The sequence below is a fragment of the Accipiter gentilis genome, chromosome 31 (assembly GCF_929443795.1).
Source record: "Accipiter gentilis chromosome 31, bAccGen1.1, whole genome shotgun sequence".
NCBI lineage: Eukaryota > Metazoa > Chordata > Aves > Accipitriformes > Accipitridae > Astur > Astur gentilis.
This window is the reverse complement of record NC_064910.1, coordinates 224898-801613: the sequence shown is the minus strand read 5'-3', so window position 1 is coordinate 801613 and position 576716 is coordinate 224898. Positions and strand designations below refer to the sequence as shown.

Genomic DNA, 576716 nt, shown 5'->3' with positions numbered 1-576716 from the left:
AGGAAAAAGGGGTAGAATTCTGCAATCTAAGTATCAATGCATGCACATATTCTGATACCTGTTCTGCTCATGTAAATCCAGAGTAATTCAATACATTAATGAGAGAGGCAAGAATTTGCTCTGTGCTGTGTTGATTCTTTGCCTACGTGTGTTTGAAGCCTCACATAAAAGGCTCAACAACAATTTTAGCACCAGCAGACCCCACTGAAATAAATGAATTGGTGTCTGCCCACATCAGGTCTGAATCTGGATATCACAATCAGCTTTTATTAGGCGCTTGACAGTGCATTAGGTGACCCTGTTGGTTAGTATGAGGACTAATGCATACAGTAGACACATTCCAAACCACATGTGCTCCTTTTACTGTACAGCATGAAATATGCAGTCCACAATTGTACAATATAGATAATTTAAGCCACATGTAGCTCAGTGAATGTAAAGCTTGGCGTATTTGATCTCAAAACCCAATTAGAGCAGCTTGTCTGCTTTGATCTGTGTGGAATGCTGTAGTATACAGGTTATAAAACTGACTTCCAAAAGTTATTGGGGTACTAAACACTAATAATCTGGATATTTTGTATTCTTGAGTTCCAAAAAGAAATTGCGCAAAAGAGTTGCCATAGGTTATTGAGGGTGTGACTTTTAAAATTATCGTAATTCACTCAGAATCCCCTGAAGAGGGAAAATGATGGGAGGGAGGAAGACATGAGCCGTCCCCACACTGTCACCTCTGGAGATGAGCCTGCTTCCCTTTCATTCCTCCACGAATGTCAGGGCATCCAGTCTGCAGTTTTACTTTCTTATTAATACACTTCATAAGAAGCTGTGTTCTGAGCCTATACTGATGTAGAGCAATAAGGAGCTCGACTTTAAAGATATTTAAAACGGGGGGAAACTGAGGCAGGCAGGTGGCTTAGGCTGACCTAGGAATTTACATCTACATCACTCAGAAGTCTAGTCCGGGGGCTTGGACCATACGACTACCTCTCCCTGAAAAGGAGCAAATCTTTGGGTTCTCAATGAACAAGTTTGAGTTGCCAAAGTATCTCACAGAAACCACTGAAAAAGGTACCCTCAGCTCCTTCTGAACCAAGGCATCTTTCAGGGCTGCTGCTCATAATGCAGCAGCTCTAGCGCTTGGAAAAGAAGACAACCTCCTGCCTCCTTGCTTGACCCTGGGAGATAGCACGTTGGCTGGGTGAGCTGGAGAAGACTGAGTGGAGTTGCTGTTAGTGGCCTAATAGGCACTATCAACTCTCAATCTATGTAGACTCTTTCCTCAATTCTGCTTTTATAAAAAAAGTCAAATAAAAATGACAGCAACAAGCCAGTACTCTTAGGTGATCCCCTTTCTCGTGGCAGTTTTTCTTCACTAGGAATGGCTTCCCTCTGGAAAAAAACAAAAACCTAATGTACATAATTTTAGATGAAGCAGCTTGGGGAGCAACAGCTATAACTGAGATTCAGATCTCTATAAAGTACTGTCATGAAAATGATGACAGTTAAATGCGACAGCCTCCACAATTTTTGGAGGGGTGTCTTACACAGAGAAAGATTTACAAATCTGTGCGATAGCAAGCACTCTTTGTATTTTTTTTTTATAGCTGATTCATATAGTACTTACATACCTGTGATATCTATATTATAAAAATGGTTCTGTGTATATGCTTGGCACTTACAAATTGTAATGGAGAAAAGATGATTAATTGCACAGCAGTACTCTTTGACAATTTGCTGAACCTGTGTATCACTGACATAAATCTTTCTCCCAAGTGCCTTGACTATCATTAACTTGAAAAATCAGCCAAGCAAAAACCTTTATGAGGGGGTTCATGGAAATAGAGACACATATTTTGTAGCTATGGTATGCAGCAGACATGTGGGAACAGGAGAATACCTGCAGCAGGACAATACATCTTGCATATTTTTCAGTAATGCTCCATTTCTTAGGGCTGGTATTTATCTGGACCCTCGTACTATACTTAGTATGCCTTGTTTTGCTGGGCTGCGGTGGCCTGCTTTGTGGAATTTTTGTCTCTCATTTGCAAGCACCCTCAAATAAAGCAGATTAATTCATTTCCTTCTGTGGCCCCAAAGAGGCCTGTGCTCTCTCTGCTGCTCCTCAGGAATTCAGCATCCACAAGCTGCATTCACTTAACTACACTTCCATCTGAATAGCAAATGCTAATTGCATTTGTTTCTAGCCTTTTTCTCACTTGAGCTCCTCTGCTACACAAGAGGTTGGGAATCTGAAATATACATTGAAAAGTCTTGAAGGAAAGGTTCTTGTTTTATGTTTTAAACCTGTGTAAGTGCTGGAACAGAACTCGTTCTCTAAAAAATAGCCAATTCAATAATGGATGGCTTAGTATTGAAAACCCGATTTTATATTTGGGCAGACTTGTCTGGACCAAACCTGACTGAAATGAAAAGGACATTCAACATTGATAATCTTTGCATGAATATTGACTAATTCAAATAAGCTATATTATATTAATAATTCAGGTGAAAAAATCTAACTGTAATTGCAGTGTGTGCACCATTCAGAGAGACTCATAATATGGTTTATTCATTGCATTTCTCCATTTTTTATGTTCATGTGTAAGGACACTGTCATTCAATAGATTCATCTAAATCTTGATTCATTTCTGTTTTCACATCTCCTCCTGAACCACCTTACTTGAGAACAGAAAACAATTTTTGTAAAAAACAAAGTGTTTTGCTGAGGTGTAGGATGGAAATTATAGTATGTTTGAGATGTTTCAAGTATTTCAAGAAAATACTGACTTTTTTTCGAAAGACCTAAAATGAACTTTCATCCAATCTGCTTGAGCTGAAAACAAACTTAGGAGCCAAATCTTCTTTTGGCATTGATCCATTCATGCTTACTTTTGATACAGCTCCATTAATGCTATTCTATAACACTGTATTTCCCTTTATTACGCTCAGATTGGTTTCTTGAGCTAAGGTTACTCAGTCTACAGCTGCTTGTGGAAGGCAAACATTTGCACAAAGACCAATGTGAGTCCACTAAAATATCTACATATGTAGATGGAAAAACTAAAAGCTAACGTGTTTTCCCTTTTCCATATAAATTCCCTGGATTCAAGACCACTTGCTTCCAGGGTGAGAGGAGACTGTCATTTACAACACCCAGCATGTGTAGCTCATACAGAACATCAATATGCTGTTGCCAAGGCTTAAGAATGTCATTGTTTTCAGACAGCATCCTTCCATCATGTACACAGCTCATTAAAAAGTGAGTGACTTCTAAGTCTGGGTATTATAGAGTTTACTCACTTCTCATATACACTGAACAGTTGATGTTTACTTATTTTTATATTTACCTGCATATCACCAGCAGAAACCTGGTAAATGGGGTGGATATCATTTTTGTAATACAAAGCATTAAGTAATTAGGGTTATCTGATGGAAAAAATAGCATTACTTCAATGAATTTCACTTTATAATAAGCAAGAGATTAATTACATGCTTTTCTATTTTATTAGGCATATTTCCTGCCACTATGAATTAGATTTAGATTTAAAAAATCAACTATAGTAGAAAACTATTATGAACTTGAATACACTTCCATTATTTCCACTGAAATTAACTGTAAAACTAAAAAGTTCAGGCAACTGCACCAGTTTATCATCTGAGGCAGTCATGTACCACAACTATCTTCTTGTAGATGTTATGTGACTTTTTTATCAAGATTCAGGTAGCTATTTTGTACTCTTTTTTCATCTGATCACAAACTGCAAACACACATTTACTTCAGTGTTCAGCCAGTTCCACTTGTGAGTCCCAGGTTTGTAATCCGTAATAGTCTGATGTTATAGTGAGAGGGGCCCTTTGTGTGGGTGTGTAGGCATGCAAGGACTGAAAACCTCCCATGGGAATCAGCCTCCTAACCTCCTTTCTACCAGCCAGCGCCTATCATTTCCTAATGCACGGTATGAACTTTACTTCCATCTGAGGCTGGTCTGCTCTCAGCTCCATCATCCCGCTGCAGGTTATAACATGCTGGTAGGTTGTAGTCACAAACTCACTATTTACTCTGCGGGATAAAATAATGAGACCCGTCAGACAAGTACTGCTGCAGATAGGCCATTACTAAAGGTTAGGTACGACCTCGTGTGCATCTTCAAGGTCATAGCTGAGACATTGTAGAGACAGGGAGATGTTGGCTTTTCTTCCCACCCATTTCTTACACCACACACTAGGACCTCTTCCCAGTGTGCAGCCGGGGACTCCTAGGCAACTTCATGGTCCAGGCACACACAGAGCCTGGTGACTGACAGGAGGGTGGGATGGGATGCCAGCATCACCTTTTGATTTGGTTCCCTCTCCAGTGAGGGACCCTTTTCACCCCACCTGCCATCTATCTTGAGCTTCTGTGCCTATACATTGTCTCTCAGCTTTGAGGCACCTTCTCTAAATAAGCACTAGGCAGTAAAAGGGCGTTTTGGGTGCAACTCATCTCCAGAGGTAGACATCAGTATCTGGTGAGAGGGACTGTGGCCTAGGGATGCCCAGCCAATTCGCTACATTTCATTGCACAGAAGGGGAGCCTACATTGTCTATCTCAGGTACAGATGTTGACAATGCAGATGTCTAAAGTTCCCCACCCAATGCAATCATTAACAGAGGTGTTAAATCACAAGCCCAGATTTACTGAGGAAATCCAATAAGCCGAGATGCCTTGCTTTCCTCTAACACCCTTAGTATCAGCACTGATGTGTCACATACTCCTCTAGTCTTAGCTGGTCACATCTGGGTTGTCCCTGTAAAAAGCAGCAGGTAATAAAAAAAATTCCTTACTCCCCATCTGCACTTATACACTTGTTCAGGAAAGCAAATTCCAAGTGTGTTCAAGCCTGCCTACTCTGATGGAGACAAGAAACATTTGTTTTACCCTTAACTGCTCATCCCCCTCCTCTACCCATCTGAGAGTCTTCTCCTTTTGCTGCTGCTAAGACTGCAAATAGGATGTGCAGCACAGCAGTTGCTGCTGTATGGGGTGGCTGTCAGCAGCATCACTAGCACTCCTTCCCTCTTCCCAACATGATAAGTGGAAAAAAGCCTTGCTTTTCAAGGATTTCCTCTGGCTCTTCATCCCTGTGACAGGAAGAAAAACCAAGCTTTCCCTCCAGTATACAGGCACATTGCAGCTGGCTGGCTGTGTGTGAAAAATAGACGTAGAAGAGAAAATGAAGTTATTTCCCTGAGGATAGCCAGAGTGCAGCGCAGCTGCTCATTCCCAAGTACAGCGTACCATGTACAGATAAGCGTAGAGGTGTAAACCTAAAAAATAACTAAAGCATACACTTAACTTCAGGCATAGCATAGTAGCTCCACCACTGTATACCTGGCCCTAAACAGGCCATAGTCTTAAGTCAGGTCTCTAAATCATGTGACTGGCTCATGCACTGGGTGACTAAGAAAGGGAAGAACTCAGAGATGCTATTTGATTTTGTTTTGTGTTCTCTTAAGGATTCTAAAAGTCATAGGAAATATTTTGGTCATGGCATCTACCTTTACAGCTTCGTGTCAGAAATGAAAACTGAAATGCCTGTGTAGTCCTTTGATTCCAGGAACCGAGACTTTGAGAAGAACATATGCTGTCAAGAAGCTTTTTTATATATACATGTGTATAAATGTGTGTGTGTATACAAAACACGAGGTGGTGGTCAAGATGCCATGATTCATGTGGGGCTGCTCCTTCTTTACAGATTAAACATGGGTTTGTTTTCAGAAATTTCATGACCTAAGTCGTACGGCTAAGGTCTATGATGTTAAGAAAGGTCCTTGGAATAGCGTTTTGTGATGCATAAATAATGATGTGAATGATATTATTGATAAAATATCACCATCACACTATTGGACTCATCACAAAATAGATCCAGCAACCTGCCAGTGCTGTTTTACTAACAGCTAGAATAGAGGAGGTCAGCATTCATCTCTATCTTTCTAACTCTTAAAAAAAAAAAGAGAGAGAAAAAATAAAATTTACATAGAGGATAGAGAAAGAGTGAGCCTGATGAAAATGCCCACATGCAATATAATAATAAATGTCTCTAGCACCTGTTCTTTGGGTTTTAGAAAATATGCAGGAATGTCTATTAAAAGCTACTGATTTTGGAAAGCACCTAAGACTTAAGAGTGACTTCAGACAGACAGATTTGGAGCAGCTGAGTTCAGGTGAAGTGGCAAATTCGAGGTTGTAGGAAACTGGAATTTCTGAGGAGAAGCAGCTAAATATTTAGAGAAATCAGGCTTTTAATATGATGAGGAAAACAGATGATGGAGAAAATACTCGAGTTTTTCTTTCCATAATAAAAATGTTCTCTTTGGAATCAATTGTTAGACAGTAACCAAAAAAATATTATTTGGAATGTATATGCACACACAAATATATACACATGCATATGAAGTCCTTGTTTGACTAGAACATATTGGCATCTTGAAGAATGAATAATATACAGATCATTTACCCTACTGAAGTCCTTTAAGAGTTCAGGAAAGCAAGCACCTGAACAAAGTAGATGAATTAGAAAACAGAAGGCAACCCTGTGCTTTTGATCTAAGCTACAATTTATTGACGGAAAAGCCTCTGGTAATGAAATACAGCAGTTTGTTTCAATATAGTTGATGCACAATGCAAGTGCACTTCTAACATAGATAACTAGGAATAGATAGTGTTACTGGTATCTGCATGTATTTCAGTAAAAAGACAGAAGAAGAAAGCAGAAGGATACTGCATGTTTAAACTCATAATCCTCTTTACCCACAAGACAGGCACAGCTAAAGCTCACACAGTACAGATCACCGAGTGACTTAGCATGTGATCACCGTTACTGCACAGGACAGGAAACACACTCCGACTGGAGTTGTCCCTCTGTCTTCAACATCCCCCTGCAAGTACCCTCAACAAGTACGTGCATTTACCAGTTGGAGGTCATGCATGACTCTGGCGTGGCCTGAGGCATCGCCTGCCAATTTAAACTTTGTCAGTTCTCTGTAAAAAGTTCAAACACTTAGAACGCATGCTACTGTACAGCAGGTACAAAGGGCCTAATGTCCCAGGTAAATTATTAATCCTCATCTTTCATAAACAAAAATGTTCCGTATTTTTAGTAAACAGATCTGTAAAACACAGAGGTAGTATGGTCAAAAGGCTTATGAACCCTTTGAACTTTGTCATCTTGGGTGTGGTATTTCCTCTCTCTGCCCAGTGTCCTCATGTGCAAAATGGAGGTATTACCTCCATACTTAACATAATTAGTTAATGCTTCCACAGTGTTTTGAGCATTGTAATCTCTGTGTAGGTGCTTATCTGTTACTGACACGTTGCAATTAAATAGCCCTTACTATGCAAAAGGTTTTTCTGTTTACTACCAATTTGATATCTGGAGAATAAACACCAGCCCTCTGAACGGATCAGACTACAGTTCCAGGGAGCAATCTGGGAGGCAGAGCAAGAAACTTTGAATTATTTGACTCACCTAAATCTGATAGTGGACTTAATATAATTCCTTGAAACTTGGCCATTCACTTTTTTTTTTTTAACCTTTCCGAGTTTTAATTACTTAAATAAAAGCAGTCATCCTTATTCCCAGCTCCCTTCCATGCTCTCATGGCCAGGTCATCTCCAAAGTCCCCTGATCTTTCTGCTTTTGTCTGTTGCATATTGTCTGTTCCTGCCGCTGCAGGTACTCTAAGCTCGGACACCCTCCAGTCCCTAACGTGGTGTTTATAACCATTTCAGTGAAAGGGATTCTGCAGCTTAGCTGTGTGTTTCCTTGTTTTGACTGATGTGTTAAAGAGGTTCCCAGTGACGTACTCCTAGCCATAGCAAGGTCTCTTCCTAGAGCAGTTCTCATTAATTTAGGTTCAGGAGCAAGTGTCTGAAGTTTGGGATTTTGCACATTCAGAATGTCAGCTTGTTTCTTTCCTGAGAAGCCGTTCACAGATAGGAGTTGTGAAATTAGTTTCTGCTGAGTTATAACTTCTCAGAAGTATTTTTTTTAACCTGTTTGGTTTTCCATTTGCAAAGGCCTTGCAAAGCTAGGCCAAATAAACCATTAATTAAGAGATTACTGGAAGAGAGAGAAAACATGGAAAAGAATAAAAGCTGAGATCATTAGAACTGTTTCCTTGAAATACTATAAAATATGACAGAGTTCAGAGTCTTGTTTTTCCTTAACAATGTTTCAAAACAATTAAATTTAGTGCCAATGAAAACTGCTACTTTGGCAATACGGTATGTCATTCAGTGGCTAACAAACTCAGCTAGGTATAAACCAGTAACCCAGCTGTCAAAGGATACATCGACCTTTCCATAGCAATCATCCCTTCCAAACCTGTTTGTTGATTCAGGCATAGGGTGTTTGCTGGGAACTAGTGAATAGATATTCCTTGCCAGGATAGTATCTGGAAAGAGAGAGGTTTCAGTTTCATAATTAAATGACAAAGCTGAAAAGACTCTACTGAAAGATAAATTACTTCACTTTTTGTGAAGGAGAGGTTTCTAGAATGAATTATGCAATACAAACAATGCGGACTTTGAAAACAGGGTAATTTCCACAAATGTCAGGTCTATCTAAATCTATCTCTACACACACACAGAGAAATACACACATATAGGTACAGATGGACAATCATGCATGCACACTCATACGTATGTGTTTTTGTAAAGATAGCTCATATATTACACATTTTGGCCCTCTTAAAAATGAGGTGGTCATTCTTAAGTGTATAACAAAAGTGAAAAACTCCAAAACATACAATGAAACTCTGTAATCTTAACGTGGCTTTGCTTGGTGTTTTCTTATGCCTCCTATGTATTACAATTTGTCAAGATTAGCGTGCAGGTAAATAGTAAATTTAAATGAATCTGCTTTGGCATTAGATACATAAACAAACTTGCACAAAGTAGTTGTAAGGACAAAACGATCTCCTCTGGTTCTAAAACAAAATGACATGCATATGCAGAGTCATGCTGCAGAGAAAGATATTATCAGTTTTAATTAAAAGTGGGTCAAGATGGCTAAGTTTTTCTTTTGGCTGACCTCTCGTCTTTTCCCTGGCAAATCAAAGCACCCCAGTTTTTCCTAGGATGCAGTATGGTCTGCTTTGCATTTCCCAACTCCCTCTCATGCTTTTGTAACAATTTCAGACAAAATTAACGGTCCCTTTCTCCTTCTTTCCCCATGATCTGACCTTATTTGTAGGAATACAAGTGGAAAGACATGCCAACAAGCAGGCAGACAAATGAGCAGAAGGAGCACCCGGACCCTGGGGTCAGCAGAGCATGCCTGTGTACTGCCAGGTGCTTGCAGAGCGAGCAGCAAGAGTGGGAGAGGTCTGTGATGCCTCATGCATCACAGCTGGATGTTTGCAAAGTGGGGAGAGGGTGAGAGAAGAAAATAGGCACCTGTGAGGTCAGCTAAGTGGCTTAAAGGTGGTGGGTGATGTTGAGAAAGAGTTTCCTGGGGAAGCAAAAAGGTAAGTAGCTGAGAGATTTTAAGGGTGGAGTGAATAACAGGGAAGGAGGATATAGGAGACCTGGGGAAAGCAGTGAAGGACAATTGTGGTGGGTGGGAACCGGGGTGACAACTGCTGCAGGGGCAGAATGAAAAAATTATAAGCTGTTTGATGCAGTTTTCTTACATTAGGTCCTTGCTAAATTTTAACAGCATCTTACCATAAATGCAGAGCAAGGCATAAAGCTGAGCTCCACTGTGCTCTACGCTCTGGACCCAAATATCCCCTAATGTGAGGGCAGGCATTGCTTTTGCATTTGGAGCTTCAATCGGACCCACACCATGTCCTATTCCTCCTATTTTAACTGCCCTACTTGTTTTTAACTGGGTAATTGAGAAAGGGCTTAAGAAGCAGTTTGTCTAGTCCATTACCAATTTGTCAGGTATAAGATACTTCTTCTGGATTCAGATCCTGACTTACCTTTAGAACCTGGGCAAATGACTTATCCTTTTATGTCCTGGCTTCCACATCTTTTGAAATAGGGTTAATTATACTTGCCTACCTCATGGGAATGTTGCAAGGATTAGCTTGTACAGAGCTTTGAGAATGCTAAGTATGGTAGTTATAGTCTTTTCATGGAATAAAAGCAAAGCAGAAACAAAGAAGTTTCCTTGCTACAATCCCACACTTGAAACCACCACCCATCAACTAAGAGTGACTCACAAGCACCATGAGCCAAGGATACGGTGTTTACTCCTGCAGGTTTGTTTGCACAGAAAGAACAATCTATGCTTCGGAGTACGCCTGGTAACCACCCTCCCCGTACAGATGAGAGAGAAATGGCTGAGTCCAGAGGTGTGGCCCATGGCGGACAGGCAACCTGTATCGCATCAAGTCCTTTCACTAGGGAGCAGAGCTGAGCAGGACACTGAGCCATGGCAAATCACAGTAGGCAATTGCAGCAATGCCATTTGGAGACCACCTTCAGTGAGCTGTGCTGAGGTTCAAGAGTCACAAAAGACCATGATTTTTTGAGTCTTGAAAGGGAAATAATTATAGTTGAAAGATGGTGTGCCTCAACTGTTATAGCCACATGTATTGGTGGACTAGAGTAGAAATCAGAGATCCCAGATTACTGTCAATAAACTGGAAGAAAAATTTCCAAACATCATATGATGCAGTCCTGGCAACCATGGTCTGGGCAAGCCTTATGACTGGCGTGCTGGCAGGATCAGCTACCACCACCAGCAGTGGCAGTGGGGCAGGTGCTGTTGTTGGGAATGGCTGCTGGAGAATGTGCTCCTAGGAGATGGGGGGTAGTAGCTGGGGGAAAGCATCTGATCACTGTAGCAGCCTCATCTCCGCACAGGCTGTGTGCACACCTAGGCTTCCACCAAGTTTCTGATAATGATCCCTCTTTTATAGACTCTTACCCACAACCAGATCTTTTGCCTTGGCTCATCTGCCTCCTCTGTACCTGCCCACCTCTACAACTAAAACCTCACCCTCCTAGTAATGAACTCCATACTGGTCATAAGAACTAGCACCTCAGCACCATTTATTTGAATACCTGGTAAGCTCCCTTATCCTCCAGTACTCCATTCCTTTCCCTTTTTTGCCCCATTTCTGAATACTGAGATGGTGCCAGAGCCTGGAGTGCCCTTGGCTCAAGCATGCACTGGGGAGCAAACACAGGAGCTAAGACCTCTATTGTATTCAGCAAGAAGACATTGCTACTGCATCTTCTCCAAATCCCTACCATGCAGATACAGAGGTGCTTACCTTGGCACAGGTGAGATCCTGTGCGCATATCTGTGTATCTGGCACCAAAAGTTTCCAGACAGACCCAGGTCTTGAAGCAGCTCCCCCCACATGCAGAAATGACAGCTGACACTGCTTACTCCAGTGAAACACATACAGCCAAGTATGTTGAACTAGAGGTTTGCTCTAATGCCCTTGGTCAAAATGATCCTACTGCATTCACATTAGTTAAGGCTTAAAGGAGGAGCAAAATCATATGTTCTGGCCTCCTGCTTAACGCCCACCTCAGACATAGACTGGTTTTCTTTTTTGTTGTTGCTGTTTGCTCATGCCTCAAAGAAATGGTGTCTGCATGAGACCTGCTTGTTTCAGTAGCTAAATTCAAGCTGCTAAGGGCTCCTCATGTGCCCTTGAGGAACACAAAGAGCTCGTCTTGAGAGTTTGTTAAAGGTATAACTTTCCAGAAGAATGACACCTCTCCTGTCTAAGCCAGATACACCAATACCACACACAAAAAAATTGCTACCACCAAAGTACAGGGACTAATCAAAAATATTTTTTTTGCCAGCATATTACTACCCACTATAGTAAAAGTGATATTCTTCCTTTGTTATCTTATACATATATTTATGAGGGTATCTTTTAGTAAACTTGTAGATTAAGACAACTACACAAATATAAAGAATCAATAATAATTTCTAATGAGTGATCTCTGTCCTTGCATATCCTTCCATTAGGACACCAGAGCCAAAAGTCAGTGCCCTCACCCTGCTTTGCTACCAACATTCCCCTTGTTTTTTCTAATCCTCTTATTCCTTAGTTTCTTCAGGCCCAGAGACAGAAATAATTTACAAAGGTTCCCAGTCTTTTTTTTGAACTCATTAATGTATGATGACAACTTGATCATGCCTGTCACAGTAAAGGTGGTCATTGTAGTTAACCTCATCAACATATGGTAACACTAATGTTTTGCTTGCTTTGTTCTTAATTTATAACAAAAGAAAATTTTTGTCTCCAGATGGAGAATTATCCCATTACCTATGGGTATGTCCACTTTTCCCATTTAAAACCACATTTTCCACACTTTTTTTACAGTTTTCCAGCAAAACATAGGTAAGTTATAAAGCCTCGTCACTCTTGGACTGGTCTTTATTAGGTCTAAACCAATCTGATTGCCTTGAAAAGCAAGGCTGTGTTTCCTACCTGGAGCATTTATGCAGAGGTTGCACTTCAGAATGTTTCCTTCAGTCTTACTGTGTGCACATTTGCAGTACATGTATGTGTGAATAGAAAACTCAGCATGCAGATGTTTGAACTTAATACCTGTGTTTTGGTCCAAGCCTCCTCCTCTTTTAAATGAAAAACTAGTAAGAATGCCATACTTCATTTTAATTGTCAAAAAGTGATTTTTGTCTTAACTAAAACACAGCATTCTCAAGTCTTCTTCTATTTATACTATTCTATTTAACTTTTATTTATATTGTGGGTTTGTTGTTGCTATTTTAGTGGGGGTTTTTGTAGTTGAACTGCAGTGGCAGTATCAATTTATAATGATTTTACATTATTGGGAAGGGTAACATACAAAATATAAACCCCACAGTTTACAGTACAGTTCTCTTAATCAGCAAACAGACAAAAAGCCCCTTTTAGCATAGACCAGAAAACGCAGTGCATCGTAAGAGAAGGCCACATTATTTTGCTAGCAAAACAAAGTTAGTACAAGTGCTGGAATGGGTGTTTTTGCAACCTTAAATCTTACAGGAGTTCTATTTGGATGTTCTGTTCACATGCAAACATAGAAATATACACTCTCAATGCCTGTTCTGACGTCACTGTAATGTTAGACTAGTTAACAGTATGACTCTGGTGTAAGTTCAGCATCACCCTTGTCCTATACAAGCTGGATATTTATAAATATGATTTTACTTTCATATTAATGAAAAGAATTGCTAATTATAGTTATTAAGGATCTGGGCCCTATAACATGCAATACATTTATTCCTGAGAGAAAAAAGTAGCCCTAGGAGAACTGGCAAATCCTGGAGTTCTAGGAAAAGAAATTATTCTTCTGAGTACTCTTTCCTTGCTCCCTTCCGAGAATAAGCAGCAAAATGGGAGAACATTTACATGCTGCTTAATGGACTATGTAGTGTCACTAGATAAACACTCGCTGTTCTAAAAAGCAGTGAGCTAGTGCACTGAAAAGGGATTATCTTTCACCCTTGCTATTTAAAAAGAGGACAGTGCTGTCTAATTAAAGTTTGTACTACGAAACACACAAAGTTATAAATGAGTAATGAAAAGAAAGTCAAAGCAGTGCACTGCTTTGTAGCCCATGTTGAAGGAAAGGAAGAAGAAAGACACTCCAGGCAGTCAATACAATAGAAACTGTACAGACAATGGCAAAAGGGGAAATAATAATAGTGCTCCCCTAGCCTAGGGAAATAAGAATGCAAGAGGAAAGGGGAAATAATAATAGGATCTTTATTATGCATAAGAAAAGAGGATTTTATGTAGGCTGCACAACCTAAGGACATTTGGTTGTGATTAGCTGCCGCTCAGTGTCAGCGCATGACTGCAGATTTCTTAAGACAGATTTCAGCTTAACCTCTTTTTCCACCGAGGTTGTTCACTGCAGTCCGCAAAAGCAACTTGTCCTGAATTAAAACCTGTAGGCCTCCCATCATGAGGAAAGGACATTCATTGGAAATCATCAGGACCTTTGCTTTTCAGGCCAACCTCACATTTCTTTTCAGCAATGTTTTGATCATTTTCTCCCTTGTCACTATAACTGATGAGAAATACCACGTAGAAAAAGGGTAATTTGCATTAATCCATTTGCAAGAAGGAAACTTTACCTCATCAGGTGAGGTAAAAAGCCTCCCACTGAGAAAACAATCCCCCCAAACTATACTGGTTATGCAGAGAACTGTAACTGAAGAAGATCCTCTGACTTTTAATTCCACCTATGCCATACACAAGGATAAGGGTATTCATTAGTTGAATAAGATGCTTTCCAATTTAAAAGTACATTCTCATTCAATAGGTGGCCATCAATCTTCAACAAAGCAGAAAAAGTGACATCTCTGGTCTTCCAAAGACCAGTTGTTATCCATAAAGAATATATCATTTGCCAGGTGGTATTTTTTAGTGTTCTCTATCTGGACACAGCTGTTCTATGTCAAGTCAGTGACATGTAACACATTTTTTAAAAAGCCTATTAACACAGTTGTCAGTGGGGTGTAGATGGCTGTGTACTATTGTCTGCCAACTCTCCCCCCTCCTACCCAATTAACTCCCTTATTGAGAAGATGGAAATAAAAACACAAAATCATTATACAAAACATGTTCTAGTATATACCTGGAAGTATAGGAGCAGGATGTTCTCAAAGATGGACTTCGGCAGTCCTAGAAACTAATCCAAATAGTTAAATTATGCACTGTCTCACACAAACCTGACACAGAGGAAGACCAGTGTTACAGAGGAATTGTGTGCCCTGAAAAGTTTTTTGAAAACAGGTGGGAAGTAAGGTGCTATTTAGAGGTAGTCTTCACCCATTCTCAGGAACCCTGCGTAAACAATATTAGCAACGTTCATTTGGAATATTGTCAAACACAACAGGAAGCAGAAAGACAAAATGGATTTACATATTTAATGTTTATTGACTTTTTTTGTTGGGTCAGTTTTAAGATGAATTGCTTCAAGATGAGCCTACAGACCTGAAAGAATTACTTTAGAACCCCACTTATGTCACTTTAGACCCCGCTTTTATCCATTAGGCTGTGCACTCCCTGATTTTAAACAAACAAATGTCTGAAAGGCAACTTCATCTGAAACCAAAACGCCATAGATACAGCTGATGCAGTAATGAGCAAATTTTTCATAAACAAACCTGTTTATCCACAAGTCTGTCTGGAAGAGATCTGAGGATCCAAGTGAATATAAAAACAAACAGCTTAGCTGTTGCTTTCTTTGGGCAAATCTTTGTTTTTATTTAACATGAAAATACAAGGAACTACATTTTATTGATTTGAAATAGCAATTGCCTCCTTTAGTTCAACATTATTATTTTTTCACAGAATGTGCTGTCTTTGATTATTTGTTTGTTACTGGAGAATGACTGCAGATTTAGCAAATGTAATCACTGCCTGGCTTCTTAGAAAAGCATAATTTTTCCATGTACATTTAACACCTTCTTACATAACTGGGTCAGCTTTTGTCTGAACAGGAAGTTTCTGACAGACAGATTTTTAAATCTCACAGAGCCTTCTTGTAACATGAGCAGAACACGTTCCAAACACTGGGGTCCGCGCCTGCCCATGCCAGTGCCCCGAGCTGTCCCCTTAACCCTCCCAACTAACCTGAAATGCACCTTGGGGCTAACGGGGTCCAAAACGCAAAGGGTTTTCTCTATTCTCACGCAGGAACTTGTGAGACAGTCAGGCCCAGCAGGTTTAAAAGGGGGCAGCAAGACTCTTCACTGAATATCTAAGAGGAGGTTGTGGGTGTGAGAGGAGACAGGACTTGCTAGCTCTTCCCTCAGGAAGGGGAGCAAGGCCTGTTGTGCAAAGGGATGTCATCTGACAGGGAAGATCACTCCTGACAGGCTTTGGATAAACAACCAGATGTTTGAATACATAACTGAATACAAAGGCCAGAGAGAAGATGATTTTGTGGTTAAATTCCAGACTATGACTTAACAGATTTGCATCGCATCCCTGGCTCATTGCCATAGACTTTCTACCTGGCCACATGCAGGTTACTTTCCGTTTATATAGCTTGATTTGCCATCTATAAAATGTGAACAGTAAAGCTTTTGATTCATACCCTTTATTTCTCCTAGAGTATTTGCTGTATCAAAGGAGTACAGAAGTCAAAATGATCTTAAAAAGTCTTTTAGCATCCCCCTTAGGAGCAGCAAATACCCAAACAGTCCCTGAAAGATGTTTGTCTGCCTAGTCATTAAAATAAGAGCTGTCTTTTCTGTAAGAATCATAATTTTGATCTATGAATCACCTTTTTTTTTAGCATGGTGATTAAATGTATTTCTTATTTTGTATTTGTAGAATGGAGGTATGTTTCCTCAGAGTAATCTGTACACTTCTGTTTATTGAATTTCATCTAGTGATTTGAAGTAATTTCTGTAATTAATTTAGATCATTCAACTTCTATTCCTCCAACTGCTTTGTAACTCTCACTTTCAAAAATATCTGAGAAATTTAGAAGTGTGATCAATTTCATTATCAAGGGATTGACTCCAGCTTTCCTGATTTAAACATCTGCAATTTAGATGCTTAGTTAAGTTGTCCTCCTAAAATAAGGGCCTATACTTCCACTAGCCAATGATGAAAAATAGCTGCCTTTGAAAGTATCTGGAAGAAGATCATCTGTGCCTAACTGGGCAAGGTCTTGTTCTTGAGACCTTTCAAGCGGCTGACTTTTTTTTTTTTCCTCTGGGGAGAACAGCATATACATTAGAACTACTTTACTAGATGGTAAAAATGATGACACAAGAAAATTGGGCGCTGGCCCAAAGCAGTACCTTAAAATACTGAATGAAACTAGGCTCAGAACGTATAAAGGAGGGCACCATTTCAATGTCCTCCAGACAATTGGTTGACTAGGAAGCAATTTGTAACCACCTGAAAGTCTGTTTTCTCCCCAAGCAGTGTGCACCAATCTTTTGACATGGGTTTAATCAAAGCCATATTTCCCAGTTTTCTTCATGTAGGGTAGTTTGAAATTAAAGACAGATAAATCACATAAAATGGTCTCTCTAATTAATTCTGAATTAATTCTTTATCCAATATGCTAGTTGTCCTGGTAAAGCAGAAAATTAGACTAGTGTGTTACAGTTTGTACTGACAAATCGATATTGGTTTATCACTTGATAATTTTCCATCCTTACAGATAAATTGACTGATAATGTGTTTTGATATTTCAGAAGTGTTAAAGCAATTTAACTGACTCATTTTCCTCTAAATTCCTCTCACTTTTCCTCAGCAGTTCATTCTCTGCCTGCCTTTCTTCACTTCTTTGCAGTGTGTTCTGCTCCCTGTGAATTCTTAAGGGCTTTGCTAACAGTTCAGAGATCACTTTGCCTGGTTTCTTCAGCATCTTCAGTGAATTTCATCAGGCTCTGTCAACATGAATACATCCAGTGTATTTGGTAACTTGTTATTTCTCTGTTCCAGCCTCTGCTCCTATCCCTTCATTAAATATTTTTATGACTTGTTTACTATCTCCCCTTTTTTGTTATAAAGGATGAAATCAGCTCCTATTTGCTCCATTAATGGAGTGATGTGTTCCTCTATCTACTCAAGATTCTAAATGAACTCTTTTCCTTGCCACTTATATTTCCTGCTGCTTGTTGTGCCCTCAACTTCAGTAAGGAGTTCCGTAAAGACTGTATATTTATACCTCTATTATTCCTTCATACGGATTCTCAGTCATATCTTCTTTTTCACTTACACTTTTTCTGTAAAAGTCCTCAAAGAGCTCTTAATGCATCTTTAACAGCATGTTATGCGACTTTACTTCATCTCAGATTATCAGTCTTTTAGGACAGGAAACAATCCCCTTTGTGATTTGGAATTTCTGGATGGTACCATAATATAAACCACCGCCTTGTGAAGTTTACCCATCTCTACCTGAATTTTTGCCAAGAGAAATCAACTGGGTTTTTTCCAGTCAAGATTCCTTCTACTCCACCAGAACTATCATAAGGAATTTGCAATTTGGCAGGGTTCAACCTCTCTGATTTCCTAGTCTGGATTTCAGTCTTCTGCAGATACTCAACTATCTTTTCCTGTACCCAGTCTCTTTGAGTGAGTGGATATTGCTCATTAAAACGTTATATGGCAGGGAAGAAAACACAGACCCAGAGACATGGCAGAGGGAGAATGAATACAACAAAGCACTAATCTGAATTAAAGAAGGGTATTACAGATTTACAGGGCACCTTGATGCAAACCTGAGGCTTTCTTTACATCATAGGTAGGAAATTGGAGATAAACAGATGTTTAAACTTCTTTTGAAACTTTGGTAAGCTGTACAGTCTCCTTAAACTCCGAGGAAAAAAAGAATGTCTTGAATTCCTGGCCCTTCTTATTCTTTTCCTAGTATCAACTCAAAGTTGTAGTCATGCTTTCAGTTCAGATCAGGTTTCAGGACTTAAAAAAAAAAAAAAGACAAAACTCAAAAACCCCCTAACACTTCCCCTTTGTTGCCCAGTTTAATATTAAATTCAGGTACTAAACCTTCATTTATAACAGACTATACTACTTCAGCATAGGAGACAGTTAACTTGAAAAGCCTCACTGAAAGATTGCCTGGCCCTGCCCTTACATATTTATGTGTGCACTTATTATATAGTTAAAAGGCATAAACAAGGACATGCTGTGTTCGTGAGTTTCTGGAATCTCTTGTTTTCCTTCCATAGTGCACAAACAAGTCATTGAGGTGAACAAAGTCTGAAAGTGAATCATAAACTTGTATTGTTGTTGTCGTTGTTTTTCTAAGAGAACTTTCTCTGGTGGCTGCAAGAACAGAGATACCCTGTGTCAGGCCAAAGCACTGGCTCAGCCCCTAGAATTCAATGGTATTGCAGAGCTAATTTTTGTGGGCAGGCTGACAAAATTTTCTAGTAGCTCTGTGCCAAGAATAATGACCTTATGGCTTGGAGTATAGCAGAAAGCTGCATTAGACTCTTTTTCTTTTTTTTGAGGGGCATAAGTAAACAGCTTTGTTTATCACTACATTAAGAAATTTGATATCAGCAAACACCTACACTCTACCTGAAAGACATATCAATGAAACCTCAGGTAAACCAGTGGTTTGTCTTAAAAATGAACTATTATGTTTCAAAAAACAATTTGTAAAAAAAAAAAAAAAGGAGTTTTGGTCATATTTCAATGATTAGATTGACATAGACCAAGTCCTTGAGAACTTTGTGCTTTTCAGAGACAGTGCTTAGACAACTTGAGTTTTGACACTCATCCCTACCCTACATGTTTACATCTGTATTACACCCCTCAGCTCACGGGCCTGGCTGTGTGCCTCAGCCATGCTGTAAAGGACACCAAAGGAAAGAAAAGCCAGGCCTATGAGTCAAACAAGCACTGCGGCATGCCCCACCTGGTAAGTCTAGACACAGCCCATGTGCCCAATAGTGCTAAGATGAAACTAGCAGATAAAAGCAGCCCTGTAATTGGAGCTGTTTTCATTTGGAATCAAACTTTGATTTGATGTTTAAAATATATTCTTCAAATAAGACTTCCTCTGCGAGTCTGTTGAGTCATAGATACCTAAAATCAATTCACCTTTCTGCCACAGAATTTCTGTGCGGCCTTGGGCAAATCACTTAATCTCTCTGTCCTTATCTACAATTATCAAACATTAAGCTGCCTTCTTGCTCAGCATTTTTAAAAATGAGAATAAATAGGGACTGGAAAAAAAAAAAAAGACAGCTTCAAACAGATACAGAGGACAGGAAGACGAAGAAGGGAAGCAAATGGAAGAGACAGAGGCATGTGTGGGATATAGGAAGTGGACAAGGATGAAAACATACAGTAGGAAGAAGTGGACAGGCAGAGAGACTCAGAGGTGGCTAGCTCATACTGAGCAGATGTGGTTCTGCAAGTCATTTGAGAAGGAGAGTGGCAGATGCACTAGCTAACATCTGCTTGGAATGAACTGCATGTGTGTGAGGGGGAATGTGGGAGAGGGGGAGGATGGCCAGCACTGCCTGAGAAAAACAGCTCTCAAGTGATCAAAGGGTGTCAGTTTTCTCAGAGTACAATGACCCTTTGATCTGTGACTCTTCCCATAGGTAACTACTTGGATGGAGGATTGAGGGGTTAAAAGCAAATAAAGTGACAGAACAGCACAGGAGTGTCCTAAGGCTTCAGTGTTTTCAGGCTAGTCTGGAAAATCTAGATACAAATCTCTCATGTAAATTAATAGCAAAAGGAGGAATTTTGCCAAGGTAACCCAGAGACAAAAAACCAGTTGAGACTGAGTGTGTATAAAAGCAGTGCCTAAGTAACTTCTGATATTCAAAACTCTGGTTTTGAAAGTGAGTGTTACTAATTGAGTAAGTTAAAAATCATGAGTCACTCTTGCAAAAGTAATAAGGAAGATTAAATATCTTAAGATTTAAACAAATTAATGCCTTAGTCTTTGCATTTCCTTCGGTTTTTGTTAAGTCCTGAGAAGTAACATGGTTCCAGTTTCACAATTTTTCTGTAATCATGATTTCTAGGAAGTCACTTACTTAAAATGAAAGGTGAGATTCTTATGCATTCCTATAATTCTCCATTCCAGCAGCTGGGACTTTGGAAAAAAATGTCATTTACTGTGAACCTTGCAATAAAATATCATGGGAGTTAGCCTCCTTGGAAAATTCCACCCAAAATCCATCGCTCTACTCTAAGTGGCCCCAACCTAGATTCCCTACATGTTGTAAAAACTGTGATGAAACCATGCCCCTAAAAAAAGCAAGAAAAAGTTCTTTCCATGTGGCTTCCTAAGCTGAATTGTTTATGGTCATAAAAGTCCCATAATAGTCAATAGGAGAGTTAGAAAGTACACTAGACTACTTGGTTATGTAAGAATCTTACTCAAATGAGTCAAACATGGATCCTCTCCAATATTTAAGCACAAGAATCACTTTAGCCTTTCAAATGGTCTGAAAGTCAAAATACCGAATTTTTTAATGAGATTTCCAGAACTTAGCTACATCCCCAGAGCACCATTGGTTGGACTGTAACTCCATTGTACAAATTAAGTCACAGCAATAAAACCTGGAACTGTTGAGAAGAAACCAGTCTCTTTTAGCTTGTAAAGGCTTGATTTAAGGTAAATAGAAATAAACATACATTTAAACAAAAGTCACTGTCATAAGACATGTTGTCTAGGTATGGGAAGCACTAAGAAACACCCTTTCATGGAATGTCATACTCTTCTGAGGATGGTGATAACAATCCAGAAGCCAGCTTCCACTTTCAAACAAGCAGTTCCTTGCCTCAAATCTCATTGCTTTCCATTGCTGTTGAGTGTGTGAACATTAGAGTTCTTGGCACAAAGAATTATGCTAGTGCCTGGTCCCTGAGATTGTCTCTTGCCCTTGAGAACATAACCTTTTAGAAGTCTTCTGCTGCTTGGCAGTCCTCTGAATTTCTCACGTTGTAAAAAGGAGCATTTGAGTTAGAACTCGGGAAAATGGCATTGACTAATGTGCAAAATCCCAGACATGAATCCTCTAGACTTCCATAAGTCAGGCACTATCCCTCCTTCCCTGGGGTCATGAAGCCTCTGGTGAATTCACAAAGGGCATCCCTTTTGAGGGAATATACAGAAAAGGTTAATAGAATTGCAAGAGCAGCATTTTTTTTTCTCCTCCAACTCCCACAAAACTAAGGAAATGGCAAACAGAAGGGCTTAGAAAAAGAGTTAATCAATCATATTCAAACTTAAGTGGATTCAGGAAACATTCAGTTATTTTATTGGTAGAATTTACCAACTTGACAGCTCTATGGAATTTAATTTCCTATTTATCTGAAAACAAACTAATACTCTGAAGAAGTAAGTCAAATTTTCAGTGCTTCTATCCTACCATGCATCAAGCTTGACTTGCAAATATCATCACTAGAAGATAGGAAAGAGGATGCAAGTTACCGTATTCAAGAAGTCCTTAATCTAAAGAGTCCAGACATTGGCAACAACAAACAGAAGCAATTTTTACTGATGAAAGTGCTGGCTTTTTTTCTGTGCTTATTTCTGGTTCCTGTACACCAGGGATGCCTACAACAATAGAAAAACAATTGACGCCACTTGTTCTGAAAGTCAATGAGAGGCTAAGTGTAGACACAATTTTGGTACCAAGGCAATCAGAAGCTGTTCTGAAGGAGAGAAGCCTGACTAGCAAACAAATCAAGTTATTTTAGAGCATGTCTGTAACATGAGAATGTTCATGGGGGACCACAGGCCCCTTAACTTCCCTTCTCCTGGGAAAGGCACATTTGGGATAGTACAGATAAAATAGTTTGAGGTGGTGCGGAACTTGGTTGGACCATCTGGTAAGTTGCACCTGGTATTATGTCCCAAACCACCATATGCAGAAGCTAATGAATATCTGTAATATGGTAAAAATTTTTAAAGGCATTCCTTGTTCACAGCCAAAACATTGAACAAATGCTAACAGTAAACGATAGAATGGAAATGCCATTAACTGCATTAAAGTTGTTTTACTGTCCTCAGCTTTTCCAAAGGTTAGGGCATGGGATGTGTCTGAAGGATTCTGGTTCCATCCAAGAGGTACGTGATGCTTGCAAGTGCTTCTGGAGAATGGGCCGCTTTTTACATTTCATAACTGAAATAAGTGAAGTGATTTTAATTGTTCAGTGTGTGCGGCCCGGTGTCCTGGTTTCAGCCCAGCCGGTAACAAAGCACCATGCAGCAGCTCCCTCCCTCCCTCCCTTCACCCCGCCGCAGCCACAGTGGGATGAAGAGAAAATATAAAGAAACGCTCGTGGGTCGAGACAAGGACAGGGAGGGATCGCTCCCCACTTATGGTCACGGGCAAAAGACAGGCTCAACTTGGGGAAGAAACAAAACCAATTTAACTTACTACAAATCAAATCAAAACAAGGATACTGAGAAGTAAAACCAGACCTTAGAAAACACACACACACACACACACCCTTCCCGCCTCAATTCCACTCCCGGTTTTCTCTCCCTCCTCCCCACAGCGGCGCAGGGGGACGGGAATGGGGGTCGGGGTCCGCTCATCCCACCTGGCGTCTGCCGCTCCTTCCTCCTCAGGGGGAGAACTCCTCGCTCGTCCCCGGCTCCGGCGTGGGGTCCCTCCCGCGGGAGACAGTCCTTCAGGAACTTCTCCAGCGTGAGTCCTTTCCGCGGGTTGCGGTGCCTCACAAACCTCCCTGGCCTGGGTCCTTCCCGCGGGCCGATCTTCAGTCACAGCCTGCTCCAGCGCGGGCTTTCCCATGGAGTCACGGCCATTTTCGGGGGCACCCTCCTGCTCCGGCGTGGGCTTCTCCACAGCCAGCAAGCGGGCATCCGCTCCCCTCCGTGGGCTGGGGGAGGACAGCCTGCCGCCTCACCGCTGGCTGCAGCGGCACCCCCCTCCTCCTTCACTGACCTCAGTATCCACAGAAGAGTTCCTCTCACATTCCAATCCCCCTACTCACTGCAGGTTCCCCCCTCTTAAATCTATTCTCCCACAGGTGTTTCCAGTGTCACTGAAGGGCTCGGCTTGGGCCAGAGGTGGGTCCGCCTTGGAACCCGGGAAGCTTCGAGCAGCTTCTCACAGGAGCCGGCCCTGCGGCCCCCTCCCCTGCTGGCAAAAAAACCCACCACACAAACGCTAACACCTGGTTTCAAGGGTAATCTTCTTTTCATACATAAGCTGAGAGTAGGAAACAGGACATCAACAAATTGGTGCATATGTTGTGTTCTCACGTTTGAACTTCAGGATTTTTTGAGGAAAACTTAAGAGGATTTTTTTTTTCTTTCTTGAAATTTTCTACCTGAATTAAAAAGGAATGCTCTGGGAAAAAGTACTCATTTGTTTCTGTGTGTATGAAGGGAGCTCTTACAAGATTTTACAAACCTGCCTGACACTTGAGCCATAGGTGGATCACCAAATTAAGCATTCTCCTCCCTGTGTTGCCTCTAGGACATGAGGCAGATGGTGTTTTTACGATATGCTTACCAAATTAAACTTCATTCAAAGAAGCAGTACCTTCATTGGATTCCCCATCTTGCATGTTCCTTAGACCGCTAGTTTCATTCTCCAAACTGGGAGATGACTTTAAAATCTATCAGAAGCTAGGTGTTGCCCTCAGGTAATCCCCTGTGATGAGACATACAGTTCAAATAGTGCCTCTCTTAAGTGTTTTAAGCACACATGTTCTCACCACTCAGCTGTTGACACGAGTCTGCTGTAAAGATATTTACAATAAAAGTATGGCCATGGTTTCTTATCACCCCTTGATTTTGTTTGCTTGTGAATTCCTTGTGGACTAACTTGCCCCCTGTAACCTTAAATGGTACTTCAATTAAATCTGGTTGTTTTTGTTAGAAAAATCTGCCCATTACTCTTTCTGTCCTGAGCAGTTTTGAACTTTGCTTTAGTTTTTGTCTAGCTCAGTGGATCTCTTAAGTATCCTCATTTCAACACTTTGAGGAAAGAGCTTCCTTTCCCAGTTATTTCTCTCTCAGTAGACCACTGTTAAAGATTTAACATCCATCTTTCAGTTCAGTCTGTAGTGTCTGTGCTGAATCTCTGTCAACAAAGTGGAAAGCATGTTAAAGGAGGCAGAATTTCAGAGCTACAACTCCACAACTCTTATTATCAGATCCAGTTCTGAACTCAAACTCACAGCTCCCTTAGTTGTCATTTTTGATTCTTTCCTCTATTTGTGTGGGGCTTAGCTGCCAGCTGTGGTCAACTCACCGCAGAGTTTAAAAATAATCTTGATCCTGCATGGAGAGAAATCGCCTACTTATTTCTGTGGCAGTTTTGCATTTGCAAACACATAGGGTGCTAGGTTTGTTACAAGCTCCATGCATATATGGAGAGTGATTCTCCGTTGCAAGGAATCACCACGTGGGGTCTGATCGTACCACGCACGTGTTACATCATCAGTCACAGTGGGTGGGCTTGGGTGTTGGCTGGTGCCTTAAGATGGCTCTGAGCAGAGGGCCAGGATAATATGTGGGCTATAGCAATGACACAAGCTGAACTGACTTGTCATCCCATCCCTTGTTGAAGCAGTAGCTCTTTATGACATGTTGAATCTATTAATTTACAAAGTAAAGATCTATGAAGGAAATAGCGTCGCATTTTCAGAAGCTGCTGGCTTTGACATGTGCACCAGGCCAGCTGAAATCATTGTGCTAAAGGAGAAACTGGGGATTGTGCTTGTAGCTGACAGATGACGTTTCCACAACTAGCGTTAGTGCAAGCTTTGCAGCTGCACTTCTGTCACTGTCCATTTAATATAGACATGTTACTAAGTTTAATATGTCAGTGGCAAACCTGCACAAAATCCATAGGTGAGCATGGTTAGAAAATTACTCTGTCTTCATGTCTTCAGGCTGACAAGGACTGTTACTCTTATGTGAATGATGCCGTTGGTAGTCAGAGAGAGGTCACAGCCATGTGCTGCTGCTAAAGAGTCTTGGGATGCTGTGGATATCGTGTGGGAGGTAACAGAAAAATAAGGGAAGAATGCAGATGTCGTGGATAGGGCTGGTGGAAGTTAGGCCTAAAAGAAAGACATTAAAAACAATTCCTAGACTGTAGTTCTTTGGGGCTGCTTCTCATCTATTCATGTGTGGTATTTTCATGTGCATAGTAAGGGAGCACATCACCAGTGTTTGTTGTTTAAGTATGGAAAAGAGAAACATGAAAATACAGAATGCCTTTTTACTGCTCCTTAAACCACATCAACTGGCAACAAACGCACCCATTCCGTTTCTGAGCCTAAGAGAGAAAGCAATATATCACATCAATCAATAAACCCAAATCTGCTGTAACCTTCAATAGGTGACAAATAACAGTAGCAGTAATCCTTACTCGATAGACTTGTTGTGAGATATTATCCATTAGTCTTCATAAAGCGCACTGAGATCTTCAAGTTTAAATGTACTACATGCTATGTGTGCAAAATGTAAGTTTGAGCATGGCAGAAAAATGACCAATACAGCTGAAGTCCCACATATCTGCAAGCGCTGATCATGTGTTGGTCTGATTTTCATTTAATTTGTATTGGTGTTAATAAAAAATTACTTACATGGAGTCACAGAAGTTACAGTGCTGTGATATATGTGAGATTACAATTAAATGTGATACATTTTTTAATGTTTTAAAGTTGTAATACCTATTTCAGGATGTTATAAATCTATAGCTAGTGCTTTTATAGGACATTTACAAATCTAATATAGACATAGGTCTGATCCTTCAACAGAATTAGACCAACTGGCATAAGCTGAGGATCTGTCATGAAAGGAAATTGGGTACAGAGTATAATGAGATTGTTCATTGTGATATGGATACAGACTGATATCATGACTATATTTCATTCTGCTGAGAAAAGACTCAATCTATAAGAAAATTAATCTAGTGGAGTAATTACAACCTGCTTACCTAACCCCCCTCCCCCATCCAAGCACTTTCAGCCTGATTAGGAAAAAAAAGAGGAAATCCAACTAGGGTGTGTCAGAAACAATTTCAAAAGAGTTTTAAATTTTTTAGAAGGAAAGATATATATTCTGCCAATTGCTTATTTAGTTGACAGCAATAACTCAATGTACAATTAGCCAAATGAAAACCACACATATTACTTTAAATTTGTGCTATTTTCTTCTTTGTTTCTCTAACCCTCCTCCCTTATCTTTTTGTCTTCCTTCATTCTCCTGTGATGCCCTTTCTCTTTCATGTACAGCCTTTTCTCTTGCCCATTTGTTCCCCCTTCACAACATCCATAGAAAGAGCAAGAGAATGTCCTGGAAGAGCATGAGCAGATTAGGGATTTTCTGAATAGAATGACCCTGGGCTTGAATCTCTGCTGTTGAGGCCTGCAGAATGTTCCTATTGACTTTGAAAGCAGAAGCATCAGTTCTTGGAAAGGCAGACAGGACCTCTGTTTCCATAACACTGTGTATTACTCTCTTTTCTGTTTTGAAAAAAAGGGTTTAATTAACACTAGCAACTGGCAAATCTAATGCATTGAAGAGGACCACCAAAGCATGCCCCGGTTGAAGAGTGGGTCCAGCAGATGATGCTCTCTTACAAAGTTGAGCATCGTTTACTGAGGTCAAACTAAGCATTTTATTTTCAAAGTTGACTACCAAGTACTTGGCAAAATACACTGGTTTCATTGACTAGATGTTCCTCTCTAAAACAATTTGTACAGATCTGGGAAATCATTAAGTCTGTCTTCTGCACGTACAAATAACGAACATGTAAGAACACCTGGAAACAAATGTGTAACAGCAATTTAATGAACAGACATCTAAATCCTGGTGGTTTGAAATACAAAATAGGTGTTGGTGACATATTTTGTTTTCTTTCTATCTTCTTCTTCAGATATGAGTTTCAACCTTACCTGATATTTTGTCCCCAGTGTATAATTGAAAAAAGCCCTATCTGAACTTTTGGATTTAAATGACTTTATAAGTAACTGAACAATGCTATTGTTTGGCTCATGCTTCACGCTTGTGTTGGTGTTCAAAGTAGAAAGCTTTTTCCATGTGAGAGGGACGAAATACATTCCACATAATCTGTTTTCTGTTTCATAGACCAAAACATTTGATTTCTTTCCTATCTTACTGTCTTACTGATCATAACAAGACAGTGATTCCATGAGCAAATCCCTAATAAGCCTGTGAAAATATGATTATGTTGATACTTAGTGACGTTTTGGAGTAATCTTGTATAAAACAGTAGGAAAATTTATTGAGTCTTTACCTTAAAAAACACATCAAAACTTTGATCTCTAAGTGAGAAAGAAAATGTGTGTAACTTCTGGCCTTACATGTTCATCTTTCAGTACTGTTTTGTTTTCCAATAGAATTAGCAGACAGAGTTTACATATCACACTAAATATCTAATTACATGCACATATGTATAATAACTAATTACCTCCCCTTTAATTTCTTTTCCCTAGGGCAACTGAGATAATAATAGCAATTTTTTGGTATATTTTTTCAAGCTTTGTTGAGAGTTGAAAGGCCCTTGGGCTACATGAAAATTAGAGAATTACATTAATTTATTTCTGTCAAATTAAGAACATTTGAAAAAAACCCAAGCATGACATTTAAGATCACCCTCACTGTATCTTTATTTTAATAAATGAGGTCTTAGTTTTTCCTCCCTCATCAAATATATCAAAAAAGTTTATACTAGTGTCATATATCTCCTGGGATACAGCTGTGAAAGCTTATGATTCTCAGTTGAATTTTTGTTGTAATAGGGCTAAGACCTTCCTTACTGGTAGGTGAAGACAGGACAGCAATCACATTCAGCTTCTTTATGGAAGGAAACGGTTGGCCCATTGCTCTCTGTTTCCAGAAGGAAAAGGGAAATTGCTGGTTTGGAAGGACCTTTGGAAGAAAAGCCAACGTGGCAAGGCAGGGGGTCTGCGAAAGTGCCTCTGCTATCTTACTGTGATCTGTGTGATTTCTTGTACACATGCAGTGATTGGCACGTGCGGAGCTTAAAAAAACCAAACTGTTTCTTCCTCTCTGCAGTCTGGTTCATCTTATTACATGCAAGATGCAAGATAGGGTCTAAAATCTAAAACCAAGCAGGTCTTTCATTAAGACCTCAGCATTTTGTCTGGAATTACAACTTTTTGATAGAGGTGTCTAGTTCAAACCACGCATCTCCTATGTGTTCTTCCTCATGGGAAAACAAGATCCTTTCTGGTGTCCTGAGTAAATTTATACTCCTTAGAAATTGATTAATTGTACCTCAAAATTTTAGTGGAGTTTTCCAGATGAAAACAAATACAACAAATTCATTTTGCCCGTAACTTTTGTCTTGTTTCCAGTGCAGCTGTAGCCAGTGGTGCCATTGTTCTGGAGCTGGGATAAAGAGCGTGCTCGGGGCAATGTGATCCTGATTGTGTGTGCTGTTGCTTCAGCCAGGTAACTGTGGTCTGAACTCATTCCTGCTCCTTTAAGATACTGGTCTACTAGCTGGGCACAGGGAAAACCACCACACGCAGTTCTGAAAAACACAAGTCCATGGCTTTCACCTTCGTGACATCCAGGTTTATGGAGGGAGAACAAGCCATACAGGAAAAATAGTTTCCTGTGTTAATAGCTTACCATCTGGGAGTATTGAAGAGTCCTGTTCCACTTGTGAGAATGATATGTTGAGAAATGCGTGCAATATTATGTAGACAAGCTCATACTTGTAAGACTTATAAAGTCAGGATCAATTCTGTCTTCCAGGGAAGTGGGTAACAAAACTTCCAGTGACTTCCATGAGCATAGGCTCGTGGCCCATGTGCTTTTTTCTCAACTCAGTTTGTCATGTTCAAACACATATTACAATAATCTAATTGCAGTGTAATTCCTTCCAACCACCAAGTGTTACTTTAATTGCATAGCTCATATTTGCTGTATGCTACAAGGCCTTAGTTTCCTTTAGATCTGTGACTTTCAAAGTAACAAGGCTATTGTTTTGGTGTGCTGCTACATCTACCATGAGAGAAATGGCCCTTTGCTTTTCTGGCCAAATGGCAATGCTTTGCCAGACAGACTATTTAAAAGAAAAATTGTAAGGTGGTAGAAGAGCTGCTGGCATATATTCTTGTTGAAGGAAAATTAATCTCCCCATTCTGATCTGGGAGACACTGGCTTAACAAACAGCTTGAAATAGCAAAAATTCCATTCAGTGCTGATCCTAGCAGATGAAAACAATAAAAATATTGAAAATAAACCAAGCACTCAATCTCTAGAAATAACCTTTTGTGTTCAAAGATAAAAGCTTAAGGAACTGGCTAGTTGCCAAACAAAAAAACAGAACTGCAGCTGAAAATGTATATACTTCTTTCAAGCTCTGTAGTCAGGGTCATACCATTAATTATAGATGACAGCATGAGGTTTAAAAACAAATGGTTTTAACCTCACCTTTAGGCTGAAATGAAGCAAATGTTTTATTCTCAGCAAGCACTACTCTGGTATGTTCTAGAAGGGTTACAATAATCAAAAACTGAAGGCAGGTGGCCTTTCAGGGCAAAGGGAGTTCTTGACACTTTAGTAGCAGCAGAAATAGTCTTCATGCTTAATGATACCTTATTGGCATCATCATTTCTGTTGTTATTGGCTCTTTATTTAATAGTAAGCAGGAAGTATAGTAGTGCTTTCTGAAAAATTAAATACAATACAGATTCTGAATGTGTTTTTTCTGTACCCTATTTCCTTGTGTAGCTATTTACATTTAAATTACAAATAGCAGACTAAATAAAAAGATCTGACTTTTTGGTGTTATATACATTCTTTTTCTAAACCTAGGAGTCTGACTCAATTGCCTAAACATAGGCCATAGTGCCCTTTGCTCTGAGCTATCTGCATGGGCCGGGAAGATACAGGGCCTATGGAAGTCCCATCTCAATCTGATCTGACAGACCATGCAGGAGGCTAGGCAGGACTATGTTGGATATCTCAAGTGCCACTACATGCTTGTGTTTAGACCACCGAAACAAGCTCTAGCAGTCTACACAAGGTACAAAGAGGTGCAAAATCAGGTCTGCTGTGGGTGCTCTCTGAAAACTATGTAGATTTACTTGCAAATGTAATTCAGACTCTATTCTCAAAATTGACAGCACAAAGAGATTTATGTCTTAAAGAGATTCTTTGAAGTAACAATTTTGAAGAAACTGGCATGAAACAGTTGTGTTAGAGAAGTACCTGGCTCTCATTCACTATAGGCCATTGCTTCCTCATAGTATTAATTCTTCCAAAGTATGAATTCAGCATTAGGAGTGAATATATTCTATAATTCTCGCCCTCAGTCCTGTGGAATTGCTCCCAAGGTACACAGTATAACAGCTAGGGGAAATTACCCAAAAAGAAGATAGTAAAACCCTTTAGAGAGTTCCATAATTCTTCTCTCTTACTCTCATGATCCACTTCTTTTTTGGAACCTTTTTTTTTTTTTTTTAATATCCCTAGACAATCAGCATTCATGAGTAAACTGTCTGCATTCTCCACTTTGTCATCAGGTATGCTGAGTAACTCCAGCATCTCCGTTCACTATCGAGACATGAATTTTCCATGTGGAAACTTGCGGCCCTAGATGCTAATCAAGAGCCTGTTCAGGTGAGCATGTGCAGCATTATTAAAAAAGATTCTAAAGTTTACAAGTCCTCAGGGAATTCTTGATGGCTTTGCATGACTACTGTTTCTTACTGTGTGAGAGGAAATGCAAGGACTTAATTTTTGCTTTCCATGGAGTGCAGAAAAAAGGATTTCTTCCCCGTTGTTCTGTAGGACCAGATACCTTAGTAGACTTATCAACATGAAGACAGGATGCAGAGGAAAACTTCCTAATAGTAGGATAGTGGACTTTCTAGGAATCCACTATTATAAATACTATCCAATAGTATTTAACCACACTATTTGCCTTGTGTGGTTAAAGATGTGAGCATAACTGACATCATCATTCTTTTCATTCTTTATCTTGGAAACCCTCTTTACCATCTACAACTGTAGGTTAAGGACTTGTTACTGAGGTTGTTTTTCTTAGGAAGGAATTGCTTCCATCTGCAGTCTAGGCAGAGGTGGCATGAGACTGGAGTGTACCTTTGAGAAATTCAGAAGTAGATGGCAGACATTAGCCTTGAGATAGCTGAATAACACCAGTTTCAAATGATTACTGTTTGTTTTCTACACAACAGCTGTGAGAATAAGGGAAGGAAAGGCTGCCAAAGATTTGCAAGCAGGGAAATAGAAGTTATCAAGACGTCCTGAGCACTGTTTTTGTTGCCAGGACACAGCACAAAGAACATTTTTTTCACCTGCTTTGAGGAAGGGTGAGAATTTGGGTTTTTTTGCTGAGCTCTGAGGATATTTTTGGCTGGAGAAGGGGGTGTCAGTCTATAGGAGGCATTGTATATGATCTGTGGGCTCTCAGGAATTCTAAATATTGTAAAGCTTTAGACTGAAAGGCACACAATTTCAGCACCTGGGACTGCAGGACTGAATGGTTTGTCTGCCATTGGGTGGGTATTTGCTGTGCGTGGTTTGTGGATACCACAGCAGGGCTTTAGTTGATAGGCAAAAATCAGAGTGCTCTGTAATTTCACATAACATGACTTTATTGTCCTTAAAGCACAATCAGTACAAACAGCGCCAAAACTGCAAACACTGAGAACGTTTAGAACACTGAGCACTGCAAACAATAGGAGATTAAATTAAAGGATGAGGGAGATTTAACTCAATAGTTTGTAGCCAAGAAATGGTTCAGAGCTGCAGCAAACAACATATTTCCTCCTGTTAGGCTACTTGAAAACCAGGATGGTAAAACACAGTGTCAGCACTGAGGTCTGGAGGGTCCCAAGTGCTGTCCCAAGGGTCTTATTGGAAAACATTTTGCTCTAGCCAGGTGATTTCTCCAACATGTATAAGACAGAGCTGGTTTATCTTGTGTTTGCTGAAGCAAATGTAAAATGCTATTGGAGGAAGCAGGAAAGGAGTGATGAATCCAAGACAGCACTTGCTGTCTATTTTTTTTTCTTCATGTGCTGGCAGTTCATTTTCATATTTCCTTTTATTTGCCCTATCTTTCATTGAAAATCTCTTTCTGTTAATTCTTGGGTTGGGAAGTTTTTTACCCCTGAGTCACCCAGTCATGTTTTGCAGAAGTCTTTACAAATTCCACAAATGTTTCCTTTTCTATTTTTTCTTTTAACTCTCATGTTACAGGTATTAGACAAAGGCTGACTCTGGTGTTTTGGTTGAACTGAACATTTTAAGTAAAGGTCCTGTAAGACAGGAAAATCAACAGAAATTTATTCTTATTTGGACTGTTTTCATGTTAGCAAACATAAGATCTTCATTTGAGAGTTCAGGCATGTCTTCAAAGTCTCCTAGTCTTGTAAGACCCTGAAGATGGTAGGGTCTTACCCACCAGTCATTCATCTTGTATTGCTTACGTCTTCACACTGCAATCTGAGTTTGCTACCAGAATATCAGAGTTACTAGTCATTTGCTGCTGCATCTCATTTCTTCCAGTGGGGTCTGAGACCTTGTGACCATGTGTCTATAAAATACTGTCCTCCTTAAAGAGGTGAAGCTGTAAAGGGAGTCCTGATGAAACCAGGCAATAGACTTCCTCAGGGAGTCCTGATGTTTGAGAGTAACCTCTGTGACAATATAGCAAGCTAATGCCTAAAATCAATCCAGCAAGGTGTGTGCTGTTGCTATTAATTAAAATAATCTGGAAGAATGCAGCCACCTTTTTGTGAATCAGAGAGGAGACAGCAGTAGCTCTGTTTGCAATACTGAAGTCCTACCAGATAACATTTTATGTCTTATTCCCTTCTGTGTCAACTATTCTCAGCCTGGAGTTCATGGACTCAGTAACGCTGCTTGGTAATTAGTTTTAGGCAGTGTGCCTCTGTGTGTGTGTGTACATCTATATGGGGGGGTGCGTAATTACAATGTTTGTGCCTTGAAAATTGCACTGGGCAATATGTTGCCTAACTTCTACTTTACATATTCCTGCAATACATTTTTTGGAGAATGTGAAAATCATATTGACATAGGTTTTACCGATAATAAAAAAGAACCTAGCTAAGATTTATGGTAAACATAAACAGATTGGCTAAGATTTTACTGAAATATGCATTGATGAGATTATTACTGAGAAGAAAATACTCTTCTAAGATCCATCCTGGTAGCAAGCTCACACTGACTTTCTGAATTAATTCCCTTGGTGAACAAACCACAGTGTGTATTTTGTACATGGTACAGAGTAAGACATTCTCAGCTCGCAGATGTCCTCCTCTGATAAGGGTTTAGAAAATTCTGTAATGAGGACGTGAAAAAATGGGATGGCTCCAGGCAGGGAGGGACACTTGGAGTTAGGGAAAGAAGGGTAAGGAACAGAATGGCAGGACTGAGAACTCAGCAACGTACAACATGCATATTTTGCAATCGTGCTGAAATACTCCAAATAGACAGCTATGATCATTATGCAGAGAGTGTGACTTACTCTTGAAAAAGCAGAGCAAATCTCAGAGGAATCCACATGAAAGAACATCTATTAGGCTCATGCACACAGGAGGAAGAAGCCATCTATATCCCCTCTTATATCAAATGGCAACGTGCAGTCAAGTCTCAACTGTTAAATAAATAAAGTGTTAGAGCAGATTATCACAAGGGACAATGAATATGCCGGAAACAATTTGGGGAAATGTCTTAATGAACCACCAAAGCATGTGGAAGAATGAGGAAAATAAGATGAAACCAAAGAATCCAAGTGAGAGCTAACAGGGACTGTGCCTGTACTGAGGGACCTGGGAATGAGTCCCAGCCCCGAGGTCACTTTGGCTGCATCCCAAATTCCTGTCAGGGAAAGATTTGAGTGCATGTCAGTCCCCTCCAGTGCTCTGGCTTCCATGTGAGGGAAGCCCTGGCATCAGGCAGCAAAGGAGACAAGAAGCACAGTCAGAAGGAAAAGGAGAACTGAGGTGTGGGGCCCACCTGCTCTGCAGCCTCAATCCAATTCAACAGCATTTCAGAAAAATGCTGCTAACTTTCTGCAAATGGATTCACTTTATGAAAACCTCAATCTCTCTGTCAGCTGGAGTTGTTAACAGAGTTATTAATAGCAAGTTATCAATAAAGGAGTGTTCTACTGCTGACTGGCTTGATTACAACATTTCCGTTGTATACTAATTACATTTATTACAGGTACGTGATTTTTATGTATTGATTAGGCTTGTAAGTATAACCCATTGACAATGGTCTTGACAAATAACATGAAGTAAATATGGACACCTTATAGTTTTGAGAAAATCCTCAAATTATGATTCACCAGGGTAATACACTTAAAAAAAGGCCAAAATGATGTCAATGTAGAACACAGGATATATAATCCCACAGAAGCGTTTAAGCTTAATGAACGGAATCGGGTGTTCTAACATCTCTTGCATTCACTCCTATCAATTTTTGGCTCCAAACATTTTCTTTGTCTTTCTCAAGATTTCAAAATAATCATGCAAAATTGGTCTGTCCAGAAATATTTAGCCTGATTCTTCATTTACATCAGAGTTTTGGTCCTGGATGGTACCTGTCAAATTACTTGTGACACGTTCCTATTCTAAGTGGCATTTCACATAGGAAACTCAAGTAGAGTATATCTGAGCCCTGTACAAAGAAAAGCATCCAACTTCCTTCCTGATTCCAGCTGGGACTGTAGCATTACACCAGTTCTGTTAAAGATTAGAGTGCCAGGCTTTAAATAAGTGATTTGAGAATAATGGTTGCATACTTCAGTAAAGTTACCTGATATGGAGGCATGTTTCTCTCTATTTGCTGGTAAAAACAAATAGTACATTGAATTTCTGTTCTACATATTGCAAGAAATACAATTCCTGTAGAGGTGGTTATTATTTAAGTTCTGATTTTGAATAGAGAATCGAGAGTCAGTGAAAACTAGATTTCTGTAGACAGATCTTTTGTGCTGCAGCAGTTTTTTTACAGCAAAAAGAACACCATGAAGCAAAACTCACTGCAGTCACTGGCAACTAAGATTAACAGCTCAGGTGTCGATTGCACTGCTGACACATTTTCACTTGGAGCTTGGCTGAATGCCCCAGCTCTTTTCACAAAACCCTCTTGAACAGTAACATTCAGATTGTAACAGCTTTCACCTTCCATCCATCTGGTTGAGATGATGAATAAGCAACTAGGAAGGTGAAAGACCCCAAAACTTTAAGAACCACTTTTGATCCTCTAAGCTGTTTGGCCTGCTGAAGGCCTCTTGCTGGGTGAGTGAGGACAAACCCAGTAGGCACAGCCCCCTCACCATTTTCCAAACAGAGATGCATTTTCTCATGTGGTCGCTTTGCCATCCAACCGCTGCATCTCTGCTGTAAGCGAGCCTGTTTCCAGACACACCAGATGGGAATAATGCTGGAGAACACTCAAAAGGAGCCGTGCATTGAATAAAATGGGGAAATGCTTCCACGGGCATACTCTAGACAGCCCTATGTGAATATCATGCAGATGTGCAAGTTGCTGGCAGATTAAGATACTGGGTGTTGAAACTCATGACAAAAAATAAAATCCTTAGGCTGAGGCACGGTACACTGTATTTGGCAAATCTTAACCACTTGTAGTTTAGTCATTCAGCTTCTTTCTCCCACCTCCTCCCTGTGAATATTCATGTGTAGTCTTAGGCTTGCTTACTGCCTTTTCACGTTCTTCATGGTGGGTGCTGTGACTCACGTTGCCTGCCTCAGACTACTTTCTCCTAGTTCCCCCACAGCTCCTCACATAACCTCCCACATGCCAAACATACCTCCCTCCATTCATTTCCTATAGACTTCTGTGAGGAGTTGCTAGGCTTTTTCTTTTGCAGAAGATGCAGCACCCCACAGAACTGTCAAAACTTGCTGTCCTCGTTCCCTGCTGAGCCATCTGCAACGGGGAGCTCCTCCCCTACTCACCTGAGTCATCCTCTGCTACGACAGAGCCGTCTCTGACCTCACTTCTCTCTCCGTAACAACACCTACGACACCTACATACAGAAGCTGACGCAGCGCTGCTGACTCCTTCCTGAGACACAATCATCCATCCATACGGTGCTTCATCCCTTCTGAGTTAATTTTGTCATTCAGTGTTGCTGGTGCTGCTTATCTGGAGAAGAAAGCCCTCTTTCTCAAGCAGGGCTCCTGCTCCTTGCTCAATCTCCGTATTTACAGGAGGTTTGTTATCGGCTGGGGTGTGATAGGTGCTCAGAGTGATGCTGAGCTCCTGACCGTGAGCAGAATTCAGACGCGGTCAGAGCATCTGCTACCAGGTCCTTTTCAGACAGCATCAACATGTGCCAAGAGCAGTCCGGTTACTGGTCAGTGGATTATAAAATGGCCCTAACCATGTGATCTGTGCTGAAGTTTAGCATAGGAGAGCACAGGTTAAAAAAAGAAACACCTTGCCTTAAAAAAATGAATGTGGTTGTAAAAATACTCTGTCAGTCATCAAAAGTAACTTGCTGAAGAAAACTGAGCTATTCCAATGTCAGTGAGGTCAGAAATAACCACCGGTCACTGCCTTAAAGAGAAGTGATCCAAGCTCATACAAAAAGAGACAAGCAGTTAGAAGATGAGACCAGGAGAAAGCAATGAAAAGCTGGGGCTGATTCAGTGGATTTAGCATAAACTATTGTGGCTATTCCATCTTTGAAAATATTTAAAAAATAGGATGGGTTTTTTGCTATACTGATTTCAGGAACTTAGACACATTTAATTTAGCTAATACTTTATGTATGGAACAGTCTCAATAGCTCAGCACTGGAATGGTCCTTGTGTATATCAAATGCTTACTTTACATTTTATTACACTAGGTAAAGTCACTCTTGCTCTCAAAGAAAAAAAAAAGAAGCTCATTTTTTTCAGAAATGCTAACTGAAAATACATTTCTGTGAGGTCTAGTTTATTACACCAGTGCAAAAGACATCAGGTGGTAAAATGGTAAACTTGCACCCTTGGTTTGGGCAGGAGTGTTGATCTGCTGGAGGGTAGGAAGGCTCTACAGAGAGATCTGGACAGGCTGGATCGATGGGCTGAGGCCAATTGTATGAGGTTCAACAAGGCTCAGTGCCAGGTCCTGCACTTGGGTCACAACAACCCCAGGCAACGCTGCAGGCCCGGGGAAGAGTGGCTGGAAAGCTGCCCGGCAGAAAAGGACCTGGGGGTGTTGGTCAACAGCCGGCTGAATATGAGCTGGCAGTGTGCCCAGGTGGCCAAGAAGGCCAACGGCATCCTGGCTTGTGTCAGAAATCGTGTGGCCAGCAGGAGCAGGGAAGCATCGTCCCCCTGTACTCAGCACTGGTGAGGCCGCACCTCAAATACTGTCTTCAGTTTTGGGCCCCTCACTACAGGAAAGACACTGAGGTGCTGGAGCGTGTCCAGAGAAGAGCAACAGAGCTGGTGAAGGGTCTAGAGAGCAAGTCTTACAAGCAGCGGCTGAGGGAACTGGGGTTATTTAGCCTGGAGAAAAGGAGGCTGAGGAGAGACCTTACTGCTCTCTGCAACTACCTGAAAGGAGGTTGTAGCGAGGTGGGGGTCGGTCTCTTCTCCCAAATAACAAGTGATAGGACAAGAGGAAATGGCCTCAAGTTGCACCAGGGGAGGTTTAGATTGGATATTAGGAAAAAGTTCTTCACCAAAAGGGTTGTCAAGCATAGGAACAGGCTGCCCAGGGAAGTGGTGGAGTCACCATCCCTGGAGGTATTTAAAAGACATGTAGACAAGGCGCTTAGGGACATGGTTTAGTGGTGGACTTGGCAGTGTTGGGTTAATGGCTGGACTTGATGATCTTAAAGATCTTTTCCGAGTGAAACAATTCTATGATTCTATTCTAAATATTTTTTAAAGCATGAATTCTTGAAGCAATTTTATTCTGGTTAATTCCAAGCTCTATTGCACAATGCCTCTTCCTGGGAACAGGCTACTAAAAGCATACATATTCCATAACTCCTACACTTCATACTATAAAAAGCTACAGAACAGCATCCATGTGATGCTATCCATAGGGATACTACAAGTGCTTGCTGAAATCTTATATCCTATTTTTATTTTGAAATCTCCAATAGGAAAGATTTGTATATTTTATTTTCTACATTTTGGTACAACTTCAGTTGACCTTGCACTAACAAAAAATGGACCTCTTGTCCACAAGAGAGAAAACAGAAAGAGCTGGTTACATAATAAGGCCATATTTTTTCTGATTAAGTTGGTAGACTTTTATCGTCTGTCTCATCCGAGACAGGTGCCTCTTTCTGCTGCATGATGAGAGAGCTATGCTCTGAATCAGAGGTTTCTGCTAGATGCCTATGGTTACCCATGGAACTTTGGGAATTTCAGAGTAGAAATTGGAAAAAAAAAGTGCTTTGAACAGGTAACTGCTTAAAGTGAACACTACACTTCCCTCAGAAGTTAAAAAGCACGTTAATGTGAAAAGGCATGTAAAATACATAAATCCTTTAGCTGTCAGGACAACCAGTGATAGAGGTTAGCATCAGGTAAAGTAGGACTCAGAAAAATTTATCACATGAACAAGATATAAATTGCTGAAGCAGTCTAATGACTGGAGAAATGTCTGCAAAGCTACTAACTTCTCTAAGAGTTGCAAAAGGAGCTATTCCAGTCCTCTGAGTCCATTTACAGTCAAAATCAATTACTTAACTGTGTATTCTCTTAAAAGGTTGGCTATATTCCATGTTTCAGGTAAATTCATGCTTTATTATAGCTGTGTGGCAAAGTCTACAAACACCAAATCAGCTTATATGGATTTCTCCCCAACAACTTTATTTTAAACACTTAGTAAAATTTTTATGTGTGACAAAGAAAAGTTCAAACAGTGCCTCTCCCATGGATTGTATAAACCCAGTCAAGTCAAAATGTTCTTATGTGATCACATTATGTGTTTTTTCTTTATAAGCTGACACAGTCAAGGGTGTGTATGATGGCTGTTTGAGCTGTTTGTTAAGTTCACCAAATGTTCATCTGTTTAGGGATGGTTGATGCTATTGGTTTGCCAGTAAGCTATTATATGCATATATCTGAATGCTATTTATGGGAAGATGAACAGCATAAAATATGAATTGTGTTTTTACACAGAAAATACTTAGTTTATTCCTATTCAAATATAGCCATTCCCCAGAACAAAAATCCTCTATCTAGCTCCTGCCACTACCATCCTACAGACTGAACTAATGCAATCAGGAGAGTAAAGGAGAACTCCTGTGCCAATTAGCTTGTGCTTTAAAAGCTAAATGATTCACTCCAATATATCACACAAATGGATGCATTGGGGGTCCAAAAAGATTCTTATAAAGTCAATAGCTTTTCAGGCTAGAAAAAGATTTTAGGGAAAGATCCAATAAAGGTTTAAAGAGCTTCAAGTTTTGGCATAAAAGAAGTGTTGTCTAAGCCCTGGAGAACATTTCAGGGAGAATTTGTGGAGACCTGGGGAGCTAAGGGCAGCCTATGCTTAGAAAGTTCTGTAAGCACCACCCAGTAGCTCAGAAATGAGTTTTGAATCTTGCCTCTCCAATGCTCTCTACCTGTGTTTCTGAGATCAGAGGACCCCCTCCATAGAGTTTCTTTCAAAATTCAAGCTCAAGTCTTCCTCTTCTCTCAGAACACATCTGATGAGGCAGCAGTGACAGGAAAAATAGGAGCTTTGATAACTGTGGGGATCAAGCAGAAAGTGCAAGAGAAAGTATCTGCCAGGGCCGTGTAGGGAGAAGGTCTGATGCACATACAGTTCTAGCAGGCCTGCTCCAAGACGTCTGCTGAGTCTACGTCCTCAAGGGAGATGAGTGAAGTTGTAGCACTGCAGCCCCTGGCCCCAGCCGGGGCTCCCAAGGTCTTGGCAGTGGTTTTTAATCCCAGTCAGTCTTACTTCTGGAGCCTAAGCTGCTGTCTTTGTTGTTGAAAACCAGAGTAAATTAGCTTGTTCAAAGCCCGATGGTAACTGCAAGAAGGTGGATGTAGGTACGCAAGCTAGTTTGTTGGAGCTAGCTGAGATAGTGTTTCAGTCACAGCAGGGGCTGCAGTGTAGGTGTGTTTTGGGGTGTTACTTCAAATTAGAGTTAACAAGTTACTAGAGTGAACAAGGGGTGTTTGCATGTATGTGAGTAAGGGATTGTTGAAATAAGGCACCCTTTGCTGTGTGATATATTCATACCAGAGCAAAGGGTGAACTTTTCACAGACTGGCTGGTTTTTTTGTTTCTTAATTTTTTGACTCTTTGCCATGCAGTCAAAATGTTTCTTTAATTCAGCTTTTGACGAATTAGCAAGTGGTTTGTTATCCTGCTGGCATATGTTTAGGTCAGCAGTAGTAAGCAATAAAGAATATTGATCTAGCTTTATCTATTCTTTAGATTCCATCTATATTTCTTTGGGGCTTTAAAAATAAAGTATTTCTGTATGTATCAATTACAGGAAAAGCAGAGGCTCTGTGCTTCTATCTGGACACCACATGACCGCATGAAAGAAATGATAACATTCTCCACTCCCAGAATTAACTAGAAATTGCTCTGAGTCACACATTTGGCATAAGCAAAAATGTTCCCCAAATTAGGAAATATTCAAACTCTGAGTTTTCGTTCAGCTTGTTATAAAGCTGTGAGCTGGCTGTGAATCTCTGATACGGATCCAAATTTTACCAAGTTCCAGGAATGTTCAACCCCAAGATATGGGGGTTCTGTTCAGGTTCACATCTAGAATTATTAAATATCTAATCTGGTTTTCTAAGGAAATAGAGCTTATGTGATCACACTACCTGTCAGTCCATACCTAATAAATTCTGAACGAATTGGCCAATTGCAATCAGTCTGGGAAGAGTGGTAGACATCTCAGAAATAAGCATATACCTACAAACGTTGTGAATGCTGGATGCTTCCTAGAACATTTCCTACACTCTTTGTGTGAAATAAATATTCTCCCTTGTTTAAAGTGCCAAGAGATGCCTAGCTACATACATTAAGCAATTTAGAGCATTCAGTTGCCTAGAGATCTTTTTCTACTAAAAACCTACATGATTAGATGTGCGAGCACAATTAGAGTGAGGTGGCAGCATAGGAGGAGCTAACAGTAAGTTCTGAACTCAAGTTGCTCGCAGGTGGAAATCTAATGTACATTCAGTGGATATAGTCCAAAGTTTTGCAGCTAAGGGTTAAAAAAAACACCAACAAGCATTCCAACAACTGCTTCTTACAGAAGAGGAAACAATTCCTACCTTACTGCTGGTTGGCTTGTGCAAAGTTACATATGTTAAGAGTCTAATATAGGTCTTTGAAGAGATACAGGTATGTGTTTATATCATACTGGATTTCCAGAAAGCTGTGAGGCTGGACAAGAACTCAGGAATTCAGTTAGATCATCATTTCTGCCTCTGAACAGCCTGTACCCTCGGCACATAAGTATTGCAACTCATATGTTCCATGTACAGAGAAACATTCTTCAGTTACACAATTATCATTATCATTACTACAATTGAGAGCACAGTAACTTGTTCCAGTGAAATAAAAACCACAAAAATATTACTTCTGGAGAAATAGAAGGTAACTGGGAAAAGGGAAAACCCTATCAGTAGTAATATTTGCAGAAGAAGCTCCAGGAAGGCAAGAGTGAGCAAGGGATGTTGGAGGACAAAGATCTGCTTATTAAAATAACAAATTACCACATTTTGAAACAATGGGCAATATAGGAACATTTTAGCATACCAATGAATTTACCAAAGCTCCATCTTATTTTTCATGGCTTATAGCACAGGTGACTAACCCGTTGCTTGCGGACTGGTTCCCGCCTGCCCAAACAACTTCTCCAGCCTCTAAGTAGCTATGAAGTTATTGGAGGGATAGGTTAAGAATAGGCCTAGTAGATGGTTTCTAGCCATTCTCTCTCTTTCTCTTTATCCATATTCCTATTCTGTGTCTAGATACGTTCCCAAGAAAAAACAAATTAGCTTGGCATGTGACAGTGGTCATCTGTATTTTAATCTTGGGTAATACAGGCCCTGGGAACATGTTTTGGGAGAAATTTTCTACTTGGCAAGAGCAACCTCCTTATATGCTCAAAATCTTCCCATCAAGCTCATGATTCTTTGAAGGATTTCTGTATTAATCCTTTCAGATTGATCTGATTTTGGAAGCAGCACCAGCAGCAATATTGGGATTCTAGAATTGTCTCCTCTGGAGCTGTCAGTAATACTAGTGTTACAGTAGATTTGTGAAATTAGATAGTTGAATAATTATCTCTGAAGAGCCTCTCCTACAGGAAACGAACAGCAGCACAAGGGTTTTCAAAACATGTCAGAAACATTCTCATTCATGATTTACCCAAACCTTTGGCCTAACCTTTCCAAAGCCTAGCAAAACATCAACACTGCTTTCTTTTTCACTTTCTTAGAAGGCATAGGAGTGGCACAAAAAGCTATTACCTCACACAGATGTGTTTCTAATTGGGTATACTTGCTGACTGACAGAAAAGCCTGCAGGCAGGCAAACATTATGGGCTGACTAATACATTTGAGATACAGAAGGTATCAGGATTCAGTTGCAAAAATACAGAAGGATTCAGTTGCCAAAACACAAGCACATAGTGCCATTTGTGTCATCTGTGGATATCCAAGACAGTTGTATGGAGCTGGATGATACAGGATATGAGGAAGATTCACATCCTTCAAAAGTGGATACCAAGATAACCATAGGCACCTACCTCTGGGCAATTAAGCCTCACTCTAGATGTTCCTTTAGTACTATAGGAAGGTTTTGGATTGCATATAGATAACCATGTATAGGGAAATGTGTATAGACAATAACAGGAGTCTGAATATAGTGCTGAATCTTAATTGTGTAGGTGTATTGTATATATCTGCATCGTAGCTATCTAGGGATCCTTCATTTTAGCCTAAACACCTGCTTTCTGGAATCCTGTCTGAGCTCCAGTGCCTCTTCAGAAAAGCACAAGATTCATCTGGGCCTTTTGTCATACTTGCAGCCCCATATGGGTGTTTTGCATACTGTAGTTCATTTCAGATGTCACAGCCTCAATGTTTAGCTGACTGAATTGACAGATGACACCTAAATATGAGTATGCTGCTAGTTATCTTTGTACTGAATGCCCTTCTCCTTTTGTGGCAGCTATCTCTTTTTTCAGTGGTAGCATATGAAATAAAAATCCAGAAACATTCAATTATCAGAGTAGAAGCAATGCTATTAACACTTCCTTTTTTTTTTTTTTTTTTTTTTTTGTGACCCAGACTGCAATGAAACCTGTCTTACATAACATGTCTTGTATTTCCATTTTTCCTCCTAAAAAAGAATTTGAGAGACATTCTGCATTGGATCAACTGAAAAATCTAAGTGGTGTAAAAATGGAAATATATAAATGGTAATTCAATGTCTCTGATGAAACCTTTCACAATCAAATATTCACATCTCCAGCTAATGAAATGTGGCTGAGAGGCTGAGAATGGATTGAACCAGGTCAATTTACCAGCAGAATATCCAACCATATGATTTTAAACCAAGAGCAACTTTGATTTCTCAAATATGTTGAACTTGAAAGGTAGTGAGCTAGAACTGGAGCTGTTCAACCAGATTGCAGAAATGAGCAGTGAACTCAATTTTGCAAAGCTGGCATCCCAACAACCAGGATATCTGCCTCTCCATCCAATTTTACAGTGCTCTGAGCATTGCCAGGAGAAGTTTTGTGCTCATGGTGCCATGAGAAGCCATCATCAGTTTCTCCAGAGCCATTCAAAGCCCATATAGCTTAATGGACAATATTGTCAGCAATTAGGTAATTTTGCAAATGCAGACCTGTAGGAATTTCAACACTTTATTTGACTAAGTGATAAATGACTGGTGATTTTTAGTACAACAGTGGTGCTTGACTAGTCAATGCCACAGAGGGCTGGGCCATAAAGTCCTACTGAATGTACTTTCAAAACTGAAAGTGTCTAATTATACTTTCCAATTGGTTAGGGTTTTATGAGGATTTATCAAGATTAATTATCATGATTGTAAACAATTTGTCTTTCAATAATGTGAATGTGAAGTGACTTCTTGAAATTCACACACTCTAATAAATAGAGGGGGTCAGCGCCAGTTTTTGTTTGTATATTTGGAGCATTCATCAGTCACGTTACTGACATGTAGTCAGTCCTCTGAAACACAACACAGCAAGTTCAGTTAAATTCAGATTGACAGCGTGAAAAGAAAGTTGGCAGAACACAGGGTCCCGTTGCTAAGCAATGCTTGGCAATACAACACACACACATTATGGTGCTTGTGATGACACCATGAGGAGAGGAGATGTTTTCAATTTGAAATTGAAATCCATCATTTCAGAGGAGATGGGGCGGAGCAGTAGCAAACAGGGTGAATGGATGGGAGACATGTCCACAGGGAACCAAATTTTGCTATTAGTTAGATCAGCATGAATACTTTAACTTCATCAAAAATACTCCAGATTAACTGTGGAGTCACTGTAAAATATTCCAGGCATTATGCTGAAAGTGTTTCTAAGGTTTTGTTAAAAACCAGTCCACATCTTTCAGAGTGCTTCCATGTTGCTGCTTTGTCACTTCACGTCAGTGTGAAAACTACAGGTAGTTCCACCTGGCTGCGGGCTTCACAGTCAGAGTCGTGGTCCTTCAGGCGACTGCAGCCCGCAGCATGCCCCATCCCTCAGCCGAGCCCAGAATGGTGACTCTGCGCTTCCCCCTCTCCATTTGCAAGGGCACATCGTCCCTTGGACCTGAGAGGAACTGCCCACAGACTTGGGGCAGTCCTGGGGCTGATGAGGTGGGGCAGGAGGAGGTGGAGGAGACCCTTCTACCCACGGGGGAGTCCCTGCCACAGCCTGAGTCTGGTGGATGTCCTCTGCCTGTCCTGCCCTCCACCTTCCTCCTACGCTCGATCCTTGGCTAGGCATCCTCCTTGTGCTGCCGAGGCCAGCCCTGCCACCACGCTTCCTGCTGTAGCCCTAAATAGCTTTTTTAGCATTTTGAGACTTTGCCTGCTTCCCCCCTCTTCTCTATCCTACTAGTCTAGCAGGATGTTTTCATTCAGGTTTTTTTAAGGTATCATTACCACTCTGAGCCTACTAACTATTTCAGATTTCATAACAGGACAAACCAAATTTGCTTCAGCTCTGCAGTTTTCAAAGTTAGCTGTAACCGTTCCCTGTTTAGTCACATATAAATGAAACAGAGTGAAATCTTGACTTCTATTAAAAATTACATTGACTTTATGTCTATTGCTGAAAAACGGAAACCAAGAGTCCCTTATAGTTCTGGAGTCCTGTACGTCTTCTGGGTATATCCTGACAAAAATGCCTAGTGCATTATCCTCATCCTTTCTTTGCCATTGTTTTCACTGGGAGCAAAGCCACGCATAAGAGCAGGAAGCGGTCAGTGATCTGGATGGTAGGGGACTGCTCTGCTGTTAAGAGATGACAACGAAGGCCAAGTTTTCATCTGCATCTCCCATGTTATAGGATCACAAAATGGACAGGGAGGATAGCCAGGAGGGAAATATCTGCCAGCCATCAATTCTGTGTTTCCAAATGGTAGATCGCATGTCTATTGTGATGCCATTACTTGAAATATGGTCAAATCAGTATGAAGATTTCAAAACTAGCTATTGTTCTGTGTTCTAATAGCTGTAGGAGGAGCCATTTTAAGTTCACTCAAGGTTTGCCCTTGCAGGTGCTGAAAGCTCTGGTACAAAACAAACAAGTGTTGAAGAGTGTAACTTAGGTACAAAAGAAAACCTAGTGAAGCCTAGGAATGCATGGGAGTGCTTTGCTGGATCAGGTCAGCATGTCTGGTGTGTCATAAGACAGAGCCAGATGTCTATATTTTAAAATACTCTAAAATCTATGTTTCCATGAAAGAGGCATCACCAACTGCAGGAGAAGTTAATTGGTATTACAGAGACAGGATTTTAGTCAGTATTATTTGTTGTCTTTGCTTCATACTAGTTTGTTTTACAGATATTTTCCAAGCAACCTATTACCTCTCTTTCTGTACTACAACATCTCTATCATGATAGAATATCATTTCTGATACAGTATTCAAATATGTTTTTAATATGCACTTATTTCAATGAGAAAGCATAGACTTTCAGGCTGTGCACTGATTGTGCACGCTGTTAATTGCTTGTGGAGTGAGTGTGCTCTCACAGGAGTGAGGACATGTGTGCATAGATGCACCATCATCACTCCCCACCTCCCCCCAAATTCATCCCTTTTGATTCATGGCTCTTCCTTTCCTGCAACAGATTAATCAAGGGAGTTTGGGGGCTTATAGGCTTCCCTGCTGCATTTTTAGAGAGATAATAAAAGGTTGGATCAGGGAGCAAATATTCCTACTAGGGAACATTTTTAAGGAGTGAGGGTGGCATGTGGCTTTTAGCTAAATAATTTGAAGAGCAACTAAGTCTCAAATCATACTTTCAATACCAGATTTGTTATAATATTATATTATTAAGACTCATGGTAGTGATTTTCAAATGAAGCTAAGAAAGTACTCTACATTGGACTGCGTTTGAACTAGTCATTTAACAACATTATTTTTTCCTGCATTTCTGTGGAAGAAGAACATACCTCAGGGATACAACTTCTATTCAAAGTCATCTTTAAATAAATCAATAGTGAATTTTTCCTGTTATTTTGACAGCTAAATAAAGAACACAGTAAAATTAATCTGATATTCCTGCAATTTTTATGCCTCTTTAGCTTGCTATAAAATAGAGGAAAGATATTTGATTCATATATTTTATAATTAATTATTTCTGATTACTTAATTAATTAACTGTGATTACCAGCTTCAAGGAGCATCTCATAGGAATAATAGAAAGCCTCTGTGTTCATACATTTTATAATAAGGTCTCACTTACTGGATAGAAAGTCATAGTTCAAAGGTAGCAAGTTCCAGTCTGAATGGTCAAATATTGTTGTAGGGTTCTGTGTTTTTTTCTGAGGCAAATGTGCTATTTCTTCACTTCCAACCACTCTTCCCTTATCTCTTTCAGGCTACTAACACCATTCTGTTTCTTTTCTTTCATTAGACTCCTTTTTGTGCCTTCTATCGTAGTCTTTTTTTTTTTTCTTTCTCTTCCCCCATCACCCTGCAAACACTTGCCTTAACATACTGTACTGGTACCTTCTATTCATTCCTTTAAAACTTGATACAGCCTGTAGTCAATAATTAGCATATCATTATTGAAACAAAACAGAAAAAAAAGAGAGAAGAAATTAATCCCCAGATAAAAGCTGGAAAAACTTTGGAAGTTATTTGCTTGCCTGTGTTAATTGTAAGCAAACTGAGGGGGTGTTTGTGTCCCAGGCAATACTTTATACATTGTTACTGATGACCAGATGAATAACTGTTATGTTTTCACAGAAATAAATGGGGTTTATTTTTTCAAGAAGCCTATTCACAAAACTTAAACTAAATGCAAAGAAATCCTTGTTTCATAGGAGTCCTTCTGGGAAGGACCAGATCTGGATGTGCTTAGCTTAGTTGTCTGGTGAAACCGTGCCTGAAGGAAGTGCCAAAGTTCACAATGCTGTTAAGTAGTGATAGAAAGGTGCCTTTATTTAAAGGGTCAATTAAAACCAAAAGTCAAAGGTGAGAGCTAGAGAAAGATATCTACTTAAGGTGAGATACACACTTGCATTATGTGAATAAGATGTCCCTCTGGATGCAGTTCAAGGTACCTCCACTGAAATAAACTGACACTTCCTCCTGGAGGAGTATGTGTATCATGAGTCACTTCAAAAGGAGGTGAGAGTGAAGCATCTCAGTCGGGGGAGCTGGATGCCCTTCTCTTTGCAGGACACAGTTATGCACCATTTCATGAAGAAGTGATACTGGAATGAAGATAATTTTTCATGTACAAATCCTTTACTCCAGGCTTATGGGAGACAGAAATAGTCAAAAAAAAGCAAGCAATGATCTGCACTGCTGCTCACAGTCTGACCTATCTCATTCCTGGAAAAAACCTGGTTTTGCTTGAGATATCTTCTATCCTCCTCTACAGCTGGAAAGTGTATCTGCATTGTAAGTAGAGTACAAAAACCAGCACAACCAGAGCAATAGATATTGAGCAAGTTGCAGGGTTGCCTGAAAAAACAATGGCACTATATAGCTATATTAAATGAAGCTATTGCCCAAAAAAGGACATTGGTATTTGATAACAGTAGCAAGCAGCCTTACAGACTCAACAAATTTAGGGCTAATTCCATTTTAAAAAAGCACATCCCTTAATCAAGCAACAACCTAACTAGAAGAAAATCACAGACAAGAAGTGAAGTAGTTCAGGATCATGGTTATCCATTCCACAGCTCTAAACCACATAATTATTTTGAGCCAAAAAAGAGCATCAATAAACCATGAGGAACAAAAGTAAATATACTCTGAAAATCAAAGAGCAGTCAATCTCAGAACCCAATTGCATCTTTTCATCTTACACATAATTTATGAAATTCCACCGCAGTTTTAGGTAGAATCTGATTTCTAGCACAACCTACAAAATAAGGCTTCCAGGTTCTCTAAGACTGCTATTGCAAGGAATCCTGCTTATTATCCATTGAGTAATAGGGATATAGGTTCTCCAGGCAGCTGATTTTGGTAGCTAATGAGTCTGACCTGAGGCATAAAGCTGGTGAACCAGGACACTGAATAAAAACCCCCTGCCCTCCATATTATGAATTCTTAGGCAGGATCACTAAGGTTGTGTAAATGCTATAGCTTTTGTAAGGCTCTTCAAGGCAGATTACATTCTTTCAACACTAAAGTAAAAGCAAAAACAACAAGAAAGTGATCTGATAAACAGTTACTGTGAAGACAAACACTATTTGTCCTTTATCATATTGTACACCAAATCAAGACACAGCTAAACTCAGTTTCTATATTTTGTTCCACTTAGTGGATGAAAATGCTAATATTGTTATCTAGGCCCATTCTCTAGCAGACTAAGAATATTATGCATAATCCAGATCCTTAAAAGGGGTGAGTTTCCTTAATACATTGAAGTTTCCAGGAGTACAAGCTGTGCTTGCTGATGGAAAAATAAAATCTCATGTTATAAAAGGCAAACATTTCTACCCAATGCTTCTTCTGTGAGTGAAGGTGGCAGGAATCATGTTTGTTGAACATTTCTGATGGTGAGGAATGCATGCTTCCTGGAATACATTAGGAGAAGGGCCAGAATTCAATATCACTAGTGAGAAAGTGCCTGCACATCTCTTTAGATCAATAACACAAAAAGTAGGTGTAAGTTTGTCTTAAAGACACAAGGTAAGACTGATAATGCTAAAGAGAAAGACATCCAATAAATCTTTGTAAATGGAAAGATCATCAGCAAGTATCACCATTACCTTAGTTAAATCAGCAAATCAAAAACCTACGTGGGGCAAACTGTAACACCTAGATCCCTTCTGCACCTTTCTGCATACTGATAGGGACTTTCCTTGCTACAGACCAGGGGATGGGCAGCACTGCCAAAGAACTGGATAGAAGCCTAATACATCTATTTGTGCAATACATCATGAAGAGCTTAATCTTAGCAATAAGGACCAGATTTTTCATCTGATGAACTTAGTGTCTTGCACTTTTACCATTATTTGGGATGGGGGAGGGGGATAAGTCTACCTAGCATAATAAAAACAATGCAGTGAGGCATCTGAGTTACAGATGTTTCATCATCAAAAAGGGCAGATGCAAGAGAGGTGCCAGGTAAGGCCAGGTGAAGAATCAAACCCCAATATAATTGGCTTTTATGGGAGGTGAAGTGGAAAGCCACATGAAAGCAGTAACTGGTTCAGCCTGCAGCAGCTTGCCTCCTAAAAGGATTAAATGGTAGACAGAGCATCGCACCAGAGCTCTGCTCCTTTCCTTGGCTCCTGCTGGTAGCTCAAAATTGCTTCAAGATGTTGGTTCTAAAACTTTAACAAATGCTTTCCTGTGCCCCTCAAGGCAGCTGGGATTAATGGGGATGCTGCAGCTGAGCGAGCCCCCAGGGGAAGCTCTCTGCCAACATGGCACAGCACGCTCTGGTGTGGCACCGCTTAATCCCAGAGCTCAAGCCACATTTGCAGTTTGCCACCATTCAGACAAAATGTCAGGTTCCCATCTTTGCGCAAGCGCCTTGTAATAGCTGTGTTTGTTTACAGAAGGGCTTGGCACTATTTGGCCCAGAGGTAATCCAAGGCATAAACTGGCATAAACAAGTGAGGGAGTGGAAGGCACAAAGTGCCCAAGTTCTTACATGTGGTGCTGAGAACCCATCCTGAAGAAACTGTTACGAATGCCAACCTGAATTAGATTAGCTAAACAGCCAAGCTTTGATTGCAAAGAGTTAGAAACATCCCAGCCATGCATGCATGTTAACAAAAAAGCGGGCGCTGCACAGCTCACGTTCTCCTTGTGCTTTGGAGCTGGCCTGCGTCAAGGGAGAGGGGACACCTACACTCTTCCACTCTCTCTGCACTTGAGCTTCAAGGGAAGAAAAACGATGTCTGTCTTGGTCAGCTTGGAATGAGTCGTGAAGACAATGTCCCTTCAAACTACTGGCACAGACCAGGAATTTGGAGGGTGGGATGAAAAAGAAGGTTTCTTTAACATATTTCTCCAGTATTGTAACAAACCCCCTCACCGCCAGCAGGGAAGGATTAAAATTCTGTCTTAGTGCGGGTGGAATGGAATTTGGAAGGAATAAACAAAAATAATCCTGGGCACATTTCCAAGGGAGTTCATAAGAAGAATGCCACAGGAATAAGTGTCTGTCAAAAGACAAGAGTCTAAAAACGAATTGATTTTGCTTCTGGTGCCAAGAAGATTTGACTGTAGAGAAGAGTCTTCATCTTCTTGAGTGAAGTCACAACCATAGATTGTAAATAGTGAACAAGACTTTTAAACAGCCTCTCTCTGGTAGTTACAGAAGTGATAATACCTCTGCAGCTAGCAGAACACGGTCTATTTTAGGTTAGTTAAAAAGAAAAAAGTATTGAACTCCCTTCCCCATGACACTTTGAAGCACCCAAAAGCAAAGCCCTCAGGCTAATCCCACTAGGTAAATGTGATACAAAAATTAAAGCTAAAAAAAAGGAAACAGTCTCACACAGAGCTGAGGGGAGCAGACGCTGTCAAGCTGGCCAAAAGCTGGAGGAGGTCATTATGGATTCAGATTTTAATATTTAAGATGTATAAGTGGCTGTAAAGATTCAAACAACTCAATACACGATGATTTTTCATATGCCTTTCCAAAGAGATGGATTTCCTGTAGAAATTAAAGAAAAACCAACAAACCAACAAAATTCCCAAAAGAAAACAAAAAAAATTGTCAATATGTAAGTCATTAGAGCTGAATAAAAAAAGAAACAAATACAATATGTGCTTTATTTTATTAGGGACTCAACAACTATTACAATAAATTTTAAAGAGAGACAGATGTGGCAGCAATTAACAGATAAAAGCTCTCTATGAGAATACACAAAAGTGTGGATTGGGGTGTGATCCAATGGACTTGGATGAGGCCCCAAATATCTGCAGGGAAAAACATGAGAATTTTCCTCCAGCCCTCAAGGGCATCAAATGCTCAGAACAGCCTTCAGCAAAATGGGGGATACTAGTACCATTAGTGAAATAACATTGAATACAAGGAGGATCAGCTCTCCAGAAAATATTTTCTTTAGTGGACATAAGATACCAAGGACGTCTGATGTGGCCTACAACCCTAGTTGTCACACTCCGAAGAAATCATAATCAAGATATGGGAAGGAAGCTCAGATCACTGCTATATGATGGTTTTTGTTGAAGTGTTCTTGCATGGCTAAGTAAACCAGTTGTGCATCTCAAAGCAGGATAAAAATAATTGCTTGTTTCAATATGTGTGTGTCCTGAAAAGGAGAATTCTAGACAATTGCATAATTGGAGGGGTGTCCCAGGGTGTTAGCCAAAAAGCTGGATTTATTGTCATCTTTCTATGTGATATTATGTTATGTTTAATCTAGTTGTATCTCCGTTCCCTATATGTCAATCAGAGGGGGTTTATATTACCATGATAGAGATTTTTTGAGGATGAAAATCAAGATGATTATGAACTACTTCAATTCTGCTGTAGTGGAGAATACACAAGGTTCAAAAGATCTTACCAAAAATAGGTCAGATTGTTTGCTGATACCTAAAATTCAAAAGACAAAAAATAAAGACTTTAGGTTCATCAGTGGGCCAGTCCTAAATAACAGAAATTATGACAGTGGTAGATAAAACAGTGCACTCACAAGTTGCCCTTCTGCCACCTTGAAAATAATGCTTCAGGGAAAAAAAAAATCTGCTCCTTTATAATGCTGATTCTTAGAAGACAGCAAAGTGATAAGATGCAGAATACAAGCAATTGTACAACTTAGAGAAGCAGAAAGCCCAGATGATGTTTTAAATGAAATCTTGAGACATGTCAGGATCTTGGCCATCAGTCCAAAACTTAATGTAAGGGTTCAAGGGCCACCAACTGCAGCATTGTTTCCTTCAACTTGTTCTTTTATCTTACGCCACTTGAAAATAAACATTCCTAGATTAAAATCCAGAGATCCTATTATGGTTCCTCAGTTCCTGTACCTCATGCTGAGATGATGATGTTTTTTAAGTACAGATTTCATGGCGAAAGACTGTAGAATTACAGAGTGCTTCTGCATCATGCACAGTATGTAAAGCAAAGATGAAGAGTATCTTGTTGTTAGATACCCAGTTTACTCCCGCTTACCATGTATTGTTCGGTTAAATCCATAGAGATCCTTTTTAGCACTGGTGTATTAAGCCACAGAACCTCTTTTCATGGGACGCCTTCATGATTAAAGAATATGTTAAGTACAGGCTATTCTTTTCACCCATCCCAAAAACGATCTCAGCTTTGACCACTTCTTGCCAGTGTGCAGAGCCTGGGGAAGATCTCTCATCTTTCAGTATTCACAGCCACCCCCACCTGCAGCACCCACGTTTCTGCTTTGCCACCAGTGCTGTGTGGGCAGGCAATTAGTATGTGGCTTGCAGTCTCCATCTACGGAGTGGGTTTCTAAAGGTTCATGTGTCTCATTTACTTCATTCTGCAATCCACCCCAAACCTCCCACCAGCCAAAAATCAAACAGCTTTACTTAATTCTTTCCACACACCTCCTTCAGGCAGACTAATGATCTGGTGCTGCTTGTTTCTTGGTAGGAGGGTGCAGCTCCTCCAACACAGTAACCATTTGATTATATTGAGTAGTGCCTTTCAGATCCCAAACCTTTCACTGCCGCTTCTGCAGCTCCCTGTGAATTGCTCTTCATCACTGGTAAGCAAACCTATCAATGTCAAAGCTGAAAAAAACCCCCAAGCCTTTATTTTCTCTGTGCCTGTTTGTGTCAGGTCTCTATTCTCTTCAGTGAGAAGAGTATTTTGCTTTACAAAGGGTCTCGGGGTCAAAAAAGTTTTGGGTGTAAGCAGATAAGATATATTAAAAGTGCCTCGCTGAGATTATAGGTGCCTTGTATATCAAGTCTGACCAAACTATGTTTTGAAATGTCCAGGACATTGCATTCTGTAAAAAGTGATCCTGAGTGGAAACTCTGAGCAACTGGTAATAATAATAGCACTGCCGAGCACCATTATGTACCAGTATATTTTCAAAAACAATTCTTTATGTGTCTATTACTTTTATCACGGTTTCTTTGTTTTCTGTTTCTTCAAGAACTTACAATTTCTGAAATGATAGTATGAAACCAATGAAACAGATAATATGAAACATTATTTTATAAGGAATTGTTTCCAAGGACAACCATAAACATTTTTATCCATGCTGGGATTACTCTCTGGGTAAACCTGGACTGTTACCAAACCCAGCACATCTGTGTGGAAAAATGCCACTCCTTTGCAGAGGTCTAGCACCGATCCCGACCACCAGCTAAGTTACCCTCTTACTGTTGGTGTATGCAGCTCCATGTCTCTGTTTCTTACACACACAGTTGTGACAATGCTCAGCTAGGATCATGCGAGACTGTGGCAAGGGACACGGTATCAAAAGAAGCTGGAAATAGTAGAGGAGCAGCTGCAATGGGCCTGGCAGAGGGGACAGCCATACAGAAAGTGGAGGAGGAAAGCATTGGAGCTGGCCACGTCAGGAACAGGGCAGCGGGCACAGACCCAACACGATAACATCTCCTTACAGCTCTGCATATAAACACAGACATATGCATGTGTAAAACAGAACTGTGTAGGCAGAAAGTTTAATAAATAAAAGAATAGTTGTAATATTTACAGATGGAAAACATTTTCAGGTGTGGATGATCCACACAAAACTATATAAGACTCACTCCCCACTCCACCCTTGGTCATTACTCTATGCATCTTTCTTTCCAGCAACACACATATTAGCAATGCATGCAGGTTTAAACAGGATCAGTCAATTTTGTTGCTGGCTATTTAAATATATACTCAGTGGTATATTCTGTCCATAAGGTTTCCGACAGTCATCCAGAAATCTAAAAATTTAGGTGGTAGGAAATACTGAGGGTTTCTACTGTGCTGTAGCATTTTAAACTAAATATTTGGTGTCTTATGATCCATAAGAAAGGTAATTGCATGAAATAGATGATGACTGTACTTTAATGGCAGCTGCGATTGACTCACCCATGGGCTTTGCATGCTTGGGCACTGGTAGATGTGTGGGCTGCTTAACAGGAAAGATTCCTTCCCCATACATGAAATATAGATGCCAAAGGACCAGAGTGTGAAAATCCTGCTCACACCCATGAACAATTTTTCACCGAAGAAGACCACTGCTGTGGTCCGGATGTGGGTGGACTAAATGATTATTTAGTAATAGGATTACTAAGGTGAACAATTGCTCAATGATTACAGTAAAGAGTTCACTACTGGCCTAGAGGGACTGATTGGCACATTCCTCCTCTTGCTAGACAAAAGCTGACATCTTCTTTTGGGGGCAAATTTGAATGCAGTCATTTACTTAATTTGTTCCATGACACAGTCATGTCATTGGAAATTAACATGTCTGTCTTCATTAAAAAGAAAGTATTTGTTTATATTAACAAGTGTTTCGCAGCTAAAGAAACCTAGTCTGCTGATTCAGAAGAGAGTGGTGGTGGGTTTGTATGAAAAGAATCCAAATGTGATAAAAAGCGCTGTTAACAATATTTGATAGTTGATGTAAAGTTGAGGGCTTGGCTGCATGATCTACTCATACTTTTGCAGAAGTAGGACCTGTTAATCATGGCCAAATTATAGTTCAGAGCTATTCAAATGGATTATTATATATTGCTACTTCAAATGTCCTCTGCAGTTATAACTTGAGATAATTGTCTACACTTCCTGGACTGAACTGTTGGAGTGAGTTCCTGGGTACTGCTCTGCAGCTACTGGTTTTCATCTCTGCAAGAGATGAATTTGAGTCTGGGCCAAAAATTGTATGGATGAACATATGGCCAAATTCCAAGGCTCTTTTGCAGCCTTCTATATTAATTTATTCTCAGACATAAATATAGATAGGTTCATAGTTATGTGCCATCTTGTCCTGTACAGGTAAATGAAAATGCCCTCCTTTCTCCAATAGTCCACATAAAGCTGTAGATGATAGAAAGTGTCATCACAGCATGAAGACCTGAGGGAGAAGACAGCAAGTCGGTTCTTGAAGGCTCTGGCAGAATCAGAACAAGGAAGGAATGAGGTTTAGACCCCTGGGCAACAGCGTGTCCTTCAAAGGCAGCTGAAGAGTGGCACCTACTTGAGCCCAGCCCAGGGGAAGGAGTACCTGTGAATTTGTTGCTGTCTCATTGGTGCAGTGGTCCCCTGGGACAGTGGAGGTCACATCTTGCTGGACTTCTGGGCATACACTCACCCTCCCTGTGGTCTTTTGCCTGTGGATCTCACTGTCTCCCTAAGGGTGTGAATGAAGCTATAAGAAGCATGAGAGGACTGTAAGGGTTAGAGGGACAGGGACTGATTGGGCTGAGTGAAAGCCATACCCCAGCTTTGATTCATAATACTGAACACACAATGAAAATTGGAATAAAAGTGTCCTGGAAGTTGAGGGAATTTTGTGTATGGATGGGTGTGAAGCCAACAATAACAGCAAATTCTGAGTTAGTTCTGAGTAGATGCCTACCTGCAGAATTTGATCAAGTGATAGAAGTGAAGACATCTGTACCTTAATTCAGAATAGCCTTCTAACTGAGTTCCAAAGTCTACAGTTGATATTCTTCTCCTCTAGAAAGATATTTCCTACTAGTCTCAGCGCAGGACCAGAAACCAAGGATGCCCAAATTCTAGTTCTATTTTTGCCACCTATGGTATCTAGGAAATGCCTGAGAGCATCTTGGTTTTGCCATAAGGTAATGAGTGTGGGAAAGGGTAGTCACAGGTATTGATTAGTAAAAATACATAGGTGCTTTGCAACTGGAAAGCTTCTTGTAGTTGCTAGGCATGGTGTTCACATTTTTTCAAGGAGGCAGTTAAATACACGCACTTTCAGACTCTCAAGCAAAAGTGGCTTAATATTTCCAGAGGTGCAGAGAACTCTCAGCTTCTGTTCTCTCCAGCAGGAGATTCGGTTGTTGAACACAACTGGAAATCAGTCAAATATATAAAGAAATAGCTTCTTAATATTAATCATGGAAATATGGGTATCTAATTGTAATCTGGATTAAGATGGCATGTACTTTTTTGCTTTTCTTTGTACTTGAAAACAATCCAATACCAATAGTAGTGGACAACATTCATGACTGAATTAAAAGGAAAGATGATTCTTCACTAGTCAGCTGAAGAAAAGCCTAAAGAATTGCTCTCTGCACTCTTCTTGGCATAAGAATAGGAACCTTAGGTTGATTACACAGATCACTGTCATGTCCCTATTGTATATTTTACCCTAGGCACAAACTAAGTTAATATTTTATTAGGCATTCATCAGATTGAAGAAAAGTAATAGTGGAGGCAAAGTGATGGAACAGTCATTTGCATTCCTGTGAGAATGTTACAAGTAAATACAGTTGCTTCAAAAGAAAAAAAAAAAAGGTGAGAGTGAAGCTCTGCATTCCTGGATTTATTCCCAGGATACTTTATCTACCAAAGCACATGCTGTTATTAGTTAAATTTAATAGATATGTAGCTTTTGGCCAGCAACTGGGTGCTCATTTCGTAGAACAGAAAAAACATACCTTTCATCTGGTCATAAAAAAGGTAGATTAGTGGAAAGCTGTTAAAATCATAGCCTCCAAATGCATGCAAAAAAATTTATGTAATTAGCAAACCGAAGTGCATGTTTTCCTTGGAAAAAATAATTCCATTTGTGTAAAATCTTTAAACGACTATTTTCCTAGCATGACTTCTTTTGTTTTTAGTTATTGTATGGAGCCTTCTGTGGCAGACTTCCACCCAGTTGTAATTTTAGGTGAATTTCTTTGGCAAATAAAACTAGATGGCTAGTGACCTTGTTATAGACTTTGGGAGTTGGAAATGAGCCTTTTTTTTTTCAGTCTAAGGGTTAGATCCATTCTGATCCAATTTTGCATAGTATTTGCTTGTGCTGAAACGGACAGGGCTTTCAGCAACTTAATTTGGTGAAAGATGTCCCTGCCCATGGCAGGGTGGTTGAACTAGATGATCTTTGAAGGTCCTTTCCAACCCAAACCTTTCTGTGATTCTATGAAGTTAGTTATGAAATACATGATTGGCTTTCATTGTGCCTATCTTAATTACTCACCTATCATCACATGCATTCCATCACTTTGCATTTGCACAACTCATCTGCCATTGATGTGAATTTAATGGGAAACCTATTTGTCAGAAAGTAAAGAAATCCATGCTGTCACAGTCATTGTATGACCTTTTAAATGGCTGCAGCTTTATGATACAAATTTTAGCCCAAGTGGGTTTTTAACCACAAAGCCTGAACCACCATAATAATTTTAAAATCAAATGCAGCAAGAGAATGTCAGAGTGCTCTGACAAAAGTATAGGTGAATAATAGCAAGGAAACTTGTATTTGATGACACAGAAAGAGTATGAGATTAAACCTAGCTGTAAGAGCCTAACTGCAAAAGGTAATAAACGTATTCCATTGTAACATTTGGTGTGAAGATTGTATAGAATTTATAGGCTTTTTGAAGTGCTTTGAAGTTCCTGGTCAACTTAACAGAGGGGTGATACTTTTACCCTAGGGCATCGATCATATAACCACTGTGTTTGTCTAGCTTGGGGTGTAAAAGTTAAGAGAAGGAGGAAATAATTTACTCTGTGATTTTTACCAGTCAACTCAGTTTTGAAGTTTCAGTGACCAGCAACCTTAGCTTTACAAGTTCCCAACCAGAATTTGTCTGCGTGGAAGTAGCTGGTCAACCACTTGTACCTCTTGGCCTCTTCATTATTTCTATGAGAACAGGTCTCCTTCACATCAGGCAGTTGGGTTTTAGCATCTAATATGACAAGAGAAGTCTGCTGTTTGATGACTCAGTTTCTACTTATTTTCCTCTGTATCCTGTGATGACAGTGGCATCAATTATCTTGACATCCTTCTTGGCCTTGAACCAGACTTCACAGAGAAGCTGAGCTGCTGAAGGACTGTGTTGGCAATTGTGACCTAAACTGCCCCTATTTTACCCTTCCTTCCCGGTCCCTGTATGCTTTAGAGGATGGTAGGAATCCTTTGATGCCAGTTTTTACAATGGAATGGCTTCCCAACTACAAAATCCTGGTAAGCGCTTCTGAACAAAGGCAGAGGCCAGGGCTGATTCATGCGCCATGCACACAAACCTGAGCCTCAAACCTATGTCAAATTTTCATTCTCAGTTTACAGATGACCTGTTGGAAGGTGAGAAGGGGAAAGAATAAGTAAAACACCTTCCCATCTATTTGTATGCTTGTTGGTCTCAGCTCTGAATTAAGGTATCCAAGACTGTCTCTCATCTTATTTATATGCCTGATTCAGCTTCCATTGAAGTCAATGGAAAGATTCCCATTGAGTTTGATGGAATGTAGATCAAGCTCTTATGCTACCATAAATCAAAAGTGTAGGGATTATTTATTGCTGTTGTGAGCACCGTAGCAAAAGGCTGTGTCAGCAGAGCTGCTAAAACCTAACATACTACATGGCTTATAAATTTGCCATAAAGTTTGACTGGAGACTAAAGCTTGGCAGCAAAGCACATGGCCTTGGTGAGCATTCACTTGTTCTTTGTTTTTTGCAAAATACAAAATAATTATGTGTGACTATTTGTTAAGTTTAAAGCTGCAACAAAATAAACAGTGAGTGTTGGTGAGTTCTTATTTTATTTTTCCATTTTCTCCTTTGTTTGAATCTGAACCAAGAGGTTTTCTTAGATTTTAACCCTGCAAGCCTGTAGCACCATTTTGCTTTCAAATGTCTTAAGAGAAATGAGATGATTGTTTGCAAGAAAATTTGCCTGCCTGAAGAATCCATTTTGGTTCCTCATGAAAGAGTTTGTGAGACTAGTTGACATGCAGTTATGGAAATAATTTTCCTGTGTCTCAGCACCACTCATATGTTTGTGCATGAATATATTCACCGCACTGTCTTACATTCAAGTTTACCTTGTTGTCCACAAAAATGTGATCATGAGCTAACAGACTATGCCAAAGATGTTTCAACTGTGGATGGGACTGTTATGCCCTGGGCAAGTGCTCTGATTAGACACTCCAGAATACTAATAGCAATCTGTCAGTGTATTGGTTTAATATTCTCTTTCATTTTTGAAGAGAATACACTTCATTCCTTTGTCTCCTAACATTTCCTTATATCTCAGTCTGACCTAACGTATTGACAGGGTATATTTATTTTTCTTTTCGAGGTTGTCTGTGAAATATTTTGTAATTTTGGTTTGTTTCTTGCACAGACACTTGCGTCTCTTATAGTAAATTAATAGGCAACATGCATTAAGAAAGGCAAATCAAGTCTTCTGCCCAGGCTTATATAAAATTACCTTAGGTTTATGTGTTGGTTTATGTATTTAGCACTTCACAACAAACTCAGCTGCCTTTCAGGAGGATGCCACCTGGTTAGGAGGTGCAGAATGGATCCTTGAGGGATCATCAGGAGATGTTGCTCATGAGGGAAGCACAATGCCCCTTCAGATATCCTGTATGTGCTGGGCATTTCTTTCCTACAGTTTCCTAGTGAAACTCGCCTCCTCAGCAAACCAGGCACAGTGCCTGCTGAGAGGCAGAAGCAAAAGAGCAACTGCTTTTCCTATTGCACTCCCTCCCCACACCATTTTTCTGGTGAGGCACTCCACAGGGGAAACAACCTTTCCTCTCTTGAAGGCAAGGACTGTTCTCATTATCCCCTTTTATGCTGACCATGTAATAGGATGAAGAAGGGACTGTTTAGTTCTTCCTTCCCTGTATGTCCAGGACCCTGGCCCTCAACTTATTTCTGCATAAAGCTATTTTCACTTAAATTGAAATGTAGTTGATCATCCATCTAAACACAAGCCAGACTTGCTGAAAGCTGTAGGAGGTCAGTTTTTTCCTGGCAGCTAAAACCAAAACAATAGTAAAAGCTCAGCTCGCATTGAAACTCTCTTCTGGTCACTATAAATACTATGGGAAAGAACACTAGCCCCAGAGAAAATTAATGTTAAGAAATGCAGTCTGCTACACGATGGTTAAAATCTGCTTTTGCTTTTCACCATGCAACCACCTTACATGCACCATGTGGATGTAACAGAGGCTTTTACCATTGCAAAACATGCAGCATATTTCAGGGGATGTCAGACTTTCACTCCAAATGTCCCTAAGAACGTTTTTCATGGCAATGCATTCCTATTCTCTGACTTGTCTCTTTCCAAGGGGCTTTGTCCCCTTCCCTTCTTCCCCCTCCAGTTTTTAAGGGCCTCAAATGAAACTCTGCATTTCTTTTTTTTTTTTCCGTGAAGATGGTTCTGTGAACTTGTTTCATTCTGACATTTAAAATCAACTGATGAATGCTGTCATTATTATTACCAAGAATAACTGAGTAAGGAGTTCTCCACTAGCTATCTAGCCTTTGTATTCCTGGACCTTTTTGTGCTATTTGATTAAAAATTACCATTATGAATATGAATGCCATTATTCCTTTCTAAAAAGATTATTGTTGTGTCTATTTTTCATCTGTATTGACCTTGTCCCTTCTATGTGACAGGGACTTCATTCATATATAATCACACTGAGATATAAAAGTGGCCCATGAAATTAGGTCCTGGAAAAAAAAAGGAAAATGGACTGTGACCTAGATGCTAAAAAAAACCAGTTTAGTTTAAAGGTTTTCTTGGCTTTTTGTTTGTTTGTTTGTTTTTAATTACTGCAGCATAATGAACAGGCTGACAAATTCATCACTCTTTCCTGAAAATCTGAAAAAAAACCCCAACAACCAAACCCAACAACAACCAAAACCCTGGTGGGAAAGTTGTTATTTGCAGCAATGGTTCTGACTTCCTCACTGTTCCAGTTTGCTTCTGATCTGCAGACAGTAGGGATCTGTTGACTGCTTGTAAGAGGAGTTCATTTTTCTGCTAATTCAGTCTTTATCTCAACAGAAACCCCACCTGTAAGAACAGAGACTTTTTTTCTCAGAGGACTCTGTACCCATGTTTTTTTACAGTTTCTCCAGTAAGCTGTTTTTCTTTTCTCTTCTGCATCTCTAACTTGTTTCAAATAATGCAGAGAGGTAACAGAATAAAAGTGATATAATAAGGGCTTAACCCCACTTGCTAAAACTTTTTAATAGCTTAATGACCAGAATAACTGAGCTAGCTACTGCTGGAGTTTGAATTTCTACATTCATTCATGGATTCACAGTGAAAGAGTTTCTCAGCTGTTCTCATTATCATTGAACAGTGCATACACATGTCCTCCTACTAATTCATAACCTATGTTTGCCAGCTAGTCAAAGCATGAACCAAGCTTATTGCAATTTTAGCAAGCCTGAAAAGAGGGCAAGATTTTCTCCAAGCTATTTTTATTTTGGAATAGGTTTGCCTCACCGGATGTAGGATGTTTTAAGTAGTAATCCAATATCAACTCATCTTTGAAAACAGGCAAAAAAAGACCTTGTGTTAGTGGAGATGGTAATTAACATGTAATCCACATAAAAATTGTCCAATTTTATTTTATGTTTGTACAGGCTTACATGGCTAGCTTAGAAGCTATGTCTGGAAGAAAATCAAATATGGACTTTCTACAATGATGATTCATCAGCCGTCTGCTATTGGTTATTTTAAGTGTCATCTTTACAGCTTTCAAGTGAAAATTGGAAAGAACAAAAGGAAGGAAGGAAGGAAGGAAGGAAAGGAAAACTATAAACCCCTAGAGGAATGTTTAGTCCTTTTTGCTTGTGTGTTTTTCATTTCACAAGCCACCCAGCACTATTTTATACAAGAACTGACACAAATGCCACTGTTCCACTTTGAAATGGATCGTGTGTTGAACAATTCCCATTTACCAAATGATGTAGTTGTATGTCATGAATATATGTTATATGCTGAATATATGTCTGTATTCATAGCAGAGCCCATAATTAACACACTGAAGATGCTGGTGAGTTATACAAGCCATTAGACCTTCCTGGAATCTCAAGAAGGCTCTTGAGATGGGGATGGGATGGCTTCACTTTTGTGCAGTCAAAAGTCAGGAAATGCCCAAGAAAAGGCTTCTGGTACAATTGCAACTGAGTGAGACAAAATGGAGACCCTACTGTGCATGCCAGGTATGTTATTTTCAGAATCTACTTCATCAATTTCTTATAACATTAAAAAGACCGATTCATCAAAAGTCTTCAGTATGAAAAGCTTGAACTCAAAATGCTCCACAGCCTTTTATTGTGTAGATTTGCTTGATTTTATTTGTTTAATTAGAATAGACCACACTTCTTTCTTACCTGCACAATATGCAAACTCATTTTCTTTCTTGAAAGATAAATTAAAGTGAAGTGATCGTCAAGGAGACAACAAGCCTGGAAGATACAGCTTCCAAAAGACATAACTTCTGGAGTGATAGAAATGGTTTATAATGGGGGATTAGAATTGAAGTAATTATGAAAACCTAAATACAAGCAGCATGGATGTCTTTTTCATTATGGGAGATAAGCTAGTTAGGTAGCAGGCAGCTCCTTTGCATTAATAATATCCATCAACTAATGGGGGGCCAGGAGACACTCTATACAATCAGGTATTCAGAGTCCACAGGTAGATAGCATTGTTCATACACTATTTGTATAGTATAGAAGCTTTATGGATTTGAAAAGTCTTTTTTACACTTGTAATTCTAAATTGTTTTGTTTTGGTTTTTAATGTGTACATGTAATACAACTGCATCTCACTCATCCAGTTGCACCACAACTACATCTATACCAAGAAATTAAACAGTATCAGCAAATTTTGCCGGGCACTGAAATGCAATCCCCTATACTGTTAAATTGCTTGAACAGCCCTTGGCGTTGTTTTTGTGTAAGCCAACTAATATTCTTCCAAAAAGATTCTGGGAACACCTGGGTGTTAGTTTGGGCCTGGAACAATTACCAGGAGGCAGTTTGGTCGTTGTTAGGCATGCTAAATGTACTAGTAGAGACGTAAGCCATGGGGCTGCTCTGCTGCATAGTATTAAGAACTCAGAGGTGGGATCTCAGAAAACTTCCCTTAAAAGAAAAAAACAAAAATAGTCACTGCTACTGACAGAAGTGAAATTCAGCTATTAGTTACACTTGAGCATACAAAACTTCACTAAGTGCAATTTAGTTTATCCAATACAGTACGTAGAAAGGATATTTTTTTTTATTTTGGCTACTGGGTGGATGGTCATTTGACAACTATTACTGCTAAAATAATACATAAATATTAAAGTAACTCTTATGACTGAAACCTCTATATCTTAATCTCTATGTGAATTTAAATGAAGAATGCCTCATTTGAAGCTAATGAAGTTACACAATTGTGAAAGCAGGATGTGAGGATTTAGGTTATTTGGGTACACTTATGTCACTAAACAAAATGTCTGAGGGTGAATGCAAGTATTGGACCACTAATCTTCCACATGGTCTATCTGTTGGCTTTTTCCCTAGCTCTGCTCTGCTCCCAACGGCTCCAACCAGCTGCTCACATCATGGACATGGTCTTCAGCTCCATTGATTTGCAAGACTGCTCCTGGAAATGAGTGTGGACACTACTGCCATAGGTTTGTCTTCCTGACCTTACATCATCTTCTAACACTGTTGGCTTTGTGTCTTCTCACATGTTCTCATGCAACCCAAAGCTGGAGCACATACTCTTGGTTTCATGCTATAAAAACACTGTTCCAGTGGTCTACAGCATAGCCCTCACATTATTTTAGTGAGCTTGAACAGAACCTACTCCCTCATAATGGCAAAAGATAACAATTGTATGGCAGGTCAGAGGGGCAAAAGCAGTCCGTGGGATAAGCCATACACTGAAGATGTGGCCATTCTCTCTGGATGAGATAATCATAACCAGTAGAGAAGTGAGCCTGTCCATTTCAGTTAGCCTTGGCTCTACAGACAAGAGCTCTGTGATTTAGTGATGTGGACAGTTCAGCCAGAAGAACAAACATTCAAGATACTAGCACTGGGACATACAAAATAGCCACCTGACGGACTGAGAGCAAGAAAGATCAGGAGTAGAGAAGTGAAGAAAAGATTCATAAAAATGGAAGGGATATGTTTGTATTGGGGGAAACTTTTTACATTAGCTAAGGAGGAAGGAAACAGATTGCAAAGTAGAGGCAGATACACACCATAATTAAGGAAAGGAGTCACAGAAAGGAAGAGGGATTATAAATTCCTGACTGAGCACAGAATTTGTGTAAATTATTTTTAAGAATACTGATGAAACTGGGATAAGCAAATGCATGCAAGTATTTACTGCATTGTGTAGATCAACATGTTTCTTGTACTAGCTTAAGTAAAGACTTAGCTAAAGGTAGATTTTGGGATCTTTGCATAGTTAATGACTGTCTGCATCTGCTGCCACATGATCCTGATCTTACAGGATCCCCCAGGTATGGGAGTTAATGGGCTTAAGCTACTTGTAAATCAGCCACTCAAAACTATTGTGATGATCTAGGGCAACTGTGCTGTGGCATCCCATTTATGTGAAAGGCTAAAAAAAAAGAAAGAGTACCAGAATACATGCCAGAGAGACTGATGGATCAGAGAGATGTGCAGCCAAAGGAGGCTTCAGAGCACATAATTCAAAGGGAGAGGACAGAGATTTAGCATGAATGTATCCAATGGATCATACTTTTATTAGGATTTTTAAAAAGAGTATTAATCATTAGCTCTTGAAAGTTAAGTTTTTATTATGAAGGTCTGTCATTTATTGCAATAACCTTGAAATATTGCAAATATTTGCCATGTGCAAAGAAAGTATCAATATTCTTTTTTTGTTTAATGAGGAAATTAAGCTAGAAGAGAGAAACCTATTCGAGATAAAGAGCTTTGTAGAGTCAAATTCTCAAGATTTACACAGAAAGAGATAATTTTCAGTTTCTGTTTAGATCAAATCCCACAGATTCAATAGAAATAAAGTCTGTTGAAAATCTTGTAAGGCATCTCTCTACATCCTGAGGAGTATAAATATGTTGAAAATGAGATGCCTAGTAAACATACACGCAACAAAGAAGTCCAACAGCAACAAGAGGCTCTAAAAGTCACTGCCCCTCCTCTTCATCAGAAGGATGTCAATAAATCAAGACTTTGGATCCTCAGGCTTGTGAGCAGTACAAAGGGCTTTTTGTATCTGCACGACTGCCTCTGAGTAGAAACACTAATGCATGCCACACACATTTCTCAATGCCAACACAGACTTACAAGAGTTACCTTGGAGTAGCTACAATCAGAATTTACCAGAAGACACCAGAATATTCCCCACTGATTACTGTCAGCTATATTAATGCAATTACAATGGCTTGAACACTTTGGTACTTTCCAAGGACCTATTTATACAGCAGTCTATTACTAAAGTCTGACAACAGCAGCCCAAATTATGATGCACTTACTTACTCACTCTGGAGAGTACTTTGTACCATGAGCAGTCTCACTTTGAATAAGGCATTCACGATCTGGCCCATCACCCTTTAATTATAGATGTTTCAGAGAAGAGTGAGCATCAGGGTTTACTGCACTATTTATAAAACAAGCTAGCAGCCAAACATTGTAGGGCTTCCACTGCTTCAAAAAAACAACTTTCCTTCCTTTTATGAGCTCTTCCGCTGTGCACTTTAAGCTCATTTGAAGGTATCAAGAACATCGTAGTAAAAGAGGCATCCACAGATGAGGAATAATCCCACTCTTGGAAAAATCCAGCAGTCAATTCAAACAGCTGATTCACAGTGTTTGTTTTGCAAATTAAATATGATGTGTTTATTAATACTAGCAACAAAACATTCTGCAATCATAGTGTGTCATCCTACCATAAAGCATTTAGGTTACACCACGATAGCTGTCATTGTGTGAGCTGAATACCCTCTGAAACACAAAGACATCTGTCTTCATTGTCCTTTATACAAATATGACTACTCCGAAACACTTATCTACAGATACCAGCCTCTATCTGGCAAAAACTAGGAGGAAGCACTTTATTCCCATCTTTCCATTAACAGAGTGTTAGAGTTTTCCTGTGAAGTCTCTACCACTAAACATTGTCTGAAGTAGGACGTGAGCCTGAAAGAAGCAGTGTCTGGATTCAGTAGCACAGGTCAGATTTTCTGAGTGTGTTGGGGGAAACGTACACAGTATTCTTGGGAACCACTGGGAGGATGCAGGAGGAGCTTCCATATCCCACATACAGGTGGAAGCAAAGGAAAGGTGGCAGAGAAGGTCTTCAGCTTTCTCTCAGGGGAGGTTCAAACCCTGTGTCTTCCTTTTCCTCTACCACTGTTCTGACCTCTTGATTCTCTGCCACTGTATCATAATGTAAATTTTGGTAGTTTCCCCAGCTGTGCACAATTCTAGAATTCACGGGGGATGTGCCTTCCCTCTTAAACTTACTCTTTGTGATTCAAAACAAGTACTGGTTTTGCTGGCTTGTCAGTGCTTTTGTGCATTACATAGCGGCTGCAGATTGTATACTGTTATTGAAATACATACGTACCCCATGCAGTTTTGTCTCCATAAAAGCTGTTTTCAGCTTTTACCCACTAAATATTCCTCTCCATGATAGTTCCTGCTCTCTAGATACTTATATGGCCCCTTTCACTGTGGTTTATGAGTGTCTCATTATTTAACGTGTTCCCCTTATTTTTATTTAGCCTTACAACAGCCTATCAGGCTGAAAATTATTACCTTCCACCCAGCAGGGAAGCCATGGCAGGCTTGTCAGTACTTCCTAACGTTTACATGACATAACTCTCCTAACCATTACCTTCCTCTCCCACTCCCAGAGGAAACTGTTCACAGAGGCAAAAGGATTCTTCTGCAGAGGTAGTTTTAACAGTCCCCTCCAAATGGAATAACCTGTCTTTGCTAAAGGAAATTTTGCTGGTGTAATTGCTTCTGTATAAGAGTATTTCACCCTATGGCCATGTCAGTAAAGGACTGGTTTTTTTCATCCCATGCTTCTAACCAGGAGAGTTAAACTGGTGAAACTTCTAAGTGTACAAACAACAAAGTAAATCAGAGAGATTTGTCTGTGGATGTAAAGAAAGGGCATGACAAAACAGAGGACTGTTTCTTTGGGTACAAAAGGTATTTGCTTTGTGTGCTAAAGAAAAGCACTAGATCAGTTCAGTTGTTGCTGTCAGCTTTTATCAGATGCTACTGACAGGATCTTGGGAGATGTGAGAATTTCCTGGAGAAATAGCTGGAGAACTGCACGGTGAAGGGAAAGGGGAGAATCACACTTGTATTCAATATGTTCCCACTGCCTATAAGGACAGGTGCATGAAAAAAAATTGTTCTTGCTTGTGCCAAGGTTTCATCTTAAATAGAAGCAGTTCTTTTGCTCCAGGTACTTTCTGTGGAGCAGAGCAGACTGCTCTACAAGGTCACAATATAGGGATTAGAGACCCTGCAATAAATGGTAAATATCCCTTTAATGTCAAAGATGAGAGTCCCAGACTCAGTGCTATGCTTTCTGGCCTCTGTACACGAGGACACATTGCACTGTAATATGGAGTTCAGAAAGCCTAAGTAAGGTGCTGAACAAGTATCAGCCTAGTGTCATCTTAACACAAAATATTAGGCACGGGAGCTTAAAGGAATTTGGGTCATCTGACTCAGACACTCAGTTCACTGAGTCCATCATAAATGCTGCCTTTTAAACACCCTGTTTTGGAGAAGAGCTTAGAGTGTGTAATAGAAATGACTTGATTTCTAATAATAGTCAATTAGAAGTTCTCCTCTGTAATTGTGTTTGGAAATGCAATATAAGTGCTTCTGCTGGAAAAAGTTAATTTGTCTTCATTTTCCTATGATTTCTAAAAATAGATTAGAATTAAATGTCATGTACCTTTGGAATGTGTATGTTTGGTAACTAACAAACTCACTTTGTCACTGTTTATGATCTCAGAATTCTTTCCATGGAAACTATTATAAGGTCACTATTATCATCAAGCAGCAATGAATGCTGTTCATATTTTACAGAGTCATGAGGGAAAGGACAATCCTAAGGCCTAAAACCCATTTGTGTGTTCAGCAGAAAAGGAATGTATAGTACTTTTTTGTGTGTGTATACGGTTTTATGTGTTCATACGCAGACATGTTTGGTTTGAAGACTCAAAGTCATGCATACTACCTCTTGCAGAAAACTCCTTGTCAGCCAGACAAAATTGTTGGGTTCCTAAACTACATCTTCATAAATGGCATGTGTTTAAATGAAGACAAAACCTGTAAGGTACTATTCAGCCTCAGTTTCCATTACCACCTTTTAAAGGTATCCATAAGCTTGCAGAACTGAGGTGTTTGTTCACTGAAAGCCAGATTCAGAATTGTCCCATCTAGGAATACAGAGAGGTCTTAAAGTGAATGTACCTGTACTTTACTCCCACTGGAAGATTTTGTTGCACTGACAAGCTGGTGTAGAGGAGTCCTCAGACAAAAATACAGTGCAGGACTCATTTATTAATGTAAGTTGTTCCTGTGGAAAGCTCTGATATCTCAAAACCAAATAGAAAAAAAACCCCAAACCCACACAGTATTTTTTCAATATTTCATTATGTAAGGGACTCTTGCTTGTTTCAGTGTGTCTCACAGCATTTATTCTACCATAACAGGGGACTCCATAGCATAAGACTTCACCAGTATACTGGAAATGTAAGCTTATGAGAATGATTTAGAAAGCTTTATTGCATATGCATGATTATATGTATAATTCAGCTAATGAGTCTAACTTGGACTCTCTCTGAAGAACTACCATTGATTGATAGGAGTAGCACTGGAAGCAAAGGAGAAAACATTGTCAATAGAGAACGCTACTCACACATATGCACACAGATATATATCATAGTCAGCACAAGAAAACGACTTTCATCAATCAAGGCATTTGTTCACACTTTTCTACTATTAATCTGCTAGCAGGTTTTCATGTTAGCTCAAACTCTTCTCTAGCATTTGAGAAGATCTAATTAGAATAAGGAAGCAAACTGTGAATTTCAAGATCTGTATTAAAGCAAAAAATATAAACACAGGGATGGATTTGTGATGACAAGTTGAACATGGAGGTTTAAAATTGTTTTACTCAGAGTTGAAACTGAAAAATAATGGATCAACAAAGGTGCTTAAAACCTTGAGTTGTTAATCTAATAGATAATATAGATGTAAATACTTGCAGCTGTTTGCTAATACAGAGTCTAGGTAATATTAGTTGGCAAAGACAATAGTTTTATAAATAGGTATGATATAACATTCACCTTAGGGTGCCAGAGTACCTCAGCTAGTTATAGCAAAAAGTGTGCATAATTTCTTCCCCCCCCCCCCCCCTTGCCTTTATCTTTTTTTTTTTTTCCCCCAAGTAGATTTCTCTAGTCTTATCAAACTTACCTAATGACAGTGAATTTTCTGATGGCTTTGTTCTAAATAAGACTACCTTTTTACTAATTTCTTTTTCTATAAACCTTCAGAGGCATATGAATTTTCTGTATGTAGCAGTTCATATTACAAATCTGGGTGTCTCTGAGGTACGGCTAATTTACTGAAGATGAAATTATCTCAGCAATTTAACCCCTTTAATGTTTCTTATTCATGTCAGTTTTTGATTAATTTGTATATTTGTCGGGGGAGAAGTTTTTCCATTTTTTAAAGTACGTGACAATGAAAAATTGTACTTACATGTCTCATTTGACACGCACAAGTATATACGAGAAAGCTTAAAGGGAAACATTTTTCTATATCTTAAATGATAGCAGAAGTGAGTGGTGCTGTTTGTGAAGAAAAGTGACTATCTGGACTACCTTCTTTGCTACACAGGAAATCTTGTGTCAGACAAAACTAGAAGAAGGAGCTCCTTGTTTACCTGTAGTAACACAACCTTCCCTAATCCTAGAGCTCCACAAATTAATATGGTTGGTTGTGGTATCTAATAATTGGATGACATCGTTTGATCGCCGATGTATTGTCAAGCTGATGAAAATATTTTTTCCTTTTTTCGGTGCTGACCATGAATTTACAGTTATTTTTATTATTTCTCTTGCTATTTATTTTCTTCCAGGCTTCCAAACATCTTTGTGGCAGCAGTAGCTGTGTTCTTGAAAAAGTAATTTTTATGTGTGGCATTACTCACACAGAGTCGGTCACAAGTTACATGGGTTTCCAGACTTTTTGAACACTCTGCCATAGTCAGAAAGGGGCAGGACATCTTGGACTTTGTGGAAAGATTGAAAACTAGTTGATAACAACCTGTGTGCTCTCTGTCAGGAGTTACTGTAATACCAGGGAAATGCCCTATTCACGCTGTGTTAACTTTAGCATCCATTGGCTGAATTTATCAGATTTGGCACAGAAATGAAGATCTCAAAGAGAAATGTTTTTCTAGAAGTCTCATTAAAAAAACAAGAAAAGACAATCTGAAGATAGGTGCCCTAAATGTGAGTTCAGATTAATTGCAGACACCTTCATTTAGGAGCTTGCAATATATGTTGTGTGTTTGTCCACCAGTCACCATCTCAGACTACAGTCAATGACAATCTGAAGTGGTAGTCACCTATCTAAATATAGGCATCTAGTGCCACATGAGATGCCCTAATGTATTTCTCCTAGCCTCCAGCTGCCACTTCAGAAGACCATGCAGAAGGCCCTTATCATACCGCAAGGATGGTTCAAATACCTTATGAATTACAAAGGGCAACTAAATCAAGCTCTGGATCTCCACTGACTATAGTGGGCACTTAGATGGCTAAGTCTGACTGTCTGAATTTGTACTAAATCCCAGCCCAAGTGGGGGATTCTGTTACCTCCTGTCAGTGCCCTTGTAGATACTGTCTCCTCACTGCTGCTCTAGAAGGCTGTAGGTCCTGTAAATCCCATCTGCTGGTCCTGTTCCCTTTCATTTGGCTTCCTGGCTGAATGAAAGCTGCAATGTAATTTCATAGGCTTTGAAATCCATGACTAAAAGAAGAATTATAAATGTCCCAACTCTGAAGAAAGTGCCCATAAAAGTTCTCAACCAACAGCAAGGCCCCCATGCAGGGATTTGCCATCCCAGAGCTCACCAAGCAGCTTCTCTCATGAAATCCGAGATTCTGGAGCCAGACCGAAGCCACTGCAGAAAGCCACAGCATCCCCCAAGTGACCCCTTTTTAAATAAATAAAATGGGAGCAAAATAAGAAGGCAAAGAGTACATTGGTGGTTAGGCACCATGAGCAGACTTTTCTTTATAGTCTTGGCCATCACCCTGTCTTCAGGCTTTATTTATTTGAGCCTTAGTTTTGAAATTTCCCCAAAACTCACTGGATAAACTGCATGTTCAGACTATTCAGTCAGAGCAATCAACATGTATGGGGCAATGACATTATTCTGGGCTAGGACTTTCCGTTTGAATTTACCCTTCAGCAGATGGCCCCAACCCCTAGCAAACAGCTAAGGGGTTGGTCTTTTAGCAACTCTTGAGAAGTCACTTCAGCAAGCAGCAGAGCTGTGCAGGAGGCCATCTGCCTCACTTAAGTTGAACTGGCCACTAGCAAGTGCCATCCTCTGCCTTTTGCAAAAGGTTGATGAAGACTTGCCTCTAGCAGGTACCAGCCCCCTCCTGCTTGCCTTCGCTTCATCCTTCTCCTCCTCCTTATGGAACCGAGTCTCAGCTGGGCTTTGAGCTGAAAGCCTTGCCCCTGATCTGCCTCCTCACAGTTGTTCCCTCATACCTGGAGGTTATTTCTTGGTAGTTCATCCAGCAAGGGGAAGCGGCGGGTGATTAATTTGCTTAACTGGCAATCAAATGGACTGCCTTACTGGCAGCTGCGTTTTCATTTCGTAGTAATGGTCAATATGGGTCTCACTGAAATCTCTCTCGTATGCCTCTCCAGAGCTGCTGATTGAACTTTATGCGACACTGGCGTTTCCCTTCAAGCCAATTTTCATTTGTAGCTCAGCAAAAGGAAATTGTTTCAACTGTTTTGTGGGAAAAGTAAGTACTGGCATAGTACCCTTCTGCTTCCAGCCTTATCTCCCTTCATTAGTGTCTCCTAAGTGACAGGCACAGTGACAGTTATGTGGACATTTATGCTTTTGAGACAGACTGTAATTCCAAGGTGTGTGCTTTGCTATGACCAGAGCAGTCTACATATGTAGGACATGGGACAAATGAGGGAACATCTAATTTGCTAAATAGAAGGGAAAATTAGGTCGCTTGTCTTGCAATATTTGAACATCCCTGCTTGTTCATGTGTCCCCATGACCTTGCCGGTGTACATATGGTCCTGAAAGAACACCAGACGGTGCTCCCATACAGATGTCTACAGCTACAAGTCAGCTTAGACTTCCCTGAAAGTCAGTGGAGCTAATGGGCGTTCTGCAGATGTGATCCATCTGACTTATTTTAGATGTCTTTTTTAAAATGAGATGAGTGGCTCCCTAGAAATACCTATTTTTCTCTACTAACAATGAGGGGTGCTGACCAACTCAGATGTTGATGTCTCCATCACAGATGTCTTTGGCCAGATGAACGCCCCCTCCACTGGTTTTACAGGTGAGGTAAGTGAGTTTTTTGTGAGTGTCCTGGTAGGTACTGAAATATGGGACAGGACAAGAGGCAATGGGCTCCACCTGAAATTCAGGACGTTCCCTCTGAACATCAGGAAACACTTTTTCACTGTGAGGGTGACCAAGCACTGGCACCGGTTGCCCAGGGAGGTTGTGGAGTGTCCATCCTTGGAAATATTGAAAAGCCATCTGGACATGGTCCTGGGCAACGGGCTCTAAGTGGCTCTCCTTGAGCAGGGTGTTGGACAAGATGACCTCAGGAGGTCCCTTCCAACATCAACCATTCTGTGATTCTGTGAACTGTTTGCTTAGGCATCTCAGTTCCCTTTGTAAATCTAGTATCAATTGTTCTCAGTTCTACTGGTGAGAAACTGTCCAAGAAAAACTAATGTAAAACTACCAATATAATTTCAAATAAATTAGTAGCAAAGTTTTGTGTTATTGTGTGGCCAACTTTTCATTATTTCCCCTCAAAAAAAAATATGCAGGGCAGCTGAAAAGGTCAAGCCTTCTGATCTTGCCATATTTTAGTGAATTAGTACCCCTGAGTGACCTTGATTGGCACTTTATGAACAATAACAGCCTTGATAGTCTTTACTAATTGCCATGCCTCTCAACTCTGGGAATACTGGAGACCCATTTCCGCCTTTATTAATTTATATATTTATTATAGTGTTGTTTCCTACACTATAATGTAGAGGGAACATTCAGGAAACTGTCCTGTGGGATCATCTTTTGAGAATAGTTTTTCTCACTGAGGAAAGACTGTTCTGTGCTACGCATTGGATTTTCTGGCTTCACTGAGAAAATGCTGCAGGGGAGGTAAGTGTGGGGAGAGAAGGGGAACCTTGCATTCATCCAAGAAAAAGAAAACCCCAAACCAACAACCTTTGAAGATGTTTTGTTTTAATCGTTTTATGTGAGTAAGGTTAATTCAGTATGTAATAACAGGCTGTCTTGACAACAAAAGGCTGAATCAACACAGAACATGATTGGAATTATGCATGTCAATTATAATGAATCTCATTATGCAACACGAAAGTCTAATTCTATTGTAAAGGTCTGCAGTCTGCAGTTTTAAGGCTGATGTCAATGCTGAACAATAACTGCCCTCTCCTCCACCTCATAGCCGTAAAGAATAAATATAAACCTCATGTAGCTTTTTAATATGCAAATTTCCTTGGGGTAGGGTAAAAGACATTTCTTTTTTTAATTAAAACCAGAAAACTGCCCTCTTCTTAAAGCAGTCCATCATGTCCATGGCTTCTTTAGGTTTAACATTTTGCTTCCCACAGGAAAAACTGAAGTAGTATTATTAAGATCTTTCCTTATATCAAAATAAAACCCAAGAATGATAATTTCTCATATTGTACCAGCCCAGTATTGTGTTTATCAAAATAAAATAAAGATTTACATACCTGTAGTGATCAGGCTCTAATTTCTAGCAAAAAGGTTACAGTAGTAAATGTGATTAGCAACACCTTTATGGAATTACAGGGTAGTAGGAATGTTGTTCTGTGTTTTGTTACAATTTGCTATTTTCCTCCATTATTTATTGCAAGTATTTTGACACTTGTGGTTGAAATGTCTAGATTTGGGAGTTTATTTCACAGCAATAAATACAAAGGTGGATTCTCCTTTGTGAACACATGATTGGAATGCCGCTTAAGCTCTTAAATACTGTTCCATAATTCATTGTTAAATACTGGATAACTTCAGCTGGAAGCAGGCATGTAACAGGCATTTTTATTTGCTGGAAGAAAACACTGTTGTGACACTATGTGACTCCAGTGGATGGGGGTATGTCAGCTAGAATTCAAGACTTTTAGTCTTCAAACTGCCATGCAGCAGGATTAGATGAGTGCATTACAGTGGGGAAGCAACGCAATGTCTGCATGCCTTGCACTGAAACTGGCCTATGGCCATCAAAGAATACTTTGCAGAAAGCAGTAGGACTAGTCAGTAACCTCCTGTGTTACTGGTCATTTTTGACAGACATTATGAAGAGCTGCTGCAGTTAACAGCAAAGCTTACAGGCATGAATACCTCTACTCCAGTAGATAGGACTTTTGAATGCAAAACAGTTGCCGGCTCTGCATTGCAGCTCTGTATGAGAATTCATGGCTCAGGGCTAGTTTACAAACAGACTTGTAGTAAAATATCCATTTGTAGCTGCTGTAAACTGAGTTTTTTAAACTCATCATTTAAAGCAAAATTGAAACAAGACCTGTTGATTTCAAAAGAGTTGACCCAGAATTGCTCTGAACTCGCACCTTCCTCACAGATCATGGTTATTTACTTTTTCTTTTAAAAGACAGATGATAAACCAATTTTCAGGATGTCAAAAGAAACTTGCAATTATTAGACCTAGGACAGTTATTCAATATGCAATTAGAACAACATGCTGAATTTCCCTCGTTTAGAATTTCTAGCAGCTTTCATGGGAAAAGTATGATCCAGACAGGTTTAGCAGCCTGAGAAAAAGAAGTTCCTAATGCTGGCCATGAAATTTATTATCCTTTCTGGCTATTTCTGAAAACCAACTTTACATTTGTATCAGGAGAATGTTACTGTAACCGTGAACAGCACAAGAAATAGTAGACCTGACTGGAGAAAGGATTACAGATAGTAATTTGACAAATATACAAAGAATACTCTCTTGTAGGCAAAAGGTAGGTTATTCTTGTTATTATTGCTTTTATTGTTATTGTCATCTTCACTGGTGCATTTTTCCTGAGCCAGTAGAAGGAAAAGAAAAAAAGAGGACAAACCAGCATACAGGCCATTTCCTCGAAGATTTTCATTCCCTTTCAACTACTTGCAAAGATCTATGCGATCTTTCCTTACCACCAACCTTTTTTAATTAGTTTTGTGCTGTTTTCTCCAGCCAGAAGAGGATAGGGCGGGAAATGACAGAAAAAAGACTAGCTGCTTTGCAGGGTTGGGTGAAAGACCTCCTATTAGAGAAAGAAAGGGAAGGGGGGGGCGGCTCCAGTGCCAGAGGCACAGAAGGAAAGCGGCCAGCTGGAATTCATTGTAGCCAACTCCCGACATAAAGTGAGGGTGCCTGGGCTTGTTGTGGAAAGGGGGATAAGGGAATGGGAGGGGTCTGGAGCGTAGTGAACTTTAGGTCCATTTTGCACCGCATCCTCACAACTGTTTGTACACCACGATGGTGTGCGTAGAGTACTTCAGAATTCAGGTGGACTCTGTTCACGTAGGAATTTGCACAACTGTTGCAGAGTGTATAGGTCAGGAGTCAACAGTGCACTCACAACAGCGATATCTGGAGACCAGTAACTAGCAATGTACTCCAGTGGTCAATACTGGGTCTTGTCCTGTTTAATATCTCCATTAATTATCTGGATGATGGGGCAGAGTGCACCCTCAGCGAGTTTGCAGATTGCACAAAAACAGGAGGAGTGGCTGGTATGCCAGAGGCTCGTGCTGCCATCCAGAGGGACCTTGACAGGCTGGAGAAATGGGCTGACGGATACCTCATGAAGTTCAACAAGGGGAGGTGCAAAGTCCTGCACCTGGGGAGGAACAACCTCAGGCACCAGCACATGCTGGGGCTCACCCAGCTGTAAAGCAGCTTGGCAGAAAAGGCCCTGGGGGTCCCAGAGGACATCAGGTTAAACCTGAACCAGCAACATGCCCCTGCTGCAAAGAAGGCAAATGGTCTCATGGGCTGCATTAGACAAAATACTGTCAGCAGGTGGAGGACAGTGATCCTCCCCTTCTGGTCAGCACTGGTGAGGCCGCTGCTGTGTCCAGTGCTGGGCTTCCCAGTACAAGAGAGACTCATACTGGAGACAGTCCAGTGAAGGGCCATGAAGATGATTAAGGGATGAGCATCTCTACTTATGAGGAAAGGCTGAGAGAGCTGGGACTGTTCAGCCTGGAGAAGACAAGGCTCAGGGTAAGCTTCTCAACGTACAGAAATGCAAAGAGGATGGAGCCAGGGTCTTTCCAGTGGTGCCCAGTGACAGGACCAGCGGTGATGGGCATCACCTGAAATTCAGGATGTTCCCCCTGAACATCAGGAAACACTTTTTCACTGTGAAGGTGACCAAGCACTGGCACAGGTTGCCCAAAGAGGTTGTGAAGTCTCCATGCTTTGAGATAATCAGAACCGGTCTGGACATGGTCCTGGGCAAGGTGCTCTAGGTGGCCCTGCCTGAGCAGGGGGGTTGGACAAGATGACCTCAAGAGGTCCCTTCCAACATCAACCATTCTGTGATTCTGTGATTGTCTTACTGAATCAGCCAAGAGCTCTTCCTAACTCAGCTGTGTCAGCTGGTTTTCTTTATGCCTATGGGGATTGTGGTCAGCATCCCATCAACTGACTGTCTTCATGAAACTCAAAGTTACAAGAATCACTCAAAGGCTGGATTTACTCAGAAAAGAGGGGATAGAGGTGAGTAACAGGACACTTTTTCCGATGCTATTACCGGCTATATATTTCTGAGGTATCATTTGTGTATGTAGTAGCGACATGCTTTCTTTTCTAAACCCTGCCTTATTTTTCCACTCTCTTCCCATGGGGAGCTGCTGGACTGCATGCTGCCTGTCCATCCTAAATTTCACTCTCTGCACACCACATTACTCTCTTTGAATGCAGACGTGGAAAAAATGAGCCACTCTGTTTACTGGTCATCTCATTAATAGAACTGTGGCACAGCGTGGGTGAGGACTTCACCTCACAGCTGGCACCGGTGTGTGACACAGTCCATTGCAGACCATAGTGAGTGTGCACGGAGTCAGTAGTTGGTGGGGAGAGGTGGTCAAGAGCAGCAGCAATCACCTTCCTTTTTCTCATGTTTTGTCTCTCTATATAGTATGGAAAATAGAAATACCAGAGACAGTTACCATGTCACTTCCACTTACAGCTAATAGGCTGTGGGCCTAGAAAACCAATTTGAGTTCAGCATGCTCCCAGATGCAGTACCAGAGACCTGCATTGTCCAACAGACTCTGAAATCGTGACAGCTCCCAAAAGCAGGAGGAGCATGGAGGAATACTAGGAAAGCACCGGAAGGTCCTGCTGGTCCATGTGCCAAGTAGGTTCATCCTCAAAGGCAACAAAGTCCTGAGATTCCTTAGCTGAGATGACCTGAACATTGCCTCAAGACCTGGTTGGGTTTGCCACCAAACGGCATCACTGCATGACAAGTTTGGGCCTATCTCAAGTGTAAATAATAATCTAGCCAGAGTGTGGGGAATGGATTGGAGTGTTAGAAGGGCATGCTTGGATTTTTTTATTCCCCTGGCATTTCTGTGTATGGAAAAAGAGCTAAAATAACAATGCCTGCAATTCTCTGGGATTACTATACTGTAATATCTCACTTTGGAATCTGGAAAGCTATTGTTAGCACACAAAATTTTAAGGAACTGTAATAGGCACCTGGAGACATAAGTACTCTCCTAGAAAGGGTAGCTACTACCTGAAAAAGCCATTATAATTGTCTGTCAAATGGAAAAGTAAGTAGCGATGTAAGTTAGTATTAGCAACCAGTGAATGCAGGCATTGTCAGCAGCAGGTGTCAGGTACTGTACACCCAGATCTTTGGTTGCTTTCCCAATGCTGCCTTCTCCTAGGCAATATTTTATTTTTACACACACGTTGTTGTACTAGAAATAAAACTAGACTGCAGGTTTCTCTGGTCTGTGAAGCTTTTCTTCTGCTGCATAAAGCAATGCATAAGCCAGGTAAGTGACCGTAGACTAGCCAGAGGATTCCCCAGGGAATACCTTGTGCCTGGGGACTTTCTCCCAAAGTCGGGCTCCCAAGGCTCATGGTTTCCTGTACACAAGTTGTAAAAACAACTCAAAGGCATAACGGTATCTGCTGTGACAAAGAGTGAAGAAAGGACAGACTGTAATGAGGCACTAGTGCAGACAATCCTCTTTCTTTGGTGCAAAAGCCATCAGACTTTTGGGTAAAATAAACTTACTATCCCCTGTAGGAAGCAGGACGCCCCAGTAATTAGGGAGCCCCACACTTTGGAGATCTACATGCCCATACTTGTTCTGCCACAGACTGCCTCTGTGACCTGTGGTGTGTCATGTAAGGCCAAAACCCTCCAAGTTTTTTATACACTTTACCTTTGCTGAACTCCAGTTCTGGCTGGCCCATCAGGTAAACAGAGTTGGTATTTTGGAAGCCTGGCAGCTTGCGTGTGTAGTCTTAGCTCTAATAAAAGATCTTGGCCAGTCAATAGGGAAGCAGAGGGTGTCTGTCACTGTCTAAAGAGGCAGCACTTTAATACAGGTCTGGTGCAGCCTTGAACAGGAGGGACGGGCAGGGATGGGCTGTGGGGCAGCTCTGCTGGAGTGCAGAACCCAAAGCGGGCAGTGGTAATGGGGAGGAGAGGGGGAGAGGCACAGGGGATAGGCTACATCTGCTTCCTTCTCCAGGAATGCCTAGCGCAGTTTAATAGGCTTTAAAAAATTGTCCACATGAGGATGAGAAAAATATTTGCCTTCCTGAGTGTGCTCTTAGTTTATAGTCAGCTAACTAGGTTTATTGGTCACATTCTTCTGTCAGACGTGTGGTACATCGCATTGCTGTTCAGAAAAACCTACTGCTTCTATTATAATATATATGCATACACACCAGTGGACTCTTCAATGTGTGATGATCTGTTTCAGTTTAATAAACAGCAACACAAGAATATCTGCTCTTTGGGTTTTAATCTGTGAAACACAGTTGGCAGAAGTGCTTAGCACAGGATTTTATTTTTAGTTTTATGGTTATTTGATTATAGGCAAATTAAGACCATGAAGTACATCAATGATATATGTATGATAATATGGAGATGAATGATTTTAATTCAAGAAAATAATCTTTGGTTACAAAAAAATGCATCTTTAACATTCTGATTAGGAAAAACATCTCCATGATGAAGCTCTTGGTGTCCATTTTATATAGATGGAACAAAGTGTAGGTGCTTAAGAAATAGTAATTATGAAGACTCTGAGCTGAGAAATCTGGATCCAGCCCTGCAACAAAGCAGAGAGTTTAGGGCATGCTCTGTGTTAATCTCTTATCAGGCAAGCCAATGAGTTCTAGCCCACCTTTTGGTCTTGCCTTTCAGAAATTAGGGGACGTATTTTGACAATTATTTTTAAGAAACAAGCTTCTTGTAAAACAAAATTGTTCTAACAGAAATGTTCCGAACATACCTGTAAAACTGCAGATGGGAATGTTGCTGGAGAAATGGAAGAGTAGATAAGTAAGTAAAATGCCCTTCTATGTAGGTAAAACACAAATGCATTGATTCAATATATAAATAATTGCTATTACTGACAGCTGTGCTGTTCATAATTTCTCAAAGGTACTTCACAAATCAGCAACTATTTTAAAACAAAGTATTTACTTATTCTGATCTCCCCTCACAATTGCTGTGTTAGATTATGATTTGCAAGCACATAGTACAGTACCATACATGAAAGTAAAAAAAAAAAGAAAAATCCCTGCAGAACTGGTGTGTGAACACGAAGCTATTGAATGATGATTTATGCCTGGAATAATCGCTGCCATGAGTCCCTTTGGAGCGTGCAGCTGGAATTAGAATTCCTGAGGAGGAATCCTAAGCGAAGGGTGCAGCAAGGTCTGTCTTATTTTTTTCTTCCCTTTTTTCCTAAAGAACAAAAAACCCCTGTCTCTCCCTGTCTGGACGGAATGGTACTGTCGCAGACAGAAAGGTCCCCATAGGCCAAGCTATTCATGTGGCACAGGACTGCTGGGAGTACCAAGCTATGGCAGGGACGGGGAGCAAAACCAGGGAAACAACTGTAGTGCCCGCATGACAATTAGCGTGATACAGATTGGCTTTGCTTGCCGGTCCTGAAGGAAGAAAGGGAGAAAGAGAGAAAAGACAGAGAAAGAGAGAAAAGAGAGAGGAAGAAGAAAAAGAGAGAAAGAAAAGACAAAGAAAGAAGAAAAGGAAAAAAAAAGAGAAAGAAGAGTTAGGACTACATAAGGCAGTATTTCAAGACTTAGAATGCATCATGAGTAAAAAAGACGAGGCAGCAAATCAGTCTTTTTCCCAAGTTATTTTGTAAAGTGATACAAATGTTGTTTATTATTTTGCTTTAGAGAATGTTCAAAATCTTTTGCTAAATAAATATGTAAATAAATTCACCAAGCGTGTGCAAGGTTCCCTGTCTGACTGTGTCTCTGAGTGCCTTTCTCTTTTTTCAGGCCTTTTGTAACTGTTTCTCCATACTGTTTATGAAGACCACAATTGCACTTGTGCTTCTTTGACCAAAGAATTAATTTTAACAGATTTTAGAATTCATATAAATGAGGACAACACCAAAGAGAGCAGGTGTAAGTAAATTCACTGAATATTCTCCAGTGTGTCAGTAATAAAAACATTTTTCAGGATAGCATTGCAGGGTGATGTATGGGGGTTTTATGCACATCACTGCTAGTAAAACCAGCGGGAATAATCAACGTATATATCTGCATGCTGAAGGGGAATAGGAATGGCTAGTAACCACCCTCCTATCACGTCCCCTGAAAAAGCACATCATTTTTTTCAACAAGGGAAAGAGATGTTTTATCATCATGAAAAATCACGCATATAAGAATTGGCTCCTTAATTCTAATTTGGATTATTTTAGTGGTATTCCAGTCTGGAAAACAGTCACCATTCCCCTGTTTCTCTGCACCCCCTCACACTCTGCTATTCATGATTTTCCTGTCATCCCAACAGTGTTCTCTCCTTTATTATTTTATTCGACATTTTATAGAGCACTGTATTCTCACTTTTGGTTAATGTAAACAAAGAGATCAGCTTAAATTTCCTGTGATCAACAATAGTTTAAAACATCCTTACGATGGGTTTCTTAGTCTTTAAAAGCTTTCACCTTTTATAATCTTTAAGACTCACTAACCACTATTACCCCACATATACAATCACAATAAAAGCTTTGCAGAAAGAAGAGTACCAAAATGCTTGGCAAACCAAACCAACCTGAGAAAGTAATCCTACTAAATAATATATATGCTAAATACATGCATACAAATTTATATGCATTCATACAGAGACGCATCTATACACGCACAGATAGAAGTTTATATAGACATTTATATATAAAGGCTTTTCATTTTTTGTGATTGATACCTTAACCCACCGTTAGCTTCCCTGGATATACAACAATACTTGGCAACTCTCTGAATTTGGTCCTTCATGACATTTCAGATTGCACCTCCTGCTTCATTTGGTTTCTTTGAGCCCTGTGGAGTGAGTTGCTCCAACTGAGCCGATTATCTCAATATTTATCCCACCTCCATCACCTTCAGCAGGGAGGCAAAATGGGAAGTCTTTCGAAAAACCAGTCAGATTGATGCTTGGAAGCCAAATGTCGTAGTCAATGTGACACACTGTTATGCTGCATAAGGGCAGATTCACACTGTTAAGCGGACAAGGCCGGCTGGCTCACAGACCCTGGGCTCCCCTTCTCCTCCATCCCGGCTGCGTTCTGACGTGCCCTCACTCAGGCTGGCTCTGCAGGTTCTCTGACCCTGCACCGAGACCGCTCCGCTGGCAGGAAAACCCCCAGCAGTAATGGTCTGGGCACAGAGGGTCACGGCCGCTGGTCGTGCTCTGCCTGGAGGATGCAACAGGGTAGGTACCGCGGGGGTCTGCCCTTGGACCTGTGCTGCTTAACATCGTTATCAATGACCCGAAGGCGGTGACAAGGGGCACCCTCGTTAAGTCTGCAGATTACATGAAATGGAGGTGACCGTTCAATATGCCCAATGGTAGGGCTGCCATCCAGAGGGACCTAGACAGACTGGAAAGATGGACCAACAGGGACCTTGTGCAATTCAGCAAGGACAGGTTGTGCGCCTGGGAAGGACAAGTCTCCTGAAATGATAACGCCTGGGGCAGAGACTAGATGGGGAGCAACTCCGGGGGCCCTGGGAGCTGGGCAGGAGCCTAGGAAAGACTCCGTTGCTCCACTACACCTGCAGGGTGCCTACATGTATCATTCTTCCCACCAAGGGACTGGGAATAATGACTGGATATTTTCCTAGTGTTGGGATTGAGAATAATGACTGGATGTTTCCCTGGAGTTCCTTCTAACTTTATGAATGTAAGTGCAAAGAAGGAGGAAGGAATTAGCCCCTCTGTTGTTCTGCAGTCTTTGACGAGTGTCCTCACTGTTTGTTTGTCTCCACCTCATAGGCAAACCAGGTTGTTCTGTAACTGTAACCTCATGTAAATCAGTATGTAATCCACCATTATTCCACCTGCATTTTTTTTCACGGGATGCAATTTAATGTCTGATTCCAAGTCATTCACAAAAATATTAAAAGAGAAACTAGGCTGAAACTTGATAAGCAATTCTGCTCATTAATATTTTCTCCCTATGTTCTGTGATGTCTCAGCTGGTTTTTTAATTCATTTCATACATACATGTTTTATGAAGTGCTAATTTTTAATCAGAATATTGTGTAATACTAAGTCAAACTAAGTCGAACTCACGAGAAACTAGAGAGAAATTATATTATGCCCATTCACTTATCTGTACCAGTTAAACTGTCAATGAATCATATCTTGTCAATAACAGGCATATCATATGGTGATGAATACCACATATACCAACTTTGACTTTTAATTTTAGGATTTTCCCCAAACATACACACACAAAGAACAGATTTTTTTTTTTCCTTCTTCACAATATTTACCGTAGATACTTGAAGACAAATCCCCCTCTGTAAGGTTGATGGATGGGTAACTCAACTCAGGTTCTAAATGGAGTTTTTTGAGCTATAGGATTGCCACACCAGCCTCCTGCCACCTCTACTCCCAGTAAGTATTTCTGCACAAGAACATTTTCTTCTATCTTAACATCTTGTAAGAAATTAAGTCAATTAGAGTAGCACAAAAAGATGGGTTAGATGTTAAGCTTGTGGAGGAAATATTTTGATATGGTTCCTCTCTTCCAAATTACCTCTCATCTTCCTCTTTTCTTTTCCTCCTCCTCCAAGCAATATGATACACAATAGATGAAATAGATGAGTAGGTTCTTTGTGACTCAGAACCTCCCTAAGAGAAAAGGGAAAATGTCTGTTTTAATTTGCTGTGGGAATATACCGACTCAGCACGACCTCATGCCACTTCTCACTTCTTGCCTGGCCTATGATCCTCATCTAGCCACTCCTCCAATCCTTCCCTCCTGGACTGAGTTAAAAGCTATTAGCACTGCATTTCCTAATTAGAGGGTTTGTGGCACAGCCTACAGTGACAGAAATTGGCTCATATTTACTCATGCTATATGTAACATGTCTGCAAAAAAATCTGAGGGACAATTTGTCACAGCCAGCCAGATTAAACATGGGCACTTTCAGGGCAGCCTCATCCATCTTCCATGGAGACTTGATGGTCATCAAACACATTAACAACTGTGGGATACAATATTTATTAAGAAAGCTTTCCATTGTAACCAAATCACATCCCTTTAGCTGAAAACAAAGATTTTGATATTTACATTTTATAACAGCCGAAAGTCCACAGGCATGTTTTCCCATGTAACATCTGAAAATAACTCCACTGGAAAATGGCAAAGTGTGGGTTAGATTCAGTATCTGGCATGCCATTTTCACTGATGGTGAAGTTAAGTGAAAATAAAAATATCTTTTTAAAAGTTTTGACAAAATACTACTTATGCACTTTCAACTGTCCAGGTCAGGATATCAGGGATGGGTTCACCCATTATTTTATTTACTGCCATACCACTGATTGCCAGAGGCACCATTTCCTAATTAAGACAATTTCCTAAAGCTAACTATGGGTGATGTGACAAAGACTAAACCCCTCCTAACTTGGATGCCTCCCCAAGGAAATAGTAATTTAGTACTAAAGCAGACTATTCTGTGCTAATTGTCTTGGATCTAGCTACAGCTAGAGGTGATGTGATGTCTGTGATTCCTGAAAAGTCATGTTCTCTTCCTTTTAGATTCTGCAGCAGGTTGATCTGAGACTCCTGTCCTGTGGCCGTTCAGTGAAACCCTTTGCCGTTATGGTCTCAGTTCATCCAGCATTTAAAAACTGCTGCAGAATTTGCACCTCAGATGCTTTTAGAGTCAAGTAACACCAATCACTTGAAAAATTGCTGCTCTGACTTCCTTTGAAGACTCCTATCAGCACAGAAACAACCATAGCTTAATCACAGTTTTATTTGAAAAAGAAGAACACATATTTACTTTGATTACATTTTCAAGTTCCTGAAGGCCAGATCCTGTTCCCACTGGTGTCTGTGGCAAAACTCCCATTAACTTCAATGGCAACAAAAGCAGCCACTTAGTTTGCATAATCTGCAGAAAGTAAATATTTTAACACTTGTTATCTGTGATATTTAAGTAGCTAATAAAAATGTGCATGTGAAACCGGTTCATATTTATTTAAGCTGGTAAAAAAGTGACTTTCAAATAGGACAAAATATAGGACAAAACCATTCTGTAAATAAAGGCTCAATAAATAAAACAAATTTTTTTCTTCTTTTCCTCCCTTGTAGTAGACCATATGCTTTTTAATAATGTCACAGAAATATAGCTGTGAACACTGAAAACAAATAAAATGTACTTATTATGGAGATAAAATGACACATAATGGCTTCAAGTCCTGAATTCTTCCACTACAATACACGCATATATATTTATATAAGGAGATGGTAAATTGACAAACTATTCTACTTAAGCTTATTTCTGCAAAAGCCATCTCAGCCCAGTTGCTAATATGCTATTTATCCATTAAAGAATGTTGCTATAGTTACAGTATCTATTGCAAAAATAGTCTGGTAATATGAGAGAGTAGATGAAGAATGCAGAACAAACAAGCTTTCATATTTCTAGTGCTTGTATTTTTTTACTTGTATGTGAAAGTTAAAAACTTGTAGTTAAAAACCCCTTTACTGCTGGCTCTGTTTTGAATTAAAGCCTTAGAACAGTCCTTTGTACTCAGTGGACCTACTTTCTTGTACATCTGGTATTACAGGAGCTAACTTCTATGACTCAAGTAAAGACTCCAGTATAAGAGTTTTACTAAAATTTTCACTATAGGAATTTTATGAGTGATTACATAGGAAGATCAAAACGTCAAGATTTGACTTAGTCATCCCAGAACGCACTTGGAAAATCAGAAGGTGGCAACACCTTTTTTTACTGATAAACTGAGGAAAACAGGTAATAGCACAATATCAATTATACACTGCCACATTTCAGCCCAGAGCTACACCTTGGCTTTGTTTCACATGAAGACATACTAGATCTGTTTGACTGCCCCACCCTAAATTAACTTTGGTGAAATCCTTTAACTGTATAGGAGACTACCTACACCACAACCCCACTGCTTTGTCTTGCGGTAGTTTTGCACCAGAATTATAATGTGCAGTGCAGTTATGTCTAAGCAATGTGTAGACAGATGCAGAAGTTTGCCAAATTCATGCTAACCTTAAAAACCTCTCCTGTCTAAAGAGATTTTTTTAAAAAAAGAAAATTATCCAAAAGTAATAATTCCTATCTAAAAAACTGTGTAACTGGACTAAGTGTCTTTTACAGCTTCTGGAGTAGAATCTGCACAGTTGACCCCAGTGTACATAAAACCAGGATTAGACTCTTCTTCCAAAAAAAACCCGCTCATGATGTCAGAGTTACTGGGTTTAACTCAGACTAGTATGAAGCCCTGGACAAATTCCAGAGAAGTCAGTGTAGTTACATCTGTCTTAAAACCAATCTGATATCAAAGACATTTTTCCTCTGTGTAGTTTTTGCAGTCATTCTGTTTACCAGCCAAAAAAAGTGGTTGAGACAGCGTTGCTCTCAAAGTGACCTTGAGGACTTTGACCCTTCCCAGCTGAAGGGAGTGACCAGAGTGTCATGTAGGTAACATCTCACTTTTGGACAACGTCAATAAAATTTAATCCACAAAAGGCTATGGTACTTCCTACGGGAATGACACCTGCATAAGTAAGCGTTGCGAATATCTGGGTTTTAAACACTAACGCTTATGGCCGTGACATAGCAAAGAAAAAACAGTCCTAACGTGAGGTCATGTCTATGTTATCAGGCAATTTAGCTGCTCAGCTCATGCCCTGGTGCTTGGTTGTCACACTGCACAAACGCCAGTCCCACTGTGGTCTGTGTCTGGGAAGGACCCAACTCATTCCCCTCACAAGTCAAGCCCCGGCTGGATTCTGTTCACGTTTTCCTCAGGCTCCTACCACTGGGTGTTAGGAGCGAGAGCGCACAGGAGACAACCCAGGGCACGCGCCGGGCAGCCAGAATGCAGCAATCTGCTCCGCAAAAGGGCAGCACATGCCTCTGCAGCCCTCCTTCCGCAGGTACAACCGTGTGCTGGGGCAGATGCCTTCAAGAGTCTAGAGGGAAGCTGGTGGTCGGTCAGAATTTACTCTCTCAGGGCTGAGACTTGTGCAGACTGCTGCCTTCGCACCCGCACCTGCTCCGTTTGCCAGCAGTTGTGTCTCAAGTCTGACTCTTGTGACCATCCTAAGGGATTAGCTCAGCTGAATGGGTCCTGCGCAAGCCGGGCTGAAATTCATTCACAACCCCCTGCCTGTATCACCGGAGAGGCCCAAATCATAGCAACTATGCCAGGTGGAATGGCTTTGGCAGGAAGAACAGCAGCTGGTCCCACTGGGGAGCTTAGCTGGTCATGCCTGCCTCTTACGGCTCTGCGGCCAGGGGATCGGGACTGGAAGAAAGGACTTTTGCCTTTGGTTTCTTAGGGAGATGCCCTAACCACGAAGCAGCGAACAAGGCGTAGGTACATAAACGCTCCACCACGGTTGCTGAGGGTGTGCCCATCGTGCCCCTGGGAAAGGGACAGAGCAAGCCAGAAGAAGTAGGGTTAGATCTCAAGACGTTCACTTGATAGAGCCTGACATAATAGGTACATTTTAGCAGCGGGCTGTATAATGCAAAATGCATAAGCATTCTTGAGGACAAGGTTTAGAGCAAGAATAAACAGCTTTGGAGGCATTTTGTGTGGGAGAAATCTTGTCTGCAGAGGGGGACAGACAGTTGTTTCCTCACTAGTAAAGACACTGAAAGAATAGTATTGTGTAGGATGGTGAGCCATTAGCCAAAGATGTTCAGTTATTAAGTCCAAGTTCGTATTTGTCTCCAGGGATTGGAAAAGTTTGTTTCTATTTTATCTGAGGAAGTCAGCATAGCCTATAAAACCCCAATTAATCAGTTAGCATGATTCTGTATTAGGCTGCCGTATTCACAGTTTGGATCATGCAATCTAGTGCTTCAACCACCACCACTGGAACTGAGAGACAGTCTGCTTAGCTTAAAGACAGTACTCTGCTGATGTACCTGCACAGCTTTTGGAAAATATGCAGATGTCTCTGGATGGTACTGTGTGGCTCTCCTCCACTGGCCAGTTTCTGCACTGTGTCCCCTCGATGGTATTTTGAAGTCGCTGGGTGGGAGGAGAAAATTGTGAGATAAAGTGAAACCGGCTATGAATGCTCTTAAGCATCTGCTGTTGGCCCTTGCTGGTGGACTGGTGGTGTGCTAGGTAAATCTGTCCTCAGGTAGGACAGTTTTTGTGTTCTCTCCCTGAAGTCTGAATTCAGCTACAAACCTGGACAATGGCACATGTCTGTAGTCAAGCTTTGCAGGCTAAACTTCAAGGCTTTTGTCAGGCTTTGTCCCTGTCTGATACCAGCTAAATATATATGAATGTTCCTTCACCACCCACCTGTTGCCTGCTTCACCTCCTACTAATCCAGAAACTACCCAAAGGACACTTCATTCTCTTTTGATATATTAGTCATTTATTATTAGTTTAACCTGCACTTGCAACATCTCAACATATCTAAAATCCATATGCCAGAACTTTTAAGCCATTTAAAATTTTTTTTTTTTTCAAATAATAGCCAATGTTAGACAAAGTACTAAGAATTCCGTAAATTTCATATGCTGTGTGTTCCTGCATTTATTGATTACTTAATGTGAATAAAGCAATAAATGCCAATAAAATAATTCTTCTCTAATCTTTAATTTATAATTCTTTTGTCTTAGTCAGATTTACAAGACTTTTCCAGTAGTATTTGCTGGTCTTGTCAGGGAAGCCTCTAACCCAGTGAATGAGAAATACAGAAACCTCCTATTTTAATACAAAATTCTTTAATAAAAGTATTGATACTATTTTTAATGATTCTGAATCACCTAAATGATTGTGAATTTGACAACATATTTCGTACGAACTGAATACACTCACTGTTTCACATTAACATTCGGGAAATGTGACCTGTACTGTTTAAATGTTCTTAATATCTACTTATCTGCTTTATAAAAAACATTACCTTTAAGTCTCAGATCTTCCCAAACTATCATGGTTTCATTACCATCACAGCCTACTATTTAAATACTACTTTATTACCATTGCCAGACCTCACCAGCTGTATTTTGTCATTTGGTTCCTTTTCTTGATCTCCAGTCTCAGTACCATCTGAGGTGGGACCCAGCTACCAAGAAGCACCACTCTGCAAGTGGTGATTAAGTTTGATTTCTGGGCCTGAGGCACGCTCTCACCACAGGCCAGCTCTGAGCCATCTTCCCATGCTTAGTGCCTCTGACCTGACAGCTATTTTTCACAGAAATGCCAGTCTGCTGTGGATGGCTACAAAACACACCCGGGAGTAATGTGTGTTTAAACCTCCTTCTCCACCTGAGAGGGTCTGTTTGGGAGAAGGGAATGGATTGCCTTCTACTGAAGCAGATTGCTAGACTGCAATATTTCACTGTTATCTAACAAAGATCATGTTCTGATGAGAACCATGGTTGGACAAACATGGGAAGTGGCCCCATTGGAGATACTTCGTGGGGGTCTGGGAAGTCTACTCCGAGGTAGCTGGTGGCAAGAGGACGAATACAAACTACTCAAAAGGTAAATCGACATTAGGCACTTTATATGTAGCAGTATAGACATAGACAAAGAGCCACTGGGTCAAAGAAAGTGAACAAAAATTCATTGGAAACATAATAGGAATTTACATGCCTGACGGGAGATGGAAATCCTGGCTTTCACTCAAAGCAATGTATCATAGCAAAATGCACACTGCAGAAAAGACTGCAACTCAGTCTCTTACTTGGATGAACTTCCTTCCCAGAGAGTCTGGGACAGACAAACTTTGCCTGTCAGGCCATGCACAGGTTCTTGTTCCTTTCTTCTTACCACGTATTGCAAGTAACAGTGGAGCTGCTGTGCCAGGTGACTCCTATTCCCTGCTCCCAGGAGGAACATTGGCAGCAGTGGCAGCTAGCACTGACATTGCTGGACTACTCTGTGACCCAGCTCCCCTTTCTTCAGCCTTCATCCTGTGTTGTGACAACAGGATGGCTGAGGAGCTGGTGCTATCTCCTACGCTCAACTATTTCCAGTATTGGAACGTGTGGTTTTTGGCTCTCACCACTACGGTGATTCTGGTGCACAGTTAATAGTGTTAGAAAGTAGTCTCACATGCTGTCCTTCCCTTCAGTTCAAGAAGCATTTCATTATACTGTTCAACAAGCTTGAACAAAAGCATTTAAGAACAGTCAGAGAAATTAAGATTATATTATAGAAAAGGGGCAGAAATAAAAATGAAAAGCTAATGCTTGAAAGCTTCCTGAAGTCAAGACAGGCTATCTATGTACTTTACTTCCATTTCTCCAAAAGAGATAAAAAGAATAGAAAAAAGTTTTCCAATCTATGAACAAGACATTTTCCATTCAACTGCTGTAGACCAATAAAGCCCTTTGTTTGTTTACATGAACTAAGCAAAACTGTTATTTGAACATTGGCATATGGATAGACTAGGGTTTGACACCATCCTTTCAGACAAGCAATCATACTAACACCCTCCCTGCTAACCATTTAGTGCCAAAAATCTTTTCAAATAAATCTATTATTTAAACATAGAGCAATTAATCCTTTAATGGTTATATCCTTCAGGAACCTGCCTAGCAATTTTCATTAGATGGTCTCTTCTCTTTCCCATGTAACTAAGCATCCTTGCTGGCATCCATTTTGCATCAGCTCCCTGATGCTAGCTGTCCCCTCCAAGAGTGAGGGACTGCTGCAGAGGTGTAAAGGTTTACTCCTGTCCAGCAATGGTCAGTGACAGGGTTGTTTTCTGTCCCTTCAGAAACTGTAACCGACCCACAGGGATCTGTTTCTATCCTGACCTCATTGTGAATTATTTTTCAGTTGTATCTAAAACAGTTCACTACATAGCATTATCGCTAAGCTTTACCTGTGGGTGTGGTAATTAAACTTCTACACTGCACTGCAATTCTCTTTGTAAGGATACTGAAAGGTGGAGAAAGCAGGTGATACTGGGCTTTTCCGTTTGAGTCAGATTAAAGGTTAAAGGACACTTCCCTCTCTATCCTCTCTTGGCTGTGTGGGCTACAAGTCTGTCTGACTTTTCTGGCAAATATTTTTTATGAGATTAAAATTGCCATTGGTTTTTGAGTCATTGTGTTACGACAGCACTGCAGTTTAGCAGGACTTTGCTATTGCCATGAAAGTGTGGGAACATCAGGAAGATCAGAACAAAGGCGGATTTAGAACAGACTGAGGATATAAAAATCTATTAAAGACCTACTCTCTCTTTTTTCCTCCGAGTGAAAAATCAATAAAGTGGTATAAGCCAGATAGCACGAAATGTACGACTCCTAGACCTCCAATTTATGCACAAAGTGACCTTGACCTATTCTGCAATTTCCTATCATTAATTTATTATGTACCTCTCCAACCATATCACTACAAACCACAATGAAAAACAAAACTTAAGAGCTGGATGTGTTTCCTTTCTTTTAAAGAAGTAGACTTAGCATGGAGTAAGAGAACATAAGTTATTATTTACAACAAGCAAAGGGGGAATTTTTTTTTTTTTCCTATTCATAGTCTGACTAACTAATGATTTACTACCTAGAAGCTAGCTGCAGAATACATTTAGGAATCATATGACTCTGAACTTTCTGAAAATGTTGTTACTGTCTGTAGTTTTCTACCTTTAGGCTTACACTCTTTCTGTGATATTTTCATGAGTATATGATCATAATGAAAACAGGAAAAAAGGAATGTGAAAACAGTTTGCCAACCACATTTATTTCTTCTAAAAGAACTAAATACATCGCATTGTCAGTCATAGATTAATTCATTATATAAACTGGAATCAGAGGAAGATAATAACTTCCTCTTATATTGGCCAGGTAAGACACAGAAGGTAACTGTGTAATTCAGGCATACAGTGGGCAACCAGTTGAGTTTTGAGTAGACCTCAATGTTTCAGTGCCAGTTATGATGAGCAGGGTTTGAATGAACATATGGGAAAAAAAGTGGGAAATTTTGTTTCATAGAATCACAGAATGGTCTGGGTTGGAAGGGACCTTAAAGACCATCTAGTTCCAACCCCTGCCATGGGCAGGGACACCTTCCACTAGACCAGGTTGCTCCAAGCCCCATCCAACCTGGCCTTGAACACTTCAAGCATCCTCAACTCCTCTGGGCAACCTGTTCCACTGCCTCACTACCCTCACAGTGAAGAACTTCTTCCTTACATCTAATCTAAATCTACCCTCTTTCAGTTTAAAGCCATTACGCCTTGTCCTGTCACTACAAGCCCTGGTAAGAAGTCCCTCCCCATCCTTCCTGTAGGCCCCCTTTAGGTACGGGAAGGCTGCTCTAAGGTGTCCCCAGAGCCTTCTCTTCTCCAGGCTGAACAACCCCAACTCTCTCAGCCTGTCCTCATAGGAGAGGTGCTCCAGCCCTCTGATCATTTTCATGGCCTCCTCTGGACCCTCTTGAGCAGGTCCATGTCCTTCTTATGTTGGGGACCCCAGAACTGAAGGCAGTACTGCAGGTGGGGTCTCACAAGAGCAGAGTAGAGGGGGAGAATCACCGCCCTCGACCTGCTGGCCACGCTGCTTTTGATGCAGCCCAGGATGCGATCGGTTTTCTGGGCTGGAAGCGCACATTGCTGGCTCATATTCAGGTTTTCATCCACTGATACCCCCAAGTCCTTCTCACAGGGCTCAATCCACTCATCACACAGCCTGTATCCATGTTTGGGATTGCCCTGACCCAGGTGCAGGACCTTGCACTTGGCTTTGTTGAACTTCATGAGGTTCACATGGTTTGTCATGCTTCTAGTCAAACCTTTTGTATGCTGTCTAAAACTCAACTAATGCCCAGGCAGTAGTCCAGTCCATCCCTTTACAGGGCTGATCTAGCCCTGTGAGTGCCTCTCTTCACTAGGTTCTACCTTAATTTTCCTGTTTTGGGCAGGTGAGTCCTGTCCTGTCAGTGACATATCTATTGTGGGCCAGATTTAGTCAGCAATGTACCCATTTTTCCCTGAGGAGCCCTCCAGGTGACTGAAATCACCGGGAGGTACCACCTTTTGTATGTATTACTTAAACACAGGACAAAAAACAAGTGGAGACAAGGATTTAAATCTATTCTTATTCACAGCCAAGTTCCCTAGCCACTGGGAAAAGGCCTTCAAAGTTTTTCCTTTTCAGCTGCATACCTGACAAAACAGTGGCCAAGCTTCAAGAGAAGAGGTAAGAATAATATTCATCCAGCACAAGCTTTCCATCAGCAGAAGAGGCAGATGCTTAACAATGGACTGGACCATCCTCTTGAGCTCCCCAGGTTGCCCGCATGGGTAGTACCAGGGACATGCCGAGGCAAGGGACGCTGGCACGCTCTATGTCCCTTTCCACCTCTCCCTTTTGACAGACCAGAGACTCTAGGCAATTCTGTTCAGGCAGATTAGATGCTTCCTTGCCATCCCCTCCAACACCCACCCTCTCCCAGTGGCACCTGCCTGAGATGAGGCAATGCCTAAATGAGGTTGCCTAGATTATCACCCTGGTCAGGTTATTCCGCTAAATACACTGTCATGATCTTACAACAGCTTTAGTTCAATTTGAATTTCAGAAAGTCTCAACACTATTGTGCCTGAGGGTGACAGAAGCTGGTATTTAACAAAACCAAGTCTCTATTTTCAAGCATGAGCACTAAAAGTAACTGTTTGGGTTTTATTCTATAGCATTTCAAGTTTTTTCACCAAACTGAACAAGCAGGTAGTGTAAAACACAAGGAAGGATATTTTTATATTAAGAGCAACTACTTCCCAGAACAAATTTTCAAAAGTAATTCAAAATCACTAGGAAAGAGCACGTCCAAAAATAGTTGCCTGTTATTGACCCTCTGTGCTCTGCAGATGGGAGGCTGGCAGGGAAAGCATCCCCCTGCGCAGGTACAGTGGTGTCTCAGATGCATGGGCACAGACCAGTGTGAACTACAGCCAGCTCCAAATCTGTGCTGCACGAACATCCATCACTTCTTCAAATCCCTAAATCTGCTCGGAGGTTTGCCCTCGATTTCAACAGCAGCAGGATCATGCTCTCTGAGGGCACTTGAGAGCTGCTCTGCACCTCCCGTACAAAGTGAGCGCATTCATACGGGGAGCCCCATCACTCCTATTCACTGCCCGCTGCATTAAACCCCAGGGAAGTTCTTTCTGGGTCAGCGTCTTGTGCAGTTGTTCCCAAGTCCTGGTCAGGAGTGTAGAGGGGACAGACTCAAGACTTTCCAAATGTTTTCAGATTCCCCTCCTTTTGCACACTCTTTAAAATCTGCAGGGGTTTTACCCCTCAACCCAGCCTTCTGCTGCTGTATTGGTGGGTGCTCCCCTGGCATTTGGGTATCTATAAATCATGCACATCTTTCACTTTTTCTATTTAAATGTAAATAGCATGTGAAAAAGACAGTGTCTCTTTTTGCCTGACCCAAATGGAGCTTTGCAGGAAGAGCAGCATCAGGCCCACACTGCTTACACTTTCACACCAGCAGAATGAACGTCAAAACCTAGTTTTCTTCAAAGCTAACCACATGCAAAAGCAGGGCTGCTTTGGCTGACTGGAAACAACAGGTATAAATAACCTCCCCTGCCCTACAAAGCAAGAGCCTGGAAAGGCTCCTTGGGTTGTTTTCTGCACATCAGCCTATGAGCTCGGGGTGTTTTAATGCTCTGTTGATGCCACAGGAGCCGATAGAAGCAGGGACAGATTACACCGAGAAGGAGGTAAACAAGTTGTTTACAACTCAGCGGGGCTGCAGCGTATCCTCCTTACATCGGCTGAAAGGCAATGAGAGCATTGGACACTGGGCTGCTGATGGGAAAGGATCCCTGGAGCTGCCAAGCTCTGGCTCCAGAAATGTCTGCGGGGCTTCAATAACAGGAAATCACGTGTGCTGTCATTATCAGCTGCTGAGCGAGACAGATGCACCCGGATCAATATCAGTGTCTGATATCAAAGAGCTATTGTGACGGTACCCAGAGTTTTGAACTAAGGAGAACAACAAAACTATTTTAAATGATTACGGCTGGCAAAAATCCCCCGACTTTCTCTTTTCTGTTTTGTTTTTGGTTTTCCTTTCTGAGGCAGTGGATTCGTCACCATTAAAGCAACTGAAAGTCGTCTCTGCCCAGAGTAACTTTGCTCATGATTGATCTAATTAAACTCTGTTTGCTTAAGGTTGCAGTGGGAAAGGGCTGCAAAGCAGCAATCTTCCTATCTATCTCTTGTAACAGTAAAGGGTATCTGTTCACTCAGTTTGGGAATCGGCATGTCCTTCAGCACAGCTGAAAGTGGAGTAAGCTTCCCTTATTATGCCACATTTTATGCTGTCTAAAAATACAGTTTAGGAACAAAGCAAAACATCTCCAGGGCTCTTGTTCCAGGCAGGACTTGGGGAGTGGAGAGGTTCTGCACATAAATGAGTGTCTTCCCTGCACTAATGTTAGAGCTGTGGGGGTGTCGATCACACAGTCGTTACACGACACTGCTGATTTCTGCAATGGGCTTTCTGTTTCTTGTCATTTGTGTTGTCAAATAAAATACGTTTGTAAACAGGCAAGTCATTTTAGCTTTGTGCAAATTATACACAAAGAGATGAACTCTGCTTTATGTGGAAACATCTCTCTCCTGATATTTCAGCCCCCCCTGCCTCCCCCTTTTTTTTTTAAACAGCTGGTAGGTTAGGATATTTTTGAAGGATCTGTTGTGCCTTTGAAACCATTGCAAGCTGTTGCAGAGAATTCAGTCGTTTTCAGGCCCGGGATGTTCAAAGGAAAGCCACAGGTAGAAGCAGGGAGCTTATTTCACCAAATGTCCAAACAGAGGTACTTTTGTTATGCAAGGACAGCCCCTGCAGAAGGATTCCTAGGATACTTTGGCTCCTCTGGTTTCAGATAGGGAAGAATCTGTGACACATGAGAAATGCACTGAGGTGAATCACGCACTTCTTTCCATTGCTTCAGCTGGGTGACTGCCGTGCTATTGGTACTTCAGAAAAGAGCCAACAAATAAACCAGATACTTGCCTTCTTTCGGTTCTGCCGGCAGCTCATCTCTTTGCATTACTCGCTCCCGCTCGCGATCGCGTCGCCGTACGTTCCTGCGTGTGAACTCGTACACGTGCGCGTGCAGGCCGTGCGGTGAGAGCAGCGCGCGAGGACCAGGCCGTGTGGTGAGAGCAGCGCGCGAGGACCAAGCAGGCCGTGCGGGCTGCGCCCCAGCCCGGCTGACCTTCCCGTCCAGCCTCAGCCAGGCGCCTGCCGGGAGATAAGCTGGTTTTTACAACGGGGGACGGTCCAGCCTTGGGCTCCTTCGGGGCTGGGGTCGGCCCTGGGCCGGGGGGGCTGCAGGAGTCATTCCTGCGGCAGCGTCCGTCCGTCCGAGGACGAAGGGCCGGGCTGCGCTATCCCTCCCCGTGCTGGGAGGAGAGCTGGGGTGCTGGAACCCAGGCTGCCCTCCCCAGCTGAAGCACTGCTCCGTTTGGTCCTGTGGCGACCACCCCACTGACCTGCCCTTAAAGCCCCCTCCCCGGTTTTCCGACACTACTTCAGCCAGTTGGATTGGGGGGGGGGGGGGGACTGCCTCGTCCTCTGTGGCCGAGCGGTCTCGGCCAGGGAAGAGTAAAAGCGAGCGGTTTCCAGCCCCCCCCGGTCCGCTGTGCCTCCCCCGGGGCCCCCCAGCCCCAGGGACAGCCTGCCCCAGGAGCGTGGGTCTCGTCCCCCGTGGGAGGGGAGCCGAGTCCCTGTGCCACCCTGGGAGCCCGGAGGGTGCTCGCCCAGGGCCGCCGCATGCGTCCGTCTATTTTTACAACTGTCTGAGAGCCCTGGTTTCCTCTGGCAGATCCACTGCTAATACTATTACCCGGCAGAGGAGGAAAGACACGAAGCTGCTGAAATAACTGTGCGCCACCGAAATAGATGGACAAGGCATTTTAGGTCACACGATCCGTGCCCCGGCCAGCAAAGGCTGCTCCCTGCAGAATAAATCTGAGTGCTCTGTAGGTCACCTTTATACCCATGTATTAGACTCCCTGTTGTGGAGGGCTCTTTTTCAGCCCAAGATTTGGTGCTGGGTTTTTTTGATCGTGAGAAACCTTGACCAAAGTCATAGCATGAACTGGCACGGCTTCAGTTGTGACTGTTTACCCCAGGCAAAACTTGGTCCCTTTTCCCTTGTTCCTTCTCTGACTGTTTTTCTGACATAAAATCTTACTCTCTGCGATATAGAAATGTTCCACGAGGTCACTTGCACAAAAAGTAATAAAACAAGCTTATTGTTTCCCAGAAGAAGATTACGTTTGAATTTCTCTTTTCCCCTCTTTTTATTTAAACTGCTGTCTGGTTCACTTTGGCAGGGTTCAACTGTGAAAGTCTCACGAGTCCTGGCTGCCCTCTCATTATACTGGGTTTCAGGCTGTTTACATGTGTTTCAGTCAGTGAAGCAGATATTCCAGGGCTTCTCTGATCTTCTTTAAGTGTTATAATAATTGTCGGTCATCAAGTGACCCTGTCATTCCCTGGGTGCTTGGATAGTCGGGTATACCCAGAATGACCTTCAGTGTGTATCCTGCCCTGCTGACCATTTATTCTCTTAACTCTTCATCTGGGAGGTTGGGAATCAGAAGGGAGCCAGCCAACCCGGCCAAGGGTGAACCCTTTCCATGGTGTGGCCTAGCTGGAAACCCCCTGAACCGGTGAAAGAAAATTGGAGGAAGAGCTGGAAAGTAACAGCTGAAATTCCGGGGTTTCCAAGATTCCCTGCACCTCAGCTGAGACAATTTCATGGCTGCAGTTACACCTGCATTCCCAGATCTGTGAGCATTTCCATCTGTCTGAGCTGGAGTATGTGCTCTGGCCACAGCCTAACTCCTAGTTTTCCACCAAAGCCAGATCTGCACACCAGCCTCCTCCCGCTACCCGTGGAAATGAAGCCTTGCGGGGGAGGGCTGGCCGGCAATGGTGGCACGTTCCGATGGCACTCACCCGCCCCGCCAGAGCACTGGAGTGCTAAGGCTAGATGTGAGTCTTTCCTTCTGTCCCTTCTGATCCAGTGGAAAGGCAAACAGATTAGCTTAAATAATTGGCTCTTTAGAGCTGTTAGACTTCTAAATGGAACAGAGATACAGTGCTTACACACTCAGGAGCAGGTAGGAGGTAGTTTTAAGAAGCTGCTTCTTATCAGCTCTCAGCTATTGGTTTCTGCCTCCCAGCTGAGACAGTGCCCGACTCTGTCCTAATTTTGATGCGGTAAGATTGGGCCAAACATGAAATCCAAATGTGCAAAAGCCATCAAGAGAAAAGTCTGCAAAACTTTTTTCATACAAGAGTTTAAAACCTGTACCATCAGCAGAGGAGGGAGTTCTGAGGAGAGCAGGAATAGATTACAAATAGCACACCTCTGCCATTTGAGATAAGGTGAATACCCTTTGATGTTTGCGGTTCAGTGCTATAGTACCTATGACAGGCAGCAGAACATTTCTGATTTATTCTGAGAGCAATGGTAAACATGCTATATAAGTAGTATGTTAGAGTGTTTACCTCTGTGTTAAGTTTTGCAGTTCTGAAACACCTTTTTTTTTTTTTAAATCTAATCAAGTTTGCAAATGAGGTAACTGTGTTGGGGATATTTTACTATGGAGGTTGAATATGAATTAAACATCTTTACAATTAAGGTAAGGAACAAGAGCCAACAGACTAAATTTAAATGATAGTCCATAGTACAAGCCCTATGGACTACCAACAGAAGGTGGGAGGGAAGCAACCGCATCTCAAACGATTGAAGAAGAGAACCAGGAGAAGATAGCATGGGGTCCAGAAGTCAAGGAGAAGGCTATAACAAAGCAAATAATGAAAGTATAAGGTGTTTGAATATGCAGGCGATTCCTTCAGCTGGAGACTTCTTGAGACACGCAGATATCATTGAGGGCACTGGTGAGGGGGAAGTCAGGAGCCAGGGTAGCCTGAAACCTATTAGGAGGTGAAGAGCAGAAAACTGAGGCAAGAACTGTGAACAGCAAGGAGAAGTCAGGACACCAGAGCATGCAGAGCAACAAGAGAGCTAGAAAAGGAGTTTAAGAGGAGGAAAGCAGTGACAGCAGGTCTACGCTGAACTTCTCAATGAGAAGTTACCAAGGTCCAACCAGAGAGAAAGAGAGCCAAGAGTAAGAAGGCTGAAGAGGGCAACGTAGAGAGTCTGGGATGAGTCAATGGGGGTTAGCTACTACTGTTGTAGCTGGAAGGATGAAATAGTATTGATAGGGCAGAAAAGAGTGCAAAGACACATGTAGCAGAGGAAGCGGTCTGGTGCTGAACTCTTCCCAGGCGCTTTCTGCGGCTCAGCATTTGGCAGAAGAGGAGACTGAATATTGCTGGTATTTATTATAGGTTTTGTTCTAGATTTCACTTTCACTTAAAAAAGGAAAGAATGGTACAGCAAAATGTATTTATGTCTTCTACAGCCATTTTGTCTATTAAAAGTGTGTCTTTAGCCCTTTAAATTTCTGTTTGTAGCAGCACTTCAGTGCCTCACAGGGTCCTTCTAAGTAGCTACCATGTAATGGCTCTTTACAGGCATCTGCTCAAACTGTATCCAATTAAAAAAATAAATCTGGGAACAAACTGCACCCAGTTTCAGCTGGCTGGCAGGTATGAATTCTACTTTCATAAAAGGCTTATTCCTGTTCTCAGTTCTGTTTATGGCTCTCAGGCCAGGAAAACTATATCATGGAACTTTTAAGTCATATAGCCTTTAAATTTATCTAATGTTGTCATCTGCAAATAGCATTAGAGCAACATCAAGCCAGTAAAGAAAACAAGACAAAACAGCTCAGAAACCTAAAATGTGGTGACATACTTCATTATGAAATACTGCCAAGAGTTTTGGGGAGTTAAGTGTGTCACATTCCATTGGTTTGGGGGATAAATCTTATTGATTTCTGCCAAGGTTAACAGACTTCTTGTTTTCAGTAAACACAAACCAAATACAAAATCTGTCGGTGGCGATACTTTCCACCTCATGAGATCTAGAAAAAAGCTTACAAGCCTCCCTTGCTTAAGACCAATTCAGCATGAGCACTATTAGCATCGGTGTAGAACGGTGCAAGGTGTGGACCTCTAATAACAGCATTAATGGCAGAATTTTTGGCACTGGGTTGAGCAGTCACTCATAAATGTGCTACGGCAAATTTTTACACTCGAACCTCCCTGCGGTTTGTGAGAGTAAACTCTGCTGGCAGTGCAGCAGCAGCAGCAGGGCATGCAAGTGTTAGAATTTGCACTTGTAAAATTTATAGGGACCAACTGGTTTTGCAGGTGTACTGCCTAACACTTGTGTGCGCCCAGTTGCTGGAGCAGATACAGTGTGAGCCGGGGGCTGGAATGCTGGTCGGGGACCGGGAGCCCGTGCCCACCCCGGGGCTGCCGCGAGGGGCCTGCCTTGAGAGGGAGAGCTCTTGGATCCGTCCGTAAAACAGACCCTTATATGGTATCAAGTCTGGCACTCCAAAACGTGGGTATCTCTAAACGCTGCGCTTTCTTAAAAGGTTAGTCAGGAAAAAATGTGCACACTGAGAAAATGTAGGCATTTAAAAGAGAAGCCCAGTACGAGGTCTTTAGATAATGTAACTCATGATGACGAGTCAGACACTTTTATTTTAATTGTCAGACATAATCTCCAGCTCTGTATTTACCACCCATCTGCTCAGAGGGTTGCACTTGCTACCAGATTTACTGGGGGAGAGGAGCAGGGAAGAACAGAAGTGGGAGAGGTGTTGGAAGGAAACAGGAGACCCTCCTGCGGCTGCTAGGACTGAAGCAACCCTTGTCACTGTGCGGAGCTCCTTTCCTTCTTCAGGCCACGGGTGCATGGGAGTGTGGCTTCTTTTGAAAATCATAAGGCAAAACTTTAAAAATGAGATGCTGTGGGGTCCCTAATTAATTATCCTTAACTTTTAATGTTCTCAGAACCATAGGTGAGTAAATGGATATATACAATAATTGACACACTTCCATATTTGACGATGACTGCTATTAAGCTTGATGAAAATTGATCATTGATATAACAATATTCAGAAACAGTATTTCATTAGAGTTTACCAGTTGGTGACTTTGTTTCCATTTCTGCTGTGCTTTCCTAGCAATTTTTACCCATCATAGAATGGGTAAATCACTCACTGATTCCCCCTTTCAAAGGGAATTCGTGAGCATGGCTTCCTGTTGTAAATATATAAGTATAAAATACTTTATTGCTGATTCTTAAGAGCTGACCACATAATTTTACTTAGTCCATCAGCGCCAAATAAACTGCATAGCACTGATAGCCTTCAGGTATCAGAATTAAAGAACTTTTGGTCAGGTGCATGTTATTTGATGAGCTATACCTTCCTGTTTCTGATAAGCTGTGAATCAAAAATCAAACAGCGTTAAGGATGAAGAAGGCAGAAGTGCAATCATTTTAAACACTTCTCCACAGGACTGAACAGCTGAGGACAGCAGCTATAACATACTAATTCTAATAGTTCTGCATGAGAAAGAGCTACTTTAAGATCCGTTGCCACCAAGCCTCCATGCGGAATACGGCTGTGAACACACGGATCCAAATCCAGGATATACAAACCCTGCTGCGTGGAATGCTTTGTCACTTGAACCTCCGTAGGCTACAGATCCAGTTTGGGGGTGGGACGGGGGAATGCGTTATTTATTTACAGTCTAAATAGATACTGAGCCACAGAGAAGCTGAGCATAACGACTCCTTCTGCAATCAGGCAAGCGATTTTGTGGCAAAACCCATCCCGCTCGCAGCCTGCTCTGAGCCACCCCTCTCACCGCCCACAGTGGCAAAGAGGCAGAGGGGCACGGCTGTGCCCTGGGCCCCCCGCTCCCGGCCCTCCCTCCGTGTAAACACCACGGGGGCGGAACGCCGCAAGAATTTGGGGTCGGGAGCCAGCCTCCGAGGGGAGCGGGAAGGAGCAGCTGCTTTGTGTGACAGGCTGTCACCCAGAGCTTACTTGGCTCATTTGAAGCCAGGGAACCTTCTAAGGCTACGGAGAGGCTCCCCGGGAAGCGCACAAGGCTCAGGAGCGAGGCTCGAGGGGAGCTGCCAGGCAGCCCCTCCTCGGCACGGAGAGCAGCCGTGGATGCCACATGCTCGCAAGGAATACGACGCCGACAGATCGCGCCCTTGCCGCCGTGCGGGGAAGAGCAGACTCAAAACACATATGGCCTCTGTTCCTCCTTTGGAATGCAGCAGTTCACATGCAGAAGCACCGTGTGCTGCTAAACTCACGGTAATTTAATGTTTTTAAATCAATCTTGAAACCGTTGTAATTGCGTGGTGGTAACTCAAGTCCTGCTCCTTGAGTTACCGCTTAGTTTGACACAAGAATCCGACCTAGGCTTTTCTTTACACATTCATGGCCAAGCCAGCTATTGGGATTGAATTAGTTTCTAGGGAGCATGTTTTGCTCAGAGCATGTTAGTACACACGCAGTTCCCAGCTGTGTTCTGTGGACATCTCTATGCTGATATTCACCAATAGATAAGAACTGAAAATAACTTTCTAGCTGAGTGCCCATGAGGACAAGTCAGAAAGCTGGTCCATAAATCAAGTTAATACTTTCATCTTCTTTGCAGATTTGTCTCATTTTAAGATATCCTGTACTGCACAGAGCCTTCCTTAAATTGATCAGTGACAACATCATATTCCTTTGGGACAGGAGCAAGTGTCTCGTTGTTCCTTCGCTACCGGTCTGTGTCATTTTGTGAAAATGCGCTCTTAATTATGAGTTTCCTGGAGCTCTATCACATAATGTTTGTCACACATTCAAACTAAAGCTATGCACCTGCAAATTCTACTTAAAAGCAAGAGTTTTCTTTGCCATGGGAAAATACAAGGAAGCCTATGTGACACACACATGAACCTAGGAGAAATAAATTTGGCTAAATTGCACCAAACTGTCATCCTTTTGTTACCAAATATATTTTGTGCCTGAAAACAGACCTAATTGTCAGGACTCCCTAAGCACAGTGAATAACTCTTTAAATAGCCACTGATCTTCATATCATTAGTTCCCTGTTCTGAAAGCTGAAATGCCCTTTAATTATCCAGTTGTAGGAGCATATAAGATGGTACTAAATTTTGCTTAAGTACAGACTATTGCCAAAAAGGAAGCCAAAATACATAATTATGTTGGCATTAGCATTCTATAGCTGTGTGATATCAAACTGCACAATGGCTGGAACATTCTGTGAAGGGCAATGCTGCCTGGGTAATGTAGCAGAAACACTTATCTAATAGCATGCCCTCCTGTGCCCTCTGTCAGGGCGCCAGCACATTAGTCCTATTATCAGCCTGCAAATACTGGAGGCTTCCACATCGTGGCTGCTGCCAAAAGAAACGGTCTTCCCTGTTACAGGAGCAAATGTCTGTGCACATAAATGAAACTGAAGAGTAATTAGATTACAGTGTTTCCAACTGACCCCCGTGCAACAAAATATTCGGGCTTGCTAATTTACATTAGTAAGGAACCCACTATTTTTACAGCATGTTTGGTTTAGTTCACAGGTCAGGCGTTTTCCATAATACATTCTAAACAGACGATTTCAGTCAAGTAAAGAAGAAATGTCGAGGTCACCGCTTGTAAAATTGACTTTAAAAGCACTGTTTGTCTTTTCCTTCCCCTACATTAGGTAGTTTTTTTTCACATGGGGTTGGTATTTCTTAGGTTCAGGGTTTGTTTGTTTTGACAATTTGAACTCAACAGGTTAAAAAAAAAAAGAGAAAAAATAACAAATACCTGTCCAACCACCACCACCACCACCAAAATCTGTCAGAAAGTTATTTAATGTATTTAGCTCCCTCATTAGAAGTATATTGCAATAGCCTGTCACTGTGTGACAGGCACATTTGAAACAATTTCATTTAGTACAAGAAAAAGGGAACCAAAAAGGTATGGGATCTAAACCACATAAACAAACAAACAAGTAAACAAACCCCAAAATTAAAAGAGATGCCTTGCTTTAATTATTTTTAATAAAACAAATGCCAGAATGCACTTTTCAGGAATAAATCTATCCATTTATTGATGAACATTCTCATCAACATTGCAGAGTAAAGAACATCTGTTCATTGGAGCCCATGTAGTTGAATTCATATTAGCTTGTATAAACAATCTATGTACTATTAAGCCCATCATGTTAAAAATAAATCAGTCAGTGATCAAAGAAGATAAGAGCTAAGGCAGGCAAGTTTTTATATGGTTGAGATTTTCTGTTTATAAAATTCCAAAAATATTTGATCCCTTCATTCTTTTGGCTCAATTTAAATGACTCTTTATAATTTGAAGAATTTATAGGTGAGGACAAACGAAACAAAATCCTACTATTTTATGCTTTTAGATTAAGCATTGCCATTTGTGCAAGATGTTTCTGTCCTACAAATTATTCCTGGAACTGCTATCATGAACTGCTCATGGGAAAAATGGATTCTGCTGTGAATAAAAGCTGTCAGGTGTCAATCTGTAAATTCCTGTCACTTGTCAGAGATCCTAAGGAGCACTCCATTTGGGGCAAGAAAGCTTCTTGGGATATTTGCTGGGTTTACTATAAAAGAACCAGGGATTCAGTGACTAATTTATTTACAATGGTGAATTCTGTTTCTGCCATTTTATGAAAAATGCATTAAAAAATAGCGTAATATAACATGGCATTTTTTTACACACATAGTTATGCTGTGACTTTAAAACAATTCCTTTATATGCTTCTGAGTGTGTTATTATTGATAGTACAGGTTACCACTATTGCCTTGCATACATGCGGCTTCAAACCTACTCTTAAAGTAAACGAGAAACATATTTCTGACTTTTTGCCATAATTTGCTTCTATAACATGAACAAGCTGTGGGTATTGGAGAACACCCTCTCCTTCCCTTAAAATAAACCTCCTTTTTTCAGTCATGAGGAAGACTAGTAAGATGTCAGAAACAAGTTAGCGATAGCTATCAGAGCTTGCTATAATCCAGTGGTCTGGAAAAGAAAAGAAAAATGCAGTGAATTACAGGTTAAGGGCAAACTTGTCCTTACCTGAACAGCAGTGACTTTGAGGAAAGAAAGAAAAAAGAAAAAAAAAGAAAAGCCAACACATTTGTTTGCATTTAGAATATTGTACCATTAGCTCTCTTTCCTCTTCATAGAAGTGATGCATCAGCACCAGATCGGCGCCCCCAGTTCATCAGTGTCTCAGAAGCGCATGCAAGCACCTCACATTCTAACCAATAGTTCTGTGTATACCGCCAGGGATGAAGCCTGGTTTCCAGTGATTCCTGCTCGTAGTCAACTGATGTTTTAGTCTCCTGTATAAAGGCTGAACTGTCAGCGCAGTGCTACATCCCCTTCCCTCTTGGTTTAATTATCTCTGGCTGTTTCTATACCACCTCCTGCACTTAAATCTCAGGACCTCTTGCCTTCCTTGCAATGCATACAACCTCTTCTGGCATTTCCTGTGCACACCACAATATCTGCACACTTGTTCCTTGTACTGCCCAGTACAATAACTCTGGCTTGCTGGCTCTGGAAAAAGACTGCTCAGCAGAACACTGTAGTGTTTGATAACTTTGGCTTTGGTAGGATAGCAGGCTAGAAATGCACTTTATTTATTTTCCATTGGCAGAATAAAGTGGTGGGGAGAAAGCTGAGGTCTTGTCAAAGATACCAGATGCAATAAAAAAGTTAGTGGAGATGTCACTGACAGGGGAAGTGGGAGATTTGAGTTTAACTCCTTGTTCTGCTCCAGACATTTAGAACATCCTTCAACAAGTCATTTAACATCAGTTTCCTGTATGAAACCTGAGCATAAGAACAATTTTATGCCTGCCATATTGCCAGTATTGCACTGCATAACGCAGTGATGGCCGTGGTGATGGGGGACACATCAGTGGAAATGCATAAAGGGAAAGTAAGCTAAGCAGATTTTTATTATAGAAGAGAGAAAAAAAGAGAGTGGTGATTTTATCTTCTCAAGAGGAACTGGGTTAATACTTGGGAAAATCTATTTGCAAACAAGTATGTGCAATCCTGTTATGTATAGACTAATGTTTTTTCTTTGCCTATGAATATTCATGCAATCAACTTTAATTCACCTGGAGAAGTGCTTTTATCGGAACAGAGCTGGAAATTCATGTATGAAGACAGGATTTCTAAGCAAACAACAGAAAGCCACACTCAGGCTGGTCTCACCTGGACACTGTGTACCATTTGGTTGCATGAGCTAAGGACATGGATATTCTGAGATGAGAAAAACAGCAAGTGGGAATGAATGCCCGTGGCTTTCAAGGAACCTCAGATACATCACCCAGCACGGGCAGGAGCAGCAAAGAGAGTGGTGTGACAGAAGGACAATGCTGACACAGCAGCAAACTCCCTGTCCCAGTGACACATTTAGCCTGTCTCAGCCTCAAAAGGTAGCACGATGTGCCCGCAGCGGCGTGGAGCAGAATCTGGGGAGAGGGATCAGCCTCCGAGCACGGCCAAAGGGGATATTGCCTGCTGAGGTCTGAGCTGATCTTCACACTTCTGCGTCTCTCTGCCTGCAGGGCGAAACTGCGGCTAGCCCTGCATTATTAAAAGGCACAAGGTTCTGAATTCATCTTGTGTAATTATGGGATTACTGAGGAAGCCTAAATTAGGAATGTAGCCACTTCATACTCCCCCTATGGGCCTCTCTAACAATGAGAGATAGGCACTGTCGGCAGGCAATCTGTATACATAGCTCGCTCTGCTGTGTATCGCGTGGTGCTTTTGATGGACGGCCTCTTTCCATCTCACCCTTGCACAGTCCACTCTGAAGATGTCAGCTTTCATACTGCCTCTTTTGGGCTGGTTTGAAAATTATTTCTATGCTTCCTTCCACACTCCCCAAACTGCAGTGTTTTCTCTATGCTAACCAACTCCCCTAGTTTTTATTCTTGCAAAATCTACCTATCAGTACGTAAAATCCTGAAACAGCCTCGTGTTCTGCATATTTATTTTAATTTACCTACAGGAATAACCCACCCTGTTGTGTCTCTGGTGTTTCCCCATGTCTATTGTTTTGTCAAGCCCTATAGTTACATTCCCATCAGAGACTCATTCATAAGCTCATTGAGGCGGGAATTACAGCATTTATGCATGTCACATTTTTGTTAAAATAGCTAATGACGTGACCAATCACACAGTGAGAAACGGGGATGCTGCAACTGAATGGCGAAGTGAGGAAAACCACTCCGAGATCTGCATTTGCACAGGAACATTCAGCTCAAATAAGTCCAGGGTTCTCATTTGTTAAGCAATTACTACAAATCCATAAAAATAATGATCAATGCTCACCTATAAACAGTGAAAAGTGGCATACCTGATGACTGTTCAGAAGGAATAGTCTGGCCAGCTGCAATCTGAAGTGTCTGGATGGGATATCAAAGGTAATATTGCAACCATGTATAATACCTTGAGATTTGTATTTAGAAGCTGAAATTATGCAAATTCAAATGAGAGTTAATATGCAGGTTGTAACAGTGTGGATAATCAATCATGAGCACAACTTGCCTGTGGATATAGTTGCTTCTCCATCACTGCTTGTTCTCAAATTGGCCACAGACCTCTTTTTTGAGCAGTATGTCCTATAGTTCAGCCAGAAGTTATGATTAAGATAATTATGGATCATGCAGTCTGTTTTATGTGGATGGTCAGACTAAATTACCATAATGGATTTTTGCAGTCTGAAAATCCATTTTTTGACTTTTTTTTTTCCCATTTAGTCCAAAAGCCAGTTGTTTCTTGTCAAATAGGTGAGCCTATCAGAAATTAGAAGATGTGGAGACTAAAACAATCTCGCATTCTCACTACTGAGATATGTTCCTTTATAAAGATATAACCTCTGTGTAATTCATGAATAAAAAGATATTTTCAACAAATGGTTGTAATGGTCAAATACTTAAAAGAAACTAAATAAAGAGTTTGCAAGATTTTTTTCCTGGCTTCTCAAATACTACTGCCCGCTGGTCTACAACTAAAGGTAATTCTCATTACTTTGTTGCACTGTGCTGATTAAGCCTTCTAAACGTACAACACTGCTTTCCTAGTCTTTATCCTGGTTAACTATCCTTGAGGTCATAATGTGATAATGCTTTGATTTATATTGAAAATAAAGACTAATAATACTGCATGCAAAAAGGACAGGGAAAAGAATGAAAAAACCCCTATGTCTAAAATATCTATCACTGGGTTCCACTGTCTAACATTATTTTTATTAAATTCACGTTGTTTGAACTAGCAGATCCTTACACTTGGCAAGAAGCAATAACAGAAGTAACTAATTTTTATTTAAGGACTTGAAATAGCAAAACAATGGAAAGAGAAAAACAGCAACAAGGGAGAGGCATTTCAGTGCCTCCAATGTTAGAACAGGAAGGTTTTTCCTGTAAATTGTCAGCATTTTTCTTTTCAGATAACTGACGTTATAATGTGTACTAATCATTGTTTCTAACACATTTTAGTCATCCTTAAATTCCTACAGTTCCCTTTGTAAAGCTGACATATGGAAGACAGTTTCTGATCTACATAGATTATCAGATACGCTACTCAAGCTTACGATTTTTTTTTTTTTTTTACTGGAAAGACCACACTGAATTCTTACCTGGAGCTGGTATTCGACCTTTCAAGTACTTCCTAGCCTAAAGTAATTCACACAGAAAAATTTTACACTTTCTAAATCTCGAAAGCTTCTAAATTACACCACTGTGCAAAATGATCCAATGTGTTCTGGGCTGATCAAGTCTAGTCAATGCTGTTCAAACTACCTGTGAAAAGTGCAGCAGCCTGAGTTTTAATTAATTTCAGGAGAGGTTGTACAGAATCTATGATCTGTTGACAGAACAGCCTGGTGCTCAATTTAAGAGTAGTTACTTCTATACCCTTTTAAAATAATTCTGTTCTCACCACTATCTAACCTAAAATTACAAACTTTGGACAAATAAATAACATGTGGACTATTTATCTTTTATATTCATTGTAGGGTTTGTCTACCTAGGAAAGGTATAGCGGAAACAGGCGGCTTTACTAGCCCAAACCTGGGACAACTTTTTCTTTAATTTCATATGGAAAGGCTGGGAGCTGTATATGACTTATAGCTGTAATTCAATCAATCTTCATTTTAATACACACACATTTTTAAAAAGTTTTGTTTTCCTTAATTCATTTGTCCATTCAAAATCCATCACAAGCAAGAAGAATACCTCTTTCTCTGCTTAAAACAGAGAAATATTGCAGAAATACCAAAATATTGCAACAAGAATACTTCTTGTGTAGCAATCAGACCTTTCCAGCAAGACATTTTTTATTGGAGCTTGCTTCCCTTTTGGCTTGCAAGACATTTCAGGCCTTTTGACACAATAGCCCCTTTTCCAATGAAAAGACGACAGAAAAATATGTATCTCCTTAACATTTTTAAAAGTAGAACTAATTTTAAGATGGAAACAACAACATTTGCAACTAGAATGATGCGAGACTCTTGTCACTGGAGTTATTCAAAGCTGTGAGCTGTAGGTGTGGTGACAAATGCCTACAGAATCATGACCTGATGTCGTATATTTCCTTCCCTTATTCAGGCAAATTGTTCTTATCAGTCACACTGAAAATAGTGGACTAAACCCTGAAGCTTTTACTCTGTGCTTAATCAGTTGTCAGCCAGGCAAGCCTCCTGGGAAGTCAATGGGAGTTTGCCTGGGAAATGACAGAGTAGGAGTTTATTAAAGCCCTTAAAATTGAAATGTATTCATAAGATTTGCAGGAGCAGGCCTCTAATTTAGCATGAACTAAAAATGTTGATGGAAAATTGGTCATTCAAAAAGCTGTAGAAAGGCTGAGCCAGGGCAGGCACAATTCCAGGCAGGGCCTGCCGTGTCTCTCGATGTTGTGGGAGTAGTGTAATGCAAAGTGACTGATGTAGCTTGACAGAACACTAAAATGACACGTCGAGCTAGACTCAGTGAAAGGGTAAGGGACAGATGGTTTTAATTTTCAGAAATTTAATGGCTATTTGACATTCTTTGTCATTAGTGATCCTGTTTAAAACTTTATTGAATAATGATAATTCTTGTTTCCTGTTTTAACAGAATGATAGCTCTGCTATCACTACAGCCAGCAAAGCACTCCTTTTAAAAACCTCCACTTCTCAGCAGTATGGCTGAAAGAATGATTCCTTGCATACAAAATACTCTTAATGTATTTTCAACAAAGAAGTTGTGTGAGGGGAGAACTGGCTTTTTTTTTTACTTCCTAGGTGTAAAAATAGGGAAAATGCATCTTGAAACCCATATCTGATGATAGGTTTACTTACCACTCTACAATAATTGAATATGAATAGTTCTTCTTTAAATTTCTACTTTGATGTTATTTTTAAAAGTAAGAAGTAAATAAACATATTCTATTTGCTCCTGAAGCCTTCTATTACAATATTTAACATATGAAAAGAAGCTCTCTCTTCACATAGACCGCTGGAAACCAGATAAAACGTTATAAAATGCTTCCTATTCCTTCCAAAATTATCTCTTCCCCCCCCCCCCCCCCCCCCCCCCCGCCCAAAGACAAATCTAGCCAATCCTTTTATACAAAGATTCACATCCAAATTTATCCGTTTTTCTGTCTCCAATTTCAAATTACAACAAGGTTCAGGCTACTAGGTAGTAGCAATATAAATTTGTATTATTTATTTCAGCTGCTAAGTAATTAATTAATTATTCAGAAGACAGCTAATGAAGTGTCCTTCTTTCATGAAGACACAAAACCCCACTGCTTCTTTCATGAATCAGATTGAGAATGGGCATGGCTTGAAGTATGAAATTACAGTTTCAGTGAGTAACCTGAAGTCCTTTTTCAAAAAATGAAAAGACATTTTATTTGTACGTTTGATAGTGTTCTAGTAAAAATCTGAATATTAATTTTTTTATATCGTTTGCTGATTTATGCCTTATTCATTATTCTGCTGGAAAGCTAATGACAGCAGAAATGCTAATATTGACTTATCTTTTATTTTTTACCTTGAAAAACCAATGCTGCTTTATTTGCTACAGAACGATAAGGTTGCTCCAAACATGTAAGTTGATATTATGAGATCTACGTGCTCTTAGAAACTGAGAGACAAGAATAAAAGTTCAAATCTGTGGCCGATCGACTCTGGCAGTGTCCTTTCAAAGCATGATTGTTTACTGATGGGTTCATGTTATCAGGCACATTCCATTTTCATTACTCATAAATGGTACAAGGCTTATTTCATTACATATTTATTAAGATCCCGCGTTGGTTTTCCAGTCTAGTGAGTATCCAGGTAACTTCCAGAGCATCGTACAGAAGGGCAGATTATCAGCTCCACTTTGCTCCCCCATCTTCACGGAAATGCGTCAAAGCCCCTCTTGGGTGCGCGGTTGCCGGCTGGCTGCTGGCAGCAAACCCTTGATGCCGTAAAGCTTGCCCCTGCTCCCCCCCGTACCGAACACCCCCCCGGTTCGTCGTGGCGGCACAGCCGATCCAGCCCACGCGGGCACCGTTGGGTAGCCCTGAGGCTGCTCCGGGCTGCGGCGCGGAGAGCGAGCCGCGGAGGGGAGCGGCCGCAGGGAAACCTCTCTCCTCTCCCACCCCCGGCGCGACTGTGGCTCCCAGACCTCGACCCGACGGCACCTCGCCGCACAGCGCAGCACGGCCACCCGGCTTTCTGGGAAAGAAAGCCTTCGTCCCTGCAAGACACCCCGCGCACGTCCAGTCCGGGCCGTTGGCCCCTCGGACGGCTCTTGGGCGGGAGGCCATCCGAACCGGCGTGGCAGCCCGAGCGCGTCGCGCCGGCAGCTGTGGGGACCAGGGGCAGGATGGGCCCCAGCTTGGCAGAGGCTCGGCATCTCGCCGCAAGGGTGTCCACGCTGTCCCGCTGCTTCCTCACCTTTAGGAAGAGGCTAGGAACTTCTCCTTCCCGCTACTGGGTGTCACGACGGCAAAACTACATGCCTGGGCGGGAAGTTAAAACATGCACTGGAAATACACGTGCTGAAGAAGAAAAGAAGTCTCCAGGTTTAATCTGAGGTGTACATCTGACAAAAAAGGGCTTCCTGCTACCTAGGCAAGTGCTATCAAGACTGAAATTTCCTCTCAGAGTAGAGACCTCCCAGGTGAAAAACAGTCACAGAATAAAGCTTGTCAGCATTTACTAACCTTATCACCTGCGTGACAGAAATCAGTCAGATCTTGCTTGCCACTGTACCTGGCTGGAACCAAAATATCAGTGTCAAACAAAGAGTTTCTTTAAAGTGAGGAAGGAAACATTAAAAGACAGAGGGTCATTGCTAATGTTAGAGAGTTTTAAGTACTTCTTTACAATTTCCAGTAATTCTTATTTTCCTTCATGATTTGTCATGGCTGACAAGTCACCATTTTTATTTGTAAAATTTAATTTTAAAATAGATTGCACCTGTAAGCAAATAAGAATTTTGAGTCATTATTCGTATGTAGATTAACTCTTTCACATTTGCAGCAAAAGGCTTTTTTTTTTTCTTTCTTTCCACAGTTCTTTTATAAAGGCATCGCAATTCTCCGTCCTGACTTGGAGGGATCATCCTGTATACCTCTTCAGTAATGTCTCCAGTGAGGCTTGCAGGAAGGAAGCCAAAGGAACCGCTATTGTTTCCTTGTAGCATCACAGCCTCTTCAACAGGAATAATCGGCTCAGGCCAAGAACTTGTTTCATGTATATGGCAGAATTACTGACCCAATCTGGATTTGAACCAGCAGCCATATAATTTAAATAGGAGATGAAAACTGATCTCAAAATAACCTCAGCAATCTAAGCCAAGGAAGCAACAAAAGGGTGAATGCTTAGCACTGCAGAAAAATAAATATCCTGATTTAGAAAACAGACCTCATCACAAGAACCAAACGCTCAGATATCACCTAGCATCTTAAGCTGAAGAATATACCTCTGCTGGTAAACATAAGAAAAACAGTAAGAGAAAAGCTTTAATGAACCTTTGCTACAACAGTACGCCCAAAACTACTGCAGTGAGAGGTATACCCCTTTTGTTGTTAGACTGATGAATACTGATTATGACAATGTCAAGGATATCAACTTACATATTATGTAACAGAGAAAGACTAGCTGAAAAGGAGTACTGGACTAATAGAAACGAAGCCCTTAGCGAGTCCCCTTGCTAGTTTACATGTGTATATATATACACACACCCCTATATGCATTTGTATATATAGAAGATCGATCTGTCTAGCTACATGAATGTGTACTTGGGAGATGTGTCTTACTGTGTGTATATATTTACAATAACATGTACTATATATCACATATATAATGTGTCCTATCTCCCAACTTTAGCAAGTATTCATTGTGATCTTTAGCAAAACAATAGCTTCCTGCATTCCTCGATTGTATTCTTCATGGAAAGCTAGGGTCTCCAGCAAAATTTACTTACCAGGTGGATAAAACTCAGACTGTGGAAATGGCTCCACATTCCAGCTAGACAAATAGACAGAGTGGGTGAAAACTGTCAGCTTGGTGCCTGCCTGTTTCCTTGCACCTTCTGGAGTGTGCTGCTGGACAAGCTACACTGGCACCAGGTGTTCAAATAGTCTGTTGCTGAAAATTCAGGGCAGATTTTTCTCACAGAAAGGGTTCAAAAAGGCCTTTGAGAAGAGGAGTAGGTTCTTTCCAAAACATCTGCCTGTGTGATAAGTGTTTTACCTGTACAAGAGGATGTGTCCTGCTCCTGGCATCCAGTACATAAATTACAAAAAAAAACCCCAACAACTTCAGCCTAAAGCACCTTCTACTAATCTACGTGTTTATATCACAGGTAATATGTAAGTGCTTTTCAGAGCTAATCCTGTCAGCCATAGCATAAATGCAAAGGCCAATAAGATTACCTGGAGATGAAGCATTTTAATAGCATCACACAGGAAGTAAACAGATTATGAAAGGCACCAACTGGCATTGATTTTATTTTGCAGCTTGGCCCAAATGTCCTAAGCTTGATGAGTATTGTAATCAATCTTGTCTGAATTTCGCATAAGATTTTACCTTATTCAGAGGATAAGGAAACATGCAATTTCAAAAATCAGAACATTAAAACACAAATGACGAGAGGGAAGAAAACCACAGTGTAAAACCCAATAGAGAAATCCTACTTGTTGGGTCTCAGAGGTACCTGACGTGGTTCAAAGGACGAATGTGTGAAACAGCTGTGCAGGAGGTAACTGTGGTGGTGCCCAGCTGGAAGGACAGGCTCTCCAGAGAGAAGTCAGATTCTGTAGGTGTGTTGCTAGAGTCTCCAGGCTTCTCCGTCTGCGGGTTTGTTTTTCTCCCCTATCGCTCTGGACCATTCCCAGTGAGGACTGCGTTGTTCTGTTGTGGTTTTAATATGAAGATGCACATCTAGAACAGTCATTCAAGCTTTAATTCTTCCGAAAGGAATCTCACTCATGCAACAAAATGGCTTTGCAAGTCAAACTGATATAAAGGGACAATCAAGGATACAGTCCTTCAAAACTGCACTGTTGCTTCAAATCAAAACACTGATGTAGAGGAGGGAATTTGCCCTAAATTGCCAAATCAGTGAAATTAATGCCCTGACTGCGATCTATGAAGTCTTTCTGACAACAATCATACTGTAAGAGCTGTTTTAGTACAATACTACTGTGAAAGTTCTCTACAACCTACATAGAGACAGAGAAGTATTTATCTGCAAGTGTGACTTTTTTGGAGGGCATGGGGAAAGTCTAGATCAACAGACTGCATACTACCTCTGATTTTCTGCCACACAAACCCTGAGAACAGTGGAAGAAAGCACTGTTTCATGAAGTTGGCTAGCAGGACCAAACTAACAAGAAATTCATATATGTTCTTTTCATAGAACAGGAGCAGCTGACACATCTTTTGCCACAACTTTTTCCTCCCCAAAGTGTTGAATCATATTCAACATTTTGTCATAAAACACATAAAGTCTGTATCTGAGATAAACCCATGCCTTCCTTCTGTGTAGGTACAGCCCCACATTTCCACTGTGGTTTGCAAATCCAGTAGATTTTAATACATTTTGAGTCTGTTCAATTTGAAATTCAACCCTTCTCTGTCCCTGCAGCTAGATAATTTGTTTCTGTGATAATCAGCTTTTACCTAGAATTTATGCCAAATCTGCCAGTGCACTCATTTTGTGTTGTTATATTTCCATTTCATGCTTCCAGGCTAAATGAGAGGGCAATTACATTCCCCTTAGGTTAAGAATAGTTGAAACAAAAGAAGCTACTGCGTAAGAGTGGGCAGGGACAAGCTAATACAATTCAACAAATACCATTTGGTGCCGTGAAGTAAAAGGGATTGGTTGGATGTGAATGTGAAAGCTGAACAGCAGAAACATGTTGAGTGCAGACAGAGAAATAACAGCACGCTAAGAGGAAAGCAAGAAGGAGGAGTGGATGCTGTTGAGACACTCAGCACAAAGAGTGCACAAACAGTGCAAAAGCAGTTCAATGCACTCCTGAAAAAAGTAAGTCTTCTGGTAGAAGTGCAGAAAGACTTGCAACAGATGACAAAGCAAGTGCCTCCAACTGACTTTGCTACAGAGTTTAGGGGGATTGGGCCATATGAACTTTTTCTGCCTATACAAAGGATTGCATAAAACAAGTATCTGACTCTACCATCACTCTCTCCTAACACAGAGAGCCCTGAAACACTGGCTAACTGCTGGGGACAGACATTTCTGTATGCCACTGTTCTCAGATTGCCCTGTGAGTTACCACCATTTGCACAGGTTCAGCTCTGTCTCTTGGGCCACTCTCTCCTATGAGGGGATGGCTCAGATTTGGCATCATCCAGATTCATAAAGCATTTCAAAGCATAACTTCCACTGAAGCTTTAGCTCTTAATTTCATAAATGCCTTTGGGATCTTCAGTTTCCTCAAGCTTTTGAATCAAAACAACTGGTCTTTTGCAATGCACTACTTACCTTAAAAACTCTCTCATAACTGCTGTATAAGTTATCGTGCACAACTCCTACAAATTATTCGCAAACTTTACTTTTCCAAGAGATTTGTAAGAAGCAAATGCATTATATGTTAGTTTTGTGGCAAGAAAGGTGGAGGAGCAAGGTAAAGCTGCTAGGGAAGGAGTGGAAATCCAGGGCTGCATGAACAAGTATTTTTTTCTGTGGATTTGACGTAGATACATACCATCTGAGAATCTGATTTTGTGAAAAGGGAAGGAGTAAAGGAAAAGAGTCTCCTGTATCTGTAGATTTTTGGACAAGTGTTTCTCTTTTAAAGCTTCAGTAGACAGTTTCATGGCAGGTGTGTAGTATGATTCTGGCCTAAAGATTACCTCATTCTTCGTGAGACTCCTCAGGCAGGGAATACATGACATGTTATACAATAATATACGAAAAAAAGCACATTGACTAATGATTATTTCATCAAAATTTGGTTTTGACTGACCTTCCACTGGTTGTTAATTTAGTGTATGAATTAGCCTGGAGAACTCCTGGTTCACTGGTCGTTTTTGGCTTCCCTGCATAGTCACCTCTTGCACAAATTTTGTGCCAAGTGTGTCAGTTTTTCAATTCATCCCTGTGACCTGAGTCATCGACCAAGAACTGCATTTCATGCAAATTGCAGCTGAGTGTTCAAGGATAAGACAAGGGGCTTCTCTCCTACTCTATCAGCTGCTCTGTGGGCCAGTGGTCCCACCTGAGTGGCGAAGTACTTCTGCTGTTTAGGACAGATCTCTGGCAGCTGTAACTGTGATGGCCATCTTGATTTTGGTGTTTTACCATTTCTCTTACAAGGGTTGTGAGTTTTTCCCCTGAGGCAGATCAATGCTGTAATTCTAGCACTGTAATTTTATGGAAGCTTTTCAGCATCACAGCTTGATTTTCAAATAGGAAAAAGAAAAATAGTCCAGAAAAATTAGCCCCAAAATTCACTTTTTTTCCCTCCCTTCTTCCAATACTGAGGAATCATGTCACCACTCGTCTTACACTTATTTTAAGGAAGGCATCCTCCTTTTGAACCTTTTAGAGATTCTCCTGTCTGAAGTCCCTTTTACTCCCACTCAGCAGCTTGTCTCCCCTACCACCTCTCTTCATCTTTTGGAAAGGTTGTGGAAAAGCCTTTCCAGCTGACACAGACCCATATTAGCATCTGTGTACTCTACCGGTACAGGGCACCAGCTACTGTCCCTTCCCAAGAGCCTAGACTGGTGTCCTGGCACCCAAAAAAGTGGGTCAGAGATTTTATGCATGCGCTGACCTGCCTGACAATGTCAAATGAGCCGTCAGTGCTACCACAGAACACTCTTCCCCCTGTTTTCTTTTCCACGGTGGAAAGCAGGGGTAACGTGGAAAACCTCCACAGTAGCCTCCTGTTGCTGGCCAGAGGTTTGTTACTGGACCGGGCATTATCCAATGGCATCTGCTGCCTGGTTTATTCCAATTTATTCTGCTAAGCCCCTGTCTGGGTCAGTCCACTCACCCCTCCTTCCCTCTGCTGAAGAACAATTCATCTCTTGTCATCTCTCAGCTCGAAACCTGCTTGCTTGTGCAGACTACAGAGAGATGGTTAAGAGCCACTCCAACACATTCATAATGAATTAAAGGGAAAAGAATGAGCAAATGCAAGCTGTAATGTCTTCCAATCCACCAGATAAAATATAAATAAAGATTTAAGTCTCCAAAATTAAAAACAGGTAGGTAGCCACAGTACTATTAAACACTGGTTTGTAACACTTCTCTTATAGTCTGAAGATGTCATCAGTGTTTCAATATTTGTGTTATCTATGTTAATGTAAAACAACAATAAAGCTATCAAAACAGAGAACCACCTCTTGAAAACCTCCATAATGGCTAGTCTACGCTCTGGACTATACAAATCACACCGTAAGAAAATATCCAGATGAATTATATTTGCTGGGAACTGGTTTGGGCCTTCTGGAATTACTCATCTTGCAAAGTAAAGCAATAATTTGCAGCACATACTGTTCTAAACTGTGGATCTACTTGGGAAAATGCATGCCTCACACTGCAATTATAGGCCAAGAGAACCAAGTAGCTGAGTCTCTGTGTAAGGTGATCGGCCGTCACTGTGATGGGCAAAGGGCTATTCTAAAAATGATGTAAATTGGCTCCTTTCTATCTATTAAACTTTAAGTACTGTACAGTTGCTGATGGAACTGCAAGTCTACAACAAGCTGTCTATATTATCATTTATAATACTGGTGATGCTCTCTGAAAATGTATGCATATTAGTTTAATCCTCCCCTAGTCCTGTCAGGTATACTACTAATTATCCTGGCTTATGCTGTTGGAAAAAGGGCTCATACATTCTCATGTCAGATGACTGCTGAAACAGCGAGTTTTACAATACAGGAAATAATCCATTGTTTCCTTTCATTTATAGAAGCGTATATAAGGCATTTCACTGTAGCTACAACAAGAAAATAGGCAAGCTGTTTTAAAGATGTTGATATAAAAACTATGCTGTTGTCTGGTACCTCACTTTCAGCTGAATTGAGAAAACTTTCTCAAAAACCCCTTCATGTTTCTTCAAGTATTTCGGTGTCTACCTCCATCTTCTTGCAAACAATACTCTGTGTATTATCCAGAGAAGAACAAAATTACACAGAACACAGATCGTGGGTCTGCAATGTTTTCTTTGTTTTGGGTTATAATTATTTCCAAGTGTTTTCTTTTTTGACTGTTATATTTATCTTAGGATAATGATGCTGGGACAGACTATAGTGTAAGCTCCAATAACAAACCTATTAAGTAGTTAATTTCTGAGACTGAATTTAAGCCACAAGTAATAATCTTTATGTATATTTTAAAATAAAAATTACCATTTTGAGAAAAATTGAAGCCTACATACAACATTCAATATGTATTTTCCCTCTCCCCCTTTTATTTTGCACATCCATGAAAACAGGAGAAATAAATGAGTATAAACAATATTAAGCACAATGTAGGAAATGTTTGCACTGAACTGAAAAGCACTGGAAATGATATCATTGTATTAGCATTTATATGACATCTGCATACCCAAAGTATTTGCTTGAAAATAGTTAGCATATGCAGAGTAATACTGGAAGCCCTACGAGTTTAAAAAACTCATGGGACATACCAGGAAAACGCAAAACAGATGGGCTCTGAGTCTAAAGAATGTCAGGTCTCCTCATTTTTAAATGTACATGGAACAAGCTTTTCCAGCAAAACTTGTATTAATTTCTGAAGGTGAAAGTTAACCTGAAATGGACTCAAAATGCAAGTACAAACATAAATGAAATTTAGGATCACTTTAGGATCAAGTGGTTACTTACTGAAAAGAAAAAGTGAGTGTGATTTCCATTGCATTAGAATTTCAGGCAAGTAATGTATACAGTTCATTTACATATTTAGCAATAATTTGCCCTGAATGACAAAATCAATATTTACTGTTTAAAACACATGAATTTTATATCGTAAAAACATTAAATATCCTGGTCCACAAATTCTTTTGGGACTCTACAGAGTAGCAAGCTAGAATAAGCTTTTCTGTGTAGGTCTGTTCCTGAATAAATGCTCTTATTCTAAGCATATTTAGAGTAATATCCTCCTCTTACTCCACCTAGTTCTTGGTCTATATACAAGGACCAATTGGTGCAAATCAGGGAGCAAGACCAGTTGCAAGACCTCAAACTCATCTTACAGAGCAAGTAAAAACCGACAACAAATATCTGCAAAAGAAATTCAAAGTTTTGATTTTGAGATATTTCAATTGGGCTGATTTTTAAGGTATTTTCATTTACAAAATCTTAAAAAAAATATCAGAACTCCTCATGAATAAGTTTATTCCAGAGAAACACAATTTAAAGAAACCCTTTTGGTTCAGTTGTGATCACTGTTCCTCTACAAATTCTGCTCTCTGTCACTCTGGATTTGCAAGGAGAGGCTGGGGCTGTTCAGCCTGGAGAACAAGGGCTCGGGGGGGATCTTATCAAAGTCTACAAATACCTAATGGAGCAACTGAAGATGGGCGAGCCAGGCTCTTTTCAGTGGTGCCCAGTGACAGGATGAGAGGCAATGGGCACAAACCAAAATACATGAAATCCAGTATGAACACAAGAAAAAACCCCACTTTTTAGTGTGAGGGTAGACAAACACAGGAACAGTTTGCCCTGAGAGGCTGTGGAGCCTCCATCCACGGAGATATTTCAAACCTGACTGGATACGGTCCTGGGCAACCGGCTCTATCTGACACTGCTTGAGCAGTGGGGCTGGACTAGATGATCCAGAGAGGTCCCTTCCAACCGAAACACTTCTGTGTCTGCAGCACTCCAGCCGTGGGAGCTATCCCATCCTGTCTCTGTGATCCCAATGAGATTGTAGCTCTGCAATTGCATGCAGATGTCTAATTTATTCTCTAATCTTACCATACTGCACGCTTCTGGATTATTGGTTTACTTTTGGACTACCAGTTTGAACTCATTGTAGGGAATCAGAATTCCTTCTATCTAATGATTGTTTGGTGACTACTGTAAGGTGGATTTTGAGTCTCACATTTCCTTCGGTAATGCATCTCTAATAATGACAATGAAAAAAAAATCCAAGAGATTTCTTTACAGCTGTGTACATGATTTAATTACATTAGTCATACAGAAGAGATTCATATTGTCATAGTAACTAAACCCAAGATTCTTTTTTCCCTCTTAAACTACCACACTATATTATATAAATATAATTCTTTGTCTTGTTCTTGGAATGGCATGTCTGAACAGTTCTCAAGGTATTTTTGGGAGGGACATACATTCTAGTCTGCTGTTTAGATACAGTTCCTCATCTCACAAATGCTGTTGCTTAAGCTTAGCTTTAAGCAAATGAATAGGAGCACAAGACCCTACTCATATGTGCAGAATTAAGTATGAGTGCAAAGATTCAGGTCACTAGAACACTGAAACTCATACTTAACTTTAGTTGGAATTCAGGCACATGCTGGCATTAATCAAATGATAGACTGCTTCACCTGATTCAGGGCCTGAGGCTTTGCAGAACTGGGGCCTTAGGACTGGACTTGCAAACAAATCAAGAGACCACCTTCTATGTCTTGGGGTTATTTCTTGTCACCAGTTCTGTGGGAAACACCTTTGCTACAGAACAATCTGTTGATACTGCAGTGCACTGCAATGTAGTTTTTACTTGAATAATTAATCTTTGTTCACCCTTAAACTTATAAGGAGTTACTCTGAAGTAATTAATTTTGCCAAGTGTTCCTTTATATTTACATTGTACCTTGTTCAGAAAAAAAGAGTAAAAACTGATTATAAACCTAACAGACCATGTCTTCGATTTTCATTGGGTAGAAAATCAGTCATTAACCCAGGAAAATCAGTAATTTTCCTGCACAGCTGCTCAAACATGCTGGGGCATTTACTGTGGAAAAAAGGGGGGAAAAAGACATTATCAGCATTGTAAACCATTGATTAGAGTTTATTATACAAAATAATTACATTTAATCAATTATCACAGTTAACAAGAGATTTCTTGGGGATTATTATTACCTAATTGTTATTAAAGATCTGACTACAGATGGCATATGCAATTCATTGCTTATTATTACTTTTACAAGCACAGATGGCACAGTACAACCAGAAAGACTAGCAGACAGTGATCTTTTTCCTAATATAATAACAAATGAATGTGCTGAATGATTTTTTTTAGTCTTGCTAAAGTGCTGCAAAATAGCTAATGGACGCAACCCTTCAGATCATTTTGTCTCAATAGCAATTCCTACAGACTGCATGTAGAAGCCTGTTCAAGAGATTTCCAAATTAATATTAGAGACTCAAAATATTTGCATTATGATCCTCATTCCAACTTGCCTGAAACTACGCTTTGCGTAAGAATCAGTTTAACTTGAACTCTGTGAACTCTACTGGCAAAACTTCTAAGGCATCAAAATATCAATAGCAGTCATACAAAGAAAGAAAGAAGTTAGCTCAAGAACATTTTAAGGCTATTTATTTAAAAACAGAGTGGTAGCTCTTTAAAAAATAGAAGAAATAAAAAAGATACTTATGTAAGAGCCAAAAAAAATCCTTTTAAGATAGCAAGAAAGAATTATTTCAGCAGAAGATCAAAAGTTTGTTCAGGAACAAAACCACAGCATGCATGTGATACTTTCCTACCTTCCTTTCCATCTTTGGGTCCTAAGTGAGTGGGTGGGAGGATAAGTGTGTGATTTTACTGACTGTTTAGTTAGATTAAATGGATGCCTAAAAGCAAGACAAGTGTGCTGTGATAACTACAGCTTAATTCTTTTGGCCAAGTCTATTCAGCAATTATGTCTTGGAGTTACATTCCCTCTCCAAGTCTCCATCTCTAGTAAGCAAGCCAATCATGTCATTCACAGCTGAATGGAATTATCAAAATATCTAAAAAGTGTTACACTCCTAAGACATAATTATAGTACTCCGGCATGAGAGCTTTTATAGTCAGCAGTTGCACAAAGCTGGAACATGTTTTCACTATTCATCTTAGGTCATATTAAAAATGTATTTTTTGCTCTGCTTAAAAATATCCTAATCACATCTCAGAAAAGGCAAACAACAATGGTAAGTGTTATGATTAGAGAAATGTTATCAGAATACTTCAGTTTTGAAGTAGAATTAAAAAATATATCTCATGAAAAGGACAGCAAACATTTCATCATGTTAAGTATAGATAATAAAAATAGGAAAAAAAAATGCAGAGCCATACACTAAAATAAATAATTTTTTAAAAAATCACATGATAAATAGGTCAAACATAGGAATAGACAACTTTTTTTTGCAGAAGGCATATATCACAATAGCTATATCCCTAAGTATGTAGCAAATAAAAGTGGTGAAAGTAACACTATTTATTTTTAAAATACTTGTATGCAAGTTCTGCCATTATACTAATTCTGCCATGCACTGATTATGTCTCTAATTTATATCTCTAGAATGGCACCCCTCTAACACTTAAGTTTGGTATTAAAACCCTCCAAAGATAACATTGTCTACTATCAGGCCCTTCTAAGCCTGATTCAGCATGCCAAGCTATCAACAAAACCAATTCTATCTGATCTTCTGAATAAAGTTTTTAATAATGAAGTCAACATCTATCCTTACATATGGTATACTTACAAAGTCAGAAATGATTTAATTACCTTGTCTTATTGAATTACTACTCAACAGCTGAGCTGTGATAACTGGCAAAGTGCATACCCTAGAAGAATCCATTTGGTAAGTAAAATCCATTAGCTTAAACCACTATGAAACTGTGCATAAGAAAATCACCATCAAGGAGTTGTGGTTTAACTGGTGGTTTGATCTAATGTGTTTCACTTGTCACAGCCTGGCAGAGAAGCAGTCGCTTGTTTAGCCACAATAAGATGACTGCTTCCATTCTACAGCCATTTCCTTACACATTTGCAATTAACTTCAACAAAGAAGGGCCTGGTTCTACCTGTCTTATGTTAAAACGGTGCTATTCAGAGTAGGCACGGCAGAAAAGCACCCACATGTAATTTCTCTCCCCATCAGCTTACTTCAATTGACAGTAAAATAATCTTCCCTTTAAGGCTCCGAAGAGTACAGGAAATAATACAGACTGTTAGGTGGGTTGAAAATGGCAGATATATCAGGTTCAGAGGGTAATAATCAATGGCTTGATGTTCGCTTGGTGGTCGGCAGCTAGCAGAGTACCCCTGAGATTGATACTGGGACCCTTACTGTTTAGCGCATTCATCAAAGACCTCGACGATTTTGGAATGTACCCTCAGCAAATTTAAGTTAGAGGGTATGATTACCGTAACAAAGAGCAGGCCCTGATAAACTGGAGGACTGGACCGCCAAAAACCTTATGAAATTCAACGAGGAGAAGCATCAAGTTTTGCGTGGCAGGCGCAGCAGCTCTGGGCAGTGCTACAGCCTGGCAGGCAGGTCGTGCTGGAAGGGAACCCGAACAGGGTGCGAACCAACAGTTCCCTCCCGTCAGCAGTAAGGCAAATTGAGTGCTGAGCTGGTAGACGGTCAAGGAACATCGATCTACTCTGTGGAGCTTGTCCTCTTGTACTCTGCTCGCTGCTGGTGAGGTTGCGTCTCGAATATTTTGTCTCGTTTTGGGCCTCCCGATTGAGGTGAAACTGGAGAGGGTCTAACTGCAGGTTAGTAAGTAGGACATGACGTAGGAGAGGATGAGGGAGCTTGGCTTCTTTAACCTGGTTAAAATGAACTGAAGATGAGCTAAAGGAACTGATCATAATAAATAACTGAAGGATAACTACAAAGATGAGAGATGAGCTACTCTGTAGTATCAGATGATACAGAAGGGGCAACAGCCACAAGAAGTGATGTGGGAGGTTCAGACAGGACGTTAGGAAATGTCCTTAGTTTGTCACCAAGAGGGTATTACAGCACTGAAGCAGGTTACCCAAACACTTTGTGCAACATCCATTATTAAAGAGTTTCACAACATGGCTGACCTGACCCAGTGGCAATCCACTTTGACTGTGACTCTGGAGTAGAGTCTCCATAAATCCCTTTCACCCAGCATTTCTATGGTGCTAGAATGCTATAGGCTTTATGGTGTGTCCAGCATAGGAACTGTGTACAATTCAGCTAAATATTTTGGAGATCAGTAGCAGTAACAGTATCAGTATCAACAACACAACCATTTTCAATGCACAAAAGTCATGGCAGCCAAATGTTCAACACCAGCTGGCAGAAGCACAGCCAGAAGGGATTGGAATAGATCATATACTCCAAATATAAGACTACGCTCCACCCCTCCACCCCCCAAAAAGTAGCCTTTAAAGCATTAAGTATCAAAGTTTTCAAGTTGGAAAAAAAAATAAAAGAAAAAAAATCCCCCAAGTATTCTGAAGTTTATTTCAAAATTATTTTTTTTTTTAAATTATACCCAGCACTATGCTTGCTGTGAAGACAAAAACAGGAGTGCAAACTCTTCATTAGATTTTTCTGTAGTCTAAAGATACTCACTTTCTTCTCTTTTCAGTATGGATTTATTAGGATCGGAAAAACTAATTCCTGGAATTTCCAAGAAGAAGTTGATCTAATTGTACACAAAATACTTAAAAATCTCTGTTGCTTTCAAATAGGATGTGACTATAGAAGGATCTTTAAATGTCTTCTTGTTTCTGGGCTGTAATTGTCTCAGTACAGTATGCTTTTCCTCCCTAGTTCCTGTTTTTTAGGTTTAAATAAGTTGTGTAGTGTAGAGGACACAATTCTGAGTTTGTATCATAGAACCTTAGAATGGTTTGGGTTGGAAGGGACCTTTAAAAATCATCTGGTTCAACCCAGATTATCTACTCCAACTCTGATGTTTCTTTTAATATGTTTTGTGAAGTGCTTTATTTTTAGCTTTTTCTGGTCTTTGCCATTTAACCACTTCCCTACCTGGAGATTACTCTGCCTGCTCTTCTCTGCACCTTGCTCTGAGAAGTGTTGCACTCATAGAAGCACCAAAATCTGGATATAATCACTGAGAATGATCACTGTTATTATACCAGCCTGTGGGAAGTGTTGATGGAGAAGGGAGAAAGTGGATCTTCACGTTTTCCTTCAACATGCTCCCTCTGGTGTGTCATGTTACATTATTCTCCACTGCTGATGTGAGGAGAATTTATTGTACAGCTGCCGTGGATCTCTGGGGCATGGATCACTTTCCCATCTCCCTTTTTCGCTAACCAGTTCAATGTCAGCTACAGTCATCCATCCCCTAGCCTCTCTGTATCCTTCCATACAGGCTATCTGAAGCCTGCATACAAATGTATGGTGCAACGTTTTCCTGAAACTATCAGCCATCTGGACAATAGAATGCAACCAATAAGTTTCTGTAAAAGTTCAGATAGTGCTGCCCTTAGTCAAAACATCTGTCACAGAGAGTAATGAAGTTAAAATTAGAGCCAAAACTTCACTGCCTTGATCTGGCAGTGAATACTTCATTGGTCCTTCTGAGGAAAGTATTTCCATCTTTGGTGAGATCCTGCAAAATATCTTTTTATTGTTACAGATGTTGTGGCTCAGGGACAAAACTAACCTTTGTAAAAGTAATAAGGAAAATGTCACCTTTTCAAAAAAATGTTTAAAACTGTGAAGGATTTGAGACAACCCGGTGTTCATTGGAAAGCCAGAACTCCTTATCAGAGCTAAGATGTAAGGATTTCAATATTCAGGTATCATTAGAAAGTAAGCCCATCTTTTTCTATGGTTCAAGTCTTTCTGGAGTGAATGGTCTCTCCCTGTGCAATAGAGGCTTTCAGCACTTAAGAGAGAAGTGGCCAGAATAATGCTATAAGGTTTTGAATCTCAAAACCTGGTATAGATTTATAATCATTAAAATAAAAAACAAAAAAAAACCCAACCAAAAACCAAAACAACAACAAACCATGTAAAGTAAAGCAAACACAAAAGATCCCTTTGAAATACTTTTTTCAAGAGCAAAAGTAATGACCTGGATTCCTAGCACATGCACATGTTATTTAACAAGAAACAAAAGAACGTGCATGTGTATAGCTCCAAAGGCAAGCACGGCAAGCAGTTTTATGTGACTGTTTGCTCAGGGTTTGTTTTCTTTTCAGCTGTGCTTTTTCTCCTTTTGTGTCCATTTTCAAAAAAGTATGGGTTGTTACCATGCATCTTGGGTTTGAAGCTGCCAGAGTAAGTACTAGCAAAACTACTTGACACATGAGAGAGTATTTGTGCACTCTTCTAATCTGAGAACAGAAACAACACCATATGACTTGTCTGACCAGTCACAACTAATCAACACAACTAGAAAAACAAATATCAGGCATTGCATAAATACAGAAAACTGTTCACAAGCAGTCTCAGCATTACTGTTGCATAACAAACAGATCTGCTCATAGTTTGATCATAAGCATTAGGAAGAAGGAGGCTTAGGCTGATGAGAAACAGTATTACTTTCTTTCTGTTTTCTTTGATTTTGAGCATGTACGCTTAAAGGAAAACTGCCTCCTGCTTGAATACGTCTCCATTAGCAAAATAACAATTCTAAAATAAGCTTCATACTAAGCTTTCAATTTCATTTTGCTTAAATCCAATGTTCCTTGCATTGAAGATCACCTAGCCCCAACTCTAGTCCTTACTTTCCTCAAGTTCTGTTTTTATCCATATAACTGTGTATACACAGTACGTGTGAGTCAATCTATCAGTCTCAGTGTGATGACCAAAAATATAGGAGAGCTGCAGCTTTGCTACAGTCAACCCAGGGAGTTCCCTTTTGGAAAAAGTGGATTCTCCTAAGTACTCTAAAATCCGCACACTTCCTCAAGTCTTCCTCCTGGAGACAGTGAAAGGCAGGGATAGAAAACCGAAGCTGAAAACATCTGCAAAAAGCGCAACAAGGTGGGGAAACACAACTTTTTTAATGCATTGCAGACTTCTCTTTTCTTGGCTTTGCTTTCCTTTGATTTTCTGTATGGACATTACAGTGCTATACTGGTTGTTCCTAAAATGGTCTCACTTGTTGAATTTTACCTCATGCTTGGCATCAGTTTCTCTGTTGGGGAAATCTATTAGAAAATGGTATTCAGACATGTATTTTTCTACTAAGGGAAGTCTAAACCTAACTCTTCTGAACCAGATATTCACTTCAGAATAAAACTGTCCTCTTCTTGAGGTCTCCTCCCTTTTGGACCAGGTATATCACCTCTGGCTTGGGAACGGAGAACCACACATGAAATGAGGTAGGTTACTCATCTGTGTTAATCTAGAAGCTGAAGAATAATTTACTATTCTCAGCAGACTTTTTTGAAAGCAACAGGGGCAGATACTTGGAAGGTCTGGAGACAATCCCTCTGAGGCCTTTGCCGCATTAGAGCTCACTCAGTTCAGCAAAGGGAGGCACTTGTTATTTCCACCTTTCCTCCAGGTCTGTGTGAAGTATTTTTATAGTGCTCCTGACTATCTTCCAAGACAGGGAGAAAATACCAAGATGAGAAGTCAAGTGGCTGTTGCTTTTTACACATACAAGGGAGGCATAATTGCTAATTCCGAGCTGTTTGCAGTCCAGGGACCTATCAGTAGCTCATTATCATTAAACACATTTAATACGACTTGTCAGTAGCAGGATGCTGAATTTCCCCTTCAGCAGCACAGCTCTCAAATTCTACTTCTTTATACTCTCAAATCCAGTTGGATAAGTTGCAAGTTCCTGTTTTTCAGGAGAAGATGATTGCACCTTTCCAGAAGCAAGTAACTCAGGCTTCTGAGTGTCTCCAACAGATGAAGAAAGCTGACAACCAATTCATGAGGACTGAAAAGTCAGTAGACAGGAACCAGTATGAAAGAGCTTGCCTGGCAGCACTTCTTCCATCACCTCATATCTGGGAGAACATAAACCTAGGCACCAAAGTTTTCAACATGGAACTCACCTAAGTGCTACAAATATCACCATCTTGACTAACTTTCCCTATGTGGTCGCTTGGCATTCAAAATCTAGATATCCCTATATATGGGTTTCCTCATGTGCCTAGGTCACCAGACAAGCTCAGATCACGCCAAACCAATTCTAACACAACTACTAAAAACCAGGTGCTTTGATCTGAAAGCAAGAGTGTTCACTGCCCACATTTTTAATAAAATGTTAAATAAAGCACTCATCAACAGAAAACTTTGGACAAAGAAAACTAATACCTGTTCTTCCTGGTTACAATAATCACCAAGCTACAGGGATTCACAAGAGCATTGACCATGTGCAGCCAAAACCATAAAGGTCATGAGGTGATCTGGTAGAAACCAGGAAGCCTTTGTAACCTTCAGGTGGGCATGAAGCTAAAGGCCTGCTATTACATTCACACTCGCATGTCTGGATCTACTAATTGATCTAACTTTAAAAAAATCATAAGTGTAGACAAAATTACTTTGAAAATTGCTATGCTAGCTGCTTTCTTAAAAATATCTTCTTGTAACTTACCTAAAATGTTTAAACTCAGAATTTTATCAGCAGAAAATATATTTGTTTTAGCTTAAATGAGGTCTATAAAACAAAATATTTGTTACTCACACATCTAAACCCCCCATTTAAAAGTAAGTAAAGCATTTTGAGATAACTATTTAAGCTTTCTTAAACAGAGATTTGTTTATAGTGTGATTTAGTATACAAACAATCATGGATCTTTTTCTGTTTTGCATATTGATTTATATTTCCCTTGTCAGAGCTGGTTCTAGATATTTGCAGTTTCACTTGTCTCTGGTGTTAGGTGGATATTTTTTGAACAATTCACATAGAAAAAAGATTAAACTTATGATCACACTGACCACAAAATGTATTTCCACTGCCACTTTCACTCACTCCCTTGATTTGAATGGTTTTGCACAAGCAGAATTGGTTTCAATTTGATAAACCATTTTGTTGGTAGTGTGTTTGGTGAAGATATCAAAGGGTGAATTGACATAACCTTATTCTCCCTGCCTGACCTGGCTCTACAGTCTTAAGACAGAATAAAGCAGAAAAAGCATGGTCAATATTAATATTGTACTCCCAGTGATCTGGGGTAAACATAGTGAGAAGATCAGATGTACAAGGAGGTGCTATTTTTGCGTACTCACTGTTCAGAGCAGAACCACACTTCAGCAGCTTTAAAGAAAGCATTCACAACATTTTTGAAATGCAAGCTTGAATCACAGAACATACTGTGCATTGAAAGACATCCATCTAAAGAACAATGAGTAGGCATTCTATTTTTGAAAAATATGAGCAAATAAATGGCACCGTAATACATTTATTTGTAATGTGTAACAACTAGTTCTAGGGTTAATTGCTAAGTGCTTGTTTACAAAAAATCAGTTTACTGAATACATTTTGAAGTGGGCTATTAACGTCACAACCTGTGTGTCACCTGCAGAAAGTTGTTGATTGTGACTATGTTCACTTATCTTCAGAAAACAAGTAAAAAACAAATAGAACTATCATTTATCCATCTAAATTCAAATGTAAAAAACATTTGCTGACTGTTCCTGCCATGAATTCAGTCCATAATTTCAGGGAACTTAGTTGTGTACACAAAAGCATCTTGGATAAAAAGGAGCAAGTGTTACACAAAGTTACACTGGGAAAGAGGAGCTTCCAATGCCTACCAACCTCTTCATCACTAATACACATTTCTGCAGTAGCAATTGGTTTTCCATGCAGCAGGCAGTTTTGCACTTCCTGATGAAAGAAGGCATTATTATCACTGAAAGCCAACATGCGTTTCTAAACCACACCTAAACCTACAAAACACAAGGTATAGCTTTTAACATTAGTAAGCCTCTTCCCTGCGTTACAGTTCAGACAGTACTGTAAGCCAAAGACTGGGATCTCTAATAGCCAGAGATCAGTGAAAGCATGTAAATCCTCACAGGAGTGCCCAGGACCAATTTCCCTGACAACACCTGGGAGTGCTTATTTAGGCTTCAGAATAGAATAAAGACTTTGAACCCCATTTTGGGTAAGAGCAAGAGATGTTACTCATATCTTGGTCAAATAGGCATTTGATAAAGTAGGGTGTTGGCAAGAAAGCAAGGAAGACAGACAATTCCCCTTTTCTCTCAATCTCTTTTTCCTCTCTCATTTCCACTCCTTCCTTCTGCCTTTCTGCGTGATGGCGTATTCAGCTCTTGTCATTCCCTCCACACTTTTCTTGTTCAGACATCCACATCCCCAACCAGCTAGATAGCGCTGACATTTATGTGGGCCTAATCAGCACTGTCTGCAAGACCATGCCCAGAAAGCTTATAGCAGCCCTCTGATGTTGCAATCTAAGTCCAAACTGAAGATTTTGAAAACACCCACCTAGCTGCCGTTCTAAGTATAGATGGGTCTGGTTTGCTAGGCACCCAGCTGTGGGCCTTACCCCTCCCTACAGGTAAACAGCACTGCGTTTTCCTATAGCCAGAAATGTCTAGTTTATACCTGGAGTTAGGTATACTGCTTCCTTTGTGGGTGCTCGTCTGAACCATCTTCCTCTTTCGGCCACCATAAAGTCTCTTCAAGTCCTGGCAGTGGGCAGGATACTACCTCCTCTGTCGGCCAGAAAGGAGCTCCGCTCTACAGGTGCTTCATGGGGTGCAGAAGCTGCCTACACATTTTTTCTGCTCCTGAACAAAGATTTTGTCCTGTAACTGTCTAAATATGGTAAAACCGGCTTGCTATATGTATAGAAGTTTCTGTACTGTTCTCTTTTCACCTTTTTTTCCTCTTTAGGATAATTATATGCCTTTATCTTGATATTCTAACTGAGTATATTCTAACTACTTGTTAGTGCCAATAGCCTGATATGTATTTAACTTTATTTGTTGGTTTGAACTGTAGCAAGCCTAGGGCAGTATTAATATGCTGCATGTATTAACATATAGAACATGACTTTGGTGGAAAAAGTAATTCTTTGGTTAGGTTAGGTTTTAGCTGGGATACCACCACTCCGTGGAGAAGAACATCTTTTTACTTTAATAGTTTTGAATCCCTATTTTCTTTTCCATTGTAGAATGGAATAATGAAAATGGAAATTGTTATAGAATCATTCGCTGAAAATAGCTGAAGTAATAACATGGAGATGAATTCAAGTTTCATAGCGGGATAAACAAACAAAATCCCCAGGAAGCTAAACTTGACAAACACTAGTAACTTTATAGTACTTGTTATTAATATTAAAGCTTTCTCTATGTGTTATTACCTGAGCTATGTGATTCACAGTTTAATTAGACAGGAAAACCACACAGAGCAGCAAATTGTCTCTCCCATGAAATCTTTGAAATTTCAAAATATTTTCTATTCCACACCAGGATAAAAGCTATGACCTTTTGACAATTCACATTTAGGAAACAACATACCACCTTAGAAAGCACTCACACTGAGATGAAGGCACAAATCACTTCCCTTATTTAGGCTGACTTATCAGCTTTCAACTTAAAGACCCACAGAATTGCTCTAGGCATCGGGCTGTGCAAAACTCTTGTGTGGGAAGGCAGTAGACATGCTCTTTCCTTTCCACTGCCACCCCTAGTTTAGCCTTTCTCATTAAAATGTTTGTATACATGTAAACACATATATATGTATTTAAATTTTGACCAGCTGTAAGGACAAACTTTGTAAAAGGTTTCTTTAGGCTTTGTGATCTGTTCTTTCACTAGGCTGCGTAAGGCAACATTTACTTTGCGGTGTTTTTGCCAATGACTGTTGTAGACGGCATCATTTTTGCAGCAGTATTGGGGTTTTTTTTGTTGCATTCATCTTTCTTGCACAGCCATCCTGAAAGTTTTCTGGCTCAGGCTTTTGTGTATCAACATTTAGATTCAATAAACCGAAAGAAGAAATGATTTCTAAAGGGTAATGATAAGGAGTGTCAGTTCCCTACTGGAAAGTGTATTCATCTCTGAGAGAATAAATCTATTCAATTATGTACAATTCTTAAAGAGATTACATTAGGTCATTGTACTCATGTTGTGCATCTGAACTACTGTGTAGTTACTCTCTTCCAAAATCTTTACTCCAGTCTTAATGCAAGCACTTTAAACAATGACAGAAATAAGCCCCAGTTACTCTCACCCCATGCAAATCCATTTGGGATTCACCACAACGAGATAAAGACATGTGAGACCTATTTTACTCTAGTACCTGTTCCTTTCCCACTGTTTTACAACATTAAAATGAGTGTTAACACTGCAGGTGTGCATGCAACATGCAGCCACTAAGGAGACAAAAAAAGATGTTAGTTACCAAATGCAGGGTCTGATCCAGTCCTCCAGGGAATCCTTGGGAAACCAGTGGGTGTAATGCTGGATGCTGAAACAGCCTTCCAAGTCTTCTAGGGTCAGAATTGGTAAAGGTAAAATGTTAGTGAGGCATTTCAGTTTGTGATTTAAACATGAATGAACAGAAGAAAAAAGCCTGACTTCTCAGCTTGGTGCAATACCTCTTTCCACCACTCTACCTAGACCTAATTTTTTTCCTCCTGTGAAAACCCATTGCTTTCCCATCATCATGCTTTTCTGTTTATTAATACCATATTTTTAATACTTTTATATTCTGTGATGTCTGGAGATAGTTTTTTACTAAAGCAAATGTCCAAACATAGCCGTGCAATGTGTTTAAAAATTCAGCATGACATCTATTAATGGAACAGTAGTTAGGCAAATAAATCTTCTATGAACTGAAATTAGAAAATTATACCTCAAAGTATTCACCCACCAAAACAGGCCATAAGGAGAAAAGAGTAATAGATTATTGTCTTGCTTTTATTTAATATTTTAATCAAGCTGGCTTGAGTCCCACAATTAAACAAACAACTCTATCCCAAGGGATTTCCAGAATGAACAAACTGCTAATATTACAGCAATATCTCATAACATCAGGTTTCAGGGTAATGAAATGGCCACAGCCTTTGCTTTCAGAAAAAAAAGAAAGGGAAGGGAAGGGAAGGGAAAAGATCTCGGTTTAATAGTAGAAAAAAATTTCCACCTTTGGATACAAGGTGATAATAGTGAGAGGTCAAGTCAATAAGGAAACTTCATTCTCAACTGCTGCTTAAAATGGTTTCAGTTCCTATTTCTTCCCACATGTATAAGTAACTTTGGGGTCATTTGAATTCTTGAAATCCTTCAAAACCACTATTTTTCATTTGTTGAATGTCTATGAAAGTTGTCTGGGAGTCTCTCTGAGGATAGCATAATATTGCAGCACAGAATATTTTTGTGTGCTAGTGGTTGGTTTGCAGTGATGTCATGCAAACTCTTGCCTTTTTTTTTTTTTTTTTTTTTAATTAATATAAAATAGAACTGACTGCTGACTGCTTTCCAGTTTACAGTTAATATCTGAGCTGGGCCAAAACCCAGCTGTTTGCTGGATGGAAGGTGCCATGTGATGGAGACTATGTATGTGTTATATTGGACAACACTACAGCTACCTTATCTTCAGTTGTAATGTAGATTATAAGGAGGGGAGTATTATAAGCTACATCTTCTCCAGGCAGAGTGATGGTTCCTATACAACTGATATGCAAAATGTCCCACAACCCTGGTACATTAGTAAGCTGACTTAGTCCAATCCATTTAACTGATTACAATGGTAGGGTTTCTACAGATGTGTCATGTTCTTACAAGCTGGATTCTGGATAATTTTTATTTCCTTATTCATAAGTCTTCCTGGTTTTGTTCACTTGGGAGTTTGGCTTAGCAAGGTTATTTGTATGGGCTTTTTTAGATAGATTTCAGTTAGTGTTTTAGTCTACCTTTATATTAACTTCAGATTAACTGTGCTGTATTCTGGAAGATATCTCATTTATGTATACAGTAAAAGCATGCTTATTTTTCTCCACCCACCTATATTTGAAATTTCTTTTGATAGGATCTTAATGAATTGCAGTAACATGATTTAGACAAGCATCTTAAGGAGAACACATTGACATTTCTGGAAGGGAACTCTTGAGTTTGGGAATTTTTCGATTTATTAGCTCTTCTAGCCATGTGCCTTTTTAAGAGCCACACCAAAAAGCCTGCATGCAAAAGGAAGTAAATTACAGATACCTGCAAAAGACGTCACCTGTGGCAATCTTGCATTCTCCAATTGCCACACAGTGGCAGGCAAGCTGACGAGTACTGCTTCCTGTTGTACATCTCACTTGTCACAGAATATATTTGTATTTGTATTAATTGCAGACACTGAACAACACTCTCTCCCCATGTCTCCTATTTCAGTCCTTTTTTTTTTGATGCTGTTTTCCAAGAAATGACGAAACGCTTGGGGAGAATTGGTGAAGGGGAAACCTGAGGCATCTGCACAGAAATGTCATATGTTCCTGTGTTCATGCAAACAAGCTCACAAAGTGTCTGACAGTGGAAAGTCACAGTAGTTTGCCACATACAAGCCTGTCTGCAACTTCTGCTGACATGGTTAAAATAGCGGATAACTGAAACTAAAGTCATCCTTATGAAAATAAAAACCGCTTTATCATCTGTCAGGATGACCTTTATCTTTAGCAAACGCAAGAACTGAGGAAAAAAAAAAAAGGTAGAATACCTATTTTATTAGCCAAGTACGGTGTCTACTGGGCCTGTTTTCCCAAAACAACCCTTTTGCTTTATGCAATTTAAGCAGTTGCTTGCAAAGCCCAGCTTAGTATTCAGGATAAAACAGTACTGCAGCTTTCTGGAAATATCGGTAACATTAAGAGCAAGATAATAAGAATTAAAAAAACCCTAATGAAAGCATTCAAAACCGGTGTGAAATTCATCACATGGATGAATCCAGAATGATTCTGTAGTATCATGAGTACACACATGTTGGAAATGCTCTAGGACATTGCTTCTGTCATCTACATTCATTTTATCTCTGAATAAAGTGCTACCAACTTTAGTAATTGTACTGGGTCTGGCTGGGATGGCATTAACTTTCTTCATAGCAGCTTGTATGCTGCTGTGCTTTGCATTTGAAGCTTAAACCGTGTTGGTAACACCCAATGTTTAGGCTATTGCTGAACAGTGCGTGCCCAGCATCAAGGTTTCCTTTCTTCCCCCACACCCCCAAAAGCAAGTAGGCTGGGGGGTGGGGAAGAGGCTGAGGGGACACCACCCAGACAGCAGACCCCAACTGACCAAAGGGTATTCCATACCACGCGATGTCATACTTGGGAAGAAAAGGTCAGGGCAAGGAGGAGGAAGAGGGGACATTTGTGGTGATGGTTTTTGTCTTCCCCAGCCAGCATTATGTGTGCTGAGGCCCTGCTTGCCAGGAAGCATCCAGACATCCACCCGCTAATGGGATGTATTGAATGAATTCCTTATTTTGCTTGGCTTATGCACAGAGCTTTTGCTTTCCCTATTAAACTATTATTATCTTGATCCATGAGTCTTCTTGCCTTCCTTCTTTTTTCTCTCTGTCCTGTGGGAGAGGGGAGTGAGCAAGCAGCTGGGTGGGTGTCTGGCTGTTGGCTGGGGTCAACCCACCACAACACTATTTCCAACTCTTTATACAGAGTCTGAGGGAGTAGAAGTATAGAACAAACATCTGAATCATCATCTGCTTTAGCTGCAAAACATGGGTATTTTTTAAGATGCATTTTGATCTGAAGAAAAATAAAAAGTATGTATTTTCTGAAGTCACATTTATATGGCATTTTATGATAAGCAAAGACTAGAGGCTTACTTATCTCTTTTCTGAAACACCTTTCATTAAAAATATGTTTGGTTATATTGGTCTTATCAAAATTATTTTTCACAGCTGATCCAAAACTGAGTCAGGGTTTATGACTGCTGTGACTGTGGCATATGAAAGCTGGCTTTAAAGTCAGCAGTGTGCATACCGAGTTGCAGTCCAAATCAGAGTAGGTGAGGGCAGGCTAACCTCCCATCTGGTTCACTGACACCCTTGGGTTCATGGGCAGAGGTGGCATACTGCTCCAAAGTTCTCATCAGCATAGTTTGGCTGTTGCTGTACCTCAGATACTTGGTTTAAAACTGGTTTTGGAATACTTAGGCGTAGGCATTCCATATTGACCACCAAGTATACCAGTCATAAAATAAGAATTAAAAAATAATAACAATATTGACTCAAAGTAGACATGCTCAAAGTGCTTCTCACCAGAACAAAATGGTGTATTTAAATTCCAGAAAAGATAATGGTATTTTCCCTTTGTTCTACAAGGTAATGGTATTGACTGACTTAGTATTAACAATATGTATACTCATAGTTAATCATTGACTACCGAGATGCAACAAAAAAAGTAGAAGCCATCACATAAGCAGCAGTGAATTTTGCTATATAATTGTGCACAGTCAGAAGGCCCTTTCCTTATAGAAGATGGCAAAAAAGGTCTGGAGAGGCCCTGAATTGAGCTCAATAAGGGCTCAGCACCCTTGAGTCCTTTCATCATCAAGCACTGGTTGTTTCAGTCTTGCCAAAGAATGTTATTACTGATTGTCTGTGCATGCTGTACCTGTTTTCTTTGTGTGAGTGAATTACACTGTCTGGAAGAGGGAATTACTGATGTGCAAATTTACCTTTTCAGATGTAGGCGTGGGGATTCCTTTTCTCAGATTCCAAAACTCATAGCTAATTTTGTTTCTTGAGCAAAAAGCAGATATGATTCCCTCTTCATAACCTTTTCATAAGGCTGTTTGGCCCTGATAATCAAATCCATACTTAACTAACCTGACAGTTTGCCTGGGATTCCTCAGTCTGCCAAAAAAAATGTCAAATAGCATTGAGTGGTGAGGGGCTCTGACATGCATCAGCTCATTCCTTCTCTGAACCTAATGGCAATACTGAGAGAATTGACTCTTCATTTGTTATTTGCTAAGTAATGGGATCCATGGGGGTCTGAAAAATAAAGTTAATTTTGCCTTCTATAGGTACAAAGGGAGCCGTAACTCTGCTTTTATAGGTGGTTATGCTGATCCAGAACCCTGAGATCATTTAGAAAGCACATATTGTTCTTTACCTTTCAACACAGGTATCTGAACTGGTTTTCATGTGTATGTTTATTTGAATTGTATTGCATCTGGCACAGTAACCGCTATTCATCTGGAGGTTCTTTTCATCTTTTGTGAGCCAAATGGACATTTAGTACTAATACCAAAGATAAGATCAGATACACAGTTGACATAAATCACCCTAACTCTACCGAGTTGCTTGATTGCTTCTGTCAAAGTTCAGATCTTAAACTCGTTGCCTGCTTCCTTCTGCACAAAGTTAATATATACATAAAATAGCGTATTTCCTCCTGCTGTTCCATAGAGGATCATGTAACTAACCAAAATCGACTCTGAAGCAACTAACCATGAAAGCTTCTTCACTATGGCATGGAGTCTTCAGTTGTTGGTGTCTAGATATCAGCATGGCGCAGAGATTTTTGGCTGGTGGTCTCTGCTGTATGATCAGTTATCAATGAGGAATAGTTTAGATAAGCCTCTTAACTTGGATGATACATTTAATTAGCAGTTGCTGTTAACTTGCCCTAAGCTTCTGAAAGTAGTGTTGGAGCCACTGCAGAAAGGATCCTTTTTTTGTGGGTAAATGGAAGCTTGTGGTCAGTTTCTGTTAGCTAATTTGAGGCAAAGTATATAAATTTTTTTCCACAGAGGATGGTTTAATTTAGGTCAGCATTAACTCAGGAGTGCCCGTGTCTAGCTTTGAACCCTTCTGGCGCATGAACAGATATGTGCGTACAGTATCATGGGCAAAAGCAGGACTCAAGTTTGCCCTGCAAATTCTCTCAGTCCATGCCTGGGGAAGAACAAACACCCTCAAAGAGACCCTCAAATCCTTCTCCCAGCTGCTTCCAAATTGGGTAAAACAGCCATAAATGCTTTCATTATAATTAATTTTCAGTTAATAAGGTCTTGCTTCTTCCAAGTTGCTCAGAGTATCCCAAGCAAAACCTAACAGATAAGCAGGTTTTTATTTTAGGGTAGTGTTTGCAATTAGAAACAAGGGTTTCATATGCAATTGGTCTCTTTCCTTGCAATAACACTTGTAAGGTTCATATTTATATCTTGTTTGTGCAACTCACAAGCACACTGTAATGATAGCTTCAGGATCTTCAAAAGTTGGCAGTGAAGTGTATATAGAGACATGTCTAAACCAGAGAAAAAATCAGAGATACCTGATAGCTGTCAGTAGTTACTATGAGTGCTGTAACTGCAACACTCAGAGCATACTGGGCCTGAACATGTACCTTTCTTTTTTGTAGCTTCTGAGGAACCTTGCATTGCTCTGACTGGAACATTTCTACCACGAGTAGCTATTTCAAATGTAACTCCAATTTCCTGATGCTATGTTTCATTGACAGCAGTGGCTGTACCACAGATGTTCATTAAACTTTATTCAGTGGGTCTGCAGTGACCCATTCATAACACTGAGGAGACAAATGAGCAGCTCATCACAAGTATATCTCCTCTTCCAAAGGAGATGCTTCTGTAACAGAAGGTCACTTCTGGCAGAGTGAAAATACATAATAGAAATAGATCATCTTCATTGCAGCTCCTATCTACAGTGACCCTAGCTGCTTTGTATTAGAGGTTTAGTCTTCTTAAGGAGACCTCTAGGACACTGTAAAAAGTACTGCTCATATTGCTTTCTCTTTCCAGTGATAATTTCAGCCATTTGGAGTCACAGAACTGAAAGGGACTCAGGTCCAAGCATAAACTGCTTGATGCTGCGGCTAATGCAGTGACTGCACTTTATACAGAGCTCTGTCCTTGCCTATGTCTAGATACAGTCATGCTGGCTGAAGTTCTGGCTTCCTGCATTTCTGTATTTTTTGGTCCAGTTTGCTGAGCTAACTGCGTACAGGGTCCTAGCAATGGCAACCAACATAAAAGCTTATCTTCTGCCCAGACAGATTCAAAACTGGGTGAGCAGAATGATACACCTACGTTCTTTACTAAGGACCGTTGACTTGCTCTGAGTGTGCATTGTTACTTTATGGGCAAAAATATTGCCCACAGGCTTTCAACAGCAATGACAGATGGTCCTAAGGGCACTAGCCACTTGAGGGTGTTTGCAACAGATAACCGTATATTAAATGAGTCACACGTATTTGCTGCTTTCATTTAATTGCTCATGTCTCTTCTTTATCCACCTCCAAAACATGGCAATGTGTCAAAATGGGCACAAGTTCTTGGGTTTTTGTGAGAAGAGTGCTTTGCTGCTTGAGTGTTTCTTTTGTTTTGTCTTGTCTTTTTTTTCTTCATCAGGCCAGCTTGAGAGGGATCACCATTTCAGCCTCTTCTGTTCTGCCCTTGGGAGTGTTTTGAGCTCTCTTTTGCTCTTGGCAGAGAGAAGACTGCTGAAGCGGGGTAGTATTTATGAACAAGACTATGTTTTTCTCCCTCCATCTATGTTTGTGCCTATGACCTAACAGATTTAAGCTTGTTTCCCGTGAATCTGAAACATGCTTATTAAATGGAAGCAAAATTTTTGATACCTCGGACTGTGCTTTTCAGGCTTAATTACATGTATTTATTTGACATGTCTTTTATTGTTAGCACTAGGAGTCTACATAATTCTTTCACAGACCGTCACCTCTGTGTGATCTGCACAAGTCCTGTCAGGAATGCTGACCTTGTGCTGCCGTCATGCATCTGGGTCTGGTCAGGTCCATAGTGACCCTTTACCTTCACAGGAAGAAAAATAGTGTGATAACACAATCTGCAACATTTTTGTCCTGTTTACAAATGACCACAAATAAGAAAATTAATTTCTTTTAAGTAGGACAATTTGTTTCCTAAGATGGAGCAAGACATTTTTTCATACTGAGGCCAGGAAAGTGCATGGACAGTTTCATGGCCAGATTCTTTGAGTAGCCTTGCTTTCAGATTCCTTCCTAATTATTGTGATATCAGGAATGGCAAATCCAAAAGGTCACTTTACACTGTCCTGGAAGCAATGCTTTCTCCCTGTCTTTCTTTCCCTGAGAAACTATAATGAACTGATCGTAGATCTATTCATATCTTTGCATTTTGTTTCAATGTGTTCAACACTTCATTTGCATTTACTGAGTGGTCCAGTCACCGTAAATTAAACTAGCCCACAAACAAAGGAAATAACACACTGATCTAGAAAACAAAACCACAAGCCAAAATGAGCATCCCAAACAATGTCCTTGATAATTGGCAGAATATTCAGAGGTTTCATTCAGCCCCCTGCTACCTGCCTGTGGTAGGCACCAGGAATGCAGTACCCTCTCCTTTATGGACTACCCTCCAGCACCAAATATGCTTCTCTGCTTCAGACAAAACTGTCTTTGAGCCCATCAATGTCTAAGGCAGTCTGCCCGTTAATGTCTAAGGTAGTCTGCATGGGACTGTAATATAAGGTTTCTGAAAACTGTCTGGAAATGATTTTATGAAAAAATTCAGCACAAAGTGTCAAAATGGTTAATATTTTTGTAACTATAGAGATCTCAGAGAAAACTCGTATCTAAACATAAAAGTTTGCTTTGTGTTTTCAGGCATTTTGATGTAACAATAATATTAGGGGGGAAGAAGCTTTCACTGTATCCTTTCCATCTTTTTCTACAATTTATGAAAACAGACACTGTACCCTTGGGGTTATCCAGTTGAATAAGTGGAGGCTATTCCGAATAGTGTGTCTGCACTACTGTAGGAATGCCTAAGGAAGCTTCAAAACAGCTTGCTCACTCAGGTAACGGAATGGATCTAGTACAGGTTCACAGACACCTTGTCTCCCAGGATGAGTTCAGATTCCTCAGGGCAATGGTCTACCTGCACTGCTGTTCCCAGTGCTCCAGGACCCCAGAGACCCCCCCCAGGGAGAGGTACCATATGGCATGACCCTATGGCCCCATACCAGGGTTGTATGGCTGTGGAGGCAAGTGCAAGAGGCACTGCACTGTCTTCTGCCAGCACAGCTTTGGCAAAGCTTTAGCTGAGGGCTAAAGACCTCAGATCACTCAGCACTATAAACAGTTGTGTAGGATACAGAGTGTACAACCACTTTTTACAGCTTTAAAAGTGATCTGACCCATATATCTTACGCAAGCAGCGATGCATTACTGGTGCTTGCTGAGCAAGGATTTTAAGACTTCCTCCTTCTCCCTTGGCAGCTGCACGTTGAGAAAGCTGTCAATTTTGGATCATCGTTGCAAAGGGCATATGCCATTTCAGGCACTGTACAATATGCCCAAGTAGCCCGGCTAGTGGCCTAGATGCCACCTGGGGACTGGATGTAGCATTTTGTCTCCCTGGCTTCCTCTTACTTTTTCCATTAGGTTTCAGTTTTAAACTAGTGGAAGAGGAAAATTTCAAACAGTATGGGTAAAGCAGTGCTCCCTAACTATAGCCTGTGCTTGGAAGTCACTTTTCACCTCTACCGTGAAGTGAGCCCTTCCTCTTGTCCTAGGGCTCAGGGCTACCTAATGATGGACAAATGCAGCCTGGAGTGAAGGTCCCTGGCTGGCCATTAAAGCATTCATCACACAGGCTGCACTGGGGAATTTCACCATATAAAACCTCTAAGGAGAGAATTTCAGAGACACCAAAAGGATGTGTAGCTGTGTATTAAGAAGAAGCTTTACCTTGTTAAAGTAATCTTAAATCATTAAGACTTTCCCTAGGGTAATTGCACATGCATATTCTGCTAAACATTAGGAAGAATTGTTTTCATTATGTCCGTTCGCTTTTCTGTTTTTCTTTTACTTTCCAATCTTCCCCCTGCTTTTTTTTTTTTTTTTTTTTTTGTGAGCTAGAATAGCTAAAATAGCTCATACATTGTTTTGGAACTTGTAGTACTTCTGTTACACTGCAACTTGACTTTTAAAAGGGAAGCTTGATTGGGCCAGCATTTGAGGAGCTGGAAAATAAGGACCTATGTGGTGCAGCATACAAAAGAGAACCAGGCTCAGCCTCATAAAGACAAACATCTAAACATTTATGTGATTACTAGGAACAGCATATTCTCCTGCACCCATGTGCTCCTGGACACATTCCAAGTTATTAATAGCAGTAGTGGCAGGGCTGTACATTATATTGTTATTTCCTCCTTGGAGAGAACAGAATGTTAGACTGTGAGAATATGACATGGAAACTATGCAAGTTGGCTGCCCTCTTCTACTTTATTTACTCCTTCTTAGATCCTTCTGACTTTGGGGCTTTTGCAATCACTTTAAAAGGGATTCACTTTTTGCCCAGGAAGAGGAACACTGGAATTTCCACTCTGGATCAGATTATGGACATTAATCCAGGCTTCTGTCTCTATCCTTCGGAAACAGAACAGATCTGAGTAGTCAATAACATGTTAGACATAGGCGAGGTCTTAAACTTACTTCCCTCTTGAGTGAGGACTGTGATCAATATATGTCAATCAGTATAAACATCAATAAGCTTCATTATTTTTCATCTTATTTGCACAGAAATAGACATTACACATTCAGATAAATGTCCCTTCATTTTATTGACTGTCTCACTAAACTAGTCAATGACACTGTGTCTTCCACAAGTTTGATCTAGGACTCAGCTAAGATCCGGCCAAATGCTGCAAAGAGACCGGACAAAGAAGCCAGACAGAAAACAAGGATTCAGTTTTTCACTCCTCTTAGAGCAAGGGCTGGTTGCTTTCTGAAAAGCTGCCATTCTACCACTAAACGGGAACCCGAGTGTCTCTTAAACCGCCTTAGTCTGGACTGAGCCTAGCTACATTTTTCAAGACTGACTTTTAAAATCGGCTGTTTCCCCCATGCCCTGAGGAGGAGGAAGCTAGCAGTGCTGCTGGAAGCAGCAGCCCCCCCTTTTCTACACCCCCTTCCCTCTCCCGTGGGTTCCTGCCCTTTGCACCGCGCTGGCTCTTGTGCCACAACAACTGTCCATGCAGCGGCATGGAAAAGCAGATCAGGGAATTGATCCAGTTTGAAACTAACTGTTGGGAGGGGCTCGAGCCTTTTTCCCGCTGCGGTTCACCATTCAGCCATACCAGAAGACACAGGGTAGTGGGCAGCACGGGGTGGAGGTGAGGAGGGCGAGGGAGGGGAGGAAGGCTGGCAGAACCCGCTCTACCTGCGGCACCACTGCTTTATGCTGTTTAAAGTACTTTTCTAATTACGGGCTAAGACACTGTCAAGTTTGAATTTCTTAGCAGAATTTTTTTTTCTGGAGAAGTAAGATTTTACCAGTTAATGCCCCTAGACTCTGCAGGTTTCGAAAACAATCTGTGTTTCTCAAGACAGTGAAGCTTGGCGTATGTATACTCTCTGTGGACGGCAGCCAGTGTAAGATTGGAGGACACGGTAAAGCTAAGGTAAAACTACTTCAAACTTGAGGAGATGGGGAAGGTTTAAAGGACATTGACAAATTGTAGGTGTATGGTAATAGCTAATAAATCTGTATTTCTACCCCAAACTGGAGGATTGCTTCTCTTGTTCTCCAGATAAAAGGAGAATCTGTAGATTAAGACAACGATGCCTGTTAAATAATGTTGCATTTCAGGGGACATGGATTCAATAATCTACATAGTACCTTTTGTTTTTCTGTACCATGTTATCTGTTAGTTACAACACAGTAACTCTTTAAAGGGCAGATGCTATCTCAACATAATTTACCAATGGGGTGGCCGGGGAGGGGAAGGATGCCAAGTTTAGTAGCGTTTCATTTCTCTCTGACGTAGAAAGGGAACAACCAGCAGCTCCTGTTGCCAAAGACTGTGTGGACTGCTCCCCATAGGACAGACGGTACAAGACAAGGCTTCCCACACCACCTGACAGGAGCTGTTCCCCATGGAGGAATTTTATTATCGATAGATTAAAATTGTATAGCCCACCTAGCAGAAAGCCTGAGGTACCAAACCTGATGCAGTTGCGTTCACATTGCTTACTGGAGGTCGTGCTTTGCACAGCCTGACCCTGAGCAGCAGCTGTGGTTTGTTTCAGAGAAAGTGAGATGGTTTGCTCCAGAGGAGTGAACACTATTTATTCAGTGCGAGTAATAAGGGTTCATAAATCAGGAAATTTGAATTACCTGATAGTAATGATCCTGGCTACAGACACTTCAGTGTCTGGGGGCTTTCTAAGATAAGGGGTGGGCTTAAGTGTTTGAAAACTGTTTATTTCCCTTTTTTTTTTTTTTTTAAAGTGATCTCTACATGTACACAAAACTGCACAGCCTTTCTTGCTGGGTTAGCCAATGTAAAGAGGTAAGCATATAATGTGGGTGAAATTTCCTTTACAGATCTTCAGAGGTTCTTGCCTGTCTACAGTGGCTGTGTAGGGACTGCAGATGCTTATTTGTGCACAGTGGCTCACCTCCTGTCCTTTTTACCTTCTGACCTTTCCTCATCATTCCAAATTTAAGGGCCTAGCACCAATTGCCAGTTAGTCTTACTGGGTCTAAAATACCTTTAAGTTTTGACTTAGAAAGAGAAGATACTAATTTTTTTTGTGCATAGCAGGAAGTACTACAAATGTTGAGCTTCTGCTTTCTAAAAGCAATTGACTTTTTCATTATTCTTTCATTTGCTCTCAGTGTGAAATCACCCTGAGAGCCCTACTTACGATTTATTTGATAAAACAGTGCTTCTGTGTTCCCTGTAAGTTTGTTCCACTAGAAACACATTATTTTTCTGCTTGAATGGGAGTTGGACCCAGCTATGCAATTGGATCTGAACTCTCCGATAAAGCCTCTGTTCGGGATCCTGCTTCAGATTTCTTTGCAGAGGCAGGTCAGAGACCAAAAGGTGAGTTTTGCATTGCTGCTGAAGTGATTCAGATGCCTGGTACCACAGGGCAGGTTTGAAAAAAGCAACCGATAGGCAGGTTTGACACCTTATTAGGTCTGTCTCAGAGTGCCAGGGGCTACAGAGCTGATGTGCAGGCCCTCGCCAGTGCTGTATGGGGAAGGGTAGGAGGGACCTTCTGGGCTCTGAAGCTTTCCAAAACATGCTGACAAAGGTGCCCATTGAGAAGATGAACTTCAAAAGGCCATACTTTCTTGGTAGATATGAAAGGAACTTTATTTCCCCATAAACTAAGTATCCAGGCATCAAGAAGATTTGTGAAATGCTGCTACAAGGTTTAGTTTTGTGCATGGCATAGTGGAATAAGGCTCATTGCCTTTTTTTGCCTTTTTCCACTGTACATATTGTCTGAACACAACAGTGAAAATAAGGAAGCATGCATACAGGACTGTAAACCCACTTAATCGCATGTATGGATTTTCAGTTTGTTTGTTTCAGAGTTTTTCTGTGGTTTGTTTGTTTTTGTTTTTTTTTTAATTATGAACTCCAGATACGCTTTTATTCTAGTATCTAATTGCTTTGTGATAAATATTTTGCCATGGTACCTTCCAGCAAATAAAGACACAATGTCTCAGCCTTGCACAGTGAGCTCATCAGGAAGTTACTTGTGGAACAGCAGCTGCAGCAAGTGTTAATCTAGAGAATTGATAAGGAAATAGGATGGACTAACTCACTTTCCTGGAGTGCTTATCTGTCATTTAGGCTTATGTAAAATATTCTAATAATGTGCAGACCCCGGTAGCCAGAAGCTGTCACTGGGGTATCAGAGGAATCAGGGTTTGCATAACAACAGGAGAGGGTATCCTTGCTATGTTTCCTCCTCTTTTTCCCAGCCCTCCCTGTGCCTGGAATGTAAATTCTAAACCACCGAACAAGGCAGCAAGCAAATCCATACAAGGCAGCTGGCAGGTGGGCAGCAAGTGGTCAGGACAGCAGGAGAGCACCAGTACACTATCTGTCTTAGCACTCGATATAGCTCCTAAGAGATTTCAGAGCACGCACAATCTGTACAGAAGACCATGGCTCAGATGTTCATCCACAGGAAGAGCGAGCATGTCATCTCGTACCTGCACATTGCTCAGGTTTCCTGGAGACTCTGGTCCTGGGTAGTTAAAGATACTGTTTAGTCAGGAGACACCTCAGCTTAGAAGGTGTTTCTTTTTTCATATAAACTGAGTGTTCATTAAAGGCTCTTCTGTGATGGCATTGATGGCTGAAGTGACCTTCAGGTCTACAACTCACGCATACAAATTCACCACATAGCCCTTTTTGACCCTAGAGGGTCCTTTTAAGGGAAAGGGGATAATGCATACCCAGTGAGCATTCTGGTGCTCCACAGAATTAGATGTGTTTAAAAAATCAGATAAAATGTGTTGTCTGTGATTGATTACTTTTTTAGTAAAAAGGATTCAGAGGCCGTTAAATGGGAAGAAGCCAAAAAAAACCCATCGAGAAAATAATATCCAAAAAGCCTGGGACGTGCTAGAAAACCAGCAGTCAAACAGGAACAATAACAGAAAAATCAATAGAAAAAAAAAGCATGTACTGAATCCAATTAAGTTTGCATTGATTATAGAGACGAAAACAAATTTTGACTCCTCTCTCTAGTATTTGATCCTGAGAATGGTGTCCTTATTTAAATCATTCTCAGAATCTGTTTCCTTGATATTCTACTTTCTCCTCTGAGGATGTGCCATACACCATATTTGTCATTCATGTCAGAATAAAATAAAAATAAGAACAAGAAGCCACTTGAACCAGTTTCAGTTTTGAGAACTAAAAGTATCAAAAGCACAATCAAAGAACTGAAAGAATAATTAGTAGCAGTGAATAAAAAAAAATGTCAGTTTCAAGCCTGTTTCAGATTTGGCAATATATCGATCAAAGCAGGACTAAGGAGGCATAGAAAATGAAAAATATGTTTCTTCTCAACAGAATGGAGGATAAATTCAGACCCACACCTATGGGCCTATCCAGTATCGCAGTTAAAATTCCAAAGGCTGGAAGCTAACACCAGGTATGCAAAGGCATTTTTATTTATTCACCTAACTCCTACCTTGCTACCTAACATTTCCAGGTGATCAAGTTGTTCTGACTGCTGTAACACATTTTACATCAAGAAGAAAGTCCATATGCAAGCCTGGATCAGACAAGTGTGTAAAAAGTAGAGAATCAGGTAGTGTTCAGATCTTTTAGGATTTGTGGCTCTAAATTTTGTAAGCAAGATAATTAAAAAAAAACTAATGAGAGAAAAACAATCCATTGGCATAATGAAAACATCTGTTCTACCTTTAACTTATTATGTTACTAGTTTTGAAGTTTCATTGACTTTCTAGTCAAAGTGAGCATGATTTCAGTATAGAAGTAAAAACTGAGAGAGAAATGGGTAAATTTAGAATGTGCAGTGGTACAAATCTCTGTGATTTTTGAAAGACAGAGCTCTGGGACTGCTGCTTTTTTGTTTCCCAATAACTGTGAAGCATCTATTCACAAAATATTTTTATTCACTTTCTTGGGCTGGGGTTAATCTCTCCTCACATCTAACATCTAAAAGTTCAGTGTATGGTTTAAGCTTCTTATCCAATCTGATTCTGTTCTGAACAGAAAACACTGGATGTCTAAGGCAGGTATCTAAGGAGGTGAAATCAATTGCTTTTTAAATGTGCTTGCCTCTCAGCCAATGTAAAAATCTTGAAGTGCTTATCTCACTGTTAGGCAGTTAAAGTCAAGTAAGAGGAATCACAGCCCGACATCCAGATCTACAAAGGCATCTGTTGATTTCAACAGTAATACATTGAGAGATCTGGCTTCAAAATACTACAGTTCATACACTCGGTAGTTTTGGACACTGTGATGAAACATGCAAGTCCATGAGCACTTCTTGCAAGACACACTACTGAAATAGCTTTTCTCTCTGGTTTCATTCTTTTTTTTCATCCTCTCACTCAAGTAAGATTTCAGCATGATAGCATGCTATACAAAATGCATTCTAAGTGGAAAATAAGCAACGAACCTGTGTAGTCACAGGGGGAGGCAGGAGGGAATAATCTTCATTTTCAATACAAAACAATTATTTTGGGCACCAGGAACACATCCTAACTTGTTAGAAGGGTGGAACAATGGGAAAGGAAACTGAAGTTGTAGCAGTGTGTAACATACCAGCAGTGTGTAACAGCAGGTCACCTCACCTGTCAGCGATGATCTGCAGACAGTAGATCCTACTCAGTACATGAAAGGATGATTTGGCTTGCTGACCTCCAACCTCATACGTTACAACATTGTGAAAAGCCTTAACCTTTCCATTTGAAACATCTCTGTGCTCACACAGGACACGTATGCCAAGGTCCAGTGGTGTTTTATAATGCCCCACCAGTGCTGCAGAATAGAGACTGACTTGTTCCCATCTGGTAAGACTTGAGCAGGACTGTGCATGAACTGAGGTGTTACTCAATGTATTTGGAAAACTTTAAACTGAAATATTGAAATGGAATTTAGCAAAATTGGAGCAGCTGAGCAGGATCACAGCTTTGGACTTGGGTGTCTATGTGTTCTGTGCAAGTCCCCGTTTTGGTAAGTCCCTTTGGCTCTGCTGATGTTGTGGGATGTGAAAGTGCCTGCCAGCTTCTGCATCCCTGAAACTGAACCTAGGCACATACCATCTGCCTTTCCTCCCCAGGCTATGGTCTTCAGCCAAAGAATATTCAGGCATACAAGCAAGACGACAGTGACAGCAAGTTTCAACAAGTCCCCTAAATGAATGGGGGGGTCACGACTGGGTGAAGTAGGGTATCATCAAGGACATGCAGCATAGAATAAATGATCCCTCAGGCCATATGAGTAGAGACAATATATTCATTCTTCCTGCACAAGCCAGTAGCGGATGTTGAGGGAGGGGTATTCTGTCCTTCAGTATAGACATGGGATCTCTGAATCTGGCCCAGGCAGCTGCCCAAAATTAAACATTCAAATAAGTAAGCTTCTGAGGAGAAATGTTTTCTGATCAATTTCCATTAGGTAGAAAGGTGTTATGGATAGGCAGGTAGAAAGCTTTGCTGCCAATGGATTAATACAGCTACTTTATGACCATCAATTCTTGTCAGAAATGTGTGCTGGTCTGGAAGCCTTTTTTACAAATTGACAGTAACTGGCCAGGCTGAAAGCAGGTGTATCTGTTTGAATCTGACCTCTGGTTCATGGCATACACTCATGTCATGTCGTATTACCTCGTCATATCACAAAAGCGAAATGTCATACAGTGTCACATCTTAACCTAAGACAGCTCATCAGACCCACTGTTTTCAGATTCAGTATCTTGCAACAAGAGCACAGTAAATACACTGTCTCATAGGTTATTTTAGCAGTCACCCAAGAAGTTGAAGGCAATATTCATGCAAATGAACAGATACAGCATAATTGATTTGGAACCTCTCTGGGGCTTATTTACTGAGTATTATTTCCATAAATCATTTTGCTGTGTGTTAACAAATCTTTTGAACAATCCTTTTCAATACTCAGAATCATGACCCCTTGGAAATCTGCTGCTTACGACTGCCTGAATTATTACCATGTTTGAGATGAAAGAGCATGGCACCTGAGGGCAACTGGCCAATAAAACCGCCCTTGTCTTCTGCGGGGCTGTGGGATTGCCCTGCTTACCAGGCTCCTAGCTTTCTCCCAGCCTATGAGCCAAAGCCTAGCAATCTAATCAAGTGTGTGTCTGTTTATAAAGCTTATGTCATCTGAGTGGGAAACTGAAGCAATCCCTTGTGACTTAGGAGACCAGCCACATGTAGCAAAAAATGACTGACCTGGAGCTTGACTGCCACAGGACGCAATTTGTTTAGACAAATGGCTAACAAACAACTGTGAGCAATACACAGGTTTGCATAAATTATCATCAGTCCATGGGAAGCTCGCTACTTTGCGGCAGGCAAAGGATACATTCATCCTGCAAACTTGTTAAGGGATCTCTCCAGGCCTACTTAGCCCACACAGTGCTAGTCTTTGATGAGACTTGCATGCAATCGAAGTAAAGGGTTAGCATTCTAGGGACAGGTAAGTTGTGTGCAGCTGCTAAATGACACTTGGTGGCCCTTTGGGACTGTGGCTATTGTGCCTTCCCAAGGCAAGTGCAGAGGCGTGGGCAGGTGCAGTTGCTTTCAAAAGATCTTTGTTTCTGGGCACAGAGAAGTTGTGTAGACCTGGAAGTAAGGGGTTTCAAAGCAAATGCTTCTGATTGTTCATCTAGCTACATTTCTTTTTCCTGTCTTGTGAGTACAGGCAGGTGCCATTCCAATGACCATGGTTTTGTCAGGCCACATGACAGAAACATCCTGATTTGCTTCCCTTCTCCTCCTCCCACTCCTTTCTGGGCATGCAGGGAAGGACAGAAGGAACATGCAGAGCTGCTCCCCTCCTGCCAGGCTGCATGCTGGAATATTCCCATTCCTTGTCCTTGCTACACTCATGCCTTGCCTACTGTCTCACGTGTGTGATGGGGTGATAGGGGCCTGTGAAACAGTGGGGAGCGTTAAGAGTTCTTGCATGCAGCTCACCTATTTTTGAAAGTCTGGGTGCCACGTGCCATTTGGCAGCAAGGCGCCAGAGTAGGAAATGACGGAGATGGGATTTAACACGGGAATGAGGCTTCTGAGGTAGCAACCATATGGACCAGCTCCACCACATGTCAGAGCCTTCTGTGTGAAATGCTGAGCATCTGCAAGCTCCTCAGTGGCCCATGAAACCAAAAGGATTTGAGGGTTTCCAAAGACTTCTTGGAGATACCCAGCTTCTTTCAAGACTAGAGTCCCCCATCGCTCCCTCCTTTTGCCTTTCAGTTCCTCCGTCAGTTGAAATGTCTAATACTTACTAACTAAATCATTAACTGAGTTAAGCATTTTAATAGGCTAAGTAATTATAGCCTATGGCCATAATAAACGATACGGAGAGGGGATTTTTTGATTAAGAAATGTTTTCCCACCTCTGTATAACATATGACCTTCAATGTATAGGCCATATTTCTCACTCACTCTGCCACCCTGAGGGCACCACTTCCCTTTATATATATATAAAAAAATGTTAATGATGCACTTGTAATCACATGGCTGCATTTGAACAAATCTCATTCCAGACTTTCCCTGAAGGGTTTAATTATACAGGTTTGTGCAGAATTACACCCAGCTGTAATCCTGAGGTCTGCTAGTGCGACTGGTCATTCAATTCAGCATCTATGCTCCTGACCAAGTGTGCACAAAGAAACGTGACGCAATGTTCAGAAGAAAAGCTTAATGAACACAACTGCAAACTGAACCTCTTTAACCACAGTTATATGTACCTTTCTGCAGAATAGCAGAACATAATTCTGAGCTATCCCTTCAATGTGGGAAGAAAACACGGTCTCAGTTCTCTTCATTATGCAATTTAATGTAAATGTATTTTTTTCAGTCAAAGATATTTCAAAAAATAACCAATTCAAAAGGAGCTGCTTCCCTGACATCTTCCTGTTAAAGGTCTAGGTCAAAGTCTGATATCTGTTACCCTGCTATAAATCTAGAGATGATACCTGGATTCCAGTGGAGTAGGTCTGGATTTATACCAACTCCAATGAAAGCTCATTTGGCCTTCTAAATATGTAATTGTTCTTAGTGCAAAAAAATCTATTAATCCCTCACAGCAGTCACTGATTGTGGCATTTTAACAATAACAGCCAGCATGATTGAGTGTTTCAGTGCTTACTGACAGATGGTCATTGTGTTACAAAACAGCCTCCAGTAAATAATGACCATATCCACATGAGAGATGGAAAATAGTTCTCTCTTGTATGATGCTTTTTTGTCACAAATAATGAAGTAGGAATGTGTCTTTGACTCCATTTTATACTAAAAGGCAAAAAATGCCATTTGAATGAAAAGTGATAAGAATATGAAAGCAGAAATGTTCCAAGTTGCTTTTATTTGTTTGCTTGCCTATTTGTTTGCATCTAATAAACCATTAGGAATTTGTGGTTGGTGTTCTTCTATCCTTATTTCATAGTATACAGGTCTCTTAAGGCACTAATGGAGCTTCTTTTGAGCGATCTTAAGTAAACTAAAGGTGAAGATATGGTTTAATAGTTACAAGATGACAGGGCTAAAACTCCGCTTCCTCTTAAAATGGTGAGCGTGAGTGCACAGTGGTCTGCATGTCTGGGAAAGAGATTTCATTCTAACCACTGTGCTTAGGACCATAATGTGTACTAACAGCTTGTTACATTAACGTTCATAGACCTGTGAATTTACTGATGTTACTAATATTGCTACAGAAATTATGTCTGTTACACTGAAAAACAATCTGGAGCACCATGCGTGTTCAACAGACGACTCAAAAATGTTGCTAGTAGATGCCTTATTGTACACTAGGAACAGCACAGTAGAAGTACTTCTACCTGGCCAGGAGATCAGAGTCAAATGAGGGAAACAAATTGTCTTGCATCAGATTATTGATAAATGAAAGGAGTGTTTTCCACAAGCAAAGAGACAACTAAGCCTGAACACATGCAGACCTAAATTTTTTAAGAATAAATTGTTGATCAGTAACTGCATTCATTCCCATTGCAAAAAGCCTCAATGATTCAACTGAGCTGAAGTGAAATGATGAAGCACAACTGGAAAAATTAATACACAGCTATTTATGTGTTGACTGTTCAGTACAAGAAGTAGCTAAACTGCTTTTTGTCATTAAAAAAAGAACAGGTAAAGCTAAATACATGGAATAAACAGATCTATCGAATAAGAATGTTCCTGTTAGCTCTCAAAACAAATTATCCTTCAGCAGTCATTTTCAGCCCCATCTTGCACAACCTGCAGCAAAACCACTCATCCACTGCATCTTTATCTGTGCTGAACCTGATTGCTCACCACTTCACATTTGCACTTCACTACATTTTAATCGCTGATGTCTTAAACTGGATTATTTTACTGACTCTTACTTTGTAATCAGGGGAAAAAGCAAAATTTCCAAAACCACAACCATCTTGTCTACAGAAGTCTTCAGGGCACACTTTCCATAAAGTTCACTACTACGGAGGTCAATGATGAGATTGAAATCAGAAACTTCCACGTGTCTGAGTGAGCCCTTCCAGTTGCAAGTGCTCTTGGGCCATAACTTGTGGGTTTTATATCCCTCTATGTGTTTACACGTGTTTAAATTAGGAATTGTGCTCAGCTAGGTTCTGTGATTAGAAGCCAAGAGCTGTGCTTTTATTAGAGGCCATAATGAGTTCTCAGAGCTAGTCACTCACTTGACCCTGACAAGCTGTGGGAATGATTTTCTATGGTGGTTCCCACTTGTTTCTGATAGTGAAGTAGCCTCTTCAAGACCAACTAATCTCAATAAAGGTGAGAGACATTTTCATATCTATTAAGTAACCATTTATAATGCAGAAGAACATTTATGAAAGCAACAGCATGTCTTTTGTCTTCTATATATGGGACAACATTCAATGCTTAAACTAAGTGAGCACTTTTGCTGCAACTTGTTGGCAGTTTGAAATCCTGTGGAGAAATGAGTGCACAGCTTCACCACGGGCTAGAGAGCTATCACAGCTCACCCTTAGCTAGCAATCTCACAGACATTGAAAGTTGAATGATTAAGAGATGGTTTACCTTATCATATTTTAAAGGTGGCATCTTCATGTCAAGGCTGCAACAAAGCAAAACAGATCTTGTAATAGCAGTACCTGGAGTAAAAAGATGACTCCTGGCTCTTGGCTGTTTCAAGATCTTTTCATTGTCGTAACGTAATTAAGTATGTCACCGTTTGTAACTTAAATGTATTAAAACAAAGTCTTGTTCCTCTAAGCAAAGCAACACTGGAAGGGAGAGACAAAAATCACTTGTGTCCTCATTTTCAGCTGTCATGGTCTTGTGAAGCTACTTCCTTGACCAGTGGTACCATTGATATGTTCTCCAATTGTACCCAAACGGAGCTAAATCTTGCTTTATCTCCTCACAGAACAGCCACCCACTTTTTATTTCCTTGTATGAAAAGCAGAGGGGGAAAGGGGACACGGAAAGGTTTCAGAGCTATCATGCATGGGTTGTACAGGGAAAGGAGGACATTTTTAACACCATGAAGACTTATAATGGAATAGCATCTGCAGATTCTTTGTCAAGGTTGAATTGAGAATTCCAGTGTTCCTACAAGGTATTTATTTGTAGTCATACCTACTAAGGAGCATGTGTTAAATTTACAAATGCAGACAGCAAGAGACATGTCCACATACACGCATTCACAAAGTATATCTCCATTTGATACCACAATTATGACAATACAATTGTTTTCACGTCGAGTGCTGTGCACCACAGCTCACCAACTCAGCACATTACAGACTCCACAGTCTACTCAGTTCCTAAACATGGTCTTCCAAACCTGGTCTTTTCCCTGTCTCTCTGGAGAGCTGTGAGGCTTGAAGCCCTGTTGTCTCTGAGACTGTGGGCATGCTCTTCTCCACTGAGGGACACCTGAGCATCTCTTATTTTCCCATGCTGCGGGAGAACCTTTGGCAGTTTTTGTATCATCACTTCGAATTCTGCTCCAGCATTCTTACAAGCTCATTTGAGTTTGGTGCCATCCTTACTTTTATATATGTTTCTTTTATATATATATTCTCAGATAACAAATATTTGGAAAAGAAGTGGGCGTGAGATGCCTCCTAAGAAGAGATCCTATGTGGAATCTCACTTTCCTGCCAATTTGCCAGTGATTTCTTTCTAAGAATTTATTTTCAACCTTCTATTTATCTACATTGTGAACCAAGGTTGCCGTCTACCACAGCACCCTATAGCCAAACTGATGAAATATGATTCAGGCAGGTGGATTTCACCCTGGGTAGAAAATTGGCTGGACAATTGGGCTCAAAGCGTGCGATGATAGCACAAACTCCAATTGTCAGTCAAATAGTAGCATTCTTCCAGGGTTAATACTGGGGAAAATATTGTCTTCATTAATAAGCTGAAAAATCATTAAATCTGTGGATAATAGCAAATTCTGCGCATGTGCTGGGATGAAGAGGAGCCAATACTTCAGTGAAGCTCTGGAGGACGGGGCTGATGTTCAGTGGATGGTGGCAGTCTGAACGAATGGGCTGGCAGAGACTTAACATTGTTCAGAAACAAATTTTACATCCTCAGTGGAAAACCCCTATGCAACAGTACAGGCTGGGGACTGACTGGATAGGAAGCAGCTTTGCTGGAAGGACATGAGAGTCCATGGGGGTAAGAAGTTGAATATGTTTCAACGGCATGCCTCTGTGGCAAAGAAAGCCAGCCCTATACTGGCCTCTGCTAACAGAAGTGCAGCCACAGAGAAACTGAGCTCTAGATGTCCTTTCCAACCTAAACTTCTCTATGACAGCGCTTACTTGCTCAGCTTGTTTAAAGGATGTGACAGGATGCAAAAAAATCCCCAACCCAGTTGCCAAGTTCTCCTTTAACATTAATAAGGCTTCTGATGCTCTCTGCGAGTTCAATTACCTTACTGAAGAAGAAAATGTGGTGGAATGATACATACCATTTCTGGGAACCGGTATGAGCTGGATGTTAATCTTCTCATCTTCCAGGTACTTGCTACCTGTTTTCTCCTAGTACTAGAACGGCATAAAACAAAACAAAACAGAACAAAACAAATAAAATAAAGCTGACTAGCTTACAAGAAGTCTGGTTTCTCCCCCCTACCCCACCCCCAGTGATTTTCATCTTTATCCTTTATAATCTTCCACGTACTTCACAAGTTCTGTATAACAATTGCTAACTGTCGGCGCAATCCTGGGCAGCTGTTTGTTCACCTCAAGGATTATTTTGTCCTTGCCTAGGCCTTTACTTTTACCTGGGAGTATTTTCAAGAACACTGACCTTCATACATGCCCATACTCCCATTCTTAAAGGTCAGGCACCACTTCTCTTAAACACAGCGTCCCAGGGCTTTAGCAGGTAAGGAGCATGGAGGTTTGGGAACTTTGGGAAAACTTACTGTGCTGGCTCAGAAATTCTCAAACTTCCCGGGAAGATGGAGTCCCCGTTCCCTCCAGCTCCTCCTGTGTGCAGAGATATGCCCGTTATAAATCACATGGGTTCCAGGCTGCTGAGATCCTTGCCTTTTCTCCCTGAACTACAGTGCTTCTTCCACCCTGAGAAACAAGTCAGATGGAGTCAGAAATGGAAGCCCAGAACAGGCAGTATGGAAACCCAGCTGATTCATATATGCCTATCCAGGGACAAGGCACCTAAAATGCAGGTCTTGTGCTAACTTCCTTACAAGATCCAAATCCTCACCAGGATCTGGCCTTTTATTCCTATACAGGGATTAAATAAAAGACTAGATCTATAGATTTGCCATGATTCATTGTTTTGTTTTGTTTTGTTTTGTTTTTTTTTGTCTTGGCAGAGCTTATTTGGATGTTCAGGCAGGACTTTTGTACATATACAGATAGAAGTAAATCATCTGTGGGCCTTAAAAATCAGCTGGGGTCAAATCCTGAACTTAACTGAAGATCTTTGTAAAATCACAGACCTAAACTAGACCCATGTTCCCAAGCTACAAACCAATGTCTCTGTTGAACAAGTAAGCCTGCTGCAGAATGCTTAAGGGAATGATAACTGGCATAGAAAAGTAAGCACATCTACATGAGATATCTGATATAAGGCATCCATCACTGTGCCTTTGATCAACTAAACAGAATCTCTTTCCCACCTCAGAGAAGCTGAGGTCTCAGTATTGTTGTCTCCCCCAGGAGACAAAAGATGCATGCTTTTCAAGCTGCATGATGTCTGACCTTGGAAACTGCTCATGCCTGATGAGGACTTGGGGATTACATAGGACAGAAAATCAAGGCAGAAGTATTTAAACTTGGAGAGCTACTTTTGGGTTGCTGTCTTCATCTTTGATGATATGACATTTAGCATGTTACTTCTGGTAACTCTAAGGCTTACGGAGCCCAGATCTCAGCATGGACCCAGGAGATGTGTTTCAAATGCACTTACTTTCATATTGTCCTTTCTAAATTATTTTTTTTCTTTTTTAAATGCTAAATTCGTATTACAGACCTAACTGTATCAGTAAATGCTAGACTCGAATAAATATTTTTAGTAATAAGGTTACTAAAATATTATAAATAAAGATTATTAGAAGAGTAATTTCTATTCAAGATACTCTTAACCGCAGAACTGATTGGGACTAGATTCATAAAACAAGGATTTAGACAAAATCTAGCTTCAGGCTGCTGCTTGGAACCATGAGGAAGGACATAATGTCTGAAGATTCCCAAAGCACTTACCCAAACTTAGCCATCCACAGGCTGTTCTATCTTAGTCCTGTCACACTTGAACAGTAGACAACCCCTTGCCTATCTGATCTGTGAGGCTCAGACCGCTCTATTAGGGAGGGTCTGCACTAAAACCAGCTAGGGAGGGTTTTAATACAAACAACCCACATGCAGTTGTCTTCCTGAAAGGACGTAAAATCAGCTCCCCTAGTTTTTGGAATATTTTCCTGCTATGTTGTGAGACTGAAGAGCTATACCTGCATAACTGTTCATTTAATAGCTGTGGCTATTTCATTGCCACAAACCTAGCGGTTTGTTCACATCTGGACAGTGAGAATGTTGCATTCCAATTCCCATTTTCAGAAATATTTAAATAATTTATATAAGGCAGTAACTAGAAAGAGCCTGAAGCACCTCTCTCTCCTTTCTTTGGGAATGTAGCACTTTCCTCTCTGCAGTCTAATGAATATCAGGAGACAGGTGACTACATACCCATGTCGACTGAGAAGGGGTTAGAGCCCAAATAAAAACAGTGAGGGCACAAGCATTAGCTAACAGCTGTCACATGAACATTGCTATGATGGCAATGTACCTGTGGTTGTCAAATTTTCACTGTTGATGCTTCTAAGGACCTCAGTAGTTCTCCTGCACCTCAAAACAAATATTCATTAGCATGGTGTTTTCAGAGAAGAGTGGATTTATGAAAAAGTGTGTCAAGAGTTGAAATTATGTGTAAATTCAGACTGCATTCAACAAACAATTTCAGCTGGAAAAGGTGAAAAACATGTTGAAAATACCAAAATATTCTATTTCAGTATTTTTAAAGGAAAATGTTTCATTTCAAAAATTAAACCTAAAGGTTATGCTGTAATTTCATTTTACCACTTTTTTTTTTCATCACAAAGTCTGTTTGAAATTTAACCTCAGTTGACAGGAAAGGAAATAAGAAAGGGCTAAGAGGGGATTTTATTCACATAAATGAGAATCAAAACAAGGTATTAAGGTTGAAGTAAATACTTCTAGCTAACTCAAGATGGCATTTTTAGTTTACTGTAACAAATCAAAAATCCTCAGAAAGTCAAATCATGACTTGACAAAATTTTTGCTTAAGACACTTCACAGCAAAAATCCATGATTCAGCCAGATCCAGCATACATTCATGTGGTCAGGGAAAGGGCCAAACCACAGGTGGGAAGACAGACAGTCTTTGATAATGATCTAATTCTCACAGCCACAGTATAAGCCAGCACTGGGATTTATTTATTTCTTCTCAAAATGAAAATCCTGAGTATACAGAGAACAGCAGAACTGGAAGAAAAGCATTTCCTTATACACCCTTCTGTTTTGTTCAGCTACTGTCAAATAGTTATGCTCAGGTGGTGTTTTCTTTTTAAAAACTGTATGTTTAGAACACAAAGCCATGAAATGTTTAATACCATTCTGGAAAACTGACTTGTACAGAGTTTAATTACATTTATTATTTAACAAGCGATTGGCAAAACTTATTTTAGGTTCCTCAAGAGCATTTCAGTTATTAGCAGGCTTTATAGAGATAAGAATAACAGGATTACTAGGGATGTCAATACTATAGAGCAGAATTAAAAACTACAATGAATATGGCTATTACTATCACTTTAGAACTATGCTACAATCTATTACGCTTTCTTAGCAAGTTAATGAAATTCTTTGTCCCACACACAAAAGATCTGTAGTATAATGAAGTTATTAATGAAAGTAAGTCAACCTCTTAGAAGGAATAAAAAAGGATCACTGGCAAAAAGGCAAATGTAATTCACTTATTCAACAATCATACTATTGTTTTGTAAACAATACCAATTTTTAAAAGACTTATCACTTCATGCTGTACACAGATCTTTTGTAAAATATTGGTGCATGTATTTCTCTGAATGTCTAAATCAGTTTATAAAAGCGAAGTTTTGCTTATAATCTGCTATAGGAATGTAACTACATCAACTAAGAAACACCAAGTGCTATTTCAGGAGTAACAAGTAAGGTTTACAAGCTTTAAAAATTTCTCATGCCAACAGCTGTTGTTTTTCTTTTATTGTGGTTTAATATGGTTTCAGAATTCCCTTGGCTTTAAGACCAATGACTTTTTAAAGTGTTAAACATATCTGATTCTTCTTACCTTATACTGAAGGACAGGCTGATTTGTTAGGAGTTTTGTTTGTTTCACATATTAAAAATTAAGCAATAAGGCACAATGTGGAGGAGTGATTATCTGATGATAACCCCAGCTTCCTGAAATTGCTTTATTGCAAATATAAATATATTTTAGATTGTTCATTGGATATTAAGAGCATTAGCACGCTCATAGAGTTTAATCTTTCCCTTTAGAATATTAAATTCATAAGGCTTTTTTTTTGTCTGAGCTATTTTTTAACGTGCAAGAGAGAACTTCATATACTCAAGAAATACTGTAATTGGCTGGTGCATACTCCACTGGGGAGATTAATTTACAAGCACTGTACAGTTTTGCTAAAACTACTTCTCAACATTTCAAAATGTCAATAGTATATTTTCCCAGCCCTGTAAACACATTTTGATACACAATATAAACTTTAATGGTAGTTTTAAGACACCTCTGGGGGTATGGTTATTTAAGCAGTAAGACACAGTAGGGTGTGAATTATGGTATAATAATTCCCTACCAACTGCATTGTTAGGCACGAGGCCAAAGGCCAAGGGACCAATGAACACACTAGGTGTGAATTATGACATCATAAGTCACACTCCGGAGTGTCTTACTGCCATTAGAGAAATATTTAAAACATGTTTTAACACAAATACTTTATTCCTATAGTACTGTATTTTAATGGAATATCCTGAAAAATCTTCCCAAGTAAAAAGTTAGCCATTATATAACCTGGAATTAATAACAAAATTGAAAAAAGAGTCTCATACCTTCTGCTATTTAATTTGTTGTATTGCACTGTGGTAACACGCTTTAAGGAAGAGCCCCAGAAAATACATGTCTTAGCCAAGTTTGCAAAAAATTAGAACAAAGGCCTTCTGCACAGGGGGAAATAGTCTGCTTTGCTCATTGTCTGGAGAATCAGATTGCCTGAATCAGGTTTGTACTGGCTTCTCCTGTGTAACTGTATTGATGCAACTGCTAGAAAATCTACATACCTCTTTTCCACACTTGGTTCATACTGCCATAACAGGACACAATACAGACTTTGAAAGAGTAGCAAAAAGGTTCCTTAGACTCCATTTAGCTCCTGCAGCTGAGGCTGATCACGTCTATAACACAACTTTTAGTAAGGACAGAAAATATTATAATGTGCATTTATACTATTTCCCATTTTAACCTCCATTTGACAAATGTATTCTCTCCCCTCTGCGTAATCCCACATCACCAGTGCAGCAATGACAACAGTGTCATCTGGAGATGCACAAGCTCACCTTACAAGCAGCTAGCTCAGTGACCAGTAGCAAGCTCATTGCTGCAGCAGGGATCTTGGCATGATCTAAACTGGCTCCTCAGTCAGTTTTTACAGCTTGCCCTAAACCTCCAGGCTGCTGTGGATTGATTGTTACCAGTCCCCAAGCAGGCTAGTGGGCATTAGAGTTAGCAATACCACAGAGTTTATGTGAGGGCGACGTGCCAGGCCTGTCTGAGAAGCGGTAAGCCCGAGGGCATGTCTGCATGTCAGTGCAGGGAGGTGTTCAGGATTGCCAGGCTAGCTGGGTAGATGTTCTTATGGCTATGTATAGTGATGCTGTGCCATGCAGGATAACAACTTGCATCCTAGAAGGAATGTAGTTGCAAGGTCAGGTTCATTAGCTCTCTTGCGTCCAGTCCTGGAGCCATTTCATTTTGCTCTCACACAAGGATCTCTGCGTGTGCCTGGTTACCTGAGCGAAAAGACAGAAACCTCGATTCGTCCAGGCAAAGCCTATTCTGACATAATTTAGTGGGTGAGAGTTGTTTTCTGCATAACCTCACAGTGGTTAGCTGCCCCTCCTGGATAATGTAATGACCCATGGCCATTCACATCAGCTGAAGCTAAGACTCAGAGTCTCGAGTCCCTGCTTCTCCATGAAACAAAATGGGTAATCTTACAAAGAGGACTTCTGTGAAGCTAACAGTGGTAACAAGGTAAAATTCCAAGCTAACCTGGTGTCTCCCCTTCCTTGTCCACTGAAAAGTTCTACTTTTATCTCCAGCAAGAGAAGGTGCTTAATTCTGCCTACAGCTTGATGATACTCGTGGGAATAATTTGAGTTTTGCTGCTTCCCTGTAAAAACAAACAAACAAGCATGTGATAGCTCTGCCATTCAGCCTGCTTGAAGCTTCTGTCAAACATGATGGAAAACCCTGCAGCTCTAAGCAGGTTTTTTTCCTTTCCCAACAACTTCCAACCAAGAGTGATCTCACTTTTTTAAACCTAGCTTACATTTGAAAATATTAGTTTTACATCCACTTGCAAAATTACAAGCACTTTTTCCTGGTTCCCAATAGAAATGGGGCAAACAGCCAAGGAAAGTGTTTCACACTAGCTCTACAGGCTCCAAGAACTTAAAATAAGTGGCCCCTGACAAAATACATGTGTATATATATAAATTATACCTTTTAGTGGCAAAGCAATATTTCAAAGGCTGCTGAGCAGTAGCTAACAAGTTTCCAGCAGCATGTTTTTCATAAATTAACATTACTGTTCAGAACTCAGGTTTGCCAACTAGAATGCTCCAATTTCTGAAATCATTTCATTACATGAAATTTGAGGTATAAATGCATCACTGTACCACCGTAAGGACATAATCCTTTGATATACCCATCTCCGTAAAGCCTTCTGGCTTGTAACAGTAAATCATAGCCCTATTTTCATACCTCATTACCATTATGTATCTTTCCACTGACACCTGACCTTACGCATAATCAGGTACAAATTTCAAACCATACTTATATGCTAAATGAGTGCCTCATTATTTTACATAACCCAGAATGAAATAAGATTTGATATGTAACTGCAGAATTCACAGTTCACAGATTCAGAAACACAGGTCCACCAAAAAGAAGTCATGCTCTCTAATCCATGACTGAACAGCATCAAATCACACCTGCATATAGGAGCTTTGCAAGAATTTCAGGATTGGATTTTAGAAAGGATATTGCCAGTTCTGAAAAAACAACATAGTGTTGAAACTGTTTGGTATGTTGTTAAAGATAAACTATGAAAGAAAAATGCGAGGATTGAATTTATTACCTGTATTTTGAAGAAAGAACGACAGCACCAATTGCATTAAGTTATAAAACACCAGTAATAAACATGTAAATAATCTTCAGGTTTGCAACGCCAATAGAACACAGACATCTACAAAGAAATATATATATGTATACATGTAATATAATAAAACCATTCATTAGAGAACAAGAAACATTGTATTTTTGTACTATATAAAACAGCTGTACAGTGTGCACAGACTTTCCTGATGTCTCTAAAATGCCTGTCAGTCACTTCTTCCCATCATCATTTGCTTAATGTAGTTTCTTATTGTCCATGGGAGAACTCTAAGTGACTGTCTCCTACTTTTAAACTAAGTACTTATAGTGCAGTTTGTCTCTCTCTATATACACACGCATACATATATAGACTCACAGATGCACACATATATGTATATGTGTATATATATATGAAAAGAACAAACACAATGTACATGTACACACGACAGATCTAAATAGCTCCTCCATCCTGTGCTCCTGAATGAGTGCTTATAAAAAAACCCTGCACACTTTGTGAAGGGAAGAAAACTTGCCGATTGTGCAGACTGAAGTCATTAGATGGTTTCATTCCTAACAGTTTGCAAACACACAAATCTGAATCACATGGTGGTATCCCATATGCCTGAAGAGAGTCTGTTGCAGGAGGTATCTTCTACCTTCTTCAACAGGGTTGGCTTTTTACAGGGGGGTGGAGGTGGGGCTGTGATTCTTTGCTCAGTGCTGTGCAATATTTGCTGCCAGTCTTCTTTCTCTTCACACAGCTTTCTCCTCCAATCTAGAAGCTCTTGCAGAGCCACACTCTCATTCTCTGAAAGTCTAAGCTGATGAATAACCTGTTAGTGAGAAGAAAATAATAATAAAAAAGGTGGAAAAAGTTAATTCTCCTGGCAGTGTAAAACTGCAACATCCATGCTGAATGATACTTCACATGGGTTCCTCTGCCTCTTTTGTCATGGACATAAACTTGTGGGCACGGCAGCCTCAGGTCCCGGTTTCTCATCTCCTTTGTAAAGAGCTCAGTGACGTGTATAATGATGTACCAACAATAGTGACTTTCAGCAAAATAAACTTCCCTTGAACTCATGAGAGGTGTTTTATGCCGCTAAGCCTTGTGCGAGGAGGGAACCACCTTCTGTTCTGCATCCATTATTTGCAAAGGGCACCGTGGAGCATTATACGCTTATCCACACATTCTAGTAGGATGATGAACAGAAATCCTCAGAATGCTAGTTTGCCCTGGCTTAGTCACGTTAGACGTTGAGTGGCTGTGAGTACTCCCGTTCTAGTATTTACAATTAAAGAAATAAATAGGTGTATGTGGGTAAACACTCAAGTTCTACACTTTTGCTGAGGGAAAGCTGCTCTCATTTGTACTACAGCTGAAAGAAAACAGATCAAACAGCTGTTAATAATTTGAAGCAACTTTGTCCTCCAAAAGGTTTTAAAACTTTGTGCTTAACTCGCTGCCCCCACTCCCTGTTTATCATTCTTTACACTGAAAATAAAGAAAATTAGTGATTTAGAATTGCCTTATTTCAATCTTATGTCTGAAAGTCATGGAGCTGAAGTTTTATGAAGCAGGTGCCAAAGATGAAACAAATGGAAAAAACTCCCCTATGTCAGCAAAGGGTACATGAACACAATCCTCTGAAACACACAAACCAGACTGCCTGCAGTGATGAGTAGTTCATATTTCTAACAACTTGAACTGTTGTCATATAATAGTGTTATGCTCACAAAATACTCATTTATACAGAGAAAATAGCAGCTGTAGGAGTAGTAAGGTTTTGCCCCTAAATGTAAATACCCTAATAGCCATAACCAAGAAACTATAATCTGTTTTGCTGCTTAGAATTAGTAATTCTGCATATCACACATAGGTGTTATGCTTAGAACCAGGGGCTGGCCCTTGTCTTCCTCCAGAGAATACATTAACAACAGAAAATGTAGTTTCAGTTGGCCTGAAACTATTTATAAATTCATCTTGAAGTAGCCAAACCGTTCTCTACTAGATTCATGATCCACCTAGGAGAAACTGTTCCCTCCCATTTAACTATTCTGTTCCAATGATTATTTATTTTGTTCAAGGCAGTTTGAAGCCCTCATGACAGCACGAGTCCACAAAGCTATGAAGTCCATCTCACGGTCCTTTAAGACCTACTTAGCACCTACGCAGTACAGCAGCACGCAGTGCGGGTACGGAGAGCTGTTCACTTGGGGGTGTTCTGTAGCAGAAGGGGCCTGTCAGGGAATATGAACCAAACCCACCGTGACAGCTAAGGGCCCATGGCCCTGACCCTGATACCTTCCTTCTTAAGGACCCCGCAGGGCCACCTATCAGAGGCACCTATGACATGACTAAAATGCCCATACTTCACCTCACACAATGGGCTCACGGAGAAGCATGGCTATTCTTGTCTAGGCTGCATTTATGCTCCTTGTCATAATGAGAGATGGCTGCACATTGGTTACCATGACAAAGGAACTGATGTGCAGTGCCCTTGCATGCTCACAAGACACTACGCATGCGGTGGGTTCCAGTTGCAAGGAGGGTTGAGTGACACGAAGGGCTTTTTTGTCACTGATGGGCAATGAGGCTCCTGGGGTAGAAGACTTTGCTAATGCCTGTGGCTCCTGCTGTTCCTTCACGGAGTACCAGGTACCTGGGTACAGAGGCTTACACAGGCTTTACGCTGCTGCTTCAAATGTGTCCTGTGCAAGTCAGACCTTTCACACGTGCTGTCAGAGAAGGAATGAGCCCTTACGTGGCAACGCCTGAAGATCGATGGCGAATCTGCTTCATTTCTGGTTGGTTGATACTTCACAAAGAAATGCATTAGCCTCTAAAATGTCTCAATAAAAGGTATTATAATTTCAAGTACAGTTGTAAATTCTGTATTTTTAAGAAAAAAGAAGAAAAATGGAAAGTGTTTGAAAGACTTCATTAGAGTATATTTCGGTGCCATCCCAATTGCGTACTACTATGAAATCAAAAACCTCTTTGCTTTTATGTTTACACAAAATGCAACAGGGGATCTCAGCGACTCAAAGGAAAATGAAATGTTCCACACATATTGTTAGAGAGATACCAGAGATTTCTTGTGTACCTAAACACGTTACCTTTTTTTTACCTTTCTTTTTTTTTTTTTTTCCCAGTGTGGCTAGGAAACATTAGAAGGCAAATGAGAAGTTTGTAATTGGAAACAATTTTATCAAGAAAGACAGGTCAGGTAGTTTTATCCTATAGAACAGATGTATAGTTTGGGAAGCAGTGGGGCTCCCTGTGGCCAAATTCCACAGATTTTTGCAGGTTTAAATTATGGGCATAACCCAGTTTAGAAAACTGGGTCCAGTCTTCCCAATTTAGACACCTTATTTGCATCTAAATTTTAGGCATTTCATGAACCTGTATTAGTTACGCTTCTTTTCAAAAAGGTGCTGGAATATATACAAAGCAAGCTGTGTTAGACTCATTCCAAGAGTTTCATATGAAAGAGTTTCAGAGATAAATAATCAAAGACGTGCCTGAACACTGGTAGATAAAGATGCTTATAAGAAAACAGGTATTTTGAAACTCTGCGTTATTGGATGTGCTCAAGTGACAAAAGTTTGACGGCGTGACTCTAATATAAAGTACGCAGGAATTTTCAGTTTTGAAAGATGGACAAGGTATTTCAATAGAGACAGTGCCACTGCTATTCTAAGAAACATAAAGGCACACAGGTGCAGGATGAAAAGCGACTACATTTTGCCTGGGCAAGGCAATTGACAAATGCATCCTATTTATAGCTTAGAGGCACTGAAGAAGCTTTATTATACCGACCCTGCTTATGCAAGCTGTAAATTAATGTTGGGTCAGCAGTTTCACTACAGAGCTCATTTTCCAGTGTATAGTGGACAAATGTTGGTCCAGTCCACAAATAAGTATACATATTTTATTGTATTTTTTAAAATGAGGATGGAAAAGTATCTCAAATCTTTATTCATTGTGAGATTGATCTGATAAGTAAGCTGGAAAAAGTTGGTATTTCAACCTGAATGAAGGACATGCGATGGAAATGCAGTGGAAATGAAATGGGCAAAATGCACAAGAAATGGCAGAGCTTTAAATGAATCAATTAATTTAATTACAGCTATTTGAATAACATGATATCTCTTCTCTTTTCCATTCATGATTAGACCTGTGACAAGCTAAAGATTTATTATACATATTCATTATAGAAAAGATTTGCTGAATAATTTTACATGAAGCACAATGTAAAACAGCAAGCTATGTTTCTTCATTATTATTCTATATCCTGAAGAGGTATTTTGTGAAGGGTGTATGAGGTGTGTAGGAAGTAATTACTTTAAGACTACTGATCTTTTCAATGAACACTGAACAAACAACTTCAACCATTAAGGGGTAGAGATGGTACCAGCTGCAGACAAGCATTTTCCTACCCAAAATCAATGCTCAATCAGACATGGGCAACTTAGCATTTGGGCTAGACCCACAAAACCATATAGCAGTTGAATACCTAGCATTTAACAGCCCTGCCACCTGGTGGAAACACCATCCCTGTGTTTGATATCCAGAGTCCTGGACAAACAAGAAAAGCTGAAGTCTCAAAGACAGTGACACATAAGAGAAGAGCATGTGGAGTCAACCAGAGCCATTCATGGGAAACTGCAATGGATTGAGGCAGTTAAACAAGATCCGTATTTTCCACTGCAAAATACGGCAAGAAGAACAAAATAAATTTGTAATGAGCAGCCCAGGGAAGAGATCCCAAGATTTGTTCCTCCCACCTCACAGCCCAAACTATCAGACCACAGAAGCAAGTTCTCTCCTCCTTGCACAAGGGATTTTGGTTGGTGACAGAGCATCAATGGCTTGGCTCCAGAAGGACATGCATGGAAGAACTTCCACCATTATCCCGTGGTTAGAGCATATTGGGTTGTATGTTGGCAACCATGAAGATCTTAGAGTACTATTTGCCTACTGAGTTATACACATTTAAGTATTGCAGAGTCATTGGAGAATGAGCCCCTGAATTGCTTTCTGGATTTAGGCTTCTAAATTCTGCCTGCATTTCACTTTATAGCCTGAAGCAGACTTACTGGATTTCGACTTTGTCTTAGAATCAAGATGAGTTGCTATAAGTCAATAAATAATTTTAACTGTAGTCTTATTTCTTAGGCTAGTTAAAAAATTCAGTGAGTTTTTAAATATGGAAAGTTGAAGGTTTCACATTTTTAATTCATTTTGTGACAAAAGGTATGCCAGATAAAAAGATTAACAGGTCCATTTAAAATTAAGTTTAGAGTTTTTAGAAGTTTGTCTCTAGAATCTCAGGAAATACATTCTGCATTAAAAGATCAACTGCTCTAACTTTACAGAGGATATTTTGTAACATTCAGAAGCAAGAAAGAGCTTATATTGTCTATTTGTGTGTCAAATGCTACACAGTTTTCATCATCAAGCTATGGCTAAAGGACTCTAAACTGTCTGCCAAACACAGATTTATTAATTTGCATTAGTAGACTCTTTTGAGTATTTCATCTTATTTTGCTCTCTCCCTGACCAAATGTAAAGTTTACTTTTTCAAAAATATGTATCGTACTCCAGTCATTTTTTTGGTGATTTGCGATTGGATGTTTTAAACATACAAATAATTTTCTCTGCACAAAACGTAGCTCTTCATTTTTTATTACAGTTCTGGTTTTAGTTGCTTCTGTAAGTTTTAGTAAAATTCCTGAATACAGACATAGAAGCACTACAGAAAACAGATTTTTAAATCATAACACAATTTCAGGACATGTATAGTGTATAAACCTGTGCTCCTGAGACATTTGCATGAGGTAGCTAGTCCATATTTTTCCTTCAGAGAAACATTGCCAATTATTTTCTTTAATAGATTTGTCAATGTTGGTACTTTAAAGTAACTGTTTAGTAGACGCTCACAATTATTACAGCATTATTATGTTTCTCGTCCATTAGTAAAGTTGAGGTCCCATCATGGAATCCATGGGAAGACTCAGTCTAGAACACCTATTTGATCAGGATTTAAAGTCAATTATGCAATAAATGTAAAATGTTGATAAATTATCATAATTATCTTAGAAATGGAACTGCCTTGACAAAACCCACGTTCTTAACTTTTTCCAGTTTGCAGGCTGTCTAAAAATGTAAGCAGAACGAATTTCCACCAATAGGTGACTCACAGGTATCTCTATTACAGCCCTCAAAAGCAGTTCACAAACCCCAGTGGGTCTCCTGCAGATCATCAGTTTTAAAGACAGAAGTGATCAGGATGTTCTCACATCTCACTTCAAAATTAAAGACACAATTTCATCCAGTAATTTTGGAAATAATTCTTACTGTATGTGATTATTAGCAAGACCAACACATTTTGATTCAACCTGTGACACGCATGCATGTCTCTCACGAAAATGTTTCTAACTCATTTTAATGGCTTCATCTTTCTCCGTTTTCTTTTTGCATCTGATAAGCCCCTACACTGACTGCTGCCAAACATGCATGTCTTATCTTTCTTTCCAACTACAGGACAGGCACACTGCAACCTCTCAAAAAATCCTGACCCTTCAGGTTCAAACAGGGATGTTTGGTTTTATTCTATGTTACGAAAAAGCATAAATCAGGAAAAGATTGCTTTTCTACCAATTCTTGAACCAAGGAAAAAAAATCTGTCAGCCTACATGTTACTTACCAATACAATCCTCATTTAAAGATACAGGGGGAAAGCACACAGTAAACCAAGGGTGTGTTAAGAAGCCTAGGCAAGCATTCAACATAAATCAAATCAATATGTAAATTTGTGTTTGACTGGGAAACCTGCACTGGCCACGTAAGACCCCAGCAGGGAGTAGAGAGCAGCTATGAGAAATGAGATTACATGCTTCTAAATTCCAATTAAAAATCTTCAAATACAAATGTACCACTGGGATCCAAGCTGATTCATGTGATTGTCTTGTGAATGCTGGGACATGCATTTTTTTGCGAAAGCAGACCCACCGGACGTAGTAACTTGATACGTGATACGCAACAATAAAGTGATTTTAGTTAAGTGTTTCTTTAAACTGCTGATGATTTTTGTGTTGGAGCAACCTTACCATCTCCAAAAATAAAACTCTCCAAATGGATGGCAAATGGGTTCATTGCAAAGGAGAAAATGGCAAAGACGGCAGGTGCTCTGTCTGCTGCAAATCTGGAATTGCTCTGGAAGAGGTATGCCAGCTTCAATAGAGTTAAACATGAGATCCATAACTGAGATATGTGTATTGCATTTGCTTTGTTCTAAACAAAAAAAATATTTTTTATCTCAGTTAAAATTTCTTATTACATCAGAAGAATAAACTACCTTTAGAACAGGTGTTATATAGATGACATAACAAAGGAAGTTATAACTTTGCTGATACTTAAAAATTGGGGGTAATCTTAAAAGTAACTTTGTATTTAAAATAAAACAAAAAAGGGACTACATTTCTGAACAAAATCAGATCACCACAAGAGTCAGGAAGAAACGCTTTCCCTTCTGGCAAGCATTTTTCAGCTATCTGCATTTTTTTGGGGGACAGATATAATCTTCTTCCAAACATTGGTCGTTGGGCAATGCTGGAAGCAGGATATTCTGGTGTCAGAGACCATGCAGGCACAGGCATCTTTGATCGCCCAGTCTAGTCCTCTGCTATCACGTGGCATTTGGAAAACTCTCACGCTTCATCCTACAAAACTTAATTCCACTGTTTGCCTTGGTTTGGCTTTCTGAAAGGGTTTTCCAGAAAAATTCATGAAGAAAAGTCCACTAAGGATTACTAGCTACAAAATGAACTCTGCCTGCAGAAGGCCTTTCCTCACAGACCACTGGAAAGAGAGGCGAGAGGCACCCCGCACATCTCTGCTCTCCTGAGGCACCTGCACCTTCTTGTTTTTGTCAGCAAGAGACTCCTGGGCTACACACACCTCTGGTGTGCCTCAGACAGAAGATTTTATATTCTTCATCTGACCACACAATTCTATTTCTCGTGTAAGTTTTCTGATTTTCTCTCATACTCTTGGCGTTTTCTAGTTTGGGGTGGTTTGTTTGTTGGGTTTTTTTGGGGGGGTGGGTGATTTTTTTATTTTTTGCAGGAATACATTTTAGTTGCAACAGCAGGGCTTGGTCTTCCATACCTTTGTACCTTTCCCTCAGTGAAGTAGTAACGTGCCTGGGACAATAATATTCTCAATTAATTAGGTTAATCACCTTCCATACAGCTTGGAGGTATTTCAGCAATCAAAGATATTGTATCTTATCTTTGCAAAATAAAATCATTACACAAATCCTGATTATAGCTGTAATGTGTAATCTGGCAGAAGGTATTAGAGCAAGGTAGGCAATGTTCAATAATATATGACAGTACACGTGTCAGGCACTGTGAATACCTGAGCTGGGAATACAGTTGGACAAGCCTACACATTCAAAATAGGGGTATATTTTACTCATTTACTTGGGTCTTGTGGGTTTCAATTATTCATTTATTTATTATTATTTGTTTTGGCTGAGTTTCTTTCAACTCTAGATTTCCGATATCAACTACAAAATGATACCTTCCCAGAGTGACTAAAACATCAACAAATATTGAAATATACTATATTCTTCTCTAAGGTAGTATTTATCTTTCCAGATAAACTGATTACCCAATGCTCTTTAAAACCTTCAGAGCACCGTCTTAATTCACCCCTGACACTTGAGAACAAGATTATGTTCAGGACAGCAACTGTGCCTTTCTCAAGATGAGTTCTGAAAAGAAATCATTTATCATAGAGGTCTTCAGAACAGCTGACCGAACAATGCTGATACCACTTTGTACATCATCTAACAAAAAGTAGCTGAAAAATTGAATCATGTTGCTACTTAATTGATCACTGCTGCTTTGTGGTATTAATGGAGATATTGTACTTGATCCGTTAGGAGACTAAGTTTGCCACAATGCTTTTGAAGCAACTACAAAACCAATCATCAACTCGGATTTGCTAATATTGTGTATCATCCTTTCTCGTATAAAAACCACCACACTTATGGTCAAACAACACTAGAGGCAAACAGCACTTAATTTATGGTCTGTTCGCAGTCTAAATCTCTGCTGATCTACATGTATGCGGCAGCGTGTGACAACAAAAGAATGAGGGCAGAGGGACCTATTTGTTCTCTCTCACTCCAGGCACTTACGACCAAGTCAGAAGTGAAGTAACTCTCTGCAGGGGCTGTCAGCGGGGTAGCGGACCACACTCCCATTGAACTCAGATTTGAAGCAGCCTTGTAAGGTGACCCGCTGCCACAGTGGCAGCCCAAGGGGAGTAACTACACGCTTTAGCCAAACACCTGGGCTCAGGGAGGGCACAGGAACGCTCAGGAGGTTTTGTTCCCTACTCCTCAACAATCACAGCCTTCTACCAGGGGAAAATGCAAAGAGGATGAAGCAGTGGAGACAGAAAAGGGGCCTCAAATGTGTAGGGCGCTGACTGTGGCATCTACTCTTTCAAAGAGGAGAATCTGCGCTTTCTCTTTTGGAGGTCGCAGCAGACAGATCTAGGACATACTTACTGAGGAAAGGGGCATCAGCCCTCCAAAAGCCTTTGATACAGAAACACAAGATATTGCACCTACTGATGAATTCATACAATGTGTTACCTCATATCATTTATCTATGTCACACGTTTTTGACTGTACTTCTTCTAAAAATAAAGCTGCACTGTGTTTTAAGACCTGATTTTTGTCTGAATGTGACATTACAAAAAGAATTCTTTCACATTACTGTCAAAACCATAAACAAAACACAATTCAGGGGGATATACCAGTTCAGATCAATGATAAATACGTAACATTTTATGTCCCTTCTTGGATGTTATGTGTTTACAAAAGCGTGATTTTTTTATTACACCATACTTGTTTGATTGCCACGTTTTGCTTCAAAGATGATCAAAGATTACTTCCACCTAATAGGCAAACATGACAGACATTAATAATGAATGTTAGAGCCCAGTGTTTAGAACTGTAACAATGGGTGGGGGGTAGCAACACACTGCATTCTTGACTATTCATTTTTTTAAACTTTTGAACAGTCAACAAAAGAAGTGATTGGCAACAAATATTAAATCAAGTAGGAACAAAGAAGGCCCTTGAAACTATAATGAATATGCAGCTCTTTCTAGAGAAGAGACTGCTGAAAGCAATGAGATTTCATGAAATAAGAGCTATGGCTTAAGCTATAATGAAACAATAAATACATTCTTCACGAATATGAAAAGACATTTTCAATTTTTCATTGTCAAATGTTGGCTCCTATATTACTGCAATCTGCAGATTCTTTAGTATAACAGTATGTGAAAAAATAAACATAATTTTCTATCTTACTTCTTTGAGCACATGACAGATAAAACAGAAGTGGGTAACCAAAATCTTACGCCAGGATGTACTGTATGTCTGCTATTAGTTAACCTACTAGGATGGCAAACTGCTTGCTTATTTGTGTCTTGTTCTGGGAGTATTTCCATAGAATGCTGAATGTATGTGACATCATCCGATTACAAATAAGCCAACATTCAGCCATTAGAAAGCTAAACTGCACAAAGAAGCTTTGCAACTTTCAACAGGAGATTTTATACATTTCTTCTTGGATGGCTGAATCTTCAAAGTATGGTTGCGAACTAACACACCTATAAATGTAGGCGGATTATTACAATTGCTTTTATATTATGCAACATAAAAGATCACATTGATATGTGTATGAAGATGAATATCATATCTGGAACATCACATAGACTTTCTACTTTTTTACTCCTTAGTCCCTCTCTCTTTTCACTCCACCGCCCTGTGCTCTGTCCTTGGTTCTTTTCCCTCCTGTTTTTCTTATCTTCCTTTCAGTTGTTTTTCTCACTTCTCTGGTTTTTCTTCTTCTCTCTGGCTTTTCCCTCTTTCGTCTTTCTACCCCCCCCCCCCCCCCCCTTTATTATTTACCTTCTCTCTCAGTCATTTTATTCTTCCTCCAACCTTCTCTGAATCATCCTTTATCTGGTGCCTGTTTTACTCCCCACTCCCGCCCCACACACACGCTTATTATCACTCTAGTCTTTAATCTGCCCCTCACTTCCCATCTGTTCATTATCTCCAGGTTGTCCATCTCATCCTGTTAGAGACAGACCATGTTGCTTCTTGCTGCCCACATAAGAAACAAGGAGTCTTTTAGCTGGCCTGCTTTTCTTCATTCCACTGCATCTTTCTCACACCACATCCCACTTCATAGTGAATGTTAATAACAACTTTAAAATATTTTTACCAAAAATAAAAAAAATACAGTCCTGGATCTGTGAAAAAGAAGACGACAGGATTGCTTAGCTTTTGTGTGAGGTGCCAAAGATACAGTCTTACTTTTGTTAACTCTATTTCATCTTGCTGCTGTTGCTGGCATTTCAAAGAACTTGCATATTTCAACAGTCTTTATGCTCTATCTTTTAAACATACACAGTCATAGGAGCTATTGAGAACAGAGGAATCAATAAATACAGTCTGGAGAAAAGAGCCCATTGGACTGGCTAAGGAACTGAGAAATGCTTTGTGTAAAAGAAAAAGTGCAAAGAGGTAATACTTTATAAAGCTTTTTTATTTTAGAGGAGGTTTTGGCTTTTAGACCCTGCTAAGCAATTTCAACATTTGTGGAGTCTCCAGTATGCTTTGGAATCACTTCCTGGAGAGTGACTAAGTAGAAATGACTCTTAGTCATTACAAAATTTTCTATCTAAGCAAGATTATGGCACAAACAACCAGAAGAAACATCTCTTTCATTTTGCTGGTTTCTTTGCCTCTGGAAGGAAATTATGGGACAAGAATTCAAGACTACAGATCTAGGCACATTTGGAAATCCCAAACCGTTTAAACAAATCACTGACACAATTTGAAACAATAAGCATTTAAATAATTTTAAATCAGTAATTTTAAATCAAGTTTGGAAAAGGATGTTTCCTAGTTTTCTGCTGTTCAGAGAGCAAGAGGCGCAGCACAACTAACAAGAGGTTTTCTGCAGAAGCCGAGTTAGATGCAGTCCTTGCAGCTGATACATGTGGGCTTAGTTGCTAAGAGCAAAGTAGCTTTTCTTGTAAAGGTAGATTAGGATATTGTTTCTTGCACTGTCATTTTACTGTAGATTTCTAGTTTACATTTTGAAGATTCCCTTGACTAGAATGTTTTGGTTTACAAGGAAAGCACAAAATACACGGAAGCTGGTGTGCTGGGTTGGTGAGAAAGAGTATATGTGGCTCTTTGCTAACAAATAGTTCTTAAAGACCTACTATCCCAACAAACTAAAGCACATGAAACTTCTTGGTAACTGGTCTGACCCCCAGATTGAGGATGAAGATGATGCTACAGTGTTATATCAGATGTTAGGGTTCTTTATGTTTTTATGTGGTACTTACAACCTACGGATATAATCACTTGGAAATCTACAACTGTACAGCCACAGAACAATACGAAGGAAAAGGTATTAGTTTAAAAAACACATACTTTGTTGTTCTTTTATCATTCAAGACTTAATTTTGATATAAGTTCTTTCATTTCTGATAAGACAAAAATCAAACTTTAATTTTAATACTCTTCCCCTTTTTCTAGCAGAAGAAAGTAGAATTTTATTCCGTAACTTTCAAATGAGAAATAGTTTGTTAGGTTTTTAACAATTTTTTTTCAATTTTTGTCCTTTTCATTCTGATAAAAATTGACCTTTAAGTAGCCATTGCCCTAGAAAAGTAGCATTTATGGCCAAGAGTGAACTTCTTTTTTTGTTTTCAGCAGACTTGACTTTAGAGATGGTCAGTTAAGTTGCTGAGTTCACATCTGCATGCTATTTTATACTTGGTAATTGCTTCCAAAAGTGTTTGTTAAAAGATTGATCTTTATGATGCATGTTGACAGATACTGAGCTGAAGAATTTGGTCTCTCAAGTGTGTAGGTTTGCACTGTGCAGGAAGTATCAGGCAATGACGCAGGTAATTATCACCTGATGTGACAACATGATGGTACCGTAAGCCACAATGCCTAAACTTTAGTTGGATGTATATGAGCCTTGAGGTCCTGTGACAAAAATGAAATTAACTTCTGTCACTTCAGTAAGGAACTAGCAGGGAGGTATTAAAACAACTCATAAATATTAGAAGTCCCTGAAAGCTAATGAACCAGTTTCCCTTAGCTGAAATGACAGAGTGTCTGCCAAGAAATCCAAGGACCCAGTCTATGTTTCTCTCTCTAAAGCAATTAGTCAATCAGTACCTTCACAGATCTGTGAACCAATCTGTCTTATTTCATATGTCTGTGCAAGAATTACTTTAAAGTGATAAGGTTACTGCAGTGAAACCTGGCAAACACTTTTACAATAGGCTTGTATGCTGTTAGAGTCACCAGCAGCATGCTAAGAAATGTCAACTGTAATTAAACCCAATCATTTTCAAATGTATGCCATGCTTTGGAAATGGTGAGGAATGCTTTTTACAGTAAGAATTCTCAGCCCTGTGAGCACAGACTTTTTTTTTAGATTTTTTTTTTTTTCTTTTTGTGGGAAGAAGATTTTTTTTCTTTTTCTTTTGGCAACACCATTTTGGAAGATGTTTATTCATTGAGGCAATTGTATCAAAAATATAGGACTGCAGGTTTCTTCTCTAAACTTGTCACAGTTCTTATTGAACTTGCATTTAAGGATTGTCACTGCATGTAATTCTGAGTACATGGCATGGAATCTATTATAAAGATTTGTGAACCACTTTGGCAAAATGTCTATTTAGTGAAAAGTGACATTTCAAAGTACTGAACTTAAACTGTGTTCAGCTTTTGGCAAGTAGTTTTAGAAAAACCCAAAATACAAGTTTGTAAATGGTTAAAGACTTGCTTCTAAAATAAAGCATTTAAATGTTGCAGACTAATTTCATGTAAGGATACAGTTTCCATTTGCAAAGATAAGAAGATGATAATGGCTCCCCTATACCCAGTTCATTTAACTCTCCATGTACTGCACTGGTGTAGTAATTTAAACATTATCCTGCTTGACCCCATGCAAGCATTTTAGCAACAGAGGTGTAAGGTGCTCCAGGACAAAAGTGTCTCACTGTGTAAGGTTTATTACTGGAGCAGTGTCTTGGATTTTTCATTCACTAGAGAGGGCTCTTAGGCCAGTCCCACGCCTCATAAGTATTTGGTTGATTGTTAAAAAATGTAACAGAGACAACTGAAAACATTGCCTCCACTCATCTTCCTAGTTCTGTACCCTCATCCAGTACACTGATCTGGAGATAGTATTTTTTCACAATATGGTCAAAATACATTTGAGAGTCTGAAAGGTATAGTGATGGCAAAGATTCGCTTATTGTGTGCAAGACAGGTATGTGCCTATGTGTGCCAGGGCAGCTCTGGCCAGCCTCACTTCTGCATCTGAAGAGGTTAGTGTAGTGCCAAGTCCTGTCTCAGCACAATTTTTCAACTCAGAATAGGCGCTGTAGTTATACCTGTGCTTTGGACAGTGGGGCAGAAAGCGAACAAGTGAACACTTTTGTGCTAGTTTGCTCACATATTTACTCAGTTAAAACCTATTGTTTTTCAAAGTTACGTTAAGACCAAATACGATGCTGAAGGTTGAACTCCAGTCCTGTTGGAGTCAATGGCCAAACATTCATTCATGTTGATTGTGGCCAGTATTTTGTTGTAATGAAATGTCAGCTGTCCCTTGCAGACAACAAGTAGCTTTTAAAGGTGCTAAAGCATTCCCTTACCTTCTGGTAGAATAGTTTGGAAAATGTACCACTGTTTAATGAGAGGTTTCTGTTGAGGAAATTCCTCTCAGCTCCAACATATTTTCTCTTTTGACAATGTTTGTCTTTACTGTAAAATTCTTACAGTCATCTCAAGTAAAAAAATGACTTGGGACTGCCCTTTTTGAAAAGTGGACTGAAGACATAAAGACAACAGGAGAAAACACTAATGCCACTTAAGTGAAACAAAATTTCCTGAATGCCTTCATGCCTGAATTGGCTACTTAGAAAGTAAAGTGTTTCACATCATATATAAAATGCTAAAGAAAAGATATTTCGACAAATTTTATTCCTTTTGTTCACTTAATGCACATCAAACTTAAATCTGTGTTGTTATTTTAAATTACATTAACTAAACAGAAATTTTAAAAGAACCAAAGTGTAAGCTTCACACTACCTCAGTACGTATTGCTGTTTTAATTGATAGATATTTTAATTTTTACTTATTGATATTTGTATAAAAACAGTGAAGACCGCTTTTAAAGTCTTCACTGCTTTTATATACAAAAGGATGATATAATTATGCATTTATTCCTATGAGGTTCATTATCATGCAACTCTTTCTGGTATGAATAAATACCTTGAGAGAGAGAACATCTCGGTCCTCTCAGGGAGAAGAGGCATTTTTCCTGCCTGAAAATAGCATCCTCACAACCAGCAACAGTTAAGTTTCATAAACTTTGAACTCTACTATGAGAACCTTTCAGGATGATTATCCTCCCAGCAAAAAAAAGTTAAGAGTAAGTTCATTATTGTCCTTAGCTCAATATAAACCTGTAAAAGAAGTCTGCATTTTTCAATGCCAACACACAAATTTGACTCAAGACAGCTTTCAACATGCAGCTACTATGATTTTTCCTCTTTTACTGGTTCTAGTAGACTGTCAATGAAATATTTACCTGACTAGTGTGGCTCTCCTTATGTCTTTGAATCGATGAGCCTGCCGTAGTGCTGGGCGACAGTCTTGAATATTCATTTTCCTCTGGTAAACCTAAAGCAGAACAATACTAATTTATAATCTGACATTTATGCATCTCCTGATTTCAGCATGAGATTCAAAAGACCTTGACGTGTTTTACTAAAAAAGAATGAAAATATCACACATTTGCCTGCATATTTACTATTTCCATGCTTACTGGAACTGGAATAATTATTGTTTGCCAAGTATGAATAGCATCATAGGTATGCATGCTGTTTTACAGAAGGAGCAATTGTACTAAGAAAGCCTACAAATAACACATTACCTATTCACTGGCCAGGGATTCCTCCTGCAATGCAGAAATCCCTGGCTCCTCTTCCCCTGGCTCCTTTTCATCGCAGAAGCAATGCAAAGGGAATGGAAAACAGGCCTGCGGTCTGCTCTCAAATTAATGTCTCTGGGTTACAAGGGAAGTTGATAGTAGGTCCAGGACTTACAACTTCATCTCCTCAGTACAGAGTTTTTCTGTAATTCTTGTACCTATTGTGCACTCTCCATGTGGAAATTAGCTGCCCAAAATTTAGCTGTGTAAAAACCAGTCATCCAGTGTAAAAGAGCCAGGTAGACTCCCTCTGCAGTCAGGAGGAACAAAGACCTGTGCACAGTGATCCTAGAGCAAGGCTCACTGCCGGCACTTCCCCATCACTTCTGCCAGAGTGGAAAGACCATTCACATAGCACTACAGAGGATCTGAAAGGTGGGATGAGGGAAAGCAAAGGCAGAAGCAGAAATACAGTGAGTCCATGATAGGTGTTATTAAGCCCCTCACAAACCAGAATCACAGACACCATGGTAGGTCTGGTATCCAGCAATTTTGGTATTGCTTCATATAGCATATTTTTCCAAATGTTCATGCTACTATGGCATCCATAAACAGCATATCACTACTCTTTCTTTAGTCAACTGAACAGAGCTAGCCACCACAAGAGGATTCATCCTGGTAAGAGATATGCAAGTTGAATTGTTCTCAGTAGACCACCTGAGATTTACTAACTAGAAATGGAACACATGTAATCTGAAGTATTTGATTAGACTATGCATTGACCTTTTGTGTGGCTGAAACTAGGTAAGGTCATTCTGCACGTAGATATGCAACTCGTAGGTAAGAAAAAATTAGGCGAGCCCTGCTCTTTGCATATTGTACATTACATACACAGAATCATAATGGAAACAATTCAAAGTTCAAATGCAATGAATCATAAACTACTTATGGTATTATGCACTGTACTAGACATAGTTCTGTTTCATGTTCATGTTCAGTTTCTTGTTCCATCACGAAACTGGCATAGAAACACACTGTGAAACATGCTTGCCTTACAACCTGCTAACTTCAGTATTAAAAATGTTTTTTTAATGTTTTAGTTTTCATAAATGAGCATTAACTCTTACATGGTTACTGATATATGATTTAACTCATGAAAATGTAAGTTGCATGAATAATCCTATAAAATAACCTGACTTTGCAAGAGAAATAGAACAAGAATTTTAAAGAGAAGCAATGATGCTTATTCCTTTTTGGCCTCCCTACCCTGCTTTTAGTTTCCTCCTTATAATGGTGCATGTCCACAGCTTTGTAACTATGGACAGCTGGATTTTTATTTGTTCTTCTGAATAAAGCTTGTGTAAAGTATTCATAAATATGGATCTTCTTCTACAGCTTCACATCATCTGGACTTCCTCTCGACACACACAGGCAGTGAAGAAGATAGAACCCCTGCTTGCAGCTCAGGAGCCAGGTCAAATCTTGTGAGAATCTAGCACTTCAGTCCTTTTCTGCCTGGTGCAGAGAGGGAGTCTGACCCTGTTCTCTCAGTGATTTGAACTGTGTGTTGTTTTGAGGTGGAGTTACCACTTTCTGAAGCTGGTCCCTCCTATATTAGGTATGTACTGGGGGCAAGGTCTGATGTTCAAAGTCTCCAGTATACTAGGCTTGTAAAATATATATTAGGTTACCACTATCCCTTTCTTACCCATATTAAATTCCCTGTCCTCCAACTTAAAATTCTCCCTCAGCAAAATCACGTATTTTTGGTCAAATGAAATGCTTGAAATAAATTTCCCTCCAAAAATACAGTTTTTGTCAACACAAAACAAATCCCTTTTTTTCCAAATAGTTTCCTAACTAATAATTTATTCACATGGATTCACTTTGGATACATCTCAAACAAATTAAAAAATATCCACATTTTAATGCAGAATGCCTTGTTTAAGTATGTGTTATTCATTTAATTTAAATAAAAGACATGATGTAAAATATTTGCATGATTCTAGACCACCATAAATGAATGAAAATACTTTCCTAGGCCAGCAGCATGTTTTGAAAAAGATACTGCTTTTGCACTATATTTATACAGTTCAGCATCTACCGTCCATGACAGCCTTGAGCTAAGAATAAGGTTATCAATGATTTTCTGTTTATTTCTATGAAAAGCACTTTGATAAGAGGTCTTATCAAATAAGTAAGCAACAGCACGTCATCATAGACATGGCAAGCAGAGGCTTGGTGGAGTTTGGAAAGATAAATGGAGTAGCTGATTACATTCTGAGAGTTTTCCTTTATGTACACCTAAGTAAATATTAGGAAACCACAACTGTGCGCTGAATAAGACCTTGCTTAATTCAGCACAAGGTTGGAAGCATAAGTTTAGCAGGGGCAGGGGCAGAATTACAAGAACATAAGTTAATCAGGGGTTCAGGCTGGAACAGAAATTACATCATCTGGGCTGGGCTTTCTTGCAACTATTCTCAAGTTACCAAAAGTAAGTCTAATTTGTCAATTTTGGGGCAAAAATATGCTTGCTAACATTATTACTGCAATTACATGTGCTCGTGAAAATGAAAGCAAGGAATATGATTCAATCAATAATCTCTAACTGGAGAAGTGAAAGAAATGCATTCCATTTTTTTCACGTAATCAAGAATACAGCCTCGTCCCAAGCAATATGTACATTCAAACTACAAACCTGATCCTTTACCCACTTACTCCCTGTAATGCCTTTTCTATATTGCTTCAAAAGAAGATCCCACACTCAATCCCCGATCTTCTTCCTGTACTCCCCATTTCCCATTTTTGCCCTGTTCTCAGATACTCCCTTTAGGATCCTGCAGATAAACAGCTTGCATCTCAAATGTTGAGATCTAGATCACTGGACATCTGGAAGTGGTTCTGTGGTTCCAGAGAAATTCCAGTCTCATAGGCTCTGCTACCCTGAACTGGAGACCCCGCACCTCCTGGCCTCCAAAATCTGTATTTGCAGACCACCACCAATACCACAGAGTCTCTGGGTCTTTGCAACTGTGGCCACACACCATTCCCCGAACCACCTAACTTCCTCTGTGATTCTGCATTCACACAGACTGGCTCTACTGATCAGCTCCACTTGACACATTGGCTGCTATAGTGTGAAAGAGGCACCACCAGGAAGGACAAGATGTAAGGCTCTGTGCTCAACCGCACGTAGCCTGTGTCATGGTGACGTGCCCCTTTTCTGTCAGGTTACCTGCTGTGACACCTCTCCCATTCTGCGACTTGTTGCCTGATGTGCTTAAATCTGGTGGCAAGTTTCAAGAGACTAGACAGCAGACTGTAGGACTGTAGCCCCCGGGTGGCCTGCACAGGCAGAAGAGTTACCTTCTCGACAGCCAAAGTTGGACAAGTCTAAGCCCCTTACCTGAATAATGCATAGGGCTTCTGGTGAAACAGACAGCTTCTTACGCCGATCTGCATGAACTACATGGTGAGTCCATTCACAAGGATCTCCGTATACGAGGAGTGGACCTCAGTTATAACTGAAGAGGAATAACCAGAGAGGCTTCCTTCGTGGGACAGTGGCATGCCAATGGAGCTGGATGAACAGCACAGTGCAAGGTGCGTGCCCGTATGACCATTAGGCACAACGGCAGCACAATGCTACATCGGTCCAACAGGGCTGTCTTATCTATACAATATCTACTTAATTTTCACTTGGGCTACATAGAGTAAGTACCTCTATAACACACTCCACTGGGGCTAAGAACGGTCAGATATCTGGGGAATTTTTCCCTTTCACTAATCAAAGGTTAGGTCACCTCAGTCACTTATTACAGTTGTTGTATTTAAACATTTCACTTAATGATTAAACACTCCTCTATATCCTATTAGGTACTAGTTGGAAATGACAAACTTTTACCTGCAGTGTTTGAGTGTCTCCCACCAGAGGATGTGTTGTTTTGGGTGATTTAGGATCACAACTTTCAGCATTGTAACATAAAAGGTTATTATAGGCTTTCTGATTACTCTTTGTGTTTGGACAAGAAATAGCAAAAGAGCTCTTTCAGACTAAAAACTCTGGGGGATGTGGAAGATTTGTGGCAGAAGTCACAGTTTGATAGCACAGAGCTGTAGAAAGGTGTTACTCCTAATATTAAAGATAAACTAAGGAAGAGGAGGATTACATTATATAAAATGAAAAAGCAACTTCTATTAAAATTCTGAACTAACAGCAGTGCGAGAAATTAAACTCAGCTTCCGAAAGCAGCACAGCTTTAATCTGCATGGAAGCTGAGCCAGCCAGCTTTTTAGCTGCTTAGTAATGGTTTTCTACAGAATTCATCAACATCAACATCTTTGTCAAAATGATTATTCTTACAACCATAGTGACTTTAATTTTCATGATGCTTCAGAGGAGTGGTGCTGACACTTCATTCACGACAGCAAAAGACTAGTCTTATTTAAGAAACTGCTTTCTGCATTAACTCATATGAGCAATGTATGACTCTAGCTCTATCAGTGGAAAGTAGATTATATAGTTGCACTGTGTAACAGTGGGAAGCAGATTACTCCATATTCAGGAGTTTTGTAATCTCAGTATCAACTATTTAATAATGCATTTCAGGTTTTATTTTCCTCAAAGCTAGAGGAGTTTGGTGTACAGTAACAAAGAAATGAAAAAGTATTTTACATGGAAACATCTCACGGCACATTCTCAAATACCAGTATTGCCTAGATATATCCAACAAGACACAGATTGCGAAACTATGAAGATGTTAAGGTTTAATCTTGGAAGGATATTTTTCCTAAGCAAACTGGCAAACTGGTTTTGAATTCATGTAATCAAAGTACACCAGAGCTTTCCATCTTGTAAACTCTTTCAATTATTATTAAGCGTGGCTGGAAAACCAGCATTCTGTATCACAAAATTCATAACCTGATTTTGCTCTGCATCAGTATAAAATCAAAGCTTGCATCATTTCTACAACAGTCTGATAGGCAAAACATAGACTTGAACCTTGAAATACCACAAATAATGTTAATTCCTTACCCAGTGGGAAACTGCCAGACCTAAAGGGAGTTTTTTTCTACTCATAGTATACAGTGAATACCAAAACAATTCCTTATCAAAGCTGCATCAAAATTGGGAACCTTCCATGAAAAGTTTGGGTCTGATGAATCAGTGTTTTGCAATGGAAAAAATATCTTACTGGAAAATTCCATTGCATGACATTACACATTTATGATTACACTTTCGATTTACAAATAGTTTGAAAAGAATTAGTTTATGCATAGTTGATACTGTATATTATCAATATGAACAGCCCTGGCTACTAGTGATAGCAAACAGACTGATTAAAACTTCACACAATTATAAGCACCTCTCATGTATTAGTTGGCCTTTTATTCAAGCAATGACTATTTATTTCAGTAACTGAGATCATTTCCTTACTGAACTATAATCATCACAAATAAGAAACTTAAAGCATCATTTCATTTCTAAGCTGAAAGAAACACAGCTCTTGTGATTACACTCCAAGTTAAGGGGTTTGCGGATAAAATGGTTGCTCTTATAAAAAGCTGATCTCCCACAGGTCCCATTAGGACATCAGAATATATGGTTAAAATCCTACATAGAAAGGAATCAAAGACTTGGCCTACCCACAGTTTTTGTGTTAATTTAAGAGTCTGACTGTTATATGTACTGAAAATATGCTCCCCTCCTCCCCAAATTATTATATTGATACAAATGGGGACATGGTTACAATCGACAAAGATGCCTTTTTCTTCTGTCACAGTGTGTTCCTGGTCCCACACAGGAACGAATGCACCCTTACACTCATGTAACTTCTCAGATTGGATGAGCTTTCTGCTTTGATTATCAGAGAGAACAGGAAGAATTATTTTGGCCAAGCACTGCAGAATTTGGAGAATAGGTTTTCTTGAAAAGAAAGGAAGTATTTGAAGTATTCAATTTTGATAATTTTTTTGATAATTTTTCATTTCAAAACACTGCCTATTAAGCAGCTCTAGCCTGGTTTTTTGTTGTTTTGTTTTTTTTTTTTTAAAGGATAGCATATCTGGAAAACAAAATGCAGTTATTTCACTTGACCTAGTATTTTTTCCCTTTGAGTTTTCCAGTATAGCTCTCTAACTACCAACTACATTATGTGTAGTTCTACCCTTAACAGTAAAGGCTCTACAACTGTTCTGCTTACACAACCCATACTTAGACTTAAGTTTTCAGTATGAAGATAATTGTATGCAGTGCCATGCAAGTGTTTAGACATCTGCTTCTCCACATTTCACTGAAATAAATACTTTCTATTTGTCTTGTGTCTATTCATACTTGTCTATTTGTATCGTGCTATTTCATGTAATACAGGTGTTATATCCTTAAGATTTATTCTTTTAGGACCTTGAAAGATTTCATTCTTTCTGTCATTGCTCTTTCACCATTTTGATCATCTTGTTGCAATGATAAACAATTTGTCATTCACTAGTAAGGCATCTGTAGCAAAGGGAGATCCTGATTCTCCATTCTCTATCCCATTTGTATTGATTATAGGATCAGAAATCTCAAATCTCAGTCCTCCATGCCTTGGGCTGCTTACAGACTCGAAGCTGAGCTAATTACAAATTCCTCAACATAGGCTGTTTTATTTTCTTCACATTCAGCTTTTATCGGAAAGGGGCTTATCAGTTCACACATACAAAGTTAAGCCAGTTCCAGAAACACGGATATTTCGCAACTCAGAAGATTCCAGCTCGACCAGATCTTAAGCAGTACATTCAACGAAACACTTCAGCAATTTTATGTTAGAAGGGCTTTGGGATTAGAAACTGCTTACCATTTGATACTGAATTTCCATTTTCAGCCATCACAGAACTGGACAGTGGATTAGATGACTGAGTTCCATGGTTATTTGCATTTTTATCCTGGGTTTCTGATCCAATATCTAATGTGTTTGGATCCTCCCTGCTCCTCAAGTTCAGATTAGTTTCAGCACCTGACACAAACAGAGAAAAAGCTTGTCAGCTTCCTATTAACTAGTGGCTTTCACATCTAAGTAGAAAAAATTAACACACAGAAAACAAACTACTTTATCAAATTAGTTTAATTAATCACTAAATTCATGAGTGCAGTGATAAATGTGGAAGGTTTAAGTCAGTGATTTTTTCAGGGTTTTTCTTTTTTTTGCTAGTGTTCCACTTGAAGCCATTTAGAGTTTATGGAAATGAAAGGCATTAACAAAATTTGTACTGTTTATTTTCACACAAATATCAGCTGATAAAACTCAACAAATGTTTGTATTGCCCCTATTTTAGAGTCTACTCTATTTCACGAGTTCATGCATTGCTGTCATCACTGCAATGCCTTTCACCATTGCATTAGGTGATACTAGCAACAGCTATAACACGGCTTTATGTTTTTCTCTTATCTCCTCCCACAAGAAATGAAATGGCTTTTGATATGAAACCCTATGTAGCAAGATTCCTCCCAGCAGAGCCTCCCCGTGGGCATTATTTACCCTGCCTCGGGGCTCTGCAGCCATCAATTGTCATTTTCTTATAAAGTTCCAGGTTTTCATGTCATATAGCCTTTTAGTAAAATTTCTTCAAGGCATCAAGAGGAGATTTGATCCTGAAGGAGTTCCCAAGCAATATACAATGCACAGGCATTTCTTCAGAGAGAAAGGCAAAACTCTTCTTCCCCTTCTGACCGATGGCACATCCGCATGAAGCAGAACAGCTCACAGCAAAGTGCCCGGAGCTGGCTCAGCTGGCCTGGCTTTGTCAGCCCAGGGCACCACAAGAAACAGGGCTCAGCCATCAGCTGTGCCTGAGTGGTGCTCCCCACTAGAGCTCAGGGGCCAGAGGCAGGTTCGGAGCCAGGAGATAAGACCATGAACGGGTGGGGATGGTAGGAGGGACCCCCACTGCAGTTCGGGTGTCCCTGGCTATCTCCACTCCACCGCTGTGTAGCAGGGCTGATAAGGCTGCATGAGATGCTGCGCTGGCAAGGCTATGCATTTTTTGAAGGATTTCTCTCTCTTCTCTGTATTTCTCTTCATTTTTTGGTGAACATACTCTTCCCTTGCCAGGATCAGGTTTGTTTCATGGAATACAAAGATGAATTCAGTTCTCTCTCTGTTTAACTCCGTTTCAGTTTTCCTCCTTCCACCCCCTGCTGAGAGCTGGCCTTAGCTACAGGGCTGACATATTACGGCTGACCCGGGTGCAGAGGCCCTCATTTAGCACTCTAAAATGGAAATTTTCTTCTATGACAGCTCTCAAAGAGCTATTCCTTTATTTTGGTTGTGCCTAAGCTTTGTCATAATGACGGCAAGAACCAACGGAGGTCAAAAGACTAGCTATTAAAACCAACATTACGGCATTCATCCAATGACATCCTCAGCTCTCCCAAACATAAAATATATTCTTATAAGTCTTGAGCACATGAACATTTTTCAAGGGGACAGGAAAGACATTTTTTCACCAGGTAACAGGTACTTTGCCTGCAGATTTTCAAACTTAATGCTGACTGCATGGTTAATTTTTCATTTTTATGCCTGAACTGAAAAAACCCACCTGGTTTATGAAGTACCAACATTTAAAAAAATAATTAATGAAATAAAAACTATATAACCATCTGCTTAACTTGAAACGTTTCATTTCATTGAACAGGGCCTTCTTGGTTTTTTGTTTAGCTTTCAGTTATCTAACTCTGAATCTTTCTTAACATTTCCTCTTCTAACAAAAGTTCATTTCCAAGCTGTCAGAATAAAAACATTTCAACTTTTTTTGTTTTTGCTTCCTCTCTTGCCCTGATTGCCGATCTTTTTTTTTTTGTTTTTTTTTACAGACCTGACTGGAGTGTTTCAGTGGCACTGTTTCATAAACTGCGTATTTAGGCAGATGTGCTATGCATTTTAAAAATTAGGCCAGCTCTACCCACAGTAACTGACTTGGGAGAGGTAGCAGAGCCAGAGTCTGAGCTGGAAAATGCATACAATACAATTATAAGAGCATGCCTGATTTAGCTTTTGTACAAGCAAGTTGACTGCAAAATGCATCTTTGCAGCTCATATTAAATTTATCTGAAAAGGAAATGTCACTTTTAGATGTTAATAGTCAGTGCACTTGCCTGTAGATCATAATCCACCTACGTAATTATTGTACCACCTTTTACATAAAGAGTCTCAGGGGAATCAGCTGGGATCTTTATTTTTCTTGATATCCAAAAGATTTATTGATTTGTCTGACATCTGCAATTCATTTGAGAATGTGCAAGTCAAAAGACTTTTTCTTGCACTCCTATTTCCAGAGGCCTTTTGTTTCATAGGTACATTGGTATCTTTTCATGGCATTCATGAAGGGCTCTTGGAAAAAAAAGGTCATCTTTTCTCTTTATATCTGTAAGATGAAATACTACAAAGAATTGTGGATAGCTACTATTGAGCTAAAGTGTCATCTCAAATTGGCAGAAACAAGTAGTGGATGGATATGCAGCATATCTTTTGGGACAGCTATCTAGATAAGAGATGTGTTATCCCATTTGCTCTGTTCAGTCACTGTAAGAACTGCACACCTTTAGTTTCTAAATAGAAGACTATATAGAGAAAACATACTTCATAGAGTCTTATTTAATTAATCTTGAATGTGGGAAAGAAGCCTGTATTTTGTTTCAAAATATTCTGGATTATATAAAGGTACTTGTACTAATTTCCTATATATAGGCATCTTCAGCTCCTTGTGGGAGCAGATTCATGCGAGTCTATGGAAAAAGTGTAACTGCATATGTTGTGTAACTTCTAAAAGACTCCTGGGGAAGCCAGAGTGTAGCCCTAGCAAAAAAGTCCAGTTCTTTTATTTTTCACTTTGTGTCAAATAGGTGAGTTTTGGAAGAAAATCTTTTCTAGAAATAGGATAACAAGAGGATGCTCTAGTCAGGTGTAACCAGTGTACTGTCCCAGTGCTGCAAAACTCACCTAGGATCACTGGGCAATTCATGTTGGAAGGGACCTCATGAGGTCCCTCGCACACCCCTGCTCCAAGGAAGTTATGGGTGTCTTTCTGCACCGGGGGGCACCGAACCGGCCACGGTACCCAGACGTGGTCTAACGACAAGTTAGACGTACTAACGACAAGTGCTGGGCAGAGGGGACAACCCCTGCCCCGACCTCCTCGCTGTGCTCCTGCTGATGCAGCCCCAGATGCCGCTGGCCGTCTCTGCTGCCGCCTCCTGCCTGGCTCCCAGGGCCCCCAGCACCCTTTCCCCAAAGCGGCTCCCCAGGCAGTCAACTATTGGTCTGAAATTCACTTCACCCTCATGCTTTCTCACCTAATATAGAAGTTTGGACTTTTCTCCACATTAATGTCAACTTTTCCCTGCTGCCAGGAAACCCTGCAGATACAAGTATGCACTGCTTTCTCATTCCTTATCAACTTCTGAAACTATCAAAAATACTTTAGGAGAGAGGAAAAGAAAAAACTGTGGTTCCTACAGTTGAACATCTTCACCAGCCCACTGAATGTTAGCTTTTTGTTCAGACTTGTGCTCTGCTGTTCTCACCAGACAGATGGATTATTTACCAGGTTTCAATTTTTATTTTTTTTTTTTAAAGTAACAGCATCTTAACAGTTTCCAGCTAGTAATAAATGTTATTTGAAGAGTCATCCATCCCTACTTGTGAGAGACTAGCTACAGACAGGTATCAGCTGTAAGACCATGGTGGGAGTTCACGATTATAAAAGGAAAAAAAGCTTTAAGTGAAACCTACAGATTCTTTGCAACAGTGAACAGTGTTTGGATTATTATTTCAATAAACTGACTTTGCCAAAAAGGTATCTCTGACTCAGTCAAATTCTGCTCTGACTAATCTTGCAGTTAATGAGGATGTATGGACTACAAGGATGTACGGATGTTTGGATTGGGGCCATAATTTGCCCCTCAACTGCAGCACAGTTAATAGCTGGAAGCAATCAAGCGTACAGTGTTTTTAATCAGAGTATGACAAATCAAAGTGTAACAATTATTTCCTTAAAAGCAAGCTCTGTATTCCAATAAACCCATAATTATATCAACAACATTACTCAAAAAGTGGAAGAGGAAAGGTATGCAAAAGAGGCAGCTCACAAAATCCACAGTTGCCTCTTCTCTTCAGTGTTCCTGGAAGAGACGGACTTTAAAACTCACAGCAAAGTCATAAGGCACAGGATGGAATGAAATTTCACTTGTTTGGGAAAGAAAAGTCAGAGTATAGCAATCATGGAAATCATTTAATATAACTGCTTTTTATTTTCCTTTTTAAGTCATTGTTTCACTCTTAAAAGAAACCCAATGCACTGGAAGTCCACATGATGTAACTTTTTTGTCAAAAAAAGAACTTAAACTCTTTTAGTTGAGCTATGACTTCCAAATACCCTACTATAAAGCTCTTTTTTCCCAAACATAAAATATAGGATCCAAACATCATAGTTATTTCATAAGTAGTATTTAGGCTGAACTAATGTTGTTATCTCTAAATTAGAAAATGGGCCAGTATAGGCTCTATTCAGATGACAGATTAAAGTGCAATACTGAAACATTTTGAGAAACTATTAGTTTTGTAAGGAAATTATATATTTAGCCTACTTAATAAAGTCTAAAGCAAAGTATAGATCGATGACTGGTATCAGCGTTTAGGTGGAATCACCATAGACTCTTGTGCAGCAAGACATAAAAAAATAGTATGTTTTTAAAAGCCCAGCAGTAACTCATCTGGCTGGGTTGTGTTTTTCTTTTCTGTCAAAGTCCTTGGTTTTCCTCTCCTTTCTTTAAATGTGTATCCACAACATATATCTGTCCTCGTATGTTCTTTTTTCAAATACTTCTCCTTTTAACATTTAGTGCTCATTTACAGTCTGACTGAAAACTCATTAATAACAACAGAAGGCATCCACTGCTTTCAGTGGGTTTTGGATCATTCATGCTTGCCTTGGATGCTTTGTGCAGCACCTCCAAAGCACCAAGGGATTCATAATACAGAGTAAATATGGAGGGCCTCTTGCTTTGTCTGTCCTGGTAACTCAAATGTGACCATAACTATTCTCTGGCCCTAAGGCAAATGGTTAGAGACCCATGTCTATGCTGTTACACTTTCCTGCTCTCCACAGTAGAGAGGATGCACCCAAGTTGCCTACTGGGAATAGTCCCTGGCCTGTGCCATTTCCTGAACCATGCCCAGATCTGTCTGGAAGGGAGCCAGCCTGCCAGGTCCAAAACGATGCCAGGGACTGCTCTAGCACTTTGACTGCACAGAGGACTGAGCTGCCGTATCCAGGACATTCCCTGGCACAGGCTCATTTACTAAAACAGACATAGCCCTTCACCTTGACAGCACTAGTTATCACAATCAGAAATGAGTGGTCAAGGTAAGTCCATCTCAGGAAAAGAAGGAAAAATGCAGAAGAAAAGCAACCTCAAACCAGATGGGGCTAGTGGGGCACAGAAGAGTTGTACAGCTTCTGCTGAAGCCACATTTAGAAGTCGCATCCTGACTGTACGGGGGGAGCAGGTTCTCCCTAGTTTTGCTCTAGTGTAAATAGAAGTCATACACCCCTCTTAATGTGATTTGACTTGTACCCGGACCTTCTTTCAAAGCACACATGCCTTTTCATTAATTAAACAGGGAGCTAAGGCTGAGTTCCTAGCTGAGGAATTTGTGCCACAAGCCAGGCAGGACGTATCTAGGTCCTAAAGTAGAAACAGTCTCTGTCCTGGTCAACAAAAACATCAGCCCCATAAGACAGAAATGACAAATGTTATAGAAAAAGCTTAAAAGCTTTTCCACAAAGGAACAAAACCTACAAAAATACCTAACACATATAATTATGGAAAGAAATACATGAAAAAAGGGAGAAATAGCTCCCCTTCTTATCATTTAATATCTTTAATAAATCCCAGGATAATGTCAAACATTATTTCTTCATTCATGGAAAACATGGCTTTCTGTAACCAATAATCAATATAAGGTTTTAGTTATCAAGATCCATAGCTACTCACACTTCATTAGCAACTATGAGATCTGGGAAACATACATTCTGGCAGATAAATTAATGTAATACAGGAGTAGAAGCTTTTTACCTGGCCTATCAAGGAATCTAAAAGCTAAATAGCTTGATTTCCCTGAAACCTGTGGCTGGCATCCAGAACAATGGAAATTTCAAATGAAGCAGCTTGTCATTATACCTGTGAATAAGAGAGAACTGATGGATCCTATTAAGCAGCATATTGAAGACAAGATGTTGCAGACAGAAGGGATTCCTGATCCATGCTCTCGCTCTTTCTTAGGAGAGTCAGGAATACACTGAATCCTAGAGGCCAACCCTGAATATTTGTTACATTTACTGTGGTTAAGTGGACATTGTGAAGTGAAGGGAAAAAAAAAAAAAAAAAGATGGCGACTGCAGAAATTATGCAGATATTTTTTGATGAAAGAAAGGGAGCGGAAGCTTAAATAACAGGCCATTTTATTTTGGCTTGAGTGTTTACCACTGTGTTTCGTTGCACCTTGACAATTGCACTTAGCGTTTCCTGTTCTGCTCTGACTTACTGTTGAGACATTCCTTGTCTGTGGCATTTGCTAACTACCCTCAGCACATGTTGTCTTGGGTGTCCTTTTGCTGGATAAACGCATATTGCTTCAGAGTAGTTCAGTTTACCCACATGAAGTCACACTGTGACCTGCTGTAGCATGACTGATTACTTTGTTTGCCCAGAGCTGGAGGCAAACAGATGCATCTTATTTGCTGAAAGAAATGGAGCAGGATGAAAACTGTCAAGACAGGATTCCCCCAGCCTATTAGCATGTATTGCCTGTCTCACCCTCACAGTTGTGCTGCTGGCTGCTGCTGCCATCAGAGGTAATCACTATTCATTGATTTATTTCACCTCACAAAGCCTGCCCTTACAGCAGCAATTGTCTAGGATTTCCCCCTGCAATGATGCTCCTAGGATAGGCAGCAATGAATTTGTACTGTCACTTCCAGCACCCTTTCTCTCTGAGTTGTGTAAGTGGAGCTCTCAGATGGTGTTACAAGCCACTCCAGAAGCCACATTCTTCAATGGAGCAGGTAAATATAGAAACAGACCCCTTCTTTGCTCTGAGAAGCTGCATTTGTGGAACCTCTGTATCAACACTGGAAAGCAAAGAGAGGAGATGCAGGCCATGAAGAACATCAAGTAACAAAACTCACTCTACTGGAGGTAAAGAGCTCCTCTGAAGAATACTGTGTTAGTGTGACACCGATCAGACAGAGTTCAGAAGATAAGGCTGGTAGTGAGAAGGAAGTTGCTGAAGCAACTGCAGGAACTCCTAGGTCTGGCTGAGCTCTTAAAAACCATCAGCTCAATCACTTTTCTGTAAATCACTTCACAGCTGTGGGAAGTATACACCTAGAACAGAAAGGTTTCTTCTGCTTTCTTCTCTAATGGACTTGTGCTGGTGGGAAGATAGTGCTGTTATCTTACATCCATTTCAGTGACAATCATCACAAGCTACAAACCTTTCCCTTCTTCCCAGAACTAATCCTAGGGACATCTTTGGGTCAGGTAAACTTTCAGAGTTGGTGAGGGAGATAGAGAACGCAAGTGCCTTCTTTCCCTGTCTGGAGAACTCCAGGTTATTTTAATTAGTCTCATTCCCAACATAAGACAAAGAATACTGCTGCTGAAGTGGAGAAAAGAGCCTTCTTAAATACTGGTAATGGATGAAGAATATCTGGACAGGCTGCCAACTCTCCCGCTTGATAGTATCTGAGCAAGAACTTGAAACACCATTTTAATGCAGCAAATGTGCCAGAGTCCAGCCAGTGCATGTTTCAGAGACTGGGGATTTTGTTCACCCCATCTTCTCTAGGAACTGATGTCTGCAGGCCTTTCTGAGGTTCACTAACCACAGAGGGCAAGAAGGAGGGCAGCACTGCCTGGGACAATTTCCTGCCCTAGAAGAAGCATTTCTTCCCTCCATGTTCCCCACCTTTTCAAGTCTAATCTGGAAAAAAAAGTAGCTGATTTTACTCTGTAATAGTTTTGTTTACTGTTAGGTGTGTTGATTGGCTGACCAAAGAGTCTATTTCTTGTGTTTGTGTAGTTAAAGAACTGCTGGTGTGCTGGAAAAGGAGGCGGCAATTTGGTTAAGAACACAGCTTCCCTTTTTTAAACTGTTTTCTTCTAACCAATGTCAATGCAGCAGTTCTTTTTGAAGGCAGACATTTAAGTTTGTTGAGGTTTGTGTGTGGTATCTCAGTAACAAAACAGCCATTACTTCTGGGCTTTAGCTGCTATTGGAAGGAATTATGTGATGAGACACTGTCTCAACCTTCCTCCCCCTCAAACACAGTTGCAAGTATTGTAAAAATAAACAAACAAAAAACCCTAAACAAACAAACAGACAGGGATTTGCCACTGCCAACAGCGTCACATCAGTTCTATTTACTTCTCCCACAGAATACTTCTACAGAGATTTTTCAGAATCTCTCTCACACCACTTCTGGCATCAACTCCAATGCAGAAGTCTTAGTGTATATGACTGTGTTAGGCAGATAAATTGAGTAGATCCTGAGGGACAATCCAAGGAGTATTTTTGGATCACCTGTCCTGCAATCCTGCCCACCGAACAGAGACAGCTATTCTGGAAAACCTCTCAGACACCACTCCCAATTTGCTTCTGAAGTGAGCTTCTAAAAAAAAAAAATTCATTGAGAGATTCCTTTAGCTTGTTTTTAAGTTCATTTTGAAGGGATACAGTGATGGTCAATGACACCTCCATGAACCTCAAAGCAAAAACATATAGCTATCACAGATGCAGTGTGATAAGCATCCATACTGTGCAAAAATATAGCCAGCCTGTGGCTAAAAACTATCACTATGTGCTACTAGCGTGTCAGCATCATACTGCAACCAGTCCTTAAGGAAAGAGCTAAAATAAATAATGAAATGTGGAACTTCAGGTCTAATTTTTTCACATGTTTTTTCTTTTAAAAATTGCACCCCACACAGGATAAAATCCATGTTCATGTTTTTCATTTTAAAACAGAGTGAAAACTCTGGCCAAAAGAGCACTGAACTTGAAGGCTTCTTTATTTTCCCACTCATTAGTGGGCCCAGGGAGAAGATGGATGCCCCAGCTGCCACTCCTACTTCCAGTGCTCCACTTCCAAACACTCTCCTACCCTCTCAACAGCAGAGTGCAGCTGTGTGGACAGAGCATGAGGGTCACGTTTATGACCAAGCCTTTTTCCCAGTCTCTTTCCAATAGTTTTCTCTTGCTTCTCCATCCAGACCTGCAAAATGCTGATGCTGGAACTGGAACACAATCCACACACGTGGGTCTATAGAGTTTCATGGTAAGCTGCACAAGTCCTGTCAAGAACTTTGGGTCATCACTGAGGGGCTGGAGTTTGCGCAGTCACAACTGCATTGCTCTTGGATACCTGAGCCAGTAAGTTTAGAAGTAGCTCGGTTTCTTTACAACACATCTTTGGTTGCTGTGTAGACATACTGCTAAATGAAAACCTGATCGATGTTGAAATGGCCACTCTTGAACTTATCTAGGTCCAAAAATAAAAAGTCAACACATTTAATTGTTAACACTTCCAGTAAGAAAAATTTTACTATGTTTGAGGCAAAGCATTTCAATACTTTCCAAACATTTTTGAAAGACTGGACATGAAAGAGTATTTATTTCGGCACAGAAATTCAGAATGCTTGATTTTCATTCCAGGGCAAAACAAAAATAAATGTCACAATCTTGACATTTTCTGTGAAATGGAATTATTGTTCTCTACTGAGGCTCTATGCAAAAGATGATTTAATGCTGAGATGGACCTAAATAAGTTAAAAGCATCTGAACAGATTTCTCACTCGAGTTGAGAAATTAATTACAGACTTTCACTACAATAAGTGTTCAAATTTCATTCTCCACTACGTCCCAAATGCCTGTAGTCCTGTAAAATCAAGTGATATGACATTTACTGCCAAATAGCCATATTCTTGGTTGGTATCAGAAATGGAAGTGTGCTACAATTAAATTTCCTTGTTCTCTGAGATATGGCTAATTTCTCACATTAGCGTATCTTTGGTTTTCAATTAGTGATGTAGTGGTTCCGAAACAAGGTCCTTTGTGGTTCTGCATCTTGGATCACAAATAAAAAATACTGAAGACTGTTTACTATTTAAAGAAGCCTACAACACTGTTAGTAATGAGACAACTTCCCAAACCATTGCTGAATTTGGAATAATGATACTGCAGCAGATGGTGAAGAAAAGACATTGTTATGAAAATAATAATCCTGTAAATGTCTACCTGAATGATCAGTCACTATTAAAGGTGGGATATTATTAAAATCTATGGGCTTGAAATGCACTAAGCTGAACCAGTATGGTGTGATTATTGGGCTCCAGTATCAGACAAGATAAAGGGGACATAAAGTAAATCCAAACCAATAGAAAGAAAGCAAAAAAAATCAGTAATTTAAAAGGAATGCCTGCAGTTCTCAGAAATAGACTGTGTAAAAAGAACAGGAAAGTTGGTGCAATTACTTCTCCTCAGTTCATTCCTGTTAACCAGTGACTAGGTATGAACATGAGAGAACCTGTACTGGGTCAGACCAAGGGTCTGTCTACTCCAGGATCCTTTTCTGACAGCTGTAGATACCTACAGTATAAGATTGTGTCAAAAATGCAGTGATATTTCCTGTGTGAATCTGGGGCTGCACAGTCTCCTCCAACCTCTCTATTTGACTGGATACAGGCCTTGGAAATGTGTGGAGGAGTGCTAAGGATCTGATTCTATTTTCAATACAAGCATTTAAAATGCAAAATAAATATAATAAAGGTTCATGACAATATCCATTACTTTTTCACCTGAAGATGAGACTTGATTTGCTCTTCTAAGAATCTTCAGGTTAAAATTGTTTATGGTAATCACACACAAAGACTCTTTTCCATGTCAGAACAGAAAACCAAAGCAAATTACACATTACATGATTTTAGGCTCTACATGCAAACAGTGAAATCAACCTGGAAGAGAAATGCTACAGTGAAAAAAAATAGTCATAGCAGAAATCCAAAAAACTCTTTAGCAGTAAAATATACTAGTTTTCAGAGATTCTGAAATGGAAAATTATTCTTGGTATATTGCATTTATCCTAAAACAACAGATCTTTTCTTGTGAGAAATTATCCAGATAATGGCAGACTTATAGATGAAGGGAAGACTGCAGGTTAAGGTGGTATCTTTCAGGCTGTAAAAAAGTTCATAGATATTCTGCAAACAGGAATGGAGGGTACTTTCTCTAGACCTTTCTAACCCCCTTTTCTGCTGAAGTAATGCAAACTACAATTATTTCCTCAGAAAAATTACCCAGCATGGGCTGGATGGCGACTGTATTGCCAGCAGTTCTGTCTCCTCCTTTGTAATTTTCTGCATAGCACATCTACGGCTAGCCAAGTATGGGTCTTTTTTTATGACACACATTGAATTCTTACTAGCAGTGCTTTGGCTTCCTCCCACTTTTCTGTACCTACTGCAAGAGATTCAGACTGAGAGCTGCAAGTAGTCCATAGTGAATCAGAATGATGACTCTCCTGTGTTTAGGTATCTAATCTGAAAATTAGTCACAGAAAGTCACCCTCACTCCCTGCTAATTAAGGCAATTATATAAACAGATATTAATCTCTGAGAAGTGTTGTGAAGCTTAATTCATTAAAGTTTTAATGGTTCGAGAATTTTACTTGGAAGATGTTATAGAAGTCCAACGCCTCATGTAATCACTCCTCCAGCATTCACAGGTAAAAGATAAAAGTTGAAAACACAGCTTTCTGTATTACTCATGTTTTATAATTTGTTAGCTTTTGCCACAAAGTAAAACTGTTACATTGTATGAATACAATGTAAGAATAATGAGATGCAGATATGAATATTATCTTTATTAAGTTGCTTAAGAGGAAAAGCTGAGTGGCTTAGAGGATAAGGGACTGGGATTCCATCTCAGAAACCCCAGTGGGGATTTAATTTGCAATCCACTGTTGAGATGTTAGCTGCACAATAGCTTGTTCTAATCTGCTGATAGAGGGAAATTATTTACTAGCTATCGAAGGGATACCTGCCTTTGACAGGACAGTACTCCCCATATATACACATTAAATCCTTTTATTTTCCAAGTTTGAGCCAATTTCAATAAAGAGTATTTGGCAAGCTTTAGTCCCAACTAGGTACATCTAAATATCTCTATTACTTGCCATATCTGTATTAGTTGTAACTATCTTCCTGTGATTTCCAGTGCTTAAACTGGAGACTGTGGAATAATTCACTGATATGTGAAGCTACTTGCCTTGGAAATACCTCACCTAGGAAGCAGGTAACGAAGGGATTCATACAGTTAATGGATGCCAAAGATATTGGGCAAACATTTGAATAGTATCAATATTTTGTTAACCATCTAACATTTGCATGCCTTTTCTGTTGTTACTATGTAAGTTACTAAACTGTTTTGGAAAGGAATAGGTCACTGAAGCATGTATAGACTTGTATAGACAGATCTACTTGCATTGAAACATAATAATTCACAAAATTTGGAAGCCTACATATTGGTGACCTACATAAAGAAAAGGTCTTCCTAATTTTATGTCTTAGGCACCTAAATCTGGAGTTGTAAGCTTGCACGTTTTCTTTTGCTCAGACACAGAAGTTGTCAAGCATCCATACCAATCTCTTCTCAATAAGCAGGAAGGAAAGACATTATGTCTTTATCTCAATAGCCTGATGGTAAGAAAATTCATCCAGGTTGAAGGAAAATCATATTTCCTTTGCGCTCCTTTCCCTTTAGGGTCCACATGAATACTCACTCTGCCAATCTGAGCATGGATGATGGGCTGGGAATTATTCCATCTTTTGTTCTGAAGCTGAAACAATTCTCCTTTGTATGGAATAATTTTAATATCAACTGTACCAATCAAGAGAAATAACACTATGACCTAGCAATATGAGTATCATTCATCCATGTTGAGGAAAAAAAATTTCTGTCCTTGCTCCACAAGTATTTCTTGTGATATACTTATACATGTAATTGTCTCTTCTTTATATAAGGAATGTCTTATATGTTGAATAGGTAAAAATATTTGTAGATTCTGCTAGAGAGTGTGTTTTTGTGATTAAGGCATTGAATTGGGTTTCATGAAGTCCAGTTTCAAATCTAAGGTCCTGCATAGTAGTATCTGAGCAAGGGCTCTGCACACGACCATTCACTTTCTGTCTTGCAAACTAAAATTTCTCCTTCTAGAAATCAGGGATAATAGAAAAAATATGTGTGTATATATTATCACTTATCTGCACTCAAGTCTCATTTTACATGGAGTAAAAGGAAATCCCTGCCTAACAATACAGCTGTAGCTTCAATGACAAATCTTTTCAACCTTGGAGAAATCACTTTATCTTGGCTCCCACCTGTTACAGTTTCGCTTATTTAAACTGTAAGCTCTGCAGAGCAGAAAACTTCTCTTATTACACATGAAGTATTTTGCAAGAAATTGCATACTATATGATCCTGATCATTGCTTGAACCAGTAGATGCTACTGTTGTATAAAAAAAATGGCCAGGCTAGGCCACCAGTTAAAGTTGTTGCCAACTGATTATTTTTTGCTGCTTTTGTAAAAGAATGCTCTCAGTTCAGTTCACAGTTAAGTCTGCAGCCCATCAGAAAACCACAAGTCTGTCCTATTGTAATTCTGGATGATCATTTCCCACAGCAAGGTCAGGAGTCAACAGGACATCAGGCCTTGAAACTACTCCTCCAGGCAAGAGGAAGGCATGTTGGGGGATCTGTCTGTATTGCACTTTTATTGGAAAGGAGACTTTTATCTCCAAGGCTGATGATCCCAAACAGAAACTTATTGATTCCCATAGGTAACTCTCCTCGACTTCAACACGGCCCACTATTTTACTTTCTGTTTTCAGTTCAGGTTGTTGGTAGGTTATAACTTATGGAAATAAAGGATATTGCACATTACAGAGTGCTGCTCTAGGCCATGTCTTCAATTTTGATTAATTTCTATTAAAATTAATTTATCTCCTATAAATAAAATATTACAAATGACAAAAAGAAGAAAGGGAGGAGTCTTCCAGGAACTTAATATGCCTTAGGCAATAGGTGATAAAAAATCAGAAGGTAAGATACGGACGACAACTAGTTTTACGTAACAGAGTCCACTCTGCTGATTGCTATCTTATTACTTTGCGTCAGAGATTAAATAAAAAATACTTTTTTTCCAGCTGTTACCCTGGAAATTAACTGAACACGTGAAGTACATGAAAAAAAAGGCAAATTGTAAAAACACGCACATAAATTCACCTGTATTTCTTTGTTACTTTCAATCCATCTGCTCATCACTGAACTATTCATATGTAACTGCACTTAGTATACAGTAGCTTCCTAGCTCATAAAATATTGATTCAGGTTTTTTATCATACATCTTTCTTGAACTTTGATCTTTCATACTTAGTGCTGCCTTGATGAAATATTTAGAGTTACCGTATTTTCCATGTGAAAGGTAAATTTAGAGGTTTTTTTATGGTAGCCTCTGTCAATGCACTAGCTTCAACCCACAGGAGACACAAGCTGAACTCTTATCTTGGTCACATTTAGTTGAAAAGTGCATTTGCAAAAATCCTCCATCCCAAAGCAACATTTTTTTTTAAGGTAAAGGTCAGTTTTGTGACTTGGTTGGAGTAGGCTTACCACACTTCCTCACCAGGTACATTGAGAGAGCCTTGAGAAGATACAACCGAAGAGCTGACTTTAATAGTTACTTCCCAGTGGATAAAAATGTATTATCTACATAATAAAACAAGACCCCCAACTTAAAAAAAAACACAAAACCCCCAAAAAACATTCTACATCTGTTTATAGGCATTGAATGCTATCAAGTAATTTTGCCAAAGCAAGCAAAACCATTCTCTTGAGGTTGAGAACTGATGGAAGTCTCAGTTCATAGCTCATGGCCGATTGAATTCGGCATGTAGAACACCCAAGTCCAGCTAAAGCTTTTTCAAGGTCTGGAGGACTCACAAGGGTACTGTCTACCACGGTTTCCCTGATAGCTGGTAGGAACTGCCAATATAAGTATCTTGTCTCCACCTAGCCACTAACTTTCATGAAACCTGTAAAAACTCAATTAGTTGCGAGACCTTTATCTCCTTGTTGTATTTGGTTGAAAGGGGTTTTGGCTGAAGGCGGCCAAGGTTCTTCACGACAGAGAGACAGGATGGCACACAGACAGACATACTCATATCCAGAGTAAGCACGAACAGTTGCTTCTGTTACCTTATGGCTGAGTAAATCAGGATACTAAAATCAGTGGAGCAGTACATATTTAAGAAAATGGACAATGAATAAGAAGATAATCTATCCCACTCTCCGGTTTTGTTTTATATTTCAAAAATAGGAATTGGGCTTCTCCCACCGAAAAGGTGGCAGGATCAATAGCTCAGGTGAAGTCCATCTACTCCAATGTACGCACCATGGGCAACAGACAGGAGGAGCTGGAAGCCATTGTGCAGCTGGAAAACTATGATACAGTTCCAATCATGGAAACATAGTGGGATGACTCACACAACTGGAGTGTTGCAATGGATGGCTATAAACTCTTCAGAAAGGACAGGCAACGAAGGAGAAGCAGTGGGGTAGCCCTGTATGTTAGGAGGCGTTTTGACTGTCTAGACCTTGAAAATTGTGGTGAAATTGTTGATGGGTAAGAATCAAGGGAAAGGCCAACAAGGCAGATAGCATGGCAAGCGTCTGTTACAGACCACCCAACCAGGAAGAAGAGACAGATGAAGTATTCTGTAAGCAGCTGGGAGAAGTCCCATGATCACTAGCCCTTGTTCTCGTGGGGGGACTTCAACTTACCAGACGTCTACTGGAAACACAATACACCAGAGAGGAAACTCTCTCAGAGGTTCCTGGAGAATGTGGGAGACAACTTCCTGACACAGCTGGGGAGCCAGCCAACTAGGGAAGGCTCCCCGCTGGACCTGTGGTTTGTGAACAGAGAAAGACTTGTGGGTGATGTGATGGCTGGAGGCCATCTTGGGCACAGCGATCACGAAGTGATAGAGTTTTAGATTCTTGGAGAAGTAAGGAGGGGTGTCCGCAGAGCTGCCACCTTGGACTTCGGAGGACAGACTTTGGCCTGTTTAGGAGCCTGACACGTTGACAGTGTCCCTTGGGAGGCGGTCCTGAAGGGCAAAGGACTCCAGGAAGGCTGGACATTCTTCAAGAAGGACATCTTAAAGGTGTAGGAGCAGGCCGTCCCCACGTGCTGAAAGACAAGCTGGCAGGGGAGAAGACCGGCCTGGCTAAACAGAGAGCTTTGGCTTGAACTCAGGGAAAAAAAGAGAGTTTATGACCTTTAGAAGAAGGAGCAGGCAACTCAGGAGGACTACAAGGACGTTGTGAGGTTATGCAGGGAGAAAATCAGAAGGGCCAAAGGGCCAAAGCCCAACTAGAAGTTAATCTGGCTACTGCTGTAGAAGAGAATAAGGAAACGTCTCTATAAATACATTAACAACAAAAGGAGGGCTAAGGAGAAACGTTATCCTTTATTGGAGGCAGGGGGGAAGCAATGACAAAGGATGAGGAAAAGGCTGAGGTACTTAATGCCTTCTTTGCCTCAGTCTTTAATAGTATGACCAGTTGTTCTCAAGGTACCCAGCCCCCTGAACTGGAAGACAGGGATGAGGAGCAGAATGAAGATCACATAATCCAAGGCGAAATGGTTACCGACCTGCCACACCACTTAGACATGCACAGGTCTATGGGCTGGATGGGATCCACCAAAGGGTACTGAGGGAGCTGGTGGAAGTGCTCACCGAGCCACTTTCCATCACTTATCAGCAGTCCTGGCTAACCGAGGAGGTCCCAGTTGACTGGACATTAGCAAATGTGACACCCATCTATAAGAAGGGTTGGATGGAGGATCTGGGGAACTACAGGCCTGTCAGCCTGACCTCAGTGCCGGGGAAGATTATGGAGCAGATCATCTTGAGTGCCATCATGTGGCACGTACAGGACACCCAGGTTATCAGGCCCACTCAGCATGGGTTTATGAAAGGCAGGTCCTGCTTGACTAACCTGATCTCGTTCTATGAGGTGACCCGCTTAGTAGACAAGGGAAATGCTGTGGATGTTGTTTACCTGGAGTTTGGTAAAGCCTGACACTGTTTCCCACAGCATTCTCCTGGAGAAACTGGTTTCTCATGGCTTGGACAGGTGCACTCTTCGCTGGGGAAAAAACTGGCTGGCTGGCTGGCTGGCCCCAAAGAGTGGTGGAGAGTGGAGTTAAATCCAGTTGGCAGCCAGTCACAAGTGGTGTTCCCCAGGGCTCGGTGTTGGGCCCTGTTCTGTTTAATATCTTTATCAATGGTCTGGATGAGGGGATCAAGCACACCCTCAGTAAGTTTGCAGGCAACACCAAGTTGGGCAGGAGTGTTGATCTGCTGGAGGGTAGGAAGGCTCTACAGAGAGATCTGGACAGGCTGGATCGATGGGCTGAGGCCAATTGTATGAGGTTCAACAAGGCTCAGTGCCAGGTCCTGCACTTGGGTCACAACAACCCCAGGCAACGCTGCAGGCCCGGGGAAGAGGGGCTGGAAAGCTGCCCGGCAGAAAAGGACCTGGGGGTGTTGGTCAACAGCCGGCTGAATATGAGCTGGCAGTGTGCCCAGGTGGCCAAGAAGGCCAACGGCATCCTGGCTTGTGTCAGAAATCGTGTGGCCAGCAGGAGCAGGGAAGCATCGTCCCCCTGTACTCAGCACTGGTGAGGCCGCACCTCAAATACTGTCTTCAATTTTGGGCCCCTCACTACAGGAAAGACACTGAGGTGCTGGAGCGTGTCCAGAGAAGAGCAACAGAGCTGGTGAAGGGTCTAGAGAGCAAGTCTTACAAGCAGCGGCTGAGGGAACTGGGGTTATTTAGCCTGGAGAAAAGGAGGCTGAGGAGAGACCTTACTGCTCTCTGCAACTACCTGAAAGGAGGTTGTAGCGAGGTGGGGGTCGGTCTCTTCTCCCAAATAACAAGTGATAGGACAAGAGGAAATGGCCTCAAGTTGCACCAGGGGAGGTTTAGATTGGATATTAGGAAAAAGTTCTTCACCAAAAGGGTTGTCAAGCATAGGAACAGGCTGCCCAGGGAAGTGGTGGAGTCACCATCCCTGGAGGTATTTAAAAGATGTGTAGATATGGTGCTTAGGGACATGGTTTAGTGGTGGACTTGGCAGTACTAGGTTTACGGTTGGACTTGATCATCTTAAAGGTCTTTTCCAACCTAAACGATTCTATGATTCTATATTGCCCATTTTTGACTACGCTGCACAGAGCTCTTGTTTAAGACAAGCTGTTTGGACAGACAGAAGTGAAGAAACAGAGAAAACAGTCCAGAGGTTTTCTTACTCTAAATTTTAAATTCCCAAAATTTTGTGTTTGGGAGATGCTACTAGGGATAGAAGTTTCTGTATACAGTCCACTGACTATTTTGAATAGGCAACTTTTTTTTTTAATCAGAAAAGTAATGTGAATACTATAGAGTCAGTGTTGTAATTGATACGCGGAACCGGGACTTACTTCAACTTTAATCAGTCCGAAATTACAACTCTACTAGTTTAATCATCTAGGCTTTCCTCATACCCAATGGAGAAAGATATATGGGAGGAATTAAACTCTCAAAATTACTGTCTCTTCAAAGCCTAAAGATTTGATGCCTACATATCAAGCTTTTAGATGGACAAAGTTAGGTCAGAAGCATCTCACCCTTACAAAGCAGCCTATTGAATCTGTTAACATCAGGATGAATTTTCAGTATTCATGAGATCCATAGATTTGTTCCACTAACAACATTAAACCCTTTATTACCCTGACAAGGCAAATAATTAAGTGGTAATGTCTGAGGACTGTGGTCTCAAAAACCTTTAGCAAAATGGCAAGCATTGTTTCTTTTTATAGTTGCCTTTTGCACCAGATACAAAAGATGTTCTCCAGATGCAAGAAAGCCAGAATATGAAGTAATCGCTGGGTATGTAAGTTAAGTGTATGTAAATGACAGGAAAGGTAGAAATAAAAGGATAGAAAAGGGAAGCAAATACAGTTTGCTGCACGACTTGCCGTCTCAGCTTTATTTAGGAGAATAATACTGGCTGTATCACCAAATCCAGAATTTCATGGAAATGATATAATGAAATCTTAAAGGAAAGTCTTCAAATTAAAAGTACATGCTATCTACCAGACACCTAGCCATATATTTCATTCAAAGCATTTCTACAGATTGATACCATAAACTCATTTTCACATGATGTAACATCTGTGTTTATTTTACTGAGACTGATGGAATTTTAAAAATAATCCATTTAAATTTGTGTCATACAAACATTTTGGTAAAAGAAAATTTGACATCTGAGAGAAAACCTGAACACCTACAATTTTTATATGCAATGTATTTTCTATATGTGCTTCTTACAACTACAACAGACCTTTCTTTAAAAGAAAACCAAACAATGTTTGTTTTTTATCTTTACCTACTCTATCAGCTTCCAGTGTAAGAAAGTTTTTGTGCAGAAGAAATACACTATACAGAAGCATAGAGATCTATCTTACCTTCTGGCTCCCTGATCTTACGTCCTGCTGCAGATTTGCGTAGCACACTCCGTCCTGAGTTGAACAAGCTAGTTAACTCATCAAGGGGACTGGTCAATGACCTTGAGTTTGTAGGGTTGTATGGAAATGAAGATGATGAATTTGAGTTCAATTTCCTGTGATCTGCTCTTGCCACCTTTGGGGAGTAAGGCAGTTTGGAGAATGGAGAAGATGAGCATCCAAGCTGAGCAGGATTTGGTCTCTGAGGTACTTTTGACAGATCCGAGTTTGTACCCGTTTTCCCTGTATTAATCAGAAAACTAGCACAAGTCTCTGGAGGAAATGCAAAATGTGTGGAAGCCCGGTAGGAAACAGGAGGTGGTACTGGAGGAGGGGGTGGTGGGAGAGGAGGAGGTGGGGTGGAAGGAGGGGTCACTTTGCTGGAAACATTGAACACAACCAAGCCTGGAGATGCTGGTCTTTCATTCTCTCCTTTCTGGCTTTTGGAGTACTGTGGTGATAATGGACTTGAGCCTTCTGACTGCACAGGGTATTTTAAGTTGGTTTCCAAGACAGGAAGCTTTTTGACTTCTAGTGGTGTTAGAGGTGATTCATCAGAAGCAGGTGAACATGTGACAGGGGTTGGAGGAAATACAAGAAGTGGTGGCCTGTGGGGGAGCAAGTTAGGGAAAGGGGCTGGAATGTCACATGAGTCTTTATAGATCAAAGCTGCTTGACTGTTTCCATCCAATGTTCCATCTTCAATGTTAACATTTTTTTTGCTTTCAAGCAACAGAGGAGGAGATCCAGTCACTACTGGAATTATTCCATTACCATTGCTTCCTTCTTCTGGTAGAAAATACTTCATTTCTTCATATACAGACTCTCCTTGTTCTGGACTTTCTGCTTCAGCAGAACTGCTTTTCATTGCATTCCCTACCATTTCAATATAGACAGGCTCATTTTCCTCCTCTTCCTGAGACATATAGAGACTCAACACACCATGTTGTGGCCCATCCGCAGAAGCTGCTCTCTGTACTGTCACAGTGTCATAGCCACCTGGTTTAGCTACTGTGCTTGCCTGTTTTACATCCCCAGGCTTTTGGCCAGGTATTTCTTCATAAGAGCCACTAAGTTTCGTATTGGGACTTCGTTTTGGTTTTCTGGGAGGTATTTTTTTCATGGTACTATAGTCATCACTGTGTGGCCTTGGACGGGTCAGTACTAGGGAAATGAAAAAGGTCTGTGTTATTAATAGATCAAAGTCATTTCTTTCTTACACAGGTCTAGTACTTTAAGCCTTCAAATGCTGCCCATCTAGTTTTACAATTAGCAGAAGTCACAAACACAGGGATTCAGCCAAAGTATAAATATTTCAAGGAATGAAACCCAGAACTTTCAGCTTCCAAACTACAAGCCTTTGCTACCTGGGCGTGTAATCTGCTTTGGTAATCTCTACTGCCACTAGAAGATGAGAACTAACACGTGAGGAGAAATCTTTTGAATCCAAATGTTCACTGCAAGATCTGTAACACATGGAAATACATGCTTTTTATTCCTTTTGCCCCAAGGGAGAGGGACATGCTTTTAACTAGGAGTTTCAGCATGGTGCTACTTTGACACACATATTATTGCCAGTAACTGAAGTATCCCCTTTTCATGTAGGATCAATAAAACTCTAATTATAGGAAGATATTATGCCTATCTCTTCTTCTTTTGTACTGCGAGTGTGGAAATAAAGTTAGGGAATCCCATAGCCTAAAGGCAATTCCCCCCACCTGAGTATACAGCTAACTAAACTAGATGTCTTTTCACAGCCTCCAGGCACGTATGGAGTGGAGAGACTAGATACCTAGGTGATTGGTCTTTTAAGGTCAAAATTAGATGGTATAAATCAGGTGGTTTTGGACAAAGTCTCAGGTAACTGACATAGTTCTTGGAAAATGAGTATACGGCAGGGAAACTGGCCCCATTGTTTCATACATACAAGAACTCCAAAGTTGTTTTGTAAGTGTGTACAAGCATTAGTGTTAAGACCACATGTACATATATAAATTGTCATTCTTTAAAAAATTGCTGCTAGAGCTTTTTGGTTAAATCAATCATCTCTTGCAGAGCTGGGCATAGAAAGCTGAAACCACTACAGAGCTCCTTAAGATATACTAGTTTAAAAGTATATTGGACACAGTTCATCCCTCCTCACACAGTGCTTGTGTAGGAAAGACAATTAACTCTATCCCAGCTGAAACCAGGACAACGAGCAAGGAAGAGGTTAAGAAAAATGGACTTTGCATCTAATAAAGAGGACATGAGAATGGTAATCATTTTGCAAGAGGAAGCTGCAAAGATTTCCATTCATTGTATGCAGGATTAAAGAATGGTTATACATAGCTTTAAACCCAGCTCGAAGGATCTTCCCCGATAAGTCAGAGGATCCTTTACACAAGGCATGACAAGACAGGTTTATCAAGGAAAAGCAGAATGCATTCCTTCCCCTCATCTTCTACTCATTCATTTCAAGGGTGAAGGAGGACAGAACAACTGAACTCAAAACCATTCTATATGCACTGAGATATGCATTGAGACACTCTGGGACTTTCACAGCACTTTCCTTCTAAACAAAAATTTCAGTGTAAGCAAGTTATGGCACAAACATAAACCACTGGATGCGTAAGTTTTTCACGTGAACATAGAGAAAAAGTAGGAAAAAGTTTAATGTTTAACTTGGTGAAATTCAAGATTCAAGCATTCAGTTTTAGTGATGCAAGACATTCGAATGCGCAGTTTAAAAGGTGAAATAAAATGGTCAGTAGGGCAGAATAGCTCAAGTTGATTGAGCATTTGTCTCTAGAGGGAGTTCTGCAAATAGGTTTTGGTTGTTGACAAACTAGGCAATTAGAACACATGAGTATTATTTGCTGATTTGGAAACAAATGACAAATTGACTAATTTTATTTACTGCCACTGAAATATTTCAGGGAAGCAGGACTTTACAAAGGTGGTTGACTGTGTTTAGAAGGATCAAAGTGAAAAGAATAAATCAATAACCTAGAGTAACATTTGCGACTGTTCCTCCCTTTCTGCCTAACCTTCATTAGCGGTTTCCTTAGAAGCTGCCGACAAGCAAGCACTAACAGCCTCATATGAAGCACTCAGTCGTGTGTTGGGGTCCCTCTTTGGTTTGGGAGGAGGCTGTTTCCTTGGTGATGGCAGGCTATTGCTATCGTCCATGCTGAACACAGAGTGCAGGGAGGGGGATCTGATGGATGACCCAGCCGCAGAATGTACCAAGCCGTCCACTGCCATGGGGACAGGGACGGAGCTGGAATGAAAGTGCTTAGGCGTTCGACAGCCGGCAAAGCTGTCCTCAGAGACCTTCCCACCCTTGTCTTCAGCTCTGAAAACACAGAAAAGAGGCCCAGATGCATTATTCAAGCGATAACAATGAACCTGTTCATGCAAACATAACAACAGCTTTTTGGTAAACAATCTCACAACTCCCCTGCTGTGTCGAGGGGATGTGTGTAGTAATCTTCTGACAAACAAATCCAGATCAAGCTGCTAGCTTTCTTCCATTTCCTGTTTCATGATAAATCAGGACACCGGCCCTTTTTCACACAAATTCAGCCTTCCTTAAGCAGTTTCATATTGTTGATCAGAGATTCACTGAATGAATTGTTCACACTTTGATTGTTACTCACAGTCAAAAGCTGGGTTTTCAATCTGAATGATAATTTCTGGAAAATCCATTTTAATAGAAAGTTACTGAGGCAGCAAATGCTGAGCCTTTACCATTATTTTCTAAAAAGACAACTATAAATTCTACTTAGATAATGCAAATCTTTTAAAGTATTAGATGACCTTTTTAACCAGCTACATTGGCTGCTTGCACAATTCCACCCAGATATCTAGATATCTTCCTGCTTAAGGTTAATTATTAGTTATCAATTTAATAATATTAATTATGACATTATGTTTAGGTATTTCAATCACAGCTTTGGAGTTTTACTTATTCCAATTTTTTCCTTTTTTAACTATTTCAATACATATTGAGAAATTATGTTTACCAGTGGCTTCCAACAAACTGATTTTTAACAAAAATTCTTCTAACATTTTATTTCTCCAAAAATCAAAACATTGAAAATTTTTTAAATTAAGAGTGGTAATGTATTAGATAGAAGATATCTATACTGTCATTTTACAAACAAATCCCCAAGCATTTGTTTTTTGAAATTGTATTTCTGCATGGCAAATCACCAGCAGAGCTGGAACTCATGCACAGGATATAGCCAGCTGCCCATGTAGTAAATGAAATAGCTAAAGATGAAAGCATGGTGCTCAGTAGATAATTTGTTTTCACTGTAATGTTTAATTACAGTCTTTTCTACAAAGGCATTTCCTCCAATATGTAATCACTGGGATATTTGAAGCTAATTAAGCAGATGCACTGCCATTTTCACTTTAATAAAAGTCATTGACAAAAGCAATGAAAGCAAAGGGACTTGTTCTGGATGAAAATTAAGTTCCTATGGAAAAATAAACATGTATATGTCCAGCAAGTTACAGACACATTCCCACTACAGACACATACCTATTAACTGCAAATGCTACCTCTGCCCATTCAGCTGTCTGAGAGAAAAGAGATCAGGGACTCAGTCCCTAGAGAAAGGCTCTCCAGCTTTTGCTGTATTTGTAAAATAGGTACTCCTGAAAACTCTGGCAGGAGTTAAGCAAAAACCACTTGCCTATTTTTAAATAAGAGGAAAGAATCCTCCTCACAATGAATCTACCTAGTTCAATGCGTAATCAGGATTTCTTCGTCTGGACTTGACTGTATTTAATGCCTTCCTAGCTGTTTTTCATTATCTTGGCAATTTCCCAATGTTGGAATTTTAAGTTAGAGGAATGTTTCTTCTTTGTTGGGTTTGATGAAAGTTCAACTATAAACTATTTATTGTAGAATCAAAAAATATTTCTGTAAAAAATAAATGCCTCAGAGACTTGAGTAAGTTCCTACAAAGCTCAGTGCCCCCTGAATAGGATATTAGGGGTGTCCTTAAGTTTCTAGACTTACCTGATATACAGAAAAAAAAAATAGGGCCCAACATTGATTCGGGCTGAAGTATATACTTGAGAATCGTCTTGCAATACCTCAGTCATTTCTATGATTTTTCTAAGCAGGGAAGGAAAACACTAAAACTGAAGAAACGCTTTAATTCTTTACAGTAGATGTTTTCTCATCTTACCTTTTGTGGCCTTCTTCTGGTCTGTTTCTAGCCTCTAGCTTTTCCCTGTGGTAAGCAGCGTTCATCTCATTGCGGAGCCGGTCATTTTCCCGAGCAATGTCAGAAGCATTTTGAATGACCAAGGCATCGTATGTTTTCAATCCCATATCCTCAGCATTCTGCAAGAAACTTTTGATTGAGGTGACCTCTTGCTGTTTGATGCTCATCTTCTGTAGTAAGCGCTGGCGAGCTAGAAATCCTCTTACAACTACCATAACAGAAGGAGAAAATACAGACCAGTGAAAGACAACTCATTAGTTGGTGAAAAACTTAATATTACTGTGTGTTTTGCTGTAAACATGAGCAAGTCAAGTTCAGTCAACATCTTATACAAAGAACAACAGAAATGTGATAGCATATAAATAACATACTAAAAATGGAACTCTTTCTGGTTTCTATTGCCAGTGCTTAAAACAAAGTATTGACAGTAAATTCATTCATAATTTTGAGCTATGAAAACTCATAATGTTTACTTTCACTGAACATTATTTTTTATTACATTACAACTGGAAACTTAGATGTATGCTACAGATTGTGAAAGCATACATTTACACTGCAGAGGTCAAAAGATTCTTTATTTCAAAATAAAACCCTGAATGAATGATTGTTGCACTGAATGCAGTAGGAATTAAATGATCATTTGCTTTTGGTCAGCTTTAAAAAATGCTTTAAATATTTTGGTGTACCTAAAAAAAAAATCAAAATCAAAACTGACACAAGATTTTTTAGTGTAACTTAAAGACCTTTTGTTGCTCATTTCTTTTCAACAAAACCAATTAGATTAATGTGAATTTCTCAAATGTATCTGTCACATCATGTCTGTATTTTTCAGTTTAGAATTTTCATCTGCATTGCATCAGCTTTATGTATCTATTACGCCTTTTTTTCACACTCTTTGTTAGGCTTATGTTGGGAGAAGATTTTGGTGTGTCTCTTGTAATAGCTTTCCCTACTACTTTCCTAAGTGTGTACGTTCATTACAACAAATTCTACCCAATCTAAATACCACCTATTCTCCTGAATTTTGAGAAGTACCCAGTTGATCAGAAACACAAGGCACAGGGACTTCCGTGGCCATGATGAATTCGGCACCAATTTAATCACTACACCTATAACAAGCAGTATTCTCTGAGCATATGTTTGGCTTAGAAGGAAGAAATGTGCTAACTGAAGGTGCTTTATTTGTGGTTTGTTTTGGTTTTTTTATTTTTAAGTTCCACAGGATCCCGATTCTTTCCAGATCTAGAATCACTGCTGTGTACCTCACAGGGAAGAACCTGTTTTAGAATTACTTGCTTGTTGCCTGAAATACCGTCAATTTTCAGTACACCAACTTACATGTATCAAAACCAGGTCAAACTTCATCGTTGCTTATTACGGTTACTCTTGTTCTGGTCAACAGAAAGTTTTTCATAAGTGAAGTCAGCAGGCAATAGCCTGTATAAGATGTTCATTTGAGTTTGGGGGAAAATACTGAAAATGTTAGTATTAAGATTGTAAGATAAAAAAATGCTAAAATGCATTAGGCCTTTTTAACAATGTAATTAAGTTTCAGTCTTAGGAACACTGCAGAACAACATTAAATGACAAAGAGTCAAGCTGAATTAATCTAAAGGAAAAATGTAAACAAAGATACAGTTAGTCTTCTATGAATGTAAACTGTTATTGAATAAACAGCTAAAACAGAGGGCAATGTAAGGTATTTTCTATCCACTTCTATGTCTTTGTTTAGATATTTAAAATGAATTTTTTTTGGAGATGCTCCGTGCCCAGCTGATGAAATAAAAGAAAGGTTAATGTTAACATACTAATACTGCTCCTTTCCAAAATTCACTGTGTTTGGGAACATTGAAGTTCAGGTACTTTGAGACTATTTACAATGGACAACTTTGAAGGTTTACATTTTTATCATCACAGCCAGCCATACCATTTTCACCCCCTTTAGTTACATCCTATAAAATCTGACTTCTTTAAACCCTGGAACATTAATGCATTTACCCAATCTAGTTGAAAAGGAAATTAATACTACAGTTATTTGCTGAAAATTTTATAAGAGTATTCACACTGGATATACATGTTACTGAGTCTGAATCCACAATGTTGCTGTTGCAAAGGTAATGAATACATGCATAGAACACTATCAGAGTTCACTGCTCACAAATATGAAAAAATCAAAAGAGCTTAATAATCAAAAATTGCTCCTTCACTTCTAGTATTTTCTTTAAACTTATCTGCTGCAGAGCAGATAGGCTATTTGACAAATGGTTAAGCATCAAATCCTGGGTGACTTTGGAAAAAAGCCTGCATTTTAAAGTAACGTTTTTATAAGTGTGTGTGTGTGTTGTGTACTTTTACCTTGACCAAAAAAAAAGGGTCTGTAACACCACTAAGGTTGGTTAGGAAAAAGGAAATACAGAGGTCAATCCTCTGCTAGGATTGTTAGCAGGCATGAATGATGCAGAGTAGCCTGCTAGGATGGTCCAGTAAAATGATATCCAGTACAGCTAGCTGTAGCATTTAGAGACTGTAAAGCTACTCTGAACTATGCACTTTCATCAAAATTGAGATGTTTTCAAGATACATTCAACAAAGTTTTGTCAGGAAGTGTTGACAGACACACCCCGGCCTCTTTTCTTTTGCACACATTTTCATGAACTGAGTACCTCAGGTTTTCATTAAAAGATGTACATTTCACCACATTTCCTTCTCTATCAGAACATTTGAAAGATTTTTGTCTTCAGTTTGAAACAGAACAAAAATACAATTTCATAATCTCAAAAACTGCTGTGAAATGAAATTGCCGTCCCCTAGACCTTTACTGCTCAGTTTCATCTACTACTGTATGAGTACTAAGATTGGCTTCTGAACTTGGTCATTTATGTAGATCTAAAATAATTCTCACTTATGCAAATTAAAATAATTGAGGTTAGTACCCACAGGGCAGAAAAATATCTACTTCTTCACAGTTCATCTAAGGATAAGGATCAGAATAATCAAAATTGAAGTGGACCATGGATCTGGGTTATGTGAGAAATGCATTAATTATTGTGCATTCAATGTATTAAAGTTAATTCCTAATCTACATGAACTCTGATGGAAGAACTTCAGCATGATGGACTTTCCTACAGGTACAAACAATTTTCTCAGTGATTCAGTAAGGTCAGAACTTCCTATATGTAGTTCTCATACTTGTGAAAAAAAAATACGACAAAGTCCCTAAACTCACAGATCCATTTTTAAACAAGAAGTGTTTCTACACATGTTTTCACTTTAGTTTGACCCCCTTCTTTGCCTGTGTAAGTTAACTTTCAGGGTAACAGAAAAAGACTTGTTTGTTTTGTTTTGTTTTCCCCCAAATTTATGGGGGAAAGGACTGCTGAATGCTGAAGGGACTGCTAGTAGACTGAGGTAAAAACAGATAAGAATTTTGGGCAAGACCTGTTTTCCCTTTGAGTTAAGTCCTTATATGGGTGTATGATACTGATACAGAAATTACTGACTAGTTTGGCTATTAGTCAGTAGGCTATCAAGAGAGATTTAGCTTCCAAAGTGCTCTGGATGCAAAGGATGAGGGGAGAAAAATGTGGATATGCAGCAGGACTGATACTATTACTCACTAAGCATCACCATTCCAGTGTAAAAGCCTATGGATCCCAATTTTAGGATTACATAAGAACAATGCACAGGTACCCTATCCTATTACCAACCTGCCAGAGCTCTTTGGCATGCTAATTTTGCAAGTTTACAATTGTACCTGTTTGCAAAGGGCAGCTTATTTCATGATCTAACATCGTGAAATGGATGTCTAGCTACTCCTTACTCATGCAAGTTCCCGATTTTCCCGGGTTTCCCAGACCATAAATAACACGCAGATGAGCCACAGCTTTGAAAAAAGATTTGAACACATAGTTCTGGTGAAAATGACTTTTCAAGTTAGCCTAATTAAGGAGGGCTAGAAGCAAAACCAGTAGAAATATTTTTGTAAGGGGCCAAGAAGACCTATTATCTTAATTCTTCAGGTAGGGTTTGGCAGATGTCTGTTCTCTTACCTCTGCAAAACATGGACATATCTGAGGATGTTTTACATTTTGATGTAGGATTATATTAAAGCACTCTGTTTGCAAATCGGACTTGGGAAGGTAAGTATTTCCTTTGTTTGGTTAAGTCAGCATAAGGAGGTAAAGAGGATAAATCACTATTGCTTTTCTAAATGTGTGAACTCAACAGGGTGATTCACATAAAAAATCAAGCCCAAGTTATACACCCAGCTGAACTGTGGCCTGTGCTAACTGTCACTCTCCACATTCATTCCTTAACTGCTACAATTTTGATTTAACTTGCTTCAAGTTTTATCTTGGTTTCCTCTTTTTCACTATATGCTCACAGTGAAGAACAGATAGTTAAAATGAAAGGTGTTTATATATTCTTAAGTCTGCAATATTATGTATCTGACTAAAAAAAACTAAAGTCTTTTTAATTTCCTTTTAAAAAGGTGACAATGGGAATTGTTGCAGACATCAGCCAATTAAATAAATAATGCATTGTGTGAAGGAAGCTTCTTCAAACAAAGCAATACTCACATTTTCAGCAGTTATTTGAGATTTTGATAGGAAACAGAAGAGAAGCAACAGGAAATCATGAGGCAGTGGGTAAGACCTCCTTTTAAAAATGTGCCAAGAAATGTCAGTGTGACCTTAGTAAAAATTCAGGCATAAAAGGCGGGGGGGGGGGGGGAAATGCCTAAACATAAAAAACTAGCAGTCAAATATGAAATCTGTAAGAAGAGGGGAAAAATAAAGACAACTAAATATATTAATTTATTAGCTTTGTATTCACTGTCGATATATTTGAACACATTGCCATTTTTTATCAGTTACGGTATTTGATTTGCAACAAGAAGTTAAAGATGATATTAATGACTTGAAAAATCACTGAACATACTTTAAAAAGGAAATATTCAAGATCCCCTAAGTTTTAGTTACAGTCTACAGTTTGCCATAAAATTATGTTTGACGAACAGAAAGTGCAAGAATCACCAATGCTCACACAATCTCCAAAAATCTGTGTAAGTAGTTAGCTGGAAATATGTCTGTAGGGAAATGTATAAAATACAGCAACTATTCAAGGAGGAGAAAATTTTTTTGTTACGCAATATTTGCTCAGTGTACAAAGCAACAGCTCAGGAATACTTCTTCTATAATTGTTACCTTTTTGGCAGGTTATAATTTTCTTCTGAAGCTGAAGGCACAAATCGTAGAGATGGTCAGCTTGCCAGTACTTAAGAAACACTTTTCGGATTCCTATCTAGAATACAAACAGCAGGGAAACCTTCACCATCAACAAAAAAGGCCAAAACGATGACGGTAAATAACGATAGTATGTATACAATCCAGATAAGGGTTGAGATGAGAGCTGCAATTTAAGAACAGTACAATGCCAATACTTGTACAGAGAGGTAGCATCACTTGGCTGAATAAAAGATGTATTTGGAAAGGACGAGCAAGCTGTCAGACACACAGTCCCCCTTCACTTCCAAAAACATCCAGAACAAATACTACAATCTTCAAGTTAAATACAGGTTGGAATAAAAAGCATTCTGAATGTAATTATGCTAATGTGTCCAACAACGTAATAGAAAATAAGGTTTAGCTTTTATGAAACAGGGGGATGTAGGCAAGGAGAAAGGTGACAAGCCATAAACCCATGTGGAACAGAAAACGGTAACAGATTGCTGCCATCTATGGAAGAGGAAGAATTTAGCCCAAGTTGGAGGATGGGAGCAACTCACTGCCATTAGTGAGAATGATGCCTAATGTCCAGTAATATTATGAATCCTAGTTCCCAGCCTTGCCTGCTGAAGCTGTGCTGCAGGTCTTCTTTTAGAATCAAGCCTAAGAACTCGGAGACAGAGGGACTCATCTGTGAAAAATAATCTCCTAAATACTGATTGAGCGTATGAGCTTATTCTGGTGCTGACTAGTTGCTTGGTTTAACTCAGTTCTTGAGGGTCTTAATAACAATCATTAGATGCTCTTTCCCCTTTGCGGAAAAATTTAGCCAGTTAGACCAAAAGAAAACACCTTCCTTTTGATACCTTCTGAACATGCTGAAACAATCCTTAAAAAAAAATCTTCAAAAGCATTCCTTTCTAATAGCCTTAAAAAAACCCCAAACCACACACAACATAGCTACTCTAAGAACAGTAACTAAAAAAATCGGATAAAAAATGGCTTTTCTTATACCATTTTCTTCTCAGGAATTCTGTAGAAGAAACTTTCCTTCAATTCTTTGAAATAAAAGGACCAGTATCAGAGAACTGTGCTATCCAGCAAAGATTATAGCTTCTGCCTGGCTACTAATTTTGTATGGCTAATATGCATACTGATTAATTAATACAAGTCTGGCTGTTATTGCAGAAATTCATTCCAACTCTTGTGTGTCTCCAGCGCACAGTCTCATTCTCTTCTCATTGCACCATCCTGCTCCACTGTGGTGTTTTTCAGTAGAGATCTGGGAGGCAGGTATCGGCAGGGATATTTGCACACCTTTTCAACTAATTTTTAATCCAAACACTACTGTCAGAAGTACATCACTGGTAGTGATGAACTACAGAAAGCCAGGGCATATATATCATGTCTAAACTCTATTAACAGAATTCAGAAATGACTGGGGCACACTTTGTCCTTTGGCTTCCCTTCTCTCTAGAGAGAAACTATATTTAATCTAATGTTTTAAAAAGTCTCTGATTCTGAAGTTTGAGCTGACAGACAACGATGGTGCAACTCTTGGTCTTGTAGTTAAAATGAGATGCACTCAAATGGCAAAATTAGAATGCTTTCTAAATTTTTTTTCCTTTAGTGTCTCTTTTCCCAACAAAATAGGCCTTTTTGTGTTACTGCAAAGTGTGTGAAGGCAAGGCGATAAAAAACACATTTTACTTGTCTTGCCATTCTAGAAACTCATAAATAGGGAATACGCTTTCTTTCCATGGTGGAATATGCCTGGAACAGCTATTTTAGAAAACTGTGCAGCTACAGAAATACTAGTATAACGTAGCTATTCCAGAGTAGCTCCTCTATTCAGAGCATCTATTCTGGAATAATCCTTCTGCTTACAAATTGGAGTATTCCAGAACAATATTACCTTTTCCTAGATCCTGTTTCTACAATGGTCACCACCCTGGTAAAATGATGTCTTTATATTAACTTAATAAAATATCTTGAGTGATGCCTTCCAACTTTTAACTTCATCTGAGGCAATCTCACTGAGATCTCATGCTCTCATACTCTGCCCTTAGGCAGTACTCTCACCCTCATATTCTTGACCGGTGACTTCCAGCAAAAGTTTTCACTTTTCTTCCTGTGCTTTCAAAGTTCTTTTTTTTGCCTGCTTGTCTTAGTGCTCTGACTTCCTTCTTTATCTATCATCTGTTCTGGAATCTGCTTCTTTCCTAGGGCTTGCTAAATTTCCTTAGGAATCTCTCCTTTTCTCCCCACTTCTTTTCCTCCTTATTTCATCAAAAAGTTCTAAGAAAAAGAGGTCGACCACTTTCTTCCTCAGTTTAAATTTGCTTCTGTTTTAGACATCTAATCCTGTATCATGAACAAGCAAACTTTTCATGTTTTCCCAGCAAACCGTGTCAATTTTCTCCTCTCTTCCCAACAAGTATTCTATTTTTGTGCCTTCAACATTCTTCCAGGACACCAGAACTCTACCTTGACTCCTCCCACCACATGCACTCTGTCGCTAAACCCTGCGAATTCTGTAATAACTGCTCATCAAACAACCATTTTTTCCATCCATCTTGTCAAAACACATCCTGAACTTTCCTTATTACTGGCTTTGGCTACTAAACCCTCCATCTTCTTGCTCACATCACATTAAATCCAGAATTCTTCTATAAGAATAACTGAATTATTATTCATATGGTTAACTGTAATTAAATTATCATGTAGTTATTATAATTACCATTTGTATCTGAGTAGCTCTCAGACAACTAAAGCCTGGATACAAATACTTAATAAAATCATATTCTTCTACCCTGATTACATTTTCTCTTTATACTCCACTTTCCCTTTATACTCCACTTCCCCTTTCCACAAACCCACTACATCACATTGCAGTCTTTTTCCCCCCTTCTGTCTCAGGCCTATGCCAAATCATCCACTTTTTCCTCATTTTTGCCTCTTTCCCTCCATTCCTCAAAATGCTCATTTCTCCCCTTACTTCCTCACTGGAAGTCTCAAAAACATTCTTTACTACGGCAATATTTTGGTACTCTGACAGTAGGAAAGGGGATGAAGAGTTACATTTTGAAACCTTAAAAAAGCTCTGATTACTAGCAATGCCCATGGCAAAATTAATAACCCTATTCTTGATTAGTCTCATAATTAATACAGTGGTCACATCTAGGCTGTATTTCAAATGTGTAACATAACTGAACATTGAGTTGCAATTTATTTTGCAGTGTGCAGTCACAAAATCACAGTCAAGACAATTGCTCAAGCTTATGGTCAGTTCAGCTACAAGTGTCTGGCACTGTAGGGGACAAACAAAGCATTAGCCCTCTTTTCTCCCATCCTACTCCCTAGGAACAACATAAATGGAGTTACTGTGGCATCACTTACGCTATGAACTTCATTAGTAGAAGCCTGCTACAATTTTTAAGTGAGTGAAGAAATATCAAATGTCAATACAAATTCATTTTTACATTCAGATAAAAGCTATTTATAGATATTACATCATATGCCAGGTCTATGGAGAGCAGAGCTCTAGACAGAAGCATGTATAGAAGAAACTGCTATAACACATTTGATCATGTTAGTATGCTGGAGATCTGTGTTGCTCAGTCTTTGAACCAAATCTGATACCCTCTAAAGCTGACCGAGAACAAGCTAGTCTCACTGCCCTCTGTACAGCTCTCGTGTTCAGTGAAAGCAATAATGCTAAAAAATGTTGGAATTTCATATGCCAGATATCAAAACAGTTTTTGAGGCTGCCACCTGTCTTCACTCTGTTTTTTTCTCTAATCACAAAATGTTTCCTGCTTGCCTAGGGGAAAAAAAGGCTAAAATGCTCTTCCGCTAAAGCACTCACTTCTCAGTACTTTCTGGACTACAAAGTGCTCTCATTTGAGTCTGAATTTTTAATGTCATTCAGACTCCTGTAAAAGTAAACCATCTGTGAATTACAGTCATAGTTATTTTAATTAGAAAAGCATTAGGGTTTTAAATGTTATTTTTCAAAATGACACATTTTTTAAAGATTAAGTAAAATTGTCATTGATGACTACCAAAGCCTCAATTACTGCTACAGGCCTCCGGTTTTTTTTCCTGGGAGGAAGGTGAAAGGATGGGAGGGAGCTGCTCTTTCTCTCTTTGGGTTTTTTTTTTTTTTTTTCCTTCTTTTTTTTTTTCTTTTACAGAAAAGGTGTAGGATGTAGAAGTACAGACATTCAAAACTATGGAATGGATGCTGAGATGGTGTGTAGGTGGCATGGAGGCAGTATTAGCTCATACTTAATAGGTGTCAAGGGAATCTGTAAAGCTGTTCTTTAGTTTAAAAAAAGGCAATTTGTGGGAGTGCTGTGTGTTTCTGGCAGTACTTTCAAAATAGCTACCTACAAAAGACAGAGAACTATAATCTAATGATATTTTACACAATGACACACATTTTCACAGTGCATTAATGAAATGTAGAAAAAAGCCTTAAAACTATTGTAAAATGTGTCTTTTTGCAGTGTACATGTCTGCAAAAATGTTGTAACGACAAACACATTTACAGGGTAGTGATCTTTTACAAGGACCGAAATGTTATTTTAAAAAGTCTTACTCTCTCTGCTTTGTTTGTTAGCTTTCTTTACACATTTTAAGAGTTCTCCTTTGTCTCTGGCAAACTAGTGGCCTTCCACCATGGTACATACTGAATAAACCTACAGTTTAGCATAGATTATATATAGCCTTAATATAAAGTATGTGAGTAGTCCAGTATTCACGCAAGTGACATTAGGCATTTATGTAAGCACTTGTCAGGAGCTGGACTTCAGGAAGAAAAACTGTCATTCACCTCTCTGGGAAAGGGCAGAAAAATGGTCATTCCTTTTCCAAAATCAGTACAAACTTCACAGCTCTTTGCACTTGTGAGGTGACAAAAAGGACTGCATTACAGGAAAGGAATCGATCAGGAAATTTAAGATGCATATAAGAAACACTCAGTGGAGGAAACCCTACCCCAGTTTTATCCTATGGGATCTCTGTACTTACTGGACCTATCATTCTAGTCTTTCAAAATTCTAGAAATAGACATAGCACCAAAAGAAACAATATGAAAAGTGTCTCTCTGTGTGAACTGAGAATACAGGCAACAGGGAGAGCAATGGCAGAGAAAGTAAACTCTGAGGTAGGAGACTGGAAAACTAAACCCCAACAAATAAAGGATGAACACTGGGACCAAATATGAAGCAAAGTATCTAGAACAGAAAAAAAAAGAGAAGAAAACAAGAGAAAAGTGTCAAGAGGTATGGGGGGTGGGGAGATGGAATCCAGATTTGAGAGATCTGGATGCAAAAGATAGCAGAAAGGAAATACAGAGTTTGCAAGACTAGAAATCATAAGCAAACCCAGAAAGGTGGATGGAGAGAGGGAGGAATATATTCTAGAGGGGAAAAAAGATAGAAATGGGAACCAAAAATAGAGCTCTGTGTTGAAAGATTGAGAGCTTGGGAGCATTCTGAGGTGAAAGTGAACCACCCACTCTATTCTCTGGCCAAGGAGATAAAATGGACTTCGGTTTTGTGGCACAAAATAGCTGCTGAGAAAGCTTGCAGGTGGTGACTGGCCCAGGCCAGCCTTTTGGTAGCACTGGTGAGGTCCAAACTCACCCTGTGGCAATTTCTGCTACTAGCAATCTATTTCCAAAATACAATGGGATGATACAATGGGACAAAGATATAATGGCACAATGTAATTTTCTGAGATAATTTGAAGTATGACGGAAATATAGACACTGGTGTTTTAATCATTTACCATTAGTCTGGAAAATATTCCAGGCTTTTTTTTTTTTTTTAAAATGTGGTCTTCATAATTTACTTAATTTTAAAATTGCCTATAAGAAAACTGACTCTTAAAATAAGATATTCAAAACAAAAAGGAAACTGACTGCCAGCACAGTTAAAATTACTTAAATGACAAATGAATAAACTGGTATACAATTTATAAGCACTCAAAGTTTTCCTACTTGAGGGAAAAATGAGTTAAGAATCCCTTATATATTACATTGCTTGCAAAGTAATCTAGTACTTTATCATATCATGTACAAAGCAATTTGTATTTCAATACAGCATGACCACATTCATTTTAAGCCAAAACCCCCAGTTCTATTCAAAAAAGAACTTTAAAAGTCTCTCTAAGTGGACAATTTACTTCTGCTCATTTCTCTGATTGATCATATGCCACTTATGTTCTATACTCTTCTATTTACTTATAAATATACTTTTCCCAAAAAGGACTCTGATAGGCTAATATTGTATATTAATATATTGAAATAAAAAAATACTTAAAGACAGCTGTATGAAATCCTATCAATGAAACACCTGTAGATCAGTAATGAAATATGGTTCTCTTTGTGACTGGTAAGAACTGTGGATTGGACTTCATTTTCCTTCTGCAGTTCTAGAAAAATTTTAAATTTCTAGATGGGACTTCCAGAATTTCTCTTTATTGAGGGCTTATTCTCTGCTTTAACACTCTTTTTGAGTGGAAGTTCAATAATACAACTCCATGCTGGCAAGGACCATTTCTCCAGAAACAGCGCGGGCTCCTGAAACAACTTTAGCAGTGTCTGTAGTTGTAAAAATGTGAACTGGCACTAACACAGTATCTGTCTCATGCAACTACCTGATGCTGATTTGGAGCTTCATAAAAACATTCTGGTTGACTCTCCTGTACTGCTTATTTCATACCTGATGAGTCTTTGGATCATCCCATTCAAACTTATGACTTGTCTTAGTCTTTCCAAAATGAGTGATCTCTTGTGTTTGGAATTCAACGCTACTGCTAAGAAGGAATCATTGTGGATTAGAAGAAGCAGGCCAAAAATTGGAAAGATAAACTAAGACAAAGCTTTTATTAGACGTTTTTAAGGATTGCTATCTTTCAACCAGGCAAGCATTTCTACCAGTCAAAGGCTGAAAGATTCACTGTTAGTGAAGTCTGGCCCTTGCAGTGCTTGTATCGAACAGCTGCACTGTATAGCAAAAGCAAATTAAATTGATGTTCTGTTTTACTTCTGGTATAATACAAGTTGTTTATATTTCAGCAAGCTCCATCTGAAGTAACTGAGAAGGGTTAATTGCAGACCACTGACCTTAGCTAAACAAAATGTAAAGCTCCAAGTTTTGATGAGAAAGCTCAGTAAGCTATGAGCTAACCATCCTTTACTGAATTTGTATTTGCAAGCTTAACAGCATGAGGAATGATAATCCAAGCAAATGAAAGTTTCCTTATGTCAGTAAAAAAAGCCAAGGACTGTTTGTGCCCTGTACTTCTCCCAAAGCATGATAATGTTTGCAAACTAGTCATGCTATTTGGATCGTAGGCTTTGCTTAGCTAACACATCACTGCATGACAGTAAATGAACACAGCATTGAAAGTGTGCGTTTCATAATGAAATGGCCTTCAGATGTTCTGGACGGCAGGAGATTCTTCTGCTTTACATGGAGCAGCCAGTACTTCCACTCAGTTTAACTATCAAGTTACTACGTATCACCTTGCTCCTTCTAACATTAATAGCAAAACACTCACTGAATTCTCCAGGGGTTAACTTCTCTACAGGTTAAACAAGTCTGTTACTTTCACTCTGTCTGGAGCAGGAATGGTTTGTTTTGATTTAGCAATCTGATTTTTCTCTTACATTGATTGTGCTTAAAAGTCACAGTAAGTAGCTAAGCTTGTCACGATCAAGTATATATTTAAGCCAAAAAAACACTTTATCTAGGCTGCACACAGAGTCAGGATGCAAAAACTGCCTTTCGTTAGTAGCTCTGCACTTTTATAATTCCAGTAGTTAAGCTAAGTGCATGACTGAAACTGCATGGTACGCCAGCTTCAATGAAACTGCTATTTTATTGTCCTAGTTTAGTTATCTTCAGCTCAGCTTACCCAAGTAACAGTAACATTTCATAAACCTATCAACACTTCCCTAATAAATACTTTCTTCTAACACAGAAGCTGCTGAAGCAAGCATGAGACGTTGGCTAGCTGATAGTCTTTGCTCTTATGCTCTACTAAACAGGAGAAAATAAACCAAAATTGGATTCTGGTATTGGATTTTCTGCACTTGTCCTCTATTTTTAAACAGACTGCAGTATTTTTAAGAGGAGAAAGAACTTGTTCTGTGAGTAGGCTCTGGGGTTTGCTGTTTTGTTGGTTAATAAAACACTCTACAAACACAACTTACGTGAGAAAGAAAAGATAGTCAAGCAGGAAATAAATACAAAGAAAGCATTTTCTTTACTCATTTTTGGGTTCTCACTTCAGAACACAGATTTACTTTCCCCTCCCCCAAGTTAGTATCACCTTTAACAAAATGGTATGGTGAGGTACATTATCAGAAAGAAGTTTAAATAAAGTATCATCCGGATTCACTCAGCTATAAAGTCCAGACCTTTCTTTTCCCCCCTCTGCTGGGGAGTTTATTGGCAACGTCAATCTCTGATGATGACATATAAGCAGGAGGTTCATTTCAGATGTGAGTTGCTTTCTCCTGAACTTCATCATCTTTGGTGAGTATATTTTAGCTATCTATTTTTTTGGTCAATATATTTACCCAAATCTGCAACAGCTTTTCAGGTAAGTGCAGGTAACAGTGTTGGGGAAGACATTTTTTGACTTATTCATGAACTCCTGCATCAAATAGATTTTCAGTTCCAGCAGTGACTCATTTGAAGTAGTTACTGCTGGCAACAGTGGCTGAATAAACTGGTTATATGTGTAACCCTCTACTTCGATGATTTTTAGTGATGCACTACAGAGGACTCCTTTGCTCTGGCTTTGCTAGCTGACATTATCCGCATTCCTAATTCCTTTTTTCCTTTTCTTTCCTCCCCCTTCTTCTCCCTTTTAAATTTTTTCTTTTTTTTTCAGAGTCCTCTGCTGTAAAAGCATAGAGGAGGGCACCCGTGACAACTGCAGACTGAATAAACTTCCTCATTTAGATTGTTATTTAAAGTTCAACTTTCATGATTAGTCAAATGAATCAAAAAGATAATTGAGAGAGATTATGTGACGCAGACATTAGTCACTACTGCTGATAGTTGAGTATATGGGTTTGTATCACCTATACAAAATGTGTTGGTGTCAAGCTTGTATTCACTGGGCATTTGTGTGTAAGAAATGGTGTGGACCTAAGAGTGAATTTATTCCTATATTTTTCTGCCATGATTATCATCTTTCCATCTGTTTGTCATATCCCTCTGTGGCTTGAAAGAGGTGTAAGGAGATGGTCACTCATTTTTTCAGACCTTGCTCCTTTCAGTTTCGTCTGTTGCCATGTGCCTCTTAGTCACTGAGTGACAATGGCAATAACTCTCACCCCCAAACCCTCCTATTCCATTTAACTTATCAGTGTCTCTTAAGAGCTTTGTTCCTTTCTGGTTTGAAGGACAATGCATTATGCACTGCTGTAGTTTTGCACACCTGACTTCTCCTTGTGGTAATGAGATTCTGGAGTCAGAACCTCTAAAATCTGTTTTGAGATCAAAAGCTTCAGTCCTCTGCATGATGGAGGAATTCTGTTTTGCAATTTCCTTTTTATATTTTTGTCTTTCAAGCTTTCAGGCTTGTTTTCAAATGCCAGTCACTACAGAATCACTAGTCTTGAGCTGCAGGCTTTCACTGATGGCCAATTGCTTTTTTTTGTGCTGTAACACTGTTACTGGCTCCCTGGGAAATAAACTCGGTAGGCATCCTGCTCTGTGTTTCGTGACTGGAGCACAATATGCAATTACTGTTACATAGCTTTTGCCCAAGCTTGTAGCCCCACACAAGGTCTGAAGGTTAGTGATGCTCTCAGCTCCAGGTACTTGTAAGCAAAGGTACAGCTTCTAGATATTAATGATATAATTGTTTTTTATAGGGACCCTTGTATCAAGGATGCAGAATATATCCCAGAACTGACTTAAGAAACCTGAGTAAGGAAAGCAAGTCTATTTTAGTATTGCTGTCTTTTTCAGGGTCCATCCTTTTGCTCTTTGCTATTGAGGGAATGGGGCTACATGGGCTTACTACTGACTTTAGTGGCTAAAAGGGGGCTTAAACAGTATTTTGACCAAAGAAAATTCTTCTTATGTGTTCAAGTGCAGATGATCATGCATGTGTGCTCCCAACCTAGTGGGGGGCCTACCTTTTGTTATAACTACGAATCTGGGCCACTGAGAAACATCCATAGCACAAAGTCCAACATAGTCCTTGTCCTTCATAAACAGTTCCAGAAACTTTTTCTGGGCATCTTAACGCTTAGAGGTCATACATGAATAAGAAGACCTATGTTAACCCCATCATTTAAGCTAATATTCACAAAGAAGCCTACAGGAGTGCCCTAACCACTGTCCAGTCCCTAAACTTCGTATCTGTCCCTGAAACTGGTCTGGATCCTCTCTTGTGGAATAGATTTCAGTCCTTCTAGGCTGGGAAAAGACCTGAATCTGAAGCTCACACCGCCTGGGAGAATGCTCTACACATTAAGTCACAGAACACTTCCTTTCTGTACAATAGCTTATATAGTGTGCAAGGGAACACCATTTTCTTTAGAAGCTGCATACGTTAAAGAAATCAGTCCTGCTCAGTTACAAAGCTACCCGAAGGAGATGACTGAGTACCCTGGACAAATGGAGACATCCACCTTGCAATCCTCATGCTTGTGAGGATTAACTAGGATATAAATAGGGTAAGGAGATGGGATAGGAAGTTGAGAGCTTCCTGTTCAGTGTTTGGCCTTTTTTTTTTTTTTTTTTTTTTTTTTTTTCCACTTTACTTGATGTACAGCAACCCTAGATACTTTGGTCTGTCTCTGGATCAGCACGGGGAAGTCCTAAGTAGTTGTTTTGGGTCTCCCCTATTATGACAGTATAGCATTTAATATAGGATTTTACATTAAGAAAATGTGCAGGGTTTTTTTGTAATTCAGAAACCATTCAACCACTAAAACATGTACAGCAGATACTTTTAAAAACCTGGATGCAAAGTTATACAGTATAACACGCTTAATTGAAATCTTTTCCTTCCCACAAGAATACACTGATTTTTTGACACAATGATCACAGCTACTCATATGCTAGAAAACTCAGAAAATCAGTTTGATTTTATCCCAAAGCATATATTAAATGTCAAAAGAATATACTGCTGCAAAGGATCTGGTTGCTTGCCACAATGGAAATGACTCAGCTAGCTTGTTTAAAGAATGATATTTTAATTGCTTTGTAGATCACAAACCTGCCAGCCTTGTAATTTACACTGCTGAAGAACAAGACGACATCTCTCCTTGGCAGACAACTTCTTCTTCTCTCCTAGTGCTGTATCAGCCAAATCTTTATACCTAGAAAAATCAGAAGTTGAGTTACTCTAATGTTGGCCTAGTTGACGTCTTTGCAGAAATTGTCGGTTTTCCTTTGACTCTCAAATCTTTGCTATCCGAACGGGAAACTTAGGATTCTGCTAAGGGTGAAGAAAACAAGAAGGTCAATCACTTTAAATCTTGTATATTATTAGACATGACCTTGGTTAATAACAGTGTGGGACAAGTGATGCCTAAAACCCAGATTTGCTTCCTGTCAGTTCTTCGGATGCCTCACTGAAAATCAATGCAGAAAGAATGCAAAGCCTCACCAACTGATTTCATTGGTACTGAACTGGGTCACTGAAAGGAGGAAGATATTTTTCCAGTATGTGTCAAATGACATATGCCTAATAAGGAGTAATTCATAAGAAAGTGACCTTGATAAATATGTTTTCCATCAGTCAGAAATAATTCTTCCTTCACTTGAACAAAAAGTCTTATAGCAAAGAGACTTTAAGGAACTTGATCAGCTTACACTACTGGAAAGAAGATCAAGAGGAGACTTGACTATAGCAATGAATACCTTCAAAGATAGAAAATGCTAGATATTAAAGGGCTCTGATCTACCAGATAAAAGAACAAATGTAGGAAACTTAAGTCATACAAAGTCAAATAAAGAATAAAATTCAAATTTTAACTGTGAACTTACGACAACATATTACTAAAGAAACTGATGAATTTTATAAATGTTGATGCTTCACATTATTACTATACTTTCTTGAAGATACTCCTCAGTCTAGATCTGACTGCATGTAATGAGCCGGAATGCTTTTTCATTATAAAAAGCCAGTTTTTGAAAAAGAAAGGTGTTGCAAATGTGTCACTTTTTACTAAACTCTCAATGAAACAAGGTGCGTGCTAACTACATTTCCTGACATTTTAGTTACTCCGTTCCTTAACAGCTGAATTCACCTACAGCTCTGGTGCAACCCAAAACTGTGCTGTTCTGGGACCACTCACACAGACCATGGGCCACAATGACTGATGCCGGGGACATCAATGGTCCCAGGAGCTGTAACAGCTCTGGAGAAACATTTGCAGGCAAACTGCTCTAAGGCCAAATTACACCTAGACTTCTAGTTTCCTGGAGCCACACAGACCCTTGGTTATCTCAGCTCCTGCAGTCTGGAAATGTTCTTTGGTCTGGTAGCAGTCCTGTTGAAGACTCCATGGCTAAGTCTATACTACTAAATGGAATATGAAAGGGATTATTTCTCTGGCATAGAAACCATCTGGCAAAAACCCAGCCCATTTATTAAGTATTCTGCTACGTTCTATTAAACTCTGTCATCTTCCAACAGAGCACACTCTAAGCTGCCTTCTGGAACTGGTCACTAGCCTGTCTTAATTCCCAAATTGTGCCCAGGAATTGTTGGGAGAAATGCTGGTTGGAAGGGGCCAAAACTTCACCAGAGATCCTTTTAGTTAGTCTAACACTCCAGATTAGCAGTAGAAAACTGTGCATCCTACTTTCCCCATAGCTCAACTAGCTGTATGGTCACAAAGATATTTGTTTCATAGACTGCTATTAAGGTTGGGGCCACCTCATTTCCATACTTGTATCAACTGGATTTTCTTAGAAATCGTGGAGAATCAGAAGTGTTAGAGCGACAACTACTGGAAAGTTTAGCAACTGCTGACTGAAACAAAGATGATTCAGCCTTGACTCACAATGCATGAAGAAGTAACTGTGAAAGTGGTCAGCCTGAAACTCACTCACAGCAGAAACCCAAAGAAATGTATTTCACTCCTGAAACAGAGCCAAATTAAAATTTAAAAGGTTGAAATTCTAAGTTTGGATCAGATTTACTTTAGATCCATGCAAATCACAGGACTCAAAACAAGGATAACCAAACATTCTTTACAATTTGTATTACACAGGAGGCCAGACAACGATCCACCATTTTCCCCCAGCTTTAGAAGTCTCTCAAATTCTACCACATTACCCTGGAAGTCTAGTCAGAGTTCACAATTCCTTCCAGCCATTAAAGCAAGCCCTATCTTAGAAAAACAGGGTGGGCTAATGATTGTGGTAGCAGAGAAAGAGCTATCTATGGAACTTTAATTCTGCCACAAACTTCCTCTGTGAACATCTGGAAGTCATTTGGAGGATGACCTATCCTTTCTCTATGTTAGACACTGAAAAGTTACACTCCTAGCCTGAGTTTGTCATCTTGTTCTCAAGACAGTCTGTGAAGAGAGGTATTTCCACAGGGTGACTTGTCCTATGCATCCTAGGTATTTTTGTTAAAATGAGAAGAGATTGCCCTCTGGAGGTGCCTTTCTCCACTGACCACAAATGGACTCAGAAGAGAAGTCCAGGCTGGATGCTTGCATTCTGGGTGCCTGAGAGTAATCTCACCTTTAAATCTGCTTGTCTGACTTACTCATCTGGAGAGTAACTAACAGAGGGACTAACAGAACTTTCTTATTTCTCCTATCTCGTTCAAATATACTGGCTATCTAAGCACCTAGGATGAAAAAGCACTTTAGGCCTGGTGTCATCATCTGCTATGTCAGATCCATCATTTTTATCTTGTATAAGGCTGCTTAAATAAAAACACCACAAAATTTGTAGCTACTTTTCAGCCAGAATGGTTCCCTGATTTGATTTTCAGCCCAGTTGGGCAAATACCGCTGTTAACACTAGGTAATTAATGGGAACGGGTAAGTGGGAATGAGCAGGCCACACCTGTTGGTGGCAGCCCAAATTTGTCCTGGAGAAAAGTGGGGGTCTAATCGTAAGCTTATTTGATGTTTTGTACTTAATTTTAAATGAGTTAAAATATTTAAACTTTCTTCTTTTTTTTTTCCTTTTGGGGAGATAACCAAACACTATAGTTTTGGCCTAGGCATTTTTTGTATTTTAAACTTGCTTCCTCATAAGTGCTACCTCAGTAAAACATTATGTTAAAAAGAAAACTAAACAAAATTGACAATAAACTAAGATATAAAGAAAGAAATAATAACCTGTGAGACATTATCATCAAAATGACATATCTTTAGTGTATCAGATACTTTCTACTGTGAACTGAGCTTGTGTTACCATGTAGACACAATAATTTAACGTCCTCTTAAATGTAACCCTTTCACAGTAACAAGAATAGCAAAAGAACTTATTATTTTTCAAATTTACTGTATCACAGAAAATAGTAACAAAAAAATACTGAATTTATGGTGCAGGCTTGTGCAGATAAACTTGAGTTACTTGCAAACAACAGGGTTTGCTTCTGGGGAGATGTAATCTAGACAGTCTTTGAAACCTTCCCTTACCAGAGAATTCCTCCCCTACCACTGCAGCCTTAGTTCGCTCGGAAGTGAATGAACAAACCCAGTTAAATACCAGGCTTCTTCTCACTGACATGTACATTTTGCTCCAAGTAAATAATGCAGAGTGTACTTGTACGGCTTTAGAGAGAATCCTGAGGAATCCAGTGAGCATACTCAGTGCCACCTTGCTAAAAAAAGTCTTTAATCGGGTTAAATACACTTCAGCTAAACTTGGATTGACGTGTTAGCTGTCTAGACTTAAATCTTAAGAGTCAGTAGAACACACTATTCAGGTGTCATATACCCTACTGTAATATTGATGCTTAAAATAGTTCAGATTAATTGTGCACTGCAAGACCCCCATTTCTTTCCACCAAGTATAAAGATAGTCTATGCTCTTGGCTTCAGTACAGACATATAATATTAGACAAAGTGAATCTCTCTCCTAGCCACGTCAAGAAGCTGGTAAGAAACAGTATTTCATGGCCTAGCCAGAGCAACTCACTCACTAAGGGATCCAAACCAAAATACAAACCAGGGAGATTTAAAGCATTAAATTGAATCAACACCCCTCCACCGCCATGTCAAGACTAATGCAGTGTTGATTAGGAAATAAATGCAAGACCTCTTCCAGTTGCAAGTTGAGACAGGGAACACTACCATCAGCGGGGCTCTCCCCAATGCCCCTCCACAGGAAATCTGAGAGAAGCTCCTTTTTCCCCAGTTTTCTCCTTAGCACCCTCCTTGTCCTAACTTGCCATTTTTACACACCTAAACAGAAGAAAGACCTTTTGGCTAAGCATGCTAGCACTGTGAGCATGTACAGACTGGCCAGGATCCTCTGGTGTGGAAGCAGCTGTGCTCTGACCTCTCTTCCTTTACTTCTGAATGATGCTCTTTATCAGGGAGATTTTTTGTTTGTTTGGACTAGGTACTGCTGCCAATACCCTCAGGTAGCTCGTGAATATGGAAAACTCAGTTCTCTTGGGTCTTCACAGATAAGGATGTTATCTGATCATTTTCTCCCTCACTTCCCTAAGTGCACAGCTGACAAGATCCAGCAGGCTGTTTTTCCCTGAGATAGAATATTCTGCAGTTCAGGTTATGGCACAGTAACCCACAGTAATATTCTAAGGCTCAGCACGCTATCTGATTTACACAGAGTGTGCACAAATAGGCTGTAGGGTTGTACTCTCAGTTCTGTCTGCACAGCAAATCTTTAAGCATTGGAATAAACACCATGCACTCAATTTCAATAGCACATCAACATGATAGAGAAGATACTAACGGAAAGAACACGGCAAGTACAAAGGGCACAAAACCAAGCAGCTCCAAATCAACAGCTTAAACCACATAGATGTCTTTGAACTGAAGCCTCAGAAGTACTTTTTCTGTTTGGTTCGTTTTTGCTATTCTTTTTCACAGGTCTCCCTCTTGCCTAGCTAAGAAAGAAAGATGAAAAATGACAACGTCAGAGGTAGCTACTGACTGCAATCCAATAACTTCAGTAAGAGGACAGGTTCTAACACCAGAACTCAAATCCTTCCTGAAAGCAACTGCTTCTCTCCATGTCTTTGTTATTTAAAAAATAAAAATCATGGATGACTGACATGTAACTGCTTTATAAGAGTGCTAAGTAATGTAGTTTTAAGTTTTAAATATCCAAACACAGCTTATGCAAGGAAAAATAATCAGTTCTGCCAGTGTAATTCATTATGTTGCAGTTTCATTTTCTCTTTCTTTTGTTTACTACAAAGTGTTCTGTTTGGCAAGGTAAAATGACATAATTTAGTAAGATCTATTCAAAAGGTAGTGAATAAAAGGCAGCAATCAAAATTAAGTTGTATCCTGTATTTCTGCTAGAAGAAATGTAAAATTTGTCATCACAAAGGAGTAAAACCAGGTTGTGCTGTCTTGCTAAATTCTCTGTTTTCCCTTTCTAAACTTTCTCTTTTCTTCCTTTGACAACCAGGAACAGATTGATATATTATTATGTCTGTGAAGTATGTGAAAGAGATGGACTTTGTTTGCAAAACTTGTCACTGTGCTCATAACTCAGTGTTTTTAGTTCTGTTTGTTTAGATCTGGGGAGGATGGGGAGAGTGGGTTAGGCATGGTTTGTATTTGAAAAATCTAGCAAGTGAGAGCTGAAATATCTAGAGGACCTATCTATTGAAGAGAGAAACATATTTTTTTAAAGAAAAAAACCCCAATGTCTGGAAAATTTTCAAGTAGTAGAAACCTTACAAAAGCAGTCAGCAGCAAAGAATAGGATGGAATTTTGATTAATGTTATGTGTATATAAAGGATACATACTCATTCCACTTCGCTGTGTTATATTCTTTTTTTTCTTGAAGGAATAAACTAATTATTTTTGAAATATGAGGAACATGGGAAATTCCAGATAATTAGAAAAGGGGAAATAGATTATTATTCTTTTTGAAAAAAGAAAAGTAATTCTGCCAATCTCTGTACGATATATGACATAACTATCTCATTATACAGCATAAATATTAACAACCAAAGCAGGTATTCAAAATTTTAGACAGAATAAATCTTTGGATGTGGAGAAGAAAAAGTTGCCTTTATAAATAACAGACTACAGCAGACAAACAGACCGCATTTTGGGCTTCTTTTATAGGAGTACAAAAACATAGTATAAGAAGACTATAAGGTTCACCTTTATATGAAACACATTTTGCACTAAGGCTGCTTCATACAGACTTACAGAACTAATTCAGATTGGTGTGGAGACGAGTATGAAGTACAATTTGCCTGATAGGTTTGAAACAATAAGTAAGTATATATGGCAATGAACCAACGCTTCAGAGTACCTGCCTACCACACTAGTGTTAATTGTTTTAAATATCCTAATTGGTATCAAGCAACACAGGATTAAATGGCTAGACCTGCAGACCATTAAGAATTAAGGGAGAAAATAGAATTAAGAGTAATTTTGGGAAAACTGCAAGCAGTTTTATTCTCTCTGGGTTAATCTGGTACACAGACATTTGCTGATGGAAAGAAACCTTGAAAGCGATAACGCTAAAGCTGACCTTACAGCAAACTGACCAGGTATTATAGTTTTACCACAATGTTTTTATATATGGCACTGGAAGCCAGAAACTTTTCAACTGGTGAAACATTCTGATTTTCTACTTCAACAATTAAAAATTCACTTCCTATACAAAGAGGTATAGGGGCATACATAGCATGCTTTAACATGTCTAGGGAAAAAGGAAAATATACTTAAGAGTGACATAAATGGTATGTACCTGGGATAAAAGAGCAACATTAAGAAGTGGAAAAGACACAAAAAATCCCCAGAACAAAATTTTACAGTGTTGCACATGGGTCAGCCACTGGCCCCATGTGGAGCTTACTGCAGACTTTTAAGGATCAGGGCTATGAAATCCACTGGATCCAGAATACCCTTGCATACGAAGTGGCCGTTTGGGACATTCTAATTTATACTGAGTAAAAAGTAAAATACATTTCTCAGATAAAGATACTACTTTGTGATGGGTGATAGACAAATGAATTGGAAGGATTTATCTTTTTTGTTTCCTAGATTTTATGTTTTTGCATTAGGTTTTGCCACACTTAATCTTTTCTAGACATCTGAATTTCAATTTCTGGAGAGAAGAAATAATGGAGATATGTGTTTCTTAATCCTAGGATATTTATTCATATACTTCATGTAATTAAGCAGGGGCTTCCTCATCTCAGACAATGTGGCAGCAGAATAATAAATAGAATCTAAATTATAGTTTAGCTCTTGGGACTAGTGGATTCAGCTACGCAAATAAAGAATGAATTCACAACATCTGCTGAGATTTGCATTACAATACTTTTGCATCATCTTACTTAAAGCTGACATTCTCATTCCGTCTTGATAAAGCAATGTAAAAATATATTTATTTAAGAAATTGGCAAAAATGACATATTAACTCAGAAATATGCTAGCATCAAACAGACAAGCAGCCCATTACACCAACATTTACCTCTAACTCTGTAAATGTTTACAATTACCTCCGGATAGTTAAGTCTCCTCCATAGCTAACTCCCTCTTCATGCTTGGGCACTCCACAAACATGCACACAGAGCAGTAAAATGCTTCACTGTATGCAAAATATATGGACTGTAGAACAAGCTTAACTTTATCAACCTGCTAATTTGATTCTGTGTTAACACAGAGTTGATGCAGTACTGGTGTGTAATGAAGGTAGTTTCACTTCTCCACAGATGTAGCCATGTGAAAACAGGGTGTCAAAATTGAAAGTCCTCCTGCAAAACTAAAAGGTCTGAAATCACAGAAAATAAAAAGGTACTCTCTTTTTTTTTAAGAGAGATCAGAATGAAGCAATGCCTGGGAGCAGGAGTCAAAAGGTGACTGAACAGATAGGTAAATTTTTGCTCTCTCCTACCACAGAGAAAAAACCTGCCCTGTAAGTCTGAGCCACATCTCACTACTTAGGAATTAGAAGACGTCTTACGCATCCCTTTCTTTAAGATCACACTACAAGACAAGAGTTTTAGTGATTGTCACGGTATTGTGCACTTTGCCTCCAGGAAACCTGCTGCTGGGCCTCACCAGCAGGCCAAGATAGAAGGTCATCCTCCTTCAAGGGGCACAGGACAAGGTCATGACTGCTGGTCTCCTGATCTGCAGTCACAATGGTGGGCATGACATCACAAGGGCAAAATTATAAGGAAGCTTTGAAATGATATTCAGAGAAGGACATAATTAGGCCCAGCTCCTGTCCCAGTGTTTGGAAGCCTGGAATCAGATGCCTGAAATAACTGCAAACAGGTGGTATGAAGCAAAGTGACTGTTGACTTTTTCTGAAAAACACACAAGGCCTTTGCAGAAACATGATGTGGTACTGAGTTGAAACACCAAAGTGGGCTTATACACTTTCCCACCTGGTCTCCTAGACGGGTTGCTACTTCATTGGCTCATTGTTTGCCAAGAAAGCACTTTCCAGCTCATTTGGAAATATACCCAGATAGACATATATGGCAGAAGCAGAAAGCAAAGCAAGAGTAAAATGGAAAATTTGATATTAAAGGGAAACAGGATTGAATGTGATGTTCCACCTAGATGATGCTTTATTTCTTCCTTGCTTTTGTTTTTTCTCATCTGTACAACCATGACTTAGCCAAAGAGGAATGGAAATACATAAAATCCTTCCCACAGTGCTCACTAGTAGCTCAGACAAGGTGTATTGGGATCATGGGGAAGGTTTTTAGGACCTTCTTAAACCATACATTCAAAATAGCTTCTCTGGAAGATCATCTCTCTACTCTCTTCTCGTGCTTCAAGGGAAGCACAAGCTTCCCTTGTGCCCTCTGAACCCTGTGAGCAGTATCAGTCTGGGTAACAGGGGTTCTCCTGGATCTGAATTGTATAATGGTTATACAAACTGTACACAAGCAACATTTTTCAAGATAGGCTAAGGCCATCCCCTTGGCATATTCTATCAATACTGGACCAGATTCTGCTCTCATTTACCATGGAGTACAGCAGGAGTAATTCTGCTAAAGCTCATTAATCCCACGTTGGTCTGAGAAAAAAAGCAAAATAAGATCCAGTGATTAGGATACATAAAAGGATTTTACATGCATGCTTGCTTAGGATTTTGTGTTTGCTCTCAGATGTCACCAGTATTAACTGCCTACTATTATTCAGTCTGACTAGGAAATCTAGCTTTAGGAAGTCTCATTCCACGTTCTTCTGCTGAAGATTAAATGGTTGTAAAGAATATCAAGATGTGGATAAGGAGAAAAAGGGTGCCATGAATGTCTGCGTTGAATGGAAAGAATTTAACAGCTGCAGAAGCACAGAAAGAAAAAACAGCAGGAGGGCCAGAGTCACTTTTGAGTGTGGGGCAGCTGGACTGCATTTATACAAGTCCTATGAGCAGAAAAAAAAAAAGCAGTTAAGAGCAACTAATTATATTTTTCTAGGCACTGAAATCACACAGTTATATTTAATTAATCAATGAATACAAAGTATTATTTTAAAACTATACAGCAAAATTAATCTATCCATGTGACAATTTGCACCTTAATTAGATAATTCAAAGTTCCTGCACGGTGCCATTAGCATAAATTAATGTGTTATACAGTTACTTCTTTAAAATGTTTACTTTAAAGATAGGCTGTTTGTATTAATTTAAGTGGTCTATTATTTTAAAAGGCATTTCCTTAAAAGGGTTTCAATGTACAAGGATTAGTGAAGAGATCAGTGGTTGATAACAATCTCTTTTAACAGGTTTATTTCTATGGCAGGCATTTAACTGAAATTCTTACTACCATATATAAATCTATGTCCATTATCTTTGTCATTATATGGTGTCAGCAAATTATGAAGTACTCAATTATTTTCATTGAAACATCCAAGTTTCTGAAATCATTTCATGTAATTAGCTACTTGTTATAGGCACACAGAACTCCGCTTGTGAGATATGGGTCAAGAACTTTCAATATTCTTATTCATACACAAATATAATTTTATCTGTTTTTATAATCCAGGCTTTTAGATGGAATCCAGTACTGTGATAGGTATTTTAGTACTCTGTGAGAACATTTCTCCATGTTTAGAAACAGCACAAGCTTTTAAATTCACAGATGTAAAATATGCATAGATATTATAAGGATATCATAGAGTAACAGGGATATTTAGTGATTTAATAAATGTTTAGTTAACCCTGAGGGATAAGAAAAGTCAAATGCTAGTGGAAACTGAATGTCAGTCCAGAGGTACCAAGGGTGGCACTTAACTCTGGAAATGAAATAAACATTTTAAAATTTCACAGATCCTTCCTTAAGTTCAAATAAGGAAAACCACTGGAACTGCTGAAAAAGTTCAGCCAGAATTATGGTTGTATGTTCCCAATATTGCCTAAGAAAATGAACATTGCTAGGAAAAAAAAGAAGGTGGAAGAAAAAAGGCAGAAAAATACCCTGCATATGCCTAGTAGTGGAGGGAGAACAATACCTTGAGATTCTCTTTGAAACAGCCTGAAAGCCAGGACATTCTCTCTTGCACAAAACAACGAACTCCCTGTAAAAAGCTCCGCTGACTAGGTTTTATACATTCTATACTAAATGTAATATAAATAATGCTGGAAGATTATTCAGATTGCACACCAAAAGTTTGGAAGTTAGTAACTGCCAGACTTAAAACTGACCATACCACCTTTATTTCCTTGTGTCTGTCTATTTTATTACCTAATTACATCTCCCAGCTCAAGGGACACCTTATCATGCCAGTCCTGCAGAACTCTAAGTACAAGACAGACATGAATAATTCAACTGACTTCAGCGGAATGACGTAATAGTTTACACCCATTTATAATCTCTTTAGCAACTGAAGGTTGCATTACAAAACTCAGAAGATGCCAATCAAACAATGCTGATGCTTATTTTTGCCTTCTAAATATAAAGCTAGATGTCTGACCAGCCACTGAAAATTCCAGTCAAAAAAGAAACTTTATTTTCTCTTATACTCATTTGTGTGCTGTCAGTAAGCCCCAGAAACACCAGCAGCTTTATCATTCTCACAGTCTAACACTGTGACATGTAACTTAAGGACTGGTATTTTGCATGTACAATAGTACTCATTCTGTGGGCTAGAGAACTGATGATACCATGGTAAAACTTCAAAAGCTGCTTCTGTTTCAACTCCAAAATGTTGTTCTCTGATTTTGTTGGAGCCTTTTACAGACCAATTCTGCCCCTTGCCATAGATGGAGTTAGACTGAGGCTGTGAAATACCTGCAAAAATGGATAAACCTAAAATAAGTCAATTGAATCACATCCTAAAAGTGACCTTTTTTCTCTATACACTATAAATTAAGTCCAGGACTATTAGGTGAGTCACCATAGCCATGTGAAGTTACCTAGTCCATTTCTTGCCTTTTGAGTATTAAAGAGGACCTGAGGGAAAAATGGAGAAAACAAGCTAAACAGCTACAAAAAAACAACCCCCAAAGGGGGTAGAACAGAATAGTCTGTCTACACTTGAAGAGTATGTGTTACAGAGATATTCAGTTTGTTCATAACATGAATAGGCCAAATAGTATCACTACACTATCACATTGTACAAATACATTTCAAACGGCCTATAGCCTCTAAGACGGTCCCAAATACCTACCTACACCTAGGCAACTCCCCAGGTGCTGTACACCAATTCTAATATATGTGGCTTGCCAGGGAGAATGCCAGCACACTCTGGGTTCTGGTCACCTCTTAAAGTATAATCAATTCCCTATCAGCAAGCTTTTACAAGGGATTAGTAATTTAGAATAGTTCTGAGACTGTTGTAAATGATTCCAAACTGGGCCCCACTATCAGAAAGGTTGATAAAGGAAATAAAAAAAAACCCCAAGCTGCAGGAAGAAGAAAGAGGGGATGTATAGAGTGATGGCATTTGTCTTCCCAAGTAACTGTTAGGCGTGATGGAGCCCTGCTTTCCTGGAAAGGGCTAAACACCTGCCTGCCGATAGGAATTAGAGAATGAATTCTTTATTTTTCATCACGTGCACACACAGATTTGCTTTTCCTATTAAACTGTCTTTAGGTCAACCCACAAGTTTTGTAACTTTTGCCTGTCCAATTCTGTCCCCCGCCCCACTGCGGAGGAATGAGTGAGTGGTTGTGTGGGGCTGAGCTGCCCACTGGGGTTAACCCACAACTCTTCTTTATAGAATATGATGATTACACAGTCATTTTAAAAATCATGGTTTTAAACTTTGTAGGTGACCTTCATTCTTCACAGGAAATTAAGTCATTACCAAGTATATCAATTTGGATTTAAGGTGCCCTCAAAAACCGATGACTTCAAAATACTTCATTTATTCACCTTTTCTTGCATTCTAAAAGAAAGACAAATAAAAATGATTACTCTCAATCAGAAATATCACTTCCAGTTCTCGGTCTGAAGCAACAAACTACACAACAGCGAGACTGCTTTTTGGTATAAATTGGTATCATTACATCTACTTTAATGGAATATTGCTTGTTAACACCAGTCAGATTACGTCTTGCTCTCCTTGCAAAGATTTAAGGTATCATGGCACATATCAATGCAGTGCTGTAGGATAAGACTGATGACATTATTGTAGAGTCGACAATAAAGCTGAAAGGGCCAGTGTGATGACCTATCACTTTGTGATCTATTCAGTATATCATTCTCACTAATGCCCTGCCTACCTTGCTCATGGGACTCTGAAATGAGTCTGCTGCACTTTTTGAATTCACAAATGATGTAAGATATTCTAACTTCCCTGCTTACAAGAGGAAAAAAAGGAGAGAGGAAAGACAGAGACAAAACAATGAACACACAAAGCTTCTGGGCAAGGGGAGTTCAGATATGCAATGATGAGTCCCACAGAAGAGTCACAAACATAAACAACATATCTGTGCAATACAGCATCAGCTAATAGTACAAATTTGATCAAAAGATTACAACAGTTATTCATAATGGCACTATGACATTATTTGACAAAGCAATGATATTAGCATGAGCATAAACTTTCCTGAGGAAAAAAGGTATCTCTCGAGAATGATCTCCAAGCAAAGTCAATTGTCTAGATGAGTTAGGAACAATTCAGTGCTCTGAAGTAATTTTTGATCTGAAGTCCACTACTGGAGCATTTCAGCATCAATGAACGCTGTCCTGAGTAGAACTGCAGGTTTCAGGATCTGCAGTTAAGTGTAACTTCTAAGAAGAGTTTCATCTAAGAAGAACTTCATACTGCAATCAGAGGAAGACCTGTAATTAGAACAGGCTTCAAACATATTTGTTTCAGTCTCCTTGCTATGATTACCATAAGAATCCATTATCATTGTGTTCCATATCTTCCTTCCTACTATTTCCTATTAAAATGGTTGTTTTGCCATCTTTTTAAGTTACTTTAAAACAAAAAGTATCCGAATATTAACTCTTTTTAACATTCTATTTTCAAAACATCAAAATCTTAAGAGATTCTTTAATTGACTCAATACAGCTTATGTGTTGGAATTTTAACACGCTATGTTCATATAGGAGAATAAGGTTAGGCAATGAAAAGGAGGGAGAAGGAGAAGGTGAGGAAGAGGAAGAGGAGGAGAAGGAAGGAGAAGAAGAGGAAGAGGAGGGACAGGAAGAAGACGAAGATGAAAAAGAAGATGGTCTGATACTGTACCTCCAAATCTGCACTTGACACTGTCTTACCAGTTAGCACAAACAACTACTTATAATCTAAGCTGCATGTCTGCATATGCATAGGTAAAACTAAAGATTAGACTGATGCAATTTAAGCCATTTTTAAAGAGAATTGGAAATGGTAAATCATAACATTGTATTGACTTATCTCTTCTTGCAACAACACTGTAAGAGATGTCTCTACATACAGCCTTCATGTTCTCCTTCACTGTATGAAATTTTCTCTGCTGTTCCTTGAGCAGCAACAGAAGGCAGGATAGGAGCTCCACGACAGAAAACACAAGACTGAGTTGAAAAGAGTTAAACCTGGAAAAGATAGTCTAGAAACCTGAGAGACAGTAATGAAATTCCAAGAAACACTCAAAAAGTGCAGAAATAAAGACAAGGAATAGCACACTAGCACACAATTATTTGGGCTTTCTGAACAACTTGTTTTTTCTCATAGAAATCCTGCAATTCTCATCAGCTAAGTGAAAGGCTTAATTTGCTTCAGTTCACATAATCCACAGAGGTTGTCCTGAGGTCCAACAGCCCTGAAGGTTTGCCACAAACTGGCAGAGAAGGCTAACACAGATGTCTTATTTCAGGATCTGTGCAACTGGACGCTGAAGTCCCCATTGCTAAGCAGTGTCCCAGACACAAGAAATATGTGTGCCATGTGAACCTCAATCTCTAAGGCCGTAGTCCATAAATTCTTCCTTGACCATGGAAACTAAAACACAAGCAGAGCAAAGCACTGGGTATAGTTCAGCAACTTGGTGAACCACATTAAGAAGAAAAAGAGAGGAAAAATTAATTTTAATTCCTAATCCAATTTACAAACACTAATCATAAAGGAGTGTTTGTAGAGGAGGATGGTACCAAAATAAAATTGTTCAGGATGAATAAAAGAGCATCTTACTGCCTCATTTTTACCTGGACATACCTGAACAGCTGTATTCTTGTGCTTCACTGAGCAAGAAGTATAAGCTCACCTCATTACTCTAGATGGGTCCTTGATGACTATCACTGTTATTAAAAATTTATATTCCAAATGGCTTTTACATGTCTTCCTTGAGCACCAAGTAAGGTGAATGACACAAAAGTCAGCCAGGATCTATTTTATTAATTGATGCAAAGAGATTAGGTTCTAGATATTAAGCTTGTACAACCAGGCTCTGTCTGTGCCCCAGAGAGTTTCTGAGCCCTATTGTTCTACACTGGTAATAAAGCACACACTGATACTTAACCTTTTTGCCATTGCACTGAATACCAAAACCAACAAATTACTACATACCTACTAAAGTGCTTTCTGTGTATCTTGGGTGGAATTATCCTCATTTTAAATAAGATATCAAAATGCTAAATGCTGGAAGGAAACAGCGATCTGCAGATAGTTCCTAATTTCATGGTTATTTTACTGTTTTCTTTCTTCCAGGAAAAGGATAAGGAAAAGGATATTTGAGGATACTTTACCTATGCATACAATTTAGGCTGCAAATTGGAAACTATGAACTCTTCACAACGTTGTTTGGTGCCACTACCTTGACTTCAAAGCAAAGCTAGAATTTCAAAATCTAGCCCACAGAGAACAATTCTGAAGATATTAATGCAAAATATATGGGTAAACTTTTCCAGGAGTCTAAAACACATTACACAAGGCTTTCTATTTTAAAGATAAGGTAAGAACTGATTTCTGTCTCTCTACTCAAAGAGCTTTAGAAATTGACCCAGCACTGCAGGCAAATTCAGCAGAAACACTGCAGCTGGAGTTGGCAAATCCACTGAAATCATATATATATAATTTAAAAATTATATTGGTGCTGCCTGTTTTTACAGCATTTAATAGCATCTGACCTTATTAATTCCCATTTTTATTATATATTCATTGACAGTAACTGTCACAGCTTCCACTTAGGAACCAGAATTTCCACAAGATTTCTCTTCTGATCAATGAACTTTGGTGATCGACGGGATCACCTAGCAGCTGTCAACTTTCACTTTGATAATACAGAAGCAGAACCAGTAAATCCAAAAAGGACAGCAATAGAAATAATGGTTAAGCTTTGTAGCCCAGGAAGAATCACTCTTGTGAAATATGACCTTTCCTTAGCTACTGTCTTTCTTTAGCCATCGTAAGAGTTCAAACGTGACTCATAAATATATGCTAGTGACCAGTCATATTAATCCCTGATTAGCTGTTAATAGAAATTTATTCAAATTCATCCAATTAAGAAAGCAATGGTACTGTCTGTATTACTGAAAGAATACCCAGGTTTTCTGATAGTCTATCCCTTCACCACAAAGGCCCCTAATTCAAACATTCTGTCTTTTTTATTAGCCAGCCCAAACAAGGTTTTTAATTTTTTCATTCATTAATTTTTTTTAACTCTGACTACATTACCTACATGATAAAGAAAACCCTAAAAGTAAATGCTCCAAACTGCAGGCAGGGTGGAGGAGGGTAGCAATTCAGTGTCTTTTGGGAATTCAAGTTGGGATCCAGGCTACAAATTCTCTTTGATTTTGCACAGTGCTTTCAGACCTACCATTAATATCCTTTACTTCTCAAGCCAGGTAACCCCAGGAGAACTGCATAGTACATTCAGCTCTAGAAAAACAAGATTTCCTTGCATCACGACTATAAAACACTTTGCAGCTGAGCTAAGCCAAGCTGTGAACCACACAGCTGCATTCACTGAAACTCAGCCCACCAGAAAGACTCCAAGACACAAATTGAAGGTGAAAATCTGTCCTGGTTTCAGCTGGGATAGAGTTAATTGTCTTCCTAGTAGCTGGTACAGTGCTATGTTTTGAGTTCCGTATGCAAAGGACCTTGATAACACTGATGTTTGCAGTTGTTGCTAAGTAGTGTTTAGACTAAAGTCAAGGATTTTTCAGCTTCTCATGCCCAGCCAGCGAGAAAGCTGGAGGGGCACAAGAAGCTGGGACAGGACACAGCCAGGGCACCTGACCCAAACTGGCCAACAGGGTATTCCATGTGATGTCATGTCCAGTATATAAACTGGGGGGGGCAGGGGGATCGCACTCAGAGATTAACTGGGCATTGATTGGCAGGTGGTGAGCAACTGCACTGTGCATTATTTGTATATTCCAGTCCTTTTATTATTACTGCTGTAATTTTATTAAGTGTTATCATTATTAGTTTCTTCTTTTCTGTTCTGTTAAACTGTTCTTATCTCAACCCAAGAGTTTTACTTCTTTTCCCAATTTTCTCCCCCATCCCAGTGGATGGGGGTGAAGTGAGTGAGCGGCTGTGTGGTGCTTAGTTGCTGGCTGGGGTTAAACCATGACAAAATCCTAGTTATGGGTAAACCTCTCACAGGCACGGATCTGGGGATACATTTTGCTACCTCTAAGTCCTGTCATTCTGGGATTGACAGTTCATAGGGTCACACTTAACAACCATAGCAGGTTATGTTGTGTTTTACATCTGCAGGCCTATTTTTCCCCCTTTGGGACCACATGGTCAAATTGTTCGTTAGCATGACTCAAATGGCTAGGAAACTCTCCTCTTCAAAAGAGAAAACCTACGTGAAAATCAAGAGTCCTTACTAGTATTTAGTATTTACAAACAAGGACACAGCAGAGCATGATAGAATAAAGAAAAAATGACTTGTATTTCTATTTCTTATAAACATACAAGAAAAAATGAAGGTGTAGGCAAATTTCATTATTCTCATTAAGAAATGGAAACTGTCTATTTTTTCTTTCTTGCTCTGTGTTTTTCTGTTGTCAGCTGTCTCCCCAGAGTAATGGGGAGTAATTCCTTTGCCCCTTGGGGCAAGCCATGGGGAGGCTAAACTTTTTCAGCCCAGTAAGAGCACTCGGTAAGAACATTCACTTGTTTACAGCTTCCTACAGTGAATAAAGAATTCCTTCATCTTTCCCTGTGTTTTGTTTCCTGATTTTTCTGCCCCCTGCACCTCAGCATAATCAGAATAATATTAAACAGATACACTTATTCCCTACTTTAAAAAAAAAAAACAAACAAAAAAAAAAGATGAAAAGGTAAAATAAAAGAACATCATCCTCATTCATTGTGACAGAGCTGTATTTTATCCCTGGGCTTCTGAGTATGATGGCTCCTTCCAGATATGAAATTACCACAGAAAGTGGAGGCCGTATCAGTTGGCACATGTTTCTGTGCTGGAAGGTAATAAGCAAGCCTTCACTGTCTTTCAGATCCTACTCCTGCTCATGATCGTTCCTTAATTATAAGGTTTTAACTAAGCCTCTAACTATCCATCTCTATCTAGAGCAATATTTTTTCTGTTTGGTATTTTTCTTTTCTTCTTGGTTCCAGGATAGCTCAGAATGGAGTCTGTTCATATAAACCCCAGTATCATTGTGGCCCGTTGTGATCACTATTTGTCATAATTGACATTTTATATTTTACTTGTTTGTATGGTATTTGTATTGGTTTGGAATTGAGGGACCCTAAGTAAAATTCAAGCTGATGTCATTTTTTCTCTCTTTTGCAGCTTGAAGAATAATAACCAGTACCTCAGAGAGACAGGTTCAGACTCTTGTGCAGCATCCTGACTGTTCTGCAAGAAGCAGCTCTTGGAAAGCCATCGCACTCAGTAGCTCAGTGCCTGTGCTCAAAATCTGCCCGAATGCATACCAGTGCAACCACTGCTGCCCACGTAGGGGCTGGAAATCATAGACCATTCTGAACCATGCAAAAGAAGTAGAAAAGCCACAATGAAGGAAAAATAATTGCAGAAATAGAGAAGATGCTATTTTCCCAAGTATTAGAACACTAAAAATACCAGCTAGATGCCAAAAGAAATAAAAAATTGGAAGATGAGAAAGTCTATCAACGTCAAGACTATAAGCATGTATGGAAATCTCACAAAATCATTTCTCATTCCAATCAATGAATAGCAGGACAAAAACAGAGTTAGGCTGAACAGCCAAAAAAGCAAATCCAGTTTACAAGAACATAGCGAGAACTAATTATCCAGTTTCCAAAACCATCCTGTCCAGTCACTGAGGCAATACAGGGATGTAGTACAAGTGACAGTTTTTTAGATGACTTTTGAAAAGGTAGCTCATAATCTCTGAATTCAATAATTCTTTACTCTTTATCTGTAACCTCTTGGCTAAAAAATACAGCATTAAGGATAAACAGCACTTTTCAACTACAATCCAATACTATCGTTTCTGCTTTAAAATTTCATACTTTTCAGGCAGTAACAGAAGAAATAGCTACACGCTTACACTATTTGAAATGAAAAGAATTATCCACATACAGTGAATGTGAATATGAAGGTTAATTGGTCATGGTGAGTAAAATGAAGAATTTGCACATTCTGCTGTTCAAAGTAAGATAAGCTTTGGCCTGTGTGACAGGAATGGCTACTGTAAAAGCCTTATAATGCTGAATGTTTCCTTCAGTACTGCTAGGCCAAGAGCTCGCTCTGTGTTCCTATTTGTACATAGATTGAAAAACCATTAGTGTCAAGAGATGTACGCAGAGTGATTATTGCTAACTTCTGAGTAGGTTCAACATATATTCACAGGTAATATTATAGAATGGACTTCATTTTCAGTGACACCATGCTAGCCCCACCACTGTTTAATTCATTTTATGTATAATAACAAAATTATTAGGACCTAATGCAAATAGGTAAAAGGACAGGGGCTCAGGTGCAAGGAACCTATAAAGATAATTTATTGTGGAGGAAAAGGGATAAAGATGGACAGTAACAAAACTAGAACACTTTAAAATAATAGCATGAATGTTGCTGGCATCATATTGTTGGGTTTTGTTGCTATTCTGTTTTCCCTATCATTACTGCAAATAAACATTTATTGTGAGGCACCAGATGACCTCTAGACTTTTAGGTAAAAATTTGTCTTTGGGATGGACTTGAAGGAGTGGAAGAAAAAGATTGAAATTGTATTTGAGTCTTCAAACATTCTTTTAGTAATATTTTAAAATAAAGTTTCTCAAAAAAAGACAACGTGCCAGACTCATGCCTATACTGTGAGAGTGAACATGCATGGTACCTTTCTCTGGCACTGAAGCCAACTGAATAAAATGACCTTTGCACACATGGTTACTCTCTTTTATCCTCCAAAAGAGAGTAGCTACCTCCACGCTGCTCACCAGGATGGTCCCAGACCTGTGCTAACCCCCAACCTGTACCTGGGAATTGCAGTGACAAAAGCTACGTGGCGAGGACCAAATCCCTGCCAGGAACCACTGTGAGCATTTAATAGTAGAAAAGATTGTGTGCTTATGCTCATGTAGTAGTCCCTTGAAGTGCTGAATTCAGTAGTATAGAAACAGCTATTTAGAGATTGCCCCTACCACTTCCGACCATGAAAGCAGCCTGCTTTTCCAAATCTCCCATTATCTGCATCTTCTCCTCAACCTGCCTGCACCTCTGGATTCATGCTGCAGCATGAATATTGTGCTAGGACATTGATGGCTTACCTTTGAAACACGTTGGATTATAAACTCCTATACTCCTGCACTTTTTGAATATTTACAGAATTGCCAGAGAGAATATGATCCTGTCCAAGCAATAATTTAACATCCACAACTTTTTCAAGAAAGCAGCTGAAAGTTCAGATGTAAGTATGTAAGCAGCTGGTATTCCCATGCTGGTTTGCAGGAGATACTACATAGGCCAGATCATGACTGCTTGATGTATCCATCAAGGAGTAGAACACGCAGAGAGAGGAACGTGTGTTGAGTGCATGAGGCTGCTAACCGAACATCTCTTGGACAAGATGGTGCTCTTTCTTTGCTGAAGCATTTAAGAATGTAAGCGAGCCAAAACCCTAAAACTGAACTGGGGATGGGGGAAAAGAGTTTTCCTTCAGCCAGAAGCGGTGATGCATATCCTTTTGTCTTTTCGCATTAATTAAAAATTTCACTCATTTCTAACAACAATAATAAAAATGGAATTGTGGTACGAGCATGTATTGGTTTTGTGTGCCAAGGTTTTGGTAGCGGGGGGGGGGGCGGGGGTGTGTGTGGTTACAGTGGTGGCTTCTGTAAGAAGCTGCTGGAAGCTTCCCCTGTGTTCGAGAGAGAGCGAGCCCATACCAGCCAGCTCTAAGACGGACCCACCGCCGGCCAAGGCCAAGCCAATCAGTGATAGTGGTAACGCCTCTGTGATAACATTTTTAAGAAGGAAAAAAAGTTGGGACAGGGAGAAACAGCTGCCGGAGTGAGGAGTGAGAACATGTAAGAGAAACAAGCCTGCGGACACCCAGGTCAGTGAAGAAGGAGGGGAGGAGATGCTCCAGGCGCCGGAGCAGAGATTCCCCTGCAGCCCGTGGGGAAGACCCTGGTGAGGCAGGCTGTGCCCCTGCAGTCCAGGGAGGTCCGCGGTGGAGCAGATCTCCACCTGCAGCCCATGGAGGACCCCACGCCGGAGCAGGTGGGTTCCCGAAGGAGGCTGTGACCCCATGGGAACCCTGCGCTGGAGCAGGCTCCTGACAGGACCTGTGGATCTGTGGAGAGAGGATCCCATGGAGCAGGTTTTCTGGCAAGACTTGTGACCCCACGGGGGACCCGCGCTGGAGCAGTGTGCTCCTGAAGGACTGCACGCCGTGGAAAGGACCCACGCTGGAGCAGTTCGTGAAGAACTGCAGCCCGTGGGAACGGCCCACATTGGAGAAGTTCGTGGAGGACTGTCTCCCATGGGTGGGACCCCACGCTGGAGCAGGGGAAGAGTGTGATGAGCCCTAGCCCTGAGGAGGTGAAGCGGCAGAAAATAACATGTGATGACTGTAAACCCCATCCCTGTCCCCCTGTGCCGCTGGGGGGGCTTGGTGGTGAAATCCGGGAGTGAAGTTGTGCCCAGGAAGAAGGGAGGGGTGGTGGGAAGGTGTTCTGAGATTTCGTTTTATTTCTCATTACCTTGCTCTGGTTGATTTGTAATAAATTGAGTTAATTTTCCCAAATTGAGTCTGTTTTGCCCGTGACGGTAATTAATGAATGGTCTCTCCTGTCCTTATCTCAACCCATAAGTTTTTTGCTATATTTTTCTCTCCCCTGTCCAGCTGAGGATGGGGGAGTGATAGAATGGCTTTGGTGGGCACCTAGTGTCCAGCCAGGGTCAACTCATCACCATACAGAAACAAATTCTAGCATATGAAATACAAATACTGAACCATGACACCTACACCGATAAACTTGAAAAATTAGACTATTTCTCCTTCTGCTTTTTAATTACCCGGAGACAACATGCAATATTTGTATTTTATAAATTGTATAAAACCATGAATTATAAGAATATAACTATTTTATGAAGTTGCATTTTTTAAATTGAATACATTTTGCTGATGATCTTTACAAATATATTTCCACAAAATTCATGACTCCTTCAATTAAAAAATAACAAGCCTACATCCCTTGCTGAAGACATAATTTTTCTCTGAAGAAAGTCTGAAAGACTCATCAGCAAAACAACACTGCAAGCACTATCAGAACATGACAGAAATCTTTGTACCATAGCTAAGAAAAGGTTTTTATGAAACTTGAAAGAATTTACCTTGACAAGAAGTCTGTGAAAGAGAGACGTATTGGATATCCATGTCGTATGATTTTGACCATGTCTAACACACCAATATACTGCAGTTGAGCAGACACATAAAAATTGTCAAAAGTATCTGGCAACTTGGAGTTATTAGGCTTTATACAATGAACAGAATGTGGAGTGCAGTTCTGCAGCTTCCCAATAATATCTGATAGTGATTTCTGTGGGGAAAAAAATCAGTTATCAATTATTATTGTGCAGCAAAAGAAACTCCTCAGCACATACGCTTTTCCTAACTTTTTAACATCATTTTCTCAAACAGCTTGACCTGACCATGCAAGTGGCTTTCTCAAGCATATGATTTTTCTTTCTTCCATTACAATCTGTAGAGACTAATCCTGCCTTTAAAATTTTGGGGGTTTTCTTTGGTAAATTTCTGCCCAGGAGATGTTCACTAACCCTGAGCTGTATTGCCACGGTGGTTGGGCCACCTCGTTCCAGCCTCTGAAGAAATGAGGATGTTCCTTTCTTTTTCAGTAGCTGTTAGGGAGAAAAGCACACACACAAGAACTTTAACTCAAGATGGGCAGTAAACCTTCATTTTCATTGTCACACAATTGACTAACAAAGGCAAACATTTATACAAATAGTATGTGACAGACAATGATTTGAGTTTCAGAAAGTATTGGGAAAGTGGATAAATATCCTCAAGTATCTGCAGAGCCATGACTGGCAAGCAAGTTTAGATTTCAAAAGCAGCTGTATACTGTTGGAAAGATAAAATACCTTTTCCAAATAACTGGGTAAAGCAATTTGACCTGGAACTCTATTGCAGAAGCAGGACTTGTGCAGTTAGTATCCCGTACAGTCTGCCTATAAGTAGCATAATTCTGTAACTCTCTGAAAAGGTTCCTTATGTCTTTGGCAGATGCTTAAGTGAGTAAATGTAAGCACAGATCATTAAAAAAACCTTGAAGGCAAAACAATAGTATTAGTATTAAAAAAAACCCTTCTTTCTTCTTCCTACACATGTGAATGCAGTTAACCTGGTTTTCTTTCTTTTTTAACCCATTTTCACCCATTCTAGACATAAATTATCAGTAACTTCATGGTTCATTAGAACCAATGTTATCCTATACATCAGGGTTGGGGAAAAAATTTATTTTTTACTATTCTACTTCCTATCTTAGAGATGAAAATGGCAATAATCATCCTAAAAGTGGCCCCAGAAATTAGGGGGTTTATTAAACTTTCTACAGGAAGGCTGGCAAAATCATTGCATTCCAGGATTTGGCCAAGCTCTAGATTCAAACCTCTGTATCATTGACAGCCTTTTCACCTCTGACTTTTCCATTGCCCTTCTCCAGTCCACTTATCCCCTAAAACTCCCCTTCTATCAAGTCAGCACGTTCTGGCCTACTCCTGTCTTCTTCCAGTTGCATCAAAAAAAGTGTATGTTTCCTCAGCTGGGCCCACTCAAGCCAAATTCCATTTAAAATATTGCAATGTAAGCAATTCTGTACTCCCTATGCTAAACTTTGGAGCTCTTTTTTATTTCAAATCTCACTTACTAGGATGCAGTAAGATTTTAAAGGCAAATTCATCCCCAACTTCAAAACAGGAAAGTAGAAGATCTGCTTGCTCCAGGACTTCTCATAAAAAGAACCACTAGCATGCCAATGACACTTCTCAGTTAAAGTTTACAAAATGATTGAGGAATATAACCAAAATAGTTTTCTCCACTTGACAGATAATGCACTCACACCCCTCACTCCCAAAAGATTAAGCCACTAGTTCAAGACCATTTCCTGAGTTAATGGAAGAGCCAGGAACAATGCTTTGGGTGCTAAAGCTCCTGCCTGCTGTCCTGTGTTGCACACTTCTTCCCATGGGAAAGAAGTGTTTGGTTCAGAATGAGGGAGAGAAAAGAAACGAAAAAAGGCAAAGACAAAAAATTAATTGAATTAAAACTCTCCAAACTTGGACATCTTTAGCTATGGGCTAAGGAACAAGACTACATCACTGAACCTGTATATCTCTGTTACCCTCTAATATACAGCTTTACTTTGGAAAATCCTGTACCTCTGATCTACAGAAAAAAACCCAACCATATATGTAAATTTGTTCTCTCTGTTAAGAAGCTAGAACCTTCTCATAAAAAATCTCTCTTTACCAGCAGAGTATTTTAAAGCTTTAACCAGAAGACATACCAAAAGCTTTGCAATAGATGAGTTCTTCAACTAACAGACAATGAAGCAAAGCATTCATAAAGAGAAACAACGTGAAGTCAATGGAAAGGAAAGCTTCCTGTTAGTGATTGTGCATTCATGTGACTAGACGTCTGCTGTATGAACTCGGAAACCCACTGATTCTTCCAAAGGAAGCGAGGGGAAGACAACAGGGCCAAAGTATTCATTAGGAAAAGATTTCAGAAAAATAAGGGAGCAAGAGCTGATGTGAGGAAAAGAGAGTTGTGAGAGTATCAGTGAAGATATATTCTATTTTATTTGAAAAGGGGACACAGTCTTCGTAAGTCACAGAGACTTGAGCTGACATTGCCAAATTCCTACAACTCCTTATGTGCTCCAAAATTCTGGCCAGCTATTAGATTTATTCATGTTTGTCTTAAGATGGATGCACTGTTTTCTTGGACCCTACTACAAGTAGAGTGGGGAGTTCAAATACGTAGACCATCCTTACCTTTAACAACATGCTCAAAATCAAGGAAAGAGTCACTTATGGAAACATGTAGATACATGGCCATACGCAGAAAAATCTATAATTATATAACCTAGCAGGTAGCTAGGACTGCAAATGACAAGCTGAAAGGGGAGAGAAATCACAACAAACTCCTATCTGACCTCTGAAAGTGTCTAGTTCTCTTCACTGGCTATGGTGGAGTCTAGATGACCACGCATACGCAGCAACATGAATACCTTCCATTTTGTGTTTCTCTCTGCCTACAGAATGATGCATGTTACAACTCAGATTTCAGATATAAAAGTAATGCCAGTCTCTTGTTGATAAGTCTTGCCTTAATGTCCCTCTTCCTCCACCTCCCCCTTTCTTCCCCCCCCCCCCCCTTTATCCCCTTTACCCTCAGCTTAAACTCCAATAAAAATGCAGTGGTTAAGATTTTCCAACCTGTAGTCATTTTAATTGTAAGAAGAAAACGCCACTTACATTGCATTTCCAATTACAGTAACAAAACAACAAAAACAGCATTATTCCAGCCCATCACAGTGGATTTTCAAGGCTATGCTGGAGAAGTGAAGAAATTATTTGGGACAGCGCAGTTATAGATGTGGGCTTGATCCACAGAAAAATTTAAGCACTTACCTACTCCCAGCTCCTGTATCAGGTGTCTATTCCAAAATAACAAGTGTCGCTTTTTGCCACTGGAACAGCTTAGATACCTGAAGTTCTGCTTCCGTCGTGCAGGGCAGCACAGTACCTTGCTCAAATTAGGCCAGCTTAGTATCTACAAACTTAAGTGGTGTTCTATCTCACCTGCACAGCTCTTCTCAAAGCCCACCTTTGAGAAGCCAAGCCATCCTTGCCTCTGTGGGCAGATGAAGGATGAAGTTCTTCCCACCTTCCACCTAATACCTAAAAGTTTAGAGCATTTTCACTGCATCTGGAATTTCTGACTTTATTTATCATGATTCCCAAAGGAATCTGAATATGTCTCCTCTCTCTCAAGACAGTAACTCCAGTTTAATAGCTATTCTGGACTGGTCAAAAGCCTCATAATTTCAGAGATCCCAGCTGTGTGGTGTTTCCCCCGGCTTGATAAGGCTTCTAACTTAGACGTGCTTTTCATACTTCCTTCCATGTAAGGGACTAGGATCTTTTTCACAGCCTTAGGAAGCTTCCTCTCTCTAGGAAGCTGTTGTTATAGTGGAAAGGCACCTAAAGGCACCTTGTGAGACCTCAGCTGTGTGCTAAATATAGCCTTAAACCAACACCATTCACTTCACCTTTAGTTTTTCCACTGAGATTACTGACAAGAACAGTAGACAGGAATTATGCTACTATCAGCAGGGGTGCCATGAGGAAAGTCCCATTGCTATTCTATGGATGTACTTGCATAACGCCTTCCACAATGACACATGAGAGCAGGCTCTTTAATCCCATGACAGAATCAATTTTATGCAGCTGTAAGCCAAAAATAGCCGTAAGATTCAAGAAGCCTGGTGAGGCAGCTGATGTATTGTGAGAACTGCTCGTTTCTTTTCTAGAAGGAGGAATTCCAAAGCTCTGTCAAGAATGGACTTAGCAAATCATGTTACTCCTCCTCAAAAGAGATATGTTCCATGTGACATGAACAATGAATTTTCTGATAGACTCCAAAGTTCCCCCTTCCTTTTTTTTTTTAAAGCTTTTTTCACTGACATAGCTAGCAGAAGACACAAGTTCAGAAATGGGGAGAGTTTGATTTGATTTCAAATCAACTGGGAAAATTTACGTGCAAGTGACCATTTAACATAACGTTTGCCGAAATGTACAGAGTTGATCTTCATACAAAACTATACAAACTATCTTTTGCAAACCAGAAATCTTCTCAGATTAACACAATAAAGACACTGAGGTTTTATTTTTGCTCTTCCTATTCATCATAAAGTCAGTCAAGGAGACAAAACAAAGAAGTGTTCCTATACAGCCAAAAGCCAGTAATATTGCATCAACTGCTAAGCCCTGGAACCACAAAATCATGGAATGATTCAGGCTTGAAGGGACCTCATCATCTGGCCTAACCTTCTGCTCAGAGAGTCCAAGAAAGAGGCTCTTGAACCAGCATTATTGGTGTTAGTAAAATATAACCTGTTGATTCTCACTACCGCTTTAGTGTTGATATTAAGTACTAAATAATTTTAATAGTTTAATGACTACAGACAATGAAGCAGAGAACAAGGAGCTTTCAGAAATGACAAAGTAACAGAAAAATCTTCAAGAAGCAAAGAACAGAAAGAGTCCTAAATTCTTACCTTGCTGAGCTCAAGGTATTTCTTTGCTTCTCCACTTGCACAGGCTACCGATGGTTTTTTACTCAGCAAAGCTGCTTTACACCCTTTGATTTTAAGGAAATGATATGGAGGAACAAGTGATCCAGTTTGTGTCAGCTTGGATTGAAACAATTGATTGATGACTACATTTTCACTGGCTGGGAAAAAAGAAGAAATCAATGTATGAAGATAAAACACAAGTTAGAAAATTATATATATTGTATTTGAGAGTAAAAGACATACAGTAGGAGATAGAATTAAGTAAGTAAACTTAAAACAAGTAGACAAACCAATGAACTATTATATTATGTTAGTTATCAAAGAACATTCAATATCTAAGGATGTCAGCCATCAGTAACACTATTTTTAAACATCTTCAGGTCCTGTGCTGAACAAACAGGGCAGAAAACAAAACCTTTCAGACTGTGATCTGTCTAAACTTAACTACTTATGTGATAATCACCCCTGAATTTTGTTCCATTACAGACTCCCAATTTATCCATCCATTAAAGCTATAAAAAAGATGCATTCTGCACGACATTTACCTAACACGTAGTATTTAGAAATGATCAAGGCACTTGACAGAAAGAAACTATAGACACTCACTGCACCAAAGAAAAAGAATTACATAAAACACAATATGGGAAGGGATTAATAAAAAAAGGCAAGGTGAAGGGCAGAACTGTGGCAAGCTGGGTTCACATTGCTCTACATCAAGACCACACTCACAAACATTTACAGGAAAAAGACAACACCATACATATGTTTGATGCACTGGAGATAATTAGTACAAAACAGATACACTTACAAGAGGTTTTTTTAAAAATAAAAATCTGAGTTTTAAGACAAAAAGGATAAGTCAAATTATCCTTTATGAGATTATGGTCGTGGGCTTTTTAAGATGAACATGGTAATTACATGTTGCTTGTACTGCCACAGCACCTATAAGCATTAAAAACCTGTTGTGTGATAGATCCTTAACCATCCTTAATTTTTATTACTTTTTATTTTTAGGAACTAACAAACTGGCATTATGATCACACCCATCATGTGAATAAAACAAACAAAAAACAATAAAGATGAATGGGATAAGCATCATGAATAATGTCACTAAGTTTAGCACAGCAGGTAGAAATCTTCAGTTTGCTCTTTATTAGCTGTCTAAAGGTATACTACTAGATGCTTAAATGCAACAGATTTGTCTCCCTTTTTCTGTGGAGATTACTATTCCTTAACAGGAGCAATAAAATTATGAGGAAAATAGTAAAGCAGATACTTGAAACAATTTCAGCACAATCAGCGGACATAGTAAACCTCCGTATTTTTAAAGTATGGATAAATGTAGTAAGTAGCATTAGGAAAGGCATTAAAATTACATCCTTCAAATTAAAACAGATAAAACCTATGTCAACAGTCTCTCCTGATTTATTTGTTGGACAGGTATGTTCCACATTCTTACACATATATGCAAATTACTTTAATGTTCTTAGCATAATTAAAAGTTTTGATTAAGGAAACTAAATTCAATGAAATCAAAGGAAGCATGTACTTAAGGTATATTACAGAACTTATGAAACTGACCTTAAAGGAACTATGTCAGTGATAATCAATACGTTTTAAGCCTAAGTCACTTGAAAAAGGAGGAACATAGCCCTTAAATGACTGATATGTTTGCAAATATTCTGCCTTCAGAATTTTTCCATTAATTATAATTGTTATTATTATGACTTCTTAATTATATATACACTCACTTTCAGCATATCAAACATTTTATATCCAATCCAATCCTCCATTCTTCCCTTTTAACAGTTGCACAGGTGATTACACAAAATTTTTGCACAACGAAAGTGCAAAAAGGAGACTATGTGACAAAATGGAATAATGCTCTCTCTTGTAGAACATACTGGAAGTTGCCATACCTTCTTATACTCTTTGGCAGATTATCATGTAAATTCCAAGCAGTGAGAACTGAAATGTCTCTAGAACTATGATCAATAGGATTATATACAAAATCAATTCTTCCATTTCTTTCTTCAACCTTAATGTACACTGTCTGCCCTTAAAATGCATCAATTATTTTACTAGGGAGTTTAGCTAATTTCACAGTAAAATTGCTAAAACCCAATACATTGTAACAGCAGGGCTGATTTGGAATACAAATGAGCTCCAAAAGACCTCTATTTCTATGGATGGAAATATAAGTATATAATATATTAAATGAAAGACTTTGCAGTGGTTGGAGAAAAGACAAACATCTCAGGATACACTGACATTTCCCCAAGGAAAATGTTTTTTCTTCACAGAAAGGGTAAATGATAGAGGTTTTTAGTTAATCTAATTATGAATCATTAATTAATAAACTGGGATACATTATTATTAGTTGTAATTACACAATATGCACATGGAAAGGTATTTAATTTTGTATTTCAATGGACATTTGTTTCTATTCACTGAAAAACATAAGAATACCCACAAGTTCCTGCTTTCAGAAAGGTAGTCAAACAGTGAAGTGCATCCCACTGCAGTCTCTATGATTTTGGGAGCCTTATTTCTTTTCCCTGTTTTCTGGGGTTTATTTCTATTTAATTCATACTCAACAACTTCTTTAAGTCATACTCATCTATCACCCTATACCTTCTAGTTCTTTCCATCACACCACATGATGAAGATGCTTTATGTTCATGAATTCCAAAAGCTTTCTAAATTAGATCAAATTTCAAACAACGCATACATACTTCAAAAAGATGAGGGTAACTTTTTTATGTGGAAATAAAATATATACCAATTTCTCTTAAAAACTAAAATGAAAATTAAAGTCAAGTCATAATATCTTGATTTGCAACAACAGTAACCACAAAACCATTTACTTACTTTTCATTACAAATACGAGATTTTGTGAAAGGGAATCTTTATTTTTTTCTATCGCACCAGCAATTTCATAAGTAACCTATAATAAAATGACATCATTAGTAATGACCAATGCATCTTTTAAAAATCTTACAGCAGTAGAAATGAAGCTATGTTTTTTTCCATTCAAGTTAAAGGCTGGCACCAGGTAGTGTCTTTTGTTCCTTTCTTGGTGGCAACAATACTAACCAGAAGCATTGGTTGTTGAACACCGTGTGTCTCTGCAAGCATACAGAAATTTCATCAGGCCGATTCTAAAACATTTCCACAATGCAAGACTTTGACTCAAAAGTGTAGTGTAGAGCAGAAGTAAGTGACCTAAACATCACCTTCCCTGTAGGATGAGCAAGTCACTCCCAGATCACACAGCTCCTTGTCAAGGGGAAACTGTCCACACTGACCAGGACAAAACACTCATGGAGCAATCTGAGCCTCAGCTACACCCAAGACAAGTTCCAGACATTTACAAGACAAGTTCCAGACATTTATATGTCCTTTGGAGGCAAGTTCAGTCTATAGGTTATGTACAAATCCCATTGACCTTTCTAACAACTACGCACATAAGGATTTTGGATCACGTTAGTTGCCTGATGTCGTAATTTCAAGAGCAGACAGTTGGATTGTCACTCCATCTGTCATCAGACTGCAGGTAAATTCTACATGTGCTGGGCACTCAGAGAAGTGAGCAAAACACAAGGCTCTAGCCAGAGTTCCTGAGGGTACATCCAAACTGAAGAAATATGACCAAGTGGCTGTTTTAACACTGAGCCTGTCCCAGGAGACACTGTATAGAAAAGCAGCACTAAGACAAAAAAGCAGTCACTGAGCCCAGGTTTTTGGGTTTTTTTGGTTTTTCTTTTTACTTTTTATGGGGATGGAAGACAAACAACTAGTTCATTTACAGGCTTTAGATATAAACAGCTCTGGCTTGCATGGTAGTAGAACCAGAAGGGAATTTTTAAGTTAAAGAGGATGAAAATTATAGATTGTAGTACCTCCAACATTAGGCAAGCACTTAACGGGAACTTCTTAGAATAGAGTTTGGGTTTATTTACCTTGGGACCATGTTTCTATCTAAAGCTTTTTTTAAGTTCTTTGTTGGATCTACATCCTAAATGCCTTAGATATTTGGGGAAATTTTATCCTTGCATATTTAGCAAAGCTGTAAATATATAATTAAGATTAGTAATACTAACCAGTGCATTAATTTTGTTTTCCATTGTGTCATTTGACAATTAAGTAATGCTATCTTCCTCACAAAGGAGATTATATGACTTGGGTGTGTATAGTCCGTTATAGTTAGTAATTGTCAAATGAAGTAATTAGTATGGCATCTGACACAGAAAAGGTGTAACAATAGAATTACGTTCTTTTCCATGACAGATGCAATGTTTTGTGATTTTCTAATTGCACCTCCTAAGAACATACAACATAGTTAGCAAACTATTAGAATAATTTAAGTGTACTACTAAATGCTTTTAGTATACTTGAAGTAAATGTTCTACCATACTGGTCCATAAAAGATTATTAACAGAACTTATTCGACAAATCCATAATGCCAGTTCCTAATTGAGTGTCTTAGGCTTTGACTAAATTGGAAGAAGAGAGTTAGTATTGGTGGGAAGAGTAGATAAGTATAGCAGTGGGAGATACTGTATTATGATTAAGTGCCTAGACTGAAACAAGGAAGTTTCAGTACTGGTGCTGGTATAATACATCACCAACTTCTAGAACTATATTCATAAGACATCTCTCGTATCACATAAAATACATGAAAATTAGCAGGATTCCCTTTTATGAAGAAACTGCTAACTCTCTAACAGTTTTCCCATAGACTTGGTAAATTAATTCACTGCCTGAAGTCATGAAAACTGACTCAATGAGGGTTCCATATTCGTTGCCAGTCCCACAAAAGACAGAAAGAAAGAAGTTCTCTTCTAGCTGCCAATTTTGTTAATTTAATCCTGCCCTCATCAGAGATGCCAACGAGCATAGCACTTTGCCTAAAGCACATATATTTCCCTCAGTTTTCTTCCACTGGGTTTCTAAAGTAAACCTGGCCAAAACTCTGCACCGATTGGCGCTCAAAAACAGTGGATAGTTCTTCCGAGGAGACAAAAACCAAACAAACATTGTATAATTCAGACAGAAAATGTGCACTTGCTTAGGTCATGGTTCCAGTATTACGAAACATACTCCTTTTTCTCACTTCTATTTATTGCAGCTGTTTGCTCTATCTTGATTTACATGATGAAATCTTTGGGGTAGACAATATGTAAACCTATGCGTCTGTGTTAACCAAAGGAAATAAGATCTTTAGATACTATCTCAACTACAACTATTTTTATTAAAAAGGAAAATAGTGTGCAGTTCCACACTGCATTTTATTTCATTAAAACAGATTAAAACATGAAAGGGATTGGATTTGCTTTCCTTCTTGATTTAAGTTCAGAAAGGAAGAGAGCTTAACCTAAGCACAGTGGCAGTGGAGCAGGACAAATGTTCATGTAGTCCTGGATATTTAGGGAAAAATATTGAGGAATACTTCCACTCTACCTCCTACCAATTCCCCTCTCAGCTTCCAGGGCTCTGCCCATGGGGAAGCTCTTGACCTGCAGTCTGTGTCTCATCTCTGAGTTTAAGACCTCTTGACTGATGTTTCCTCCTCAAGTCTCTGTTACCATGTCCTGGTTTCAGCTGGGATAAGAGTTAATTTTCTTTCTAGTAGCTGGTATAGTGTTATGTTTTGGGTTCAGTATGAGAAGAATGTTGGTAACTGTGACGGTCTGACAAATTCAATGTCTCAAACATCCGCTAAAAGAGCTTTGGTGGACAAAACAACCTCTGTAAAAATGCTGGAGTTTTGTGAACAGGACAATGTGGACAGAGGAGAGGGCCCCACGGAGGGTGGGAACGCACTTCTCCAAAGCCCCAATTCCTTATCTTCAGTGGCCAGGAGAAGGAACACAATTTATGCCTTCCTGGAGGAAGAAGGCCCCATGGAAGTTGGGACTGTGCTTCTATCTTAAGTGGTCATGCCAGCAGGAAAAGAGAGGCAACTCCACAATGAACACCCCTCCCCAAAGCTCACTAACCGATTCCAGTGAACCCCGGGTGTGGGAACTGCGCATGTTGAGATCATCAACTAACCCACTATAAAAGAGGAGAGAACGAATCCTCAGTGCGCGCCCTCCGGAACTGGATCTCTACGCTGGCTGGACCAACGCTGGACCCAGGACTGGTGAAACCCCTCTCTTCTCTCTTTCTTTCTTTCTCTCACTCTCTTTCCCTCTTTTCCTTCTCTCTTTTCCACAGTCCCTCATCCTTTGAAACATAAACCATTGACCAAGTCTGAGACTAAGAGTGGACCTAGCCGCCCCTGAGCTCCTCTTTGAGAAGGAGTCCAGAAAGCAAGGGGGGTCTGCTCTGAACCTCGTGACTCAACGGGAGGGCTCTCCTTCTGGTACATTTCATGTTCCTTTTTCCATTTCATTTTCCTGTACTTCCCTCCTCTTCTCAAATAGCAGCTTAGTGACATGTAGCAAGGTTCATACTAACAAATTCACGTGTACTTGGACAAAGTTAGCTAGGTTGAATAAATGTTGGTTGTTGTTTGAACTCCCCTGCTGTCGTTTCACCTTAATTCTGACAAAGGAAATCCACGAACCTGAGTCGCTCCAACTTTGGGACGCGACAGTAACACACTGATATTTTCAGTTGTTGCTCACTAGTGTTTAGACCAAGTTAAGGATTTTTCAGCTTCTCATGCCCAGCCAGCAAGAAGGCTGGAGGGGTACAAGAAGTTGGGAGGGGACACAGGTGGGACACCTGCTCAAACTGGCCAACGGGGTATTCCATACCGTGTGACATCATGTCTAGTATATAAACTGGGGGGAGTTGGCCTTGGGGGGGATTGCCGCTCCGGAACTAACTGGGCATCGGTTGGCGAGTGGTGAGCAGTTGTATTGTGCATCACTTGTATAATCCAATCCTTTTATTATTATTATTATTATTGTCATTTTATTATTATTATAATTATTAGTTTCTTCCTTTCTGTTCTACTAAACTATTCTCATCTCAACCCGCGAGTTTTGCTCTTTTTTTTTTTTTTCAGATTCTCTTCCCTATCCCACTGGGTGGGGGGGAAGTGAGCGAGTGGCTGCATGGTGCTTAGCTGGCTGGGGTTAAACCATAACATTCCAGAACTCATTAATATTTTCAGCATCTCAAACTCTGTGGCAAGGAGTTTCACTAGTTGCTAGCTATGTAAAAAGATACTTAATTTTATTTGTTTTGAACCTGTTTTCTGGTCATTTAAGTTGGCATAGCTGGTTTTACCATCATGAGAAGTAGCAGATACAAAGAGGTAAAAAACCAACACCCAGAAAACAGGAGGTTCACACACGAAATGTGCACAGAGCTAAGTTTGGGAATTGTATCAGCTCATATAGTTAAAAGAGAAATTTTTGAGAACATGTCCAAGGAGAATTTCAGTGCACAGATGGTCACTTACAGTTGTTAACTTTCTGCCAGTACTTAAATGTGAGTGACAGCATTTAAGTGCTTGAATGTGCCATTTTTGGGGGGAATCACTGGGCTTCTCACCCTCCAAAAACAATGCTTGCTAAGCAATGGGTGAAGTAAATAATTTCATACAGTCTGTAAAGTCTTATTCTAACAGATAGAAACACTAGCATATTGAAACCAGGAGATATTTAGCAACAACATAGGAGGGTGGGGGGAAGTGTTCTATTATTTTCTCCTGCAAGTGAAAGTCCAAAATCAAGTATACTTAAAGAAAGAAAGAGAGAGAGTGAAAGGGAGAAAAAGCATGACTATCTTGTCTGTGTGAAAAAGAGAATCTTTGTCAAGTAACCTTTATAGGCCTTGGTACAGCTTAGACTAGACTGATTTGATTGTTATGTCTGGGGATTCAGCCTGGGGAAAAAATAGAGAAAATGAAAGCATCCTTATTGATTACTCCATCTCCTTTTGTCTTTTGATTTAGTGGTTCAGTTTCAGAGTCTGCCTGGGATATAAGGCATTTCAGGAAGACTGCCTTGGTGAAGGTGAGCTGACAGCTGAGAGGTATTTTTGAAATGCACATAGCTGAGAAATGGAACCAACACTGATCTGCACTTAAAGGACATAATGTGCACTGGTTTATACAGCAAAGTTAGTCTTTAGGTCCAACTCGTTTATTACAGTACCATAAATCAAAACAGTGGCAAGGCAAAGAGCAACAAGGGGCTTATCTGATTTGTAAATTCCAGTATAAATTTAAACTGCAGAAAGCTTAAATTATGATGACCTATTATTCAGATTACATTAACAATGGGGCAAATAGCTCATTACCTCACACTGGTATGTTAAATACCACTACTAGGTAAAGTTGTGACTTCTGGCATTTTGCTAAGACAACATATATCTGATTTACTTATTGATATGTTAATTCTTCCACTAAATTAAAAAAAGAACTTTCAGTCTTTGAGAAAGTTTGGTGATGGAATGTTACTCACCAAAAATCATGACTAGCAGTACAGCTGACAGTTCAGAGATATAATTCATGTGAAGTCCTTCATTACATTAGAGTCCACAATGTAAATATTAACGTTACCAAAAAAAGCACCTAGAAATTCAGTATTACATATTCTTGGTATAGTTTCAGCTGAAGGTCAGATGCATTGATCAACTGCACCCATAAACCACTTTTCTTCCTCAAGGCAAGCTTGCAGCGTGCAGCATGAAATCAGCCTGCCTCTCCTCTCAGGGTGCTGCCAGGCAGACGGTCCCTGTGAAAAGGAGCTGAGAATAGCCACATTCATGTTAGGCACCAGAAAAAAAGCAATGCCCCAGATGAGCAGAATTTTTCCAGAAGAGATCAGACTGCCAGTGTTCAGGGAAATGTGTTAAACAACCTTCAGATAAAGCCTTCCACTAGGATTTTTTTTCAGTCATACAAAACCTAAATCATTTTTTTCTACCTTCTGCCTGAACAGAACAGATAAGCTTTTTGTCTTATAGCACTCAGATACCAAGACATTAAATAGCTCTTAGAAGAGACTCATGTGTCAAGGCATTGTAGGATTCTGTTCAGCTGCAAAATTAAAACTAAGATAAAATAAAATACTTGATATGATCAAGTGCTAATGTTCACAGTGGCCTTTGCTGAGCATGTGTTCATATAATTATCAACTGTATTATACTGCTCATGCAGAAAAAGACAGTAAAATTCTAGAGAAATGAATAAAAAGTTTTCTTTCTTCCACAGCATCACTCTTGTCACATTTCTGTAATACAATATTCTCCCTCAGCTTTCACTGAAAAATCTCACCCATGTTGATTTCTTCTATGTGCAGAAGCTTACTTGTGCATACTGTTTTCCTCTTTTACTCCACTTTCTTAATTCCAAAACAGTATAGAAAGTAAGAAAAAAATCAAAGGTCTCTCGGAATGATATACATACAGATTTTCTTAAAGCATTGTTTTTGCCAGAAATTCAAGTATGGATTCCAAATTCTTTAGGACTTTTTGTCTTACACATTACTCTGAGCCTTTTCTTCCCATAAGCCTTCTTAGGCTCACTTTGACCTCATGTCTTCTTTTTTTCACTTCCGACCTATTATCTCTACTCTTTTCTCTCAGTACTGCCTTTTCTGGAATGGTCTAAGGCTAATTAGGATTGGGACAACAATACGGTATGTGTAGTCCTAGGAAAAGCTACTGAACACAAAACATAAGGGAATGGGCAATACCTGACAGCGCATGACAATAATCAATCAAGACGACTTGATATTGGAAGGAAAGATAATTTTTCTGTGACTATCCTGACATAAAACATTAAGATATGAACATGTTAGAGGTCTTTAAAACTGTACGGACACATCTGTATCAGCTGTAATTCTCTCATAATATAAAGCTAGAGATATCTGTTTTGTTCACAAAAGGCTGTCTGTCAATCTCAATTAAATATATAGAAGAGGTCTCTTCAGTGAGGCAGTATTTTTAACAGCTGCATTTTCCAGTATAACTGCACTTACAAGCTGCTAAAATAGCTACTGTGTCTGAGTAAAGATATGAACCCAATTCTTTCCGGACTTTGAGCTACATACGTAAACTATTGATGAAAAGGAGCCTAAATTACAAGGGTCTGTATGAGATTCATACCAGGGCAAACATAGAATATCGGCTTTTTTTTGCTCTAAATTACTTGGAGTAGCAGCTGTTTCACACTGGCTGTGAACTACATTGCAGTTACAACTTTTGTTACCCAGAGAAATCAGGACGTCTGCTTTTACCCTCTGTTTAACATAGATCCTGTATTCAGTGGGACCTCCTCCACAACCACATCACCCAAACAGAAATGATTAAGCCTAGAAGTGAAAAATTTCATGTTCAACTACGTGTCACATTTTACTGGTAACTCTTCTTCCACCCTCCGGGTCTGATTCATCTTTCAGTTATGTAAATAATGAGAAGATTTATCAAGTTAAAGGAGTTACAATCAGTGAAAAATTGTGGTGAGTGAGAATAAAATCAAGCCCCCTTGTTTTAAATTTGGGAATCTCTGAAGGTAGCAACGCAGAGAGAGATTGCTTTATACTTCACTTACTTTAGACTCACATAATTGATATCAGACTATTAAAATGGCTCTCAAAACCTGTCAAACGATACTGTTATATGAAATTCTTATTTTTCAGTGCCAATAAAATCTGATGAATTTAAAAGCCTGATCCTTTAACAATTTTCATAAAGCATAAATCACAAATGACTTCTTATAGAAGCTACTAAATGTCGTAATAGCATAATCTAAAGAACAGCACCAGCAGTTTTAAAATCCTATTGTTTTCTTATTCAACTTAGGAAGACATACTAGTCTCAGAATAAACTCAGTGTGTGTCATTATTTTGTACAGTAATGCTATAATCAGATTTTATGTAAATACACATCATAAATCACTGGAAATGTCAACCTATGATAGCTAGGTAACAGTTCCATAAGATAACAAAAATGCAAGTGTCTTTAAGGATTTTGCTCAATCACTGTTGAAGTAAGGAGAGTCAAGCTCTTGCATGGAACTTTTCTGTTTTGCCAGGGCGAAGCATTTTACTGTCATAAGGATGCAAAACCAACCTGACTGGAATAGTTCCTTGGCCAATGTAAATCAAAGGATCTCCACTGACTTCAAAAGAATGTGTCAATTTACATTACTTGGAGAGCTGTCTATTTGTTCATACTTTTAGATTAAATGTCATTGCTATTATTAGGAAAAGGTCAAACCAAGTGTCTGTGTTACAAAAAAAAAAAAAATGTAAACAACCATGGAAGGCTAAAACACACATTAATGAAAAGCATACTCCTTACCACTCACAGCTTAACTTACAGAACTAGGCACCTGAAACTTTGACCTTAACACATCTTCCTACTGAGTGCTTCTTCAGAGAGTAAGACAAACATTTTTATTTTTTTTCATTTTGAAACAATCTGCTTATTATTCTGGTTGTGATTTTAATGCAGCTGCCTTGATGCTGCTTCCACGTCATTTTTTTGGTGTATGGAACCTTTTAGAGCTATTGTGATAAATTTTTATACCTACAACAGAACTCCCTGAAAAAATAATTACCTAACAAGTTATAGAACCGATTTATAAATGAAATTAGATGTGTGTAGTCCACAGTCAGTTCCTAACTCTATCACTTTAAGTCCTAGTAAGTTTCACAGAATCTTCGTTGTGCTGTTATCTAACCACTGCATGCCCGCATTCCTACTGAAAAGTCCCAATAGTGAAGGTATTCAAACCACTTAACTTTGGCAAATAAATTAAGTCTAAGTAGAGGGTCTTATGATGAAAGAATAGCCTCCAGGGAGTTATTCAGAGTATTTAGGTTAGGAATTTAAGCACTGCCCAAATAGTCTTGATCCCTTCCTTAATGACCACATTTCTATCATTGGGCAGAAACAAATTTGCCTGCATCAGAACACTACTCAACACTTCCATAGACTTCATTTCCAAATGAGGAACCACAAAATAGACCCTCCCCCCTTTATATTGCTGTAAAGGACCCTAATCTGGTTAAAGAAGCCTGTGCATGCACATTCCAACCTCTCATCTGTTCTGGAAAGTTCAGGGCATATAATGTTACCTGGAGATATGACAGAGCCAGCAAGCCTTTTTTTGGTGACTTGGAGACAAGTCTTGAACACACCTCTTAACAGTGGAAATTTTGGAAAAATAATAATTAAAAGCAACCACTGTATTGTGCCCATGCAATCTACATTCACGACCTCACTTCAAATACCGTGCTGTGAACAGAGACAAGTGGCAGCATGTCAGATTAAACACAGAAGGACCAATCTATCAGATTATCCCTTTAAACGCACACCTATTTTGCTTGCTTTGGGCTGCAGGTGGTTGTGGAGACAATGTGAAAATGAGGGAGTATCAGAATGCAAAGGGTAAAAGAGGCCTATTTAAACAGAAGTGATTATGCTTTTCCAGTGAACATTGCAGGAGGGGAAATGCAAAACATTCATCCTGTTATACAGCCATATTTAGAGACACTTAGCATGTTCTCAAATTTTGAAGAAAAGAAAGGAAAAAAAAATTTGATTATGATTACTAACCAAAAAACATGGGGTTTCTTTTAGCAGATGCATGCTGGTATCCACAGTATCTACATATATGACACATTATCTACAGGGAACCTATACTGTTCTGGAAAAAAATCTGAAAGCAATGAGACAGCCAAGTAAAACAGCATTAAACATTTACACTGAGGTATCTGCATCACTCCCTTCTTCATGAAGTGCTTACAATGAAGATACAATTTAGGAGCCAGAATTAGGCAGCCCAAACACTGTGTAATATGATACAAAGTACAGATTTTATACACTAGATACTGCATTCAGATTCTAAGTTGTCCTCTGAAAATTCATTACTAGAAAGTGAACTGTTATTTATAGCCAGGAGTTGGAGAAGCCATGCAGAATTTTTTGCTTACTCTTTTTCATTAATTGTGTGTAATCCATCATTCAAACAACTTACCCTCCCAGCATAATGCATAACAGTGAAGGTGGAGCCCTGATCCTTTGGGGCAAGGTTACCATTTCCATCTTTTGTGGAGGAGTATACTGCATTTGTGTCTGATGTATCCAGGAAGGACTGAACGCGTTTAGAAAAACTCTGTTCCACTGACCAAACAGATTGGCTTTCTTCATCCAGCATTGACAAAAAGCCTGATGGTTTCTGAAATGAAAAATAGATTTTTCTCGTTTTATACAGTAGCAATAGATTTTCAGTTGTTCCTTGTAGAGTAATACAGCTTGTAATTTAATAAACAGAAACGTGTATCACCTCAAAGAAAAGGAAAAAATGGTTAAAATATTCCGATAAGTCTCCAAGGCTAGGTACATCAGATAATTCTGCAGGAAATGTAGGGAATACTATTTCAGTTGCCAAAACTAATGATATCTTTTAGGAAACCGATTGGGCTAATTCCTTCTTAGAATTTATACTCCAGAAGCCAGCTCCAGGCACAAAAGGAACTGTCAGGCTTACAACAGAGACTCGTCAGTCCTACAGCTGCATTAAGGACATTGCATGATACACAGATGCTACACATGAATCAGTACAGGCAAGGAGTTTCTGTAACGTCTCCTTCAACCCTGGACTGCCACACATCTCTCTCAGCCCTTGAGCTATGAGGGCAGTTACAACAGCTCGCTCTATGGTCTCTTTGGACCCATAACCTTCTCTACAGATTCATGAATCAGAAAATGCAGGCAAAAGTTTGTACTAGTCTAACATGCAGAGACTGTGTATAAATATATATGGTGTAAAATGGATCCGGAAAATACCTGAAAGAAAAAATCCAAGGCTGCAGTATGGTTACCAGGAGAATACACAGTTTCCATGGCAACTCCCTCTTGTACACATTCTGCTTGCTCTTGTAGGAAAAGTACTTCATTGATGTACTGGTGTATCTTCTCATTGGTCATGTTGACACACAGCTATTGTATAACCAAGAAAAAAACGAGTATTAGAAGTTTACTGCATAATTCATCGGTGTAGGTTTTACTGCATGTCTAATATTGAATTTGATGAAATGTCAATCCACAACATGGTATCTCTTGGTAGACCATAGATTAGCAAGACCTCCGCGAAATTTACATTTTAACAGCTATTAGCATTAAATTGGGAATAAACAGATTTCTGCCTGCACAGTTCATCGTGAATTCCACATAAGAATCATCCAATACCAGCATTGTCAAATACAGTGCAAATTTACACTAATGCCATTGATTGAAGTGAGATGACTATATATAAATTGGTACACTTAATACTCTTCTGCAGTTTATATTCAGGAAGATTACACAGATGCAATGTGCTTTTAGAAAAAATTACTACATATTTGGTTAAGATCCCAACTCTCTGGTTAGTTCAATATTAACAAAGACATTCAAACTCTGCTTCCACATATGATGTCACTGAAGTCTAAAGCAGTCTCTGAAGAACTCATTGTGTTTTGCCCAAATATGTTATAAAACACCTACGGACATTTTACTAGATGCTTCTCTCCATTTTATTGATATTTTAAGGGAAGTCTGGCAAGAAAACGGTCTTCAATAGAATAGTTCAAAGTTTGAAGAGATAATTAATACAAAAGCCTCTCAAATATTTTGACTGCCTTGTAGGAGGTATAGTGCCACTTTTGCAAAATAAATAGTTTAATAGGAACCTGATTTTCAATTAAATGTATTAGCTTATTTGGGACCTTTTGTATTTTATTCAAAACTCACGATCTCCAAAAAGTAAATATTTATATAATTTTGTAGAATAAATGTTTTAACTATTTTGTTTATATTAAAGTGGAAAATTTAGTGGAATATTCTAAAATGTCCTCCAATGCTATACTACCTATCACTAAGAAATTAAGAAAACAGAAACTCCTAAAATGGTGGAAGAACCCTTTATATGAGGAATGATGCAAGGAATGCTTGCATGCAGTCTCTTTTCAGACTAAACTACTCACATACTTGTTTTCGCCATAAACTGTATCTTCCATGAATGAAGTGTGTAAAAGTAAGTCCATCAGCAAGTCATGTTAAAAAATATGAAATATTTAGATCAAAACTACATGGCTTAACATCCAGATGAGGGAAAAGAACCCAAGTAATGTTTAACAGTTGCCTGAATTTTCCATTAACACCTCATGCTATTACAGTCAACTTGCACTTGCTATACACTGAAATAGACTAGTATGAATAACAGTATGAAGAAATAAAACAAAACCCCATTTGATAACCAAATGTATGCTATTAACTGTCTTTACAAATGCTTGATAATGCAGACAAAAGACAGCCTCAAGTAAATCCACTGTTTTTTAAAAGTAGGATTTCTAAAGATTCAGGTTGTTATTTTATTAACAATGAAAGTATACAACTGACTTACACTACCTACTTCTTTTCTGGAAAAAGACAGCTTTTTAAACTTTGTGGCAGGCAAAATGTGCTTTACTGATCACTTTTCCAATTCCAATTACAAGATCTTTTCAGAAGCTTCGTAAGATCATTTTAGAAGACAGACATAACATTACATTTCACAGGGTATGTAAAAGCTTAAAATGATGCATGCTGTGTATATCTTTATTTGCAAATGAGTTATTTAGAGAACCATGTTGTTTAACTTTACACAGGTTATATTTTACCATAAGAAAAGTTGACAAAATCACTATAAACTCAAGCTTTTGTTTTATCATCTGCCAATCTCCTAAAATACGTAAAACCAATACATGTACTCGAGGACCTGGCTGTGCAACATATTAAACTATTCAAGAAGAATTAAAAAGATCTGATAAATAGCACTGGTTTTAACTGCCAAAACTAAAAGGTGTATTATTTTGTTAAAACTCATACATAACAAGCTGGGCTGGTAAAGAAAAAAAAAAATTATAAATTCCACTGATCAGTATATTACGGCATACACTGGTGTGCCTTTTAGTAATATAAGGAACGCTGTCATTCACATCGGCAGATTTGCCATAATGACAGTAAAGTTATGCAAACCAGACCAGAAAGCAAGCTCAAGCGCTTATACACACTGCAAGCTGCTCCAAAGCTGCACTCTCTAGCAGTGGCTGTGAGTAACAGCTCTGCAGAACGTGAACCAGCAGACCAGCCACGGGCTGCTGAAAAGCAAGACATTCTGACCGTATCTTTCTCCATTTCAATGTTTTATACAACCTGCTGGGAAAAAGTAATAATGTTCAAGAGCTTGACACAGGTTGGCATAATAATTAAAACAGCTGAAATGTAGGAATCAGATGAAAATGAACTAAACTAGCTTTGCTATCACAACTTTTTTCGCTCCACGTCATATGAAGTATTATATAAAACAATGACATATTTTCTGTCCAAAGATACGAAAAGTTCAGAAAACTACATTTTTTAAGCATGTATTTAATTGTACCCATGAATATTAGGTGGAAATACAATAGTAATAAAAGAAAATACAATGAAATTTTTGCCTAAAACAAATGTTGTTGGAATACCTTTAAGCATTGTGTATTTGCTTTACCTTGCAGCATTACTCGACATTACCTATGGTGGTACTTCTCATTAACCATTGTTAAACTGTTCTTTACATGCCTCTTACCGGCTCCATTGCACATCTCTTCTGTAAGAAATCTTCCTATCTGTCTTCCTTTCTAATACTAACTCACTATTATGTCTTAGTTAAAACAAATACACCATCTATTTGTCCAAGTCTTCATTAAAAAGTAGAAGAAAAAAAAATGTATTGTTCAAACATTTAAACAAACAACTTGAAGTATCATCCAAATTGTAGAATTTGGAAAATAATATAGTGGCATTTGGTAAAAGGAATAAGTATTCATCACATTAGAGACAGAAAGCACTTTTGACTAATAAAATTTTCCTGCTCTTCACTTTATATAAATAACTATTTGAAAAAGCATAGCCAAAAAAAGGAAATTTGTGAAAAGAAAACTTGGTGACAATCAGTGAGGGAACGATGGATGTGAACACCCTTTGGAAAGCTCATTTATATCCTGTGGTCATGCAGAAGGATTAGCTCTCTCAAGGGATGTGTATTGAGAGCATGGAGTAAAGCTCACAGCTGTCACATCAACACATCTATCAAGTCGTATGTTATGGGCCAAGATGATGAAGCTACAACGCCAAGTTTAATTTGCAAGGATGTGCTCTAGCATTTCTCAAAAATGTAATTCTAAGACAGTGGAAGGCAGAATCATCTTCCATTTACTGAGGTTGGACTCAGAAAATATTTTTAAACCTAAGGTTGATGGATCACCTCTTTCTCAGAACTATCTTGATCACTGTTTCCCCTTGTACCTGCTACCCAAACATTTCCACATCCTTTTCTTTATGTAGAGTACCAATCAGAATATTTTTAATAAATGTGTAACAAAACCAGAACCCATTACATTTCTTCCTTTGCTTTTTAGGGGCAATAGGACCTAATACAGATTTCTTGTTTTCCATGTAGCTCCAACAAATTCAAACATAGCCCTTCTGCCTCTCTGTCAGAAGAACTTTATTTCACTGGGAGTTCATGTTGTCTCTGGGGTCAGTTGCCATTAGCTGATCTATGTTCCTCAAATAGACTGAAACAGAACCCAGTGCTATATTAAAATTTTATTATGGGTAGCTGTCATCTGAAAAGCCTTCCACAAAGGAGGGTCCGAAAAGCCCCTCCAAAAGGGACACAATTTCAATACAAAGTGGAATAGTCCCTCAGCTGATTTTGTACATATAAAAGTATTAAACAAACAGGCATGGTAACAACAGTCTTTCCTTGAAAGAATTTGGAATTAAAGATACTGAAATAGTTCCAAATTATTTTTTCACTCGTACTGCTGACTGTAAGATAAAAAAGGGTGCTGCTGTGGAAAAGTGAGATAACAGTTAATAAATGTCCTTGTGCAGCATTTCACCAATCAATCACAAACTGAATCTAGCTGGGAATCTCAATTTTAGATAAATTATTTTATTTTTGGCCACAAAGTGTCTACCATAAAAGAATAAACTAAAAATAAACATTTGAACATCAGGTACCTGATAAGCCAACTTCAAAACTGAGTAACACTGGTTTTCCAGTGGCTGACTGGAATACCGGACGGACAATAGCGTCCTGCACAAATGGAAAAAGATGTGTGCGGGCTGCAAATAAGATCCAAGGGACTGAGAAGGAACAGGGATACACCATGACAAGAGTCTAAGACCCACAGGAACTGGGTAGAGGAACAAATTAAAACATAGGGTCGCTGGGTCCCTGAGGGGAGGAATAGGCTTTTCCAGCCTGGCTCAGCTTTCCCTGGGACCCCCACCCAGCCCCTGCCCATGGGCCCAGTCCCAGCAGACACCATGGCAGCGACAGCTTCCAGCCCCATCTCCAGCTGCTCCTGAGAGGACCCCAGCCCCGGCTCGCTGCTTGCCATGTCAGGGCTGTCAACGGGCACCATTACTGGCCCTGGTTCTGCCCACTGTCCTCAGGCCCTGCAGGATGGTGCCGGTGTGGGAGGGCACGGCCAGCACTCGGGTCCTCCCAGTGCCCGGCTCCCTGATGCCAAGGATCGGCTGGATCTGGCTGCTCCACAACAAGGATATGAAAACCCTCCTGTGCATGGAGGCTAGCAAAACTCTGACTTTAGGATATCATGTTATTTTTCCCTGTTAAAGGCTGAATTAAGCTAGTAAAGCACTGTCCCTCATCCTGCGGGGAGTAAGTAATGCCCCAGCACTGAGAACTGCAGCGGGAGGTTCTGCATCCAAGTCCCTGCCTAGTATCAGAGCTCGGTGTGCACCAGCACAGGCTAGTAGAGACAAGCAGGACCATCCATCTGTACTCTGGACAGGCAACAGTGAAGAAGGCCGATTTCTTCTGCATAAAATAAAATACTGGAATGCTTTTTCAGACTGTCCAAATGCAGACACTTGTGTGCGTGACCTCCCATCTGCTATCACGGAGACTGCAATGACTGTAGAAAAGTTAAGTCGTGTAACTTTTATCTATTTGTAGCTATCCATCCACAAAACAGGCAACACGAGCTTATATTTGGATAGCTAGAAGTGGTCTCATGGCTGAGGCAATGCAATTTAATACAAAATATTCTGTTATGACTGTTTTGGCTAGGAAAGATCAGATGACAAAATTAAACAAAGCCTCAGCAGGATTAACTAAAGAAATAACACGCTGTGAAGTTAAAACCTACCACACCTAATCATAAAAGTAGGTGAAAACTCCTGTGAGCCCAGCTGGGTTGTACAAGCTCTTCTGCTTCACCATAGTGACTCTGAAGTCCGGAGTGGGGCAGGCAATGCTCTCTGCTCTCGGAGCCAGCTGGCTCCTGTAGCCAGAGATGTGCTGCACAGAGCTGCCATGGGGGCCATGCCTCTCCCAACACTCTACTGCATCACATGGATAATGCACATGTACTTTAATGGGTACAGAGTTGAATGGGAGTCAAGAAACACTTGCCTGTTTCCATGACCTGTGAAACTAATTCAGATAAATTACTTGTACTTCCCATAAAAAGGAGGTTATGATATATAATTTCTTCTGCAAAACTCAAGAGTTCTACAAAGGCAAAATACCATGCAAAACCTGAACACATTATTTAGCAAGAACTAAATATTTTTTTCAGTTTACCACTTGAATTAGACATCAGAGAGGAAAGACTCTACTAGAGTCCATTTTGTTTAACTGCATTATTGGTCTTTATGATGCCTCCACAACTACAGACCTCTGTCTCTGTAGAAAGACCTGACTTTCTGCAGGGGGAAGAAATGCAACTCTTGCTACTCTAAGGTCTGGTTTTTCTGCTATAATACAATTTACTTAGAAACAATTAGGTGAAAATGGTACAGGCAGCTTTATCAGCCTTCCCTCCTGCTTATCACTTGTTAGGTTCATTGGCCATGAGTTCTTTCCATTTGTGTGCATGCTCTTGTGGTCAAAGAATATATTAGCATAAAGGTATAAAGAAGATCACAGCATTCCTTGACTGCACTATTTAGAGTTGTGCTGTGAGTAAGATCTAACCTAGTTTTAAACTCTATCGGAAGAGAAGCAGACATTTTCTGCTTTTAAAGGAGTGCAGATTAAGCTGTAAACAAATATAGACCCTCTCAAAAAAGGAAACCTAAGAAAACATTGAAAACTGCCATTGCTATTTTTGGTAGAGCACTCCTATTTCTTGAAATGATCACAAAATGAAGGACATTTCTGTGTAGAACAGGAAAAACAAATGTGTGCTCACTTCTGACCATGTTCCAGGGTGGCTGTATACAAAGCGGTTCTGGCACAGCAGGAAAATGCTGTTCCCAAGCCAATGAACACTGCTAGGAACTGATTGTAAATTGTAACTGGGGTGAGCTAAAAGTGTACTGTAGTGATTTACCTTAGCTCAGCTGATGAGCAGTAGCTCACTGAGGCCTGGTAATTCGGAAGCTTTCAGCCTTTATTGAACAATGACTTCCTCAGACTGTGGCTTCTAAAAACACTGTCCCATCTTTCAGCTTTTTCATATCAAAAATCACAACTCCGCTCACTATCACTTACTCCATACACTTATTTACTGGTATTTTGGAATTACATGTCCTATTTTTGCTATTATAATGTATCACACATCTATACTATAAAATGAAGGCTTACCAATGCTTACCAAGTACAAGGAAAACTGAACATTTGATTAATACTGGTTTTAACTTCTAATGCTGCCTTCTTTGTAACCGTCTATGAAACTTTTCTCCTAGCATGCTGCCAGTCACATCATTTTGCCTGCAGAAGTTACCAGATTCTTGGTGTAGACATAATTAACCTTATCTAGTTCTTTTACATCTATTGTCCTATGCATTGTTCATGAACCATTCCTAGACCAATTCTTCGTTTCCCTTTGACATTTCAATGCTCTAATGCCTTATTGTTCCAATACACTCACTGGAGTGGACAAGTTTCTACCTGGTGTATCCAGCTCTCTCTTCCTGAACCATCTTCAAATACAGCCTATTAAAATGAACTGCTTAAATTGATGTGTGATTTAGTATCATATTGCTCTCTTAATTATGATACTAAACTGTCTATCAACTGTCCTGATTTGAAGGATTCATGCAGCTGCTTGGAATGCCCCCAGATATGGGCAATCAGGAGATTTTAATCTTTCCTGAAAACAGATGGTTTGGGGTTTTTTTTTTCCAAGAAAGCAGGCAAATGGGATTCACAAAGAATGCCTTGTCTTACACTAATTTGAAACAAAAGATTCATTTTCCCCAAATTACTTTTGTAACACCATTTCAAAATATGTTAATCTAAATGTGATGAAAAAGTATTTTTATGGCTCCTCCGCTGTTTGGCTATAACATTTAATGTTAACGTTCTGCAATCACAAGCTTTGACACTGGGCATGTTTGCAGACATGATGCAATGTTTTGCATGAGGACCCTATCTGGGCTAACAAGCCTGTTTACCTTCACGGTTAACAAGCCCAGCAGAATACTGAACTAGGCGAGACTGCTAGAAAGCTCCAGCTTTTGAGTGTAGACTGTTTTGGGTATGTCTGCATGATTACACTGTGATGCAGGGATACAAACTGTTTCTCTTCACTGAAACTGCAACCTATCACTTCAGGAATGAGATGTGTTAATCATATTATAGAGTCCATATAAAAATGAACCCTGTAATTCCCTCACCTCTATTCTATCTTTTCAGGAATGCAGTTCAGTAGTTTCTGAGGTAACTACTCAGAGTATCACTCAGTACTACTCAACAAAATGCATTCAGTCCAGGTGGGGGGACAGTGTCTCTTGAAATACATTTATTTAAAAAAAATAAAATAAAAATGCGAAGTTGACTTTGAAATTACCATGTTTGCTAATGCAGATATCATGAAATAAATTGCTTTTTTACTCATTTTCTTTAAATCTCCTACTTTCTCTTCAAATATGCTCTGCAGTCACTAAGCAGAAAATTACTTACCACAGAAACTGGAAGTCATGGTATTTCATGATGTCAGTTGCAGAACTTATATGAATTTCATGACAAAAAACAATACAGAACAGAGTCAAAGGAAAATAACTAGTAAGTCCCAAGATGCAGCCCTCTTTTTTGAAATGCATTTAAAATGCACAGAATACTTTATCCTTGTTAATCAGTAGGTTTTACAGAAATTTTTATTTTTCACTTGGTATTTTTCCCCAAAGTGGACATTTACACTGAGTAAATGACTGTCAATATTGGCACACATCAATAGTCCTTAATACAAGAAATGTTCAAGCAAGGTAGAACTGTAGCAGCAAAAGGAGTTTTGTGAGAGGGGACCTGGAATATGTTTTATTGCATTCTTACATGCTCTTTTGAAGGTAGAGATAAGCTCACCCTATTTGTGCTTTCAAACATTTGGAAATTGGGTACCAATGTAAACATGCTACACAAACTGCACTAATGTGGCTCTAACTCCTATTTCATTAGAAAGTTGATTCATAAAACAATGGATTGACTGGGATGAAGGGGCAAATTCTTATTTCAAACAGCAACAGGTCCTTTGTTGCTGATGCCATCTCTATTCTTTTCTATGCTTTCATTTTCTATTCTATGCTTTGATCTTCTGCTGCTGCATTACAGATGAATGAACAACTGAACAATAACTTAGACATCTCTTTCAGCGTGTTGTGTAGAGCTGCTAATGCTTTCTGAAATATGTAATTCACAAGAGCTTTGGTATTCAGAGACTAATGTTGAATGTGAGCAAACAGTTCCATAACTTTCAAAAAATGTTTGATATGTTTAAATGGATTTTTAACCATTCAGTAAGCTGAAGTTTAATTTATTTTCCACTGAAGTAATTCAATTTTTTAAAAAGCCTCATATTGTAAAGTCACACAGAGGTGAATCTGCCAGTAATGGCACATAGCATAATGTAGCATTTTCATTCTATTTTTTCTCCAAGGCTTCTGAAGACCTTTTGATCTTTCTTCCAAACCAGTGTACTGTCCTCCTACTCACTGACCTAGTTGAAGTATCACTTCCAGAAGCATGAAAACAGACAACACTAAGTATTTTCCTCAGATTGTCTTTCAGTGCTGATACTACTCCTCTTCCAAATCATTATGGTACATGTTTACTAGATTCTTTTAAAATGATGAATAACTGTAGAAAGCCTGTGTTTTAATTCACACTCATATAAGCACAATGGGAAGAAAAAAATTTAAGAGCATATTTTCCCCTCCATGTATGCTTATATTCTGATCAAAACACCATTTGGCTAAAACCCAAAACCTTAATAGAAGATTTAACATTAACAGTTACAGTAAATTCAGCGAAACATAGCCACTTACCTGTTCGAAACTATTCTTCTGAAATTCTTCAAATCCGAAAATATCCAGTACTCCAATTTCAAATACCTGGTCACTGTGAAAAAAATAAAAATTACAGATAATAAGAATTCAGGCAAGTGAATAATGTACCTGTTGTTTCTGACAAAAGTATTTGTTCTAGGATCAAAGCAGGCTGTATTTCAAAAACATGGTACAAAATACACAAGCAGACCACATATACAACTGAATCAAAATTCTACCCACCAACCAACTGTAATGAACATAAATAAAAAAGCAGCGTTCAGGATTGTTTTAGCAGCCACTTTAAAAACTGTATTTGTAACAGAACAAAAAAAATCTTAGCTTCTTTAAAGTCCAGTTTCTAAAGGTATAGGTATCCGTTTGCTCAGATAAGAGTTTAAAAATTGCTTGGTTGCACTCAGTTACCCCTTCCAGTCATTTCTTTGACAGCCAGAACTGCTCCTACTAAAGGTATTTCAAGGGAAACTTGTTAAGCCAAAGTCCTCTCTGTGCCAGCATCAAGTAGTGGCTGCGAGCTCAGGCTGCACAAGCGGTTATATCTCTCAGGGGAAAGAACAGTCAGAATTCGCGCATGAAGACGACAGATGTTTCCTCTCTGAATATATATAAAAAAATACCTGTTGGCAATGCATCTAATTTCTCATGTGCCACTGCTTGCTTTCAGGAAAGGGCTTTTATTTTGGCCCAGTGGAAGGATAAGGGCAGGGCAGTCATCTAGGACTGGGACAGCAGAAATGAGAAAGGGACAGAGGTGTTATTATTCTGTACTTACTTGGGACTAAGTCATCGTAAACCTGATCTGGAGAAAAAACCAAGTTCACTATGGGGAGCAAAATCCATGTTTTGGGATAACCTGTTGCCTGCTTTGGAATGATTTGAGAACTAGATATGAAAGTTCTGAGCTCACTGAGGCTGGTGTTTTCTTTATTTTCTTCACAGTATCATTAGACAGAGAACAGAAAAAGAGGGTTACAGTCAAAGATTTGTTGCAGTTTGCCTATGTGAATGTAGTGGGACTTTCTCCAGAGTGAAATGATCTGCCAGCAGGATGAAAGACTTTGCACTATAGCCAATAGCTATCTGGAATAGGAAAATCATTCAGCTTCCTGAGAAAGGAGATGGACACTTTCTAAAGCAGATGGGTTTTCCCTTCTCTTTGCCAACATAATTTGTAAATGCATACAAATAATATCACAGCCTGCTGTTTCTGAAATCTACTTTTCATTCCACATTTTTCCTCCATGTTCCCTCTATGTCGAAATCTATGTGTATAGCAGGATATAGACGTAAGGGAGAAAAAGGTGATCCACTGTTGAAGTACTTTATTATAGTTCTGTTACAGTCATTGTAAACACTGCCATTTAATTAGGAAAGGATCCAACACTGAAAATAAATTCCCATATAACAAACAAAAAAAAGTAAAATCATAAAAAACAAGCTAGGAAAAACGATCCTCAGGGACAAGGAGACCCTTCTTCAGAAATCACAGCCAAGAAGTTTGTCTTCATTTCTAAGGCATACTGGTTCAATGCACTACAGATAGCCACAAGACTGGCTACATGCGTAAATGTCAGGCATAGAGAGCTGCATAATAAATCTAACCTAGAATGACTTTGTTGGGTAGGAGAGGTTATCGTGAGGTCGATTAGCCTCCGAGGGAATTTCTACAACAAGAAGCATAAAGATATATCACCAACTCCATCTCCGGCAATGAGTGCAATTTAAACTGTATTTTAAAATGTAAGCCCCATTTTCAAATGTTCCTGATTAGAGATGGGTGTACGTTCCTTGTCACAGCATGTTTTCAACAAAACCAATCCATTTCTGTGGAGAAGAATGAGACATTTTAAAAACAAACTCACTCAGACCAATATTGAAAAGCCAGAATTATTATGTTATTTAAACAAGTTTTGGGGAAAAAAAGTAGTTTGGAATTTCAGAATACTTAGTAAGTTCTCATTCTTATTTTTTTACCATTCATCTATAGCCTTCCTTATAGGAAGGCAAAACATGAACTGCTATGTAATATTGCACAGCAGCTGAAATATTACATTATATTTCACAGTTATTAAGAGCTACTTAACATGGATGAACAGCTTATCCCTTCGTTGTCTGATTCAATGAGTAGATTTGAGGCTGGACTGCTTACAACCCAGTTCAGTACCATGACTGTTATTTTGTCAAATTAGTCTCTCTCACTTTCTCTGAAGGAATGTATAAACATTTGCATAAGGAAAAGGCCAAAAAAACTGACTTAATGAATTATTACAAATCAGGCAAAACAGGAACCTGGCCCTAGTTTCTAAAACTCCAGGTTAAAGCCTTAGCAGCCAGCCTATTGCCTACCTCAAATAACATTTCTTATGAAAAACTGTAATATTTCTAAGAAATATCTTGATTTGCTGGAGATGCATTTGTTGACAGGAGAACATGTCATCCCAACTTTTTTTATGAACTCCACTTGATAATCTTGGTGTTGTATTATTAGAAGATGCACACACTACATGAAAAGAGCTGGAGGTTTTACGTAATTAGTATCTTGCCTACGGGCAGGTGTAACAGAACAAGGCTCTGTATCCTCTACAATAGTGACATTTTATTACTACATTGTGGCATCTATGTGCAAAATCTCACCAACCATAATAGTAATTTTCTGTATTAAATTATTGCTCAGGTTTTGAAAACTAAATAGCAAAGACAGCACAACAACAAAATTAAAAGTGTTGTTTTATATGTGGCTACAAATTACTTTGCTTTTTTTCTTTCTTTCTTCTTGTCTTCAGTTTTATACCACTTTTCTTCTCAGAAGGAGGGTCCATATATGTTTTTCTTGGCTAGCTGTCAATCATATTAATTCCAGCAAAATTACTTTCCTTAAATTAATCATAGCAGAGATTCCCAAGGCAAAACAAAGCATGAATGATCCCATGTTTACAAACGAAAGGACATGTCACCAGTGTCTAAAAGAACAAATAATAGAAAAGAGCACTTTCTGTTCTGAAAAATCCCTTTATTTTACTTTATTCTTTTTATGGTTACTAAACATCACTGACACTTTCCCCCATTATGTTTCAGATATTCAATATTAACTACGTATAAATAAAACAGCTACAGTTTTAGTGGGGACTGAGACTTTGATTTCAAGTTTGACGATATTTCCTAGCATAGAAAAACAGCAACTTGCCAATATTTGAAGAACATTTTTATCTCTTAGACCAGTACATAGCTGTGAATAGTTAAAAACAGGTTGTTAACCATAACTCACTTGATTTTTGTGATTTACAGAAGAGCCTTTCGACTGATAATATTTTACAATGTCTCCAGTTTTGCCTTTTTCCTCAGAATGACATCTCTGTAAATGTGTCCTTATAGACTAGAAATACCTTTTGATCTTGTACTCTTAACAACTGCATTATAAAGAAACTACATAAAAATTCTTGGCAACTCCTAAAAACAATACACATACAGAAGACATCCTGTCTGATGATCTACTGTCTTGGCAGACATCTTGCCATTCATCAAGAGATGCTCTCGACCTGTTTGCCATTCCTGGCTCCCTTTACAATACTTCTGACCCATTGCTTCAGACAAATCTATAGGATGTTATTTGATCACTCTTTTTTCATCCCAGATGGTTTTCAGCTCTGAAATCCATAGGGTTCATTCCCATTGTCATTTTTTGTAGTCTGCCTACGTAAAGCAGCAAGGTGAATCTGTTGAGGCAGGATGATCTAATGTGCCTTTTCATCTGCCCCAAATAAAATGTTTCTTGCTCTTCCCCCAACTTCTGCCAGTAACCAGAAGGAACCCAGTAGGCTTATGTCTGATCTGGATAAACTAGAAGTGATACTGATTAATGAGGAAATATTTCTAGGATTAGATAAAGTATATAACCTAGCCTTCAAATGAGGACCCTCAGAATCCTAATTAAGACTCCCTCAGTTCTCCCAGGGGGACAGATTACACCCATTGTCACAAATACGATTCTTGAAGAGAACAGGCTGAATACTCCCAGTAGGCTATGTTCTTAATCTCAAACAATTACTAAACCAAACTAGTTTCCAAGACTTTTGAAAGTGCTTTTTCTGGTATTTAAGATTCTGAGATTTTTGCTGAGACAGCGTCATTGCCACATCTCTCAGCCATCTTGCTCAACAACTGTCATTTTTCTTTTAATATTATCTTACCCAGGTGTGAGTGGTGCAGATAAGAGACAGTGGTTGGACACAGTGGAAAGAAACACTGGCTCCATATCTGACAAACATTTCTTTGAGTGACTTGACAGGTATGGCAGGAAGGGAGAAATATGTTTGCTAATGGACTCCAGATCTATAGCCCTCTCATCAGTAGCATATACTCTTCCCCATCTCTTTAAAGCAAAATTCGTTCTATGCTTTGAAAAACAGCATTGTCTTGTTTAATGAAACACTGGAAATGATCCAGACTGAAGCAGATCTCAATACATGGTATTATGCACCATATGCTTTTAGATGCTTTGTACTGTTTGTTATTTTTAAAGATTTCCCTATCTCCACATATAGAGACAATTCTCATTATGCTGTGCATTCATGTTTTGAACAGGAACTCTCTTTCCGTCCTTCCTGCACTGCCAGCACCTTTCTACTGGGTTCAATAATACATAAATGAATGCTTTAGTTTATGCTCTGTCTTTTTTACTTAAACTGGGAGGATTTCTATTTCAGAATATCTATCTTGTTCTATAAATCAGGTGATGTGTACTAAAAAGTTTGTAAATGAGACTCCTGAGATCCTTCTTTTCCCCAAATAAGTGTTGCCACTGCTACCCTCTGGCAATATCTGAATTTCACTGGAATAAGATTACACGGCCAGAATGCACCAGCTTTCAGAAAATACCTATTTAGAAATATTCTATATGCTCTATTTGAAACAGAAGTCTCCTATGGCTGACTTGCTGATACAGACTGAGGGTATAACTGAATGCTAGCTTTCTTTGCTTGTCGGTAATACAGCAAGCATGTTGGCATTAGCCCCATATTCTGGCCACATAAAAGAGAAACTCTTTGCTAACTAGCTGATAAAACATCATGCCTTCTACTTACTAGCAGGCAGGGAAAACAATATCAAGATGTTCTCAAGCATATATACCTAATTAGCTTGTTTTGCATCAGAAAAGAACACCAGTATTTCACAAGAGTTCACAGACATTCTTAAGTCCCCATAAGCATAAAGTCCTCTTGCAGAATGAGTCATGAGTTCTTAAAACATCATCTTAAGACATTTTATTACTAATATTTGGATCACTAGATCCAACTTTGCCAACATGGAATCAAGCACCTTGAAATGCCACATTTAGGCAATCATGAATGCTCTAGTCTCTTTTATCTACAAAACTGAAAATCAGCATATTTATTTGAATGGAAGTAAAACAGTCGTAAACTTTGAAGAGTTAAGAGTCTTGGGAAGAAGTTCATCCAGACGATTTTTATACTAATAAAATCAGTAGAATAGGAAATAATTATATAAATGAGTGAATATAAATATTAAACTTAAAAAAAAATAAATATAAGCACCTGTAAGAAATTTTAATAGCTTTCTTCTAATCCCATTCTAGAGGCCAATTACAGAAAAACAGTTTCTCCCCAGTGAATTTCTTTGAAACAATATCAAGATGAATAAAGTAATATACCTCAAAGTACCTTGCAACCAGTCCAAACTAGCATCCATGGTTGTAATTTAGTTCTAACTAGACAAAATAGTAAGTAAGTTTTTATGAAGGAGAACAACATTTCTGAAGGGGGATTATCTCACTTAACACTGTCATTAGAACTCTTGCTTTATATTTATTGGATAGTATTATAAAGTGATGTATTTGCTGGATTCTGGCAACACTTTTATTGTCTATACTTCATACCTCTAGAGCTTGGTCTTTGCAGCTTTTCATAGAATCATCTCCCCTTCCCTTAGATCTAATGGCAATCATCACTTTTATTTTGCCTGAAACCAGCCACAAGCTATTTCATGGTAAATATAAATCAATATTAATGACCAAAATTGAGTAGCTTCAGCATAAAAGTTAAACCCAGGTAACTAGTTTCCTCAAAAATGCCAAGATCAAATGTTTCTCTTAGAGTTACTAAGCCAATAAATCTAATTTTATTGCTTCATAAATTCTCACTGAAGTTGGATGGAAGTACAGTTAAGCTACCTCACAATAAAACAAGAGAATCGAGTTAGAAGCCTTATTCCAGGTTTCTGATGAAGGCTTCACCCCATCTGGTAAGTTTCTCACCAGGCAATGAAGTGTGGCTTGAAATGTATCAGCCTTATTTAGCCACATTAGTTAATGTCTTTGGTGGATCTTTATTAAGAGGTTTATTAAAACTGCACCAAACTGGAGGTATAATGACACTAATTGATAGAATTGCTCAGATGTGTATGAAATAAATCTGAACCACAAATCACAGAATCATGAAATGATCTGCATTAATCCAACTTGCATCTTGAACTGTGCTATGCCTTGATTTACTACTACAGCTTATGCAATATGATTAGGCTGGACCAAAAAAAAAAAGAGGGGGGTGGGGGGGGGGTGGGAGAGGTATTTTTTTTATCTTAAGCTGGATAACTCAACTGGGGTTGAAATATCAATGAAGGACAGTCAACTTCATTTTCACTTAGAATAAGCCATTTAGCTTCAAGTTTGGAAAGGGACCTGAGGCTGAATTTGGCCTGCCAAAATTTATTAAGTCTTATCAGCATTGCTAATATATCCTAAGCCAGTTAGCTTCCTCTAGCCAGCCTAAAAGAACTCCCCTTTTTAAAGCACAGGTATAATATAAAACTATTGCAAATTCCTCATTCCTGACAACATCAAACAGCTGTCCTGCTTTAGCTGGGACTTAGAACACCACATAGTCTTCAAGTTACCACACAGGTAGTAATTGTTTCACTGAGAAGTATTTCCACAAGGTAGAAGCCACCTCAGGCACATATGATTGCACTAAAAGGAGACTGCAAGGTAAACAATGTAGAAACAGCTTTGACTTTCATTATTTGAAGATCTTATGATACCTAGAAATTATAGGTTTACCTTACTTAACAACAGAGGTTCACAACACCCTGTTCTGAAAGATTGTGAGATATCAAATTTCAAAACTTCAAAATTACACATTGAAAAATTATTTCAAATAATTTTAATAGATTTTTAATATACTGATTGTAGATTTCTTCCTCAATGACCACTAGAAATGAGCTCACCATAATTAGGAATACCTGAGCTGGATTGCTGTCTGTCACAGACATGCACTGAGCTAAGCCCATGTTCTCTAAGTCCCAGGAATGAATGGGGAAGACTTGAATGTGACCACATGCCACTGTCCTTCCCTGTTATAAACACAGTATTTCAAATTAGGACATGGATTGGAAAGTTGCTCTAGCTTTGTTGTCCAGGTGTAGGCAATTCTAAGGGGCTGCACAATCAGAAACAGACAAGTAAAACCATTCCATGTTACTGGTAAACCTTCTCTTTGCCTCCAGCAAGAAGCTAGGCACTCTGGTGGTACGTATAATGACAGAAAACTTTTGTGTGCAGAAAGCTCTGAGTTACTCAGGCATGCTAGCTTTTCTGTTAGCTACACGTACAGAAATATGATTTATTACTAATTGGTCTACAAATTGGATAGGAATAAAAGTAAGACTGTAAAGTTTTCAAACTCTAAAAGAGGGCACCAGATAAGTATTTGTCCTATGAAGCCAACACAGACAGGATATAATGGAAAAATACTTCCTCTTTTTCTGAATTTCCACATCGGTCATTTGTGGTTTTCCATTTAGCAATAATGCCAAGACATCTTATACTTAACGTTCATAAGAAAGCTCATCTGAGCATGTGAGATGTTGAACCTTGGTTAAGTCACTTGCATATGATCCTCTAATAAGGTCTACTGTCTTAGTTTGCTACTTTGATTCTAGTAAGAGTTCTTTTGTTGTTGTTGTGTTTTGTTTGTTTCTTGTCTGCTCCACTGATGACATTAATTAGCATTCTTTTTTTTCTAAGAAACCATACTGGATAGCAACAGCATTGAATTTAGCAGATGATAACCTAGAGACACCCAGAACATTCTTAGAACATTTAATTCAGTGAAGTTTAAACATTCAATTGAAGGCCTTTGAACAAAATTCTGGTTTTAATACCCTGTGCTAAGGTCATAGTTTTGGAAAGCATATTCTGCACTAAAAAAACACCAAGCAGTTTTCTGCTTATTGAAAGAGTTTGCTTATTCTGCATTTTCAACTCTTAAAAGGCTACTAATTCTAACCACCAATCCAGATTACTGCATTAAGTACCATGTCCCCCTACACGAACAAATAAATAAACAAATATGTTACCGAGGAAATTACTTGAAGGAATGGCCAGTGATTTAAAGATTCAAGCATCACTGCCATGCTATCATAAAATGCTTTAAATGCTGAAATTATGTTTCTTTTACAGATCTGGATTTGAACAGATAATGGCACACCTAATAGTTTGTAATGGCACTCCTACCTGCCAGTCTCATCTTGATTTTGAAGGTAGCAGTTGATTGTGTTGACTAAAAAGCTAAATAAACGACCATATAGAGATTTTGCCAGGAGATCACGGTAAGATTCTGCTATCTCTATAGTGTGCCTCCGTACAATCATGTCTCCTAAAAGAGAAAGCAGAAAATGGAGATGAAAGCATGTTGTAAAGCTTGCCTTAAGTAATTTTAGTTACAATAAATGTAGTTACAGTTACTTCTCCTTTGCCAAACCTATACATGGTGATAGTTTTTTTCTGAAGCCTCCAGTGAAAGATGAAAAGACTGTCAACACTCACAAGATCTTCAGTTTGGAAACATGTACATTTGTACTTTTTTCAATAGAAAAGGGTATGAGTACCATACAGAACTAGCATTTTACTGGAAAGAACTTTTTCAAAACTTTTTTCTTTTTCAGGACACCCCTGTAGACGTGAGTTCTCGTATTAATATCTAATCTGTTATCTTGACAAACTTTTGTAAGATTAATCAAGTTAGGAGTCCATCAGCGTCAGACTGTGGAACTGCTTTGCTCCATATTACAAAGACATTTCTAATTCAGTGGCCCAGTCTGACTTACTGCATGGCAGGTAATCCTATGTACCTCAGGGAAAAAATTTGCAAGACCATACAAGAAATAAGAAACAAAAATTATCTGCTTTTAAAATTCTCAAATCAGAAGGATCAAAATGCCACTAGGTCTGATCTATGAGAATGTAAGCTTGGAAAAGATTACCTTTAAAATACTGAACGTCAGTTGTTAAGGCTGAAGCAAGCTCATCTGGTGAAACCTGCAGCATCCCCGCAACTGAAATGAAAAGAGAATTTCAAGAATGCCTGATTTGTGCTCTACTGTGTTTGGGATTTTTTTATTACAAATTTTCTTATGTAGATGTCATTTTTTAATAGTGAAAGAGCCGACACATTAAAGGAAAGAGTGCTGTCACAGAAGTAATCAAAATTAACAAACACATAAAATTGGGTTACTATAATCAGCATTTTGTGAAGTTTGAACATATCTGTATATTACATTACAGCTTTCTTTCCCCTTTAAAGATTCTCGGGTCTTTCCCCAGGGCTTGGCAGACTTCCTCTCACATTAGAGTTAAGGTATACTACTTATTGACATTCTGTATCCATAAGCCACTTTGAGGAGATTTGTTAGTGACTAAAAGGGCAAACTTCAAAGCAGGGAAACAAGAGACCCTTTTAAGACACAGATTTTGCATGTAAGGAATTCAATTCCATGCAAATTGTTCAGCTGTTGACAAGCAGCGCAAGAGCATTTTAAAAAAAGACTGCACAAAGTGCACTGTACAATTTCTTTTGGCAAATTATACCATTAAATACGACATTAAATTAGATAATTTGCAATACTAGCATTTTATTTCATCCCATAAAAATCTGTAGTTTATAAAACACTGAAGTCAATTGGATAATGCCTTCCCACAGTAACACGAATTTTCAGAGGTCATCTTTTTGGTCTCCCTGGAATTGTGTTTTCATCTGTTGGTGGATCAGTGCAACTGTCCTGCTGAGGGACCAAGTCCTACTGACCTTGTTCCAGTAGCTGCAGGTCTGACACGAATGCTGTCTCAGCGTCTGTCAGAGCCGTAAAGCGAATGTCTCCAAGATGCAGAATTGCTGAGAGAATTACAAACAGGTTCTCCACCTCCTGCACATATTTTATGCAGAATTAAAGATAAAGAAGAGATCTGTTGGGCACACCAGTGAAAGGTGATGCTTTATAAAAATACAAATTCCATTAGTTTGTATCATCAGCATTTGCTACATTAAAAGTATTCATGTGCAAACTATTAACAGGAAATTTGGATTTCAAAATCAAACTGGAACCTATCTAGGACATAAAACAACAAGATTACCTTTTATTTTCTTTTGTTTTAATGTAAATCATATTAACTACTCAGTTAAGAAAGTTTTTCAGAATGTGATAAAAAATACTGAAGTATCTTTAATGGATGCATTATTTCTGCAAGAAATAAACGTATCTTCTCCATAGAGAATTTCCATCAAGACAATTTCTGTATCTGGGAATAGCAAGGTTTGGTTTTTCCTCGCCAACTGCATTCACAAACAAAGTGTCTAGCTCTAAATTGTAACAGGTTCCTGATAGTAAAAGCTGTAGTTAAGGTCTAAAGAAACAAAAGCAATCTCCCTTACCCACACATTCCCCCCATGATTGCATGTTATGTTTTGACACCTCTAAGGCTGTGAAGCAGTTATCTTTAGGGTTAGATTTTTCCTGGCCTCATTTTTACCACCGCAAGAAGAGAACTGATTTCTTGTTTGTTTGGGGTCTTTTTATGTTTTTAAATTCAAGCAAAAAAATGATCCATGAAATATGAACCAAAAATGCTAAGACATGGAAAACATTGTGTGGGTTTGGAAGGTTTTTTTAAGGTCAGTTACCTAACAATGGTGCTCCTTAAAAACTGTAGAACAGGAAACCTGATATCCACTGTAGCATGAGATGGCATTATGCACAGCAAAGTTAATAGATAATTCAGGAAATATTTTTGAAAAATAATATTTGGAACCCGATTCTACTGAAACACTAGAAGTGGCAGTGAGAAGACTCACATACTGGAATTTTCACAATAAGATTAAAAAATACACTACAAATGAAATAGCCAATACATCCCCTTTATTCTCAGGTGACTACAATGAATTCAGAACATACTGAAACCAAGCTTGGATGACTTTTCATTAGTTTGCAAAAGCAACAGGTCAAAACCCCCCAGCTTTTCTTCTTCCTCCTTTCTCTAATAAATACACCCATCATCAGAGGACATTAAAAAAAGCTCACAGTCTTTCTGGGGTACAGACAACAGCGCTTCCAGTGCTGTTTAAGCAAATTTGATTCTCTAAACTACATTTTAAGACAAGAACTTCGATCTCTTACTGTATGAGACAGATGTAAATAGGGCAAGAGCGTATTTTTGTATTACACAGTACTAAAGCTTAAGATTAAAAAAAGCAATATATACAGGCGAAGTCTGAATAAGATAGCTCTTACAATAAAAGAACTGTCATGCTAATACGGCATTCAAACCAGGGTGCTATACCCTGCTTCTTAGGAAGGCCTCTTAGGCAAGATGGAATGGCATACTAGTACAGCATACTTCTTGCTTGTTTGTTAAATTGTTCAGAACTGGTTTGGGGATGACTGTACAGCACTGAATTGCAGCAGGCTGGGACAGCTGTTTATTCTGGTGATTTGCTAAGGCCTCAGGTTTATTTCACGTTCCAGATTCTCAAACACTTTCTCATTGTGCTCTAAGATGCATGCTCCCTCAACTTTAAAACAATTTTTAAATAAACATTAACATACTTTGCAAGATACCATTAAAGACTGCTAAGGAATTTTTATGTAGTTCTTCAAAAAGTTAATCTCCTCTATCATTAAATGTGCTAGATGGTCAAGGAGTAATACATACAGAGCTTTCCATGTACCTCAGAAGTAATGGGTAGAAATTTTAGATGTATTTTATCTACATATTCCTCTCTAACCTCCAGTACAGGAGATCAGTCTGCAGTACTCTGGAGCTCCACACATTTCTAGCCTCCTAAATGTTTATTCTAATGCTGTCTGGATATAGAGGAGCCTTGAAGATGATTTACGTTTTTCTGAGAGACAACTTACTTCCTTTCAAGAACTCCGACCAAAGTGAAGTTGAAGTACTAGATCCAAAAGAATACTGTTATGCAAAGTGTTCTTAGACAGTTTCTGCAGGCTTCTAGAATGTGATTCATTATGCATTCAATTATTTATTTATGGGCTGAACCCCTTCCTCAACAGAGCAAAAATGTTAATGGAAGACCTAGAGAGATTCGCCCATCTGTGAACACTGGGCTAAATGCAGAAGTGCCTGGAACTTTTGCTAGTGAAGTCTACAGGTGCAGAGCTTGAGCCCCTAAGAGTAAGGTATAATTCTGTCAAATATAGCCATATGTGTTCAATTTTGTACATGGCCACATGAATATTCATGAAAAAACCCCACACTACTTTATATTAAAAGGTGGCATAGGTTACCAAAGAACATTTGTTACTACCTTAACTGGGGAATGCCCAACAATGGTACATGATGTACCATCACCACAAAAGCCTACCTCACACCTAAATAACGACTTCAGCAGACTCACTTTTTTTTTTTGCTGATAGCCCTTGAACACTTTTTATTACAGTTGTTGCCCATCTATCAGGTCTTATGATAATCTAGCATACTGTTACATAAACTTGTCCTCCGTATTTTTCTTGTGAAGCTAAATATTATGTAGGGGTAATAAGTTTTTACCTCTTTCTAGAACTACTGTTGCTTATACATTTGTTTTGCAGAAGTGTCCCAGCTACAGTGTGCTAGGTAGCATATACATATGTAAGCAATATGGGGAATTTGTTAAATATTCTAGCATCCTGAAAGGAATTACACAGTTTACATGAGTTCTTATACTCAGCCCTCCGTTTCTTCTGATTCTTGTCCCACCTCTGTGTTCTGGAACCACTTCTTGATTTATTTTCCAAATTATCTTCTTCATTAGCGTTATGGGCTTGAAGACAAACATCAGACCTATCTTCTTGTTGCTTTTTTGGGGGTTAGATCAGCTCTTTCAAGTTACCCAGCCCTAATTTTGTTTGACAAAATATGTATTTACTTCTATTCAGGTGATGCTAGCAAAGGCATTTGGAATGAGTTTTTCACAAAATTAAAAGGGACAGGGAAATAATCAGGAAGAGGAAAAAATTCCTGTTGGTTTTATGAGGTTTCTCTCATATGGGATTTGATTGTTTCCTTTTATCTCTGTAATTTTAATTGTTCAGAGTATTATACCTTGAAGCTGTTTTGTGAATCTCTAAGAATGAAAAAGATTTACATTGTTGGTGCTGTATCTAATTAAAAGTGATTACAGTAATTTCCCTGGAGTGAACTAGTACTGTATATTGTTCCAAGGTCTTAACGAACAGAAAGAAAGACAGAATGGCACTTCTTTTCCTCACAAAAGGTTATCAGCAAGAGTTCCTTTTGACTCACTTTTAACTAATATGGTGATTTTAGCCACAAATAACATAAGCTTGTGTAACTTACCAGGCTATTGAATCCCACAGCACCTAGAGCTTGTTTTAGTATGGCTAATTTCTCCCTGTTTTGACGGTTGGCTGTTAACACTGTCTCTTCCAGTACGGTCTGGCTTAGATACCTGCACAGAGGAAAGCATATATAGTATTTACAAGGCTGGTGCACAATCAAACTTTTGAGGGTAAAAGCTAGCTTTGCCCTTCTAACCAGAGGTTTATTACAGATTTTTCTCAGCCTTTGGAGGGAACAGTATCAGTGACAGAATGCTCCATATTTCTTTCCTTAAGCTTTTGCTTAAGGCTCCCTCCCCTGCCAACTTTAGCCCTACATGTAAGCTAAAACTTCAGGTTTAATTTATACCACTGACAGTTTTGCCACTCTTGCACTACCACAGATTCCCCTTCAGAACGAAGATTTGAGGAGATCCTCTGATAACTCTGACTGCTTTAAACTCCCCTCCTGCTGGCTAGGGAATAGATCAACTCTTATCTGCCTGAACCCATGGTGATCATTCACTCCCTGGGTGACAGGTATACTCAGCATCTCTTAGAACAACGTAGTAACTAAGTGCAGAGAGTAGTAAACGTATATATAGCCCTTAAGCTGTACTGCTTTGCACACCGTGAAGCAAAATGAAATTTTACAAACCTTCCCCAAAATAATGATTGGAAGAGAGAAAGAGAGACACCTAGTGCAGCAGCTAACTCAGGGAAGACAAAAAAAAAGAACCAACATAAAGAGCAGTAACACAAAATAGAATAATCAAAAGCTATAGTACAACAGACTATTGAAAAGAGCAGTAATCTTAACCTTTACAACAGTGTATTTTGCCCTCTTAAAATACGTCTATAGGCCAGATTTTTAGAAGTGCTCAGGCATCTTCATACAGCTGAAATCACTAAGAATGAGGCGTCTGAATATCTTGTGGGATGTGATTTTTAATTACATCATGCTGAGAATGTAAAAAGATGTTTTCTTTTATCATTATCATTAAATTATCATTATCATTAAAATACACATTCATCACACAATCTACAATCTTCACAAAGGTCACTTACATCAACAAAAGAATTCCCCACACCTGAATCAAAATAAGTTCATCACAACACCAACAAAGGTGGACAATTTACACACACTCCACCCCTCATCCTTTCACCACAATTACAACAACAAAAATTCCCCACAATTATTCTGCTCTCTAATAATGTTCAGTCCATGATCTGACACGTAAAGATGGGAAACAATACCGGTTTAATTTCTGACAATTCTTGTTCACAATCCTATTCTAATTGCACTATAGAGGAGACATGGTTTCAAAATAAAACTCCTATTACCACAGAAAGTCTGGCAACGCTGTAGTAACTAGGGTGGTAGCTCTTGTAAAGGTGGCCTTTTACGTGAATGTGTGAAGCTTTTGGAAACACATGGAAGAATGATTTAGTATTTGCACTTTTCTAACTGATAATGAGGTTTATGAGGTATACGTGATGAAATGCAGAGCACCTTTTTAGTGGATTGATACCAGATTTACCAGTGTGGATCTCCCTTACAGTGATAATGGCTTATGTTACCCCAGGAGGTGGCCAGAAGAAGAATGATGGGGAGAACACCATGTGCCTGGGTGCGTAAGCACTTTTTGCACCCACAGGAGAACTCAGTCAGCAGATATCTCAAGTACAAACAAGCCTCACATCAGTGGCTACAGCCAGTGAATTAACACAGCCTTTGAGAACGTGGGTCTGTGAGCATCACTGCCAGAGCACTGCACCATTTCCTTGAGGTTACTAAAAACCTTAATTTTGTGCAAATCAGGTAGATACAAATGATAGCATAGCTGTCAAATTAGCTACAGCAGATGATACAAAGTATATGCCAGCTTTCTAGGTTTTTTTTCTGGTTTGGTTTTTTTTTTACTTTTTACAGTGCCTGCAGGTTTCAAAAGGAGGCTAGAATACAGCTGGTACTGAATCTATCATAGAACCTACTGGTATAAAGGTTAATCCAGCAGAAAATTTTCCACTGTTCCAAACTGCTGCATGAACTTATACCAGTTCAGTGTTATGCATCATGTGTTGGTGGCATTTTTGATCCGTAATTAGGAGATTAACAGCAGCAGCTACTCTGCTGTCAAAATATCCTGTTGTTGAATGGTTGGAGGAATTGGAAGTTTATGGCCATTTCTGCAAAAAAAGCCTCCTCACTGGTGCTGTCCCTAAATAATTCTTTGTCTCTCTGCATACTGAGCAGGGAATACTCTTTCCTGTCCTGCGAAGAGAATATTGCATACTTCTCTTATTTAAGCAACCCCATTTAAACAGCTCTTTTCAGCATAGTTAAAAGTGCTAGTGGTATCGTAGCAAAAAGGTGCATGAATATTACCAACACATATCAAAAGCAGGCCATGGCACAGCAAAGTGACCCAGAACGCTCACTCCCTTGGAGGAAAAGAGCTGAGCTGTGATATGAACCAACATGCATCAGTTCTTGCCTTCAGCACAAGCACTTCTTGCTGATACAGCAGGGGGCAAAATGGGTACCCGCCAAACCAGGTGCCTGTGGCTCCAACAACCCATCTGTAAACTACAGCATCTGCTGGGACATGCCTGTTGGAAGAGAATCTGACTTTCCCAGCATAAATCTCCTGAAGATTTAATCAGCAGATGCGCTGGTGCTCTTGGAAAGGGCTGCAGTTGGACATTTTCTAAGATGCACTTCAATTCAGAATCAGTCTCCCCAGTCTAAGAGCAATTAAATTCTTTTATAACATGTCATGAGCCCCACTCATCTTCTAGACTATTTAAGGACTAATGAAATACGAAAATTGCTTTGAAGATATGCACATTCAACTGTTGTATGTTTATAATATAAAGCATATGCATGTTAAGGATGGATTAACTGTATAGAGTACTTGGGACTGTTGATGGATATCATACAACTCCAAAATGCAGAAAGTACACAGTGTAGCAGAGTAGGGGTATAATATATACTCGCTAGACAAAGAATCATATTTTTATAGTTAAGTTCATTCTAGTGACATTTAGACAGACATATAAATGATTATATTTTTTTTGCATGTGAAACATGCAGTTCCCTGGTATCTCCTTCTTTCCACCTTAAAGGCCCTGAGAGTGGAAAGGGCTTAGACACCCTTTGTATTAATATTACTACTATCATGTATTTATGCTTAAGAACCAGCTTCCAGAAGAAATTTTAAATTATTGCCTCTCCTACAAAAATAAGGAAAGGGGAAAGATGGGAAAGAGATGTGTCACAGCACAGAAGTCCTAATAATAATGGAACATTCCTTCCTTGCAGATACATCATTATTCTGTAAAACGTAAACTTTTTTTTAATATGTGTAGCCTTTCTCATATTTATAGTGCATTTTTTGTGTTTTGACACTCAAGTGGCCTGGATGGTATTGCATTGCTAGTGATGAAGAGGGATTAAACTCGTTAAAGTTTCCATTGTGAACTTTTAGTTATTATTTTCACTTAGATTTTTGTTATTGTAAACTATAGTGTCATAGCCATCATATTTATGAAAACCTATGCTGTTACTAGAGTGTATGTAATGCTCCTGTATGTTTCCAACAAGGTAGTCTGTGTCCAAACGCAAACCAGACCTGGTGACTCCCGAATTCTTTGTTGCTGAAAATTTTAGTAAAAGAGGTACTACTGCTATACAGGCCAGATATGATGTTCCATAGTATCTGAAGCATGCAGGCTGCACACCAATTGTGGACTTACTTATCATAGTTTCACTAGCCTTACTTGCGTTATCTCTTTGTGTGCAAATTCACTCTACAAATGCACATTCACATTAGCTTACTGCAGCTTTTGAAAAAGATTCTCAGATTTTGGCTGAGAGCCTTTTAGTTGAAGGTAGCTGCTCAGACAAATGTTATTCATACCTCTGGTAAAACTGCTGAACCAAACAGTGTATGCCGTCCCAATAATTAACTCCTTTCTACTGACTGTCTAACCATTTGTTTAAATGCTACCATTTTGACAGTTGCATCGGACTAGTACTCTCCACAGAGAGCTTATCAGCACACAAAAGTTTTAAGGACATGTGATCAGTGACTGTTTAATTTACTGATCCACAAAAAGTTGGGGTTTTTTTTAGGATGATGAACTAATCAGTCATTGTAGTACAGTCACTTTCAGTAGAACACAATGCTGCATCAGACAATTTCTTGAGACATGTAAAAGAGACTACCTACATAGTTTTTTCTTTCCAATTTTTCTTCTAAAAGTTCTAATTTCCAGCATTGTAGCAATCTCATCTATTCTAGTCTCTCAAAAGGAAAAAATGACTAGAAGAAAAAAAATCAATGGTGGTAATTTTTCAGTATATTGCTTATATTACAAAACGTGAAAGAAGCCTTTTTATTCTGTCTTTCCTATTGGAACTGTTATGTTTTTATAAAATCTGTGAAGAGAGAAAAATAAACAAGTTCCAAATTTGATAATTAGGGAATTTAATTGAGAAGAGGGTACCCTTTTTCTGACAACTATCTTATAGTTGGCATGACCCACAGAAAAGGTCTGGAATTTCCTCACTCGGTGTGTCAGGCAGTCCATTTCAAAGGGAGTTCAAAGCATCTAGGGCATGAGGTTATATTGAACCTTCATGTTTCACATCCCAGGTAATGAAGTGCTGCATCTTCTCAGTTAGCTCATGCCAAGGCAGAAAAGCTTAGCACAGTCCACTCAGGAAGTTTCATCTTCATTCAGTGGAAAGCTGAAGAACATCACAGGCTTTTAAAACTAAGTAACTAAGTTTTCTTGATATTTTGAAGCATAGTCAAAGCAAAGACACAAAACAATCACCTTTTGGCCCTGAATTTACTCCCCAATCTTGAAAAGCTGGCTCACACTCTGATCAGAATTCAATATATCTATAAACTTCCTGACTATAGTCATCAAAGTCTAGAGACTGTGGTTATCAGAGCATCAAGGGAGATATGAACTGTTGACGTATGTCACATAGGGAACTTATCTGATTTCTAGCAAATAAAGGCTGCCAAATAAATGGTACTTTGCACTGATCAACTCTTTAGACAACTACGATCATCAAGTACTTTGAGCTGTATTGTTTGTAGTTGTTAAGTGAGGAAAGACCACCATGGTACACGACGCTGACCACAGATATCCCAAGGCTTGCTACAGGGACGCTGTAGTAGCAAGCCTTCCTAAGGATTGTTATAAACTTTGGCATTTCACTAACAGAGTAAATAAGGCATTATCAAAACACTATCCCAACACCTAACCACTTTGCATTTGTAAAATCCAACACTTGAAATATTCCAAGTATTCTAAAAGAACAGCCACCTTATGCCACATACCTGTAATACATTATTGCTGTTTATCATACAGAAATATCTGGTTCATTACAGTGGTTCAACTCACAACTTATGACAGTGAAGCTGTCTGAAAGAGATTAGTAGGTTGTGTCCACTTCATCAGAAATTCCCTTTTGTCAGGACAGTTAAAGTTGGGTTCTAATTAAAGGGAAGAGGAAGCGTGGTTTTGCCAGATGGACACTTCTTTTCAGAGGGCTTTCCTGAAGTAAATACATTCTCTCATGGATAATTAAGAGAATTCTTGGTGGGATTATATCATTAAGTGGTTTTAAGTCACCATAAAAATTTAGCATGAAGCCCTATGATGAAAGAGAAGGGATTTTTTTTTTTTTTTTTTTAGGTAGCATCTGGCTTCTTGCTACTTGATGCCTCTCCTGATAGAGGATGAGTGCTGACACACCTGCATTTTGTTGTAAAACTTTCTGGGCTATAGCAGGCTTGATATAAGGGAAAGAGAATACAAAATTAGTTGTTAGTCTTGAAACTTTATTGTAGCTGATAACTCAGTGCAATAAATGTTGCTTGTGGTAATAAGGATTTCACCGATCACAGTTAACCTCTTCAGTAAAAAAACTGGTTATAAGCAAAAATCTTCATTTTCTAATTGCTTATACTCATAACAGTTTACCCATTGGAGGTCTCAAAAGTACTCTGAAGCTTCTGGGCTGTGCTGAGACTAGAAATAGCAGACCTATCTTGAATACAAAAAGAAAAACACAGAAGCAAGGGGCTGAATAAGGTTATTTATCCTAGTTTATTGGTCAGAGAAAGTGTCAAGAGACCAGATGAAAGCACATTTTGTCAAGGAATTAAGCCAAATGGGAATCATATGTAACACCCTTATTTACATATGCCAATATAAGAGGCATGAAATACTTAGCATGGTAAAGCTTCAACTGGAGTATTCTCTGTGACTTTGGGCATCCCATTGCAGGGAAATCAGGATCAGTTAGAGAAAATCCAGGGGAAAGCAATAGAAAAATCCATCAGAAAAATGACTTAGAGCAAAAATGTTCAGCCTACAGAAGACTGAGAAACATATTGCAAAGAGGAAAGTCCTACAGTCCTTTGGGCCCAAACCCATAGACATGGAAATACCACTACTTTACACAGCTGACCTGAGGGACACAGAAAAATAGCATGGTAGAGCATGAAACAGATCTTAGAGAAATGAGCCAATTTCAAGGAGATGCAAAATGTGAAGATACTGTACTAGAACTAAGATGAAGATAATTTCCAACACTCACTTCTTCTGGATTTTGATACTGCATTCCTATCAAGTTTGCAGAGGACGTCAAACTGGGGGGGGAACAGCAAATATGCTGCAGGGTAGGGCTGCCCTTTACAGGCTGAAGGAATGGGCCAACAGGAACTTCATGAAATTCAGCAAAGACAAGCGCAAAGTCCTGCAGCTGGGAAGGAATAAACCCTTGCAATGATACAGGCTGATGAGCTGGGGAGCAGCTCTGGGGAAAAGGCCCTGGGGGCCCCGAGGGCAGTGAGCTGGGCAGTAGCCAGCAATGAGCCCAGGCAGCAGAAATGGCCGGCAGCATCCAGGGCTGCACCACCAGGAGCATTGCCAGGAGACTGGGGGTTGTTTCCCCCTGCCCAACACTCACTGTTAGACCACATCTACATATTGCAGCCAGCTTTGCGCACGCACACACGATACACAGAAGACATTGCTAAACTGGAGTGAGATCAGTGGAAGACCACCACAATGGTCAGGGCTGGAGACATGACGTGGGAGGCTTGTTGAGTGAGCAAGGCTTGTTCAGCCCAGGGAAAGGCAGGCTCCAGAGACACAAACATCCTTGGAGGTTTTCAAGACTTGACTGGACAAAGCTCTGAACAACCCAATCTGATCTCACAGCTGGCCCTGCTTGGAGCAGGTGGTGCCCTAGGGACGTCCTGAAGTCCCCGCCAAAATGAATTATCCTATGAAACACACTGAACTTACTTCTCAGAAATGCTGGGAGTTTTTTGGACCTCATATAAAACCAGTAATTTTAGCTCCAGAAGAGTGGGAGACCAAGAAAAGGTAGGTCTTGAATTGCTGGGGACATTAGCTTGACCTTTGAACAGTCCCTAAACCACAAAAATCGAACATGGCTCTTGGAGCCGTGAGATATCTGAGGACAGGTAAGTTTTATTTAGAAATAAGAGATGACAGTGTTCTAAAGTCAGAACAATCTTAAACATCAGAGACCTACCAAAGGATGAGTCAAAATAGGAAGAGTATATTTGTGCACTGCAACTCTTCTGCTTAGGTCAGCAACCTAAGTTTATCTAGTAGATAAAATAGCACAGCATTATTACTTTATGAGGACAAAAATGTCTTCTCACCTTGGAAATAACTATTTGGACATCAACTTCTGAATAGTCTTTCTTCTTTAAAGATTTAGAAAACTTAAATTTTCAAGAAATTAACGTTAAATTTTAAGAAAAACTGATATAAACAATTTACCATCATGAAATTTCCAGACACTGTGATCACCTTCTGTGAACTAGAAATCAAAGGAAACCTCTTTTAGGATTTTTTTTTACATCTTAAAAATATCTGGAGAAACAGTATTATAGGTAAGTCAGAAGATTTCCATCAGTTCTTTTAGAAAGAGCTGGGGCACAGGGCCAAACTCACAAAATTTATGAAGATATCCCATGCAAGCTGTATCAAAATAATTGTCAAGATACATGCTGTGACCACCACCACCACCACCTCCAAACTAATTCAACTTAGCTTGATTTTGTATCTAGGCAATAAATGGTTTGTACCTTCCACATGCAACTATTCATTTGTAAGTCTAGCAGGATGACTGAAAAATAAATCTTTCTTGCACAAAAACATTTAGGGAGGATAAGATTTTTATTCTACTGGGCTTCCAACTAAAGATGTACACTTAATGAATTCAATCTTTATTTAGATCTTAGTTCTTATGTTGTATGAAGTGGGAAAAAAGATAGGGCTGAAAGTCACTACAGAAACTTTTGCTTATTCCAAATATCGTCCTGAGGCAGAAAATCACAAGTTTAAAGATTCAGGAATGACAGAATCATCTTCCTGGTAAGAACTGGGAACATAAATGTGAGCACAGCTAGAAGAGTCCTGGCATTACTTTATGAATCAGTTAAGTTTTCTGTTTCTTTTGTGTAGCTGTTGCAACAGCTTTTCAAAGAACCTGTCTGTTTGCACAGTAGATCCTGTCTCGATAGAAAGGATTGGACCAGATCTCTGGAGGTCCCTTTCAAACCAAGGGCAAAGGAAAAAATTATTTTTCTCTGTTTATATTCCTACAGTTGGTGAAAGAAAAAAAATCAAAACACCACCACACCAAAAACACCCTGCCACGCCTAAGAAGAGCTGAATGTCATAATCCGTTCTTTTCTGAGATACCAGGGTAACTGGTTCCTGTGGGGAATTACAACTTATGGTGTGCTTTCTTCTTCTGATCCACTCGCCCACTGTCGTTTCTCTGCTACTTGTAGGACTTCTCTTAGCTAACTCCTAGAGAATCAGAATACTATCAACTCCTATTCTAGCACAATTGACCACACTATCTAGTACATTTATTTTGCTAAAAGGAGTTCAAGATTAGTGGGTAAAGAATTCACATGGAAGCAGCAAAGAATAAATATTTAACATAAACTAAATACAGGACTCTGTATCAATACTTAATTATGCAATACAAGCCACTGCAGATCATATTATGAATCAGAAATTCTAGATTTTGTCTATAAATCCCTTGCTTCTTTTATAAAAATGGCATACACATAAACCACTTAATATTCATCCACTAATTCAAAATAGCTATTAAAGCAGAGCTCCTGATACTTCATGTTTATTTATACAAGCCAGAACTTTTTTGTTCTTAAAGAACAAAAAATCCATACTTTTTTTTTTTTTTTAGTATCATACTGTAGTCATGTGGAAACCTGTTGTGCAGTAATTCTCCAAAACCATTATGTGTTGTCCAGCTAAAGAAATTCAGAACAGAGAAATGAAATTGGGCTGTTTAAAAACATCATCTTCATCCTTGATACCATTTTCTGCATACCTCTCCCCTCACACAGAGGTATCCAAATTCTTTGTAATTGCGGATATAGGCAGGAAATAGAACTGACTTGTCTCTTCCTTTGCATGAACTGGTTCACAAGTCAGCTTTATAGGCAACTGGTAGGAAATACTGTATTTATATCCTAGAGGAGAGCACATCACTTAGACTGAATGGATTCAGATATGCCTGTCAGAAGCATTCATACACTTCTAGTATTGTAAAGGCTTTTATTACAGCTTGACCTTAATTTAAATGGTCATTAAAAAACGCAAAGTATCCTCCCAGTGCTAGCTTTTATAAAACATTGCAATTGTTCTTAAAACAGAGACAGACCATGCACGTCATGACATCATATTTAGTGATTCTGGGCCACTGGAACGACAAGAAAGAAGATTCTTTTCTTGCCAGGTTTACATGTACTGTGAAGTAGATTAATGATTTATTCCACCACTGTATATTGTCCCAACTCAGCAAAACTAACTTCAAACCCATGCTTCATCCCACTGATTTCAGTTCAATCTTAGTATCATAATAAACGTTAAGATGAAGCATAACGAGAAGTTATAGGTTGACACCCTATGTTGAGCTTTGATTCACTATGAAAGAAAGGAAGACAGATGAGGTGTTTAAGTGAGACAGCAGGAGATAAGTAGTATTAGAGACCTGGACTTCAAGCTGCCTTAACCATTGCCTAAGTAATTTCTAGGCATATCACCTTACCATACATTTACTTCTACACAATGCAATGCAGCATTACACAAAGATTCCTGACCTATACGACCTAGGTGTAGTACAGAAAGCCCAACAGTGAGGCTAATTACCTCAAATGGACCACTGCCCCAACACAGCTATGGTACTTTTTGCATGGCACCATCTGAGGTGTCTCTGCTACACTCTGCAACGAGCCACACAGACTTCTCTTTTGCCTCTACCTGTCTTTATATAAAGCCTAAAAAAAAGCCAGTTTTAACTGGACTTTTCTTATTACAAAATATTCATTAATTGATGCTTTGCTGCTAGAAAATTCTCAAGAGAGCCAATGTCACAGGAGGATGAAGCAGCATTTCATAATCTGGTGCCAGCTCTAACACAATCAATATGCATGTTGTGGGTGTCATTTAATGTGACATTGTATTAAGAAGCATGGATTAACAAGCTAAATCCCTTCCTTCCCCTTATTAGTGCTGCTCAATGAACCATGTACCTGCACAATCATGTGAGAAGTGTGTGGCTGTTGCCTTTGCAGTCCCCATCCCTCCTTACCATCCAGCTCAGGGTAGTAACCCTGATTAAGCATAATGGTCATCACTGAAAATTCAACATTATCAGATCAGTTAATTCGTACTTTAAGCTAAGGTGGAAATTATAGTACCTCAAATATGTGTTAGTTCCAGTCAAAATATAACCATTTATAAACTAGTTTTCTTACAACTAGGTCAGTTTACTGTCCTCACATTAAATATTTGTGAAGCCTTTCTCTGAAATACACTAATTTTTTCTAAAAGGTTGGCTATTCCTGTGACTACTTGCTATATCCCAAGATTTCATTTAGGTATAACTAAACATCGAACTTAAGGACTGTTTTGCCAGACTGAGAATGAGTGACTTCATAGATTCACAGATGTTTCAAAAACCGCTGGGATGAAGGGTATTGAGTGTACAAAGCAAAGACATTACCTTTAAAAACTAAATTCCACCAATCTCTACTTATTTGCAAAGCCACAGAATAAGAAATTACAACAAATATTTTTATTTCTTTAGATCTCTCGTGAATATGAGAGGACAATGTATTCTGCTTAGCGAGGAAAAGCTGCCTTGCACTTAGCACTGTTTGATATGTAAACAGGAATGAGATAAAGACAAAGCAAAACAGTTGACATCAATGAAGTAAACGACATTTACAGAACATGGTAATGTTTTTCTCTGAGGGAAAAGGGGCATGTTTTACTGCCTTTTTTCCCCTTTTTCCTCCAGCTTTTAAACCTATTCCAATCTGAACAAATTTTACATCCTTTGAACCATGCTAGGCAGTAGCACTGAGCTGAAGTTACTGCTAACCATTTAAGACCACAGATTTCTGCTCATGACTAGTGCAATAAAGCACCAAAATGAGCATTTAAAAAATAGGAATAACTTTGTTACTGTCAAGAGGTAAAGTATCAGCACAAAATTAATAAATTTAACACTGCAGACAGATTTGGTGACAGCCAGAACACAGCTCTTACTTTTATTTTTCTAAACTAAGAAAATAACATTAAGATATGTCTTTTGTAAACTGGTTTCAGCACAGAAAGCTTATATTAGCCTGTGTATTTCTCAGTAAATAGTTTTATCTTGACATTTACCTAAGACAAAATTTCAAATAGTTCTGTAAGTGTACTTGTACTATGAAGAACCTAAGTTTTTACAGGCAGTGGATATACTCAAATGGAAAGCAAAGAAATACAGCTTGGTCTTTACTCTCAAAATGCCAACTGTGTTTAGGCTAAGCTCAGGTACACTTTTTTTAAAAAAAATTATACTGATATTCCCGTGGAACAGGTTTAAATCAGAGACTCAAGCCATCTGCTCCTACAGTTACATAAAAATGTAAATCTAGGATAATTCCACTAAAGAAAAAAACGAATGCACAACAGAAGTGACTCAGAATTTTTCACACCTCTGGTGACATGAGAAGAAATAATAAAGGCAGCATACCTTGTAGTGCTGTTTCTCTGACTCATATCATACAGTATTTTATAGGACAGATGTACTTAGGAGATCGTAATTCTGTGAACTATCACTTTACAAGCATAATTTTGAAGTTGAATATACATTAAATAAGGAGCACAATGATGATAAAAAAGGAGCAAATATTAAGCACTGCTGAACATGTAAAGAAAGTCAGTCTGCCTGCAAGTGCAAACTGGTCCAACCCATGTCCTGAAATGCTTCAGAAATTGTGTTTGAACTTTGCTCCTACAACCAAGAGTAATTTTGTATTCCTGTCTTCAGACTTACTTTGGCAGTACTTGCCAGGTAGATGCCATTAAGTTTATGAGCCTCAAGGCACCTCTCCACCAGCATTTGCTACTTTTAAAATGCTGATTCATTAAATAAAGCTTACTGGGTTAAGAGCCACAGTATCAGATCTAACATTTTAAAAGTGCTCTGTAACTTTCAGCAGTATCCACTTAAGATGTTGATAATATACTTCAAATTGTTTCATATAAACACTGACTGTAGTTCATGGATCAGTTTCAGATCAGCTGATTTACAAGAAGCCCTCTTCTTCCCCTATATGCAGGCATGGCCATGTCTATTCAGGTATGTATACTAAACAAGTAGTTCTGAAGAGTAAGATCCCTTTAAAGCCCTTTAACTTTGCCAAAAAAAGTTAAGGTCCCTTAAGACATTAGTCACTCTAGTGACTTTTGAAATACTGGGAAATATACAGTATTTACACAGGAATGAGACAATTTTATGGAGGATTAATATAATTAATTAATCAATAACAATTATTTACCTATTACGGGCTAAGAAAGTCTCACAGAATGCAAGAATATGAGTTCGTGGGGTACCTAACTTTACCCACTTGTTCTACAAAGCAAGAATAGTCTTCTTTCTACTTTAAATGGAGTAAATACATATGTATTTATGTATGTTATCTATTCAGCAATCAACCAGCCACAATCATTAGTGGCCATCCCCTTAACAGAAGGAGAGGGTCCTGCTTTTTGCACAGCCAGCAAGCTACATGACGCTGAAGACAGGGCTCAGTTACGGAGAATTCACTGCTGCTCTCCCAAGCTCAGCAAGACCTGCCTTGCCTCCCCCTGTCCCAGGTGCGTTCCAGGACTGCCAAAACAGGAATAGGATAGAAACGTATGTGTGTGTGCTTCTCGCATCTTCTCAGCCCTCCCACTAAAATCATGCCGGATAAAAGCTCACAAATGAACTACTTCCGACATTAAATCTCCCACAGTGTCTTCCATTGCCTCTCCTAAGGCAGAGACTACTAAAGATCCATAAGCTGTATGCTCAGCAAACCTGTAGTAAACTTTACAGGTTGCACATTGAAAACTCAGTTCAAGGGCTGCATCTAAGCAGGTTACTTATGTGCTGAAGTTACACTGAATTTACACTGTATTAAAGGAACTGGCCTTCCTAAATCAAGAGAATTTGCAGGTTTACTTCAGTACTTTGATGGTTCGTGCATCCAAATAGGACAAAGAGAATCCCTGTTGAGTCTTACTGCTAAAATCCACACTGTGTTTACACAGAGGGATTTGCAGTTTGTGCAATTTAGTTATGTAGGCAGGCTAGATTTGTATCCAAATAAATTGTTTTCTAAATAAAATAAAATAATAAAATAATATTAAATTAAATTTTAAAAGCACAGAAACAAAACGATAGCCGAGTAAAATACACCTCAGAGTAGTCCTTTTTTTCCCCCTAAGATATAGGGCAAGGTGGAATGGGAAGAGATTGGAGAGGATTATAATTGCACGTTTAAAAAACGGGCTCCAGAGTAAACTACAGAACCATTGAATTTGTTAAGATGTTCCCATCTGTTCCAGTTTTGACTTAAGGACCAACCTAAGTCCATAACATACTCACTGAAGTTAAGTTCATCATAGTACATATTTTATTAGATGCTGCTCCATTTCTCTTAATTGCTACCTGATTGAGTAATCCTGTTTAAACAGGGGATTAGGTCTGGAAATATGCCAAATGTACGTCATGGAGATGAAAAAATAGTGGGAAAGCAATCCTGAGAGCATGATGGAAATGGGGAAAGGACTGCAGGTATAAGGAAGTACAGATGCATCTCTAACAGTGAATCTGATTTCTCTAGCTGCACCTGAAACCAAAGATATAACTTATACAGAAGCAAACCCAAAGAAATACTCAGAAACATTAGGATAAAAACGTACACTCTCTAGCAGTAGCAGTTTTAACCCACCTGGATTTGGGACAGGAAAGTGATAGAAAATAAAGCCCAAGTGAACAATGATTTCAACAGAAAAACATATCAAAGAAGGTCCAGTATTCATTACCGGAAAATTTTAATGACATAAGACAGTCTCCAGTTGTTTTCCAATGAATTATTCCACTAAATAAATTATTTTCCTATTTAAAAGTATCATTTTCATTACCATTTTTACTGTGAAAGGCCACAGATATTTTTTTTTTTACAAGTGATTAGCATTGTTCTTAGTCTTCATAATCCTCATCTTGAGTGAACAAAACACATCATGAAAACTGGCATCAGTGTACCACCATCAAAATAAACACTGCAATTACTGCGTAAGTTTAATACTAAGCTGCAACACCAGCTTGGTAAACTGACTTCTACCCATTTAATGATTCGGTTATGTTAAAATTTCATAGAGATTGAAGCAGAAATTAGAAGGTGCTAGCATTTGTCATAAGCCATAAATTACACTTCTCTGTAATTATGGTTAAGAATGCAGTTTGTTTGTTAAATGGTACTTTTACATTGCTTTGGTGCCCTTTTCCATCATTTTAGTCAGCAGAAAATTTCTACTAAGTTTTTTATTTCAGAGGACTTTCTTGATTTGCATAGTTCTTTGTGCAACCTGGATTTGTTCTAACAATTTTTATCACCCATATTACTACTATTCAAGAAATGCTGAAACTTCAGATCAGGTAAGCAGAGGCCTTACTAGCACAGACAGGTCACAGACCAAAATCATAGCATCATTTAGGTTGGGAAAGACCTTTAAGATCATCAAGTCCAAAATGGCGTGTCAGGAAACACCGAACCTCATACATGTTTCTTCCTTGAAATACTCTGAACTACTCCCATTCAGCTCTCCCCACGCATCTCTTTGTCTGATCCAGAGTGCTGTTTGCACAGATCTGACAAAATACAGCCTTCCCTGGTTAGATAGGCTAATATATCTGTGAAAATCATTAAGCATCCCCAAAGTATTTTACATCTGTTGGCTGCCAATCAAAGGTGACTTGAAACTATTGAAACTATGCTTGTAACTATTTTTGTTTACTTTTGATATCAACCACTAAGTACATCAAGCTTCATATGATTTATTCGTACTATACTAAGCTGCAGCAGTAACACTTTGTGCCGTGGTGCCAAGAAATGTGTCATAAACTAATTGGAGATAGACAAGACCTACATGTAGAATAAACAAGTTCCAATGATCATCTGGGTGATGGGTGATTCAGTACAAGATATTCCTGCACCGTTCTGTCCTGCATTATATTGCATAAAATAATTTTAGAAGTCAGAGTGTTGGAGCTGCCATTTTTTGGAGCTGTATAAAACTGAGATCCTAACATCTTCTGGTCATTTAACATATTCAGAAGACTTCTACTGGTTACTTGTAGGCTTTAGACAAAACTCAGTTTGAGTAGTTATATTTTAACTACAAAAAATCCATGTGCAAATCCAGCAGGAATCAAAGGAAACTGAATGGCACTAACCTGACACCATCACTCTTTAACCTGTGTAGAGGTCATTTTGAGATATGATTAATGAAAGAACTATGGGGAAGAAAACCATGCTACACTTTGGGTTGACCTTGCCTGACTTTCCAGAGAGAGCTGGCTACAGTACCTGTCAAGTTACTCCAGTGCAGTGAAAAAATCAGGCTAGCTCAGGGTGCTCAGTGAAGACAGTAAGTTCAAACAACGGTGAGAGGTATCATCTCAGATCTAACGTTAAGTTGAGATGAGCTGGGTTCAATGACTGGGGCTTCCATAGGCCAATAGCAATTTCTTAAATGACCCATTCCTGACTGGAAATTCATCTACAGTAATTGTATCAGGATGATTCTAAGAGTGACTCTTGAAATATAAATTGCAGAACTATATTATCACTCTAGATTTATGTAATGTAATAGCTAAGTGCTTTCAGGAGCTGAATCCACTGAATCTCCCCCCACACATGAGATGATTAGCATCCTAGTAAAGTGCAGAGACATATCTTGTACTTAAACTAAAAGCCAAATGAACTCCTCTAACTTTTTTAAGTGAGTAATCGCATCTACTTTTAAGCCAGGGTTTCTACGACAATTTCATCCCTTGGAACTACATCCATTTTCAGTCTGACATAAAATACTGGTGGGCTGCCTAAACAGTCAGCACTGAATCTCTTCAACAGGGGACCAAATTTAACCTCAATATATATATAACTTCCACAGATCTCTGGAGATTTCTTTTTTCTAACAAAAGGTTGAACTTGGCCAAGAAACTTTAAGGTATAAGATGCTCATCAACAGAATTCACAACAAACTGGAAAGTCATCTGGTTCATATTATAATTATTTTTGCATTTTCTTTCTCAATTTCAAGCAAATTATTCCAAACAATGTTTATAGTATGTTTAGTTTTCAGTTAAAACTAAGATAGATGTATGTTCTGTCTTCAGTAGACTCTACAGATCCCAGTGCTCTTTATTACCAAGTTTGTTTCTTTCTCTTGGATTAAACAGATTTCATTTTTTCCTGCCTCCTCCTCTATCTTTCATGCCACAGAGAGATTATTCTCCTCTTATTTTCTGCATGTGTTTCCGTATCATGCTCACCCCAAAGGAGACAAGAAAGACAAAGCCTCTCTCAATCAAAGAAATAGCAAATGGTATCATGCCAAGTCAAATGAAGTAAATGCAAGTTTGTGGATTAAAACTAAACATGCAGAAATAAACTCACTAGAGCTATAAAAAGGCAAAAGTCGAAGTGGCTTTATATGGTCTGATGTGATTTTTTCTGTTCTGAACTGCTCATTGGCACCAAGAGAATGTAAAACACCAAAAGATCACCAGATATCTGAGTTCCTTTAGGACAATACAGAAATACAAGAAGTGCCTTAGCTCTACTGTACCACTCTAAACATACAATTTACTCCTGAAAAAACATCTCATTTGTTCATTTACACACAGTCAGTTCTATACCTTCAGCTTGTTAGAATTATGACGGAGAGAAGAACAGTTGTTGAGAAGCCAGGTAATTGTAATGAATGATTTCTTTACCTCTGAGAGTCTGCCAGTGGAGTGCTGTACATCCTCTGCCACTATTCAATCAATATGTATGAAGAATAATACAATGAAGAGGGGATTGTTAACATCAAATGAAAGAAAATACCCAGAGGAATATGAGTTTCAGATTTACGCTCTTGAACAAAGCAGAATTTCTATAGCATTTGTTCTGAAAGCCAGACAAATAACACGTCCTCTTGGGACCAAAGACACTGAGCTAAGTATCAGACTTACTTCACCACCTTTACTTTTTTAAATAAAAAATTATTCTTGGATTTCATGTAAATTAATGATTATTAAACATAATTAGAGCTATATTTTCTTAAAGGATCCTTTGGGAATAAAACAGTAATGTCAAAAGCAGCTAATGTCAAAACTGGAATAAATAAATTAAACATCAAAATCCAAAGCTAAGATACCTCTGCTTTCAAGTAGAAAACTACTGTTTGGGATATCTTGACATGTAATTAGAAGGCAAGTGTGCAGGTGTGTATGTAATGAACCCTGAATCGAGGATGAACCACTCAGAACAACTGCACAGCCAGATACTCAAAACAAATATTGTGAAATAAAGTTAATAACATAGAGGTATACCTTATGCATGAGGTGTAGGTATCAGCAAATAGAAAAATAACCACTTAATTTGCAAAATAAAGCAGATGACACACATGAATATTTCAGTTTTGTTTTGAAAACCTAAGCTGTGATCCTGATTATATCTTCTGTAACTGAAATGCTAACTTACTAGTAATGTATCTTGTAGGACACTATCCACAAACATCTCAGAAAGAGGGGTTTTAAGACACAGGAAATGCAGTCAATTTTCAGAAAGACACTGTATAATATTAACTTTAACACTGACACTATTGTTAGTTATTTCCTGAATATTAAGGTGCACAGTGATGATCTTAGGGAGGAAGTTTTTTAGTCTGCATGGTCCAGTCATCATACCCACCCAGTTAAAAAATACTGAAAAATATTATTAGCTTCTGTACGCTAATAGGCTGCTTAGGGTTCCATCTAATTTTCATTAAAACATGAGAGACTAAGCCTAAAAATACAACAGACTAAGCCTAAAAACTTAGCTGAACAGAAGTGAAGTACACAAGTAAGAAAAATGAGACGAATTAGATCGCAGACTAACACTTTAAAAAATCAACATTGGATGCAAAAAAACCCAAACTTAGTTATGCCCTGTTGCATTTTTCGATCTCTGAAACATCTGAAAACATGTATTGTAAAATGTTACGTTAGAATTAGATAAAATTAGTTCTAGTTTATCAGTATCACTTTAAAACATGAAGATGTATCTTAATACAACATATATTTTCTGGTGTCCAAGCTCAACAAAACTGAGTTAGTCATGATCACTGTCCAGCATAACAAATCACACACATCAGCCATTTACTGGTGTTGCCTCTCAACTCCTCCTTCTTTCAAGTGTAAACACCACCAATGTTTGAAGATCATTCTCCAAGAGATTAATGGAACCCAAATTTCAACAAAAAAATAGGACAAGAAAAAGAGAGCTAAGGAGGAAAAAAAAAATATGTTCCTTTTGGTTCAATTCCTGTTCATTTCTGGGGAGGAAAAAAAATAAAACAAGTTGAATAATCTCATGAACCCTATTTACTCAGAAAGCCCGCATGAATGAGGAGAACAAAGGAAAATTAAAGAAGGTAAGAGTACTGGGGTAAAGACAGTTACCAGCTGAAATAAAAGGGAAGTGGAGGCTGAACTTATGAGGGCAGGGAAAACACATTAAAGAGAACAATGTGAAAGTGCATTTTGCTGGAATATGCATATGTTATACATGCAGTAAAGAATGTTCCACCTCAAAAAAAAAAAATCACTGGAAAAATTCAGACATCAGTAAATACAGGGTTAAACAGGAAAAGAATAAATGGCATGCAGCAAAAGTAAACAAAACAAAAACAAAACACAATAGAGAAAGTTTAGACAATTCTTTTGATATTGAAATTATTTCAGGTTACATAGATAAACTCACTGAAGCAAGTTTAAACCTGCTCCAGAATCTCACACAAATGTATCTGCTTCTCCTCTCTCCATTACCTTCCTAATAACTAGCTGGTGTTGTTTAGCTGTCAGACCTCACTGGAATCTAAGTAAATGAAATTGCCTCATTTCATTCGGCATCTACAGGTCTTGTCCTTACAATAGTACTACTGGTTGCCAATCAGATTTTCACAGTAGTATTGTATGAGGACAGCTAAGAAACAAGCATTTACAGTTAAAGCTTTTCACTAGACAGCTGAAATACAAGTAAATCATATCAGGAAGATGTAAACTCATGGAAGTGTATGATTTTTATGTTATTTGCTACCATGTACTTTAAAAAAAAAAAACAAAAACCACCAAACCAAACTATTTTCACTTTTCCAGCAAAATTAACTGAGAGTTAACTCCCTCTGTTTTTGAAATCTGTGTTTGAAACTGCATTAACTGGATCTTCACATTACCCCACTGTTTAGAAAGTTTGTTCAGCGTGCTTGAAAAGTCTTTATACCCCAATGGTCCTTTGCTGTCCAGGCATGCTAATACACACAGCTTGCACTACATGTATCCCATTGTCTTGTAAGTGTTAATATATTTAAAACGCAAGCTTTTTGGAGAAAAGGAATGTACTGCATGTAATCAAGTTAGGACAGGAAAATTTGCACAGTACCAAAAAAATACAGATTTACTTGTTCAACCAGAACTTGAATGTTTGTTTCCAATTTAAGAGATGTTTGGAAGAGAGAACATGGAAGAAGCAGAGAAGTGGACAAAAAGTTGAGTGTAAATACATTTGGTATGTCTATATATGTGCATGCACACACAAATTCAAGGTGTATTACTTTGAGACACCTGAGATATACGACAGTAAAAAAAAACCACATCGCCTTTGAACCTCTAAGAAATATTTTTTAAATTCTGACTCCAGAAAATGTACCATAAAATCTTATTTCACAATAATCTAAGCTTCACCTCTAAACCCCTCAGCTGTTATGCAAAATGTTTACAAGCAGGGGAAAAAAATCAATTGTATTAGATACGAAATTGAATTTAGCTTGGATACCCAAAGACAAATAACTTTTTCTCGGAGTGCACCGGAGTTATTTTTGGCAAAATAAAGTTTTTTCTAGAATAATTCCAGTAAATAATTTGAAAATTAACTTTCTACTCAGCATTCATTACAAAAGGAATATGTTGAAGTAAGATAATAGCAAGATGATAAATTTCAGACACTGCCTTTGAGAATCACCCAAACATAGTCATCCAGTCTTTAAAATTCCTTATCCTCTGTAAAATATCAAAGGCACTTCTAATTTTTGAAGGTCTCAGTTAGTGTCTTGGTAGGGTGGTCAGTCAATGCTAAGTACAGGAAAATGAACATAAAGAAAGTAGAAACGAGTGATAAGTTATCTGCATGATTTAATGCAAGCTAAAAAACAGGTTGGGAAAGGAAAAAGACGTGGGAGACTGATACAGGTTTTTCCTCTTCTTCACTCATGCCTTTACTAAGAACTTAAATGCCAAAAGATCCATGGCAGAAAAAATCTTAGGGGTGACAGACAAACAACAAATCATTAGTTTAATAGTTGCCACAAAAGCTGCTGTATCTTGAAAGTGTTAATTAAGTACAAGTTTACAGGCAATATGCTAAAGAAAATACACACATTTAAGAAAATATACATATGCAAAGGAGAGCAATTAATAGAGAACTTTGAAGATTTAGCTGTTCATTGATAATGTGGGAAAAAATTAGGTTTTCCCTAACTCTCATTAAAAATTGATGAAGGATCTTTCACGTTTCTGTGGGTGCCTTGAATGCCCTCTGCCCCTCTCAAGGGTTTCGCTGCCTGGGATGTGCAAGAAGCCTTGTTGGGACCCCCTTGGTTCAGGAGCGGCTCTGAGCTCAGGCACTGAGCCTTGGCGCTGGCCCGAGCTGGGGTCAGCCATGCCTGTGTCCAGCTACAGACCCCCCAACACAGGCCAACATTCCAGACTGCCCTTGGCCTGTTCACATTCCCATGGCCATTCCCAGCCCTGGAGGGTGCTGCAGGAATTTGCCAGGAGGGTGAGGGTCCTGCCTCCCTCACGTCCCCCCTGCCCACGTGGGGCAGCACCTGCTCCGGCTTCTCTCTGGCCATTACACGGAATTGCCTGAATTCTGGAAATGGTACCGGAAACTCACAACTCAAAAGGAGCCCCAGCAAAACCGTCGCTAGCATTTGAGAAGGATTTCGAAGTTCAGAAGTCTCACCCAGTATGATTACCCTATTTGCGCAGAAGAATTAAGAAGGGTTTCAGCCAAGAAGAATTAGAAGGACATGACCCTCATGGCCATTCAGCTGCAGGGAGGGTAAGCCTAACATCTCCTATCACAGCTTTTCTCTCCTCCTGTGCCCACACCTCCCACAATGGAAAAGTGAAACACAGCTGAGGAACCTCGGAGTCTGATGTCGACCTTCCTCCTGAATTTAAATGTACTGAATGCCACTTTCCCAATTGCCTGGAGCTTTAGACTATCAGCAGGATTTTAAAACAAAGTTGATCCTCAACAGTGAAGATCATGGAGCCTCAACACTAGACTTCATTGGGGCAAGACTGAGAATTCTGGTACAAATGCCGAGTTTCAGCACACAAAGTCTAACGGCAGTTTGATAAAGTGATGTAATTTGGCACCTCACATAGAAACTATTATTCCAGCAGGACTACCACCCATGGGAGAATCTGATGTAATGCTTCCAGATCTAGTTATTTCATTCACAGTACTTAGATCCAACAAATTTTGTAAGACAAGTCTAACACTTGTTTGGATTTTCCTCTAGTCATCAGACAGAGAGATCAACAACAGCCAATTTGTGAAGCCAAGGGATCAGAACGGTACTGTGTAACCACCTCTGCCAATTTTTATGGACACAGCTGGGCTTTATGGGGGTGCTGAAAGTTTAAATCAAAGTGAACATCTACAAGGAAAGAAGTGTTCTATCAGGCTTGACTACAAGGAAAGAACATGGAACATCAGAGGACTGGAACACTCCTAAAATGTCTATTTTTCCAGTTATGTGGGACTAATTATAAAAACAACTTTTCTCTATGAATTTACCTTGTATCATCAGACTGCCGCAGCTACGTTTGTAGACAAATGGCACAGGTATGGAAAACTGTTAAGTTCTTTTCAAGATTGATATTTCTTTCTGTTGCATTTTAAGTGAGAAAATAATCTAATGATTGGAAAGAAAAATGGTATCCAAAGATAAAAGGAAATGAAAGAAAGACAGAGGGCATGGAAACATGCAATGTCTTCCTGGCTTTATATCCACAGCGGTTAGAAAACAAAGAGGCTGCCCGTAAGTATGCTGAATTGGGGAAAGTTTTGGTAACTGGCCACTCAAAGTCTTGAAAATTCTCATCTTGAGCTCTTCTGCTTGAGGGAAAGGAAGAGCAGGGATCAATATGGATGATGCTAGAATTATCACCATTTTCCACACAATGTATTAGTGCTCGTTAGAAAAGATGACAACTGGAAACACACAGAAAAACAGACATAAGGCTTTGCACTTAATGCCTCTGAAGATTGTCTACTGGGATCTTTTCTATACCATTCACTTAACCATACTGTAATTTTTGAGCCCTTTTTGAAGACCAACCTTATAATTCAGAGTGGGGAATGATTTCCTCAGCAATCAAGCAAAGAGGTTCTGATCAATTCAGACTTCAATGAGAAATTCAATCACTTCACTAAAATTACTACTTTATACATTAAATTAATGGAAAGTTGTGTTATTGACAGTGAAGAGGGCACCTGTGCTGAAAAACTGTGAAAGAAGATACATCAGTTCTGTTAACTGATCTACAGCTATCATGTGGAGGAGTTTCACTGCTTTTTAAGGAGTGGGAGAAACAGCACAGGCAGAGAGCACACACTGCAGTGCATGTCACTGTTCTGTGGGAGGAAGGAAAGTTTTACACATCTGGGAACAGCAGTCTGACAACACAACACAAAATGCACTCCCTGACCACAGTCCAGCTTCTGCATAAATGTGTATATTAAGACTCTTCCCAGCTTGAAGTTGTTTAGTTTTACACATACAGCTTATTTACAAGCAGTATAATTCAACCTACAAATGCTGGGTGACATTACAAGGGAGGACTAAAAAACGTCTGTCAGAATCACCTTGCACTACTGAGAGCATTTTATCAGTTTGCCTACGCTACCAAAAGCCGTAACCATACGATCAATCAGGAGAACTAGCAATCTTGTTTAAACTGAAAATGGTGACATCAAGTTGAACAGCTGCCAAACCCACCATCATTTCTGAAACCATTTTCTAGAGTTAAGTAGCCTTAAGCTGTATTTCTAATATACATATACAAATGTAATGACATGATTTTTAATGACAGTATGTTTGGGTATCTTAGATAGACGTACTACACAAAGACGTTCTTCTATTGTTATATATCCGCTACAGCTTTGGAATATGAATGCTAACATGAAGCAATTGGTCCAAAATAATAAAAGTAGGTCTTTCCACTTTTTCCAGTAAGATTTTTCCCACATTTTTCCTTTGTTGTCTTTCTGTTCTCTCTTTTTGTCCCCTTTTTTCACCAGAGTTGAAGACTGTTTACAAACTGATCTATCACCATTGTCAGCTCTCTTCTTTGCCCTCTTTTTCACTTTGGTTGCAAGAGTCATCACTAAGGTACCACCTACTATAACTATGACACTAAACTTAATGTGCTAGAAAAGCTAGTACATACCCTTATTATGAGGCTAAAATCCACATGCCAGAAAAGCAATGCTTACAGTAATGAACTCTATCCGCATCTATCCGCACACAGCAAAAAAAAAAAAAAAAAAAAAAAAATCAAGAGCAAATTAAGAATAATACTTCAAAAGTCTAATCTCTCTGCATTACACATCATCATCAGGATAAAGTTCTGCAGTTCTTTTGAAACACACCAAGTCAATAGAATTCTTGGAAATTTTGGTCAAGTATCTGCTGATACAAATCAGCTTCTGAATGTAATGAACACATGGGAGTACTTGTTGTCAATCAAAAAGCCTCAACTTGCCCTTTCAAGACTCTCTCTCCATTTCTGACATGCTTCCCCTGCTCAATCTTGAAAAATGATCTTACCTTTCAGGAATTGCTTCTGTCTCTATCCATCATGATCCACATGCAGATAGGGTGGGAGACGTGCTCACTCAGATCCCTCCCTACATAGATTTAGATGGCTTGCTACTTTAAGATCCTAGCTGTACACAGGTTCAATAGAAAGTAGCCAGCTATTTGTCTTCATACAATGCCCTAGCAGTCATGTTTGCAAGAACATACATTTAAGTTTCTGAGCTCAAGCTCTCTCTGAGGACGGCATTAAACACCACAGAATTACAACCTAACAAATCCCCCTACATATTGGGGTGAAACCCCAGCCTTACTGAAACTCTCAGTGACTCCAAAGGGGAGGGATTTCCCCTTTTAGTTATTTACATTAACTCTTAACCCAGGATTATATACTGCTTAATACAGGAACTTCCTCTCACATTTTACAGCATCAAGTCTAAAAATAACCACTACTGACAATAGTATTTTGACTCTTAAAGGTACTTTTATCTACAATGAGAATGAAAAAACAACGCTACGTCTCATTTCTCATATAGCAATGGCTTAAGCAAGCAAACAATGAAAAAATAGGGGTATCTTGTGATCTTAACTGCCATTATTTCCTAAGATTGTTCCATCTTCTACATAAAGGTGCAATATTAAACAACACAAAGAAAATCATCAAAAAATCAGTTGGGCGTAAAAGACCTATAGTTTCAAAAGAGCTGTTATCTAATTAATTTTACTATTAGAGTCAAGATTACACTTGCTTAAAGAAAACATGACAAATTCACTTATTGATGTTACCAGAATGATATGATGTCATCAAAGCCAGAAATCATGAATTTATAAGAGGCCAAATCCTGCCTTCCTGATTCATGTACGAGTTTGATGGAGTAGATATTCACCCTTAGTTTACCTCTATCAACCAAGAAAGATCTAGCCTACTGAACTACAACACTCAGAAGGTAAGAAATATTTGGCCCAAACACTCTCTCAATAACACAAGATACAATCTACTCTATGTAGCCAAAGCAAAGCTTTATTGATAAAAGCAGCTTTATGCAAACGGTCAGCTATAAATTACTTCTGAAGCTTTGGCACTGCAGTGTTCAGGCATCTATTTAGAAATACTATTTTGTTCTTTTTGGATGCTTATCAGATATCTTATCAGATAAAGCTTTGTTCATATGAATCTAATTATTCATGTTTTTGCTAAGTTCTTTCCTGTTGGAGCTTCTTGCAAAGTGACTGCAAACTGTTTCATTGTCTGAATAAACTGAGTGACTCCAAACAACTTTTTCTAGAAGAGGAATACATTAATTATTGGGAGCTCAGAATCCTTTTAGTCTTCAAAGCCTTCAAAGGATTTAAAATATAGAATTTAACTCTTCCCCTTCCCCTCTCTGAAGTGGGCCAATTTTAGTAAAGCAACTTAGCCTCAGGTTTCTTCAGAGCTACTGCATTACACTATTCTGTCCAATACCAGAAGTACTAACAGCTTAAAACATTACCAAACAATGGTAGTCTGAAAACTTGTGTTTAAGAAAAAAACAGAACCAAGTGAAGTTTTTTCTGCAAAAATTAATGTGGTATGTTCCTATTTACAGGCCCCAAATCTAGAACTACTATTTCATTCAAGTACTAGCCAGAGTGGAAGACAGAAAAGTTGAGAGAAAAATCCAGGGGAAAAAGGCTTAGATATTAAAAACTCAAAACACTCATTTTACATAATTTTAATTACTGTTGGTCTTTTTACACTTACTCATTTTACTCATCATAAACTCAGCCAATTTAAGAGCAAATAGGCTTCTCTCCTTTCAGTGATACTTCTTAGGAAAGACTGAAGAAAGAAAGGCAAATGATTTAAATCAGGAATATGTTTTCATTCCAAAAGAATGTGATTTAATAAATTTTGAGATAGTCCCAAATTTTCCTGTAAAACCAAAAACTTCCACTTATATTAAACATTTGGAGTGTATTCAGCCTTAGACACACTACATTTAGGTGTCTGTATACAGCTCTTTATATTTAAGCTTTTACTATTAAAGGGGATGTAGTCAGCACAGTTTATGAAGCCACAAACGTGGTTCAGTTCACCCCGAAGCACACATCTACATGTAACTATAAAGAGCTAAGTAAGGATTCAGTCTCCTCTGACGGCAAATGAGAGCCAAAGACAACCAGCTCATGTGGAGACACACACAAAGACCTAATTTTAGGTGTTGGGTGTTGAATACTATCCTTGGTTTCAAAGCAGTCAAAACTTTGTTTCTGTTTTTCTTAATAATATGAAGTAAAGTAAATTCAAAATGAAAACAGAAGTATCAGTTGTATATAGTCACATTTCATAAAAATTGACATATTCCATAATAGAAGTCTAATTTTAATAGAACAGTTTTCCTGAAGACAAAACATTTCATGAGGGGGATAAAAAACAACCAGAACAGACCTACTCTAGTCCACAGAAAACAGAAAAATAACTAAGGAGTTTCCTTCCTTTCTCTCCTTTAAGGCAATAATCCTAATAGATATCATACTCTAATCTTGTTAAGAGAGTGTACATGTACTCCAGAATTAAATCCTCATGAACAGGTACTCAATAATAAATAATTTTGGAGCTCATTGAAAAGTTAGAACACAAATGTTAACTACTGGAGGAAGGACCTCAACAGAAAAGAGACACTAAAATAAGAGAAAAATTAATACTAAATATAAAGTTGTTTCCTACCTGTGTGCAGACAAATTACTGAGGTACAGGGTGTATTTTTCTTCAGCAGACAGCCCATCCATCATCAAGTAAAAAACACGAAAATTTCTCTGGTTGAGAGGCTGCATAATGACACGAGACTTCTCCAACATGTATGTATAAATCCTAGCTGATTGAGAAACAAACAAATAAATTCATCATTATACTGATTGCTCTAAACATGTATTTTAAACCATTCACCACTGCAACAGTGACGAATAAACAGTATTTCTTATAAAATGATCTAAGGTGAGCATTCAAAAATACTACTATTCATTCTACCATGGTTTTCTATATAAATCACGTATAAAGCCCTAATTCCATTAAAATTAGTGGAACAAATGTCTTACCGTACTTACTTACTGTCTTACATTACCTTTAAACTCAATTTTAAAGATAATTATGTTGATTTGTACTGTTTCACTTATTTGAGGAACCAGCTGTTGTATTTAGCAAGACTTTCTAAGAGACAAGCCATCAGTCATCTTACTGAAGCGTAGCCATCTGAGCATTAGCATCTATTCTAAGCTTCTTCTCAATGGAAAGAGAAAGACGCAAGACAGATTCAAGCCATCTTGGAAAAAACGCCCTTGGAACCATTTCCTCTTTCTCTGTTGGTAATCAAGAACACTCAGAATAATAGTTTAGATGAACCACCTAACTTCCAGATGGCTACAAACAGACAAATCCTCTACAAAACCAGTTATCAACAAGCTCGCTAACCTGTGCCTGGAGAAACACGGGCAACTCAGAAGGGCTACAATGAGCTGGCCAAACAAGAAGCCATGTAAATCAACACATCTGGGAAGAAGGTGAAGGAGGATGAATCTGACCACGATTTGCCTACAGAAATGCTGATTATAGAATCATATGTAACCTCAGGCCCACTAAGGTTCTGAAAGAGGCAGAGCACAGAAGCAAAGGAAATACTAGACTCTCAGGTCCATTCACCTGCCTCACCAGATTACAGGCATTTTAGAGGTATATTTGAAGAGACAGAGGGATATTCACCCTGTTGGGCAGGTTACTCTTCAGCCCTCCACTGAGTGTACACCACCATGCAGTTCCAGATGCAGCAGGCTAAAGAGAACAAGGGAATGCCTAACAGTAGCTAGAGGTCAGGGTGTATACAGGGTGTATACACCCTGTACCTGTGAGCCGATTCCAGTTCCCACTTACCCCACTGTTTGTATACTTTATCTCATCACCACTCAGATACTAGCCATGGTGCAAAGACTAGAAGCATGTGCCTTCACACACAACTGAGCACCCCCACGGCTAGGATGCAGTACATTCTCTTGCAACTTTATGCTTTTCAATCTCTGCAATATGGCAGAGCTTTCACGGGGTCTTAGAGAGCATCCTTACCCTGGAAAAGACTGTTGAGTTTAGAGGGTAAGGTGCGCTTCGCAGCAATGGGCAAGCTTTATTTTTGAAACCCTGTAAACAGAGAATATTAAACCATAGCTTCCCATTGTCTGGAAGACAACCAACTCATCTTAGACTCCATCCTTTATGAACTAGTTCTTGAACATTCAGTGATAGAAAATACTGGTACATGCATCCTGTAGCACAGTAAGTATGTTCTCTAAACACATACCATTTTTGAGACAATCATGGTTTTTTAGAATTTTTTTTGGTTTTACTTTTTTTTGAAGCAAGCTGGGATTAGGCATAAAACAGCACTGAGTTATTTGGTGCAGTCAAAACTGTTGCATTTCTAAGGCATATGCAGAAGCACAACTTCAGATGTCTGAGACCTGAAGTTTGAAGGCATAGTGGGAGTTTAAAGAATTCTGAAGATGGGCATAGTTGAAACAGCATTTTCAGAACCAGTTTTGGACTCAAAGATATCACCCAATGCAATATTGAGCAAAGTTATGCAGATTAGATCTTGCATGTCAGAGTGTGTATCAGAAGCACAGTAGTTGCATTAGCCTAATGGCTAGGCTAGAAGTCAGAATGTCATGCTCCTGCCACCATACAGCTGCTAATACCCACAGTAGCTCATTCAGAGCTAGCCTGGTTATTGCTATACCACCTGTATTTGGTAATTATATTTTAATTTTCACCCAAGTATCTTCCTATCTTTTGGAGAGCTCTAAATTCCTGTCTAAACTGTTAAATTAAACACAGCAAACTTGAAGTTACTTGAAACTGTGTGTATGTGGGAATGCAGCCTGCGAGAACATGGTTGAAAGACAGTGTACAGTGGAGGGAAACAAAATCGGTGAATCTTGAACATATCGTTTTGAGAAAGGTCTCAGAAGTTAAATGCTGTCCCTGAACTAAGTGTAACTATGCATGGTCTCAGCAAGTGCTACTCTGCACAGCCCAATCCATACCAGACACATCCCAGTTAAGCAGTACAGAAGGTCAGTGGTACACAACACAGGGGCACCTTCCACCCTTTCTTTTATTTAACAGAACAGGCGTGGCCTGACACATCTGCTGGCAACCAAAACCATGCCTGGGATTCTACCTCTGGAAGAGACAGCAGGACTGACAGAGAAGAGTTCTATGGCTGACTTACCAAACCAAGGAGACATGATCTACCCCTTTTGTTCATCCTACAAAAAAAGTAGAAGTGAACTCCTGCTATTATGGAACCTATACTATGAGAAATTGTGTCTCGGCCATGTAGCACTCTGTTGCTATGCTATGGAAAAAGAACTGTGCTGGAAGTAAAAGGGCACACTTGGGAAGTCATTAAGCTGGCAGCAGGATATGTTTCTGGCTCCAGTAACTCTGCAGCACACTACAAATTGAAGCAATGTAGCCTTAAGCTATCGTGGCAGGACTGGCCCAGACACACACTTTCATCAGAATCAATCATTACCTGGCTGCCATTTCTACAGGGTAAAATACAATAGATGAACCTGAAGCATGATTTCCATCTTCTATTGTGCTTGTAACTTATTTCTCAGTAAAACTAACCCTTCCATCAATTAATTTGAAAAGAGGCCATTACTAATCTTTAATCACATTTTTGTGTGCAATGATCTTCACTAAGGCTTTCATAACTATCACTTAGGTGTTTTTAACATTCATTGATTAATAAAAGCAAGAAAAATGTTACTGGAGATCATCTGATTAATTAATACATTTAACTTCAACAACAGGCAACACCACTTATTTAGATGACATAAATTAATTCAGCCCTTTTCAGGTACTTCAAGTCACCCACTTTAATAAGGCTAAATACAGTTCATCTCAGTTAGCATCTCCAGCAATGGGAAGAGCTGTTAAGAAAACTCGAGTTTCTGGTCAGCAAAAATCAAACAGAGCACCATCTCCATGGACCTACAGGAAGAAAACTATTAGGGCAATACGCTTTTCTACAAAGTGAAATGGTATGTTCGTTAACCGATGTGTGAAATAAAAGGGAAAAACAGTAGAGTTCCAGAGCAAAGTCTGCCATTTTAAGCGCTAGACTGAGGTGGACAGGGAGGTTCCCGAAGTCCAGGAGCGCCGGGGAAGAGCGGAGGGATCTGGCCAGAGCAGGCGGCTCTTGCGAGAGAGGCTGACGCGGTGTGGGCCTTGCCGGGGCAACCGCGGGAGATTTGAATGGCCCTGAGGAGCGCCAGCAACCAGGAGCGTGGCACGGCAGTTCGTGCAGGTAGGGCGCAGCCCACCCTCTTCCCAGCTCGAGAAGGCTACTCAAGTGGGGGTGTCAGCCCAATTCAGATGCTATTTAGTCCATTCTAATGTTTATATCACTTTCTTTATAATCGTCCCGCAATAGCTCATATTTGGAAAAAAAAGAACCCACCACACTTTTTGGTTTTACATTTTCTTTACAAACATGCTGTATATCTATTGTAAAACAAATCAGAAAAAAGTGACAGTAATTTCCCATGCAGTGACATTTTCACTGAAGAAACTATTGTATTTGCTAGGGTACAGTGAACTCTCACAAGAAAATTAACTGTAATTCCCACTATGAAGCATTTCCAAAGGGTATTTTTAGGAAACTCTTCCAAAAGCATAAATATATTTAAATCGATAAAAAATGAGTCATTTTGGAAACATTTATCCAACGGAATCTAATTTACTTGGATCAAAAGTGTGTCTCATCACACAGCTTATCCGTCCAGGAAGATCAGTGCAAGTAGGAAACTGTGTACAGTTATTTCTGCACACAACTCTCGCTTTAGCACAGAGTAACTTACAATGACCTATGCAGACCAGAAATGAAACCTCTCCCTGACTGCCCCCAAAGATCAGAGTTTTCAGAATCCAAATGAAGTTTTGCCCAATATTCATTTTTTTCCACTAATGAACGCTTAGTGTAGATTAGCAGACTCCCACTTACTCTGAAATCAGGCACAAATTCCACACTATCTTACCTCTAATGAGAATAAACATCAGTATGGTTCCTAGTTCCTTTAAAAGAATCTCAAAGCTGTACTTAATTACTTCTAATTTCAGTATTACAGAGGATACTTTTATTTTGTTTGCCCTAAACACATGAGTTTATCACTTATTTAAGGGATACTTAAAATACCCAATACAAGATACAAATGCAAAAATCAATCTCTTTGTCACTTTTATTTCACTGTAAAGCAATACACAGCTGTCATAGTTTGTTAATCTCGGGCATAAAGGGAAATGTGGTTTCCTAGGAAGAGGCATCAGTGGTGTTAATTCTTTTTCTTGTCTTTCTCTGCCACCTCGTGGTTGCACAGAATGGGGCTCTCCCTCTTAATACTACCCTTGACAAGCTATGAATTCACATCCTATTAAACATGTTCCTCTGACACTCCCTAAAACACCTTTGCCTCTTTCATGTACTCTAACTCTGTGTATGGCACACTGGGATCCCTGATCTACTAGTCCGTGGTTGATTTCAAAATAAACATATTAAATGATACTTACCTGCAATTAATATTTTTTTCTTCTCACAAAACTGTAGCTCAAAATATTTTATAAAACAGCTAGAAAAATCATTCAAGGGTGTCTTAGCATGTCCAAAAGCCTCCAAGATACAGTTTACCTGCAAGACAATGATAAAGAAGTAGTAAGAGAGGAAATAAACAGGAAGATATTTCAATAAACATCAGTGAGGTTGGTTTGTGATCAGTAACTGCAGGGGCAAGACCATTTTTCAGCTTGGAATTTAACAAATTCCTTGAAAGTTTTTTTCTAAATAGAAATTAAAGTAAGATAGCTCAAAAGAAAAAAAACGTGCTGCCAGAATAGTGGAAGTTGTAAATGGAAGGGGAAAGACAATGGCTCACATGCAAGCTGTGCCCTTACCAGTAGTTTGGATACAAGTGACTGCAGTCATATGCCCAGAGCTGGCATGCTTAGCAAAAAAATTAGGATCTTTGAAGGCAGCCTTGCTTGTAAAGTTACAGTCAGTTGGTACTAATAACCAACCAAAGGAATTTACAAGCTTTACATGATGCCATAAATGGCATAAATTATGGATTTCAAATAGAATTACTTCAGCATTATACTAGTGGAAAAACCGAAGAAAAAAAACAGATTCAGACTTTTTTATGGCATCTCTCACTAATGCATTTCCATGTTACATCTTCATGGTCACAGCAGGTTTTTTTAAAACAGCATTTAAAAAGAAAGCATTACATATGCCATCTTTATTCCATGTTTTCTCTGTATTTAGCTTTATTATGTCTAATTAGTTTCTTATACCTGTTACACCCTGAAGTATTCCCTTTAGCACTTTCCTCTTTTGCATCCCAAGAAATTCATTGCAATGTGGCCCAAATACACTGCTGTTCTGATGTAACAGTGTTTTGCTGAAGCTGGATGACATAGCTGGGGAGAGAAGAGGGCTGTGGAGTGGCACAGATAACATGTGGTTCCAATCATAAAGACAGAAGCTCCGAAAATCAGACTTTTCAGAATTATTAATTAAATCATCCATTTGTGCAGTAGGTGGCAGCAGAAAACTAGTCTGCCTAGTTTTGGTTCTACTCCCGTAGTGTTGAGGATTTATTTGCTCATTAGGCTAATTCAGCACTTGGTTTAACCCATGCTGCTTTATTAACTTTAATGGTGCTATGCATCACTGCAGCAGGAACAAATCCAGGCTATCGTGTTCATTAAAGCACTTTATAAAGCAACTAAACCAGAACCTCTAATTGATTCCCCATGGGTGGCATTTACTACCTCTACCTTTGCTGTCTGAAGTCAGGTGTCCCAGCTAAGCTAGTTACAAGGGATCTTTCTATAACCAAAAGGCAACCCATTTTTCTTAATATGTGATGATTCTCTTCTGCCTGCATTGACTAAGACGCATTGACTCATATTGCTACATCCATGCTATTAAACTAAATAAGACCAGGAGCAGGACTCTCTACCCTCAATGGCAAGCGGCACAATAAGGTTCACATTCAGATATCTAACACCTCTTCTTTTGCACAACAGAGTGGACATGCTGTTGTGAATGGTCCCTGGCACATGCTGTCCTCTGAACTGTGGCCACAGGACCTGTTGGGGATTTAAGCTGTGTCAGGGAGCAGCGTAACAACTGCATGTTAGGGATTGTTGTTCAGTTTACTACACAGATGTAGAGTAGGTTAAACTAGTCTAGAGAGTCAACTCATTTTTAGATGGAGAAAATTAGGCCTGGCCAACCCCCTCCCACACTGATTCCTCTTCTTAACTGAGGACACCACCTTACTTCATTTGCACTGGCTCATGACGGTTGTCCCTAGGAATTTTCCTGTGGTCAGGAGATATATTGCAGCAGAGACAATACTACTTCCCACACCTCCCGATTCCCACTGCTGCCATATTTATATCCAAAGCACACAGTTTTCAGTTGCTTATTCACAAAGTTACTTATTTACTTAATTCTTCTACTCACTAGTTAATCTGAACTTCAGGAAAGAAAAGAACTTGGAGGGTCTGAACTGAAATTTGCAGTTCTACTTGAATAACGTCTATGGCCTCATCAGTTCAAAACTGTAAGTAAACCTGTGTAGGTAGTAAATAAAAAAAATACACAGCAGAAATAGACACCAGTTGTAGATCTGGCTCCTGGGTTTAAAAATAAAGTAGAAGTGTACTGTTCCTACATAATGGTATTATTACAACAGTAGACTTTAAAATTTAAATCAAAAAAGTGAAAAAATAACAAGGATATTCTTAACATTGTCACGTGAAACCAAGATTAAATGTGTCAGTTTAGAAACATCAACAATGAATCAGACAACACTGTGAAAAACACTTTAACATGGCAATTGTATACATGAAGTAAAGCAAAGCTACAGCTTATTCGGTTGTAGTGTTTTCAGTGTTATCATGCTTTTTTAATGTCTTCAAAAAACACAAATACAACACTGTTCTCTAAAATCCACAGGACTTCTATTACCTTATCAGCTGGAATGTGCAAAAAATGAAGCAGTCTACCTGTAGCCTTTCCCACATCCCGATAATCCTGATTTGTAGGTTGTCTATTAGTATCAGCTGTACTTCTGACACTATTTTATCATCTTTCTGGACTGAATCATGCATAATTCAGGAAGCAAGCAAAGTGTTTTCAATGATGCATGTGATGCTATTAAAAAAACCCCACAACGAATGATTCTAGAGTTCTGCTGAATATCATGCACATGGCAGGTGAAAGCTTAAAAAAAGAAGTATCTCAGGTTGACTGTAAGTGCTGGAGAGGAAGGTCACCAGAGGGGGTTGAAGAGTCTAAATGTATTTTTTTTTAAGTATGTAACTCAGAACTGAGCTATGATAATGCAGACTGTGCTGAAACATTCTGTGTAAATCTATCTCTGAGCTGGATCTCAGATGAGAAGTTTTATCAGGAAAGGCAGTTTTTTAAAAGAATGTGAATTGGCAATCTAGGGTTCAGCATAATTTTAAAAGGTCAGTATGAACCCTTCTAGTAGTGTACAGCTGTAACAGTGAAATTTGCAACGCTCAGTCAAACAAAAACTTATATTTACAATGTACTAGCAAGGAGAGAAATTCATCTGATATGTGAAGCAGGTTCTCATAATTTCATGATATGCACTAAGCACAATTTGGTTCTGCTATGGGAATGAAATATGACTGAGCAAATATTCAGAACTCTTGCCTATTTCATAAACATATTTAGTATACAAACACTGGGCCATATAAATTTGTTCAGTCCTTGCAGTTTTCTTGCAACTTTCCAGTATCTGTCTTACTACTACTTCAGTTGCCTCACCACTTCCTATACTGTCCAGAGAAGCATCACCACAACTATACAGATAAATTTATTTACTTACAGAAGACAGTTAGTACACATTTAGGAGATAGTACCTTATCACACAAACGTTCCTATTCACTGAAACACTGCTTTCCAAAGTCACCAAAACATATAGACACAAAACTGGCCTCCACTTTTCAGATTCCTCTCATCACATCAATGGGAGCTTAATCCTGTTCCCAGTCAGGTCAATTGAGGGAAAGAAACCTCCTTTGACTTCCAACGGTGAAAACAGACCCTTTACAAACTTCTGCACAGCAGATGCCATTTTCCTTACAGTTCAAATGTCTTTGTCTGTCCAAGAGGCCAGATTTTTGCTTTGTTCTACTCAATGATCAGAACACTACTTACATGTTGTATCTTTGTATCAAAGGTATTTCTGCTGGAGCTGGCTCTGCAAGTGAGGTGCTTCACTATCTGTTTGCAGGCTTCAGTCTTCCCAGAACCACTTTCTCCACTGCAAGATGACAGGCAAGAGAGAGGGGGAAATCATTGTTATTTTCTTGGTGTGTTATTTATATTCTCTACTAGCTCTTTTTGAATGGATTTAAGATATCTCAGTCAAACTTCCATTTCAAGTAACAGAAGGTTTATGATGGCATAGAGCAGAACGTAGGAGATAGTCTGGCTGCCTATGTTCTGGAGAGCTGTCAGAGCTGTCAAGCTATATTGTCTTGCACCACAAGCCAAGCCAATCAAATCTAAAGCTTTCAAGCCATTTTGAAGCTACTTATAGCACAGATTTTATCCCCTCCTTTATCTTCTGTCCAGCAAAGAAGCCCACTTATGCTGCCTGGTTGTCTTTGCAGATGGGGAAATACTACTGTGGTAACGATGGGAGACAGAAGGAAAGGGTAGAATACAATGGGAAGAAGGGAAAGGAAATAGGAAAGGAACAGGAAGGAAAAGAAAAAGATGATTGATTTTACAACCTGCCCAGTTTCTGCAGTGCAATACACTCTGACTTCAGTGATCCTGTTTCACTTAATTTCTTATTCATGATGTGGAATAAATATTCCAAAGAATGAGAATCTCTGAAGGGTTAAATGAGCAAAGAAAACAAGGCAAAAGGCAATATGAACACTGAAGGTGGGAAGAAACAACAGAAAAGCGGAGGGATGGGGGAAGGAAGCAAACTCAATAGTGCACTTTAAGCACGGAGAAGGAAGGAAAAGAAACAAAAGAGATGGAAAGGATAAAGTTAGTGAAGTCTGATTAAGAAAGTAATGTAAGAATTTCTTACTTCAATTATAAGAAGTTGTTTTCTTTATAGACAACTGAACCAAACAAAATGTAATTTGATGCTCCTCCTTCATTTATCTGCTTGATCAGATTTAAAAGGCTGCTTCTACAAAAGCCAGTTACATTTTTCACAAGTACAATAGCCATGCTGGCTCGTCAGTCTGTTATCTCTATAGTTCAGTTTCTGAAAATGAGAGGGCAGCAAAACATAGTATCTGTCTGGCCATTGCTTTATCTATTCAAATCTCACTTCAAAGTAGAAATCAATTAAAGGAAGAAACAAAAGAAGGAAGGACAAAAAGGTCTTCATAATTAGGCAGGGATGGGATCTCTGCACCATTTAATCTCATTCAACTCTTATGGACAGCACTGGTGAGTATCTTATTAGTTTGTCTGGTAAACTGTCATCTTGGGTGACAAGACAGATGTCTGTCTCATTACTATATGTGATGTGTCAAACTGCTTTTATCTATGTCATCCATGTTTCTGTAACAAGCTGGAGTCCGACCCTGGACTTCAAATTCATATTAGCTTCAGTAGGAAGTTTGTGGTCCAAGACTGCAAAGGTTTGTAACCTCGTTATATGTTATGCAAAAACCTCAAATAATAGGTCACAAAGCCATATTTAAACCAGGTCTTAGAACAAAAGAAATCATGTGAAGTCAAGAAGGTCACTGTCACAGCTATTAATCAAACTGTTATCTCCACAGAATTGACAAGGTGCTCCATAAGTGCACTATCCCTCGCTCAGACCTTCAGCTTCTAACTTTCTGGAAGAGTTTCAGAAGCCAGATGATACTCGATGTCACCCTCTGAAATCCACGTTTCTCTGCCCTCTTAATGATGACTTTACTCAAATGCTAATTGTACAATGCTGCCTCTGTTCTTAAGAATTAGCATTAGCTTTCTGCCTTTATACTGGTAGTGTCTAAATTCCATTTTTCCCTTGCCTGTTATCACTAACAGGAGCAGAATAAAGAGAAACAGGGCATTAGTCCTGCGATACTCCTCCCCTAGAGACATTTCATAGTCTTGCAAATTACAGATCTTACACCTGTATTATTCAGAAAGTCAGTGAGCTTACAGACAGATATAAATCTATCCAGCACCACCCCTCCTACTGCCCACTCACATTGGCCAGTCCACTGGCATGTGTGTCATGATGATGGAATAATTTTGTCCCCGCACAACATACTTAATCCAAAATCACAGCTGCAACCTGCTATCACTATACCGCAGGTTACCAACAAGTTCAGCAACAGTGGCTCTTCTGTTATTTCAGCTGTTAAGGAACTTCTCGTAAGTTAAAACATCTCTTAAGTTTAGTACAGTCACAGCTACAGATGACGCCACTGAGCAGAAGTGTTCATATACGTTTGAAAATCAGATCTGAAATAATTCATAGTTTGTAACAACTCACAGCTTGTCCAACGTGTACTGCCCTTTATATCCAGCAGACAAGTATTTGTACCAGTCTGAGGGCTGAATAAGACTTGGTATTCAGCAAATTGTTGAAGTATTTTATTATTTTGTTTGCTTAGGCCCAACCTCATCTGCCAAAACCAGCTCCTTTAACGGAAGGCTTTTCCAAGATTAGCAGGGTGGGGTTATTTTTCAAAAAAATCTTTCTCACAACTAAAGAAATTGTGGGATGGGGAGGGAAGAAGGGATGCCAAAATAGTATTTGATGCACCTTTGATTGTCTTCAAGTATTTCAAAAGCAGGCATGCAAATTATAATTAAAAACAGAAAAATGCCTTCTCAAAGGAACTGGAATCTTCACCATCAGTTTCCCCACTTCACAAGTGATTTTAAATAAAGCTGTTGTCCTGGTTTCAGCTGGGATAGAGTTCACTGTCTTCCTAGTAGCTGGTACAGTGCTATGTTTTGAGTTCAGTATGCGAAGGACCTTGATAACACTGATGTTTTCAGTTGTTGCTCAGTATTGTTTAGACTATAGTCAAGGATTTTTCAGCTTTTCATGCCTAGCCAGCGAGAAAGCTGGAGGGGCACAAGAAGTTGGCACAGGACACAACCAGGGCACCTGACCCAAACTGGCCAACGGTGTATTCCATACCATGAGACGTCCCATCTAGTTTAGGAACTGGGAAGTGGGGGGCAGGGAATCGCCGCTCGGGGACTGGCTGGGTGTCGGTCGGCGGTTGGTGAGCTATTGCCCTGCGCATCATTTGTACATTCCAATCCTTTTATTATTGCTGTTGTCATTTTATTAGTGTTATCATTATCATTATTAGTTTCTTCTTTTCTGTTCTATTAAACCGTTCTTACCTCAACCCAGGAGTTTTACTTCTTTTTCCCCGATTTTCTCCCCCATCCCACTGGATGGGGGGCAGTGAGTGGCTGCGTGGTGCTTAGTTGCTGACTGGGGTTAAACCACAACAGCTGTGTTTTGTTTTTCACTGCAAGCTGTGGCCCAAGATAACACAGGACCATGCAAGGATGTACAGAATGGACAGTTTCTGTGCCTTCTTGAATACACCTCAAGGTTGCTGTTTCCTAAACATTGCAGTGACACAGCCACAAAGATTCAACACTCTCAGTTCAACTGTTAATTTTACAGGGATTGACGTTTTTTCCAGCAGTGTCACAGCAGTTTGTTGGCTAAAGTGGTTGCTAGAGTACAGTTCAAGGGTCAGAATTCACTAGAATTTGGTTGCTGAGAGGCAGGCACAACATTGCTTAGTTGTTCTGTGCATTTCAAAGGGTTATGTTCACTCCTAGTGAAATATAGATCGAAGTATTGTGAAAGAAATGCTATGTTAGATAAAGTTTTTATTGTTGATATCACTGTTTGGAACATTTGGGACAATAAATAATTTAATAATGAAAAAGTAATTTGGCACCTTGAACCAGATCTTGTTTATTATTCCATCTCCTTTGAGGTTTGAGTAAAATGCTTTGTCATGTCCCCATTGTCCACAATATCTTTGCTTTAACAATTTAGTTCTGCTTAGAGAACAATTCCTGTGCTCCCTTTCAGAACAGCTGTGGCGGGCATTACAACCACCTTCATGACAGCTCCCAAAAACCACAAGCCTGTGTGAACACCCTGGCTCTAAGACCACCATGGCTGTTAGAGGCCAGTGGGTTCCAAAGTTATTGGGTGGAGGGGGGACTCAGAGGTGGAGAGACAGAACCATCATGTAGAAGTAGTTAACCAAGAAAGCCCAGCTACAATAGTCAGAAAACAGCAAACCCCAGGCAAAATTTTAAGAATTAATTCCTGCAAGTACTGAAAAGTACATCTTGCTTACCCTCAATTTCTGCATATCAGCTAGGTTAGTCTGTATCTTTTTGAATTCAGATAACAATCATTATTGTTTAGCAAGTGTTAATTCCAGTATAAATAAATCCTATAAAACATCTGTTTAGGGAAAAATATGACAAAATATAAAACATGTAAGGAGGAATGTACCTGCCACTTCAGATCATAGAAGTGACGGGGTTTTATTGTCTGCATTTCATTTTTAATTCTGACCAAAGGTGTGTGAACAACAACTTACAACAGAATCTCACTTCTAGGGAAGAACATTTCACATTTAATAGATCATTTTGTTCATTTCCACTTTGATTATTTTCTTATATTTTAACCACTGGTTGGAATTTTTCTTTTGAGTTGCTCTTGGTCTTAAAGCTTGCCTTCCACTAAGCAGTTCTAAGGTGATCTGATACACACCAAATTCTGTATGCTATGGATAGGTGGGAACACTTCCATTCCTATAGTGTCTTTAGGCACAGAAAACCGAAAAGTAAGTATTAGGTGCTGACACTACAGAAGGGATAATTTTCCTTCATCTGGCACAAGCCAGATGTTGTTTCTGCAAATACCAGGTAGTGTCGGACTCATGACAGTAGTGCTGACTTTCTATTAGCTTGATTTTTGTGCTCAGGGGGAAGCCACAATAGATCTGCAGCTACAAACACTTTCCCTGTAATCACAGGAGTGCTCACTGCCAAATCTCTGTTATTCTTCCCAAAGAAAAGGGTGGAGTCTCTGCTTCCATATATTTAATTGCTATCATTATCATAATCATTTGTGTGGGGTCAGGAGACTCCAACGATATCTGGCTAAGGATACAATATAGGAATGGTCTGGCCCTGAAGAGCTTCTACTCTAAACATATCACTAGAGACAAGCAGCTAAAGAAAACCAGTAAAAACAAACAAATAAAATCAGATAGAAGCTGCACAAGGGATAAATAAATATAGATTTGAGGGTTTTATTCTATAACTGCATCATGTTTCACTTGTTAATGATGACAACAGAAGGCAGAGTGTACTCTCGGTGTGCAATCCCAAGAGTGCTCATATGCCAAAATAGTGTATCTTAGATATCAAGCGAATTTAATCTTGAGATTAGTGCATACACACAGGGATAATCTCCTTTCACTGGATTTACTACTAATAAAAACAAACAAAACTAACAACCTTCTAATTTGGTGTGGCTGTTTTCCTACGTGGCATACCGATATTCATCACTGTAAGAGCTCTGACTTGCACAGTGTCTCAGGCCAACCATTCCAACATTACAGCGGCAACAAACATGGTACTGGGATTCTAGGAAGTATTTAGTCTAAGCCAAAACCACTACCAAAACCAGTGGGCCCAGCCAGTCCTGCTCTGGCAACTCACTTCACTTCTAGGGGAATATGGCTTTGGAACAGATTCAGGTTACAATAGCTCGTCAACATCATCACCACCACCCTCCCAGGTGCAGTTCTGACCTGAGAGTATTTCTCCAGCCCAGTTCACCATGCCACCATCTGAACGTTTGTGTTGACACAAAGGATGGTGTGGACATGAGGAAACAAGCAGCCAAAGGTAGAAGGGCAGAAGCACTCCTAGCCAGCTTATTCCAGTGTCGCATTCTCAGGGATCTATGAGTCCTTTTCACTTGTTCATCCACTGCCTTCTTTCTTCCGAGCACTTATACGAAATGGCCTTTCTATCTACAGAGAGCTTCTCCGAGCTTCCCCATCTTCATTCAGCCTATGATTCCACATTAGAGGGAAGTGTATTTTTTTTGCTTTTAAAATTTGTTATTAGGCACACTCATTGCACTATACATGCATGCATAGAAATGTACCCACAACTCAGCTTTGTAACTGGAGGTATTTTAAAATTACAGACCGTAGGCCAAACATGTACAGAATTTCTTACTCAGGAATGAGAGTATGCTTGATAAGAGAGGTTGGAGAAAACAAGTAAAACACAAAAGCTTGGAGTATTTCAGAACTATAGAATTGCAGTTATTTGGTTCTGATAGGAAATGAAACAGAGATCTTGAAAACTTCTCCACAAACCCCTCTTCAAATGAAAAATCAAAGAAAAACTGACTGGATGCTATACCACAGGCCGTCAGGGCCAGAAAGTAAGCCCTGCTCCGTGCTGTTTATTACCATAGATGTGACCAATGAAACATCCCTCACAACGGTGGAAGAGCCTTCTCTTGCTGATAGCTAATGTTGTTTTACAGTTGAAATAGCAAGAAAGCAGAAATCCATTTTGACCACACACACAAGTTCATGCACACACACATGATCAGGTGACAGCAAGGGGGTAGATGAATCACTTGAGTTACATCATGGATATTTTTCAGACTATTATTATTATTGTTGTTGTTGTCAGAAAACCAATGGAAATTTCCTGTATCACCTTTACTTTCCAGACATTAATTATTTGGATTCTAATGGACTAATATAATGAGAATATCCCATTTTTAATATCTCTTTATGAACTTCTAAAAAATCTCAATTCCCTTCTGTTTTCTCATTTAGTGCTAGCAGAAGAAAGGTATTTACATATTTACAAAGAACTGTTTCTAGCTGTTTCTGTTAAATTGCAGCTATACGTACCTCCTATTCCAAATTACCAGATGCTTTCCTTGCAACTTCCATTTTCACAAGTGACCTTTAGATCTAATTAATTATCCACATAAAGGATATGCCTTGATGTGATACGCAAATGTCTTGCCAAGTGCTGATGCTATCAACAGAGCACTCTCGTCACATTCTCCATCAGGTCACTAATTTATGATAAGCTACGGTGGGCTGGGCAGGGATCAAGACAGTGGGGCTTAACACATATCCTGACATACTGACATGAAATCATCAGTAGCAACTATTCCCTGATATAGAAGCCATTTATTAAGTAGAATATTCTTTGTGTGCTACTGCTACACAATACTTGGCAGTTAGCCTTTTCCTTGAAGTGTTAGTAAATATTATTTTCTGCTTCTTCTCTGTCTACACTTACAGGCAACTTCATGAAGATATTAATCAGTTAGCAGTGTCCCAAGTTCCTACTTTGAAGAAACTGCTGAAAACAGTGCTGTAGGCTATTTCTTATTTTTATCAAAATTACTATATCTGAACAAGAGTTAATATTTACAAGAAGGTAATATAAACATACAGTAATGATTTTTAATATTGTTTGTACCTCTGCTTAAATGTCACTGTTCACTGGATAAGTAACTATTCCATTCTGATTAGGTTATAAAAACATTACCATTTGTTTCAACCAATCAACAGTCAGTTCCACACAGAAATAATTTATACGTTTATATTTTAGAAACTTATAAACTATGTTTTATATCAACTATGCTTTTAAAAGAAACATTTAATTACAATATTCAGATGTATTTGAAGACTTAATGTACAGAACTATACTCGAGTCTGTATCCACATAAACAGAATGCAATATAAATGGATACATATGGCTGCATTTATGTGTTCATTTTAACTCTTATAACTCTAATACAGCATTATTAGCTGATTTTGAGTATCATTTCCTCCCTATTTCATAGTATTGTTTTCTTATAATTAGAAGTAGTTCAAGAGCAATTACAAGATTAACAGATTTGGGGATCCAAAGTTCCAAATGAAGTCAAAGTTTCACCATTGTAAAACCAGCATATTTGGATGAAACTCTGTTTCACTGGAGATTTTGAACACATTTATTCACAATGTTGAAGTTATTTATCATTGAAACAACATTGTGAATAAGGAACTAGTCAAGTTCAATTTGAAGTTGGAGAGCTAAATAACAAAGTCATGGCCACACAAACATGTGAGGCAGAGTGGAAATGCCAATACAGGTGCCCCAACTCCAAGATTTATAATTTAGTCAAGGACTTCCCATTTTTATTGTCATTAGATTCCATTTCTAATCCTGATCCATGTAATATTAGCAAACACACACACAGCAGTTTTGAATTCTTTACCGTTAACTCTTTGTTCCTAAGTAGATGCAGCTAGATGGAATGACAATTCCCCAAGATAATTCATGAACTTGAGATGTAATTAAACCTTTTTCAGTTCTCTTTTGCTCTAACATATGATACAGAGATCAGTACACAGAAAGAAATCAGTTGGAGGAAAAAATAAAACAGAAATCTCAACTGCTGAGTCTTCAGGGAAACAGCTGAAAGGCAGGAGTTACAAATTAGTTAATAGAAAGATAAATTTTCACCTGAGGATAAAGCACTGGGGATGCTGCTCCTGGAATAGCATGTGGTAAGCTCTTTCAGCACAGGAAAATATATGTGGGGGAAGTGAGGAACACAGTTTTCCAGAGTTACTTAAATAAAGCTGGGTGACCTGAAAAATTGTAGAAAATTAATATGATCAATACATTTCAAATTATCTTTCATCCCCCTAATCCTGGGTCTTTTGTAAAGCTCTCTATGCATTATGAACAGAATCTCTGCATGTATGTAAGTGGTACCATTACAGTATCTATTAAGATTTAATTAAAACAGAGGTGTAAGCATAGAAAAACTAGTTAAGATACATAAATAAATGTAACTAAAGGACTAAACAATACTGGTTTGTGCACCGAGTAAAACAAAACCTAGTAAGTTACTTCTTCATACCTCACGTTTATAGTTCCCCAATGTCTTGACTTAAAATCTTACTAAATTAAATGTGACCATCCCATGAAAAGTTAAAAATGGAATCCAAGCCTTAAGTTAATTCATTTATTACATGACAGAGCAGCCTCCCACAAATACTGGCTCTGCAACATAAAATACCTTCTGTGATACACGTAGCTGGCAACACTTACTATCCTTAAAGCTTAAGTATAAGTAGAACCAATTATCTGCTACTGAAACCTCATTTTTTTCTGAGGATATCCAGATGTTTTTTCAGCAAATATCAAGAAGATTTTAGAAAAATTAGATAGTCTGTGAATATCTGCAATTCTGTTCTTTCAGAATAAATAAATATAATAAAGAAAATGCAGAATGTGATTTAGATAAGACTGTGAGCAGAAACACCATACCGTTTTACAAATATCCTTAAATAAACAATTTTACCTACCTTATTATATGGCTTTTATCAGACATTTTCATGGGTTTAGAAAATTAACTCAGGCTCTACATAAACCCATGGCAGCCGGGGTACAACTGGAACACTAGGAAGCATCCAGAATGATAGTGGATGCTATCACTTAAACAACCAAATCCCATCCTTTCCATCATGCCCTGTTTTATCCAACTATTCTCTCTAACAGTGTTTCCACCACAGTGTCATTTTGTATTTGCTCCTTTTTCCAAACTAATCGGGTGCCTATCACCCTGTCTTACTTATTTAGATAGTAAACTATCGAATCTTGAGGCATCTACAACGGTGTGGCTGAATGAATCCTCCACAATACGGCCCCATTCTCATTCAGGCCTTTCAAGCTACCAGACTAAACAAGATAAAATCCACGCTGATTCTCAAGGAATCATTTCAGCATGTCACAAAGCAAAAAGAGAAACCTTCACACACATGCTCACTGCATGATGTTGCAAGTACTTTGCAAGTTTACAGATTTTTCTAACACACAAACTTCAAGAATATATTTGCCCTAATTGGACACAAATAAATTCTGCACAAATGTAACAAAGCAGGACAACCATAGCACAAGCACTTATATGAACTGTTACTATGATACCTTCCAAGTGGTCTCTGCATGTTCCTAGTAGTATAGTGCTACTATAACGTATAGTATGGTATTACGGCATATTTCCATGTAAAAACACATTATCATCTAGCAATTACATTGAATTGCATACAAAGAAATGTGTATCAGTGTCCATTAATGTATGATTCTTTATGTCATCTCAGAGTGAATAATTGCTTATAAAAAGATTTATTTTAGTAGTATTCTATTGGAACTAGGTGTGGGAGGTCAGTGTGGGATAACAAAATAAAAGATGGCCGAGAAATTATAAGAAGTGTTTTTAAAAAAAAAGAAGAAAACCTGGAGTGTTGCTATTATTGAAAAATGTACAGAATATTCTTTTCATTGCTTCATCCTGGGTTTAAAAATAGCATCATGCCCAACACATCTTTGTATTCTTTTTTTGACAGCTAACAAACCACATACCTGAAACAAAAATGCTAAAAAATGAGCCACATCATACAGCACGTCACTGTCTAGTGAGGAACTGACATCACCAATTTTTATTACTTTAATATACAGACCATCTAACACTTACAGACTTCAACATAATAACAGCTAAGCTGCTGCAGTGCATTTGAGCATTTTGAAAACAGAGAAAACAAAGCTATTTTACAACCATGGGTTTTTGATCACCTAGGAAATACCTGCCTAATGCACAATACCATGAGGATAATGATGAAGTAAAAGCAATGATCAAAGCAAGGTGACCCAAACAATTACAGGACAAAAAGCGTCTCATGCTAAACTTGCTACAATAGATCTATCACAGAGAGGTCAAGAGAAGATGCAGCAAATGTTCAGGAAACATTTTAATACGCAAGACTATTGCCTGAATTCTTTTTCTTTACAGTTCTCGGTACACAAAATCATGTATCTAATGTAAAATACACAGTGACAGGAAAAAATACCATCATCTAAAGCCTTGGGGATGATGGATGATTCCTATTTCTAGAAACTAAATTTAGGCTCCCAACTTGGAATCTGCGGCTCCTGCCATTGAATGTCACAGCATTTCTTTCTCTCAAATTTACTACTGATACACACAAAGCCACGTGACAACACAAGCAGCCACAGGCTACAATTTGCTTACCAAATTTTGAACCCTTTATAATTCTTCTAAGCTAAGTAAATGTATTTGAACACTCCCTAACAAAACAAGGAGCCTGATCTCTGTGCAGTAATGTGATCTCAGTGCATCAATGAGAAAATAACAGGGAGAGGGGGAAATAAATTAACAGTTAAACTAACACTGTCTCTAAAATGGCTGACTGAGGATGAAGGAGAGATCAGATCATTTGAATTTATGTTACTCCCACTGATCTACAAAGTCCACTTAACTTGGTATCAGTGTCTACATACTGAAATGATAAGCCCCTTGTAAATAACCAGTCTGTCTCACAACGGAAAGACGAGAAGGGTAAGGGTACTACTACTATTCAAGAGAGAAACATCTGGAGCACTGCTGAGGCGGCCTTGTGTGTACAACAGGGCACACGCAGCCTCAAGTCCCCTCTGCCCAACGCAAGCCAGCCCTGAGCGACCGCCCCAGTGCAGCGCATGCCTGTGCCGAGCACTTGGTACTCGTTGCCCGTATGGTGTCTGGACTGAGTGGCCTGGTGCGGGGCTCAGACAGCCATTTGGAGTCCTTCTACACCAGTCGAGATTTTTATCTCCATAATTGCGTTTGGGCAAGGGAGGTGTGAACTCAAACAACCGCTGCGTGGAGCGTGCGTCTATTTTTGCAAGTTTGGCTGTGGCAGAAACCACCGAGGTCATGTTATACATCAGGTACTATTTTTAAACAATCAGGGTGCTACTGCTCATACAAAACATTAGCAACATGGCTGTTTCACAAAAAAAGACACAGAAAAAATAGTGGGATCTTGGAAGAAACTCTTAAAAATTTTGCTAAAATATTAAAACTAAGATGCTCCCAACATAAAAAAGGGCATATATGTTAATTAATTTTAGGGGTGTGGCCTGCCAAATGAACTATATGAATCCACTGAAAAAGATCCACACTGTAACATTTTAAAAATAGAATGCTTACCGTAGTAGAATAAATAGGAAGGTCTTTAAACGGATTAACAAGCAACAGTATATCACCAACATAGGTCTGAAAAAAGAAGGAATAATTGCTTTATTAAGTAATAAATTAAATCTTTAAGGAGGCTAATGTTTTTTTCCAGAAAGGACTTTTGGCAAAGCCACTTACATCTAGCTATCAACATATTAGACATAATTTTCAAATTCAGAGCTTTTAACTTCATAACTTTAAATTGAGATCTAAATTTACAATTTGGACAGCATTAATTACTCTTTTTATAATAAAACTGAGTTCTTCATAATGGAAATTTATGCATAGAAGAATTGCACTGCATGTATTATTGGTAGATTATCTGAAAGTTAATTTGTAATTTACCATTCGTGAAACTACAAAAATGTGACATGCCTACCACATAAACAAGTTCCTCAAGCAATTTTTTATGGGATAGATTACATGACTTAGAAATGCCGTGTTGATTACCTAGAATTGATACATTAAAATAAGTTGCTTGTGGGATAAGACAGAGCAATTGATACATATATAAGTACTTATGCATGTGTAAGTGTATATAAACATATGTACATGCATATAGAAAAAAACCCCGGCTATATTAAAAATAGCACACCATCCACTGATTGCAAAAGTGCTAAGATTTTATTATTCTGTATTTAAACAATCATATGTGAAAGACATACTTAAATAGAAGATTGTACGTCACCCTTGCTGCTATACTTCTCACTCCACATAAGCAGCTGCTGCTGTATTATGCAGCTACTATAATGCAAAAATGCCAGACCTCTGCCTCTGAAGAGGTCAGACAGCAAACCATCATGTGAACAGTCCCAGTCATGCTACTTTTTTCAAAACAAAGCATTCTGATTTGGGGAGGTGGAAAATAATCCCTTTTACAGTAAAGGTACTATTTTTCTTCTGAAATGCAGTAATTCATTTCCTCTCTCTCACCTACCCCAACTTCACTGTTGGGTTTTCCTGCAGAATGGAACTTTATTAGCCTTCAGGAAACATGAAACAGCAAGTGTTCAGTGCTAAGGAGGATTCTGGTTTGGAATTGGAGTCCACGTACTTTTCCTTCTAAGTTTGAGAACCAAATCACCCAAAGATGCAAGGTTTTCAGCATTGATGCTGACACTCTACCAAAGCACAATGGCTGCTGTTGAGCAGAAAATAAATGATCACTGCCTATAAATTTCCATTATGCTAAGGAGAATGCCAGAGCAGGGTAGGAGATCCTCTCAGGTGAAATCTTTAGTATTTTAAAATAAAAGAAGACTTCCTTTTACTAAGTATCTGTGGATCCTCCTGAATTCAGTTAAAGTTATCTGTGTTTGGCATGTGAGATAAAGGAAAAGAAATGCTCATAGTACAATAGGATTTGATACACGATTCTAAAAACCAGAATTTTTATTATCATTGAATGCCATAACACCTAGAATTGAAGTTCCCATGATTTCAAAAGTATTCACAGCAACATGCCAACTCCCCATATTCCTTTCGTCTAAACCATGTAAACAACTTATGCATTTAAAAACAATTTGCGTGTTTCACATTAACATGTCACTCAGCTGTTCAGTAACTCAGAAGTAAGTTATGAGTAAGATGTGAACAGGGATACAAAATTTTTCAAGTGAAGATTTTTCTCCAGAAGTAGTAATCTATGCCTAACCAGATGCCTCCCAACTTTATTATGGCACAACCAGGAAAACCTGCTTTATAAAAATCTTGCTATAATTATTTCATTTGGTATCTAGATGATTAACATTACAATATAATGATTTCTGTAATATAGGAAGAGGTAATAATTAAATCTCCCACACTGAATTCTAAGCTTTTAAAATCTAAATTTCTTTTAAATTTCCAGTAATCATGTGCTCTATTAAAATTAAGTTAACATAATGTTAAAGATGGAAGGCTCTTTTGGTGGTTTGAGAAGGAAGATTAAGGAAGATTAAGAAAGAAGAAGGAAGATGTGCCTATCAATTTTTACCAATACACTTTCTCTGTGAAATAAATACACATAAATTATTTCCAAACCTATCCGAAGTGTTATTCCATTTTTTATTTCTTCTTTTCCTATATAAACTTGAGAAATTGCAGGACTTACACGCATATACGTCCTGATCCATTTAAATATTAGTCATAAGTCCAGAGCAGGTTACTGTCCAGTTGTTATGACAGTAATCCTATTTTTCCTATTCTCTCATTTGCTCTTTTTTGGAAAGCTTACTGTTGATAGCTGAATAACAACTCACATATATCTGATTATTATTGAAACGCTTCTGAATCTCATAAAGCAGGCTGCTGTCTGTTAGCTCACTCAGAGAAGCCAGGTCATCATTTGGAGCTGGAGGCATGAGCTTGATCTAGAAAACACAAATTAAAGAAATAAAGTAACTTCACAACCGATCGTTCTGTACCATAATGATATAACCTAAAGTATAAACTTAGATCACTAGAATTTACGAGGAAAAAATGCATTAGGAAACTGGTAAGTTGTTACTCCTCCCAAACGATCACACATTGTTAATCTTAAGCAAGAGAAAAACATAAAAAAATTATCAATGTTAAGGTGTATAACTGCATGAGTCTGATGGGCTCTTAAGAACACAGACCCCTACTAGAATGCCATTTGCTATCCCAGAACCCATAAAGATTCCCAGCTCAAATGCTATTCCCCTGCTCTCTTCCTTAAGTATTTATGGCAGAAGAAATCAAGACTATATAGAAGTTAGTGCATTTGTGAACTATTTATTGCCCAGTATTTAACAAAGCTCTCATAGTACTGTTCATCATACAGAATTTAAAATTCTATTAGAAATTTTCCTGCAAAAGAGAAGGAAGTTAATAAGTGGGAATCACGTTGTCAGGGAGACCAGAAGAGATTCAGAAGCAGCTACTTTAGCCAAAACTGGTGAGTGAAATAAGCTTAACATTTCTGAGATTTAGGAGGAATAACGTAAGTTCTGCAAGTCAAAGTAAATGCTAACAAAACAAACAAACAAAAAAATCCAAACAACAGACCAGGAGACAGAATAAAAAAGAATCGATGATAATGGAATTTTGATTAAAGACAAAATAAATATTGATACATTAATCACTGTGCTTATAAATTACAATCTACACTTAAAACGTAGGTTGATTCCTTTTTTATGTCAGCCCGAAGAAAAACATTTTTGCATCTCAGCAGAATACCTAGAAATATACTTACATCTGAACTGTTTGTTCAAATTTTACTAAAATACTCTCTCAGTGTCTGTTTTGAGGATGGACAATGAAGATGAAATTTCTCTGCTCTATTGTTCTGCTTAAGATGAAGGCTCAGAAAAAAAGCAGACACTGCCCTTTCTTGGAGAACAACTCAGCATCCTCAGCCTCTGGCAGTGGCATGTGGCAGTGAGTCAAGTGACAGAAGCAGCGAGCAGATTAGGAGATTTTGGAGGGAATATAGAGCATGTTTCTGGCAAGGAGACCCCAAAGACTATAGATATTGGTGTTTAATACTGGGGAACTGATCCCAAATACTGAACTTCCATTGTTTCCATAGGTTCAAAGCCTAGTCAACCTACTCTTGTCTTCCTCTAAAGCCAGCACTGAATAATGAGACACAAGCTTAACCACTGAAGAAACTGCAAAATAGAGCAAAATTAATTCTAAGAAATATTACCCAGCCTGTAATAAATTAAATTAAGCTGGTGAAGGGCCTAGAGAACAAGTTACCAGCAGTGGCTGAGGGAACTGGTGTTGTTTAGCCTGGAGAAAAGGAGGCTGAGGGGAGACCTTACTGCTCTCTGCAACTACCTGAAAGGAGGTTGTAGCGAGGTGGGGGTCGGTCTCTTCTCCCAAATAACAAGTGATAGGGCAAGAGGAAGTGGCCTCAAGTTGTGCCAGGGGAGGTTTGGATTGGATATTAGGAAAAAGTTCTTCACCAAAAGGGTTATCAAGCATTGGAACAGGCTGCCCAGGGAAGTGGTGGAGTCACCATCCCTGGAGGTATTTAAAAGACGCGTAGATGTGGTGCTTAGGGACACGGTTTAGCGGTGGATTTTGCAGTGCTAGGTTAATGGTTGAACTCGATGATCTTACGGGTCTTTTCCAACCTAAATGACTCTATGTATGAAGCCACAGCTCCTGACAGAGGAAAGGCATATGTAAGCAGGGCTTGCAAGGTCCCAGCTTCTGTTGAGTCCCAGAGGCCTGCAGTACCTTCTATCTATGGTGGGCATGCTTCTACTCTTTTCTCAACTTCAAGCACTATAGCTATTATTGCATTTTTGTTTCTTGAAATAGCTCCGTCCTGGAGATTCTCACAATAATATTGGGGGCTTCAAAAAGCTTCCATTTTGGGACTGACACAGTGACTGGAAAAATTTGAGGACCTCTGCTTTAGTCTTTCATCATTTCCTTACTATTCCTCTAAAGACATTCAGTAGAAAACAATGCTTAAAACAAGTATATGAGGAAACAGGTAAGCTCCTCACAGAAAGCTGTCTCCTTTTTATATCAGCTCTACCAGCAGGCAATAGATGTTGATGACTAAAATGCTATATGTAAGCCTCATATGCATGTAACAGCATAAATATCAGCAAGACATTTTTCAATATTCTTCCACTCATCCACTAAAACAGGAAAGGCATGCATCTAATCTGCATTCCATCTGCAACAGATGTTGAACTACACAGATAAAGTAGCAACTCATAAAAATGTAAGGAAAACATACCTTACGACAGTAACTCTAGATGTACTAGCCGCATAGATGTACAAGGACAAGAAGGCAGTAGTGCCTAATCACACTTCAATAATGCTTTCTATTTCCTTCTTTTCCCCATAAAAACTGTGAAAAACACCTCTCATTCCACTGAGTCCAAAAACCAATAAATGGTGGAGTCTACCAAAAAGTTACTGTGACTACTCTCCTTTCTCCTATTTAAATTACTTTCTTCTTAAAACATTAGTATTTTCAGAACATGAGTTTTGAACAATACAGACATACACAGGCTGCCTGCTATATCTGTCTGTGTCTTTCTACCTATTCCTGAAGTTTACTCCTCACCCCACTGAAGTGAATGAAGATTTTTCTGTCACACAGAAGATGGCATTTCTTTTCTCTTTTTGTTTTTAATCATGGCAGTTGGATGTAACGCTGGCTAGAAAACAAGAATTCCACTTGGCAAAAAAAAGTAAATTATGTTTCGACATTTGTTTTTGATGATGCACGTTGGAACAGAACAAAATGAACAAAAGATATTCCAAGAACTTATTTTAAGTGTCTTACAGAGGGAAAGCAGATGAAAGACAGAAGCCTGTGGCCTCCTTCCCTTATTAGTGTGCTCACCTGCCTGGCAGGAACAAAGCAGGCATAGGTCTTCACTATATTTCCTTGTGTGCTATCAAAACTCAGAACATGTGTGCCAGAGAATGAGCTTCTCTTAATCTATGTCTACAAAGATTAAATTTATGCTAGGCTAGAGACTAATGTCTTAATTTGTAAATAAAAGAAGGGTTTGGATTCAAGCACTGCCCTGGGAACTGTTAGCACACCTCCTTGTACGTTCTTTGCTCATGCCAGCTAGCACTCATGCAGATAATACTTGGATATCATTCAGGTCACTTATCAATGGTCCTTTCCCATAGGCTGTTTGGGCACGGCCCAATCTTTCAAGGGAGAAAAGAGTTTTGTCTTACAGATGTGCACAGACGCAGAGAACAGGCCTGGGCTTCTTTTTACTTCATAATCTAGGTATAGCCAGAGCTGCTGACTCTATGGATAGATGGTTAGAGATGTGAAGTGCTCAGTTAAACTCCAAGTAAGGGAATCGAAATCTTTTTCCATCAACTTTTTTTTCCTACCAAGTTCAGGATTTGGTGATTCAGCATTTTCTAACAGACTCCTTGCATCAAAATTCACAGCTCAATGAGCGAATAAATCACATAGAAATAAGAACTCTAAATGCCTTAGACTCACAACAAATTTGACTTGGTAGTAAACGTTATTTACATTATTAGTAACTTATTTGTGGGCACCTTCAAATTCTGTTCTTATCTACTTTTCTGAGCATACAGGTGAGTTTTCTCTATTTTTTCACCTTCATGTGTGTATCTGGCTATCATACTGATTGCATGATGCATATTTTACAAGACATAAAAGAAAAATAGCCATAAATACAGCAGAAGTTCCAATACAACTATGCCTCTGGAAGTTATTAGTTTTTGAGATTTTTGTAATGCTAACAATGAAGATTCCTATTTACTCATTTAAATTACATACACTTAACAGCATTCACAATCTGTTCATATAATAATCTCTAATGATATTTTTTTTTATGTACTTGTGTCACTGAAATAAATATGCATTCTAGCTCATACGTGTAATACTATGATATACATGGTTGTCCCTTGTGTATGTGGTAATCAAAAGGGCATCAGGGGATACTCTATCACACAGTTCATATGGCCAACAATATGTAAACAGGAATTATAGCACAAAGACAAAATACTGTTTTAAGAAAGACCCAATTAAGAAAAAGAAAAGATTTAATCTATATTTGTTTGTAGCATAAAGCACGTAATTTAATTCCAGGCCAGTAATTTCAATCTGCTATCAAAAAAAACCACCTTCCCAGCTGAGAGGAAGAGAAGTTGCCAGCTATGATAAAATTCTGGAAATTATTCATACCGCTTTCTTTGTTTGGCAGCACAGACCTTGACATTACAGATGATCAAAGAACATCTTTTACCTAGGAAAAAGCAAAAGCTAATACAAGCCAAGGGAGACCCAAAATGCTTTATCAGTGTAGTCATCTGATCCCCATCTCCTATGCGCCATGTAATAAAAATCTTACTTCATGAGAAATAATATTTTGCTAAGGCTCTTTTTCATCATTTTTGCAATTAAAAAAAACCTGAGGCTACATATAAATTTGAGCTGTTAGTTTTCTCAAAGCCAAAAAAGTTATGAGCTTTCTCTATTAAAAATGCATGTTTCAGATGTAGTAAGATGACATTTTTCTCTCTGATCCCCAATAAAGGCCTAATCTGCATGCCATATTGCCCAAGTATGATATTTCTGACACAAAGTATACAAAATATCATGCTGATCTATTTCAATAATTTATGAACATAAAATCCAAGTTATGACTCCACATATACTATTGAAAAATTAAACAGAACATGATTACTTTGAGTGTAGTTTGGAACACAACTGGTAAGAATAAAAGATAGTGAAACTCATTAGAACTAGTATACCCAAGAGGCAGGGATAACGGAAAGGCGTTATTCAAAGCTTTCCTTTGGTATAAGCACTAAATAAAAATTTTACTTCCCAATTTGTGGAAAAAAAAAAAAAAGAAGAAGAAAAAAAAGCATTACTCGGAAACATCATCTCTGAAAACTAAGATCTACATGTTATGTACACAAATATGGACATGATATACATATACCTACAGTTCATAACGCATAGCAAGTAGTTGAGAATATAATCCCCGTATATCCAGAATCACAATTATGTCACTTCAAAAAACAAAAAAGCTCATATTTTCGTTTGACAAAATGTGGGAATTCTTTAGTTTACTAAAATTAAACTATTTCCTGAAGCGATTAAACTGTTTTACCCTCTCTTGTCCCTAAGAGCTAAACCTCATTAACCCCTTGCCAACTGAAAAGTTGTGTTAATCTATGATTAATTTTTTTTAATGCAACCACTCATTTAAAAACACACTGGAATAGCACTGTTTCTAACCTACCCCTTGTTAGTGCTGATTTCCCACATAACACTGTTCCTACTTATTCTTTTCCAAGGGAGCATCACTCCTTATTCAGCAACTGCAGATACTGGCCAAGGTTTGTGGTTTTTACTGCTTCTGAAAGACCGTAAGATACACACCCCTTCTAGCTCATTTAGAGCAGAATTTCACAGAGTGTTTTCTACAGAAATTTCTCAGCTAATGGAGCTAAAAGAGATTCACCCTTAATTCTGCTGTCTTGTCTTTGAATTACAACTATTGTGGGAAGTTCCACTGAAGTATAGTGAAACAGCAGGATTAAAGTTTTGAAATTCTGCCCTGGGACCCTGAAGTGACTCTGGATCATGGTGGAGGATGAAACTACAACCATGAACACCTCTGGTTGCTCCTTCTCACCGGCAAGATTAGCTGTTCTTTTCCAATCAGTCTCTGCATATGTTTTACTGCACAAACCATAAAGCAAAAGTTTAGCCTAGGGATAATGAAAAATGGAATAACTTTAGCTAGGTCTGCACCAAAACAGAATCAAGCAGAAGTAAGTACATTATGTTCTTGTCTGCACTCCTGTTGAATGTCTAAAAGCAAGTGATCATCTCAACAAAACCCTAAGCTAAACACCACCCTCTGTTTTCCTACAATTATAGGACAGTTCCCCCTAATAGGGCTGCAAGCACTTGCACTTACTTTTCTGACCAGCAGTGCTTCTGGTTTGGATTGACTGTTTTCATCACATCACTGCACAGTCAGCCAGGCCAGAAATTATATGACATGCAAACAAGATGTAAGCCAAAAGCAAAACACTTTGTAGTATCTTCTGACTGAAAAGGGAACCCAGTACTCTGTGGGATTCCAAAGGTGAGGTCTTTCAGAGATGGACTCATATGATTGACATGTAACTCACTGATTGATCTTGTATGATGAACACCTTCCTCTGAAACACATTCAAAAAAAGCAGCGGAGTGTGCACGCTTCTGTCAAGGCAGTTATGTAGGCTTTTTTAACTGAACGTGGTTTAAATGTAACCACTATCTTCCCGCTTTGTTAAGCTTCAAATTTACAGTAAATTATTTTAAATGGAAATTCTCCCCTCCCCCCCCCAATTCTAAAGTAGTTTTTTCTTAAATGGCTAAATATTTCTGGAGTATGTGTTTCCCAAATGCATGTAACAGAAAATAAAACCCCTTGTAAAAAAAAAAAAAAAAAACAAAAAACACAAACAAACAACCAAAAGAACCACCACAACCCAAACAATATTTAAATCCTAAACATTCAAAGCTAGGACATGCTAGATTTACAAGTAACAGATAATTGCCCCCTTTTCCATTCACCCTATACACTGAATGAGATTGTGATCCTGTGGAAAAAACTGTAACAGGTATCCAAATAATCAGTGCCTGCATCCTCATGCATTAGCACAAGAAAGGGAGTTAGCACTGCAGCTGTAAATCCGGCAATTCCTATCTTTAAATTACAGTCACTTATTTTGCAACTTAATATTTCTTAGACATTCTCCTTGTTTTTGCAGTCTCCCAGGTTGTGTTTGTTTCCTTTATAAACCCAAGCTGGAGACAAGAACACACTTCGGGCAGTGTTAAGTTGTCCCTCCCCTGTTGTGAACCATGAGTAGAGTCCGAGGAGCTCCGAGCCCTCTGACTGCCACAGCCCCTGACCTACCACCAGCAGCTGGCAGGAGCAGCTGTTCCATTTGCAGAGCCAGAGCTCTTTGCAGGGCCAGGCTGACTGCAGGGAGTGATCACGGAGATAAGGCTCCACAGTGCAGATGATATTGCTGCGTGGTAAGGGGAAAAAATTACTATGGTCCTTGACTTCATTAAGTTTACAATTTCCAGACCTAAGCGCTAGCAAACATTTCAAGAAACTGCATGCCATTACCTGTTCAAGTTTGGTTGTAGTGTTCACAGTGACGTTTTCAGATACACTGTCTTGAGACTGCTGCTTACATAAGCCTTTAGCTGCATCTTTAAACATGGTGTCTTTCTCCAGCAAACTGTCTTGCTTGGCAATCGGTAAAGCCAAGGGATTGCTACAAAGAGAATCAATACAGCAATCAGACACCTCCTGAAGATGTCAGACAGACAAAAGATTGCCAAACGTGGGTGGCACAAACACAGAACTGGGATACAATTCAGGGCTGAGACACAAGTTCCTGGTCAAAGTACAAAAAAGAAACTGGTGAGAAATGAACTTTTCACATAGATTAGTCTGTTCCCAAGGACACAAAGCAAAACACTTTGATTTAAAATTCACCTTTATACATATCTTTTCTGAAGCAGAACTGAGCAAGCCAAAGAGAATATGCATGTGTCTGCTTTTGACAGCACTAGGCTGGCAAATCAATAGCCAATTTTGAAACTGAATTTAAAATACACCATTAACCTACGCAATACTGTTTTGAAAAATAATATGTTTTAAAGTAATTCGATACAGATACTGCCATTGCAGTTGTTGTAATTAAATTCCACCGGTTTTTAGCTTACTTTTAGCCAGGCAATACCCAAGATATATTTCATGACCAAAAGCTGCTCTGCATGTGATACGCTAAAGAAAAACCCAAGCAAACAGCTGAGTCCTGAAATTACTGCAACAATACACAATGCTCTTCATTCACATGTAAGTTAAACCTATTTTTACACGCATACAGTTGTTTTCCCTACTGACACTTCAGACCCATATGTCGTGGTTTAACCCCAGCCACCAACTAAGCACCACGCAGCCGCTCACTCACTCCCCCCATCCAGTGGGATAGGGGAGAAAATCGGGGGAAAAAAAATAAAACTCCTGGGTTGAGATAAGAACGGTTTAATAGAACAGAAAAGAAGAAACTAATAATGATAATGATAACACTAATAAAATGACAACAGCAATAATAAAAGGATTGGAATGTACAAATGATGCGCAGGGCAATTGCTCACCACCCGCCGACCGACACCCAGCCAGTCCCCAAGCGGCGATTCCCTGCCCCCCACCCACTTCCCCGTTCCTAAACTAGATGGGACGTCCCATGGTATGGAATACACCGTTGGCCAGTTTGGGTCAGGTGCCCTGGCTGTGTCCTCTGCCAACTTCTTGTGCCCCTCCAGCTTTCTCGCTGGCTAGGCATGAAAAGCTGAAAAATCCTTGACTATAGTCTAAACAATACTGAGCAACAACTGAAAACATCAGTGTTATCAAGGTCCTTCGCATACTGAACTCAAAACATAGCACTGTACCAGCTACTAGGAAGACAGTGAACTCTATCCCAGCTGAAACCAGGACACCATATCACACTTCTGAAAAACAACAATGCCAAAATCTTGGGTGATTTTGGCAGTGTTGTAGATACAGAAGAATTAGCAAGGAATCAGCCCCAGGAGTTGAGAACACAACCGTCTTAAAAAATAATCGTCTGGCCTCTGACAGTGCAAATGAGACAATCTCATGGAGCATACAATAGCTCCCTGCCAAAATGCATGCAAAATTTCTTTGAAAGAAAATGTGGACTCGATGTGGGGTTGCAGGAATAGTGCATTCCACTATGGGATAAAGCCCAGATGTCAAAGTTAGTTTAAAAAAAAAAAAAAAAACAACAAAAAAAAAAAACACAACAAAAAAAACCCAACTTCTTTTTATTGTTGCAGGAGTCTGATCACTGATTATAATAACGCCAGGATTATACACACAGTTAACTCAAATGAAATGAAGGAGGACCCATAGCTAACACTGATTTCAATTCAGGATAAGAACTGCCATTGGAAACAGAACTGAAACACAAACATAGTTTTAGAAAGGTACAGTCCCAAGCAGAGGCAAAGCACCTTCTAAGCAGAATTCATTGGAAAGCAAGTCAAAGTAGTTGACAAAACCTTTCTTTTGATGAAGCCCTCGGTCTGCAAACACTGAAATATTCAACATTTTGTAATGACATATACACAATTTCCTTTCCAATGATGTTTTGCTTCAGACATTTTAATATAAAAAGTCTAGAAGAACACTAGTGAAAATAAAAATTTCTATTTACTGCTTTGATTCACCTAAGATAATTTTATCATAAATTTGTTTACAAAATGTCACATGGACAAAAGATCCAAGAGCCAAATTGTTTTGCCTTTTTTCTTGATTTGGACTGCAGGACAAAAAAGGCATTATCCAACTATTCTCGTGAACTCAGCAATTAGATGTCATAGAATCAGATATATCGGCAATTAGACTATAGAAGAAATGAAATAGCTGTGACATCCACAAGCACAAATGACTAATACTATTTCACATTTTACCCAGACTCAGAATTGAACAAAACATAATTAAATATGAAGTTTTCTTTTTGAGTAGTCTTTTGTTATTGTCCAAAACTGCCCAGTTTCCTTTGGTCCGAATTATTTTTAAGATTTAATCACAAAGAGAAGAAAGATTTGAAGAAAAGCATAAGCCAAATGAATTCAAGTATTAAAAAACAAAACAGTGCCACTTACAACTTTTTATTATTCATGGAATGTTTCTTTTAAATTGTGAAGATCCAGGATTTTTTTGCTGTGAAGTTGAACCTTACCCGTTTAATCTTACCACTTCTGTGTTAACTATACAACATGCATTAGAAACACTTCTTAAAATTCAGCTGTAAACTCCTTGCAACCAAATAAATTTTTCAGGTATCACAAAAGAGAAGCAGATTGTAAATTACAGCAAAGTGTGGGGGAAAAAAGGTGCCTACTGTTTTCACAGATGCATTCTGAACTTGAGGACAATAATAACATGACTTAGCAGGTGTGTTCCCTGTATTGATGTACAGGAGAATAGCCTATAAATTAGGTGCTGACATATAATTCATATTACAACAAAAAGAAAGAAAAAACATATTAAAATTACTCCAACAGTTCATTATGAGTCAAGATTCAAGAAGACACTGAAAAATCAAACAAACTGAAATAAAATGTTTCCAGAAACAGTGGCTTTTTAGAAAAATATTTCTATTAGCATTCATATGTATTTCTATTAGTCAAAAGATGAAGCCAAGCAATGTCGTTGAAAACTGAAGGACAGAGCAAGGGAAGATTTTATGTTAATGTAGGCAAGTGGATTAGCATGAACTGTCTTCTTTTAGGAAAATCAATGGATAATTAATAGATAATTAACCACAAAGGGAGACTTAAGCCAAAATAATGTTGCATAATAGACAGGAAGGAGAGTTATCTAGGGTAATCTTATTTGAACAAGATAGGGCTGTTGCTACTGGCATATCTAACTGGGAAAAAAAATCTTGCATGTTATATGGAGGAACTGTCATTTTAATTTTGGCACATGTAAGCCATCATAGATGGAATTAACCTGAAGTTCGGGGGGGGGCGGGGTGGGGTGGGTAGATAAACTGAGATCGTTTTCTGTAAGTTGCCATCCTCCAGCATGTGCTTGTTTTTTAAGAAAAAAGAAATCATACGAAAAACTGGGAGCTGACAATCAAATAATTGGCAGTTTTATCATCGGTATTTGAATCACTTACTGCAGCTTCTAACTTGGTAGAAAGATATTACAAAAGATTTATATCAAGGCAGATTCTGCAATGACATTTTCATGGGTTCTTTGAGCTTATAGCTTTTGTTGAAGAGAACTTCTGTTACTGTAATTCCTCCACAGGCAATTCTGAGATCCTCCAAACAATTTCTAAGCCAGTTAACATCTGTGAACTGTGTAATCTCTGAAATTTCAGTCTAAGAAACTTTTTAAAGCTACATGACAGAAACTTCAGAATGGATTAAACAGTAGAAGAGTATTTAAAACCATTAGAATTGAAATGCAAGTTGCTACATCAATGGTTAAACAGAAACGTTCTGTAAGAAGAAAAAAATGTAACCTCTTTTCTGCTTTGTCTTGAACATATCTATGTATATTTTATTTCACATTCTTCTGCCGATTTTGAAAAACATCCACTACAATTAATTTTTACTTACTTAAATATGTATCAGAAAACATATAATCTGATGAAGTTAGCATTACTTTGAGAATAACTTCCTAATTTTTTACTATTTATTACTACCTAGGTGACTGCACTATCTGTATGTTCAGGGACTGTTCACTAAGAAAAGTTCTGCAAGTACATGTACTGAACTAGAAGGGCAGTGGTGATCATCGCAGCCATATCATGAACCTGAAGTCACCTTTAAACAGATACGGCCAATTTAATTTCCTGAACTATAAGCTATGTCAATTAATGTGTTCTGGTGCAGGTATTTTTGCCAGCAGAGTAATGGTATTTCTTCTGATGTATCATTAGAATAAAACTGGCAAAATTTTCCAGCACAGACCTTAGGTTTGCTGCATTGGTCAACCTTTAAAAAAACACCTCACAACATTAATAAAATTCTCTCCTTTAGCTAATTTACTTGGTCAACCTTCAAAGAAACTCATACTGGTAATAGAAAGGAAAGACAAATGTAAATTATGTGACCATGTGGTCTTCAATACAAAACCACCTTCCTACTTTTGGGCCTCTACTGACACCCACTTTCATGGGCCAGGTTCCTCCATTTTATTCACAAATGATAATACTTTTGCAAAACAGTAAGAAACACTCAGATAAGGTGGCAATGCATTCATTAATGGTACATCACAAACACATTTGTAAATCCTTGTGATGAGATGCTGTTAAAATTTATATAATGCAATGAGCAAAGTGCATTTCCTGCAAATTACCACACTGGGCGTAAGTAGCAAGGTTTTGGTAACAGAGGGGCTGCAGGTGGGTCTCTGTGGGAAGAGGCCACACACTGCGCCATGCTGGACACAGCCAGTTTCAGCCAGCTCCGCAATGGACCCACCACAGGACACAGCTGAGCCCACTGGCCAAACTGGTGACACCTCTGTGAAAACATATTTAAGAAAGGGCAGAAAATGTCACAGGGAGAGAGGAAGAGGGAACAAAAAGACTGAGACACAAAAGAGGGACCACCGAAGTCAGAGGAGTAGGAGGTGCTCCATGGCAGAGCAGGCACCACCACGCCCTGACAGGAATTCAGTTATTTCTCTTTGCCGCTGCTTCCTTCTTGCTCTTTTCCTGTGTGGCACATGGAGGAGCCATGCTGGAGCAGGTACGCCCCAGGAGGGACTGCAGCCCACAGATAGGGCCGCACCAGAGCAGATACTTCCCTGAAGGGACTGTGGCCCTTGGAGGAGCTACGCTGGAGCAGGTATGCCCCTGAAGGTACTGCAGCTTGTGGAGGACCTACGCTGAAGCACAGGAAAAGAGCACAAAGGAAAGAGTGGCAGAGAGAAATAACTGCAACCCTACCCTGTGCCACCTCACTCAAGGGATTAACTGTAACTTGCAGCAATTACAAGGGAGAAAAGAAGGGGTGCTTGGAGGGAAGTTGAGCTTCAGAAAGAGGGGGCGGGGGGAGATGTTTACCCTAAACATATAAATGTTTGCTTCCTTTTTTGGTTTTGCTTCCTGATATCCAAATTGCTACGCAAATATTTCTATCAATTGGCAATAAATCAAATTCCCAAGCTCAGCCTATTTCGCCCTGTTCTTCCTATTTTCTTCCCCATCCCACTGGGGTGGTGGGGAGCAGTTTGCGAGTGAGAAAGGCAGCTCAGTGAATGCCAGCTAGGGCCAAGCCACCACAGTTACCTTCCTAGTCCACCTCTTCTAAATCAGATAGACAAAAGTACTCAATAGCTTGGTTGAAGAACTAGGAAAAAATATTCTATTACAGTTAGTGCTTCACAATAACAGGAATTCAGGTGGATTAACCCAAAGCTTGCTTAAAGATAACCAGGTCTGCTTGATAACCCAGCATAGCACAAACATACTGACTGCTAAACTCTTTTTTTCTACCTGAGTAAAAATACTGACCTTCAATTCATCTCTTGATGGTGTTCTTCCAGAAATCAATACTGTAATTTAATCTAGAACCAGCAAAATTCGGTTTGTTGACAGAGCACGTACTATTCGTAATTGTTCATAATTTTTGAGTCTGCTTTTGAATATTGTTCTGAGAGATGGCCACAAAGCAGTATGGCCACAACATAGTTACATGAATTCTTGTTAAACTTATCACTTTAGTTTAAACATACTTCCTTATGTCAGGAGTTGATGGACAACGGACACAATATAGAATAAAGCAATGGTAAATCTGGGTTATTATTGTGCATGCGTCCTTGCAGCACTAAAAAATTTGGTTTGGTACACAAGAATAGCACAGACATTCATCTTTATCCTAGCATATTACACATCTCTCTACAAACTTCTTTCATAGAGCAAAAAGGATGAAATGCTGTGCTTTCAGCATTAGCCATTGAAAAGGTAAAAATTTGGTTGAAACCAGTCATCCAGGCTGCCTCTCTAACAAGGAGCCTGGAGGCACTCTGGAGAATAATTCAGTATATCTTAAGAATATGTCTACTATAATATGGAAGAATAGCCCTCTGTAAGGTTTTGGTTTTCACTATTGAACAAGCATGTGACTACAGAGCTGAGATAACTAGCTTTGAAATGACACCTGATTGTCAGGTAACTATAAATTAAGATTAATGAATTTCTAAGTGAAATGGAATTCTGCAAACAGTGTGGTATGGTTCACTCACAATTTTCCACATCTTCAGTAGTGATAGCCGAGTCATGCATGGGCAAAATACACCAGTATTTTTGCCTTCCAAGAGCTCTCCCATCTCAGAATTGCTGGCTCACCAGCAAGTTTGCTGATACTCTCCTGAACTGATAGCAGGCCTGATAGCTAGTTAGTGCAAAGCTCCAGCTTAGGAAGTCTGTAAACCTAAGACTGCTGAAAGTCTCAAGAACGTGCCAAAGTGGCATTACTTCAAGCTTACTGTATCCTTGTAATTGCTCCCTAGCTATTTGCAATGGCCCACTGTCAAAGTCAGTGCACAGGCCTAAACAGGTCTTTCGTTTGACCTAGTACTGTGTTCTCATGTAGGACAACTAGCTGCAGTCACACACTGGAACTTGGTTGCCAATAGATGCTAAAGAGGTTACTCAGCCCAATTCCACATGTAAATCCATTTTCTTTGCTTTTCCATTCAGTGGGCTTTGCTCTTCCAAAACTTCCAGTGAAGTTCTTCACCCACGGCAGGTCACTATATAGAAAACTCTCAAAAAAGTAGCTCTCTTCATCCATGTATTTAAGGAAGGAAGGTGTAGACAAAGAATATTTTCAGACCACTTCTACTGTGTGCAAGTCAGGTATTCTAGAGGTTGATGCACTGTACCACCAAAGAACAGTATCCAGTACAATATGTGCACCACAGCACAAACTTCTAGAATATAAACCACATGGAAATGCATAATCTAGATGCTAGAACAATGAAAAAGTTCTCACAGTCTCTAAAACCTTTAAGAATAACTCTTTTGCTAGGCATCATTACAGAGTTACAGGAGTGACTTACCTTCTACTTCTGGTATTACTACTTTTATCAATAATTAAAAATAAAGGGTTTTTTTTATATTTGAGAATCTAAAGCTTTAGCTTCATACCTCAAAATTCTTTTTTCACTTAAAAGACAGTTGAAGGCCGCATACATTTCAGGAGTATAATTAAAGTTATTGAAACAGTGGGTTAGACTAGAGGGCTGCTTATTTTGTAAGGAATTAACAGGCATGAGAAATCAGTAATTCCATAAACATACATGTCCTAAACTCAGCTACATACTGTAGTAAGTACAAATCATGAAGCAGAAACAACACACTATGTTTACTATCCATTAAATATGCAATCTTTACAAAATATAAATACATCTCATAGAATTCTGAATTTAACAGATTGATCATTTCAGGACAATTGCTCATTTCTTCCGAATTTTAATGTATCCAGATACATTCTGCAGACCATAAATTATAACCAGTATGAAATGGAAGCATATACATCTTCTCTCTCTCTTTATAAGAGGTTTTATTTATTTTTTTCTCACATACAGTCCAGTGATTGTTAAAGAAAAATTAATGTCAGTATTTCACAAGCTTATGCAACCAACATGCTTCAAATATACAGCAACTGCATACCGTATACAGACATTAGCTGTGCCTTTTAAAATTCTCATGGATCACAGTACCTAGAAATAAGAATTTGAGAAATCAGTATGTCTTGCACTACCATAAAACTGCCATTAATGCTTCATACCTATTTTACACCTCTTTTCACGTACCCATGACAGTCTTCTCTTAAGATTCACAAGAAGATACAAAAAGATCAACATTTACAATTTAAGACACAAATTGACTCTTCAGTTCAGTACCAAATTTTAAGTTCACATTGCTAAATTCTACTTAATTTTAAGTAGAAATTCCACTTGAATTCAATTCCACTTGAATTTTAAGCAGTACAAATCTGACTACAAATTTGTAACTGCCTGGAGCTGTATAATTTTATCTGTGATTGCACATATTATTTTTATTTTCAGGACTTGTACCTGCTTCTCTCATAAGCAATGGTAGTTTTACTATACTCTTCCCATTTACCTTAATATAAGGACGTTTGGGTCTACAGTATTAAGCCCTAATAAATCTGCTAAGGCTATGCCAGATAATTTTACTGGCCATTATTGCCATGTATTTCATTACTTATAGTCTATATTGATAGAATTAAGGTTGACAAAAAGAGATGAGAGAGACTAACACAAAAGATGATTCAGCAGGTTTCCAAAACGAAAGAGTTACTTGACCCATCAAATCACGCAGAATCAATCACAGAATGGTTGAGGTCAGAAGGGACGTCTAAGAGGCATCTGGTCCAAATCCCTGTTCAAGCAGAGACACACAGACCTGGTTGCCCAGGACGATGCCTAGACAGGTTTTGAATGTCTCCAAGGACACATAGACAGCATTCACAGATTGACAAATACATTTCAAATGATAATCTGGCCTCAGTGCATAACTCTTGAACAACAGAAACACTTACAGTTTATTGGAAATTGTGGGCAGATCATGGATGATCTCTTCGTATTGCTCTTCTTGAGATAAAGTAGAAACAGCTAAAGGGTCTTTCATTTTTTCCTCCCAAACAATTTCAGCCTTCAGAAGCATTTCCTCAATAAACTCAGAAGCTGCAACATCTAAGACATTGGAACACCAAGATATCAGACAAATAAAACAGTGCAGAAAAACTTTCATTTCAAATCTCTAGATCAGATTAAGAATAAGCATCCAGCTAGATAAAATGAAAACAATTGCTCAGATATTGATCATAAAATAATACTTGAAATTACTGGGAAAACAAAGGCTAAGTAAATTCAATACGGAATTAAGGTGTCATTTGCAAGACCTCAAAACCACTCTCATTCTGTAGAGAACCGAAGTATTATTCAATAATTTATAGGACTTCAGGAAAAACAATACAACTGTTTTCAACTCTGTATTTCAATGCAAACATGTACTTAAATCCTTTTGAAACCTTTTGCCTTTCTACAAACTAGATTTATCCATCTTGCACATACAGAAGTGCTGAAATCAGTTGTGTTTGCAGACCAGAAACAGTTAACTGTGTTAAATACATACTACATGTGGTTAGCTAGCTGTATTGTTAGATGATCTCAGTTTAGTCCATAGCCTTTGATACAACTACAAACTGGCACGCATCTAACCACAATCATCTTTACTGAGATTGTCATGGAGTTCCTTGTGAATGTATTTGTAGGTGGTACATTATTTGAAGCATAACATATCTTGCTTTACTATGCAAAGGAAGTTTCTTCTCATAATCTGACAGAAAGATTCCATTTTCTACATTACTGGATTCGTTCTTCATTTTATCCTAGGCATAGAAGGTTGAACAACCATATATTTCTTCTTTTCAACACTGCTATCCACCATTACTGACATGAGCTCTGCTTTGATCACTGGGTTAGACCAGTTGCTCTCAAGTCCCTTCTAACCTAATATAGTCTGTAATTCTATTATCTTTAGAGCCACTGCTTCAGCTCCCTGTTGCTATCTGGTCCAAGAAGGTGCTTTCTTCTGTGGGAAACAACAGGTGTTGCAGTTCAAAACTGGATGGTAAATTTGTTTTCAGTAAACAGCTATAGAGAATCCAGTTCATGAGGGTTATGTACTATCATCAGTTGAGACAGAGAAAGGAACTCAGTAAGAAGTCACCAAGGAAATGTAAATGCAGCTGCCACCAAGGCACTGAAGAACTTACAAGGAAGAAACATAACTAAACAGGGAATGCAACACATGGAAGAACATACTATCAATTGATATGACATCCTGCACGATCACAACTAGCACTTTTCAGTAATATATGAAAAAACATATATACACACATGCAAATACGTATGTAACTCTACACACTATATAAACTATATACATACACATATATGTGTGCGTTTGTCTGTATAACTAAGAAAACAAGAAGGAAAGAAAACAGTGTCACAGTAACTCATACATACATAATATACATGGATTTTCACCTACCTGAAGGCTTTTCATTATTGCAGTTAAGAAGACTGGGATTTGCCCAGTGCATCAAGAGCAGCTTCACAAGGTTGGTCTAAAATGGGCAAAACCAGAAGTGTTTGAAATGGCAGAAGTAGGACAGAAGCAGTATGCCTGTCATTCAGTTTATTCATTCCTTTCTGCACTAGCTGAAATCGTATGATAAACCATACGGAACACCTCCAAAATCCCTCCTTCTGCAGCTACTACATACATTAGTACAAATCGCAAGCAGCAGACTAAAATACAGTTTCCGTACAATTTCAGTGTCCCCTCGGCATAACTCCACGCCCATAGTCTCCCTCCATCGTTTCACATGTAAACAAATCCACATCAGTAAGGAAAAAACCTAACCCTCCATCATCACCTGCCATGACTTAGATCACAAATATTTCTTTATTCCTAACATTCAACAACTGTGTACCATCACTGCCAAAGGGATCTGACTCACAGCCAACAGGGAAGTAAATCTGGTTTTTGCCAGTAGTAGAAATTGGCGCATTTAACTTATGTTTACCAAATGTATTTAACATTTTAGTAATGGTAGCAATTACAGTAGAGTAGGGTGGAGTATCATATAAAGGTGATTATATATATTTTAGCCATACAAAAAGGCTAAAACATATTTTTCAATTCCTACAAGAATGATGCAAGCAACTGTTTTTGAGCTCTTCTACTGCTGCACCAAAGTCTCTGTAGAGGTATTTCTCCATCAAAGGCTGTAGTAATGTCTACCCTGATAAACTGGTTGCTCAAAAAGGAGTAAGAAACTGCACAAAGAGCAAAAAATACATTTAGAATGTGAATATAGAGCTCAACTAAATGAGAGAACTTTTAACGTTTTGGGATATATGTTAAAGCAATTACAATTTATAATATGAATATAACCAACAGGGGAGGCCAGAATGAGCACAAGAGAAAATCAGCTGTGCAGAAAAGAAAGATTCTTCAGAGCAGAGGAGAGCTACAGATAAATGAGACCTGAATTGGTAGGCAGCTAAGGGAAAGGATAGTAATTTGGCATAAAAACAAGCAATAAATAAATAAAGGATAAACAGGAAAGAAATCATTGCAATAAAAGTAATAAAACTGAATATGGATTCAGTACACAGGAGGCAACTTACTACAAAAGACCATGATAAGGAGGAATCAGTTAAATGTAAAAAAAAACCCAAAAACCAACCAAGCCCAAGCTTCTAATCACAGAAAAACAGGAAAATACTGTTGCAAATGCCTATAAAATTAAGATCATCTTTCTCTCCTCAGCTTTCTAATGCTGGCTTTCCCTTCCGGCAGTAACAGCAGAAAATTCAGCAAACTGAGGAAGCAGGGAGGAAGCTGTACTAGGTTTATTTCCAAACCCAGTTAGCCCCGCTTTCAACTGAGAACTCTCAATGCATCTATCTCTGTTTTTTCATTATGAAAAAATGGAACATGCTTAGTCATCGAGCTGACTAAATCAGCAGCAGTTGCATAATCTCCTTAAGAGTCATTCTGAAAAGTGGTAGTGGTTGTATCAAAGGAGGGGGGGGGGGGTGGGGTGTGGTTAAATGCACTTTCAGTTTAGTAACAATACACAGCCTTTTGGGTTACCAAAGTTTTGGATTTATGCCACAAGAAATCCTGTGCTCCAATATTAATGCTTCCTGCTGCCAATGGAGTATCTCCAGCTGGGAATCCTTGATGCAAAGACTAAGGTATTCAGGTCACTGGCAATTTCAATTACCTGCTGTTGGATACACAAAACTGTGTCAGTTTTAACCTCACTTAAATTTTAGGTGGTGTACTGTAAAATCCAATTGCCATATCTTCAGAAATGTGCCTAACAGTAGAAATATTTGTAGAATAATTACAGCAAATTACCACTATCCAAAGGTATTTCAATTGCAGAGTTGCAAATAAAGGAGATACGAGTATGTTAAGAGAAACTGCAGTATCAAATGAAATATTGTAGAGCCTAAGAATAAAATGAGCATGTATGTATTCCTATTTTCCAGTGTTGTCTTTGCCAATTGATATAAATGAAAAAAAGAGACAATGTGATGATTCACTGTACAGAAAACTACTAGTAATGGCAATTATTTAAAACATCTGCTTACAAAATATCAATTGCCTTGCTTCTCCTACGAGAAGCTCCTTTATTATTTATTCAGTGCTTTTTGACAAGATACCAGGAAACCCCTTAGACATTACTTTTCTCTTTTCAGAACTTATCTCTGAGTACCTTCCTTTATGAAACACAAACTTAGTTAACCCTTTCTGTACTAATAAAGCATGGCACTCTCTCTATTGGTGTTCTGTCCAAATTATAATTTTTTTACCTCTCTGACACCTCTTACTGGATATCTTGCCCTTTGACTGTTGAGAAAGCTGCTGCAAGGAATATTTCCCTGTCTCACCCCTTTAATCTGAAAGTCCTACCTTCTAGATTCCCCTCAGCTACTTCTTTTGTCACCAAGCCAGAAGCTGCTTGCCCTCATTTTCAAAGGCCTTAATAGACCCTCCATGCTTTACCTCTTCCCACTCATTCAGCATTCAGACTCCAGTTCCCACCTCACATCAGTCTGTGACTTTGGCCATCACTAATAAATTTTCAAATACCTATTTCTGTGCTTTTTCTAGGCTGCACCTTATACTAGTAAGGAAGTCTTCAAAATACCTGCAATCTACATTGTAAACAGCCTGTTCTGAGGTGATGCTTGCCAAGCAGAGAAATAGATAATGCACTGCCATTCCACCATTTAGGTGGATTGAAAAATGCCTCAGTGGCTGGGCCCAGAGTGTGGTGGTCAGTGGCAAGAAGTCTAGGTGGAGGCCAGTAACTTGTGGTGTATCCCAGGGAACAGTACTGGGTCCAATCCTGTTCAACATCTTTATTAATGATCTGGACGATGTGGTAGAGTGCACCCTCAGCAAGTCTGCAGATGACACCAAACTGGGAAGAATGGCTGATATGCCAGAGGCTCGTGCTCCCATCCAGAGGGACCTTGACAGGCTGGAGAAATGAGCTGATGGGTACCTCGTTAAGTTCAACAAGGGGAAGTACAAAGTCCGGCACCTGAGAAGGAACAACCCCAGGCACCAGCACATGCTGGCAGCCATCTGGCCAGAAAGCAGCTTTGCAGAAAAGGTAGACAACAAGTTGAACATGAGCCAGCAATGTACTCTAGCTGCAAAGAAGGTTAACAGTATCCTGAGCTGCATTAGGAGGAGTGTTGCCAGCAGCTTGAGGGAGGTGATCCTTCCCCTCTACTCAGCAGTGGTGAGGCCACAAATGGAGTACCGTATGTATCCAGTTCTGGGCTCCTCAATACAAGAGAGACATGGAGAGAGGCCAGCAAAAGGCCACTAAGATGACTAAGACTGGAGCACCGCACATATGAGGAAAGGCTGAGAGAGCTGGAATTCTTCAACCTGGAGAAGGCTCAGGGGGATCTCATCCATGTGGGTAAATACCTGAAGGGAGGGTGCAAAGAGGACAGAGCCAGGCTTTTTCCAGTGGTGCCCAGTGACAGGACAAGAGGCAACAGAAGCATCAAGGACATTAAAAAGAAAAGTGTATGTTAGGGACCTGAATCTACTGGGGAGTGAAACAAACAAAACAAATCCCAAGACAGATACTCCCAACGTTAGGGAGTGAGGTAATTACTAAACTATTAGAGTTACTGTGAATTGAGTTTTGAAGATTATATATTTGTTCTCCATTACATAATAGTATGCCTTAGAAGACTGAGTTTCTCTTAAAGCCAAAGTCTCATAGGTAAACCCCTAAATAAGAGCAACATCGTTCAGAGGCTGAATAGCATTTTCTCTGCAATCACAAATCTGATTCACAGTACTGATTTAGAAACAGGAAATGATGTCTGAAACTCATTACAGATCTCCCTTCTGAGGAAAGTATTTTTTCTATTTCAGTGCAGAGAAAGGGGGACCCTAACCACCTGCGGTCAGCAAAGTGGAACAGATTAGAAAAAGTAGGTTGCAGGAATGAGACTAGCAGCAGGGTGGAAAGAGTGGAGGGGAAAAAATAGAACAGAGCATGAATAAAATGCTGGACATTGGAACTAACAGCATGAAATAAAATAAGTGAAAGGGAAGAAGAGAGACATGACAAGGAGGCAGGATGTAGGCAGAGACAGACTAAGCAGGAAAAAAAAGTGACATAGTGAGTAAAAACCACCAAGATTGAACAAGGGACGTTGGGACTGTAAGCAAATGGGAAAAAGGGATAAGTGTAACAGAAGGGCTGGAAGGTTGGCATGAAGCCAAAGTAGAGTAAAAAGAAAGCTTGGATGAGAACCAGGGAGAGGAGGAGGGGCAGAAGCTGGCTGTGCAAGGAAATTAGGATTGGGATAAAATACGTAAGGAAAGGACATGAAGCCAGGCAAATGAACGGGACAATAAGACAACAGAATCAAACCAAGAATGGAACAGACTGGAGGCAATGAGACAAATAAGGTTGCGCGTGCGAGGAATGAACCGTGAAGACTGTCTGTTCATACAGAAGAGCTTGGAGTGGAACCCAGGTTCCTCAAATGTCACCGCTGCCTTTCTGCAGTGAGCATGTTTAACCTATATAGCCTAAGAGTATGCCTTTTAAACCTCTGGAATAGGTTCAAGAAGGACAACTTAATACTATTTTCAGCTATCTAAGCAAGTAACAAAGGTTACTTAAAGTTTTTCTACAGCTGAAGTAAAGACTTCAGCAATCCTTACTTCAAGACTGATAACCTACATTTCTGGTTTTTAATCCACCAGAAAATTAGACAGAGAAAAAAAAAAGTCAGGGAACAACATTATCTGATCTTGTGATTAAAGATGCTTATAAGTTATATTCCTACAAGTTATATACTAATACTACAGAGAGGATCATAAATCTGGCACTTCTCAAAGTTTGTGCCTGAACAGTCTTACTAGACTTTTTTCATATATGTGTCCTGAATATGAGAGAAAGTCACTATAGCTGGTATTTCAAGGAAAATTAAATTTATATTGATCACTAAGATCCTGCAATAATCAAGTAAGTACATAGTGTTGTCTGTGCACATCTGAGCTTTAAAAACATAGATTTAAACACTGAGAATGTTATACTAATTTTGTAAATTGAGGTTGTCTCTAGTCTGTATCTGAAGCTCTTGTAAATCTGTTTTCTTATCATTTGGTATTGTGTGAATCTAGCTTTTTTCGCCTTGCTGTTCTGTACCCACAATTAGCATTTGAATCATTTATAGAAACCTTCTGAATATATTGAAAGAAAGATATCACAGGCAGAAATCCCAAAGTGGTCTCTCTGCTTGAGGAAAATGAGCGTACTTTGATCTGAAGGGAAATGCTGCTCTTCTACCCAAGTACAATCACACATGCCAAAGACAAAAAAAAAGACTAAAGAAAAGAGGGTGAGATATGTCTGGATAACACATTCTCTAGAGGATTTTCTGACCATAAATGAAAGATTCCAACTGCTTGGCAGGGAAAATACATATTCCCTGAGTGACTATACTCTATTCTTTTTGAAATACTGAACAAGCATCCCCTTCTTTAGGCTCTTCTCATTGAAAATATTTGTGGAATGTGTTCGCAGAAGTCCAGAAACTGCATTCAAAGGAACTGCTATGGCAATGTCCAGACTTGAATGAGATTAAATATCATTTCCTACAGTGGGTTAGATATCCCATCTACATTGAAGCATATCCTAATGATGGATTGTGGATTTTTTTCTATTTCGAGGTCAACATGCACTTAAAGAAAAGAAAATGAAACTACAGTTCATAGTTGAGTCAAATGACTAGTGTGTTTTGGTAACGATCAGCAAATTAGGTCACACAGTAAGAAGATGTGTTCTCAGACTTCAGGAAGAAGCACAGAGTTCCTTCTATGATCTGAAAGAAATACTGTGTTTGGATGAACTAACTAGACAGAGGGGTATGATTCAGTCCAAGCAAACAAGCCAACCAAATGTGTGTCACGGGAGAACATACTTACAGAACAGCAATTTCAGACATAAATTTTGAAAATGACACAGGTTGTGTATAACATGCTAAGAAACATGAGGTAGGCATCCGAGCTCTCTAAACAATTTTTATTTATTTCGGATATTGCCAATTTATTGATGGGAAGACATCCTTGCTACTGGAGGAGTTACCTTGGAGAGGTACAGTCAGCAGTTCAATGACTCTCTTATCCTTTTTTTTTTGACATCACGGAACTGTTAAACCTCGAAGCCAGAGGCTAAATCTGTCTCACTAAGTAATAGAGTGCAATGGAACAAGCTTACGTATCGCTTATAAACCCCACTGCTTAACTGTTAGTTCCATCCTTGACTCTGCTTTGGAACACTCCAACCAGCTCTCTACAAACAAGACTAATCTCCTATAGAGGAAACTAGTTCTAGACAATATGAATGTGAGCCAGATTGTGGCCTGGCTTAATCCCTAGCCTTCTTTTATTTAGCAATTTAAGAGATCAGACATAGGCAGCATCCCCCAGGGATGAAATTTTGGGAGAGGTAGTGTTTAAGCTACTGGGGAAGTCAGCTCTGACCTGCATGCCTCCAATAGCTTGTTTGAAAGGTGACATTTCTGCGATAAACAACAAAGAAACAGCTTGTGCCTGGGAATTGTGCCAAAGTACCCAAGGCAAATGTCAGAGCTCCAGCCTATTCCCACCACGGGGAGGACAAGCATGTGCTCTCCTGATCACAGCAGCCTGGAAGATGTCCAGCGGGGACAGCACTACCAATGCCAGATTACTAGCTGTTCACAAAGTGACTGCTGTGCTAAATTCAAATTAGGGGGCTAGCCTGAGAAATACAAATTGTCCTTCTGTAGTTGGTATCAGTGCCAGCATGGGCGATGTGGTACCCAAGTGACAACATGTGCCCCACTCTGGTGTGCACAGCCAGCAGCCACATATATACATATAAACACCAGCACTCCCCATGCTGCATGTGAATGAGACAAGTGAGTTCAAAATGCCATCAATAACAGTATCAAGAATGTGTATGTCCAAAAGGTCCTGTTAAATTTACATAGGCAACCCTGGCACATTCTTATTTCTTGAGGCTGGTTTTGCTGCCCTCATAATCTTACTTTGAAGAGGCTTTTGTGTGTCACCAATGCAGATTTGCCTGTGTGTCGAAGAGGTTATTAGATTCCATCACCATTGTATTAAGGTAAAATTAAGGAAAGCAACTCTGACCTTAATACCTCAGTAATATTCATTTTTGCTATAATGTTAGAATCTCAATGTGCATTAAAAATAAAAACTTGCTTTTAGCCCTAATAGTTACGGGGCGGGGGGGGGGGGGGGGGGGGGGGGTACAACAGTCCTAGAAAGAAAGAATAACCTTGCTTAAAAATAGGGCCATTTTTTAATGCTATAACATTATTTTTTAACATTTGCAGCTGGTAGTATTTCAGTTAATAGTCTGTTGCACACATTGGTAACCTAATCTGTTCCTGCAAAGCAGATCCTCATCTTCCAGAGAGACTAACCTTCAGGCAGTAGCCTCAGTTGCCTTATTCTGTACTCAGTAGCCATATCCTGTACATAACCCTCAAACTCACTAGTAATATCCTGTAATCCTATGCAAGAAAGATGTTCTACTCTGGATCTACACACTCTGGCACTAATAGGACAATTCATTTATCATTCACTCATGCTCTTTTTCAGTATTTGGACTAATACTGTTCTAGCAAATTTTAGATGGTAAATTTATCTGTGAGACTGCTTTTCTTTATAAATATAGGTAAAGACAGGTACAGATTTTTTAATTTTTTTTAACATCAGATAATACATAATGACACATTCTGAGTTATTCCCTGTTTGGAAACAATGCAACAACCTACTGCTATGTTTTGCTTTTGGTAAGATCCGTATTGTTGTGAAGTCTTTAACGCTACTCCCTCTGTAGGTTTCACTCTGTGCAGCTTTATGCTAAGAGTAAGACATAAACTCTATGCCCCCTTCATGATGACTGGGGAGACCCAGCACATCCAGTGGGCAACTGACCAATCCTCTGGCCTGTTTGCCCCACACTTTGTCTGGATTCTTCCTGGAAAATTTTAAAATATTTAGGTTAGACCTCTAACATATGCTAGCTGCCCATGACCTCTACAATCAGGGAGGGTCAGACCTCTAAGTAATGATTCATCCCACCTTTTTAAATGCATCTCCTAGATTTGTCTGAATTGCACTCTAGAGGTGATTCTTCACATTAGACAAAGCTTTGACTTTGCACTTAGGTTGCAGGTCGCTAAATTTCACTGAGAACAATCCCATCCTAAATAAAACTGGTTCTGCCATTATCAAGGTGTCTCTACAAGCCAGGTTTTGATCATAAGGTGTGGGGGTGATGTCTTTCACATGCTTAGCTCACTCAGGATAATGTCTCTCTGCTCCAATAATTTCTCATATAATTTACTGTGGGAGATGGAGCAATAAGCTTTTTGTAATCCACTTACGTTGCGTATTAATTTACAACTTGAGATTTGTAAAAAGAAGCTTGCAGCACCTTTTATCTTTACAAGTTTCCTCCTGTACAGATTCAAATTAAATTTTCTCACTATAAATTTAAAACTTCAATAGGTTCTTCTTTTTTTTTTTTTCCAGGTAAATTAGTACCATGTCTATTATTGTTACAGTCTTACAAATAGCCAAATACAGTTGGTTTGGGTTTTTTTCATTTTTTTGTATTTTGTGTATTTGCAAACATGAAACTGTGTATGTATAGAGCTCTGGTCCTTCAACTGAGTCTGGATGTCACTCAAACAATGTAACAACTTCTTCATAAGAATATCACTACTCAAACTTTTTCAGAAAATAATACGCAAAATGAATGAATGTAAGTTCTGTAACAAAATAGTGCAAAAACCAAATGTGTAATTTGTATAACTAATCCAATTGCATTTTATTAAGGTAAGCAGCTTCTCCAAAAGAAAAATATATCTGAATTACTAAGAATTTAGGTACTTCATAAACAGGAAAAACTATCAGTCCTTATGACTCATGGAATATAGTATTAATTATATATTGGATGGGGTTTGGCTGCAGGTATTGCAGCAGCAGTGCTAGTAAACTACTGAACAACAATGGTTTAGAATGGGTTTTTTGAAACTTCTGTGACCAGTCATTAAAGGATCATTGCTTATTAGACAAGCTACAAGACAAGAAAAGGCTATTTTTCTGTTCAGATACTTCCTGGAAGGAAAGAAATCCTCTCAAGAATTGAAAAGAACATCAAACTAAAACCAAATAGACTTTTTTACAGTCTTCTAGTAGAACATACAAGATTTATCACTGTAACAAGTTCTTCAAGTGAGAATTCTTAAAAAAACCTGTCACAAATACGTGTTACAAGAGGTGAAACTGTAAGGGATGGAGTCCAGTATTCATATTAATGACTTTCTCAGGGAACATTAGCATTTTTTGGCTAAAAAATAACTATTCCCTCATTAATGTATTTTAATTTAAAACAGACTATCCAAATCATGTCTTGATTTAAGGTCATTCCCATTCTGCCATACTACTTTTTCCCAAAATAGTAACAATGCTCATATTTGTCTATAATTACTCAAAATGGACTTATAAATATGATATGCATTTGAAATCACACTAAGGCTAAAAGATGTTTCAAAATTATCATCATAAGAAAGGAAATTTTAAAAACACCCCTATGGCTTAGCTACTGGATGAAATATTTTCCCTGATAGCTAATAAATCCCTCTTACAAAGGAATTTAAATTATTTACTTCTTACAAACAGAATCCATATGAAAGCCATACTTATCTCCTAAATAAGGATGGCAAATTATCTATAATGACAATAAGCTATCTCCAAATTGTACTATTTATTAACACTACAAAGGGAAGATATCTGCTCTGTATTTTGTTAATTTCAGGAAGGAAGACGCAATGTTACTTCATTTGTCTTCCTCCATGTGCACCCATAGTGCTTGCACAGCAACTAGCACAACTGGTCCCTGGCTTCTCACCAGAAACTCCTGGAATAGTAAGAATCACTGTCCCCGTCATCTAGGACATAAAGGGAGACACAGTTCAACAAAAGAGCCAGCAAAAAGGATCATCTCACAAAATAGCAATCTGAGCTCTTACAACACTTCAAAAGGAAAGACATTTTCTCCATTAGCCACTTTCAATTGCAAACTGTACATGTACAGGTCTGTTTCAAAAAGAAGAATACCCAACTTCAAAACAAAAAAGGTATTTCAAGTCATCCAGGGTTAGTGTTGCAAACATATACGTGTTACACATATATAACCAAAGAAAAGTTCTTCCACAGTCCTTTTGTGTCCTTTTCAATACAACTAGTGTTTAGGCTTCACACTAGAAAAGACTTACGGCCATCGTAGAACTACATTAATGCAGTACAAAGCCCAAACTTGCAAGCCATCCTGAAACTAAGAAATAGTAACTCCAGCTCAAGATTACATCATTGCAATCACCTTTCTCCCAAGTAAGAGATTTTTTGCTCTACTGAAGTCCAAGCACAGGTCGAGGGAGTGTGTGCCCACCTGCAGCATCGCATGACGATCCAGAGGGATCAGTGAGGGCAGAAGAACTACAGAACAGCACAGGACAAGATGGGATGAGAAAAATAAAAACTACAGTACATGTAAAATGTCACTGATGCCTCACTTACTAATAAAACTTGGGTTCAGTGTATTTTTGCAGAAAAAATTTCTCTGTAAATTTAACCTTCCAGAAATTGAGGGTACACTTCATGTAAACTAATGACTTAATCTATTATGAAAACATGCTAAGCTTTCATACCCTGTAAAAGAGCAGATACCCTGTATCTCAATAGCAGAAATCTAGACCCCAGCAGAACCTACTAGTCTCAAACACATTTATTTTTACTATCTTCTTGCTATAAAGTATATTATTTATTTTCTGAACTCTGAAAAGAGGTTGGCAGCCATATATTCAATGAAAATCAAAACATGTGCTATAAAGAAATACACATATGTCATTTTAATGAGCAACAGGACATGAATCAATATATAGCTTAAGTACTGAATTGTATCCTTAAATAGTTTTGCAAACCTAAAAATGTGCTGTATACATAGCTGTTTTCTAAAGAAGACAGTCTGATAGGTGAATTACAATATACATGCATAAGTACTTGAATTACATCTGTCTACCTATATACATATCTTTTTGCTTTTCATTAGACATTTTGCCATGCTTAGAATCTACTCCTTAAACCTTGACATGTGGATCACCTACAGTGAAAGACTCAAAAAAAAAAAAGGCAATCTTGGCTTCATATTCAGATCACCTGCACCCCACCTCTTGTATCTCACCACCTTCATCTTGTAATTCACAGGTTTTCATCTTGTAATTCACAGGTTTACTCACATGAGTACCAAAAAGCAACTGAGATACCAGAACCACACATGAACAAAAATCCTAGTTCTCCTCAGTCACTGGCTAGAGATTCAGCTAAATGAATGGGATTGTTTCCACTAAAATCAGGAACAGAATTAATATTACCTAACTATGGAATTCATACTCCAGCAGAAGCCTCTGAAGATTTTTATTTATTAGAACATAAAAAAAGAAAACCAGAGTCCTGTTTAGAATCAACAACTTCTTGCCATTCTGAGTTACATTTAAAAGCATCGTTGATGGCGATAGAAATAGGCATTACAAGATGGCAAAGTACCAAAGAAACAGGGGAATAGCTTGACAGCTCCAATTCATATCATTTTCTAACTCACCACACCTACATTCACAGTGTCAGGAAGGATATCCCTGCCATCAGCAGGAATCAGAACAGAAGCAAACCATTTTTATTCAGAGCAACACTGGGAAGCTCAATCTTGTGTCCCTAGCAGAGCAGGTCCAGCCCCTCCTGGTGGAGGACAAAGATAGGAAGTGACGAGTTCTCCAGGAGCTGCAGCAGAGACCTGAGAGGGAAAAGGGCAGGAACACAGGAGGCTGAGCTAGGATGCATCAGAGAGTTTTTTGGAAGGTACCTGTGGGTAAGTGGCGATTTGTGAGCCATGAGGTGGGCAAGTGGGAGCCAGGGGGAACACTCCTAAAGTGGTCAAGACTTTAACAAAGGCTCACTGAGCATGTCTGGCGAGAGCGAGGATGAAGGAAAATTGAAAAGGTAGAATATTAAGAGGCCCAAGTCATGTTTAGGCATGGCCTCCAAATCCCAAACCCAGGTCACCCCTCCACAACTCAGTGACCGGAAAAGTTTGAATGCGACTGCTGTGTTAAGTGAACCCTGGACATTCATCCACAAAACTACACACAGAAAAAGTTAGCTAAGAGTTTGACATCAGAATATAAGAAAATAACAGACAAAAGTGGTTATTTTGGCTCCCTTTCAAATGTCAGTGCAAATTTAATTTTTGCTGGAGACAAACTGCTGTTGATGGTAGATTGATTTTAATGAGCTGTATCGGATTCATAGCTTTACAGTGTTTATTCTCAAATGTTCTCTGTCATTTGAGATGCCACCTATAGTACAGGAGTGTGTAAGCTTTTCACATTAAAAACCAGAATAGTGTCCCTGACTTGAAGTATCTGCTATTGCTACAGAAGACTACCACAAAGAAAAGAGAAGCAGGTGAAAAAGTTGTGCTTTACCTGTCCATACTTTGCAGCTAAATGTAGGGGTGTCCAGTACTGATTATCCACTACATTGAGATCAGCCCCATGGTCCAGTATCAGAGATGCAACATTCTTGTATCCATTAGCGCAGGCCACATGCAGCTGCAATATAAAAGTATCTTAATAGTTTAAAGAACTCAGAAAAAACAGTGACATGCTATTGCATATCTTGGCTGCCCCTCAGACCTAACTGGCTAAATCATGATAATGACAAATACAAAATATACATGCGATAACAGACTAGAAACCCACTGCAGCATCTTTTTTAGCATTTATAAACAAAACCTGAAAAAAAAAAAAAGAATGTTAGCTTATTGAGAACTACTTAAACAATCTAGTCTCACTAGATACTTTTCACGCCATTTCAAGCAAACTTGTTTTCAAACACACAAACTTCATGAGCCCAAGTAGCTTCATACATTTCAACAGAGCTTGGCCTAGACCTAACCTTCTTTGTGGTAGTTCAAATACCCCAGATGTAAGTTGATGCTACTTTACTCCAAAATGAATTCATTAACATACAAACCAACCAAGCACATTGAGTTTGCAGCACAAAATCAGTCACAAAAAATATTTTCTCAATTTTGAACCACAAAGGTTTTGTTTCCTGTGCTCGCATTGCTTCCCTACATACTTAAGTGGTATTTGTTTTAATAATTGCAGTTGATTTTCTATGTCAGTAAACTTCCTTTCTGAGTCAAAGTGGAACAGAGAGAAGGCAGAAAATGCAGTAACAGAATGACAGAAATTCAGGTCAGCAGGAACCTCAGGAGGTCAACTAGTGCAACTTGCTGCTAAAGCAGGGACAACTTCAAAGGTAGCTCTGTTTGCTCATGGCTTGTCATTCTGAGTAGCAAATACAGTATGACTGATAAGGTACTGAAAACTGCAGTGGCAAGGAGGGGAAAGAGGAAACTCAAAAGTATTTTTGTTAATGATCGATTTGAGGAACTAGACACTAACTTTTGCAGTTATATTACTATTTAAGGCTCTACATGTGTTTGACATTTGTATCAGTAATCAATTCCACTATAAATAGTATTTACAGAATGAGACAGAGGGGAAAAAAGATAGATTTTATTTATTTTTTAATTAATACAAATAGCAGGTATGTATAATAAATATAAAAGCAATATAGTACCAACCAGGACTTGTGAAGAGAGAAAGAGAAAAAATGACCATAGAGAAAGACAGAGTAGGGCAATACAAATTATTTGCTCTGGTAATAATCAAGTAAAAGAGGAAAATGCAATAAGGAATCCTATGTCAGGGAAAATTTGTTATTTGTGGGTTTTGCTGGAAATTGTTTCTTGTGTATGGTGAGTAACTCTGTTGAGGCACATACTTCACATGACAAGATTTATCCAGGTTACAGTTTAGTGGTCTTTATTTTCTCATGGTCCTCTGCTACAATTTCAAACATTCCGTCCACTTCTGGGAGCAAAGGGGACAAAATTTGCATTTCGAAATTGGCACAATATAATTGCTCATCTCCAGTCAGAAGCCATCAAATCTCGTGATGATCAGTAAGAACAGGGCTCAGGCAGATTACAGAAATGGCGAACTGAGATTGTAGGTGGTAACCTGTATCCCCAAACCACACAGCCCAACTACAGGATTTTTTTTCCTTGAAGTAATGTTAGCCAAAGAGACTATTTTTCTTGGGATTGAAATAGATGGCTAACAGGAAGAAAAAGGTCTTGCAATAAACTTGTTACTAGAACTGTGTAGTTCAAAAGTCACTATAAGCATAGGAGACACCGAAACATTATTTGCCTTATTTACTATTTCTGGTTCACCTGCATCTGCAGACCATAAAGTTTTCTCTATGAACATGCTTGATGCAGAGGGATGAAACATTACAGCTCATCAAAAATCTTCCCCTGGAAAGGAGGCAGAGCACCCCTGCCCTGGGAGCAGAATAACTCTGTATGCTATAAATGCTCTTAATTTCAAATGTACAAAACCCTCAAAATTTTCCAGTGATTTGACATAGCTTCAGCTTTTCTTCTGTTTTAACAGAAGAAATTACATTTTCTATTGACACATCAATCTGACAAGTGCTATTTTAAAGTAGTTTAAAAGCTCACAGGACAAAGAAGTATTTTGTGACTGAAATCTTTCAAAGAAAAAATACTACAGGATGATTTAGCAGAAAAATTAATTTTGCCATATATCATTCTATCTCTGTATTGCATGTGCACATATTTAAGTGCTATTAATCTATGACAATGTGTCCATTTCTATATTTATGGCATCAATTTTTTGCCTGATTCCTCTTAACTTTCACATAGACACAGATATATTCTATCAAGACAAAACAAATCTCATTTGCTACTTAGACTGAGATATTTGTTGTTTTCTCTGTATACATATATGTAGAGCAATAAAAACTATTCCCAGAACCCTTTGATACACAGACAGCTATCACAGACTCGCTGACTCCACAACCATGAACAGAGACAGAGCAGTTGAACAAATTCCGTATTTCCCACCAGTTTGTTAGACAAAAGTTTCACATAATAGATATCTCAAACAAAAGCAAAATGATCCACTTTGTAGCTACTTGTTGCAAGACTATGAAAGAAGTTCAAAAAATCAAAGTTCAACATAAAAGCTATTCATGCAAAAAACATCCCCTTTATCAACATCCCACCAAACAAACAAGGAAAACCAAACTATCCACAATGGTCTTCTGCTAGTATTTGCAGTACTCTTTAACATATTTCAGACATGCATTTCAACTACTCCAGCTAACTACAGAAAAGGTTTTATACAGTGATAGTTATGCAAGTTCATAACTCAGTTTAACTAAGCCAATTCAGACTACAATAGCAATAAAAGTACAACAGAAACAACTTTGCATTTTACTGTGATTTAGCAGCTTAGCTTAAATGTATCAGAAAACTGGAAGTTAAATTAATGCTTTTATGAATTAAACTAAAAGTTGTGTTGTTTCTTCCCACCCCTCCCCTGCTTCCCTCCTGTTTTTAAGTACAGTTAACCGCCTCGAGGTGACCACCCCAAAAGTCATAGCTTCCTGTATAGACAGAGCCAGTGGTTGGGATTCAACAACCCCAGATATGAGGCTGCTCACTTTTTCAGTTATAGTCTAAATACTCCAGAGATATTAAAATATGGAACTAAATACTAATGATTCAGTGTGTTAATTCAGTATCATGCAATGTAATTCAGCATAAATGCTGAAATAATAATAATATTCAGTAATATGTGCCTTTATTTTAGTACAGTACTTGCAGAAAAACAAAAAATATTTTTCAAAAGTTATTCAGTATCTTAATGTTGTTGATGACCATTTACTGATTGACAATGATTTGAAGATTTTATATGCAAAGAGAACATTCCACAGACATGCTACCCAGGCAATAATACATTAATTTTTAAACTATTTGACTGCTGAAGAAGTAGCGATCCTGAAAAAACAAAGGGATAGAAGATCTATTAGCAGAAAAAAAAATGAGACCCAGTGACTATATATAACATGCAAATTTGGGAGAAGGAATACTTATTCACTGATATGGTGGAAGCTTCATTACACTGACTCAAGATGGGATAGCTTCATTAGACAGTGTTATAGCCTGGCTCAGCCAGAAGGTACGAGCCTAAAACAGGAATCACTGTGTGAAGTTTCAGGCCCTCTCTTATACAAAATGTCAGAGATCACAAGTATCTGCTGCAGTTCTAAACTACAGTGCTAATATTTTTTTTGCTATTAATTTTTGTTCTATATATTCAGCGGCTAAGAGTAAGAAAGTTGTCATTAAGACACAGATATTGCACTCGCCTACTTTAAAATCTGTACTATGCATGGCCTTGACATCTATCTATTTTCAAAATGCCAGATGAGAAGCAAAACCTTGCATAACCTCACTTTGCTTCTTAGAGAACTGCCTTGCAAACATGCCCATCAGTACACACTTGCAGTACATGCATATTCACAGGGTGATGATTACATGTTCCCACTCACCAGTGTAACTCCTTCGTCATTCTTTTGATTCACACTTCCTCCACTTGATATGAGCTGTCGGACATCTGTAAGCATTGTCATAGGTCTCTGTATCTTCATTTGGCGCAATGCATTGAGCTCTACACCTGGAACAAAGAAAAGGCTAAGACCTTCTGGTATTTCACTCATCAATAAAGAACAGACATATGATCTTCTGCTCTGGGTTTGTAAAAGCTTAATCGACATTTAATTAGACTTCAGTGTATACTTATAGAACATGTTTACTTACTAATATTTACCAACAAGTTTACTTGTATCTTTATTTTAAGTCACTAGATGAATGATTTAATGTCAGTCAACAACATCAAATAAATGGGCCTGATCTTCTACTGACTGGCAAGAGCAGTTGTAGCTAAAGCAGTTGTAATATCATTAAATCCACCGGGATAGTGAAAATAGCTGCGAATGGGAAAAGAATTAAACACTCTAAGGAAGCCTCTCAAGTGTTTAGGTCTTATTTAATGGAAATTATTTTTAGCTGCTTTCTTTCAACCCTGTGTACACATCACAGTGCCCAGACCAGTCCCTCAAATCTGTCGGCTCAACCGCTTGAGAGACTGTGAAGAAAATGACATCAGAACTCAACACTTTTTTATCTGCGTGGGTTATTTTTAACCGGGATTAGTTCTCCTGCTGAGCTTAGACCATTACAAGGCCCCATAAACCAAGAGAAAATATGGTACAGAAGCACAAACAGATGGGAGGGGATGAAGGGAATGAAGGGCACAGGGTTGCTTGTGTCAACATTGCTACTGAAAGAAACAGTTCTCGAAGTACAGTTTTAAAATGAAGATAAGCAGGGCAGTCCATAACCAAAAGAAAGCATGGCCTCCAGTCTGAAGAGATTTAAAATTAGAAACCGAGGGTACAACGAAATTGCTAAGTGGTTAAACTAGCAACTGGCTGTGGCTTGATTGGAATATCTAACCAAAATTCAGGGCTTGATTCTTCCACTCCTAGCTTCACTGGTCACTTACATCCATATATAGAAAATGTAATTTGAGTATAAAAATCCTTCCTCTCCACCCTGGCCATGACGTAACAAAAAACACATGAATAAATTATTTCTTAGTTCTTTTCCACATTTGTCAGTGAGCTGAAAAGTGAAAAATATTAAATTAATTTAATTAATATCTATTTAACGTCACATTTTATCTTCAACAATTCTTGCAATTTTTTATATTACTAAAACTACTGAAGCATGTTTCAGAGTAAAACCATATTTTAAGTTTCTTAGTTTTAATCTACCCTGGAACTCGTATAAATGGGTGTACTATATGTAGTTCAGCAAAGAATCTGAATCATTTTCTTTCTCTAACATGCTACTATACACACTGCTTTATGTTCTGAATTTTATTTGCCTGCAGCACTTCTAAGGGTTTTAGCTCTGAAGTGAAACGTTCAGTGTGCACACTGTATTGCTGGCCACATTTACATATTCTCCTATTTTCACACCCGTCACCTAAATGACACCAAATGTAAAACCCAAGTCTAAACCTAAGCTGGAGAAAATGAGATGTTTTCTGTATTGGGACTAAAACCTGTGGTCTTTCACATACATGTAATTCAGACAAACAAACATATATATGGTACTGATGTCTTAAATTAGATACGACCCAAAAGCAGAATCTGCTAACGTCCTATTGCCTGACAGTTGCTAGACTGGAACACAATGCAGATTTCATAGGGTGTTCTGAGTATCTCCTAACAATCAGTGTATTAATTTTGTCAGAATTGAAGTTTTTGTGCCTTCATCACATTTCACAGTAATAATTTAAAACTACCCAATGACATTTACAGATTACTGATGCCACACAGCATCAATTAAATGTCTTTTTTTTTCTTTCTGTTTCTGCCTATTTCCTGCTTTTTATAACAGTCAATTGATAGTTTAACATTCTTGTGCCAGTGACAGAACTCTCTCAAATCGCCAAGTTTAAATTTCCAAAACACTATGTGGTGTGAAGGGCTATATACACCCAAAATTACTTATAATTTGCAGCACTCACTTCACTTTTTAAACACAACACAGACAGAGCAGCTGAAATGAAACTTGACTGGTGATGATAAAGCTCTTTCTAATGTTGTCAGGTAAGAAAGATTAAAGTTTAAAAATATATGTATCATTTTCTGCCTGATGAAGGCAGCCATTTTTAAGTACTACTGACAGAAGTTATGTCAATTTTTAGTTCCTCTTGACATCTCCAGTAAACAATTAGAGTAAGTTTTGTTTTTCAAGGAGAGAGGCAGCAGGTGGAAATTAACGTACTACCTCTTTTGTGTGTAACACCTCAAACACTCAAAAATTAAAACTAAGTTCACAATCCACAAATTAGAAATACCAGTTTCTGATTTTCCCCCAGAAGGAAAAAAAAAGACTGCAAGTGAAACACAGTTGTTATCAGGTTGTCCGGTTCATCATGTTTCATGTAAATTACAGTAATGGCTACAGGTTGAGGGCAAAGGCCAGCTGAGTCCACTCAGCCTTTTCTAGCAATTTACTACTGACTGACACTCAGCCTGGTCAGAGAATTAACTTATCTGTATATTCTGATACTGACAGTGAACTATCAATCCTTACACCTTGTAAATTGCATTTTATAAAACCTTGGTGCATCCTGTCTGGAGCCACAAAAAAACTGGCTATTGAAAGATTAACTTTGCTTATGCTGAAGGAAAATCAAGAAAAGAGTTCAGCTGCATCAACTGCTATATAAATTCTACCACAAATATAATTACACCCATCAGCTCAGAGAAAATGCATAAACAATGCTACATAGCAACAAAAGGCACAGTCTATGTGAATCTCAAGATAGCTTTATTGGCTTCAAACCAATAGTTGTATACAGGAATGATACACATTTCATTAAACAAACAGCAGTAAAAAGCCTGGCAAGTGAGCTACCACAGTGACATGGTTCCACAGGCTTCATTTTTTAAATATCCAAGAGAGTTTTGAAAATGCTACAGAAACAACAGAGATCCCCTTCCTCTGCCTTTATAGAAAACAGAATGAAAACATGAAAAAATAACCTAAATTGCAATCTTAGAATTGCAGGTTTGAATTCCAAGAACTCGGGAACTGTCAGGCTTCAGTGAAGGCTTCCCTGGTGGGGAGCCGAGAAGCCGATTTACCAAGCGTGCACACACATCATTCTCTGAGGCTCAAACAAGGAGACCTGGTCAGTAACTACCTTCACTTAATCAAGTTTGTAAATCTGGTGAGTTTACTCTCCCTCCCCAGGCAGTGATACTTTTCATCAGTTTAGATGGAACAATAAAATGTTACTCATACAGTAACTTGCTGCCTGAATCAAAGAATGACCTTCACATTGCATTTCAACAGGGAAATGCTGTTTAGATATTCAGCTGAAATGGGATGACAGCCAGCATGAATAAATAGAGGAAGAAAACCAAACTGGCATGTGCTATGGGAATGGATTCACATTTTAAAAAATGAAAAGTAAAAAAGAAAGGCATAGGATGGAAAATACGCCCCAAATACCCTGTACCAAATCAGAACAAGAACTACATGCTCACAAATTCTGCAGGAGATGAGATGGAGAAGGAACAGTTAAAACAGTAGTGACCCTGCAGGATGACAGGCATGAGTATAACCTAAAAGCTACAAAATATATCACTTCTCACTCTAAGAAAAACACCTGACAAGGCCATTTCATGTGCTTTGGCTGTCTCACCCTCTCTGGCATATGGTTATAGAACTGATAACCCAAAGGAATGTAAAAACCTCCAATAAAAAGCTGGAAGGTAACTTTCAGAAAGTTGCAGTGGTAAAGAAATAGATGGCAAACAGAACTGAGAATTGCTACAAAAAATATTTTCCTCAGAAATGTCTGGTACTAAGTCTCTCCATCTGTGAGGGGAACACCCGTTCCTGGGATCAGTACAAAGTGAACACTCAAGCACTTTTTGGGAAATACCCATTGCACTCACCCAGCAGCCACTCCTTCTGCAACGTGCAGGTCTCATTCTCCAACGGGCTTAAGAGTCTTTAGGAGAGGTCAATATCACATTGCCTTGCAAACACAAATGTACATTAAAAACTTGCAACAACTTTGAGAAGCCAATCTCTCATCTCCTCTTAGTTAAGTCTTCTCTCACCCTGCCTGTATCTGCCCTTCCTGCCCAGAATTGCAAAAAGAGCAAGGATCTTTTCACCCCACGCGAGATGAGCCTGTCTGTACTCGTCTATAATTTTAGGGATACCATTGTTTAGAAGTTCTATTTTTCTCCTGTGCAGCATAGTATAGGATAGACATGTTCACAATCAGTGAGAAAAAAAAAAAGTCATGGTATCATTCTGGAAACATTCATTTTCATTCATGAAAATATTCAGATGTAGCTGTTACTTTATCCAGCTTTATTTGCTTAAAGTTTTAGGAGGACTCTTCTGGCTGCTTACTAGATAGCTTTGTAAAGAGCATTATCTTTGTTAAATTACATTGTTCAGTAGCTCTTGTGCGTATCATTGGGCATTATGTGCATCTGATTTTCAAAGGTCAGCATATGAACAGATACGTTTCAGCAACATTTATTATGTGAGAAGGGAAGTCAGTATTTTCAGTATCTGCAAAAGAGTGTATATTTGCAAAACTACTAAGCTCTAATTCACTGCAGAAGTACCGACTGATAGTTGTTGGTGGGTTTTACCTCTTTGTCTTTAAAGAGTCATTATATATGCATAGTGAAAGATGTTTAGTTTATTTCCTTCCAATCTGAAAATACTATCAGAAATGAAATTCCCATCTCCTCCTCACAAGTCATCAGAGTGACAATTCTCCCACTCTAGTGAAACATGCTTTTTTTCGGTCTTCTCTTTTATAACAAGGATGTTGATGACCCTTCCAGCTAAAATTAGTTAAATTACCTCTGTCTCTTAACTTGTATGAGAACAAAAATAATTTTTGTAATTTATTTTAACAGACTGGCACAATCTCAAGGCTTAATACTAAAGCATTCATCTGTGGATATGTCTTGCATGTTTATTATTTTATTTGTAATATTATTATCAGAAGACAGAAGCAAAAAAAGCGTATCATTGTCTCTGGTTACTTGCAGTAAGTACCATGTCTGAAATGAGCTCTTCCATATACAGTATTTCTATACTCAGGATTTCTCTGCAAGGTCTTAATATGTTATGGTTAGATGTCTTCGTTAGAAAGCAGTAAAAGCAGGGTACTGGACACCTGCAAGGGAGCCAGGAGCTGAGGGCGAACAGGGGCAGGAAGGGTAGTGTCCTTGCTGATGAGGGCACAGCCCTGCAGTACCCAAACAAGAAAATCGAGTGGGTCTGGTGATGGGAATCAGGGCCAACCGATAGTTCTGTGATTGCTAGAAAAGCCTCTAGCAATGAATCCAGACAGATCAGGTGAAGCCAGGCAGTCAGTGGTTCAGGGTTGGGATCAACAAGGTTCATGGTTGGGCATAGGCATACCTCAAGCAAGGAACAAGGGCAAGGACCCGAGCCTAAATGCGGCTCTCCAGCCAAAGGATGGGTGAAAGATCATTACAAGCCTTCTCCCAGCTCTGCCTCACAACTTAGCCCTTGTCTGAGCCAACTGCTCCCAGGTTACATGGCTGTACCATATCAGAGCTGGCTTTGAGCACTGGCAGCCAAGCCCCTGGGAGTGGGGAGCACAGGTTGCAGAGCCCATGGGTGCACTCCGGGCACTGAAAATTTTTTTTCTAACTTGAGAAAGGTTATAGTTTTAGGAATCCTATAAAAAATGGTAATTTATCTCTAATGGTAACAGAATTATATTATTTATCAGTAAGCTGTTTGAAAGGATACTAAAAGGGCATCCCCAGTTGCTGATGTTCTTCACACTCTTTTTTCAAATCTTTGCAAAGCCTGTTAGTCAGGAAATGCCTGTTTTCCTTCTAGCATCAGTTACAAAGTAAATCATAAACTACTGGCTGAAACTTAAAATGTTAATTCAAGTGCCAAAAGTCTGCACAGTGAGTTTAAATATTTTCCCTTTGATAAAAACATATGGGTAACAAAATGCTTCCATATGATGGACCTTCTTCTTTAATTCACTTTTAAATGCCCAAATAGTTGCATGCTGGAAACACACAAATATTAAGAGGAGTCTAAGACTTCAAAGTCACTTCCCCAAGAGTTAGAAAATATAAAAATTACAGTAGCTTATTCAAGCTTATATTAGAAAACACAAAGGCCAAAGGAAGACAGGTGAGCATTCTCAACTACAATGTTTTCAATGTGTCACGTTTCCTGTGTGCTTCATTTTTAGGACTTGGAGGGACCTGTTGAAACATCTCATTTTGTCCCGTTCTCACTGGCAATACCATCACCTAACCCCTATCACCAATTAATCAAGCTCTCTGCAGAAACTAGACAGATTTTTTTTGTGTGTGTCATAATCTTATGGGTAGGTGGTTCCCAATCAGCAAAAATCAGAGTGAAAAAACTTTGAACCACCCTGAGGCTGTCTGGTTTTGTTTGCCTGTTTTTCTGTCAACCTACTCCATCAATATTATTAATAGAAAATTTGTAAGCTGAAATCAAGATCACATTGCATATGGTTCTAAAATAGAAAATATAACAGAGGATTTAGTTTTAGCTTAAATCCACTGATCTTTAGTACTAACAAGCTACATATGTTGACATTTTAGTCAGTTCGTACTGTAGTATGTTGAAATTATACTGATCTATATGAATTGCTTTTCTTGAGTGCACTGAAGAAACAGTACATGATTCTTTTTTTCCCCATGTTGGATTACTAGATCTGTTTTAAGGGTTTCTGTAGCACAACCTCCATGTTAAGAGCATTTTGGTGTATGTATTCTGAACACTGTAATTCATAATCAAAGCTGATGAAAAAAGACATAACTAGGATTTTCATTTTGATCTTATTCTCATAAAAAGTGCCAGAGCATTGAGAAACACACGACTGGATGTATCGTCCAAGTGTTGGCAGTTGTGGGGCTGCTGGGGAGGCTTCTGTGGTGAGAGGCCAGGGCCTGTCCCGTGTGGACCACAGACAGTTCTCAGCTCCAGCAGACCCACCACAGGACACAGCTGAGCCTCTCAGCCAAGAATGGCACCTCTGTGAAAACATACTTAAGGAAGGGCAGAAAACCATGGACAGAGAGATAAACAGGAAACAAAAGGAGGGAGAAATAGCTGAGGGAACTCCAAGGTCAGAGAAGGAGGAGGGAGAAAAGGTGCTCAAGGTGTTGGAGCAGAGATGCCCTGCAGCCCATGGAGGACCCATGGTGAAACAGATGGACGTTCCTGAAGGAACTGTATACCTGTGAAAAATCCATGCTGGAGCAGAGGCAAAGTGTAAAGAGGAAGAAGTGGCAGAGAGAAACTGCTCTATGTACTGACTGTACCTCCCCTGCACCACTCGCAGGGGTAGAGTCTGGAGTGAAGTCAAGCCTGGGAAAGGGGGAGGAAAGGTGTTGTTTTAGTGTTTGTCTTTCTATTTGTCACTACCTGAATCTATTCCAATTTGCAAGTTTCCCCAAGTTGAGCCTGTTTCCCCTGTGACAGTAACTGGTAAGCAATCTCCCTGTCTTCATCTCGACCCACAAGCTTTCTCATCCTATTTTCTCCCTCTGTCCTGCTCAGGAGGGGAAATGAGCGAGCAGCTGGGTGGGAGTTTGGCTTTTAACCCAACCACACCAGATTTTATAAATAATTTCAAATAACTTTACATTTTAAACCAAAATAATTTTGGTATGTATCTTCCTATCACATTCTAGGTTACTGTATAGTGTCACTCTTACAGTAAATTTTTCCTTAATCCTTTGCCCACTACTTTTCTGAATCAGCTTTTCCTGCATGTTATTTCCCTTATGTTGTTAACTGTTGGCTTCAGGGAAATTCTCCTTATTGTAGTAATTTATGAGTTGACTGTTTCTGACTAATGTTAAACACTGTCTTCAGTGTAGGATTCTGTACTAACCCTTAGCTTCTGGGGTTTTTATTCTACCTACTACTGCATAGCAGAGAAAGAAATTTATTCCTTCCACTTTGCAGCTGAAAAGTAAGGCTTAACCCATTTGCTAGTAAGAATTTAATAAACCACAGTCTAATTTTGTGAAATCTGCACAGTATTTTAACTAACCTACACCATAAAAAAACCTACCTCAATGGATAGGACTTGCACATGATTTTGGCTCTACATACAGTTTTCTGAGACACCTGAATATGATCCCCTTAATATTCAGAGAACAAAACAGATCCATTATTCACACAGCTTGGAAAACTATAAAAGATTTTGATTACATGAAATCTCTATTACCATCAAAGGTTGATAACCTTTAACCAGCTATTTTAAATTCATTTACCCCACAGAAAGTGAACTGTTAAAAAGAATATTTTGTAGAAAAGCAATAACCATTTTTTTTCTGTACCTGTGTCATAGTAGAAAAAGAAAAGCCATCTATACCTTCAGGTAGATATGTTATTTAAATGTAGTCATTCTTAAAAATAATTCCACAACAGATGGTTTTCTTTCGGTTTTGTAATAACCTGCTAGTGCATAAACTCTCACTGTACAACAGGCAAGGAAGGTATTATTTTGCTTTCAGATGTGTAGGATACTTAATAAAAAAGTAGTAGTAAATATCCAGATGCTGTTTTCTCAGATTAAATAACAAGGCTGATGTTCTTGAAATGCACAGTTATCCTACTGAAAGCTGAAGCCTGAGATCTTAGAAGACAAAAGGGAACACCTCTTTTTTGGAAACAAATTACACAGTGAACATGTCACCTCCTGTCACTTGTCAAATACGGAACCAAGAAATATGTCACTCATTTGTAGTTTCTATCTAAGTCATCTAATCCACTATGCAACTAAATACCAAGAAAGGAAGTAAACAAAAATGTTGCATTCTTCAAAGCATTACATATTTAAAACAGCCTAAAGGAAAAGAAGCAAACATAAGGATCATATGCCATGATCAGAGTTTCACTGACACACTTCTACGGTAGAACATTCTGCCTCTAAAAACAAAGAGAACATGCTAGCAGCCATTCAAAGTTTGATGTTTTTAAAATGGCATTAATACAACAAAAGCTTTGCCTTAAAACATAAAGCTGCTATTAATCTAAATAAAGGTCACAGAAGGTGCCAGGTGGACTTCTTGACGATTCCAATAATCAACCATGTTCAGAATAAAACAGGACAAATAGGGAAAAAAAACAACCTTTTTACACTTCCTAGTATTTTCGTTTCACCTCTGGAGGGAGACACTTCCTGGAGGTAAATAATGAACAGAGAAGAGGCTACAGGTATAATTTACAACAAATAAAATTTCAACTGAAAATACAAAGAAAAAAAATGACACGAAGATGGCTCAGCACTGGACTGGGAGCCCAGAGAGATCAGAGACTCTCCAGCCCACCATGGTCCTGGGTAACCTGGGCTACTCTCAGTTGGCTTTGCCTTGGCAAGACGTTGCAGCAGATGGTCTCTCCATCTTATTTTTCAAAGTCCTTGAATGTCGGGACTTCATAGCAAAAATAAGATGACCAGTAACATGTAAAGTCAATGGTATCTTAGCACAGAACAAATTTAACAGTGTTTACCGGTGTCCTCCTGGTGGCTGGTCAAGTGAGTAACCCTTCTGCTCTCTAGTGACAGTATTTCCTAGAACTCCACTATTGGCAACAGGAATTTAGACACCAAAGCTGGTGTACAGGCACCTACATCTAGACCTGTAAATTTAAATATCATAACCTTAAACTGAATCCCATCCTATGTAGCAGACTTCTAAGCCTCAGCTAGCCATTCTGGGCTACCTTCATAGCAATTGGAAAGAAGCATGCAGTTCAGATTGTAATTCAGATGACCCATTACAGATGCCTACCTTTGAAGCACCTCTTTTGCTTTAAGAAGGGTTTGCTATAGAGTGACCACCACACCATGATTTAGATAAATCAACCCCAATAAAGTCCTTGAGCTCAGGAGCACACTAGGCTTCTGAGTGCTCCTAGGACATGACCAAATATACAGTTAAGCTATTTCCACCACTTTCCTAAATATGAAACTGGGTGCTGTATTTTTCCTTCCATCCTTGATTAGGGATATCTTAATGAAGCTTATAGTTTACTAGAATTATTACCCAACCCAAAAGATGCTCTTAATATACAGAGGATACGTACCTCAACTTGTTTTCCCTTAGGTAAGTAAAGTCTGCATATTGCTTTCTTCAGTCAATGATTAGTTTCAGTATACAATGTAACATTAGTTACGTTAGTCTGGGCAATTCAAAGTAATTCATACTTATCCAGACAGCTTTATTTCCTTCAAGGATTCCCTACTCAATCTTTATTAACCATGGCAGGCTATACAAATATTTTAGAAGATACTCATTAAATTTTAAAAACTAAGTGCGAAATAAGGGTACTTTGAGCTGCCTATTGTTACAAGAAGAATAGTAACAGACAAAGCAAAGTTGATAGGCATTTTGTCATTGATCACCCAAAGGCCAGGATTTCACACAGTACTGCAATTAAAGGGTACGATCGATCTATTCTTACAGTCTAAAACTATGACAGGTAAACTATGACTTGTCAACTTAGGTTCTTACTTGTCAGCAGAAAGAAACAGTCCTGGAAGTCAGTTCTCCTCACCTAGCCAGGTTAGGAAGAGCTGAAACAATACCTGCATTTCCCATTTCTCTCTATTGACCAAAAGAAAAGGTCTGGATGATTAGCTCAGGCTCAGCTATCTACAGTTAGCAGAGGTAGATGTCACCTTCATAATGTTTAGGGTTTTTTTTATTTTGGAAACTTCCCACATTCACAGAATCATTGTTTAATGAGTAACAGTACCTCTCCTATCTACTGGAAAAGAGGCAACACTAATAACATTAGAGTCAGAAAAATCCACTGTTCCATATAAGTTCCTTCAATGTAAACACTTTGCCAAGACTCTAGCAAATCTTTTTCTTTTTTTTTTTTTCCCAAATTATTTCATTTTGCAACCTAACAAAAAGATATACCAAGGAAAGAGGAAGCATTTTTGATAGATCCACACAAATAATTGCAAGTGAGCAGACCATACCTTGTTGTATGCTATATGCTTGTTCTATGCTACATGTTAAATACCGTATCAGACAAAGCATTTGGAGCATTTAGACTCCAAATATCTGCATTTTGCAAGGCAATCAAGTTTTTTAGAAGCTAATACCTGTATTGCCATTAGAAAAAATTGAAAACCAGAGTTCATAAGTTACAAAGACATTGCCAGGCACCAAGGAAGAAACATTATAAAATACACCTGTGTAATACCCTGGATGTGCTATGGGCTAAAAGTATAGGACCTCACACTGAGTGTGATTTCCTTGCCAGTCTAAGTTAACTTCTCTTTTAAGTGAAAGAGGACATAACCTATTGTATGTTGAAACAGACTTCTTACATGGAGGCAATGTTGAAATTACACATTTTTACATTACTACTCATTATTTCTGCTTAACACATTGTCCTTAGTGTTACGATGAGCCACACACAACATTAAGGCAACCCATTATAGTCAAAAGCAATGCTAGAAATCTCAGTTCAGAAACCTTATTTAAGTTTGCAGCTGGTGAAAAACAAACCCGTTTTTTCAATACAGGTTCTGTCATCTATAACATATTAAGCATACTTCATAAAAGAAATCTAGCTACAGTATTTTCTCCATACAAAACAAAACCAACACTAATATTCTTGAATAAGTGATAAAGTTTCATATACATTTCCATTCAGATGACTTGCAGAGATTTATTTAATAGGCTCTCACTGGAAAAAATATATTCTAAGGCTATACATAACACATGTGAAATGGAACAAAATGTGAAACCTGGTCCTCACACTGTTAAATTAATTGTTTTAAAAGCTTCTTCATTACTGCAGTTTTTCTGCTTTGAATTCACGCTCTGACATCTCCATATGAATGGGCAAAAGCAGATCTGACGATAATCCCTTCCACTAACCTTTGTTAGTTGTTTGAATCTAAACGCACCGAAAACTTTTCTGACTCAAAATCATCTTCCTAATATAGTTCCACTGGCTTCAGTACTGACTTACATCAAATGAATATCCATCCTTCTCATTTTTATGTCATGTTCATTAAAAACATTCCAGAAGCTGAAGAGCTGACTTACCATTTTCTTCCAAGTACATCAGAAGGATGCTGCTAGATTCAGTCCCTTCTATGGCATAATCAAGTGCGATGTTGCCATTAACATCTTGCAGCAGCACATTTGCTCCAGCCTACAGACAAGAATTGAAAACATTTTAGGATTTTGTAGTGAAATCTCAAACACTACTGGGGTTCTTATACATTCCCATTCAAAAACGTTTCAAAGCTGGGGTTCTTAGAAGGCTGATTATAACCTGAAACAAAACAAAACAAACCACACAAAAAAAAGCACAGACAAAATAAAGGACTCTTGAATGTCAAAAAGGGCTGGCTTTGCCTGGGACAGCTGACACTGTTGCCACCCTAGCTATCCAGCCTGCCTTTACTGCAGAGATGTCTGAGCTGCTCAGCAGTGAGTTTTGGAACCACCACCATTTGCAGCGCAGCATTTTGAAGTAAAGTAAGCTGTCACTGATTACACTCTTTAAAACACTACACAGTAAAAAGCACTGGTTCAAAAGCTGACTGACAAGCAGCACAGACACCCATGCAGCAGGGATGGGTAGACAGCTGGTAAGGGTAACCTTGTCAGCCGGCCCAACCTCTTATGGCCTCATCCATCAATCCAACCTTGATTTCAACCGTAGTGCCTAAAGGAGCCAGGCTGACATTTCTGTAAGTTTCATTCAAAATTCAACATAAAGGGCAGACAACTAAAAGGAGCCATTGAGGGGGGAGGGAGGGGGAACAGATTCATGAGAAGCTGGAAAAGAAACCACCAGCATGATAAGAAAACTTGCCTTTTCTATATAAAATATTGTTAGTGTAAGAATTTGCACTATGAAGGACAATTTTTTTATTTTTTTTTTTACATAAGAAAGCTCTCATCCTTGAAAATACTATGAATGTCTGGTGGACAAAAGTTTAAATTACAGTGAAATGTCATGTATCTGCTTTAGGAGGCCATAAGTTTAATTCATTTCAAGTGTTCTCTCTATGGCTTTTTACTGCAAGGCTATGAAATAATAAGAATGACCCTTGGTAAACTTAATTACTTGTCTTAAAAGCGTGTATGATAAAAAGTTTAGCTAAAAAAATGAGGGGTATCAAGGACAGCCTTTCTTAAAACCACAGGAGCAGAGGCCAACTTTAATAAGGAATTATTAATGGAAGGTATGACTGCTTTTTTCAGGAGCTTACTCTGTAAGTACCTTATCAAAGAAAAACTCACAATGGGCTCAGCTCCTGGCTCAGAGTGAAATATGACATAAAAAACTAGCAAATTCATGTAGGCTTCATGTCATCAAACTGAAGGTGTTGGAGCTGGACTTGGTAGTCTGAGGTGACCTCCTGGATTCCCATCACAGTGACAAAGGGACAGACAAGCATCAAAGAATGACTCACCTCAGCCATCTCAAACACTTAAGATATCCTACTAGACCATATCCTATACGGCAAAATAACCTATCTTGCTACAAAGTGTACTACTTTCTTTTAGCACCTGTCTTGCTGCACTGACTGTAAGAAGAACCTAGACAGCAAATTTAGATTAGATGTATATCTTTTAAATTGCTAAATTATATTAGATGAGAGGAGTTGACTCTCATGCTTAGTGAAAAGGAATGCAAGGAGACTTACAAGCAAAGAGACTTACAAGGTATAATATCTTTTATATTCATTATAGTGCTATGAAAATAAATTTCTGCTTGCCTGTCCTGCCAGACAAAATTAAAACGATGATCAAAAATCAAATAAAGGATGAATGTGAAGACCATAATATCTTTGCAGGATGGTTTAACAACTATTTATTGCACTTGTTCCATTACTGGGAAGCATGATTTTTGTTTGTTTTGCTTTCTACTCACTGAACCATGACAGTTTGCTGGTGATGACAGAACCAAGGAAGCAACACATTTTCATATTTATTTGACTTACAAAGACTTGAAGGCACCTATCCTTCCCTGCATGTAAATAACCTTGTAGAATGCTGACTCATCTGACTTCAGCAAATCTAATTTTAAGAACTGTACCAAATGTTTTGAGAATAGCCACAAACACTGTGATGTGTAAAGTCTGTTGCTGGCTATAAAATAAGTTTTGGATCAGGGAATTTTACTTAATGTATTGGCCAACAAACTTTTAATTATTGATTCTGCTACTGAAAAATAGAAACAGGCAAACAAGCAAACACTTAGAGAACTACAGTTGGACTCCCCTCTAGACACTGCCTCTTCCCCTTCCTGTCTCCAAGCCCCTTGCCACTTGCACACTATGCCTGCAGTGGGCAGTGTGGGAGACTGGGGTCAGCATGTTGTGGTTCCGCTTCTTTGGTGGTCCCTTGTTTCTTCCTCCACTGCTCTAGCATGTGCTCCTTCACTGGCCAACAGTCCTGCCATAGACATAACTCTACCCCAAGTCCTCTGCTCAGCTCCCACTTGGGCAGTTCTTTCGCTCCAGCCCTGCTTGCAGCCCCTTGCTGCCAGCATCATGCAGGTTATGCCCAGTACCAAACTCCATTGTGCTTTCGAAAGCAAGCTACTACAGGTATAGAAAGGTGGGGAATTCCACTGCATCTCCCTTCCTTAGCGTATTGTACAACATCCTGCCAAAAAGATGTGTGACGGGTTGTCACTATGATGCAAACTGTACACACCAATATTTTGAAGTGCTCATAGTATGGACTTTTCTTCCCGTTCGCTCTGATCACAGGTTTGCCTGTGATACAATGGAAATTACTTGCTGTTAAATGCGACGTAGGCTTTTCAATTGCTCAGGACTTCTTTTATTTCCAGGCACCTCTCAGATCATTATGGCCAGTCCTGAAAACTGATTTGAAATCTCATTTTCTAATTATAAAGCAAATTTCCCATTTAGCTACTTCTATAAGTAAAGACAAGATGGCAATCCCACAGATGGCAGAAGACATGGCAGAAGTTCACACAGGTAACTGGCAGGGGTCGGAGCAGAATGAATGAGAGGCAAACTAAGCAGCAGAAAACCAGCAGGCTCAAGCAGAAGTACAGACAGAGCATGACAAAGACATAGAACATGTTGCAGGTAGCAAATGTCACAAATACTGTAGCTTTAGTTCAAATTCAGACGATCAAAATCGTGCTAAACAACTTGAGTGCTATTGTTACATATATGGCCTCGTAGGCCAGACAGTAAGAAACCCAGATATGAGTAGAGATGCAGATGGAATTGAGATTATCTGAATATAGTCCTACTTTGTTCTTAGGTTTCTGTTCATAGCTCTGAAAGAGACTATGAGGAATACTGTCCCCAGGCTGCTGCTATTAGAGTTCCCAAATTTATATGCATACCTTGTTTATATTCAAAATGTAATTCCCTATTTACTCCATTTCAGTTCAAATGTTTTATCCACCCTCTTGAATTCTGCATGCAGTGCCCTGTGTACATAAAAAGTTGTTGGCTTACCAATTCTCCACACATCCTCATTCTCAAGTCGTTTCACAATAAAAAGACAAATGCATTGCAAAGAATTTTTGAAAAAAATATTTGCCTGCAGTGATAAATTGCTTGTATTTTAGAAAAACTGCAGAAGGAACATCTTTAAACACATTATTTAAAAATGTTCCCAAAGACACCTAGCTCAATACACAGAATGCAAAATGCAACTGAAATGCATGCTCTGCTATGCAGAACAACATCCTTATGTAGAGAAAGCATATGATAGTAAACCCTGGCAATCAACAATAAGTGAGCAGACAGTGCCAGGTTTGCACACTATCCCCGTATCCCAGATATCAAGAGCCTCCTGCCAAAGAGAAAATACCTTTGGCTAGTGAAAGGAGGTAAGATTTCCCTTCTGGTTCCAGAAATGATGATTAAAAATACTTCAATTTATCTTAATAATAATGAGGATAAAGAAAATAAAAAGGATCATTTTACTGTGCCTATTCTTAATTAATTTCTGCCTATTTACTTATTTGTAGCATCTCTGATACGTTTTCATTTCAGACAAACTGAGTACAATAGCTTAACTCCACATATATGCAAAACTGGTGACCCTAAATATTAGGTACTGAGCTCAGGAGCAATATAGCATGAGGTAGGTTAGATGTGAACAGTTTCACAGTACCGATCTCTGTGCATACCCCCATTTTTTGCTAACATAGTAGTTTGAGATGACATCCCACTCAGTGGGAGAGAGATGAATAACTTCAGATTCACTGGAGAGTACATGATACAATGTACATTCCCAATATAACTTATCCCATGATCACATCTTTGTATAGCTAAACTTTAGGATAGCACAGGGAAGAACACCACTTTGCACACCAGGGTGTAGTAAGGAGCTGAACTCTTCCTTCCCAAATAATGTACCAGAAGGTGGGGAAAGAACCAAATAGCTTCTGAAGTCCAAGCACTATTGGAAATTTTCATTTACAAGAACTTACAAAAATTAGTAACTTCATCACATCATCACATGTGAACAGACTGTGAGCATAGCCAGAGTCCTCTACAGGGCTCTGTCCCTGTACAAGGTACCTGTTGCCACCTGGCTCAAGTGCAAAAGTATAAATGCAATCACAGACTCTCAAGACTGTTGCTGTAGCTATAGCCCATTGGATCAATGTCCGAACTCCCACTGGTGAAATAAGAGTTTAGTCCATATTCTACATTTGGGAAGCCTAATTAGTGATGCTGTTAACTCACAAGCAAATAATTTATTTTTCGTTTTCTCCACCAATCTCTCTTTTTTTTTAAAGACTTAATTGAAATCTAAAAACCAATCTAACATGCACAGGGGCAAACCTTTAATTAAATATTTGATTTTTCAAAAAGTCTTAGAACTTCCTTTTCTGCAACAGATGTAGGTTTATCAGTGCTATTTACTAGCTGGCTAACAATCTTTGCTACTCTTTCTTATTCCCAGTGTTTCTTATACATCTTTATCTCACGATTCCCAAATAAGAAACGTATCTACCTACTGTTACTTGAAAAAGAACAAGGACCATTCCATTCTGAGGAATGTGTCCTTCTTTACAGATTTTAAATTACTTATTTCCTGCTGTCTCTCTGAATTCCACAATATTTTGTGTATCAGCAGCCTAACTTCATCAGGATGGGTGAAAACCACATTCTCCCAACACTTTATGAACATAATCAAAGGCAGTTTTGTGGGAAGAAGAGCTGTGGGTTTAGACCTTCTCCAGGCATCTCCAACCATCCCCTATATTCGGGGACACAGTTCTAAACACTCAGTTGTATGTCCAGAAACATAATACTATCACAACTGTCTGGACTGCAATGTAACATGATTCAGGCATTCTTAGAGGGACACCTAACTTACTGAGGTTCCCCCAGGACTTGGGAAGGATTTGGGCATGTCTCTGCCTAGGTACTATCTCTTGCTTGGCTGCCCAGCTAGGACACTACAGCTTATGCACCCAGGGAACTTTGTGCTCACAAGGGTTAGCTCGTTGAACTGCGTTCTGAACCAGAGTTAGCATCCACCCATTGTAGGTGGAAGCAGGCAGACTCCAGAAAGTCTGAGTATGATCCACAGAAATTCAAGCTTAAAGTCCTGTATTCTGTTGCATGCATTAAATTATTCTTTCAACCTTCCATGCAGGTTATTTAAATATTTGAAATAACTAAGTAATTTAGCTTTATTTGTATATTAGAAAGTCCCAGGAATGTTATAAAGTATTTTTCAGTACAAAAATCATGACCCAGCCACTGCCTCTTTTACCTAGGATTACCACCATTGGCTTCATGAGACTTTATGAAGGCAATTAGAAATAAAATATAACCTGAGGAATATGTGTGAATTATTAAAAAAAAGAGGAGGCAGAAACAATAGTCTTGTTAATATACTTGTTGCTATGCAAAAGAAACCCAAAACCCCAACTTCTCCTAGTAACAGGCTTCTGCACAGTTGTTACTATGCTTCAAGTGCTCCACAGTACGCTAGCCATGTGGAATTTGTGCAGTCACCTGTCAACCTCCGCCCAACCTCTGAGTTTTTGCTATCTATTTATATTCCTTATTTATATTAGTAATCCATTTTTATTCCATTCCACATTCTTCATATATATTTAAAAGTATACATTTATATGTGTGTAAATGTACCAAAAAATACATAGTATTTCTCTCTTCTATGTTAACCACTGTTTCCAAAAGGGAAAGGCTACCATTTTTTCAGTGACAGCTTGGACTATTCACTTTATATTTTTTTTTAAGTATAACCACAAGATTTACAGACTGTTCCTTTTTATAAGATGACGTTAACCACACAAGTAGACCAAGACTAAATGTATTTCTTCACAAAACATTTATGGCATTTCACTTCCTGTAACATGAGTAGTTAAGTTTTCCCCCATTTACTGACCTTCTTCACACTAATTCCATTAAAAGGTTTTGCTCATTGAAGGATGTTCAAGGTTTACATGCACACATATACGTGTTGTCACACATACTATGGTTACGGTGCAAATGGTACATCCTTCCAAAAGCCCTTACTTAGTATATTACCAGTTAAAAAGAAAGCAACAGTAAGCAGGATATAATGCTCTGTCTGCACACAAGAAAAAATACAGTAAATCACACATGCTCATGGGCTCCGTGGTGCCATATGATCTTGCTCTCTGACCTCAAAGGTTTGCATAAATTTTCATTTAAGATACCAAATCTTTTTTTGTGGCTCCTATTGGACTTGTTTGACTAATTCATTAACAAGGCGAAAGGGATAAGGTTGCTCTACACAGTACTGTGTTTTAGGTCATCTCACTTTTCACAAATTCACAATGCTAAGCAGAACAGAAACAGTTCTCAAGGCAGGACTCAAAAAAAGTCAGACTTCTCTACATTAGCAAACCACAGACAATGAAATAAAAGATTAAATGAAACTGAGCAGCTGCTCTCAGTTCAAAAGCATGTTTTCCTTCCAACTCATTTCAAGAACAGATTTTCTGTGGGCAGGAAATTATTTCACAGAAATAACAATTTAGTTACTAGCAGAGCTGGAAAAAAAACTAATGAGGGTTTTAGTGATTACAATTATAGATCCTCCATTGACAGTTCCTCTACCTGTTCCTATCGTAATCCAGGTTTACCTGCTTACTAAGAAGCAAACTGACACACACAAGCTGGGTTACCTCTTTTGTTTTCCCTTTTTGGGTATAAAACAATCTAGAAACTATTTTACTAAATCTAGATATTGTCTCAGAATGCTGATTGCAGTCTAAATACTTTCATTTTAACTTTTTCCACATAAATCTTTAAGGAAGCCCCTTCCCCATGACACCGCAGATTCTTAAGATATTTGGGATATAGTTAATCAATTTCTATCAGTTGCAGAGTAAAGCAGGGATTCCTGTTCCAGAACAAAACGTCAAAAGAAGCCCATCAAAAAGCCAGCTATCCCCTGAGCAGATTCAAGACTAGGAGTCCACCATGCAGCTTACCTATTTCTAAGTTTTTACTTTTATTCCTCCTCTCCCAGGCTTGACAGAGAAGGGAAGAAGGATCACAAATGTTTATAAGTCATCTATAAAGATATGTAAGTTCCAGTATAGTGCACGGCAAACAGTACAATCACCTCAAAGCTGCTCTAGCTTCTGTTTGGGCTTTAATGACCCTTAATGTACCCTGCCAAAAGAGAAGGAAAAAAAGACAAGATACTCCCTTTACGGAAGACAAGAGGGGAACTGATAGAAAACCATTCCCCAAATACAGATATCTGCTGTACAGCTAATCCTAGTAGCCTCTTTTCTTTTATGTATCTCAAAGGAAAACAAATAAATTAAAATTTCAGCTGTACAAAACCAACTTTCCACAAGCCCATTCATCATTTTTAGGGCAGTTTCCATCACTGCAGCCTGAGGGGACACACCTGATCTTTGATTAAATGGAAATTTCAGTAAGTCAGGACTGATGACTTGAGCTTCAAGGTACTGTGTTTCGCAAATAATAAACTGTAACTTCTCTCAGGCAGTTAAATTACTTGCAGGTAGTTAAATTCCACATCCAAACACCACCACCCCTCAAACATAATGGATATCAAACCTAGACATAACTTTTCCAAAATGATAGGTTTTCCTCAGTGAATTATTATTTATTAAAACCTGAACTTTTAAAAGTATTGAAGAAATGCAAACAAAAGTCTCATCATGTAGGAGTTTCCAAATTGAAAATATTTTCTTCCTTTCTTTCCAGAGTGCTTCTTAGCAAAATAATCTGAACAAGAACCCAAACTCCATACAGCAATTTGGAGCAAAATCTGTGGATCACAAATGAAAATAACAACCAAAAAGATCTAACTGCATCTATCATACCTGCTATTTGATACATTAATTAATGTTCCATGCATGCTTTACATGGGCTTTTGTAGCTACAGAGAAAATGCAAGGAACAAATCCTCCTGCTCCATAGCAGGGCATCATGTTGAGGCATATTCATGACAACAAGTTCTCTCTTAATACAAAAGGAAAAAACTCTCACTTCCTTTTAAATGGACCTTCAGAGAGCACAGGTCTGTAAACTGGGCTGGCCCAGTGCACAAGGTGCAAAGCTTCTTCATAACCTTGAGTCAATGGTTACCTGCAGCTCATTTGAAGCAGGAGTTCCCACCTCTCACAGAAGAAAGATACTGATCATCAGCTGTCTGCAATCTTTGTTCTATTTCAGGGCTTTAAACTCTGTAGGTTGCTACTGCCTACAAACCCATGCCTGTCACATTACCAAAATTATTCTTTCACAAGAAGCAGGAGCTGTCTGCCATCCGGATGAGCTTAACTTGTGATGTAAGTCAAGGTTTTAATTCATTTTCAGCATGCCTGATCTCACATCATAAAAACACAAACACAAAGCTCAATCCCTTACATCTGTGACAACACAGCCTACAGAACCAAAGCTGAATGCAGAGTGCCCTCTGGGCATATAAAATAAACTGGAGAGATTTCCCATCTCCAAAAAGACACTTTAAAGAAAATTAGGAGATAACCCAGTGCTGAAAATTTTATGCCAATACCCTTATATAATTCCTAAGAATATATGTATTTGTATTAATGTAAATTTATGCTATGCCATTACTACTTACTTTTTTCCCCTCATAGCTACATGCTATACCTGTCAAGGAACTTTCATACAAATGCAGTTAGAAATTCACTCATCCTTGTGTACGTGAAGTATTTCAGCTGCCATGTGGATACAAGTTCTTTAATTCATGGCACTTCTGGGTTCCACATTGCAGAAACAGGCACCAAAATCTGAATACGCAATATAACTCCTGGTCAAAACAGGCTTTTTTGTTATAATCTAGAAATCAGGATCTATGGATGCATGCCAAGGTGTGTAAAGAACATTAGTGTTCCAAAAATCCCAGGCATCTTAACCTCTGTGACACATTGGTTAAGGATGAAGAAATATGCCAATACAGTAGCTGCTTATAAAAAGCATCATATAGATATATACATGTAAAGATCACCAATGCCTACAGAAATACCCAATTGTATTTGAAAGCATACTTCTTGGTTGTTCAATTACTTCACACAAATGATAAAAACAGTACTTTAAAATCATCAACACTCCACAACCATTTTGACAATCATTTAATTGATGAGTAAGGCATCTTCTTCCTTAAACTAACAGAAAGTAGGCAATGTCAGTTCACAGAAAAGATTTTCAGAAGAATTAAAAAAAAAATGAAAGGCTGTCATGGCACATATTACAGATTGCTTGACAGGCGTAGTCTGTTTAACTAATGCATTCAGAAGATAAAAGAATTAGCACTGATGACTGAAAACTAAAGACCAACATTTTCCCATCGGTTTGTGCACCATGGGGACTTAAATTCCACCCATCAGCTGGAAGGCATGTAAAAGGCAAACAAAATCCCACTTGGTTCCAGTACTGAACACTTCTGATAACGCTGCACAAGTATAGTATGTTTTCAGTAACATCGTTCAAAGTAAAATACAAATAAGCATACAGTTAGGATATGAAAAGTTAAAATCTACTAACCCAGAAGCTATCAAACAAAAAATAACATAAATTTCTCAGGTTACCACTATTTCCATGCCCTAGCACTACAACATTCATGAGAATTTGGGAACATTCTATTAATTCTAAATGTGTACAGATATTTACTTGGATCTTAATTAGTTGGCAAATCAGCTTTCATGGTGGTTCTTCATATTTTGACTCCTAACATACATCGCCAAGGTTTCTTGGAATTTAAGATCTTAATTTCTATGCTAAATAAAGTCTGGTTTCCTTGACTTAGCTTTACCTCAAGGGAAGATTTTTATTTGCTCTCTTCTCCCATTTAAGTACCTGAAAACATGCAGAATCACCCAGCTAGTTTGATTAGAAATTGGAAGGACAGAATTATTTTCTTTATATCCATTTCTGTTTCTTTACTTCCATACTTCATTCTGTATTCTTCCAACAATTTTCAACTGATTATTCTTAACATAATCAAAATCTGTAGCTCGAATGTGTGACTGAATTTTGCCATACAATTTGAACACTAATTTTATCAGCCTTGGTATGACTTCTTCATATGTAATCACTACTGGTTTTAAATCTATGAGGAAAAAGGCCGTAAGAATAACTTTTGCTCTTGTTAGCTAGATGTGAGGTCAGGGATGGGACACTTTAGCTTAGACCCAGTGCAGGGCAAATGAAGCTATAGGGCTTTTGGTGGGACACTGATTTCCATCAACAAGATTGGACCATGGGCAGAACATGTTCAAGTTCAGTACCAGGGCTCCCACATAGCCATGAGTTTAAGCATCCAATTCTGCTCTCTGCACATAAGCTTTATTCAAACAGAAATTACAGGAACCAATCATGCTCTCAAGATACGCAATTGTCTTAATGTAAATCAATACTTCAGTATTCTATCTGCCAAAAAATTGCCTAGCATTAAAAATATGATATTAATGAGCAGCTAATGGAGAATTATGTATCTATGATTCTGTCCTGGTTTCAGCTGGGATAGAGTTAACTGTCTTCCTAGTAGCTAGTACAGTGCTATGTTTTGAGTTCAGTATGAGAAGAATGTTGATAACACTGATGTTTTCAGCTGTTGCTAAGTAGTGTTTAGTCTAAAGTCAAGGATTTTTCAGCTTCTCATGCCCAGCCAGTGAGAAAGCTGGAAGGGCACAAGAAGTTGACACAGGACACAACCAGGGCACCTGACCCAAACTGGCCAACAGGGTATTCCATACCATGCAACATCACATCTAGTATAGGAACTGGGGGGAGCAGGGGGGACAGGGGGATCGCCGCTTAGGGACTAACTGGGTGTCAGTCAACGAGTGGTACGCAATTGCACTGTGCATCATTTGTACATTCCAATCCTTTTACTGTTGTCACTTTATTAGTGTTATCATTATTAGTTTCTTCTTTTCTGTTCTGTTAAACCGTTCTTAACTCAACCCACAAGTTTTACTTCTTTTCCCGATTTTCCCCCCCATCCCACTGGGGGGGGGGGGGGGGGGGGAGAGTGGCTGTGTGGTACTTAGTTGCTGGCTGGGGTTAAACCACGACAGATTCTTATCTCCAAAGCCAAGCATGACAAAATACCTGTTTGCACGGTTTTAGTGAGGGCTTCTCAGAAAACAGACAAAAAGATGAGGCATTAGGGTATCAGGAGGGTGCTAAAAGCATGAAGAAGCTCCTTTTTGCTTAGTATGCAAAAAAAAAGTTTAATTGCAATAATTTTATGAATTGGATAGACCAGTTTGAATGTCACAAAGATAAGCTATGACATACTTTTAACTCTTTTAATCAAACTATTTTCTTTGAAAGCAAGAAAAAACTGAGAAGAAATCTCAGGATGTATTTTCTCACTGTAATTTAGTATTTATACTGGAAGCTGAGGTAGACTAAAGAAGTGACAAACAAGAAATTATAGCAAGACCTATTTGCGTGATACTACATCACAAAGAAAAGTTGTCTTTGCCTAGAACAGCATTCAGTTCTATCTTTAAGACACTGCAGCAAAAATGCAAAAGATCAGAATGAGGTCAACAAAAAGCATGGTGAAAGTACAGAAAGATGGGTATTTGACTTGGTATTGCCAGCTCTCACATTATTTGGCAAGAAAAGGGAATTAGAAGGGGACCTTCAAAGAGCATTGATGACTAAAGACTAAAATTTCCCCATCTGCTTGTGCACATGGGACTTGCACACTCCCCATCAGCAGCAGAGCTTACGGAAAAAAATGAAATTATTCAAGTGCTGAATGCCTCTGATAACAGTACAGGAGCACACTTCCTTTTCATTTTCATTTTAATTATAATCATTAAAAATTAAGACAGGCACACAGAAAAATGATCAGTCCCTGTCTCATAATACTGCAACAAAAGGTCACTTTATGAAATCATTGCCTTTTATTTTTAGAACAAATAGAAGGAAATTCTCCTTCATACAGCAAGGAGTGAGCCTTTGGAATTCCCTGTCAAAAAGGCTTTAAATCTGACACTATAGTTAGAGTTAAAAGTTACTTTATAACCATTAATAAAGCTTGTAATTACATAAGGTCAACCAATATTCATATTTTAGGAAAGAAAAAGATCATTCCCTGGGATTAGTAAGAACTGTCATTTGTGTACAACACTAGACAATTAGTAAGACGCAGTTTTCTTGTAGGCAAAAGGGGGATAGGAAGCATCCTCTGACTATCAACTACAGAACTGCTAAGTAAAGGACACAAATAGGAAAATAGGACCGTAAGTATTACCTTTTACTAATATGTTTCCTACCAAGTTGCCTATGTGTGCATGTATATATATATATGCATGCACATATATGGGGAAGTAGTCGTACATACATATACACACACACTCCAAGCAAAACAGTTGGGCAAAGTTCTGCTGAGTAGCTTCACTCAAAGGGTTTCCAACCCTGACCCACTACTACTGAAGGCAGAACAAACAAAACAACCACATGTAGCAGCAAAGAAAGGAAGCTGATTTTGATGGCTCAGTAAAGATTGAAAGCTGATTTTGAGGAGCTGGTAGCTTCCAGACTCAATGTAAATAACATAAATGGGGGAAAATCTAACTAGGGGCAAAACTGAAGACCCTGTTAAACATGATGGTCTTCTCCTTCCTCCCTAAGTATGGGAAGCTAGTCCTCTCCTCCCATCTATGCACACTGTCATATCCATGACTGCATTTATGCAACTTGGAAAAAACAGATGCTGAATGTTCTGATTTTTCATTCGCCAGTCCATACTGAGATTACATACACACACAGAAACATATATATAAGTAAATTAAATATGCTTCAAATGGCACATGGAAATAAATAGCACTACTTCAGGCATGACACTAGATATTACCATTTTACTAATGCAGAGAAAAAGTAAAAGTCTACATTAATGTATATACACGTACAGTAAAAATAAAGAAAAATCTGTACTACATGTCTGGTATAAAAAGCAAAACATTAAACAGTACATACTAAATAATAGCTGTGTACAGCGTATACTGTCTGCAAAGATAAACGCATTCATTTTATGCAAGGAACTAAGAGTGCAAAACTGCTGATTTAACTCAGTTTGCATTTTTGTTACGAGACAGATTCATTGTGTTGCTTGATAACATCAATATGTTCCAGGTGTACAGGGAAGGGACACTATAGCAGCTTAATCCGCACTCAGGGTGGCACTGTCCTGCTCGTTAGTAATTAAATCTATATACTCTACAAACAAGTCACCATGTGAAATACCAAATCTATTTAGGAAGTTTAGTATGCCAGTCATCCTAATACAGAACTGGCTTTTCAGAGCACGAGCGTGTAATTAGAGAACTCGCAGGACAAGCAGATTATCCTACTGTTCTCCTGTGCTTGGGTAATGGATGAAGTGCAGCAGGTATCAGAAACTTCCAGCCATAAAAAGTAGTAACTTGCTGTGGGGAACTGCAGCAAGCTACTCTCTAAAACAACTATGAGGGAAATAGACACCCCATGCCAAATTTTTCTCATCCATTATATAAAAACATACACTTATAAATCCTACCAATACAAGCATAACCACAGTCAACATTTATACATTAATCAAACATAAGATTCCAGATTTACTTACATAAAATGTTCTCAAACAATGCACGTATTGGAAAAGGGTCATAATTTTACATAAAATTGAGACAAATACTTTAAAGACATAATGCTATATAGCCAATCAAGGTTTTATCTAGGTGTTTTATCGAGCAGAAATTTTTACTCATGTTCCTATAGCGGAACCTGAGCAGTAAATGATGAGGTAATAAGCACCTATCATCTTCCTATCACCTTCCCAGCAACATTTGTCCATAATCATTCCCTTATTCTCCGGTCTTCATCCCCCAAAATAAATTTTCACAACTTCCAATACTCTCATAATTTTAATGAACATCCTCCCTCCCAAGAAATGCAGTATCAGTAATCTTGCAGTATTTATTTTAATTCAACAAATACTTCCTATCTTTTAACATTTTGGAAAAATGTTGTTTACTGTTTTAAATGTTTGCAATATATTATAGTTTCTAATGAGAGTCATTTGAAATGAAGGCAAGTCTGATTTGATAAATTTTGATTTTTACATAGCTGAAAATGCAGCTGTTATTCAGAAATCATATACAAACCCACTTTTTTCCTGTGCTTTCATATTCCAGCTTTTATACACATTTTCCAACATCCTTTTAGCCCTTCATCCTTGCAGATAGCAACCACATCTTGCTCAAGCTCATTATCAAAAACAAACAAAAAAACCCCCTACATCCAACTTTCCACTATTTTTCAGCTCACATCTCTAACTCCTACACTTCTTTATGCATCCCAATCTCATTATTTTACATTGTTCTGCACTGAACTGAATTACCTACTTTTTTTGCACATAGTCCACACCAAGTATTCTAGATTTGGGAAGTAATTTCTCCACTTTTCCTATTCTAATTGAAAAATCTTCAAAAACATGTGCAAACATGAACTTTTCACTGACCCTCATATCACCTAATTTATTACCTCAAATAACCTTGCATTGTCATAATTTACCTGAACCATCTGCTTTCAATATGTAAGCCAGTTTTTCCTGCAGCAGTTTTCTTCTCAATGACTTTATGCATCAATCTTTATGGTGGCATATCAAGATAAGTTGCCCTTGAATTTTTGATAAATAGTATCAGTGCTGCATTTTCCCCTACTAGCTCACTCAGAAATTCAACAATTCATGAAGATTCATTTGAGGGTTCTTTTTTCATAGGTTCATGCTCCCAAGCCATTCTAAATTATGCATTACAAACTATGCCCTAGTGATACTTCATTCCAGTGTTTCCCAAATGAAAACACACAAAAAGCCATGTAAGATTGAGGGGGGAGAGTGTTGGTTCAGGAGGGGGTTTTGAGCATTGCAGGATGGCTCTATACAAATAAATAACATGGTATCAACTTACCTGAAAGAATATCCCTCCTTTTTTGACAGCAGCTGACAAGATTCCTCTAAAGTCTGGGAATCACATCTACCATCCTTGTCATAGGTCTGTTTTACTAGAAATCTGGAGATGCTGCAAGGTTCAGTCATTTTTTTAGCCTCAAGAGAAGGGTGATGCCAAGAGATCTTAAAATACAAGCTGTATTGTTTCTGGCTTATTGTGGTTGTTGTGAATAACATGATTAATTACAGAAAGAAGGTAGGAGAAAGAAGCAACTGAAGGAGTCTCATCTGTATTGAGCATTTCACAGTTGTCAGGAGCGCCTAAATGAAAGGGCAAATGAAACCTTTCCTTACTACTGCGGTGAGGCGGGTGGGGTGGTGACATAGAACTGGGTAGGTAGCTGCCCCCATAAGAGGAAATACAGAATACATGTATGTCCTGCTCCATCAGATCTAACACCAATGGCACACTGAAAATCATTGCAAACAAGCTGTTCAACCCACTAAGCTGCCAAAACCCATCTCCTTCCTTGTAGATTTCTCTTCACTAGACTTCAAGAGAGACAGCAATATACATTTTCTAGTAGATTTACAGCTGGCTGACCTTTATGCCAGGTTGATAGTAGTGCCCCAGTTAGTAAAGACATGTTACACAAGACTAATTATGTCTTTCATATCCCAGGCTACTGTTCTAATCCCTAGACCAGTGACCTCCAAACCATTCTTATCATGCACCCCATCAGTGAAAAATTGTTTGAGCACACACCCCCAATATATGTATATTTGTTTATAAATTATATACATGTACAACTGTACATACATTATGTACATTATAAAACATACACAAAAATAGAAATTAAAGAATGAGATAAAGATGAAATAGAGTATTTTTAAACAGTTTTATTAACAGTACAAAAACCTTTTTGATCCATTATTATTAATACTAATATTTTTAATGAGAAAATGTGATTGAATATGCTTTATTATTTTTTAAATTTTTGGTTTAACACTATGATACAGTGATTCAAAGTCTGGTTCTAAGTTCAGTTTACTTGGTTTTAACGTCTGTCATAGCTGGAAAACATAGCTCACGAAGACATATAGATACTAATGGAAGAAGTGCATCGTTGGTGGTGCTTAATTTATCACAATACGAACTTTTCAACACCGCCTACCAATTAAAGCTTTTTATTGAAATTTGGCTAGGAAATTTCCATCTTCCCCTATGTCAATCACTTGCTATTGCAAACTAATGAAAAGGCATTGCATGTTTATTTTTAACAAATGGGTTCAAAACCCACAGAAACTCCTTGTTTGGAACATTTTTAAACAGGTTAGGAAATTCTGTTTCCAAGTTTTTTCAGTGTACAGATATGAGAGTTTTTATAGGTGACATGCATAATTTTCAGCAACAAAATTATGTAACAATAGAAGATTTCCAAACATCTCTTTTCAAAATGCTCTCCCTGTAGTGCAAGTTTCTTTTGAAAAGCAGTTACTTTCCTACTCATTGTTAAACCATCACCTTTACTTTGTAAGGACAGATGAAATGTGCTTATTTTTTCAAAAAATATCTGCTAGGTACTCACTACTGACAGTAACTTTTCACCACAGAAAAGGTCAGCAGATTTGGAACATTTGTCTTTTCCTAAAAGAAAAATGCAGAACTCATCTCTAAATTCAACAACTCCTTTAAGCTCTTTGCCACAAGATAACCCGTGAAGGTCTGTGCAGCACAAAAGAACTTCACAGTCACTCCTCATCTCATTACAAAGTATTGTAAAGATTCTACTACTTAAAGGTCTTGTTTTTATAAAATTAACCAAACTGATGGTTAACACATTGCTGTGCCCAACTTCTTGGCTGCAATCTCTTGTTTACAGATGATGATGCAGTGAGTGAATTTCAGGTGTGGTGCCAGCTCTGTAACCTTACCCCAGAACCCTTTCTTACTGCAGTCAAAGCAGCTGCTGCATCAACAGTTACACTTGCATTGTTTTTCCATAAAACATTGTCATTAGTCATTTACTGTTGAGATTGTATCTCATTTGGCAGGTACATCTTTCTTTTAGTGGCTCACAAGAAAGTAGTTCTTCATGTATTTAATTATTGAAACAGAATCTAGCAAATACCATAAGCTGAGACACAGACATATTAGAAACACCTGTACCTTCAGCCAGCTGCATAGCATGTTGGAGCCAGCTGCTCCAACATTGTGTAATTTGTTCCAATAATTGTTTCTTCAAATCTTCAGTAATGTCTTCTACACATCTTCCAACTGTATTTGCTGACAAAGAAGTGCATTTAAGACTTTGTCGCTATCGTTTTCCATGTATTATTTCGGCCATTTTTACTGCAGCAGGAAGAACAAGTGTGTCCCCAATAGTATGTGGCTTTTTGTCTTTCACTATTAAGAAGTCTCAAAAGAGGCCTCTGAAGATTTATCATTAAGTTTAGTAAAATTTTGTACAATGCTGTATTAAGTATTGCATTACTTTAAAAATCACAGATTGGATCCAATTAGATCGGCAGCGGTTTTACCTCGTAATGATGAAGAGCTCATACTGGGACTAGAAGTGTTTGCTCTGTGATTTTCCTGTTCATTTGTGCTGTCATTATTAGCCTTATTATCTTCAATCTGTGGTTTCTTTTCAGCAATCTTTTTAAGCCACTTGTCTATTTTGTGAAGGTTAGTTTAGTTAAAACTAGGTAATACAAATCCGTAAATGTACATAACCAGGCATACACAAACTGCAATACATCACAATACACTGTAAGCAGATGAGCAAGTGAGAGCACCACTGCCAACACCTCTGCACTGTGGAGCACCCACTCTTCCCCCAGTACACTTTGCCTACCATTCGTAACACTGGACCCTCTGACCTATGGATGGATTGAGGGTGCCATTGTCGATATGTGTATTATACATTAGTAAAGCTTTATTTCTTTCTTATTTTTTTAGATAAAAAAATAAATAAGAATAGAAGTTTTAATACCCACAATGAATCATCTTGTGCACCTCCTAGGGCGTGCATCCACTTTGAAGACCATTGCACTAGACCTCACAAATTCAAATTTTCTCATTTCCAAATATTTCTTATATTTGTTTAGCTCCTGGCAAAACCTGAAAGCCAGTAAGAATGAGGAACTCAACAGGAACTGTTAGATAATTTCAAGCAGATGTCACCAAAAGATTATCTTATAGCACTTTTATTTGCTTTTTGTAATTCTTTTAATTATTTCCCTGATTAATCAAGCTCTTCCACTGGCATATTTCTCATGTGTTGTCCTTTTCATACCCCTTATTGAGATAATTTTCAGGTTTATAAACCAGTCTACAGTTTTCTTCACAAATACTGCTGAGGCACACAATTAATTACAGATCTAAATACCATTCTCAACTTACTATCAGTGACTATACATCTGATCTTTTGTGGCCTTGGGGTTTCTTTCTTGAGGAAAAAAAAGCCCTTTATTTTTTCCCTTGATTTTATACTACTTGCCTGTTATGCATATTTTTTTCAAGTATCTGAAAACAGTATATTAAAAAACCAAGATTATTTCTAATACTTGAAAACACTAATGTTTTCCTTGTACTTAATGTCTAACTTCTCCTTCTGAATTACCTTCTTCCATGAACTTCTCCTGCCTGTTTTCAGGCCACAGAAATTTAGCTATAATCTGACAGGCACCAATATCCACATTTACCTAATTCTAGTACTGGCATCAAATTTGGCTAATTGAATACACTCATTTTTTAATCCTGTCAGCCAATGTTGAGGAATGGTTAATGGAACAGGGTCGCAAGTCTGCGTAGGTGCTGTGCAAGCAAGAAGATTTCTGCTGAGACAAGATGGCGACGGAAGTAAGGAACTTTGTGAAGAGAAGTTGTGGTTGAAGAAATGTAAAAATAAGTAGCCTGTGACCGCGAGTACGTGCAGTATGTGAGTGTAGCCTTTTTATCATGTAACCAATAAGAGAATGACTAGGAGGCATATGTTATAGAAATCATATAAAAGAACCCTGTTAGAAATAAAGATAGAAAACGCTTGCAGGATCTCATATTGAGTGTTCTATGTCTTCCCTGCTCAAAACTCTCTGCAAGCCAAAATGTGGCAATGCTGGTGGAAGGCTTTTAAATAAGTCTTTCTAAAAGACCCATACAAAAATAGAATCCTGTCAGGCTCCACAAGCTGATCCGTGTCAGGGCAGTTCATGGCATTTAGACAGATGACATCCAAGCATACTCAGAAAAAAAAAATCCGAGGATGATGTCCTACCACCACCAATAGACCAGCAGTACACTTAGGGTACTGGGCTTTTGGATGAGAGCTCTGAAATGTTACATAGCACGCACTTTACTCTGTTTTGTAAAAAAGTGGAATTATTCAGATGGCCGAGTCTGAACTTGCATAATCATATTCTGTTTAATGGCATATTCTCTGCAGTTTCTTCTGTATTCTTTCCTTCATGCAACATGTGATGACCGTTTTGTAAAATCATTAAGTTTCAATACAGAGAAAGCTAAGTTTCCATAATAGCTTAATTCTACTGATTGCTTGATTTGCACTGAAAAATCCAAATAGTTCTTCAGTACTCTGGAGAAAAGATTCAGAAATAAAATCGACAAATTTCCAAATTTGAGTTATTTTTTATTACACTAAGATGAGGTCAAATACAGGCAAGTACAGAGAATCTCTGCCCTTCAAAGACAACCTCATATACATTTGGAATCTGTATATGATTCCATCATAAGAATACAGACACAGCTGTACTGCTCCCACATAAACCAGATTTTTGCTTAGTACTCAGTTTGTAGCATGATAAAAACTGCTTCCATCCACATGTCTAATATACAACTTCACCAGATTCTCCAACACATGGCCTGTAAGGCATGGGGTACCTCAAGCACAAGCTGAGGAAGCAGAAATCACTATCTACCCTCTCAGGGCCTTAAATACTATATTGGCTCCCTGTCATGAGATGGGAGACTGTGAAATCCACCTTTTCTCCCACCTCTTCCCTAGTAAGCTCCACACTCCACATACTCTGTTACTCATTTTTGTTGTGGTGGCCTCCAACACCCAGCACTTCCTGGGAACACCATATTTGTACCAAAATCCTTCTCAGTATCTCTGGCAACAATTTGAGAGCCCAAGAAAACAAGGACGAAGATGGAAGTTTTTAGATAACACAGACACCCTAATGATCACAAGAACTTGAAGGAGTATGTCACAGACCTACACTTTGAGCAACAGGCCAGGCTACAAAAAGACAGAGCAGGAACAGACACAGTTGATAAGAGAAAGCTATGTGGCTTATAAGAAAAAAAGAAAATTCAAGTCCCAAGCTGGAATGCCAGCATAGGGCTTGATTACACTTTTCACATTTTACCAGCATGAACATTTTGGCCAAAATGTTTATGCGGTATTTCTCGATACTTTTTCACTGTCTTCTACCAAAAATTCTTTTAAGTGTAGTCTAGTTCTCAGTGAGAAGTTGACCCTAGAGTTAGTTGATAGGCTCTAAAACGACATCAAGTCAACCTAGCTTAAAAAATACAGCATAAAAAAATACTGCTTTCAATTTCAGTCCAAAGTTGACACTCACGAATTCAAGTAAATTAATTGGGTCTAACACTTTTAAAACTAACTCAAAAATCACATAAACATTTAGAGATGGCCTTTTAATATTACGCAAAAACAAACCCTATACTAAACTTTTTTTTCCCCAAATCTCTCTATATGAAACAGTGAGAGGTCTATACTGTGATGCTATCATTTCTGTAAAAATTATCCCCCAAACTGTGGAAATATTAAGTAATAATATATTAAGGTCTTTGAAGGACAAACCACATTTCAGTCTTACTGAAAGTATCTGGTACTCTCTATATTCCTCCTATTTGATTTTTAATGTTCCATTACTGTCATGTCATACAGTTTATTCTCATGGCATAAAGAATTTTGCAGAAGTGGATCAGCAAGTTTGGATTACACATACAGTGGATAGCATTATATTGTTCAAATACTCTTAACACCATTCATCTACTGTTGGTGACTATAAGTTTAATGAATGATTCGAGCGTAACTCCCTTTTGCACACTGCTGAGCACAGGTTTTTCTAAGTTCTTAGAAAGAGAGAGAAAAAAACACTTAGCCTCAACTTTTTTTTGAACAATTGTACTTTTAGCCCTCTATGCCAGCATTGTATTTTGTGCTTCAGTTCTAGGTTGCAAAAAGCAAGTGATGAAACACATTTAATTGGTTGGCAGACAGTAGTTACATTTGCTTTTCCTAGTAAGGTCAGTAAAAAGAATATATTAAGAATGTCTTTCTACTCCCAAACTTTATCTACAAGTAAAAATTCCTGAGGATGCAGTACTGCTCTCAGTCATTCTAGTTAATTAACTGCCACGTTTATTACAGTAATGCCTTCAGGACTATGAAAGAATAAAACTCCACTGTGTAAAGTGCTGTAAAAACACTAGAATACTGTCTCCGCCTTCCTAGTTTCATTTGACAAGTTCTGCATTACAGATGGTGAAAACATTATGTTCATGTTGCCCACTGAAAGGTGTCTCCTGATGATGGTAAAATAAAGTGAATTACACTATAAGAACGCATTCTCACCTTTCTTTTTCTCTGCTGCTCTAAACCTTAGCTCAGTCAACATCAGAAGATTCCATGACTATTTGGGAGTGGGGAGAAGGGAAGAGAACCACCCCCAAAACCAAAGATACATTAAAAAAGAAAACTCATGACTAGCAGCAAGTTATGTGTGAGCCCAACAGTACAGATCAATGATGAACTACCTGTGACATGCTCTGAAATTAAAGTGTAACAGCAAGTCATAAAGAAACCTGTAGTTCATACCACAATCATAGTTATCTTGAGAAAAGGAACTAAACATAGGAGCTCAATATGATTGTGAACCTTTTAATAAGTACCTAAACACCATGTTTCGAAAACAGACAGACAACAGTGGGTCAATTGCCGAAACACAAATCAGAATTTGACCAGTTATATTTTTTCCATTAATTATCAAATACTTTGGGGTGGAAGAGCAGAGGGGAGGAAGTGGAACAGCTGACCAGCTTGACCTCCTTTGCCTTTTTTATGAACCAGTGCTAATTCTTAGAACAGAGAATTCATTACAATAAATAATGCTGTTAGACTGAAGAAAAATGAAGAAAAAAGAAAAAACTAAGGTTCTACACAGTGATATTTTTACCTATCTACTCAGGCAGTAGGTTATCTGAGGTTAGTTTACTAAACTGCAACAGTATTAATGTTACTATATCAGATGGTAGTATGAATAGTACAGATGTGAACTGAAAGTTGACCACTCTTCAGTATCAATTAAAAGTATTTGAAGCTAGAAAGTGTGTATTGTGGAGCAACAATTAGACTTCAAGTAATGGGTACCAGTGAAAAGCTACAGCCATCTAACCTGATACAGACCTGACTAAACACTGTCCTCCGCCTAACAAAGTACTGGCAGTGTCCAAGTACCAGTGCCTGGACATTCTGTAACTGGGGTAGCACTTTCAACAGAAGAAAGCACTTTGGATATGAAGTTACAAATATTAGCTAGTGTTTCAATTCAATATAAAACAAGTACAGGAAATTAATTCAAAACACAATCTTGCAATATGTCCAGAAATGATGGAAAAGGCCCACTCCCCAACAGGATAGAACTGCTGTCAGCCTGTCCTGTGCCCTCAAAAGACAGTGAGGCAAGACACAGCAGGTGCTTCTCATGAATCTGGCTGCTTTTCATACTCTTGGAGATTTCATGTGGGCACAAACATATACAAGCCTATGCATCTTTGTTCTTAAATAAAAGGCACTTTTCAGCACTCTCCTCAACCTGCTACAGGAGCCTCCTTCATACAACATCCACTGAAACTGTCCCATATCCCAAGAGGAAAACGCCCAACACTGGCGCAGTCAGGCAACAATTGATGAATCTGACCTTTACCACCTCATTTGCATGTATGGCAACCAGACCTCTACAGATTACCTTTGACCTCTACATTTCCTCATGTGCTAGCAGCTGCCTTGGGGGCAAGTTCTTCATTGGCTGACTCTTCAGCAGACATGGGATATTTTTCCTAGCTGTACTGTCCAATGCCTGCCCCGCCTCTCCCCCCCCCTCCCTAGCTGACAGCTACAAAATGGAGAAGACAAGTATGTCCCTGGAAAGCTATACCACCTTGAGTAAAATACTGGGGTGGAAAGAAATACCTTCAAGCATTTCATTCTGCATTTATTCCAAAAATAGTACCTACAATTCAACAGTCCTCCAACAGGATATGATAGCAGATTATCACATTACGAACAGCTACAGCCCCTCCTAGCTCTCATTTCAGCTAACAAGCTTTACTTTGGTCTTTACTATGTACCAGAGGACAGAAATAGTGAGCTACAACAGCTAAGCTGATGAATGACAAGTCACTATTCTGTCTCAGCCAATGAAACATGAAGACCACTAGAAGTGTGATATAGATTTTTAAATTATACAAATAGATTAAAAAAATCATGTCAGATGAAAGCAGTAGGGCAGCAACTGTTCACAAGAGCAGTACAAAATTAACTGGGATAAAGAGCTGCACTAACATCCTGGTGTAAAACTAAAGGCTGTGATTCTAGGAATGGAAGCACAACATGAACAAAGCTGCTCTCTACAATGGGTGAATGCCATATCTATCACTATGTTGGGTAAACTCTGCTTCAAAAAGTTGTTTAGAAAAATATTAAATTAGCTTAATTTTGACCATGCCCACAAACACTTCTTTTTGAATACTGACCATAGTTGAGTGAATACTTGTTTTTAAGAAGGAGTTTTTGATAAGATTGTCTGTGAACTCAACCCTTAACAGAAAGTAACAAGGAGAAAAGAATTATCCGAATATCCCATTTGGGACTGAGTGCTTATCAGAGAAATATGCTCCTGACTACAGAGAAGAGATAGGAGAGACTTGACATTGATGTTTATATTGTATTCTTGTTGAAGGCCTAAAAATGCTTCACTATATGCCTTCTAAAAGTCCTGAGCACCAGAACAATGTGAAGAAACAAATACACACAATATATGCTTTCACTGATACGATTAGTAGTAATATATTGCATTCATACAGCAGCTGCAGACCTTGTGGTGTTACATTCTGTTTCCTTTTCAAGCACACAAAGCATTGGATTGCTTTACTTACCAGTAGCAGTAGCAAGACAATATCAGGATTATCACATGCACAGGCTACATGCATTGATGTCCAGAAGTCCTCATCTTGATGATTTACATTTATTCCTCTGTCAATTAAAATTTCTGCAGCAAATGCATTATCATAGCGGGCACACTAGAAGAAAGAAGAGCAGATTAGGGATGGTGTTTTACTCAGCGTACAAATGAATTTATTACATACAATTTTTGCTTCATTTGACATTTAAATTGAGCAGATGATGCACTGTAGTTAAACTGCTGTGTTTGTAGGGGACAACAGCTGATGAATCTATAGAAATAGTTTTGGGGAGACTACAAGTTCCATGTGCATCATTCACAGAATCCCTTATTGCCTGTGAAAAAACACTATATGAAATCTGCTGAAATCTGCGTTAAGGGTGAGGCTTTCAGTCCGATATCATCATTCCAAATCAGTGCCCAGGCATCAGTGCGCGAGGATCTCATCACGAGCAGTAGCATCTAAGTATATGTACACCCACACGTACGTATGTCCACGGGTACATGAACTTCTTTCTGCCTTTTGTGCAGTTCATCGCAATAACACACACCTCTCCACACCCACTCCTATTTCCAATCCACAAACTATACTGATTCCTATTCAAGTCTCTATGACAGAAAAAATAGTCTGCACACTAAGGGTATGTTGGAGGTGGGGAGGTCTGCACACGTGTATTTGCATACTTTGCTTTGTTTTGATGAGAGTCACTATTTTTGGCAGAGAAGAAACCGGCTTAGCCATTGTTTTGGGCTTACTCCTGTCACATCTGTTGACTTTTTATGGATGTGCTTACAGATAATACTTTAAAAGACAATCAGAGCATCCAAGTTAAGATCCTAACTCTGGCCTGACATACATGCTCAGTTAACTCTTTAGAGAAGGATTCTTTCTTTCCACCAGAGAGAGGCTACAGGGAGACTAATCTTCTGTATTAGATACTTAGAAGCTTTGAATATTATCTTTAATATATCTATGTCTCTTCCAATATTTAAAGCTGTGGAATATTTCCCTGCCCCCAAAAGTACACATATATACTGAGAGTAAAAATACAGTGAAATCTGTAGATAATTTGCAAGTGAGGGTTAAATAATTATGTTATGTCTGCATCACATGTGGAACCACACCATGGCATCCAGTTTGCTGATCTGTATTAATCTGGCATGGAAGCCAGGACACTGGAGGAAAAGGAGAAGAAGGAAAAGTGCTTAACTGGATTCCACTGCAAAGTCAAGACATAGCCGAGATACTCAACTAAATGTAGGAGCTGCATGTACTACTGTGATCATAAATATATATAACTGAGAAGATGAAAATTGAACTCTGAGGCCAAAAAGCAGCCCTGTTTTAAATGATTTCCAAACACAACATACTGGCCGGTAAATTACAGAACAGAAATTTAGTTCTGATATATATCTGACAGCTGTAGAAACAGTTTTGTTGCATCAGTATCATTCACTGTTATCTGTACTATAACTTACATTGAGATGTGCATGTTCAAATTTTAACAAATCAGAGATATGACATTTTATAATACAGATCATTTAATCTCATACCAATCACGTTTCCAAGGCATTGTTAAGCAAAAAATTTCTAGAAAGCTTCCATACAAAAGAAATTAGATGTCACTGAGCCATTTTGTGTATTAATAATAGATATATAGCCTTTTGTGATTAGTTACCAGTTTGAAAACAGCCTAGATTTGTAGCAGCAATTTAATTGCTGCTGCTCATTGATGCTTGTTTAATGGATTTCTGTGAAGCAATTGGGCAATCTCAGTCCAAGTTTCAGGAGAAAATTGGCAGTCATATACTCTGTTACAAGGGTGGGTTGGGTGATTGTCTGCATGAATTGATATGACACTACCTGCTTCCCACTGAATGAGGAACTCAGGCAAGTACTCTCTTTTTGGTACTTCTCATCTCATGGAGTCCAATGGCTTCCCTGAGATTCAAGAGTATTGGGATACTGTCTACAGAGATAGCAACAGAATCTTTATGAAGTGTCACATTTCATTTGTTTTTTAGAAATATATCACATTGGATAAGTTAACAGAAATGGAAAAAGAAAAAGGAATTGCATCATTAATCAGATTTTAAATTGTGAAGATCAATGTATTTTCCATTCATTCTGGAATAAAAACATTTACTCCACAACTAGAAAGAATAAACACTGATCAGGCTCCCCTTTGAAGAAAGCAGCTTACATAGAATTATAGTAGTAAAACTAGCAGTTCGGATGGATCTGAGTGTGCTTTAAAAAAGATGTATGGTAAATTACTATCATGAGTTCTTGTAGAAAAATAAACGTGGTTTATCTGTTTCCCTGTATCATGACTCTCCTATCTGTACTGCTCCCAAATCAGGATCAAATCCAAGTTTCACTGAAATCAGGTTTACCCCTGTCTCCAATAGGACCAGCATTTTCCTGTAGATGAATTGTGAGTACTTACAAGTACCTGACCAAACTGAGGCAGTAGGTTACACACAGTTCTCTACTGCAAATTTCTACCTGCAGAAGTTTTCCCTCCTTTTAAAGCATAAGCGTGCCTTTGAAGCAGCAGGCACCAGTGGAGATAATGAATGTGACAGTGAATTGGGGCATAATGCAGAAGATCAAGAAACGTAAAAAGACACAGTTCAACTGCAGTTAAAAAGTATGCATCTGCTGAACTAGATAGACAAAGCAACCTAAAATCCCTGAAGATGGATCTTTCTTTCTTCTATTTTAAAATGCCAGTGAGACATATGTCACATCAGCCACATTGATTGTCTCCCAGGGCTTTCAGCACAGGATAAGATTGGGATGCCTCAGTTTTGGGCATCACAAAGATTAACAACTCGTATGGGCTGCATTTTTAGAGAGTGATTGAGCACCTTTGTAGCAGGCAAATAGTTGGAGGAGAGAAAAGAGAACTTAAATTTTCTCTGTTCCAACTCATTACTGCACCCTCCCCTTACCCAGGCCTCTATTTCCAAAGTCCTTGATAAGCAGCATGGCCAGGGAGATGGAAAACAGATTAATTACACAAGGGAAACACTACATCTTGCAAGAGCATCATTGCAGGTGTGCCAGAGTCCTGTAATATTACAGGATCCTTTTTTTCATCAAGAAATCGCTCTATTTTGTGTACATACTGGGAGAACCTTAATCCAACTGTTCTAAAATGAAAAATTCCTCCAGCAGACTTTTCACTGTGTCTGTTATGCCCTCGTATTTGTGAAGTCACATTTATTTTAGCAGCATTATGCAAAGTTGGATCCAAGTATCTTAAAATAGTTTCACATTGAATAGAAAGCATGTCTGCAATTGAAGCATCACAGACCAAATTAAAGGATCATTGGGAATGATAAATAAATTCCCATAAATTGGGAATTTATGATGAGTTTTGCCATTGGCTTCAGCAAAGCCCAAATTTTACCTCTGCAGTATTTCATTTCTGTCTGCCTGTCAGTCTTTCCTCCACATGCCCTAACACCTTGCTTCTCTTTTCATCATTTTATACAAACTGTTTTCCTTTGACCTTCCAACTACTTAATCTAAATTGCTATGCAAATAATAATAAACTAAATGCAGATAACTTGTTAAATATCAACATACAGGAAATTGGTGCAATAAATTATGCACAAACCCAAAAGAAACGTTACATCATGGTGTTTTTCATATAGGATCTGTGAATCTCTGAACCATAGAATTCTATCTTCAGATTCAAGCAATACTTCCTTCGTTCTTTCTTACTGTACAGATAATTTATAAATAAAACCTTTAATTCTACTTTGTGAGTTACCATTCCTAAGACATGATTCACCCTTTCATAAAACGACCATTTATTTCACATGCATAGCTGGATGCAATCATCATCACCATGGAGGGCAGCATAGATAAAAAATTATTGCTAAGCCTCTCTTTTTATTAATATACCCAATCTGATACTCAGTATCCCACCATATTTATCCACAGTCACTAACACTAATCTTCACTCTTACCAGATGGAGCAAAGAGCCTCCTGAGGAAACAAGTGTATGAGGGTCAGCACCATCCTTCAGTAGCCGCAGCACTGAAATACCAAGCAAAAGAGGAACAAGAATTAAGGAGCAATATACCTAATTCTGAGCTGTAAATAGGCTGATTCTTCATCATCTTCATTAAGAGATTTAATAATACATACAAACTTCTCATGTCAGCATTTCCCATCTCATCTATTTTAATGGCTAAGCCCAAAAGCAAAGGACCTTTAATAATGATGTTAAATATGAACAGTATCAAGGACTTCTCAAACAGACAGATGAGCACATCAGTTCTGTATGTAGGAAAGGGGAGAGCTGGAGGAGTGACCCTGGTCTCAAGGTCACTATCACCTGATTAGTTTATTTGGGAGCAAAGTCATAGTCAACTGGTTTTATTTTATTTTGTAGAATTCCCATGAGATTTGTTGGCTTTTTCTGTAAATAATTGAAACTAGCATTTGTAACTTATATCACTTGAAATTAATCATCATACCAAAGTTAAACAATCTGCACTCAACTTTTCCAGTGTCAGATCACTGACGCAGCATAATTCTTAAAATGATATTTGGAGTCAAACTCCACTCGCAGTTACATGTATCAAAACCCTCTGATATGAAAACAAGCTTATAAACGCAAGCAAAACCACAACCCTTCATATTGGTGCTCACTCAAGTGTGAATATTCAACACTTTTCCCGCCGTGGTCTTTATTGCCTTTATAACCTTTTCACTCAGAATCAAAGCATTGACTAACTCATGCTACCAGCATTTATTCCTGGAGCAGAATTGCACAGAAACAATGCCAGACATTATCAGGGGAATCCACACTGGCATTGCAACTCTGTCTTCACTAAACTGATATGAAGAACCCTTTTAAAAGGCCTCCCTCCAGGAGAATAACTGTCAATAATGTTTCCTGTGTAAGAACACAGCTGGTTCTGCCTCCATCATCTGCAAATCCTGGTTTTAATTCCTAGTTAAGATTCCTGGACAGCATTGTGCAAAAGTCTGCAAACAAATTTTAGATTTTGAGTACCCCAGAAATCTGTTCCACTGCAGCATCTGTCCTACAGGAGGGCCATAAATTTGTCTCAAGGCTCTTCTAACTTATGTGAATCTGTCAAGAGACTCATGTAACACCATCTCCTCCATATCCATGTGTATTTTGTGTGGGAATAGAATATCTTGCAACTCCCATCTTCACTGTACATTTAAACTTCTTACAGCATTCAAACATTCAGTTGACCTATCTGAAAGGGGTCAATTTTGTTTTCAAATATTGTCAATTTACACAAGCCATATTTTCTGAAAGTGTTGAATGATTTTTGACCAGGTGCCTTAGAAAAATTCAGCCTAAGAAAGAAAATCTGGCTAAATGTTTTCAAGTATGTAAAATTAAAGACTTGGCATCGTCCTTACTAAATAGTTCACGCCCAGTAAACACTGGTATTATTAGACAAATATTTGTAACAGTTATACAAATCCATTTAATCTTTTGTTCTTTTTTAAACTTTGAAAATCAAACATCAATCCAAACCATTGTATAAATTCATAACTTATTAATAGTCATACTTTATTTAATAGTTCCATGGTACGTATCTCTCCTCACCAAAGGTTTTGCTTCATTTAATTTACATAACTGTAAAAGACTTCTACATTCTGGCAAATGCTGCTTTGAAAGTTAACTATTATTAGAAGTCACTGTTGTCCCCAGCATGTCTGCCAAAATTAGAAGTGGAACATTAACTAAGATGGAATAAATGAACTGTACAACAACTGCCAAGCAAGATGAAAAGCACTGAAGCAGAGCAGGAGGATGGAGAAATATTTAAAAATGTTCATAATCTTGGGAAAAATAGATGACGACAAAAAGCACAGTATTTCTTTCTGCCCTCTGATCCATAAATCCAATATTAAAGCACACAGTGGTCCACATCCAGACAAAGACCATTAAAAATAAAGGTGCAGAACTAAGTTCCTTCCTTCTTTTAGTACCCAAATTGCTGACCACATGTGAAGATGCTTCCTCTACATCAGGTTTTAGTGAGTAAAGACCTTACTGTAAATCCTCCCTCCTTAAATAGGTATACATCTACATCCTCCTCAAGAGTTAGTATTTTCAACATTGCTATGTTATGCTATTTCTTTAGCAAGCCAGAAAATACAAATTCCATGTAACAGAAGATTTCTTAAGACTCCAAAAATAATTTTGTTCTGCCAATCCCATCAGGATTTCGCCTCAACAAACTAACACTCCAAGTTGCTCCCCTTCCTCCATCCCTACTTTTCAGGGAAAAAGAATAAAATTACACCCATTTCGGTCTCTCAGCCACTTAATACAGTGTTTTTACGTATCATTCTTTCTTACAGACTCTTTGTGTAGGTTAAAAATGTGAACTATGGCTTGGTTCCACCTGCAATGATAGTCTTATTTGCAAATACAGGAATTAAGGCAGATAGTCCTTAAAAGCACGTTTGCAGGAATTACAAAACTGCCATAATTCTCTGCTCAAGAAGGCTTTAACTGATGACAGTGGTGAGAGTACCTAACTCTGAAAATGCCATCTTTATGGTGTATTCTCATGCACTGCAGTCAGAAGGGGGAAGGCATGCCACCCACTGCAAGGCCCACTCTTCCCTCCTGCCAGCTCTCCTCACCTATGCAGCTGCACATTCAACTGGACCATTAAGTCCAGTAAGCCTTCCCTGCCCGCCCCGCCCCCCCCCCCCCCTTTCCTGGCAGGGTTAGTTTTTGGCCCCATCAATGTGACTGACTGCACAACAACAGCAGAGAGGATACAAATGCACACATGACCCAGAGACAGAGAAAGCACACTGCATTTTGATGGCAGAAGGTCTTACGTTGAGTAAGGCTGATAATTAAATAACATCCTTAGTCTGTGTTTCTACAAGATGGGATAAGCTGATTAAGGAGCCAACCACAAAGCTCTGTTCCCTTCCCCCATTTGCAAAAGGATTTGCACATCATTTACCTCTGGCTACTTCTGCATCCGGGAACTGACTGTAATAGCACAAAATAACCCCAGCAAAAATGAAATGCAGTTTCTTCTTGGGTCATTGAGATGAACTCAATCATTAAGAGTCTTGGGATCACCAAAACTGGCTTTTGGGTAGGTCCTTGTAAGCAAAGACAGAGGATGAACACCCCTCTCTTTTGGCAGGAGCAGGACACACAGGAAGGTCAGAGGGTTGGGAAACTGCATTTCTGAAAGTATTCCACAAGAATTTCATCTGGAGCCTAAAATAGTAACCAAGTGACAGAAAGAGCCTGTGACTGCTTGGATGTAGAAAATATGGACAATTTCTTGAGCCTCTTTGTTCCATCAAAGACTTGGTTCTTATAGAGAAGCTATGTAAAATTAAGTAATGCCTTTCCAGATCCATTTAGCAACACCTTGCTGTTGAAACAAACAAACAAACAAAAAAAATCACAGACCATTTTTAGAGGCGAGAATGAAATGCATAAGAATGAATGTTTTTGCCTTGCTCCCTCCCCCCCAGAAATGCAGACCAAGATTACAGCATAAAGAATTAATAGATGAACTCTGATCTTGAAGTAGAATATTAAATAATTATGACCATAAACAAATTATCAAGTCACATACAAAGAAATAGGGTAAGTGGATAAAAGCTCAGTAGTTCTTTTCTTTGTCTGGTTTATTTTTCCTCATTACTGCATGTAGCTTGATCAGTGCTTTCAGAAATTTACATCGCAAAGACTACCAGGGCAAGATATACAAACTCTCCTGTCATCTGGGCAGGAGTCTTTGTTCTGAATCAGGATTATGTGCTATGTTCATCTACATATAAAGACAAGTTAAAAACATTTATCTTTCCTTGAATTCATCCCCCCTGCAAAACACACACACACAAAAAGAAAATAAAGAAGATCACAGAAGCAAAATCCCCCTTCCTACCATGCAACTCACTTAGGTCATTCACTTAAGACTTTACTAGTCTTCAGGTGAGGAAAATCTTCACCATATGTTCATTTCTTCCTGTTGACAGAACTACTCTAGGTACTGCTAGTAATTTGGGATGAATTGCCCTAATGAGGGCAGAAAGTCATAGATAAATATATTGCAGAAGTGCTATCTCTTAATTCACGTAATTTTTAACGACGTCTTCACAATACTTTCTTTTAAAACTTGTTTTATTTGTAATCTTCCACAGAAGAGAAGTATCCAGAAAAGATGAGGAGACTGAAAACAGGCTTTAAGGCAGGAAGCTGACACCTACTTAAAAGCAAGAGTAGAATTTTCAGGAAACTCTCAAGCCCTTCTTTCCTGTGTGTGAACAGGTCCATCCATTCTCTGATATCTTTTAGATTTGACATGCAAAATCATCAACTACCGGTAGAATTTCACACCTGATTTCATATCTAAAGGTGTTTTAGAAAGCATGGAATTTACAAAGTCTCAAGGTAGCCCTGATGTTACAATTTTAACTGAATTACTCTAGTGAGCTGAATAGCTTTCCACATGCCATTGGCTGCATTGGCTGGATTACTACTTATTACGTAGCCTTCTAATCCAGTAAAGGCACTATGGCCATGCCTGTTATCAGCCACAGGTCTTGTACTAAATTCGCAAGTGGGACTAGGGCTGTAAGGTTTACTTTGTCTGGGCTTGTCTTGGCTTGCTTGGAGCTTTAACTTTCTTAGCTGTTACAGCATCTGGCTCATGACAAGGTGACAATTACCTAACATGTTTTAGTTTCATTCAGCTTTATGTAACTGTGCCGTGTAATGTGTTAAGAATTTTTATATATACAGCAATAACCAGTACTTATGCTCTGCTATGTTGAATAGTACCTACCTGCTCTGCCATGTAGAACTATCTTACAACCTCACACGCTGCAGACAAAAGTAGTAGAGATCTGAAGTGACAGCAGAGCCTAGAAGACGAATTCAGAGGACCCAGAGCTATCAATAATTCACCAGTGATCAGCTACTGATGGTAATGCAAACTTAGGAGCTGGGCAATGTTGCATTCACAGCAAATCCAGTTTTAGTTGTAACAGAAAAGACAAAAAAGTGTCTAACATATGTAAAGCTTAACCATTGGTCATGTGCTGTGCTGGATATAGAGTACCAGTCTATGTTCCTATCAATTCTTCCTCTGGGGAGTAGCAGCTAGCTAGTGTAAACTTTGTTCCTGTTAACATCTATTTTTGTCCTCTTTAGTTTAGCAGGAATAACTCTAGCTGGAAAGCTCTACTTGTTCATTATGTGCAGAAACATGACTAGCTGCAGAAGCCTAGCTAAGACCATGCTGTTCCTGGAATGGATTATCCCATTCTCCGCCCATCTCAGGCTGCATATTACTGCCACTTGCTTCACGCTCCTTGAAGTATTTCCAGCGACCACTAGCAACACCTGTCAAACTTGTTCAAACCCCATCTTCTCATTTTCTGAAGAACTCTTGGAAATAAATTCCCATCTTTGCTGCATAAAGATTAAAGACAACAAACCATAAAGGAAATGTGCACAACATTTGGACAGCTAAGTGCTACACCATTCACAGAATGCAGAAATCAAGAGAAGAAAAAGTCTTTTTTTCCATACTGGCTGAATTTGAAAACCTTAGCCTTGCATATCCAAGCTATACTGTCCACTGTTTGAACAGAGCACTGATGAGGATAGGGCTGATGCTTCCATCCTCCCTGGCAGAGCTCCCATGGTTTATAAGTTTTTTAGGAAGCCAGGAATCAGATTACCATGACCCCAAAGCAACTGAGCTATTGATTCTCTGCTGCATTTGAAAGTATGATGTGAATTGTCAGGCTGATTCCTGACATCCATTTGACACAGCACTACCTTTAAAAGAAGCAAACCAAACCACCAATGAAACAGGCTGACCAAGGTAGTCCTACAGCCCCAGACAACATCTCTCCCAGCTTTAACGTTAGGCCCAGATCAAAACACATGTTAGTTCTATCCCATGCTCTCTTTGTAGAGAAATCAGTCAGATCCCAGACTTGGAAGCAGCTGAGGGGCTTGATCACTCCACTGTGGGAGCAAACTTCAAGCAGCACAGGTAGGCACGTGACAAGATAGGTCCCTTCCTTTCTGCCCAGTCCTTTGCTACTTTCCCACCAGGCCCTGCACCCTCAACTATTACACATCCATGCCCATGCATTCAGCAACCCTGACAGCTTCCTGTCAATGCACTGTCGCTCTGGAGGTCGAGGGCACAGCCCTCCTGTTATCTGAGGTACCCTGAACTGGAAAAATCACATATAAAGTAACAGTTATGTCTCTGGGCCACACAGACACTAAGCCAAACTCCAATGAGATCCATGAGGAGCGTCACAGTTCCCTCAGTGGGGCAGATATTTCTATCAGTGTAGACATAGCCAGAATAATTTATGAGTTTAGGGACTATGATTATTTAGTAACTGCTAGATTTAAAACTACTTCTTCAGGCAAATTACCCCTCTTCCATTTCATTTTTATATACATGAAATTTAATGCAGTCTGTGCCTCCACTGGAAAATATTAAGGCCACAGAGATCTAATGGCCTAAAATAATGCCAGCGTGTGCCTCTTACAGTGCCCAAGCACAGTGAAACAAATTAACTTATCTCCTTACACAAAAGTGACAGTGGGCAGCAGTCAAACACAACATGCCTGAGTTAAGTTGCAATATGGCAGGCAAAGTATTTCTGTTTTTAAAACTCTGAAAACACAGATATTCACATGGAAAAGCAGTGTAGACTGAAATCATTTCAGAGGAACAAGATTTCAAAATAAGTGGGTCACATTACCTAATCGCTACATATGATTTTTTTTTCTTTTTTGTAGGACATTTATTCCTGAAGTCTTCTTTTCTTTTTCGGTTCACAATATCCAACTCCTTCCTGCTTTACAGTTACTCTTTCAAACAGGAGGACCCTACTTTTCATCATTTGCTTACAAATACATGCACTGACTATACCATATCTAGAGTGATGTGGAAAAACAATGGTGTAAATCACAGTAATTTAGAAAAGATTGGAAGTAGCCATTCGGTTCTATGGCCCAAAGATACTGCTGCAAGGGGCACACCCAGAGTCACTAGGCAATGGTGGCCATCCCTCGTTTTGCCTCTGTTTTGAATTAGTCTCTGTTTTGAATTAGCTTCCAGAGCTAGCTAGAGATTGGGCCAGGTAACAGAGAGAAAACTGCAGTGGTAAGGTCCATCTTGTTTATAAAGCTGTGATTTTACTTCACCGTAACTAAGACCTCTATATATTACAGAGCTACTGCTAAAATGATTCAAATCACCTCACAAAATAACATGCTTAACTAAAAATACTGCTTCTATCATCATAGCTGATAGCACAGCAGGGGTTTTGCCAGCATATCTACTTCCCAGGCCAAAACAGCTGTGTCATCAAAAACCGGTAGCACAGAGCTGACTGAATTCTGAATTCTGTTAGTAAGATAAAATTACAATAAAAACAAAGCTTTTTAAAATTTACCATAAGACGAACACTCTACAGTTAACCTTAGGGGAAAGTAGTTGATCATGCACTGACCTTAAATATGGCTTTTCCCAAAGCTTTCACTTCCAACTAGCTTATGTGAGATGTAAGGGTTTTTAAGGTTAAAAAGACAAAAAAAAGAAAAAAAAAAGGAACCTAGTATCTTAGCATTCAGGTGACTTACTGCATTCTCTATACATATTTTATCCATCTCCCACATGCGGATTCTCCTGGATGTCCTGACAAAGGTGACAAAAAACACCAAGAACAACAGCAGCAGGCTACAGTTGGTTATTATAAAAGCTTACACCCACTGGGTTCACCTTAGAAATTTGAAAGCTCTTAAAACTACCAGTGTAATTTTTAGGCTAACTTTTCCACTGCAGACACACCCAATTGTACATTCAGATGTTTATCAAATTGAGTAAAAGTTTCAGATCTTTAAAATATTTTACTAAATATGTTAAATTTATTTCAGACTCTGCAACTTTCCAATCCTATAGTCATTAATTAATACTAAAACACACATCAGCAAGATAACTCGTTCTGTGGTCAGTAGCTTAATTTGAAAGCCATTACCATCCCATGCTTTTCCCTAGGGTAACAGTAAAAGTTAAAGAATTTGCATACAACACAAATTTTCTGCTGAATGGACTGTATACCCCCATTTCACCCATCATTTATGTTGATCCTATGCCAAGGTTACTTAATTGACATAAATCAAATTACTGCTGACTTATATTCCATATGAAGCAAGATTCAGTCCCTCTTAACTCTCAAACCATGCAGAGCAAGTTTATGCCAGCTGGTTTAGAAGCCCTGTAAGCAAGTCATTACAATTTGTATTAGAGACCTTCAAGGATAACAGGCTATTATCCTGCTTAGCAGCTGCTAAATGGTACTAATTACCAGCTGTAGACCACTGGCTGTTAGATTATGTGTGTATAGGGGAATTCCCAGGGCATGCACAAGGAAGCAAACTCAAACCAGGCAGTATAAAACAAACTAGGAATATTTAGATATCCATGCATTAATCCAAAATAGTCATGCATGTGGTATATGAGTGACCAGAGCTACAAAAGAATGTCTGGTTCCAGGAATGTCTCACCACCTGACAGATGTGGCTCAGGCACCCCCTTTCACAGGGTGTAGTCTGGGACAGTTTACATTGTCAAAATTGGAGCTGCTTCACTCTTGTTCATGCTTCCATTCACACGCTCCTGCCCTCAACCTTGCAAAGCAGTGGCACATGTCACCCTGCCCCAAGCTGGTAACGGGAGCTATACCAGCTGAAAGCTAACCTTATGAAAACTGCTTTAGCTCCCTGGCTCACTTCAAGATGAGCATTAAGATAGGAGCACAAAAGGGTAAGACAGAAGCAGAGCAGGACAGAAAGCAGAGCAACCAATGGCAACCTCAATTTTAGCTTAGTTTTAAACTGTGTTAGAAATGTACTTTGCAAACGTCATTTGGTATTGCACATAGTCTTAGGCTACTGTCAAAGTCATGTCAGTGGCTCCAAGTTGCCTGTGTATTCCCTTTTCTTTATTTGCATCAGCCCCACCAGCTGTGTAACAGGTAAGTGAATTGCTTCAGGGACCTGACACAGACTATAGCTGTTGATTGTTGGGGTGTGGTTCATTCTCACCTGGATCAGTTTGCCAAACTGACTTCTGCAGCCACGCAATTACTAAATCCAATACAAAGAGCATGCAGCAAGAGCAGTGGTAGGAACAAGATCATAAAAATATGAATGAATATTTCTGAATTAGAAAACATAGCATTGGCATAACATCCAATCAGCATAGAGCTATAACAGCGTAAGCAAACATTTTATTGATCTAACTTGATTCTTTAGTGAGAAATGCACTGAACTCACACAAGTACCTCCCTACTGGTGTAAAAACACCCCTGTGAACAGTACAGTTTCAATTAAAACCGTGTGACTGGAGTAATACAATCCTTTTTAGGCAAACCACGACACATTCAGGGCCACTACAGAGAGTAGCAATATAATATCCCCAAACTTCTAATATACAGACAACTGTAACTACATAAAACAAAATATGCAGAGCTGATAAATTTAAAAAACCTACAATTTTTAGTGTTCCAAATAAGGAACATTGCGTACTTCATTTGGCAGATATCACTATCCAAAAGGGTTTTTCTTCATCATCTAAATACAACCTACTTATTTCTTTGACTTTATTTACATCTATCTTCTTGTATTTACTATTTATTTTATTTACACCTGTCTTGGCATATCTACTAACTCCAAGCCAATTCCTTCCCAAATTTGGTACTTATGTGTGCAGATACCCTGTAGATTAATATGGCTACAATCTCATTCCCCTTAAGATAATTTGTGTTCTAATTTGATCATTAAGTAGGTGGCAGAAGAAACCTACCAGGTCACAATATACTGTCATTCAGTAATAATATTTGCCCTTATCATATGGGGCTGCCAGGACCTACGCTCCCAGTGGCCCAACCAGCAGGGAGCAGCTGGCCATCATGGTGCCCTTACAGCATTTATCTGTATTTAAATAAACTCAAAAAAATCTATCACCTCCAGAAGGATTTCCAGTCCTGCCCACACTTCTGTCAATTTCATGGGAGCAGAATCACCTCCCTCTTTCACCCCAGCACTTGGAAAGTCTACATAATCAAGTTTTTCTGACTAAAAGCCTTTTTATCTACATACATCATTTTTAGCACATTAAAATTTCTGTGCTGTGAAACATTTTCTGAGGTGCATTCTGCTGTATGAGAAATTGCAATCAATCAACACTCTTCAGTCTATTGATACCTTACCCTTTTTCAGGTGTTTCAAAGATGGTCAAAAAACATGAAGAGCTGTGGAGAGCACTGGGCACACATGTAGTCATTCCCCTCTTCACATTACAGAGTTTTAAAATGGACAAAGTTGGATCTTGGTGTATATATATCACACTCAATTTTTAATTTTCAACAGTATCAGCGTTCAGTCAGTCTTTCACAATCTGCCAAAACCAACTGAGAATAACAGTCGTTCTTTTTGACTTCACAATGCGCATCCACACCTCTCAGTTTTGTTTTTTTCCTAATATAATGTATGAGGTTTGCAAAGCCTAATGACTCCTTGCACATACAGATGGCATGAGATGCATCCTCCTGTTGGATATGATGGAACACGATCTGCTTTTCTTGTCAGCTCAAGGATCAGATCACCACACAGACATATCCAGAAAGCTGAGCTTCTGGAAAGACAGCATGGAGCTCCTCCTACTCTTCACCTATCTGCTAAGCATAGTTGACAGAGACTGATCAGTGAGGTCTAGAGATATTACCCCATGCTGCAGAAACAGCCAGAATCACTGCAGGAAAGCAGGGTATGGGATCCTGTCACATGGGTCTCCCACATAAACATGAAGATAAGCAGCATGCATGCTGAATGAATACTTTAGTTTGGGTAACCTCTTTGCAGTATTTCCTTATACCCCTATTCAGCACTTAGTGCATTGATTGCAACATGTTGGTTTCCAAGTCCTTCTATTAGCCTGTGTACTATAAACAACAAATATAAACACTTTCACAACTTGGCTAGTTGTCAAACATCTTTATAGGAAATAACTAGGTCTCTTTTCTGTACAGTTCTATTCCCTGTCTGCACATCTAGCTCAAAGTTTTTCATTCTTCATCACTTTTTTCTAAAAAATTAGACTTGGCTCAATTGCTGCATTCTTGAAATGCGTTATACTTTTCCTGGTGGTAATCCAAGCAGCTTATATCCAGTAGTCTCCAACTCTTCTTTATTCTTTTCTGAGTCAGCTCTTTCCATCCAAAGCTCAGGGACATGAAGGATCTCACAGTTACAGCTAGAGCTTCTCTTGTATCTTGGCTCCCAAACTCCCAACCTAAGACTTCTTTCACACTTGGCTAAGGGCAGGCTTGTCACATTTCACAATATAACACAACAACTTTGGTAACCTTTACCCATTTCTGACAGCATTGCCCAAACATTACCTTTCACACTTGCCTGTTGTATATTCTTTGCACAGACTAGGTGTCTTCTATCAAACAGCAAGGCAACTCTTAAGTCTCCCAATGACACTGATAATGGTCTTGTCTCAATTAAGTTTGTTTCAACACGTATTGGAATCTTTATTAGTCTCCCAACTCGTTAATTCCCCTGACATCTGATGGATGACCTGGATGTCCAGCAAGGAGAGCAAATTGCCCACAGACAGGCCTGCATAATCTCCTCTGGTCAGTGATGCTCTGACTGCACAAGCTCAACCTCCCAGAAATCATCCTGTTTCCACTCACTCTTATCCTACAGCTGTTTCTGTATGCTTGCAAGCTCAGTGCATTCTGGCTAATACCTTCATTTCCCCACATCAGTGACTTGTTACCCAAGTTACCAACAGAGATAGAGATGAGGACTAATCCAGGAGAACCTGCATGTTATGTAATCAAAAACACATACACAGAGGAGTGGGATAATAAACTAATGCCCATGTAAGGATGAGTAGAACTATATATACTTGGACTTTACATCTGTCCTTTTCTGTCCAACTTACATTACTCTAAATACTCGTACCATACGATTTTTAGGGATAGGTTTGAAAGCAAAACAAGTCCAACAATCATCCCAAATAGGAACCGAGTGAAGCCAGTGAAGTTCAGATGGGAATTACTGAAAGGTTTAACAGCTGGTGCCCTCTTAGGTTGTCCCCTTAGTAGACTGAGAAACAAAGCAGCAGTTCCAAGTTTCACGCAGATGCTTCCAGCTTCAAGAACAGTGCAAGTCATATTTTCTGTACTGCCAATGGGTAAATGTGGAAGCCTAGAAAAAACTACCACTATATACCAACTAGAGTTGTGATTGCTAAAATCTGGAGCACAGACCCTAGCTCAATGATTTAATGCTGCAGCTGTCATGTTTGCCTTTTAAGTCTGAATGTAATAAAAACTCTAAAGAGTAAACAGCATGAGAAACTACCTCCTGCAATCATGTCATTGTTTGCCCTGTAAAGTGACAGCGTGTACTGCTTCAAGGTCACATACACACTACACTGGAATAGTCTCATTGGAAAGAAACATGGTAAGAAAGCAGTATGCAGCCCCAGGCTGACTGTCTGAATTCTACCTTGAACCTTTCACATATGCTTAAAAACCTTGTTCAAAGCTGGACATTTAGAAATATTGCCAATTTCACCTCAACTATGCACCTTCCCACCTCCACTCTTGGATGCAATTCACACAGAAACACAAGCTAAATTATCCATTCCCTTAGGTTCACTGACTGATTGTATTCTTACAAGCTTCAGTTCCTCTACTGCAATAACCTGTTACTGTGATGGCTGCAAATAACAATAATCAAGAAAAATCAGTTGTGTATTCATTATGCCATATAACTTTACTCACTTCTCTCATAGCTGCAGAGCTTCTTCGCTGTCACCTTGAAGCACAAAAGGTTTTAACAGCTGAAAAGCCTTGCAGACCAGACTAAGATGATACCTCAGCGTACTGAGAAAAAAAGAATCCCCCAATTCAAGTGTCAGAGACTAGAAAGATGACTGAAATAATAAGCAGTACATATACTTTGTGTTTAGAATTTTTACTGAGGAAGAAAAACCACTAGGCACTATACAAATATATCTGGCTCTGCCTCCGGTATATTTGTGTTTTTACTGGGAAAGGTATGACAATTCAAGCAGAACAGCAGATTAACAGAAAATGTCTAAAGAGTACTTAGCAATTAAAAAAGTAACTTGCCACATTGAGTGACTCTGGTATATTAATTCAGTTCTACCTTCAGAGCTTCTAGAGGAAGTACTCCACTTATTACACTTCACAAAACCTCCAAACTCCACTTTCCAAAAGCTCTGAAAAAATGTTCTTCTCAATGTGGCAATTAATATCACAGTGATAAACTGAAGTCCGTACGTTGCAGGATGACAAAATAAGGTCTTTTCCCAGTCTTATGCTTAAGTATTCTATTTTATCAACATCCCTCCAGTGTAACAATGAAAGTGGATACCCTGCTGGAAAAAGGCTTCTAAAATTCAACTGAAAAATTGAAAACAGTTTTCAGGAATTATTAAAAGTGCAGTTGATTTTTTGTAAAGAACTGTATTATTGCTTTAAAGGTTTGTTCTTTAGAAAAAGAGGAAATAGAAAAAGTTATTTGCTATTGGTTTCTGTAGTTTCCCACCTTAATTTCTACAATAATCAGTGACTGAAATGAAAACATTTTAAAGCAAGTGATATCGAAGGATGAATACAGAAAATTTTCCCCTTTGTACTGAAATGTTATTGGAAATCAATCTGAAGCGCAAAAAATACAATGAAGAAGAAATCAACTGCAAATTGCATAGAAAAGATTCTATTCTTGCTAACATTTTTATTTCACAAGTATAGACTAGGGTCTTCTGCCACTACAGCAATCATTCTTTTTAATCAGTGTGACTTACAACAATATCCAAGGAACATTAGCAGCACCCGCCACTCAGTGGATGCCACCTTTCATTGAGAAAATAGGCTTCTGAATGCCACCAGTTTATAGCCTTGCATCCCACTCACTGCATGATGCTGGAAAAATCAACTGTGGATCTCCTTTGAAATGAACAGGAAGAATGCCAGGTGCCAATTTGTCAGTTGTTAATGGCTTAACAACCCTTTATTGGCATGACAGTGTATTTGTGAGTGATTAGTCTTCATGTTTCTTGCCACTTTTGGGTGCCAGAGCATGCTAAAGTAGAACATTTTTTATTATTACATGGAAAGAAACATCCTATGGAGGAAAAAACCAACATGGAACTATAAATGAGCTTGACAGGCTTAAAATGAAACAGGACAGATATAGGTCTATAAAGGTTATCTGTTCAGACCAGATTATAATCTTTAAAAGCTGGATTCTTGTGTAGGGGTCCTGGTCTTCTGAGTAATTTTTTCTTGACATTTTAGTTTGTGAAAGCCTTTTGAATTAGACCCTGATCATGCAAAGTCCTAAGTAATTTACATACTGACCTGTCCCACTGAAGTAAAGTTCTATATCATAGCCCACCAAAAGAAATAGTTGAGAATTTTGAAAGTGTGTCCAAAAGTAAATAAAATCATTAGGAAAATGTGTGTATTTTTACAAAGGTTTCCTCATAAATATTATGTTTTACATGTGTAATTGAGGCAACATTTAAAGCTATGCTTTCTAGTTATCCAAATGTGTTGTTTGGATTTAGAGGGTTAAAGTTCAAGAACGGACTTACCCACATACAAAGCAGGCAGTTCTGTGCCTACATTTTAGAAAACTGTTTCAAAGAAAAATCCAAAAGGTAAGTTTCTAGTAACTCTGTATATTAATAAGAAAAAGGCATACTTTTCAGAGAGGTGATCAACAAATCCTCCAGGGTAAACTTAGAGACACCCAAAACCATTAAATGGGAATCACTAAGCTCAAACATGTATCTCAGTCTTGATTTATTCAGAGCTTAAACACATGAAACAGGGCAGCAAATGGTCTAGCATATACTCCTGTTTTCAAAACACAGTAGCAGAAATGATTAAAACATCAAGCTTACTACGCAGTCAACTTTCTACAGTTTGTTATCCTATAGGCAAGACCACCTAGATTCAATTTGCCTCTCAGGCCCCTTCTGAAGGAGAGTGCCATGCCATGCCAGACACTGCTAGAGAGACTTGAGGTGTGGGGTCAGGGAGAGCAAAGACAAGGCAGTGGGAGAGAGGAATGCACAGACCCAAAACGGCTCTTGAAACAACACACAGCCACAACCTGTAGGCTAGCAAAAATGGGTGGGTGACAGCTCCATCCTCAGACTCATGGAGAAAAGGAGGAAGCTGTAACTCCATTCAATGGTAAGACAGATGAAATTACATTTGGTGTGAATTCACCTACTAGTAGGAGACCCAAAATGAAGGGTTCCCTACTTGGTACAGGCAGAGGATAGCTGTTCAAATCAAAGTACTGCTGGGCATGTGCAGAAACAAAAACTGCAGCTGAAACAACCCAGGGAGATTTCAGGGCTGGAAGAAACGTAGCCAGGAAACAGCAGCACTCCTGCGGTTAAGCAGTCCACAGGGAGAACAAAAGGGCTAGATAAAATCTACACCACCAAGCCTATCCTTCAGTTTTTTGATATGTTATACCTTTTTCTGTGAGTCTTACTTTTTCCAATTAAGTGTTGTATATTAGAAATCACACATTTTTATCAACAAAAAATAGTTTAACATTCAGGTCTCATCTCAGTTTTACCAAATTACTAAAAATGTAAACACACAGACAAAAAACAAAAAGCACATATGGAATCCTGTAGGAATTCAAATGTATTCAAATTTCATCTCCCTGTGAGTTTATGATTGCTTTTGAAATGGGCTGCTTTAATTACTTGACATCTGTTACCCAATAAGTAAAGGCATTATGTTTCCCTGTGTTGTAAGAAAAAGATGCCTTGTGTTGCTGAATTCAGCACACATGGAACTAAGGAAGGTTAACAACCATGCTGAACCTACAGGATTGAAGGCCTGCTCAAAAAAGCTTCTTCATCAATAGGTGAATTGAGATGTTTGATTAATGCCTCGTTTTTCTATATACAGAGCTGATTAAATCACTAGCAGCATGTCTGTCAGCTGTGTTAGTGTCTTCCAAAGTTACAGACATAAGAGTTCCCAATACAGAATGCATGTATTCATCTTGTGGATGTATTCATTTACAGTATACATTTTTCTTTCTTTCCAAGAGCCCTGACTGGGCAAAATTTTGCCTACCTCATGAATCTCATATGCTCTGAATAGTCTCTTGGCTTTACTATTCATTCAGTGTCTGCTGTTCATGTCTCCTAACCATTGGACAATAAATATTAAATTGTATGAATTACTATACATATGTATTGTGATTTCTTCTACAATAGTTCCTAGTAAATCAACATTTGCCAATAGTCACTTTTAGATTGCCATCTAATGTACAGATTTCTCCTCTGATTCAAAGGAAACACTGTAAAATCCAAAATACCTCTGTATGGGCAAAACTCTGTTACTACATACGTAGTGAATTTCATATGCTTTCCCAGTAGGGGAAAAAAGTTTAGATGAAGTTTAGAGCAAGAGTAAATAGTAATCTAAAACTAAAATACATTAAATACTACTAGCAGAATCCCAAAATAAAGCACTACAAAGCCTGAGAAATCTATTTGTTGAAAATTTTAAAAAGGACTGAGCATGCTAAGGTAAGGAAATACAGAGTATGCAATCCTTCAAATAGATTTTGGCTGCCCTGTTCTGTTCTTTTAAATTCCTCACACTGAGATTAGGTATTTTTTCGTCCCTCTTCATTGTATCACTATGCATCAAATTAGTAATTGGTTTAATTTGTCTCATTTCCTATTAACATAGGTTTTGCCCTGAGATTTCAATTTTCCTTTTTTTTTTTTTTTTGGCAGGGAGGTGGCGCAGGCAGGGCAGGGAGGGCTTTCTTTTGTCATGAAGGTTTACATGTGCATACTAAACATGCCACAACTGTTTCCCATTTTATCCTGCTGAGGGTTGGAAAGATTGGTGAAAATGAGAAGGTTTCCCAAAACCAAGGGTAAAATCAAGAGCGCACAGGAAACTCTGAAAAGCTACTCAGGTTACACAACCTAATCCTCACCAACCACATTTACATTTCTGGCCTTTATGCTCTTGGTTTAATACACATATAACAAGGTTACATATGTAGTAAAATACCCCATGCATTTAATATTTCTCATAATATCACTTATAAAATTTTAGCCCTGTCTCTTCAGAAGGCAGTAGCTGAGACAAAAAGTATACAAAAGAAATGCTAATTAAAGTACCTTTGGGAGGAGAAGGGAATGAAAGAAGCTGATATTAAATATTAATCATAAGAAATAAAGAAGGAAGAATTTAAAGGCAGAAGTAAACAACAGTGGATTATTATAATTTGAGATGGCATAGAAGATTGATCTGAACTTTCACAGAGAGGTCCTCCTTTCAAGAGTCACCTTTTAATCCAAGATGGGGGGTTGCCTAATCTAAGGAAATTCTGGCTTAACAATAAAGACCCAAGTAAGCAGATTCAATGCTACACCTATTTTTCACCTCTTTCCTAAATATTAATGTGTTTTATTATTTTGTCTTTCTGTAAATCTGCTCTATTACTGCAATTCTCCATCTTTAGTAAACATATTCTTTTGTCTTTCAGTATTGTCTAGCAGCAAAGATGCCTCTGAACTACTGATACACAAAAAAGCAATCCTCATCCAAGGCTTTGGTGAATTTTAAAAACAAGGCATTGCCATGCTCAGGGCCTCACTTTCTAACCACTCATCCCAGCACATGCAACAGGTAAAATCAGAAAAGCTGCCTGCAATCAGTTTGGTAAGAGGGTGTCATCAACATCTAAAAAGGTAGGTTCAAAGTCAGAATTCCAAGAGCAGATAGGTTAACTGAATATACTCCCACTCTTTTTAATTATAAAAATGTTTGCGATGAATAGTCTACATTACACACTCTCAGTGGTCTTCATTCCTCAGCCTCCTTCTCCAGTTTCCTGCTACCTTAAAACAGGCTTCACCTAATGGAGTCCTATGTTCACAAACCTGTCACTACTGCCCACGTCCTGGCTCTTCCAGCTTTTTAAAAAGACTGCTGGTGACTCTTAAACCTGATCTCTGAGGACCAGTAAGCTTGCCCCAGTACATTTGCCAGACACAGGCAGTGCAACACACTGTCTTCCAGAGCAACTTGTCTGTAACCAACCAAGCTGTTTGTACTGGAAAAAGACAGAAGAGTGAAGCATGAGCAAGATTATTGTAATAAGATGCAAAAATATGAAGTCAGTTAGTAGATTTGGAAACAATGCAAGAAAATAATAAAGTATGTGGTTTACTTCAGCTCAGTTTTCTGTTTCAAATTATTTTCGTATTTTCTTGTGAATAGGAACAGTCACTGTAACGTCTCTGATGCATTCTCATAACTATTGAAAGCTAACAGCCAGCTCATCTGCCACCTCAAATTAAAGACATATTCTTCTTTTGAACAGATTTTGCTTTCCCTTCCCCTGGGCCCTTTTTATAAACCTAAAGTTAATAGGATGCAAATTACACTCTGGCACCAGCCCCACCTGTACCCCTTTTATGCTTCCTTACACATCCTTTTAATTAATGTAACTGAAATTTATCATAATACTGTACATTATACAGTGCTTATGAAAAACAACAATACTAAAGCCTTCCATTATATTGATTATTCCAATCCCCTCAAATATCATGATACTACCAAATCTCACAATAGCACTAAACCTTTCAAATGGCTCAAGATACTGGCACCACGGGCAGGGGGACCGAGATGGGATCCCTGGGTTTTTTCCCCACACTAAGCAACTACACTGCAGCCAATCTTCTGGGGCTAGGATTCAGTCCTGTGAGGCCTTCCCTGGCAGTGGCACTACAGCAAAAGTGGATAGTGGTATCTTCGGCTTTTTAAACCACCTCTTCCAAGCATCCCCTGGTAAGAGAAGGGGGAGTACGGCTGTCCCCAGCCACTACATCCCACTGCTAAGCGCAAAGGGCCACACCTGTAGCTCTGTAGGGTTAGGAAGAAGCTCAGGCAGAGTTGAGGACAGACCAGTAAAACGCAGAGGCAGGCTCAACCTCCAGGGAAAGGACCAACAACCATTCTTATAGATGCGGCATTAGTGCTAACACTCACTCCGGTATTGTGGCTATTTAGAATCACAATGCTGCCACAGAATCAGCATATTGTCCATCAAAAGGATGAAATGGGCTTTAATTAGGTTTAGGGAATCTGCATTTCCCTTTTGAAATGCTGATTTTCACAGAAGTACCTCTTTTGTCTCAAGACTGAGTTGATGGCTCTCTAGACTTCCTACCCTAACCCTCCCCAGGCTGTCAGCATGGCCGACCTTACAGTATACATTATGACTACATTACAACTTAGTTGTCATAACAAAAGATGCTACATATACAGAATTTCTGACAGTCCTATGATTTGGGTAACGTTGCAGGATGTCTGAAAGCATGGGTTACAGAATATACCAAAAGATGACAAACTAAACCCAGTGCTTTAGTTTCTCTCCATTGTTTCAGGACTGTCACATTCACTTTTAGCTACTGTTTTCATTATGGCAAGTTTATCTATCAGTTCACACTCAAAGAATCACCTTTTTCAAAGCAGCCACTGTTTCCCATTGTTATCAGCACCAGTAATTCGATCACCGCTTCAGGAAGGATGCACAGCCCTTATCCTCAAGGAGCCAAAATACCAAGATCCATTCAGCATGGCTACCTTGCATCTGAAGCAGAAATTCGGGCTCCAATTCACTCAGTTTATTTCCCAATTGCTCAGTTAATTTCCTAATTGCTTGCACCCGAGTCTAAGCTGATGTGCAGGCTCAGCAAATACTGCAGTATGCATACCAGAGAAGAAAATCTGAGTCCATGCCAAGTGTAGGTGCAAGCACACCTATTTCACAGTGGGAAGGAATAGGATGCAGAAGCCTGCTTGGCTACATGTTCCAGTTTGCAATAAAATTGAGACCAATGTCAGCAGGACAAATTATTAATATGGATTTAATATCTCACAGGACAAAGCTATATAGGATTCAAAGGCAAATGAACTACAGGTGTTCCCTTACCAGCAGTAGAGATGTACAAAACCAGTGTCAGAAGACACAGTGCACTCAGTTAATCACCAGCTGCTTCTTCTATACATACCATCACTGAGAACGATAGCTGCAGAATCTCCCAAAATGCTCACTCTTAGTAACACAGATGAGAATGTGGCCCACCAACAGCACTAAAAAGCTTATTACTTTAAAAAAAGAGAAACTGCAGGAAGCTGCAAGGAGAAAGAAAAGGAGGATTTCCCTTCAATTTCCCTAGGTCAGATAAAAGACCAAATATCATTTAGGCACAATAACTAAAAACTATAATTAATAATTTTAAATGGCTCCAAGCAGAACAAAGACAGAACATTTTGCTTGTTTTAAACTTTGTGAGACATATGAGTATATATTTAATTTCTAAACTTGAGACAAAGCAGGTCACTGGTAAAAATTTCTAAAAGTCCATTCTAACAATTTTAATGAAAACTAATGATCACATCTGCTAGCATGCAGTATCAGAGATGCATTTTGTGCCCAGTAGCAGCTGCTACAGTAATTTTGGAGAAGATATATTGCATTCTTCATGAATAACAGAGACAATGAATTCTGAAGAGTGAAATTCCAATCAGACTCAGGTGTGAAACATCTCTGCAACAGCCACATTATAAATTCATCCTTATATATATTCATAGTATTCAATTTATCTTACCTACCAAACCAGACGACTACTCACCATTTCCAAATGTGCTGTCCAGTCTATATAGTTTATGATATTCCACAAGAAATGAGCTCCTGGACTTCACTTGGGAAGCTACTTTTACCCCATTCTACCATTGTGTCATTTTTCCACCTTCTATACTGCACTTTTTGCCCCTCACAGAAGTGTAAAACATCCCTCTCTAGCTGTCTTTTATGCCTATTGAATGGGTGTTCTTTGTTGCCAAATTATTATTGGCTGTGTTCAAAACTGTTCAAATATAAGCATAGCTTTATCACTCTCGTAGGTCTTTGCCTCCCTTTTAATGACTCTCTATAATTCCCTCTTGGCTTTGTTGCTCTTCCATGAGCTCCATGCAACGTATCTACATTTACACATCCTGATTAAGTGACATAGAGTTTTTATTTTTTTTTATATAACCAGAACCCAAACAAAGTAAAACTACTCCAGGATTCATCGACAAACAGGATTCTGCTTAGCAGTCTCAGAGGAGCACAACAGTGAAGCAGACTTTCGAAGTACTTCAATCTAAAGAATGGAGGAAGCACATAGCTGTGGGTAAAGTGTTTAAGAGCCCAAGACTTGCAAACAATTCCTAAGTACATCTAAAATTGAAGAAAATGAGCCCAAGTGCAATTCTCTGCAGATGAGTCTACTCTTCTGTAATTATGTTGTTGTATACCCTCTTCCAAGGTTAAAACTCAAAAGAAAACCCTATGAATCCCAGAATTTTAGCCTTGAGATCTTCAGTTTCATTTTACAAAAACCCTACCACCCTGAAAGCTGTAAATCTTGAGGACTTCAAAGCATTTTGAACCCATACGTCACAAAAACAGTACAAAAACATTTTACATTCTCATCACAAAATTGACACTATGTGTATCCAGTTATTTCATTTTAAATATCCAGATTGCACATTCCTCTTCTTGGATACCACAGTCTGCCCATACATCCTGAATGCCATCAGGCTTATTCACAGCCGGATGAGTTATATTATACCTTTAGTGCAATTAATCTCTTCAAAGCCTTTGCACTTCAAGCTCACAAAATTAACCACCCACAAGGAAAGGTGTCACCTGATAGAATTTAGCTGACTAAAGCTATTTGAGTGCTTAATTTGTTGTACCAAACCTTTACACTTGTTATTATCTATTATAAACAAAATGTTTACTTTGAAAATTATCTGAAAAAGACATTCAAACTGCATTAAAATACCCTGCTGTTGATTATTAACATAAACAAAACTGCATTTTTTAAGATTTGCCAAGTTCTCAACTCAATTACTTCCAGCCTTTATTCCAAAATATGTAATATTCAGATCAGTCTGAATCCCATTTTTTCCCAGGGTAACAACTTACCTTCTATTCCAAAATATGTAATATTCAGATCAGTCTGAATCCCATTTTTTCCCAGGGTAACAACTTACCTTCATATAGCAAAAGGGGTATTATTCTAAAGTCATTAAATTATTATTACTAATTCATGTTAAGGTACTTCGCTACTTACTTGCGGTGAGCTACTTTTTAAAAAATGCTTGTTCAATGTCCAGCTTTTCCAAAGAGAAGCATGTTTAAAATATTTATTACTGAATTTAGTTCCCCATATTCAAACTGAGCATATGTGGGAATGTTGTTGATTACTGAGCACACTGTGCAGTAAAAGCCAGGTCCTGGAGACCAGACATGGATTTATGCAAAGAAAGGAAGGCTGACAGGCTGTTAAAACTTGTCTCCCACCTTTGATTGCTTAACCCAGCATTACAACATCTTTCTCAATCCCCCAGGCCATTTTACCAAAAGGAGGAAGCTGAAGAGATGGTGTGACATTTAAAGAGCCAGGAGTGTGCTCATTCCCACATGCAGCCTTATATTGCAGTTATTTCTGCCTTAAGACCCGGTGAAGGGGAGGGTTCACATCTTTTTCACACCAAGGCTGTTATTTACTCCAGCTGTACAGATAAAGCTGATGTGAAACTGCAGTGAGGTGGAGGATACTCCATGCAATTATCAGGATCCATCACCATTAGCTTACTGGCTATATATACCCATCAGTAAACAGTGAAGTGTAATATGAACATTGAATGAATGACTGAAATATGAATAAATAGACAAGAGAAACAAGTGGTGCCAAAAGCCCAACTTCTCAGCTATACCTGTTTCAGTGGGATTTAACCTATGACTAGCCTGGCCTTATGGATTGAAAATCCATTACTGTTTGGAGGCACTACGTGTGCTTCCAGAGCACATCTTCCAGTTCAATTTTGTCTGAAAGGAATCTAGTTTGTATGCTCCATAAAGCAAGACCAAACACAGGAAATGGATATGGTATTTACTACAAAAGCGTATGTCTAATTTGAACTGAAATCCTAACACAGATAACATAAACTAAGGAGTCATGGTTGGATGTTCCACTCAGCAACAACAGTAGAAGAGCAGCTTTTATGTCCCTTTCAATTATTTTTTTTTAATTTTTGTTTTTATTGGCTCACATGATAGTATAGCATTATTCAGCTCAAAGCAAACAGGCTCTAGGAACATTTGGCTAAAATCACAATAGACAGGCACTTACAGGTCCCCAAGCAGCTTAAAGACAACGATCGCGCTTTTTCAGAGTCCTGTGAAAGGACTATGGGCATCAAATTCAGGACTGTGGTGTTAGTCCTACTGGGGTTGTCTGCAGCCTATTTGAGCTCCTTGCTTCTGGGGACCTATTTTATCTGTTTCAAGTGCAGGACACCATCCCTGTTTTTCCCCCACCTTACTTTCCTCTGCCTGAGGTATCTTCATTTTATGGTAATGCTATTCAGTCTCAACAGCTGCTGAACTTTCTTTCAGATTCAGGTGCAGCTCAAGGCCAAGTATGGGCAACACAAAAGACTACTGATGCCCCACCACCACTCCAATGAGCAAGCTACATTTCTTCAGCATGAACATCAAAAATAGCCTCAAGTATCTGACTTCTACAGAATGTCAGAAGTCCTATCTAGTATTCTGCTTGGGTTTTAGAGAAAGTTGGGAGCTATGAGAACACGGAGGAAGAAGATCTTCCCTTATATTCCCTGTACTTTTACATACTATGAGAGTGGAATGAAGGGTTGTGAATTTTATTTGTAACTTAATTATAAATGATGACCTGGCTACTAACTGGAAGAGCTCTTTAATTCATGTCCTGTAAATATCTAAATGTGTAGGACTATACCTCAGCAATAAGCAATGATAGTTAGAGCAAATGCCCATTGAAATGAAGACCTGAGTGAGTAAAAAACCCATACCTAATCAAACTGATAAAAATCAGGAGAAAACTGACAATTCATTTGCGTGATGTGACTATTTCAGAGCCTCCCTTATTCAGGTAGTTTTGTGCTAATATGATTACAAAGAACTGCCATAAAATCTGTTTGCAAAGGGGTTGTTAAAACCATTACATCAGTTCTTTTCCTATATCCCTCCCACACAACAGTATGGGGATTCCTGGGGACTTCTAAAACTTGAGAGATCCTTACTGCAAGGTTTGGTTCCCTTCTGAGGAATAAATTATAGAATTCCTCAGATTACTATCAATTGCACCAGGAATTCAAACAATGCCAGGAAACTAAAAACAGAACCCCTAAAATGTAGTTACATATTTCAAAAGGACATAAACATCATTTCACAACTAGAAGGATGACCCACTACCTACCTGGTCTGACTATGGGTCAATGCCATCTCATTGCTCTAGCCAGGCCACTAATAGCAGCATTCATTACTCCAGATTTTGGCTAAAATTGAGAAACTAATTTTCAAAGTAACTTATGTTAAATTCTATGGCTCACAAAGGTATGCAAAAGGCCACATATAATGATGATCATAGTCCTCAGTGGCTTTGAAATATATTAGTTTATACATACATTAACCTCAGAATAAATTCATTAGGTTTCTGTAAGTTCATTCTCCACACCTTATTCATTCCAGTAACAACCTATATGTTGTATGCAATATATGCCTATATATTATGGCACTCACTTTATGATTACTATAATGTAAAATTTTATTTTTCCTTAAGATAAGTAAGCAGAATAGGGAAGCTTTTCCTCTGAAACTTTCAGCTATACAAAAAGAAAAAACAAGTTCAACATTACTAAGTACCTTCTTTATCATCATGACGTATGATTGCATCCTGTATCATATCAGCAAGATTGAAACGAACTCTATTCTTTCCATGTTTCAGTTTTTTCACGTAGCCCTCTCGTTTCTGGAAAGCTTTTTCTCGTTCATAATATGCCTTTATTTGGTCACAGCGCATCCGCTTCACCAGCCGCTGCCGCTGGCCAAGAGGGAGGGACTCCAGCAAGCACTGCTCAATTTCCATCTCATGGGACCGAAAAACATTACATAGCTGGAAACAGCCTGTAAAAAATTAAGAAGACAGACACATTCAGATCATATAACAGCACATTTTCAAATGTGCCATGAAACCTCCACCAATTTTCTTGTTGTCCTTTCTAACCATGTGTAAGTCTATCATTTGAGCCCCTCCTACTCAACCAATGCTGACTATAGAGACCATATATCATTATCATTTACTTTTTGGACACGACACATAACTAATTCCATTAAATCACTGATGCATTTTTTAAAAGCTAACTCAATTCACATAAACAAACGTGAATAGAAAGAGGTCTGAAAGTTCAAATGTGAGATGGGCAAAATACCTAAACAATTCAGTATCATTCAAGCAGCTCGCATTTGCTTACAAACAAGACATTACTATGCAGAGAAATGCCAGTCTGATGCCCATGCTTCCTTTTTATTCATTTTATCTTGCTTTAGGTTAGCAAATTCCTGTTATACAGTGAGAAGAAAAATCATCATATCATGAGTTCGTTAGCATGCAGTGGGTACTCAGGCAACTATGAAAAACATCAAAGTCGCTTGAGATTTGTAACTATGTGTATGACTTTTTTTGCATTGTATAGAGCCATCCAAATGAAATCACCTAATCAAATTGTCAGATACTGAAGTCTTCATGTGGAAACCAATCACAAATATGTCTTTGATTCAGCTAAACCAAACATTCATAGCATTACCTTTAAGTCAGATTCCTCTTTTGTTGTTACCATTAAATCTGGTATTTTTACTGACATTGCAACAACAATGATGTTCTTTTCCATTATGTTCTCTTTTCTACCCAGTGAAGACCATAAGAGACTACTTGTTGCTAAATGCTTTTCAGGGTACAGTTCTGTTACAAAAGGAGACTAGTGGATGGTCAGCTAATTTTATTGCTCAAGGCCTTGGATGTGAATCCACATCCATCAACAAAGTACCCACTAACCTACCCTAAGACCCTTTGATGTGATGGCTGGAGACCACCCAATCACCTCTATGTTCTATTTTGTATACATACTTAAGTTTCCTTCATATGGAAGCTAGGTGCCCAAATATGTAATTTCCAAGGACTGCAACAGCCCAGGTGAGAGAGGTGTTCCTTGGTTTAACAGAAGAGCTCTTGAAGGGGATGTAAACTCAAGTCACCTTGGGCAGTTAAGAAATACTGTGTAAGCATTACTGTGCAACTTTAATTAGGCCTGCTTTTGTCTACTCATTTTGCTAAATCTGCAATTACATCATCAAAGGACCCCTACCACATTCAGGGCACTAGCTGAGTAATGCTTACTAAATGACCACTTTGTTTCCTCCTTGTTGCTTGACATACGTCTGATCTACTGAACACCATTCAAACCCTGCTCTGAAGGCATAATTAATAATTTCCTGACAGGCTTTTGTAAAGCTCAGATCATCATAGCACATAAATGCTTCACAAATATTTATTTTCATTTAAAAAAAGAGGAATAAAGGGGCATTCTTATCTACATTCTCAACTGAAGAACTGAAAGACAATGATTTTCTTTTTAAATCACTAATTTTGCATGTCCAATTCAAGAAATCTATATTCTTTCCTTGAAGTTTTTTTGTTTGGTTTAAAGGCATAGTATTCTATAAACTATTATGTATTATAATACCATAATAAAATAGTATCAAAGTGATAGTCGGTCTGCATGCCAATCGCTCTATAAATTATATCTTACATTATATATTTATTAATTTGTATTGTAAGTTATATATTGTATTCTATTACATAGTCTATTATATGTACTCACTACAAATTGGAACCCAAGGTCTCAAACCAGACTTCCCAAAATTGAGAAGCACACATTTATGCAAGAAGTGCCCAGAGTGTCTTGCTGAGACAATAAATAACAGAAGCAGACACAGAATACAATTCTACAGGTAAAGTTCAGTCAACTTCTTTTAACATAGGCTACCCTTACCCTCCCTGTACTTTCTGCTCCCTTCTTAGCATGCCCTTCTAGTTAGGAGAAAATGAGCTGTCAAACTCAAAAACTGGGAAACAAGTATTGGCTTGCATTAAGCCAAAACACAAACCCTTTCTTTTTGCATGTCAAAAGCCAACAACTCCTTCTGTATAAAAGAAAATTTTCCATTTGACCTTAAATGATACATTTCATTTCTGAGCACAATGGAAGAGAGAAGGAAATGAAAGGGTAGCTCCGTAAAGCTGCAGAAGATGTAACTTTATTCCCCACTTCAGCCCCAGTGTTCAAAGCATTCAAGCAAACAGATGTGCACTCAGACCATCCTCAGCCCAAGGTAGTCTGGGACTGCATCTCCTTTCTGTCACGACAGGACTGGGGAATGAGCAAACTTCAACTCTTCCTGATTAGAATTGCTCTGCTTTGTATAAAATATTTCAGTACCCATGCTTTAAGCCGACACAGTATCTTCAGCTTTTAAGAGTCTAAGCGTATACCCTAACACTTATAAATCTGGATATAGTGCCTGCCAGCCAGGCTTGCAGCCTCAAAGGGTAAAACAGCTTGCTGCGTTAAACCATGTTTGAAAAGGTAGCCAAGAGTACAGCTGTACAGTTTTACCTCTGCTCTGTTGCTTCCTTCTCTTTTATGAAGGCAAGAAGGAACAGCCATGCACTTGGGCTCTGACAGGCTACAGCTGAAGTTGCTGTCCATATCTGGAAAACTCAACAAAGGGCAAGAATAGCTGCTGTTCCTAGTCTTAGCTGTAAATCAGCATCTTTTGCTGAAAGTCTTTTAACTGTATCTTTGCTTTTTCCTTAGCTTAGCTCATGTGCAACCTCTGCTCTTAGGAGAAACTGGCAGCGTTCACTGCCACATCACAACTGAGACTGGTGTAAGCTGTAGGAGACCTTTGCTGTCACAGTGCTCTGCTCCTCCAGGGTGAGAAATCAAACAAATTAGCTTAATGTCTTGGTCAAATAAAGCACAGCAAAGATGAGCTCATGCAGCCAGATTCCAGTTCCAGGAAGGACGTGGCTGGCTTAGAGTCCTCTGCCTCTCTACTGGGATGACTTTCAGCCTGCATGAATGCCATCTATTTGCTCCATGAAGAACAGTGCTCGACTGCCAGAACTGGCCTCACATAGAGGTTCCCAGTGTGTGGCCAGAGTCAAACAACTCAGGTTGATTGAGAAGAGGACTCTTAATCCACTTAGGCACTGGTCTCAGCTGAGAAGCAGAGTTGCAAATGGGATTTTTTTGTCTCAGCACATCTGGAACCTGATACATCCCAGCTGAGATCAGTATCTGACCCTGGATCTAAGAGCTCCAGGTCAGCAGCCTCATTAGATTAAACCTGCATGAAACAACATAGTATAGATGCAGACAAGGCAAACTCTCTGAATTAATCTTTCAGATGCTCATCTTTAAAGCATACAACATTCAGTCCCAGTTTTAGAACCAGGCAGACCCCTGCTCTGACTGCTGGCCTACTGAGCGTAGGGAGCTGCCAACAGCACAAAAAGCAGAACTTCCAGGCTGTCATCCCATGAGAGGTGGACCCAAACCCAGAAGGGTTATAGACATGCTTCTCGAGAAAATTCTGAGTATTGCTTAGTGCCACTTTGAGCAGGGAGTTTATCACCACCATCAGGTCACATAACCTTGCCTTGTCCAGTACAGTCTTGAAAACCTCCATCAACAGATTCTCCAGGTTATCTGGGTAACCTGTTACAGTGCTGCACCGCCTTCTACCAAAAATGTCTTGGGGGTTTTTGGTGGCCATTATCCCTTGCTACTACTTTCACTACTAAGAATAATTCAGCTTTGCCATTTCTGTAATTATGCCGGTAGCCTTCTGCTGCCCTCACTCCAGTTCCTCAGTGCCCCTCTTACATACATACTTGCAGATGCAGCTTCACTAGCCCCAAGTAGCCACAGACACTAACTTCCCTCAGTCTGCTAGCCACTCTCCTAACATAGACAACTACGTGGTTTACCTTATTTACAACCAGCACGAAGGGCTGGCTCCCATTCAACTTTGTGTCCGCTGTAATCCCAGCACCCTCTTCAGCAGGGCCGCAGCTCAAGTCAGCATTCCCAGCCACCACAGAGCAACAGCCTCACCACACACGGGCCTCTCGGCGGCCTCCTTTTATACCCTAGGGCGGGGCGGGGCTCGTGCTCATATATGGTCAGGCGTCGAGAAACTTCTCTCAAACAAGGTGTTTCATTGGCTGAGGGCCTTGTCTGTTGCCCGAAGGGCCTTGCCTCTCTTCCCGGCCGCTGTGCGGGCCCGGCGCTTGAGCTACGAAGCGCGGCTTCTACTTTTAACCCTTTCCTTTCAGCGGTCGAGAAGTTGTGGTCTCTGCCAGGGCAGCTTATACCCGCCACACCAACGCACAGGTTTGGTCTGTCTCAGGCATGAAAATATGCACTTCCCTGGTTGAAATGGCCCAAGTTTCTGTCAGGCCAGTCCTCAGGATTAAGCTTTACCATGCAAAGCATGCCAGCCACACTGTCCTAATCGAGCATTGCCAGCAGCAGGGACAGCTCCAGCTGTAAAGAAAGCCTCCAAGAGAAAATAGCTGCTAAATTCCACAGCTACATTAGACGGGTGTAAACCATTACTGTTCAGGGACTGACGGCCAGGCTCCAGCTGGGCCAGAGAGAGCAGCTGTTGGAGCCTCCTGAAGGGTAACGGGCAGCAGGTCTGTCCAGCCTTTTCCTTCTGTGTACGAGAAAAATGGCACAAACCGTCACACTGAACCGGTACAAGAACCTTGTACAGGACCCATCCAAATAGCTGAAGATGTATGGAAAACAGGATCTCAACCAGAGCTGGTTCTGAGTATGCTAGTCAGGAGGCAGTGTGGTAACTTGAGGAAAGGCTGGTGGGTAGGGAGAAAGGCTGCTTTCTGATTCAATTTGCTTAAGAATTTATATCTCTGTCGCCTTAAGAATGTGTGGCGACCTGGTTCAGGAACGGCACGGCGACCAACCCCAGGTCGCTCGGTCCATCAGCTCGCAGACACCAATGTGGTGGACGGCAAAGGGTGTTTATTGGTGCGTAACACAGCATTATATAACTTGGGGTTACAACATCACTTCCATCCGCTTGCATCATAAACTAAACGCCATTGACTATCAGGAGAGGGGCTTTATCTTTCCGTACAGCACGATATCTTCCAGCCGCCAGACCCTAACTACCTACATATCTCATTACATAAGATACCATATTTGAAGATTATTTCATGTGGTTCTTGCCTCAGTGTATGACAAATTACAGTTATGTACAGCGATTTGATAAGGTCACTGTGCCTGTCATAATATATAGCACTGGATAACTCATTAGCAGTGTCTGCATCAAAACACTGCAAAAGCTTACCAGGGTATTATTTATTTAATGAGATGCCCTAGACCCAAACAACTAGAATAAACATGATTGTCACTAATATCTGGTTTTAAGGTCTTCACCTTCTATATAAGCACACAATATAAAAACCTTTATGAAACACTGAAATATCAAAACCAGTGATCCTTTTATTATATCACATTGGTTATTAACTAGCACCGGACAAAGGAAGTCACTACCACTGTAACTAACAGGGGAAAACAATGTTTCAAGGATGCTTGCTAGTGTAGAACTGCTTCACGGACTGGGTCCATCCTGAACCACTAGAAAGAGAAGAATCATTGCTACAAAACAATCTGTTCATAAAATCGTAGCAATTTACTCACGATTGGACAGAGTGCCAATTGCATTACAACACAAATTAGAAGCTTGATCCTGCCTGTACAGACGAGATTTCTGAGCAAAGAGGAACTGCTTGTTTTGAGTTGTCACCAGGTCTCACTGTGAGGGGAGAGAAGGAAAATGTTTTGGCAATACAAGCAACAGCTCCTGAACAACATGAAGAGCTTGGGAAGGTGATGTGACATAAACAGAGAGGAAGAATGTGATTGCTACAGGCATTTTCTTCCATCTCCTGTAGGTGATTTGAGCCCAAGTAACTTTATGGTATGCAGGAACATTTTTGCCATACCTCTTTTCAGAAACCATATTGATACAGCTTTCCCTTATATTTCCATTTCTTACAGTTTTATGTCACTTCACTTAGTCACTTGCTCTGGCATTTAAATTGGGAGTCTAGTCATCCTAAAAAAAATGCACCTCAGATGATAATTCACATTGCCTGGGGGTGATATGCTCCTATCTAATCTGGATCACATGTCAGGAGGCATTTCCAGAATGTGAAGCTGAATGCTTATACACATGTTCACACAGGCACTACGAACAAGCTTGCCACTGTGCTCATATGTACTGTATTTTGACTTTCATGTGATATAAATATTTGCTCTTGTGATTCAGAGAAGTAAGTACTCCTGGTCCCTCAGAATAGTGTGTTTTGCAAAGTATAGCAAGTCAAAAAACTTGTCTCTTCATTAAAGGCACACAACAACCAAACTCCTGACATTTTTTAATGCAGCAAGCATCTCAAATAAGGTGACACAGAATTATGGTGCATAAAACTTAAAACTACAAATTTGCTAATACTAAGACACATGCTTACCTTTATTTATGTAAACATTCATGTTGATTTTGATGATATTTTAAATAATGAATAACTAAGCTTCTGGGTGTTTGAAGGACTACAGTCTTTAAAGCATAGAAGCAAAATGTAGAAGGCTTAAATACCTGGAAAAATGGCAATGTGAGATTCTGAGAATGTATCTACTTAGGACTGCTACCTAAACAATATTCTTTAAGCATCTTGCTCTCATTGAAGGAAAAAGGGTAAAAAAACCCTCTGAAACATACACTGTGTTTAGCTTGGGTCCTCTGACACTTCAGCTCCAATCTTGGTCTGTTCTTGCTAAAGATATGATATCAGCCCCTCTTCATAATTACAGTTAGACACCTACATTCTAATAGATACCTGAAATTGTCTGGAATTTCAGAAAGATAAAATATTTGAAAATTTCAACAAGTTCAGTGAACTGTTAAATAGATTAGCATTCATTAATTAACAAAAAACAAGCCTTTGTTTTATGAATACTGTACTATTACATGACACATTTAAAGCTGGCAAGCTAAACATATTGACAGTACTAACAAATATATATGGGAAAAGCATGCAGTGAGCAGGAAGTTCTTTGGAACTTACAGACCCAGGTACATAGATGGTGTAAATCAGCGCAGCTTCATGCAGTTCAAAAAGCTGCATTAATTTACACCCCATGTTTGATAACAGAAATCAGACCAGAAACTAGAGCACTGACCCTTTCAGTAATGCACTTTGCTGTTATACATAATGACTTTACTACATATGATGATTTTGTGCTACAAACAATACATATTATATAAATTTACTGTATTAAATTAGAAATAATAATTTATTAGTATTTATGCAGCTGAACTGAATTCCATATGAAATCAGCGATACAAATACAATAGCCTAAATGAAGTTACGGTGTCTGGACCACAGATAAATGCATTTTTTAGAGGTGCCCTCTTCAGAAATCAAAAGTTATTATGTATCATCTACTGATCCTACAGTTTCAAAAAGAAACACTTCTTACCCACAGAAAGGGCTAGATCAGTTTAAATCCATCTCAAATTGCAATGTTAAGGTTGGTATCAAAATACTTGGATTTGAAAGTCCTTTGTTTGGCACAGGGAAAATTACTTACTGTTTGAACAGGCTCTCCATTATGTTTATTAAGTTGTAACTGAAGCGCGGTGCTTGTAACCACTTAGCCTGATTTTAATGGCTAAAGCATTTTCATCAGGTCAGCAGTGCTCTGCTCACTGTAGCGATGGGCTTATTCCTTTTCTTTTTCTTTGGTTCCCCTCCCCACCCCACAAGCAGATAATCATGAGGGAGCGGTATAAATGTAAACTATTTACCTTGTAAAGAATGTAAAGAATTCAATTAATGCCAAGTCTTCTGAGAATAAATTACATTGCAGTAAAGGAGCTGATGTGCTTCTGCTGTTCTTGGCTCCACAGAGCTTCTTTGGGGTATAATTACAAAGTTAGGGCTCTCAAATGACACAATATACAAAGCTTCCTCATTTTGTGCTTAAGAGCCAACTCTGTCTTTGCTGAAGAGCAATCCTGAGAGCATTCAAGCAACCATCCTCTTATAAAACCTTACTCCTGTATGCTGCTCTTCAAGAGCCTTTCAATGTGACTAGACTGGTAAGCAGGAACTGCAATCAATTTCCAGCTTGATACCAAAGAAAAGTTACTTATCAGACACTATTAATCAACTCTACAGGCTTTCTAATACACTCTATTATCTACCTATCTATCAGCAATTCCGTGAAGTTACAGCAGCATTCTCTAAAAATTTATTGTATTTAAATCAAAGAATCAACCAGTTTGGGATCTTGCCTTCATAGTGATAGAAGACAGCCTGAATAATAACGAATCAAATATAACAGAGGGCTCTGCATTGTCATTTGTGATTTATGTCATGTACCAGTCTGTAAAATATAGATATTTTTTGTTCTACGTAAGTCACTAACTATGTGCCAGCCTATTCAATGAACAAAGCCAAACTGCCTGCCCATGCACTGGCCTTCAGTGTAATAAAACACAGGTTTCAAATATATATGTAACGGCTTCTTCCCATTTTTTAGAAAAAAATTATCATTATTAATTTCTTGTGCCTGTCTTGAAGTACAGGGAACTCACAGGTCTGAATGGTCTGAAAGGAACTGTGTATATCCCAGAGCAGTAGTCCTCATCTGTGGATCAGATCCAGAAACTACATGAGTGCAAGCAAAATGAACAGACACGATCTGCTGGAGCTCATACTGTTTCTTTTGGTAAAGTTGCTATCTGCATATCGTCCCTACTGCTGTCATCCTTCCATACTCCCTTGGAGGATGAGACAAAGATGCAGTCTGGATTCCGACAAACCACAGCATGCCTCAAGTACTCAAGTTCTCCTGCAAACATCAGAACCTTTTGTTAAACAAACTAAAACACCATTTACTGCTCTGGAGCACTGGATTTTCCAACTGAAAAGACTGCATGCTTTCAAAGATGAGTAAAACACATTAACCCATTCATTTCTTCTCATATAATATTCCAGATAATTGAGCTTTTAGGAGATGGAAGTCTGTCCTCAAGATGGATTCAGGGCTGTATTTAGCATCTCCAAATAATGACTGTCCAGACAACAGGCTGAAACACTACCTACTGCTCTTCTGGACTTCAAGGTAGGCTTCTTAGCAATTGGTCCATGAAACTTGGGATCCATTAAAAAAAAAAAAAAGGAAAAAAAGTTGATTTTGGATACCTTTATTCTAGTACATAAAAGAAGGGCAGGAAGCAATCTGGCTCGCCAGTGAAGTGTTATGTACTGGCTCATGTTCACACGGCGAAGGTTCATGCAGAACAAATGAAACATATATAAATTGCATAGCACATGGTCCTGATTCTCCTGTGATTATCATGCTCTGCTGTTGTGCTGTAAGACGCAATTATCTTTTTTGCAGCTTCTAAATTTCACAGTGTCTAAAGTGAAGACTGTACTGCAACATAGCAGAAAGAAATTTTACAACATAAAACCAAAGGTGTCTGTAAATGTTCTAGTAAGTAGTAGGAGAGCATTTGTAGGCAGGGAACAGTATTTGAGGCTACAAAGCCTTTTGAAATAGATGAACGATTGGACAGGGCATAGAGCGCATAATTTGGGGAAGTTTCATCCATCCTTTCTATTGGGAGAGCTCTCTAGATACAGTCCATAGCCTTTGCCATAGAAAGGGCTAGTTGGAACTGTTCAAAACTGAGCCAACAAGCTAAATAACAATCCTGTAGACCACCAGAGGTCCAATACCTTACCCTCTTTTTTACGAAGTGTAGACAGACCCTTTGAATCTTTTCCCACAAATGCTGTCTAGCCACCTTAACTTTCATTCTCCTTGCAGCAAGGTAAGTGGTGCAGAGGGCAATTCTGCATGGCAATGCATTTCACCCAGGGAAGAAGGAACTTACTTGCAGTAGGCTTAAATTTCCTTGCAACATACTTGAGACTACTTGGTATCTTCTGTGACAAGAGATTCAATGCTTAGTAAGCTAACCCTGATACCCACGTAGCAGAAAAGCAACGTTATAATTTCTAACCATAATGAAATAGTTGTACGACATTCCCAGGCAACGTGGTACCAAACACTGCTCACTTGTTTGAATAAATTGTGCCATGATTAACCTGGTTTTGAAACATTTGCTTGAAACTGGGTAACAGGTTTGGAAATTATGATGGGAAGCAAAACTGAAAGACGCACATAGACACACGAGTAACATAATCACACAGACTTTTGTTTCCTTAGGAAAATCAAAGCAAAATATGCTTATATGTTTCCCAGTGATTAACAATAATATTCCTAAAGCAGCTAATCTAAATTTTTTTTAAAGAAATTTTGTAAGTGCCTGTGTCAGGATCTGAAGAAAGAGTTTAAAGTAATCAAAAATCTACAGTCATATGATTCAAACTGACTGCACTAGCGCATTTTTAAGCTATATCTATATATAGACAAGTTAGAAGAAAAACTAAATTGGCTGTTTGAGCAACCCCTTATAATCTTTTGTTCACTTTTGGATCTATGAATTTATGTCACTCATTATTTGGGATTTCCAGAAGCAAGCAATGTATATTTGTTAGATTAATATAAAGCACTTAATAAGGCTTGTAACTCACCAAGCCTTTGAGAAAGTAACACCAACGTGTTTGGTCATATTTTAATAATCTAAATTGCTATAAATCACACCAACAGCAAGTAAAACTCAAGAAGTTCCAAATCAGAAGGGACGAGAGCAAAGATCCAGGTTTGCCAAATGACAATAAAAAAGATAAGAAGAAAGAGATGAGAAGTCCTCTAGAAAAAATACCTCCTTTCAGTCCTTGCACAGACCTGGCTGCCTTTATTTGGCTGCAATGCAAAACTTACAAAGCTGCAACTAAGCTGTGAAGATAAGAGTTATTTCCTTACAGTGCAGTAAATGGAGATGTAATAATACATTCATCTCTATTCCACACTTTCAGATATAGGACAGAGAGGAGGGGAGGACATGCATGTGGCAATAGATGCACTAGAAAATTCTTCCTGCCATCACAGTATAATATAAAGGGCTTGTTACACAGACCAAGGACACTCAGATCACAATAAGCAATGAAAAACACTAAGACTGTTGCCAGTACTTGTAAATCTGCAACTTTGAAGAGTGAATTAACACGTAGGTGTACAGTGAGAGGAAGCCAAAAATCACAGCTGCTACGCCTCAAAGGTACTGAGAAAGTTGAACAGCAGCAGAAACAACCAACTGTTTTACCATAAATTAATGTCTGAACAAAGAAACAAAAAAATCAGATTGTTTCAAAACCTGGGGCAGGTCTTTCTTCACAGACACTCTCAGATACCACTATTTAGGGCTGCAAATATGCCAAGGATCAAGAGGCATACAGTGTATGAGAATTACAGCAAACACGGGAGAAAAACACATAAATCAAAATTTGCAAAAGCATGCATGCAGTAAATTTAGTAAAAAAAAAAAAAAAAAAAGAAAGAAAAAGGTATATATGGATCAAGACAAAGAGGATATTCAGTACCATACATCACAGATAGTCAAAAGCCAAAAGGGAAACGGTGGGTCATGGACCTAACCAGAAGGACTGGCAAGCATACAGGAAAGGAAATCTGTGCCAAGTGGACTGTGGTTCTACATGCAATCTAATAATTTACAGAGATTACTGTAAAGTAAAAGCAGATGGAAAACTAGTTTACAGTACAGTGGAGCTAACAAAAATTCTGCAGCAGAGCTAATATGTAGGCCTTTGGTCACCGTTCAGTGTACATCAAGGGACTGCCATCTCAGTTTTCAAATAGCAAAAGGATTGGAAACAGGCCCTCCTCCTTTCTGCAGAAAGGCAATTTATCTGGAATACTGCATTCAATTCTAGACAGTCAAACTGGAGCAGTTCAAAAGAAACTACCACAAATGGTTCTGGGGCCTGAGGGACTGATTTATGAGGAAAGATGAAAAGAATTAAATTTGCATAGCTTAGCTAAGCAGTGACTAAGGAAAGACAAGTTAACAGAAATTTGAAGGGTGAAACGGAAAAAGAAAGGTTATATATCATAAAAAGGAAGGGAATTTTGAGCAATAAAATGAATTTAGTAGAGTGTAAATTTAGGCAGAGTACCAAGATAAAAATAACACACGTGGATGAGATTAACAGGTAGGACCACAAGATTCCTTGTTTGGTACACTGGGTGGATAGCCACGCAAAAGCACCAATGTGGGCACAGCAGTCCAATGTTTCTGGCACTCACTCACTCAGCTCTGGCACCTCCAGATGGCCCTGCAAAGTTCTTTAAAGACAACCCTCCAGTAAAGTGGAGAAGCAACCAGGGGGGAATTTCTGGTATGTAGAGCTACACCATTGGTATCTAAAAGACTTCTGTCCCTTGCACTGGGGGGGATAGTTATTGGGTATGTCCCAGGTAAGCCTGGGCTATGGCCAGAATAGCAAGGACGGTTGCTAGTCTGAGCTGGATCTTCATGGATAACTGAAAATGAAAGCAGCTGTCGTGACAACAGAGTTGTCGTGGTTTAACCCCAGCCAGCAACCAAGCACCTTCCACATCTACCATCTAGCATTATACTCATGGTCACGTAATACTATAGCACAGCTATATGGGCACATATAAGAAATAGAAGCACAGAGAATCACTATCACACTTGTTTGTGAACATGCATAGCAGTATCACTGCTGGGTTAAGTTAAAATGGGGAAATCCGGTTGATTATTTGTCTGAAGAAGAAGAAAAAGAAGAGGAAAAAGAAGAAAATGAAGAGGAAGAAGAAGAAGAAACTGAACAGCATCATCTCATCTGACAAACTGAAAAAAAAAATATAGTGTCAATGGATGGACACCAAGTCTACATGAAACTTCAAGTTCCTTCACCAAGGAAATAACTAGACAGACACAAAAAATGCTTCAAAGCTATTGAAGAAACTAAAGTAGAAATCAAAGAGAAATTATTACTGCAGCTCCAACATTACTGCTCACAAGACAGAAAAAGTGTCTCTCAGAGGCACAATAAATCTATATATTCATTGGTGATTAGGAGGAATTAAATATGTCATTCAGACTGCCTTAAGAGCTTTACTTTTCACAACTCTCTATATGATTTACACATACCATTTCTGTAACTAACATTATTAGTACTGCAGCTAACAAAATGAAATAATTGTGTCCAAAGCAAAGCACCTGAAAAGCAAGGTATTCATTTCACCTGCAATTGGAATATAAAATTTCTCCTGTTTCACATAAACTGAGTGCTCAGTAAGGGATATATTGGTTTCACCTATTTTCTTAGAGCCTCCTGCAATAAGCTACCTAAAGACAACAATACTACTCTTTCCACAAAGGCTGAAAAAAGGAGAAATTTCTCCATGCCTGCCTCCTTCCTTCCTCCTCCTTCCACCTCAGCTTAGATGTCAACATTTACAAAACTTCTACAGGAGAAAGTTTTGATTCCTTATACAGTAAAAGGATCACATTTGAAAGCCATAGATTAGCTTTCAAAATATGACCTTAATAAATCGCTCCATTTTCTGTAGATGTCTTTACAAGGTCCCATATATATTTTTTATGTCATACTTCATAACAGGATTTGCACCACATGGGACCACAGCAGGACTCCACCAGCCTGAGGTGGTATGGCCCAGATCTATTGCCTATCTACATGCTCTGAATATCACTTCAATCTCTTCTGAAAAGTCATACTGCATAGAGAGACATTCATAATAGGATTTACAGCCAAAGATATCAGACTCCACGTCTTCCTTCTTCCCAAGAATAACATATTCCGTTTTAAAATCAACTATGAAGTAAAAGAGAGTAAAGCACACTTCCAAGTGGAAACCCTACAGGAATGTCTGTATTCTAGCTGGGTAAAAACCTAGTAATAAACAACCAAATGCTCTTCCACTTCTGCACTGTGCTCTCCTGTCCACACTCCTTGCCAGTTCCCATTCTTACTGGCTAAAAAGAGATTAAAATGGACTACATCCCAGCTCACAGAATCACCTTACAGATGGGAGGAACTCGTCTTTCAGTGTACAAGAACGGCACTGGCAAGGAAAACAGATTTGGCAATACTACTTGCATTTGTGTTTCTGCAGGTTACAACAGACTCACTCATGTCATCTGTTACCTGAGGGTATGTCCAGTAGTGAAGATACTAGAATTTGAAGATTTCTTTCAGCAGGTCTTATTTTGCCGTTGTTTGCACTGAAGTCAGTTGCTTGAAAGCAAACAAATGCCAAGTACACCTTTTAATAAACAATTAAAACATATTTTTTTTTAAATTGGCGGTGCTCCTTTATGATATATTAAAAAATTTGCATTAGGACAACTCTGTTCCAAATCAAACTGAACTTCTGTTGACTTAATTGATTTCCATTTGCTTAAAAACAAATTAGAATTATGTCAACTTAAAATTTTACTTGCTCTAAAATAACCATGTTTATACTGTGGCAGTTTTGATGAAGGTATTAATTTCATTATCTACAAGTATTTTGTCTTTGGTTTTACAGCTTACCAACTGTGCAAAATTTACCATGATGCAGTATATTAATTTGTCTGAAATGAGAAAGAAAAGGTATCGTGATTATTTGGAGCAAGAACTAACTTCAGGAGTGAAAATATGTTTCTTAGCCTCAAAATTTTCAGAAATTTTGTGAGGAAAAGTGGCTATATCACTACAGTTTCACATGTGGAAACAGAGAGGTTCGGGGGTTTTTTGCTGTTCTCTGTTCTTGCAGCAATCTTCTAAAAAATATCAGAATTCTGAAGCTTCATGCATGCTGTGCCAATATGGTGAGAAAATATGATACTTTGACCTTTACAATCTTCTCTCATCTTATTTTCAGGGTGGCTAGATTTCTTTGCTGACAGCAGAATCACTATATTAGAAGAAAAAAAAAGCACTCCAAATACCAAAAGTATAAGAGATTTCTTTATCATTTCCTTACAAGTTCACAGTAAAGTTTTCCACAGAAAATGCTTCTGTCTCATGACAGATTTTTTACAGTGGGAAACAAAATGATGACATAAAAATTATTTTTCGGATGACTGTCATTTCCATCAAAAATATTATAAATAGAACCTATTTTTAGTTGCATACGAAGTTGGAAATCTTGTAGCCTTCAATTTTCCAAGTTAATATTGCTCCTCTTGCTCTCATTTCAAAATGTATTTTTCCAAATACCAATTTAATATATATCTTCATCTTAGTATAATTTTCAAATGCTATTCTAAGCAATTGTTATTATTAGGAAAGTTGCTGTCAGTTGTTACTGTTAGGAAAGTTTTATTTACTTGCACACAGACTTGGCAAATTATTGGATGACCAGTATTACAAAAGTGCAAAGATAATTGGGCTACTGCCAGCCCAAAATATATTTTTCCAAATATCACTTCCTATGTCTAAATACAGATATTAAATTAAAGGTTCTTTTTACATCTTCCCTGGCATCCAGTGTCATGATTTCTCACTTCCTGATATTTAGGCAAGGTAGAAAATTAGTTCAAATAACATCGAGTTTCTGTCATTGTCACATGAACCCAGGAACTGCAGAATAAAAATAAATAAAACAATCTAGTATCATAAGCTGGTACAGAACTACTGGTGTTCATAAGTTGTAAATAATTTCCTTTTTTTCTTGTTGGCTTGCACCTATCCTGTGATTACAGTGAGAGAGGCAGAAACACAAAGAGTTTAACAGAAGTACAAATGTTCTCTCTGTGGCTCTACTTGTATTGAGGTTTGTAAGATAAAAACCATTTGTTCTTGACTGCAGAATTAAAAAGCAGTTTTATCTAATTTTTCAGATATCCTTCATGACATCTGAAGTATCATACTGACTAAACATTTTTTTAAAAAATCTGCATTCTATAGCATTGATACATCAGATTCAGATTCAGTCTGTATAAATGGAATAAGAAATACTGTGTATTATATTAGCATTCCTTTTCTGGATTTTACAGTATAAGCTTCTCAAACAAATACCTTTCATCAAAATCTCTTTATTCCTTCCCCGAATTGCTTTATGCATCCTCACAGGATCTAAAAACTCGCAAGCAGTGGCTAGTCACATATAGCTCCTCCTCTCGCTTTTTCTGGACTCCGGGAGAAGACGACTCCTACCTCTTCCTCCCAGCTTCATTTTCAGCAGGCTAGACATCTCATTTCAGTAATAATCTTAACCTTATGCCATAGGTCACAGTATCATAAGCATGTACAAGGAAAAGGAGGTTTCCCCTGCAGCCATGTTGTACTTAGCTCTCTTATTGCAGAAATAAACCATGACATGAGAGTTAGCTGACACCATCATGAAATATCAACCTAAACTAAAGGGATGGCTGTTGAATAAGGACTGGTACAGACATCCTGCTTCTATTTACAGCTCTCCTTATTACCACCTGCATAATTTTTTACTTTTTTGTGCCTTGGACTCCTCATCGGTGGCAGAGGACATGTCCAAGAGGACACAAGAATTCTCTGGGACACCATAAAATGGAATAACAAAATGAATACCACCTCCTGCCCAACCCTGGAATAGAAGAAATCCTGTTCATGGGAAGGAGAAGACACTTTGAAGACTTTGCACACACCACCATAGAGGCAAAGGATTCCAGTGTCGCAGACCAACTAGGGGTCTCCAATTTTTCTGTTCAGGCTCCTCTTCTCTTCTTGCTCAGTCTAAGCTACAGCAACTCACTCTATTGAAACGGATGAAATTTTCACAGGCTGTCTCACAGTAAGAAAGCTGACACGAAGGTATCACGTTTCACCCACAGTATTGCCTCTTCACCGTGGGATAATCAAGTTCAAGTCCCCATCATCTGTAAACTAAAACTCATGTATCACATCTTCCCCCACCCCTTTCCAAGCTGCAATATGGTTCAGGTAGAGTTATCGCTGTGGCACATCTCTGGAGCCTCAGAAGACTCTGGGTGATGCGAGATGGCTGAATCCCTTGGGAAAAGCACACAGACTGAATTTAAAGTGCTAAACGAGAGTTTGGGACGATATGCCTCTTTCCTCCAAAGAATCCTGGAGTGTGCTAATGCAGTCTGTCCCATAACCCTGGTGAAAAGGGACAGACACCACCACGGGTGAAGCTCATCCAACCATGTTGAGATTTCTACTGGTTAATAATTTTACTGAAACAGAAAATGCATTAAAATGGCAAGCTATGGAAAAGTGAGGTAAAATTAAATAAAATGGAAATCATAACAATGATCCACAGAATTTGCTCTTCATTCATTCATAAATATAACAGTAATTTTGTTATCAAATACTCTGTGAATTGGTGTGAAAAATACCCAAGGTGACATTTGTGAGTACATTACTGCTGGCTTTGGCCTTTCAAGACAAAGTATACGATTAAGGTCCCTGGCACTACAGACAAAAGTCAAGACTAAATTTTTTTTAATGTAAGGAAAGACCCCAAAAGTATATGGGTTTTTTAAATACTGTGATTAGGAGGCAGCAAAAAGAAGGAATAAATCGGTACAGTCTACAAGGTATCTGAAGAGGCTATAGCAAAATTTAAAGGCCAATCTTTCAGTGCATCTTCTACTTTAATTAATTTTCTTCATGGGCAATTCTTGCCACATATTCAAATGCTGAAGGTAATAAGGGCTAGATGTTGGAGAGAACAGTTGTATTTCTTTTATATCTTGTTTCAAATCCTGAATTAAATTCACCAATAAACATCTAATTAGTATTTCCATCCCAGATCTCTTTAAGCATTGGTCCCTAACAAAGCACAATTCAGTGTTTCATAATTCATACAAAGAAGATAAAGGAATCGGAAACAGAGATAATCCGGAAAGAATGAAAGTAGACTCTGATGTTCAGATTTGATGATCCTAATATTTGGATAAATTCACTTGGCTCAGACTTTCAGCTGGTGTGACTATAACTCCTTAGCAAGGTTTTAATTCTGTTTGCGTTTATGCACCTCTACAGCATTTGCAGCAGAAATCAGACTCTCGAATAATGAATTTAAGCCTCCTGACTAAAGTACTGTTTTTCTTAGTTACTTTTGCAGGTCCCTCAGAGGAAGTCCAGAGCACAGGTGGAAAACCACAGCTATAACATGTAAATGATGAAATATATGTCATAACTAGACATACAAGGGAGAGAAGATAGCAGCAAGGTGCTGCCTAATTTGTAAAATTACATTCACTTGTACAGTCTGTCACACAAATCATCAAGATAAAATGGTACCCAGCAGCTGGCAGGTAACATGTGGTACTCTCCTACCTACCACCATTCTCTCTTCTAAATAGCTCACGCTAGCTGATTGCCAAGGAGAATCTACTAGCACAGACAGGGACAGCTCTCGGCAGCAATGATGCTTGGCTGCAAAAAGGAGATGGGCACTAGCAGTGACAACACGAGCTGCTCAAGCAGGCAGACGCACATACAGCTTGTGTTTTAAATGCTGCAGGTGCCAGCTGAAGACAATGTGATGGCTGCAGCAGGCCTTATTCCAGAGTGTTACTGGGATGAAAGACCTCACTGGGCATGGCCCCAAACAATCTGTTCTGATCACACAGCTGCCCCTGCTTAGAGCAGGAGGGTGAACTGGAGACCTCCCAAAGTTGGATCTTTCCAACCTGAAAGATCCTATAATAAGATGGCGAAGTATATCTCATTTTCACAGCCTAGTAGTGAGAGCAGTGCACTGAAAAAATGAAATGTACTAACACCATAGGAGAATAGCTATAGCCCTTCTCAGCTCAGATCTCCACACTTAATATCTGCAGAGATTGAAAAAACAAAGTGCAAACACATGCAAATGTCAGGCACATAGCACTACAGTTCATAAAATACTAGTTTTAAAGTGCCATTAATAAATATCTTTTAGATACTCCTCCTCTCCCAAAGTAGACCAAGAAACAATGCTCTGCAAACACACTTCCTCTGGTTCAATGTCTTTTCCTTCTGACACAGAAATCATCGGTGAAATGGTTTAAAAACAAACCAGGGTGTGAAGAGTCACATCCCAACCCCTGTGAGGTTCAGCTGCTCTCAGCAGATCTCAGAACATCGCTGGCACTGCCACCCTGCAGGCAGCCCTGGCCCATATCTGATCCCAGCTGTCTGCCAAACACAAACATTAGCAACACTATTGGCATGTTAAGTCAAATGGTAACACTCAGGGAAGGATCAGAGAGGAAGTGTTTCTCCTTCACTGATTACAGGCGGAGATGGAAGCACTTTTGCCAGTTATGTATGGAGAAGCACAGGCAGTAAAAAGCCCTCCTGGCAGGCTCTAGGCAGCACCCATGGTCTTCTGAGGCACACTATTTGGAAGGAAAAGTGCTATGTGGTAAAATACCCTGATTTTGTGAGAAATCACTAATTACAAAATTCCAAATCTGGAAAAGAGGAAACAAATAATATTGCCAAAACTAATGCTGTACATCCCTCTGCTGTGTTTTAGTCCTCCTTCCCTGCCCTCTAACCAACGCAATGAACACCCCAAGCAGTTGTCATTGGCTTCCTTTTCCTCACGGTCATCCTCATTTCTTTCCAATTACGGAACCTAAATTTTCATTGTAGAGTTACATATTTAATATGCTATTGAACACACACATGCCTGTGTATATTTGCTACAGTTTCACTTTAAGAAAGTAATTCCAAAGTGAATGAAGATCGAACAATACTTCTCCAACATGTTCAGGATTGTTATTATGCCACAAATCACCCATTTGCACTTATCAAATCTTATTACAAGCTCAAAGATTTATTCTTAGAATGTACCTTTAAAACTATGCAGCAAACCTAATCTGTGCTTCTCTGCATGAACAGGGAAGTTAGGCTTGTAACTCCCACCAGCATTAAAAGCAGTTCCATACACAAGTCCCCTTGAATCTGGACAAGAGGAAACCCTCATAAATCATTTTTCCTTAAATTACTAAAATACTTCCCATGCACCTTAATTTCATATTACAACATCAAAGAACCACATCACTCAGTTCTTAACTGCAACACAGTATTTTATAAATAGTTTCAGAAATGTCCTTGGTACACTTAAGTCATCAAGGACCACCATCTGGAGAGAAAACCTTTTACAGCAATATGCTATTTGTTATGTGAAAACAGTGACATAATCACTAGAAGTCTGAAGTTTTCCAAGTCCTGCAGTAAAAAATAACTATGGCTAACAAACTACTAGTGGCTGTCTCCAAAACAAATATCTAAACAATAATTCATTTATCTGATGTAAAACCAGCAACTTCCACTCAGACCCTGGATGCTTTAAAGGGCAAACCCAAAAAGCTTGAAAAATGTGCAGCTAGGAAGACAAGCAGCCTTGAAAGGCAGACCAAAAAAAACCCCCAAAAAAAACAAAAAAATGGTGCTAGGAATTTGCTCCGCATTGAATCAATACATTTAGTATAGATCCTAATTTCAGTCTTTAAGGAGGCAGCTTGCCTAATTCAAGGTTAAAAGTTCATTATAATTTTTTTAAGTCTGTCACACCAAATAGCTGAATATTCTGATAAGGAAGGGATACAAGCATTTGATCTACAATAGATGATGAGATGTGCTCATAATTATGAAGCTATTCTCATTTATATTACCCTTGCAAATTGTAAGAGCCATGTCCAAGGTTGTCCTTACAGGCGTCTTTAACATAATGCTAGGAATGACATGTTTCTTCTTTTTGGAAATTATTTTCTTCGGTGATTAATGTAAACAAAAGTTTTAAAAGCTGATCAGTATGAACTTCAGAATGAAGAGCTTTATCACACAGACAATGAAGTTGCCTCTGAACAGAGGAGAAAAAGAAACACTGTGCTCTGCCTGCGTATTCACATGCAAAGTAACAACTCCCCGACAACCACGTTGACATCATGCAGCATCTGCCTTTGACTTTCTGCATATGCATTGAAAAGACACACCTCAGAAAAGAAAAAGACAGTTTTAAAATCAAAATAACCATTTTGTTACTTACAGCATTTGATAAAATGGTAATGAGACATTCTTTCATCTCAGGCTGTAGTCTTGCTACAGGCTTCAGCATTCTCTTCTGCTACAACTGTCATGCCCAGAAAATGCATTATTTAGAGCCCTTCCTCAGGTATCCAGTACACCTCAGAATACATTATTTAATGGAGGTTCTGTTCCAGGATCTTGCAGAGGCTTCCAAGTCATCCTCACCCGACTGCTGGAGTTAAGATAAACCTCTGTGCGTCTTGAACCATGACTACTGCACGTGCTATTGTAGCACAATTGATTGACACCGCTCCTAATCCCACATCCCCAGGAATAGAAAGATTTAATTGGTGTGCACTTGCAGCCACATTCTTCCAGCACTGAGGTGTGCTGCTGCACTGCGGCTCTCACAGTCCTGCCAGTTAATGGCTTTTCAATAGCTTTCAAATGGTAGCAAACTAAGCTTGATGAGTGGGCTCGAATGAAATAGCAGAACAAGGGATCTTCAATTTTATTGTGCATGTGCATTCGTGTGCCAAATGTGACCAGATTCTTAGCTGGTACTAAAACAGGATTATTTTTAGTTGCCACCAGTTGCTGTGTGAATAGGAAATTGATATAGGTTGCCAAAAATAACCACCTTTTAGGATCACGGATCATTTTTCAGTATGTTGTAAGGTAAAAACTGGGATAGAGCTCACAGCCATCTTCAGACTCTCCTGGTTTATGCATGGGTTCATTTAAATTGAGCTAAGAAACATGCTTGTGTGTACATTCCTTGATATGTTCTTGTTTTGTCATTTCTTTGTACTACACTGCATCTTTCTCACAGATAGAATATTTATGTCAGAAGAAAGAAACTGCAAGCTCTGCATGGTTTATATTGTGATTATGTGCATGTTATCTAATAATATTTTAATCACTGATTGTAAGACAAAAAGCCTAAGAAAATGCACCACTAAGAACAAGTCCATACAATTATTTATCAGACCAGGGAATAACAAGTCAATGCATACTGACGCATTACCCGGTTTCAGATTAAGGGCACACAAAAGGCAGACCTGCATTGTATTTTAAACACCCAGGCTGCATCATCCTCTGAGCACAATTCCTGCATTACTTTTCCAAAAACAATCACCCAGGAATTTGGTTACTACTTCTTCAAGAAACCTACAGCAGAACTACAGTAAAATATTTTTATAAAATAAAAAAATAATTAAAGAAAACAGTGCTCAGAGAACATTTACATTTGCTTACCATGTGTCATGCTTACCACAATCATCAATTCGCTGAGAGCTCTTGTAAAGGGAAGCTGATAGCCCAGCCATATTTAAATGTTTTATTTGCCTGAAAGGTTCTTACCTACTATGGTGTATACATACCATTTTTAACAGGTACAAATTGTTAAATTGCCTACAAAAAGAAAAGGGGCTGAGGATTACTAATTCAGATTCTACTAACTATTCTGCAAAGTTGCCACAAGAGCAGAAAGATATATATTCACTGGTTTCTGGTGATCCATTAGCAAAACCCTTAGGTGAAATCTCTCAGCTCCTAATAGCCACATATTTCAAATCTGGTTTTAGGTATAATATGCACAGCAATAGTTTTGCAGGACTAATTATTTAGGTGGTTTTTTTCCTGTAAACATCATTTTTCAAAAGAAAGAGAAAAAAATATTTAGAAATAACCAGGAGAAATAAGGATAAAATATATAAAACACAATACAGTAATTACATTACCGTGGAAACTTTTTACTGTAAAGCTCAGAAGTCCAAAGTAATTAAATTTATCCAGACTTTTTTTCACACCTATATAACACAAGGCCAGTTTGGGCCATATGGCTTATAAAATAAACATACAGAGTGTTTTAAGAGGCAATGTTAGTCATATTTCATGAGCAAGTGTCAAGTAATCTGACAAAAAGCCCTTTGAGCAATACTTTTTGGCGGAGACATTCCTGACAGGTTCATCTCTGGTGGTACTGTCAGGCCGACAGACTGCTGTGTCTAATAACATCGTGCTTCCACCAACCCATGCTGGCTAAAACCAGGAGGACTATCAGTAAACACTGGTGAATGGGAGCAACGGACAAAAGATGCTTTTCTGAAGACAGAGATAAAAGGAAGAAGAAACATTTCTGATTTTGCCTTGAAAAAATATGGCAGAAAAAGTATTTGGATCTGTCTCATTTCAGACTGTAATATATGGGTTTATCTATTGAATTGCCATAGTGAAAATTTAGGATGGTGGAACTTAATAGCATTTATGTGATAGGTTAGACTGCATATTCCATCCTGCAAGGAACGGGAGAGAACCATAGTCCCTTACAGAGAGTGTCAAGGTACAGGATAAACTCTTGAACACATACTTACCTCAGACCAACTGGGAACAGAGCACTGCTACCTACACGGCTAACACATCTCCAATTTCTTCTCTCCTAACATGCGCTAGCCCATGTAAGCAGGGAAGCACGTGGGGCTCTTTGAGAAGGGAGGGTCTGCAACATTACCCTGTAGCTGGGGATTGTGCCATTTAGTCAGATCTTTGGACTATGCAAGTCTGTGGGGTGGCATGTACCCACCTGCAGCAGGGCACTGTGGCCTCTCCCCTTCTCTGGGAGTCTACGTGCCAAAAAAAGTGTGATTATGTGCTCGAGTATGAATGACAGCCCGCTGGTGAATGAAAGAAAGGCACTAACTTTTCAAGAGGTGACAACTGGCAGACAGCTACCTCAAAAGGCCTTTCATTTTAGAATGTCACATGTGCTTTTTAAAATGTTTTCATTATATAAAATATTTAGTTTTATTACATGGGTAATTATCGTCCGTGGGCTTTGCAAAAGAAGTGAAAGTTTAAATGGAAAGAAAACAGCACTGTATATTGCTGTCAGCAGAAAGTTCTGATGCATGTTGAAGGGCAGCATTAAAGAAGTACAAAAAGTAAGATGGAGGAAAGGTCCCACAGAAACACTGAAATGAAAACACTAGACAGAGTAAAGGGAATTAAGTGGAGAATGAAAAGAAATGAGAACAAGGGATAAATGCTAATGCAGAGACAGGATGGACCTTGAGAAGTGGCAGCTAACCGTAAGGCAACAGGAAGCCAGAATAGGAACACTGAAGCGGAAGAAATCTGGTCCATCTGTTGGAAAGACACATGATTTCCACTGCAACCTTTTGCTAGGCTGGAAAGTAAAGAAAAAACAAACAGAGAAGAAATTGCAACACTTGGGGTGGTGGATGTCCATATCATAAGCAAAGATTTCAGGTGTGAGAACAAAAAGAAGGATTTAGGATTCTGACATGAGTCCAAAGGAGGGAATATTTTGTTGTCACTGATTTTACAAAGCAAATTGTACAATTTTCTTATTCACAAGAAACAGTATATTAGTCATCTTAGGTATTCTCTCCTCACTGAACTCCAGCAATGAAAAAGGAATTCTGAAGAAAAAAACCAAAAGATAGGAATGACACTTGAAATCCAACCATGTAAACTATGGAAGTACATCTGGGCAAGCTCTAAGTGCATTGTAAAACTGCTTTGTCTGAACATTAGGGAACATTGGCATGTTTTCACTCACAGCTCCACTGGTTTCCAAAGACTACACCAGTGTTTAAGTCTACAAAGTGGCACAAGTGTACTTGGACCGGAGGACAAAGACTGAGCTGTTATTAAACCGGGTGATAAAACACTTGATGTGTTTGATTTTGTCCAGCTCACCAAAAATAGAGATAAAATATAATCAAGGTCAGAAAACAAGATAAATTTAGCCCTTCAGGAAAAATTCGTTGCCAGCTCTCCCTATAGAAAGAAAACAGCCACTTTCATGCTATGTACAAATCCAGCATTCAGTGAAATTACAGATCTTTTAAATAGAAACTTGGAACTGGCCAGCCATCACCAGGACAGCTATTTGTCTTAAGATAAACACACATTTATGGATCATCTCAGAGTAGACACTGCTTCCACATCTCAATTTCCAAGGCTCAAAGCTTGTCTTAGAAAAAGCACCTATGAAATGTTTCCTACAATAACCTAGCAAACAAAAATGCTTCTTCAAGTAAGTTCTTACTGCCAAGAACTGACATGCTGTATTGTATTCATGCCATGTAAATATTTTTTTACTCTTCCAGTGTCTTCTGGTGTCACAAACAACTGAACACCTAATATTTTTATCATCTTAGTATTTTATAATTCACATAGAACTGTAAGATTTGATAGAGAAATGCAGAACTATCTGAAAGCAATTTGAATAATGAGAAAAACACCATAACTACTGGTTTTAAAAACATGACAGATACTCCCCATTTATGCCATTTTCATTCAGTGCAACAAAGCTTGCTATATTCCTTCAGATGTTACAATTTCATTGCATTACTTAAGGGTTTAAGACTGCAGACAAAAAAAAAAAAACAGAATGCAGAGTAACATTAACATTGCTTATACATTTCGACAAGTGATACTGCTTATCAATCAATCCTTGGCCATGCTATCCAGCTGCCAACAAGCCACTCTTCAGACAACATCTGGCAGTTGTATGCTCATCAGGAAACTAGGGATGAGCCATAGCAGCTTGCCCTGGTTTCAGCTGGGATAGAGTTAATTTTCTTCCTAGTAGCTGGTATAGTGCTGTAGTTTGGATTTAGGATGAGAATGATATTGATAACACACTGATGTTTTCAGTGGTTGCTATACAGTGTTTATACTAAGTCCATGACTTTTCAGCTTCTCATATTGCCCTGCCAGCAGAGGCTAGGAGTGCACAAGAAGTTGGGAGGGGACACAGCCAGGACAGCTGACCCCAAGTGACCAAAGGGATATTCCAGACCATATGATGTCATGCTGAACAACAAAAGGGGTGGGGGGGGGGGAGTTGGCTGCGGGGTGGTGGCCCACTGCTCAGGGACTGGGTGGGCATCGGTCAGTGAGTAGTGAGCAACAGCACTGCGCATCATTTGTTTTGTATATTCTCTTATCATTAACATTATTTTCCCTTCCTCTTCTGTCCTATTAAACTGCCTTTGTCTCAACCCACAAGGTTTACCTTTTTTCCAATTCTCTGCCTCATCCCACCTTGGGAGAGAGCAAGTGAATGGCTCTGCGGTGTTCAGCTGTCTATGGAGTTAAACCACAACACAGATGTAGATACTTAGCAAGAAGGACTCTACACTAATTTTCTCTACACGCGTCACAGCGGAACAAAACACAGCAGCTTTACTGCATAAATTTTCAGATGAACTGGCCTGTAAGCTGGATGCGAGGTTAACTCCATAGATAGCAGCAACAAACCCAATCTAATCGCTCAGTCACTCAGACTGTGGTTGACCCCTAGAGAACCAGATGACTTTTCTCTTCCTCCAACCTTTGCACACTTTCCTGCTTTCCCATTCCACTGGAAACGCCTTGATTTTTCAGGAAGTAGGTGATTTTCCTCCCATTCTGCTACCACTGGATCAAACCCTTACAGAACAAGAAATGTGAAAAAATCCTTTTTCTTCTTCTCCATTTACTGTTATAACCGAATGTATATGGGTGGACTAATCCGTAACTATTTTTTAATGGATTGGAAACAGTGGATTAAAATCACAGGACATTATTACCCCATACTGATGAAGTTTGCAAAATTACCAGTAGAAGTTACGTGCCATTTGAGAATACTACTTGCTTTCTCTCACACCCAAAAGGACCATTTTTAGGCTGTATGTAGACCTCTAGCAGTTCCTTAACTGAACGAGATGAAGCTACCACTTGTGGTGGGAGAGCCCAGAACAGAGTAATAACAAGGCCAAATACAAGAAAGAAATCCCAATAGTCTCATATATGGTTAGTCTTATCTTGGGCACTGGCAGCGACTCAATAATTAATTTCTTCCTTACAATCCGTGTATACGTTTTTTTAAATTAGATTTCTTACTAGATTTGATGTAATCATGTTACAGAGAGGAGCTGCAGACTTTTTACATGAAAAGCCCCTTATGGGACTAAAAAGAAACTATCAAGACACGTGTTAAAATGATAAGCAGAAAAACATGACAACCATCACAACCGCCAGATACAAGAAAAAATGAAAAAACAACCATTAATTTCCAGTAGTAAATAGTAAGTAGTAGTAAATAGTTACTATATCATCAGATAGATTTATTTTTTTTTTAAGTTTATAATATTCAGGTAAGAAACCGAGAAAGGTAAGAATTCAGTTCAACATAAAAAGTGTATTGTTATCCTCCTGATAATTAGCAAATGCTATGACTCACTGCATTGTATCCCTATTTTTTTCTCTTCTAATTGGTTTGATAGTTTTAAAACCAGGAGACAAATAATGACTGCACCAGAGGATGGAAATAAAGCCAAGAATAGAATAGAGGAATTTGTGTATCCTTTATCAGGGCAAATGTTACTACAACAGTGTAAATCTTGAAGTGTAAGTAGAGAAAACTTGGAAGGATTGCAGAAGAAGTTAAGATAGAAAGTGTTCCTAATTTAGGAAATAGTAATGTGGACAGCTGAAAAAGCTGAAGAAGGAAATGACAGAATCAGACTCCTCTGGGACTGGAGGACAGCACAGCGGATGATGTAGCAATTGGTAATCTCAGGGATAAGCCTAATACTAGATATTCCAAAGAAAAAAAGAAGAAGTAATTTATGTTGAAGATTTGTAAGGGGTGATGAAGTGACAGTATTTTAAATTAGCCAATCATGACATCCCAAAAAAACCAACCAAAAAACAAGACACTTGCACTATATGCAAGTACTATAGACTAAGAATAGAATAAATCTTAGATCTAAGTTTTAACTGAAATTACAAGATACTGAGGGGAGTTCTGCAGATGCAAGATAAATACTGGACAGCTTTTATTGTACAGACAAATATGATACACATAATAGTGTCAGTATAAACACTGTAATCAAAATAGCATATTATTAAATTATATAAAAGACAATCCAAAAAGCAAAGACTGAAATTAGGCAAAAAGGGCTACCCAAGACCTATTTTATTTTCTGATCTGTCTACCGTCCTTTTTATCTCATGCTAAATACAATATTGCTTCTTTTTCAGAGTGTTTCTGCACTCCAGTCTTCATGTAACTCAGCATAACTTGTTAATGTATACTTGGCTCCCAATTTTTTCTTATGAATGAAGCACAGAGCAGAAATGGAACTTAGGGAGGGAAGGGGTGCAAGGTGTGGAAAAATAAACATCACTTTTAATAAATTGACAGTGCTGCCAGATGTGCACAGTGTAGCTACATGCAGCTGGGACAATCACTCTGATTCTGTGCCTTCTCCAGTCTCTGATGGCCATATTTATTTATTTATTTCCTCTTTTTTCTTTGTCTGCATCAATGCTTAAGGAATTCATCATTCTGATCACAGATACCAGGTGAGAGTCTGAATTGATGAGAACGATAATCAAGTCAAAAGGTATGATGATAAGAACTTTTGACATGATATAAGATACCATGATATAGCTTGAAGATGACATGGACAAATAGATAAACTCAGTGAACAAGAGAGAGATGCCCGATTCACTGCACTCAGCATGAACAGAACAGAATTACATCTCATTCTCAAATTAGCGGAGAATAAATGAGGAACTAACAAGAATTAGGCAGCTGTTAGGGGAAGGAGAGGGGGAATGAGAGGTATATAAAGAAGCTAGGAAATAGAGGCATGCACAACTATCAAAGGCACTGAGAAAGCAGTAGAAAAATGTAATTTTAATAAAATTATCTGAGGTCAAATTAAGGGCAGCCAGTGAGGCCATAAACAAAGGCAATCAAAAAGATGGTGGAACTTCTCCCATGTGGGCAGTGGACAGGTCACAGCTGATATGTCAGTGAGTAAGAACAGAAAAAAGGAGGATTCCCCAAACGCAGACTGAGAACGGTGTGGAGAGCGCCGAGAATTAATCAATAAATACAAGATACCTTGATAATCAGTTCCTCCAAACAGAAATAAATGAAATATTCAGGTCAGATTTCTGTGTCTTGTACAAACATGAAAAATAAAGACAAAATTCCTCAACTCAGTGAGCAGCTGATTTACACATGAACAAGCAAAGAGTAAGGCAGCTTTGTACAGTTGCTGCACATGGCACTAAAGCAGCAATAAACAGCACACTACCTAAATTTAGAGAAAATTCAGATAGCTGGAACCCAATTTTTCTATTTTATAATAATGTACTTCATGTTATATTTCATTCCCCAGTGATTTGAAACCTATTCTTACAGAATAATGCATTTCTTTTCTTACTGGAATGGCTGGCTGTTCATAACAAACAGAAGATTAATTTCTTTGCTCTAAAATGAACACTTCTTCTCTCAATCAAACACTGTATTAGAAAATTAGTTACTATTCTAATATTATTTTCTTGGAAATACAGTAGTAATTACCTCTTATTTCAAATAGCAAGGGACACCTGAGAAGGTAACAAAAAAGAAACACACAAACATAATGGGGTAAACCATGTCTATAAAAAAGAATTATCCAGAGGGGTAAATCACATCATTCCAACCAATTTACACGACTTTTTTTGCTTTCATTTACAGCAGGGTTTTCCTTGAGAAAGAAAAGAAATATTCAGCACCTTGCCATCCTGGCACAGGGCAAACTGCATGAGAAGTTATTTCCTTCACCCTTCAGCCAAAATACATTATGTTGGAATCTCCAAGGATTGCCACTCAATGCTGTAAATTCTTAGAAGAAGAGAAAGTTGGTGCTGACTACAAACTATTCTTTCAGAATTCTTAGATTATAACCTCAAAATCAGTAGGGGTTCTGTCATTGCCTTCAAAGGGAGAAAAGCTAAACCCTTTAAAGTGAATGACCTAAGATTATTGGAAAATGACATAACTGAGCTATCTTGGAAAAAAAAAAGAACTAACAACTAAGCATAGCACACCAAGAATAATTTGCATAACATCTTTCAAATGCTCCTGTTGAACTTGGTGCTAACTGGAGACTATGCACTTATCCATTTCTCAATATCTTTGTCATTTCAAATCCACTTTTCCTTATCATGACCAACATATTTTTGTCAAATTCAAGGACAACATAGCGGTAAGTAATTCTCATTTGACTAGAGAATTAGTGGGATTTTTTTCACCAGCTCTAGGTCTGATCTTACAGCCTTGGCTGAAGTTGAGAGTGGATAGGGCTCAGCATCTTTTACTATCAGTCCTTCTGGGTCTTCCATCTATGTAAATCAAACGTTGCATTAACATAGGTTTACTGAATTCAGTTCCTTATATTTTAAGGAGAAAAATAATCACATCTGCTAAAAAATGTTGGCATTTTCTGAACCTAATTATAGTGTCTGAAACGAACATGTATTTAGAGTGTTTGCTAAAGATAGTTTCATATTGGGATGCATTTAATCATCAGAAGCAAATTTCAAAAATGGACTTTAAACATACGAAAAAAGCTATAAAGGCTTAGCATACAGACATAACAATAATAATATGGAAAGGTCCAACGCTTTGTGATATTAAGAATTATTTTTTTTTTATGCGCCTCTAACATTTTTCTCCTTTTGATTAGGATATCATACATAATACAGCAGACAAGTTATAGCTGATTTTCTGTGGTTCAGTCTAAAATGCATAAACGCAATTAGAATACCTCAAAGTTGGCACAGGTCAAAAACTGAGTAAACAGGGTCCTTCAAAGACTAACTCAGGAGATCAGTTAACCTATAGGTATTCTCATCTCAGGGTGGTTAAGCATCCTTGTACCAGGTCTCAGTCAACACCTGGTAATGAGCTGTGTGCAAAAATCCACTTAATTGTTGGCATGAAATATGTTCATCAGTTTAAAAGATGATAGAAAAATACAATGCAGTGGGTGCAGACTTTTCACAGTGAGACTGGGGGTGACAAGGCTGGAAAGAATATTTTCCTCACTGAGTTAAGCTGCTGATAATAGACCTATGGAGTAGAGTGGACAGCTCCTGATGTGCCAAAGGGACGCGGTATGTCAGGAGGGTTGAAGACCTATATCCTGGGTAAGTGACATATTAATATACTCTGAAGAGGTATAAATGCGACTGGGACCCCTGCAGACCTCAAAAAAAAAAAAAAAAAGAAAAAGAAAAAAGAAAAAAGTAAAAAAGAGATGGGCACTAAAAGGTGGTATTCCTCACCAGGAAGGGTGCAATCTGTTGCATGCAATCTGAGACATAAGGCAGAAAAAAACAGTGCCCTTGACTACGCAGCTCAGGAAAACTTCTGCAGCAAGTCAGCCCGATAGAAGGAAGGAGGTTTTTCAGATTTCAACTTTTTATCAACAGACTAATAGCTATTTTTGCATTGCTGTTGTTTTTGTTTCCTTCTTTTGTATGAATATTTGAAAATATAATCTATTTTCTATGTTGTAAATAAGTATTTTTATTTACAGTTATCAAACTACAAGTGATTTCAAGGTAGTTAGCCAACATCAGAGCACTTTACATTAGTAAAAATGATAATTATCTTAATACAGGAGGTAAAAGGACTCTGTAGTGAGCATCTAGTTGCCAGCATAAACGAACATACTGCTACAAGCCATAGCTGTCTGATAGCTATCTCACATTATTTCTCAGATAAGCTGGCAGCCCCTGGCTCCCTGGTGATCCTCCACCTGTAAACTGAGAGCCCTGCAGCTCAGCAAGATGCTCTCTGAGATGTCACAAACAATGACAATGATTGGGAAACAGAGTGAATAGTTCAAAAATTGCTCTCCTTGAAAGAAGATACATGAAGGCAGCAAGTTGCACTAGGATTATCTCAGCCATTAAAAGCAGAGTTGCTAGCTACTCTTCTGCAACAAATAATACACAGATCACTGCCAAGGATAGAGGGTTGGAAGCTGCCACCCTCTTACAAACCTTTTCTTTCCCTTGATTCTTCCCTATATTCACAGAGGTACACAGCAGACAAAGAAATGCTTTCCTCCCCAAAAGCAGCTTTTTAAAGTCCAGGGTTTAAACAATAAACATTGGGGGGTTTTAGTTACTCTCTGATTCGAGGCAGTTTTTGTTGTACTCTTGTGGCTCTTCTTCCCAAGATCACATCCTAGAGACTTAACAGTCCCTTTTTTTCAGCAGGATGCCAAGAAATGGTGTGGGAGAAGAACATGGGTCATGACGCAAGAGAAAGGCAAATCTGCAGCTGTTTGCTCTGTGCCCCCACCAGCTGCTCCAAACATATCAAGGGTAGAGAAACCAGAGAGAAGGGTGAGCGGCTGGCTGACAGCTGTAGGGCTCTCGCAAGCACATCCATCAGTCCAGCTCCAGTTGGCCACCTCCCTGCGACTCACGGGCTGAGGCAGCTGCCCTGGGGAGAGCAGAGCCGGGGTCAGCAGCCCTCAGGTCTTGGCTCAGCCCCCCCACCAGGTCCTGCCGCAGCAAGGGCAGGCAGGGAGGTAAAGCAGAGAACTGCAGGCCCTGGGCTCACGATCCTGCTCTGTGCACTGCAGGCGGGTGATAGCTTATCAGTCCCTGACGATGGCCGTTTGATGGGAATCTTGCTGTAAGAGGTTGGAGCAATCCTCCTCCTCGTTATCAGACACCTCCAGGGCGATGGCAGGCCAGAACATAGCAGAAAGCAAGACTGAGCGACCGTGAAAAACCTTGCTGGGTAAGGAGGGGCAAAGCTGTGCCTGACTGAAATGAGATCAGAGCTGGACAGGACAGGAGTGCTACAGCTGAGGAGCTGCAGCAGCAGTGTCTATCCTGGTTGAAAACCTTTTTTTCTCTCCAGTGAAAATTTGGTGGGGAGGAGACCAGAGGTTCGATAGCAGTGAGGTGAAGATAATGCTGCTTTGACATGCACTAGGCTGAGACTAAGTCTCCACTTTGACTATTTGCATGATATTCCCCTACACATGGTAATGGACTTTTTCTTGCCCAAGCTTCATTTTCTAAAATGTCTCTTAAAAATGTTCCAGAATCCCTGACCATGATGGCCCCACTCTGATCTTTTACTGGCTTGGTGCCTTTAAGTTGTATTTTTATTTGCATCCTACTATACCTCCTAGCCAAAAGAAGGAGGCATGTCCTCCCTGGTAAGGAACATAGACCTTCTGCTTAGCTGTTTCGGTCACTCACTGTGTGGTTGTGTACCAAGAAGGGCACTTGTGGAATATTCCTGCCGATTAGTATGTTAAGTTAATAACACGCTCTTCTTCTAACAATGAGCATCTCGACAGTTATTTCCTGTATCTCTTTGGGCCTTTTTGTAAATATTCATACAAATAAATGAATCTTCTCAAGGAAACTTTTAAATAAAATCTGAGGACAGAATCTCTTGTGTAACTTGCTAAAACAGTAGGTTTGTTGTGCACAGAGAGGATTTGCTGGCAAAGACACAGAGGCTACTGTTTGAATAGGTAATGTCATGGTCCATCTACTGCTCTTGGATGACCCAATTGTACTTATCCCCTTGTAGGAACACCACAAAGACATCAGTGTTCGTTTTTATAGAGTATGAAGTATTCAAGAAGAAAATCAGTGTGAGAGCTAGACCATATTCCTTCCAGTTTCTGTTCAGATCTACATCTGAAAGGAATAATAACCCATCAAGGAAGACAATTTAACTATGCTAATACTGAAGTTTTGAAAGGCAGCACAAAGACTGTCTAACTTTTTAGGGGATTCCAGTTCTTTGCTGGTAAACTAGGTAAGGAAAGCTTAGTTATTTCAGATGATCCATGTTATTTAACTGCAGCTGAGAGATGAAGGACACATGTTTCACAAATGAGATTTACAAATCCAGGGATGGCAGTAAACTAGACAACTGACACCAAAGTTTCATGTGAAAATAGTATGAAGGTATATGTTCATGTGAAGATGTCAAAAAGAGTACTGAAGAACTACCATCCCATTATACAGAGATAATATATTATCAACAAGACATTATTTTCAAGAAGCTGAAAGCAAAAAATTAATAGGGAGCTACTTCTAGCAGACATAGTATACATAATCACAGAAATTAGTATATAAACCATTATCTGTGGAAAGGTGTACAAAGATTGTGATGCTGCTAATCTACTGAAAACTTTCCTCCTGAACCAGCCACATGACTGGAAAAAAAAAGGTATTTTATATAAATTTATTCAGAAGTTAAGTGGAATTGTAAATTACTATTTGCCTCCTTTACTATGATGGGTATTTTCCATTTCATGGATATGATCTGATCCACAGGAAAAACATACTGGGCTTGAAACACGTCATAGTGTCATCCTTCTAGCCCCTGCGCTGAAGCATACACATATATAAAGGGAGACATGGGTGTGTGAGGACAGCAAGGTCAGGCTGTGAAATCAAAGGGGCAGAGATATCACCAGGACACCAGCTGTGCTCTGTACAAATAATATTAGATAATTGGTCTTAAAGTGAAAAAGTTTTTTTAACTTTTTGGTAAAACAAACAGCAACTCCTACAATATAAGCTTGTGGCTTTTTGAATTTTCAAATAGACATTTAATTTTGAAATATAATTACTAAAAGCCTGATTCAGTGTCAACTGAAGTGCCATGAAAAAGTTTCCACTGACTAGAGGTTTCTCAAGTGCAAGGTTTCTCAAACAGTTTACTGAAGGTGGTTGCGTTCATAATGTGTTATTCAAACTTAGCAAGCACAGACAATGTCATTAGGAATATCTAAAATTAAAAGTTATGTTAAGACCAAGGTGCTGAGAACTAACACAGAATAGGAGGACTATAGGTTATGGGGAAAGACATCCCTTGGATTGTGAAACTGGGATCAAAGTAGGCAGATAAAAGGTTTCCGAGATGGAGAACCTGCTAACCTTGGTCTGAGAATATGGAAACCTTTGGGATTAGAGGACCAGTTTGGCCTCCAGCTCTGTACAGGGCACAACCTTGACACTTCATGGCATAGACTATGCGTACCCATAGCAGTCACAATCTTCCACTTGGTATGCTTGGTACAGGTGACAGCCACCTACAGCACACTCTGAAATCACCTTTCCAAACTATGTGAGTTTCTGCAAATGACACCTAAAATGTGCTTCACATCCAGGATGCAAGACAGATGATGAGGAGCTGGCTTGGTTATGGTCTAGATGTTATCTTGCAGAACCTTCTTGTGGCATTTACTACTTTCTTCCCCAAGTCCTTTGCCATCACCTTTCTTGACCAGCAACATTGGCTTAGTGAGGGAGATGATAGAAATGATCATGCTAAATGACAGAAAATATGTTGCTAAAGGTGGTGTAACCTCAAAGGGAACACCAAACTCTTAATCTTTCCAGGTAAATCAGGATATGTGCCCTGGGACCCCATGGAGATTGCAGGGCTAAGGTACCAGTGACACACTTAAGTGTGTTTTACCTTGTGGCACCTGCCCTAAATCATAGCCTCTCCTCAACTCTTCAACTCAACGCCAGACAAATTTGGTAAATGGAATAGCACCAGCAAAGTCTGGTAGAGGAAATCCACTCCTAGGACAGGAGGGAGACTATGATGCTGCTAAAATCTGAAATATAAGCACCACAGGAAGGAAGATGGGACAGGGACTAGGAGTGTGAGTCTTCTCTTCAAAGCAGGAGACTTCCCAAATCAGCAAAGAGCTGCTACACTAGGCTTAAGTATTTCTGGGCACATTGCAGGGTGCTCTGAAGTTACTTCTCTACACAAGAACAAGCTACTTCAGCATTCCCGAGGCAGCCCAAGACTGACTTAGCAGACTGAAGCTGCTGGCAGGTGGGCTCACACAGGGATGTTTTCCTGAGTCCAGGGGCACTAAGGATATGAATAAAAACAGTATGAGAGGGAACTTACAGCATTTGGTCATTTTTCCAAGGAGAGTTTCAGATGTTTTTCTTTAAGTCTGACAGGAGAAGCTGCAGCACAAGTTTTTTTATCCTACTGTGCTGCTCAGAAAATGTACCATTTAAAAAAAAAATAATATATCCAAGAGGAGCATGTTCAGTTACAGTTAAAGAAGCACTGCAGAGATTTCAGAACACACCCAAACAAACGACTGAAAAAAGATTAAATATATATATATATATATATATATTAGGGTAGAACAATAAGGTTCATCTGCCCAATTTCAAAACAGTTTATAAAAGAGTTAATGAAACTGCACATTCAAATTTTTGCTGGCCCTGTTGGCAAGAAAGTGATTCTTGATCCCAGTAATATTTGTATGTGGTTTAAAAGACAGCAAGCAATTATTTCAAGGGAATATAAGAGTCAAGACAGAAACAAGACCTGTATTTATACCCTTGGTATATCATCCCATATTCTCTAAATACAGCATCAAAAAAAAAATACTCAGCATCCTGATGCCTCATTACAAAGTATACATAAGGTAAAGATTAAGAAGCAAGTAAGAATTGATTTTAAATATAGCTGCCACAACAAATTATAATTATAATGTCTTAATTTTAATCTCTCTGGCATAGCAAAGACTAAAGAATCACATACTTGCCCACTGAAATAATAATTTTCTTTGTCAAATATTCATCACTGATGTCATCTTTCTGAAGTTTGTTTAAAACATGTTGCCAATCACATTTTTTTTCAGCACAAGTTTTAGTCAAATATCGGTTGTGTATTTTTTACCCCGTCAATCAACAAAATCTATTTCCAACATCCATTCTGGCAAACCAAATCCAGCACCACTAAGCATCATAAATGGTTTGCTTTTGGGCTAGAAGCCATCTCTATAAAGACAATTTCATAAAAGGAAGCTACCAGTCTCTAGCACCCTCCTATATCTTTGGGCAAAAACCAAAGTTGCTAGACTGCTATATCACCTTTAAAATTTCATTAACATTCCTGAAAATAAACAAATAAACAAACAAATCTATGAGTTTCCTGAAATCCATGTCTTGGAGCCTGTTTATACAAGCAGAGGTCTGACCTCTAACTTCAAGTGGAAGTAGTTTCATGTCTTAAAAAGAAAAAGGAGGGGGTAACACCATAAATACAGAGAAGAGGGAAAAAAGCAGATATGAAAGTTACATGAGGAAAACTGAGGGTTAGCTTTTGTATAAAAACTTAAGGTAGGGCCAGTATTTTGATGTCAGACAGACATAAGTCTGTACAGAGAGCATAAGACCCAGCTTTCATCTTCTGCTTCATTTCCAGATAGACCAAAGGGATTTTTTTTGGAACAGGCATTTTCCTGTGGAGAACTGTAGCTGATGGTCATGCAGCAAGCAGCCCATGCTAGGAATAGGATAAAAAGGAGTCAGGTAGGGATTTAGGCACAATGCAAATTCATTGAAAATGGAAAATTTTGTGGAAACTTCCATATTTAAGTGAACCTCTTTTTGGAAAGGTTTTCAGATCCCAAAATAGAATTTCTGGTCAAAATACAAAAAAACATGAGAACAGACAACAGCATGGTGATCAATATGTGACTTGGCTGCAAGAGGACCAGGTCCTGTCAAAAGCCTGCCAGGTTTCCTGCCAGCTTGGCTGGTGACCTGAAAGGAAACAAAGATTGCAGTGTCTCCAGGCAGTCCTGCCATCTGGACTGCCTCCACATCATGAATCCTGAGGTCTCTAGGGACTGCAGTTCCAGGAAAGCCCTGCCACAGAAGCCTCTTGCAGGTCACTGTCTCAAGAAGTTCCCTGTGCTGGAGGTCCAAGCTCCCAAGACTGCTTGACTCCTGCTAGAGATGACAGTGAGCAAGTGGCTTGGGAGAATCAGGAGGCAAGGGCTGAGCCAAGAACCATAGTTTTGGGTTTGCAGCTTCCTATACAAATTAAACAAATGATCTTATTCCTAAATAATTTTATCCCTTCTGAGGAGTGCTAGTTTCTAAAAGGTGTAGGTTTTTTAGAAGAATTTCCTGCAAAATGGAAATTCCAATGATTCTTCTAATTAAATCTAATACAAGCTAAATATTACATTAGGCATCCATATTGTATTCCTTCCAGTATCCTTGTGAAAAAGATGGGGGATCATGGCAGACAGACAAGGAAATCTTATTTGCAGGAATAATACTTCTGCTCCTCATGCAATGCAACAATAGGAAATTATGCCAAGACCAATATACAAATACAATTTAGAAAACTGTTTGCCAATCAGGTACTTATTTTTCACTAGAGTTTACTACAACCTACCATTACCACCATTCTTCCCATTTAGGGTACTAGCATTACAGTCAAACGCTCTTTTCCTGGGAGCGGTGCCTGCAGGATGGCTGCAGAATGGACAGGTTTCCACATTAGCATGGCTTGGGTTTCTCTTCTTTTTAAAATCTAGTCATTGCTTTTCCTAAAGCATCCCAAGCCCAGCTTTTTAGTTTTCATGTATATTAAGGAAATTAAAAGCTGCTGTAGTCTCTTTGTGCTCTTACAAACTCTCTCCAGCCTGCTGATTTTTCCTACTCTTCTTCACTTCCTGAACAGGATTATCACGTGTGAAAGCCTATCGCATTCTCTCCCACAATATAAAAGTCTCTTCAAACAGGAAGATGACATGCTTATTTTCTGATTTATATCACTTTCAGACTCAAGTGAAATCACACATTCAAATGAAAATCACTGCAAAATTGGAGATAGGGTTTAACTGAAACTTGGGAGTGTGCACAGGTCTGTTTTGCAAGCTTCCTGAAGCCTTTTTTTCCCACTGTATCCCATCCCATCAGGTGCTTAAGCTTACAGCCTGTTTGCACATCCATTAAAGTTTTATTTTTGCCTAGTAATGATTTCCCCACAGAGTTTCCAAAAGTATGTTTAGGTTATAAAAAGTTCCTATTGCTTTCAGTGAAAGAATATTCATAAAGGACATACACAAAGTAGCACAAGAATGAGAAAAATATACTTCAGCACTACAGAAGCTGGTTATTACTAAACATCATTAATGACACCAGTTTTAAATGGGGCCTCAAGATCTAAGCCTCAATCTATCAGGGACTGTAAGCACCGAGGAAACAGCAGTCTTTGCCCTGAGATGCTCTGAGTCTAAGTGTCCGAAGACAGACAGTGGGCTAGATATCATAATGAAGTCAAAAGAAAAAGGACAAAACATCAGTTAAACTAAACTCAACATAATATGTTTAAACCACAGCAGTCCAGCTGCTTACAACTGCTAAGTGTCCAAATCCAATCAACACTGGGCCTCTGCCTGTTTTTAAAATTTAACCTGCATTTTCCACATTCTTCAGCTAGCAGACAATGCAGCACCAAGTGTTAACTACCACACAGCCACAAGGGTTTAGTGAGTGGGATCCACTGAGCTGACATGGTCATTCCCCTTTGTTGGCTCATATTTGTTGCCAGGAGCTGCTGCCAACTTGCCAGAAGTCGGCTGTCTCATCCCTGCCACAGAGCCAGTTTCCAAACAGCTGTCACAGCAAACAGTGTTCAAAACTTTCCTGCCAGCGAGTTGACTATTCAAGTATTTTTAAAATGTGGGAGGGATGATTTAAAACTATGCATAATGTAGACACACACACACACACTTATTTTTGCACTGGAATGATCATGCTTCCCAGATGCTTGAAGAAACATTAGGTCAGCAGCTATATCAAGTCCTGTCATTTGCTTTGCTGATTTTAATTCTCATGCAGTGATAGATCTTCCTTGTCAGATGGCTCGCTAGCTATTTTCCATCTTGTATTTTGGTAAACTGCAATGCAATTCTCAATCCACACTAATTCTATACCACAGTTAATGACTAATGAGTTAATCATGATGAAATCTTTACAGAGGCTCCTCTGGGTTACCTACTTAAGCTGCTGTCAGAATTACACAGTCATTATGCTCAAATTAAAGGATCATTATGGCATATATTGAATATTTGGCTTCACAGCAGGTAAGTTCTGTTTAACACATTTAGGATGCTGAGAAACAGACTCCTTTAGTCCCCCTCTCCAAAATATTAGCAGCAGGAGAAAACCCAATGGGATTACCTTATGAAAATATTCCTAGTATGAGCAGCTTCACATTTACTTCTGGAGTGCTCTTGAGACTGCTCCGTATTTCCCAGCAGTGCCCAGTAATAATATGATCACTTAGTACCCAGTGATCATACCACTCTTGCTGTGCCACTTTTATAAATCCCTAATTCCCTGGTGCAAAAGACATTATAGCCTATATAGTAACAACCCCGAAAGAAAAGACTGCAAGTTGTTTCTTTTCACTATCATCACCACCATCCCTATCCTGGCACACCAGGTAACTGGATGCTGCAGGAAACACAAGTCTGTTCATTCTTCTGCCAAGTGTCCTCTGCAAGGTGCTGTAAACTAGAGGTCCACTGAAAATTCTCCCTGAGACATGCTAAATAATCTCCTTAAACCCAATTCCTAGGAGGCAGGTTACATATACAGATGACTGCCCTCAAGGGCACCTGGGGAACACTCTCTATGGCAGAACAGAAATAAACACGAAAATCCTCAGTTCTTGGGGACAAGTCCTCCAATTATCTCAACCATCGGGGATCATAGTACAATGTAACTGTAAGCTTCAATTCACTTTCCTATATACTTCTAACTTCACTTACTCTAGATTTGTAGAAATCCACTGTTTTTATTCCTTAACACTGTAAATGCCAAGACTTGACTTCCTGTTCAGGTGGACCAAGCAGAAAACATGATAGTGGTACAAGTCAATGGAGGGAAGAAATGGGTTCATACCTATGCCTAATCAATTCTGAATTCGATGGCAGAAATACCCAGATGCATGTAAAAGTAACTTCAGGCTTCTCAGGGCTCATATTTTTCATGACACTTATCCAAATGCTTTCTGCCTGACTACGTAGGGATGCAAGAAGATTGCTGAGGGGGCTTTAGCTCCCCGCAACACCATCAGCTGCCTTGGCACCTGCACTGGCATCCACCCCTGCCCAGAAGCTAACCTCGCACAACTCACACTTTTCCAGTCCCCACCCCGAAAGCCGGTGCCCAGCACCCGTGGCACACCTGCCTCCACCGGACAGCCTGGCACCCCCGATCCTGCATCCTGCATCTGCTCCCTTCCCTCACCCAGTGCTGCACCATCGCCCACACTGGGAAAGCAGACCCTGGGGACGGACTGCTGCTCCTAAGGGTCTGAAAGGTTATTCTGGAAATGAAGTAGAAAAAAAACCATAGTGCTTCAAACTCCAGGAATATCTTTTAGCCCTAGTAAATTTTCTTGCATCACGGACAGCAAATAGTAACAGTGAAGGGCAATGAGTGGAAAAAGTGAGGGAAAAAAATAAAAAGCAGTGCTTTGTTTTTCTCTCACTTTAGGATACTCCCCAAATTAGCAAAATTCTTTCCTGACAAGATCAAATATGAAAGGGAAGGCCATACTGAATTAAGACCTTATAACTCCAGTGTTGAAGAAGTACTTGGCAGGAAGGAAACACATCAGCTAAGCAACCAAGGTAAGCAATTTCTTCTTAAATACAATTTCAGCAGCAAGGAACTACTCCAATCAGAATGGAGCTGTTTAAGAATGGCAGGCTTCAATAGTTCCCCCTTCTCTAACAATGCTCATGCATTTAAAAACACATTGTGATGTTGAATACATAGACGATGTTGGAGCACTGGTATGAGCCTACTATGAACTTCTCAGCACTCTGAAAGAAATATTGGACTGGAAGTGACCCACTTACTACGTTCTGGGTGAGTAGGTTTAAACAGAACACAAATATTCCCATTGTGAACCACTTTCCTGGCTTGTCTTGAAAGAGTCTGGTGCCTGGATCTTATTTTAAAAAAATACGATGGGCCAAAGTCAAGAGAGAACTCAAAAGAAAAGAGAATTAAAAACAAAACAAAACAAAACAATACAAAGAAACCCAGCATGACCCACAGACTGCCCCAGTGACAGTTTCACAGCATTCTACAGTCATACTGTGGCACATTTCTAACAGTTTTCATGAACAAAAAGATACTATTTTCTATACAATCATGCCAAAAGAAGAGAAAGCAGTTTTGGCTTTGAAAACACTGCTGTGAGTTCTAAACTGAGCTGTAGCACAAAGAACACTGCTAACACAATTATACCTGCATTAGAATTGCATTAAAAAAAAAATAATCACATTGAACCAGGAGATGAACTGACTCTTCAAGATAACTGAAATACATACAAACTCACATTTTCTTTGTGAAGTGCCATCACAGAAAGATAAAACAATAGAACGGGTAAGAGAGTTTTAATTTACAAAAAACCACACCAAAACCTTTCCCTAATTAAAAATACTTTTGCAGAAACAGTCTGACTCCAAAGCTCTTCTGATTATATACCTGTAAAAATCACACATACTATATCACTGGTTCACAGTTTTAGAAATACCAAGAATATTCTTTTATGAGCTTAAAAATCTGGTTACATACAAAAAGAATCATCTGGATGCAACTTTATTAAATGACATTTTCTGAGTGAACTTCATAAACCAAAAAAACAAGCTTTTTAGCTTGCTATCTAAAACAAAGAGAGGGAAATGTTTGCCAGAGATGTGACAAATGACTGTTTTCTTTCCTATTTTTCTAGAAGTATTATTGACACAGAAAGCAAACACAAAACCTTAAAATATGCCAAACCTCATCCATGTAAGATAACTTTGCATTGTGTAGCACTTTTAAGACAAAATTCCAGCATAAGGCTGTCAAAATAATAGCTCCAAAGGGCCCATTTACATATTCCTAGCAGCTAATGAATTGCCATGGAAAATGGCAGCAGGCAACTTATGGGAAGCATCTTTAAATCTGTTTTTCCTCTATATAAAGTATGAGCCCAAGCACTACACTTAGGAATGAAACACTCCCTGCTGGCTCTAAAGACTGAAAGAGTCCTAGTGTATCTTTGAGAAAAATTCTTGAAAGTGATATTCATTTGTCACATACAAAGGGAAAACGAAAGGAAAGTACTGCTCAGCTAAAAAAAAGTATCAAACCTTGGGAAAATACACATGGACAGCTTTAACCTGCATTTTATAATAACTACTATAGGTGCTTAAAAGAAAACTACATGCAACAGGAAGGAGTATTCACTATCATTTTTTATGTGCCAATAGTTATTCTGAGACAGGAAGCCTGACAGAACCTAAATTCTCACAGTGCCTGGATTACAGCTGACCTGCACTCAAAAGCCTCTGTAAAATACAGTAACATATCCTAATCAGCTCTAATAAAAGCCTCTTTAATGGCACAGATTTTCCTAGCATTCTTTTGACCTCTGGGCAAACAGAAGAGAATATGAACACTTGAAAAAAATTAATTGCAAGACAAATTGTTTAGTTTCCATCCAAATAGTATAAACCAGGTTTGTCTTAATTAGGAATATAGAGATTAACCGTACATAATTGGAAAGTGGGGTGTAAAGATTGACTGCTTTTTGGATGGTGACGCATGGTCTGGGTCTCAAGTTTACTTAGTCCCAGACATTTTGATAAAACTATTGCAAAACAGTAATAGCAAAACCAAGGTATCATTAAACTTATGAAGCATAGTTGACTACATGTTTAGCTAGCTAGGAGAACATGGACCATAGGAATGTTGGTGACAAAAAAAAGCTTACATAAAGTTGATGACCTGGGATATAACCTAGCCTGATTAGCAAGAAAACAGCCTAGCACTTTGACAGGGTTGCTAAAAAGAAAGTTGGAGGGAGCAACTTAACAATCCTCCTTCCTGAGAGTTTCCACTTTGATTTAACAGTACACAGTGTAACTCGCCCCTCACCCCACCATTAGTTTCTACTGTGCAATCATCCAAAACTCCCAAGAAAAACTTTCTCACAACTCCTCCAGAGAAAGAACCCAAGGAAGGAACAAGTGTCTTACTGTGTGTGCCTCTCCACACTTACCATTGCCCATTCCTTTCCTAATGGACAAGATTCATATATTAAGGAATGATTAAATTATCAAGGAAAATAGAGACTATGTCAGAACTGCAGAATATAGGAGCATGTCCTGGCACTTGGGTCTGGGTAAGCATCTCTGCTACATCCTTACCATGCAATGGCATAAAACCTGAGTATACAATAACCCTTCCCCTGAGGAATAAACTCAAGTGCATTGCCTATAAGGGAATGACAGCATATTCTGGCCAGGTCACTGACCTAAACAATTAAGAGAGCAGGACTTAATTAAGAGATTAAGAGAGTGGGAATGCTACAACACAAGATTATTCAGTCAAGCATAACATCAACAGCTTGAGAAGCCATGCCTCATTCAACCTCTGTTCCCTTCCACCCAAGCTTTCCTCACTGCCAAAGTGTTTGTGCAGATAGCTACATCCAAAGCTATGCAGGAGCACCCAGGTGAGACAAAGGTAGAGAGTACTGAAACAAAAAGATGACTTAGTGGCATCTCACTGTTGTTTCAGCCCCAGTTTTGTAATTATGCATAGCATCATTTTGATTATCTGGTGCAAACATCTGGGATTCCAAGCCACAGTCAGCTTTTATTTTTCCCTTCTCTGCTTTTCACAAAAACCTTCAAGTTTCTAAGGACTGCAGCATCAATTTCTAATGGCACAGGCATCTTTCTCTTCAGCTGTCAAAAAAGATGTAATCAGCTGAGAATTTGTGCTTCACTGCTTCCATTCACTTATTTAACAGTGATAAATAAGGATCAACATCTGATTCCACAGTCTAAGACATTTATTATTGTCATGCTGTTTTCCACTGAACAATTCTACTGCAAAGAATAAGACTCCAAAGTGACATGAGTACACCTGAGCTTCCAAACTGCTTCATGTCTCATGTTGAGCCACATTTCAACAGGCAGGAATTTAAGCAGTTTATGTATAAAATATTACGTACTTTTTCCTGACAATTTTTTAGAAAACTACTTTGCTTCCAGACTGGTATTTGTCTTATACTCAACAAGTGTGTATTTCTGGAGGAAGGACTATACACTTCAATCTTTCAGCAAAAGAGTTCTCTCAAGGCTAGCATAAAGTGAAAAATACTGGACATTTTTGCCCTCCTATACGTTTGAATACATCTTTTAACATCAGTTGTTCCGGACAGTATCTTAGGAATTGCCATCTTGATGCTTTTAAATGAAGTCCTATTTGTTTGAGAGCTCCCTTTTAAACTAAGCTCAGGATCAGGAGTGTATTTTCCACATTGCTTGCTTTTTCAGGAAACATCATCTTAAGGTCTAACTCTACTAATTGCAATTACTGTTTTGCCTGAAGCCTGCTTTAGCCAGCACCTGAATTACAGACTACCAGCAATGTGCAGTGTAAGCATATGCATAACAGAGTTCCAACTAGTTTATATACTGCTTAAATTTCCTAATTCCTTCACTCTGCTACAAACTTCCTGCATGACTTGAAACAAGACATTTCACTGTACCTCAATCATCTTCCACAAAATTGAAATAATTACACAAGCCTTTTATGTATGAATTATACATGCAAGGAAAGCTCAGAGTGAAGTGCTCAGAGGTAGACAGAGTTGCAGAGATTATTTTAATAATGTTTCTGAGAACGTTCTATTGAAGAACAACTTCAGTGGATTATTTTCATCAAAAACTTGCATTTTGAACAACCCACACAAGACAAAGTGTGCCCTAAGGAATGAGGAGAATCATTATCCCCTACCCTCTCCTAATTGTCCTTGCTTCTTTTGGAGATGCACAGGTATGTCACTCTCACTGTACTGAGCTTTTAGCCCCCTATCTAGCTCCAGCTGGGGTCATCAGTCTAAGAAAAAATAAAAGCAGGGCAAGCATTCATTCTTCCCGTTACTCACCTTGTCTCCAGCTATTTTCATAGCATTTCCTGAGCCTTATATGGTCTCTCTACTGAGTAGCACCTAACGGATTCCTCGTCAGAGCACTTCATCAGTCTCCCTTTGAACTCATGTAATACAGAGATGGAAAAGATATACTCCCCTTACCTCCTCGCTCCAAGAAAGTGATTCCAAATGCATTGTGCTAGCACATGTCTTGCCTCAGCAGACTGTTTTGAGCTCTTCCACTTAATTGCCAACATTTCTGTGCTCCTGCCTGTAGTGCTCTAGAGATAAAAATAAAGCCACAAGTATCCAGTGCTGGGCCCAAACCCCCCTGAATAAAAGACAATAACGCCATAGTTAAAACCGTGGCAAGACATTAGAAACACACCACTACTACCAAGAAAGAAAATTTAACATAATATTAAAGTGCAATGAACATGCAGCAGAAAACATGCCAAGAGCATTAAACACTGGGAACAAAAACATACAGACAAATGGTAGATTGTTCACAAACCAGACTGCAATATTATTTATGATTACTATCTCACACCATTCTTTACATGTTCTTCCTAACACTGCTTGCTACTTGCCACTGCATTTCTAACAAACGTTCATAAAGGTCAAATTGTACCAGAAAACTCTCTCGGTATTAATGGAAGTTTGTGTATGTGTTAAATGTGTCACATAAGCCTCTGACCTACCAGAAGGAAGGTACCGATTAAGAGGAATCCACCACATGAGTGTCTACGGATAATGCTGCTTTTACGATACATGTTTAAATTCAATTAACCTAAGGCAAATGATATCTGCTGGATCCAGCAGGATCTGGATCTAGGCAAGTTTCTATGGTTAACTTTTCAGCCTTTCTTAAAAATCTTTGGGTAGGATAGTGCACATTTATCAAAAATCATTGAGCTATGGTTTTTTTATTAGAGTTCTTACTGAAATTCAGAAAGTCTTAAGAAAGGCATTTACATGTAATATTGCCTTTTATATATTATCAGTGATACCTGAGCTCCCTTTTTAGTGCGAGAACGACTTACAGATATGCTCTCTGAGCCATCATATTGCATCTTCAGCTCTTCCTTGGAACTGAGACCCAAGAAAAATATGTAAGTCTATTTATATTTCATGAATGAACTAATTTAATGGAAATATAAGGAAAAATAAGCCATTTTATTCAGTCAAACAGAATTAAGGAAGCAAAACCTGGGAAGAAGAAAAAAAAAGTCTTATCAAGTATAATAATGCATAACAAAATAATCTATCAAAGCTGCCCACTTAAGAACTTTTTAACATGTCTGCTAAGGAGAAGAATCTCAGAGATCTGAAAATCAGTAAAATCATCTCCTAGGAGAGTTGTAATGCAATGTGAAGCAGTTATGGCTGATGAGCTCATGAGTAAAATGTAGGGAAAAAAAGTTCTTCTGATTAAAAAAACAACTAGCTCTGCAGTCATAGAAAAGCCTCTAGACCACAAGTGAATTTGAAATTAGTAATCATCTAAATTAATAAGAGCAGGACATACAGAAATAAAATGGAGAAACAGCAAGAATATACAGGGTTTACAACACAAGATTGCAGATAATGAATAAAGGAATAAATTAATAAAAAATGGTTGGGGTTGAGTTTCAATTTACAGTACACCATGAGTTTAAAAAAAGAAAAAACAAAACCAAACCCTGAATGTCTTTTCCTGGTATACCCCTAATGTAGCATCCTGTTTGATTTCCTGATGATTGCTTTATATTTGTGTGGCCTTACCAAGACATAGCTCTCCTGTCCTGGTTTCAGTTGGGATAGAGTTAATTTTCTTCCTAGTAGCTGGCACAGTGCTGTGTTTTGGATTCAGTGTGAGAATAATGTTGATAACTCACTGATATTTTGGTCTTTGCTAAGTAGCGCTTATCCTAAGTTAAGGATTTTTCAGTTTCCCATGCTCTGCCACCAAGGAGGTGTACAAGAAGCCAGGAGGGAGCATGGCCGGGAGAGCTGACCTGAACTAGTTAAAGGGCTATTCCATACCATAGGATGTCGTGCTCAGTATAAAAACTGGGGGGAGTTGGTCAGGAGGGGCCAATGGCTGCTCAGGCATCAGTCAGCAGGTGGTGAGCAATTGCATTGTGCATCACTTGTCTATTCTTGGGTGTTTTTTCTCTCTCTTTTTGTTATATGCTTTTTCATTACAATTATTATTATATTATTTTATTCTTATTGTTGTTATTATTATAGTTTAGTTTAGTTTACTTATTAAACCATTCTTATCTCAATCCACGAGTTTTGCTTTTTTTTTTTTCTGATTCCCCTCCCCATCCCACTGGGAGTGGGGAGGAGTGAGCAAGCAGCTGCGTGGTGCTTAGTTGTTGGTTGGGATTAAACCACAACATCTCCATTACTACAGTGTCATATGATTAACAGCCCATCGCTGTGGTGCAACCTTGAGAGATGTACATCACACAGAGAAAGAAGACGTGATATCCGTATCACCTTGTTCAATTTCTTTTGGATAACAGGCTTTATAATCATTTCAAATTACATCTTCAAACTATTTTTTGCCCCCACTATTCCAGTCTGGCAGCCACTTCAGAGTGGCTTTATGAATACTCTTTTTAGGTTAGAAACGAAGCCACTCAGAAATTCTCTGGCAAAACAAGAATCACACTGGAAACAGCCATCAGCTGAATCTAATCTGATTGAATAAACTGCCTTCGATTTAGCTTTCAAACAACTGAAGTGAAATGTTGTGTGACTTCCCAGTAAGTGGCTGGAAGCCTGGAGTACCAACATCCCGCAAGTTTGGGTAGCTAACCATGAGTGGGGAATTTGGACATCCCCACTACATAACCTGTACCAGTGCCAGAGATCCTGAACTTTTTAATTATCTTGACTGCATGTGTCCAGAGGCCTGACAGCTCTGGGAGCCTCGCACGCCAGGAGGAACCTGTACTGGCCACACAGACTGAGCCACTTGAGGCTCCATTAACCCAGCCAAAAAGTTTCACAGATGCTGGTGCCATTCTCAGTATAGAGTTAAATGGTGCAACAGAGCAGACCTGCCAAGGAAGCTAACACTGGAAGGGGAATATCCTGCTTTGCCTCATTTGCTCCCAGATTTCACACTCCCTGTTCCCTACCCCAGTAACGCAACGTCACCTCCCCTCTTGCACCAGCTCAGGTTCTTACAGATCTCTCACTGAAGTGATTCAACATATTATCTTCATACCATAGAAAACTGTTGTGGGGTTTTTTTATCTTGGGAGTAGGGGGCTAGGATCAATTAGCTAACCATCAGTTTGGTGATTTGAACTGACGCAGTAAGCAACCTCCTACATCCAGTCAAGCAGATGTTAAGTCAAGACCAAACAGGGAAACTGTCCAGTCGGCAACAACAGAGACCCTCTGTCCCCCTTCACAGGGAGCAGTCCTCTTCTGCCCATTCAGAAGAACTGCCTTCTCCGCTACAGGATCTGCCCTCTGCTTGTCTTCTGAAGAACTTTCTTCTCCCTACTTCCAGGGCACAACTTCATTCAGGCTTTTTTAAATTACTTGTTAAAAGCTACCACTTGTGATTCATTTTCCCACAGAACTGTTCTCCTAAAGGACCATTATACTTTCTGATACACGTTCTGATTTCTGAGTGGAGAGTCTCTGCTCAGGGCCCACCCAGGCTCCTTGGCTCAGAATTGGGGCACTGCACAGAGCCTCTCCAGGGATGGTCTTATCCCAAGCAGTGGCTGTGGGAAAAAGATTGCAACCACGTGGAATCTCAGTAGGGTATGTTTTCAAAATAAACCAAACCTTTGAACATCATCATTTCTAAACTGGATCTGGGGTGACAAAAACATGTATTTATTTTGCATGGTCTGCCTAGAATACAACCAATGTTTTGCAAAATCAGAGTTTTTTCACTGACTGACAATACCAGCTTTCAACCAACTCAGTTTGGAAATCTTTATTTTCAAGCCTTTATGTGTTAATGGGTAATTCATATCTATTTGTTTTCATGTCAGGTGCATGCTTTATTTTGAAGACTTCTTCTGCCTTCTTTACTGGATTTACATGGCAAGGTGCTGGCAGCAGGTTAGGCTGCTGGGGTGGCATCACAGTCTGTTTTGCCTATGATGGTAGTAATCGGTAAGTGATCTCCCTGTCTTTATCTGGACCCACAAGATTTTTTGTCTTACTTTCTCATTTTCTCCCTGTTCTGTTGAAAAAGGTGAGAGAGCAGCTGGGTGGGCATCTGGCAGCCAGACAAGGTCAACTCACACCACCTTCATTGTGTTCTTTCCCAGAAATCTATTTCTAAGAAGTGAAGTGATATTAAAGTACCACAATTCCAACAAAGACCTACAGAATCACTGAAATTATTCTTTCCTCCCCCTTCCCAGCAAAACTTTACGAATTTCAAGAACCTTTTGATGAAAAAATGGTAACTTTAAAATGGAAAGCAGATATTTCACAGTTTTATTAGTAGAAGTAGTAGCACCACTAAATCTACTACTAATAATACATTTCTAACAAAAAAGAAGTGTTGACTGAAAGTTATTAATCAGGACCAGTAACACAATAAGAATAATTTTTACTTATCAAAACTGGCCTAGCTACTCTCTTATAATATAAAATATAATCTTCTTTTGCAGAAACCACAAGATGGCCACAGTTGTGTGGGAAACCCAGTTTCTAACACATACAATTAAAAACTCTAATGCATGAGGAACCTAACATGAATTATACACCTAATGCAATATTCTCATTCATTTTGAAATAGACCCACGCGATAGTATCAAATCCAAGACTACCAAACGTTTCCCTAAGTCTTGTCTTAGATCTGTCCAGACTCAGATATACAAACAGATTCAAAAGCCATAATCCACTTTGGTCTCTAGAGTGATTGGGTCCAGCTTCTGCCACCCTCTGACTGAGAACCTCAAAAGCCTTGCGGGGGAGACTATGTGGGCATAATCACAGGATTGGAGCTTTACTCATTCCTGTTTAGGCTCTTGTACCTAAGTCCTTATTTCATGCTAATATTTCAGTTTAATATTCTGTACTTACATTTAAGTCACTCTCTTAATATAGTGAGTTTTATTAGTACACATGCCACAAATCCAGAATATGTTCACATCATGTATACTCTATGCAGTTTGGATCACTCCAACCACACAAACATAGCATAACTACAGAAAGTAAAGAAAAGGTGCATATAGTCCAAGCACAATGCAACTTCAATACTGAGATAGAATAAAATAGGGTAAGATGCTTATTTTGAGAAAGATACTGTGAATACAGAAATACCAGTAAATAGGACAATATTTTTTTATTGTTTATCATAATACAAAAAACAAGCAATGCCCTCAAGTATCAGGCAGGAAGTTTACAATAAAACTGTGGTTTTTTTCATGGCATATCATTAAATTTTGGAACTTTCTAACACAGGATTTTTTGCGTGCTAAAAGTAAATGGGATTAAAGAAATATGTCTATGAATAGCTTTTAGGAATCCAGGTACTATGACCTGGATGGAGCCCTAGAAAAGAAAAATAAACACTGTACACATGCTCTGTTTTTATATTCCCTTCTTAAGCATGAGCTTCATACCGTTGCTGGAGATAGGAGCAGTGCCTAGCAGGTCTTAGGTGGTATTGCACACAGCAGTTCTTCCACACATGTGGACACACACACAAACTGTGTTGGATATGTATATTTAAATGTCCTGATAAAAATTAATATATTTTCAAAATTGGTGCTTTCTTTTTACCAAACCTACGTGGATGTGCAAAATATATGAGTAAGCACAGGCCAATAAAAAGCTAGGAAATGTACAGTGCACCTGAAAAATAAACAATATGACACTATCTAGTTATTCAATCTAATCTAATAAGCTTTTCAATTCCAAAATAACTTGATACAATAACATTTGTATCAAAAAGATTTAATGAATTTTAGGAACTGTTACCAGCTGAAACTTTCATCTCTATAAAGATGAAAAACTCAAAAATTATATGATTTGCACTTTAAGTGCCATGCGGAGTGCCTACTTTAAAAGCATATGTATATCACATTTTTCAGAATGGAAAGATTTTTCCAGGGTGAGGTACTCTGAATCCTTTGACTCATGGTGATAATTTTCTGAAGTAAATCTATATCACATTCAACCATGTTTGCCTCCAAATATCAGTTATTTCTACATGACAGAAACTAGAAATTCAGATGAACAACATTAAAAAAAAAAAAAAAGAAATTTCCATGTTGATGTAACTGAGGCAAGAAGTTCAGAGGTTTAAAACAGAAAGAATAACAGGCAAGTCAGAGCACTTGACCTACGTGGAATTTTATACTGTAATTCTATGAATTTAAGGCTCCTGCTTGATAAAGAAATTAGATCAATCTGCTTATGACTAGGATTATGCTATGCTAAATTACAGTGCAAGGATCTGGCCATCTTGTGAGCACTGAAAACTATGATTAGGATATTTCATATCAACTTCTGGTAGTGCAGGAAGAGGCCTAAACAAAAAAAAATAATCCACAAATCCTTCACTGTCCCTCCCCAAATAACAGTGCTGCAGCTGCTCAATGTTTCATATTTAAAGTCACTAAGTTGGTAAGAGATGAAGAACAATAAACATGGAGATATTGAAAAATTCCTTTTCTTTTGAGCCTACATCATTTATGCTAAATATGTTTATGGCTCCTCCTTCAGAAAGATAGAGGACAGATAAAGGAAGGATAACCCTTTGTCTGTAATTAATATTTACAAAACAGTATTGGCTGCTTTTAAGATTTTATGTTTTGCAGAAAATAGATTATAAAGATTTAAAATCCATCTGTAACACACACCAAGTATTCCCCCAAAGTTTATATGAAACCGCACAGCTCAGCTAACAGCTCTAGGGCAAAGTAGTTATGACTTCCATGACTTGTCTAGCACCAGATATGAACACAACTGTCTAAAAGGATTTAGCTGTTCTTTATTACCTTTAAAGTGTCAGCACAAAGGTAACAAATTAATAGATGGCTGTAAATCAGCATGGATACTATATGTGCAACAACAACTTGCGCATGGCAAATCCGGGACGTGTTCTGCTGGTACCTTTACTGGGCTGTGCAGCCATCCTCCCCCAGCTTCTACTGCCGCTTTCCGAGATCTTCATCATTATACCCTCTGCCAAAGCAACTGCAGGGGTTGCTGCCCCACATCCAAGGCTGTCAAAGTGAGGCCATCATTTTACAAAGATTTTGCGAAAAAGTCACAAAACTGGTCCTTCCTTGACCACCTGGTCCTCCACCTTGACAGACTTCAGCAAACAACTGCCTACATGCCTTTCGGCTGGCATTTTGGCAGTGAGCAGTGGTTGGTGTAGCTGGGAGAGCAATGTCCCAAATGGTATGAACTGCAGGAGCACAGGCAGACATTTTCCTGTTCTGCAGAATAACATCCCAACTCCGGGACACACGAGCAAACAGATTTTATGCAGGGGAAAGGCAAAAAGAGGAATGATGGCACATAACTTCAGTGAAGTGCATGGACAGCAGGTATGCCAGGCTGGGAGCAGCCACAGTTGTCCGTTGCCATCTGCTTGCACTGGTGGGAGCACATAGGCAGGGGATGCCGCTGGCTGTGCGCAGCCCGTGCACACTGGGCAGGGGAGAGCAAGACCTGGAGCTAAAGCCTGCCAAGCTGCCAGTGCTTCCCTTGGCCACCAGCTTGACCCTGACCTTGGAAAACTTGTTTTGTGGTAAAGTTCCTTTAGCATGAAGGGGTAAGATCAGGAGAAAAATGCAGCCGTAAGTCAGTCTCAGTCAGCTCCTTTTCCCCACAACCTCGTAACCATCGATCTTCCCCTTTCAAGCTGCCACACAGGACACTGTAGGATCTCCTCCTTCTCACAGCTGAGATAAATGCATAGCAATGATATCTGAATATAACTGGAAGCAGACTTTGGTGAAAACTACTCATGCTAGTACTGAAATGAGCCTTATTTTTCCCTCAGTTATAGTTATTTAGTCCTTACTGAAAACAGCAGCTTACTAGTTTTACGCATCTCTCCTTTTCCCAGTTTCCTATGAGAACTGCAGTCATAGACCACTGCAATGTACTAACTACACCCTATTGTTTGACATGGAAACTTCAATGTTCAAAAGCAGCCTTTTCTTAAGTGACAATCTAGTTTTGTTCTCAGCTCATTCTTCACATGAGCATTTCATGCGTTCAGTTTTGTTCTTACATAACTCATGCCCTTCCTCTTGTACTTTTTTTTGTTTTAAACTCTTGTACTTTCTTTTATTTTAAACAAGTTAAAAAAACAACACAGATACAGAAAGAAGCGTGATTTTAAAACTGTCCTTTTCAAATCAAGAATGAAGATTCTGTTTGTCTACAGCAACCAAGTAATAATTTATTGGTAAATAAAAGACATGGGAAAGTTAGAAAACAATCATATTATACAAATCTCCATCAAAACAAGCAAAGAGACCCTTATATGCCATTAGTCTTTCTGTGATGAGATAGCAATGCAGTTAAGTGAATAGTGTCAGCATCAAAATTAGCTCTGCTTGCACATGGTCTAAAGTGCATAGATAAAGTTATAATCTCACTATTCAGTGGATACTAAAGATTATATTTTTTACTATGTATGCAGCTCAGGTGGATGGTTAATACCTTGAAATAGGTCCCAAAAGAGCAAGCAAAATGAAACTGTGAGGGCTAGAATTACAGTTCTATGTCCCACAAGTAAAATTGGTATTTATTTAGGTTTTTAAAAATATATTTATTGTCTTTCATAAAAACTCAGTAGTAAAAACCAGACCTCAATGGACTCAAATGATCACATTGGGAAAATATGCAGATATTGCATACAAGTATAATGTCACAATGGAACTTATGCTGTGTGTGCAAGAAGAATATAGAAGGGAGGCAGTAAAGAAATTGCCTTAGTGATACAAAGAAAACAACAGCAGTCTCAACAGCCTGATTCTTTTTAAGTGAGTGAAAAGGAGGTAGGGTTCATTCTTGACCGTACTCCACATTTTATGCTGTACAGTAACTCACAAACATGGATCGAGAAAGATGATCCCTAGTTTGTGATGGCTCTCAGATCCCTGAGATTATTTTATCATGCCAATAACACTGATTCAACCAAGCAAATGAATGTCATATCATGTAGGGCAAAGAACCCTTGTTTAGTTTTCGTGTGGCTGATGCTGAAGTCCGTGCTGACAGCTCACCACTAAAAAGCATCTATGGGACAACTGATTCTTAAGTAGCTCCACAGCTGAAGGACTTTGCAGCTGCTCATTCTATGTTCCCTTCCAGGGAAGAAATGTTCATCATTAACTAGGAATTTGTTTAGATCCTGATACTCTCATAGACACATTTGAAAAATAGACGTATCATGGTCAATAGTGTGAAATGCTATACCACAATTCACTTGAAGAAAGAGGTAGCTGCCTCTAGTACTTAGCAGAAACAAAACTAAACCCCACAGCCCTAACAAACAAGCCATAAAAACCCATAAAAATCCCCCAAACAATAAATTTATATCTTCTAAGTGGTTTTAGAGTGGTGAAAAGTCTAACATATTCCGGCATGAACATGTGATCAAAATTCTTAAATATTAAGTACTATAACCTGATGTCACCTAGTTAACTGTATATGCAAGGTTTCAGTCTTTCACACTGACTTCCACTGCAATTTACTTTGCATTTAGAAAGCCTAAAAACACATAAAGTTGTTTTGGCTGATGGTGTCTTTTTATACCACAGCAATCCAGCCACTTCAGACTACGTGCTCACTTAACTTCTAGGAGATAAATACATTTTTCTTTGTCTAACTTGCTCCCTGTGAACTTGCTCAGGAATGGAAGGTTTGATATTATGAGGTAATTATATAGGCTACAACCTGTGAATCTAAGGCGAGTTTCTTCAGTGTCTGGAATACAGTATGTTTCTAAGCAAAAGGACAATGTTTCACTACAAAAGGCAATGGCTATTTTGGCCAAGAGTGATATCAGTTGCTCATGATTTGGTTTTGTGTATCAGTAAAGAGTGTCAGTCAAACTGAAAGATATTAGGTTGAGATTCCCTTAGGATGTCCAGAAAATCAAATGCTCATGATGCCTGTGAAACCTTCCCAAATGCTTGTAATGAATGTTAGCCCTCTGCAGCAATTGGGAAGTTCTGAATTTACAAAGCCTCTCCCATCAACCACTGAAGCAGGTTAGCACCATAGGAAGCACCCAGAATTGGGCTTGGCATCTTCCTAGGCAGCCAAAAGGAAGATCACTTTGTCTTATCATATTCTCTCAGCAGCATTTAAGTTTCAAGCCTTTTCATCCAAACAAGTTTATCAGAAAACACTTACGATCACTGTGAGCAAGCACAAAAAAAAAATCAAAATGGTTCAGACCACTAAAACACCTAGCACAACATTTTGTCTCTGCCACTGACAACTGGAGGAGCTACTTAGGGATAGAGCATGAGCCAAGGCTTCCTGCCTTTCCTTCCCCCACCCACTTCAGTTTATTCCCTAAATAGTGCCCTGCATTGACCATCACAGAACTAGGGGTGCCAGAGTGTACTTTTGCCTATTCCCTTTAGCATCTGTCTATGGGCCTACTACCCATGAATTTGTCTTTTTTACAGGTTTTTTTTTTAATTTGACAGTGTCTGCATTCACAAGCTCTTATAGCAAAAAATTCCAAATTTGTAACTCTGTTAGAAAGTACTTTCACCTGTTTTAAGCCAATCTCCTCCTAAGTTCAAATGTCACAGAGTTGCAGTACTACAAGATTTGGTGAATAACAGCTCTGCTCCTATGATGTTAAAACTTCACTCATCTTTTCCACTAGCCTTCTGCTTAAAATGAGTAAACCCTGCAATGCTATTCCTCAAAGGCAGCTGCTTCCCCTTCATCAATTTAGTGCCCCTCTCTGTTCCTCTACTACCCTTCCTGGGGTGTGCAAACTGGACCTTCACACAACCGTCAAGATTTGGGCACACCAAAGTTGTACAGTACAGCAAAATACAGAGCAGATATTCTGTCTTGTTCTCAATACCCTTCCTGATGATGCCCAACATTTTAACAGCTTTTATGGCTGGTGCTGCTACACATTAAGCTGATGATATCAGGGAATTGTTGATGACAACTCCAAAATCCTTTACTGGTGCAGCCCTGTCAAAATTCATGTTAAACTCTCCCATGGTGACATTCCTGAGATAGTTCTTGTTTGTAGTAGTCTGTAAGTGGAATTTCAGTCTCTGTTCTCTTTGGCTCCGGTTTCCCTTGCCAGATGAATGAATTCAAATGAAAATGTGATACTTGACCCATTAATGTTGTCAAGGAAGGTAGCTGCAGTGCCATCTGCCTTTGTGCCCTACCTAGAACTAGCAAGATACACCACACAAGTATTGCAAGAAGATAAAACAAAGTACTTCAGGACTGGCAGTGTCGTTCAGGCAGGGCTTGATGATGCAGGCTTAAGAGTCTATGATAGACCCTTCATTAACTGGCATCAGCTTTCTGCACATTCTCCTCTTTGAATTACTGAACACAGCTCATATATTAATATCTATCACATAGTATATATTTTACTAGTTTTAAAGTTACCATCTGTATAGATTGACGATATAATACTATTTCAAATTTCGATACTGTAAACTCTTTTCAGTTTTATTTTGAAAAAGAAATGAATACAACTAAAGCAGTTATGTTTAAAAGTTCTGTCTTCTGATTGTCTGTCAGGCTGAGAATTCACTTTGGATCATTCTAAGATGCCAATAGCATGGTATTCCCCCTTCCCGCCATACTATTTAGCATCACCTCCTTGCTTCCTGTTAATCCTTTTTCTTCATTAGGAACAGAAACCCAAGAAAGCTCAATTCCTTTTACTAGAGTCAAAAAAAGAAGCATGTTTTTGAAAGTTCACTGTAGCATGATGAAAACTTTTGACAATCCAATCACTTAACAGCAAACTGAACCCACCTAAAAAATCCGATTCAAGGTATTTTTATAGCATGCATTACCAAAGCATCCAATCAATTAACTTTTTCCAGAATGGCTGAACTTATAAGGCAAGTCAGACCATCGTTCCTACAATTACCAGAGGACTAGCTACCCTCTACCTGAAGCTCATCAAGAAGTACTATGAGGTTGGAAAAGCCATCCAACAGCTTAGCTGAATTCAGAAAGTTGGTCTGTGTAAGAAGGCTAACGTGCTAAGATGCACTGGCTACGAAAGAAAGCTGACAATGAGGAGCAGGAGTGAATTCTAAGTTGAAAAGAACAAAACAGAAACCTCTAGGTAGTACAGATGGGTCTTCGGCAGGAGAACCAAGGTTAGGAGAATGTACTGACTGGTTTTGCACAGCCATGTGAAAGAAAGTTGAAGCCCTGAGAAAAAGAGTCTGGGCATGGTGCCATGCCTTCTTGAGCTCAGAGGGCAGGCTGCCAGCCTATACTTCTAAGTCACAAAAGATTTCTCCTGACAGCATCTCTGTGAAAGAGGAGTACTAATTCTCTCATTTTAAGAAGGCACAACTTACTATCCTCAGATTTAGAGGAAAGGCTGTAGGGAAATATGATTAGTATCTTATATTTCAGTCAGTGGCGCGGCCAGCAGTGGCAATGGTAAGTCGGCGGCAAAGCGCTAGATTGAGGCAGACAGGGAGGTTCCCGAGGTCCAGGAGCGCCGGGGAAGAGCGGAGGGACCCGGCCAGAGCAGGCGGCTCTTGCGAGAGAGGCTGACGCGGTGTGGGCCTTGCCGGGGCAACTGCGGGAGATTTGAATGGCCCTGAGGAGCGCCAGCGACCAGGAGCGTGGCATGGCAGTTCATGCAGGTAGGGCGCAGCCCACCCTCTTCCCAGCTCGAGAAGGCTACTCAAGTGGGGATGTCAGCCCAGAGGGAGACCCAGGTATGGTTGCCACTCGGATGAAAGCCATTGTTAGGAAAAATATGGCAACGCAGACAGAGGTCCCATGTAAACATGTAGCTGTCCAGGTCTCTGGCTGCGGGGAGTGCCTGAGTCTATCACAAATGATGGAGGTCAGCGGGGACACCTCTTGTGTGAGATGTGACCAGGTGAATGTTTTGCTCAGCCTGGTGGCAGAGCTGAAGGAGGAAGTGGAAAGGTTGAGGAGTATCAGGGAGTGTGAGAAGGAGATAGATGGGTGGGCTCACACCCTACCATCCCTGAGACAGAGGCAGCAGATGGAGGCTCCGTAAGAAGCGGAGGTTTCCCTGCCCTCCTGCCACCAGGCAGGAGGGGACCCAAGAGATGGAGGGGAATGGATACAGGTCCCTGCTCGGGGAGGCAGGCAAGTCCCCTCCCGGTCTCCCTCACCTTCCCAGTTGCCCCTACACAACAGGAATGGGGCTCTGGAACTTGAGGACTAGGCCAGTGAAGATCAGGGTGTAGGTGAAGCCCTATCCAGGGGGAGGTGCCTAGGCTCAGTCAGGCAGCCTCACACATTCTCACAGCCTCTGAAAAAAGGAAAAGGAGAGTAATTGTCATAGGTGACTCCCTTTTGAGGAGGACAGAGGGCCCAATATGCAGACCTGACCCATCCCACAGGGAAGTCTGCTGCATACCTGGGGCCCGGGTAAAAGACATTAGCAGGAAACTCCCGGGTCTGGTTCAGACCTCTGATTATTACCCATTGCTGGTTGTGCAGGTTGGCAGTGATGAGATTGCAGAGAGGAATCCAAAGGCAATCAAAAGGGTCTTCAGGGCACTGGGACGATTAGTAGAAAGATCGGGAGCACAGGTAGTGTTTTCCTCAGTCCCTTCAGTGGCAGGGAAATACACTGAAAGGAACAGGAAAGCACAGCTGGTTCATACACGGCTCAGAGGCTGGTGCCATAGATGGAATTTTGGGGTTTTTGATCATGGGGAGGTTTACACAGCACCGGGCTTGCTAGCGGCAGATGGTGTCCAACTATCTCAAAGGGGTAAGAAAATTCTTGCTCATGAGATGGCAGGGCTCATAGAAAGGGCTTTAAACTAGGTTCGAAGGGGGTAAGGGATAAAACTAGGTGCACCAGAGATGAGCCTGGGGGCAGCATGCTGATGTTAGGGGTAGATTCGATAACCCAGCTCAAATGCATCTATGCCAACGCACGCAGCATGGGCAATAAACAGGAGGAGCTGGAAGCCATTGTGCAGCAGGATAGATATGACATAGTCACCATCATGGAAACATGGTGGGACAACTCCCATGACTGGAGTGCTTCAATGGATGGCTACAAGCTCTTCAGAAGGGATAGGCAAGGTAGAAGAGGTGGTGGAGTGGCTCTCTGTTAGGCAGGGTTTGGACTGTACAGAGCTACATGATTCTGATGACAAGGTGAAGTGCTTATGGGTGAGGATGAGAGGGAAAGCCAATAAGGCAGATATTCTGCTGGGAGTCTGTTATAGACCACCTGACCAGGCTGAAGAGACGGATGAATCGTTCTACAAGCGCCTGGCAGTAGTCTCAGAATTGTGTGCCCTTGTCCTTGTGGGGGACTTTAACTTTCCAGACATCTGCTGGAAATACAACACAGCAGTGAATAAACAATCTAGGAGGTTCCTGGAATGCGTGGAAGATAACTTCCCGACACAGCTGGTGGGTGAGCCAATCAGGGGAGAAGCCTTGCTAGATCTGTTGTTTACAAACAGGGAAGGACTGGTGGGAGGTGTGATGGTCGGAGGCCATCTTGGGCTTAGCGACCATGAAATGATAGAATTCTCAATTCTGGGTGAGGCAAAGAAGGTGGTCAGCAAAGCCACCACTATGGACTTCCGGAGGGCTAACTTTTGCCTCTTCAAGGCACTGGTTGAGAGTCCCTTGGGAGACAGTCCTGAAAGGCAAGGAGGTCCAGGAGGGATGGATGTTCTTTAAGAAGGAAAACTTAATGGCTCAGGACCAGGCTATTCCCATGTGCCGCAAGTCAAACCGCCGAGGAAAATGACCAGCCTGGCTGAATGGGGAGCTTTTGCTAGGACTCAAGGAAAAAAGGAGAGTTTATCATCTCTGGAGGAAAGGGCAGGCAACTTGGGAGAAGTACAGAGATCTTGTTAGATCATACAGAGAGAAAATTAGAAAGGCAAAAGCTCAGCTAGAACTAAATCTGGCCACTATCATAAGGGTCCACAAAAAATGTTTTTACAAATATGTTAACAGTAAAAAGAATCCCAAGGAGAATATCTTTCCTTTAATGGATACAGAAGGGAACGTAGCAACCAGTGATGAGGAAAAGGCCGAGGTACTTAATGCCTTCTTTGCCTCAGTCTTTAATAGTGAGTCCAGTCATCCTCAGGGTACTCCACCCCTTGAGCTGGAAGGTAAGGATGAAGAGCATAACATACACCCTCTTAATCCAGGAGGAATTAGTTAGGGACCTGCTACACCATCTGGATGCTCACAAATCTATGGGACCTGATGGGATCCATCCAAGAGTACTGAGGGAACTGGCAGAGGTCCTTGCTAAGCCACTCTCTATCATCTATCAGTGATCCTGGTCAACAGGGGAGGTCCCAGAGGACCGGAGGCTTGCCAATGTGACTCCCATTTATAAGAAGGGTCAGAGGGAGGACCCAGGGAACTACAGGCCTGTCAGCCTGACCTCGGTACCAGGGAAGATTATGGAATGGTTTGTCTTGAGAGCACTCACATGGCAAGTCCAGGATAAGAAGGGGATCAGGCCCAGTCAGCATGGGTTTACAAACGGCAGGTCCTGCTTGACCAACCTGATCTCCTTCTATGACCAGGTGACCTGCCTAGTGGATGAGGGAAAGGCTGTGGATGGTATCTACCTCGACTTCAGCAAGGCCTTTGACACTGTCTCTCGTGGCATCCTCCTTGAGGAACTGGCGTCTCATGGCCTGGATAAGTGCACTCTTCACTGGGTGAAAAACTGGCTGGGTGGCCGAGCCCAGAGGGTAGTGGTGAATGGGGTGAAATCCAGTTGGTGGCGGGTCACAAGTGGTGTTCCCCAGGGCTCAGTGTTGGGCCCTGTTCTGTTTAATATCTTTATTGATGATTTGGATGAGGGGATTGAGTGCACCCTCAGCAAGTTTGCAGACGACACCAAGTTGGGAGGCAGGGTCGATCTGTTTGAGGGTAGGGAGGCTCTACAGAGGGATCTGGACAGGCTGGATCGATGGGCTGAGGCCAATTGTATGAAGTTCAATAAGGCCAAGTGCCGGGTCCTGCACTTTGGTCATGGCAACCCCATGCAGCGCTACAGGCTTGGGGGAGAGTGGCTGGAAAGCTGCCCAGCAGAGAAAGACCTAGGTGTGCTGGTTGACAGCTGGCTGAAAATGAGCCAGCAGTGTGCCCAGGTGGCCAAGAAGGCCAATCGCATCCTAGCCTGAGAATGCCCTGAGAAAACAAAAGGACAAGGGAGAATAAAAAAATGCACACATATAAAGAGTGTTTTACAGAATAAAACAATGTTGTTCTTCACCATCAACAACAGCAAAAAAGTATCTTACAAAGTAACTTTACCCTTTTTTATACCTCCAGACCAACATAAAGCACTGATGAATAACCTCAGTGGGTACTTGATCTCTGCAGCTGCCCTGCTGTGGTATTGCCACTTCCTCAGAGAGGCATATCCCCCCCAGATGCACTGATCAACTTACATAGTAGCTGATTCAGCTGTCCCAATTTCTGAAGTACATTCTGAATATCTTTCACAATAGTTAGAAGTAACTTTTTTGCTTTATCCATAGCTAATAATCAGGACTGGAGGTCACAGAATCACAGTCGTGGAATGGTTTGGGTTGCAAGGGACATTTAAAGATCATCTAGAGCAACCCCCCTGCCATGGGCAGGGACATCTTTCACCAGGTCAGGTTGCTCAAAGTCCCATCCAACCTGACCTTGAACACTTCCAGGGATGGGGCATCCACAACCTTTCTGGGCAGCCTGCTCCAGTGCCTCATCACCCTCATTGTAAAAAATATCCTCCTTCAGTCCAATCTAAATCTACCCTCTTTCAGTTTCAGTGTCGTGTCACTACAGGCCTTGGTAAAAAGTCTCTCTCCATCTTGCTTATAAGCCCCCTTCATGTACTGAAAGGCCACAATAAGGTCTCCTGGAGCCTTCTCTTCTTCAGGCTGAACAACCCCAACTCTCTCAGCCTGTCCTCACAGGAGAGGCGTTCCATCCCTCTGATCATTTTTGTGGCCCTCCTCTGGACCCACTCAAACAGATCCATGTCTGCCTTGTACTGGTGGCCCCAGAGCTGAAGGCAGTACTGCAGGTGGGGGTCTCATGAGAGCAGAGTAGAAGGGGAGAATCGCCTCCCTCGACCTGCTGGTCACACTGCTTTTGACGCAGCCCACAATACAGCTGGCTTTCTGGGCTGTAAGCACACATGGCTGGCTCATGTCCAAAGTGGTAGGAAGAATGCACAGGATTTGGAAAAGTTTGTGCAGTTTTAAAAACAACAGCAACAATAATGCCCATAAATACTCTTCTATGCATTGATTGTGGGTTTCCAAATCCCATTTAGGTGTACAAGGAAGGGACTCTATCGCCCAGTTGCATCTGAAAGAATTACAACATACTCAGAATTAATTTAAATGCTCAAAGTAGCCATAACTTTCTGTCCCAGCAGTTAAATGTATATGTCAATGAACATCTATGGACATTTCAGTTAACGTAAGGTTGCAATATTAGATACTACAGAGAAAGAGTCAATGTAAGAAATTTACTGTAAAGTTTTATCTTCAAGAGATTTGCAGCTGACTTAAAACATCTTTATTTGGGTAAGACTTCATGCATAAGTTGTAAGCTCAGAAGTTATGGCAGACAGAAAGCGGCCAGAAGTTCCTCTGTTAGAGGGAAATAACCCTAGCAATTCTGCTCAATACCACAAAGAAACCTACCTAATCCAATTAAAAAGAAATACCAACTTACTCACTAGTACATGCCTCTAAGAACTATACACATATTCTGTGGTGACAACAACTTCTCACCAATGACCTACAGTACAAGCAATGACCTGTTCTATTGACTAGAATAGCTGACAGCTATGTACACAGCCTGGAGTGTTTACTATTTGTAAATATTAAGGCCTATATATGACACCCTGGAAAAACTTTGTTCACATACAAACAATTGGCATGGAAGTCTTCGAGTCCTGTATGATTTTTACTAGAGAGCATGAGAGATTGAGCCAAGCAATTATGTGGAACATGGCAGGGTTTTAAGAGCAATGGCAAAACCTCATAGCACTTTAAAAATGAGAAGTCTGCTATAGTTAATAGAAATTGTAAAGGTAAAATAGTAATCAGCATGTAATTAAAGCAGGTGAAGTCCATATGGGATTAGAGTCAAGAGTCCTGGTTTGGCAAAAGCATGTCCTCCAATTTTTCTAATGCCAAGTAATCCACGTCACACCCGCCACACCATTCACTGAGAATACAGAATCCCCTAATGCTCAGTTCAGTAAAGAGTCCGTACAGCTGGAAACTCAGGTCAAACACTAGCTTCTGCCCTGCTGAAGCACTCTCTGGGACCTTTCCACCTAGATCTTGCTGCACTCTTGGAGAAGGTAGTGTAGCATCTATTCTCATCAGCCTTGAAAGGAAACTGTGACTTTCCCACAGATCACCAGCTGCTAAATGTTTATATAGAAGTGGAAGACAGTTAAAACCTGAGCTTCACTGCTAACTATAGGCATTGCAAATGCATAAGAAGATACCCCTACAGGGCACAAAATTTGTTTTAGTGTTTTTGTTTTTTTAAATCAAACAAGCAAGGTTATTGTAACACTGAACATGGGGACCAATTTATCTTCTGCTTTTTGATCCATCGGAGTCCATCCCCCTTCATGTTTGCAATACATGAAGTTCCCTAGCACAGGAAAAAAAATAATCTTGTGCTTTTAAAGTTAATCAGTAAATACCACAAATACAGATACTGAAAGGTCAGAAAATCAGTGCCCCTTTGGGAATTTACACACTCAAGCCATTACTAATGCAGCTAAATTCATAAACTATCAGTAGATGAGCTGACAGTCTTCAGCTGATTCTTAGAAGTCAAGGCCAGAAAGTAGGGGCAAAAAACTCCTGTGGGTCCTCTGGTCTCAAGAGGTAGGGAACTAGCACTGCAGGATGCACCATGGAGTATCATGGACTGTAGAAAGAACCACCAAGTAGCGTCACAACTGCAATTCAGTCACAAGATGAGTGATTCTGTGCTTTGATTCTCTTTAAATTGCCAGGGAGGAGGCAAACTCATTGCTATATCTGTGCTGTCGTTTCCACCACCTAACCTATCATATAAGCCAGTCTTCTGCTTTATTCGTTTTACAACAGTGCAGGACAAAAAGATAACAATTTAGCAGGAGCATCCAACTGATAGATTTAAGTGGCACATACTGGCACAAGAGCTTTTGGAATACAGTTATATCAATTAATTAAATCAACTGCTAATGTGATCCTTCAAGAAACAGACATTAACTGCAGGCAATGCAGCTTGCCTGAAAAGCTTATGAAAATACAGCCTTAACCAAACAGATGCACAGAATGATGGAGGAAACCAGCTGTCTCAAAGAGGACTGAAGCTAGACCATAGAAACCACTGGCAAATGTGCACGCAAGAGTGATGGCTGGCACCTAGGGCTGCGATAAGTGATTTAACAAATGCATGGCTACATGCTCCTGAAACCTACAGAGAAGCTGCCAAGGCAACTTTTATGCTCAAGGAGGAGCCATATGTGCCAAAAGGGCTGGGAAGAGACTGTCACCAACCGCAAAGAAGATACAAAGGGCATTAGCAACTAAAGACTCTCCCAGAATTTCTCAGCAGATACCAGAAAACACATTCCGCAGGCAAAGCCAAAAAAGCTTCTCAGCCTTCCCCAGACTCCCTCTGACTTCTGCCCTGTGCTCCTTGCCCACACCAGGCAGCTCTGACCAATTCACCAGTGACTACACGGCTCCAAGAAAAAGAATGATGGAGACTGAGGCACAGATACAGTTCTCATCCATGGTCCCAGCTATGTGTCCCATCCTGCACTTCAGGAGTAAATTGAAAATTGCCTCCACCTGAGTACCTTCTTTAATCCCCAAAAGCTGCTCTTGAAACTTCCTAACACCAAAAAGTTAGCTGAGATGCTCAAATAAGATAATTTGTATTAAAATATTCCTAAAGACATTAATTCACATTTCTAAGAAAGGAAGAAGTGAAAACAAAGAACAAGGATAATTTACCTGAGAAACTTAAGAAGCAGCAAGTCAGTGTCTCTGTGGAAACTAATCCAAAGGATACTGGCACATGTGAGCACCGGCAGTTATTGTAGGAGACTACATATCAAATGCACAGAAGCATTCTACCAGATTGGGAAAAAAGTGAACAAAAAAAGACAAAAAAAGTGAGAGAAACAAAAGACTGAGTATTTATCAAGAGACTGCTGACCCAAAACTGAAGAAGAAATAAGGGAAAAAAAAAAAGCCACATGAAGATAGAAGATGACAACTAAGGGTAAATACGAAGTGACAGCATGCTGTTATAATTCTAGAAGTCAACAGGCTGAAATCAAAGGCTAGGATGGTACTCCTCCTATGAAAATAAATCTCATGGTCAGACTCTATCTTCTGCCTCCCTTCTCTGTACACCAAAAAATAAAACCCACTGAAAATACTCAGACTGAATGTATAAGAAACAATGACTTGTACATAAGTAAGGACTTCTAGAGAATGTGATGTTGCCTTATAACACAGAACCAAGGGGTTTTGTTATTACACAAGGCTACATATCCAGTGAGTTTACAACTGTTTGAAAATATTTTGGCTTATACAGTCATATTATTCAGAGGAATTGGTGCTTGATAATGCTCCACTTGCACTGAACATGTTCCAAACCCTTTATCATCCTTGGGCTGAGGCAAGCCATGGATGCTGCGGAGGGAGCTGGGCTCTCCCTGCTGTTTGTTCGCAGTGCTCCCTTGCTGGTACACGGGATTGTGTGGAGAAAGGTGAGACCAACCTCAAACAGAGAATGGATGAGAAAAGAGACAGGGACAAGACTACATCAGTGCTGAGTTCTGTATAAAAGAAAGCAAAGAGACATTTACTCAAAATGCCACTTCCATCCTGTTGAATCTTGCAAAGTGTACAGATCAGGATTTCCTGGACTGTATATGTAGTTAGTTATTGCGGTAAAGACAGCACTTTTTTCCATGTATTCATTATGCCCATACCTGGGAGTCTTATTGGAAGGATTGTCATGAGGATAAGCTACACAGTGCAGGGCACCTCACACCCGAAAGCATTCCAGAGAGAAGAGAATTTCCAGCACCATACAGCGTCTAGCCCCACTGCTTACCTAGAGTGGATGCCTGCACACATTTCTCCTAACCTGCATCCTTTCATTTCTGTGTATGCTGTTACAGGTATACCTCTGAGCACCGCGCCACAATGGTGAGAGCTGTCAGCAAGGGAACACTAATGCTGCTGAGGAAGCATACAGCACTCATCCCTTTAGACAGCACTTATGATGATACAAGACTGGATACACACTTCTGCCAAAACGAACCCTTGTCACCATCTGCTTCAGAGGGCAGGAAGAGAAGGTACCACTAGTCTGATATAGTTTTTTCCACTCACAGATGGGGATGGAAAGCTATCTTGGCTTGCCCACTCAGGGCAGCTATCCTAAGCAATTTCATTTTACAGGAGGTAAAAGCTGAAATAAAAAGCTGAAAGTGAAGCAATATGCATTGCTGAGAAAAGAAACCCACTTTATCTGGGGTGTGCTTCTGGCCTCCTGAAGAGATACTTCTTCCTTCCCTGCCCCAAAGGCTTGCTTCTTAGCCAGGTCTGTCTTATTAAGAACTTGGGCTTTAAAAACTGCTTGAGGATTTTGGAAGTGAACCACTGTCTGCAGCAGCACAGCGGTTGTACACAGACTGGGCTACTTACCAAGCTCTGCTAATAAGCAGGCTTTCAAACAGACACCCCTTGGAACAGACATTCCTTTGCTTTCAAACCAGCAACAAATCTTCTGCACATTCAGCACCATATGCACCAAAAGTGAGAAAGTCAAAAGAGTAGGTGGAAAACCGAACCTCTTCTGAAAGCACCTTCCTTCAAAGATAATATTTCCACTATTTCAGTCGCATGCTTGATCTCATCCAGGCCAGGCTTGCAATTGACATAGCTCAAGAAGAGTGCACCGGTGTGCTGGGGCACGCAGAGGGAAGAAGCTTTGACAGTGACAACTTTGCAAAGTCCATGCTGGGTAACAGAGCACAGCAGGTCTCGTACACTGTGTACAGCTAAAATGGTCAGTGAAAAATGAGGAAAGACACTTCACATGTACATGATGTACAACACAAACTAGCTCCTGGCCTATATTACTTCTTTTTGCATCTGTTTAACCTTGATCTATCTAGGTTTGCTCAATTTGGGGATTCTGTTCACATCTGAAAACTACACAAATGAACAATCTCTTGAGATGCAGCTGCTCGCCATCACATGAACTGAGTTTAGGAACGTTATTTAGTCAGAGCTTAACACCTGCAGAGAAATATGCAGAAGAAGGTGTAACTGAAGGACTTCAAGATGTTACTGTGTCACAGAAGAGCTTTATTCCTATGTTTAAAACTCCAAATTACAAAAAGCTTCAGTGTTCAGCCAACACTCACCTGTGTTTGTCTTCACCTTATCGCTCCATCCCAATGTAAAAAGCATCAGTCAGCAACTTCTTTGCCAGTAAGTTGGCAAATATTGTTCTCTAAATTCTAAGCCAAAAGGGTAAACAAACAAATATTGGTTTCTGTTCTGTAAATAAATTGTGCTATTCAGTTCTGCTTTGAACTAAAGATACCAAAGCAGTAGCACAGTGGCTTTTATGTGACACAGTAGTACTTTAGACATACACTCTTCGTAAGATCATTCTGGCATCTTAAAAAATAAAATAAAATTTAACTTAATGCTGTTTAATTTAACATTGTTGTCATACATATTTTTCTTCATGAACAAATAACATAAAACGGGCCTGGACATAAAAATACACTCATAGAGGGAGATGGAAATGAAACAGAAAAGCACACGTAAGAAATCAGATTATTTTTTTTTTAAGCTATAAATAAACAGCAAGTTTAGATCAAATTAATTGCATATGAACTACAAGCACTGAACCTCTCAGAAGCACCCTTCCTGCCCAAAACTAACAGCCTAAAAAATGTTCTAAAAATAGATTTCTCTGTGTCTAACACAAACAAATATGAATTTGTAACATTTATAACTTACATACAACAAAAAAATTTCTAATCCTCTGCAACAGGACCTTTCCCAGGACTAAAACCTTTATCATTATTTGATCATCCAACTGAACTGAGATGAATTAGTAAAACAGAAATCCTGATTAAAAACACACCTGATATGTATTTTATTTTCCCTAGGTAACAGAAATATACTACTGATAGCACATTTTAGTATAATTGTTCTTTTCACAAAATTTTTTTAAATAATTGGGAAAAAAAGAAAGAAGATTTTCTCCCTAAGACACTCCAAATACTGGTCATAGAAATCAAAAATAGGGCAATGAAGCATGGTCGATATTTGTGCAATTAATTTATAAGCACAGATATCTGTCTTTTGTTATATCAATGTGCTATCCAAAATGCATACTGTTTCTAGGACATTTCTGTGGATTTTATCACTATACTGCATATTTAGAAATAAAGAACAAGTTTAAGCTTGATGTATTTGAAAGCATGCTTTCAAATACAACTTCTACAATATTAGCTTCCAGCTGATAGCAGAACTTGCACTCAATTTATCTTACTTAGATTTCATATGATTACCAATTATTTTTATTTCTTTTAAAAAAATTGTGTACTTTTTTTATGTTTAGCTATATTCATTATGCATGGATAAATTTCTTAAATGCCTTATATATGTTGAAACACACACACAGCATCAGATGAAAAATACATAAGAGTTTATGGTGGAAAATAATACCTATAAGATTTCAATTTTTAAAAAACTCATTATAATAAAATATTGAAAGTGTGAAAAGAAATAGACATTTCCTACCAGAAATTTTATCTTGACCAATTTGGCTCCCACATACTCCTGTCTTCCACTGAATCAATTTCACACTTACTCACCTCCCTGTCTCAGTGATGTGGTTTATTCATTGGTTTGATATTGCCATGGCAACTCTGCAACATGGTAACATGTTAGCCCAGCAATGCTGCTTACCTCCCAGTATATGGTGACTAGCTGCCTGGTACACATATAGCATAATATTTTCATGTATATTGATCTCTGCTCCTACTATTAAGCTACCGGTTTAACATCATCATTTTTAACTCCATATTTAACAGTCTTTCATCATGACCTTCATAGTATTTAATTTGTAGTGGTCTTTGCTTAATTATAAAAATTAGCTACCACCTCAAATTTAAAACCAGGATCTATTTTGACTATAAATTCCAACTAATGCATTTGGACACTTTTGAACAACCAGAAAAACAAACAGAACTACTCCCACCCCAAAAATTCAGGGCTTCTCCAGTGTTCTTGCATTTTTGCCCCATGTAAGCAAACATACGCAAATCGAAGATCAGAATGTGCCAGCACAGGAGCTCACACATGCTCAATTTAAGAGGCTTTCCCATTGGAGCATGTGGCCCCCACCATGCCTCCCCAGGAACCCACCAGCAAACTGGCTGGTAAGGGAGAGGGACAGTGCTTTGTCCCCAGAAGGGATGCAGCGACGGCTGAGCCCATTGGATGGCAGGGAGGGATGCTCCAGCAGCTTCTGCTTCCACAACCCCCCCAAACAGTGGAGCCTCGCAGGACGCTCTGAATTACTAACTGCAGGCAGTATGTCTCCTCCATTTGTATAAAACAAAACCCAAAACAAAACAACATGTCAGAACAAAAGCAGCATCTCTGCTGCAGCAAGCAGTAGAGGCTTTAAAGCTACAAAGTCTATCACATCAATACTATGCAAATCAGGGCATCCCCAAACACAGTTTTGGATCATTGCAAGGAGACTAGGCAATCATCCAGGGCAATAGTATGAGTGGGAGCTGAAACTGTCTCATTGACTGAGACTTTATCTTCACAAGTTGGCAACGGTTTCACAACTGCGCTTACTCACAGTGGAAACATCCTTATGTTTGAACCAGGTTGCACCATGGCTTGACCTGAATGGGTTTTAAGAAAAGCAGTTCATTTGCCCTCAGACCCTCTTGGACAAGTCCCATAAAACACAGAGGATCTGACCACATGTATCACAGAAAAGCAGAATGGAGACCAGCAATACCTTAGGACTGAATGCATCTCTGAATGCAGTAACGTACCAGGACACCTCTTTCTACCTACCTAACAACACCACCACTGTTTCAGACCACACTCTGCTTAAGCTCAAGGTTAAATGCTGTTTGCCTTAGGCTAAGTGTAAAACACATCTGTGAGACAGTATGAGCTTCAGAGTTGAAAATCAAATTACTGCCATGCTGCTATAACACACTAAGGATTGTGATCTGAGATGTACCACAAAAACATCTCTGCACGGACTAGCAACCAAGGGCTTTAATTTCTTTCCCAGCATTGCTGAAACCAGCATTTTGGTCTGGGATTTCTTCAGATTATATCAAGGAAAAGATGTGGAGCAGAGGGGAGAAGGAGAAAAGTATTTTCGATTAAAAGCTGTTTCAATTCCTGACTATGCTCTCCAACAAGCAAAAACAAGAGTTATGAAAGTGCTATAAGGTGAATGCCATTGTGCTCCAGCGCAGCAACAGCAGCATTAATTGTGCAGAACAGGCAAAGGGGTTTCTATTACCATTTCCTGTACCTTGGCTTTGGTTTGTTCTCAACCAAAAAAAGTTATCCCAAATTCCAGGAGATATAAGTACTCTACACTCATTAATAATACTACAACAGTTGTTTCCACTGAGAGCACCAAGAGGCCAGCTTTTTTGGGGGGGCAGGGGAAATAGGGGAGATGGGGGTTACTAAAGAAGAAAACGATGAATTCATGTCATCTGCACACACTACTAGGAAATCACACCTTTTTACTTATGGACAACTCTTACAGTAGTGCAAATAGCTAGGTGATTGCTCTCTTCTTCTAGCAAAAATTTGTGACAGCTCTATGATTCTAGGCAATTTGCAATATTAATTCTCTTAATATATTTAGTTTTCTCTTTCACAAATAAGGAGCTCTAAAAAGGAGTTAAAAGAAAAAAATTACATTCTGCTTAATGTGAGAGGTTATTTCATCTGAGTACACACTCAAATTATAGTGACCTTGGCTGGAACTCTTACAGTTGGTACACTGCAAAGGCATCTAAGCAAAATTAAACATTAGCAACTCATCTGCTGTCTGCCATCCCCTTCACCTTCTCAGTAAGGAACTTGAATCTTCAGATCCCAACACAGTTATCTGCTCTCATCTGACGGACTTCAAGTAGGGGCCAGATGGGAGCTATCTGTGCATACACAGGCTATGAACTCATGGCCAAAAATGGGGCATGAATATGTGAATATAATCAGCGTCATTCCCATACACGTGCGTCCCATGGACACATTTTCGAAAACAAAGAATTGTACAGTAGTACTACAGTTTCCACATGAGTACTTAACCTTCAAATAATCCCAAAACTATGAATCTGCAAACAAAACAAAATCCAACTCAGCAATAACCAAATCTAAATGTCACTAGCAGCCTAACGTAAATCTACATGAAGGTTCAGAAAGGACACTGAAATACCACCCTCACTTCCCTTTTGCTCACCAGGTCTCAGCAACTGCACAAACTGAATTCCTGAGCAAATCAAACATAAGAATTACTTCACTTCTATGTATTATTAAGAAAGTTAAACAAGGAAAATGGAACTGAACATGATACAGTAATTTCCTTACATGTCCGAAGCAGTCCTCCATTTCAGCAGTATGGAAATGAAGGCAAAGTTCCTGGACAACGTCAAAGTTGCAGTCACGTGAACTAAGGTCCAACTTCAGTTTGCATTAGAGTCTCACCGGCTTTGATGCTCTCTCTAGCTCTTTCATCCTTAGATTTGCAGCCTTTGTATTATCTTTTGTGAACATTTGCTTCTCATTCCTTCCCAGCTACCACCCTGATTTCTTATGCAGGTCTTCAAAAAATTGTAAGGCTGTGTGGTGAGTTGACCCCGGCTGGACACCAGGTGCCCACCAAAGCCACTCTATCACTCCCCCTCTTCAACTGGACAGGGGAGAGAAAATACAACAAAAGGCTCGTGTGTCAAGATAAGGACAGAGAGATCATTGAGCAATTACCGTCATGAGCAAAACAGACTCAACTCAGGGAAATTAGTTTAATTTATTCCCAAACAAATCAGAGTAGAATAATGAGAATTACAACCAAATCTTGAAACACCTTCCCCCCAACCCTCCCTTCTTCCTGGGCTGAACTCCACTCCCAATTTTTTCAACAGGGGGATGGGGAATGGGGTTGGGGTCAGTTCATCACATGTTGTCTCTGATGCTCCTTCCTTCTCCCCCTCTTCCCCTGCTCCAGCATGGGGTCCCTCCCACGGGAGACAGTCCTTCACGAAGTTCTCCAACACGGGTCCTTCCCATAGGCTGTAGTTCTTCACGAACTGCTCCAGTGTGAGTCCCTTCTACAGGCTGCAGTCCTTCAGGCACAGACTGCTCCAGCGTGGGTCCCCCATGGGGTCACGAGTCCTGACAGAAAACCTGCTCCAGCATGGTGTCTTCTCTCCACGGGGCCACAGGTCCTGCCAGGAGCCTGCTCCAGTGCAGGCTTCCCATGGGGCCACAGCCTCCTTCCATCACCCACCTGCTCCGGCGTGGGGTCCTCCACAGGCTGCAGGTGGATATCTGCTCCACCATGGACCTCCATGGGCTGCAGGGGGACAGCCTGCCTCACCAGGGTCTTCACCACAGGCTACAGGGGAATCTCTGCTCCGGTGCCTGGAGCACCTCCTTCCCCTCCTTCTTCACTGACCTGGGGGTCTGCAGGGTTGTTTCTCTCCCATATTCTCACTACTCTCTCCAGCTGCAGTTGCTGTTGCACAGGTTTTTTCCCCTTCTTAAATACGTTATCCCAGAGGGGTGCTACCACCATCACTGATGGGCTCAGCCTTAGCCAGCAGTGCATTTGACTTGGAGCCAGCTGGCATTAGCTCTGTCGAACACAGGGGAAACTTCTAGCAGCTTCTCACAGAAGCCACCCCTGTAGCTCCCCTGCTACCAAAGTCTTGCTGTGCAAACCCAATGCAACTGCTAGAATAAAAGCAACATTTCAGTTACTTATCAGACTGTAACACTTAAGTCACAGAGGCAACAAACACAGCCGCTAAATTGCAACAGCAGAGCCTTGCTTTTGCTAAGGGTCAGATGTCATCTTTGGGGAACTACCATGGGCTCCTCTCCAGACTTGGATTTCCCAGGGCCAGAAACCCACAGATAAAATAGGTACTTCACAGACCTTAGTGTAAAGGCCTACACAGCCACACTAGGATGGTCTGACATCTTTGGGCTTCATGCAGTGCCAGGAATCATTTTTCTTTACCTTCATCTTCTGAGCAAGGCCATACCTCAAAAAGCATTTTATATCCAGTCATATCTGCCATGTGGGCTGCCAGTCAGACTGTTCTGAATTAAAATAAAAGGTCATACAACATGACTTTTGCTTCAATTTCAGTTATTTGTTAATTTAGACCAAATGAGAGGAATGACAGCTCTGATTTTACATAAAGATTTCAATCCCTATGTATAATTCCTTTAAAATGCACCCATGGGTACCTTTATATTCTCCCAGCAGAGATGCAGCTCTGTACAAATGGAATTTTGACTTGCAAAGACTCTCAGGGGTTTAGTCTGTAAAAACCAGCAAATATACCTTGAGACTTGGAAAACACCCTGGATGAAAAGCATTCGTATTTTGAGCAGACTTTTTTTTTTTTAAATCAGCAGACAGTATTGCAACAGCAGAAGATTAGCTTGATAAAATGGGTGATTCAAACTGACAAAATGGGTTGTCAGCAAATAAATTGATGCCAACATAAGCAATCATCAGGTCACATCAGGCAAGCTGTGCAAGCAGAAAATGAAGGGACTGAAAGTCAGTCCCTACCCAATAAAACAATTGGTGATATCTTTATTTGTATTTAGAGATCTTTATTAGAGTTGCCATTTTAGGCTTGACATGTATTGCTATGACACATTGTTTTTGATTGATTGCACCCTTCTCTCTTCATCAAGACAAACCAACACAGATATACAATGGACTGTCTTTTATGGCTAACAGGTATTTATGATATCATCAGAGATTACCATCACTGCATAATGTGGTCTTTTTTAACATCTAATAACTTTTTTTTTTTTAATCGTTTTTTAGGGCAAACATAAATCAGAAGGAAGAAAGATGTAATTACAGAAGATGCATTCTGATTTCTGTTGCATCACAAGGACTAGGTAAAGCCTTACACAGACTTCTAACGAGAATGTTTTTAAAAGGCTCAATTCATCAAAGTGCTAACACTTACAAGGGTTTTAGCACCTTTAGCTTCTTCAGATTAGGAAGGTCCTATAGCCATCACATTGTTAGTTTTAATGACTACATTACAGACATTTAGCCAGTTACACCATCATCATCAAAAAGAACAGGTTAGGGGGAGACAGTCAAAATAATTATGTAGCTGTATAACTTCATTCGTATGAGCAGGTTAACAACTTTGAATCTGAGTGCACAGTGCTTATTTTCGTATTTCAAATTACAATCATATTAGTTTTAAAAATTACTATGTAAAGTCATGCTCATCCTTCCTTGCCAGATCAGGTCCTTCAAAACTTTACTTTAATGTCTTTATTCCCTTACCTGTGCATGCTGACAGAAGAATAGTGCTATTTACAAAACATGTAAAGAAAAGGGAGTAATGTTTCACATTTATGTTTGGCAATTCACAACATTAAATAGGCCTTTAAAATGAAAGAATACTTTTTCCTAAAATAAACACTGTAAAGTTTGTTTATATGCCAAATTAATGTAAGATGAGTCTGAGAAGATACACCTAAGGAATCATTAGATGAGTATATTTGGCTTTTAGTGCTGACTAAACACAGAAGAGTTATCAGTTGCTGTTACAATTATGAAAAAGTCTATGAAAACCAAGAGCCATCACAACCAAGACCAATTTTCTTCAGGACTCTTAATACATGGCATTCAACAAGACAATAAAACACAATGTAATAGGATCTCTGGTTTGTATTGTTACTGGTTTTCCCTACAGCTTTATTCCTTGTGTTTCTGTCAATGGCTCTGTTTAGTAGTATCATTTATCATATATATATTTTTATTTGTGCTTTGGTGTAGCAAAGTTGTTACCTTGATTCCAATACATCGATATGAACTCATCCAGCTTTACTTCGGCAAAGTTAATAAGATTTAATTCATCATGCTAAAGCTGCAGGATTTTGATTGCTCCTCATGACATGCTAAGTATGCCCAGCATCTCTTTAACCCACCCAGGACTTGAATCAATACCTACAGATGAAATTATGCTAAAAGTATTACTCAAATCAATTTACAAAAATCACCACATCTCACACCTCCTCTGATTTCAAGTAACAAACCTGCTCTGAGCATGGCTATAAAAAATACATTTACTTGTGGAGTATCTACCCAATATGGGCAAGAGTAGAATTCAGTTTTACTCCACAAACAAATTTAGCCCATAAAGAATACTCTACTAGTACATACTTATTGTTTGGAAATAGCTATATCAGCATGGAAAACAGATATTCTTTGCAGTTGCTTTGGGGAGATCAGCAAATTGTTATTCGTATCTCTTAATAGGCCTACTTAGCCCTTGTAGTGGCAGACAGCGGAAAGACAGGCCAACCAAAGCCAGGCAGAAAAACCATGAGGTGAGTAACAGGCATGGGCTAGGAAGCAATTATTATAAATGCAATAGCAGCTGAGCAATTGGAGGGACTGATAAGAGTCCCGAGCAATCAAATTATATTAGATTAATTCCTGACTCAAAAGTTATTACCCTCTCTGAAGAAGTGAAGCTACAGATCCGTAAATAAAAAGAGAGGCATTGTAAAATATGAGAAGTTATACCAATTCTGTTTGATAGCTCTTTGAGCAAGATGTCAATAAATAAAAGATCATTATAACTGGCCTCTACTATTGTACAGTATAAATTCTTTTCTAACAGAAAAAAAGAACAAAAGCAATAGAGCACTTTCATGTATGCACTGTTTTCATTAGTCTGATTTTGACAATGGGGTTTTTTGACACTAGGGTCAAGCAGTAACTTTGTGACTGCATTGCAACACACGAGCAACTTAAATCCTATGTAGTTCTTTATTTAACATACACAGGTTTTTTTGTTTTCTACGCAGCAGAAAGCCCCTGACACTAGAATCAAGAAGACTTACCAAGCCTGATTCCTCGCACTCATACAGCTTTTAGCATCTGACTGATACCAGCCTTCCTCAACTGATACCTATAAATACCTAAAATTGATTAGGTAGATTGATTCAAGTCCTTCCTGAAGAGCAGCAAAAGAATCAGACTATTTTTACTGGAATGTCAGGTGCTACACAGAAACATTAAACAGTATCCAATTCACAACACAGTGAATTGTTTGAGACTTGTGCAGTCACTAAGATGTGGCTGTCAACTGGTCTATCTTATTTCCATGAAATTAATTAAGGAAGACATTTTCCTCTATTGTCTTATCTCTATCTTCAATTTAAGAGTTTTATTTTTTCCATTGTTTCCTTACCTTCTAACACTGAGAAAAGAAACCAAATTCACACAATCACAATTGCACAGCTTTAATTTAAAGCACAAACTTGGATTTAACTAAATTCTTTCATTCTTGTTATTCAGAAACCCTAGCCTACTGTTAGCTTCAGCCAACCCTTTATATTCCAATCTTATGACAGGAATAAACCTTTTTAAAAAGTTTTTAAGGCTACACTCCACAACCTAACACAAAAGCAGATCATTAATACATAATTATTTACAGGAAAGGGAGTGGAGAAATACCTATACCTAGTCAGCCTCCTAACTTTTTTAATTGCTACGCTTTTCTAGAAGACAGAGAAAGCTCCACAAAAGCCTTGTGTTTCTATCTGTCTTCATGACAACTCATCACGAGTGAAAACAAAAGCTTTTTGGAAAACCATGTACACAAGGTCTCCCACGGAAAGAGCCCCTGAAATGCTGCTAAATCAAGAGCACACAGCTGGTCATCACAAACGAAGTGATTTAATGTTCTACGAAAAATAGCATTTTTTGTCAATTGGCAAACCAGTGATTCTTGTGCTTTAAACACACAGGGGTCCTCATAAGAGAAAGGAAATATAGTAGAGCTAGTGATACTCCCTTCTGCACCTCATTTACAGAAAAGAAATACTAGACCTTGATTCTTGATCTGGCCTTTATACGGTAACCAAAAGAAATCACATTTTTGCTGCATTTTTGTTCTCATTAGGGACAGATTTTGGTTTTGTCTGGAAGAAAAAAAGCACCTCATTTCACATGAGCTGTATACAGCATCACCATAGTTTTTATTGTCCACTTTAATGAAGAAAAAAAAAAAATTTCTCCTGGAACTTGATAAGACAAAAAGTTCCCTGCAAGTTCTGTCCTTTTGACAACAAGGACACTTCTCTGCATACTGATTATTTTTCCATTTCTTTTTGTTTTTTCCCTCCTAATTCTTAAAACTATGCATAAAACTTTTGAGGCAGCAGGTTACCAAGGCAATTCATGCAGCTCATCACTATCTAGATCTCATTAGTAAAAATTTTATTTTGCATGAATAAACTGCCCTGTTCTTTCAAGGAATCTTGTAACAGGCTGGGCTGAAGAATCACCTTCTTTTAAGTTGTTAAAGAGCAGGGTAGCCTAAGCATATGATTCTATTGGAGGTGGAATGAATTGAAGAAACAGCTCCATAAATGTCTTCTGGGTTTCCCTTGCCCCCATTCTACCTACATATGGGTTTCTACCTTCCTCAAGAAGGTCCTACCTTCCTCAAGACAGTAACTTCACTGATTCAAAAGAGAAAAGGAAAAATCAAGAGCTTACCGACAATGTCAACAGATGCCCTGGGATACAGCCAAAGTTGAACTCAGATGTCCAAAGACTACAGCAAAGCAGCTCCTGGTTTCACAGTCCAAACACTGTGGATCAACAGCATAATATGTAGCACAAATCACTAGGCTGCCATAACCTTACCCTGACAAATCACATTTGCTTTAGTTATGCAGTGTATAAGTTCATGCTAACTCAGGAGAGACTTGTCACATTAGTGACATTAGACTTTTATTGAACCTTCCACTGCTGGTTCCCAAGCTTTTCTGCTAGTCTCTTCATACATTGTTAGTACTCCTTATCTTCCCTGGTCATGCTTCCTGGTTTTCATTAACTTACCTGAAGTGGAGGTTTTGATCCTAGTGTTTGCACCTTTTCTTTACGCACCATGCAGCTGAACCCTTTCTCTTGCCAAAGCATCCAGTACCTGGAAAGACAGCCTGGCCAGGCAAGAGCCTGGAAATCCTCAGGCCACACAAAAACCTCTGAAGTTTGCTCAGTCTGGCCCTACGTATTACAGCACAAGACTCAGGCAGAGACCCCACAGGCAGGCACCACAGGGAGACTCGTTAGCAATGTCCATAATGCTGTAGTGTACTACAGCCACATGTTGATGCTTCATACTAAGGGACCTGAAACAGCCATTCAAGATTACCAAAAAAAGGCTGAAAAGACAAAGAAGAACATGAGGGACCCATTTACTGGAAGCAGGATAAACAAAGTGCTCTGCCAGGTTCTCCACTTCGAGGAACAAGTGGTGGAAGAGCTGTGCACACACACGTCAATAGCAAGGACTACTTGCTTCCTTTGAAGAAGAAAGAAAGCGCACAGAAGAAATCCAGACCACCAAAGGGAACAGTGCCCTCAAGAGAGGGATAATAGTGCTGCTTGTAGATCTGTTTCCCAGGTGCCAACTGAAAGGCTCCAGAATTAAGCTAGGAAACAAGTCATTACCAGTCCAGGTAGGATACTTGCTCTGTAAGCCTTCCTAATCTCCATTCACCTATCCTTTCTGGATGCATGAACCAAGTTCAAGGCACTTTGATAACAAGGGTGTCTTGAACAAGCGATGTTAATATAGAGAAAAACTTGTGATTATGTGTAAACACATTATTCTTGGTTATAAAAAATAGAAGCACAGACAAGTACTCTTAATAGATTTGGCATAGAAAAGACAAATATATTTGTCAAGAAGCTGTTGTAGAACTCACACCAATATGACGTTACTATAAATGCTGCATAGTAGTTGGAGAAAAGGCCAATTCCAAGTTCATCTAGGATTATCAGAATTTTTAATCTGCACAAAGGCAGACTTAATTGAAAATACTTGCAAGAGTGGAAAAAAACTGCTTTCAAGAAAAACGCAGACAATGGTGAGTTTTCTGATAATCATTTATCCCCTTGAGCATAAATTAACTATGATATATGACCTTTTGGAATAAGACATGCCTGCAAAACGTTCATTAGTAGATTATTAAACTGATCAAAGAGAAACACTGTGGATATGTTTGTGCATTTTCATTCATTACTCTTCAGCACATCAGTTTATCCTGGTAGTGCTGAAATCAGTAGGAGGTTTAACCTTGACTTTATAGAATTTCCTCAGGCTAAGACCATATGAACTTAGATGTGGCACGAGGCTCTAAGTAACACCTTCATTGAAAGATGTGCTTTAATTCAGTTAGATGAGAATGCAATGCTGCCCTTTTCCTGGCAACAAAAGCATCATTACAATGCATTAAGAAAGGAAGCTGGCCAAAAGCATGGTGTTTTTAGATCTGAGGATGATGGAAGAAAGAGTTATTCTAAAATAGTAGAATAAAATCAGGTCAAGATTCTCCAATAGATCAGTCAGATACTTAAAAGCAGAGCTCAAGTGTAAACCTAGACCAGTCATTAAGCAAAGAAGAATGGGTGAGTTGGTCATTTTGGGGGTCAGGGTGCGGTCGGTTTTCCATGTTGTAAATATGGTAGTAGAAAGATTAGAGAGGCATTATATCATGAAATATGAGCTGTCCTACCTTGCTGTCTCCACATCATATAAAAGGTGTTGTGAGGAACAATGCTGAGAGGTGCTGAAGATCATCATAATTTCCTAAAAAGGTTACCTAGCACTAACAGCAGTTCATCACCCTATAGGATTTAGAGCCCTATGAGACAAAGCTTTATAATAAAGACACTACAGTTTACTGAAATAGGACTATACATTATAATTCTTGTGAGCGTTTGTCCTGCCTACTCTTGCCCCCATTTCTGGCTTTGTACACCTTTGTGCATCACTGGGGTGACCAAAAAACATGCAAGAGTTCTTTTTGTCCTTCTGCTTTTCAAAATTTCCTTATGGAGGACCTACTTGAAGTTCATTTCCCCACTTTTCCTCCTCATCCAAAACTTTAAGGTAAGAACAGCACATTAGAAGTCCAGAAGGCAAATTTCTGAGTGTTAAAATCAAGCATCTTGGAAAACAAGAAAACAAATATAACCACAATATCAGTGGCACCTGCTTTAGTACTAATACGTGCAAGTTCAGTTATGTGAACATATTCTGGAAACACCAAAAAGGATTATATATTCAAACAATAACTAAGAAAATTCCTGGTCATCCAAGAGAGCACAAATTAAAAAATGCAAATGGCACAGGATTTCATAGTCAAATAGTGTCTACCATAAGAGATTGGAAAAGCAGAAGAAATTCCCAAATTAATACAATCCTTCATATTCTAAGATGTAGCATTCACAGAACCAGCAGGAGATTAATTTACTCAAAACCAGCACACACCTGCAGTAACTCTTCACTCTGAATACATGGAGATGCTTAACTAAGCAGCAGAAAAGACTCCTCTCCAGAACTTCTGATGATGACCCAATGTGCTGATTTTGCAGTGGATTGCCAAAACTTGTAGGTTCAGATTCCCCAAGTTTATCTGACATGTAAAACCTGGTGCATGAACCCAAACAAGGCAGAACTCATGCTTCTGGCATGGGGCCACAGACAAGGCAAGGCAAAGCAAGGCAGCTGTATGGGCTCAGCCTCCCTACACGAGGGAGGCTGGGGGTGAAAGTAAGCAGCAGGAGAGGGATAGGACCTCTTATCCTGTGGGAGAGTTTTACCTAGGGGTGGACACAGTCACACAGTCTGACACCCAGCTGCTGGCAACTGCTGTCAATGCTAACTCTAAGCCTATTGCTGGTGACAGCTGAACAACTTGACACAGGAACATCCTACACAACAAATGCTAACATTGAGTCAGAGCATCAGTTTGAAAACTAATCCACAGCATTATCTATCACATTTCTACACTAGCCCTGCTGCTAACCTTACATCCTTCTTGCTGCTGTTAACCAGTGTTAACAAGAAGTTAACAGCTTCAGATCTACATCCTTTGTAGCCTTTTTCACACCAGCTTGCTGGCCTATCTATTATCCAACAAGACAACTAAGTCTACTATATTTTTTTCTTAAACTACAAGCAAAAAGGTTCAGGTTACAATCAGAAGATCACTAACGTAAGCAGGTGAAGCTTTCATCATAGAAAGACTTTAAAAACACATCAATGCCTGGTTAAAGCTTTCCCCAGCACAAATCCTTGCAGCTGGATCTGCATCTCAGGTAGCCCCTAATCATGTTGACGGGGAGCAAGGCAAGGACCAAAGTTCAGTCCCTGAGTGTAGTGGTTTAACCCCACCCAGCAACTAAGCACCACACAGCTGCTCACTGACTGCCCCCCCCCCCTCCCGGCAGCAGGATGGGGGGAAGAGAATTGGAAGGCTAAAAATGAGAAAACCTGTGAGTTAAGAACAGTTTAATAATTGAAATAAAATAAAATAGTAATAACAATAATGTAATGAAAAGGCAAATAAAAGAGAGAGAAATAAAACCCCAGACAGACAAGTGATGCAAATGAAAAGGATTGCTCACCACCAACCGACAGCTGCCCCGCCAACCTTCCCCCTAGTTTTATTGCCGAGCACGACATCATATGGTCTGGAATATCCCTTTGGCCAGTTGGGGTCAGCTGTCCTGGCTGCGTCCCCTCCCAACTCCTTGTGCACCCCCAGCCTCCTCCCTGGTGGGGTGGGGTCAGAAGCAGAAAAGGCCTTGACTGTGTGTAAGGACTGCTCAGCAGTAACTAAAACATTGGTGTGTTATCAACACTGTTTTCAGCACCAATCCAAAATATAGCCCTACCAGCTACTGTGAAGAAAATTAACCCTACCCCAGCCAAAACCAGCACACTGAGCTCCCCTCAGGAATCTCTTAGCGGCCCCATTGGTTTCCCTTGGACCATTTTCCAAAGGACCACATACAGGCATATCCACCCACATTTGCAGTTTGGTTCAGTGAGCTTCTGCTCCTAGAAATCCTGCTTTTGACATTCACAGCCTCTACAGAATTAGACAAATATTGGCCAAGAAAAAATAGGAAGATATTATTTTTTTGCTTGGAGCAAGGAGATAAGCCATAGAAGTTCTCTGGGTTTTCCAGCCCTATTTCTCTGTTATTTCACATTTGAGAGACCGGGAAAGGAAAGTTAGGACTCAGCTCCCTGGCACTTCTCCCCAACCACTGGTAATCAGTCCTGGAAGGAAGCAACCAGTCAGCCAACAGAACATCACCTTTCACAAGGCAGCTCTAACCAAAGAAATGGATTGGTATTTTAGCGCTAGTGTCAGTGATGGTCAATTAATACATATTTAACTTGTGCAAAATGACTTTTAAAACTATTAGTCAAAACATTTTCCAGCACAAATTGCTCCTATGCTTTGACTGAAGCCTAATACACATACATTATGTTACTGTATGTGGCACCTTACTCTGGGACAGCTTTATTTTGGACTGAATCTGCATCCGAGTATTTCACAGCCATCAGAATACATGCGGCTGCACCCACTTCTATTTGTCTGACAGCTGGCCAGGAGGCACAGACAAGGCAACATGTTGTGCTTTAAAGATTTCTTACCCCTTACCAATCTAGGCACCATAAAATATTTATAGACTATTTTGGGTAGCATTTCATTGCAAATTCCATATGTTTAGCTGAACTATTCAATGCTCAGAATGACAATAAATATAGATTACATTTGAATGCACCACATAGCAAGTATTTTTCCCTTTAGCTGCTATAGCCCATTATCTCCTAAAATAAACAATGCACTGCCTGCTTGCTCCATCAGCTCAGTTCTGCAGTATCAGACACCTCTGTGCAGCATAAGGATATACATGGCTCAAACATCTACTCCAGGGTACAGTCTCATCTCCACTCACAGATATTTGCACACACACTTCCCTGTGTACCAAGGGAATAGAGCCTGAAGGGTGTGAGTTCTTTAATATGGTATAAAAAGGAAAAGGGAAAGAAGCAAGGCAGCTACAGATCCTTTCCCCAAGTAAACTGTATGGCTTTGCTCTTAGCTATAGGCATAACCACATGATGATGCGGCACTTAAAATAAAAAAGAAAATTCCTACTAATATACGAGGGAACAAAATAAGAACAGTGTTTGATCTCCAGAATAATTTAATGCATACTGAAGGGAAACAGCCACCATTATGGAAAATCCCTTTAAATAATTTGTAATCATATGCCATCACAAATTAACAAGGAGACTGAAATAAGATATGTAAGTTCAGGACATGCAGTAACTCATCTCTGTTGCACCATCATACATTTGTCCTTGCTTATATGGTCTAGCAAAGTGGGATAGCAATATTGTATATAAGGTTAGCTTTGCAGGGAAAGACAGACAGTGCAGACTGAGATGCAGTAGAACAGAAGAAGAAAGTGCCAGCTAACTGAATGGGTTTAAGTCTCTCTTATCTTACTTGCACAAGAAACTGTGTCTACCACAATAAGCTACTATCATGGATAACCAAGCTACAGGAAAAGATGATCTTTTAGATGCTACAATATTTAGGATCCTAGAGCAGCTCACTGGATCAGCTACCTAGTGATAAAGTAGTTTGGATAATCTCAGCTACATCCAACAATGAACTCTGGCCAAATGTCAGAGTTTTTAGTCTGCTTTGACTAAAGCTGGCCAGGCACCAGCCTTGTACAACAGGTCCAGCACAAACAGGGCTTCTTCACGCAGTCCTCCAGACATCTCTCCCTGTTTTTCTTTTGTGCTACTTGACTGGAAATTTTGCAATCTATGCAAGTTTAAAGGGGTTTTTTTTGCCTAGGCTTTAAACACTAAATTGATCTCTCAGGATCTATTTTATATCACTTCATACGTCCTTCTTTTGTCCACTACACTCACAGCTCATAAAGTCTATTAATGTTTACTTTAAATACAGAAGAACTGCACTGTTTTCTTCTCATTTCCCTTCCCGCTTCCTGCCTGATTAGAGCTGAAGGACAGCACCTTTTGCATTAAATCCCGACCAGGCCCATTAACATTAGGGAACGTTTCCCATTAAAAACGCAATATATTGATATGCGAACACTCCACTCCCAAAACCTTTTTTTCACCCCTTCGTTAACATTTTTCGCTGCTGAACCATCATATCCTCCCAAAGTGTGTCTTTATTGTCCCTTTTCCTCAGTATACCACTAATGACACAACAAAAGGAGAGAAGGCAATTCCGGATAAATCAGTCAAACTTGCCATCGGGTTTCCCTTCTGTGCTCCTACCATCTGTGCTGGCTGCTGCGGTACTACATGTTTCAAGACAATACCACATGGGTCACACACCATGCTCCAGCCACTTGCGTCTGCTGTTGTGATTGTCACAGTCCAGTACTTCTGCTGTCTGCCTTCACATGTACATTTGTGGGGACAGCTTCCAGTCACCTAAACTGGAGGGGACAGAGCTGAGCTCCCAGCACTACAGATGCCCTTCCCCTCAAGAAAATTGGTGACCTATCCCCTGGTTCATCCTGTGTAATTTATGAATCGCAGATTTCAAGACTTGAGAGGCAACACATTGTATTTTGAGTAGCCTGTTTACTCCCAAGAAATTCCCCCTGATACAAGATTATCAGATTAGTCTTTTTGGCAAAGAATAATATTTTCGAAGAAATAAATAAGCAGGAAGCTTAAATCATAAGCAAGGTTAGGAATATGTGAACACTTCTTTCTATTAAATTAATACCAGCAAAAGACAGAATGAAATATTGATCTATGTTTCTGAATTAGCTGTCTGAGGTTTGCAACCACCCTTTCATAGCTGTGACCATAGCGCAGCAAAAAAATTGATCATCACTCACTTTGCAAGCTGAACTGCATGGATCGTTAATGCTTGACTTGTTAATTAAATACGGTAGCAGAATCCTAGATTACTCCTGTCTTTATAAGAACACCATTAATAAACCTGGTTTTCAATTTAGGAAACATCATCTCTGCATACAGTAGCCATTGTAATATTCCTGCCTAAGTACAATACTTCATTCATTACCTTGACAGGTTGCATCACTTAGGCCGTTCACAGGGATGTATTTCATCAGCTTGCAAATACTATCTTTATTTCCATGTAGAAGCCCTGCAAGCACAACGGCCCCTTTAAATCTCACATCAACATTTTCATAAACCAGTAGCCACAAAAAACAAACCCACAAACAAGAGAATTGGAATAGGTTTTCTAATTTATTATTTGGCACCTCACAAAATAACCATTTAGCTGAAGAATTCTCTTCCTCTCATTTTCCATTTTTTTCAGTCTCTTGCCATGCATGCAAAATGCATTTCTACAAATGTTCAACAAGGAACCCAAACAAGTTCAGAACAGCTCATCCTTAATCCTTTTATATTGCATATTACAATACACACATGAGCATGTACAACAAGCGCAACAGCTGTAGGTGGCTGATTTTTGATTTACCATGTGATACACAGTAACATTGATACAATCTACCCCTATCTTCCTTCAAGTAGGGTATCCAAGGTCAACACTTGCTCTTTCAAAAGACAGACAGCAAGCACCCTGGGAAAAATACTCAAGCCTTCAGAAAATTGGTAGCTAAAGAAGGGATTCTTATTTGAAAGCTTCTGTGAAACATTTAATGCAATTAAATGGACTAACACTCATGTTATATATACCGGTACAGATTTCATATATATATACACACACACGCGCACATATACACACACAGAAGCAACCTTCAAAATTGAAAAATATTAATTTAGGGACTGCAAGACTGAACATATGATGATTACATGACTAGCACTTTGAAATGCTGAGGTAGCAATACTGCTAAAATACATGCTGAGATTCAACCCTACCTTCATTAGGCAGATAAAGTCATCACTGTGCAAGTGTAAGATTGTCTTCTTGGCTAGTACTTAATCAGGCTTCAAGTACATATTGCTAGTAACTGTGGATAATAAATTAATTCAAAGACTGGAGCACATATGCACATAGAAGACTGATGAATGGTTGTTAAGAGGTCTGTTCCACAGACAGGAAATCTCTTACACACTTTTACAAAGTATATTTATTAATTCTCAAATCCTTAATGAGAACTTCACTATTTTCTATTTTAAGTATACACAAAAGGAAATCTTAGGAAATAGTGACTTATGAAACAAAGTGGAGACCAAATGAAGAATGCACATGGTTCTTCTTTTGTACGCTCTGTTTTTAAGGAGTGTGATGGGTTAACCCTGGCTGAACACCAGCTGCCCACCAAAGCCGTTCTATCACTCCCCCATCCTCAGCTGGATAGGGGAGAGAAAATATAACAAAAGGCTCACGGGTCGAGATAAGGACAGGAGAGATCATTCACTATTACCGTCACGGGCAAAACAGACTCAATTTGCAAAATTAACTCAATTTATTACAAATCAACCAGAGCATGGTAATGAGAAGTAAAATGAAATCTCAGAACACCTTCCCACCACCCCTCAGTTCTTCCCGGGCACAACTACCCTCCCGGATTTCACCACCAAGCCCCCCCAGCGGCACAAGGGGACAGGGATGGGGTTTATGGTCATCACACGTTATTTTCTGCCGCTTCACCTCCTCAGGACGAGGGCTGATCACACTCTTCCCCTGCTCCAGCGTGGGGTCCCACCCACGGGAGACAGTCCTCCACGAACTCCTCCAACGTGGGCCATTCCCACGGGCTGCAGTTCTTCACGAACTGCTCCAGCATGGGTCCATTCCACGGTGTGCAGTCCTTCAGGAGCACACTGCTCCAGCGCGGGTCCCCCACGGGGTCACAAGTCCTGCCAGAAAGCCTGCTCTGTGGGCTCCTCTCTCCACAGATCCGCAGGTCCTGCCAGGAGCCTGCTCCAGCGCAGGGTTCCCACGGGGTCACAGCCTCCTTCGGGAACCCACCTGCTCCAGCGTGGGGTCCTCCACGGGCTACAGGTGGATATCTGCTCCACCGTGGACCTCCATGGACTGCAGGGGGACAGCCTGCCTCACCAGGGTCTTCACCACGGGCTGCAGGGGAATCTTCACTCCGGCGCCTGGAGCATCTCCTCCCCCTCCTTCTGCACTGACCTTAGTGTCCGCAGGCTTGTTTCTCTTACATGTTCTCACTCCTCACTCCGGCGGCAGTTTCTCTCCGTCCCAACTTTTTTTCCTTCTTAAAAATGTTATCACAGAGGCGTTACCACTATCACTGATTGGCTCGGCCTTGGCCGGCGGCGGGTCCGTCTCAGAGCCGGCTAATATGGGCTCGCTCTCTCTCGAACACAGGGGAAGCTTCCAGCAGTTTCTTACAGAAGCCACCCCTGTAACCCCCCCCCCGCTACCAAAACCTTGCCAAACAAAACCAATACAAGGAGGTACAATTAATCCACTCTCAGTGGTTGTGTCTGTGGTGTTTGCAGTTGTTCACATAAGTTTTTGTCAACTCTGCTAGTTTTAGTAGACGTGACACAGCACAGGGGAATGTTTTGCATGGAGGAAAGACTGGAAGAAGGGGCAATTTGGTGATTAAACCATTAATATCCACATTCTAGAATATTAATGCCTACATGAAAAGGGATAGACTTTCCCCTCAAATTAAGAGGTTTTGCCACAGAATTTATTTCTGCAGTTCATCCTATTTTTAATGGATTTTGCTTGCTACTTTCAATCATAGAGTAGGTTATGAAACAGTTCATACCGTCCTTTTGCAAAAATTCACAGCATTTATTGTGTTATAGTGGTTGCAATTAAAAAGGCAGTATTTCCACACTGCTACAAAATAAGGTATTAAATGATAAACTACAGTCTTCTGTGTTCTTAGAAAAGAACTAAGATTTTGCAGATATCTTCTTTAATGAGGGGTAAGTCTTTGCTTCTTTAGAATTACTTTAAATAAATACAATTTTCTTTGTTAAGGAGAATAATTTCTTTGTAACTGAATAAATTATACTAGTTAATGTGCTTTTTTAGATGGAATCAATTAGTATCAGATATTCACAGACAACATAATAGACTAAATCAAGATCAGTATGATGCTTCTCAAAGGCCGAATAATTAAGTCTTAGCTGCAATATGTACAAAACCACATTTTGTTGTATTGCAGGGTTGCAGAAAATTTCTCACTGATCACATAGCTGAGGTTCCCATTTACTCTGAAACCATTACAAATAATGCCTCAAAACTCAGACTACATCAAGCAAAATGTATCCTTTTTCCAGAACAATGTTTTAATGCTGCACATCAATTTCTCACACAATTTCTATATGTAGTAACACTTTTCTTCAAGGGAAAAAAGATGCATTGAACATATATGTCCATGAAGATGCAAGAGTATTCCAACTGTACTATCTTCAGTGCCAGAGACTACCACTCCTACTTTGCCTATAGAGGTTGCAATTTGGAGGCAAGATCCAGGATTATCTCAGTTGCAAAAACAGCCATTAAGCAGTTTGTTTCCAATTGATATATTTTTCTCCTCAAGCACTAAACTAGTTATTTTTGTCACATGATCATTTACCCAATGTACTTAAGTTTTACTGTACTCTATGTTCCTAAAATAATTTTATTCCTTTTTGAATGATGTCACTTATAACCACAAATTAGTACAATTAAATCTTTAAAAGGTAAGTCCAAGAGTTGAATGATTGCATACTAGCACAGCTTCAGTACTTTTAATATTAAGTCCATGAAAATGAGAAAAAGAAAAAACCTGTATTCAGTTAAATTTATTATTTTATTAAATATTGTACATCACGAACCATAAAATTTAATAGAGATTCCTAATCTGGCAGTTCAGTTGTAGATTACGGGATTTTATATTTATGATTTGGTAGTCCATATGCAAATTATTATAGAGATTATTCTTGAAGGCTGATGTTGGCCAGCTGCCAGGCACCCACCCAGCCACTCTCTCACCCTCCCTCCTCAACAGGTCAGGGGGAGAAAATAAGACAGAAAAGGTCACAGATCCCAGTAAGGACAGGGAGATCACTTACCAGTTACTGACGTAGGCAAAACAAACTTGATTTAGGGAAAAATAATTTAATCCTTTGTCAGTTAGAGTAGAAGGGTGAGAAACAAAGACAAAAACTAAACCACCTCCCCCATCCCTTCTTCCCAGGCTCCATTTCACTCCCTCTGCCTCCTTCCCCTACACCTGCAGGGAGATGGGGAATAGGGGGTTGTGGTCAGTCCATGGCAGTTCCTCTGTGTAGATCCTTCCTCCTCATGCTTTTCCCCTGCTCCAGCATGGGTCCTTCTCACAGGCTGACATCCTTCAGGATAAACCTGCTCCTGCATGGGCCTTCCACTGCCGACAGTTCCTTCAGGCCATATCCACCTGCTCCAGTGTGGGGTCCTCCACGGCTGCAGTGTGGGTATCTGCTCTGGCACAGTTCTCCATGGGCTGCAGGGAAATACCTGCTCCCCCGTCATCCCTCCCATGGGCTGCAGGGGAATCTGCTCTGGCCCTGCGCACCTCCTCCCCCTTCTTCTTCTCTGACCTGGGTGTTTGCAGGGTTGTTTCTCACACTTTTTTTTCGTCACTCTGCTGTGCAGCATATTGCCCTTTCTTAAATGTTTTCACAGAGGTGCCACCAGCTTGGCTGAGGGGCTCAGCTGTGGGTGTAGTGGGTCCAAGGGAGCCAGTTGGAACTGCCTGTGTTCAGCACAGGGCAGCCCCTGGTCTCTTCCCATAGAGGCCACCCCTGCAGCCCCACCACTACCAACACCTGGATACTTACACCAAATACAATTATTTACTGACAAATAGGTTGTTTCCCTATATCATACCAAAGTACTCAATTCCTCCATCTCCTAAAACAAGAACTTAATGTCAAGCAGCTACCATTTACTAGGTAAAACAATAAACTAAAGTTCCCACTGTAACTGAGGACAGCTTTACCTTGGTGCAATACACTCCCAAACACTTCAAACAGGACAAAGAGCTTCACAGCTTTCATGGTGGCAGGGCCCATTCTAAGAAAACTTAACTCTACACCATTCTTACAGACAACCCATGGACTGGAATAAAGACCTTGAAGAAACATTTATATTTATTTAGAGAACAAAATGTATACAAATGTATACAAAGTATAAAAATAGAGTAACACATTCATTGAGGAACTCTAAATTTAAGACATAAATTCATCAGGGAAACAATAAACATACTGTATAAATTAATTATTTTGTGGTTATCCTCATTAAATGCTACTTAATGAGATAATAAGCTTGAAAAGCAATGACAAATTGCTAAAGTGCATGCACAGAATTTTTTTTTTTTTTCTTTTTTAAAGCAGCATGACTAACTGAAAGCTGCAGTTCTGGATATAAGCTAGTAACCTTTATGCAAGGTGGTCACTTTACCTTCTAGACTGCATTAACAAGTACCTTTTCCTACAGGATTTGAATTTGCCAGAAAAGTACAAACTTTACAAAGTTCGACTGCGGAAGTTACCCTTGCTAAGGTTTAAGAACCACCTGCTCCTTAAAATTAAGAAGAAAACTTCTTATTTGTATTACAGGATGTCTTCCAGCTTCTTGAGAAATATTAATCAGAAACATACATACACACATATATATGTATACACACACACACATAGATATACACATTAAAAATATTTTGCTCCATTTGAAAATTATACCCAGGCTTTTGTGGCCTCTCAGTGTTTGAGGATGATAAACACACAACCACACTGTCACAGTTATGAATTGGGAAGAAGATGGGCAGCACTGGGGGAAGCTGTATCCAGCACCAATAAATACTTTAACTGTTGTGATGGGGTATGAGCACTCCAGCATTGACTGAGCTCTGTTATTAGTATGCTGTGGAAGATTGAAATGGTGGCCCCATTTGTCACGTCACAGGTATAGACTGCTTATGTTCTCATTTTCTGGAGGACAAAGGCTCAAAGTGCTGTTGGTCTATGTTGTAATTTAAACAAAACAAGAAAAGCCACATGCGCACATTTTTCACTTGCTTTCTTCCCATGCTGTAATGTGTAATTGAAAGAAGACAGCAAACTGCATCCCAGAGTACATTAGTCTTATTGATATTATAAATACCTTTATTTTAAAGTAAAATATAGCCTGAACACATCTTTGACTCTGATGCAGCATTGGTGCATTAACTAAGCATGGTTCAGTGAATGTATCAATACACAGTCTTCTCGCCTTCCCAGCACATATACAATTCACAGTGAAACGACCAGTGCTACCTTGATAAAATATTTAAAGAAATCTTTGACTATTACATGCTTCAACAATTCCTCAGATAACCTCAGGATATTAATCCAATTTTTGTCAACTCCTTAAAACAAACTTACAGCAACAGAATCTAGTTCCCCTTTGTAGGGACAATAAACAGATAAAGAAAGAAGTATTTCAAACAAAGACTGTCTGTCCTTTTAAGGGATTCTTATTCCTTGGATTACATTCCTTTCACCCCAAGAACACCTAGTCCAAGGAAATTAGTTGCTTAATTCCTGATTCTTTGAGAATCATGAGAAATATCTAGCAAATTTCAATACCCATTGCACCAAAAAAAATATTTTTTTTTTTAATTAAAAAAAGAAATCAAAGCAGTTTCCAGCATGACCTCCAGCATGACCAGTTCAAACAGGTAAGATCTCAGTGTCAGTTGTCAGCATGGGAACCCTTCTGAAACAAAATCCAGAAGAAATCAGCTACCAAAGTGGCATCAGAGAATGCTACAGCATTAATCCTGCATCACCTAAACTGCTCTGCACTGCTGTGACAGTAGCATTAGCTCCACAAATGCAAAAAAAAAAAAGTACACTTCACAAGACAGCATGTGTTGATAGAAAACAGCTACCAGAAATTCTTTCCTTAGAAGTAAATGACCCCATAGCCTGCTGTTTAAGCAAACCTTGAACTCTTTTAAAACCTCATCACTCTGTAAACAGAAACCACGTCCATCAATCACACTAAGTTTTTAGACATTTTCAATTGATTTTGGTCACTCAAGACTAATTCACAAAGGATTTGAAAGCCAGAGCACAGTTAAATGCCATCTCCATGATCGGATAAAAATGTTATTAAACAGATCAAGACATACTCATGGTACAAACAGGTCCTCAAGAGTTTTGTGTTGACTCTTAGGCAATACGAGAGCTAATGAGAACAGCTATACTCTGCTCAGGACTGTTTAGGACACTAACAAATTTTCTTTAGATGATTTGTCATCAAGTCCCTGCAGGAAGAAGCCACACTGTTTAAAGGGGTAGGGGAAAGAAGAAAGACAGGTCACAAAATACTCATCTAGGAAAATCTCTGATCCCAGGCTAATTACTGGGTTAAGAGTAAAAATGGTACTATAAATAACATTTAACATGGAATAAGTTTAACCATTTATCTTAGTTAAAATTGTACATTTCTGATGTATTTATAGGCACTTTAACTTTCATTCAAGTCTTCATTTTCAGTAGTCAGGATAGTACTTTAAAAGAACAGTTCTGAAAAGAAATTCAAATGCAATTTGAAACAGAAGAACCACAATCGGTCACCGCCTGTATTTTCACAAAAACAGCCAGTGAAATTGCAAAATGAAGGATGGGTGGTGCAGGCTAGGATTGGTTTTCTTTCTGTTTTTCTTTAACCTATCTTACCTTATTATCTCACTCCTGAACCATTATGTCTGTGAAAGAGAAGAGGAAATGTCATCAGCAGCCAGTGGCAGCACCAGCTGGGAGCTGGAAATGGCACTTGTAGTTTTCAGCTGGCAGACATTGGCTGAAATTTAACAAGTGCCAGTGTGAAACCATCTGCAAATCCGTAGCTTTTTTTAAACTAGCAAGAGTAAATGAAGGGTTTTAAGAGGAATTTGAAGTCTGTTATATTATTATACATAAAGTATTGCAAGTTGTTCAGTCTCACTGGTTCACAGGTTAGCAGAACTCCCACCCACGTTCTGCGCTTAAACACCAAAGCAAAAGGGCATTCTGTATTGCACTTGATCCACTCCCTGCTAAAATTCCCTAACGTCTTTTCTCTCTGTTAAGTTTTTGTGAAAGTAGACATCATAGATAAAATAAGACCAAATAATAGTCATCACTTATTTAGTCTTACAAGTGGTATCCATGAATTACCCATGTCTTAGCAACAATGAATACAGCCAAAAATGCAGAAACAGTACAAGAAAGATGTAGAAAGCAGCAGAAGTAATATTTTCTAGCCCCATCAATGCAGGGCTTTGGGTCCAACCTCACATTTTATATCCAAAGCCGTATCTTTTGTGAACTAGATTTGCCTTTCCCAAGCAGCAGTCTCTGTGTGAGAACTGCATGTGTTTGAACTGAGAAGGAATTCACATATGTGCACCCAGCCCACAAGCCGGACAAAGGGGAAAAAAAAAAAGGGGGGGGGGACGGGGACACGGCTTCCTCCATAACTGAATTCAGCAAGTACGCTGCTACTGCAGCCACAACATTGCTGTCCTTCCTTTCTGAGGAGATCAGCTAACACTTAAGCATGGATATAGGAAGACAGCCAGGCCCACCCTCAGCCATTCTAAAATGCCAGCCTGTTTATCAGCACAAATAACCCTTTCAGAATGTGCACAACCAGCCTACCAGTGCCACAGTGCTCCACCACCTTACACTGGCCCCTCAAATATCCCCATCCCCAGTGCAGAAGAGGACACTGCCTTGAATCAAGAGCCAAGGGTAGGTGAGAAAAGGGCCCATGGTGCTTGTCTTTGGCTGTGCGCGCATTTCTTTGATTTCTAGACCTGACAAACCAGTGTGAACAGCTATAGCATGCCGCTGTGGCCCATCACCCTCATCGTGTACACAAACCAGGGAGGACAATTTACCTGCCATGCAGGTCACCATATTTCATGAAAGGGCATGGCCATGCACGACTTGACAGATCTGCAGACAACCTGAATAGAGTTATTGGCGTTGTCCCTTAAAAGCAGACCAATATTACACTTCCCTCCTCCAGTCCCAGGGCAGAGCATGTTCTTTGGCCCGTCCTCTTGGATGGCTGAGAAATTTCATCTTACTCACTGGCACTGTACTGACTTCTTAAAAATCCCATGTATTTTATGTAAATTACAGTCTTAATATTTTAAGGATCTAGCTAGTCTAATGATGGCTTACTATATACAGCAGGAAAACAGAAGTGGAATGTGTTCTTGGCTAATGAAACCCCTCTGACTTAAATTATATTTGCTATCTCATTTGTCCCTGTGGACTCTACCTGTTCTACTTGTTCCCTCTCATCTGATACACAGGAAGTTTTTGGGAGCAGGGACTGTCATTTATTATATGTCTGTACAAGACCTAGGCCACCAAAGCCCAAAGGCTTTGAAATGCTACTGCATTTCAACAACAGCATCAAATAATGAGGATATTTGACTGCTCTTTCTAGCAGACACAACTCGCAGTAGCTGTATTTAAAACTAATAATGAGGAGAAAGTTTGAAAGTGGTATTTTCCATTCTTGGAATACTATATAAAGAACATAGTGAAACCACTTCACTCTGCCTTTTTGCACTGTCGGTAACTAGATTAATTATTGATCGGGTATTCAGGTCTACTGGAACATGACCTTCATCAGGCAGAGAAACACAGGTACGACTGCAGCCCACAGATTGCTTCAGCAGCAGCAGCCACCACAGCCAGCACCACACTGCACAGTTGCTGTGGGGTGTCCTTTTGTGTGCCCAGGATTCCTCTTGCTGCGACAACTGCACAGTTACCCCAATCCAGTGCCTTTTATTAAAGCTTCATAAGGGAAATGTAACATCATCCTCAAACATCCTCTGTTCAACTACAAGTTGACGGAATATGACAGGGGAAGGGGAGAACAACCACCAATGCAAAAGCTAGAAGTCCCATACCAAGGAATAAAATTCCACTCTTCTGGAGGAAACAGAAAAAACCCTCAGCATTCTGGAAGGCAATATTAACACAAGCATCAATTCAGAAAGCCTAGCTAGTAGTTACACCAATAGACAAAACATACAAATAAAAATTGCTCAGATTGTGAAGCTATAAAGTCTCTGTGGGTGAAAGTTACCACGAACCAGCTTGGCTTCCTCAGCCTTTACTCGCTGAGATAGGATTCCCCACCCTGATGAACAGTTTTGGTCTCAAGATACTGGCTGTCTGTTAAAGTACTCTGCAGCTCCTGTATGCTGTTTGTGCCCACATTTCCTTTCACAGGAGGAGAAAGAGTATGTCTGTAAGCATAGAAAAGATGATTAAATACCAAAATCTCACCTGATACACAACTGGAGTAAAACTACTGATGCAGTCACCATCCACTTACCTGTCCGCGTAGTAAGGTACAGCCACCATCAGGGCTAGGGTCTCTTCACTGACAGTGCTTGTACTAAAACCCAGCTCAATCTGACACTCAGAAGTGCTTCCAAGCTCTTTCTACCACCGGCATGAGGGGGCAGTTAAGAGCAGAGGACCTCCTGGGAGAGTGCTAGAGAAACGTCCCAGGCAGAGGAAGCCAAACTTGGCAGGGTCTGTACCTATACTATTTATCCAGAGCAGACCTCGAAGCAAATTAGCCAGCCAACAATGCCTTTTATCCCCGCCCTGCCCCTCTTCAGAAGGAGCTACTTCTCTGTCTCTGGTAGGGATACTGAATTAATTAGCATACATGCAGTGTGAATAATCAGGAGACTTGAACCTGGGACTAAAGCAAGAGCCAAATTATTAGACACAAACACATTCAGTGAGAAACAGTGAAAAGGGTCAAGGAAGTACTGGGCCACTTGACATCAAAAACAGTATCTGTGGTAGGAAGTGGAAGCAGAGCAGAGTAGCTTGCAGTGTTTTTGTATCCCTTCCTTTATATGGCTGTGTTGGCACACTGGGATGTAGACGAGCATGTCCTGCTGAGAAAGGAAGAGATGTGACAGGACTGAAGAATCATGAGCCCAGGGCATGATCTTGCATGCTGAAGCGACTCCGACTGTTTTTGCATTAAATGCACTTATCCATGCTCAGTGTCCCCCCAAGCATAGAGCAGCTCTGCCTATAGGTGAACCACTTTCTTTTACAAAGACAAACAAGCAAAAGATTAGTTTAAAAGCCTACTACAACTGTTGTGCAATAAAAACAAGTGGCAAGCTTTTAGGCTTAATTGCTTCATCAGTCCAATAAGGGAATAAGGTATTCTGAGCCCGAGAGCTCGTTTGTTTCCTTTCCAGCTACATCTATTAAACTAATAAACGGAACTCTCTCTACAGACCTTAGTTATATTGTATTACTCCAGACTGGCTACAAAGCTCCCCATCTTCAAAAACATTAAGAAACTGGCATTTAAAGAGACACAAATGCAAATAATTTGGTTTACAACCAAATTATTAGGTTTTAATTCTGCAAAGCATGAACTGCCTTCTAGAACTAAGGATTAGTCAAATTTATCAATCTCTGGAAAGAGCAAGCCTGCTTACTGAAATTAAGAGAACACTTGAGAGACCTTCTCTGAGAAGAAAAATTCTATGACCACCTGCTTGATGGGCCAGGATATTCTCTACCAGATTCTCTGACCAACTGAAACATACTACACAGACTACCTGGAAGGAAGCTAGACGAACAGCTTTATCCTTGTAAGGCCATGCTACGTTTTAGAGCAGGCTTATGGCTGCTCCAAGTTGTACCTTACCATCTATGTTTATACAAAGCTGCCTTGGCTTCTATAAACTGCAAGAGCACACAGCCAGTATACCCTGGCTACACCCCGAGTTCTCGTCCTCACCATTTGAAGGCCAAAGATAACTGTGGTATAAAGTGATTCAAGCATGCCTTCTCCACTAGGTAACATCTAAGCAGAATCTAATCTTACAGATGCATGTTCCAAAGCCAGCGTCATTTGGGTTGTGAGAAATGACTATAATAGGTCTTTGTAAACACTTGGCACATTATCTATCTTTACCATCATGTAAAAATAGGACAAATAGTAATATTTCCTTATAGACATTGTATATAGAACATTATCACAGGAATAAAGCTCTCTATAAGCACTGGAAGTTAGCGGTTCCGATTTCCTTATGGGTATATTTTCCATAAAAAGTCTTGCTCCAGTGCTAATTACAAAATTAGCAAGAAGCTTACGAATAATTAGATCGGGGTGTTAAATCACTAACGTTCCTTAAATAAAACTCCTAATTAGGACACAGTGCACATTTACATGCTAGATCTGACAAACTGCCCAAGCTTCCCCTTTCTAGCTAACATCCAGGACACTGCTAGGGAAATGTTTAGCACCCACAGTACTCTCTTCAGGAATAAGCCCTCATTTGACTTGTGCAGGTACAGGCAAGGACTCATATGCCCATCCACTTCGACCCCAAAGCAGACAGGCATAGTAGAGAGAGTCACAACCATACATTCAGATACCTACCACCAGAAGGTCACTCATCTCTCTCTTTTGGTTACATAGTGACCAGGGGCACTTTCTCAGATTAAGCTTCTGTAATGGGACTTAGCTGCTGACACCATAAAAATATAAAACTATCAACGCTATCTGGTCTTCCCTCCTCCTACACGGTATTTCTCAGACTCTAAGATAAATGCAGTTGGATAGATGCTTTTGTTTTATTACACCTAATAAAACAGCACCTGACACAAAGGCATCTCAACTGAGAATTGATCCACAGTAAACTACTGCAATACAAACAGCAACAGTTAAAATTCCTTTATAGCCTGCTTATCTGAGACATACTTAACTGCTTCAGAAAAAAACCCACAACTATATTCACATTCCATGCATCCTGCAGACAGTTTTTCCAAACATTTTGTATCTTATTCTAATCTCAAAACAAAATGATCTCAGAAAAGCAGATGCACAGATCTTTAGGTATCAAAAGGAAAAAAACTTTTTTTAAAAAAAAGCTTTTCATCAGTTTATTTCAAGTCCCTGAATATTGCTTCATGTAACAAAAGAATTTCTATTTCTACAGAACATTTCACTCCCACTTTGACATCGACCATCAAAAAAACTAATTATGTCTTCTGAACCACAAGCAGCATCTCTCAGTCACCTGGATTTTACTGTCTGATGCAGTTCTGTTACATGCTTGTGCCGCAGCTGCAAGGTACCTCAGATGCCTACAAGGAATCCTTGCATGCAGGCCTCTGGGACAGAGCTAGCTTCCAGTATTTCACTATGGACTGAAATCACATTACCAATTCCCTTCAGACAAATCTTTCAGCAGCAGCCCCTCCTTGCCAGACATATTCCCATGACCAACCCAGCTGTGCCATCTTAGCCATTTTCACTGAGGGAGAAAAAAAAAAAAGCCTTAAGTGATTTGCAGAGTAACTTCAAATACCTTTCAGCTGCTAAAAGTAATGTTGTATTTTGGAAGAATTTGTTTTTTCTCTACAGAACTTACTCTTTCTCCCACCAGCTCAGATGAGAGCAGCTTATGCCTAAAAGGACCAGAAAAATTAGCTTGGTTGCCGTAGTGCCTGTATATCTGAGTCAACACGGGTGTCAGCCTTGCACTGCTGGGGATGAATGTGCTCTTCCATCTTTTTGAGGCCACTGAAACTAAGATTTGATACCTTACCCTAGACACACATTCCTACCAGAGAGAAACAAGCCATTTTCAGGGATCTGCTTGGTAGAGTACCATGGGATAAAGACCTGGAGGGAAAAGGGGCCCAAGAAAGCTGGTTAATATTCAAGGATCACCTCCTCTAAGCTTAGGAGTGACACATCCCAACAAAGAGGAAGTCAGGCAAAAATGCCAGGAGGCCTGCGTGGGTGAACAAGCAGCTCCTGGACAAACTCAAAGACAAAAAGAAAGCCTACAGAGGGTGGAAGTAAGGACAGGTAGCCTGGGAGGAATACAGAGAAATTGTCCAAGCAGCCAGGGATCAGGCTAGGAAAGCCAAAGCCCTCAGAATTAAATCTGGTCAGGGACAACAAGGGCAACAAGAAAAGCTTTTATAGGTATGTCGGTGACAAAAGGAAGACTAGGGAAAACATGCACCCTTTCCTGAAGGAAACAGGAGACCTGGTTACCCAGAATATAGAGAAGGCAGAGGTATTCAGCAATTTTTTTTCTTGTCTTCACTGTCAAGTGCTCCAGCCACACCACCCAAGTCACAGAAGGCAAAGGCAGGGAATGGAAGAATGAAGAACTGCCCACTGTAGAAGGTCAGGTTCAAGACCATCTAAGGAAACTGAAGGTGCACAAGTCCATGGGACTTGATAAGATGCATCTGCAGGTCCTCAGGGAACTGGTAGATGGAAGTTGCTAAGCCACTATCCATCATATTTGAAAAGTCATGGCAGTCCAGTGAAGTTCCCACTAACTGGAAAAGGGGATACATAACACCCATTTTTAAATATGGGGGTCAAAAGGAAGACCCGGGGAACTACAGGCCATTCAGTCTCACCTCTCGCCTGTGCCTGGCAAAATCATGGAGTGGATCCTCCTGGAAGCTATGCTAGGGCACATGGAGAATAAGGACATGATTGGTGACAGCCAGCATGGCTTCACTAAAGGCAAATCATGCCTGACAAATCTGGTAGACTTCTACAATGGGGTTACAGCATTGGTGGATAAGGGAAGAGCAATGGATGTCATCCACCTGGATTGCGCAAAGCATCTGACACTGTCCCGCATGATATCCTTGTCTCTAAATTGGACAGACATGGATTTGATGGATGGACCACTCAGTGGATAAGGAACTGGCTGGATGGTTGCAGTCCAAGAGTTGCAGTCAACAGCTCGATATCCAAGTGGAGACCAGTGACAAGTGGCATTCCTCAGGGGTCGGTATTGGGACCGGCGCTGTTTAACATCTTTGTCAGTGACACAGACAGCAGGATTGAGTGCACCCTCAGTAAGTTAAGTTTGCCGACAACACCAAGCGGTGTGGTGCGGTTGATGTGCTGGAGGGATGCCATCCAGAGAGACCTTGACAGGCTTGAGAGGTGGGCCCATGCAAACTTCATGAAGTTCAACAAGGCCAAGCGCCAGGTCCTGCACATGGGTCAGGGCAATCCCAAGCACAAATGCAGGCTGGACAATGAGTGGACTGAGAGCAGCCCTGCAGAGAAGGACTTGGGGGTGTTGGTTGACGAGAAGCTCAACATGACCCGGCAATGTGCGCTCGCAGTCCAGAAAACCAACCGTACCCTGGGCTGCATCAAAAGCAGCGTGGCCAGCAGGTCGAGGGCGGTGATTCTCCCCCTCTACTCTGCTCTTGTGAGACCCCACCTGCAGTACTGCCTTCAGTTCTGGGGTCCCCAACATAAGAAGGACATGGACCTGCTCAAGAGGGTCCAGAGGAGGCCATGAAAATGATCAGAGGGCTGGAGCACCTCTCCTATGAGGACAGGCTGAGAGAGTTGGGGTTGTTCAGCCTGGAGAAGAGAAGGCTCCGGGGACACCTTAGAGCAGCCTTCCCATACCTAAAGGGAGCCTACAGGAAAGATGGGGAGGGACTTCTTACCAGGGCTTGTAGTGACAGGACAAAGGGCAGTGCTTTTAAACTGAAAAAGGGTAGGTTTAGATTGGACATAGGGAAGAATTTTTTTTTACTGTGAGGGTGTTGAGGCAGTGGAACAGGTTGCCCAGAGAGGTTGTGGATGCCCCATCCCTGGAAGTGTTCAAGGCCAGGTTGGATGGGGCTTGGAGCAACATGGTCTAGTGGAAGATGTCCCTGCCCATGGCAGTGGGGTTGGAACTCGGTGGTCTTTAAGGTCCCTTCCAACCCAAACCACTCTATGATTCTATGATTTTTAACGTGTCTGGAAATAACCAGCTACTTCTCTAAGTATGATCCAAAAATCACAGTTATTTCAACCACCCTGAAACCATTTACCTGTGAGGCCTTGTTGTTGGGATTGTTTAATTAACTTTTAGTCTACCTTTTAATGTCCCTTTTTGTTTAATACCACGGCAACTAGCCCACCAAAAACATACATATTTGCTACCTCCATTAGGAAAAAACCTCAGTCATACTCTTCCTACAGGAGAACACAGAAATTTTTTTTTAATATTATTTTTCTCCTACTACAACTTACAATAAACTCAATTCTTTTCCAGTGGATATACCCAACCCTCTGTATTTAAATATTCATTCATACTGGAGATAGCCAGAGATGTTCTGACTAAAAACAGGTTGGGTGTTTTGTCAGAAAGAACAAGTTTTGCTGAAACAAAAGCCTTTCTCCAAATCGTATTGCAAATCCCAGATGTGATTTTGGGGAAGAACGTGATAACCACAGATCTCAGCTACATTACCCAGTAGATGAGCCCTAGCTTTGCCACAATCAAGATTTGAAGCCTGGCCCTATGCTTCAGGTTGCACAACTTACTGTCATGATCTCAAATATTTTAGGGAAGATAAAAATCTTTCCCTGACCAAACAGATGTAATGTTTTTATTAACAGTTCCAGGAATTAGGCAGAATAATATTTTAAAGTGAAACATTTATAAAGAAGGAATAAAGCCCAAAATCCATAATCCAACCTTCCTCTTCTGCACGTGCAATTAGACAGGCCAGGAATAGACACACCTACAGGCATGAATCAGAACACGATATATTAACAATTACTCCACAAAAAGGCTGTGTGAATAGTCATATATACATATATATGTACACACACATTGATGTTTATTTGACAGCTGTGACATGTCTCAAAGAAGCTAAATGAATTAACAGCTAGGCTTGGCACCATATGAAACACACACCTTAGGGAAAATTAACAAATCTAAGTGCAAAGGTTAGAGTTAGCTGCTTGCCAGGAAGGTTCTTTCATCTCATTAAGCCAAAAAAATATTTGTCATCTTTTTCAGAAAGATGCAACAAACTGTATTTCACATGAACTTGGCAGAGTCTTAAACCAGCAGGTCTGGCCCACAAAATGGCAAGTACCTCCAGCAGCTGTTGTTGTTGACAACATGTGACAACATGATATTCTCAGACATCATCAACTGCATCCCCAATTATTGCTAATTTTGTGCAGGATTACAACATTTTCCTATGTTCATTAGCTACAATTATCTTAATAACAGTTAGTAGTAGAAAGATGAAGTGGAAAAAACACAGAGAACGTGCAAGGGAGGTTTGGTAGGCTATGATCAGAAAGACAGTACCAAGCTAACAAGCAGGCTTAACTTGAGATAGTACAGACTGACTGTACAAAGTGGCTTTGGACCATATTGCCTGTTTGGGTTTTGTGGTTTTTTTAAGGCAGATGAGAAAATCGCTATTTTGTCACTTTTTATAGAACTGGACAAAAAAAACCCCAACATGTTCATGAAAATCTAGATAAACGCATTATTCAGATTGGAAGAATATTTTCTGTTGTATCTCACAACTGCACAAAAAAAACACTGTGTGAGTACATGTATATTCAAACTCCATATTTAGGCACATCTTTTTGTGAAAAACCCCCACACAAATCACTCTGAAATAACTCATTGGTTAGGACAATCAGGTAAGACAGAAGAGGCTCATGTTCAAATCCATAATTCATCTCATTAAATCATCCCATTTATTATGGCCACTTACCTCTTGATCAGTTTGTCAGAGCTTCTGTCTAAGCTAAGAAACCATTCCACTCCAAAAGAGGAAAAAATGTGGTTGAAACTGCCTTTCTGACTGTCATTTCACAACAAAAATGTTTTAAGACAGCTTTAAACTAAATGTCTATTTTTCTTGGTATGACGCCCTACATAAGCATGGTATTTTATAGATACCTTAAAGCAAGGATCTGAATTTAGCACTAAAATGTTGTTTTACAGGAGTGCATGCCAAATGCTTTTCATCTCATTACACTGGTTTGAAATAATGGTACTACTTAAAGTAACATCACACTACCATAAAATGCAAGAGCTATTTCAAAGCAGCGCAATAAACCACTGTTCCATGATGGTCAGTTGCCTCAACCAGCACTACAAATTCCAAGCAACTCAAGCTCCATTTAATTCCTACTGTACAATTAAAGAAAATAACTATAGCCTAGGTAGATTAATTCAAATAATTTTGTACACTTCCAGTTGGAAGTATTTTGATCTCCCAGTTTGAAGATTTTCAACATTTATTCATTTTCCACATTAAATACATGTTCTGCATACTATACATCAAAAATTATCGCTAGTACTTGCAAAATTATTCCGTAATCAGGAAAGATTCAGTTCATAATGAAAAAGTATTATAACAGAGACAGAATATATAAAGCCAGTTTCACCCTGGAAACTTTCAGTTCTGGTCTAACCTATGTAATATTAGACAACCGGCTTCCCCTCTGTTCCTTCCTCTTACAAATTCCTTGCTGTACCTGTGTCATCCCTTGAGGCCAAGGACTGGCTTTCTCTTTGTATGATGCGATTTACAGCTGGGATTTCTGAATACTGCTACTACACAAAATCACTGCGATGGTTCAGAGCTCTGCTCTACCTATCACCCTGATCCCAGTCTTTACTGGTACTTTTCATGGCATCTCCACTGTTCCATGACAATAGTCCAGCCAAGAGAACTCGTCCCATCACTTTGAACCTACTGTACACACACATATATACACACTTTTTTTTTTTTTAAACCCTCAGGTCATATCTCCGATGCCGGCATGTTCTACTCTCAGCAAAAAGGAATGGTTTTACACCTACAAAATCATTCCCAAAGTAAAATACCACCTAAAAAGCTACTACTTCAGCACTGCCCGCTTGTTTTTGGTGTAAACTACTGATAATGGTGAGTCTAGCCAGGGTGCTATAGGCAGAACACATGGAGAATAGAGAGCTCAACAGGAGAATACTGTCTTATAAAGATGTGGGAACAGGAGACAAGAAATCACAATCGGCCTGAGATTCTACCCAGAAACAACCCATGGCAGGAGTCCGCAGCCTGCGATCACACTCAGACCCCTGCACTGCTCCAGGGCTGACACTTCTGTTTTGCAGGGCTGACGTTCTCACTTTTCCAGTTGAAATAGCAATTTCAAGTTTATAAGTTTCCCACAGAAAGTTCATAGACTCACTGTGTGAACACCTAAATTACATCTCCCCTCTCTTCCTGAAACAAACGGAATGATTCTGGCACACTACTCAGTATGTTCCCAGGGGGAAGGAAAAGTCTTTTTTCTCCAGAGCGAGCCTCTGAGGCCAGCAGGCTCCCAAGGCCAGCAACCCCAGCCCTTTGAAGCCAGGGCTTTCAGTATCCAGCCTCACCCATACCCACAAGCTCCCAACTGCCTATTGCAAAACCTGAGCACAGGGACCCTCCAGCCCAACACAGCCAGCATGGGGGACACAGGCTCAGGAGCCACCTGAGGAGGGGCTGGCAGAAACGAGCCCGGCACATAGCACTGCTCTGAAACCCTTCTCTCACCCATTAGGTAGGCATGCTTCCACAAAACATTGGGATTTAACTGACTGACGCCACCAATGAAAGAAAATATTTATCAGAAAATTCCCATCCAGTTGCCTGTCAGCACTGATTTACACCAGTGGGGTGGCAGGCTTGCATCAGCCTCACCGCCCAAACGGGGGACTTGGGAAGCGCAATAGCATGCCCATAAAGGGGCCGATTTAAGGAAAAGTGCAAATCTGACAGAGCCTAGGTTAGTCTTCTCACCTCTGCACACAAGAGGAGCGGACTGAGCCAAGCACCTCAGTGATCCACTGGATCTCCCTCTCTCCCTCCCTCCCCTGCCGCAGCACGGGCAGCTCCCGCCTCTCCCCGGACAGCCCTCACCAGGGCTGACACCAGGCTGCGGGGCCGCTGGCCCGGGGCACGGGCACACAGAGAAGACAGGGCGGGGGGGGGCAAAGCATACACAGCACACACACAGCCCACACGCCCTACCCCCCTACGCCCAGAGACCGCCAAACCCCTCCGCAAAACGTCCCTCCTCACCAGCCCGCTTCCTGCGCCGGGAGACCCGCGGGGCATCCCCTCCGCGGCGAGTGCCTGTAGGGCACCCCGCCGCACCCCTCCCCGAGGGCGGCACTCACCTCGGGGCGGACGCGGCCTCGGCAGCAGCCTGCGGCGAGCCGCCTCTCCGCCGCTGCCGGGCAGCCGGCCGCACGGCGGGGCGAGGCCCGGCGCCGCCGCACACTTCCACTTTCTCTCGCGGGTCCTTAGCGGCGCGGTGCGCCCAGCCCAGCCCCGCCGAGCCGCGCCGCCTCCGCCTGCCTCCCCCAGCACTCCTCCCCGCCTGCCTCCCGCAGACACCTCCCCGCGATGCGATGCCAAGCTGCCGGCCGCGCCGGGGCGGCGGCTCCCCTTGCACCGCCCCACCCCGGTACCTGCCGGTACCCCCGGCCGGCGGGGCGGTCCAGGGGAGGAACGTCGGCCCCGTGCCACCCCGCCTCCCCCCGGGGACGCCGCCGAGCCTCTCTCGTATGCCGCTTGGCTCTCTCTCCAGCACGCACACACCGTGCTGAGGAAGGGGGGGCGTCACCCGACCCCGCGGGGCCCGCCGCAAAGGGCCGATGCATTGACGGTTTTCGACCTTCATTGTCCGCCCCTCTCCTTCGGCGAGCTGCCCAAAGGAAGGGGTCGGGGAGGCTGCGTGGATTCGAGCAGTCTAGCTGCAGTTCAGCACAACAAAGACCTACTCGACTCCCTGCTGGCGCATAATGCCCAACAAAAGGGAAACGCTGGGAATGTCATAATGATCACCCTGTGAGATGGAGGCAAAACCAACGCTTCTTACGAGGTTTGTAGTTGCAAAATAAATGGCAGCTTGGATGCATCTATTTCTGTCCCAGTACTATAAGCAGCTTGCTCATGCCCTGCTGCTTTAGTGCTGTGTTTGCTAGCACTGGAGGCAGAAATCTTGCAAAAAAAACATAAAGGCAGAAAAGCCACAAGTCCTGGTGACAGAGAAGTCTTTTGCCAGCTTATTGAGCAGCGAGCCTGGCTGTTAAGGTATTTTGCCCACAGGTGAGAACCCTGCTTAACTTTTAGCTAAGGTACATACCCATTGATGCACATGAGTGCATCTATTTTCTGGGATTAACTAAAGAGTAGAAACACCTACATATTAGATTACCACTCACATGGTCTTGAATGGTCCCTGCTTACCTGATGATGGCACCTGCACTGACTCAAGGTTGGTCCTGCAGGACATAAGCAGCTGTCCCTCATTTAAAGCTCAACTGTGACTCTGATGAAAGTGGCCCGCTTTTGAAATTCACTCAGGCTTTCCAGAGAAGCTCAAGCTGCCAGTTGCAGATCTGACCACAACTAGCTTTGCATGAAGATTTAGGGGCTCAGTACCCAATACCTGAACATTTATAGTGTCCCTGTTGCCAGACTAAATACAGGTGTGGGGCAGGGCACAGTTGGGAGCAGAGCACACTCTTCCCTGTGCCTGGGAACTGAACCAGTACACAGCAGGAGTGAAGGAGCCACGAGGACTGAAGGAGAACTTAAGTCTCTAGTTTTGTGATTGGGGTGCTCAGTTCAGAAATGTGCTCCCAGGATAATTTTTATCTTGGTGATGGACTCTATAGAGAGCAGAATTTAGACCCTCATTCGGTCTCCTGCAGTTTAAATGCTTGGGTGTCTTCTGGCTTCTTGACTGAATTCTGGCTGCCCTCTGGCCTAACAGCAATGGAGTACACTATTTCCTTTCCCCCCCAAGCCTCAGCATGCCTTAGTGCCTCACTGAAGCACTTTCTAAGAAAGTGGATTGGAACTCTTTGGGGCTGAGAAAGACCTATAAACAGCTCTTTGCTTGTTGGCCAAGCACTCCAAATAATCAGTAGTTATGCAAAAGACAGGTAATTTCCTTCTTGTGCTCTCCAAGACCTGTCATTTCCTATTGATTTCCACTCAGTCCAGAAAGACTGATGTCTCAAGTGGAAAGGCTCTTATAGAAGACTTTTGTGGTGCCTGCTTCTTTCCTTCAACTGCATATGTAATGGAGACTTTTTATTTAAAGTCACCTTCCCTGCTTAAGAGACTACAGACTGGGAATCTAAAATGGAAATGAAGCAACAGCTACATAAAGTACCTCAGTTAAGGCACACCAGATCCATACCTCTTTACAATTCTCATTTTGTTTTCAAAACCATGCAGTATGTTAATGTATCCTATCTGACACATTGGACTTAAAAGCAACCATTTCAAGTGTCATGGTTTAAACCCAGCTGGCAACTAAGCCCCACACAGCTGCTCACTCACCTCCCCCACATCAGGATAGGGGAGAGAACTGGAAGAGTAAAAGTGAGAAAACTCATGGGTTGAGATAAAAACAGTTTAACAGGTAAAGCAAAAGCCACACATGCAAGCAAAGCAACACAAGGAATTCATTCACTGCTTCCCATCAGCAAGCAGGTGTTCAGCCATCTCCAGGAAAGCAGGGCTCCATCATGCATAACAGTTACTTGGCAAGACAAATGCCATAACTCCAAACATCCTCCCCTTCCTCCTTCTTCTTCCCCCAGCTTTATATGCTGAGCATGATGTCATATTGTCTGGAATATCCCTTTAGCCAGTTGGGGTCAATTGTCCCAGCTGTGTCCCCTCCCAACTCCTTGTGCACCCCCAGCCTCCTCACTGGCAGGGTGGTGTGAGAAGCAGAAAAGGCCTTGACTGTGTGTAAGGACTGCTCAGCAGTAACTAAAACATTAGTGTGTTATCAACACTGTTTTCAGCACCAATCCAAAACATGCCCCATACCAGCTACCATGAAGAAAACTACCCCAGCCAAAACCAGCACAACAAGTCAAAGAGAAATTGTTGCCAGTATTACTGAGGTAAGCCCCATTCTTGCAAACACTGACATCCAAAACTTTATTTACAAGGCTAATTGTGTTGCAAGTCATTGAGATGACTCATGTGAGACAAAGCTTAGAGGAAAATCCCTGCAAGCTGAAAAGACTCTCAAAAGTGAGAAAGCTGGAAAGAGTTACAAAAGAATCATACCTACATATCATGAGATGAACAATCAATTCATTTTTTGTTCTTGGAAGAAGAGAAACATGAGCACTGGTATGAAAAGAGCCCCTTTATCTTCACACTTGCTGGTGCCTAGGTCACTTAAAGCACAGAAAGGTTTAGATGCCAAAGAACAAGACTCCAGCAGTAAACCCAGTTGCTGCTTTCCCTAAGGGTGTACTGGTACAATGCAGCTAAGCTGGTTTTGGAGCCATTTGTTGCCCTGAAGGTGGCAGTCCTGCTCCTAATGCTTCCTCTATTGGAGCAAAATTTAAAGAAAACAACATTTTTTCATAGCTAGCTTAGTCGAACAGGCTCTCTGAAAGTGAGTGCTGGGTAGATAAAGCAGAGAGCAGCTGTAGTACCAGCAAAAGGGGACTGCCCCAGGACTGCAACAGGCAGCCACCAACTTGGCTTAACCATCTTGTGAAATTCCTTCATAAGAACAGCTCAGAAGAGAGCGTAGCTTAAATCTGCTCTTCCTAGATATACTATTCTACTTTGTGTGGCATAAATGAATCATTAAAGAAAGATTCTGTTACATCATGGTTAGGACACACCATCAGGCAGAGGGAAGACCTCACTCCTAGTGCTTGCTTGAAGAATTGATACTAGCCACTGGAGGAAGGCATTAAACCAAGCTGATTCTTCCTCTATTAGAAGACCTAAAAGGTTAGTTTACCATTATATCCACTGTATATAAAGTTACCCAATTTTTTAGTTTTCATTAGTTTGCTGACATAGAAACACGTACGACTCAACTTTTGCAAAGCCACAAATTAGAAGGCAACAAAACAAATTTCTCCACCATAGATATGTGAAGTTCATAATGTTCACTGTAGAAATAATTTGGTATGACTTTGTGTGGTGGGTTGACACTGGCTGGATGCCAGGTGCCTACCAAAGCTGCTCTATCACTCCCCCTCCTCAGCTGGGCGGGGGGGAGAATATAACAAAAGGCTCATGGGTCAAGATAAGGACAGTTTAATAAAGTGATAGAAAAGGTCACGCGCAAAAGCAAAGAAAAACAAATGATGTTATTCTCTACTTCCCATCAGCAGGCGATGTCTAGCCACTTCCTGGGAAGCAGGATTTCAGTACGCGTACTGGTTGCTCCAGAAGACAAAAATGTCCCCCTTCCGCCTCCCTTTACTTAGCTTTTATATCTAAGCTGACATCATATGGTATGGAATATCGGTTTGGTTAGTTTAGGTCAGCTGTCCTGGTTATGTCCCCTCCCAAGATCTTGCCCTGCCCCAGCCTGCCATTGAGTTGGGGGCAAAAATGTTGGAGAGACAGCCTTGATGCTGTGCCAGCACTGCTCAGCAGTAGCCAAAACACTGGTGTGTTATCAACACCTTTCTAGCTACTGATGCAGAGCACAGCGCTATGAGGGCTGCTATGGGGAGTATTAACTCCATCTCAGCCAGACCCAATAGACTTCGGAACAAAAAATATTCATTCTGCGCAAAACCTTTGTAATGGTGAGGTAAGATCACCCACCGACGTTAACTGCATCTATTCAGACTCCAATATGAACAGAATGTGACTTAAGCATAATTTTCAATCTGTGTGTAGTCTCTACCAAGATTACTATTGCAAATCATTCATCCATTTGTTTATTCATAGTTACAAATCTAAATTGCTATCATGTTTGACACTAACTGCAAACAAATCATTGCTCCTGCTTCTCCCCCAGAGTGTGTCATTATATATCAGTTCAGGGGATGAAATCCTGAATCAGAATGATTTTGAAATAATTTGGAATTGTTGTTAATCAGCTCCTTTCTGTAACCTACTGTTGGTAGGAAATTCTAGTGCAGGTCCACCAAGTAATTTTACAAGTAGAAGGATAGACAGCATCCATAAGAAGACATGCAAGTTCCCATGGCATGAGCTTTACCAAAATGTCAAGCATGCTATTCAAATAGCATGAATATGAACAGCATTCTTTCTTGCAGCTCAGAAGTTTGTCTGATAGGAAAAGGAGCTGAACATCTGTGGTTGTTTTGAGGCTGCCCTCCTATGTTCAAGTAGATCGGCTTCCACTTTTTCACTTTTTTTTTAACTGAGTAATATTTTCTCCACATCAATTCAAACTAAAGATCACGCTAACTCTACCCTTTCCTCAGGATGTATTCAACTCCTGTATTTCTTTTACACTTAAATTTTTCCTTCAGAAATATAATTTCAGCTATGTACCTTGGAGAGATAGGGGCATGAAATCATTTTCTCTGCTTGTCCTATGCAGCCACAACACATGCTACGTAGACATGTTGGCTGCTTTTTAACAGAGTAAGTTATTTGTGGAAGAAAAACTTCTGTAGTTTGACAGCTAAAAGCTTAGGTAGGAGGTGTGAATCATTGCCTGAAAGCTGGGAGACACTTTGTTCATGAAAATTGCATGGGGTGAAGTGAGGACAGTAAAAGGTTTCTAGACAGCCAGAGCTGTAGTGATCTCAGAAAGCAAGAGTGGTGAAGCCGAATAAGAGAAGATGGGAGTCAAGGAAAGGGAGAGGGCATATTTTTAATCATGCCAAACATACCCAGTTTCCTAACTTCAAAGGTATTCGAGTTTTGCTGCATAAAAACACAAATGGACAGGTTATGTCAAAGAAAATAAACTGACAGATAAGTTAATAATCTACTATGGCTACAGACATTGTAGGTGATGCAAAAACATGAAATAAGTGAAGAGAAGAAAGTCACCTAGAATATACACATCAAAGGATTGCTCTCTAATGCTTGCTGTAGAATACCCACAATAAAGACCATTATTTTTAAAGGAGAGGTCATGCAGTATCACAGACACACCAGAAAAAAGGGAACAGAGAAAGGGAAAAGGGAAAGGAGAAGGAGTTGTCCTTTCAGAACAGAAAACTTCTTTATACATAACCAATACACAGCAGCCTGACCTGCTTCTAGTGAATAAATGTCTCTGCTGAAGTTTTCCACCAAGGTTAATGAAACATTATGGAAGTTAGTCAAGAAGAAAAATTTTGTATCCATTCAAGTGTGTATGATTTCACAATATTTTTGTGTCTGTCACTTCAAATTACACTCACGTATGTTTATTTTTCAGGTGAGACAATGGCCTGATCAGAGATGGCTTTCTTTCTCCAACTCTATTAGCTAAATTCATCAATAAGGACTTGTTTTCCTGTTAAAATTTCCGTGTCCTATCCTGGCGACTCATATATAATTTTCTGTTCTGGCAGTGAACTAATTACAGTATGGAGTATGTTATTTTAATGCTGGCATAAGCAAGGCAAATTAAAAAGAAAGTGTCAACATTTATCTCCTGCCATTGTCGTGGTTTCAGCCCAGCCAGCAACAAAGCACCACTCGGCCGGTGGGATTTGGAGGAGAAAGGAGAAGGAAAGCTGTGGGTCGAGAAAAGGACAGGGAGGGATTACTCCTCGCTTATGGTCACGGGCAAAAAAAAGACCGAACTTGGGCAAAAAAAACCAAAATCGATTTAGTTTGCTACCAATCAAATCAAAACACGATAATGAGAAGTAAAACCAAACCTCAAACCCCCTTCCCTCACCCCCCTCACCCCTTCCCGCCTCAACTCCACTCCCGGTTTTCTCTCCCTCCTCCCTACAGCGGCGCAGGGGGACGGGAATGGGGGTCGGGGTCCACTCATCCCACCTGGCCTCTGCCACTCCTTCCTCCTCAGGGGGAGAACTCCTCGCTCGTCCCCGGCTCCGGCGTGGGGTCCCTCCCGCGGGAGACAGTCCTTCAGGAACTTCTCCAGCGTGAGTCCTTTCCGCGGGTTGCGGTGCCTCACAAACCTCCCTGGCCTGGGTCCTTCCCGCGGGCCGATCTTCAGTCACAGCCTGCTCCAGCGCGGGCTTTCCCATGGAGTCACGGCCATTTTCGGGGGCCTCTGCTACCCCTCCATGGGCTTGGGGGGGGGGGGGACAGCCACAGGAGCATCCCCGCCGCCTCCTCTTTCACCCCTTGATCTCTGCTCGGGGGCTCCTCTCACTTCCCAGAGTGTAAGCAACCTTTCCCGCTTAAATATGTGATCCCAGAGGCGCTGATTGGGTCGGCCTGGGCCAGAGGCGGGTCCGCCTTGGAGCCCGGGAAGCTTCGAGCAGCTTCTCACAGGAGCCGGCCCTGCGGCCCCCTCCCCTGCTGGCAAAATCCCCGCCACACAAACCCATAACTGCAGCTTTCAAAAGCTTGCTTTGAATCCATAGTGCAAAGCACCACACAAAACCACATTTTTTACTATGGATTTTCTGTGTATCTAGATCCACCCTGCAGAGGGGATCAGATGCTAAGCTTGGGCGAATTGGCAAAGCCATTGATTTCTCTTCATGCGTTTGCATTAAGCCAAGGTCCATGGTATTTTAATATGCCACATATGTTCTTGAAAATTAGTTTGGGGAAGTACAAGATTGGAAATACTGGAGCAGCTACTAATCTGTGAATAACACCACTGCTGATCTGAATTTATGACTCCACAAGGGCCTATCACAATGATAAAACTACTAATTGTTGATGTGTTAATCGAGGATTGAGTTACCAAAAGCTTCATCTGCTTGGTTATAGCTGCATTTTAAATATTGAATTACATGCCATCAGCTTCAACAGAGAGAAGTATGTTACATTAGCAGGAGTAATCATTCAGAAAACTTACATTTAGGCATTCTATAGACTTGTGCACGAAACACGAATTTCAGACAACTGTTCCCATAGATCCTTACCATTTTCACCACTGAGTGACTTACATACTGGGGTGAGGTGCACAAAATTATTTGTTTTTAAGGTGAAAAACATTGACTTCATGACTGTTGTAGCAATGCAAGGCAGAGGATACCTGCATTTAGCTTTAGTTCAGTTACAGCGTGGCTACATTTATTTTAAACTCTAGTGAACCATTTTTAGACACTGGTATTTTACAAGGAACTTTTTATTCATTGGAATCCAAACCAGTTCCTTAATACAGCCAGTTCAAAACCACATTTTGTCAGGAAAGGCTTTCTCAAGAGAAGGGCATGCAACAACGCAATCAGTGAACTGTAGTAAATAATAATGTGCATGTACTTATCCTACCAGAGTTGCTAAATGAACAGTGTAGCTGGTTAAAATGGGAAGATCTATTCCTCACTAGTCCAATGAGGATTAACCCCTAACCTGAATAAGGCAGACTCACGAACTGAATACATATTTGTGACATGCCACGCAAATGTCCTACATACTTCTTGTTCTCCTTGGATCAGCCAGCTAATCTTTTACTTCACTGCTTCCACTCTTTCCAAAGGTTTTATTTACATCCTGGTGAGAAAAGGGAGTGTTTCTAGCATCTCAAGAAATTTGTAGGATGGAATCTTGATTTCCTAGCCCTCTCAGAAATGCTGAATCCTTAGAAATGGCTTCATGATATTCCTTTTCTTATATGCTTTCCTCAGTTTAGTACAGGTTATAAATGCTTTCAGACAAAAACAGTCATTATCCTAATTTATAGATATTCAACTCTCATCTCGCCACAGAAGTTTCCATTTTACTACTAAGAAGTATATTATATTGTAATGACAATATCATACTGTATAACAAACATGAGCCTTAATTGAACAGTTTACTCAGCAAAAGGAATCCATCTGAAATCTTTGGCTGTATCTATGCTCTCCTGCTACATGGTATGTGGCAGCACTCTGCAGGTCACATTCCTGAAACGTTTACATTGCTTAGTTTGAGGCTTTTTCTGGGCCATGCTCTTGAAAAAACATGGGGCAAATGCCAAAAATATATAGCCCTTACAATGCTCTTACATAGTCCAGGTGAACTGCATCACTACTGTGCCCCAAGTACTCTAGCCCAGACTCCCCAAAGCCATTTTCAATTACTGTTTTGAGGTAGAGATAGCTGAGTGGACCAGCTGGAGAAAACTGAATCAGGGTACATGAAACAAAACTAAAATGGGTTAAAAAAATCGTGGTAGTCTTGGCAAGAGATGTATGAGGTATACCTGTGACGTATTTCAGAGGAACTTGACACCTTGTGCATGATCATAAGTGAAGGTGGAGGAGAACAGAGGGGAGCAGGAAGAAGAAAGGGAGGGGGCGGACAACAAAGACTTTTATCCCTGAAGATATCTCCAGAGAAGGTGATGATGATTAACTATCCAATATCTCTATATAACCTTATACCTACCCTCGTCATCTTGGATGAACAGATGAGGACCTCATTATTGAGGGCCACAGCATCAACCCTGCCAAATCCCGCTTCTTCTACAAACAACCCAGGTCCTACAGTGTCACACCTGAGCACAGTGCCTTCAGTCATCAGTGATATTGCTCCACTCCACAGGAAAATCAGCCTCGTTGTCTCCACTGGTTGTTGATCAATATCCGTTAAGGAGACTGCCTAAACTTTGCCCATAGTTTAAGCAATAGCTCAATATCTGCTAGATATTCATGGTTTGGTGGTAGGCTGAAACTGGCTTTACAAGAGTTTAATGAAGTTACTAGAATGAAATGGAATGGATGGAGTTACTATATCCATTAAAACAAACAAACAAACAAAAAACAAAAAATTGATCTTCTGGATCCAGTGTCCTCTGGATTGGGCTAAAAGACTGGGAATGGAGGTGTTTCTTGTAGAGACTTCTTAGACTAATATACCCATGCCATAGCCTTAGGAAGGTGTTTAAGTACATCTAGTCTGAATAGAGTGAATGATTCTCAGTAATGCCAGTAAACATTTACTCGAATGAATCTCACCAGAAGTATCCATTTCGTTAGGAAAAGAAACCTTTTTTTTTCAATGGAGGGCTAGCCTGATTTTTGTCCAAATGTGAAAGAGAAATTTGTCTTAATTTCTGATAAATATTGGTTTTTAACATTTATTGAAAGCTTCTTTCAAAAATAAATTGTTTGCTAACCAATTTTACATTCATTAGCAAAAAAATGAAACAAGGGTGGATTTCACATTTTTCTGGGAGGTTGTGGTTCCTGAAATTCTCTGGCTATCACTAGCAAAACTGGTATTTTACCTGTCATCTTGGATAAGGGAATGCTTTTTACTTAAATTTTTACATTAAAAATACAAATAGAATATATTCTTGTTTGAATTAACATTTCAGTACAGAAAAGTTCAAAGGCAGGGAACTGACAAATTCCTCAGATGATTTAGCTAACCAGTTAGGCATAATAAAAAATTACCTTTCCATTAGTTTTACTAGATCTCTGACTTTGAAGACAGCAAAATAATTCCTGTTCAAATGTCTTAGTAGTGGAATTAAAACAGGCTGGGAAGTTCAGACATTGATTTAGTTATACTTTTATACATGAAAAAAATTCAGTACTTATTTTTAAAGCAACACAGGTAAAGATGAATACTATACTTCAGTGTGGTGGTGGTGAAGTTTAAATCAGCTAATCAATATTCACTTGAATTGTATGATTCAAATTAAATTACCTTAATTTACAAATTTAGAAGGAGTTACTGGAATCAGCAAAGCAAACATTAATGAAAAAATATGAAGACTTGTCATTTTAGCTCAACAGACTAACGACTACATTCACTATATATAGGGACCAAGCAAAAATTGATTTTATCGGTAATATTCATTGCAGATTCCAACACCACAGCTCAGGTATTCATGATCCATTCAGCTAAAGACCTCTTTACTAGCAGGCAACAAATACAGGGTTTTGACTGAGCCAGCTTGCCTTGTGCACCATTAACTCAATTTCCTTTAAATAAAAGGCAGAAGCTTTTGGCACTGTTTCCAATCCTCTGCTTATTATGATAGCCTTGACAAAATCACCCAGGAGCAGAGATCTATTGTGCTTCCATTTGTTAGACCTGACGGCTGGTGTTCCAGGACTGACAGGTTTCTTAAAAAAAGATCAGACTGTGAAACAAGGTACATAGAATGTAGAAGTTACTTAGCTACTTTGAAAAAACTGAGTCTGAAGTAGTCTGTGTTACTCTTTGCACTCCAGTATAATACTCCACTCTTTTTAGTGCCAGCTTGCACAAATGGCAATAGGATTGAAACTAGTTATGATAAAAAAGAAAGACATTAGCTGAGTAAAAATATATGTGGAAAATGACAAATTCAGATGTCTACATTTAGACACCTGTGTCTGTAAATAAACTAGAAAAGAAGTCCATGTGTTTAGGTAAGAATTTTAAAAGTCTCTGTCAAAAGTATGGGAGAAGTGTGTCTTGGAATAAGGTCCACAGCCTTAATCCCTTTATCACTGCAATCTATTGGAACGACTTCTGGAGTGCCACAATCCCCCAGTTTAGATGTAACCTCAAGCACAAATTGAAAACAAGACTCTCAGCTTTCAAGAGTTGTAAGCTCTCTAGCTCTAAGCCTACACAAAGGCCTAATTATGACACCGTGGTTTGTAGGCTGTGTCCATTAGTGACACCGTGTTATACTGTCTGTATAGATTAGAGTATGGACTAAAATGTCTGCTTCTTTAAAGTCTGACTAAGGGTTAATACCAGCAAATTTAGTCATAAAGATGAAGAACCAGCCAATGTTGTACAGACCTAAACAGAAAAGTACAGCAAAATTTATACATCTTCCAGTAAGGCTATGCTGGAGGCGATTTCAACAAATCCAGTCGAACCAATCTCCAGGAGGTTCACTTCCATGTCACCCTTGTCTCCCCTTCTTGTAGTCATAGCTGCACTCAGTGTGGCAAGGGAAGCTTGCTTTTTCTTCTCCGCCCTTCAGGCTTTTACACAGATATTCTCCCTCTTCCTGTGTGTTTGTGTGTACATAGTTATAGAAAGGGAAAGGAAAAAGTTCTGGGACCAAGTCCTGCTCTCTCCCTGTACTTGACCTGGAACTGATTAAGAGTCCTTTGCCACCACACACATGCCTCTCACTACTGTACATGAGACATGAAGTTCATAGACAAAGGAATTATAGAAGGTATCAAGGTTTCTAGGTTATATGTAACTCCAGCTAAGATTTGCCTTTTTCTACAGTGTGATCCTGTTCCCACCCCAATGGAAAGCAAATACCCAATTTTGTGCTACCACTTCAGTAACAGAGTATCTCTAGAATATGTACAATGAAAATCCTATTCAAACTTTAGATTTATATAATAGCAGCTGTAAAGATACTTAGAGGGCAAACAGTTTATATTTTTCAATACTAACTATTGGTAATAATAAAGAATGAAGTAACTTTAGGTGAATAGATAAATAGAAAAAATGACAAAATTATTTTTCCTTAAATAAGTTTACCTGTAATGCTGAGATATCAGAGAATAAAAAGGGAGTGACAGATGACTCATGCTGTTACTCCTTACTCCAGAATTATGCTACACAAATAAAACATTCTAATTTTTTTTCCTTAGCCTTACTAAAGAAACTAAATACATGTATGTATATATATGAAATATATGTACCCATATATCTCCAGGGACCTGGTGAGGTGAAAGGGTTAAATCATGTTTAACCAGAATGTATACTTAGTGTTCTTTATCTCCCTGGAACTTGTTAGGACTTGGAGGACCAATTCACTAAGATTGAATAATACCATGAATGACATCAGCTTCCGCCAACATGCAAGGGGTTACTATGGTAATGGAGAAAGTTTTTCACAGGACAAAACAAGTACCATACTTGATATATTAGCCAGCCAAAGAAAGCAGTCACATATAAACTACAGCATCTTTCTAATGAATAGCCATTTATGCAGCATGCATGTTAGCAATTCTGCTGAGTTCCTCTGAACATCAAACTGTTGGCAGTTATATTGAAAAACTTGGCAGATTTACAAAAGTGTTAACATTTTGTTTTCAGCAGCTTGGGTTTTTTTCTCTCAGAGCCCATATCTTCAGCATATTCACAGAGTCTTTAGCCAATGCCAACCAGGAAGGTCTCTGATGTGAGCTTAAATGTACTGTATGTGCACACTGAGAAGGCAGGATGTCCAAGCCATGCAAGTAACTCAAAATAGACTTTTTTTTTTCTTTTTTTTTTTTTTTTTGTGGCGGAAGAACAGATGGCTTCTTTGTTAGGTGGCACTTTCTTTTTTATTTGCTCACCACCTTTTCCATAAGAGTTTAATCCAGAAAACAATGCAGCATATTCACTACAATGCAAAAGCCAGAAAAATCTTGAAACCTTCAAATCTTATCGGTGCACACATATATATATATATAGTTATTTCTTTACTGGATCAAAGCCAGCACCAAACCAAACCAAATCAATATACTCTTGTGAAAAAAAATAATATTTAAAAATCATTCAAAATAGAGGCAAGATATTATTTCCTTGCTCTTACCACTTCTCAAAAGAAAAACAATGACTTCTAAGTTTGGATGTGGTCCTATCTACTCTCCTTTCTTTGCTGCAGGGGATGCTGAGAGATGGGGGAAAGAGGAGTCTGAGAGCAGTTACAGACCACTGATTCTACGAAGCTGCTGGCAGATAACTCTGGGGTTTGCTAGTGATGTGGATTATTGTAAACCTTGTGCCAAAAGACTCAAGTAACAATTGAAGAGACCTTCACGGCATTTCTTCTATGCTTCTTCACTGCATTTCCCTTGCCAAGGATGAAGGAGTGAATAAAAAGCAAAGGAATATGTTTAGAGTGAATGAACTTTCATGCAATAAAACATTCCTGCATTCCAGAAAAAATGAGTAACTGATCTTGGATCCTGTCTTCTGCCACCTATGTAGTACATTTTGGCTGTAGGTGCTGCCAAATATATACATTTAAAATGCTGCCAAAATTAAACTTCACTTCCCAAGTCTTTCTGTGTATGATCATCCCATCATTCAGCCTGCCATTGTTTTCATAGGCATGGAAGGTTGTTCCAATTCCACACCTGCATTTCTCATCAACCTTCCAAGTGAGATTTTAAAATGGATTTTAAAAATAAAACACCATTGATCTGATGGCTTTTTTTATATAAATTAATGTCTTCCTGATGTTAGAAACAGAAGAATATTTCCTATTCTAAAATTTGAATCCTGTCAGCTCTGTATTTTCTGCTACAGAATTTCTAAGGCACATTCTAAACCAGATATCTGAACTACACATTTTGAGGTAATTTTTTTGGTAGTGTTTTCCCAATTTAGTTTCTTCCCTGTTGTCTCATCTGTTACAACATTAGTTGATATGTTGATTGTGATTTTTTTGTTTGTTTCAAATATTGACAAAAGGGTAAACAAGACGTAGAAAAAATAGGAAAAACTTTTCCTTTTTGTTTGAAATCCCTTTTCTTTTTTTTTTTTTTTTTTTTATTACAGTTTTGCTTTATCCTTTCTAAGATATTTCACCCTTAACTGCTGTTCTGTAAGTGCAAAGCTGTGGCAGTCCAAGAACAGATGCCCGGTCTTTGGAAATGGAGGAGACAGCACAGATTATGCATGTTCGCCTGATACTTGCAGCCTGACTAGTCTCAGTGGGCTAGTATGATGCTGGGGGCAGAACACAGCTCATTTTCCAGAGCAGGAGTGATCTCCGTTATGTTGGTTGCATGCTTGCGGACTAGGGCTACGTATTTTCAGGCACTGCAATAAAAATCACAGATGATGATTTGGGAAGTACTTTTCCACACAGCTCATGCAACTTCCCTGTATTTTGACAAATCTTTTTTTTGAAGATGATATGTCTCAAGCAGGAGTAAAACCGGGTTTCTACTTTGTAGCAAGTTGTTTAATGCCCCTGTGCTAACACCATCTCTCAAAAGTGGCAGTAGCTTTCATTGAAGAAAAAAACCCAAACAGTGCTTTTTAAAGTCCTGTCACCTCACAATATTCCTGAGAGGATCTGATCTGTCCTTTTACGAAACGCAGCTTGATAGGTCTGGAGTCTTAAAAGGTGTTTAGATATCCATCTTCTTTTAAGTGTACACTGGCCTTAGTACTGATATTCAGCTGCTGCCCCACAGGCACCTAACTAACTAGGGAGGCTTAGACCCCTTTCAAATGACTCACCAGCTCCATTAATTAAAAGTTGAGGGTATTTCCTCCCCTTCGATGTACAGGGAAGCAGCACCTGGCAGCCGGGGGAATAGGCATCGAACACTCGTTCTGCATTGTACATGCTCTCCTGGTTGTGATGTTAGGAAACTGGAGCAGATGAACTGACCACAACCATGGATCTACAAACTCTTCATGCAGATTTCAGTTTCAGTGGGATCTCTGTTGAGCTGCAAGCTGCATTTTACAGACACAGCAGAATCAAGACGCAAAATTTTATCCTCTGCTTCACAAGTTTTAGTAGGTTAAGTACAAAGATTGGGATAATGATGAATAGAGTACCTGGTACTGAAAATACCAACAGTTACCACACAGTATTATGAAACATAAGTTATCTTATCATTTTCCTATTCTTCAAAGAATGTTGATAATAATTTTAGTTTCACTTGGCAGCAATTTGTTTTCTTTGTTGTATTTATACAAAAAGCAACAAACCTGACCAAAATAATAACTCAAGCTTAAGGAGGGTTCCGATGAAGAATACAAAGAAGAATTCCTCACACTCCATCATTCTTCCCTGGTATCTGGTTATTTATCATTGGCGCTATTTTCAATAGCTGGTTGCCTGGCTTAAAGCCTAAAGTGCAATTTTTCCTACTTTGTTTAAAATCAAGGTAGACTTCAGTTTTTTCCTCAGACTTATCTGCATTGGGTCTGCTGCAAAAATGAAGGTGTTTCAGGTTTTCTACATCCCATTGCTTAGGATTGTTACAATTTTTAAAAAATTATACAGATAGGTGTATTTTTTTTTTTAAGTATTGAAGAACTGTCTGATTATAGACAGTTGTAATTATACTACCAAGACCTACCATAACAAGTTATAGCATTTAACAAGACAAGTTCAAAGCAGCATGACTCTACCTCTATTCTAACAGAATTCAAATGAATGAGCAGGGGAAGTAATAGTGTCAAATACCACATCACTTTTTCTTGTTCTCTCATCAGCTTTTCCAACATGAATTATTTACGTTAGCTGAGCAAGTAGAATCAGTCTCATTCACAACTATGCACAGTGACAAAATGTAACAGTGATAATGCTGATAACCTCTTATTGCCCTCAGTTATTTTTCTACTACTTCCTGTTATGAACCTGCATTTTTGAGTCTGCTTCTGCTTCATTTCTGTAGCATAAGACATCTGGAAAGGTGCCTTAATAGATTTTGGGAGGGCTGGGAATCCTGGGGAAGTTTTGAATTCAGCCAGTTGAGGACACCACAATTTTCTCATTCCTCAACTTGCTCTCACACATACCAAAACAGTCCTTTGATGACTACAGATTTTGATGTTTTGTAGCTTGGACACTGCTCTAAGCTACCTAGGGAGGTGATTATCCTAGGCCTGGAATTTCAGAGGGGATTTTGAGTCATCTTTGACTCCCCTTACCTTGATGTTGCCATTAGCCTTCACCTGCAAGCATCTGATTTACATCTGCTGTTCAGGTGCTTATGACCCTACCATTGCATTAAAAACCTCACAATCATAACACTTTATCATACTATTCCACTCACACCTGTTGTATTATCTCTGTATCTCACTCCTGCTCACTGTCCCTTCTTTCTACCCTAACCCAAGAAATGCAACTGCACATTTGAGCCATACAGACAAATGCATACAGACCTCAGATATCATTGTCTGGCTTCTGAATCCACATTTCTACTTGAAGCACTTCACAAATGAGATGACTTGATGTGAGATGAACTGACATTAGAATCATAGAATCACAGAATTGTTGGGGTTGGAAGGGACCTTAAAGATTACCTAGTTCCAACCCCCCTGCCACTAGACCATGTTGCTCAAAGCCTTGAACACTTCCAGGGATGGGGCATCCACAACCTCTCTGGGCAACCTGTTCCACTGCCTCAACACCCTCACAGTGAAGAACTTCTTCCTTACATCTAATCTAAATCTACCCTCTTTCAGTTTAAAGCCATTACGCCTTGTCCTGTCACTACAAGCCCTGGTAAGAAGTCCCTCCCCATCCTTCCTGTAGGCCCCCTTTAGGTACGGGAAGGCTGCTCTAAGGTGTCCCCAGAGCCTTCTCTTCTCCAGGCTGAACAACCCCAACTCTCTCAGCCTGTCCTCATAGGAGAGGTGCTCCAGCCCTCTGATCATTTTCATGGCCTCCTCTGGACCCTCTTGAGCAGGTCCATGTCCTTCTTATGTTGGGGACCCCAGAACTGAAGGCAGTACTGCAGGTGGGGTCTCACAAGAGCAGAGTAGAGGGGAAGAATCACCCTTGCACAATAGATGAACAAGACGTCAGGGAAGTGAATAGCTGGGGAGAAGGAGATACAACAGATGCTGGCTGTGAAATTTCACAGTATTACATACAGAGTTTGTGCCTCCAGCAGAAGACAAATCATTGTACATTAGAGCATCAGTGAGGAAAGCAAAGATGAATATGGGAATCAGTTTCTGAATGTGTCTTGAGACTACTGCTTATCTTGTAAGTAATGCACAGCAGACTGAATGGATACACTCTTCAACTGCTGGGCAGAGAGCAGAGGTTTGAATGGACTCCAAAGTGGAAAGGGCTGAATCCTGAAAGGTTGGCACTCAGGTGTTCAACAGAGCAGAGCTTAAAGAAAAGACAAAAGGCAGGCAAGAGAGGAAAAAAGAGAACTTAGCAGTGTAGCACTGGTGGTGAGGCAAGAGCTGGAGAAGAAAGATGGCTGGGAAGGAGAAGTGGACCTGCCCTTTTCAGGAGCAATCAGGAGGCAAATCCTGATCTTTCTATTCTGACTTTTAGTCTGGCTTATTAAAGTTGTTATCCTTATACCACTTCAGGATGCCCCACTAGAGGTGGCTATTCCCAGTCAAAATTTTCAGGAGAGCTGTATCTTGTCTTTTTCAACTCTACCTGAAATTTTAGATACTCTTGACCAGCTTTCTCTTTTATTTGTAGACTTGCTTTGGGCTGCCAAACAGCACCTACAAAACAGGAATAGTGCCATGCTGAAGTTTTTAAATCATGCCTTTTACTAGGGCTGTAGCAAAATGGCAGATTGTTCAGTCAGGAATAAAAAGCAGGTTTAGTAAGCAATTAATAGAGGACTTGCAAGCCACATTTCACATGGCTGACTGAGTGCCAGACTTCAAAACTCTGGCAAAGAGCTTGCTGCCACACTATACTGCATCTTTGCCTTAGTTTGAGTTTTAAATAGGAAATATCTGGCAACTTCTAGGTTATAATGAAACAAGTAGGAAAGCAGTCTCATACTTTAGTATTTGGGATTTAAGCTCAAGCAATAACAGAAAAGCCTAGTCTATGATGTTTTTCTACCCGGTATGAGAGAGAGAGAAAGAGGAGAATTGACAAAACTGACAAAAATGTCCAGAAGGGTCATAATTCTGGGTATGTCCCTAGTAGCTTATATCTCCAGATAAATCCCTCCAGTTAGCTATCCTGACCTCCTGGATGGGAACTTTTTGAAAAACTGATGTTTCAGTTTAGTAGATAAAGCAAAATATGTGAGAAAAACTCAATTCTGACATGACCTTTTCTTCTCCTTTGTTTTTTTACACATAAAGAGATTTTTAAATTTCATTTTCTATGAATTCTCCCGTTCAAATGAAAGCAAGAATTCTGTGGTTTGAGGCCTCATCCAGGTTCTGGGAGACCCAGCTTCAATACTTTCTTTGGCTGAGGTAATTTAAATTTGTATTTGCAATTGAGGATCCAAGCCATTAGACATTTGCATTCTTTCTAGATTGAAACTGCTCTTCTTTCTTTTTTTTCAGACTGATTGGTGCTTCAGACTCTTGTTCTGCTGACCACCTTTGGCTACTAAAGATTGCCTCAGGAATGGCAGTTCTTATTAGAAATGGAAGGGTTAATGTGGCCTTCCCTGTCATAAGATGATTGAGCTTGACAGCATGGCTCATGAGATCACACAATCTAACCCCAGAAGTTAATCAACCACGCACATAACTGCTGCCAAGTCCATGCCTGTTAGGATTGCATACATTCGTGTCAAGATGGGTGTCCCTATCTGGAACAGTTTCTTACACGTTTGCACCTAATTTAAATGAACCTCAGCAATAACACTGGGTTACAGTCAAGGGTATTAAACATTTCTTCGGGGTTATAGGGGGAGTGTACCATACACCACCAGTTGAAGGAAAGGAAAGGAGGAAGCAAAAAGTCTCCTGAAGAGGGGGCAAAAGTGACCAGGACAAAACATATGTTGAGGGTGGTTTTTAGCAGCTGATTCAGAATAGCCTGGGATACTGCTTGCAAGAACTTTAAAATGATAGTGAAACATTTTTATTCTGATAATACATTTCTTTGTATTTGTCACAGGGTCATTCTGATCTCTAGACCTCCACAAACCTATACAGACAGGTATCCATGTCTAGCTAGAAAACTACAACATCACTGTATACCGCATAGGTTTCACACACTTCCTGAGGCATATGCATTCACACAGGAAAGTAGCAAGGATTACAATCACTTCATGAAGGTCTGCATGTGAAAAATTAACAACTTGGCTGTGTTGTTAAGGATGTTATAAAACACTGTGCTCACTAGTGCTTCGTAGTTGTACAAAGCAGTTAAAAGATCCAACAAAGCTGGGAAAAAAACATTGCACACTGGGTTTTACAGGCTGGCTTTGCAAGCAGGGTGGTAGACTAAATCTCAAAGTTTGGTTTGCATTTCAAGCTCTGCTACAGGTTTTGTGAGGTTTTGTGAGATCAAGTCATTTCACCACTCTGCCTCATGTCTCCATGAGATGTGTAAAAGTTAGAAACTGGAATATTCATTACTGAGCTTATTTTTTTGTAACACTGCTGAGTGCTGCTGCTATGTGTATAGCCACTATTATGTGCATGTAAAAAGGGATATACTTGTGCTACCAGAATGTTAGTGTCTGATTAGACCCTTTGGGGCTACTGCATTCCAAACAATTAATCAGATCCATAGTATCCAAATTGGTCAGGAAGGCTACAGACATTAAAAATGGGAGGGTTTTGGCCTGCAAGCAAGCAGAGGTCAACATGAACTCAGGAGACTTGTCAGCAGGCCACCCATTAACAAGGATTTCACCATTAATTATTTCCTCTCAATACAAGACTGATGCAAGAATTAAAGAGCTGCTAACAGGGTTTAATGAGTTTATTGCATAAATGTAGATAAACTATTTCAGTTCATGCTGTATTTGCAAATTAAGTGGAAGGTATCAGAGTTGGAAAAGATAAGGGTATCTAGAAAAAATAATTTAAACATACATAGATTTGACAGAATAGTAACAGAGATTTAAGACACTGACGTTCCATATTAACATGTCTTCATTGTATTAACAGTGCTAAAATGAATAGCTGTGCTATTTGCAGCGGCTTTAACGAAGAAGAATGATCATGTTAGCTCAGTCCCTGTGAATAATGTATGAGCCTGAATTCAACTTATTCACCTCATCTTGCATTCAGTCTAAAAACCCCACAAAATAAAGAGCTATATTTAGCATTAAGTAACAATTTCTTGTTTTAACTTCCATGTCATTACTTCTGTGCAGTTAGAAATTGGTTGGAAAATTGCATATAGGGTAGTTTTCCATTTACTAGAATTTTCAGAAGCAGCCTCAGTGTCAGATAGAGGCCAGTCTGGGAGTTTTTCTATTTTTCCCATTTAAATCTTTTAGGCCTTCAATGCATTTTTAATAGGCCATAGAAGAATCAATTAAATCTTGTTATTTGGATGCATTACAGGGTTATGTTCTTGTGGTTATCTAGCTAGTGTTAATTAACCAAAGAAGAAAGTATTTGTTGCTTTAAAATGGTGTAAAATGCCTTGTTCACAAATTGAGGATCTTACACAGTTTAGAATTTAAAAGATCTACTAATAATAGCAATGCATTGGTGAGTTATGACTTCCAGCTGCAGAAAGTTATGTGGAAAAGAAGACTTCATTATCACCTCTATTTAAATCAACCTATTTTCACCATTTTATTCTTTTACAGACACTTTGAAAACCTTAACTAGCTAGGACAGTAATGACCTTGAAGATATGAAATCACCCGCTTTCCCATAGCAGGCAGAAAGGTTCCTGAGGAAAATACCATGAGGCTCTGAGGAATCTTTCTGGCCTTGCTTATACTTAGAAAATCAACCTGCCCCTGTCCCAACTGGGGTGACAAAGAAACTGTATCCAAAAGAAAACAGTGAAGATGGACAATAGTGGAACAGAAGACAGTCAGGTCATTTAATTCTATTGCTGTTTATAATTTTTCTCAATCAACAGTGAACAGCAGAGTACTGTCATCGGGCAACACTGAGAAAACAGGGCTTACTAGAATGGCTGATGGTCACTTTTGGCTGCAATGAGAATTAACAGTAGGAAAAGAGCAGAAAGTAATTTTCATAGCAACCAGAGAGGTACAGGGGGGAGGGGGGAGGAAAATAAGCAGGGCAAATGGAGCTGAAAGGTGATGAGAACAGACTTAACAAAGGAGCATCAATGGTGATGGTAACAGGTATCTGTCCAGCAGAATTGCAGCATGACAGCCTCGCCCTCCCCCCAGCTTTCCCACTGCTGAGAAACAGCAACTTCTTACTCAATTACGCCTCCTGGAGAGGAGCAGGGGGTTTACACATCTTGTATCAATCTGGTGAACACCTTCCAGGCATGGTGCTTTAGATTTCCTGCGTGAAAGTCCCTGCGTAGCCAGATGCTGTTTGCCTGAGTCCTGCTACACCAATGTCTGCCTAGAAAAATGAAGATATTATCCCTCTCTCACAGTGGCCATGATTGGTCACAGGAGTACTGCAGGGCAACATACACCTGAACAGCCAAATGGGAAGGGAAGTAAAAGCCAGAGGACAATCCAGGAAAAAGGCACTGTGATCTTTTAAAAGAAGGAGGACACTTGATATATAGTTTAATATTTTTTGAAGATATTATAATGATTTACAATGTTGTCATTAAATGCTGCACATGATGCATGGTAGCACTCCCTTGACATTGCACCAAATGACACAGTCATTTTCAGTTTGCTGATGCTATTGTAACATTTTATGCAATTACTTACTTTGCTTGTTGCTTTAGGCAGACTGTGTTATATAAAAAATCAGTTTCTTTAAGGCAGTGAATAGTTGTTAGCAGTGAAATTTGGTTGAGAAGATATTCAACAATATTTTTTTTTCCTTGAAATTTATGTTTGGATTCAGTCCTCAATCACTCATGTTTCTTAGTACAGCCTTTGGTAAGCCCAGGAAAGAGCCATTTGGATTGAATACTATCAAAAAAGAGCTTCCCTTAATGCTAATATGATTACTTTCTTCTTATCCTGCTATTATGGAAGAAAAACAGTAGTTTCCTGGAACAACTAACATTCATTACAGGATCCTATCACTCATCAAGCACAAACAGAAGCACAGTTTGCCAAGACAAGCCCTATCTATGGGAACAAATACATCCCCTGTATTTCTAAGGAGGCAGAGCACATGTTGTCATGTCTCAATAAGGAGCTGGATAAATATTGTAAAATATTGTTTCAGTAGAGCAGATGTTCAAACCATATTGACACCTACTAATAAACTTAGGCCCCCTGGGGCAAGAAACTTTATTTACAATGGAATTTAATTATGTCTGAATGTGCGAGCAACATGCTACCTAAGGCAAAGAATAAGATTATTCTACATTGTTTAAAAAAACTAAACCAAACCCAAGTACAGACCCACAATTCCCATGTGCTTGAACATCAGTTTCAGAAAACCAGAAACCATCTACTAGTCATTAACATAATTTTTATTTTGTGAATAATAAGCTGATTAAGCACAGAAAAAAAATACAATTTGCAAGCATTTTTCATTTTTTAAAAGCTATTGTTCTATTTCTAGATATGTGGACCAAGTATGATGTCAGCATTTCGTTTCAATTAGCATATAGACTGTCATCTGAAAAGAAGCTCCAACAGAGGACAAAATAAGGTCTATCTAAACTAGATGGCATCTGTATATTATTTTATATTAGGGAGCAGCACAAAATAGCTCCAGGAGATCTCTCAGGGCTTCTCTAAATGATGATTTCCTAAGAATAGTTATAGTACTGTTATGCTATAATCTGCATTTCAGCCTGCTATCTTTTAAAAAAGGAGTCCTAGAATCACTGTGAAAGATCATTAGCATGAAGCTGTTGGGATAGAGGAGGAACAAGATTAACATCCAAAATTTTATAAGAACTCCATGAGCACAGAGCCCACACTGCTGCTGAATCAGATTTTTGTGGATTTCTTTTCCAAATACACAGATAGCTTACAGACTGTAAAGATGAAAACAGGGAGTTATTTTATATAGTGAAGAAGAGATAGGGAGTTTGGGCATTCTTACACCATAAATACAGCACAATTCTTAGTGAGATCTAAGTATTAAAAAAAGAAGCAGACAATATACATGAAGTTTGACACTAAAAACAATGAGGTGACAGAAAGGGTAAGCTAAGCCTCAATCTAGAGAGCCAAAATTACACAGATCCAGCATAAAATCCTCTATACATTTTCTTTTTATGAAGTTAATAAAGCCTAGGGAAAAATAAAGGACATAAAAATAAATTTTAGTGGCATCAGTTCCCTGTTAAAAGATTAAGGCCAGCTCATGTACTGAACATTAATTTATTTTGCTGGAAAGTCTGTCCTTGCTTCCTATATTCTACACACCAATCTGTTCATCCTGACAGCAAGCTACCCACAGCTACCACAACAGCTAAGATCATCTGAATTTATTTATTTTTTGCGTAGCAGAAAAAAATGCAAATTCATGTCTTTCCAGTGAGTAAGTGCACTATTTATATACCTCTTTAATCTTAAATTGAAAATCCTACGAGAGTTCAAACACAAGGCAGAAACTGTCTTTATAGACAAACGCCCCAGAAGCTGTATTAATATGGATTTTGGCATATTAGATTCTACATTAAGAGCATTTATACCATTCAAACAATCTCACTAGCATCAAGCCTTTGGCTGTCAAAGAAGAAGATCCTGTGTAAGGCAGAAGATAAGCTCCACTAAGGCCCTTATTTGTAAACATAGTACAGCTGCCAAATGCCTCAGCATATTCTTAAGTTACCTGATCACGTACTTGGGAGCAGACTGTAGAACAGACTTTGTCAGCTTGCAACAGAACGCATGTCTCCCCATCTGCAACAGATCTTTCAAATATTAAAAATGGATAAAGGTGCTATTCAAACCCTGCAGATGTCACATAACACATTTACTGTTTTGCAACTTATAAAGCCAAACTATTGCTTGGGACAGCAGCTTCCTTCCTCCCTTCCCTGCCCACTTCTATCTTTCATTTTAGACTATATTTTATTAATCAGGTAAAATTGCCCGCCCCCCCCTGTATTTTTTTTAAAGAAATTAAATAAATCTGAACTTTGTCAACAGGGATACTGGAGAAACTCATTCTTACCATTCACTATTTTTCTGCCAAACTCAAAAAATACAGAATACAGGCAAACAGAGGGAGAAATAAATGTTTAAAAAAATTGTCCAACACTTTTGCCCCATAAAAAAGGATGAGATAGTAAGGAAAAGAGGACTAACAGACACGCATTTTCTGGAAGTCAGGCAACATACTTTTGTAACATGAATTCACATATTTTTATCTTTAAAAGTATGTATATTAGGAAGTACTGACAATCAGGACACTGGAGCTCTAGATTAAGACCTACCATTAATAAAAAGAGTGATAGAGCTACCAATAACTTCAGGAGGAAAGACATTCACTATAACTTTACTATTGATAGCTGTACCACTGGCTGGTCAGGTAACTGTTAATATCACTTCCCCCATACTCCAGCTTCTCTCCTTAAGCAGAAAAGGAGTACAAATTCGATTCCAGTAAATGCATTTGCTGAAGAAATCTCATTTTCAGTGACTTTTTTTCTTTTAAGTGGGACAACAGATTTCACATCTTCAGTGAGTGTGACCACGTTTTCACACTAAGGCTTTGCAAACTGCCCTCAGCAGGTGTCAGCGTGAGGCGTTCTGCTTCTGCACTCTGAAGCACTGCCTGTGCTCCCTTTCTAGGCACATTTTTCTTTCTCCAACAGTGCAGTACGTCATCTTGAAAGCTGTGCAAGTGTTTGTGAGAAGGACAGACCCAATGAAGAATCACTAATTATGTGATCTAATGCCAAAATCAGTCAATATGGTTTTAAGCTCTGGTTGGAAACAGGTAAATGACTACATAAATGTAAGTGTTGTTTTTAGCATAGTTTTATATGTCTTCAAAGTACAGTAAACCATATAAATATTGTGCACCAGGGAAGAATTGTCATCTATATCTGTGGTGGATTCACCCTAGCCAACACCCACCCAGCCTCCACTTCTTCCCTCTCTCACAGGATGAGAAGACAGAAGAAAAGAAGGAAGACTTGTGGATCATGTTAGTGACAGTTTAATAGGGAAAGCAAAAGCTGCACACATAAGCCAAGCAAAATAAGGAATGCATTCTCTACTTCCCATCAGCAGGCAGATGTCCAGCCACTTCCTGGCAAGCAGGGCCTCAGCATGTCTAACACTTGCAAAGACAAACACCATCACCACAAACATCCCCCCTTCCTCCTCCTTGCCCTGAGCCATTCTTGCTGAAGCACGATGTCACGTGGGATGGAGAATCCCTTTGGTCAGTTTGGGTCTGCCATCCAGTGTCCCCTGCCGGCCTCTTGCCACCCCCAGTCTGCAGGCCTTTAGGTGGGGGTGGTGGAGAAGAAGCCTTGATGCTGTGCAAGCACTGTTCAGCAATAGCCAAAGCCCTGCTCAGCAACAGCCAGCGCCACTTCAGCCCCAAATGCTAAGCACAGCAGCACAGGGGCTGCTATGAAGAAAGTTAACTCCATCCCAGCCAGGCTCCGTGCAATCTCCACTCCTTATTCCACATCATTCACATCATGCTCAGGACCCACGTTATCTGATACCGCTAAGTATCCTCTGACCATCCCATTCCTATATTGTTTCATTTCTGTACCCCACTCAAACTTTTCCACTCAACTATCCCAGACTGCATTGCAATATTTGATCCTTCTAAACCATACCTTTCTTTTTCCTTTCCATTCTATTTCTCATTCTTGAAATCCTCTCTTACCAACACTTACAACTTGTAGTACATACTTAAACTGTCTTTACATCCAAGAGTCAAGTTTATACATCCTCGCTAACCACTATCTCCTGTTCCCTGGCATATACACTTCCTCATCTCATGTCACGATGTTACTCCCTCATTCCATTCCACCCCTCCAAATGTCCATAAAAGGAGTCAATTACTTGGGCCCCATGCATCAAGAAGGTCACTCAGGAGAGCAGCAGTGTGTTGGATTGTTCGATGCCAAGATCAGCTTGGGTTGGGTCCTTGCCTCAGCCATGGTGTCCTCAGATGTACAGGCCCTCCCTCCTCTGCTCCTGTGATGGTGCCAAACAGAGGCTCAGTAGGCAGAGGCCAAGCCCCAAAACAGCGCTCACTGGGATACACAAGGCACCCCTCTGTCAAGTCACACACCAATTCAACGAGATTACTTGCATGTTCAGGAATGTCTCAGTACGTTTTACTCCCCACCCCGGGGGCCAAAGTTTTGTTTCTTCCCTCTGCCCACAAAAGCAAGTAGGCTGGGGGTGGCAAGAGGCTGGCAGGGGATACTGCCTGGATGGCAGACCCAAATTGGCCAAGGGGATATTCCACACCACATGATGTTGTGTTCAGCAAGAAAAGTTCCAGGCAAGGAGGAGGAAGGGGGCATATGGCAATAGCATAGAGGGTGTGAAAGAAGGTAATCGGCATAACAAAGAAAAATCAGTAACACACTAGCACATTAAAGCGTGCATTTCTCTGGGCCACTGGATTTTCTTACTCATCTGGTCGTGTTCTTGGCAGCTTTTAGGTCCATGAAAAGTCCCTTTGATAAATTTCATTAAAGCATCACCACAGGAATATGAAAGGTTATGTTCTGCCATCAGGATGATGAACGTCCCTTCTTCTTCCTTAACCTTTGAAACAATCTGTGCAGCACAAAACAAATGTGTCAGCTTCATGCCTGCAAGCACTTCTCATCTTGCTGCTGTTCTGTAGCTGGTGAAAGTCATAGCAGCTACCACATCTAATTTGGAAATCAATTTCAAAAACTGTTCTGTGTCTTATTTGCAAGAAGTCACATTTCCAACAGATGCAACTCATTAAAATGTGTTCCTTTAAGGAAAGATTATTTCAGTTTACTTCAATGAACTAGTTTTCTGGTTCCTAACATTCTTCCTGTGTGACTGTGTATGGGGAGTGAGGAAATTAAGAGGCTTTTTGAATATTTTTTAATCTTTTTGAATCTCCTTAACTTTGATTAGTATATAACTAGTATATAAACTGGAAATTCATAGAAGTAGATACTTATTTTATTATTCACAGGACAAGTGAAGTGGCATGCAGGTCATGATGAGAAGATTTTATCACATCAATAGCATGCTTTAAGCACTTCTGCAATACCCCCGAATTACTTTCCTTTGGTTTCTGCTTTTTCCTTCTCTTTTTTTTTTCTTTTTCTTTTATTTAACTAAAATCTCTTATTAATTCTTCTTTGCTGGGGGTGGAGACATGTGCTTTGTTTTTCTGAAGGGAGCCGGGCTGAAG

The 576716-nt window shown here is 39.3% G+C and overlaps 1 protein-coding gene across 5 annotated transcripts; it reads right to left on the bottom strand.

The window, feature by feature from the left end:
- Nucleotides 1–164070: 164070 nt before the first annotated feature.
- MYO16 (myosin XVI) lies at nucleotides 164071–549372 on the bottom strand. Of its 5 annotated transcripts, none has more exons than XM_049834474.1 (35): nucleotides 549194–549372; nucleotides 442914–443174; nucleotides 417939–418009; nucleotides 413929–414072; nucleotides 389346–389454; nucleotides 377163–377287; nucleotides 373151–373276; nucleotides 360510–360585; nucleotides 358996–359149; nucleotides 349985–350135; nucleotides 342605–342715; nucleotides 340338–340403; nucleotides 336806–336933; nucleotides 328424–328529; nucleotides 324733–324850; nucleotides 319837–319984; nucleotides 292576–292687; nucleotides 289028–289145; nucleotides 288207–288278; nucleotides 287458–287599; nucleotides 278910–278982; nucleotides 269394–269546; nucleotides 268582–268782; nucleotides 258501–258576; nucleotides 255612–255787; nucleotides 251083–251163; nucleotides 250639–250844; nucleotides 228513–228615; nucleotides 217233–217329; nucleotides 211987–212233; nucleotides 209830–210137; nucleotides 206762–207964; nucleotides 186923–187081; nucleotides 179742–179833; nucleotides 164071–164842 (listed from the first exon to the last, which is right to left on the bottom strand). In XM_049834474.1, exons 2-35 carry the CDS (start codon nucleotides 443134–443136, stop codon nucleotides 164609–164611), a joined length of 5709 nt encoding a protein of 1902 aa, XP_049690431.1. In that variant the 5' UTR covers nucleotides 443137–443174; nucleotides 549194–549372; the 3' UTR covers nucleotides 164071–164608. The 5 variants fall into 5 exon arrangements, with proteins under 5 accessions (XP_049690431.1, XP_049690429.1, XP_049690427.1 ...); XM_049834472.1 differs by lacking the exon at nucleotides 549194–549372 and adding an exon at nucleotides 549096–549183; XM_049834470.1 differs by lacking the exon at nucleotides 549194–549372 and adding an exon at nucleotides 464165–464351.
- Nucleotides 549373–576716: the final 27344 nt, after the last annotated feature.

Excerpts from the sequence above, each read along its gene's own strand:
- MYO16 (XM_049834470.1), bottom strand. The coding sequence starts at position 464,192 with ATGTCTCATTACCATTTTATCAAATGCT. Across the intron at positions 217,330-228,512 it reads GTAAATTACAAGGCTGGCAG|ATAGGAATCCGAAAAGTGTT; the intron begins GTTTGTGATCTA and ends TTTGTATTCTAG. Across the intron at positions 212,234-217,232 it reads AATTATAACCTGCCAAAAAG|TTGTAAGAGGATTTCTAGCT; the intron begins GTAACAATTATA and ends CTGTTATGGTAG.